The sequence below is a fragment of the Macaca mulatta genome, chromosome 2 (assembly GCF_049350105.2).
Source record: "Macaca mulatta isolate MMU2019108-1 chromosome 2, T2T-MMU8v2.0, whole genome shotgun sequence".
In the NCBI taxonomy this organism is placed as follows: domain Eukaryota; kingdom Metazoa; phylum Chordata; class Mammalia; order Primates; family Cercopithecidae; genus Macaca; species Macaca mulatta.
The window spans coordinates 177,537,404-178,067,113 of NC_133407.1; the positions used below are offsets into that span (position 1 = coordinate 177,537,404).

Sequence of the window (529,710 nt, forward strand, 5' to 3'; positions counted from 1 at the left end):
AAGTGATTAAGAATTATAGGACTGGGCACAAAGTGGCAAAGAAAAGTAGAGAAGATTGAATTATTGGGGCTGGCAAAATTTTTTTTCCAGAGGTAAAGGCAAAAAATTTTTTTCCAGAGGTAAAGGAAAAAAATTTCAAACAACAATCAATTCTATAAAGCCAAGGTCTGCAAATAGAAAGGATCATCTATGAACACAAATCCTAGAAGATCCACAAACGAGAATCAAACCTGGCAGTAGAGAACACTTGAGTTCAGATTCATGCAAAGGCAAGACCAAGCCAACTGTTGTTTAGGGGCAGGGAAAACTCAAAATGTGGTCAATTGCTTTGAATATTTAACTTGCTCTTACGGGCCAGTGAGGATGTCTGGGGCACAAAGGTTTTCTGTCCTGTCCTAAGGGTTCATTATGTCAGAGCCATCTGACAGCCTCCTGTGTCTCCTCTTCCTTAGATCTAATAGGTATTTCATAAGGATGTTTACATTTATATTTGCAAATAGAAAATTTTAAAGTACAGTGTAGAGTTCTTGAATAGGACATGAAAGACATTGCAAATTGCCCATTCATTCACATCTAACAATACTTTCTAACTTTGATAAAGTTCAATAAATTTCAGTAGAAGAAACTTCAAAAGTAATATCATTGTTTTAGTTTTAGCTGCTATAACAAAATATTATAAGTATTATAATATTATAAGTAGCTCAGCAACATTTATTTTTTTTCCAGAAGCTATGAAGTCAAGATCAAGTTGCCTCCAGATCTGGTGTCTCCTGAGATCAGTCTTCCTGGTTTTCTTACATGGGTGGGTGGGGGGAGAGAGAGAGAGAGAGAAGAAAGGAAAGGACAAAAGAAAAGAAGAAAGAAAAGAAAAGAAAAGAAAGAAAGAAAGAAAGAAAGAAAGAAAGAAAGAAAGAAAGAAAGAAAAGGAAGGAAGGAAGGAAGGAAGGAAGGAAGGAAGGAAGGAAGGAAGGAAAGAAAGAAAGAAAGAAAGAAAGAAAGAAAGAAAGAAAGAAAGAAAGAAAGAAAGAAAGAAAGAAAGAAAGGAAGGAAGAAAGGAAGAAAGGAAGAAAGGAAGAAAGGAAAGAAGGAAGGAAGGAAGGAAGGAAGGAAGGAAGGAAGGAAGGAAAGAAGGAAGGAAGGAAAGAAGGAAGGAAAGAAGGAAGGAAGGAAAGAAGGAAGAAAGGAAGGAAGAAAGGAAGGAAAGAAAGAAAGAAGGAAGGAGATCTCCTATCTCTTCTGATGTGGACACTAATCCCATTGTGAGGGCTGCACCATCATGGCCTAAGTGCCTCCCAAAAGCTATCTCCAAATCCCATCACATTAGGGATTAGGGTTTCCAACATATAAATTTGGGGTAAGGGGAGAGGAAGGACATAAACATTCAGTCCATAGCAATCCTGGTGCTTGAATATCAATGTCAAATATTCAGAATCCAATCAGAAGATTTTTGCGTAGAGAAATTCACGCAGTTAAGTCTAAAAACAGGAAGAGATACCATCAAAGGATTCTTGCTGATCCCTGAAGCCTGATATCTTGATCTTCTCCTTTCAATTTCTTATTTGCAAATTCCGTGAATAAGTGATCAGGGTTAAATACAACCTAGACATGTGATTTGTTTTCTGTCATAACCTATGACATAGAAAACAATTTTCTTTGTATTTATTTCCAAGATAGTTGTCCTGTAATTTTGACAAATACCTTATGCCTGTCCTTGTAAGGAAAAAGAGTACATGGCAGTTTTCCTAATGAGTCCCTCCTTATATCATTTTCCCACTTCAGAGGATTATAGCGACAGGTGATTGACAGAAGAGAAATCGAGTATATAAAATGTTTATTTCACAAAATATAACCACGAATGAGGTCCTGAACTGGGCTGTGAGTTTCCTTGAAGAAAAGGAAAACTGACAAAATTAAGAAATTGTCCTTGGGGGTTGGGGGAGAGATGCAGGAAGAGGGAGTAGTCAAAGATGATTAGGGCTTTAAGTTAGGTGAAAGAAATAAAGTAATAATAGTTGATTTGATTGAACGCAATGAAAACTTTAACAGATGAACAAAATGTTTTGATAAACATCATTGTCATAATATTGAAACCATAAGACTTGAATAAACTGGATCTCAAATTTACCATGAAAATCTTATGGAAAATAGTTCACTGAGAAATGCTACTGTAACTTGTAATAGAAATGTCTTATATTTGCTATATGGCTGTGCTGGAGACTAGAAGAAATTATTCATTGCATTTTCTCTATATGCTTTTCAACAAAGAGCCATATCTTAACAAAACAACTGGCAAACTATGGTCTATCAATCTCTCCCGCCTTCTGCTTCCGAGCAGCTTGTGAGTGAAAACAGTGATTTTTCCATTTTTAAATTGCCCTGAAATATCAAAAGAGCAATATTTTGCGACCTGTGATAATTATGTAAACTTTAAACCTTAGTATTTGTAATTAAAATCTTACTAGAATACAGCCATGTGCATTTGTATGCATGCTACCTTTGGCCGCTCTCATGCCACAATGGCAGACTTTACTAGCTGCAAGCGAACATATGGCTACAATGGTCTACAATTTTGCATCAAATGCCTAAAATATTTATTGTCTGACCCTTTACAGAAACACTTGCTGAACTCTGCCCTAATATAAGTAATAGATTTAAAGATAAGTTAGGAAACAATAACACTAGTTGAAAGCCTAACTAGAAAAATCTGTGGTTTAACTTAATCACATTTTCGTTCATCTATTCACTCTAAGTATTTATGGTGAGTCTATTGTCTGTCAATCACTATGTGAGGTGCTACAGATAGAAATACAAAACAAATTTAAACAGCAGTCTATTTCCTACTAGGGAAACACTCTCAAAATGAATTCTTTTCATTATTTCTGGCAAGAGAATATCAAGGAAATAGACTGCAGTTAGAAAAGAGGGCTTCTTCTTAAGGCTTAATGTAACTTGTCAGAATTAGAGTTTGGGCAAAGCAAAAGGGAGAATGTGTATCAATTCATCCCAAATTCATAGATTGAATTTGTATTCATTTAACAACATGTAACAGCTTTGGCGAATCGAATGTATTACAAAAGAGCATATTATTAAGAATCTACCTTCCTAGTATTGAATTGGTTTTTATTTCTAACCCTTTAAAAAATTGAGTGAAGTAGGTATCCCGCATCATGAGAAAACTGAAATGGAATAAATTGCCAAGCTTTTCAAAATAGTGTACTTTTAATATATTTGGTACATTATAACCCTGAATATAATCTCATTGTTTTGGCATAAAATCATAAAATCTAACCTATGAATGTTTATAAATAATGTCAATTTTGTTGGAAGATACATAAGCATGTTACATTACATGGCACACAATCATCAACTTTTTAAATATTCCTTTTCAACAACTCTTTAAATATTCCTTTTCAACAAGATCTTCGCAAGTCCTCACTTTAAAAAATTACACATAAAACCACTGATGGTTTTTTGTTGTTGTTGTTGTTTTGTTTTTTTGAGACAGCAGAGTCTCACCCAGTCACACAGGCTGGAGTGCAGTGGCACGATCTCAGCTCACTGCAACCTCTGCCTCCTAGTTCAAGCAATTCTCCTGTCTCAGCCTCCAGAGTACCTGGGACTACAGGCACGCACCACCACACCTGGCTAATTTTTGTATTTTTAGTAGAGATGGGGTTTCGCCATGTTGGCCAGGCGGGTCTCAAACTCCTGACTCAGGTGATCCGCCCTCCTTGGCCTCCCAAAGTGCTGGGATTACAGACATGAGCTGTAATACCCACGATGGGCTTTTTTTTAAAATTTTTTTTAAATAAGTTTCTTATAGAATGACTTATATAGTAATTATATACACGTGCATATATGTGTTTCTTGTGTATAAATGCTACAACATTTCTAGCTAGTTAGATTTCAGTCTTGTTATATTCTGGTCACATTATTTTGAAAAATTTGGAAAAATTATTTTAGAGACTTAGTTTTCCTATATTTAAAATGGAGGCAATACTTATGCTGCTGAATGATCACAAGAATTAGAAATAAACAAGCAAATATCAATTTATTTTATCAATTCTGATAATTTCTTAATTTCTATTTTCTAGTTCAGCAAAACAAGGAGCTCTAAGACTATTTCAAAGGTAGAAAAAAGGTAATGAAAGAAATGACAAATGTCTATGCAATTAACTCTTATTTTTAAACAGGGCAGGAGTAAAGTGCAGAAGTGTGAGTCCAAAGCCACTTCCTTTTAATGAGGGCAACAGTTTTTAGACTCTGTTTTATGGAAACTGGGTGTTCAAAAATGGTCATTTAAGTAGTTTCATAAATATTTTACATTTTATTTATACATATATGTAATATGTATACATGCATATAGTTATATTGGAATAAATATATACTACTCAAACTGTCATTTAAAGAGGACAATCTGTCCATATATATTTATTTCTGGTCCCTCACAAAACTTCTAAAAAATAAAAGTAAATTTATTTTAAGGTTTAACTCATAAAAATAAACAGTATAAATCAAAACATATTAGGCACAACTTTTTGGAATATGAAATGTGCAAGAACAAGTGATCATGGACTTAGAAGACCCAAAGATGCTGAACACTTATGCAGCCGTGGGAAAGCCAGGAAGCAATCTAGCGATGCCTCAGAATTCCTGAAAGGTAAGAAATGAGTCTGGTTACATAACCCCAAAGTGTAAACCCAGCACTTTGGGAGGCTGAGGCAGGAGGATCACTTGAGGTTAGGGGTTTGGTACCAGCCTGGTCAACATAGTGAGATCTCATCTTTAGAAAAAATAATAATAATTATTAATTAAATAGTTGGGTGTGGTGGTGCCCTCATTAAAAGGAAGTGGCTTTGGACTCATACATCTGCACTTTACTCCTGCCCTGTTTAAAAATAAGAGTTAATTGCGTAGACATTTGTCATTTCTTTCATTACCTTTTTTCTACCTTTGAAATACTCTTAGAGCTCCTTGTTTTGCTGAACTAGAAAATAGAAATTAAGAAATTATCAGAAATGATAAAATATATTGATATTTGCTTGTTTATTTCTAATTCTTATGATCATTCAGCAGCATAATAATTATTAATTAAGTAGTTGGGTGTGGTGGTGCACACTTGTAGCCCTAGCTACTAAGGAGTCTGAGGGGTGGATCACTTCAGCCCAGGAGTTCAAGGTTGTGGTGTGCTAAGAACACATCACTGCACTCCAGCCTGGGTGAAGAGCAAGACCCTATCTCGGGGGGGGAAAAAAAGGTAAGAAATGGTAACAGCATAAATATCTAAGGAGAGGGCAAAGGGGGTGCTTAACAAAAAATTGGAATTTGATGAAAGTCTATTTGAGAAATTGTTGAAAATCCAGATCTCACTCAACATTTCAGCAGAAGACTCTTGGAGACTTATTTTCTAGCAAGAATGGAATGGAAAGTCCCTGGATATCGCAAGAGAAAAAGTAGGAGAAAGAATGCTACACCCAAATAGGAGCAGCCGGTGAGTTCGTACTCAACTGACCACATTTCTCTCACCATTCAGTTTCTAGAAAGCTGGCAGCATCAGCCAGACTTGTAACTTTAGGCAAAACTACTCTTTAGGCAAAAGTACTCTTCTTTTCAAAAGAAAAGATACCATCATTTGAGGTTTCCCAGCCAAAGATTACAACCAGTTCATCCTCCAGGGAATTGGTTGTAATCTTTCAACCAAAAAAATTCAACAAGCCTATAGCTTTTAAACAGTTTTTGGTGCCCTACTTCACAGAACAGATTAAAAAAGGATTAGTAGATACCTCATGAAAGCCTGTAACATGAATGATAGAAACAAAACTCACAAATATGCAAATAGAGAAAAAGCACTAGAAGGAAACCCACTATATAAGGAGATAAAAACCTCAAATATAGATGTATTGATAATCCCAGAAAAATTTAAAAAAGAAATTGCATTCACGACACAAAGATAGAATCATATATATATATATATATGTGTGTGCTTAGAGAACAAGAAACCTGTTAAAAATGTAAAGTATGATATTTTAAAAAATCTCAGTGCAACAGTTGAAAGACAAGATAAAAAAAATAAGGTGGGGCCAAGATGGCCAACTAGAAGCAGTGGCGATCAGAGGCTCCCATCAAAAGAAACCTTAAAAAGCATGTGAATCCTTCACCAGCAAGCAAGGTGTGCAGGTTCTCTCATCAAAATTGACTAGAAGACTGATGTGACCCGTGAAGAAAAAGAACAGCAGTGTGGTGTGACAGCCCACCTGAGAGCCACACAGGGAAGGGGAACCCTCTCCCCCCAGTCAAGGGAGGCACTGAGTGAGTGCATTACCCAGCCGAGGAAACTGCTTTTTCCACAGAATTGTCTAACCCATGAACCAGAAGATCCCATTTGTCAACCCACACCACCAGGGCCTAGCATCCTAACCCCAGAATGCACAGATTCTCACAGCCTCTCAGCTAGAATCTGCTTAAGCCTACCAAGCTCCTGGGGAGGGGGGTGACCAGTACCAGCTGCAACTGCCGGCTGTCTAAGCCATTTGTGCTCCTTGGGGGAGGGGCAGCAGCCATCGCCGGGACTCACAACTGCCTAAGATGTTAAGCTCCCTGGGTAGGTAAAGGGCAGCACCCATTTCTATAGGTCCAGAATGCAATTATCCCCTGGTGGAGCTAGGGAGGCTGGAAAACTTGGTCCCAAGACTTGTCCCCACAGCCAAACACGCTGGCTGTGGCAGTCTGCGGCCAGAGGGCCTCTTCAAGCCCAACCCTGACCCATCCTTCCTCACTGGGCAGGGCCTCCCTGAAGGAGCTCCAGTAACTCCAGCCAGAAGCTCAAGGACAGAACCCAGATCTCTCTGGGCCTGAACCCCTAGGGGGAGTGGTGGGAGCGGTGGCTGCAGTCTCTGCAGACCAACAGACTTAGCCTCTGATCTTGGTAGTTCTGAGGAATCCAGGCAGCCTAGATGAGTGGGTTTCCCCTCAGTGAAACACACTGTCCACGAAGGGACAAGTGCTTTGTTAACTGGGTCCTGCCCCCCATGCCACCCAACTGGGTGAGACCCTCCAACAGGGATTGTCAGACACCCTATACAGGAGCAATCCTACTGGCATCAGTTTCATGCCCTTCGAGGTCAGAGGTCCCAGAAGAAGGAGCAGGCACCCATCTTTGCTGCTCTCCAGTCTCCTTGAGTGACATATCCAGGCATGGGAGTGAATCATGAATAGAGCCTGAAGCGAACCCCCAGCAAGCTGTGGTAGCCCTACAGAAGAGGGACCTGACTATCGAAAGAAAAACAAACAAACAGAAAGTGACATCAGCAAAACAACAAAAAGGCTCCCACAAAAACCCCATTTAAGGGTAAGCAGCCTCAAAGACCAAAACTAGACAAACTCACAAAGATGAGAAAGAATCAACGAAAAAATGCTGAAAACCCAAAAGACCAGAGTGCCTCTTCTCCTCCAAATGATTGCAACATCTCTCCATCATGGACGCAGAATGGGGTGGAGGATTAGATGCATGAATTGACAGAAGTAGGCTTCAGAAGATGGGCAATAAAAAACTATGATCAGCTAAAGAAGCATGTTGTAACCCAGTGCAAACAAGCTAAGAACACTGATAAAAGTTTAGAGAAACTGCTAACTAGAATAACCATTGTCAAGAGGACCATAAATGAACTGATGGAGCTGAAAAATGCAGCACAAGAACTTCATGAAGCATAAACAAGTATCAACAGCTGAGTTGACCAGGCAAAAGAAAGCATATCAGAATTTGAAGACCATTTTACTGAAATAAGACATGCAGACAAGAATTGAGAAGAAAGAATGAAAAGGAAAGAACAAAGCCTCCAAGAAATAATGGGACTTTATAAAAAGACTAACCCTACGATTGATTGGAGTACCAGAAGTAGATGGGGAGTATGGAAACAAGCTGCAAAACACACTTCAGGATATTATCCAGGAGAACTTCCCCAAATTAGCAAGACAGGCAAACATGCAGATTCAGGAAATACAGAGAACACCGTTAAGATACTCCATGAGAAGATCAACTCCAAGACACATAATCATCAGACTCCATGGTTGAAAGGAAGGAAAAACTGTTAAGGGCAGCCAGAGAAATGCCAGATCACCTATGAAGGAGAGCCCATCAGACTAACAGTAGACCTCTCAGTTGAAACTCTATAAGTCAGAAGAGATTAAGGGCCAATATTCAAGATTTTTTTTGAGACGGAGCCTTGCTCTATTGCCCAGGCTGGAGTGCAGTGGCCGGATCTCAGCTCACTGCAAGCTCCGCCTCCCAGGTTTACACCATTCTCCTGCCTCAGCCTCCCGTGTAGCTGGGACTACAGGCACCCGCCACCTCGCCCAGCTAGTTTTTTGTATTTTTTAGTAGAGATGGGGTTTCACCGTGTTAGCCAGGATGGTCTCGACCTCCTGACCTCGTGATCCTCCCGTCTCGGCCTCCCAAAGTGCTGGGATTACAGGCTTAAGCCACCGTGCCCGGCCTCAACATTCTTAAAGAAAAGAATTTCCAACCCAGAATTTCATATCCAGCCAACTTAGCTTCATAGTGAAGGAGAAATAAAATCCTTCCCAGACAAGCAAATGCTGAGGGATTTCGTTATCACTAGGCCTGCCTTGCAAGAGCTCCTGAAAGAAGCACTAAATATAGAAAGGAATAACTGGTATCAGCCACTGCAAAAACACACCAAAGTATAAAGACCAATGACACTTTGAAGAAACTGCATCAACTAGTGTGCAAAATAACCAAATAGCAGCATGATGCCAGGATCAAATTCACACATAACAATACTAACCTTGAATGTAAATGGGCTAAATGCCCCAATGAAAAGACACATATTGGCAAATTGGGTGAGGAATCAAGACCCATCAGTATGCTGTATTCAGGAGACCCATCTTACATGAAAAGACACACACAGGCTCAAAATAAAGTAACAGAGGAAAATTTACCAAGCAAATGGAAAGAAAAAAAACAAAAACAAAAACAAAAACAAAAAAAAACAGGGGTTGCTGTCTTAGTCTCTGACCAAACAGACTTTAAACCAACAAAGGTCAAAAAAGACAAAGAAGGGCATTACATAATGGTAAAGGGAACAATTCAACAAAATAACTATTTTAAATATATATACACCCAATAAAGGAGCACCCAGATTTATAAAACAAGTTCTTAAAGACCTACAAAGAGACTTACATTCCCACACAATAATTGTGGGAGACTTTAACACTGACTGTCAGTATTAGACATATCAACAAGACAGAAAATTAACAAGGATATCAGGACTTGAACTCAGACCTGGATCAACTGGACCTAGTATATGTCTACAGAAATCAAAAATAAACAGAATATGCATTCTTCTCAGTGCCATGTAGCACTTATTCTAAAATCGACCACATAATTGGTAGTAAAAAAACACTCCTCAGCAAACACAAAAGAATGGAAATCATAACAGTCTCTGAGGCCACAGTGCAATCAAATTAGAAACCAGGATTAAGAAACTCACTCAAAACCATGCAATTTCATGGAAATCAAACAATCTGCTCCTGAATGACTTCTGGGTAAATAATGAAATTAAGGCAGAAATCAAGAACTTCTTTGAAATCAATGAGAACAAAGAGACAATGTACCTGAATCTCAGGGACACAGCTAAAGCAGCATTAAAAGGGAAATGTATAGCACTCAATGCCCACATCAGAAAGCTGTAAAGATCTCAGATCGACACCCAACATCACAATTAAAACAGCTAGAGAGGCAGGAGCAAACTAATCGAAAACTAGCAGAAGACACGAAATAGCTAAAATCAGAGAAGAATTGAAGGAGATTGAGACAAAAAAAAACATTCCTCCAAAAAAATCAACAAATCCAGGAACTGTTTTTTTTTTTTTTTTAAAGTCAACAAAATAGACCACAAGCTAGACGAATAAAGACAAAAAGACAGAAGAATCAAATAGACAAAATAAAAAAATGATAAAGGGGACACCACCGCCAACCCCACAGAAATACAAACCACCATCAAAAAGTAGTATAAACACCTCTACACAAATAAACTGGAAAACCTAGAAGAAATGGATGAATTCCTGGGTGTATACATTCTACCAAGACTAAACCAGGAAGAAGTTAAGTCCCTGAATAGACTAATAAGAAGCTCTGAAATTGAGGCAGTAATTAATAGACTACCAACCAAAAAAAATTCTAGGACTAGACATATTCACAGCTGAATTCTACCAGAAATACAAAGAGGAGCTAGTACCATTCCTTCTGAAACTATTCCAAACAACTGAAAAAGAGAGACTCCTCCCAAACTCATTTTATGAAGCCAGCATCCTGATACCAAAACTGGGAAGAGACACAACAAAAAAAGGAAACTTCAGGTCAATATCCCTGATGAACATCGATGCGAAAATCATCAATAAAATACTGGCAAACCAAATCCAGCAGCAATCAAAAAGCTTATCCACCATGATCAAGTTGGCTTCATCCCTGGGATGCAAGGCTGGCTCAACATACTTAAATCAATAAAGTAATCCATCACATAAGCAGAACCAAAAACAAACACCATATAATTATTTCAATAGATGCAGAAAAGACCTTTCATAAAATTCAACATCCCTTCATGTTAAAAACTCTCAATAAACTAGGTATTGATGGAACATATCTCAAAATAATAAGAGCTATTTATGACAAACCCACAGCCAATATCATATTTAATGGGAAGCTGGAAGCATTCTCTTTGAAAGCTGGTACGAGAAAAGGATGCTCTCTCTCATCATTCTTAATCAACATAGTATTGGAAGTTCTGGCCAGGGAAATCAGGCAAGAGAAAGAAATATAAGGTATTCAAATAGGAAGAGAGAAAGTAAAGTTGTCTCTGTTTGCAGATGAGATTAATTGATATTTAGAAAATCCCATCATCTCAGCCCAAAAACTTCTTGAACTAACAAGCAACTTCAGCAAAGTCTCAGGATACAAAATCAATGTGCAAAAATCACAAGCACTCCTTTACACACACAATAGGCAAGCAGAGAGCCAAATCATGAGTGAACTCCCATTCACAGTCACTACAAAGAGAATAAAATACCTAGGGATACAGCTAACAAGGGATGCAAAGGACCTCTTCAAGGAGAACTACAAACCACTAATCAAGGAAATAAGAGAGGACACAAAAAACAAACAAACAAAAAATTCCATCCTCATGGATAGGAAGAATCAACATCATGAAAACGACCATATTGCCCAAAATACTCTATAGATTCAATGCTATTCCCATCAAACTACCATTGACATTCTTCACAGAATTTTGAAAAACCTACTATAAATTTCATATGGAACCAAAGAAGACCCTGTATAGCCAAGACAATCGTAAGCAAAAAGAACAAAACTGGAGGCATCATGGTAGCTGACTTCAAACTACACTACAAGGCTACAGTAAGCAAAACAGCATGGTACTGGCACCAAAACAGATATATTGACCAATGGATTAGAACAGAGGCCTCAGAAATAACATCACACATCTACAACCATCTGATCTCCGACAAATCTGGCAAAAACAAGCAATGGGGAAAGCATCTCCTATTCAGTAAATCGTGCTAGGAAAACTGGCTAGCCATTTGCAGAAAATTGAAACTGGACCCCTTCCTTACACCTTATACAAAAATTTTACTCAAAATGGATTAAAGATTTAAATGCAATATGCAAAACCATAAAAAACCTTGAAGAAAACCTAGGTAAAACCATTCAGGACATAGGCATGGGCAAAGACTTAATGACAAAAATGCCAAAAGCAATTGTAACAAAAGCCAAAATTGACAAATGGAATCTAATTAAACTAAAGAGCTTCTGCACGGCAAACGAAACTATCATCAGAGTGAACAGGCAACCTACAGAATGGGAGAAAATTTTTGCAAGCTACCCATCTGACAAAGGTCTAATATCCAGAATTAACAAGGAATTTAAACATATTTACAAGAAAAAGAGGAACAATCCCATCAAAAAGTAGTCAAAGGATATGAACAGACACGTCTCAGAAAAAATATATTTATGCGGCTAATAAACATATATATAAAAAAAGCTCAACATCACTGATCATTAGAGAAATGCAAGTCAAAACCACAATGAGATGCCATCTCACACCAGTCAGAATGGCAATTATTAAAAATTCCAGAAACAATAGGTGCTGGCAAGGATGTGGAGAAATAGGAACACTTTCACAATGTTGGTGGGAATGTAGTTCAACCATTGTGGAAGACAGTATGGTGATTCCTCAAGGATCTAGAACCAGAAATACCATTTGACCCAACAATCCCCTTACTGGGTATATACCCAAAGGAATATAAATCATTCTACCATAAAGACACATGCGCACGTATGTTTACTGCAGCACTACTTACAATAGCAAAGACATGGAACCAACCCAAATGACCACCAACCATAGACTGGATAAAGAATATGTGATACATATACACCATGGAATACTATGCAGCCATAAAAAGGAAGGAGATCATGTCCTTTGCAGGGAAATAGATGAAGCTGGAAGCCATCATCCTCAGCAAACTAACACAGGAACAGAAAACCAAACATTACATATTCTCACCCATAAGTGGGAGTTTAACATTGAGAACACATGGACACAGAGAGGGGAACAATACACACCAGGGTCTGTTGGGGGTCAGGGGGTGAGGGGAGGGAACTTAGAGGACGGGTCAATAGGTGCAGCAAACCACCATGGCACATGTATATCTGTGTAACAAACCTGAACACTCTGTACATGTATCCCATTTTTTTAGATGAATTTTTTTTTTAAAGATGAAAAAATAACACAGAAAGAAGAGCAAAGTTTTCCTGAGGGTTTCAGTCAAGGTCCTGCTGCTCACAGCACAGAAAGTCAATCACTGACACAAAAAGTATTGCCAAGAAAGAAGGTTTTAATTGGGTGCTGCCGCTGAGGAGATGGGAGCTCAATCTCAAATCCATCTGTCTGACCACTAAAACTCGGAGTTTATATAGCAGGAAAAAATAATATAATATGTGTAAGAAAACAGGAACTAGAGAGGGGCAAAGAAGCAATCAGGATGAATGTGGGGTCCAAAGTCTCATTGTCTGGCTGTGGTGATCTCATGAGTTTCAGTTCTTTGATACTTTTATTCTCCAGAGGCCTGAGGGTCCTTTGCTGAGGAAGGAACTCACATAAAACAAATGTAAGCTTCAAATTTTAAGATGAGAAAGGTCAATTTCTATGTTTATCCAAAAGAACAGTCTATGGGACTATTGGGTCAGTTTCAATGTGACAAAAAGATGAGTTATATGAGATTTATATGAAAAGCGGTGAGTCAGCCCAAAAGGCATAACATACAAATGATAAAGAAAACAGAGCACAGTAAATCATTAAATAATCAAGAAAATTTCTCTGAACTAAAAGACAAGAATTCCAAAGTTGAAAGATTCTATTAATATCCCATTAAGTGGAATAAGAGTTTACCCCAGAGAACTTCAGAGTGTAAATTCAGAACCACGGATGAAAAAGAAGATTCTAACACTTTCAGAAAGATAAAATAGGTCACATTCAAGGAATGAGAAAGCAGATTGGCTTTGGACCACTTAAGAGCAGAGTTAGCAGCTAAAATACAATGAACACATTACTTTTTAACTGAGGTTAAAGAGATTTGCCTCTTGTTTTTTTTCCTGCCCTAACTGACAGATTAATGGTTAGGAGAGATTGAAGACAGTTTCATACATTCAAGAGTTTCACAAATTTAGCTGCCAAGCATCCTGCATGGAAAACTTGTAAAGGAGTGCGCTATGAAAATGAGAAAATAACCAAGGAAAAGGGAGATACGGGATCCAGAGATGAGATTTTCTTTGCCTTTTCATTAAGGCAAATATAAAGGCAAAAAAAAAGCTCCAGGATGAAGATGATAGGAGGTACCAGGAATGCAACAATTCATTGGACAGAAAGATCAAGAATGGGGAAGCTTTGAAGGTTCCAGGCAGATATTCTATAAGAAAATTAGAATGGTAGAATAACTTATGTAACCGGGAGACTTTGGGCATCTTTCATTGGTTAGTACATAGAAAATAAAGCTAACAACAAATAAGATGATTATTAACTACAGAGGGAAAACATGCTTTAAAAAGGCAAAGTAGAGCCGGGCGCGGTGGCTCACGCCTGTAACCCCAGCACTTTGGGAGGCTGAGGCGGGCGGATCATGAGGTCAGGAGATGGAGACCGTCCTGGCTAACACGGTGAAACCCCATCTCTACTAAAAATACAAAAAACTAGCCGGGCGAGGTGGCGGGCGCCTGTAGTCCCAGCTACACGGGAGGCTGAGGCAGGAGAATGGCGTGAACCCGGGAGGCGGAGCTTGAAGTGAGCTAAGATTGCGCCACTGCACTCCAGCCTGGGCGACAGAGGGAGACTCTGTATCAAAAAAAAAAAAAAAAAAAAAAAAAGGGAAAGTAGTCACAGTTTATACATAGCTTACCTGTGAACAGTGCTTGCCTGAATATAATAATTTGTCCTGAATACTTTTTTTTTTCTTGTCTATTGCTGACCTCCCATTGATCTTTTTTTTTTAATTTTTAATTTATTTATTATTATTATACTTTAAGTTGTAGGGTACATGTGCATAACGTGCAGGTTTGTTACATATGTATACTTGTGCCATGTTGGTGTGCTGCACCCATCAACTCGTCATTTACATCAGGTATAACTCCCAATGCAATCCCTCCCCCCTCCCCCCTCCCCATGATAGGCCCCGGTGTGTGATGTTCCCCTTCCTGAGTCCAAGTGATCTCATTGTTCAGTTCCCACCTATGAGTGAGAACATGTGGTGTTTGGTTTTCTGTTCTTGTGATAGTTTGCTAAGAATGATGGTTTCCAGCTGCATCCATGTCCCTACAAAGGACACAAACTCATCCTTTTTTATGGCTGCATAATATTCCATGGTGTATATGTGCCACATTTTCTTAATCCAGTCTGTCACTGATGGACATTTGGGTTGATTCCAAGTCCTTGCTATTGTGAATAGTGCTGCAATAAACATACGTGTGCATGTGTCTTTATAGCAGCATAATTTATAATCCTTTGGGTATATACCCAGTAATGGGATGGCTGGGTCATATGGTACATCTAGTTCTAGATCCTTGAGGAATCGCCATACTGTTTTCCATAATGGTTGAACTAGTTTACAATCCCACCAACAGTGTAAAAGTGTTCCTATTTCTCCACATCCTCTCCAGCACCTGTTGTTTCCTGACTTTTTAATGATCGCCATTCTAACTGGTGTGAGATGGTATCTCATTGTGGTTTTGATTTGCATTTCTCTGATGGCCAGTGATGATGAGCATTTTTTCATGTGTCTGTTGGCTGTATGAATGTCTTCTTTTGAGAAATGTCTGTTCATATCCTTTACCCACTTTTTGATGGGGTTGTTTGTTTTTTTCTTGTAAATTTGTTTGAGTTCTTTGTAGGTTCTGGATATTAGCCCTTTGTCAGATGAGTACATTGCAAAAATTTTCTCCCATTCTGTAGGTTGCCTCTTTACTCTGATGGTAGTTTCTTTTGCTGTGCAGAAGCTCTTTAATTTAATGAGATCCCATTTGTCAATTTTGGCTTTTGCTGCCGTTGCTTTTGGTGTTTTAGACATGAAGTCTTTGCCCATGCCTATGTCCTGAATGGTACTACCTAGGTTTTCCTCTAGGATTTTTATGGTATTAGGTCTAACATTTAAGTCTCTAATCCATCTTGAATTAATTTTCGTATAAGGAGTAAGGAAAGGATCCAGTTTCAGCTTTCTACTTATGGCTAGCCAATTTTCCCAGCACCATTTATTAAATAGGGAATCCTTTCCCCATTTCTTGTTTCTCTCAGGTTTGTCAAAGATCAGATGGCTGTAGATGTGTGGTATTATTTCTGAGGACTCTGTTCTGTTCCATTGGTCTATATCTCTGTTTTGGTACCAGTACCATGCTGTTTTGGTTACTGTAGCCTTGTAGTATAGTTTGAAGTCAGGTAGCGTGATGCCTCCAGATTTGTTCTTTTGACTTAGGATTGTCTTGGAGATGCGGGCTCTTTTTTGGTTCCATATGAACTTTAAAGCAGTTTTTTCCAATTCTGTGAAGAAACTCATTGGTAGCTTGATGGGGATGGTATTGAATCTATAAATTACCTTGGGCAGTATGGCCATTTTCACGATATTGATTCTTCCTATCCATGAGCATGGTATGTTCTTCCATTTGTCTGTGTCCTCTTTTATTTCACTGAGCAGTGGTTTGTAGGTCTCCTTGAAGAGGTCCTTTACATCCCTTGTAAGTTGGATTCCTAGGTATTTGATTCTCTTTGAAGCAATTGTGAATGGAAGTTCATTCCTGATTTGGCTCTCTGTTTGTCTGTTACTGGTGTATAAGAATGCTTGTGATTTTTGCACATTAATTTTGTATCCTGAGACTTTGCTGAAGTTGATAATCAGCTTAAGGAGATTTTGGGCTGAGACAATGGGGTTTTCTAAATATACAATCATGTCATCTGCAAACAGGGACAGTTTGACTTCTTCTTTTCCTAACTGAATACCCTTGATTTCTTTCCCTTGCCTAATTGCCCTAGCCAGAACTTCCAACACTATGTTGAATAGGAGTGGTGAGAGAGGGCATCCCTGTCTTGTGCCAGTTTTCAAAGGGAATGTTTCCAGTTTTTGCCCATTCAGTATGATATTGGCTGTGGGTTTGTCATAAATAGCTGTTATTATTTTGAGGTACGTTCCATCAATACCGAATTTATTGAGCGTTTTTAGCATGAAGGGCTGTTGAATTTTGTCAAAAGCCTTTTCCGCATCTATTGAGATAATCATGTGGTTCTTGTCTTTGGTTCTGTTTATATGCTGGATTATGTTTATTGATTTGCGAATGTTGAACCAGCCTTGCATCCCAGGGATGAAGCCCACTTGATCATGGTGGATAAGCTTTTTGATGTGTTGCTGAATCCGGTTTGCCAGTATTTTATTGAGGATTTTTGCATCGATGTTCATCAGGGATATTGGTCTAAAATTCTCTTTTTTTGTTGTGTCTCTGCCAGGCTTTGGTATCAGGATGATGTTGGCCTCATAAAATGAGTTAGGGAGGATTCCCTCTTTTTCTATTGATTGGAATAGTTTCAGAAGGAATGGTACCAACTCCTCCTTGTACCTCTGGTAGAATTCAGCTGTGAATCCATCTGGTCCTGGACTTTTTTTGGTTGGTAGGCTATTAATTATTGCCTCAATTTCAGAGCCTGCTATTGGTCTATTCAGGGATTCAACTTCTTCCTGGTTTAGTCTTGGAAGAGTGTAAGTGTCCAGGAAATTATCCATTTCTTCTAGATTTTCCAGTTTATTTGCGTAGAGGTGTTTATAGTATTCTCTGATGGTAGTTTGTATTTCTGTGGGGTCGGTGGTGATATCCCCTTTTTCATTTTTAATTGCGTCGATTTGATTCTTCTCTCTTTTCTTCTTTATTAGTCTTGCTAGTGGTCTGTCAATTTTGTTGATCTTTTCAAAAAACCAACTCCTGGATTCATTGATTTTTTGGAGAGTTTTTTGTGTCTCTATCTCCTTCAGTTCTGCTCTGATCTTAGTTATTTCTAGCCTTCTGCTAGCTTTCGAATGTGTTTGCTCTTGCTTCTCTAGTTCTTTTAATTGTGATGTTAGAGTGTCAATTTTAGATCTTTCCTGCTTTCTCTTGTGGGCATTTAGTGCTATAAATTTCCCTCTACACACTGCTTTAAATGTGTCCCAGAGATTCTGGTATGTTGTATCTTTGTTCTCATTGGTTTCAAAGAACATCTTTATTTCTGCCTTCATTTCGTGATGTACCCAGTAGTCATTCAGGAGCAGGTTGTTCAGTTTCCATGTAGTTGAGCGGTTTTGATTGAGTTTCTTAGTCCTGAGTTCTAGTTTGATTGCACTGTGGTCTGAGAGACAGTTTGTTATAATTTCTGTTCTTGTACATTTGCTGAGGAGTGCTTTACTTCCAATTACGTGGTCGATTTTGGAGTAAGTATGATGTGGTGCTGAGAAGAATGTATATTCTGTTGATTTGGGGTGGAGAGTTCTATAGATGTCTATTAGGTCTGCTTGCTGCAGAGATGAGTTCAATTCCTGGATATCCTTGTTAACTTTCTGTCTCGTTGATCTGTCTAATGTTGACAGTGGAGTGTTGAAGTCTCCCATTATTATTGTATGGGAGTCTAAGTCTCTTTGTAAGTCTCTAAGGACTTGCTTGATGAATCTGGGTGGTCCTGTATTGGGTGCATATATATTTAGGATACTTAGCTCTTCCTGTTGAATTGATCCCTTTACCATTATGTAATGGCCTTCTTTGTCTCTTTTGATCTTTGATGGTTTAAAGTCTGTTTTATCAGAGACTAGGATTGCAACCCCCGCTTTTTTTTGTTCTCCATTTGCTTGGTAAATCTTCCTCCATCCCTTTATTTTGAGCCTATGTATGTCTCTGCCTGTGAGATGGGTCTCCTGAATACAGCAGACTGATGGGTCTTGACTCTTTATCCAGTTTGCCAGTCTGTGTCTTTTAATTGGAGCATTTAGTCCATTTACATTTAAGGTTAAGATTGTTATGTGTGAACTTGATCCTGCCATTATGATATTAACTGGTTATTTTGCTCGTTAGTTGATGCAGTTTCTTCATAGCCTCGATGGTCTTTACATTTTGGCATGTTTTTGCAATGGCTGGTACCGGTTGTTCCTTTCCATGTTTAGTGCTTCCTTCAGGGTCTCTTGTAAGGCAGGCCTAGTGGTGACAAAATCTCTAAGCATTTGCTTATCTGTAAAGGATTTTATTTCTCCTTCACTTATGAAACTTAGTTTGGCTGGATATGAAATTCTGGGTTTAAAATTCTTTTCTTTAAGAATGTTGAATATTGGCCCCCACTCTCTTCTGGCTTGGAGAGTTTCTGCCGAGAGATCTGCTGTTAGACTGATGGGCTTCCCTTTGTGGGTAACCCGACCTTTCTCTCTGGCTGCCCTTAAGATTTTTTCCTTCATTTCAACTTTGGTGAATCTGGCAATTATGTGTCTTGGAGTTGCTCTTCTCGAGGAGTATCTTTGTGGCGTTCTCTGTATTTCCTGGATTTGAATGTTGGCCTGCCCTACTAGGTTGGGGAAGTTCTCCTGGGTGATATCCTGAAGAGTGTTTTCCAACTTGGTTCCATTTTCCCCCTCACTTTCAGGCACCCCAATCAGACGTAGATTTGGTCTTTTTACATAATCCCATACTTCTTGCAGGCTTTGTTCATTTCTTTTTCTTCTTTTTTCTTTTTGTTTCTCTTCTCGCTTCATTTCATTCATTTGATCCTCAATCGCAGATACTCTTTCTTCCAGTTGATCGAGTCGGTTACTGAAGCTTGTGCATTTGTCACATATTTCTCGTGTCATGGTTTTCATCTCTTTCATTTCGTTTATGACCTTCTCTGCATTAATTACTCTAGCCATCAATTCTTCCACTTTTTTTTCAAGATTTTTAGTTTCTTTGCGCTGGGTACGTAATTCCTCCTTTAGCTCTGAGAAATTTGATGGACTGAAGCCTTCTTCTCTCATCTCGTCAAAGTCATTCTCCGTCCAGCTTTGATCCGTTGCTGGTGATGAGCTGCGCTCCTTTGCTGGGGGAGATGCGCTCTTATTTTTGGAATTTCCAGCTTTTCTGCCCTGCTTTTTCCCCATCTTTGTGGTTTTATCTGCCTCTGGTCTTTGATGATGGTGATGTACTGATGGGGTTTTGGTGTAGGTGTCCTTCCTGTTTGATAGTTTTCCTTCTAACAGGACCCTCAGCTGTAGGTCTGTTGGAGATTGCTTGAGGTCCACTCCAGACCCTGTTTGCCTGGGTATCAGCAGCAGAGGCTGCAGAAGATAGAATATTTCTGAACAGCGAGTGTACCTGTCTGATTCTTGCTTTGGAAGCTTCCTCTCAGGGGTGTACTCCACCCTGTGAGGTGTGGGGTGTCAGACTGCCCCTAGTGGGGGATGTCTCCCAGTTAGGCTACTCAGGGGTCAGGGACCCACTTGAGCAGGGAGTCTGTCCCTTCTCTGATCTCAACCTCCGTGTTGGGAGATTCACTGCTCTCTTCAAAGCTGTCAGACAGAGTCGTTTGTGTCTGCAGAGGCTTCTGCTGTGTTTGTTATTGTTTACTGTGCCCTGTCCCCAGAGGTGGAGTCTACAGAGACAGGCAGGTTTCCTTGAGCTGCTGTGAGCTCTACCCAGTTCGAGCTTCCCAGCAGCTTTGTTTACCTACTTAAGCCTCAGCAATGGCGGGCGCCCCTCCCCCAGCCTCGCTGCTGCCTTGCCGGTAGATCACAGACTGCTGTGCTAGCAATGAGGGAGGCTCCGTGGGTGTGGGACCCTCCCGGCCAGGTGTGGGATATGATCTCCTGGTGTGCCTGTTTGCTTAAAGGGCAGTATTGGGGTGGGAGTTACCCGATTTTCCAGGTGTTGTGTGTCTCAGTTCCCCTGGCTAGGAAAAGGGATTCCCTTCCCCCTTGCGCTTCCCAGGTGAGGCAATGCCTCGCCCTGCTTCAGCTCTCGCTGGTCGGGCTGCAGCAGCTGACCAGCACCGATCGTCCGGCACTCCCCAGTGAGATGAACCCAGTACCTCAGTTGAAAATGCAGAAATCACCGGTCTTCTGTGTCGCTCGCGCTGGGAGTTGGAGACTGGAGCTGTTCCTATTCGGCCATCTTGCTCCGCCCCCTGTCCTGAATACTTCTAATCAAAATTATCTAATAATTATAGAGGGAAGATAGAGAATTGGGAAGTATGTATATTTTCTCTCTGGAACATAGTAAGTAAAAGAGCTCAATCCCTTTCTTCCATTGTAGAAAGTGGGAAGGATTAAGAAATAGAAATATCATATTCTTCTTGTTATCAACAATTGTTCTTATTATTTTTACTTATACCAGCGGAGGAAAAATACCAGAAGTAACAGCTAAACAGATGAACGTTGCCGCTGAGAAAATGGAAATGGAAGGAAGGGTAGGGGCAATTGCTGTTTTTCTTAATAAGACTTGTAGAACCACTTAACCCTTTTAAATATATGCAAATGTAATTTTTACTATCATAAAAAATAAAATTTAAAGAAAATTTATGATTACACTAAAATGTGTTATTTTTTAACAATTAGAAGTTGATTCATTGACTTGCATAGCCAGGATAATGTTTATAGAAATATTATAGTTTCCATTAAAATATGTATTCATATTACACCACTTCTTATAGCTGGGCCATTAAAAGATTGTAACTTGGTACTGTTCTTATCATTATTATTAAATTCAGGATTACATGTGTCCTTTCACTTAAATTTTGTGATCACCCATCGACTACTTCAGTATGTGAAACAAGCTTTTTTTCCCCCTTCAAATAGCTAATATAACATTGAGAAAAAATCTAAATGCAGGAAGGAATATAAGGATGTCACTATCATCCATAGTCTTCAATTATGAATATTTTTGTTTACTTAAATAACCATGTTGCTGAAATTTCAAAATTAAAGAATTATAGAACCAATAGTGAAAAATTTGTTATCATGATGAGTAGGTCCTGGCAAGACCTAGTTGCTTTCTTGTCATGTATTAGACCTCAAATGTAACATAGGTAAAAATTTCTGGCTGGGATCAAATGTAGTATACCTATGTAGACTGCTCAAGAGAAAAATAGGGGCACTTACCCAGTGGTCTATGTGGTGATACTTAAGGAATTATTTGTGTATGGCTGTGTGTGTATGTGTGCTTAATTCTTAGAGAAATAAAAAGGACCAAAATGGCTTGGAAATTCTTTAAGTATATTGACTACATGATAATAAGCTTGGCCTCTTTTAAAAGGATGTTATTTACTATTGGTCTCCTAAATTAACTGATTTTTTATAAGTGTTTCATTTATTGTTTCCATTTTATGGTAAAATAATGGAAGTAGTAAGTCATCTCCTTAATTAGAAAAAAATGATTAGTAAAATTTAATGAGTTGCAACACTTAGGGAAAACCAAGAAGATACATGCTAGAGAGGATGAAGAGAACAGTAAGGAGAACAGACCAGGCTTTTGTTTTACCTTTTCTACATCATTAACTTGTACAACATTATTTAATAGTTTTATAATTTTCTCTGTAGTCTAAAATACCAACAAGCAATATCAGCAAGAATCTGAAATAGCAGATTCTCTCTCCTACAAACCAGGTGTCGAAAAGTTCAGTGAAGTGTTTTGAAATAATAAAACAAGTAAGAGAATAATAAAAGAAATGGATAATGAGGCCAAAAGAAAATATATTTTCAAATGAGCTTTCAAATCAAGAAAGGACAATATGAGCTAGATATTGAAATAAAGAGTGGTGGAAGTCATTTAGAAAACCTGTACATAAAGAATTTTTATACTTTATAGAAGTGAACAAAGTGTCAGTGAATCTCAAGTTCAGTAAATATTACCTGAAGTCAAATTATCTGTGAAGTAGGAAAATATGATTCCAAAGTCACTTATGGCTCATTTCTCTGTACTATCTATAAGCATGGTTGACTTCTTCTCTATTGTGTGCAACATCAGCACACCTTCAGGTCACTTACAAAGTTACTGGTGGCCCAAACTTATCCTAGCAGCTCTTTGGAATGAGAGTCCTGTGAGGGAAAGCACTTTCAAAAATGTAATCCAATACTTAGTCTATCTATGCCAGCTAAACCATAAATAACGTTAAAATAATTATATTGATTATATAAAGAGTAAAGCATCCAATTTTACAATTTTATATAAAATAAAAGATTCCTGAAACACAGGTGGCAAATACCAATATTAATTTACTTTTAGGGTTTCCAACAATAAGACAATGTGACTAAGGTGAATGCAAGAGAAAATGCTCTAATGAAATATAACCAGCATTAACTATCTTAAATTTATAATTAATTTTTTATGTTCAACAGATAGATATTTATATAGACGTATACATAGATGTATATACACACACACGGTTGAATGAGTCAAAAATTTCCATTAAAATTGTGAAATAGAAATCCGTCACTTCTCTCCCTAACAACTGCGTTTCCCACACCTCAGAGTTCAGTTTCAACATTTGTAGATGTTGCTTTACCTACATATTATCAAATAACGTTGTAATATTGATGCTTTAAAAAAAGTTAAATGTCAATTTGTTGATTTTCCACAATGGAGAATGTGAATTTAGTATTATTTTCACTGTCTAACCCTCTCTACTGCACAAATTTCTGCATGCTTCAAAGAGAGTTTTAACTTTACTTAGAGCAATATTCAAGGTTTACATTATTATTGTATTTTTTAAAATTCTGGCTGGGCTACATTTTACACTAGAATTATTTTTCTTTTCTTGAGAAACTCTCTGTATACTTTGTTGGTATTACCAGTACTGTTTTTTGTTGGTTTAGTTTTCTGTGTCCTAACCCTTCCTGAGTTGTTGGAAATTCATAAAAATTGTATCAAGTTCCTGAATGCAACTCTTCAGAGGCCTCTGATCTGCTCCAACTAGCTTGGTTGTGATCCATGCCTTGGAAATTCCATGATCCAGAAATTTACCTTCAACTTCAACCTGGAGCAATCTCTTTCTCTCTTTTCTGAGTTGGAGCTTCCATTTCCTGCATCCTGTGTTTTTCTCTTTCTAGATTTACTCTCTCATTAGGGTGAAACAACGTTTCCAGTAGCTTTGTAAGAAAGACAGCCTGGGCAATAAATTACAGTCATGTACCGCCTAGCAACGTTTTGGTTAACAATGAACCACATATAGACAGTAGCCTCATAAAATTATAATGGAGCTGGAAAGCAGCATCCTAGCCCAATGCATTACTCATGGTTTGTGCTGATGTTGGTGTAAACTGCCAGCTGTTTACAAGTATAGCACATACAATCACGTATAGTTCATAATACTTAGCAATTATAATAAACGACAGTGTTACTGGTTTATGTATTTACTACACTATACTTGCTTATTATTATTCTAGAGTGTACTTCTTTTACTTACATGAAAAATAGTTAACTGTAATAAACCCTCAGGCAGGTTCTTGGGTAGCTATTCCAGAAGAAGATGCTATTATCACAGGAGATGACAGCTCCGTGCATACTTTTGCCCCTGATGACCTTCCAGTGGAAAAAAACATGTGGAGGTAGAAGACAGTGATTACTGATGATCCTGACCCATAGTAGTCCTAGACTGATATGTGTGTTTATGTCTTAGTTTTTAACAAAAATGTTTAAAAAGTAAATAATAATAAAATGCTTTACAAATAGAAAGAAACTTATAAAATAAGTATATTAAAGTATTTTCATACAACTGTACAATGTGCTTATGTTTCAAGCTAAGTGCTATTACAAAAGAGTCAAAAACTTAAAAAATGTTAGAAGTTTATAAAGTAAAAATGTTACAATAAATTCATTTTAATTTATTTTTAAAGAAAGAAAAATGTTTTCATACAATCAGTGTAACCTATGTGTAGAGTGTTAATAAAGTCTATAGTAGTATACAGTAATGTCCTAGGCCTTCTCATTCACTCACCACTCACTCTCTGACTCACCCAGAGCAACAGCCGGTCCTATAAGCTCCATTCATGGTAAGTGTTCTATACGGGTGTGCTATATATAGTATTTTACATTGTATTTTCTATATTTACATATGCAAATACTAATCATGATGTCACAATTACCTACAGTATTCAGTACAGTAACACTCTGTACAGGTTTGTAGCCTAGGAGCAGTAGGCCATTCCGCCTAGCCTTGGTGTGTAGCAGGCAGCCTCATCTAGGTGTGTGTAAGTACACTCTATGGTGTTCATACAACAACAAAATTGCCTAAAGATGCATTTCTCAAAACACGTCCCTGTCGTTAAATGATGTATGACTATACTTGAAAGATTTCAGGTTTGAAAATATCTTTAGTCTACCCTCACACTTGACTGATATAGCTTTGCTGGGTTTCGTAATTATTGATTCAAAATTATTTTATTCTCCACATCTTGAAGGCATTCTGCATTGTCCTCTAGCTTTAATGTAACTTCCATAGATCATGAGCCTTTCTAATTATTGATCATCTTTATATTCTTTCTGGAGGCTTTTAGAATCCTTTTCCTTTGCCCTCAAGTCCTTAAATTGAATAATCATGTAGTGTTTTTTACTAAATAGCTGTTAGGCCCAGTTTCAGGAAAGTGTAAGAATATTTCCCTTTTACTTTAATATTCTTCACCTTATAGGCATCAAAATAGTTTTGCTAAAGGGACTGGTGGGTTAAAACACAAAATATTCAGACTCTACTGGTAAGATGGTGAATTTAGTGGCAAAAGCTTTTAGAGAACAGTACTTACTAAAAATCAGTGGCCTTTGGTTCTTTCATTTACTCCCAGGGAATCTAAACCAGAGGTTCTCAAAAGGGCCTCCAGAAAGTTGGGGCAAAGGGAGAGCCCTATTGTCTTTGGTTTTCACAGTGACAGAGTAAAGTTACTGAAAATTAATATGGGGCCAAATATCTGGCAATGAACAAGAATAGTCTGGTCCACACCCTCCTGTCTAACATTATTTCCTTTACCTTAAGGCTGCTAGGAAAATTATCTCTTAAGGAGTAGGTTTAGCTTTAAGGCACAAACCCACACTTTGTGAAAGGAAAAAAGTCCACAGTAATTTGCTTTAATGAGATTCATTTACTTCTACAATCATGATTCAAACAACGGAGAGAAATCACTTGAACTTTAAAGTGAAAGCTAGGAATATGGGTTTACCCTAACCATCTAGTAATATATGGTATAATCTTGGGCTAGTTATTTACCCTGTCAAGCAACAAAAATGAAGATAATGCTGATGTCACTGTAAGAACATCTGAATACCAGAACAATGGTGAAGTATGCTTGAAAATGTAATCTTATATTTCAGTGTATAATTTTATACTTAAATAACCATGTGCTGCCCAGCTGCACCAATGCTCAGCAGTCGCTAAGGTTGGAAAACAAGGAATAAGCCCAGTTATAATATCAAACATCGTGGACTTTCCCACCTTGTAACGATGCTTCTGATTTATAAGCGTGAGATTCATGCCTCTGGAGCCCGTCAATAAATTAAGAATAAATGATGTATTTGCCTGATGTGTCCTACGAAGTCCTCATTTTAGCCCTTCTCTCACAGCCTGAGGGAAGAAGGGGCTTTTAAACTTTTCCATAACAATGGCCTTTTTCAGAGAGTTAATGAACTACAGATATATTTTGCAATAAAAACAAGACCAGTTGTTTTCAAAACAATTCTGTCCTCAATGAACAGGATGCTAGTTCCCCTGCTGCAATTTCAAGGCATCTATTTTATTAAAGCATGCCAGGATTACCAGATTTCAGGCACCAAATCCTCAAATTGAACAGATGTGTATATCTGACAGTGATTTACACAAAAGATCACTACCTGTAAGTCGGTGTCTTGGGTTCTTGTCCCAAATCTCTCTTCATTAGTTTTGTTCTCTGGAGAAAGTAATTTGTTGGGTCTTAGTTTTCAAAAATGTATAATAAAAGTCAAAAAAGCGTTCAGTATGTGGCGTAATAATAATAACTGATGGTTAATATATAGATCAAGCTCTAAGTCTCTACAGGCACTAGGCTAAATGGTCCTCTTGTTATATTATTTTATTTAGTTCTCTCAACAATGGCAGAAGGTGAAAATTAGTTTTTCACATAGTAAATGGCTGAGTAACTTCAGAGCTGGTGTTCTTAATCACTAATCTAACCATTCTAGGATGTTACTATTTGTTCTGAGCAGGATAAATTTAATCTAATACATGAATATTAATTAGGAGTAAAAAGAATTCTACAAATACAAGTTGTTATTTGAGGTACTAAGACAGTGACCTGATAAACCGAATCCAACAAGATTAATGCATTTAATGTATCTAAGGGGGTTGCTAGGTAAAATCAAATATTATTTGTTAGCTATTTAATAGTAAAGACCTGAGACAGGAACAAATGAAGAGCACAGCTAGAGGACTGCCAATGAGTGAACAGAGGAGCCTTTCCTTCAGCTCTAGGATCAGTTCTTTCTGAGACTTAGAAAACCATGTGATTTGCCTTTTTTCTTTGGGCACCTACAGGCATTTTATCTCATTTGTAATCCTAATTACTATTAATGTCCTCACCACACCAGTAAACATAGGTTTTCTGGCCGTTCCCTAGGAAAGTGCTCTTGACAAGAGGGCCAAGGATGGGGAAGGTAGACCCAGGAGAGGATGATGGCAATGTACAACCAGTCACCACCCACGAAACACTGCTGATGACTATCAATTCCTACACCAGGGTATTTTTCTTTGAGTTTCAGCTTAACTATAAATTAAAATATGCACATTTATGACTATAGACTAAATGCTGCTAGATGATTTCTTGTACTGAGGCTTTGCTGAGCCTCCAGTTTTTGTAAAATGAACATATAATTGAAGGACCAAAGTCCACATCATCCTCTAGGATTTTAGAGCCTGTCTTCTCCAGGTTTTTAAATTCATGACTGAGCAGCTATTATTTGCCATCAGATGTAAAAGACTCCCTAATCTTTCTTCCCTGAGAGTCTATCAAGTCACCTAAGCTCCATCTCCCATCACACTCTGTTGGCCAAGTCCTTCCTAAGCCCCGTCAGACACTGCCACAGAACAAACTCCATTCTGCAATTCATCAGCTGAAGCTCTGTATGTTGTAACATGGTCCTGGGCCTCATGTCAACATCTCACAGCAGTCATTCTTAATTATTTTTTGAGTCATGGACTCATAGAAACTCTAAACCCTATTCCATAGGAAAATGCACACCTGTATATGTATTCACAATAAAATCTTCCATTTCAGGGAATCTGAGGACTTGCTGAAGCTAACATATGGATCTGAATTTAAAAAATGAAACACAAAAACATGTCTTAGAAGCTTTTCAGTCTCCACTGTCCTAGTGCTCAGCTGAGAGCCAAGAGCCCATTATGGGCATAAATATTTCCTGGAAGATAATAATTAAGTGTCTCTCACATTCCCTACTTCTCCAATATATACAGTTGATTTTCATTATTCACAGTATTTACATTCCATAAAGTTGTTACAAATATTGAACCATTGCTTCTAGGGAAAATTTAGAGTTAGGTTCCTGACAGCCTCTGGTTACAACAATTCTATTTATCAATCAATACAAAACCTTGTTTTATATGTATATTTACTTAGAGATGCTTCATTTAATATATATTGATGACTCATTAACATTGAACTCACAGCCAACAGCTCTATAATTCATGCCTGAATGAAGCTTATCTAGCATATGTATTTTCTTCCTAAGATACATTAGTCTTCACATATTTTGGAACTAGACAGCACATCAGCCCTAAGCCTAGGGGTGATTTTAAACAGTGAAATCAACAACAAAAAGCATAAAAATGTGAGAAATGTTGCACGAAATAAACCATGAAAAAGGTACTTGTTTACAGTATGAAACAAGTAGGCAGAGTATTGCCTTGTTCAACCTCAACTGGAAACATGTCTAGGACACCTCAAATGTTTTGCTGTACATGTCACGATGACTATGAAAGCACAAATATTGATTTCAGCATCACTATAGACTGAATGTTTATGCCCCTCCCTTAATTTAATATGTTAAAATCCTAACCCCAACTGTGATGGTATTAGGAGGTGGAGCCTTTGGGAAATTATGAGGGTAGAACCCTCATGAATGGGATTAGGGACCTTTTAAGAGAAATCCTAGAGAGCTCCCTTACCCCCTTCCACAATGGGAGGTTACAATAGAAGATGGTTGCCTATTGAGAAATAAAAATAAAATCCTAAGCACCTCCAATCAACTGAATGGACACCCTCTTGGCCAAGGGAACCCCAGAGACACCCTAAAAAATGAGTTTTCAGACAAAATGGGACCAGAGGTCAGACACACTTCAGTAGACCCCTTCTTTATTAACCTTTTTTTTTTTTTTTTTTGTTGCCCAGGCTGGAGTGCAGTGGTGAGATCTCGACTCACTGCAACCTCTGCCTCCCAGGTTCAAGTGGTTCTCCTGCCTCAGCCTCCCAAGTAACTGGGGCTACAGGAGCCCACCACCACACCTGGCTAAATTTTGTATTTTTAATAAAGATGAGGTTTCACTATGTTAGCCAGGCTCCTGACCCTGTGATCCTCCTGCCTCAGCCTCTCAAAGTGCTGGGATTCCAGGCATGAGCCACCACACCTGGCCTGTTTATTAACCTTTAATCAGAAATTTCTCCTAAGGAGTAGACAGAAACCAACTCCAGAAAACAAAAAGATGACTCATTCTTTTATCACCTTTAGCCAATCATATGAGGTCTTGACCAAACTCTGCCATCCTCTTTGCAGTTTTGACATGATAGCTCACCAATTTCACAGCACATCCCTTCCTCAAAACTGACCACTGAGGTTTCCTCTTTTGGTTTTGGAGCCCCCCTCTCTCTGTCTCTGTACGGGGGAGCTTCTTCCTTCTGTCTTCTCCCTTCCTTCTTGCCTATTAAATGCTCCACCCTTAAAAATAAAAAATAAAAAAAGTTTTTAAAAACTGACCACCATCTCCAGACACACACTGGCCAACTCACAGAGGATGCACAGTGAGGGTTTTTGTGTCGTCCACTTCACCTTTTACATCAAAGAGCCAAAAATTGCATCTTCAGATCACACTAATGCTACCTTTTTTTTTTTTTTTTTTATCATGTAACCTTTGAAGCAGCATGGGGTGCCACTGCATGTACATATGTATTTTCTTTCTTAAACACTCATGACTCTTCCTGTAACTTCAGTATACATATTTGGCCATCTCACTTACCACAAATTCCTATTCCCTTTACCCCTCTCTTGAAGTGCTTGCACTCTGGAGGCAACATTTCCCAGCCTGTGGGATGGCCAGCCAGCAGGCTGCAACTCCTTATGAGATATATGGCTCTCTTTCCAAATATGAGCCTCATGATTCTTCAGCTTACACTATCAACCAGGAAGCAGGACCTCCCCAGTCACTGAATCTGCTGGCACATTTCTTGGACTTTCCAATCCCCAGAACTGTGAAATAAGTTTCTGTTGTTTATAAGCTACCCAATTATGATATTTTATTACAGAAGCCCAAAAAGACTAGGGTAGGTTTACAAATACATTTTAGCAAGTAGGAAAAGTCACAAATACAGAAGCTGTGACTAATTGGGATACATTGTGTGCTCCCCTGTTAGTTTATTATTACTCATATTCTATGGGGCTCTAAACATTCCACCTCCTAATGTCAATGCTCTCATTTCCCATGTTTGGAACCCTTCGGTATACTATATTTACAAATCTTGAGATTGTATTTTGGAAATAACCACCCAAGAGGACACCAAATTTGTCCCAGTTAACCCCTAACATTGTGAGCCCTATAACCCAGAGGTCTGCAAGTCTCTTCTCTTCAATTCGTGATACTTGGCAACACCAAGCATATCATTCTTTGTAGTTCCATGCCCAAGTCACTCTTGTGAGTTAATTTCAACAGTACTAAAGTTTCTCTATTCTTTTATTGGAAAATGGAAATATAGAAATTCTTTAAAGAAATATGAAAAATGAAAGAAGGACTAAGTGGAAGGTTAAAATATAGGTATGTGGATACAGACCTTATTGTTCAGTTTTAACTCAATCACTTTATCTATTGATGGCACATTTTAATACACCATATAATACTCGATATTGTTAATGGCTTATCATGACTGAGAGTAAAATAACTGGGGTCTTCAGAGGAGAAGTAAAATTTCTTTCTTACGGTTTTTTTAGTGTTGTGATTGTGACCCAAGTAACAATTTGCAGTAAATAGAAAGAAGCTTTAAAATATAATTATGCTTTGTTTTTTTAAATGAAAATCACACATTTTTCATTCAAATATAGGACTAAACTTATGCTCATAATAGAAGCCAATGTTGTTTTATTTCTTTTGTGCCACCTAAAAGAATTTCTTGTAAGATGTCTTATGACAGACCCTTTGTACTAAAACCCCATTAGAAATTCATAGATGACAAAGGATCTGAGCCTTAGATATTTGAAAACTCATCATTGTGGCATCTATAGTGGCAGTGTGGCAAAACAGAACTCAGAATCCTAGGTTACACATTACACATTAACAGAGCATCAATAGAACTTGACTCCAGTTCTACTTTTGACCTCAAGCCCAAAAAAGCTAGAGAGCAAACAGTGCCTACAGCTTTCAAGGAGAAACACTTGTGGCCTCTTTCTTAATCAACTTCACAGTGACTTAAAAATATTTATGTTATGTCAATTGATACGATGACTGGGATATATTCTATTTTCTTAAATATTCAAGGTAAGAGGCATCCAAATTTACATTGATGTTTTCTTGGACAAAAAGACATTTAAAAGATGTGAAAAGATAACTGATTTTAAAGGGCAAAAGATTGCAATTAAATTTTTGAGCTTTTATTATGAGTTCCTTCTTTTATTGGACTCAGTTGTAGATTAAGTCATATGTTTCATATATTGAAAGTAATGGCAAAAACCGCAATTACTTTGCACCAACCTAATACATAGGCTCTGCCTTCAGCGTATTTACAGTCCAGAGCTGGGCTGCCTAAGATACTAGACACATACGGCTATTGAAATTGAAATTTAATAAGATTAAAAATTTATTTCCTCAGCTGAACTCATCACATTTCAAACACTCAGTAGGTCCATGTGAATAGTTATCATATTTCATAGTGCAGATTTCCATCATCATGGAAATTTCTACTAAACTGTGATGATCTAGAGTAACACTTATTCAAAGGCATTAAAATATAAGTGGTAAATCTGGTATTCAGTTGAATGTTTAGTCTCTTAATTTTGAAGAAGTTAGGGTGGTTTATCATGGTTAGTAATCTCTAAGATGCAACAATGTTTTTCTCTACAGTGGTAGAAAAACTTAAATGATTTCTAGAAAAATTTCCTTCCTTCTTTCCTTTCTTCCTTCCTTCCTTCCTGCCTCCCTCCATCCTTTCCTCTCTCCCTTCCTTCCCTCCCTTCCTTTATTCCTTCCATTTTTTCCTCATTTTTCTTTTCCTTTGTTTTAGTTTCCAAAAAGGATCTGAATCATTCACATTGATGTGTGGGAAAGGGAGAGGGACATTGCAGATTCTCTATTGGGAGGAAATGAAACACTGAGAGGAACACTGGTTCTAAACACTTTCTGTGACTGATATGAGGTATCCCTGGATTTATCTACTTGTACCTGCTGCTTGTGTGTGAGTCTTTTCTTTCCTTCTAACCTAATAAAGTTGGCCTTTTTTATTTTTGTGAAAATACTTTCCAATAAGGGATCACATTTTCTTAATGGCTGATTATTCCATTACTTTCTTTACAGTAGTGAAGCTTTCCTATACTTTTATAGAAACTAAAATTATATCAGCTTCCAGTTTGTATCTCTGTCACATTTTAGACCTCCTTATGAATTAGTTGAGTTTTTAGGTTAACACTTAATTTACGTTCAGTAAAATGTTTTGCCACAATGCTGGTCACATGATAGGTTATTAGTAAATGCTGCAGATTGTTTGGAAACTGGAATGATTATTGACCCTTCTCAAAGCATGATTAAATTGCTCAATATTACAAGGCCCTTTTAAAACAAAAAATGAAACCCAATGTGTTATTACTAAAATGCAGTCTTTGCAAATCACTTTAAAAATATCATGGCTATAATTCCTGATAAAATGAAATTGCCTTTAATAAGAAATAATATATAAGAAGTACTTATTTTCTGCTGCATAATTATATTACAACTTTCTTCATATCCACTTTATTTCTACTACTCCCCAATTTGTATCATTGAAATATTAAGGTTCCTCGTGTGTATTAGGATAGTTTCACTGTATTAAAACTCAACTCTTTGATCTAGCAAAGATTTCAAAGTTATGCCAACTATCTATGCTTTGTATTAAATGTTTGCATTTGCTACAGTTTTGTTCTTTCTAATGTCTGTAAATTTTTATCAGAGTTAAATTTGCTTTAACCTGTAAGTTGTTAATGGGTATCTTGAATAATATTAATTTCAGGAACATAATTTTCTCTGCAATTCAGACAACAATCTTAATTCACTGAGTGTAATTGCCCATTTCTTTGGTACAGACACCTTCCAGATTCAGGAATTCAGTTATTCACAGTTCTAGACATTTGCTGTGCCAAGAAGAGCTGTCAGATACAACTTTATCACTTGCTTTTACTCTGACAACTACTACCATCTGTAGTGTATTTTGTCTTCCTAGTTAAAAGTATATTTATAAAGCACTAAACAAAGGTATTAAAGAAGAATAGGCACCCAATGGAATATTACAGGAGATAAGAGAATATTTTCAAAATAAAGTCACTTTTGTATGCTGCTGGTGGGAGTGTAACTTGCTACCTTTTTCCAAAGTGTGACTTCGCAATGCATAGTCAGAAGCCCATCTAAAGAAGAGTTTGGGGTTTTGTTTCTCTTCCTTTTTTCTTTTTCTTTTTCTTTTTATTTTTTGTAAGGGTAGGTACTTGAATAGCTATTCAAGAAATACCACACAGAATGTGTAAATCGAGGATTTTTCTACTTGATGGGACTTATAGATGCTAATTCCAGGTCTAAAATGTGTCATCTCAATCTTACCTTTCTTGTGTCCCCAGGATGTTTAACTCTGCTACAGTGGAGGACATGTTCATATTAAAGAACTTATCCTTCTCAAAAACTACTTTGTTTAACTATTGATCATGGGAGAGTAAATGGAGAACTACAAGTTTATTTGGCAGAGTGCACAAATATCTGTTGACTATAATTTAGTTAGCATTTTTTTTTTTTTTTTTTTTTTTGCAAACTCTGGATCACTGTTTTCTACAGTTTGAACCCAGAGACAAAAATTGTAGAGATTTAATCTGCTGTACCTGAGAAGATTAGCAGCATTATAGGTCAATGTTCTTGACTTGCTTTTGCAGATTTTTCAGGCTGTTCTGATTCAGTTCTGGAAAGAGTCCTTCACAATGTTCAAAACTTGAATAAGGCATTCAGGAAAGATGTCTACACACAGATGTGTTCGAGGACCACTCATAATAATGGGCTCTGGTTATTACTCATTTATTCATCTTTGTCATTTTTACCAGCATAATACTTTGTGCTCAGTACTATGGTTTCAGCTGTAACATTCATTTTCAAAGAAACACTATTTTTTATATCCCAAATGATAGGTAGATAAGTGTATTAAAATAGTTGTCCGAAGTACCAAAATGTGTTTTTCAAATCAATCTTTTACATGTAAATTAAGTAGGCTTTAGGCACATCTATTCTACTATAGATTTCAAACTTGCAGCAAAATCTACAAGTAATGAAATGATTGTTTGAGAAAGTTCTCAGTCTTTGGATGTTAGCTGGCACTGCTTAGCAAAGTTATGTGAACTTAACATAGAACACTAATCGTCACTGCTCTTAAGAGCCTGGACTTAGCATCTTGCTAATAATTTGATGATTTCCAGAAGTCCTGTTTCTAGACCAGCACCTCCTCACTCACTCTTTAAATTTTTCTCAATTGCTCAGTACATTTTTCAGATGGGATGAATATGAATCATCCCACCATAAAGACGAATATTCTTTTATATGCAGATGTTGCATTTTTATCTTTTTATTTACTATGATATTAATTTGGTTCTTCAAAAAGAGGGAAGTGGGCCTGGACATAATATTTAATGAGCTGTGTTTCTAATTACAGTTATGAGTTATTAATATGAAATTAATTTTATTGCTTTTGATAAACAGTCCCCAAAATAACTGCTTTATAAACAGTAACCCTTCCTCTCTTAGTCAGAAATAATGATTTCTATTTTCCCATGAGTTTGTCTAATAGAGTACTGTTTCTATTAGAAAAAGTCTAGTTGAGTACGTTTTCGGTTTTTTTGTTTTTTTTTAATTGGCCACTGAGAACTTCCAACTACTTTGAATTTTTGCATTTTGTGGCACCTAATGATGAGAACACATGAACACATAGAGGGGAACAACAGACACTGAGACCTGTCAGAGAGTAGAGGGTGGGAGGAGGAAGAGGATCAAGAAAAAATAACTAATGGTTGCTAGATATAATACCTGGGTGACAAAATAATCTGTACAACAAACCCCCGTGACACAAGTTTACCTGTATAACAAACCTGCACGTGTACTCCTGAACTTAAAATAAAAGTTAAACTTAAAACAATTGCATCTTTATTTATTTTATAATTTAATATAAGCTGCCTTATATTATTATTTGAACAAAACAAGATACTTTTAAAAACATAATTTCTTCCTTTTCATTGTCATACAATTATAAGTCATCTCCTCTTGCAGGGGAGAAGGGAAAGATAGCGAAACTCTTTATATCAAGGTTATAAGCATGAATATTATATTCAAATATTTCTATTAAAACTTTACTTGTGTAACTGCAATGTTCTAGTACAGTAGCAAGAGTAATTATTTATACATCCTTCGATTTAAGACAGTATCTAAAAATTATAAAGCAGGAATGTTGCAAGGGCTATTAGTTCCGACTTATGTAGGAAATTGTAAATAGCATAACCCTAGAAAAAATTATGACATATTTTATTATAAATCAATTTCCATATGCCAATATGTGCAGTAGAAACTAAATGTTGGGAATATAAGGGGTCTAGAGAAGGGAAGACGCATTGTCTTTGATCTGTTGCAGCTACTGAAATAATTGCCCTCATGTGAGTGTTTGGGTTATACATTGGCATAAAATCAATAATTGAAATAGTTCCAACTTTCTTCAGTGTAGAGTCATTGACCCAGTGAGCTGTATGCTTACCAATGTCAATATCAACACAAGCTCATTGTGTATATACAGTGGAAAAGAGATTCTGTATACATGTGTGCTTGTGAGCTTTTATGCATGTGTAATGTCTAGCTTTTGGAGAAGCACATTGCTAACACAGGAAAAGCACAGGACAAGGACTAAATTATCATGTGTTCTAGTTTTGAGTCCCATTAAGTGGATATGTGACCCTGAGTAAATGATTCAAAAACTCTTTCTGACCCTTAATTTCCCTCCCTATCAAAGAAGTTAATAATACCTACCTTATCCAGTTTAGGGGATGTTTTGTGAGTATAAAATGATGTATGGAAAGAGTTATACGAAGGATAATTTTTAAATGATTTCTCTTCATTTCAGAATTAAAAATGGAAAAATGTTCAACAAAACCTTGTAAGTTACTCAGCCGTCGTTATTTCACATTTAAGAGGCAAGATTCAGAGAAGATAAATGACCTGACCAAGGTGATAATATTCGGTTATAGGTCTTACAGTTTTCTGATCCAGAAGTGTTTCAGAATTGTGATTTTTACATTTATTCCAGTTGTGTGGGTCTTTTTCTTTGGCAAAATACCTAATTATTTTTCCATATTACTTGTAAAGATCTATTATATTAGAAGGAATAGAAATACATTAAATCCCTGTTTATGTAATTCAACATTTTATTCTTGAATTGAATATTTCGTAAAGGCTTCCGACAAGAAAAAGAAATACCTTATTTGTTTCAGCTAATGATTAAATGGTAAAAAGTAGATAGAGTACCTCAAAGAAGGAAGGGGGCCTGTTACAGTGGCTCACGCCTGTAATCCCAACACTTTGGGACGCTAAGGTGGGAGGATTGCTTGAGCACAGGAGTTTGAGACCAACCTGGCCAACATTGCAAAACCCCATCTCTACTAAAAATACAAAAATTGGCCAAGTGTCTTGGTGCATGCCTGTAGAACAAGCTGCTGGGGGGCTGAGGTGGGAAGATTGCTTGAGCCCTGGAGGTGAAGGTTGCAGTGAGCCAAGTTGGTGCCACTGCACTCCAGCCTGGGTGATAGAGTGAGATCTTGTTGCAGAAAAGGAAGGAAGGAAGGAAGGAAGGAAGGAAGGAAGGAAGGAAGGAAGGAAGGAAGGAAGGAAGGAAGGAAGGAAGGAAGGAAGGAAGGTGGGAGGGAGGGAGGGAGGGAGGCAGGAAGAAAGGAAGGGAGGAAGGAAGGAAGGAAGGAAGGAAGGAAGGAAGAGGAGGGAGGGAGGGAGGAAGAGGAGGAAGGAAGGGGAGGAAGAAAGGAAGGAAGGGGAGGAAGAAAGGAAGGAAGGGGAGGGAGGGAGGAAGGAAGGAAGGAAGGAAGGAAGGAAGAGGAGGAAGGAAGGGAGGAAAGGAAGGAAGGAAGGAAGGAAGGAAGGAAGGAAGGAAGGAAGGAAGGAAGGAAGGAAGGAAGGAAGGGAGGGAGGGAGGGAGGGAGAGAGGGAATAAAGGAAGGGAGGAAGGAAACAAAAGGCAAAGAGCTTATATAATCTGTAGACTGAAGATTGAAATCTGTTAGTGAAGATTTAATTTGTCATGCTCTTTCTTTTCAAATACTTTTGTATAAGGGAGCAGTACATAGAATTTGGTATTCTTCCGTCCTTCAGAAAAGTTTTTATTATTTGTGTCAATCTTTCTTGTCAATAATAGGTAGGTGTATTTCTTGTTTAGGAGCAAATGGAATTTTTAAGTCATTATCTGATTTAAATAATACTTTAATCCATTTATTAAATAAATCAGAACAACCTACACTGCAGACTAGCACACATCTATCTATTCATTAGTTTGGCCAAAGTCATTTGAGCATCTACCATGTTACATACTCTGTTACATGTTTGTATGGATGCAAATGTGAACCAGAGAGATACTCTGTCCTCAGGAAACTCATAGTTTAATGTAAGAGAATATAAAAGAGCACAAGTAGATATAACATAATGTAAAAAAGCATGAAACATTTTTTAAAGAAAGCAATAAACTAGTTATTTAAGGCTAGATAGGTTTTGTACATGTAATTGGTAGCATAACAAATGTAGAGCAGTGGCAAAGCAGGTAGGTGTAAGTGGAAAATAGACTTTCTAAAAGCAACTGGTAGAAATAACTGTTTTTCAATTGCTTCTGTGGACCCTGACCCTTCATACCCCCAACCCACTACCCCTGCCCAATTACCATGTTTGAATTATGTTGCTCAGTTTCTTTTTTTACCATGAGAGCAGCAGTATAGACAATTAAATTGGCAATGTAAGAAATTCTGTATCATTGATTATGTACCCAAAAAAGCATAGAAAATTCTCTTAGAATGTATTAAAATATGTATTTTTAAAACATAGCAGCCAATATTTGTAGTATATATTATTGTTTTTCTTTAACGAAAAAAGCAATTTTACCTACCATAACTAAAGCAAGGAAGCCTCCAAGGATAAAGTTAACTTCCTGTACCACCACAGAGTTTTAATCTTACCTTCTCTATCAACAGCTTGCATCTCACAGAAGGGGTTAAATCAGTGTGAAAAAGAAGAGGAGCTAAAAAGTGGCTATACAAATTGCTAGAGTTGAAAAAAGAAGCATCTAAAATGTTACAACCCCATAAATATTTTGAACCTATTTTCTATCATTATTATTTTGGATCTAGCAAGATTCTATAACTTCTTCAAAACTAGCTGTAGTATAGTCTGTATGTTTCTGGGAAACAAGGTGAGATTTCAGGACAATCAACGCTGATATTGCTCTAAGATGCCTAAGAAAAAGAGAAAACTGTATGGAATACTACAGCTCAAACTCTTTACACTTGGTGTTTGTGCTGGGAAATTTGGAAAACTAGATTTATGTACAGTTTCATTTACCTTTTGTATTTATAGGTACTATAAATGGAAGAAAACATTTTTCTGCATTTTAAAGATATGAAAATAACTGTTGCAGTTTTTTATTTAAATACAATTTATTGTGTGGCTAGATTGCAAAACTTAAGACTCTTAGAGAATAAGCACCAAAATGTGTGACTCTGCACATTCCCTTTGGAGACACATATGTACTCAATGATCAGTATTTGTTGCAGCAATGAATAGAGGTGTCCACATCAGCCTCTACACAAAGCACAGATCCCCACTGTAAATGGGAGACTGCCCTTTAACACATAATACACTCTGATATGGTTTGGCTCTGTGTCCCCACGCAAATCTCATCTCACATTGTAATCCCCATATTTCCCACGTGTCGAGGGAGGGACCTGCTGTGAGATTTGGATTGGATCACGGGAGCGGTTTCCCCCATGCTGTTCTCATGAGAGTGAGTGAGTTCTCACGAGATCTAATGGTTTTATAAGTTTTGACAGTTCCTCCTTTACATAGTCTCTCATTGTCTTTCTCTCTCTCTCCTTGTGTGTGTGTGTGTGTGTGTGTGTTTCTCTCTCTTTGTCTCTCTCTCTCTTTTTCACCTAGTTGCCTGCTTCCCCTTTGGCCATGACTGTGTTTCCTGAGGCCTTTCCAGCCATGCAGAAGTGTGAGTCAATTAAACTTCTTTTCTTTATAAATTACCCAGTCTTGAGCAGTTCTTTATAACAGTATGAGAATAGACTAATACACACTCTGACACTCTGACCTAATTTGGTAAGGGAAGCACCAGAATTGGTCGATAATAGTGATGGTAGAGTCCATCATATTCAGGTACATGTATGTACCAATAACTCTAAAGTGTTTGTTTCTTTTAACTTCATGTTATATTAAAATGATACAAAGATTGAGAAGGACCTTTAAAAGCTATAATGAGTGTATGGTGTGTTTTGATATTGGTCAGTGGTCCCTGTTTACAAAGCTATATACACTCCTTAAGAACAGAGATGCTACTATGTGACAATTTTATTCTTAATACCTATCTAAGTACCTGAAACACAGATAACCACTCAAATATTTTTAAATAAATACACAAATTAATGAACAAATAAATAAAATTAAAATGTGTAATTATCAATAAAGTTATGAGAATAGTTCTTTCCAGTATCCAGTTCTCTTCCATATATTTCAAGTTTTGGAATCTGTATCTCATGCCTATTCTTGAAGACACTTTAGTGTAAACAAGGCTGAGAGAAATTCTCAGGAAAGGTACCTCTTTGGCTTTTCTATCATGTCTTAGTTTGTAGAAAGGGATCAATATTCTTTAGTTCCAGCAAGTGCATTTTCTCCTGCAGCCCAAGACAACTTAGAGGATAGGTAGGCTGAAGAGAAACGTGGAAGGCAGAATGCTTTTTAGGGGAAATTATCTCTATTTGGAGTCCTTATTGAAAATTCATCTACTATTTTTCACATCATAAAACCTTCTATATGGTCAAGAACTAAGATGGCTCACTCGAACAGTTGAGAAGAGTTTGATAAAGAACTACGAGCAAAGGCAGAGTTTTAGGAAACCATCAAGGGGAAGAGTGGTACTCAGGACTAGGGACAGTAGCATGGTTATATCTAGGACTGAAGGGACAATCACACAAGGATGGTTGTAAGGGAGCACAGCCTGGCAGGAACCATGACCTGTGGTAGAGGGACATGGGCAACACACAGCAGCCCAAAAGGGATGGACCCAGCAAAATAAACACTCATTCTCTCCTCCCACCTGGAGATCTTTTATCAGTATTAATAAGAAGCCAGAAGGTGAGGTAGTCTTTGATAAGTCCATGAGGTCATTCTCTCCAGATCATGGTGTGTCCGGAGTTGGTTCCTTCCAGCGAGTTTGTGATCTCGCTAACTTCAAGAATAGAGCCACGGATCTTTGAAGTGAGTGTTACAGCTCTTAAAGATGGCACGGACCCAAAGAGTGAGCAGTAGCAAAGTTTTTTGTGAAGAGTGAAAGAGTGAAGCTTCCACAGCCTGGAAGGGGACCCAAGTAGGTTGCTGCTGCTGACTGGAGGCCAGCTTTTATTCCCTTATTTGTCTCCTCCCACATCTTGTTTCTATCCTTTCAGAATGCCCTTTTCTCAATCCTCCCCATGATTGGTTACTTTTAGATTCCTGCTAATTGGTGCGTTTTTACAGAGCACTGATTCGTGCATTTTACAATCCTCTTGTAAGACAGAAAAGTTCTCCAAGTCCCCACTGGACCTAGCAAGTCCAACTGGCTTCACCTCTCAATGGGTCTGAACAAGCAAGAGTCAGCTATCTCACTAGACACTACTTCCCACCAATCTATCTCCACTCCCACACTAGGCCCCACAGTAGTTAAGGAGGATCTTCAGAGAAATGAAGCTTTTTTACGACATGGGTAATCCTACGATTTAAGAAAATATGACTAAGCCAATTCTGATTTCCAGAACAGATCAATGAAGAAATGATTACTCACAATCCAAAAGAATTTACACAGAACTCCTTTTACAAAGAGCTCCCTTAATGAGGTTATGAAATGGACTGAAACAATTTTAGGTACATATCATTTAGAGTTCTGATAAGGGGAAATCCACTGCTCATACACTTAGCAAACTTCTGTGAATTACATCTTCCAGTTTCTATGACTCTCTCAGCTATTTTAGATGACTTACTGCCAAAACTATGTAGTCTTCTTGCTTATTTTGCTTTTTTCCCTAGTACTAGCTAAATGCCTTATTTATGGAAGTAAGTGTTTAACAGTCTTTCATCTTTTTTTCTTTCATGTTGAAACATAATAGGGTGAAAAAGGAGGCTATCATGACTTCAGAAATAAGAGAATAGAACACTTGTCTTCTTTGACTTTTTTTTTAGACAGAGTCTCACTCTGTCGCCCAGGCTGGAGTGCAGTAGGGTGATCTCGGCTCCCTGCAACCTCCGCCTCCCGGGTTCAAGCGATTCTCCTGTCTCAGCCTTCCAAGTAGCTGGGATTAGAGGCTCCCGCCACTACGCTTGGCTAATTTTTTGTATTTTTACTAGAGATGGGGTTTCACCATGTTAGCCAGGCTGATCTCAAGCTCCTGACCTCGTGATCTGCCCACCTTGGCCTCACAAAGTGCTGGGATTTTCTTTGATTTCTTGATGGTTGAAGTATAGGCTAACTCCCATGGTTGTCTCTACGATATTACAAAACAGTAACTAATTGAAAAACGAAGAGAATATGACTGATATAAAAGCGACTTCTAGTAGTTTAGTGATATTCCTTTATCAAGAAAAGAGTAATGGAATAAAGCCCCAACATGAAAATGAAACAGACGGATTCCCTAGGAATTGTAACCCCAGAGATTTGTGGATTTTCAGTGGTAAAGTTATTTTTCCCTGCCCCTTTGTCATGCCTCCCCTTATAGTAATTCCATTTTGCTCTTAATAACAAACATTAGTTTTGACTATTATGCAATTTGTCTATTTCTTTCAGAAAATGGAAGATTTCTCCTTAAAAGACAAGGAGAGAGAAATATGCTAAAAATGAGAATAGGGAATAGAAGCTAAAATCAGAATTAGTATTCAGAAATTCCTAATGATGCCGAAATTCCCAGAGGGAAGTATTTATTTATATAAGTATATTTGGTTGATTATTTATAGAAGTAAAACTCAGGAAAATTCCACTCTCACTGTTTTTATCTACATAGACTGTCCCTAGAGGACTTGTATGTGGGTTTCCATTCTCAGAATCAGAAAGTCCCTGTTTGTTCTTGTCCTTGATATCATTTTATTTTAAAATAAAATTTGTGAGAGTAGTGATCACACTAAGTTTTCTCTGTATATAGAAGGCCCACTATTTTAAAGACTGGTTATTCATATTTTAAAAATCACATTGTTTTCATATATATAGGAAAGACAAAAATTTGGAATGCCTTAATAAAGTTCAAAAGTCAGGATATGTGCTCATTTGGCTGACATCATCAGCTGAAATGACACCATCCAAGACTTAATGGCCTTGCTGTCAATGTTTGATGTATGCCAGGCACAACCTCATTCTCCACAAAAAGCCAAGGAAAGACCCAAGTAATATCAAACTCAGAGAATGTGAGGCAAGAAAAGGAGAGCGTGAAGGTAATCATTTATTGAAAACATATGAAGCTTGGAATTTTCTTTTTGCAATAAAAGAAGAGCAAGGCGCTGTTAAAATGTAGCAGGTTTTTGATGGTAAAAACATTCTAAAAATATCAAGTGTTTTATGACAATATTTCCCAGAAAATTATAACATTCCTCAGGCAAGAAAGGCACTTCCTGCATGAGTAGTTTCCACTTTTGTACACTCCATTTCTTTTTTCTGTGATTTAAAAAATTTCCATCCGAAAAGTTATAATTTTATAATGGCCACTCAAGTGAAAAGTATTAAGAGGAATCATCTCATGCTAATAAAAATAAGAGTCAAGGGTACAGATCACTCCCACTCACTCTCACGTTTTAATGCAAGGGCCTTTAGGGATCACTCTGAAAATTTATCATAAAAGAGCATAATAGTAGCCATTACCTATTCAAAAGCAAATGTGAAACATGGTGGTCTAAAATACTTTATTTAAAAGATTTAGGCTTATAACAGAGACACACAGCGTTATTGTGCCCTTTGTATAACCAATAATCTCTAGTTCAATCCACTGAAGAAATATTTTACTTAAAAGATTAGGTTTGTATCAGCACTCCCTTTATAATGCCTTAATAATACCAATAATCCCTGGTTCCATCAATTGGATTAAAGAATTTTCACTTTAGGAAAAATAAAAAAATAATTACTCTTTTTATTGATATCAAATAGGAAGGTCATTGCCATCCTTACTACATAGATCTTTCTAGTCTGATGTAAATAGCATGCAAAACCCAAACATGAGCAAGATTGTGATTCAAAATCTTTAAGTGTGTTGAACAGATTCCTATACTGACAATGTTCATTTTCATATTTTCTGGAACAATTCAAAGATTACTCAATTCTAAGAGAAAATGATAGGGAAAGCAAGCCAGAATTCTGGGTTGAAAATTGCTTTCATTCTTCAAAACATGGCCTTCTATGTGTTGCAGTTGAGTGCCTGGAGATGTCAAAAGGGAAAGAGAAAGATGCTTACCAAAGTTAATAAACCACTTTGGAGAGAATGACATACAGATAGTCTGTGAAGGTGTTATCCTCATAATATATGACACCCTTGAAAGAATTATTTATAGCTATATTTTCAAAGCTTTGCCAATCTTAGTGTCAGCTATGTTTTTTCTTCTGAAACTCTACCAAAACACAGTACTAATCTCTAAAACGATATGTAGTTTGATGGATTTGTGACTATACTCTAAACTGGTATGTTGAAGGACTTATAGTCTCTGCTCCAAATAGAAAAGGATATGAGAACATCAGAGATATGATGGAAATTGCCATTGAAACGAGTTAAGGCCTACCCTCTGGTGACTTAGAAAGAGCTTTTGTCAACAAGAATATTTCAGTTGTAGAACTGGCACAGAAAGTCAGCAGTAATGGGTAACCTTTGGCAAGGAAAGGGAAACAATGATCTGGGGCCAGTGCCAAAACAGGGAAGGACTGGGACTCAAATGAGATTAACTGCAAAGAAAATTCCTAGGCTTAGCACATGCATTAAAATTCTAGGAAATGCTAAGAGACTAAAAAAAGAAGTAAGAGTATCTCAAACTTCACTATACTGCATGAAAAAATGAACAAGCCATTGGTGATTTTTTCCAAGAATTTTGAGTCTAGATGTAGATGATGCTATCAATTTTTTATAGTTTAGATAGTATTTTTCCGACCACCTTTTTTGTTTGTTTGTTTGTTTGTTTGTTAGAGACAGGGTTTTGCTCTGTCCCTCAGGCTGGAGTGCAGTAGTTAGAACTACCGGCATGCACCACCACACCCAGATAATTCTGTTTTATTATTTTTTGTAGAGATAGGGTGTATTAGTCTATTCTTACATTGCTATAAAAAATAATAGAGATTGGGTAATTTATAAAGAAAAGAGGTTAAATTGGCTCATGGTTCTACAGGCTGTTCAGAAAACATGGCAGCATCTGTTCAGCTTCTAGGGAGGCCTCAGGAAACTTACAATCATGACAGGAAGGTGAAAGGGGAACCAGTGTTTCACAACATAGCCAGAGCAGGAGGAAGAGAGGACGAGAAGAGGTGCTACAGACGTGTAAACAACCAGATCTCGTGAGAACTCTATCATGAGAACAACACTAGGTAGGATGGCACTAAACCATTAGAAACTGCCCCCATGATGCAATCACTTTCCACTAGGCCCCACCTCCAACACTCAACATGAGATTTGGGTGGAGACATATCCAAACCATGTCACAGGGTCTTCCTTCGTGGCACCAGCTGGTCTTAACTCCTGGCCTCAAATGATCTTACCTCCTTGACCTTCCAAAGCACTGGGATTACAGGTGTGAGCCACGATGTCTAGCCAAATTTCCCTTTAATTAATATTTCAGTTGTGACTAATAGTAGTTATTCCCAAAGGTACTATGAATGGAGAGGTGGAGGAAATATGCTATCCAGCAATATTCCATAAAATTAATTATCTGGCTGAATTTAGGAAAAAGTGTGAAGATGGGTACATTATATGTTGCAAATATATTTAAATTCAAGATTGATAGTTACTGCTATCAGTGCTTTCATATTCATCATCCTTACAGACCAAGTCACAAAGAATGTAAGTCATTTAACTGATATTACACACATTCTAAGAGACCCCAATTAAATTCACACTATTATATTCAGATTCAAGCCCCAAATCCCCCATGCAATTTATCATGAATTATATAGTCCAAAGTGTGGGAAGGAATTTGCATACATCACTATTGAAAAGCTATTAATGATAGTTTGGTTATGTTTAAAATCTATCTTGTTGGCCTCAAAAAAGATAAAATACAAATTCTCTTTATAATGAATTTGAATTCTAGAAAGAGGGTCCAAAACTATGACACACATACATGAAAACATTTAGAGTAGGATTTTAAATACATGATTTGTTAATATTTAACACAGGAAGCTGGTACTCACCAGGAAGCAGTATGGATACTCTAAAGACATGACAATCTTTTCAACAAGGCATCTGAGGAATTGTCCATGTAAGGTAAGCTAGAACAATATATGAACTCACCTGGATTTGTAGCCACTTGAAAAAATCTTATGTAAAGAGGATTAAGACAACATATAGATTATTTTCTATTGGAAGAGCAAGACTCACTATTTCTTCTTGTTTTATATTTCTATATAAATACACAGATGATGACAAATCATCCAGAACTATCAAGAGTCAAGATCAAGACCAAAATCAGCAAGGTAAAATTTAATAGATCTAATATTCTGCATTACTCTTCAAGTAAGTCAATTAAATAATTCACTTAGAAAAAGAAATAAGCAGTTTAGTTACCTCAAACTCAATATAAGCCGATATATGCAATTGGTTACCAAAAACATTCATAAAATCCTAATCTGTACTAACAGAGGAAAGAATGAACTTAGACCTGTGCACTCAATCTTGGTCAGATCATATGTAGTGTATTTTTTTAATATACGTATTTTTTTATTTTAGGGGGTACACAGTAGGTATATATATTTATGGGGTACATGAGATGTTTGGATACAGGCCAGCGATGTGAAATAATCACATCATGAAAAATGGTGTATCCATCCCCTCAAGCATTTATCCTTTATGTTACAAACAATCCAATTGTACTCTTTTAGTTATTTTTAAATATATGATTAAGTTATTACTGACTGTAGTCACTCTGTTTTGCTATCAAATAGTAAATATTATTCTTTCTTTCTATTTTTGTGTACCCATTAACCATCCACACCTCCCCAACTATACCCCTGCTACTCTTTTCATCCTCTGGTAACCATCCTTCTAGTCTCTATGTTCATCAGTTGTTTTGGTTTTTAGATCCCACGGATAAGTAAAGACATGCAATGTTTGTCTTTCTGGGCCTGGCTTATTTCATTTAACATAATAATCTCCAGCTCCATTCATGGTGCTGCAAATGACTGATCTCATTCTCATTTAAGGATGAATATTTACTCATTTACGGATGAATATTTACTCTTTTAAGGATGAATATTTACTCTATTGTGTACATGTACGACATTTTCTTTATTCATTCATCTGTTGATAGATGCTTAGGTTGCTTCCAGATCTTAGCTATTGTAAACAGTGCTGCAACAAACATAGGGGTGCAGATATCGTTTCTATTGACTGATTTTCTTTCTTTTAGATATATATCCATCAGCGGGATTGCTGGATCATACGGTAGCTCAGTTTTTAGTTTTAGGGGGTTTTTTTGTTTTTGTTTTTTTGAGACGGAGTTTCGCTCTTGTCGCCCAGGCTGGAGTGCAATGATGCGGTCTCGGCTCACTGCAACCTCCGCCTCTCGGGTTCAAGTGATTCTCCTACCTCAGCCTCCTGAGTAGCTGAGATTACAGGCATGCACCACCATGCCCAGCTAATTTTGTATTTTTGGTAGAGACAGGGTTTCACCGCGTTAGCCAGGATGATCTCAATATCTTGACCTCATGATCTGCCCACCTTGAACTCCCAAAGTGCTGGGATTACAGGCATGAGCCACTACACTGGGCCAGTTTTTAGTATTTTTGAGGAACCTCCAAACTGTTCTGCATAGTGGTTGTACTAGTTTACATTCCCACTAACAGTATACAAGGGCTCCCTTTACTGAACATACCAAATTTGTTATTGCCTGTCTTTTGAATGTAATCCATTTTAACAAGGGTGAGATGATATCTCATTGTAGCTTTGATTCTCATTTCTCTGATTATAAACGATTGTTTGGACACCTTTTCATATGCCTGTTTGCCATTTATATGTTTTCTTTCAAGAAATGTCTATTCAAATATTTTACCCATTTTTAATTGGATTATTAGATTCTTTTCCTGTAGAGATGTTGGAGGTTCTTATATATTCTAATTTTAATCCCTTGTCAGATGAGTAGTTCATAAATATTTTCTCCCATTCTGTATGTTGTCTCTTCAATTTGTTGATTGTGTCCTTTGTTGTGCAGAAGTTTTTTAACTTGATGTGATCCCATTTGCTCATTTTTGCCTTGGTTGCCTGTGCTTGTGGGGTGTTGCTCATGAAATTTTTGTCCACGCCAATGTCCTGGATATTTTCTTCAATGTTTTCTTGTAGTAGTTTTATAGTTTGAAGTATTAGATTTAAATCTTTAACCCATTTTGATTTGATTTTTTAATATATTGAGAGACGGGGGTCTAGTTTCATTCTGCATGTGGGTATCTAGTCCAGCACTGTTTATTGAAGAGACTGTCATTTCCTCAATGTATGTTCTTGGCACCTTTGTCAAAAACGAGTTCACTGTAGGTGTGTGGATTTTTTTCTGGGTTCTCTATCCTGTTCCATTGGTCTGTATGTCTGTTTTTATGCCAGTACCATGCTCTTTGGGTTACGATAGCTCTATACTATATTTTGAAGTCAGGTAATGTGATTCTTCCAGTTTTGTTATTTTTGCTTAGGATCACTTTGGCTATTCTGTGTCATCTGTGGTTCTATGGAAATTTTAAGATTGTTTTCTCTAGCTCTGTGAAGAATGTCATTGGTATTTTGATAGGGATTGCATTGAATCTGTATATTTCTTTGGGTAGTACCAACATTTTAACAACATTTATTCTTTCAATCCAAGAACACGAAATAATTTTCCATTTTTTTGTGTCCTCTTCAATTTCTTTTTATCAGTGTTTTATAGTTTTCATTATAGAGATCTTTCACTTATTTTACTAATTCCTTGGTAAGGCATTATCACATTATAAATGAGATTACATTTTTAATTTCTTTTTCACATTATTCACTGTTGACATATAGAAATGTTGCTGATTTTTGTACGCTGATTTTGTATCCTGCATTTTACTGAATTTGCTTATCAGTTCTAATAGCTATTTTGTGGAGTGTTTAGGTTTTTCCAAATACAAGATTATGCCATCTGCAAACAAGGATAATTTGACTTCTTCCTTTATAATTTGGATGCACTTTATAACTTTCTCTTGTCTGACTTCTCTAGTTGGGACTTCTGGTATGATGTTGAATAACAGTGATGAAAGTGAGCATCCTTGTTATGTTACAGATCTTAGAGGAAAGGCTTTCAGTTTTACCTCATTCAACTGTGGGTCTATCGTATATGGCTTTTATTATGTCGAGATATGTTCCTTCTATACCCAATTCTTTAAGTTTTTTTAATCATGAAGCAATGTTGAATTTTTTCAAATGCTCTTTCAGCATCAATGTAAATGATGATATGGTTTTTATCCTTCATCCTGTTGATATGATATATCACATTGATTGACTTGTGTATGTTGACCTATCCTGGCATCTCAGGTTAAATCCTACTTGGTCTTAATGAATGATCTTCCTAATATATTGTTGAATTTGTTTTGCCAGTATTTTGTTCATGATTTTTGCATCAGTATTTGTCAGGTATGTTGACCTGTAGTTTTGCTTTGTTTTTGATATATCTTTGTCTGGTATTGGCATCAGGGTAATACTGGCCTTGTAGAATGAGTTTGGAAGTATTCCCTCCTCCTCTATGTTCTGGAAAAGTTTGAGTGAGATTGGTATTAGTTCTTTAAATGTTTGGTAGAATTCAGCAATGAAGTCATTGGGTCCCAGACTTTTCTTTATTGTTATTATCCCTTTGAATAAACTTTATTTTAATCTGTTATTATCCCTTTGAATAAAGTTTCTACCTCTATCTCTTTCTCTGCCTCCTCTTTAAGGCCAGTAACTCTTAGATTTGCCCTTTTGAGATTACTTTTTAGATCTCATAGGTGTGCTTCAGTGTTTTTTAGTCTTGCTCTTTTGTCTCCTTTGACTATGTATTTGCAAATACTTTGTTTTCAAGCTTACTAATTCTCTTTTCTCCTTGATCAATTCTGCAATTAAATGACTTTGATTCTTAAATATGCTGATTGCATTTTTCAACTCCAGAATTTCTGCTTGATTCTTTTTAATTATTTCAATTTCTTTGTTAAATATATCTAATAGCATTCTGAATTCCTCTTCTGTGTCATCTTGAATATTTTTTAGTGTCTTCAACATATCTATTTTGAATTCTCTCTCTGAATGGTCACACATCTCTGTTTCTCGAAGATTGGTCCCTGGTGCCTTATTTAGTTCATTTGGTGAGGCCATCTTTTCCTGGATGGTGTTGATGCTAGTAGACGTTCTTTGGTGTCTGGCCATTGAAGAGTTAGGTGTTTATTGTAGTCTTCATTGTCTTGGCTTATTTCTACCCATCCTTTTTCTGAAGGCTTTTCAGGTATTTGAAAGGACTTGAGTGCTGTGATATAAGCTGTTTTTGCTTTTTGAGTTACCCCGAGACCAGTAATACTGTGATTCTTGCAGACTTGTAGAGGTAGCACCTTGATGATCTTGGACAAAATCTGGGAGAATTATCTGTATTACTAGGCAGAGACTCTTGTTCGCTTCTCTTACTTTCTTCCAAACAAACAGTCTCATCTCTCTGTTCTGAGCCACCTAAACCTTGTAGTAGAGTGACACAAGCACTCCTGTGGCCACCACCACTATGACTATGCTGGGTCAGATATGAAGCCAGCACAGCCCTGGATCTCACCCAAGAGATACTGTAACTACTCCCTGGCTACTGCCTATGTTCACTCAAGGTCCTAGGCCTCTACATTCAGCAGGCAGCAAAGCCAACCAGGCTTGTGTCCTTCCCTTCAGGGCACCGAGCTCTCCTAGGCCTTGGGTGGGTCCAGAGATGCTATCCAGGAGACAGGAACCAGAGCCAAAAACCCTAAAATTCTACCTGGTGTTCTACTGTACTGCAGCTGAGCTGGCACTCACACCACAAGATGCACCCACTCTTTCCAAAAATAGAGGAGCCTCATCCCATACCCACTGCTACCACAAGCCACAAGGAGTACCGCAAGACTATTGCAGATGTTCCCTTAAAGCCCAAGGTGAATTCTGCCTGGCCTGGGACTCACCCTTCAGGACAACAGGCTCCCCTACTAGTCCAGAAATGCCATCCATGAGTCAATTCCTGGAATTGGGACCCCAAGAGACTACCTGGTGCTCTACGCCCCTGTGGCCATGATGGTACATAAGGTGTAAGACAAATTCCCCATTACTTTTACCTCTGCTTTTCACAAGCCAAAGGAGTTTCACCCCATAGCCACCGCAGCTGATGATGTGCTGTATCTCACCTGAAGCAGGGAAGACTCAGAGCCTCACCCAAGGCCCTCAATATAGTACCTGGGTATTGCCGCTGGTTATTCAGGGCCCAAGAGCTCTTCAGTAAGCAACTGATGAACCTTGCCAGAACTGGGCCCTTCCCTTCAAGGTAGTGGGTTCCCTTCTCACCAAGAGTGTGTCTAGAAATGTCTTCCAGGAGCTAGGTCTTGGAATGAGGGCCTCACAAATCAGACCAGTGCCCTATCCTTCTGTGGCTGAGCTGGTATCCAAGATGCAAGACAAAGTTCTCTCCACTCTTACCTCTCCTGTCCTCAAGCAGAAGGAAGGGATCTCTTTTGAAGCAGGCTGGGATTAGGGGAGGGGTGATGCCAGCACTCCCTTAACCACTCTGGCTGATGTCTCAGTAGGTCGCGTGCCCTCCACCCAATCCACTGTGTCTGGGCTCATTTGAGGACTAGAACTTACCTAAGAATTGCAGTCTGTATGGCCTACACCGCCTTTTACGTTTACTTAGAGACACAGAGCACTGTGGCCCTTGGCGGCAGAGTTTGTGGGAAGTCAATTTCAGACCTCTGGAACTGGCAATTATCCTCCGGTGAGTGCGGGTTTAAATGCTCCCTCCATGGGTGAGTGTCAGGTGAATTTGGTCTGGTCTTCCATTCTGCTTAACAGGATAGCACTGAGTTCAATGTCTCACAATTGTTGTGCTCTCCCACTCGCAGGGCCCAGAGATGCTCTCTGCACCATGCCTTGGCTGCTGGGGTTGGTGGACGAGCGGCGTCGGCAATTCAAGGCTGTTTGTTTTGTCAATGTTGTCTGTGCCTATTTCAGTGATACAAAGATGAAACCAGGTATGAGGAAGGCTCATCTGATTTCTGGCTCTTATGAAGGTGTTTTTTTGTGTGTCAATAGTTGTTAAATTGGTGTCCTTGAGGGAGGAGCGGAGCCTTCTGTTCCACCATTTTGCTTTACCTCTTCTGTGAACTGTACCATGTATTATATTTATGTCTGGTTACCATGTTTTAAATGAACTGTGATAAAACTGTACAGAATTTTGAGAATGGTGGCTATAACACTAAGAGACGTTGCTGTTTTATGTAAGAAATGTTACAATAAACTAGAATGTTTATACTGGGATTGAGAATACTTAATGAGAATGTGAGAGCAGTCCTAAAATATAGAAGAGGTGCTTATAAAAGCAAAACCAGAATTACTTTAAAATTGGTAACCTCAAAGCAAGCACATACCGATGTATAGAAGTTTAGACAAAGACTTCATATCAATAACAGAGAACACAATCTTATATTTCATAATAACATAACAATGAATGAATGCATTCATAACATAACATAATTGTTTTCTTTCAGGTCCATAGGCTCCCTGTCACTGGATGATCAAAGCAGGTGTTCTACTAGAGAGAACATAAAAACGTGGTCTGTAAGGTTTCTTCCAAAGTTAAAGTTGTGTTTGATATGCATTTGGATTCTGCTTTTTTGAATGAGCAGCTTGTTCTAGACAGTCTACTTCTGTATGGTTTCACTTACCACTGCAGGGTTGTGTGCAGCATTCAGCAGGGACAGAGGACACTAATATCAATGCCAGGGAAGTCACTGAAGGAACAATGATCTGAGGAGACCCAGCAGTTTCAAGGCAAGTCTTTGAAGGGCTCCTCTGTGTGGAAGCCTCAGATCTTATTTTGACTGGTTGGCTGCAGCGCTGATGAGTTGAGATTCTCTGAAGTGAGAGGTCTGCAACTTAACTCTTCCTGATGACTTTTTCCTCTGACCAACTGGCTTTCTCTTCTTACTGTGGCAATGAAGTTAAATCCAGTTCAGTTTGTTTTAAAGAGCAATAACAACACTCCTACTTCATCTCCTCTACACACAAATTTGCACAACCTTTCTAAATAATGCATACCTGTGCAACTTCAGATAAAACTTCCCCCTTTCATCTAATCCTTTGTGCTTGTATAATAAGTAAATCTTGTAGGAAAAAACTGAAAGCTTCAAATGTTGATAAGCCAGTAACATTCCTCTTTTAGCAACCTCTGAATTTTAATAAATTTAATTTTAATAAACCAGCAGACTATCTTTGCTAGCAACACTTTGTATTTCCATATTTGAAGGGCATCATAATGGAAATTGATTTATTAAAAACAATTCCAGGCATACAGCATCTGATGCTATTGATCATAACAAAGTTAACTTGGTAAGAAGTGTAAGGTAATAGTAGAGATGTGAGATTTTTTTTGCCAACAGTCCTTGGGGGACATTTTTTGCTAAAATTTCAGGATAGAAACTTTAAAACTCAAAATTATAAATTTCTTTGCAGGCTAGTGAGAAATTATCTAAGAATAATATCCAAGTCTTTTTCAAAGAATTGTGTGAAATAAGATCAAGAAAATGACCATAGCATTGTGTCCTTGGGCGATTATTTATTTTATTTTATTGTATGTTTGTGGCATACAGCTTTTTTTTTTTTTTTTTTTTCACTTTAAGTTCTGGGATACATGTGCAGAACGTACAGGTTCGTTACATAGGTATACATGTGCCACAGTGGTTTGCTGCACCCATCAACCTGTCATGTAGGTGTTTATTATGGAGGAAAATCATTGTTGTTTAACATTGTCATAAAACACTGAAAACTAGCCTCCATACTCTCAGCCACTTTGTCCTTCAGGTAGGAGGTAAGGATTTCCAAAGATAATACAAGTTTTGGAAGCTTATTAGTATAGAGCATAGAATGGATAATTCTCTACTCTTATCCTGTGAGTCTACAACCTGGGTCTCTAGGAGATGATTTGGGGCAATATCAACTGAGAAGGGGGCACCAGAGGTCAACCAGGTGATGCTCTGTTAATTCCACTAATCCCTAACAAGCATTAGGCATGCTGATGCATAAAATGCCCACCTCCAAAGGTAAAGGATAAAAGTCTAAGCACTGTGTAATAATGTCCTTAAATAAACTTTACCTAAAGTTAATAAACCAATACTAACCTTCATAGTTAAAGTTAATAAACCAATACTGATTTTCATTTTATCTACCTATTTTAATTCAATTCAACAAACATTTGATAATTCTCTAGGACATGCTTTGGTTGATTTGTTTGTTTGTTTGTTGTCTAGGCTATGCTGGCTTCTGAGCCCTCTCGTCAGTATCATGAAAGGGCTTCTGAACCCTCTAGCTCTCCCTGCTCTGCATGCGTCCCAGGCTCACTCTCCAACAGGCCTGCTGACTTGCTCTCTTGCTACTCTCGAAATGCAAAGACTACCACACCTCACTTCTCATTTCTTGAGCTAGATCTACTGCCACAAAGAAAGGAAACTTTTTTTTTCCTTCCAACTCTTATAGACCTTTAAGTTTCCAAATTGCCACCCTAAGTTTCAGTTTTATCGTCTTGCTTATTAGGTAATTGAAGGAGTTCTATAGAAATAAAATCAAAGAGAATTAAAGGTTACAGAATATTTTCCTTATTGATCATAAGCTACTGTCTCAGGTCAGAAAACAAGCTTAAAAATCCCCCATTCCACTCCCATCCTCAGGATGAGCTCTTACATAACCTTATCAGAGTCATTTCTTCTTTCTCTGATATTCTAAGGGGACTGATTATTGGGCATTATATTTCCTTGCTCTCAGGAAGCCAATGAAACACTTACAAAAACAGGACTCCAGATTAACCTGTTATCTCAGAATTCATAACTGGGAGTATCATACAAGGCCACCAGGACATTCACTTCATTCTCCAGAACTCTTTGGTAGTTATAAATATGATGACCTGTAATTGGAGAAATAAAGAACCAGTGGAGCAGCAATCTTCTCAGATTTCATATATGTTAACTTTTGTTTGAACTATTATCCTGATACTACATACTCATCTAATCAAAATTATCAACACCTTTTATTCATATATGTTTTCTCAAATGCTTCTCCATAGTTCTGACTCTCCTGCTCATCTTTTCTCTGATTTTCCTTATTTCAGATTATGCAAAAACAATAGAGAGATGCTGTTAAACCCTAACATTATCTCTTGATTCTCCAGAGCTAAATCCTAAAATTAACAATAACCAACAATCTGACATGATTTTAATAATTTTATATAGCATGTAGAGACTCAATTGTTTGTCAGGGTAAAAACCAAGTTAAACCATTTTTATTCCACCAAAACAGTGTAGCCAGGCTACTGAGTATCTGTCAACCAAACCATGCCTCCTTCCCTCACACCAAGCTGCTAGAAAAACCTTATCAGACCATTTGTAACAGAGTTAATTTATTTTTATTAAAATAAACAGTTACTGCTGAAAACTAATATAGAAACATAAACTTTATGAAAATGCACATTGATATAAATACCATGTCACATCTGTAGGCTGTTTAAATGTCTCATAAAACATATTCCAAATGGTTGTGAATTAATCATTAATTCCCAAGATGAAAATAATTAAGAATAACAGATTTGAACAATTAAAACTGAGAAAAACAAAGACAATCAGATAGAAGCTTTCACTGAAAAGAAAAAGTGTTTATACTATATTTAGCATAGATCTCAGAGCAAGAGAGCTCTGTACTTATTTTAAGTGTTAGAAACTGGTCACATTTTAGACTAGAAAATGAAGGAAAAGTCAGATATGATTAAAAATGACATGTGCCTTGAGGATAAAGGCTACAACCCTTTAGCTGTCCGAAATGCTTCTGATGCTTGGTTCTGCCAGAGATCTTCAGAATACACAAAGAAAACCTCAGAATGTCAAGATTTTCAAAAGTATTGCCCAAGGGAGGCCTACAAACACAATTTAAAGATCATTGAGCTGTTTCTCTATTGACATCCTTTTCTACTTTTTCCAAATTGGAAGTATCAATTTTTTAAAACTCAGAAATATTTCATAAAAGTTCATAATGCTTTCTCTAGAACAACAACATAACTATTACCAGCACATGATCATCTCACCTTTTAGATGATTTTTAATGAAAAACAGTTGCATTAATATTATCTTACGTCATGGATTTTTTCTTTATTTCTAAATTACACAAGTGTTTACTAACCTGTTAATTTTATGATTATCTTGAATCTACAACAACTTAATTTTTTACATTTGTATTGCTCTCACATATTCCAATATACATAATCACCTCTATGGTCAAGTAAGCATTACAATTTCCATTTATTTTTTAATTAATAAATTATATTTCTTAGAGCAGTTTTAGTTTCTCCCAAAACTGTTCAGAAAATACAGAGGGTTTTCATATATACTTAACCCCATCCACACAAATCTCCCCTTCCCCACTGTCAACATCCCTTACCGGAGTTGTACATTTGTTAAAATGAACCTACATTGACCCATCACTATCAGTGAAAGTCCACAGTATACATAAGGATTCACAATTGATGTTATAAATTCTGTATGTTCTGAAAAATAGATAATGACATGCATCCATCATTGTAATATTATACAGGATAGTTTTACTGCCCTAAAATTACTCCGTGCTCAGCCTACTTATCTGTTTCTCCTCCCTCACCTGCTCCCCACGTCTGGTAGCCACTAATCTCTTTTACAGTTCCATAATTTTGGCTTTTCCAGAATGTCACTTAGTTGGAATCATATTTTTTAGATTGGCTTCTTTCACTTAGTAATATGCATTTAACTTTTCTCCTTATCTTTTCATGGCTTTATATATAGCTCATTTTTTTAATACTGAATAATATCCCATTGTCTAGATGTGCTACTATTTATTTATCCACTCATATACCGAAGGACGGTTTGAATGCTTTCAAGTTTGGGCAATTATGAATACAGCTTCTGTAAACATCTGTGAGCAGGTCTTTCTGTGGACATACTTTTTAACTTACAATATTGGGAAAATATCTTTGGGTAAATACAAGGAAATGCAATTGCTATATTGTATGGTAAGAATATGTTTAGTTTTATACAAAATTGCTAAACCGCTCTCCAAAGTGACTATACCATTGTGTATTCCCATTAGCAATGACTGAGAATTCCTGTTGCTCCACATTCTTGTCAGCAATGGATATTGTCAATGTTTTGGGGTTTTGCTATTCTAATAAGTATAATGGTACATTGTTGTTGTTTTCTTGCATTTCTCTAATGACATATGATGTTGAATATCTTTTTATATGCTTACTTGTCATCTGTATATCTTCTTTGGTTTAGTGTCTGTTCAGGTCTTTTGCACATTATTCAATCAGATTGTTCATTTTCTTACTGTAGAGTTTTAACCTTTTTCATGTATTTTGGATAACAGTCATTTATGAGACATGTCTTTTTCAAATATTTTCTCTCTGTCTATGACTTGTCTTCTCATTCTCTTGACATTGTCCTTCAAAGAGAAGAAGTTTTTAATTTTATTAGAGTCCAACTTATCAATTATGTCTTTCATAGATTATGCTTTTGGTGTTTTGTCTAAAAAATAATTGCCATATTAAGGATCATCTAGGTTTTCTCCTATGTTATTTTCTAGAAGAGTTATAGTTTTGCATTTTATATTTAGGTTTATAATGTGTTTTGATTTACTTTCAGAAAGATGTAATATCTGTGTCTAGATTCTTTTTTTTTTGACATGTGGATGTTTACTTATTCCAATGCCATTTGTTGAAAAGACTATCTTTGCTCTATTATGCTGTCTTTGCTCCTTTGTCAAAAATCACTTGACTATATTTATGTGGGTTTATTTTCGGGCTCTCTATTTTGTTCCTTTGATCTATTTTTCTGTTCTTTTGCCAATACCACAGTCTTGATTACTGTAGCTTTATAGTAAGTCTTGAAGTTGCTGTTAGTTTTCCAACTTTGTTCTTCTCTTTCAATATTGTCATTCTAGGTCTTTTATCTCTTTATAAAAACTTTTTAACCAGCTTATCAATTCATGAACAAACTGTCTGGGATTTTGACTGGGATTGCATTGAAGCTATAGATCAAGTTGAAGAGCTAACATACTGACAACATTGAGTTTTTCTACTGCCAATACGGAATATCTTTCTACGTGTATTTAATTCTTTTTTTTTTTTTTTTTTTTTTTTTTTTTTTTTTTTTTTTGAGATGGAGTCTTGCTGTCGCCCAGGATGCAGTGCAGTGGCACGATCTCAGAACACTGCAAGCTCTGCCTCCTGGGTTCATGCCATTCTCCTGCCTCAGCCTCCCGAGTAGCTGGGACTACAGGCACCCGCCACCATGCCCGGCTAATTTTTTGTATTTTTAGTAGAGACGGGGTTTCACTGTGTTAGTCAGAATGGTCTCAATCTCCTGATAGCTCTCATCCAAGTTTTGTGGTTTTTCTCGTAGATATTTTGTACACATGTCTTTAGACTTACACCTATGTATTTCATTTTGGGGTGCTAATGTAAATGGTAATGTGTTTTTGCTTTCAAATTCCACTTTTTTATTGTGGGTATAGAAGAAAGTGATTGACTTTTGTATATTTACCTTATATCTAGCAATCTTACTATAATAACTCTTAGTTCCAGGAGTTTCTTTGTCAATTTTTTAAAATTTTTACATAGTCTGTGGTCTGAAAACAAAAGCAATTGTATTTTTTCTTTCTCAATCTGCTTACCTTTTCTTTTTTTACAGCATTATCTAGGACTTTTAGTACTATATTGCAAAGCAATAGTGAGAGGGAATATCCTTTCTTTGTTCCTGATCTTAGCAAGAAACCTTCAAGTTTCTCATTATTGAGTGCATCGTTAGCTTCAGGTTGTTCATAGATATTCTTTATCAAATTGAAGAAGTTTCAGCTGTGTTTCCAGTCTTCTGGGAGTTTTTATCATCAATGGGTGTTATATTTTCCTATATGCTTTTCCTGTATTTATTGATATTATCATGTTATTTTTCATCTCTAGTCTGTTGATGTGGTGGATTGCATTAGTTGGTTTTTAGTTGAAACTGCCTTGCATACTTGGAATAAATCCTACTTGATCATGTTGTATACTTCATTTTACATTTTGTGTTTAATTTTCTAGTATTTGTTAAGTTTTTTGCATTGTATTAATAAGAGAAATTAATCTGCAACTTTTGTTGTAATGTCTTTGGTTTTGTTATTAGGATAATGCTGGCCTCATAGAATGAATTCGAAAGTGTTCCTCCTGCTTCTACTTTCTGGAATTGATTGTAGAGAACTGACATAATTTCTACTTAAAATACATGGTAGAATTTACCAGTAAACTCATCTCAGCCTGGCACTTTCTGTTTTGGAAGATTATTAATTATTGATTCAGTTTCTATAATATATATGCCTATTCAGATGATCTATTTCTTCTTGTGTACATTTTGGCAGATTGTGCATTTTATAGAATTGGTCTATTTCATCTAGGTTATCAAATTTGTGTACAAAGACAGGTTCATCATTTTTTTATTATTCTTTTAGTATCCATGCAATCTACACTGATGTTCTTTCTCTCATTTCGGATATGAATAATTTGTGTCTTTTCTCATTTTTCTTAGATAATCTAGGTTTTCTTCTATGTTATTATCTAGTTTTACAGTTTTGCATGTTATATTTATGCTAAAGGCTTATTGATTTTATTGATCTTTTCTAATAACCACCTTTTGGTTTTGATAATTTTTTTACTTCCTATTTTTAATTTCACTGATGTCTGCTCTAATTCTTATTTTTTTTCTTCTGCTTACTTTGGATATAATATACTCTTTCTAGTTTTCTAAAGTTGGAGATTGCATTATTCATTTTAAATCCTTCCACTTTTCTAATATATTCATTCAGTCTTATAAATTTTGCTGTAACAGCTGCTTTCGCTGCAACCCACAAATACTGATAATTGTATTTTTATTTTTATTTAGTTTAAAATATTTGGGGAGGATTTCTCAGTTATCTTTTTGTAGATTGACTTCTGGTATAGTTTCAGAGCAGATATTGTATTACTTCTATTCTGTTGAATCTGTTAAGGTGTTCTTATGGCACAGAGTGTGGTCTATCTTGGTGAACTTGAGAAGAATATGTTATCTTCTGTTGGTTGGAGTAGTCTATACATGTCAATTATATTCAGTCAGATGTTGTTGGTGCTGTGTAGCTCATCTACAGGCATACCTTTAAGCTACTGTGAATTTGGTCCCGAACAAAATAAAGCAAATATCATGATAAAATGAGTCACGCAAATTTTATTGTTTCTCAGTACATATAAAAGTAATGGACCGGGTGTGGTGGCTCATGCCTGTAATCCCAGCACTTCGGGAGGCTGAGATGGGTGGATCACGAGGTCAGGAGATCGAGACGATCCTGGCTAACATGGTTTAACCCTGCCTCTACTAAAAATACACAAAATTAGCTAGGCATGGTGGCACACACCTGTAATCCCAGTTACTCGGGAGGCTGAAGCAGGAGAATCACTTAAACCTGGGAGGCAGAGACTTCAGTGAGCCAATATCATGCCACTGCACTCCAGTCTGGGTGACAGAGCAAGACTCCATCTCAAAAAAATAATAATAATAATAAATAATAATACAAATAAAAAACTAATGTTTACATCATACTGTATTTTATTAAGTGTTTAATACCAGATGCTGGCAAGGACATAGAGAAAAAGGAACTCTCATATACTATTCTTGGGAATGTAAATTAGTACAAGCACTATGGAAAACAGTATGTAGATTTCTCAAAAAAAAAAAAAAAAACTAAAAATAGAACTACCACGTGATCCAGCAATCCCACTATAGGGTATCTATCCAAGCGAAAATAAATCAGAATATCAGTTGCACATTTATCCCAGTTCTATTCAAAACAGCAAAGATATGGAATCAAAATAAGCGTCCATCAGTGGATAAATGGATGAAGACAATGTGGTATATATGCACAATAGAATACTATTTGGTCAAAAAAAAGGAATGAAATCACATCATATGCAGCAACATGGATAGAACTGGAGGTCATTATGTTAAGTGAAATAAGCCAGGCACAGAAAGACAGATATCACATGTTCTCACTTACATGTGGGAGCTAAAAATTTTAATCTCATGGACATACAAAATAGAACAATAGATACTAGAGACTGGGAAGGGTCAGGGATTAGGGAGTAAAGAGAGGTTGGCTATGGGTGCAAACATACAATTAGATAGAAGAAATATGTTCTAATATTTGATAGCAGACTGGGATGACAATACTTAGCAACAATATTATGTGTATTTCAAAGTAACTAGATGAGAGAACTTGAAATGATAACACATACAAATGGTAAACACTTAAGATGATGAATACCCCAAATAACCTGATTTACTCATTTCACATTCTATGCTTGTAACAAACACTCACATGTACTCCATAAATACGTAAAATATTATATGTCAATAATAAATGCACATATCTTAATTTAAAAATATTTTATGGATAAAAAATGCTAAAGATCATTTGAGCCTTTAGAAAGCCATAATCTTCTTGCTGATGGAAGGTCTTGCATTGATGTCAATGGCTGCTGACTGGTCAGAGTGGTGGTTCCTAAAGGCTTGCTTGGTTGTGGTGATCAATTTCTTAAAATAACTTAAACAATTAAGTTTGCTGCATGTGTTGACTCTTCCTTTCATGAAAGGTTTCTCTGTAGCATGCAATGTTTCCTAGTATTTTTCCTACAATAGAATTTCTTTCAAACTATAAGTCAATATTTTCAAACTCTGCTTTTTCTTTATTAACTAAGTTTATGTAATATTCTAAATTTTCTCCTTTTTAAATTATTTTAAATTCGGTGGTACATGAGTAGGTTCATTATGTGGGTATGTTGTGTAATGTTGGGGTTTGGGCTTTTGTTGAACGCATCACTCAAATAGTGAACACAGCATCCAATAGGTAGTTTTCAACCCTTGCCCTCCCACCAGAGCCCTGGTGTCTATTGTTTCCATATGTATGCTCCTGTGTACCCATTGTTAAGTGCCTACTTAAAAATAAGAACATGTCCTAATTGGTTTTCTGTTCCTGCATTAATTCACTTGGATAATGGCCTCCCGGTGTATCCATGTTGCTGCAAATAACATTCTTTATTTCTTTTTTGTGACTGTGTAGTACTCCATGGTCAATATGTACCACATTTTTTTTTTTTTAATTTTTTTTGAGATGGAGTCTTGCTCTGTCACCCAGACTGGAGTGCAGTGGGGCGATCTCTGCTCACTGCAAGCTCCACTGCCTCCCGGGTTAACGCCATTTTCCTGCCTCAGCCTCCCTAGAAGCTGGGACTACAGGCACCTGCCAGCACACCTGGCTAATTTTTTTGCATTTTCAGTAGAGACAGGGTTTCACCGTGTTCACCAGGATGGTCTCGATCTCCTGACCTTGTGATCCGCCCGCCTCGGCCTCCCAAAGTGCTGGGATTACAGGCGTGAGCCACCGCGCCCAGCCTGTACCACATTTTCTTTATCCAATCTTCTCTTGATGAGCACTTAGGTTGATTCTATGACTTTGCTATTGTAAACAGTGCTGCAATAAAATACAATGCATGTGTCTTTTTGGTAGAAAGATTTCGTTTCCTCTGGGTAGATATCAAGTAGTGGGATTCCTGGGCTGAATGGAAGTTCTATTTTCTAAATTCTTTGTTGTCATTTCAATGATGTTCATGGTGTCTTCACTGGGAGTAGATCCCATCTCAAGAAACCACCTTCTTTGCTTTTCCATAAAATGCAACTTCTCATTTGTTCAGGTTTAATCATAAGGTTGCAGTAATTCAGTCACATCTACAGGCTCCACTTCTAATTCTAGTTATCTTGGTGTGTCTACCACATCTGCAGTTACTTCTTCTACTGAAGTCTTGAACCTCTTAAAGTCATCCGTAAGGTTTCACATCCATGTTCTTCAAACTTCAAACTTAATGTTGATATTTTGACCTCCTCTCATGAATCATAATGTTCTTAGTGGCATATAGAATGGCGAATGCTTTCCAGAAGGTTTCAATTTACTTCACCCAGATCCATCAGAGGAATCACTATGGCAGCTATAGCCTCAGGAAATGTATTTCTGAAATAATAAGACTTGAAAGTTTAAATGACTCTGTGATTCATGTGCTGCAGAATGGATATTGTGTTAGCAGACATGAAAACAACATTGATCTTCTTGTACATCTCCATTAGAACTCTTGGGTGACCAGCTGTACTGCCAATGAGCAGCACTATTTTGAAAGGAATCTTTCAAGGCAATATATTTCCACAGTGGGATTAAAATATTCAGTAATTAGGGCTTATTATTCCATTTATAGAGTACAGGCAGAGTAGATTTAGCAAAATTATCAAGGAGTTTTGGGATGGTAAACAAGCATTGGTTTCAACTTAGTCATCACCTGCATTAGCCCCTAACAAGAGAGTCAGCCTGTCTTTGATGCATTGAAGCCAGGCATTGACTTCTTCTCCTTAGCTATGAAAGTGCTATATGGCATCTTCTTCCAATACAAGGCTGTTTAGTCTACACTGAAAATCTGTTGTTTAGTCTAGTCACATTCATCAATTTTCTTAGCTTGCTGGATAACTTGCTGCAGCTTCTACATCAGCACTTGCTGCTTCTCCTTGCATTTTATTATGAAGACGGCTTGTTTTCTTAAACCTCGTGAACTAATTTCTGCTAGCTGCAAATGTTTCTTCTGCAGCTTCCTCACTTCTCTTACTCTTCATGGAATTGAAGAGTTGGGGCCTTGTTTTGAATTAGGCTTTGGCTTAAGGGAATGGTATGGCAACTTTGGTCTAACCAGACCACTAAAATTTTCTCCGTATCAGTAATAAGGCTGTTTTGCTTTCTTATCATTCATGTGTTCACTGAGTAACACTTTTAATTTCCTTTAAGAACTTTTTCTTTGTATTCACAACTTGACTGGTGCAAGAGGCCTGCTTTTGCCCTGTCTCAGCTTTAGACATACCGTCCTCACTAAGCTTAATCATTTCTAGCTTTTGATTTAAAATGAAAGACATATACCTCTTCCTTTCACTTGAACATTTAGAGGCCAATGAAAAGTTATAGACTGGCCTATTTTCCACATTTTTGTGTTTCAGGAAATTGAGAAGTCTGAGGAAAGGGAGTGAGAGCGAGTTCTAGAGAACCCTGACTAATACAGATTTAGCATCAGAAACACAACAGATTGATTCTAGTGACCTCCACCCCCAACAGTTCAACCTGTAACAGATTTTACTAACATCCCAGGTCCAGCCACCTTACAAATTGCCCCATTGGACCCTCCTGTAGAATTCAGCTTCTTCATTTCTCTTAACTCTTGTTTCCTGCCTCACCTTAAACTGATGGCATCCCAATTATGCCCCAAAGATACGCAATGGATCATCCTTTCTAAACCATTTGTTAGGACGCCCTAATATATGTAAAAACAATTAAGGAGGAGATGCTATGAACAGCTTGTAGTGACATAACTGACCCTGATTTACTTCTATGTTTTACAAAAATAAAAATAAAAACATAAAAAATTGTGCTCCTATTGGGCATATTTACTTTAGTCAGTGGGGCAACTCAGCATGAGCCTCCAGATCCTTAGAGACTTAGAAAACAGAAGGCCAAAATGGGTTGGGATATTTGACTGCTCTATTGTCAATAGACAGTAGATCTGAAAGTTATGACTTGAACAAGCATTGGACTAGCCCCCTCTTACTACATCAAAAAGTCAAATATGAGTTACCTGGTGGGTTCAGGGACTCTGGATTTGTATCCTTTGGCAGAACTTTTGTACCTTGGTAAGGTGTTGCTACTAATGAAGAAATGATTTTTTTTAATGTGTCTGCTACCCTAGCAATTTTTACTGGCTTGACCGCAAAAGCTATCACCACACAACAGCATGTGATAGTTTCTCTTGCCAGGGTAATCTTAGATAATAGAATTGTTCTTGATAATCTATTAATGAGCACGGTGGTATCTCTATTCTTGCTAATATTAATATTATATGCTGTACCTGGATAAGTTCCTTGGGAGAGGGTGACAAAATAAGAGACAAGCTATATAAAATAAGAGAACAGCCACCTGGCTACAAGTATCATGTAGTTCCCTATGGTCATTTGATCTTTTCAGCTGGTTGCCTTTAAGTCTAGGTTCATGACTTAGAACCATTACACAGACTGGGATTGTCATATTGCTGTTACTTTTGCTTTATATTTTTCATTTTAAACCTTATGCCTGTTATCTGACATATCATTGCAAAACTACATTTCTTGACAAAAGAAAAAGTTGGCCCAGCACTTTGAAATGATAGCCAATACCTATGGAACAGAAAAATCCAATTTAACAATAACTTTAACATGAATTAGGCCTGAGAGTTTCTCCTTCTGGCCTTCTTATTACTCAAATGTGGCTAAAAGGGTCTTAACACTAACTTCCAGCTGTCTATCACCTCCCTACAAAGTGGAACCATATCAAACTAACCAGGACATGTCCATCAGAGATCCAAGAGACAATTAAAACCTGACTACAGGCTACTTGATCAGCAATGCTTTCAAAAAAAAAAAAAAAAGATTTTGGTCAAAAGGAGGAAATGTAAAGGTTGCAGATACCAAGATGAAGTCACTGTTGTCAGATACAGACAAAATAGGGCCAAAAAGACACAAAGGGTTGGGGCTCATCCTTGCATGTCTGAGATACAAACTCTTTCCAAGAATTTTCCTAAAACCCCATAATAAATTTCTTCACATCTTTCACACGCCTCCTCCTTTGCGTGGCTTGTACATTTTGTACATATGCCCACATTTCTATGACAAGGTTTATTACCAGACATTAGTTAAGACTGCAATATTCAGATAAGATGCTCTAGAAAGAATTTTTATCCCATAATGGCACCTCCACCCATGAACTGGTGCCATTTCTGGCTTTAAGCCTTCAGGATCATGATCCCTATTTTTAAGCAGCTTATGTGAACTCCTTTTTGCCACTAAAAGCTTCCCTTTCCATTTCCCTCACCAGATGCACATGTGGCTTGCAATGGCCGTGCACCTGGATTATAATCCTCTTTTCTAATTTTCGAACAAATTCAACATATTAAGAGATATTTTTCTCTACTGTCTTTGTTTTAGGCTGACAACTTATAAGTTCTTGTTGAAAGGTGGACATGATATACTGATTAAGAGGAGCTGTAGTGATAAGATGTGGGGGATGGGGAACATTCTACCATCTTATGATTAGGTCTCAGTCTTTTGGGGAGCCTGTGCCTCTGGACTTTGAACTTCATTCAGTGCTTTTCAATGTATCACCCTCCTACATGATTGAGGGTGGCCTGAAGGAGCTAGAGTTCTGGGTTTTAATTTCCTCACATGGAAAGCCAGGGAGAACTAAGATTGGGTATTTCCCTTCCCCAGGTAGAGTAGGCTCTACTAAAATCCCAGCGGGTTAGGTTCTGATAAAATAGTTTCTCTAGGGGGCTGACCTCGTTAAGATCATAAAGCTCTGATGTTTTAAAAAGTGGTTTCCTTTTCCCTCCCTCTGTAGAAGCTCAAGGGAATTTTCCTCTAGTATTCGCTGTGAGGAGCTGGCAGAGATCTGGGAGGTAAAACTCACGAAGGTATGCGGGGCCCTGACAACTGGGTCCTCCTGGAGATTTTCACTCTCACGGTTGTCTACACTGAGTCCCCAGCAATCCATCAATTAGCATTCAGGTTTCTCTACCCTGACAGTGGTTCCACAGATTTCTGCTCATGGGTTTCTGCTCTGAGCAGTAGTTCTTTGCATCCACCTGTATGTCTCTCCAATTTTAGGGGTAGCGGTGTTCCTGATCCCTCAGCTTTGTACTTGTTTTAGCATAAAGTGATGATCTCTAAGCTGCTTACATGCAGGACCAGAAACCAGAAGTTGCCATTTCCATTTTAAAATGAGATAACTAAGAATCACAGGAGGTACAACGTGACTTCCCAAAAGTCATACATGAGTTGGAGACAGAATTAAGACCTGATCCTAGTGACACTAAGTCTGAGAGACTAACCTGTTGTGAAGTTGTGTAAAAGACTTGCATTTTACCTATGCATTTCAGAAAGAAAGTGACTAAATTGGGATACTGATTCAACTTCTTCCATTCAGGAAAGAAGGTCATTAAAATAGCATTCTGTTGCAAAAGGTTTATCTCACTCAAATTATGAAAACGTATCTGCACAGTTTATTACAGTGTGATTCATAACAAAAAATGTAAATACCTTTCATGGCTTTGAAAATTATATATGTGTATATATATGTTTACAATAGGATATTAAGAATAGAATGTAAAATCAGAGTAAAGAAAGTTGACATCAAAACTGTTTCTACTTAAAATGAACAATGAAGGTAAATAGTAAAAAATGCTAGTTGTGAAGGTTGAGCTTTTTAAAAATAATGTATGATGCGCCAGGCACAATGGCTCAGGCCTGTAACCCCAGCACTTTGGGAAGCAGAGGTGGGCAGATCACAAGGTCAGGAGATCAAGACCATCCTGGCTAACACAGTGAAACCCCATCTGTACTAAAAACACACAAAAAAGAAAAAATTAGCAGGGCGTGGTGGCGGGCACCTGTAGTCCCAGGTGACTGAGGCAGGACAGGAGACTGAGGAAGGACGATGGCATGAACCCAGGATGTGGAGCTTGCAGTGAGCCGAGATCACACCACTGCACTCCAGTCTGGGCGACAGAGCAAGACTCCGCCTCAAAAAAAAAAAAAAAGAAAAAGAAAAGAAAAGAAAAGGATATTTTTGATAAATGTGTATGCTGTGGTTTGAATATTCCCCCAAAAACTCATATTGAAGCTTAATCCTCAGTGTGGGAGTACTGAGAACCAGGGCCTTTAAGATGTAATTGGATCACGAGGGCTCTGCCTTTATGAATAGATAAATCCATTTGTGGATCAGTGGGTTATCATGGCAGTGGAACTGGTGGCTTTATAAAAGGAGAAAGAGAGACTTGAGCCAGCGTATTAGCATGCTCATTCCCCTGTCCACGTGATACCCACTAGGACTCTTCAGAGAGTCCCCACCAGCAAGAAGCCTCTCAACAGATAGGACTCCTTGACCCTGGAATTCTCAGCCTCCATAACTGTAAGAAATAAATTCTTGTTCTTTATAAATTACCCAGTTTCAATTATTCTGTTATGAGCAACAGAAAATGGACCAATACCATGTACAATAAGTAACTGAAAGAAATGCATTTATGATACTTTATGGATTGGAGACACTGGAATAGTCTTTTTGAAAAAGGAAAGCTTGTTTCTTACAACTTTAGTTTAAAATTTAGAATTCTAAATATCAGTCTTTAGAGGAATATAAATGTCATTATTTACATAGAGGGGTATGCTGGCATAATGCGCGCCAGGTTGTTCCTCTTGCTATAACACGTACTTAAATAAATCGCTCCCTGGAGGCCTTATAAAATGGCATTGCATGTCCATTTAAACTAGGTGTTTATGGTACAACAATGTAGAGAATAAAAGGAATGGAACACTGGGCAATTTCTATAGAAAAAGAAGGATTTTAGTAATGTGGTTGGGGGTGTAAGGCATCATCAATGCAGGCTTTTATTCCACCTCATTCATTCAGCACACAGTAAAAGATGCATGTGCCTAAATCCTAGAGAGTAGATAAACCTGACTTGAAATGTGTTTCTCTCTTTGGTATAATGTGTTTTTTTTTTTTTTTTCAGGTGCTTTTCAGTAATTCCTTGCAGCTTCAGCTTATACACAATGATTCGTTGGTTTCTTTATTGAAGGGGAAGAGAACAGGGAGAAAACACCACTTTTTAAAGCCAAGACTCAAGAAAATAATCCCTTTTGTGTAAAGGATCAATAATGGTCTCTGTTCATTCTATTTCTTGTTTGTATTTTCTATTGATATGTATCAAATCAAATCTAGACATTTGGATTTAAGTGTTGTTTTAAAAAATTTACAGAAAAAAATAGAAAAGAAAGCAGAGCAATTTTAACCATCCTTGACCTACTTTTTAAAAATTATATTAATATACATACACAAACAAAAGGAAAAAATATTGATGTACATCTGCAGGCCAAAGTATTTACTAACATGCTTAATTATTTTCTGTAGGGTGACCAATGCAATCATAAAAGATGATCAATTGGAATTATTTTAAGATCAGGAATTTTTAGTAATGATACTTATTTATCTGTAGCCATGCCTGCTTTTAATTATTATGGGAAGATGATCATCTCACTTTGAACAAGTGGCTGAGTGGAATGAAAGAGGAGCATAGTCCCTCCATGCTGATTACTGCTTTTGTACCAAACTGGGAATAGAAATGCCCAAGTCCATCAGAATATCTAGTTTTGTCACAAGAAATATGTATCAAAAAGTCATTTTCCTGAAAAGATGTGTAAACTGAAAAAGCAAATAGAAAACAATAAATTGCTACATAGGTCGACTGAAGGATTTAATGACTTAAGAATCAGAGTCAGAAATGTCTACCTGGATTTAACTTACCTATTGCCAATAATAGCTAAAATACATAAAGAAGAGGCTCTTATAAAAGTAAACTCGATTCTGTTCTGATTGGAAATGCTAAACTTCATCTATTCTTTCATTTATTCAACAAATATTATTCAGTGCATAGTATGTGTCCAGCACCATATTAAGACCACGGATAAAGGATAAAGAAGATGGCCATTATTCCTGACTTCTCAGAACTTAAAACAAGAGACAAATATAATATAGAGTGATGTTCTATACAGAGAGATAGAGAAAGAGCTAAAAGCACAAATTTCGAATTGTAGCTACCTTGGAACTAGGGAGTAGTCAGCGTTCTCCAGTGAAAAAGAACCAGTAAGATTGAGAGAGAGAAAATGTATTAAAAGGAACTGGCTCACATAATTATGGAGACTAAGAAATCCATCCCAAGATCTGCAATTGGCAAGCTAGAGACACAGGAAGCCAATGGTGTAGTTCCAGTTCAAATCCAAAAGTCAGAGAACCAAGAGAGCTGATGGATATAAATTCCAGTTGGAGGGGAAGGGAAAACTAGTGTTCCAGCTCTGAAAGTGAAGCTAAAGAAGTTTCCTCCTAATCAAATCTTATGTTCTCTTCAGGTCTTCGATTGATTGGATGAGGCCCACATACATTCAGGAGGGCAATCTCCTTTACTCAGTTTATGATTCAAGTGTCAATCTCATTAAGAAACACTAAAATAATGGTTGATGAAGTGTCTGGATACTTCATAGCCAAGTCATGTTGACACAGAAAATTAACCATCACCATCAGTTAGGTTAAGAAGGATTCCTAGAGGAGGAGACACCTATGCTGAACACTGAAGGATAGTATCTCATAAATAAAATATTAATTTACTTCCTTATAAGTAACTTTTATCAATAAAGTATATGATATCTATGTGTCTTCAGAAATGCATTTTTTTCTTCCATTTTAACAGAAATGATTTGGATTTTTACTATATGTATTACTCTGTTTTCACACTGCTATAAAGAAATACCTGAAACTGGGTAATTTGTAATGGAAAGAGGTTTAATTGACTCACAGTTCTGCATGGCTGAGGCAGCCTCAGGATACTTACAATTATGGTCGGAGGGGAAGAGGCATGTCTTACATGGTGGCAGGCAAGAGAGAGCATGTGGGAGCACAGGAAAAACTGCCATTTATAAAACCATCAGATCTCATGAGAATTCACTCACTATCATGGGAATAGCATGGGGGAAACAGCCCCCATAATCCAATCATGTCTCTCCCTCAACACATGGGGATTCAAATTCAAGAGAAGACTTGGGTGGGAACACACAGCAAAACCGTATCACTCTATTAGTTTAAAATCCTCGAGAATTTAATATTATAATTGAGCTTATAAAATAAAGGTCTCACATGGCATATTGATATGATGTCAACAAAATATATAATGATTATATTTCCACAGAACTATACAGTTTATAAAATGTTTTCATCCACATTATCTTATTTTAAACTGTACGTTTTCAGTGAGATATTTCATTAGTGGGAAACATTTACATTAAAAAATCATTTGTTAGAAATAAATGTTTCAACTAGTCTCGGAACTAATGGGAATACAAAACTCTTGATGACTTTGTATTTGTGGATGGTGTTTGGATGTTCTTTCTAATAGTTCAGAGGATAGAGAAATCATAATTGGGATACTCCTTAGGAAGTCTGTTTTATTTAAGTGATTACAGCTAAAAAGACAAAAACTCTGAGGCCTTTTTCTTAAAAATCATCTAGAAAACATTAAAGTGTTTATTGATTTCAATATTTGATACAGAGAAATAAATCAATGTGTTTAAAATTCCCCAGTTGCTGTAAAATAAAACATTGCATTTTCTTTCTTTTCTTTTTCTGTTTTAATTTCTTTACTGCAGATTTCTTGGTGCTAAAAAGTGCACTGCTTCTTGTGGAAACACAATAAATTCTTCTGTAATTGAAAAGAAGACAGGGTAGCTATTCTTTTGGCTTTTGATCTATGTGCCATTGCTTTCCTCATTTTTCCCTTTATTACCTTTTGTTAGAAGTAATCTGTGCAGATTTTTAAACATTTATTGAGACTGTTTTATAACCTATAATATGGTATATTCTGCTAAAATTACCATTGCATTTGGAAAGACTGTGTATTCTACAGGTGTTTGATGCAGTAATCTATTAAATATTAATTAAATTATGGTGATCGATGGTGTTGTTTAAACATTCTATATATGTAAAAATCTTTTGTATAGCTCTATCAATTGCAGTGAGAGAGGTTTTAAATAGGTGATTGTGCAATTCTCTATTCCTCCTTTTAATTATGTACATTTTTGCTTTGTATAATTTGAAGCTCTATTTATAATTGTATATCTTCCTAATGAATTAACTGTAAATTATCTTTTTGAAGTATTTCTTTTTATACCTGATGATATTTTTTGTTTTGAAATCTAATTTCTCTGACATTAATATAGCTACTATAGCCTTCTTATTCTTGAGGGTTGCATGGTATATCTTTTCCATCCATTTACCTTCAACTTAACTGTATTTTCATAGTTGTTTGTCTCTTAGAGGGAGAGTGTAGTTGAGTCTTTTTTGTATTTATTCAGAAACCTTTGTGATTCAATTGGAATGTTTTGGTCATTCATGATTAATGTAATTATTGAAATGGTTAGTGTGGTAGGCAGAAAGAGGGCCCAAAAGATGTCCACTCCTTAATCCTCAGAACTTGTGAATATGTCACCTTGCATGATAAAAGAGATTTTGAAGAGGTGATTATGATTAAGGACCTTGAAATTAAAAGATTATCCTGGATTATCAGAGTCAGTCCATTCTAATTTTATAAATCCTTCAAAGCAGAGAACTTTTCTTACCTGTGGTCAGAAAGAGGTATAACCACTACATGGAAGAAGTTTCAGGAAGATGTGGGATAAGATAAAGTTAACTGGCCACTGCTGACTTTGGAGATGGAGGAAGGCAGCCAAAAGCTGGTGACATTTAGAATCTGGGAATCGTTCTCAGTTTAAGACCAGAAAGAAAACAAGGATTTCAATTTTACAAACTGAAGGAACTGATTTCTACCACCAACTTAAATAAATGGAAAAGAGATTATTTCCTGAACCCTTCAAAAAGCAATGAGGACTGTTGGCACCTTGATTTTGGTTTATTGAGACCCATACCACACTTCTGACTCACAGAAATATAACAATTTCTGATGCTTAAGCCACAACATTTACAGTAATTTGCTAGGCCTACAATAGAAAATTCATATAGATTTTGGTACCTGAAAATAGAATGTTGATGTAATGAGTAGAAAAATGTGAAAGTAGAATTGACTTTGGAATGGGGCACTAAGTGGAAACTGGAAGAATTTTGAGACGGCAGAGAGAAAAAGCCTAGATTGTCTCGAAAAGATTGTAACTAGAAATACAAATATGAAACGTGCTGCCAGTGAAGACTTAGTAGAAAATGAGCAGCAAGTTATTTGAAATTGAAGGAAAGGGGATTTTTATTATATTGTGACAGAAAATTTAGCATAATTATGTTATACAGTTATGTGGAAAACAGAATTTGTAAAAAAAAAAAAAAAAAAAAAAAGTGCAACTGAAATTTAGTTGAAGAGATTTTTGAGTGAAATATTGAACGTATGGCCGGGTTGCTTCTTGCTGCTTAAAGTATGAAAAGAGACAGAAATTGAGGGAAAAGCTGTTAAACAAAATGAGGCTATGACTTGAGGACTTTGAAAGTTCTCAGTTATCTACGTTGCAAAAAAAAAAATGCATAAAAATTAAGAGATTCATTATTAGGAAAGTGAGTAAGCAGAGGTATGGCTGCATAATCTTGTGCCAATATTTCAGAAAGATTGAAAGTATTCAGTCATATAAAAGGTTCTCCAAAGAGGTTAAGGGTGTTGCTCACAAATTTTTTTAAATAAAAGAACATTTTAGAAATTGAAGGGTTTTGCCTCCTCTCCCACCCTCTCAGCAAAAATCAAACATATCAGTGAGTTTATGCAGGAAAATCTGTATATAAGCCTTTTTTCCAGTGAGTTGAATCCCTGTGACATACATAGGAGACCTGTAAAATTTCTTGAAAATTTTATACCAACAGAAACACTGGCAGATTGAAATGAAAGAGAGAGAGAAAGTACAAAATGAAAGAGGACAGCCTGGCCTTCTTCCTACAGTCATGAAACAGACTGATAAAACTATGCAGCAACAAACATGTTCTGCTTGTGAAAAAGAAGCATGACTCTGAGGACACAGCCTCAAATCCAGAGGGTAAAGCTTAGTGCCACGGAGGATTATACCTAGATATGGAAACCAAATGGAGTGTGCTTAGCTAGTAAAAATTACTAAGTTTCTTGAAACCTGTGAATTCTGATTTTAGTTTTTATTTTTCTGATAATTAATGAGGTTGACCATTTTTTATAGGTATATCTGAGACTTTTAGAGAAGACTTGCTTACAAGACATAATTTTATTGAGTTTTCTGCCGTTTTATTATTTGTAGAAGTTATTTATATATTTTGCCTATGAGTCCATTGTGAACTGCATGCATTTTATATTGCTAAAAGCTTTTCCCACTCTGGCTGCCTTTTATTTTTTGATAAATGTGAGTTATTAATATTATTGTAATCCAAGTTATCAGTCTTTATCTTTATACTTAATGCTTTCATACTCTTTTAAAGAAATCTTTTACTACCCTAAGTTCATGAAGATAATTTCTCTATATTATCGTCTATAAGCTTTTTTATTTTGCCTTTTATACTTAATCTTTTTAAGTAGTGAAAGAGTAGGAATCAAGATTCTTTTTTTTATATAACTATCTGATTGATCTAGCACCACTTTTTGAAAAGATCATATTTTGCCCCACTATCACTTTGTGGTAATTATGTAACAACAAATATAAGCCTCTTTATATCATCTCTGACCTGTTATAGCTCTATTCTGGTTTGTCTCAACTCATGCCAATAACATGTTTTAATTTTGGTTGCTTTATAATAAATCCTGATATTCAAGTTTTTATTCAAAATTGTAATTGATAATTTTGGAATCAACTTAACAATTTCGAAAAACTATTAGGATTTTTACTGTGATTGTATTGAATCCATAAATCAACCTGGAGAAAACGGACATCTTTCCAATAGCTTCTTCAGTCTGTAAACAAACTATATCCCTTCACTTCTTTATTTACTTAATTTCTGTCAATAGCTTAGTTATTTTCAGTATAAGAGTCTTACAAATCTCTCACTGTATTTTCCCAGGGATTTAATGTTATTTTACTATATTATAAATAGTATCATAGGCAGGGAGCAGTGGCTCACGCCTGTAATCCCAACACTTTGGGAGGCCAAGACGGGCAGATCACTTGAGGTCAGGAGTTTGACACCAGCCTGGCCAATGTGGTGAAACCCGGTCTCTACTAAAAATACAAAAATTAGCCAGGCTTTATGGTGCACACCTGACTCAGGAGAATAGCTTGAACCTGGAAGGTGGGGGTTGCAGTGAGCCGAGATCGCACCACTTCACTCCCTCCTGGGTGACAGAGTGAGACTTTGTCTCAAAAAAGTAAATGAATAAATAAATAGTATCATTTAAAAGTTTTGTTTTCTAATTGTTTATTGAGAGTATATAGAAATAAAATGGCTCCATACTGAAACCCATTTCTCCACCTCTTTCACCCAACAAACTGTAAAGTCACTGATTTATTCATTTACATGCTCATTTTAAAGCCTCTCCCCATTTTTATGGATAATACATTAATTCACGTGGCATAATCTTTCGTAATATATTGCCCTAGTATTTTACCCTAACTAGTCTTCTAACAATTCTCTTAGCCTCTGGCTTAACATACCGCTAATCCATCTTTGCAAAAGCCCAAACGTATCATGTCACTCCCCTGATTTAGAAACTTCCATAATCTACGAATAAAACTCTTTAATGTGCAAGGTCATTGTTGATTTAACCTCCCAACCTATCTTCCACTTAGCTATGTAAATCTGTCATCAGCCAACCATTGGTAAACTACTTCCAGTTATTAAAATGAACACTACTTTTTAAATCTATGTGCTTAACCATGTGCTTTACCATGTGCTCTTTCCTCTATTGTAATGCCATTTTTTTCTGTTTTTTATCTGATTGTTTTCTATGTATCCCTTTATTCCTCGTGAACAACACAGTGTTTGGAATAGTAAGCATTCATTAATAGCTTATTGAAGAATGCATTTGAGATAGTTAAGAGATATGTAGATATAGATTGCAGCAATACCTATATCAAGGAACTAATAGTACTCAGCCTTTAAGAGTTAATTCAAAAGGTTATGCTTCTGAATAGGCACCCCTGATCCCCAAGCAGATGTAGTCACTGTCTCCCCAATGTGTTCTGTGTATAGCTAGAACAGAGTATATATCTATTTGTTAACATATGTCGGGTAGTATTACCTTGATTTACATATATAGGATATCTTTAAAAACATGGGATTGAACAAAAAAATCTTCTGATTAAAAGCTTATGGTTATGTTGTAGCTTCAAATGTCTGCAATAAATTAACAAAGCTTCTTTTAGTTTTCTATTGTGACTTCCTCCATGTGGCTTCTATCCTCAAGGCCACCTGTTGGCCCAAGAAGCCAGCTGGAGCTCCAGTTGTTCAGTCTGTTTTCCAGGTTGCAGGAAGAGAGATGGTAAGTGTAGTAAATGGACATGTCTCCCAGCTTTCTTTATGAAGTATTCCAGATGGTCCTATAATATATTTTTACATGCATGTCACTGGCCAAAAAATAATTACATGACCACACTTAGCTACAAGTAAGGATGGAGAATACAGTCTTTTGTTTATGTATTGCTCAAACAATTGTTGGCTTAGAGTTGAATAAACTCAAGATGAGTATTGGATTGGCACTTAGCAATCTATGCTCTATCACTTACTGTCAGAAGCATACAAGAGATTGTTTTCTGTTTAACTCTTTATCCCTTGTTAACAACACAGTATCTGGCATAGTAGGCATTCATTAGTAGTTTATTGAAGAATACATGAGACAGTTAAGTGATATGTAGATATGGGGTGCAGCAATGCCTATTTCAAGGAACTAACAACACCTAGTACTTGAAAAGAAATATTTTAGGCTGGGCACTGTGGCTCACACTTGTAATCCCAGCACTTTGGGAGGCCGAGGTGGGCAGATCACCTGAGGTTAGGAAGTCAAGACCAGCCTGGCCAACATGATGAAACCCCGTCTCTACTAAAAATACAAAAATTAGCTGGGCATGGTGGTGGGCACCTGTAATCCCAGCTACTTGGGAGGCTGAGGCAGGAGAATTGTTTGAACCCAGGAGGCAGAGGTTGCAGTGAGCAGAGATAGCGCCACTGCACTTCAGCCTGGGTGACAGAGCGAGACTCTGTCTCAAAATAAATAAATAAATAAATAAATAAATAAATAAATAAATAAATATTTTAGGTTTGCTGAAGACTAATGTTTGTGTCCCACCCCCTAACCCCCATTCATATGTTGAAACCTAGTTCCTAATGTAACAGTATTTGGAGGTGAAACCTTTCAGAGGTAATTCGGTCATGAGTACTCTGCCCTCATGAAAGGGATGAGTACCCTCATGAAAAACACCCAGAAAACGTGATTGCCTCTTCTACCACGTGAGGACACAGTCTGAAAGGGCTGTTCGTGGACCAAGAAATGGTTCCTTTCTCACCAGACACCAAATCTGCCAGCACTTTTTTATCTCCAGCACTTTGGTCCTGGAGGCTGAGCACTTCTCATCCTCCAGTACTGTGTGAAATAAGTTTCTGTTGTTTCTTAGCCACCAATCTATGGTAGCTTTTTATAGCAGTCAAAACAGACTAAGTCAAGATCTTAACCTCAGTAGCCCAGTTTTGCTTTGTTGTTGAAGATTTATAAAATAATAGCCCTGAAACGTTAAGTACTCTTAGCAAATATTGATTTTGTTGATTTGTAGTATATTTAGGCACACTTATCCCCTGGAAGAATTAGGGAAAAAAATGGCAAGAAATGAAAAAAAAAAAAAATGAGGCACCTATGCTACAAAAGTATACATAGACAGTAACTCAGTTCAACAGAATTTAGAAACTTTCTCTTTTGGAAAGAACTTGTAATCACAATTTAAAATATTTCAATGATAAAATACTATGTAATCTGATAAAATAATGAGATATAAATGGAGAAAGGGATAGTTCACAAAGCAATTATTCTTGTCTGTGGTTTCTTTCTGGCATGAGGGTAAGAGGGAGAGTATTGAGGTCACAAGAATTACAGTAGTCTCCTCTTTACCACAGGGGACATGTTTCAAGACCCCCCATGAATGCCTGAAATCATAGTACTGATCCCTCTGTAATCTGGGTTTTTTCCTATACATATACACCTATTATAAGGCTTAATTTATAAATTAGACATGGTAAGAGATTAACATCAGTAACTAATAATAAAATGGAACAATTATAACAATATGCTGTGATAAAAGTTACAAGACTGCGGGGTCTCTCTTTCTCTCAACTTATCTTCTTGTACTATACTCATCTATTTTGGGGACTGTAGTTGACTGAATCCACTGCAGGTAACTGGATCTACAGAATGGGGAACTATGGATAAAAGAGGACTACTGTGTAAAACCGAGAAACTCTTACTAAACAGCAGAGTTCTGAAGCTTTATGTGGCTGATTATTGTACAACTAATGCTTGACAGTTATTCAGTTTTCCAAAGGCAATTATTTATTTTTGAAACCTGTCAATTAAGCTAGATTATGTTTTCTAAGTTTCCTATTAATTATCATTGGATTGAAAAGAGTTGGTTTATCCTTTCAGGTTAAAAGGAAAGGAGGCATAAAGAAGTATAGTTAACTGGCAATGCATATTATTTGAATTAACCATTGGAAAGCATTCAGATAATTTTACATACAGGAAAGCAATTTAAATTGAATTTTTTTTTTCTGCAAACATGAATATACTTTGCTCTTACATTCAGCACTCATTAATCACCTATTATATGTCAGACCCTGTGCCAGGTGAGTGAGTCATCCTCTTGCTTATAAAGATCTAAGAGTCTATTAAAAGAGATAGATTTTAATAAAATAATCATGGTAGTGAATGTATAATTGTGAACAGGAAATTGAATTGAATGAAATGAACATGATGCTAAGATAGCACGTAAGTAGGATCTTGACTGAAAAGGAAGATGGGGGAGGTCCAAATAAGACTTTCCTAAGGACATGGTTTTAACGTGACTGAGAAAAACAAAGAATTAACTATCGCTTGGAGGCTTTGATTAGTCAGTTGTATCCTGTTAACTTATAAAGTAGAAAGTTTAATAAGCAGGATCCCTTTAAAAGCTGGATTATCAAATCATGTAAATCATTGCAGATACATTAATTTTTCAGCAACATTTGCTATAGAAATGTCTACAAAGTGGCTTTATTTTATTCTGAGGGTTAATATTATAAAACTTTGCTACAATCACTTTTTCCAGCTATATTAGGATTTTTTCTCATCATTCAATTGTAGTTTAGTTCTTGTTGTGTGCTCTAAGTAGCAGAAATGCTATCTTCAGAGCTGGTTTTGGAACAGGCGACTGACTTTAGGCTGTGTGTCTTAGGTTACAAAAGCATCATTCCAGGCCGGGCGCGGTGGCTCAAGCCTGTAATCCCAGCACTTTGGGAGGCCGAGACGGGCGGATCACAAGGTCAGGAGATCGAGACCATCCTGGCGAACACGGTGAAACCCCGTCTCTACTAAAAATACATAAAAAACTAGCCGAGCGAGGTGGCGGGCGCCTGTAGTCCCAGCTACTCGGGAGGCTGAGGCAGGAGAATGGCGTGAACCCGGGAGGCGGAGCTTGCAGTGAGCTGAGATCCGGCCACTGCACTTCAGCCTGGGCGACAGAGCGAGCCTCTGTCTCAAAAACAAAAACAAAAACAAAAACAAACAAACAAAAAAAACAAAAAAAAAAACAAAAGCATCACTCCTGTGGTTTAGACTGATACTGTTCAATATGTTAGCCACTAACTACATGTAGCTATTTACATTTGAATTAAACTTTTTTAAAAAGTTAAAAATTGTATTCCTTAGTCTTACTAACCACACTTCAACTGCTCAATAGCCATACCTGGCCTGCGACTTCAACTGCTCAATAGCCATACCTGCCCTGCGGCTTCTGTGTTGAATGACACAGAATAAATCCATCACCAACAAAATTTCTGCGAGACAGCACTGGTCTAGAGTTCATAAAGTGCAGTGGCATCTGCAATTCACAAGAAAATGAAATTTTCAATCATGAAATGGCTATATCAAAATCTGTGCTGGTTTGACAGCTGGGAGCAGAGGAATGCCGGTGACCAGCCGTACATTGATCCATTTCATGTGAGACTCTTACTCCATTTTTATTAAGAAAAACAACAAATAATAAAATGTAATCCCTTGTGAAAAATCAAAGATCATCTGTCAGTAAAGGAAGCAGAAAAAATATATTGTCTTGTGGCTCATTACACATTGATTGAGTATCATTTTTCTCAAATACATGATTAAGAATGAAGAATCCGCTGGGACAGAATATAGTATCTTCTTTATTTTGCCTTGGAAGTTTCATATTGATTTCCCTCTGGCCTACACAGAAGATATTCATAGGTACTAATGATTTGTCTTTGCCTCCAGCTTCTAGAAAATAGAGCTTGAGGCAGGGATCAAAGTACTTACACCTTATTCAGTATGTGGAAGTCCAGGACAGTGAAGATGAAAAGAGACAAGGTAAAACAAGATGCAAAGTAACATAAAAGCAGTAGTAAGAAGTGCAAGTGCACTTTGTAGAGAGGTAAGGTAGATCATTCAGCAAGTGTTTTCACTTAGACTGTGAGGTTTCTCTGGGAAGTTTGCAAGGAGAAGACATACACTGGAGCAGTCCATGTAAGGGAGAAATAAAGAGACATTTGTCTTCTCTGTTCTCTCCCATCTCCCTTTTCCCACTAGTTAAGGTTCACATCTTGGGGAGCTGACCCCTCACTTTCAAGTGTTATCAAACAGCATATCACTCCATGTAAGTCTGCAAGTGAAGGCAGTAGGGTATAGACAATGTATGGAATCTATAGAATATGCAGACCTCAAGATTCACCTTGGACTCCAGTCAGATTCAGGAACGTGGCAAGGGCATTAGCAAAGGGGCAGGAGTGTCATTCAGGATTAATGTTGAAGTAAGAAAGCTTAAGATAGTGATTTGGCTGGTTGTATCTTCAAGGATTGAGCATAACTACAATAAGGGGAATGATTTTTTTTGATGATATAATCTTCAAACGGGCTGGAAATTTTTAGGAAGAATAGAGGGAGAATTTCTGGAAATGTCATGATGAAGAAAAGGTTTTAAATGGAGAGAAAACACAACTACCACTTGAAAGAACCACAGAGAAGGCAGCATCCTCAGGGAGGAGCCTTTTTTTGTGTTAAGATAAGCAGGGGAATGAAAACTTAGCAAGAGGTTAAACTTAAAGGGTAAGTCAATGATGACTGACTCAAGTTTCAGAGAACAGAACAGGATTTGATGGATTGGGAAGTGTGTAAGCCTGGATTAGAGTGGGAGAGGTACTCAGTTTCATGAGAGTGAGTGTTTAGATAACACTTAGGGAGGACTTGGGGGTTGGGGTGCCTTGTGGTGACTGACAAAAAGAAGGATTTGAGTCTTGAACGGATTGATAGTGTCCATGGCATATTGTGGGGTGGGGCAGTAAGTGTTGGGGGAAGTAGAATGGGAGGGTCTTGCAGCACCATGCACAGCCCTGTGTGTCCATTCCTCAGCCAGGCCCAAAGCCTGGCATTTGTGAGCAATGGCACCAGGAGCACATGGGGCTCAGAAAGCATTGTCTCCCCAACACATAGTTCTTCTAATAGCATAATTGAGACATCAGAGAAGTCTGTAGGCTCTGAGAGGGGCAATAGTGGGAGGGATGTGGGTGCACTATATGCTAATGTATATTTTCAACAATATTAACATTTATGTGTATCACAGTTGAGACATATTTACCACTGAGATATATGCTGCTATCTTACAGAAAATAGCAATTCTTTCAGCAAAAACAAAGAACCATCTAAAAGTCCTGCTGTAACCACTTTCGGATTGATCATCCAAATTGTGAGGCAAGGATTCTGGTAATTTAATCACTCCTGGATGAATGAGAATACAGAAGTTATCAGCTTCTTTTATGGGGGGTGGGAGGGCAGTGGAGGGACTAACATAGAAATCCCCAAATGGTATATTATACAAGGAACAGAGATTTTAAATAGAAAGAAATGTATATTTATTTTTCTGGAATGAATTCTCATGCATTCATTATAATATCTCTAAACATCATATCAGAATTTGGCATACCAAAATATTTAAGTCGAATATAGTTACCGGAAAATATTTTTTCTCATATTTTCCACTTCTTTGACTTTTCATAAAAATGTTTACAGAGAAAAGCACATTCTTTAGAGAAAGTCATTACAGAATGCATGGAGTATTATTATTACATAAGTCTTCAATGTCTCCATTTGTGCTAATCAAAATGCACAGAACACAAGCTACAATCCTCCAAAAATTGCTAAGAGCTTACAACACGGATAGATATTAATACTCTTTGTAGAAACGGAAGAAAATTACGTTTAGCCCAAGTGACTTTATATCCCTTCCTAGGTACATTAAGCCTCTTTTTAAAACTAAATAAAAATTATGTTTAGCCCAAGTACCTTTATATTCCGTCCTGGATACGTGACTATTTTCTTCATTTAATCTGCAACATTCAGGTTCTGTTTACGCAGCTGAAATACCTATTGTCCAAGAATTAAAGAAAACATAAAATAAAATTGCCATCATGCTATCAAACCCTTTTGCTAATATAAAATTTCTGAACAAAGACCTGAAAGGATATATTCTTATGTGGCAAACAGATTTAAAGTCTGCTTTAACAATCTAGAAAACAGAGAACAAATGTAGAGAAATCACAGGATGCATGTTAACTGCAAGCTACTGGTTCCCACAAAGAGAGACCAGAATTACAAGCAGGTAAGGTGCAGTAGAGGTTGGGACAAAGATCTAGGAATGTTTATAGAAAATTCCTCTCCCTTGAAACCAGAAGTATTAAAAAAACATTTTCTTCTAATAATTAAATGTATTACTCAAGCAAGTAACATGATACAACTAAAGAGTGTGCTGACTAGTTGTAAACACATCATCATACAAATATGCTAGTGGGTTTGGTTTTTATTTCATTTGTTGAAAAAATGTTAAAAATCAGAGAAAAGGTAAGTAAATATCACACACATACCTGCATCCACTACCCAGGATGATAAATACTAACTTTATCTCATATTGGCTTCTGACATGTTTTCATAAAATAAATGAAGTTATCATGAATCAACTTCACCCCCTTTTCTCCCCACGATCATTCTACTTCTTGACTAGCCAGAGGCAACTACCATCACAACTGTGTGTGTTTAATCAGTTTATGCTCTTATACTTTGTAGTCACTATCAAAACATTACATATTTCAAATTTCCATAAATGATATCATGTGGAATCATTTACAATATGCTTTTTAAATTCAACATTATATTTTTGAGATCCATTGATGTTGATAAATGTCAATTGTAACAATATACTGCATTTTATTTATCCATTTCTCTTTTGATATCATTTGTTTCTGATATTTCATTACTACAAATTATTCTACAATATGCAACTTTATATATATCGTTATGAAATGTGCAGGACTTTTTGTAGGATGTATGCTTATGAGTAGAATTGCTGAGTCACAGGTTTGCATCTTCAGTTTCCTGCTAGATTGTCAGATTATAAATTGGTCCTTAGTCTGTACTCTTTCCCCAGTATACAAGAGTTTTTATTTATCCACATTCTAAATTATATTTGGCAAGGTCAAACTTTAAAATTTTTTTCCACTCTTATTGGTGTAAAATAAACAGCATTTTAAACTAACGGTTTATTTTCTCGGTTATGAGATTGAGCATAATTTTAATTTTTTTTAAACATTCAAGTTTGCGCTTCTCTGAATTGCTTTCCATGTAGATGGTACACTTGTTTACTAGGTTGATTATTCATTTTTTCTTGTTCACTTTAGTAAATTCTTTTTACCATTGTAGCTACCTATTTTTAGTTACACAAGTTAAAAAAAATTTTATACCTTTAGGTTTTATGTATCTAATTGATCTATGTTTTCTTCATGACTTTTTTGTCTTAAATTATTTGCTTCCACATTGTAAGGAAAATTGTCAGTTACATATTCCTCTAAAAATTTTAAACTTTTACTTTTCAATCTGTGGCCTTGGATCCAGCAGGATTATTGTGGAGGGTAAAGTTCATGACAGAGAATCTCGTCGCATTCTTATCATATGTAGAGCCAGTTGACCCAGCACCAATTACTGCAGTGTTCACCTTTTCATGATTAATTTGTACTGTTGCCTCTATCAGACATTGCATTTCCTTGTGGCTATGGGTCTCTTTTTAAATTCTTTTTATTGACTCCTGTCCCAATTAAATATTGTTTAATACTGTGGCTTTAAATGTGGTAGGTAATGAGCCAAGTCTTTCTTCTCTGTTTTCCTGCTTTTCAAATTCAACTTAGAATATAAAGAAATACCTACGGCTGGGTAATTCATAAATATTATAAAAGAAGTTTATTTGGCTCTTGGTTCAGCAGGCTGTACAAGGAACATGCCACCAACATCAGCTTCAGGTGAAGGCCTCAGAGAGCTTCCAATCATGGTGGAAGGGGAATGGGAGCTGTCATGTCACATGGCAGAGGAAGGAAAAGAGAGAGAAGGAGCTGCCAGGCTCTTTGAATAATCAGACCTCAGGGTAACTAATAGAGCGAGAGCTGATTCATTACCTCCAGGAAGGCACCAAGTCTTTTATAAGGGATCCACCCCCTTGCCCCAGTACCTCCCACCACAGCTCACCTCCATCATAGGTGATCAAATTTCAACATGAGACTTGGAGGAGACAAATACCCAAACCGTATCAGTTGGTGAATAATTTTCTTTTCTCATAATACCTTTACCTGGTTTTTCTATCATGGTTATATTGATCTTGAAAAATAATTTGAATAGTTTTTATTTTTTAATTTTTAGAACAGTCTTTATTAGTTAGTGATTACGTATATATAGACTATTTGATCTTCTAGCCTTGATCTCTTTTCTTTTTCTGTGGATAGAACAAGAAGGGGGAATAGGAATGAATACATTTTCTAATGGTTATTAGTCTCTTCAAGTTTTCTATGTTTTATTCATTTTATAATGTAAATATTTTCAAAAAGTTCTCTTGGGCATTAATTTTATTGTATTATTCCTGTAAGTTTTAAATCACCATAAATCTAAAAATACTCTACTTTTTCATTTTCTAGTATTGGTTATTTGAGCTTCATCTTTTCTTCAGTTGCCTTGATTAAAATGTTCTTTTATTTTTCTTTTCTAAAAATACAGATTTTGATTTTCATATCTTCTCTTTTATTTTAATGTGTGCTGCCTTATTTTTCTCTTACCTTTGTAATTTGTTTCTCCTTCTTTCTTGGGTACATTGCATGCTTTGTATGTATTTTGAATATATATTCTATTTATCAGATATAATTGAGTTATTTATTGGATATATTTTATTTTTCACCTTCACCTAGCTTTTTAACATTACCACATAGCTTCTTTATGCTAATTTTTCTCTTCTTTTTCTAATTTATAAATGTACAGCAATAAGTGTTCTAACCATATTCTGTACATTTTGATGTGTAGAATACATTTTGATAGGTAATTTTTTGCAACTATTCACTTTTAAACACTTTGGTATTTCCATTGAGATTTCCTCTTCAAACTGAAGGTTATTTACACAATGTTTGTGTGCATATGTGTATATTTTAATACAAATAGGTAATTTTGTTATTGACACCATTTATCTGTGGTCAAATAATGCAAGTATGTTTTTTTGTAATTGAGATTTCCCTGGTGGCTTGTACTGATTGATTTTTAAAATAGGTTTCACATGTGTTGGAAAGAAGGTACAATATTTATTTCTTTAATGTAGAGTTTTATAGTTAGATAGAGACAGAAAAACAGGAAATAATGCTGTTGACTACATTGCTTATATTTTCTATGGCCCTGATATTTTTCTAAATCAGCTTTTTGGAAAATGTTTTAAAGACCCCACTATAATTATAAATTTGTTCATTTCTTTTGTATAATCCTGTTAATGTTAACTTTATGCATTTAATTTTATATCATTAAAGTATCACAATTTATAATATTTATATGTATATTAGTGAATACCCTTATTATTATAGAGTGTCTTATTCTTGTTAAAGCTTTTACTAAATTCTTTTTAATAATACCACTATTTGCTATTGTTGGGCCTGCTTTTTAAAAATAACTATTCCTTATTATTCTTTATTTTTTATGTCTTTTATCTCAAATGTTCTGTATTATTTGGCTTTATTTGTGTCTCTTAAGAGTAGCATTTAAAATGAATATTTTAAAATACATTCCTATATATTCTGTTATAACAAATGAGTATATTACTGATTTTGACTTATGTCTGGCATGCTATGTTTCCCTTTCTTCCTTATTTTTCCCTGGGTTCTTTTTGTTTTCTTTATCTCTTGCTGTGATGATGCAGTTTCCTGTTTTTCTCTGTTATTCTTTTCATATGTTTTGCTTATATGGATTTATCAACTGTATTTCTGTTTTTTTAGTGGTAACATTAACATTTTAGATACAGAATTACCATGTAATAATTATCTCTAATAATGATTTATCTGATTTTTTTTCTTTATTATTATCAACATTAGTTTTTTTGCTTTTTTGTAGGTAAGAGGGAAGTTCAGGGAATTTGAATTGACCTGTGTCTCTTAGCAACAAGCAAAACCCACCTTCAGCAAATGAACTTGCTGAAATTCAATATATATCCTAAACTTTAAACTTTTCCAACAAATTTAGAGCATTTAGTTTCTCTTCTCTCCTCTCAAACCATATGCTATTCACATTATTCTATCTAGAATTTTAGTTCTAGGTGTTTTCGAAAAGAAAGAAAGAAATTCAACAAAAATTACTTATTTAAATAAAATGTACAAACATATTGGATCTTTGTTTCTCACAATTGCTAACTGCATTTTATGCCTTCCATACAAGTGTACTCTTCTTTTTGCTAAGTAAATGCTTCTGAATTTTTATGAGTAAATAATTCCTTTACTCGTTTATGTATTAAAAATGTTTTCCTAATGCCCTTACTCTTGAATGATTGTTTATAGGTGTACATAACTGTAGTTTGATCATCTTTTCTTCAGCACGTTGAAGCTATTACTTCGTTGTCTTCTGATCTTTACTGCTTCTAAAGGGATATCTGTTCTCATTCTAATTATTAGAAATTTTGTTTTTCTCCCAGAGAGGGTGCATGGTTTTCTCTTTGGCTATTATGTTCTCCCTTCCGTTGTTTGTCAAAGTGTTGTTTGCTTGTATTCCGCTTAGCTCTTGCTGTGCAGTTTCTAAATGAAGATTCAGGCCTTCAGTCTGGAAATAGTTCTAAATCACTTTACTTCTTTAAATATTGACATTTTCTCTTTTGATAATTTGCTGGGGAAAAAAATCAAGTCAGACCGTTCTTCAAGACTGTCATAACTTTGATGTCGTATTTCCCCTTCCTTCTCTTTCTTTTTCGTTCTGTAGGTCAGTTCCCCAGTGCTCTTTCTAATTCATTAATATTTTCTTCAGCTCTTCTAAACTGATGTTAACCTAATTTACTCAATTTTTTTGGTTTTTATTGCTTTTTAATTTTAATGATTTGATTTTTTATTTCTAAAATTTCTCTTTAGAACTTGTCTATAGCCACATGTTTTTGAAACAACCATTTTGGATACTATAATCGTTTCTTCTTTTCTTAATTTATACATTTTAAGATCTTAAAAATACATATTTAATTTTTTCTCAGATTGTGCAATCATAATTATGCCATTCAGTTAACATCTGCTTGATGGCTCTCTTTCATGATTTCTTTTTATGCTTATATGCTTTGAAATTTTAGTCTTTCCTATACCACTCATATACCAGTCTTTCATGCTACAATGTTCCTTTCTTGGTTTCTTTGTTTGTTTTGGCTGAATCTCTCCTTTCTCACCTCTCCATGTGTGGCAGTTTTACAGTTGTCTCTACCTGCCTTGCCCTTGTATTGGCACCCAGACTCTCAGAATGCAGGGATATTATGAGTGTATTAGCTAGTTGGGGCCTGGCCAAGCTTTGGTGAAACACCTACTTGTGCTTCCTGCCACCTATTAGGCAACAACTTATCAGCCTCAGCTTTGCCTCTGAACATGGCTGGCCTGGCCTAACTCTCTATAGCACACACTGAATCTGGCTCCATTCTCCCACCCGTTTTGATCCTCAGAAGTTGAAAGCATAAACATTTCTGCTACTTCCTTGTCCTGGAATGTGGTAGGCCTGTGACTTAAACCACATTTACTGCCATGTGTTTTTATTCTTCTTCTGATCTTCAAAGATGTTTATCTTCCTTTTGGTTGTAACCATGCCTTTTAAAAGCATATGCAACATATCTTCTATCTTTGCTGTGAGTTTTTGAGGGGGAGCGGAAAAATATTCTACAGAAACTGCCCGTGCCAACTTGAACAGCAACCTCATTGCAAGTGGCTCTGTAAGAGCAAAGGCCGTCAGTAACAGTTACAGATCTAATTGCAAGTTTACATGAAAACCTCAGCCCATCACTGTTACAGTTCTGAGTGGCACTTATTTAGCAAGGGAAAATCACCTATGGAATATGGTTTCAGAGTATTGATTAGTCCTTTTCACACAGTTGCATGCTAGTGTCTGAAATTTTAGGAAGAGTTGCATACGTTTGACATAATATTACAAATAGTTTTATTTCTCCTGGTAAAATATACATCTCCTTGTGTTTGATATGACTTTAAGCTTTATGAATCATCTGTGTCCTACTGCCTTGTTGTAAAGTTATTTGTCAAATTCTTTCCTAAGATCAAGGTTTGATTGGAAAGACAGAAAGAATATGAGGAAACTTTCTGCCTAGCACGTAGATTTGGATGAGAAATTACATTGCTTTTAAAAGAATATGGGTATTGGAGTTAGTAAAGAAGAGGTGTCCTCACTTACAGCTGGACAGATCATCTTGGACAGATTTTTAATTTCTATGAAATTCTATTTTCTTAGTTTCTAAAATGGAATCTTTATGATGACTACATGAGATAATGTATGTAGTAGCACTGAGCATAGAGTAGGTACTCAATAAATATTAGTTGAAAGAAAGTAAGAGACAGAAAGTTTACACCTGGAGCACCAAAGAGGGTTCCAATTCCATCTACTTAGTTTTGCTTTTCTCAGTCACAAATCTCTTAGAACGAGTCTCAATAAATAAGTTACATTTACTGCAAATCAATTATCTAGTCAATAATCTTAGGGAAGTACTTTAACTCTGAAGATTTTATAATCATAGCTTCAGAGGAAAACATTCAAATTGAGTAGACTTGAATAAACCACTGATTTGTCAGTGAAGTCTAAGAATCTGAATAAATTCATTTTAAGTGTACCTTCATTATTTTCAATGATAGTTAGTTTTAGGTGGAAACTCTCAACTAACACTTGTGCAAAGACCAAAACAAATCACTTTGCAGAATGATTAAGGCAGAAACAAAGAGCAACTGAGTTTGTTCCTTGTTAAAGATATTTGCTTTTATATTAGTCCAAGAGAAATATGATGGTCTAGGAGACTGCCATTGAGCTAAATCTTACATTACTCATTTAGATATATTTAAGCTCACAAAATAGCTCCAAATTCCATACTACTCTTATAAAATAATCATAATTAATTGCTATGGTATCAACATTGAGCCTAAAGGATAGTAATAATTCTATCTTATATTTTCAGAGTTCCTTGCAGTTTTCAAAGCACTTTTACAGGCCTTATCTGATTTGAGCCTCACAATAAGACTATAAAGCAGGAATTATTGTCTCCAGTACACAGATAAGGAAAATGAAGTACAGAGAAGTGAAATGAAGTTGCTCAGTAATTCAGAGTTCCAGCAACTACACTGTAGTTGGCAGGGCTGATCAAACTTTCTAGTGCCTAACAAAGTGTCATCTACACTGTAGGCATTTAAATTTGTACTTATGATATAAAAGTAAGATTTACTGAACAGAGCATTGTACAATATATTCAAAATTCCCAAGATTGTTTAGAGAATTTACATTATAGACTACCATTAAAATGCATGTTTTTGGCATTTAATAGAAATCAGTGATTTCTACATCTCTATCGCTTGAGAAATTACCTTCTGCATGTTTTATTTCAAGGATATCAAGTACTTCACTACTTATTTTTTTTTAACTCCAAATTGTCAATGAAAGCAATTCAGTATTGTACAAAACGTAACTTTGTACAATTCTCTAAAACCAACAACCAAGAAAGAAGACACCTCCTTATTCTTAAGTATAACATGCCCTGATATGTTATTCTTATGTTCAAAAAGATCTTATGAGACATCAGACACTAAGCTCAAATAACTATACCAAAGGATTAAACCCAGAGCTTGCCTTAACAAGAAGTTCAGATTTGTTTTGCTAAGACATTATAAGTGCATGATGACATGTTTTAAATATACCAGTGCCTCTTGAGCAAAACAACTATTGTAACATTTACTATATTATAATATCATAAATTTGTAGCAGCACATATTACTACTATGGGTTTTTATTTCAGCGGTTTGAACTCCAGCAGGTCTTGAAATTATTTTTATAACTTTAAATGAGGTGCATTTCTTCATGTCTTATAAACAGTAAAAATTATTTCTATCTATATTACCTTTTCCCCATTTTCTAAACTACTTATTTTGGCCTTATTCATCTATGTTTCCATCCATGAGTCTTTCATATACCAGTGTTAATTTTATTGTGAGGATATAAGTCAATATCATTCCAAGAAAAACATGCCTGTTATACTCTAACAAAGTGAGTGCTGCTCCTTCACTTAATTACAAGCTCCTATCCCCCAACAAACAAAAATGATAAGGAAAACTCTGCTCTTCACATTTTCTTCTGGCACACTGTGTGACCTGAAGAAAATTCTGTTTCCTGCAGTCTGGCATCACATTTTAAATAAAGCTGCATTATGACTTCCACAGGCTTTTGGAAATTTTGCCTTTTTGGGCCCCTTTTTTATTTAAAAAAAAAAATTTAATGATATTTTATGACTGTATTGCCACCAAGATGAATATATTGATATTGCATATTAAAACTTTTTAATCTAAGTTTATTTATTTCTGATTTTAAAAGAAATTAAAATTTTTTTGGCACCCTAGAGGTACTCTGGGCTCTAAACACTATGCCTGCTATTTCTAATAGAGAAGTCAGCCCTGATTCTAATCTTTGGGAAAACAGATTTTTAAAAAATGAATTTGACAGTTGTTTTCTTAAAAATTCTATTTATATTGATGCTCTTCTTAAAGTCTCTGAAAAGTATTCGGGGCTTCTTCAGCATTTCAGAAGTAGTCATCTCCATGCATATGCAATCAATACAAAGATTATTAATTTATATAATTTCACACAAAAAAGTCTAACATTGCCTTACAATGTGCTGGGACTAGAGTAAGAGGCTTATATGCATCATTTCATTTAGTCTTAACTACCCCCAAGAAGTAGGTATTAGTATTATAACTTGCATTATACAAATACCGAAACTAAGGTTCAGAGGAATAAAATGGTGTGTTCAGTGTCCCACAGGAAGTACGTGGTAGAGGCAGAATCTAAATCAATGGTTGTCTGAGCCTTAACCACAATACCTACCCCAGTTGGTGTTTAATGTATTATTTTGATGATTGTGATATATTTGAGTTACTTTTACAATGTAATGTTCAAGTTGTTTTTTAAAGCATATTTTATTGCTAAAATTGAAAAAGAAAAGATAATCTTCTTCCACGATTTTATATCATAAGGAGGAACAAAGAGCCTTAATTATATATGGCCTACCTTGAATCCACCCTCATATCTCCACACATAAACACGTATCTGTAAGTATGCCTTACACACACACACACACACACACACACACAATCTCACCTATTCTTCCCCAAACATGGGTTGTGAGATTCTTCGTAGAATATTCTTTCTTTTACTTTTATTTCAGCAAATGTCTTTAGTTCAACTTCAAAACCCTATACTAGGCATAAATAATGTAAATATGAGAAAGACATATCAGGAAAAAGGAACAATTTAAGCTTCTTTTATTATTTTGACAAAGGGGTCGTATCAGGTTCCAATTCTGCTGGTATCTACAACTCATTAGCTCCAGGCAAACTCTCTTCGCTAAAAATAATGAAAAGGATCGCATATTACTTGACAAAGTGAAAAGAGAGGATAATGCAAGTGGGCAGATTGGTAAGCTGCAGGATGAAAAACTGTCACCAACTAATGGCCTGAATTTGCACTGACTCGTCTAGGTGTTGTGATGATCCTGTCCAGCTGATTCAAAAAGAAGCATGGTGGATAGCCTTGATAACTAATGCTCAGTCAATGCAATTGCAACTAAACTTCTGTTCTTATCCAGAATTCTTTTGTTACTCTAATTCACATGCACTGTTTTACTTAGGGGATGCTAACATGCCATAATGGGTTTTTGGCAATATCCATTAGCTTTGAGAGGGGCAAATAATGAATAGGTAGACCACTTTTCTTTTGCAAAGGCTCAACATGTAAATTTTTATTTAAGCAGGACAGTGGTAAGTTCAGATTATGTTCATTTATTGAATATGTACTAAGGGGAGGATGGTGCTTTAAAATACTTGAACTGATTTGTGAAGCTGTGTTTTCAAGTTCTTCCTGAGCTAACATGAATGTATTTACATTATTTGTATAGGTGGTGTTAAGATGTCAAAAAAGCAGCACAATGCCAATTATACTCATTCACTCTTCCTTTCTATGCCATGGAGGCAAGAGTAGCCTGCTTCTGGAGTGAAAGACAATTCTGAAACAAATTCTAGGGAAGGGAAGTCCTATGTTTCAAAAAAAAAAAAAGAACTACAAAAAGGCAAAGAAAGGATTCTACACAAGAAATAACTAAGTCTATGTAAGTTCTAAAGAATTTCTTTTTCTCTTAGCCATATGTAGAATTTCTTTCTGGATCAGGCTTATTTTAAGACACGAGCCTTTCCAACTAGAAGTTGGAATAAAACTCACAAATAGAATGGACTAAAAAAATTAGAGCATGATGATACTGCAAAAGTTTTCCAAACTGTAAATCCTTATGTGCTGAATTATTGATTGCACTTTGAGAGCTGAGTTAGAAGAATGTGTGGTTTATATCTTTAGACCAGGCTCATCCACACTGGAACTACTGACCATCTTTCATTCTCCTTCACAGTTAATAATTTGAATTCAATCATCTTGATCTTTCTCGTTTCTTATCCTTGGCTATAAAACTTATATTTTATAATATATAAATATTTTAAAAATCAATTGCAATCTAAGAAAAACCATAATGTAAAAGAAATATTAGACTATTAGACATGCAGAAGTTTTCAAAGGTAAAGATAATTATCCAAATTATCCATAATTTAAATATGAATGCATGAGTGTCAGTAAATTATTAGCTATCATGTACTCTTTGTATTCTATGATTGAGGTATATACTATTAGTTTATCTACAATTTTCAGAGAATTACCTAAGTTCACATAGCAAAATAGTGGCACAGCTAGGTCGATTGTTATTACAAAAAAAAATGGGTGAGAAGAAAACTGAATTCAATGAAGTGTTAACTATCAGGAAAAAAACAATGAACAATATGTCAACAAAACTGGAAGTATTAGGTAAATTAAAAGTTCGGTAAATTACTATCAAAAAGATAGTGCATTTCAAATAAATTCTTTTCTTTTCTTTCTTTTTTTTTTTTTTTTTGTGACAGGATCTCACTTTGTCACCCAGGCAGTGACAAAGTGACAAAGTGTCACCCATGCAGTGGCGTGACCAGCTTACTGTAGCCTTGATCTCCTGGGCTCAAGCAATCCTCCCACCTTAGCCCCCCAAGTAGTTGGGACTACAGGCACACACAACCATGCCTGGCTAACTTTTTTGTATTTTTTGTAGAGACAGGGTTTTGCTATGTTGCCCAGGGTGGTCTTGAACTCCTGAGCCCAAGGCATCTGCCTGCCTCAACCTTCCAAAGTGCTAGGATTACAGGTGTAAACCACCATGCCCATTTCAAATGAATTCTTAATCCAGGAAAGTCTTCAGACTCTTCTCTCTTGTTCCTCCTTTGACTTATGTCTCCAACTTCCGTGTTACCCACTATTCCAGAGGCTGCTCAGAAATCCCATGACTCTCAAAAGGTACTGTAAAACTACCTGAATAAAAACGCATCTTTCTCCTCTGTTTCCACGTTGTACTTGTGTCTCATTTATGCCACAGTGGGATGTGCATGTTTCTCTATCCCAAAAGATTGATAGCAACAAGGCTCAGTCATCTCTGTGGCCCCTCAGTGCCAAGGTTATGGTAAGTACCCAATAAAGTTTTGTTGAGGTGAAATCAACTGACATGAACTGAGTAGAAATATATGCTAAATTGGTAACTGCGTGTTCAGAAGACTATGAGAAGGAAAACTGCAACATGCGATTAAGAGGGAATTGATGCTAATGATTAAAAAAGAGATAGAGAGAGATAAGAGAGACTTTATACTAGACCTATGGGACCAAGCTCTATTAGGTCTGAGACTGAAATAATTCTGAACTTAAAAGGGTTATAGCATAAGATGTCAAGAGTTTAATTTATAATTAACATTTACCAAGCCAGACTAAAGTCCAGACTGGCCTGGTCATTGTCTATTTGTATTTTTTTTTTTATTTTTAATGTTCACACAGTGTGGTAGTTTTATGGAGCAACCAGCCTATATAAGGTTACTTTGCTGAGACGATGGTGCAACTAAGACCCCAAACTCAGAGTCTTTCAAAGAGAAATCCTTAATGTAGTAAGATAAATTAAAAAATTATCATTCAGGAAATTGTAGTGAATGCATCAGGGGTGCATTCAGTCTGGGAGCTGTTGTTTTGTATTTTTGCCGTTGGTTCTGAGGTTGATACTTTTTTAACTCTGAAAATGTCTTCTGACCTTTTTAATACAAACTCTTGATTCACTGTAATATGAGTCTTACCCTTTCCTAGACTTCCTGAAGAGCGAGGTTCTAAAGACAATCAACACTAAACTTAGGTCATACGTGGAACCATCCCCAAAGGTCAGAGAAGATACCTAGAGAGATTTCTGTCTTAGTCCACTTCTCTTCCTATAACAAAATACCTTGGATTGAGCAATTTATAAACAACACAAGATTATTGCTCACAGTTCTGGAAGCTGGGAAGTCCAGCATTAACGTTCTAGCAGATTCAGTGTCTCGTGAGGGCCTGTTCCTCATAAATAGTGCCCCCTGTGCACTCACATGGTGGATGCGGTGCATATGCTCCTTCAGGCCTCTTTTATCAGGGAACTAATCCTGTTCATGACATAATCACCTCCCAAAGGCCCCACCTGTTAATACAATTGCACTGGGGATTAGGTATCAACATATGAATCTGGAAGGATACAAACATTGAGACCATATCTTATTCTGCATATTGGGAAGGTACAGAACAAAATGAGACAAAACATTGCTCAGATGTATGTTCCTCACAGGAGATCCCAGCCTATCCCGAAAGACGTTAAAAGTAAAAAAGTGATTTGAACCAGTGTTTATGTACCTTTCATTGCTGCAGATGTTCATCCTGATAATTTAATCAAAACATCTAGCACTTTTTATGTTGAGAGATAAAGAGCACACATAATGGGAGAATAATGCGTTTTTCTCCAATGGAGCAAGAACTAATGTCAAGAAACAGCATATTGATTCAAATGGGAACAGCGCATGTTGTTTGGGACAACTCCTCTTGGGAATAATGGACAACCAAATTATCTTCATAATTTAAACAAAATGAGCTCTTGCTTTTTCCTGTAAATTTATCTCCCTTGCATCTCTGGGTTGGCTCAAGGAGAACCCCAAGATTGAAAGGCCTACACTCTACCTCATCCAACTAGATGGATGCAAGCCCCACATCTTCCTTTATCCCTTGTCTTGCTTCTTAAAGCTAGGAGTGACCCTTATCAGCTAGAGAGCTCTATCCTTCCAGATTTCTATTTACTGTAGCCGATGTTTTAGGGTGAGAATACTTCTGTCCTGTCTCATTTTCCAATTACGTGCTTAGTGTGTATATCTTTTTTCCCCAATAAATTACTGCCATAATAGCAGGAAGTATCCATACAAAACATCCGAGTTGCTTCATAGATAATATCTTGATGTGAATACAAATAAAATGTTCCTGTCAGAAAAAAAAAAAAAATCCAATCTAGTTTATTACTAATTCTTCCAGTTTTAAAGATTTACATATTATGAGTTCTTACATATGCCCCATCATGATTTTTTGAGTATAATATTCATCCTCCCTTAAAACTTCTTGTGTCTGAAATCCTTCCCCTACACAGCCTGGCTTTATTACTCCTACCACTATTGCTGCTGCTACTGCTACTATTATCACTGCTACACCGTAATTATTACATCCTTCACCACTTCCTTCAACAAGGTCACCACTACTGTTCCTGCTGGAACTCGTCCTTCTAGTCTCAACTTTATGTTATGTTCCAGACAAGTTAAGTCCTCCAAATCCGAGCTTTCCTACCAGTGCTGCAGCATTACAGGAATTGCTGATATGCTATGGTATTGGTCTCCTTCACCTTCTATTGATCTCATCGACTAATCATATGCCATTACATACTATCACATCAAATATATTGTATTTAGACAAAAAAAATGTTGTGGACCCTGCTCTAACTATTCACATAGCTTTCCTTTTTCCTTTCTTGCATGTATCAACATTATTGCTATGGTAGTTTAACACTAGGCAGGGAGAAACAACAAGAGGAAACACCAGGTCACTTAGGCAGTGACTAAGTCCCCCTTACATGGGGCGGTACCACAGTGCTTAGCAAAGTGTGTGGCAGCCGGTGGGTGATTAATATTTATTTGTTGAATTAGTAAATGAAGTGGCCGTCTCCACATTTCACAGCCACTGTAAAGACAAAGAGAATCATTTGGGGCCCATCCACCTTTTCAGGACAGTTTAAACCACAGAACCCAGATAAATAAGCCCCGTGCTGATTATCAGAGGGTAGGGGATTTCAGAAAACAGCAGGGTTGCTGAAGAAAGAGAACAAGGTAATTAGAACTAAGTGGAGACTAAACAGATACCAGAAAGCATTAAAATGAACCCACTGATTAAGAACAATGAGTGTCTTGATTAACTTGTCCTAATAGGAGGGGGAGTCGAACTGCTAATGTATGGGAAAGGAAGAGGGTAATTATTTTTTTATGTATTTATTTTTTTGAGACGGAGTCTCGCTCTATTGCCCAGGCTGGAGTGCAGTGGCACGATCTTGGGTCTCTGCAACCTCCGCCTCCCAGGTTTAAGCAATTCTCCTGCCTCAGTCTCCCAAGTAGCTGGGGATGTTCTTTTTTTAACAAAGGAAACCAGAAGGGACACAAGAAACATACATTAAGTTTTCAGTGAAGTTCTGCCTAATTATTTTAAAGGCAGGTGTATTGGCATATAATTTACATACAGCAAAAATTCCCCCTTTATCGCATACAGCTCTGTGAGTTTTGACAAGCACAAAGAGATGTAACCATCACACAGTCAAGATAGAGAACAGCCGGGCCCAGGGTCTTATGCCTGTAATCTCAACACTTTGGGAAGCCAAGGTATAAGGATCACTCCAGGATTTCGGGATCAAGATAGAGAACATTTCCATTGCCTCCAAAATTCTCCTCATTCCCCTTTGTCAGACTCCTTCCTCTACCCGCACTGATCTGCTTTCTGTCACTGCTGCTTTTATTTCTCCAGAAGGTGATGTAAATGGAATCAAACAGTGTCTAAACTTTTAAGCCTGGTTTACTTTACTTAGCATAACGCATTTGAGGTTCATCCATGTTTTTGCATTTATCAGTAGTTCATGTCTTTATTTTATTTTGTGGAGTAGTATTTCATTGTGTCGATATATAAAATTTATCTGTTCAGCAATTGACAGACATGTGGGTTATTTTCATTTTGGGGACTATTATGATCAAAGCTACTATAAACATTTGAGCCCAGGATTTTCAGTAGACACATGTTTCCATCTGTCTTGGGTAAATACCTAGCAGTACAATTGCTGGGTCACAGGATAAGTATCTGTTTCACTTTATAAGAAACTGCCATCCGATTTTCCAAAATTCTGCCTTTGTTTTTTTTCTTAAATTTCTAGCATTCTATCTTCAAGGGTAACTGTTGGCAAGGCTGAGGTTTGCAGATGGTATATGACAGTTGTAAGGAAAAAATAGGATGCACAGATTTGATGGGAAGGAAAACACAGATGACACATGTTTCCTGGGTATCTTCTGATCTGTCCTTACATTCTATAATTTGAAGACACAAGTCAGGATGAAATCCAGGCAGGACAATGCTGCCTGTCAGCTACCATCTGCAAATACCCATTTCCCATTTCCCCACTCCTGGCTCTATACTCAGGCTCAGCATTTCCTTGTCACACACACACACACATCCTACCATTATACACCATCCTGGCTCTGGGTTCCATCAAAGGAATGGGGAGTGTAATTCTAAAAATGTAATTTATGTTAAAAAAAAAAAAAAGGTAATTATGCCTCTTTGACAGTATTAACAGTGTTCCTAGAGGTTCAGGAAGACAGGAAAAGAAAAAAAGAAAGAAAAAAAATTATTGCTCATATTACATTATCATTATTTTTACCTGGCACATTTCCTAAATCTAGCTGGAAATGAAAAAGCCTGTTCCAAATGCAATTTTGAAAAGTGTTCATATTTGTGGGTGTTTCTGCACTGTCTGGAACCAGGAAGTAGCAAAAGTCTTAAAATGTAAATGATTTCCCCTTTGAGCTTTGCAAACCAGTTTTAGAGTGTTATTTTGCCAAACATTATTGCTACCCAAAGCTCTAACCCCAAGTCTCCTGAGATACAATTTCAAGCAGGATGGACTTACATGAAATCAAAGTTGAATGAAGATTGGGGTGGGGAATGGAGAATGTGTCCCTGCTTCTGATTGCTGATAGTGTCAAAACTTTGTATGAAATTTATAAGGCAAATGCCTTCAGGAAGAAGGGAAAGGAATTTAAGGGACAGATGAACCTTGTCCCTAGAGACCTTGAAGCCCTTAACTGGTTTACCAATCTTGTGTGACTTGAAAGAGTAAAGTATCTCCTACCCATGTGTCATTTTTGAAATTGGTGTAGGTTAGATGGGGCCCACATAACTTGGTGATGATAGAGCCCTTTAAAATAACTTTTCACATAGTGAAAATATCCCTTTTGACGAGTAACTCTTCAGACACACAGGTTGGGAGTCATACTTTAGTCACCACCCATGACCTACCATTTATGACTTGTAGACACAGCTGTTTCTGAGTGATCTCTGATGAGTTGTTTTAACAGGAGAAGTTGAGCAAGTAACTTACAGGCTCATTGCTCATTAATTCCTTCCTCAAACTATGTCAGAGATACAAAAGGCTGTCCAGAACTTAATAATTGTAGAATAGTACTTATAGACCTTATGAAAAAGGGATAAGCACAGAGAAATGAAGCCATTTAGAATCTGTCAAAGAACAGAGTGAATTTCAAAAACAACCCTATGTTTCATTAAAAATTTATTTATTCAAGTTTAATGTACTTTGAAATGAATTTGCATTTTTAAGGAACAGAATGTATTTTTATTTTCATCAAGGACATACCACCCCAGAAAGGTCACTTATATGCTGTGACAATGTCAAGTGCTTTCTATCCGAAATTTGGCATGCTATTAAATTCTTGTTCCATAAAATCTTCAGGATAGCATCTTACCTTTATAATGTAACATGGCTTTTGATCAAAGACTTTTTAAAATACATCTTGCACTTCAGGTTCACTTATTCTGAATATACCCATTCTTAACTCTTATCAAATAAATATATGTAATACATTTCCTGAAAGTGCCCAGAGTGAAAGAGATAAGAAATTAATTTCTTTGCTTCTGAAATGATCTTAAATGCTCAATTATCTGTCATGTCAAAAGTTGGGCTTACAAACTTATAATTCCAGTTTTTTTGACAAGGAATTCTATCTTTTGTTTAAACCACATGGTGTTGTTTTAGAATATTTTCTGTTTTATTATTATAGAGTTAGACACTTGAGAAAATGTAAATATTATTTATTTCAGTGGTCTGCAAACTTTGGCCTGTGGGTCAATCACCAGTTTTTTGTAAATAAAGTTTTATTGGAACCCAGATCCTCTCTTGTTCATTTAAGCAGTGTTTATGGTTGTGTTCATGCTGTGGTGACTGAGTAGAGACATAGCAAAGGAAACCTCACGGCCTACAAGCTTAAAACACTTACTGTTTGGCCCTTTAATAAAAAGTTGCCAGTCGATCAGTTAGTGTATCTCCTACATTTTACAAAAAGGGAAAACCACGAAGTATTTGACATTTTCCATTACTATTTGAGACAATACCAGGAAAGAAGATCGTCATATTATGAAATCTTATAATGCCTAAATACATGCTGGTTTGCTTTACATTAATATATATGTAAAAAAATTACTTTATACCCCTTTGCGTTAACGCGGGGCTAAACTAGTGTATCCCCTAAGAAAACAGCATTGTCTCTATGGTCTATGTCAGAGACTGGATGTCAAAGCCTCAAGGAAACCACAGCTGTATAGTATTAATGAATTTAAACATTATTTGTAAATCAAGCTATTGATCAGAAAAGAGTGGAGGACTTTAAAACAAACTAGTCATATGCAATGAAAAATCATGTCTCCCTCCTTATTGTAAAGATTGCAATAAATCAGAACGAAATAAGTCAACCACACAACTCTTCTTGTAATGCCTCTCCCTTTTTCAGTCTAGTAATGACAAAACAGACAAGCTGGACATTTGGAAGAGCAAGTGGAAAGTACCTCAGATATATTGTAAGCTGGCAGCTTTCTCACGGAGAGACTGGACCCATACTTTAAGAAAGCCTACAAAACCATTTGACTTCAAGGTACCCTGAAGCCAAGATGTATAGGCACTGTCTTTAACTTAAGGACACCTGAAAAGGACTTTTAATGCCAACTCAACTTGTGGTAAAATCATACTGTAGTGTCCATGAATGTCACCCATTGAGTTGTGCAGCACAAAATTCATGTGAACATATATGACAGTACTATTTCTGAAATACTGGCACTAGCACTTTAACTATAGCCAAAAAATTTACAATAGGGACTAATAGAGGTTTACAAAATAGAAGTAATTACATACATAAAAGTATAGTTGGCATTACTGAACAATAATTACGAGCCCTTAAACATGTGTTTCAGGTCATTGAAATTGAGTTGTTATAGAATGACCTCACTATTTTCATCATGGTTACCACAATTCTGCCCAGCACCAATCTCAAAATTTTCTCTTGCATAATACAAAATATATATGTAACTCCAAGTTATGTTTGTACTTTAAACGAAGACAGTTAGCATCATTAATTTTTTATAATCTTGAATTTTTTTCTTTTTAGAATTTTATTGAGGTATAATTTGCATACAATAAAATGTACCTATTTTCAATATACTGCTCAATGAGTTTTGATAAACATATATAACTATGTGATCACCATCGCAGTCAAGTTACAGAAGATTTCTGTCCCCTCAGAAAACCCCCTCTTACTCTTTTGTAATTACTACTCCACAACCCCAGAAAATAATGGGTCTGCTCTCAGTCATCATAGATTAGCTCTGCCTGTTGTAGAAATTCACATAAATGAAACAAAACTGTATGTACTTTTTGTATCCACCTTCTTTCACTTAGTATATTTTTTTGAGATCCATCCATGTTGCTGCATGTATTAGTATATCATTTTCTTTTATTCCTGATGTTATTCCTTTAAATGGACATACCACAATTTGTTTAAATTTGTTTACCCATTCACCGGTTGATGGACATTTGGTTGCTTCTTATTTGGGGCTATTATGAATAATGCAGCTATAAAAATTCATGTAAAGCCTTTTTGAGAACATATGTTTTCATTTCTTTTTGGTAAATAACAAAGAGTACAATTTTAGTTTTAAGTATTCATCTGAAGTTGTTGATGCTTATTCTACTTTTTTTTCTCTGCCAGGGAACTCTGTTCCTTATTCTTCACATCCATGTTCCAATTTGTATTAATACTTATTGAGATAAAATAGGATGAAATGTGATGCATATACAACTAGACAGTCAAAATTTATAAAAAGTGAGAAAGTATTTCTAAAATATCTCTTCTTTGCTGGTACATATCTACTAAATAGCTTTGCTAAAAACCTCAGAACAAAATACAAACCTAGGAGACTCTGATTTACATGAATTATTCTTTCACATGAACTCTCTTTTATTTGGGAGGGATTGCAGAACAAAAATGAAACTCAGGGGGTTGGCAAATTCTGAAAAGAAAAGGTCTGCCCCAAGTGTGACAGAGGTGAAACCCTCTGAGTGTTCTGGAATCTTTATGACACATTTTCATGACCTATATGGTGTGAAACCTTACTTATCATTCTTGGCAGGAAAAAGAGAGAATATAACCAAGAGATTTGTGGGAAGATAACATTTAGATCTCTACTATCAAGATGACATGAACTTAAAGGTCTAGAGGATGCACTAGTTGAGCATAAGTGCGTCTAGAAAACCAAAATGATCCCTAAAACTTGGGACACATTATAAGTCAACAAAAAAATAATGTACTCAGGAATCATCAATAAATGATTTCTTATATGTTAAGAATGTTATCAATTATAAGGCAAATGAGATTTTTACCTTACTTGCAAGCTAACAATCCTGCCACAGTTTCTGGGTTCTGGCAGAAGACATGAGACTCCTGGGTAACACAAAGGGTGATATTACTCACATTATTCACTCAGTAGCCAGAATATCAACATTGTGCTATCTTCCTGAGCTTCACTTCCCATAGAGAAATATGAAGAAAACCAGGTGACATCTAGCAGTGGGTTGCATTATAGGACAGGGATTCTGAGCTTAAGGAATCCAAGTATTTCATAATGGGCAGTAAGCCTCCCTGATATTTGCGTTTAAAGGAAATGGTACCTTTATTGTACCAGACAATAAACAAACCTGTCTTTTGCATGAGAGATAGAGCCCCATCCACTGGAGTTTGCCATAATTTCTACGCTGCATCTTTCCTACCATTAAAACTTTTTAACGCCATAAAATCTGTTGAATTATATGACCTAAGCAGTACGCTGATTGCACTCATTGCAGTCTAGACCTACTCTGGGCCCTACTCAAAGCTAATTGCTTTCCATGCCACTGGATATTTGGGCTGAAGTAGTATTTCTGGGTGTAGAATGGGCTGCCTCCAGAACCCAAGGAAGCCTACAAGACTATTTTGTGGTAGGGGAGGCAAGATACAGCAATTTGTCTTTTCCTTTGGAAAAATATTCTGGCATAGCCCTGATAACTAGATGCTTTAAACCTCCATTGAATCTACATAGGATTTATCTCCCATTGTCTGAAGTGTCTAAGTTTGTCAGCACACAAACTATCTCCCATTTGCCCTGTTCAGTCACCAATGCAATGCAGTAGTTCTCAAAAACAATCCTGTATCCCAGCGTGAGGATGGGGTTTGTAGCAGAGACTGATACAGCCTTTAAAAAGGAAAGGAAGCAAGAGTAGTGGTCCCTATCGCATCTCCATTTAATTTGCCAGCGTGGCCTTTGCAAAAAATAAATGGAACCTGGGAAATGACTGTAGATTACCTCGTACTTAACCATGAAGTAGCCATGTTCACAGCTCTGCCTTCTACACTATGACAGAATTTACCCCAGGGACCAGGGACCTTGTGGGTGTAGTCCAACTGCCAGGTATATCAATTCCATTTATACACTTAAGAACTAGAGAAATGACTATAATGGGCCTGCTGAAAGCTGAACTTGGGCCAGTGCTCTATTTATGATCTGGCTCCCATAGGCCAGCTCTAGAAGGGGAACAGAAATTATTTTTAAATCTTTACAAATCAATGTTAACCCAGACCTTGTGTTCCATAACTCTTCCCAAATTAAACATGCACCTGAATAAATGGCCATAGGTCCCTCTGGGGAAGGACTAGGGAGTCATACTGGTACATGGTTGCCATGGTGTTGAGGGTCCTTCCTCCCAGAGACAAAGCCATCTCAACAGTCAACGAATTCTGGATCTGAAAACTGGATCAGGTTTGGGAATGAAACAAAGGATCATGAGCTTTTACTGAGGAGACCACCCTTAGCCCCATTCTCCACTGTTCTTGATTTTTTGCAGTTTTGATATTTTAGTTATTATTGATGTTAAGCAACATCCTACACATACACAGGTTACAATTTAGGCAAAAACTCAAAGTGATTCCCATGCAGATTTCTGGAGTTTCTTTTCTCAACATAGCTTTCTCCTACCTCTTACTTTATTCTGCAAATTCATGTTGCCTCTGTTTTCCCTATCTCCAGTCTCAGTCTCCTCAACTCAACACGCACAGTGCGCTTTACTTGAGATCTGAAAAGAGGCTTCAGACGGAAGCTCACTTTGTATGCTTCTTTTCTTGCAGCAGCTACAGATTTGCATTTCCTGTTGTTCATTGTCTGATAACAGATGTCTCATATATTTTGTCCAGTATTCTAGATGTTTATGATGAGAGGTTAAGTTAAATTGCAGCTATTCTGATGCTTGGAAGTAGAAAGTCCTTTCTTTAAACATTGACTTTTTAACCATAGTAGTCAATTGATTTTGCAATTTAAATAATTTTAAAAGCTAATATTCATTCAATGGGTTCATGACAGGAACATTATACTAAGTATTTTTCAAATTGTTTATGGTAATTCTCTACCCTGAGTTACTTGTTCTACCTTCTCTAATTCCTCATTCAATTCAGAGCTATATAAATAGCCTACATTTACAAACTTCATGGGGTTCAAAATACCTGAATAGATTATAATGTCTTTCCTCAAGTTGCTTTTTTCTTTCAACAATGTTCGTTTAATGAAGTTTGATTGAGTCAACTCTATTCCAGACATAATACTTAGTTCTCATTGCCATTAGACTCTGGGATCTTTCCAATACATTCTGATACTCAGATGATTTTCTAACCCTGTCACTCTTAGCCTGCCTCTATTTCCCACATCTCTTTTAACAGTCTAGAGTTCTTTTCCCTTGTTTTAATTGGTTATGTTGGACACAATTCAAGTTTTTACCTCCTAAAGAATTAAGCTGCACCATGAATTGCAGTGCATTTTGCTGATATACGGAAATTCTCATCCATTCTTTCTTCTAAGCTGTCTCTTCTGAGTTTGAGGCCAACTTCCCACCTTTGCTGTCTTTTAGAAAGACAGTAGAGAACAGGTTGCATTTGATGCCTGGCTCTTGGGAGAATGTGGGTATAATACTTAAACTTTCTGGGTGTCTGTTTTTCTATAAAAATGATGATACCAGTATCTACTTCAGAAGATTATTGTGAGGATCGAGTTTACAGGCACAAAGCACTTAGAAGAGTATCTGATCTTGCATACAGAAAACACTCACTAAATATTAACTACTATTATTATTTCTTAGAATCTTGATCACCTGGCTTCAAATTTGTAATAATTTTCACACTGCTATAAGGAAATACCTGAGACTGGGTAATTTATAATGGAAAGAAGTTTAATTGATTCACAGTTCCTCACAGCTGGGGAGGCCTCAGGAAACTTACAATCATGGCAGAAGGTAAAGGGGAAGCAGGCACTTTCTTCACATAGTGGTGGGAGAGAGAAGTGAAAGCAGGGGAAATGCTAGACGTTTATAAAACCTTCAGATCCCATGAGAACTCACTTACTATCATGAGAACAGCATGGGGGAAACCACCCCCATGATCTAATCACCTCTCACCAGGTTCCTCCCTTAACACCTGAGGATTACAGTTCAAGATGAGATTTGGGTGAAGACACAAAGCTAAAGTACATCACTATTATATGGAATTCTGATCACTGTATGATTCTACATTACTATTTGCTATGCCTTAGTCATAAGTTTAGATACTCTAAGTTTCAACCAATTTGGAAATAAAGTTTATACTTGGGCCCTTCTTAAACTTTTGGCTGAGACCTTATGGCCCTTTTCAAAGTGAGTGTCTATAGTCGGATCTCTTTACCCTGTCCTTGACCCCTCCATTTTCAGCTTGCTCTGTGCTAGTTTTCAGCCTTATGTCTCTAAGGTACTGGTACCATCTCCCTCATGAGACAACCCAACAGGAGCAGTAATGTCCACAAGGCCACCATTAAGCCAGCCTTTGGATTCTGAAGTGGCAGCTAAGGCCCCAGTGTCCCAGCTGTGGTTATATGCATTTTTTAAAAAGATGAGAATAAAGAATAGGAGAATAGGAGGTAACAGGCAAAGCAAGTAAAGACTTGTGTATTTATCCCTAAAAGGGGAAAAAAAAAATAAGCAAAGAATTCATCTTGGTCATAGCATGCTGTGAAAAAATGTAGTACAACATGCAATAGAAGTTTCCGTAAACTACACTGTAATTATACAATCTGTACCTTAGGCTTGCTTGAGAATCACATGGATTTAGAGCATAACTATAGCTAAAATTTGAAGTCTGTGTACACAAATAAATAAAACAAATCAGTCTTGTTTTATTAATAAAATGGATGTTTATGCCCAAGTATTAAGCACTGACTTCTGCCTCAGCTGGAGGAATTATAAGTCAGTAATGAATCTTATAAATCAAGTGCATGAACCATTCATCATCTTCTGAGATTCTAAATCAGTCGTGTTCACAAAGCAGTTGCATGACTTGGAAACAACTCCCTGGATGAATAAATCAGTCACTTCCAGATATATGAATAAGTGACATGACCCATAAATCACATGACTACTTCATCAGTCAGAGACTTTTACTTATAACTGAAAATTTGAAAATACTTATTGTGAACAATTTACTAAACACCCATCCCAAATTCCCATAGTACTGTAAGATGAAATGCATGAAAAATGCAAACGTTTTCTTGTGCCAAATAGTGTGTGTGGGAGGGGGCTTGCTAAACAGTGAATGGATATGTTTATCTGGGTTTGCTAGTATTTGTGCTTGTAGTAACATTTCATTCTCCCCATATATAGGAAAGAGAAAAACCTGTTTTTTCTCTTCTCTGCTCTCATAACACTTCTTGTTACCATAATGCATGGATTTTTCCACACCAAGCAATTCTCTGATGCTAACTGGGTGTCCTACAATTAAATTCAATTTTGGTGCTTAACTTCAGTTATCAGAGACACCACAGGTTGAGGGGTCAGTTCCACAAGACTACCCCGACTTCGGTGTCAGTCATAAGTAGCAGGTTCCTGGTTATTCACAACTTCTGTCCAACCTAGTTACCTATTGGGGTTTCCACAAAGCCCTTCTCTATTTCATAATTTGCTAGAGCAGTTCACAGAACTCAGAAAAGCACTTTACTTACTATTATCCATTTATTATAAAAGGAACAGTCAGTTGGAAGAGACAACTCAGGAACAGTCAGATGGAAGGATGTATTGGGGAACATATGCGGGAAGGGACTGGGAATTTACAAACTCTCTTGGAACATGCTACCCTCCACGTGTTCAGGAATCAGAAATCTCTCCAACCTCTGTTCTTTTAGGTTATTATGGAGGTGTCATTACATAAGCATGATTGATTAAATCACTGGACACTGGCCATCGGTGATTGACTCAACTTTCGGCCTCTCTCCTGACCCTGAAAGTCCAGGAATGGAGCTAAAATTCCCAAACCACTAATCACAGGATTGGTTCCTCTGGCAACCAGCTCTCAGTCTGAGGTTACTCGGGAGGCCCCAGCCTTTCGTTATCTTATTAGCATACAAAAATTATACAACAATATCCCAGTCCCAATGGAAAGTATAGGCAAGTACAACTAATCCACAATCATACCTTTTAGACAGTGTCTTTTGAGATATATGAATATAAATGTATCAAATATTAGAAATTATTGCTTTGAGAGAATGTTTTTGAAACTAGGTAATGTAATTGTAATTCGAAGTAAATGCTAACCTAAATAATTATGTTCATAGGATACACTAATGTTCCAATTAGTGCATCTCAATTTTATCAATATAATTATGTTTTATGTTTGTGTAGTCTTTTATACATTTATTATTCTCATAGTTTTAATAGACAAAGAAAATGTCTAAGATAATTAAAATCCATAATTACATTGCAATTCAGCACAACTAGAATTTAGGTTTTCTGTGTTCTATTTCTGTTTTCTTTGTTTCACCGTGTTGCCTTTCATACATTTTACTGCCACTAGAAGAGTATGGATAATTTTTCATCTTTTTATAAATGTGTAAAATTTACCGATTAAGACTTAACGTTTATTTATTAAGCTTAAAGTTTACTAATTTAGGCTCATGTACACAGGCCTAGAGCTGTCACCAACACTCTGAAGCACTTGCCAACTCCTAGTTTTTAGCGGTGTAATAATCATAAAATATTTATTCATACATCATTTTACATCTGACATGAGGTGAAGCTTGGATTTTGCATTTGGGATGACAAATGGCTCATTTCTGGATAGATTCCCTATAAGTCATTACAAGTTCAATGACTTTTGTCATTGAACAAAAACCACTATCGAGTGATGGAATTTCATACACCTTTAACTGTAATTCACCTGACTGCATAATCACAAATTACTGATAATTTAAAATCTATCCAAATGTGTCCACACGTATTAGCTGAGGATCAGGCCACTCCACAAGGAATGTCAGGCCACTCACTGTGCTTATTCCTGTGGCTTAATGTGGGTGAAAGTTCAAATACTTCTAGTTCTCATGATGAAATAGGTAGCTTATATAAAATCAATTCAGTTTAGCAAGGAATACTAATTTTCTGACCTCATAAAGAGTACAATATTCAGTGTGTACCATAAGAAATACTAATTCAAAGTCATTTTTATTTATTGGCTTGGGCATTACTTTGACTTTTACCATTCAATTTTCATTTTAGATTTTTTTCATTAGAACTGTTGTTTTAATCAGCTTACAGATTGTGTTTTGGCAACTCTTTCCTTCTCATATCAGTTATCATTTGAGAAAGAAAAAGTGAAAATTGTACTATAGAATTCACAGTATTAACTTCAAAGTATGGCATTTAGAGTTAGATTATTTTTGAGTGGCTGCTTGGTAGTTTGCTAAAAATAATAATGATTCCTCCCTCATATCTCTAGAAGGGCTTTATTACACACTCATTAAATTGTGTTTAGGTAGCATAATTATATGGAGTTCAGCATATTTCAGTTTATCAACAGAGTGAGTCACTTGGGAACTGTATAGACAATGTGGGATAGGGCAAGATTGCTGGGAAGACAGAATTTACTTCTATCTCCAGTTTAGGTGGTGTTTTTTTGTTTTTGTTTTTGTTTTCGTTTTTTATCTTGGGCATGTCACTGATTCCTCTGCTCTCAGTTTCTCTGTGTTTGAATTGATAATTTGATTTCCCCCTTCCTGGTTCTTAAGAATATTGTGAGCAAGCATTAATGAAGTGGATGTGCTCTGAGTGCCTCAGATAAGACTACATAAGTCCAAAAGCTTGTGACTGAATCATGAGATGGTTTAGGGCTTCAAGATTCCATTTGGTGTACATATTTAAAGGAAAATACCCTATTTTAGCAGTTGGGAATCTACTGCTTTTAAGATCTCTTGCGTAAGTTATAACATTTACTTTAAACCTACCCCATCTATAGCTTTTCATTTCTCTTTTAAATTCCAATTGTTCTTATCTTGGTAGAGAAAGCATACATCTCATCTTTATCTTTGACAAACATATTCAGTAAATGCAATTCCCCAATATGGTGATCACCATTATAGAATTTCTATGAAATTCTTAGATTTGATGAAGTTTCTAGAGAACTTTAGCTCAAGCTAAAATGTATATGATTATTGTGCTATGCACATAAGAAATCCTTGGCAAATATCAGTTAAGTCTGGATTAAGTTGAGGATTTTTAAAACAATAATTTTATTAGGAAATTATTATTAATGAAGTTATATTTTGGTAAAATTACACTAGTCCACCTAATTGATGATAGCTAGGCATTCCAGCATCTATGACGGGATTTTATTTCATAAGACTCCATCTCCACCCCTACAACCCAGGAGGCAGACTATAAAATAATCATCATTTGCCACCCCATCCTGTCCATCTGGATGTCAGATGGAAGCAAAGAGATCCACAGCCCTTTGAAATAATTGAGGTGGCCTGGGTAGCATTTCTTAATGCAACCTATGAAACCAGGTTTTAATATCCACATCTTTGAACTATTACTAAGTGGATAATGGAGACCACATTTTCCTCCACAGTCACTCTATTACCACATCTTCTAATTCATTATTCTTTAAGTACTTCAAGAGAGTTATAATAGAATTAAATTTTATGTAATACTCTTCATCATCCAACAAAGTACATTGCAGAATCATCTTTAAGTCTTTGACCTTTTCCCAATGAAAACACTTCCCCTGCCTGTACTTTCACTCTGAATCATCAGCCTATGTCAACCTATGCTCTCAATCTGAATTTTTATTCTTGGAATGCCTGCCCAAGACAAAGGGAGAAAAGGAAAACAAAGAAAATGGGAAAAAAGAAATGGAACATTAAGCAAAAGCAGCATAGCTCTGGGAAAATCCTTAGAAGAATATAGAGCAATTTGTCAGTTGTTAAAATTAAAAGCTATCTATCAACTATCATCCCAGAATATTAATGCCTTGAGAAAACTTGACATAACTCTTGGATAGATATTCTGGAGTCAGCAGCATAGTCTCAGTCCTCCCTGCTCCAAGTCCATTACAGGATTTCACTTCTTGATTATTTATAGTTGTTTTGGGTCACGTAACTAGTCTGGTAAATGAGGTGTGAGCAAAACTGAAGTATGTCACTTCTCGGCTATAGTGAGACTCTCCAGAGCAGTCTTTTCCCTCTGCTAAAAAAAGGCAATATTCATTATGTTGGCTGTCCAATTAGCCAGCATACCTGAGAATGCATGATAAGTACCTGGCAATGTGCAATTGTCCAGGAACATGGGTAAGAAATCAACCTTTAGTCTTTTAAGGCACTGAGGTTTGAAGTTGTGTTTTACGGCAGCATAACCCACACTATGCTGACCTTATAGATACTCACCTTTGTTAAGAATAATGAAAGGAAAGTTCTCAGCAAGTACTTTTTAATGCTTTGAGAAACTTTCAATTTGCATTTGCTCTAGTTCTTAGAACTTTATTTGACATAAAATAAACAGATGGCTTAGACTCATACAATAATGCTTATTAGATTTGTGGGGATAATATGAATTATTCTCATGTAGTTATTTATTGAATATTTTATGGTATTCAATAGATTTATTCAGTAGCTTCATCTATTTTCAGAACCTAAGTCACTTCTAGCATAAAAAGTTTCTACTTACATAATGAAATGGGTTCACTTTTTCCCAGGTGGCTGATTTGTCTCATGTAATATGATGTTACACAAGGGTTCACCATTCTTCCCTGTAAATGCCATATTTGGCACACTACAATGTAAGAAGGCAGGCAAAAACTTCAGTGAGGAGAAATCTTGAGTCTCCACCATTATCCCCACTTTGTTTATGAGCTCAATGGTCATGAACTGGAAGAGTTAAAGAAAGAAACAGACATCCACAGTGTGATCATGTGATCTACCTGACCAAGAGTCTACTCAGAAGAGGATTCTATTAGATCACCATTTACACAAAAAGCAAACAATCTCCCATTCTGGGATTATTTCAAGAGATTCGTTCATGAGTCTTCTCCCCAAATCTTTTTGTCATCAAGATTATAACTTACTCTCCGAGTTTCTGTCCATGTGGCTTAAGAAATTCCCTGTTTATAATTACGATAGACTTATATTTCTGAAAATTTCTCCAGTTGCAAAGTCTTCCACTTTGACCTTTCTAATATAGATAAATTTTTATCGTTTCTGATAATACAGGTCAAGTAGAGAATTAATGAAATGTTCATCTATTTCAGTTCTAGAAATGTAATGATCAATTAGTTATTGCCAAAAATAACTGCAGATCAAAGCATTTCTATTACCACTTTGGCTCTGCTGCCTGTTAGAGTAACTATTATAATCTTGTCCCTTTTCATTAAGTGCTGCTACTTTGCCTCTGTTACCAAGGGATTCTATAACCCCATTGAAATCAGACAGTCTGTTTCAGCGTCACTATTTCTCATCTTTATCCTTGGTCTACAGAGAACAGGCGCTACAGGGTTTCTACTAATACATTTATCTATACTAATTTATTTCTCAATTCTGTGGGGAAGGGACTATAAACTAGGACCTCTCAGAAAACAGAACTACAGGGTGATTGAGTCAATTGCCTCTCAGAGAAAATTTACTTCAGCCATCCTATTTCCCCAAGTTTCTCCATTATACTAAGGAAATTCTGACATCTCTATTTCTTTTCTTTATTTAATAATTTTTAAAATAATTTCTTCTTTTATTTTAGATGTGGGGTGCACATGTACAGATTTGTTACATGGACATATTGTGTGATGCTGAGGTTTGGGGTACTAATGATCCCACCCAACGACTGATCATAGTACCCAGTAGTTAACTTTTCAATCCGTGACACTTCCTTCCCTCCCTTCTCTAGTAGTTTCTGGTGTCTACTGTTGCCATCTTTATGTCCATGAGTGCCCAGTGTTTAGCTCCCACTAGTAAATAAGGACATTTAGTATTTGGTTTTCTCTTACTGCATTAATTTGTTTAGATGATGACCTCCAACTGCATCCATGATGCTGTAAAGGACATGATTTTGTTCTTTTTTCTGGTTGTCTAGTATTCCATGTTATATATGTACCCCATTTTCTGTATCCAATCCACTGTTGACAGGGACCTATGTGTATTCCATGTCTTTGCTATTGTGAAAAGTGCTACATTGAACAGACGAGTGCACTGGCATCTCAGTTTCATTCATCATAGGCCAATATGGAGCCCAAGTTTTAATTAATCCACTGAGAAAACATTTAGCAGCACTCGTATTTCCTCAAACTAGAACTCTAAATAAAGAATTTTGAGTTAAATAAGCTCTAGTTGTATAAGCCCACATTAACAATAACAAGAAAAAAGCCTACCCAAATATGATATCCTTCCCATCATTGTCTATAATCTCAGAGGCCATTTTCATAAATTCTCCAGATTTTTTCTTGCTATATTAGCAAAATGTTGCAATTATTTTTGGTGTGGAACCTGGTTTATTTTGTAAATGACTCCCTAGGTCACACTGAAACCTGACACAATTTATAGGCCTTGAGACAAAAAAATGGAAGTAGATATATTGAAATGAGAAGAATTTGAATTCTTTTGCAAGATAATTGTTTCAAGTGAGGCATTTACTGGATGCAAAAAAACTAGACATATGAGTGAGAAAGAGAGGTTGCTTCTGCTGGCATAGGAGGTAGATTGACAGGAGATTCAGGGAATCCATAGTCGTCCAATTGATTAACTTTCCAGATCCTTCTCATTTTCAAGAAGTAAATTAATTTTTACTCAAGAGAAGTAATGTAGTTGTGAATGTGATCTGCAGTACAATTCAACTACCCTGGTACAGTAAGTGTGATGAATGTGGGGACTGATTCCAAAAAAAAAAAAATAAGACAGTGAGGTAGGAGTAGCATACTATGAGCTTAACATCAGCATTATCTGGGAAACACTTTAACAAGTTTTGGGGTAGAGAAAAGGACCTCAGAGCATGAGAACATCCAAGTGATACAGCACAGGGACCACTGTTCATAGTGAGACAAGGGCAAGAGAACTCCCAGGAGAAAGAGAGAGATCAGGGAGGAAGCTTATGTTTTAGGTAATTTTCAGCAGTCCTACAGTGAATCTCTGAGGAGTCCAACACTTCCAAAGGTTAGAATTGGCATCTTTTATATCTACACGGTTTATCTTATCTCTGCCTAGTAAGTGTTTGGTACATTTTCGTGGAATATGGAAAACCAAGAGGCTCTAAATGGCTAAAACTCTGCATATTGGGGGTATGTTTAAAACAACTGATATATATAAGTTAGAGTTTAGTGGTGTCAAACTCTTGAGTTAACAGACTTCAGCCTGTTATAAAGAAGTAAACAATATATGGCCAATATACAGAGGCCATCTTGGGCTCCTTTATATAAAACCTAGAAATCAGAAAGCTTCTGAATTTGTACTTCTTCAACTCTGCTCACATAGGAGATAAGATATCATCTTAAGGCAATCATAGAAATCTCTTGGTTCTCTGGTGATATTTCGATGCATTCAAAGCTCTGCAGTACAGTTTGAGGTAGCCATTCCACGCACACAGTCTTTTTTGCTTGAACTACCATTAATGGACTATCGCAGCAGTCACTCAATCTAGATAGCTTCACCTTTAATAGGACTTCATTCTAGGATTATCACAAGACATAATTTAAATGTTTTACCACTGGTTGTCATGGAAACAAATCCTATCTTTTAATGATAATTAGACCCTCGCCACATAGCCAAGCAAATATTAAGATTTATTTGAATATTAATTGCTGGCAACCACTTGATGAAGCAATTACTGTGTAACTCAAATTTCACCTGCAGGTAGACAACAGAATTCTGCTAAAGTCTGAATGTTTGTGTCCCCTAAAATTTATATGTTGAAGTCCTATCCCCAAGGTGATGGTATTAGCAGTTACGGCCTTTCAGAGGTAATTTGGTCATGATGATGGATGGTGCTCTCATTAATGGGGTTAGTGCCCTTATAAAGAGATTTTTAAAACCTCATTTTTCACTTCCACCATGTAAGGATGCAATGAGAAGGCACCTTCTGTGAACCAAAAAGCGGGCTCTCACCACATACTGAATTAGCTAGCACCTTGATCTTGGACTTCTCAGCCTCTGTAAATGTGAGAAATAAATTTCCGTTATTTATAAGCTACCCAGTTTCTGTTTTGATTGTTTGTTGTTGTCGTTGTTATAGTACCAGAAATGAACTAACAAAAATTCATTCTAGTTAGTTCAAGCAGATAAGAGCTAACAGAGGAAATTGGATGAATAAGAAATTGTAGGAGAGGGCACAGCAAGACAGCCACATAGGAGACTTGACTGTCTATCATCCCTCCCACAGGAAACCAATTTAACAACTATCTATACAAAAAAACACCTTCATAAGAGCCAAAGATCAAGTGAGCAATCACAGTACCTTGTTTCAACTTAATATCACTGAAAGAGGCACTGAGGAGAGTAGGAAAGACAGTCTTGAATTACAGATGGCACCCTTCCTCTATGCGCTGGCAGTGACTCCAAGGTATAGAGAGAGAATCTGTGTCCTTGTGGGGAGAGACAGCACAGCAATTCTGGGACTCTGCATTCAACTAAGTGCTGCCCTGTCACAGCAGAAAACAAAACCCAACTAAAATCAGCTGACACCCACCCATGGAGGAAGCATCTAGACCAGCCCCAGCCAGAGGGTACTCTTCATCCCAGTGGTCAGAACTCGAGTTTTGGCAAGCCTTGCCATCACAAGCTGAAGTGCTCTGGGGTCCTCAATAAATTTGAAAAGAAATCTTGCAATTCCTAGGCAAGTCTGAGTACTGTGCTGAATGCAGAGCTGATGGACATGAAACACCAGCCAGGGCAGCTAAGAAAGTGCTTGCATCACCCCTCCTCCAACCCCAGACAGCACAACTTGCAGCAACAAAAGTGACTTACTCTTTTTGCTTGAGAAGAAGAGAGGGAAGAATAAAAAGGACTTTGTCTTGCATCTTTGATACCATCTCAGCCACAGTAGGATAGAGCGCTGGGCATAGTTGTAGGGCCCTCATTACAGGCCATAGCTCCCAGATGACATATCTAGACATTCCCTGGGCCAAAAGGGAAGCCAATGCCTTGAAGGGAAAAACCCAGTCCTGGCAGGATTCACCACCTGCTGACTAAAGAGCCCTTGAGCTCTGAAGAATCAGAAGTAATACCCAAGTAGTATGCTGTAGGCCTCAGGGGAGGCTCAGATGTACTGGCTTCAGGTACCAGCTTGATCTCAGTGGGGTAAGGCACCAAATGGGTTTCTGGGGTCCCTGATTTCAGGCCTTGGCTCTTGGACAGCATTTCTGGCCATGCCCTGGGCCAGAGGGGAGCCCATTGCCATGAACAGTGAGTCCCAGGCCTGGCAGCATTCACCACCAGCTGACTGAAGAGCCCTTAGGCCTTAAAGGAACATCAGCAGTAGCCTGGCAGTAACCCCAATGGATCTGTGGTGGTGGCCATGGAGACAGGCCCCTCAGCCTGTGGAAAGGGCTGCATCTTGTGGTTTGACAGGCAGCTCAGTCACAGTACAATAGAACAACAGGTAGAATTCTAAAGTTTTTTTTGCTCTAGTCCCTAACTCCTGGATATCATCTCTGGACCTACCTGGGGCCTAAGGCAACTCACCACCTTAAAGGGAAGGAAACAAACCTAGCTGTCCTTACTGAAGAACCCTAGGACCTTGAGAAAACATAGGTGGTAGTCAAGTAGTGGTTACTCCAGACCATGAGCAACACCCAGTGCTATGCTGGCTTCAGGTCTGACCCAGTTTCCGTGGAGGTAGACACAGGATGTTAGTGTCACCACACCCCCAGCTACATGCAGCTCAGTACAGAAAGAGAGACTCCATTTGCTTGGGAGAAATTAAGGGTAAAAAGTAAGAGTCTCTCTCTGGTAATCCAGAGAAATGTTTTGAATCTCATCCAAGACCACCAAGGTGCTATGTCTACGAGTCTGCAAGAACCACAGCATTACTGGGCTTGAGGTGCTTACCAATGGAGATATAACTTAGATCACAACAACCAAGTCCCTTTGAATAGGTGGAATGCCTTCCTGAGAAAGAGAAGTACAGACAAGCCCAGACTGAAATGACTACCTTAATTCAATTCCCAGAAGCTGACAAATATCTATAAGTATCAAGATCGTCCAACAAATCATCACCTCACCACATAGAATAAATAAGGCACCAGGGACCAATTCTGGAGAAACAGAGATATGTAATCTTTCAGAAAGAGAACTCAAAAATAGCTGTTTTGAGGAAACTCAAAGAAATTCAAGATAACACAGGGAAGGAATTTAGAATTCTGTCAGTTAAATTTAACAAGGAGATCAAAATAATTAAAAAGAATCAAGCAGAAATTCTAGAGTTGAAAAATGCAATTGACATACTGAAGAATGCCTCAGAGTGTCTAATTAGCAAAATTGTTGAAGCAGAAGAATTAGAGCTTAAAGACAGGCTATTTGAAATACACAGTCAAAGGAGACAATAGAAAAAAAGAATAAAAAGAATGAAGCATGTCCACAGCATCTAGATTTAGTCTCAAATGGGCAAATCTATGAGTTATTGGCCTTAAAGAAGAGGTATAGAAAGAGACAAGGGTAGAAAATTTATTCAAAGTGAAAATAACAGAGATCTCCCCAAACCCATGGAAAGATATCAATATTCAAGCACAAGAAGGTTAGAGATCACCAAGAAGATTTAACCCAAAGAAGACTACCTCAAGGCATTTAATAATCAAAACCCAAGGGACAAGGATAAATAAAACATTCAAAATTAGTGAGAGAAAAGAATCAAATAACAAACAATGGAGCTCCAATATATCTGGCAGCAGACTTTTTAGTGGAAACCTCACAGGCCAGAGTGGCATGAGATATTTACAGGGCTAAAGAAAAAATTTTTACCCTAGAATTGTATAGCCAGTGAAAATATACTTCAAACATGATGGAGAAATAAAGATGTTCCCAGATAAACAAAAGCTAAGGAATTTCACCAACATCAGAACTATTCTACAAGAAATGCTAAAGGGATGTTCTTTAATCAGAAAAAAAAAAAAAAAGGATGTTAATGAGCAATAAGAAATCACCTGAAGGTATAAAGAACTCACTGGTAATTAGCATATACCCAGAATAACACAAACTGCTAAAATACTATAACTGTGGTGTTTAAATCACTCTTATACTAAGTAGAAGGACTAAAAGATAAACCAATAAAAAACAGTAACTACAGCAACTTTCCAATACATAGACATTACAGTAAGATATAAATAGAAACAACAAAAAGTGAAGAAGCAGGGGGACAAAGTTAAAGGGTAAAGTTATTATTAATTTCATTTTTGCTTGTTTGTTTATGCAATCAGTGTTAAGTTGTCTTCATTTAAAAATAATGAGTTGTAAGATAGTATTTGCAAGACTCATGATAAACTCAAACCAAAAAACATACAACACATACACAAAAAATAAAAAGTGAGAAATTAAGTCCTACCACCAGAGAAAATCTATTCCTTCTTTTCTTCCTGTTTTTTTAATGAAGATGAAGACTACAATACAACCAGAAAACAAAAAACAAAATGTCAAAGTTCTTAGTTATCAACAACGAAATTGAATAGAAATAGACTAAACTGTTCAGTCTGACATAGAGTAATTGAATGGATTAAAATCAAAGACCCAATGATCTGTTGCCTACAAGAAACACACTTCACCTATAAAGACACACAGACTGAAAATAAAGAGATGGAAAAAGACATTCCTGGTCAACAGAAACCAAAGAGCAAGAGTAGCTATACTTATATCAGATGAAATAGATTTCAAGACAAAAATGATAAGAAGAGACAAAAAATGTCATTATATAATGATAAATTGGTCAACTCATCAGGATAACAATTATATTATATAACAAATATATTAGATGTATATGCACCTAATACTGGAGCACCAGTTATATAAAGCAAATATTATTAGAGCTACACAGAGAGATAAAACCCAACGCAATAAGAGCTGGAAACATCAACATCCCACTTTCAGCATTGGACAAATCATCCAAACAGAAAATAAACAAAGAAACATTGGACTTAACCTGTACAATACATGAAAAGTATCTAATAGATATTTACAGAACGTTTCATCCAATGACTACATAATACACATTTTTCTCAGCATATGGATCACTATCAAGGACAAACCATATATTAAGTCATATAACAAGTCTTAAACAGTCAAAAAAAAAACTGAAATAATATTAAGCATCTTATCTGAACACAATGGAATAAAACTAGAAATCAATAATAAGAAGAATTTGGAAACTGTACAGACATATGGAAATTAAGCAATATGCTTCTGAATGACCAGTGGCTCAATGAAGACATTAAGAATGAAATTGAAAAATATCTTGAAACAAATGATAGTGGAAACACAACATACCAGAGCCTATGGGATACAATGAAGGCAGTACTAACAGGGAAGTTTATAGCTATATGTGCTTACATCAAAAAAGAAAACTAATTCAAAAAAATAGCCTAACAATGCATCTTAAGAACTAGAATAGCAAGAAAAAACAAACCAAAAATTAGTAGAAGAGAAGAAATAATTAAGATCAGAGCAGAAATAAATGGCAGTGAAATGGAGAAAACAAAATTAAAGATCAACAAAAAAGCTAGTTTTTTGAAAATATAAATAAAATTGACTAACTTTTAGCCAGACTAAGAAAAAAAGAGAGAAGACCCAAATAAATAAAATCAGAGATGAGAAAGGTGACATTACAACTGATACCACAGAAATCTAATGGATAATTAGTGGCTACTATGAGCAACTACAGGCCAATAAATTGGCCGATAGTTAGAGCCGGTAGAGATTGATTGCATTGAATCTGTAGATTGCTTTGTGTAGTATGTACAGTCTCTTCAATAAATGGTGCTGGGAAAACTGGGTATCTGTATGCAATAGAATGCAACTTGACCCTTATGTCTAACCATATACAAAAAGGAAATCTAAATGAATTGAAAACTTAAATCTAGGACCTCAAATTAGGAAACTACTGACAGAAAACATGGAGGAAACTCTCCAGGATATTGGACTGGCAAATATTTCTTGAGTAATACCACACAAGCACAGGAAACCAAAGCAAAAATGAACAAACAGAGTCACATCAAGTTAAAAAGCTTCCGTACAGCAAAAGAGACAATCGACAACATGAAGAGCCAACAACATGAAGAGCCAATCCACAAGTATTTGCAAACTACCCATCTGACAAGGAATTAATCACCAGAATATATAAGGAGTTCAAACAACTCTCTAGGAAAAAAATCTAATAAGCCAATTTAAAAAATGGGCAAAAGATCTGAATAAACATTTCTCAAAAGAAGACATATATATGGAAAACAGGTATATGAAAAGGGGCTCAACATAATTGATCATCAGAGAAATGCAAATCAAAACTACAATGAGATATTATCTCACCCCGTTAAAATGGCTTTTATCCAAAAGTCTGGCAAGAACAAATGTTGGAGAGGTTGTGGAGCAAAATGAACCCTTGTACACTATTGCTGGGAATGTAAGTTAGTACAATCACTATGAAAAAGGGTTTGAGCATTCCTCAAAAAACAAAAATAGAGCTACCATACAATCCAGCAATCCCATTACTAGGTATATCACCAAAAGTAAAGAAATACATACATCGAAGATAATCTACACTCCCATGTTTATTGCAACACTAAGTCACAATAGTGACTTGGAAGCAACCTAAGTGTCAATCAACAGATGAATGGATAAAGAAAACATGGCATATATACACAGTGGACTACTATTCAACCATAAAAAAAGAATGTGATCCAGTCATTTACAACAACATAGATAGAACTGGAGGTCATCAGGTTAAGTGAAAAAAGCCAGGCACAGAAAGAGAAACATCACATGTTCTCATTGATGTGTGGGAATTGAAAATTAAAACAATTGGATTCATGGAGATAGAGAGTAGAAGGTGGTTACCAGAGACTGGCAAGGATAATGAGGCTTGGTGGGAGGTGGGAGGGAGTAGGATTGGTTAATGTGTACAAAAACTTGTTAGAAAGAATAAATAAGAGCCAGTATTTGATAGTACAACAGCGTGACTATAGTCAATAATAATTTACTTGTACATTTAAAAGTAACAAAAATATTATAATTGGATTGTCTGCAACACAAAGGATAAACACTTGAGGTGAAGGATACCCCATTTTTCCTCATGTGATTACTACACATTTCATGCCTGTATCAGACAATCTCATGTACCCATAAAAAATTTAAAAAGAAAAAAGAAAAAGAAACCATAAAGGGGCAAGCTCTACACTAAGTTCTGAGAAACAGTTCTCACTTTCCAGAATCCCTCTGCCTTGATCGTAAGAGCACTAATATGGAAGGCTGAAGATTCAAATGCTATTGCTGCTCCTGAGTATAAAACCACTTTATGGGCTGGGTGTGGTGACTCACGTCTGTTGTCCTGGCACTTTGGGAGGCTGAGGCAGGTATATCATCTGAGGTCGGGAGTTCAAGACCAGCCTAACTAACACGGAGAAACCCCGTCTCTACTAAAAATACAAAATTATCCGGGCAAGGTGGTGTAAGCCTGTAATCCCAGCTACTTGGGAGCCTGAGGCAGGAGAATCGCTTGACCCCGCAGGCAGAGTCTGCAGTGAGCCGAGATTGCGCCATTGCACTCGGCCTTGGCAACAGGAGCGAAACTCCTTCTAAAAAGAAAAAAAAACAAAAACTTCACTTGTGTCATGATCTAAGACAGAAAATATAAGAATGCTTTACTTACCACTCTCTCAACATGACTCAGGTCACAATGTTTTTGGAGATTGTATCTGATTCATTCATTCATTCATTCATTCATTCATTCATTCATTTGTTCCATCTTACAATACCTACCATGTACTTTATTACTATTCGAGGTGTTGGAGATAGAGCAGTGAACAAAACAAATTCCTTCTTTGTAGAGGCAGGCAATAAACAAATTTTACTATATAAAATTCTTTATGTAGTAGGCCATGTGGTAATAAATGATTTTAAGAAAATTAGGATTGGGGGAAAGCAGTGTTAGAAAAGGAGGAATTATTATTCTATATACCTCTATCAAAGAAAGCCTCAATGATGTATGGTAATTATGGTAACATTTGAGAAGAAACCTGAAAGAAGCAAGGAAGCAAGCCATAAAGATACCCAGGCAGATAATATTTTAGGAAGGAAAATGAACACCTTTAAAGGCTCTAAGGCAGGTATGCACTTGGTATGTTCAAGAAACAGCAAATAAGTCCAGTGGAGGAGGGGCAAAGTCAGCTAAAGAGTGAGTGGAAGACCATGAGGTTAAAGTGGTCCTGAGTAGTCTGGATTGGGTGGTGCTTTTTAAAGCGTTCTAAGAACTTCAGCTGCCTTTCTGTATGAAATACAAAAACATTAAGAGGCTCCAAGGGAAAGAGTGACATGATTTGACTGACATTTTGAATGATTTCATCCTAACTGCTCTTTGGAGAATACACTAGTCGAGTCAGCAAAGAAATAGAGAAATGAGTAAAGAGGCTACAGTAATCCAGTCAAGAAGTTATGATTCATTGGACCAGGATAGTGACAACAAAAGTAGTAGTTGCAGTTTCTGAATGTATTTTGAAGGTGGAGCCTATAGGATTTGTTGTCAGATGTAAGAGAAAGTGATAACTCATGAATGACATCAACACTTTTAGCCTGACAAACTAAGGAGATAAAATTGTCACTAACTGAGATGATGAAGATGGAAAGTAGAACATGTTTAGAGTAAGGGAAATATTGAGAGTTCCATTTTTAACATGTTAAATTTAAGAAACATAACAGACATCCAGTAGAAATGTTAAGTTGGTGGTTGGATGTATATTTGGAGTTCATGGGAGATGGCAAGTCTGGAGATATAAATTTGCAATTTGTCAACATTCACAAAATTTTTAAAGCCATGAGCTAGATAATATCACCCAGGAGTGAGTGAAGACAGAGAGGGGAGGAGACCCAAGAACTGAGCCCCTAGGTACTCCAAGGCTTAGCATTATGGGAATGGAGGAGAATCTAGCAAATGAGACTAAGAAAAACACCAAGAGTAATATTCTAAATGGTAAGTAAAGAACAAGTTTCAAGAGAAAGTGGTGTACTGTTGACAAGTCAAAACAAGAACAGTAAATTGACCATTAGATACAGCTGTGTTGAAATTATTGGTGATTTTGACAACTTAGGAGAATTATGAGGATGGAAGGTTGATTAGAGCAGATAAAAGAGAAAATGGGCTGGGCGCGGTGGCTCACGCCTGTAATCCCAGCACTTTGGGAGGCCGATGCGGGCGGATCCCAAGGTCAGGAGATTGAGATCATCCTGGCTAACACGGTGAAACCCCGACTCTACTAAAAATGGAAAAGTTAACCGGGCGTGGTGGCGGGTGCCTGTAGTCCCAGCTACTCGGGAGACTGAGTCAGGAGAATGGCGTGAACCCGGGAGGCGGAGCTTGCAGTGAGCCGAGATCGCGCCACTGCACTCCAGCCTGGGTCACAGAACCAGACTCCGTCTCAAAAAAAATAAACAAATAAACAAAAGAGAAAATGAAAGTAAATAGTAGACAATAAATATAGTCACCACTTTCTAGGGGCTATAGCTGAAAAAGATGTGGGTCAAATGAGTTTTTAAAATGAGATATAGAATGTGTATATTCTGATTTAATTATTAGTATAGAGTGAAAGTTTGGTGATGCCAGACAGAAAGAAAACAAAAGTAAAAGGATATATTTGAGAAGTCAAAAGGTCACAGAAAACAAGTGAAATTAATCTAATCTAGCAGGAGACAAGTATATGGTGATAGTTTGAAAAACCTTTTTTGATTGCTTATATCTTCTCAGTGAACTAAGGGTGAGGATGGGGAGGGAATGGAGGAATGTCGTTTTTGAGGTTTGAGAAAAGAAAACATGTTATATTCCGTCTAGGTTATAGCGAATACAATGGTGAAAGGCAGCACAGAATGCAGTTGAGGTCATGAATTTAAGTAAGAGTAATCAGCATGGTTGTTTGATTTTCTACAATCATTTTTACTACTCAAGTGCTGACAAACTTTAAAGAGTGTCGGATTTAATTGGCATTAGCAGTTTTCCAAGTGAGTATGAAAGAGGAATACAGAAGCGAGACAGTGGAAGTCATAAGCAAAAGTGTGCTGAGAAAGATGAACTGTGCAGTAATCACAGGAAACCGATAGTATCATTGGATTTTGTCTTAGTCGTAGAAGATTCCTGCAGTGGGATAATAGAAGCAGTGTGCTAAAAAGATAAGAAATCGGAAGTTCTCTGGAACTGTGAATCCAAACATATTGAAAAGATTATCTACATGGATATTGAAATCATGTGAGTTACAAAATATGATGTGTTAGAAGGAATGACAAGAAAGCCAGGAGCTGAAACCATCAAGCGATGTCAGGATTGACTCCAGGGTCTGAGAGTGGCTACAGGAAGAGATGATGGATCATATATTTTGGATAATGCAATTATAAAACTGAAATTGAAAAGCTTCAAATGAGTCTGCCAAAAAAAAAAAAAATTAAGCTTTCTAGCCTTTGTACACCAGAAAGTGTTAGAGCAAATGTTAATAGGCGAGTCCAAGTGTCCACCACAAATCCTATTAAATTATATGCAGAATTCTGTGTATACATATATTTAGGGTTTTTTAGAGGATGTAGGTTTATAGTTTTATTTATATTTTGCATTATTCCATGATTTGGGAAGTTTTTATAAACATTTATAAATGTTAAATTTAATTAAACATTTATTGGGTGCATATTTGCCACTGTGTTTGGAATTGAGAACCAAAGTTGTATAAAACAAAATCTTCATCAAAAGACTTCTTAGACTCTGGTTCTCATGGAGTAGGCATGACAATAATTGTGAGTGGAAAAGTCAAGTTACAAGGTTAATTTGGGTAAGTGCTAGTTGGAGCAGAAGGAACATGCTATAGAATTGTAATTGAAGAAGTCATTCATTATAGCAAGATTACTCAAGAAGCCTTTATGGGAACAGTAACCTTGAATTGGACCTTAAATAAAAGGCTTCTATAAATAAAGAGAAGAAGAACAATTCAAGCTCAACAAATGGTATCTAAAAGTCATAGAAGCCTAGGATTTCCTTCTATCCTCCAGGATGACAATAAAAATAATATGACTGAATTTTAGAGCTCCTTTAAAGGATGCAGTAGAAGATGAGTTTCTTATTTTGCCATTTCAGGAAAGCTTTGGAATAATACATAAGGGCATAGAGACTTCTGTAGACAACAGGAAACCAGTGAATATTACTTGAGACCACAAGTGACATGTGATATGATCCAACCTGTGATTTAAGGGGGAAAATTCCAACAGCAGTGCATAAGATGAATTAGAAAATCAGGAGATTAGAGGTAGGGAGATTGTCATATGACTCATGCTATAATATGGATTTAAAATTGTGAGGTTTAAATTAATATGATAGTAGTGAGCTTTTGACAAAAGGATACACACATTTTAAAAACCATAAGGTAGAACCTATAGTACCTGGCTACTGATAAACTAACTTGGGTGGAGGGAGGGTAAAATGTTGAAGAAAAGAGAAGAAAAATAATGACTAGCATTTCTAGTTTTTTGAGAATTGGTCACTGGTAATGCCATTACCAAAGAAGAGACTCAGTATGAAAGATCACTTCAGTAGTTGCTAAGAGTTAAAGTGTTCAATCTTAGCACATTTTAATCTTTAAAAATGTTTAATCTTAGTATATGTCTCATGTTAGCAGGAAATTTAGATTTGGAGTTCAGGAGTGAGGAATAGAAATACAAATTACATGGTTCTATACAAATTTTAGGAATTTTTTTTCCTATTTTTGTGAAGAATATTATTGGTCTTTAAATATGAATTGCATTGAATCTGTAGATAGCTTTGGGTAGTATGACATTTTAACAATATTCATTCTTCCAATCCATGAACACAAGATATCTTTCCATTTATTTGTAGCCTCTTTAATTTTTTTCATCATTAATTTTTGGTTTGCAGTGTAGAGATCTTTCACTCCCTTGGTTAAATTTATTCCTTGATATCTTATTTGCTTTTTGTTAGCTATTGTAAATGGAATTGTTTTCTTGATTTTTTTTGGATAGTTTGCTATTAGTGTATAGAAATGCTGCCAAATTTTGTATGTTGATTTCGTATCTTGCAACTATATGGAATTTCCTTATTAGTTCTAACAGTATTTGGTGGAGTCTTCAGAGTTTTCTATATATAAGATCGTGTTGCCTGCAGACAGGAACAATTTGAATTTGTATGGAACCACAAAAGAATTCCAAAGAGCCAAAGCAATATCGAGAAAAAAAATAGCTGGAGTCATTACACTCCTTGACTTTAAAATATGCTACAAAGCTATAGTGTCTAAAACAGCATGGCATTGGCATAAAAACAGACACATAAACTAATGGAACAGAATGGAGGACCCCAAAACGAATCCATTCTTCTATAGACAACTGATTTTCAACAAAGATGATAAAAACTCACATTGGGGAAAGTACAGTCTCTTTAATAAATGGTGCTAGAAAACTGAATGTCAACATGAAGAAGAATGAAACTGGACTCCTATCTCTTACCATATACAAAATTCAACTCAAAATGGATTTAAGACTCAAGTGTAAGACCCAAAATATGAAACTTCTAAAATAAAACATAAGGAAAATGTTTCATGATATTGGTCTAGGCAAGGTTTTTTTTAATGAGACCTCAAAAGCAAAGACAAAAAAGCAAAAATAGACGAATAGGATTACATCAAACCAAAATCTATACACAGCAAAGGAAACAATCAACAGAGTACAGAGGCAACCTACAGAATGGGAAAAAATATTTACAAACTATACATCTGACAAAGGGTTAACATCCAGAATATATAAGAAACTCAAACAACTCAATAGAAAATAAATAATTTTATTAAAAGATGAGCAAAAGATCTCAATAGATATCTACCAAAAGAAATACAAATTACCAACTGATATATTTTTAAATGCTCAACATCACTAATCATCAGGAAAATTCAAATCAAAAACCACAATGAGATATCATCTCATGCCAGTTAAAATGGTTATTATCAAAAAGATAAAAGTTAACAAATATTGCCAAAGATGTGAAGAAAAGAAAATTCCTAAATTAATACAACCATTATGGAAAACAGTAAAAAATTAAAGCTAGAACTACCATATGATCCATCAACCTCACCACTTGATATATATCTAAAGGAAGTAAAATCAGTATGTCAAGGAGATATCTGCACTTTCGTATTTATTGTACCACTACTCACAATAGCCAAGATAGGGAAGCATCCTAAATGTTCAAAATGGATGAATGGATCAAGAAAAAATGGTATATTTACACAATGGAATACAGTTCAGCCATAAAAAAAAAAAAAAATTGAAACCTTGCCATTTGATGAACCTCAAGGACATTATGTGACATGAAATCAACCAGACACAGACAGAAAAATACTCCATGTTCTTACTCATATGTAGAATCTAAAAAAGTTAATTTCATGGAAGCAGTGAATTGAACAGAGGGCACAAGAGACTGAGAAGGGGAGGAGGAAAGGAGTAAGGGGAACAGGTTGGTGAATGGGCACAAAATTACAATTAGAAAGGAAGAATAAATTCTGGTGTCCTGTTGCATCATAGGGAGACTGTAGTCAACAGTGAAGTATTATGTATCTCAAAATAGCTGGAAGAGATGATTTTGAATGTCCTCACCACAAAGAAATGATAAATGTTTGAGGTGATGGATATGCTAACTACTCTGATTTCATCATTACACAATGTATGCATGTATTGGAACATCACATTGTAACCCATAAATATGTCTAATTATTACATGTCAGTGAAAAATAATTCTTTGAAAGTGAAAAAAAGAAATGCAGATTTTGAAGTCTTTCATTTTGAAGTGATAGTAAAGCTATTTATTTCATTGGATAATTTATTTCTGGAAGAAAATGTAAAATACAGAGAATTAATAGAGTACCTCAGAACTTAATAGCAATAACAGTATTAATAAAAATACTTTCCACCCAGGCTGAAGTTGAGCCAGCACTACACAAACAGACAATTTCCTTTGTTTGCAGGCCAGTGGCTGTTTTCACTGGTTGGTACACCTGCCCCGATTTATAGTGCCTGTTACACACAGTTGGTTAGATATTTGTCTTCAGCTACCGTGGACTGAAAATCATTGTATTTAAGGAAGATCCAGTGGAAATGCCTGAGGATGAACAATCAGTTAAATGATAGGAGGAGAGCGTTTTAAGAAGGCATCAAACATATATCCTGATTAGGGGATTACTGGTAACAATAAAAGCAGTTTCAGTAGACAGGTGAAGGCATCATCAGATTGCCTCAACATGTGCATGAGTATATTTGTGGTAGAATGGAGGCAGCAAGTTAGAATAGTGTTTTCACAAGTCAATTGAGGAAAACAAAAAAAGACAGGCTCAGTATTTTCTTGGTTATATGTTTGTTTGTTTTTTTTTAAAAAAAAAAACCATATTCAAATGATTTTTTTACAACAACAGCAACAAGAAATGGAGCTAGAAGAGTGTGGAATGGTAACTGAACATACCCAGCCTGTAAACACACTTCTAGCAAGGCTTGATGCAGGGTCTTCATGATGTAATCAGGTTCCAGTTTCTCCTTTCCTATTGTTGGGTTATATCCTAATTGGGTTTCATGCAAGAGAGGAACCACTTTCTCAAAATTCCTAGCAATTTTTTTAACCTCAGGTCCTTGAGCTTGAGTCAAGCATACCTTTCATTTCATGACACATCAACATTGGCCCTTTCAAGGCTCCTTGCTTTAAGTATTATGTGTGTATTTATCTATATATGTTCTATCATACATACCAATACCATTTGTATACCTGTTTATTGTATTATTGCAAAATACGTACTATTTGTATAACTGTGTTTTAATTTACATAGTTTATTATATATCCTACTGTTTTGCTAGGCGCTCTGTTTTTAAGTTCCAATTATGTTACTATTGAACATCGAATCGATTTATTCTATTTGCTGTGTAGCACCCCACAGTATGCATCCATCATATTATTCCTATCTCTCTCAATGACAATCAGGCTGCCTCCAACTCCACTTGCCACAAACAACTTATTTTTTATAAATATCATGGGCACTACACTGCAGCAGGCACTGTTTTGTGTACATGGGACACATCAGTAAATAAAACAGACATTACTGCAGTACACATCATGACACTTGGCCCCTTGTGGATCTGTAAGAAAATTTCCCTAGTATATATACTTAGGAGCATGAACTAGCAAAATTCTTAATGTTTCGGATTTAATTTGGTCATATGCCCCGTCCATGTACCAATTATTGTGTTAAGGAGACATGATGGGCTAATTAGCTTGGCTAAAAATGCTTACTCTAGAAGTAGTGGGTGGGGATGTTGTGGATTATAGCTCACTTAAAGCAAATGAGGATGGCAGCATCTCATAGAAGGAAGCAGGGGAAAGTACATGGTGAATGAATGCTGAGTAGCAAATACAATTGATGTCTTCTTTGGAGGGCAAGGCAATTTGGTAGGGGAGCCCCCACTATCTCTATACCCAAAAGATTTGAATACCTTATAATGAGAAAAACTATTTTGATATATACAAACCAAAACAAAACAAGAGTTTCTGGTTCAGTACTCCTGGAGAGCACCAAGGTTTGCATTTCTATCAAACTCTCAGGTTATATTGATGCTGCTGGTGTGGGAGCCACATTTCAAGGACAACTTTTCTAGTCTAAAGTTTAGAAGATACTAAATATCATAATCTACCATTGCTGTGAGGATCAAAGGAAATAATATGTATTAAAGTGCTTGGTAATCCTAAACATCCAACTTTAGAAATGTTGGTTATTACTATTTCCTTTGTTATGTGACTCTTAGATAAATGATTACATTAATCTTTGATGAGATTTTAAGAAAAAAATTGTAATGAAAGAATGAACGATAAGCCTGGTGAATCAAAATTTAAACTGCAGTTCTTTTACAAATTTCCCAGTGAAGTTTTTGGTGGACTTGTGTTGATTTTTGCTAGAATACCCAGAAAGACTGTGCAATCATTTATTTAATTTACTCGCGGGGTGAGGTCAGAAAGCTCACTCTTTGAAATATAACCTAACAAAATCAATATAAAATGAACAGGCTCAGCCATCTATAAGATAGTATGTGAAAGGGATATTAATGAGACTAACAAGCCTTTTGCAAAATGATGAAGTCATCTCTTGAGTGTAATAAAAACATGGAGTGTCTCAATCAAATTGTGGTGACCAAAATATATTCTCAAGGCTACAATTTAACCATGGGAGAAGGAATCTGTGTTGTCATCTGCTTAATACAATGATGAGTTAAAAGTAGGGAGGTGGTCTGCATGAAGAACACAAAAACGAACAATTGGGCAATAATAATGTATTGATGTATATCTAGCGCTGTCGAGATACGTGTCTTATCTAGTGGACATAAAACATTACAGTGGAATAGTTTAATAAACAATAAAGAGAATTCATTAAGGTTAACCTTAGTTCACAGCAAATAGCTGGTAAGACAACGAATAAGTGATTCTGTGAAATTCAGCTATATTCTGGTGTAGTGTGACGGATTCCCAACCAGGCTACCTAAGGGTGTATGTCCATTGCCTAAACCCTGAGGACTGAGTGATGAGGCAGGGCCATGGTGCCCAGCTGAGGAGCAGGTGTCCCTGAGAACCCATACATCCCAGAGAGTATCTGAGAACCTACCAAAGAGAATAGCCTCATCGTTCAAACACAGTAGGCAAAGAGCCAGAAAATAAGCTTAAAAAATACAAGGAGTGTCATGTATGCAAGTCCTACTCAACTCACCTACTCGTCAAAATGGATTTGTCCGAGTTATTCTTTGGTTTATCGGTTCCTTTGCAGTTTCAGGGGTTGTGGCAGTCTTACTGTTTTCTCATAGCATCTGGTTATTTCTTTGGCCTTCTGGATGCCCTGAGATAGAAAGGTAGTACCCTGAATCCTAAGTACTGAGGCTCTCCATCTCATATTACACAAATCTAAATATGATTTCCCCTCTCCTTTGCTTCCATTCAGCTAGAAGCTGGATCTCTATTACACTGACTCAGAGGAGGTATGTGGTAACTTCTAACCTGTTAAAAAATACTTTAAAGGTTGTGAAGGAAGAAAAGAAAAAAGGAATTCTTTAAAATAAAAAATACATCTCAGAGAAACAAGAGATAGAGGGGGCTTAGCCTATTTCATTGCTCCTAGAAACAAATTCTCCTGGGCTACGGTCTCTGAAGTACACATCCTCTCACATATTGACAATCTGGTTAATGAAAGTGCGTTTCCAAGAACTTATTCAATTTGGAGTTGCTAACAAGTTTGTGTTTCTGGGACTGCAAAAAGAGTCCACACCTCCTGCCCTGATGAGGTTACACCAGATTTATTACCACCATAGGTATCCCTGACTTAACTCCCTGACTTTTTCCTTTAACGCTTATTAGTGCAAGAGCTTAGTGCATTTTTTTAGTGTTTACTATGTTTGAGCTATATTTACTATATTTACTACACCTTCCAAATTGGTGAGCAAAATATATGTGGGTTTTCAAAAGCATAAATATTATAAATATGATTATGAATCTCTGGCTACAAATAAAGTTCTTCTACCATAAGTGAATATGTTAATGATACTAATTCAAAACATCTATCATAATGCATTTTATATGATGTAGTAATATGCAAAAAAGAATAATAAACCACATCCAATTTCTTAAACATTAATTATGAGGCATTACTAGGCAAATCATCATGATAAATGTCTGCATTGGGGGCCATCTAGTTAAGCACCTAATTCTTGAGAAATATGTTAGTGTCAAACATAGCTCCATAATTAATTATAAGACTTCTACAATGTCAGAGAAGTTAGACTTATTTGTTTTGACTCCAGAAAGCAGAGTAAGGGCCAGCAAATACAATTATAAGGAGTATATTTTTAATTATTATTATTAGAAAGACATTTCTAAGAAAAAGAACTGTTAAAAATTGAATGGACTTATGCAAAACTGAAAATCAAGCAATGATTGTGTGATTACTTCTTGGTGATATTAAGGGTGTCTGGACATCACATAAGAAGTAAAGTAAGTGACCACCAAGATCCCATGCCATACAGAATCTATGTTTGTAAAAATAGGGTCTGAAGGGTTTCTAGTAGTTTGACTCCATTTAATGCTAAAATTCAAAAATCTAAATGAGCCTATAAAAAAGTGCTCTGAATATAAGTTTATCTTCATATTAATCCTTTTCTTTCTTGTATTATCCCACAAGACTATGAGAAATCCCAAGGCATCGCAAATGCTTTGCTCATCTCCGTATTCACAGCACAGTGCCTGGCATATTGTTGGCACTCAATTATTGCTGTTAAATGAAGGTTGGACAGTATGTGGAGATATTAACATACCTTTTTTTCTTAGATATATTTCCCTTCCTGCCCTTCAGCTACAATGAGTCTTCATTACATTGACTCTGAAGAGGTCTGGGGTACATCTCAACCCTTAGAAAAATACTACAAGGATTGTGAAGGAAGTAATGAGGAAAGGGGGGATTTGGGGAAATTAAAAAATATGTCTTGGAGAAGCAAGAGGTAGATGAGGGTTTAACTTATCCTGTTATTCTAGAAACAAATTATCCTGGGCTATGGTTCTCTGGGAGTCAGAAACAGGCCCTGTCCCCTAGTAGTATAACTAGCGGGCAGAGTCAGGAAGCAAGTAGTGACATCCTGGGACGAGGTAAACAGGCCCATGGGCTTATTCTGTCTCTCTCCCTTGATTCTCTGAGCTCTAGCCACCTTGGCCTTCTTTATGTGTCTCAGCAGGACTGTGATCCTCCCTACCTAAGGGATGTCACACAGGCTGTTCACTTGGACTGAGATCCTCACATTTTTTTGCTCCTCTCTCCTCTGAAAGTAGGAGTAATCAAGAGTCTCTTGACCTGAAAGAGCAGGCAGACAGGAACAATATCTCATGCAGACCAGAACAACTGACACTGAGTAACCCTCAGGGTGGACCAGAGACCAAGAGCCAGAGGCAACGCATAAGGTCTCAGAAAACATGGTCCAGACCTGGAGAAGAGGCCTAGGAGGAACTCAGGTTAACATTTCCCAACGGCCCACTAAATAAAAAAGTCAGAAATTAAATGGTAATAGAAAATAAAGGGATTCCTCTTTTATGCCCAAGTTATAGTCTGAGATTTATGCCAACCACTAGTGGATGAAAAGATACTATCAAATTAGATGAGAAGACATTGAAAATTGCAAGGCTTATATTCATTCAGTGTCTAATGTTCCTACTGGGCATTTGTGCTAATTTTTTTTAACTCACTGACTAAAGCTCCACAATGTCACAGTCTTTGCTTATGAATTCTGTTTTAGTTAGTGACAGTACAATCAAAACCATATTGTGAGAAAGTTTATAAGAATTTGGTTGATATTGTGTGGCCTCCCTCCCTCTCCACCTTCCCATAATAAAACGTAAAGTTTTTTAAAAAAATGAAAAGACACCCAGTCAAGTTTAGTAGGCAGTGGACTACTGTTTAATCTTTCTTGAAGAATGAATGCCAAGTTTCTGTCTTGAATATGTAGTGTAACAATGGTGTCTCAATCCTCCTGTGAATACTTGTTTAAATGTTCTTTAAGCTGAAATTTTCTCAGTATTTGACCTAAATACTCCCTACTGCAGCACATGACCATTATATCCTATTCCTTTCCCCTTGTCAGGAAGAAATAATGGTTCCCTGGCTTCTGTTTAATATCTCCTTATGTCATTATATACCATGGTTTTATCTTCCCTCTCTCATTGTGAGTAGGTCGACAGTGCTCACATCCCTTAACCTTGACTTCTCGCTCTCAACCTTTTCTGCTGTGTAACGTGTGAACTCTCCTACTGTCTTTCATTTTCACCTCGAGTGTACATCTATCTCAGCAAGCTGAGCCTGCTGGGATCTTGCTGGAGATTAAAACTGAAGGAGACCTATTAATCCCAAGGTGGCACTTCTGAATTTTAAAATCAATTTGAAATGATCAGCTTTATCAAGTGCTTTCATGAGGTTTCCAGAGCTGTATGAATTAAAAGCATCTTGCTTCACAGCATGACAGAAAGTCCCTGTTGAACTTGAAGATTGCTGAGGACTGTGAAATACTTGGCTGCTTTGATCATGTCACTCTTTGCACAAAGGTTTTTTATCCTTACCTGAAAAATCAAGTCAAAAGCCTACAGCTTGGGACTGAAGGTCCTGTATCTTAGTCTGTTCCTGCTGCTACAACAAAATACCTTAGAATGAGTAATTTATAAACAACAGAAATTTATTTCTCACAATTCTAGGGGCTGGGAAGTCCAAGATCAAGGCACCAGCAGATTCATTGTCTGGTGAGGGTCAATTCCTCATAGACGGTGTCTTCTATGTGTCCTCACATGGTAGGAGGGCACAGTGGGTCCCATAAACCTCTTTCATGGGATAGAGGACATGAGGACGGAGCCCTCGTGACCTAATCACCTCCCAAACTGCCCACCTTTTAATATTATTGCATTGATATTAGTTTTCAATGTATGAATTTTGAGGGGACAGACACATTCAGATCATAGCACCCTGGCTCCAAGATTTTTCTTCAGTTTTACAATATATTATTTCTTGTACAGAAGCCTTTATTCCATTTCACTGCACTAATCAGTATAGGTTCATTCCAGGTTATATTTATACATTCATATTTAGGACATAATTTACTCAACACATTAGTTGTATTTTATCTAATGTCATACATGTTCAGTTGTTATATTTATTATTCCTTTAGTAAAATCACACATCTTGAGGATACAACAGACCTCCATTGCTTAGTTATCTAAAAATCATCATTTTGAAGGTAGTTTTGGTGATTTTAAAATTGGTACAAAGAAGGCATAAAACATCTTATTACAATATGCATATTTTTAGCTCAAATGAATAGATCTATTTCATGTAAGTATCTCTTATTCTTCTGATTAATGCTATTATGGTCAGCATATAGCAGGTGAATTTCCTGAGGGTACCCTGTAGCCAAGGGAAATGAAAGATGAAAGTGAGGGCCACTATGAAGAGAGAAGAATGGAGCATAGTTTCCTCATTCTACCAATCCATTTACATTTCTATTCTTGTGAGGGTCTTTTTTAAGGGTCACTTGAGACCTATGAGTGAGGTTGACTCTACATTAAAATGCCATTAATAATATCAAATAGCAAGGCCTACTTAATATCAGCTCCCCTAGCAAAGAAAATGCCTCAAATGGAACATATTTCACTGAGCCAATATATTTCACACTAATTCAGGACAATTGTGCTCATTCAGGAGTTAATCCAAATGTACAGGTGCCAGAAAATTCAGTCTTACATAAAGTAACAACATGTACCGTCTGGGACAAGCATTTGATTTGGATTTTTGTACAAGGTAGGAAACGAGAGGAAAAATTTCTGCACTTTGGAGATTTCATTCTTCTGTTGGATAAAGGTCAGAAATCTCAGTGGAAAATCACTGAAAATGCCTAGAAAGTTTCTAGCCAATTTACATTAGCACAGAATGGGATCAATGTATTTCAGTCCTAGTCAGAGTTGTCACAGAGTTTCTCTGAAGGTTTAAATTTTTATTTTAAACTACTTTGTCTTACTAACTGTCTCAGTAGATTTAAAAGCTGTTATTTAAGAAATCATTAGGGCACATTTTAAACAAATTTTATTTAAAGATGGCTAAGATATCACATTTGGTTACAGCTGAATGAATAATAATTGAGGTATAAAAATTATAAAAAAGCATTTTTAGATAATCACCCTATTGAATTACATCAATCTTAATGATTCTATAGTTCTTAAAGCAATTAATTGCCTTTTTTCAAATAAATTGTATTGTTTGTATTTGAGGTTTACAGCATGATGTCAGAGGATACATATAAATAGTAAAATGGTTACTATAGTGAAAGAGTAATGTAACTATAATTTCACATAATTACCTGTTTGGTGACAAGAGTAGATGAAGTCTACTTATTTGACAAAAATCCTCAATAAAGTATAATTTTATTAATTGTGGTCCTCGTGTTGTATATTAGATTTCTACCTTGTTAATCTTATATGTGCGCTACTCTGTATCCTTTCACCTACATTAAAAGCAACTAATTTTCCTGTTTTGCCCAAGAATGTCAAACACACCTGGTGAAACATCTAAGAACTGAAAATTGTATTAACAAATTTTGTTTTCAAGCAGTGAATGCTAGATCTTCTTAGCCATTTTAAATTGTCACTAAATTTACACAGATTGTCAGAGGCTGGAACTGAAGATACTATTAGGCTACCCTTCAGATTTTTGGAACTTTTTACAATCATCTTGGCAAATTTAGGGACGACAATAATTGCAATACGTATTACAAATATATCACAAAGGAAGAAATACTTCTTCATAAACATGCTTTTTCAATATCTGTTTTCTGTAGATTTCAAATATTCTTGCAAAGAAAGTCATATATCCTGAAGTTGCAAGTGACTTTTAAAATATTATATATATAATGTATACAATATACATTATATTATATATCTCTTATGTATGTCACCCATAAACCATTGTCACAAGTAAAATGTAAGCAATAAATTTAAAGTTAAAACATCACAACCAAAGTGTATTACCATTTTTTTTTCAAATGGAAAGGAAGACAAAATGAAGACTAATATAGAAAACTAAGAACTGCCTTAAAATATATATATATACGGATATAAATATAATGGGCACTTCTAGCAGTTTGCCTTTAAATTACTGACTTTTAGGAAAAGTGTGTTTTCAGGTAGAATGAGACGTATAAGTGCACTTGAAATGTCTGCCTATCTTCAATATTTCTTTGAGCCTTTTAAAATAGAAAAATTGTTAAGGACATAAATCTCTAGATTACTGGTAGTTCCATTTTTTATTCCTTGGCATTTCTCATCCTGCAGAATATTTCCCTTGTACAGAGATCTGATATGATTTGACTGTGTCCCCACTCATCTCTCATCTTGAATTGTAGTTCCCATAATCTCCACATGTTTTGGGAGGCACTCAGTGGGAGGTAATTGAAATCATGGGGGCAGTTTCCCCCATGCTATTTTCGTGATAGTAAGTTCTTACAAGATCTGGTGGTTTTATAAGGGGCTTCCCCCTTTGATTGGCTCTCATTATTCTTTCTTCTGCTGCCTTGTGAAGAAGGACATGTTTGCTTCCCCTTCTGCCATGGTTGTAAGTTTCCTGAGGATTCCCTAGCCCTCTGGAACTGTGAGTCAATTAAACCTGTGTCCTATTAAATTACCCAGTCTCAGATATGTCCTTATAGCAGTGTGAGAATGAGCTAACACAGTAAATTGGTACCAGAAGTGGGGTGTTGCTGTAAAGATACCCAAAAGTGTGCAAGCAACTTTGGAACTGGGTAACAGGCAGAGGTTGAAAGAGTTTTGGAGGGCTCAGAAGACAGAAAGACACAAGAAAGTTTGGAACTTCCTAGAGACTTCTTGAATTGTTTTGACCAAAATGAAGATAGTGGTATGGACAATAACGTCCAGGCTGAGGTGGTCTCACGTGGAGATGAGAAACTTGTTGGCAACTGAAACAAAGGTGATTCTTGTTATGCTTAAGCAAAAAGACTGGTGGCATTTTGTCCCCTCCCTAGAGATCTGTGGAACTTTGAACTTGAGAGAGATGATTTAGAGCATCTGGTGGGGGGTGGGGGAGTCTAAGCAGCATAGCATTCAAGAGAAAGCAGAGCATAAAAGTGGAGTTGGAGGCCCCACACAGTGTCCCCACTGGGGCACTGCCTAGTGGAGCTGCAAGAAGAGGGCCACCATTCTCTAGTCCCCAGAACGTTAGATCTACTGGCAGTTTGCACTGTGCATTTGGAAAAGCTGCAGACACTCAATGTCCACCCATGAAAGCAGCTGGGAGGAGGGCTGTACCTGCAAAGACACAGGGGCAGAGGTATTGAAGGCCCATGAGAGCCCACCTATTGCATCAGTGTGACCTGGATATGAGACATGGAGTCAAAGGAGATTATTTCGAAGGTTTAAGATTTAGTTACTGCCTCATTGGATTTCGAACTTGCATGGGGCCTGTAGCCCCTTTGTTTTGGCCAATTTCTCCCATTTAGAATTGGTGTATTTACCCACTGTCTGGACTTTCATTGTATCTAGGAAGTAACTAACTTGTTTTTGATTTAACAGGCTCATAGGTGGAAGGGACTTGCCTTGTCCCAAAGGAGACTGTGGACTTGGACTTTTGAGTTAATGCTGGAATGAGTTAAGACTTTGGGAGACTGTTGGAAGGGCATGACTATGTTGTGAAATGTGAGGACCTGAGATTTGGGAGGGATCAGGCAGAATGATATGATTCGGCTATGTCCCCACTCAAATCTCATCTTAAATTGTAGTTCCCATAATCCGCACCTGTCATGGGAGGGCCTCAATGGCAGGTAATTGAATCATGGCGGCAGTTTTCCCCACGCTATTCTTGTGATAGTAAGTTCTCACAAGATATGATGGTTTTAAACTGGGCTTCCCCCTTCACTCAGTTCTCATTCTTCTCCCTTCTGCCACCCTGTGAAGAAGGACATGTTTGCTTCCCCTTCCACCGTGATTGTGAGTTTCCTGAGGCCACCCCTCCCTACGGAACTGTGAGTCAATTACACCTCTTTCCTTTATAAATTACCCAGTCTCAGGCATGTCCTTATAGCAGCATAAGAATGAACTAGTACAAGATTTTTATAATGCATAAGAATAATACAAGGAAGAAAGCTACATAAATTGGGGAATAGAATAGGAAGCTATTCATAGGTATTAGGTAAAATAAATGAATAATGAATTAGCTATTTAATATTAACTTAGTGTCTCTTATTTAGAGCCGCACCAAACTTAGTAGTAGATGTTAAAGATGTCAAATAGATTATTCCCAGCATCAAGGAGTTTGTTTATTAAATAATTATTTATTATTATGGTTATGAATTGGCCATTGTCTAAATGCCACACACCATATGTAGCCTCTCAAGATGCAAGTCTAAAAGTCTATTCTCTGGAAGCTTAAGGCTTGGTAGAGAAACAAAAGAGTGAATGTGTCTGGGGCAGAAGTGAGCATTGTGAAACCCCAACGGCAGAGTTACCTCAGAATGTGAGTGCAGTGGAGTGACGGAAGTGCAAGTCTCAGATGGTGGACAGTAAAAGAAAGCTCCCTGAAGGGGTTGACACCTGGAGTGAGTTTGAAAGACGGTGTCAGCCAGCCAGTGAAGGTAGTGGGAGCACTCAGGCACAGAAAATAGTATGTGCAAAGGGACCAAAGTCAGAAAAAAATGAGATAGGGCTCAGAACTGGTAAATTGATATGTGTGGCTGGGCTTGAACATGAAAGATAGGGAATGGCAAGAGATGAGATTTATGCATCCAAGTATTTATTCCTTCATTCAAAAAATATATATTGAGAAGTGACTATATGTTGGCACTCTTGATAATGCTGGGGATACAGTGGCTAATTAGATATTCTCTGACTTAATGAAATTTAAAATACATTAGGTCAAAAAAAAGTTTTAATTACTCTGTCTATCATGGTTAACAGTTTCCAAAGTGCCTTCATATCTATTACCTTATTTCATCCTTTTATCAATGTCAAGGTTAAAAGAGGCATAGTGACTGTCTAAGATTATAAACTAGTATGTGACCAACAGAAGCTTGAACTATGTTCTAACTTATATTACCAAACATTTTCACAATGCATCTGTCCTGTGGCTATGTAGTTCCTTTTTTAGTTTGCCCTATACTTTTCTTGTTTTTTTCCCCTCTCAAACTAAAGGCTTCAATTACTCTAATAGAGTAATTGAATATGTATTTTCTTTTTTTTTTTTAATAAATTGGAGTTTCGTTCTTGTTGCCCAGGCTGGAGTGCGATGGCACAATCTTGGCTCACTGCAACCTCTGCCTCCCAGGTTCAAGTCTGAGCCTCCCAATTAGCTGGGATTACAGGCATGCGCCACCAATCCCAGCTAATTTTGTATTTTTAGTAGAGATGGGATTTCTCCATGTTGGTCAGGCTGGTCTCAAACTCCCGACCTCAAGAGATCCGCCCACCTCAGCCTCCCAAAGTGCTGGGATTATAGACGTGAGCCACTGCACCCAGCCTAAGGATAAGTATTTTCTTTTCTTTTTTTTTGAGAGAGTCTCACTCTGTCACCCAAGCTGGAGTTCAGTGACATGATCTGCAACCTCCCTCTCCTGGGTCCAAGCGATTCTTCTGCCTCAGCCTCCCGAGTAACTGGGACTACAGGTGCACGCCACCAAGCTTGGCTAATTTTTGTATTTTTAGTAGAGACGGGGTTTCACCATACTGGCCAGGCTGGTCTCGAGCTCCTGACCTCGTGATCCACCCGCCTCGGCCTCCCAAAGTGCTGGAATTACAGGCGTGAGCCACCATGCCTGGCCACAGATATGTATTTTCAAAGATAAGTCATTAACAACTTTTGCAAAGGAATCAGTAACAATGAAGGCCATAAAACACAACTTATCTGTGGTCTCCTCACTGCCTTAATAAGAGATTTTGTTAAATGCTTTTCAGTTCTATGAACATGTAAAAATCCATGTGTTACTACAGATGGTAGCCTGGGTTCAGATGCACCTGTTGTTTGAGTTTTTATAGAAATAGAGAAGCTTGCTATTTAAAAAAATATTCATGTACATGGGTATTTGGAAATCAATGAGAAGATTCTTAATATGTGAGTTTTCCCCTTGGCGGGGGTAAGTTGTGTTTTTGTGTCTGTGAATGGCAACCATCGTAATGAACCATAAAATATAAATTCTCAAGTCTGTCAGATAAAAATTATACCTGAATTTAAGACATATTTCTAATATTTACATAATAAATTTCATTTTTTACAGATATTTTTGCAGTTAGTGTGTGTGTTTGATTAAATAATGTTTAACCAATTTCTAACATCTTTTTCTTCTTTAGAACATTTTTTTTTTTTTTTTGAGACGGAGTCTTGCTCTGTCGCCCAGGCTGGAGTGCAGTGGCCGGATCTCAGCTCACTGCAAGCTCCGCCTCCCGGGTTCACGCCATTCTCCTGCCTCAGCCTCGTGAGTAGCTGGGACTATAGGTGCCCGCCACCACGCCCGGCTAGTTTTTGTATTTTTTTAGTAAAGACGGGGTTTCACTGTGTTAGCCAGGATGGTCTCGATCTCCTGACCTCGTGATCCGCCCGTCTCGGCCTCCCAAAGTGCTGGGATTACAGGCTTGAGCCACCGCGCCCGGCCTAGAACATTTTTTGAATAATTAATAAAATTTTTAGTTAAATTCACTGCAGCCTCTAACTCCTGGGCCCAAGTGATCTTCTTGCCTCAGCCTCTCAAGTAGCTGGGAATATATGTGTGTGCCACCACACCCAGCTAACTTTTTTGTTATTTTTATTTATTTTTATTTTTTGCAGTTTCACTATTTTTCCCAGTCTAGTTGGACCCTTAAGAGAGTCACAAAATGACATTATTTTCTAGCAATTTCTCACTTAATTACACCCAACATATAACCAAGACTGGTCTTAAACAGAGGATACAGAAAAAGAATACCGTATGCTGACATATGTATTTGTTTAGAAGGCAGTAATAAACTCCAAGAGACAGTATTTTGGGAAATAAAAATCAAGAAAGGTGGTGTGAGGCTGAAGGACATTGAAACGGGAGTCTCGGCCCCTTTGCTCTGACCATGACTGTTAGTATATGGTAGTAGATAGGAGAGACTTGGCTTCCAGCTCCACTTCGTTACTTAAAATCTATATAACAGATAGACAGAAGCTCTCAGTCAACATATAGTAACAGGGACTAGATTGAGTCTCCTACCTGAAACCACCATTAAAACCAGACAAAATATGTGAAGTAAGTGTTCTTCATGACACTTGACATCAGGTAACAAAAGACAGAAGTTGAACAAGGTGAGCCCTACTTTTGCCCTGCTAAAGGCAGTAAAACAAGGGAAATAAAGTTGAATAAAAAAAATATTCCAGGGTATGTATGTCAATGTATAGTGATAGAGCACAGATCAGTATTGCCTGGGGATATGCGTGTTGAGGGAGGGTAGTGCAGGAAGGAAGGGTTAGACACATGACAGAACTTTGGAGGGTGATGGATAAGTTCAATACCTTGATTGTGTTGGTGGTTTACAGATGTATACACATGTCGAAATGTATGAGATTGCACATTTTGAATATGTGCACTTTAATGCCTGTCACTTTAATAAAGCTGTTTTTAAAATCTAGATGCCTCTGGGCAAGTTACTAAACCTTGACTTTACAAATCTGTAAAGTGGTAATAACAACCTATCAACTTTAGAAGTCTATTGCTTGGATTAAATGGGGTATTTGTGTGTGTAAGAGGCTTAACACATTACCTAGCACATTAGAAGGGCTCGGTGAATCTCCACACTTCTTTGCAGAGGACCAAATGGTATCTATTCTCCTTCCTTCTACCCCCCACTGACAGTGGATAGCACAGTGTACATAACCATGAACTTTTATCCTCCCCCATAAGTCAAGTCATCACTATGGCACCTCTGTGAGTTTGCTGGCAATAAATCAATCTTCCGGCATTGCTGGGCTGTCTAAATGCTTGACTGCAGTAAATTAAGTCTTATGTGCTGTTCCTGCCCTGTTGCCTGTCTGTGGGAGCTGAAGTGCTATTATGCCAAGATTTCTGTTGGACAAAGTGACAGGAGCAGGATAGAGTGGGAGAAAGCTGCAACTGGAATAACTGTGACAGGAATTTTGATATTCTAAAACTGAAGTGATGGAATTCACAATTCATGAAAGACTCGAGTTTCAAGACTTTGTTTACCTAGCTAGTGCATATTTTGGTGATACTAGAAGACACAACTTTGTGACAGGCTGTTGTGGACTGAATTATGTCCCCACAAAATGTATATGTTGAAGTCCTAACACTAGTACCTCAGAATGTAACCGTATTTGGAAATAGGGTCTTTAAAGGGGTAATTAAATTAAAATAAGGCCATTCGGGTGCACTATAATCCAATATGACTTGTATCCTTATAAAAAGAGGAAATTTGAACACAGACAAGTACAGAGGAAAGACACTGTGAAGACACAGAAGACAGCCATCTGCAAGCCAAGAGGAGGGACCTCAGAGGGAGAAAAAGAAAATAAACAACCTTTATCTGAGACCTCTAGCCCCTAGAACCATGAGGAAATTCACTTCTGTTGGTTAAGCCACCAGTCTGTTGCACCTTGCTACAGCAACCCTAGCAAACTAATACACAGACTATTTTTATTGTTCTTAAACCAACATTGTCTCACTCCTAGTAGTGTTACCAGCGGGTCTTTCTTCTTAGGGCTCCCAAGATGGTGGTGGGCCACTCCCAAGATGGTAGTGGGCCACTCCCAAGATGGTAGCAGGCCACTCCCAAGATGGTGGCAAGCCTTTTTGTTTTTTGACCTGGGGTTCTTGGCCTCACAATTCCCAGGAATGGAACTTTGGGCCACGCGGTGAGTGTTATAGCTCTATTAGAAGCCATGGGTCACGAAAGAGAACCACGGAACCCAGCGACTAGTGTTCAGTTCGATCAGGACAAAACCAGGCACTTAGCTGCATGGGAACAATGGCTAGCCTCTAGCCTGATCGGGAGCAGCAGTGGACGCCTAGCTGGATCAGAAGTGCAGCGGACACCCTGTAGGACCCGGAGGGGCGGAAGTCAGTGGCGGGTCTGCAACAGCGGTGATCAGCAGTGCTGGACGGCAAGGAAAAGCTCAGCTCAAGCTGGAAGAAACACGGACCAGAAGAGTGTGCAGTTGCAAAATTTAACAGAGTGAAAACAGAGTTCCCATATAATGGGAGGGGACCCAAAGGGGGTTGCCGCTGCCAGCTGGAATGCTTGGATTTATATCCCAATAATTGTCCCTCCCCTTGTGCTCTCAGGCTATAGATGATTGACTATTTCTTTACCTCCTGCTTTTAACCTAATTGATATTTTAGTGAGCTCTCTTTACTACCTGATTGGTCGAGTGTGAGCTGAGTTACAAGCCCCATGCTTAAAGGTGGGTGCAGTCACCTTCCCCAGCTAGGCTTAGGAATTCTTAGTAGGCCTAGGATATCCAGCTAGTCCTATCTCTCAGTAGTGACCACCATCTTCTGTTAAGCCCAGTGAACTAATTATTTTGCTTTGGAGTACTCATTATATCTAAATATATTATTATGTAGGCATAAACTGTCCCGAAAATTTCTCAATCTACTGTCTGTGTCTTCGTGTCTTCGTGTTTGTGATTTTTCCATTGCTGATGCTTTTCTGGCTTTGCCTGCTGCTAATTGTTTTTCTTGGAAGTGTTATTCATTCTTTGGCCTGGTACCATGCTCACATTAGGAGCACGGAGTTTTCAGGAATCTTCTTCCCCTTTTCCTACAAGTAATCATTCTGGCTTACACACTGAAATGTGCTGCTCCCACGCATTAAACTTATGAATGTTAAATTTGTGGAGCGGTAATATACAAATCTTCCTTGAATAGCATCAAGCAGGTTGAAAAATGGGTATACGAATTGCCTTTTTTTGAAAATTAAATATTTTATCTGTTGTTTTAATTAATAATTTGAAGTTATATTTTAGTATCAGTTTTGGTACCCAAACTGAATAAAAGTAATAATTGAAAAGAATTGAAGTGGAGTCTTTTTTGCTGAGTGTTTTAAGTCTTCTCAAACAGCTATAACTTTGAGGAGGCTGTGAAAGAAAGGAAAAAGAGAAGCAGAAGGATTTTAAAGGAGTAGGGAGAAAAAGAGAGTCAAGTTAGTGGTTAAAACCGGTTGCTTTTCCCTTTGTAGTTATGTTCTCTACCTAGAGTATGTTGATACCAAAATCTTTGACGTTTTGTCTGCTGCATATTGTAAGTATCTTAGTAACAGTTAGTATATTAGGAACAGGGACTACTGCTTACACCAATGATTCTCAAGCCATGGTTCTTAAATCTTCGCATCAGAGTTACCTAGCATGTTGGGTGAAAAGGCAAATCTTAGGCCCATTCCAGATTTCCTGAATCAGAAACTTGAAGGTATGACCCAGGAATCTGTATTTTTATCATTCTTTCACAATCTTTTTGCTTGTTTGTTTTTTTCAGTTTGGGGACAAATTTTTAAAATTCTGTGACAACAGGGAAGAGTGATTGTTATAACATTCCCCAACTAAAGAGAAAAATGACTGAGTAGATGGAGAAAAGGAAACTGGTAGCACATAGAACAGGTTGGTATTTGTTGGTATTCTATTGGTGTTATTGTAGAGAAAGAAAGCAGTGTGAAGCTGGAAATAATTTCTTACTACAAATAAGATAACTCCTTCAGAAACATATTGTTAATAGTTCTAAGTAGTCAAGAGATCAATATTGTTATTAAACTCAATATGACTAATTATAATTGAGATTTATGATATTTAACAGTGATCTTTGATAATATTTTAGGCTATGATACAGAGACGGATTTTTCCCCTCATCCCTCATAAGTCAAAAATTTACATACATTAATTTTAGAATATGCTTTGAACAAATAAATATGTGAGTTTTCTGTTTTCCCGCAAAAAGGAGAGCTTTATCGGTTGGGATTTTACAAATTACAAGGACATTTTCAGGAACAACAACAAGTTAGCAGCTAATTATTGTCCCCTCTCAAAAGTAATAGGTTAGGGCTATCACTGATAAATCATCATGTACTATGCAGACAGGTGTGAACAGCTGCTGTGATTTTCTGACTCCAGTGTTCACTCTGCAAAAGTCACTATTAGTATTACTGCTTACTGGTTCTTATAACAATTATGACATATCCAATATCATGTAATAAAAAGTTTCTTTATTCATTATCTAACTTCTTCTTTAGGAATCTAAGCCTCAATCCATCATGTGTTTCCTGATCCAAGTTACTATCCTGGCAAGTCTTTGGACTCATACCTCATTTGCCAGTTTCTTTATCCATAAATAAAAGAGGGTTGGGGGCATTCCTACCTGCTGAAAGACTACTCTGACGTCAATTAACTGCCTGAATTTCTAAATGCCTCCTCTTTCTGAAATCTCTATGGCTATGTCCCCCAAGACGTTCAATAAAACCTTATTCTTCTGTATTGGACCCTTCGATGCTTTCTGCCGGCTTCAACTACCAACTTTCCACAGATTTCTGTAGTAGTCAGCGTTCTTCATAGAAACAACCAATAGGATGTGTATATGTATATAAAGAAATACAGATTTATTACAAAGAATTGGCTCCCATGATTTTGGAGGCTGGCAATTCCAGAATCTGCAGTGCGGGCCAGTAGGCTAGAGGTGAAACAGAGCCAAAGGTGCAGTTCCAGGCAGTGGGCTGAAGAAGTCCCCCTGCTTGTTCTATTTAGTCCTTCAATTGATTGAATGAGGCCCACCCACATTCTGGAGGACAATCTTCTGTTTAAATGTTAATCTTATGCAAAAACACCCTCAATGTTGACACATAAAATTAACCATATCATTGTCCCATGCCCTGTGCCCCAGCCACCTTATTCTGCCCACGTAACTGGATTTTATCCCCCAGTCTCATCTATCTCACATTCAAGGAAGGTTGAAGAACAGCTCCTAACTACTCCCAGTCTAACCTTTCTGCTTTGGGAAACCAATTATGCCGAATTATGTGACATTTGAATGATGGTAAATGATTAGTTTTTTGCATTAATGAAAAAGTGGCATAAGTGGCATTACAAAAGATGAAGTTTGATGTATGTGTATGCGTGTGTGTGTGTGTAAACCCTTTTTTAAATTTATTTAAAATATACGACTCTCTGAATCTGATTTAGCAAAAGAATAAAGCCCAATTTTTCTAGAAGCATAGAGAAGGGAGAAATTTAGTCTGGCTTTGGGATATGGAATAAATGATAGAATGACTGGGTAAACTGGTGGTGCCTAACCAAAGGAGACTTTTTTCCCTAGTTGACATTTGGTAATGTCTGGATACATTTTTGATCGTCACAACAGGGGGTTACTACTTAAGAATGCATAGATAGCTGCCCACAGTGACAAATTATCTCAATTAGCCAGGCGTAGTGGTGTGCATTTGTAGTCCCAGTTAACTCAAGAAGCTGAGGCAGGAAAATCACTTGAGCTCAGAAGTTCAAGGCTGCAGTGAGCTACAATCATGCCACTGCATTCCAGTGTGGGTGACAGAGTCAGCTCCTGTCTCTAAAAATACATAAACAAACAAACAAAAAATCAAATCACTGCCAGCTCCAAATGTCAACAGTGCAGAGGTTAAAAAAACAATACCTGGAGGGAAAAGGATAATATTTGAGCTGGGCCTTTAAGAATATTCCAGTAAAGGATGGGTGCGGTGGCTCACACCTGTAATCCCAGCACTTTGGGAGGCCGAGGCAGGCTGATCACAAGGTCAAGAGATGGCGACCATCCTGGACAACACAGGGAAACCCCGTCTCTACTAAAAATACAAAAGTTAGCTGGGCATGGTGGTGCGCCTCTACTCGGGAGGCTGAGGCAGGAGAATTATTTGAACCCAGGAGTCAAAGTTTGCAGTGAGCCGAGATCGCGCCAATGCACTTCAGCCTGTCAACAGAGAGAGACTCCGTCTCACAAATAATAATAATAATAATAATATTAAAGTCAAAAGTGTCAAGGAAGAGTCAAACTTCGTAAAATATATGAAAAGATTTATTCTGAGCCAAATATGAGTGACCGTGGCCCATGACACAGTCCTCAGGAGGTCTTAAGAACATGTTCCCAAGGTGGTTAGGGTGCAGCTTGGTTTCATACATTTTAGGGAGGCATGAGACATCAATCAAATACATTTAAGAAATACATTGGTTGGCCGGGCCCGGTGGCTCAGCTTGTGGTCCCAGCATTTTGGGAGACCGAAGCGGGTGGATCACGAGGTCAGATCGAGACCATCCTGGCTAATACGGTGAAACCCCATTTCTACTAAAAATGCAAAAAATTAGCCGGGCGTGGTGGCGGGCGTCTGCAGTCCCAGCTACTCAGGAGACTGAGGCAGGAGAATGGCGTGAACCAGGGAGGCAGAGCTTGCAGTGAGCCGAGATCACACCACTGCATTCAAGGCTGGGCAATAGAGCGAAACTCTGTCTCAAAAAAAAGAAAAAAAGAAATACATTGGTTTGGTCCAGAAAGGCAGGACAACTCCAAGCAGTGGAGGGGCTTCCAGGTCATAGGTAAATTTAAACATTTCTGGTTGACAACTGGTTGAGTTTATCTGAAGACCTGGAATGATAGAAGACTTGGGAAATGTTCAGGTAAGGATAAAAGATTGTGGAGACCAAGGTTCTTTTGAAGTCTTATAGTGGCTGTCCGTAGAGACAATAGATGACAAATGCTTTCTATTCAGATCTTTAAAAGGTGCTAGACTTCTAGTTAATCTCTTTAGGAGTGGGAGGACCTAGAAGAAAAAGATCTCCGTGTTAATAGAGATTCTTCACAGAGACAAATTTTCTCCCACAAAGGACAACTTTGCAGGGCCATTTCAACATATGGGCAAAGAAACATGTTTTGGGGTAAAATATTTTTATTTTCTTCCTTTCCTATGTTATGACAGAGTCAGGTTGGAAAGTAAGTCACGATACATGGGGTTACATAAAACTCATCTGATGGTTATTTATGATTTGTAGGACATGACTCCTCAAACCTCTTAGGAACTTGGGCAAGATTAAAAAAAAAATGGCCGGGCGCAGTGGCTCACGACTGTAATTCCAGCACTTTCGGAGGCCGAGGCGGGTGGATCATGAGGTCAGGGAGGCCGAGGCGGGTGGATCATGAGGTCAGGAGATCGACACCATCCTGTCTAACATGGTGAAACCCTGTCTCTACTAAAAACACAAAAAAATTTGCCGGGTGTTGCGGCGGGCGCCTGTAGTCCCAGCTACTGGGGAGGCTGAGGCAGGAGAACCCGGGAGATGGAGCTTGCAGTGAGACGAGATCGCGCCACTGCACTCCAGCCTGGGTGACAGAGTGAGACTCTGTCTCAAATAAATAAATAAATAAATAAATAAATAAATAAGAATTTAGTCCTCAAACGAAATGCCATAAACAGATGAAGGGATAACAAAGTATGGAGATAATTTAGGTAACTATGGTCAAATTTATAAGTGGAGAGGAAATGGAATATGGTAAGTTCACAAAGGTGGGTTGTTAGGGTTTAGAGCAGTGCTTCTGAAACTTTAGCATGTATGAATCACCTGAAGATGTGTTAAAACACAGATCAGTGGGCTCCACTCTCTAATATTTTTATTTGGTAGGCCTGGAATGAGGTATAAGAATTTGCATTTCTAACAATTCCCCAAGTGTTGCTGACACCACTGGTCTGTGAAGTACATTTTTAGAGTCAGAGATGCCTGAAGTGATGTTAGGAATTCCATTTCTAGACAACAAGAAGGCCATTAATCAAAAGAATAATTTAGGAACATTACTCAAATGGCAACATATTGGACACATTGTCTTAGGGAGAAAATTAGTACAGAGAAACAAACGGACTGAAGGCCATGCCCTGAATGACGGAACCGCTGGAATCCCCTGCATTGATGACTTGGGAAGTCTGGAAGACCTGGGGCAATGTGTCCATATACATAATTCTTTCTGGACCTCAGCTGTGTAATTATGGTTTGCCTGGAGTTTAGCCTTAGCTAGTTATGCACGATCTTTGATTCTTTGTAATGAATCTCCTGGGATAAACCCTAAGCTGACAGCCTTCAGACAGGCTGCCTGGGCTGCACTTAATGAGTGGGATTGAGGTCATGAGAGCTAAGTGGCAGGGCAAAGAGAAGCTCCCTCAGATAGCCAAATCATTTGAAATTGTATTTTTTTTCTGGGTCAACTAAAGAGCAGGAGATATTGCCTCCGCTCCTGCCTCATCCCATTTCCAAATTATGCTTAAGGGGCTTGGATAAATCCATACATCAGAAAGCCTTTATGCAGTAATGCAATTTTGCAATAACATGAGATTGGAAGGACCTGTCAGAAAAGCTATTTTTAAATCACACATGATATCTAGGAATTCTAGTAATCAGAAGGACTGAGTTTGAACTGATTAGACTACTTTTCTAAACCGAAATTTATCTTCCTGGCTGAAAAGTATTACTTGTTTATCTATGATGCTTGATACTACCAGCCCTAGGGCTCAGGAGGCAAAAAAAAAAAAAAAAAAATATTCCTTCTAAGTAACTCATCTGACCCTCCTGAGGATAAGATGCCCTTATCAACAAGCTGAAGTCTTGCAAATGCACAAGCTGGAGGCTACTTCCTCCATAGAAGAACTCTTCTGCCTCGGGGCTTCTAAACACAAACAGGAACTGGAAAAAAAAAAAAAAAAGAAAGAAAGAAAAAAGAGAGAAACGGAAAGTACCTTAAATATTTTTGTTTCATTTTTTCCTTTCCAAACTTTCCATCCTCTTTTCAACAAAGGAACTGCATCTCGCTGTGTCGCCCAGGCTGGAGTGCAGTGGCATCATCTCGGCTCACTGCAACCACCGCCTCCCGGGTTCAAGCGATTCTCCTGCCTCAGCCTCCCAACTAACTGGGATTACAGGCGCCTGCCACCACGCCCAACTAATTTTTGTATTTTTAGTAGAGTTGGGGTTTCACCATATTGGCCAGGCTGGTCTCAAACTCCTGATCTTTGATCTACCCGCCTCGGCCTCCTAAAGTACTGGGATTACAGGCCTGAGCCACTGCGCGCAGCCGAAACTGCATACTCTTAACTGACGGTGAGACCAGCATCTTCTGACCACAATGCTGCCTCACTCTAATCATGTTTTGTTTTTTTTTTTTTTCCATTCAGAAATCCTATGATCTATAACCCTTCTCTGACATGTGCTTTTCGCCTCACCCCAAGGTGCTAGGACGGATTCATTTCTTTATACTCTGACAGCTATTGTAGATACATTAATAAATAGAATACTAACTTGATTTTCCTATAAAATACACATATTATTTTAAAGTCCTTACTTGGGACTTTAAGCGGGAAAGAAATGAAGGAATAAAGAGAAGAAAGAAGGAAGGAAAGAGAGAAGGAAGAAAGCAAGGCAGGCATGCAGGAAGACAACTATAATTAAAACTTTAATTGTATGTAACATAGCAAGATAGTGATTTGTCCAAAACTCTGCAGTGGTTCTGGAACTTTTCTGTGTGTAATAACACCTCGGATACTTGGTTTGGCTTCTACTTTTGGGGACCCAACCCTAGAGATTCTGACTCAGTAGGTCTGAAATAGGTCTCCAAGGTCAACATTTACATTTTCACCAGGTATTTCTATGTTGCTAGGCAAGGGAAACTATGCCTTGAGATTGTCCTTAAAGAACGCTGTCAGGGTAAACAGCCTGTGCCTTTTGTCAAGTTTTTTGCCAGACGAGAGGAGGGAGAAATGATAAACAGCAGCTGCTTAGATTTGAAAGTCTGGGGAAATAAACACAGGTGGTAGGAGATTTACCAGCCTTCTCCTGAGGTTCCTAGCACCAATATGCCCATCTGCTGTGGGCTTCCCTCACCCAGTCAGGCACTTTCTCAGTCCCCAGCTGTCAGACTGCTTTCTCAGACTCCTCCTCACTTCCTTATGCAAAAGTATTTTGTTATATGGACTGAATTTTGTTCCCTCAAAACTCATAAGTTGAAGTCCTACTTCAATGTGACTGTATTTGAGATACAGTAAACAAGTAATAAAGGTTAAATGAGTTCACAAAGGTGGGGAATTAATCCCATAGGACTGGCATCTTTATAAGAAGAGGAAGAGATGCTCCTGGGGAGGACACAGGAAAGGCTATGTGAGGACACACAGCAAGATGGCGGCCGTCTGCAACCCAAGGAGAAGGCCCCACTGGAAACCAACCCTGCTGGCACCCTGATCTTGGACTTCTAGCCTCCAGCACTCTGAGAAAATAATTTCCTGTTACTTAAGCCACTCAGTCTGTGGTATTTTGTTATGGTAGCTTAAATAGATTAATACACCTTTCTTCAAAGCTTATTTAGGTATTGCTCAGCCAAGAAACCCTCCTTCTAGGCACAAAAGCCTTAACAACCACTTCATTCTCAAGTTTCAAGGGAGTTCAGGTCCCAGAAAAGCTGTGAAATTCAATTTAAAAACCCCAAGGAACTTGGGGCTGGGGACAGGGAGGTGCTCAGAGGTATTATAAATTTTCTTTTAGTCACAGCATGTACTATAAACAGGAATTTTGTGTTTTGCTTTCTAATTTCATTGCCGTTATTCCATTGTTTCCACAATGGATCTGAGGTTATGAAATGGCTAAGAATTAATCATGCAGTTCCTCTAGGTCATTGTAATGATGCCTCTACTTTGAGTCACATGAAAAGTTTTTGGATGGAAGAAAGCAGAAGAGCCATATAACTCATGTTTTAAAATACTCACTGGATGGTTATGTGAAGAATGGTCTGTAGCAGTCAAGAATGCAAGCAGAGAGGGCAGCTAGAAGGCTATTATTGCATTACTGATAGATGACAATGATTTAGACTAGGATGTGGACTGGTGTAGGGAATTGGTTAGGTGCTAGATATTCAGGAGTTCCCCTTTATGTTCAGGGGATATGTTCCAAAACCCTAAGTGGATGCCTGAAACCATAAATAATACTGAACCCTACACTATGGTTTTTCCTATACAGGTATATAGGTATCTAATTTATATCTATAAATTAGGCACAGTAAGAGATTAACAATGACAAATAATGAAATAGAACAATTATAATCAGATGCTATAATAAAAGTTATGTGAATTTGATCTCTCTCTCTCTCTTTCTCAATAGCTTATTGTATGCAGTATTTTCAAACTGGGTCCACCACAGGTAACTGAAGCCATGGAAAGCAAAACTACAGATAAGAGTGGACTACTGCATTTAAAAGGTAGAAACAATAATCTTTGCTAAATATTGGATGTGTTATGCCAGATAGATAGGAGGAATAAAGATATTAGGAATTTGGTGAATTTAGTAAGCCTATTTATTAGCTAATTTAATAAATGACTGGAAGTATCTATCTGTCTATAACAGTTTACAAACCAAAACATTAATAGTGGTCATCTCTAATGATATAACATAGGAAACATTCATATGCTGTACTTTGCTTTTTTCTAACAAAAATGTATCACAAATAATTTTTAAATGTTGTAGATACATGAAAAATATTGTCTGGTTGGGTCGGGCGTGGTGACTCACACCTGTAATCCCAGTACTTTGCTAGGCTGAGGTGGGTGGATCACCTGAGGTCAGGAGTTCGAGATCAGCCTGACCAATATGGAGAAACCCTGTCTCACTATAACTATAAAACTTAGCTAGGCATATTGGCACATGCCTGTAATCCCAGGTACTCCAGAGGCTGAGGTAGAAGAATCACTTAAACTTGGGAGGCAGAGGTTGTAGTGAGCTGAGATTGCACCATTGCACTTTTGAGACAGTGAAACTCTGTCTCAAAAAAAAAAAAAATTGGTCATTTGAATTTTATGAGATTCAAGATAACAACATCTCTATTGCAAGGCGAACTTTCTGACTTATGAGACTAAAGGAACAACCTAAAGAAACTGATTCTATACCTTTAATTTGAGGATGAAAGACACTAAAATAGTGCTATATGTTCAAATGTTTTAGTGGTATTAGTTTGTAAATTCTACAGAATTTTGGCTGGTGAATGAAACAACACCATGAAAGAAGAAAAATAGGAATACAGTCTATACATCTTTTTTGAAGAAGCTTTTCTTTTCTTTTCTTTTTTTTTTTTTTTTTTTGAGACGGAGTCTCGCTCTGTCGCCCAGGCTGGAGTGCAGTGGCCAGATCTCAGCTCACTGCAAGCTCTGCCTCCCGGGTTCCCGCCATTCTCCTGCCTCAGCCTCCCGAGTAGCTGGGACTACAGGCGCCGCCACCGCGCCCGGCTAGTTTTTTGTATTTCTTAGTAGAGACGGGGTTTCACCGTGTTAGCCAGGATGGTCTCGATCTCCTGACCTCGTGATCCACCCATCTCCGCCTCCCAAAGTGCTGGGATTACAGGCTTGAGCCACCGCGCCCGGCCACTTTTCTTTTCTTATGTAGTATTGCCTGCAGCAATTCTCTGGATCCTAGAGATAAGATCAAAAGCATGACTCACTTTTACTAGCAAAAGTGAATGCAGTTCACTTTGAAGTAAACTTTGAATCTTGTCTTTGTGTTTTTATAAGTAATATATATTCACACACATCAATAATACTTGTATTAATGCACACCGGGTTTGTGGTGGCTTTATTAACATTAATGCAGAAGATAAAAAGATACATGAAGAGCATATATAAAAGATAGAAGTCTTTTATGTATGATATTCATGTAACAGGTTTATTTTAGATTCATATAAAGGCTTTATTTTGAATACCACACAATATTTGCAGACTTTTTTTCTCAAATCTCTATGTTTTTTTAATTGCTTCACAATTTTAAAAAAAGTCTTGAATGAGAGAGGTATTCTTGTTTTAAGAACTTCTCCTAAGTTATGCTATTAGTATTAATAAAGATTTCAGAATTTAAAAAAAAAAGCAACTATAAAAATGTCTTGCTTGCAATAGTCCTACTATGAAACAAGAAAACCGCAAGACAACTTAAAGTCCCCTTGAATTATATTTCCCTTGAAGAAATAGAATATTAACCTTGGGAAGGTTATAGGTCAGCAAAGCAATGAATACATGATAGGAAAAATTTAAAAGTCATGATTGGGAAGTAAGGTTAGGTTAAAATTTCCAAGGAAAGTTGTTTGCTGTGGAGCTGAAGGGATTATTATCTAAACAAATGCCACATTTATATTTCTGAAAAGATCATGTAGCACTAGATGCCAACATAAAATGCTAGAAAACCACATGTGGCATCAGGGTCCAAAAAAAGTAGGGAAAGAGCCAAATTTCAAAGGAGATAAGATATGTTGATGCAAAAATATTAGCAAGTATCTTCAGGGTAATATAATCTAAAGTAAGCTTTCATTTTTTATTGATAATTCTCCCAGATCCTGATCAAAGTAAGCTTTTAGAAAGAAAAATCATGTCACAACAAAATGCTTTCTTAATATATAAAATAAATAAATGAAAATATTTGTCTAAATCTTATAAATGTTTCCCTTATTTTTTTCTTAATGGTAGAAACAGAGGATGAGGAAAACAAAAAGAAAACATTGTTTGCAATAATTCATTATATGGTACTTTCAAAACTGATTTACCAAAATGACCACAGGTTGGGTTATAAAACAAATTTCAATTAACTTAAAAGGATTCAAGACATGCAAAACATATTATCTAAACACAATGGAATTAAATTAGAAACTGACAACAAAGAGATTTCTGGAAGATCCTCCAAATATTTAAAAAATAACACATTTCTAAACAACCAATGTGCAAAGAATAAACTTAAAGAGAAATTAGAAAGCATGTGTCAACTAAGGAAGAATGAAAACAGGACATATAAAAACTGTGGAAGATAGCAAAAATAATGATTAGAGAAAAGAATATATGTCAAACTCCTCATATTAGAAAATAGAAAGGTCATAAATCGATGGTCTTAGCTTCAATCTTAAAAATTTAGAAAAAGGGCCGGGCGCGGTGGCTCAAGCCTGTAATCCCAGCACTTTGGGAGGCCGAGACGGGCGGATCACGAGGTCAGGAGATCGAGACCATCCTGGCTAACACAATGAAACCCCGTCTCTACTAAAAATACAAAAAAATTAGCCGGTCGAGGTGGCGGGCGCCTGTAGTCCCAGCTACTCGGGAGGCTGAGGCAGGAGAATGGCGTAAACCCGGGAGACGGAGCTTGCAGTGAGCCGAGATAGCGCCACTGCACTCCAGCCTGGGCGACAGAGCGAGACTCCGTCTCAAAAAAAAAAAAAAAAAAAATTTAGAAAAAGAAAAGCAAATGAAACCCAAAGTAAGCAGAAAAAAAAAAATGATCAAGATAAAATTGGAGTTCAATAAAACAGACCAACAAGAAAATGAGATCAATAGAATTTATAAATCTCTAGCCAGGCTGTTCAAGAAATAAAGAGAAAATAAATTACCAATATCAGAAATAAAAGCAGTGACATCACTACAGATTTTACAGATATTAGAATATCAGAATATATCTACAGATATTAGAATTTTATATTAGAAGAAAGAATAAAGAAATTTACAAACTAAATCAGGACAACCAATTTTAAAAGTTATATTAAATGCACAAATTATTTGAAAGATATAAACTACCAAAGCTCAGTGAAGAAGAGAGAGATAAAAACTAAATAGCCTTATATCTATTACAAAAATTTAATTTGTAGTTCAAAACATTCTCACAAGGAAACCCCCCAGATTGCTTCACTGATAAATTCTATCAAGTATTTAAGAAAGAAACAATACAAATCTTATACAAGTGTTTCCAGATACTTGAAGAGGCAATAATACTATAATACCAATTTATACATTGATTTCAGGATTATTCCAACAACAAATCCAGACGAAGACATTTAAAAAAAAAGAAAACTGCAAACCAATATTCCTAATAAACATGGATGAAAATTTTTTAGCAAAATGTTAACCAATCAAATTAAACAATATATGAAAAGGATAATAAATCATGGCCAGTTTTATTCCAGGCATGCAAGGTTAGCTTAACACTCAAAAATCAACCAACATATTTCTTAATATAAGCAAACAAAAAAAAAAAAAAAAAGAAAAAACATATGGTGTCCTTAATACATGTAGAAAAAGCTTTTGTCAGAATACTATGTTCTTTCAATTATGAAAAAAAAATCTCAACAAACTAGGTATAGAAGTAAGTTTTCTTGATTTGATAAATGGCAACTACAAAAATACTTCTAGCTAAAATAAATATCAAATTACTTGTGAAAGATTGAATCATTTCTCCCCTATGGTGAAGAATAAGAAAAGAATGACCACTCTCAACACGGTGAACGTTGTACTTAAGGGAATTAGTTGTTTAAATATGAAAAAAAAAATCTAGATTTTAAAGGAGGAAATAAAACTCTTGGACAAAAGATCATGTGGAATTTAATGTAGACGATATTTTTAAAAGTTACCATAACTTATAAGTAAGTTTAGCAACTGCAGGATACAAAAGCAATATTCAAAAGTCAGTTGTATGTCTATACAATAGTAAAGAACAATTAGGAACAATTTACCATTTACAGAAGCATTTAAAAACATGAAATAGTTGGGAATAAATGTAAAAAAGAAATACATGCAAGCCCTGAACATTAAAATCTACAAAACATTGCTGAAAGATATTTTAAAATATCTAAATAAATGGAGAGATACATTTGATCCATGAATCAGAAGACTTAATATTGTTAAGATGCTAGTTCTCCTCCAACTGACCTATAATTACAATAAAATCCCAATCCAAATTTCAATATGCTTTTTTTTTTTTTAAATAGAAATTTGGCAGCGAATTTTAAAGTCTACAATGGAACTGTAAAGAACCTAGTGTAGCCAAAACAACTTTGAAATAGAAAAACAGGCTGGGAGCGGTGGCTCAAGCCTGTAATCCCAGCACTTTGGGAGCCCGACGCGGGCTGATCATGAGGTCAGGAGATCGAGACCATCCCAGCTAACACAATGAAATCACTTCTCTACTAAAAATACAAAAAGAAATTAGCCAGACATGGTGACAGGTGCCTGTAGTCCCAGCTACTCGGGAGGTTAAGGCAGGAGAATAGTGTGAACCCGGGAGGCAGAGCTTGCAGTGAGTCGAGATTGCACCACTGTACTCAAGCCTGGGCGACAGAGCAAGACTCCACCTCAGAAAAAAAAAAAAAAAAGAAGAAGAAGAAGAAGAAATAGAAACACAACATGAGGCTGGGCACAGTGATTCATGGATGTAATCCCAGCACTTTGGGAGGGTGAGGAAGGTGGATCACTTGAGGTCAGGTGTTCAAGACCAGCCTGGTCAACATGGGAAAAACCCATCTCTAGTAAAAATATAAAAATTAGCCAGGCATGGTGGCACTCACCTGTAATTCCAGCTACTCAGGAGGCTGAAGAACAAGAGTCACTTGAACCTGGGAGGTAGAGGTTGCAGTGAGCCAAGATTGTGCCATTGCATTCCAGCCTGGGTGACAGAGTAAGACTCTGTCTCCAAAAAAAAAAAAAAAAAAAAAAGAAAGAAAGAAAGAAAAAAGAAAAGAAAGAAAAGAAAAAACAACATGAGAGGAGTTACAGGAATTACTTCAAAAACTTTAAGACTTACCAAAAAGCTACAATAATCAAGACATGCTGGCATTGACTCAAAGATACATAGACAGATTCATGCAAAAGAATAAAGAATCCAGAAATATATCTGTTATATATCTGATAATGGTCTGGCTCTGTGTCCCCACCCAAATCTCATGCTGAATTGTAATCTCCATAATCCCCACACTTGTTGAGGGAGGGACCTGGTGGGAGGTGATTGAATCACAGGGGTGGTTCCTCCATGCTGTTCTCTTGATAATGAGTTCTCACGAGATCTAATGGTTTTATAAGTGTTTGACTGTTCCTCGTTCACACACTCTCTTCCCTGCCTCCATGTGAAGAAGGTCTTTGCTTCCCCTTTGCCTACTGCCATGACTGTAAATTTCCTGAGGCCTCCCTAGCCATGCGGAACTGTGAGTCAATGAAACCTCTTTCCTTTATAAATTACCCATTCTCAGGTATGTCTTTGTAGCACTGTGAAAACGGACTAATACAATACTCAAACATATATGGAGTACTAATTTTTGGAAAAGGTGCAAAGGCAATTCTGTGAAGAAAGGATGGTCTTTTTATCAAATAATGCTGGACCAATTTGATGTCCACATACCAAAAAATAATCATCAATCCTTAACTCTCAACATATTTACAAATTAATTCTACCATGTCATAAACCTAAATGTAAAACCTAAAATTATAAAGTATCCAAAACAAAACAGAGAAGAAAAATTTTTGATGTCAGCTAAGCAAAGGTTTATTAGATATGTCACCAAAAGCATAATTCATACAAAGAAAAATAAGTTAGACTTCAACATTTAGAACTCCTTTATAAATATATTGTAGAAAATAAGAAGTCAAGACACAGAGTAGGAAAGAATATTGGTAAATCACATATCTGATAAAGGACTTGTATATAGAACTTAGCAAAAAAACAACAAACACTGCTCCCCCGCACAAAAATAGGAAAACTATTTGAACTGACTCTTTACCAAAGAATGTACATGATGGCAAATAATCACATGAAAAGATGTTCAACATAATTAGATACTAGGGAAATCAGAATTAAAATCAAAATAAGGCAGCACTTATTACATTGTCTATCACTTAAAAGATTGTCCATTCCAAGTGTTAGGAAGTAAACCAAATGGAATTCTATGCACTGCCAGTGGGAACGTAAAATGGAACAACCATTTTGCAACTAGTTTCGCACTTTTTTGAAAGTTAAACAAAAGTTCAGTTTCAGCTGCGATATGTATTGAGCTTAGAAGTCATCACTGTCACCTTTACAACAAAAGTTACACTGCCACCTTGAAATCTGAGAAGACAGATGAGTAGATGGAGTCACAGATGAGATCTGCTTACCTGGAGGAAAAGCTGCTGAAGCCATAGACTGGTAGAGACGTATAACTTGTAATTTTGAGGACTAGCTGGAGGCTGAATGTAGACTACAAAGAGTAAGAACATTCTGGTGGTTAGAAATTTTTGTTACAGAAAACAAAAGACAAATAGGAAACAGTCTTAAAGAAGCCCCCACACTTTTATGGACTTTTCTTGCAGGGATCACACCAGATTTTCATAGTGAAAATATGAGAAAGATCCCCTGTTGGCACCATTCAGGGGAAGGGAAGAACAGCCAGGTGAAGGGCATCCAGAGACTTCTCCATAATAAAGACCTGCTCTTCAAGGAAAATCATGCTGCTTCACCACCGCACAACTCTGAACATTTTTCTGGCTAGGGGAAAGGAATTCCTATAAACTCCAGCCCCTATCAGCTTTATGAGATAGGACTTCAAAGTAGATTGGGAATGCTGCAGCCAGGGAAGTTAGGAGGGTCAGGGGAAACAAAGCTATCCTGTTGGAGTAGGGAGAAACATACTCGTGAAGGCCACATTCCTAAGACTCAAGCTCAATAAAAGACTGAGTCTTAATCAGAAGATTATAGAATGTCCTCTCTCCCCTACATCCATAAATCTGCATTGTATGATAGTGATGTACAGCTGCAAAGTTAAAAGAAACGAACTTTCTCTGAGGAGTAATACATAAAGAACGCCCAAATCCAAAAGGAGAGCTAAAAATAAGAGCCCTAGAAAAAGCTGAAGTCTCTAGTAGCTAGCCACAATAAACATTAAATACAGCTCAACTCCTAACCAGATTCACATAAATCCTCACTGAAAAGGCCTATTTACCTCTCTTCCTATAGCCTGATACATGTCTAGTTTTCACCAAATATTACAAGTCATGTCAAGAGACAAAAACATCAAAAAGCATAGTCTGAAGAAACAAAGCCATCAACATAATCAGATTTAGATATGATACAGTTGTTGGATTATCAGATAGGCATTTTAACATAACATAGTAAATATGTTAGTGACTCTCTTGGGAAGAGTAGTCAACTGCAAGAATAGATAGGTAATTCTAGGAGAGAGGTGAACATTATAAGAAAGGATCAAAAGAAAATGCTAGAATTCCAAAACAGTAAAAGAAAATTTAAAAATACCTTTGATGGGCTCATCAGTAGACTCAATATGGGCAAGGAAAGAATCCATGAACTCAAAGATAGGTGACTTGAAATTTCACAGAGTGAAACGGAAAATGAGAGAAGAATGAATAAAACTAATTAAAAAGAATAGACCATCCAAGATCTGTGGGACAATATCAATTAATGCAACATATGCATAATTAGAATACCAGAAGAAGAAAGAGAATGGTGCAGAACAATATTTAAAATAATAATGGCCAAATATTTTCCAAAATTAATTAAAGTCAATAAACCACAGACCCAAGAATCTCAGAGAACAACAAAACCATCCAAGCATTTTATATTCAAACTACAGAAAACAAAAGACAATTAGGAAATCTTGGAAGTATGGCAGAGAAAAAAAGTCATCTTAACTTTTCCAAAAAAAATAAATAAATAAAAAGTAAAAATTATAGCTAAGTTCTTTCTCATCAGAATCCATTAAAGCAAGAAGAGAGGAGTGAATTATTTAGAAGTTTTGAAAAAAAAAATCTTCTTATAATTTGAAATTCAAAAAATTACCTTTCAAATGTAAAGGAGAAAAAAAGATCTTCTCAGATAAATAAAATCTGAGGGAATTTATTTCCAGCTGACCTTCTCTATAGGAAATATTAAAAGAACTTCTTGAGAAAGATGAAACATGTAGTTCTGAAACTTGGATCTACATAAAGAAAAGAAAAGTCTTACAGGAAGAGAAAAGTAAAATAAAATATTTTATTTTTCTTGTTCTTAAATGATCAACAAATAACTGTTTGTTTAAAACTATAATAGGAACAATGTACTGGGTGATTATATGAATAAGAGAAATAAATGGCAACAATATCACAAGATCAGAAAGGAAGAATTGAAAATACTCTGTTATTTGAGTTCTTTGTAGGTTCTGGATATTAGCCCTTTGTCAGATGAGTAGATTGCAAAAATTTTCTCCCATTCTGTAGGTTGCCTGTTCACTCTGATGGTAGTTTCTTTTGCTGTGCAGAAGCTCTTTAGTTTAATGAGATCCCATTTGTCAATTTTGGCTTTTGTTGCCATTGCTTTTGGTGTTTTAGACATGAAGTCTTTGCCCATGCCTATGTCCTGAATGGTATTACCTAGGTTTTCTTCTAGGGTTTTTATGGTATTAGGTCTAACATTTAAGTCTCTAATCCATCTTGAATTAATTTTCATATAAGGAGTAAGGAAAGGATCCAGTTTCAGCTTTCTACTTACGGCTAGCCAATTTTCCCAGCACCATTTATTAAATAGGGAATCCTTTCCCCATTTCTTGTTTTTGTCAGGTTTGTCAAATATCAGATGGCTGTAGATGTGTGGTATTATTTCCGAGGACTCTGTTCTGTCCCATTGGTCTATATCTCTGTTTTGGTACCAGTACCATGCTGTTTTGGTTACTGTAGCCTTGTAGTAGAGTTTGAAGTCAGGTAGCGTGATGCCTCCAGCTTTGTTCTTTTGACTTAGGATTGTCTTGGAGATGCAGGCTCTTTTTTGGTTCCATATGAACTTTAAGCAGTTTTTTCCAATTCTGTGAAGAAAGTCATTGGTAGCTTGATGGGGATGGCATTGAATCTATAAATAACCTTGGGCAGTATGGCCATTTTCATAATATTGATTCTTCCTATCCATGAGCATGGTATGTTCTTCCATTTGTTTGTGTCCTCTTTTATTTCACTGAGCAGTGGTTTGTAGTTCTCCTTGAAGAGGTCCTTTACATCCCTTGTCAGTTGGATTCCTAGGTATTTGATTCTCTTTGAAGCAATTGTGAATGGAAGTTCATTCCTGATTTGGCTCTCTGTTTGTCTGTTACTGGTGTATAAGAATGCTTGTGATTTTTGCACATTAATTTTGTATCCTGAGACTTTGCTGAAGTTGCTTATCAGCTTAAGGAGATTTTGGGCTGAGACAATGGGGTTTTCTAAATATACAATCATGTCATCTGCAAACAGGGACAATTTGACTTCTTCTTTTCCTAACTGAATACCCTTGATTTCTTTCTCTTGCCTGATTGCCCTAGCCAGAACTTCCAACACTATGTTGAATAGGAGTGGTGAGAGAGGGCATCCCTGTCTTGTGCCAGTTTTCAAAGGGAATTTTTCCAGTTTTTGCCCATTCAGTATGATATTAACTGTGGGTTTGTCATAAATAGCTCTTATGATTTTGAGGTACGTTCCATCAATACCGAATTTATTGAGCATTTTTAGCATGAAGGGCTGTTGAATTTTGTCAAAAGCCTTTTCTGCATCTATTGAGATAATCATGTGGTTCTTGTCTTTGGTTCTGTTTATATGCTGGATTATGTTTATTGATTTGCGAATGTTGAACCAGCCTTGCATCCCAGGGATGAAGCCCACTTGATCATGGTGGATAAGCTTTTTGATGTGCTGCTGGATTCGGTTTGCCAGTATTTTATTGAGGATTTTTGCATCGATGTTCATCAGGGATATTGGTCTAAAATTCTCTTTTTTTGTTGTGTCTCTGCCAGGCTTTGGTATCAGGATGATGTTGGCCTCATAAAATGAGTTAGGGAGGATTCCCTCTTTTTCTATTGATTGGAAGAGTTTCAGAAGGAATGGTACCAGCTCCTCCTTGTACCTCTGGTAGAATTCAGCTGTGAATCCATCTGGTCCTGGACTTTTTTTCTTTGGCAGGCTATTAATTATTGCCTCAATTTCAGAGCCTGCTATTGGTCTATTCAGGGATCCAACTTCTTCCTGGTTTAGTCTTGGAAGAGTGTGAGTGTCCAGGAAATTATCCATTTCTTCTGGATTTTCTAGTTTATTTGTGTAGAGGTGTTTATAGTATTCTCTGATGGTAGTTTGTATTTCTGTGGGGTCGGTGGTGATATCCCCTTTATCATTTTTTATTGCGTTGATTCTTCTCTCTTTTCTTCTTTATTAGTCTTGCTAGAGGTCTGTCAATTTTGTTGATCTTTTCAAAAAACCAACTCCTGGTTTCATTGATTTTTTGGAGGGTTTTTTACAAGAAAAAAACAAACAACCCCATCAAAAAGTGGGCAAAGGATATGAACAGACATTTCTCAAAAGAAGACATTCATACAGCCAACAGACACATGAAAAAATGCTCGTCATCACTGGCCATCAGAGAAATGCAAATCAAAACCACAATGAGATACCATCTCACACCAGTTAGAAAGGCAATCATTAAAAAGTCAGGAAACAACAGGTGCTGGAGAGGATGTGGAGAAATAGGAACACTTTTACACTGTTGGTGGGATTGTAAACTGGTTCAACCATTGTGGAAAACAGTATGGCAATTCCTCAAGGATCTAGAACTAGAAGTACCATATGACCCAGCCATCCCATTATTGGGTATATACCCAAAGGATTATAAATCATGCTGCTATAAAGACACATGCACATGTATGTTTATTGCGGCACTATTCACAATAGCAAAGACTTGGAATCAACCCAAATGTCCATCAGTGACAGACTGGATTAAGAAAATGTGGCACATATACACCATGGAATACTATGCAGCCATAAAAAAGGATGAGTTTGTGTCCTTTGCAGGGACATGGATGCAGCTGGAAACCATCATTCTTAGCAAACTATCACAAGAACAGAAAACCGAACACTGCATGTTCTCACTTATAGGTGGGAACTGAACAATGAAATCACTTGGACTCGGGAAGGGGGACATCACACACCGGGGCCTATCATGGGGAGGGGAGAGGGGGGAGGGATTGCATTGGGAGTTATACCTGATGTAAATGACGAGTTGATGGGTGCTGACGAGTTGATGGGTGCAGCACACCAACATGGCACAAGTATACATATGTAACAAACCTGCACGTTATGCAAACCTGCACGTTATGCACATGTACCCTAGAACTTAAAGTATAATAATAATAATAAAAAATAAAAATAAAAGAAAAGAAAATACTCTGTTATAAGGTACCTGCATTACATGTGGAACCATAGAGTGATATTTGAAGATAGACTTCAATTTTCTAGAAATGTATATTGTAAACTCTTGGGCAATTACAATTTTTTGAATAAAATATAAATAATACGGTGAGATGAGATATAAAGGAATCACATAAAAGGTTAATTTGGCCAGGTGCGGTTGCTCACGCCTGTAATCTCAGCACTTTGGGAGGCCGAGGCAGCAGATCACCTGAGGTCAGGAGATCGAGACCAGCCTGTCCAATAGGGAGAAACCCCGTCTTTAGTAAAGATACAAAAATTTGCCTGGTGTGATGGTTGGCACCTGTAATCCCAGTTACTTGGGAGTCTGAGCCAGGAGAATTGCTTGAACCCAGGAGGCGGAGGTTGCAGTGAGCTGAGATCATGCCACTGCACTCCAGCCTGGGAAACAGGGCGAGACTCTATCTCAAAAAAAAAAAAAGAGAGAGAGAAAAGAAAAAAGAAAAGAAAAAAATAGCTATATTAATTTTAGACAAAGCAGGCTTTAGAACAAGGACAATCATCAGGAATAATGAAAGGTATTTATTACATGATGATCAATGCATCAATTACATGAGGCAAAAACTGACAAATCCCAGTTAATGGACAGTCTGCGAAATACCTGACCATTATGTCTCAAAACTATCAAAGTGATGAAAAATAATGAAAGTCTGAGAAACTGTCATAGCCAAGAGGAGCCTAAGGAGGCATGATGACTAAATATAATGTGGTATCACACATGGGATCCTGGAAGAGAAAAAAGACCATAAGTAAAAAATTAAGAAAATCTGAATAGAGGGTTTACTTAATAATATTATATAAATATTGGTTCATGAGTTGTGTATTATATTAATGTAAGGTGTTAATGATAAGGAAAACCAGATATGGACTATATATGAGCTTTCTGTGCTGCCTTCACAGTTTTTCTGGACATTTAGAACTCTTCTAAAACAAAATGTTTATTTAAGAGAATGTTAAGCATACACCTGCTATATGATCCAGCCATTCCACTCCCAGTTATTTTCCAAAATGAAATGAAAGCATGTGTCTATAGAAAGACGTGTATGCAAATGTCATACCAGGTCTATTTGTAATAGCTCCAAAGTAGGAACAATACAAGTGCTCATCAGCAAGCAAATGGATAAACAAATTGTGGTATACTTATGTACATGCAATGGAATATTTCTCAGGGATAAAAGGAATGAACTATTGCTTCAGGCAGCATATATAAATCTTAAAATAATTCTGCTGACTGGAAGAAGCCATACAAAAAGAATCATACAGCATGATTCCATTTCTTAGAATTTTAGGAAATACAAATTAACTGTAGTGTCAGAATGCAGACCTAAGGTTGCCTGAGGATAGAGATGGGGCAGTGAAAGCGAGGGATTCTGAAGGGACTTGATAAAAGCTTTGGGGTGATGAATATGATCGTTGTCACAGTTGTGTTGGTTTCATAAGCGTATGCATATGTCAAATGTTATCAAATTCTACACTTTAAATATGGATAGCTTATTGTTTATTTAAGTACTTAAATAAAGCTTTTAAGTTTACCTAATTATTTGTACTAATTTTAATAACAAGTTTAAATTGAAATGGAAATTTATAATAAAGAATGATAATTTGTCATGGTAAAAAAATAATGTTAGTAGGTTGGTTCCACTTAGATGCCTTTGGAAGAATTCATCTTGTTCAAGAGCACACCTCAGTATGTTAATATTTGGGGTTTTGTTTGTTTATTACTTGTTTGTATACATTATTTGGTGATTTAAATGTCTGAAGAAAACTTGACGCTTTCTTTAAAACAGAAATGTTCATGTAGTTTACTGAAAAATTATTTCTCCGGAATTAGGATTGTCATTACTAATGCCTTAACAGAGTCAAAAATTTCCTTTCACTCCACAAGCATGTTTAAATGAACAGAAATTGACATATAAAGAGTGTCTCTCTTTTAAAAGTATTAACTGAAATAGAAGTTCTGAAGCAATTTTATTTTAATGGAAGTGCTCAAGATTTAATGCCAAGCCTTCATGCAAAGTCAGGCAGAGAGCTGAGAACTCTCTGTTGAAAAGAAATACAGAATATTAAGGCTGTTTCACTATCTTTCCCTAGAACATTAGCCTAATGTAGCCCTGCTGCAATTCTAGATGGAGAATGGAAACAATATATTATGGGGGAATGCCTTGCATTAAATTAATTACTATTCTTACTTTAAAAATCAGCCTCCTTACATAAAAAAGGTGAAAGAGTAAGATAAATGCTAAACTCATACCATAATTACTATGGAGGACTTATGACAAAAAAATAATAAAGCATTTTGTAAGAGGAAACAGAAAGAGAGAAAAGATAATTACAAACTTTGTGGTTCCAGAAATCTGAATGATGAAGCAAAAAAAGGAAATAATAAGCAAATAGAAAACCAGATTCTAATCCTGAGACACAGCGTATCCAAATACTACTCTCTCTAGAACTTGAAGGGATAACACTCATTCCTAGAACAGTAATGAAAGTTTTCTTTGTTAAATAGGAAAGGAATTGCTGCTGACAGAGGGAAGGGACCTTACCTTCTGGAAAAATAAGCTTTTAATTTGGCTAAAATCCACGTCTGATAAATTCTCAAAGCACCTTGTGGGCAATTTTGTTCTTCACAAGATGGATGTGTTGAGTGACAAAAGGAACTCTAGGCCTAATTCAGATCAATCATGAGGAACTGTTCCATCTCCGACAGAAATAGAAACCACAGGCAAATACAAAGTTGTTCACTTAAAAATAAGAGGAATACTGGGCATAGAATAGGTGCTTACTTTAGGAAAGCACTTTTCCAAAAGTTAGGGGCAGATGTCCATGCCTGATTCAAGGAGAAAAGTTAATGCCAACCAATAAAATTATGACTATCAACTGCAAATATCTTTTTATGAGAGAAAAGAGAAGAGAAAGATAAAGACAGCGTGATAAATTGCAATGTCTGTAAACATACACAAGATGGGTGCAGGACGCACCTGAATGAGCAAGACAAAGCCTCTAAGAAAAATATAATACAGTGCCAAGAATAAGCTGCAACTAGTGAGAAATATTACGGATGATAAAGGACTTTTCTTAAATACTTGCTTAGTGCAAGAAGAATAAGAAAACACAGATCTGTCACTTAAAGCAGCAATGTAAAACCCTGTATCTCTTCCTTTATCTTTGCTGTATAAACTACACTTTACTGAGTTGATCTCCATGTGTCAGGCATCAAACTAAGTGCTTTTAGGCAGATTATTTCATTCAATCTAAAAAAAAAAAAAACCCACTATGATATGGATATTGTTATCATTCCTTTTCTCACAAATGGGGATATTGAAATTAACAGAGGTTGTATCACAGTCACACAGTTAGAAAGCATCAGAGCCAGGGTTTGAACTCAAGTAGCCTAACTATAGAACCTATATATTTAATCACTATACAGTATTTTACTATCTGTTCCATCAAAAGAAATCATTTTTCAGAGTGGAAATGATGGAACATACATGAGAATAAGAATATTAAAGTCCAAGATACCTGCAAAGCATCTAGACACTCTAAATTTAGACTTCTAGCTCCTTGGTCAAGATTAATTACCTTTCAGGAAATTAAAAGTACATACCAATGAGATCACTAGACCTCTTGCAATGATCTATGAAGAATAATGGAACAGCCATCTGGTGTCTAATGGCTAGAGTCAGAAAAATGGTTTCTCAATATATTTCCAGAATAATGGGAAATTTGGTTTTGCATTAACAATAGCATACATATGTTATATTCATTCTAGGAAAAATTATAGATGGTCTATTTAAAAAGTTAAGAAAGTAATTGGTCAGTAAAGATCACAACGTGTTCATTAAGACTGAGAAACGGCAAATGAAAATAGTTATATGTTAAAACTAAAAAGATAGTAAAAATAAATTCTAATGCTAAAAAGGAAAAAAAAAAAAAAAAAACACCTCTTTTTGATAAAAGGAAAACAATACCAGTATTTATAGAAGGTGGGATAGACCTTGGGCCAAATCGTATATTCCAGGTCATTTTTAAGTGGTTGTGAAAGTTTATGAAAAGAGTTTACTGGTTGATCAATCTCAATCAGAAGAGTTTTTAATGACTTGATTCAGTAATTTCATTTTAATCCTTTCGGGATCAAAATTTTTATCTACAAAGATATAAAAGACATATTTAACTTAATTAAGGGTGATTAAAGAGAAAAAGAAAACAAATGCATAGTTTTCCAAGAAGGATTTCCATACTTTTTCACCGGATAAAGTGATGGACTAAATCTAACCAGATAAAATATAATAAAGATGATTTTTTTTTTTAAAAGAATATACACTTTAGCTAAACAAACCAGCAAAGGGCTGCACTGTTACAGGATGAAGGGAATGTGGTATCCCTGGGGAGTGCACAAAAATGTCATAGGATTTGTGTCACCACGAATTCAACATGAGTCAGTAGAATGCTCTGCACTGGACATGCCATAAGGAAGTGCTGTTTTCAACCCTGGCCTTCAATATGTTAAAAAGCATCAGAGGAGGTTGACTGGGACAAGCTAGGTCAGGAAGAAAAGCACATGAGGAAATTTGAAAAGGAAAAACACTGAGGCTACTTTGCCTTGAGATAAGTGTATGCTCGTCAGTTATAAAGTTCTTGAGTCCAAGTAACAGAAACTCCAACTCAGATTGGTGTGAACTATAAGAAATTGTATTTTTTTAATAGGAAGCTCAGAATTAAAGTAGCCTTCCGATGACAATGATGGATAAAAGCATTAAACCCACAGAAGACAACCAATAGTCTTCCTATGGCTCTCTAATGAAAGAGAGATAAAACTTTATCCAAAATATTTCTATTGTAACTGCATTGGTCAGAATTGTGTCTCAGTGCAATTCCTTCCTTCATCACTTACAAAGGAATGGGGCAAGTCCTACATTAGCCAGAACACCCTGGAACTAATAATCAGTTCAGAATAACTTTATATATTTGAGGGGTGATATTCCATTGAGGTATAACCATATATGAGAGAGACAATGCATATTTAAGCAAAATTGAGAGTTCTGTTAGAAATTTAAAAAAAAAAAAAAAGAAAGAAAAAAAAAAAGGACACCAGTCAAGTCCACCAAACAACTCCTAGTGAAAACCTGATTGTAGATTTCAGTTTAGGAGTTGCTGTATAGAAATACATCCTGTGACTTGACAGGAGGGAATGTAAGACTAATGTTTGGAAGTTAAAGGTGAATATACAGAAAGGCAATAACAAACAAAATTTGCTGCATAATGAATGAGTCCCTTAATTTACACATGTTCTCTGGAGGTGGGAAAAAAACCTCCACTCTATGCCCTCCAAAAAAGTCTTCCAACCAAACCCCAGCCCACAATTCAGGTTTTGCTCTGCACAGAAGCGTAGACAATGAAGTGAATGGAGCATGATATTTTAACCAATGTCAACCTGCAAAATAATTCCAGGCTCTCTGGTCATGAGGGCCTATATCAGACAAAGGCACTCTATATTTGCCAGCTTAATCCCCACAGTATTAAGACCTACTGAGAGGGGCACCTTTCTGGAGTATGCACAAACACGTCATGTGTACTAGTTGGCCTGACAATAATTCCAATACTAGGTTTCAATGATTGAAGTTAATAACTTACTAAACTAAGTTAGAAAGAATAGAATTGCAGTTTCAAAATAATTACAACAAAATAACAGCTATTTTAACACTTGTCCGTTTGCAAAGCTCTTGTCCATTTTTAAGTAGGTATTATGATTATTCTTATTTTATAGATGAGGATGCTGAGATCCAGGTTTAAATTTAACCAATTAGAAAATGGTGGATTTGGGTTTTCCAACCCATGTCTACTTGATTTCAAAAATGTGCGGTGATAATAGGAATTCTTCTTCTTCCTCTTCTTCCTCCTTTCTTCTTTTTTCCTTCTACTGAGTTCACAGGGTTTTGTTTTTTTTTTTTTTCTTGGGGGGGTAACAATACTAAAATATTTTTTATAGTAATCCTTAATTCCTTTTCCTTTTTCTTTTCTTTTCTTTCTTTCTTTTTTTTTTTTTTTTTTTTTTTTTGAGACAAAGTTTCACTCTTGTTGCCCAGACTGGAGTGTGATGGTGTGATCTTGGCTTCCTGCAACCTCCATCTCCCGGTTCAAGCGATTCTTCTGTCTCAGCCTCCCGAGTAGTTGGGATTACAGGCACCTGCCACCATGCTTAGCTAATTTTTGGCTAATTTTTGTATTTTTAGTAGAGACGGTGTTTCACCATGTTGGCCAGGCTGGCTTTGAACTCTTGACATCAGGTGATCCACCCACTTTGGCCTCCCAAAGGGCTGGGATTACAAGGGTGAGCCACTGTGCCTGGCCAGTAGCCAGTAATACTTATTTCTTTTCTTTCTTTCTTTTTTTTTTTTTTTTTTTTGAGACACGGAGTCTGGCTCTATCACCCAGACTGGAGTGCAGTGGCGCAATCTCAGCTCACTGCAAGCTCTGCCTCCCAGGTTCACGCCATTCTCCTGCCTCAGCCTCCCCAGTAGCTGGGACTATAGGTGCCCGCCATATTTTTAGTGGAGACGAGGTTTCACCGCATTAGCCAGGGTGGTCTTGAGCTCCTGACCTCGTAATCCGCCCGCCTTGGCCTCCCCAAATGCTGGAATTACAGGCGTGAGCCAGCATGCCCGGCTTTATTTTTATTTATTTATTTATTTTTTTGGAGACGGAGTCTCACTCTGGAGCCCAGGTTGGAGTGCAGCGGTACCATCCTGGCTCACTGCAATCTCCGCCTCCAAGGTTCAAGCAATTCTCCTGCCTCAGCCTCCAGAGTACCTGAGACTACAGGCACACACCACTACACCTGGCTAATTTTTGTATTTTTAGTAGAGACAGGGTTTCACCATGTTGGCCAGTCTGGTTTCAAACTCCTGATCTTAGGTGATCTGCCCACCTTGGCCTCCCAAAGTGCTGGGATTACAGGCGTGAGCCACCGTGCCCAGCCAATACTTATTTCTTAAACCCGTAAGATTTTTAAAAGTAAAACTCTGTCCCTCCCATAGTTTACTGCTTACTGAGGATGTTTATGCTTTTCTTTGCACCCAGAAATTATTCGAATATCACAATAATGATCTGTTTCCAGCATTTGATTTATATATATATTCTGATTATGGATCTGTTTCCAGGAAAAAAATGGATTGGATATCAGCTCCAGGTTGATATCAACTCTGTTTTTACATTTATATAGTCCCTTACATGTTGACCCAATGTTGAAAAAATTTACATTAAGAATAACTTTAGGCTGGGCGCGGTGGCTCAAGCCTGTAATCCCAGCACTTTGGGAGGCCGAGACGGGTGGATCACGAGGTCAGGAGATCGAGACCATCCTGGGTAACACGGTGAAACCCCGTCTCTACTAAGAAATACAAAAAACTAGCCAGGCGAGGTGGCAGGCGCCTGTAGTCCCAGCTACTCGGGAGGCTGAGGCCGGAGAATGGCGTGAACCCGGGAGGCGGAGCTTGCAGTGAGCTGAGATCTGGCCACTGCACTCCAGCCTGGGCTACAGAGCGAGACTCCGTCTCAAAAAAAAAAGAATAACTTTATAAAGTTCATGTCAAGGATTCACTATATCCTGGATTTATTGCTAATATATGTGCTGTCACACAATGAATTTCTTCAATTTCTTTTTCTTTATTAAAATATTACACACATCTAGGTAAATCTTGGTACTTCTTTACTAAAAGTAAAGTTGAAGGGCAAAAAAGTCAGGTCTTTTTTTACACACAAGTCTACAGGTCAAGTTAATATTAAGAAATAAAAGAGAAATAATAAAAATTGCAGCATGACAGCAAAGGCTGAGAAAAATTGTATAGAGAAACAGTAGTGTAAGGGAGACTTTTATTTAGTAACTTCATTCCTTTACATATTTTAAAATTTATTTAAACCATCAAATATTTATTTAAGTGAATAAATAAATAAGTTTTAATAAAAATTGATACAAATAATAGATAAATAAGAAGAAAAACAAAAGAAAGAAGAAAGGGAAGAATGGAGGGAGAGAAGAGAGGAAAGAGTTTGTTGAGAATATATTTTGCTTAGGTACCAAGTGATCACAGTTATCCAGGAACCGTAAAAAGCTATCATCATTTCCAGCCCCCGGAGCAAGATGGCCAAATAGGAACAGCTCCAGCCTTCAGCTCCCAGAGCGAGCAACACAGAAGATGGGTGATGTCTGCATTTTCAACTGAGGTACCGGGTTCATCACACTGGGGAGTGCTAGACAATCGGTGCTGGTCAGCTGGTGCAGCCCGACCAGTGAGAGCTGAAGCAGGGCGAGGCATCGCCTCACCTGGGAAGAGCAAGGGGGAAGGGAATCCCTTTTCCTAGCCAAGGGAAACTGAGACACACAACAACTGGAAAATCGGGTAACTCCCACTCTAATACTGCACTTTACCAAGGGTCTTAGCAAACAGCACACCACGAGATTATATCCCACACTGGCCAGGAGGGTCTCACGCCCACGGAGCCTCCCTCATTGCTAGCACAGCAGTCTGAGATCTAACTTCAAGGTGGCAGTGAGGCTGGGGGAGGGGTGCCCGCCATTGCTGAGGCTCAAATAGGTAAACAAAGCCTCTGGGAAACTCAAACTGGGTGGAGCCCACTGCAACTCAAGGAGGCCTGCCTGTCTCTGTAGACTCCGCCTCTGGGGACAGGGCATAGCTAAACAAAAAGCAGCAGAAACCTCTGCAGATGTTAATGAACCTGTCTGACAGCTTTGAAGAGAGCAATGGATCTCCCAGCACAGAAGTCAAGATCTGAGAACGGACAAACTGCCTGCTGAAGTGGGTCCCTGACCCCTGAGTAGCCTAACTGGGAGACATCCCCCACTAGGTGCAGACAGACACCTCACACCTCACACAGCAGGGTACACCCCAGAGATGAAGCGTCCAGAGCAACAATCAGACAGCAGCACTCGCTGTTCAGCAATATCTATCTTCTGCAGCCTCCACTGCTGATTCCCAGGCAAACAGGGTCTGGAGTGGACCTCAAGCAATCTCCAACAGACCTACAGCTGAGGGTCCTGACTGTTAGAAGGAAACTAACAAACAGAAAGGACACCCACACCAAAACCCCATCAGTACATCACCAGCATCAAAGACCAAAGGCAGATAAAACCACAAAGATGGGGAAAAAGCAGGGCAGAAAAGCCGGAAATTCAAAAAATTGGAGTGCATCTCCCCCTCCAAAGGAAAGCAGCTCATCGCCAGCAACAGATCAAAGCTAGACAGAGAATGACTTTGATGAGTTGAGAGAAGAAGGCTTCAGTTGATCAGACTTCTCAGAGCTAAAGGAGGAATTACATACCCAGCACGAAGAAACTAAAAATCTTGAAAAAGAATAGAAGAATGGATAACTAGAAAAATCAATGCAGAGAAGGCCATAAATGAACTGACAGAGATAAAAACCATGACACGAAAAATACGGGACAAATGTACAAGCTTCAGTAACTGACTCGATCAGCTGGAAGAAAGAGTATCAGTGATTTAAGATCAAGTGAATGAAATGAATCGAGAAGAGAAGTCTAGAGAAAAAAAAGGAAAAAGAAATGAACAAAGCCTCCAAGAAATATGGGATTATGTGAAAAGACCAAATCTACATTTGATTGATGTGCCTGAAAGTGAGGGGGATAATGGAACCAAGTTGGAAAACACTCTCCAGAATATCACCCAGGAGAACTTCCCCAACCTAGCGAGGCAGGCCAACATTCAAATTCAGGAAATACAAAGAATGCCACAAAGATACTCCTCAAGAAGAGCAACTCCAAGACACATAATTGTCAGATTCACCAAAGTTGAAATGAAGGAAAAACTGTTAAGGGCAGCCAGAGAGAAAGGTCGGGTTACCCACAAAGGGAAACCCATCAGACTAATAGCAGATCTCTTGGCAGAAACTCTACAAGCCAGAAGAGAGTGGGGGCCAATATTAAACATTCTTAAAGAAAAGAATTTTCAACCCAGAATTTCATATCCAGCCAAACTAAGTTTCATCAGTGAAGGAGAAATAAAATCCTTTACAGACAAGCAAAGGCTTAGAGATTTTGTCACCACCAGGCCAGCCCTACAAGAGACCCTGAAGGAAGCACTAAACATGGAAAGGAACAACCAGTAACAGCCATTGCAAAAACATGTCAAAATGTAAAGACCATTGATGATAGGAAGAAACTGCATCAACTAACGAGCAAAATAACCAGCTAATATCACAATGAGAGGAATGAGAGGATCAAGTTCACATATAACAATATTAACCTTAAATGTAAATGGACTAAATGGTCCAATTAAAAGACACAGACTGGCAAATTGGATAGACTCAAGACCCATCAGTTAGCTGTATTCAGGAGACCCATCTCACATGCAGAGACACACATAGGCTCAAAATAAAGGGATGGAGGAAGATCTACTAAGCAAATGGAGAACAAAAAAAAGCAGGGGTTGCAATACTAGTCTCTGATAAAATGGACTTTAAACCATCAAAGATCAAAAGAGACAAAGAAGGCCATTACATAATGGTTAAGGGATCAATTCAACAGGAAGAGCTAATTATCCTAAATATATATGTGCCCAATACAGGAGTACCCAGATTCATAAAGCAAGTCCTTAGAGACTTAAAAAGAGACTTAGACTCCCATACAATAATAATGGGAGACTTCAACACACCACTGTCAACATTAGACAGATCAATGAGACAGAAAGTTAACAAAGATATCCAGGAATTGAACTCATCTCTGCACCAAGCAGACCTAATAGACATCTACAGAACTCTCCACCTCAAATCAACAGAATATACATTCTTCTCAGCACCACATCGCACTTATTCCAAAATTGACCACATAGTTGGAAGTAAAGCACTCCTCAGCAAATGTACAAGAACAGAAATTATAACAAACTGTCTCTCAGACCACAGTGCAATCAAACTAGAACTCAGGACAAAGAAAAGCAATCAAAACCACTCAACTACATGGAAACTGAACACCTGCTCCTGAATGACTACTGGATACATAAAAAAATGAAGGCAGAAATAAAGATGTTCTTTGAAACCAATGAGAACAAAGATACAACATGACAGAATCTCTGGGACACATTTAAAACAGTGTGTAGAGGGAAATTTATAGCACTAAATGCCCACAAGAGAAAACTGGAAAGATCTAAAATTGACACCCTAACATCACAATTGAAAGAACTAGAGAAGCAAGAGCAAACACATTCAAAAGCTAACAGAAGGCAAGAAATAACTAAGACCGAGCAGAACTGAAGGAGATAGAGACACAAAAAACCCTCCAAAAAATCAATGAATCCAGGAGCTGGTTTTTTGAAAAGATCAACAAAATTGATAGACCTCTAGCAAGACTAATAAAAAGAAAAGAGAGAAGAATCAAATAGATGCAATAAAAAAATGATAAAGGGGATAACACCACCGACCCCACAGAAATACAAACTACCATCAGAGAATACTATAAACACCTCTATGCAAATAAACTGGAAAACCTAGAAGAAATGGATAATTTCCTGGACACTTACACTCTCCCAAGACTAAACGAGAAAGAAGTTGAATCCCTGAATAGACCAATAGCAGGCTCTGAAATTGAGGCAATAATTAATAGCCTAACAACCAAAAAAAATCCAGGACCAGATGGATTCACAATCGAATTCTACTGGAGGTACAAGGAGGAGCTGGTTTCCAATCAAGAGAAAAAGAGGGAATCCTCTCTAACTCATTTTACGAGGCCAACATCATCCTGATACCAAAGCCTGGCAGAGACACAACAAAAAAAGAGAATTTTAGACCAATATCCCTGATGAACATCGATGCAAAAATCCTCAATAAAATACTGGCAAACCAAATCCAGCAGCACATCAAAAAGCTTATCCACCATGATCAAGTGGGCTTCATCCCTGGGATGCAAGGCTGGTTCAACATACGCAAATCAATAAACATAATCCAGCACATAAACAGAACCAAAGACAAAAACCACATGATTATCTCAATAGATGCAGAAAAGGCCTTTGACAAAATTCAACAGCGCTTCATGCTAAAAACTCTCAATAAATTCAGTATTGATGGAACGTATCTCAAAACAATAAGAGCTATTTATGACAAACCCACAGCCAATATCATACTGAATGGGCAAAAACTGGAAGCATCCCCTTTGAAAACTGGCACAAGACAGGGATGCCCTCTCTCACCACTCCTATTCAACATAGTGTTGGAAGTTCTGGCTAGGGCAATCAGGTAAGAGAAAGAAATCAAGTGTATTCAGTTAGGAAAAGAAGTCAAATTGTCCCTGTTTGCAGATGACATGATTGTATATTTAGAAAACCCCATCACCTCCACCCAAAATCTTCTTAAGCCGATAAGAACTTCAGCAAAGTCTCCGAATACAAAATCAATGTGCAAAAATTCTTATACACCAGTAACAGACAAACAGAGAGCCAAATCAGGAATGAACTTCCATTCACAATTGCTTCAAAGAGAATAAAATACCTAGGAATCCAACTTACAAGGGATGTAAAGGACCTCTTCAAGGAGAACTACAAAGCTCAGTGAAATAAAAGAAGACACAAACAAATGGAAGAACATACCATGCTCATGGATAGGAAGAATCAATATTATGAAAATGGTCATACTGCCCAAGGTAATTTATGGATTCTATGCCATTCCCATCAAGCTACCAATGAGTTTCTTCACAGAATTGGAAAAAACTGCTTTAAAATTCATATAGAACCAAAAAAGAGCCCACATTGCCAAGACAATCCTAAGTCAAAAGAACAAAGCTGGAGGCATCACGCTACCTGACTTCAAACTATACTACAAGGCTACCGTAACCAAAACAGCATGGTACTGGTACCAAAACAGAGACATAGACCAATGGGACAGAACAGAGTCCTCAGAAATAATACCACACATCTACAGCCATCTGATATTTGACAAACCTGACAAAAACAAGAAATGGGGAAAGGATTCCCTATTTAATAAATGGTGCTGGGAAAACTGGCTAGCCATAAGTAGAAAGCTGAAACTGGATCCTTTCCTTACTCCTTATACGAAAATTAATTCAAGATGGATTAGAGACTTAAATGTTAGACTTAATACCATAAAAACCCTAGAAGAAAACCTAGGTAATACAGGTTTTCTTTCAGGACATAGGCATGGGCAAGGACTTCATGTCTAAAACACCAAAAGCAATGGCAACAAAAGCCAAAATTGACAAATGGGATCTAATTAAACTAAAGAGCTTCTGCACAGCAAAAGAAACTACCATCAGAGTGAACAGGCAACCTACAGAATGGGAGAAAATTTTTGCAATCTACTCATCTGACAAAGGGCTGATATCCAGAACCTACAAGAACTCAAACAAATTTATGAGAAAGAAACAAACAACCCCATCAAAAAGTGGGCACAGGATATGAACAGACATTTCTCAAAAGAAGACATGCATACAGCCAACAGGCACATGAAAAAATGCTCATCATCACTGGCCATCAGAGAAATGCAAATCAAAACCACAATGAGATACCATCTCACACCAGTTAGAAAGGCAATCATTAAAAAGTCAGGAAACAACAGGTGCTGGAGAGGATGTGGAGAAATAGGAACACTTTTACACTGTTGGTGGGATTGTAAACTGGTTCAACCATTGTGGAAAACAGTGTGGCAATTCCTCAAGGATCTAGAACTAGAAATACCATATGACCCAGCCATCCCATTACTGGGTATATACCCAAGGGATTATAAATCATGCTGCTATAAAGGCACACGCACACGTATGTTTATTGCGGCACTATTCACAATAGCAAAGACTTGGAATCAACCCAAATGTCCATCAGTGACAGACTGGATTAAGAAAATGTGGCACATATACACCATGGAATACTATGCAGCCATAAAAAAGGATGAGTTCATGTCCTTTGTAGGGACATGGATGCAGCTGGAAACCATCATTCTCAGCAAACTATCGCAAGAACAGCATAATTCTGGACTGAGTGTAGACTGCATGACCACAAAGTGATTCCACCTAAAAATGGGACACAGGAAGACAGTTTATGTGTGTGTGTGTGTTTTTTTTTTTGAGACTGAGTCTTGCTCTGTCGCCCAGGCTGGAGTGCAGTGGCGCAATGTCCATTGCAAGCTCCGCACCCTAGGTTCATGCCATTCTCCTGCCTCAGCCTCCCAAGTAGCTAGGACTACAGGTGCCCGCCACCACAGCCATCTAATTTTTTTGTATTTTTAGTAGAGACGAGGTTTCACCGTATTCTCCAGGATGTATGATTGTTACGAGATATACACTAACAGTGCCTTGACAACATCCACTATGCATTCACCTACAAAATCAGGATACCTCAACAGGATTTCACAATTACTTAACAGAGCAGGATAGTAATACCATATTCTCCCTACACATGTGGAAACATAATAAAATCTGAAAGTTCTTTAATATCAAGGATCCAGATTCTACAAATAATTCCATGAACAATTATGCAAACTGAAAATTGTGTAATATTTCGTAAAAATAAGGAAGCTGTCTGAACAAGAACCTGTTTCATTCCTGTCAGAGGCTGTACGGCATGTTTAAGATATACCTACCGACGGAGTTCAATTTAGTTTATAAAGGCCTACTGTTTCATTTCTCGAGATGCCAGACCTCCAAGAGAGCAAAGATTAATAACATATACTTCTGGCTCTTGGGAAAGTCTCAGTCCAGTGGAGGAGACAGATATGTAAACATCTAATGTCGATGCAGAGAGCAGTGGCGGTCTCCGCACAGCACACATACCTGTCTAAAACCAGTCAAAGAAAGAAGGAATCTGTATTTCAATGAGCCTCCTTCAATGATGATTCCAGACTTCTTAAATATCTGTCCCCAAGAAATTGCCTTATACTTAGGCCACTTAATTAGAAATACCTAAGCAGAACACAATCATTTTATTACATGGAGCCTGAAACTGTGCTCTTCACCTCTTCATTGCAGACTATGGTCTATTCCTTATTTCAGCCTTCTGTTGACCCAGGCCTAACTCCTTAAAAACATTCCATGTACAGGCCGGGCGTGGTGGCTCACGCCCTGTAATCCCAGCACTTTGGTAGGTCGAGGCGGGTGGATGACCTGAGGTTGGGAGTTCGAGATCAGTCTGAACAATATGGAGAAACCATGTCTCTACTAAAAATAACAAAATTAGCGAGGAGTGGTGGTACTTGCCTGTAATCCCAGCTACTCGGGAGGCTGAGGCAGGAGAATCACTTGAACTTGGAAGGCAGAGGTTGTGGTGAGCTGAGATCAAGCCATTGCATTCCAGCCTGGGCAACAAGAACAAAAGTCTCTCAAAAAATAAAACAGAATTCCGTGTATAATCCTCCGTCTCTTTCACCTTCTGTAGACTGATGTAAAATAAAGAAATAAATAAATAAAATAAAACAAATCATAGACACACTGGAGAAAAATAGAATACATTTGTTTTGAATCGGATGAACTTCATAGACAAAAGAACAATCTTATCCAAGTTGTAGCAACAAAAGTTGACAGGTAGAGAAATTGTTTATTGTTTATCTGAAGGGAACTGCAAAAAGTTGCATTTGCACTGAGTAGTTGCCTTCAGGTTTAAAGCCTGAATTGTCAACTCTTACTTAAGATTACTGGTGAGTGGTCAGAATAGTTAAGGAATTTAAAAGCAATTTTTCTCATTTCCTTTCTTAGTTCCATGAGGAATGGAAAAATACAAATTTAACTGCCTTCAGAATCACCTTATAATTTGAGTTTTTGTGACCACAAGGCATTCTTTGCAATAAACTAAAATGACATGAAGGAGAATAGTTTCTGGTAATTGATGATTTTGTCCGGAATTTTAGGTTGTATTTCTAATTCTGCCACAGGGTCATCAGATTCCATTATGCTGGGCAAGTTACAGTTTGTCAGGCAGTTTTGTGGGGTGGCGTACTAATATTCTTTTAAAATACATTTTTAATATGACAGGGGAACTCCTGTGGACCCAGAATATGTTTTTGTGCCCTGTATTTTATCTTTATAGTTGCTCTCTTTCACCTTTTCCGATTCTTCTAGCTGTCTCTGTCCCAGATGCTGCCCATCTGGCTGTTGTGCGCAAAGAACTGAAGAGGTTTGGAAAAATTCCCTGGCAGAAGGGCACTTAGTTTCTGTCATCTAGGATGGAAATATAATTACCATGTTAAAATAAATATATCCCTTCTAAAATATCAAAATGTTTTCAGGCTTTACCAATTATTTTAGGTATTACAAATGATGGTGGTTCTTCTCTCAAGGGAGTTATCATTTCCTACCTTCTGTAAGAGATAGATACAGTCCATCTTAGGGCTTAAATATTTCAAATCATATGTATAGAGGAAACGGCTTTGGGAGTTTTAAACATAAATCTAAAGTACTTAAAAAATAAGCTTGCAACGGAACAGTAGCAGACCCTGCCTTTGTCAAGGACAGGGCTACGCAGCTTCCTTTCCTTAACTGTTCATTAGGTGGCCAAGACCGCAACTTTCATGGACTTGTTAATTAGTTGAAGCTTAAATATTTAATTTTAATGATTTACTGCTTTTTTTGCAATAACATTTTACTTTATCATTACTCATATACTACAGCACAATTTCCTCTGAAAAGATCTGTAAAAGTAATTAAAGACAAGTACATATTTTTCATAACTTTACTAAGTGGTGGGAGATCTCATAAGCAGAGGAAATTGATGAATTGAAGAAGCAAAACAGATGGTAGAGCTGCATACATGTGCCAACACACTCCAGCCTGCAGTCTGTTCCAGATTTTGCTAAGGCCAGAAACACAGTGAAAGTAATACCAGGAGGTCCATCCAGCAGAAAAGGCTCATAGTCCCCTTGGGTCCTTAAAAGCAAGCTTCCTGGCTCCAACACAAATAGCCCTATGTGAAGCAGTATTCCACGGAAGTGTTGTGTTTTCTGACCTTCTGGAAGTTTGTATGTTAAAGCATATGGTCCTTTTCAAGGGGAGAAAATAAAAGTCCTCTGTAAATAGCCATAAAGGCCAAAACAATGGATATACAGAGACAAAATGGTTCTCTTTTTTCTTATTTGTAGCTATCAATGTTTTCCCTATTTGTAATTAAGAAGTGATTTCCTTTTTAAAAAATTAATAGATAGTGGATGCTCTGTTAATCTCTCAGAGTCACAGGTGATTAAAATGAGAGTTCTGCTCATAGGTTCTTCACCACTTCAGTCAGCTGAGAAAAGCTTTGAAAGAACACTATTAGGACAATAAGAATGATGGTAAAGTGTCTTGAAAAAAACAAGGTAAATCAAGGTAGCTTTCTTTTGGCTTCTGGATGTTCTTTCAGTTGCCAAGATGGTGGCAAATTAATAATTGAACAACAAAGGTATCCCCAGCTCCTAACCAAGGTCATTTTTTATTAGTGTTCCAATTAGTGTCCTGTGAGTAAAGGACACTTAAGTCATCAACAAAATGAATGTGGAACAAAGGTCAGGTGATAGTGGATTTTAATATGTAAACTGTTGCTGAATATTAGTTGTAACAGCAAATATTTAGAAAGAAACTAAATATTCAATACTATGAGATTGGTAAAATAAAGCATGTTATTTTACACAGTGCACTATTTTTAGGCAGTCAAGAGAGTTATTTTATGGGAATAGTAAATAAAATGGGTGTCTCTGTCTATTTTGTGCTGCTATAGCAGAATACTTGGGACTGGGTAATGTATAAAGAACATAAATTAATTTTCTTACAGTTCTAGATATTGAGAAGTCCAAGATCAAGGCACTGGCATCGATAAGAGCCTTCTTGCTGGGTCCTGAAGAGGGGAGGAACACCGTGTCCTCGCATGTCAGAAAGTGGAAGAGCAAAAAGAGAGAGAGAAAGAGAGAAAAGAGAGACAGCAAAATCCCTCTGAAAAGAGAGAGAGAGCAAAATCCCTCCATCAAGCCCTTTATAATGGCATTAGTCCATTCATGAGAGCAGAGTGCTCATGTTCTAAACATCTCCCATTAGACCTCACCTTGCAACACTGTTGCATTGGAGATGGATTTTCAACGTGACTTTTGAAGGGGACAAAAGCATTCACACCATAGCAATTAGAAAATGCATGTGATATATATTAAGTGACAAAAAGCTAAATGAATGTAGTGTAAACTGTTCTACTGTTTGTCTATCTTCCTAAGAACAAACAATTGATTCCAATAATGATTTTAGATAACCACATCTTGAAGTGGATCTTATTTTGAGGCTTGAAACAACAAAGCTGAGGGAGTGAATTAAGGGCAAAAATCTACTTTTAATTTAAGAGTTTATATGAGTGACTGGAGCACAGAGGGCATTTATAAGGCTACTTACTAGGGAAGAGGGAATCGAGTCACCACTGCTTTGGTCAAATGGTACTTCAGTCAACCAAAGCTTCATGAGTTCATGGAACAAATCAAGTAATTGGGGATCCAGCAGAAGTAAAACATGACAATCTAAAAGGATAATAGACCCACTGTCCATCACTGACTATACATTGTAGATAACCAGTCCATGGATGTGTCCCTGCATTGGAACCCAAAATCAAGATTTGGACATGGATGATGTATGCTTATATAAATCTTTTTACTTGTTTGTCTACACTGTCTTAGTAAAATCAGTCTTTTTTTTTTTCTACATTCCTTGTGGAATGTATACTTCATTTCATCAAAATAATAAGTAGGCTAGGGATATTTTGGATAAATTAGTCCTTAAAATTATCAATTTAACCCAGAAAACACTTTATAACCTGATATGCTTTGGCCGCGTTCCCACCCAAATCTCATCTTGAATTGTAGCTCCCAGAATTCCCATGTGTTGTGTGAGGGGCCCGGTGGAAGGTAATTGAATCATGGGGATGGGTCTTTCCTGTGTTGTTCTTGTGGTAATGAGTAAGTCTCATGAAATCTGATCGTTTTTAAAGGGGAGTTCCCCTGCACACACTCTCTTGCTTGACACCATGTAAGACATGACTTTGCTCCTCCTGTCTTCCACCATGATTGTGAAGCCTCCCCAGTCATGTAGAACTGTGAGTTCATTAAACCCCTTTCCTTTATAAATTACCCAGTCTCAGGTATGTCTTTATTAGCAGAGTGAGAATGAATTTCTACTCTCATACAATTTTTAAATTACCTACTTAACATGCTCCTTAGAAAAATAAAAAACAATTATTAGGATAAACAAGAATATAAAAAATGTGAGAGAGAATATACATAGTACCAAAGATAGACTTCATTCATTTTTAAATTAGTCATCTCTGGCCACCTCATTCCACCAAATCCCAGAGAGTATTTTCTTCCTGTTTCAGAAAAGTGGACCTAAGAGAGATCAGAGTCTCATCCAAGGGACTCACTGCCCTGCCCTGGAATCCAGAAGAGGAGAGTTAAGTAGATGGACTCATGCTTTGTAGTTCAGGATCAAACTGAGCAATAGCCTGTCTGTAAGCTCACACTTTCTCTTAATCAGAAACTCTTATTAATATTCCATAAGGTATCAATAATTTATTATAATATAAGTTACTGTGTAATATAAATTACTTTGTTCATATAATCAGATCAATACCAAGCATAAACATGTATAAAAAGGAGTCTTCACTGGGGACAGGTTAGAGCAAGAAAAAAATTAGATAAAAAAATGAAGAGACCTGAGACATTTCCAGGAAGGGCAGATCTATTCTATGTGAATCATGTGAGGATTTTGAATCTCTATAGGCAACCGGAAGACTCTGACAACCTGAGGGTTGGAAGATAGGCATAGAGTGAGAAAAGGAAAGGAAACAAACCACATTTTACTTATTTTTTTCTGAGAGCCACGGTCAGTTTTCTGCTGAACATAATCTTTAATCTTTGACAAGCAATTAATACCAGGTGTCAAGTAACCACATTTATTAAAAATCTGATCACAATGAGAAGTCCCAGCAAGCAGAGCCTAGACTTTATTCATCTTTTTAAGTCATGGCATAGAGTACTAAGATAAAGTTGAATATAAACAAAGATGAATAAGATGGTGACTTCCTTCAAGAAGCTTACTACCAAAAGGGAAGCGAATTCAACAAAGTAATTAAAGTTTACAATAGGCGTGTGTGCAGAGTACCACAGTAATATACAAAAAAGTATGGGAGTGAGTGATCAATTTGCTTGGGGGAGGCAAATTAAAGAGAGACTTTACAGAGAAGGCGACATTTGATGTTCATGCTGGGAAAAGAAAGAGCATAGAGTATCCCAGACTACAGAAGAAACGGTGTAAACCAAAGTCTTGGGTCTTACTGGACTCCAATTGTACTTCCAGTTCTTTATGATTTGATTTCAGCTCTTAACTAATATAGTAATTTATAAAAATATCTTCTCCAAAAATAATTATTAGACAATTGTTTGCATATGCATAATGATTATTCAGGTCTATGTTCATAAAGTATCCATCAGATCAGGGCCTATACCATCAATCCATAAATATTCTGAATGTTTCTAAGGCTGAGACATGTATCTGGTATTATTTTCTCTCTTTCAGGATAAAGGAATAATTAGGAATAAAATTTTCTTCTCCTAGATTATAAAATGAGTCTGTGACATCTTGTGGTTCTCAGTTCAAGTCATGTTACAACTTAGAAAGTTTCTTTATACTAAACTATAGGTGGCTGTGGTAATAGATTTACTAATAGACTTGTCTTTGGGAATCTTAGTTGATGGCTATTATTTCCTGCCTATGAATTGAACTTTATCAACAGTAATTGTATAATCACGCCAAATGATATGGTAGATACTCTACAACACTGACCCTTTGAGAAACAGTGGCACCGTCCATTGACAGAATGGTATTTTTAAAGTCAGAAGACTTACTGTAGCAGTAACAAGCATATTTGTAAGTATGGTGTCATATATTTGAGATTTTACCCACATTCTTAATGTGTCCTTTGGCAACTTACAGTATGTGAGTACAGATCAAAACTTTTTTATTTTTAAAGTCAAACATATTCTTTAAAATGAATTTACAGAATATTTACTTTCTTAAGACAGTGACATATGAGGATAGAGCAACTGTGTGTTTGACTTTCTGAAACAGCATCTTGTAAAGTAGAAATCCTTATCTGGTATGCACACATGATAGTGAAGGCAGCTGTTGTGAGGAGTTCTGTGTTTCTGTGCCAAACCTAGATGTTGAAGTGATAAGAGTATTAGGAAAGTTAAATGCTTGTCTTTTTTATGAGTACATGCCCATGCATATTTCTAGTCTCTGCTCAGAGAATCAGATATGTTTTTTAGGTGGAAGGAAATGGGTGAAAAGCGAGTAAATAGACCCAAGTCCTTAACCTTTCACCGTTATACCAGCAACTTGATAAGCAAAGGCTGCTAAGAATTAAAATCCTAAAAGCTGCATAGAAATCACTTTTTCCTAAAATTTCTACATGAGAATATAATTTTACAAAAACTTTAATGTAGAAATCACAAAGACCATCCAACCCAACCACCCATTTAATGTTTTGGGAAACTAGGGCTCAAGGAAGTAAAGTGACAGGACCAAAGAGTTGCGATTGGACACTTTTGGATGCCAGATGTGCCAGGAACAGTCACAGTCATCTAGCCCACATGGTTGTCACCAAGGGCTGAATCTGCTATTCTAAATTTTAGAACTCAAGTCAAAAATAATCTCTTGATTGCAACGTCCTATATGCATTATATAGTAATTAATTTCTCATATTTTTCAAAGTTATACATAATTGTCCTTTATCCTTTTAGCAAACATTTATCTAGTACTTATTATAAGTCTAGCATTATATTGTAAATAAAAGCAACATGATCCCTGTCCTCATGGAGCTTAAAACACTCTAGATATAATGGAAGACAATTACATCATACACTATCATATGATTTCAATTTATAATAAGTGCCATGAAGAAAAAGAAGAGTGGGAAATGAGATAGCATAATGAGGAACTAGTAATTTATTTTAGACTTGATAGATGAGGCTTCGTTATTAAGAGACATTTGAACTCAAATTGCAAAGATGAATAGGGGCTAGTCAGATGGAGAGTGATTGACGTGGGAATTCCTGGCAAAAGCACATACAGAAGTCTTGGCATTTTGGAGGCACTAAAGGGAGGGTAGTTAAAGTGGAGAATGGAGAGTCAGGGGCAGGGTGATGAGATGAAATTGAAGAGGTAGCAGGGACTGGATCACGTAAGGCTTTATAGGTGGTACTAAGGAGTTTGAACATTTTTCTGAGTGCAATGGAAAGTTTTTGAAGCAATTTTTAACAGGAATGTTAACATGATCCCATTTACAATGTTAAAATGCTCAGCATTTCTGATCAGCATTTGATAATTGCTTGAGTTAACACATTGAGTCAATACATGGCAGCTAGAATCACAGAAACTTTAACGTGGACCCTTTTTGTGCCGGATATTGTATAACTCCCACAAGTATGGAGAACCAGCACCCACAGCAGGCAACCAGACAGATGCTGAGGAAACTCATCACCATTTCACCTGTGGATTCCTTGGCTTCCAACCTTTTACTCAATTACTTCCTTCACTGTATCTACACCTGGGCTCTTTCTCCAATAACGAAACTTTGTGTTCCTTATCTTGCTTTCAAGTTCATCTCTCCCATCTTCTGGTATTCTTATAACCCTAGTGAATTGTTTTTTTGTTTTTCGTTTTTTTATACTCAGTCTCACTGTATTGCTCAGGCTGGAGTGCCGTGTTGTGATCTTGGCTCACTGCAACCTCTGCCTTCTGGGTTAAAGTGATTATCCTGCCTCAGCCTCACAAGTAGTTGGGATTACAGCTGCCCATCACCACACCCAGCTCATTTTTGTATTTTTAGTAGAGACGGGGTTTCACCATGTTGGCAAGGCTGGTCTCAAACTCCTGACGTCAAGTGGTCTGCCTGCTTCGGCCTCCCAAAGTGCTGGGATTGCAGGCATAAGCACTGCGCCCAGCCCCAACCCTAGTGATTTTGACAGTCCTTAGCATATAGTACAGCTAATATTTTTATGCTTGTCAAAGGAATAAGTAGATGAATGGATATTAGTAGTGGAAACTAGGATTTTGCTATCAACAAAGAATACCAATCATTTTATCGCCTAGTGATGAGGAAATAAAAATTAAAACTATAAATTATTATTCTGTCTCTGATTAACTAGATATGCTGAGCAAAGTCTTTACAGTTTTATCCTTTCTTCTTTTTGAAATCTTCCTAGTCCTCCTTCAACTGAAATTATTGTTGCTTAATTACTGATTGTATAACACTTTAGAATCAAACGTGAGACATTGTAACACACCTTTACATTGGATACTCTGTCCCACTCTTTGAAAAGTACTTCTGGGGTTTGATTTCTCCTTTGAGATTTTGATTTGCCTTATGACTCCCCTGACTCTTTGCTGAACTTTTTTTCCTGGAATGAAAGAGCTGTCAAATAGTCATATCATTAAAAGTGTCATCCAACCTCATGAAAATAGTCTCCTGCTGTCTTGAAATGCTTAAAAATGATGAATATTCATGTTTCTGTTTTCCTGGGGTCATTTATAATGCTGTGTATTTGTGGTCTCCCTGCTGGGATTCATTTGACCTTGAGATAGCCCACGTTACTAGAAGAGAACACATCTGACACATCTGAACTAGGTTATGCTTTTTTTGTTGTTTTGCAAAAAAACAAGCTTAAGACTTTGTAGGGTACTAGGTTTACTTTCCTAAGTAATTTCTATGGCAAATTGACAGTCTCATATTATCAACTGATGTTTTTTTCCCAAGGTCAGAATTGATGCCTGTCTATGCATTAAGCAGATACGGTTTGATAAAGCTGTAAATAAATGCAATTTATTTTCTGTTTCATATCACTTGTTTGGCTCTCTCAGCACTACCTACTGCCTGCCTTCCCAAGGGAAAATCTCCCCTGCATCCTTTGCCTCACTCCTTTGGGATTGTGCTCTCTGTTATCTGTCACCATTGGAAATGATTTGGATCAACAAATCCCCTAAAGTGTTACTGATATTGACTCAAAGCATAATACTCTAAGAACATTGATATTTTACTAAGGGATTTGTATAGAACTAGATGTTACCAAAAAAAAAAAAAAAACCCTAATAAATATATATATATTTTTGAGACAGAGTCTCACTCTGTCCCCCAGGCTGGAGTGCAGTGACCAGATCTCGGCTCACTGCAAGCTCCGCCTCCCAGGTTCACGCCATTCTCCTGCCTCAGCCTCCCAAGTAGCTGGGACTACAAGTGCCCGCCACTACGCCCGGCTACTTTTTCGTTTTCGTATTTTTAGTAGAGATGGGGTTTCACCGTATCTGCCAGGATGGTCTCGATCTTCTGACCTTGTGATCCACCCGCCTCGGCCTCCGAAAGTGCTGGGATTACAGGCGTGAGCCACCGCTCCCGGCCAAGAAATATTTCTTAAATGGTAGCCTTTCGAATGAGGATTTGAACTGGAGCTAGTCTGGGTCTGAGTAAGCCTTCCTTCCTACTGCCCCTCAAATCAAACTAGGTAAAGCCATCTCCATGCCAACCCTGGGGAAGGGAATCAAAGCAAGTTGTCTCTTGTAACACAATCATTAAAGTGGGGAAACTGCAAGATCTAGAATCAGATAGGTGAGTTGCCAAGTTCTAAACATTTGTCTTAGTCTTCAAAGTGTGCGGATGTGTGTGTAGGCTTTATTTAATATCATTGTTTAATTATAGTTCTGTCACATACTATCCATATAATCTTCTTCAGGTTACTTATTCTCTATGAGACTCATTATTCTGTAAAACATAAACAATAACATCAACCTCGATTTAATTTGAATGTTTAAATAAAATATGTGTAGCAACATGTGCAGTGCCTGACACAAAGTAGGTAGTCAATAGATACCAGAACACTGCATTGAATGAAAAACAACTTCATTTATGCACCCTGTTTCCTTGAAACTAGCATAAACAAAATTTTATATTTATAAATAACATACATAAACATAATTCTATTACAGGCTAAAAATAAACAAGTTGGTAGAAATATGTGCTGTTGTTAAATTGATTTATTGCCTTTCTTATTTTAAACAATACTTACCAAAAAAATAAGAAATTAACATTAAAATGCCAGAAATACATTATATATACTACAAAAAAAAAAATCATGTCGATTAAAACTGCAGTGGTAACAAAATAAATCATCAAAATTCAACCCAACACTGGTATATAAAAATTTTCCATAGGCATATGACATTTTTCTGTAGGTATATGCAAATTTTCATCTTGAATGTTGCTTTGGACTTTTATATACTAGATCTTCAGATAGATGAGAAAAGTAAATTATTTCATGACAAAGATCTATAAAAGGGAAGTACTCTGCTTCCTGTGATCCATGACTAACATTGGAAATTGCTTTTCCAGATGTATGAAACAAATTGTCATGCTTGTATTCCTTGTACTCACTTTAGGGAAGAGATCTATAATTTAAAGTCCTCCTCTACAACCTCTCTATCACTGACGTTCTATGTTCAGCTCAAACTGGAAAGAACTGAAGGCTCTGATGGTTAGAAACTTCTTGCATACTGTGGACAATTAGCATGGCCAGGCCTGCTATGAGTCCAGTGGCATATTGGAAATAGGACACAGAGATAGGTAACTGTGTCACAGCAAGGAATTTCCTCCTCTATCCTGATGTTTTAAAGTGTAGCAGAACCAGGGCCTTGAATTCTTTGACCTCATGGATTCCTAGATTCATATCATCTGCAATAACTACCAAACTTAAGATCTGGCTCCACAAGGAAATAGCAATACATTAGAGAGAAGTTTCCACACTTATCCTTACCCTAAATATGTTATTTCCACTTCTTTTTGCTGACATAGTAATAAGCTGAAGAGAAATTAATCTGGAAATAAATTTAAGCCATCAACCTGTGATTCTTCAAACTAATTATAGATTCTAATACATGTTGAGACTTCAGCGTATTTTCAAGCTGTATTTAACCCTTAAATTAATATTTGTTGATCAACTGATTGAAGGAAGGAACGAATAGTAAAAACACTATGTTTTGAAGTATATAGTACTTCAAAACAGGAGATGTGTGAGGGTGCTGAGAATTCTGGGTTTACCAGCAGTTATAGAATAGGGATTAATATATGAAGGTATAGAGAAGTGAGAAAAGGCAGAGCTCTAACAGAAATACTGGAAATTATATCTGGAGAGGTAAGTCTCATCTCACAAGTGAGGACAAAATGCATATAGTAGTGCCCTCTTTTCTGCAGGGAATAAGTTTGGAGACTCCCCAGTAGATCTCTGAAACAGCAGATACTACCAAACCCGACTGCCTTCAATTAGAACAAGTTTCTGTTCATGTCTTCCACCCACAAATGTAATGCTTTTTCAATCTTAGCTAAGCACTTAGCATGCACTGTGGCAGTAACTTGTAGTTTTAGGTGCCACAGCAAAAACTAACACAATTGTTTTTCCTTCTTCACAACTTCAAAAACAGATTTGTTCTTACCATAGATTTCAACAACCTCAACATATGACTTTTTTTGTTTCCTCAAGTTGAGAACTTTCACCTTTTCACTCAAAGGAAGCACTTTAGAGCTCCTCTTTGGCATATCCAAATTAACAGCATCCCCTCTCCTGTGCTTTGGGCCATTATTAAGCAAAATAAGGGTTAGTGGAACACAAACACTGCAATATTGTGACAGTAGATCTAATAACTGAGATGCCTACTAGGAGATGAAGAGGTGCATAGCATAGATAGTCTGGAGATGCTGGGAAAAGGAATGATCCATGTCTTGGACAGGATCGAATAGAGTGGCCCAAGATTTCATCATGCTACTCAGAATGGCATGCAACTAAAGACCTATACATTCTTTATTTCTGCAAATTTTCATTTAATACTTTTGAATTGCCATTGATTACAGATATCTGAAACCAAAGAAAGCAAAACTGCAGATAAAACAGAGCTACTGTAGAGTACATTTAGGTTAAAGATAAAAGAAAAAGTGTTCAAATAAGACATACGAGAAGGCTATAGTGGAAACGAAGGACTGAACTTATTTAAATGTGAATATGGAGAGGAATGGTACAGTCTCTTTTTGTCCTTAGAGAAAAACTTGTTAATAACCAAGAAGATTGGTAGTTGTAAGTTAACTTGGAGACTTAGAGATAGAGATGGAAAAGAGGGGAAGGGAAGGAAAGTATAAATGTTTAACAGGCCACAGTATCCCATGAGCCACGTTCATGTTTCATAGCTTCTAGAGGCTGCAAATTAAAATGCTTAGAGGAGGCAGTTAATGAGTGATTAGGGCCTAATGATGAAACAGAAAGTATATTCCCTTCTTCAGGTAGTAGTCAATACGACGCCTATAATTGTTTGCCATACAGGAGTGCAGACTCAAGGAGAAATCAACAATTTAGGTTTGCTGAAAAATATTTTTACTTGTAAATTTTGGAAACTGATTCCACTTTTATAAAAATGGTTTATGGTACATAGCAACATGGATTTATAAAACGTAGAAAGAAAAAAATGGATGAGATGTATAGCATAATATCATTTCTATAAATTTAAATATATTCACATAAAAACAATGGAAATACTCTGTAAGATCTCATATATACTGAATGGCATCAATCAAACACATTAGAGTCCTGCCTTGGTTGTAGGAGACACAACTGACTATGAAAAATAAGAGGGAAATACTACTTTTTTTTTTTTTTTTTTTTTTAATGAAGAAGAGTTCCCTACAGGGACAAATGATATTAACATGGTATGGACTAGAAATATGATTACCCAATTTTCTGCACATCAGATCTAATGTAGATAAATAAATATTATTAAAATAACACACACAGTAACAGTGTCTGCTATAAAATAATAATATAAATAAACAATAATGGCATTGATTGTTGGCCCAAAAAATATAAAGACCCATTCTGTTTAAATAGACTATAAGAAAAGTTCTAAAAGAGGGAGCCTGTTAAACTAAGTCTTGAACCAGAAATTTACCAGATGTTTGAGAAAGGTAAGGGCTTTCCATGAAACACATTGTACGCACCAGGAATTACTTGCTGGAGTTGATTATTCCTGCAATAGGGAAGTGGCTGTGGATAAGACAAGTCAGGTATACAGGTAAGGCCCATGTCCTGGAGGCTTCATGCATACTCAGAAGTTAGGGGTTTATCCTCTAGATACTAAGGAAACATTTCTTCATTAAAATATAATACTTGTAAAATTGCTTTTTTTCTTTTTTATTCTCTACCTTCAGAACAGTCTCTTGAGGCAAGCAGTCTCTTCATCATCATTTAGCAAGCTTGGAGGTCTAAAGATTAATATAAGCATGCTTCTGTGTATATGTATGAAAATATTATCAACAATATGTATTCACAGATCCTATTTCATATGGAAGAATTTGTCCATGTACTATAATTTTCCAAGCCCTGCTTTATAAATTCAACACACTATTCATCAGTTCTCCTCGGTAAATTTAAACCGTCTAATATATTGTGCCAAAAAAAAAACTAGACACACAGTTTTATTTTTTATATATTAAATGAAGCTAATATATTTCTATAAATGGAATTGTCTATAGAATCCAGAAGAACCCAGTATCTCAAAACTTTTAATCAAATTAATAATCATGAAAATGGTCATTTTATTTTTCCCTTAAAGTTGACATTAACTTATTAATTTGAGTGTGGCATGATTATTGCCTAAGGCTAGTACTGTTTAGAACAATACATTTCTCTAAATTACATTTTACTTTTTCCAAAGTTATCTTTTAATGAGCATTCTCTCTAGAAGTACTTCTGAAAATTAGCTTTTATTGAATGATAAATGCAAATGATAAAATCCTGGATTGCAAATATAATTATATTAAGTACATAGAACACCAACTATAAATTTTTTCTAAGTTTTTTAGTTGAACTACTAAATGTTTATTCTACTCCTTATTAAAATAGATTTAATTAATATATTATTTAAAAATCTCTATAATAGACTGTGTTTAGGCGTTTTGAGAGATAATATAGGGTTGATTGGGTTTCACTGCACCACTTACTATTTATGTGAATTTTACTTAACACTGACTCAGTTTTTCATAAAAGGATGAGAATTATATGGCCTACCTCTCCAGGTTATTGTGAGCATGAAATTAACTACTATATGTAAAGATCTTAGAACACTGCTATAAAATAAATGTCAGCTACAATTATTGGCCACATCTAAAAATAAATTATCATTAAAAGGATACGTTACACTTCTTACATGTATTACAAAGATACTTACTAGGTGCATTTGCAATTGCGTTCATCATCTGCTAGCAAGCATTAATCATTTATCTCATCATTTACATTTATAACTAACAACTTTCCAGTGGAAAGGTATTATCATCATAATTGGCATTAAATCTGTTATATTATGAATGCTATAGTCTACTGTGTCATCAAATAAAGTGGAATTTCTCTCTTTGATCACCAGTACTCCCTTCCACAGAAATATTCACATATTTCATAAATACTTCTGATAGTCAACATTAGGAGAAGAGTATATCCAGAAATATTACTTTCTATAATGTGTATTATAGAAAATGTACTAATGACTATTTACCATGGCCCAGATTCAAGCACCAATAAAAAATCACCATGTTTACAACCTAGAGATGGAAGAGGTCTTTCCAAACCAAGAAAAAGAAACACATTGAAGAGGTCTTTCCAAACCAAGAGAAAGAAACATGTTCTAAAAAAAATTTTTGTATGCAAAAATATATGAAGGTTGATAGGCAAACACCAGTTTAGAAAAAACTGAAATATAGATGACAGATAAAAACATCTGTAATGCATAAATACATTTTGCAAATGATTTTTAGAAGTTTAGCAACCGAAATGATACGAAGGAAAAGGATATGAACAGTCAATTCACAGAAAAGCAAATCTGAGTGGTTGATAAACATAAAACTATACATCTTTTGTGATGAATGCGGGCAGTCAAATATACAATTATGTGCGTCTGTGTGTGTGCACACTCTCCGTCAACCCAGAGTGGGGGATATGGGCAGCCATGACGACTCTCCTATGTGTCTCTGTGCACACTCTCCGTTAGTCCTGAGCAACTCACATATGAGGATATTCCTATGAAATCTCCCCACATGGTCTGCTTCACCATGAAACCCTCTCCCAACAGAAGTTAAAGAATGGAAAGAATAGGACCAAGAAGTAGGAGGAGTATAGAAAGAAAAGACCTTTTAATCCCTAAAATGAGGTAAGCACAGTACTTCATGAATTGGAACCACAGAAACTGAAAGAGTAAGTTACCTTTAGGCTGTTCCAATCTAGGACAGAGGAGTAGTTAGGATATTTGAATTGTGCTTCCTCTTGAGCAACTTCTTCCAAAGGAAACAGGTGGCAGTTTTCTTGGTGGATTTTGTGACCTTCTCTGTGACTATAATATTAATTCCATTATGATGTATTTATGTTTGCATTTTACATTCAGTATGCATTTTAAAATATTGTCTCTGGTTCTCTTCTTCTGGAACGAATATTACACATGTACTGAAGCTTCTCGTTCTATCTTCTTCCTTTTCAATATTTCTCATTTTCTTATATCTTTGCAATCTGATCTGAATTACCAACTGTATATTCTAGTTCAGTAATTTTCTGTTCACTGTTCTAGCCTATTCCTTAATCAGTTAAATAATAATAATTTTAATAATACTAATTTCAATAGTTTTTTTTTTTTTTTTGACATGGAGTCTCGCTCTGTCACCCAAGCTGTAGTGCAGTGGTGTGATCTCAGTTCACTGCAACTTCTTGCCTCCCAGGTTCAAGCAATTCTCCTGCCTCAGCCTCCCAAGTAGCTGGGGTTACAAGCATGCGTCACCACGGCCAGCTAATCTTTTGTATTTTTAGTAGGGACGGGGTTTCACTATATTGGCCAGGCTGGTCTCAAACTCCTGACCAAAAAGTGATCCTCCCACCTCAGCTTCCAAAAGTGCTGGGATTACAGGGGTGAGCCACTGTGCCCGGCCCTCAATAGATTTTTTATTTCTAAGTTTTCTAAGATAGTCTTTTTTGAATATTTCCATTCTTATTTTGTGGGTTCTATTCCTTCCTATGTCTCTTTGAAGAATTTAAGCATACTTATTTTAAAACCTTTTCCAGATTTTTCTCTGTCTCATCTGTGGACTCATAGGATTATAATTTTTTATAGATTTTCTTTATTTCTTTTCTGTCTTTCCCTCCCTTTCTCCCTGCCTTCTTGCCTTCCTTTCTTCCTTCCTTCCTTCCTTCCTTCTTTTTGAGGCAGAAACTTGCACTGTTACTCAGGCTGCAGTACAGTGCCATGAACATTCCTTACTACAACCTCAAGCTTCTGGGCTCAAGTGATTCTCCTTCCTCAGCCTCCTAGGTAGCTGGAACTACAGGCAGACACCTCTGCATCCAGCTATTTCTTAAATTTTTATTTTTTGTAGAAATGGGGTTTCACTAGGTTGCTCAGGCTGGTCTTGAACTCCTGACCTCAAGTGATCCTCCCACTTCAGTTCCCAAAGTATTAGGATTACAGGCATGAGCCACTGTGCCCAGCCTCATGTTTTTTCTAATTATCATATGTACTTTCCATGTTCACAGACAGTTATTTTCTATCAGATAATTGTGCATGGGTCTTAATGGCCACCCCATGGGATTACTTCAAAGTTGGCTGTCAGGAGTGTACAGAGATTATCAGTACCAAACAAGATTTTAAATTACGTTAGGCTTTTCACCAGTAGGCAACATAGCTTCTGAGTTACAATTTCTCTAGAATGACTCTTCCCATGCTTTAGGGCAAAGAGCTTCAGCCCGGCAGATAATTCCCCTGTCTTCATGCACAGTTAGGGCAGCTCATTCACAATTGCCTTCTTCCATGCAGAGAATGCATTCCTGTGTTATGCCATATCCCAGTCCAGGAACTAAAACCTGCGTTATGCCATACCCTAGTCCAGGAACTAGAAAGTTTCCAGGCTGCTAGGAGAAGCTATTTGTAATGTGACTTGTAAAAGCTATGTGTAATGTGACTTGTGAGAAGAGGGAAATATCTTACTTTATGTGCTTCTGCCCATTTACGTGCATCCCCCCAAAATTCCAAGATCTAGCAGGACATAAGGTGGGGGTGTTCTGTCTTCAAGGACTAATGAGAATAAGGCCAGATTCTTGTGTTACAGAGACTTGGGCTGGTTATCAAAGCAGGAACTCAGACACAGAGAAATACAAAACAGGGCCTCTGGGCCTCTTTGACTGAAATGAAGGCTCAGTACATTAAGTTGCTGAAATTCTTAACTAAAATTACCCCCTAAATATATACTAAAGCTTGGGACAAACTCACTAGCAAGTGTAGGTTGAGTGTCTGATTGTGGAGGAAGACTGGCTAAAGAGTCAAGGAACCACTCAGGTCATTTGTTATTGTGCTAACTGCCTTTGGATTCATACTTTTTTAAACTTAATGAATGAAACAGAGTACTGTGAGCATTAATTTTTTTCCAGATATTTCTGTGATAATATTTTGTGAAATGCAACTTTTTAATTGATTGTAATGTAAAAAGATTCAAACCTGTAATTTCAGACTTCTGGAATGAGAGACTGTGGTCATCATGAAAAAGACCCTCAGTAAGAGGGAATTCTTTTTTCATGTCTTATGAATCTTATAGAATATTTGAAAATAAAAATAAAGGCTTATTATTGAATTACTTCTGGGAGGGTAGTCTCAATTCATAAACACTACAGTATTAAAAGTATGTCAGGAGTGGAACGATGGCAGAATAGGAGTTCTTTGGCTTAATTCTATTTCCCCACCCCATTCATCCCCCCAAGACTCCTCACACACAACCACAAAATCTAACCAGCAACTATTCACAGACAAGAATAGCATCCCGAATATCCCATAACTTGGGAGTGAAGCTGAAACACCTACACCGGACTGCAGCACCAAGGAAAGCTGTAATCAAATGGTAAAAAGAATGATTCTCTTTGAGTGCACCAGCCCTCCCCGAAGCCAGCCCAGCACCACACATTGAGAATTCCTCTGGAACCATGGTTTTCACAGTAGGAAAAGTGAGGTAGAGGAAAAGTGAGGTAAATGGACATTCAGTTTGTCCACCATTCTAGGACCCACTCTTCTTTCATCTCACAAGAAACACTGGGAAAACAGACAGAGTCAGACCACCTGAGATCAGCTAGAAACAAAGAATATAGGTAGAGCTCACAGTGTACAGAACTTGGTGGCTGCTCTACATTCCAGGAAAGGGAGGCACTACACCAGAGAAACTAGCCAAGAGTATCACACTGCAGAAAACACAGTCCATAATTATTTTAGGCTCGAATCCTTAGCTCATGTCTCCACAGAGCCTGAATGCTCTTTTCGGGTCTTCTATATGCCCTATTTAGGAGAAGCAAAGGTGCTAGGCAAGCTTGTCCTAGGAAGGCAAGCAGAGGTTCCACTCAATCAATAGGCACTCCCAATGACCTCATCCAAGCAAAAAGACTTCCATCTTCACATATCTCAGAGTAGCATACAGGCTAGAACAGCTTGAACCAAAAGGCTAGGCAGCTTCAGTCAGTCCAAATGCCTGACAAATAATTCCAACCAGCCAAGGAGATTCCCACTGCCGTGGATTTCAGAGAAGGAAAAGGACTTGACTGGGTTGACCCAGGAAGTCAAGTAGTGGCTCCACTCAGTCAAAAAGCCCACCCACAACTGTACCAAAGCAGGGATACATTCATCTTCACAGATTTCAATCCTCATTTATGCATTTCTAAGGATAAGAGCCTGTGGCCCTGCCTGTCCCAAGCAGTGACTACACCTACCTTAGGAGCCCAACTAGTACCTTTACTTGATAGCAGAGCTTAGCCAGTAGTCTCACTGGACAGCAGAACATAGTCAGCAGCCCCAGCAAACATCAGAGCAGAAGGAGGGGCTCAGTCAACTAGCGAATTCAACAGCTCTGCCTGTTCAGGGCCATAGCAGCAAGCCCTTCCAGAATCACAGGCTAGACTAAACAGTGAAGGCTTATCCCTGACAAAGAATGTCTATAAAGCCTGAGGAGAGGCTGTTTCCTCAAATGTGTAAACAACAATGCAAGGACACAAGAATTATGAGGGCTCAGGAAATATGACACCTCCAAAAGAAACTAATAAAGTTCTGAAAATAGACCTCAAAAGAAAGGACATCTATGAAATTCCTGACAAATAATTCAGATTAACACTTATAATTTCAGGGAACTACAATAACGTATGAATAGAGCATTTAATAAGATTAGGAAAACAATACACAAAAAAACTGAGAAGTTTGACAAAGAAATAGAAACAATAAAAAATAATCTGGACATGGATGGAGCTGGAAGTCATTGTCCTCTACAAACTAATGCTGGAACAGAAAACTGAACACCACTTGTCCTCACTTGTAAGTGGGAGCTGAATGGTGACAGCACATGGACACAGGGAGAGGAACAACACACACTGGGGCCTGTTGGAGGTTGTGGGAGAGGCTAGGGGGAGAAAGAACATTCAGAAAAATAGCTAATGCATGCAGGGCTTAATACCTAGGTGGTGGGTTGACAGATGTAGCAAACCACCATGGCACATGTTTACCTGTATAACAAACCCACACATCCTGCACATGTATCCCAGAACTTAAAATTTAAAAGAATGTCTTTTGAGGTTAGTTTCATGATTAAAAAAAAAGATAGAAATCCTTCAGATGAAGACTACAATAACTGAATGGAAGAATTCAATAGAAAGTTTCAACAGCAAACACAATCAAGAAGAATGAACCAGTGAGCTGGGAGATAGAACAGTTAGGAGAGCAAAAAGACAAAAGAATGAGAAAGAATGAAGAAAGCCTACCATAATTTTGAGACAGCATCAAGAGACCAAACCTTCACATAATATAAGTTGCAGAAGGAGAACAAAGGGAAAAATGGCCAGAAAGCATATTTAAAGAATATTTGGCTGAAAACTACCCTAATATAGAGATAGACGTCAATACCCAGATACAGGAAGCGCAGAGGTCTCCAATTAAATTCAACCCCAAAAGTAATATACCAAGGTACATAATAATCCAACTAATAAAAATCAAAGAAAAAGGTAAGATACACATCACACACAAAAGACTGACCATCAGCAAATTTCTCAGCAGAAACCCTGCAGATCAGGAGAGAGTTAAGTGATATGTTCAAAGTACTGAAGAAAAAAAAAATCTGCCAACCAAAAATATCCTATCTACCCAAGCTGTTTTCAGAAATGAGGGAGAAATACAAACTTTTCCAGATAAACAAAAGCTAAGGGAATGCATCACCACTATACCTGCCTTACAGTAATTGCTAAAGGGAGTTATTTAAGTTGAAACCAAAAGCTGCTCATTAATAACATGAAACATATGAATGCATAAAACTTAATTGTATGAGTAGATGCATATTCAGAATATTCTAGGACTGTTATAATGGTGTCTAATGCAATTTTATTCCCAGGAGAATGGTTAAAATACAAAACTGTTAGAGACAACAACAGCTAAAATAAATTTTCAAGGTATATAAATTGCAAAATGATGTAAATTCTAACATAAAAACCTAAAAGTGGGGAGTGGTAAAAGTGTGTATGTTTGTTAGACACAATCCAAGTTAAATTATTATTAGCTTGAAATAGGCCATTATAAGTATATGTTATTCTACATAACCCTTATGGTAACCACACAGCAAAAATATTTAGTAAAAGCGCTAAACAAAATAGAAAGGATTCAAAGCATATCACTACAGAAAACCCCAGCAAACCACAAAGTAAGACAGCAAGAGACAGGAAAGCAAAGTATCTACAAAACAACTGGAAAACAACTAACAACATGGCTATCCTAAGTCCTTACCTATCAATAATTACCTGGAATGTAAATACATTATATTTCCCAATAAAAATACACAGAATGACTAAATGAGGAAAAACAAAACAAAGCAAAGCCCTACCTAATTCCAAACTACACTACAAAACTATAGTAATTAAAACAGCATGGTATTGGCAAAAAATAGGCACACTGACCAATGGAACAGAATAGAGAATGGAAGAGCAATGAATTCATACATATACAGTCAAGTGATTTATGACAAAGAAGTCAAGAATATGCAATGGGAAAATGACAGTCTCTTAAATAAATAGTGTTGAAAAAACTGAATTTCCACATGTAGAAGAAAAAAATTGTACTCGAATCTCATGCTATAAAGAACGATAACTCAAAATGGGTTAAAGACTTAAATGTAAGACCACAAACTGTAAAACTACTAGAAGAAAACAGGGGAAAACTACATGACTTGGGTCTGGGCAATGATTCTTTCGATTTGGCCTCAAAAGCACAGACAACAAAAGCAAAACTAGACAAATGGGATTACATCAAACTAAAAGGCATCTGTATAGCAAAGGAAACAGTTACCAGTGTGCCTTATGGATTGGGAGAATATACTTACAAGCCATACATTCAATAAGAGGTTAATATCCAAAACATATAAGGACAAACAACCCAATAGAAAGAAAAAAAAATCCAATTAAAAAATTGGAAGTCCACTTCCACAAAGAGTATGTGAGTACACAAATAAAAGTTGCATGTAAAATGTTTTTTGATCATCTGTTTTCTTTATGATTCAAACCCAACTGTTGTGTAAAATGGTATTGTATTAGTCCATTCTCATGCTGCTATAAAGAACTGCCTGAGACTGGGTAATTTATAAAGTAAAGAGGTTTAATTGACTCACACTTCTGCATAGCTGGGGAGTCCTCAGGAAACCTACAATCATGGTAGAAGGGGAAGCAAACATGCCCTTCTTCACGTGATGGCAGGAGAAAGAAGTGCTGAGCAAAGGGGGAAGCCCCTTATAAAAAACCATCAGATCTTGTAAGAACTCACTCATTATCATGAGAACAGCACAGGAAAAAATGCCCCCATAATTCAATTATCTCCACCTGGTCCCACCCTTGACATATGGGGATTATTACAATTCAAGGTGAGATTGGGTGGGGACACAGAGCCAAACCATATCAGGTATATTAGGTCACGTCTAGATGTCAAATAATGTTGCTTTCAAGGAATTTATAACTTGAGAAGTGAAGTCATAAACCAGAGAAGTTTAATTAATTATACAAGGCAATATGTGGTAGGTAGTAAATGGTTTGGAATCTCAATGGATTAATTCAGAAAAGTAGAGATTACTGATCATTTGCTTATTGTAGAGTTGTAAGAAGGTTTGACCCTATATATAAGATTTAGTGCTACTACATAGCTTTAAGCTACGGATTCAAATTTCAAGAATTTTTATTTACTGCTTTAAACTATAGAAATCCTATACTATCAACAGGTGATAGTAGGAATACCAGTCACCTAATCTGAAATGTAAAGCATAGGTTACACTGGACATTCACTATAGTACCACATATTTTTCACCATATTTTTGTTTTTTTTTTTTTTTAGACGGAGTCTCCCTCTACCACCCAGGCTGGAGTGCAGTGGTGCAATCTCGGCTCACTGCAAGCTCCGCCTCCCGGTTTCACATCATTCTCCTGCCTCAGTCTCCTGAGTAGCTGGGATTACAGGTGCCCACCAGCACGCCCAGCTAATTTTTTGTATTTTTAGTAGAGACTGGGTTTTACCATGTTAGCCAGATTGGTCTTGATCTCCTGACCTTGTGATCCACCCACCTCCGCCTCCCTAAGTGCTGGGATTACAGGCGAGAGCCACCGCGCCCGGCCTTCACCACCATTTTTAAAGGTAAAAACTAAACATAATAACATTTCATGGAATCAATTATTTTTAATAAAACATCACTGATAATGTAATCATTGCTTAAGGTTCCTGTTAATATCTTTCTCAACAATCTTTTACTATTACTTCAAGGAACAATGTTAGTTTCTATCAGTATCGGTTTCTATCATACTATACATAAATATTAAGAGCCATCTATTAGTTAGAAATTATCTTTATCTTTCTAATTTGTTTCACCCTGAATTCAATTATAAACTAAATAGCCATGTCATTTCCAGCAAACCCACTGTCAAAAACCCTTAAAGGTTTGCTGGTCTGCTAGCTTTGAGTACTTCAATGTACCCAAAAGTAAAAACTCTGATAACTATTTTGTGGACTATTTCAGAAATAAACTAACACATGTTTAAATTCGACTTCCCTTTTTCTTTTCTCTGTATTAGTAGTCAAAGTAATAATGGTTAACATTTATTGGAGACATGCTGTATATCATCAATATTATCGCATTTAGTCCTCATAATAACACTGAGTTTGGTGCTGCTATCACGTCTCCTGTGTTACAGATAAGGAAATGCAAATATTGAGAGGCTAAATAACCCGCTTAGGGGCACACAGCTCATAAGTTGAAGATCCAGGATTTATAACCTAGCCAGCCTAACTCTAGAGTCGAAGCGTTTGTTGTGGTAGTTTCTTCTTAGTTCAGTTGAAAACGGGGTCCTCGTCATATGACCCTGAAATATTAGGCTCACAGACATTTGACGGGTGAGAAAAATGGAATTTATTGGGCGCAAAGGAAAAAAGGGGGAAATAGGGACTCTCAGCAGAGCGAGTCTCTTGATACTATATGCTTCCTGCCTCTCAGATTGAATCCCAGGTACTACCCAGGAAGAGGAGGGGGTAGGCTCCAACCCCTGCAAACAGGGCTAACTTCCTGAGGCTCCACGCCAGGGTGCACTCCTCCCAGTGCGCAGGCGGGTCAGAGGCTCTCCGCGGTCCCCTTTATACTTGGCTGTCTCACTTTCACCACTACATGATATCAGACCGGACTGAAAATATTAACTTGAGAGAGATTGCTCTTCTCCAGAAATAAAGTGTTTTGCTTTATAAGGCTAACAGCACTTCTCTGCTACTTTACTCCATAGACTAATCTACAAACATAAGATAACAGCATTTGGATATCATAGTGCCATTCCTAGTAATATCCTAGCATCAGTTTGGCCAACAGAAAAGATGAATACTAATTTGTTAGATTTTCAGCCCTCCTATTTTCCGCCTCACTTCCCTGCAATCCAATATAATTAATATTAATGAAGGGGAAGGCTAAGAGTTGTACATGCAGAAAAGAATGAAAGGTTAGTTGGGAAGGAAGAGAAAGGTAAGTAGCCATTGGAGTGTGTATTTGGGACAGAGTTTATTTGTGTATTTATTTTTAACTTTGGATAGAGGAAGAAGAGAGACACAGAAGGATATCTATAAGAGCAGAGAATTCTAGAATCTTTCAGTCTATGATATATTACAGGATATAAGGAATCATATAGCTCACCTCAACTATTTTATTTTGATAGACTTCATTAGACATTTAGCTTGCTCTGTTACACACACACACACACACACTGAACTAGTGCTGGTATTTCTTCTGAAGGTTTCTTCAAGCAGAACATGGACATCTTCGTCTCCACTTAACTTCTGTTATTTTTTTTTCCCTCCCACTTAACTTCTGTAGTTAAGCATGGAGTTAGTTCTACAGCAATGTTTTGTGAAACAACCTATACTTCTTAAATAAGAAAAACATACTAAAACTTTATTCAAGTTTTGGAGTGATCCCTTCAATCTAATTTCCCAACAAGCACTGTAACTTATATTTTTTCTTCTTCACAAACTGTCTGCAATATTTGATAACTCTCTTAAGAGCACACACTACTTGTCTAAAAGTAATAACTTTTTCATTTTCACTAGAAGAGAAATTAAGTGAAAAGTGACTAATGAGAGAAGATCACCTAGAGACATAAAGATTACTATAAATGCTAGAAAATATTATACTTTTGTTCAAATTACTCCTTCGATAGCCATGTTGTGTTCAATAATTTTTCTTTAGCTTCGATCCCTGGCCAAAACATTCTTTTTAAGCCCCTTGCATATTTATTTTCATCTGTCCTTGACAATTTTGATTCTCCAGTTTTGTTTCCCCTCTCCATATTCTCTCAGACTATCAGGCCTCTCCTACAATCTCTGTTGTCTTTATTTACCCCCAAATCTATATCTGATTATCTAAATGACTTTCAGATTACCTTCAGTTTCCTTGCATTCATCTTCGTCTTCCGCCCTCTGCATTAATGCTAAAATATGCCATCTGTACTTATATACCCTGGACTCTGAGCACAGTGCAGAAAACCACCAAACAAACCAAACTATGGTCATCTTTAGTACACAATTTCAAATCTCAGATGGCTCCTCTGTACCAATAGTTAATGTTTTTATTTGTCCTTGGTCAATTACCTCTTCCATTCCTATCAGTGATTATTCAAGATCCCAATCAATCTCTTTTCTTAAGTTCTTTGATCAATTCCCACAATCATCTTTCTCAGAAGAAATCCTTGATTCCAACCCTTTTGATACTATTGGAGCCTTCAGATATGATCCATATTGACTTCCAGGCTCCACATACAGAAATCTGTCTATGTATAAACCCAAGGTTTTTTCCTTCTCTCTAGTAGCTGAGGATTTAATCCCTCATGCTTTAAACAATCCCCAAATCTTTGCTCTCCTGATTCCTCCTGATTCCAAGATTCCTTGCTCTTAGTTGTCTTACCTTACCTCTTACCTCTGTATTTTCAACTTCCCTCTCTCTATCTTAATTTGCTCTAACCTCTGAGTCCATAAATACGCTCAAGTCTTCCCCATTATAAACAAACTTCCCTTTAATGCAATATCTCCTTCTAAGAAACATCTCATCTTTCTCCTTCCTTTCTTATCCAGCTTCTCAAAAGATTAGTTTCTATTTCTATTTTTTCATCTGTGTAATTATTCCTCACACATAGGCATAAGGATTCTTCCCCATTACAACTCTGGAAAAAATCACTTACCAAGATACCGGTGACTTTCTTATCACCAAGTAATAGGCAGACACTATTATTTCTCCTTCTGGACTTTTCTGCTGCAATTAAAACTGATAATTGTTCTGTCCAGCTTTCTAGAAACAAACAGAAACACATAAAACTTTAATACTTAGTAGGCTTCATTGACACTTTATTTTCCAGCTTAAATTTTCTTATAACTTCTAGCCAATCCCATTCTGTCTTCTTATTGAGCTTTCCTCTTCTGACCATCTAAAACTACTTCCAAAGACCATGTTGTTGGGCTACTGATCTCAGTCCATACACTTTTACTGGGACGCCTCAGCTCACTCATTATTTTAAATACTGACTATATATATATACACAATGTCTGAATTGATATTTCTGATTAGAAATCTCCTTTGAGTTTTGGCCTTGTATATACCAGTGCCTGCCAGATAACTCCATTTGGATGACCTAAATAAAGGCTTCTTTAAAATTAAAATGTCTCAACTTCAGCCTATCGTCTTCCTCTCTAAACCTACTTTTCTAGAGTCTTTTTTACAAGTTAGGGCTCTCCCATCTACTTTGTTACCTACAGTATATTTATTTTTACTTACCACCTGAATTTTAAGTTTTCCAATTCAATAAATATCCTGCTGACTTGACCACAAAATGCATTTATCAGATCTATCTAGTCTTATTCTTTCTTACTAGAACTTTCCGAATTCTGGATAGACAGTATCTTTAAAATGGATTATTACAACAGCATCCTAATTAGTTTCAAGCTAACCCCCTCAAATTCATTCTCCACATGTCTATAGCTGCTTATAATACTTCTATGTCTCCTCTTTGTTCATAAGAAGAAGACCAACATCCCAAACATGACATCCCAGACCCCGGAATCTGGCTTCTCCCCATCAATCTAGTAACTCACTACCATTTTTGATCCTCCACTTTATGCTTTAGCAATATCAGTGAAATGCCCTACATATCATCTGTTTTAAGCCCGTCTATCTTTAAGTCCCTCAGCCTTTATTCCTGATCTCAAATGCCTACCTACCTGTATCTGACCAATTTCTGCTCATTAATTAAGAAATTTCCCCCAGAAAGATTGCCCTCTTCAATTCCCCATCATTCTGAATCCAGCTTAAAGCCCTTTCATAACCACTCACTCACTGTATTTTGTTTGCTGTGCCTATCTTCTCACTGGACCATGCCTTTTTTGAGAGCAAGGACCATAGCTTTCATCACTGAGCATGATGCATGATAGACTCTCAAAATATATACATTTTTAAAAAATGAATGAGTAAATGAGTTCTGCAAAGAACAATTTTGATGTACCAAAGTTAACCTAAAAACTTCTCTATGAATATCCTTCTCTAAACCCAGCTACTACTATGCATTTTTGAGACAGATATCATTATTTGACTTTCTCTTACTAATGATCATCAAAGTTAATTTTAATAAATTAATGTTGATCTTTTATGAGTTCTTCTAGGAAAGCCCCTTTTCATAACATCCGGCAATATAAAATCAATGATCAAATTCTCTTTTAAGTGAAAGAATGTCTGACAAGAATACACAAGTAATCTAAACATTTATTACTAGCCCATTGTAGCTTCTTTCTGCATGTAACTTCTTACCCAAGATAGAACTTCTAATTCTTATTTTTCATTTAAAATTTTCTCTGCCTAGTGGTTTGATGACATATGGATGATTATATAGAGAATAAAGGGAGGAAAAAAATCAGAAACATTGAAAACAAGTTATAAGTAATATCTTTGAGGAGTTTATATATTAGATGCAAAGTAGAAGGATGCACTGATACAAGAGCTAATGTGGGGAAAAACTGAACCATTCATTTCAGTGACAAAACTTTGGGTATTTCTCATTCTGTAAAACAAAGGTCCATCAGCCAAAAAGTTTCTTTATGAAGCAAATAATGGTTGATAGGAACAGAGTCAGACTTTAAAGACAAATTATGTTTGGAAGCAGCCTAAGAGTCCATAAACAGATGAATGGATAAAGAAAATGTGGTACATATATACAATGGAGTACTATTCAGTCATAAAAAAGAATGAGATCCAGTCATTTGCAACAACATGGATGGAACTAGAGATCATTATGTTATGTGAAAGAAGTCAGGCACAGAAAGAGAAACATGACATGTTCTCAATTATGTTGGGGAGCTAAAAATCAAAACAGTTGAACTCATGGATATAAAATAGAAGGATGGTTACCAGAAGCTGGAAAGTGTAGTGGGCAAGGTTTGGGGAGGGAGGTGGGGATGGTTAATGGGTACAAAAATATCATTAGAAAGAATGAATAAGCCATACTATTTGATAGCACAATAGGGTGACTATAGTGAATAATAACCTAACTGTACATTTAAAAATAACTTAAAGAGTATAATTGAATTGTTTGTAACTCAAAGGATACATGCTTGAGGGGATGGATACCCCATTTTCTGTGATGTGCTTCACATTGCATGCCTGTATCAAAATATCCCGTGTACCCCATAAATATATACACCTTACTATGTTACCACAAAAATTAAAAAGAAAAATAAAGGTAGAATATTACATATGAAAACAAGATAAATTATGTACGTTGTTTGAGTGATATTGTTAACAGATTAAAAAATCAACAAAGGCTGGGCGTGGTGGCTCATGCCTATAATCCCAGCACTTTGGGAGGCTGAGGCGGGAGGACAAAGAGGTCAGGAGTTCGAGACCAGCCTGGCCAACACAGTGAAATCCCATCTCTACTAAAAATACAAAAATTAGCTGGGCATGGTGGCGGGTGCCTGTAATCCCAGCTACTTGAGAGGCTAAGGCAGGAGAATAGCTTGAACCCGGGAGGTGGGGGTTACAGTGAGCCGAGATCGTGCCACTCCAGCCTGGGCAACAGAACTAGCCTCCTTCTCAAGAAAGAAAAAAAAAAAAAAATCAACAAAAATCTATTACCTAAATTTAGTAGCTGACGTGAGTCTATCTAAACTTTCAATTCCAGTTTCACGCATTGCAAGACTGTCTCTAGTATCAATGGCAGCAGCACCATTCATTACCAACAGACTTATAATATTTTAAATAATTAAAATGTTGCATTGCATAAAAAATAGAAATTACCTTTTGTATAACATATCTCCAAAAATGAGCTCTTAGATTACATTTTATTTATTGCTTTAAAATGGAAAAACATCTGAAAGTTAATCCATACATGTCAAAAGTTATAACATAAAAATTAAAAGAATGAATTAAATATTATCAGAGCTTTAATAATAAAAAAAAACCCAACTATAATTATTTGTCAGGATCCAGCCAGTTTCTATGCATTTTATGATACTATTTTTGTGAACATAATAGAATCTAAGAAGTGAGTTTGATGTAAGGAGTATTTTAAGACTCAGGATAATTGTTGCCAATGTAACCAGGTAACGTCTAAAACATTCTGGATCCTTATTCCAAGAGGGAAGAGCTGTAGGGTATTAGGGCATTTTAGAAACTCTCAGTGGCATTTAGAAACTCTCAGAAGGAAGTAGGATGGTGACTTTTAGGTTTTAATGTTTCCAAAGGCTTTCAGAATGTCATGTGATAAGAGCTCAAACATTTTTGCAGCAGCCAGCTTTCCAGCAGCTTGCTTCTGCTTTTTAATGTTGACGTACATGAGACCTTAGTTGTTAAATGCCTCTCAATATTTACCAACCACAAACTTGCTTTCTATATTTTTCCTTCCAAGTGAATCCCAATATCTTTAGGATGCCTATTTAACTTCTCTGCTCCTTTGTCTTCTTTGATTAAGAGTCATTAATGAGCATTTGGCTTTTAATATGAAAAACGAGGTAAACAGAATTACCAGGAGAGGTCCTAATGGTACAATCAAGTCAGAGTAATGGACAGAGTTTCCTGGTGGATTTTTAAAGGCATATAAGCAAATAACAGTTTACTCGAGGGATAAATTTAACATTTTCTAAAAGTTTACTCTGAATATTGGTTATGTTTAAAAGTTTACACTTTCTTTCCTGCATTTTTGCCAGTTAAAAAACAAATATGCCTTTGTTTAATCTTAATATGATTAGGATAAAACAATATTAAATAATTTTTAAAACATGATAGTTTAAGAAACACAAATGCAGGAGTTATACTTTCATGATCATTATTATAAGCTGGAGCAAATCATTGTACCATGACCTGATTTTAGTAGTTTTTAACATGACAAAATTTAGTCTTTTACTGAATCATTTTGTAGAATTAAAATCTCTCTGAAAAACACTGTCATGCCTTTAGATTGGACAGCAGAAAATAAAATGTGTCTCAACAAGTACTCCTGACCTTTTAAGGCTTCAGGAAGTACGTGGAGGTAAGCACTTTCCTGAGGTGTCATCGTCTCTGAGGACAGAAAAGGGATCCAGCTGCCAAGTGACGTTCTAATTCTCATGGTTGGGCCTGTTGTCTGGAAAAAGAGTCATGCTTCATTTAGTAATTCCAGTGTTTCTTCCTCTTCCTGTAAAGAAGGGTGTGGGAGCAGGGAATATTCATTCACAAAAAATGGAATAGAAATATGTATCCCGTGGGAAGGAGCCATTTATAGGACTGTCTAAAAATATGTATTTGGGCAGGTCAGATGATATTTTGCAATATTACTGTCATGACCATTCAGTTTGTACACTGGCTTTGAATATGTGTTCATTTCTGAAACAGGAGTCATTTTGAAGTACTAGGAAAATGGGGTTGCCAAAGAGATAAACTGTTATATGGCTAATTTCTTTGTATCTGGTTCAAACCAGTTCCCCCAAGCAGAACTTATGGATATCTGAGAAATTAAAAAAGTAATAGTCTATTTAGGATTCCTTACCAATGACATTATCCTTATAATACAGTATTACAAGTTATAGTCTTTTTAAATTTAGTACATACTTTTATGACTTATTAAATAGGTCATAAAAGTAACTGGACAAAGGAAAACGAAGATATTGCAGGAGAAATCCAGGGCACAGAGCTCATTCAGCACAGCTGACTAGAAAACTGATCATTCTTGGACTTTGATTGCTGATTTGGGGCATGGAGAGGTTTTCATCACCATTATAGGGGCTGTCTGAGAATGGGCACAGGTTGGAGTGTAAGAAACAGACTGTACACAAAAGCCTTGGTTTCCACATCCCTACTCCTTGTCACACATCCACTGGGTGACCTTGATTTTAGCCTCTTTAAACCTCAGTTTCCAAAGCAGGAGTGAGAACTGAATAATTCATCAGGTTTTTTTTTCTGGCTCTAGATTCTAATTTCATGTTTTATTATCTTTGGCTCTCCCTCAGTTGTGAAGGAAGACTGAATTTTGCTTGTGTTCTAGATGAAAGATTTTCATGTTCATTCAAGTCAATATTTCAACTGAAAATTAACTACAGTTTTATTTTTCAAAAGTGATCACTTGACTTTCTGGCTTGCATATATTTTTATCCGGATGACATGTGATGTGTCATGCTCCATCCTTTAGAGAGAAGCAACATCTAGCTTAAGGGTCAAAATGGAGAGGGCTGAGGTTGCACTCTTTCTGAGATGATGGTCACTGTCTGCATGGGCGGCTGTTTTTTTTTTTTTTTCCTGGGGGTGGACTCAGGTCATCCCAACTCTTTACCACGTCATTTCTTTAGCCTCCACAAGACCATCTCTCTATATATGCAGATATATATAGGTGCTTTTCTTTATTGAAGCATTGGTGTAATTTAAGATGATAACCAAACAAAAAAGGAGAAAAATTAGGGCTTTATGTTAAGTAGTATATTTACAGTTTCCAAACAGAAATCACAATAAGAATTGAGTTACTTACAAGGAGTCCAATCCCGGGCATCTCCCCAGATACTTTCTAACCATATCTTCCTCCCCACTCCCCATAATGAAATCAATGGTAGTCTCTTCTAAGTGCTTCATATTCTAAAGCTTTTCTTGGCTAATCTTCATCATTTTTTTTTTCAGCAAACTTTAGCCCTACCTATGTCTTGATTATAGTCTCCTTCCACAGTGCGTTTTCCCAAATATGAGTCATTCCTTCTGGATTCTTGAAGAGGAAAAATTTTATTCATATAATGAATAAATATTAACAAACTTCTGGAATGACCCTTTTTTAGAATGGAGAGGAAAGATAAATAACATCATCTCCAAGTTAATGTCTTTATCTTTATTCTACATCAGAAAAGTGAAGATCATGTTCGGTTACCCTTAGGGAACATTCCAAGTCACGCAGCACCAAAGTATGTTAGCAGCAGTGAGTTAGTATGGGTCTGCAGCAACCTCAGTTCTTGCCTCCTCGGAAGAAAGAATTCAATCAAGGGGCATAAGACACAGAGAGACTGAGGCAAGTTTTAGAGCAGTTGTTAAAGTTTATTTAAAAGCTTTTGAACAGGAATGAAAGGAGATAAAGTACACTTGGAAGAGAGCCAAGTAAGTCACTTGAGAGATGAAGTGTCCGGTGTGACCTTGACTTGGGGTCTTATACGTTGGCATTCCACATGCATAGTGGCCTGCCAGCGCTTGGGAGGGGCTGCATGTGCATTGTGTTTACTGGAGTTGTACGCATGATCACTTCAGGCGTTCTTCCCTTACCAGTCAAATGTTCCTATGAGGTCATGTAGTGGTTAAACTCTATGATTTTGCTTCTTAGTGCATGTGCTTGAGCTCACTTGCCCAACTCTTGAGATCTTATCAAGAAGCTGCTGATCACCAGTATCAGGGGTTTCTATCTATTAGGAGACTGTCTTTTCCTGGCACTGGCTGTAACCAATTACTATTTTAGAGACACAGTTAACAACCACCTGACCATCACCTGATGGTTGCCTGACATTCTTGGTTGGTATTGGAGAGGGTGGTTCTCCTGCCCTGCTCATGTCTGACTACCTACTGTAACATTCAAGCGAAGAGATACTATCCTGTCTTTTCCCATTATCCCATTCATTTGGAAGTTTCTGTCCTATGCGGAAGAAGGAGGGGATGCTACATGAAAGTAGGTCAAAGAAAGAAGAACTCAGTAAAATCCAGCTTTAGCAATAAAATGCAGGAGCCAACTAAACCATCATATAAGCAGAGCCAAGTTTTGACTGCAATGTCAACCACAGACAGTAACTTTGCTGGAATGTCTAAGGGTTTCCAGTCGTCTGGTGGTGAGAGAGTCAAGTTAGGCCTAAATTTTGCCAGCTCTGATTTCTGTATTTTGAATGCGTTTCTTGGAAGTAGAATCTAATTATCTTATTTCCATGGACTATCTTCTATCAAATCACTGAAGTAACCTCTAGTTACATTTCAGTTCTAACATTTAATATATCTGGCATCTTGGTAGCCAAAAAATTGCTTTACCATATGTATTAGTCAGTTTTCACACTGCTATAAAGAACTGCCCGAGATTGGGTAATTTATAAAGGAAAGAGGTTTAACTGACTCACAGTTCAGCATGGCCTCAGAGGCCTCAGGAAACTTACAATCATGGCAGAAGGTGAAGGGGAAGCTAGGCACTTCTTCACAAGGTGGCAGGAAGGTGCCAAGGAAAGGGGAAAAGAGCCCCTTATAATGCTATCAGATCTCGTGAGAACTCACTCTCATGAGAACAGCATGGGGAAAACTGTCCCTATGATTCAGTTATTTCCACCTGGTCTCTCCCTTGATGCATGGGGATGATGAAGATTATAATTCAAAATGAGATTTGGGTGGGGACACAAAGCCTAACCTTATCACCATGTATACATATGTTTATTTATGAGGTTTATTAAGTGTTGTTTGGGTTTGAGAATACTATTCTCTGCAAACACCGACAAATTCTGTATCAATTTAGAAATAAATAGAAGGGGCCGGGCGCGGTTGCTGATGCCTGCAATTCCAGCACTTGGGAGGCCGAGGCGGGTGGATCACTTGGGGCCAGGAGTTCAAGACCAGCCTGACCAACATGGTGAAACCCTGTCTCTACTAAATATAAAAAAATTAGCCAGGCATGGTGGTGCACCTTTACTTGCAGCTATTCGGGAGGTTGAGTTGGGAGAATAGCTTGAACTCAGGAGGTAGAGGTTAGAGTGAGCTGAGATTGTGCTGCTGCCACTGCATTCCAGCCTGGGCGATGGAGTGAGATCCTGTCTCAAAAAAAAAAAAAAAAAAGAAAGAAAGAAAAGAAAAGAAAACGAAAAGAAAAAAAGAAAGAAATAGAAGGGCTAACTATAGATAAAATTGTAGCATTGATTTATATCTGATATAGTTAGATTAGAAAATCACTCTTGTACCCGAGACCACAACAGTTTTCTTCACATATGCAGGCACTGGAACTTACATATGTAGATAGTTGGGTTTGCAAAGCAGGCATATTCTTCATTAGTTGCCCCACCTCCGACGACACACAGAGCTCAAGAGGAAAGGCCACTTATGGTCAATAAGCATGAGCATATTGATGGTGGCCATTAGAAAAAAAAAGTGTAAATCAATGTAAGTCAGTCTCCCACTATTACACCAATCATATAAATCACTCTTCCTACTAAAGAAAACATCAAGTGAGAAGCAAGCAAAAGGTTAATGGTTTCTTTGCAAAATTATCATTTGAGTCTAAGTTCCTGTTTAATGAACTAAGTAGAAGACAGAAAGGGGGAAAGGATGGTTTCACTTACAATGGTAAGAAGGTCAATAACTTTCAGCAGATAAACTTGAATTTATACCATGAACTGAATGTTAACTTTTTTTAAATTAATGATTATAAAATCTGCATCCTACCTAATAATTGTAATAGCACTGTTCTTTGTTTCTTTCCTCAGACTTTGTGGTAGATTCATTTCTTTATTTATCAACAGATACTAGGGATACAGTGTTACCTTTGAGGAAAGCAAGATATTTCAGGAAAGAAACAAGTGAGCAAAGAGCTTCAATATACTGTGGACAGTGCTGCAACAGAGGAGAAGGATGAGAAGGCTCCAGAGGTGGTGATACTTAAAAAGAAACTTGAGGCCGGGCACAGTGGCTCACCCCTGTAATTCCAGCACTTTAGGTGGCCGAGGTGGGCGGATCACCTGAGGTCAGGAGTTAGAGATCAACCTAGCCAACAATGTGAAATCCCCACTAAAATACAAAAATTAGGCAGATGTGGTGGCAGGCGCTTGTAATCCCAGCTACTTAGGGGGCTGAGGCACAAGAATCGCTTGAACCCGGGAGACGGAGGTTGCAGTGAGCCGAAATGGCACCTTTGCACTCTAGCCAGGGAGGCAAGGGTGAAACTCCGGTCCCCATCCCCCAAAAAACTTGAAAGATGAATAGCTATTAAAGGAGCAGGCAAAGAGAGGGGAAAGCATTCGAAGCAGAGAGAGCAACATGCCTAAAGTTGACAAGTGATACTGCTTCAGGAAGCTTCAGGGAACAAGAGTGGTTTGCCTGGAAATTAAGGGACATGGGAAAGTTGGATTTCTTCATCTGCCACTTCCCTCCTAGGACAGCACTTAATACTTTGATGCAAATTACTCCTTAAACCGTCTTTCCCCTTCTAGATCAAGACAATAAAACAAATATTTTTCTTCTTGGCTTTCTTATTCTTTCGTGGCTTTCTACTACTTTCACAAAGAGGAACGTACATTCTAAGACTGTGATTGGTTTATTTGTAGCCTTTTCCTTAATGTCTGTTGGTGAGAGGTTGGTTCTTATACATTTATATTTTCTTGTGTTTAAAGAGTAAGCACAATTTTTCCATATGTATATTTTAAATTATTTACTATTGGGCCAATCCTTGGGCATATTTGCAAAAATTCTTTCTTACAACTTTTACTTGCCCAGCTACACTTTAAATTCCGTGAAATCAAAAGAGAAGTTGTCTCATTAGGAAAACACAGGTAATGATTGGACTACACTTGAGAATTCAGAATATATAAGGAAAACAGTACAAAATGTGATCATGGAAAATTAAGCGAGTGTCACCTGAGTAAGAGCCTTGAACTCTTCATAAGGAAGTCATTTGAAGGAACTAACATAATCACATTTGTGTCTTAAAAACACCTGTGGGGGATGGACTTTAAGAGGAAACATTGAAAACATGGAGACTAATTATTAAATCCTACAATATTTATGGGAATAAGTTACTAATTTTTAAGTAAAATGGGGTTAATGGGAGGAAACAAAGAGAAAGAGGAGTGGGTTTAAGAGTTGTTTAAGAGTTGTTTGGAGGTCAGTTTCACAGGATGATGTTCAAAAGATGGAGTGAATGAGGGCAGTGAAGTATAGAGATCTTTGCTGAGGTTAGAAACACAGCAGGAAAAGGAGTTGGGGCAATGAGCAAGAAAAAACACTGAATTTAATTTAATTTCAGACATTTTTAGCATTAGGCTCTACAGGACAATCAGATCACAATTCATTTGGAATATTTTCAAGGCTTATATAAAAGATATATTAGGAGTGATGTAATTATTCAAAAACTGACAAAAATTACCTCAGAAGTGGAACTGCTGTGTCAAGTGTATTTGGTGTGCAAATGTTCTCTTCTTTTGTTTTTGTTTTCAAGGAGTGTGATTATAAGTCAGTTATTTATGTGGTTTTCTTTAATCTTACTAATATGTTACCTTTACATTGGGGCAACTAAGAATAGACTAAAGGGCAATTAGAGAAATGCTTCTGCAATCAAAAGTAGGATTTCAAAAGGCTAGAGGTGGAATATAAAACAAAAAAATTCTTAGCAGAAAGATAGACTATTTCAGTCAAATCTCCTTCACTTCCCTTTCATTTGCTTACTCAGTGCCAGGATATATTTTTATTCTGTCAAATCTCATGTAATGTTTCAAACAAAACATTGTGTTCTGACACTTCAACATACATTCTACAATAAGATAAATTTTTCATAGTTAAGATCTCTGTTTTGCAGACTCCAAAATAAGAAGAATTTAAATAATAGAAGAGAAATGCATTATTAAATATATAAATCCAGAAAATGGCCAATCTCTTAAGATTTTATGAATAGTCTACTTTCACGGACTATTATCAAGAATTATCTAAGAATTACTCAAAATTAAACTGCAATTATCTACATGACTGAAGACAAAGTCTTAAAATGCTGTATTTTTCTTCAGGGCATTAAAAATTACCAACTGTATGTTCTCTGCATCTCTCTTGATTCATATAGGCAATGTCATCAACTGCTATAGGTAAGCTATTCCCATGCATTAAATATTGCATTTCCCAAAGTAATAAAATTGTATGTCACACCTTTTTCTTCCAGGTTAGGCAGATTTCATTCTTCGGATGACACTCCCAGGAGACCTCTCTTTTGGCAGTGCAAGAGAAGGATGAATTGAAGTTTATCTAAATGCCCAATAGTCTAAGAAATGGAAAATAAACAGATAAAGGCTATTACAATGTAGAATTCTATCAAAGCTATGAATTCCTAGTTAATAACTTTAAAGTTTCCTGAAGAAACTTTTGCCCTGAAAGAATAGATAGACCTCTATTCCCTATAACAGCATATAGGCTTTTTTTTGGGGCGGGGGTTGGGGATAGGATCTCACTCTCATCACCCAGGCTGGAGTGCAGCGGCACCTTCAAAGTTCACTTCAGGGCCGGGCGCGGTGGCTCAAGCCTGTAATCCCAGCACTTTGGGAGGCCGAGACGGGCGGATCACGAGGTCAGGAGATCGAGACCATCCTGGGTAACACAGTGAAACCCCGTCTCTACTAAAAATACAAAAACTTAGCCGGGCGAGGTGGCAGGCGCCTGTAGTCCCAGCTACTCGGGAGGCTGAGGCAGGAGAATGGCGTGAACCCGGGAGGCGGAGCTTGCAGTGAGCAGAGATCACGCCACTGCACTCTAGCCTGGGTGACAGAGCGAGACTCCGTCTCAAAAAAAAAAAAAAAAAAAAAAAAAAAAAAAAAAAAAAAAAAAAAAAAAGTTCACTTCAGCCTCGACCTCCAGGGCTCAGGTGATTCTCCCACCTCAGCCTCCCAAGTAGCTGGGACTACAGGTGCATGCCACCATGCTCAGTTACTTTTGTTATTGTGGTTGTTGTTAGAGATGGGATTTTACCATTCTGCCCAGGCTGGTCTCAAACTCCTGGGCTCAAGCTGTCCGCCAGCATCTGCTTCCCAAAGTGCTAGGATTACACGTGTGAGCCACTTGCCTGGTGGAGACCCAATTTACATAAATATGCTGTGTGTTGAAAACGAGCAAACAACCCGTTTTAAATGAGTATTAAATCATAGGTTCAATATAAAGTAGTGATTTGGGTGTCTCAAAACAATAATTTGCTAAGTAAGTTAATTTTGTGTTAAAATGTATATTATTTCATTAGGCATATAGAGTGATAAGTTTATTTAACTAGGCTTTAATAAAAATAACAATATACCTAAATTTTTTAGGTAATAACTTTTTAGGTAACAATAGATTTTTTTAGGTCATAATACCAAAAAAAAAAAAAATCAAATGGAATAAAGGAAATTAAATAAGAATTGTCTTGCTTCCACCCTGCCACCCAGTCCTCATCTTTTATAGCTTCCCCAACTTTCTCTTCCCCAACCCACCAAGAAGAAACTACTGTTATCAGTTATGAGTGTTTTGTGTATTCTATTCAAAAAATCCTTTAGATATACAAGTTATGTTATCTATCTATCTATCTATCTATCTATCTATCTATCTATCTATAATCTTTTTAACACAAATATCCTATTCTACAGTCTAATTTTATTTGCACTTAATATACTTTAGTATCATTTCATATTAATGAATAAAGAACTACATTTTGCTTTTTATATTGTAGGCTTGGTGTTCCTCCACCATATGGATGAGCCACAATTTTATTTCATTGGATAGATTTAAAGGGTATAAGTGCAGTTTTGATACACGGATATATTGTGAAGTCTGGGCTTTTAGTGCAACCATTACCCAAATAGTGTTCGTTGCACCCATTAGGTAATTTCTTATCTCTCATTACCTCCATATCTTCCCACCTATCCGAGTGTCCAGTGTCTATTTTTGCACTATCTGTGTCCAAGTATACACATTATTTAGCTTCCACTTTTAAGTGAGAACATGCAGTATTTGACTTTCTGTTTCTGAGTTATTTAACCTAAGATGAAAATAAGCCATAATTTTAGAAATGGCTTTTTCTTAAATATTATACAAGTTTGGTTAGAAACTATGCTGGCTCTTAAAGGCTCAAGAGAAAAAACTCCACCTGCTATCAACTCAATCTCAATTCCATTGCATTTCTCGGAAGAATTTCATAAACAAAGGAAGAGTTCCCCCCAAAATGTAGGGGTCTCAGATACTTTGCTCAGCCTCAGGGAGCTTTAAAATCTTGAGAAAATAGGCTCCCAAAATACTTAGATCCTTGACATGCTAAAATAAAAAAGTCAGTAAAATTATTGATGGATATTTCTTCCATCTTAACAATCAGTACTTTCAAAATGTTTTATGTTGAACATATATTAATTCAATACTTGGTCTTTATAAACTTCATAATAAAATAAAGGACTTTAAGAAGATTGTAAAGTCAGGGAAAATTTTTGGTCAGAGGAAGTTCCTGCATTTGACCACTCACACGAGTCATAGATACCATCTGTAGGCCTCTGCCTGTTGCTTAATAAAATGGGATTCTTGAGTCAGCAAGTACATTCCTGAGATAGTCTATGGGAATTTCTTGTGTCCTTCTCAGATTCTTATTTTAAGGCCATCAGCAGGAATTATTTACCATAATGGAACTTAGGGAGAGAATTCATCTCAAAAAATTTACTCAGTTCCAAGCTTGTAATGTTGTAAATCCACAAAGTCAACACCTACTAACACAGCTCACAAAGCAATGTAAATAACAGAGTGTAGAGCCCCCACTCTTCTTAGCCATTTCATTCTCAGAAGCTCCACAAGCTGACATCCAAAGATTCAGGCTTCTCCAAGACGTCTTGGTTTAAGACATAGCCCACTCCTCAAATTTAATAAAATTTAAATTGTTTAAATTTTTAAAGTTTTTATTTAAAAAAAATTTTGACCTCTTCACTACCCCCAAATTTAGATTCTCTGTGGGACTTTGTGTTTCTCAGACAATGCTTTTCTATTTTTTTCCCTCTTTACTCATGCACTTTATCATTTAACAGCATTGTACTGAAAATATGACTAGAACTTGATAGTGTAGAACTACATTTTGAAGGGTTACAAATGAAGGAAAATAATTTAGTGTGTCTGCAAGCATACTTTTTTGGTAGAAAAAAAAATACCTAATCAAATTCAGTGTAGCTAGTACCTGAAGTGTGTCACCTTCCCAATAATACAGCCTTCCTTGTACTCCATGTTGACCCAGGATATCATAAAAGTTTCAGCCTGTGTTTCCTTCCCTTAGATGTCATTGCATGTTGACTCTACTCGAATGCTTCTCTGTCTTACAGAAAGGCCTACTGAATTCAAAGTCAGAGATGAAGACCCTTTCCCAAAGCTAGATCCTGCCTCCAGTACTTTCTGTCCACAGATCTGCTGTGTATAGGAAGTTCTCCTAATGTCCTGTACTTCTGAATTATCTGCAGTACTGCTTCACTCACTGGGCTAAACTTCCTGATATCAATCCACATATTACATTTATGGGGGCTTGCTATGCCCATTAGGTACTATGCATTGGGCCCACCAATGGGATAGTCATCAGAGGCAGCTCTGTAGCAAAATGAGTTTGCCTAGGTCCTTCCCCACTTTAAAGATAAGTCTTTGGCTGGAACTTAGTTACCCTTTTCTTAACAGCTTGCATTGTTCCAGTTGTAGCATATTTCATTCCTGAATCTACCTGAGTTACCAAAATAATATTTGAGGAAATCCTTCATAACAACTAAGTCTTCCTTTTCTAGCCAGGTACTCATAACCTCAGCTGGCAGTATTACAGTTGATAAAGCCATGTTCTCAAGAAAGATATTCTTGATTCCCCCAAGACAGGACTGACTGCCTATACTCTTTCTGTCATAATACCTTCTATTTACACCAATAAGCACTTTTCATATTATATTGTAATTGACTGTCAAAAATTGTGCACTGTTCACCATTATCATAGTCCAGTGTCAAACACATTGCCTGGCATGAAAAAGTGCTCTGTAAATATCTGCCAAATAAGTAAAGAATGAAAGTTGGAGCCTAAGGAGAAAGAACGATCATAGAGCAAGCAGAGAGCAACAGAGATGCAACATAATCGCCACTGATAATTTCTCCAAAAGGGTGTTTGTTTTAGAAGTTAATCTGGCAGATAACCATGAGGAAACCTTGTATAAACTTGTCCATATATGGCAATATAATAAGTGGTAATGAGTGAAATGGATTCTGAACTAAAGAACAGGGTAATTTTTGAGAGAAAAATGTGTTATGAAGAACAGTTGGGGAAGGAATATAAATGCATTTTATCACAGATTGTTTCATAGGCACTAACATGCAAGATGGCAAAATGATGTTAAAAGAATAGATAATCCTATGTGCTCTGTGTGCGTTTCTTTTTAAAGTAATGGCTTTAATGAAAACAACTATGATACAATGTTAGCTGGAAACCAATGATGTAAAAATGCATACATGATACAACAGCACAACTGCAAAAAAAAACATGTGGGGTGAAAAAGAAAAGAAAAGTCTCAAAAGAGCAACAGAATATGTGTTTGTTGAAAGAGTTATGGGTGAAGTATTATACTTTTTTAGTATTTTCCAAAATCTTATTTAATAAATGTATATTACTGTAATCATTTACAGTTTCTATTCTTTTTTAACATAGATTAATTTATTGAACATAAAAATGTAGTTCCCATAGCAACTGGACAGGTTGCAAATCTGTTTCCTTGAGTAAATATAACATTAACCATTAACTCTTTCAAAACAATATGGCAGTGGAACTCATCCTGAAATAGTTGTTAGTGCCAAAACCAATCGTATCACCATGCCTTTAAGATGAGCACTATTTTCAAAGAAAAATATTTTAATATTTTAAGATACACGAAGACAGAGGTTGGCATTTTTCACTTCTCTATAACCAGTGTCTCCAAGAAGTAAGAGTACCCAAACATGTTGAATAATGATCCTTATCTATCCTTTTCCATCTACAAATGCACAATCATGTGTGCATATGTATAAACACATAACACAGACACACATATATCAAGGGTCATATATGAGTCCAGAGCTAGTTCTGAAAAAGGGAAAAGTACATGAATGAGGTTTAATTGGGCAAATAAACTATACAATCTCTATAAGCAGACTCTGTATAGGGGTCAAATAGAAGATTAAACAATATATCTGTGAACATATTTATGTGCATATGTATGAAATGTACACATACATGTACACTTGCATTCAAGGATCTAAGTATATCATAAAATATATCAGATTAATTATTTCTTTACTTTTATTTTTTAAATAGTAGGGAAACTGAGATACTTGGTACTAGCACAACTTTTACAGTTTAAATTATATCCATCTTACTTTTAATAATAGGATTACAGAAGTTTTAAAATCAAATTATAAGCATTTGTATAAATAAAATAGCTATTGTCTCTGGTCATAATATCGTAACTAAAGTCACAGAGAATATGACTTTAGGCAAATGTCAATTGAAAGATGGTTCAACTTACATTAACAGAATACTGACCACCAGAAAAATGAGTAGAACATCAATTACTAGAACATCCCTCCTTTTAATTCATTTTTAAATTGTAAATATTCATTATGACCATCCTGTGCAAAAAAATATATCTTGAATTATAATAGCTTCTGTAATGTATCCTCTGGCTTCAATAATTAAGTTTCAAACTTGCAGAAATTAATTGGGTTTGATAAGAGAACTTCATAGAATATAAAATTTTCAAATACAGATGAAATAATGTAATGAGGTTAAAATTTACTTTAAGACTTAATTAGAAAATACATATATATCAGAATATCATAAGAAACCCATAGAAAAATTAGAATTTTGACCAGGTGTGGTGACTTACGCCTGTAATCCCAGCACTTTGGGAGGCTGAGGAGGGCGGATCATGAGGTCAGAAGATCAAGATCATCCTGGCCAACATGGTGAAACTCTGTCTCTATTAAAAATACAAAAAAGTTAGCTGGGGTGGTGGCACATCCCTGTATTCCCAGCTACTTGGGAGGCTGAGGCAGGAGAATTGCTTGAACCTGGGAGGTGGAGGTTGCAGTGAGCTGAGAACACGCAACTGCATTCCAGCCTGGGTGACAGAGTGAGACTCTGTCTCAAAAAAAAAAAAGAAAGAAAATTTAGAATTTTGCTCTTCATGTAGCTGGTAAATATGATATGAATTTTATTAAATCACTTGTAAAACATTTAGACAATTGACTAACAAATAACAAGTTAATATTTACATTTTAGTCTTTTCACATCATAGAATTTTGTTTCTTTTTTTTTTTTTTTTGAGACGGAGTCTCGCTCTGTCGCCCAGGCTGGAGTGCAGTGGCCAGATCTCAGCTCACTGCAAGCTCCGCCTCCCGGGTTCACGCCATTCTCCTGCCTCAGCCTCCCGAGTAGCTGGGACTACAGGCGCCCGCCACCATGCCTGGCTAGTTTTTTGTATTTTTTAGTAGAGACGGGGTTTCACCATGTTAGCCAGGATGGTCTCGATCTCCTGACCTCTTGATCTGCCCGTCTCAGCCTCCCAAAGTGCTGGGATTACAGGCTTGAACCACCACGCCCAGACAGAATTTTGTTTCTTACTCATGTCACACTCTCATTCTGGTGTTAATCATCCCTAGGTAAGTGACTTTCCAACATGTGGTGATTAAAGGACCTAGGGTTCTTCCCTTTTGTCACTTCATCTCATAAGGTCTTGGAGTTCCTCCACATATATTTGACAAATGGGGAGAAAAGAGCATAGGGAAGGCACATCTACATCCTTTGTAAATACATTTGCCCAGAAGTGATACAGTGTATACCATTGCCACTCACAATCCACAAGCAACAACTAATCACATAACCCATTGTGCTGCAAGAGTAGTATAGAATCCCTAGCTAGGAAGCCACTTCCCAGCACAAACTCACTACTACAGAAGGAAAATACAAATTTTGGTGGATATATCATCATATCTACCTCCCTAGTGATGATAATAACAATCTTTTATTAATATTTGCTTACTTTAAGAAAGATATTATATTATTTGATGTGCTTAATATATATAATTCAGCAACTCTATGGGCTAAGAAATGTTCTTGTAACTATATTATACATGAGGAAATAGGCACAGGAGCTGTTTCAGAATATTTTTTATGAAAGGACTTTCTTATGGTAGAAATTGATTCTTACTCTAAATTTTCATTAGAAATGATAATTTTCACTTACGTACAATATCACAAGGCAGTGTGTATGTAAATATAGATCACAGAATAAATAATTTATTTTAAAAAGTAATGTTGGATGTATCATGAAACAATAATTAATTTTCCTTTTTATAGTCAATCCCGCTTTTTTCATATATAAATTTGTTGATTCGTAAATGTTTTCAAATACTGCTTGTAACACAAACACTAAAAATTCAATTGCTATATCGTATGTTTCTATCATGTGAAGAGATAATTACCAAACCGAGTAAAAAGTCCATTTTATTTATACACCAATTCTTGTAATTTGAATAATTTTAACCCAAGGACTTTGATAATTTCTATCATTCTGCTTCAGATTTGAGCAAATTAGGAACAAGTTTATTGTTTACTTGATGAATTAGCAGCCTGCTTTTGGCTATTAAAAACACATTATTTTAGAATGACTAAATTTTTCAAAATTGCTGAAGTTAGAACTTATACTAGAAGATGTTTAAGAGAACACACACATATTATTTCTTTTCCATTTTTACACATTGTCATCTTTCATTCTATTATTGGTCGTAGCCAAATAATTAAATATCAAGGTTCATAATACTTGTAATTCTACAGAGTTTTGAATTAATTAGGTTTGTACTTGGTTATATTCAACAGAGAACACAACCTACAAGTGCTTAATCAGGTAGGTTACCCATTTTTCTCATATAAGGAGTTATCTGACGGCAGTGGTCCAGAATGGTGCAGCATATTTATGATGTTGTTCATTCCCCAGGCTCCTGTTTTTCTGCTCCCACTATCTTAAACATATAGTCTTTCATACTCACAGTTGCAAGTTTGATCCTGTGTTCTAGACAGAAAGCAGTAGAAAATGCAAATGGCAAAAGTGTTTTGTCTTAGCAAGTTTTACGTTTTTTAATTAAACGGCCTGGGCCTTCCTCCTGCATCCCACTGTCTAGTACTGGGTCCAATAGCCACTTGTAGCTGCAAGGGAGTCTGTTTTTAGCTGGATACCTTATTGGCTCAAATGAAAACCAGAGTTCCCTAAGGAACAAAACGTTACACTAGTAGTGGCCTATTTCAATTATTGAAAACCACATCTAACATTTTGACAATTTCTTTTCAATTTTACTTTTAAAGTTAAGACAAATGCATGCAGCCAGACTATCCTGAGTGATAATAATTTATTCTCTTGATGTCTTTCAGATGTTTTCAAATATACTGCAAAGTTGCCACTTAATATAGTATATGCTTTGCAAAAATAGGTTTATTGCCATTTTAAAACTTTCCTTAAACAGATAACTCAGATAGGATTTTGATCCATTAAAAGTTCTGGCCCAGTGAAAATTTAATTTTGATTTTTTGAATAAGTTATTATGAAATGCATTTTCTTGCTTTCAATCATATTTTCAAGTCTTATCAAAATGTTTTGCTGTGTCATTTATTTTTGACTGTATGTTTTGAAGAACTTGTGATTGCTGACAGACACTATGTGCCCAAATGCTCACAACACAGTAAATCAGCACTAAAGTGGAAATAATAAATATTATACTTTTATAATTACATTTTTATTTTCATATATTTTTAAAACTGCTTTCTTTCTGCTTTATTTCAGGAAATAAGAATAAACAAGTCAGTCTTAAATTTTATAGAACCATTGTGACTGTATTTTCAAAAGATGAAAGCATAAATTTTACTATGAAAAGCTAGAAAACAGTACTGGTTGAAGATGTAGCTGAAGCATATAAAGAAGATATAATTTAGGCTGGGCGCAGTGGCTCACACCTGTAATCCCAGCACTTTGGGAGGCCAAGGCAAGAGGATTTCGAGGTCAGGAGATCAAGACCATCCTGGCTAACATGGTGAAACTCCGTCTCCACTAAAAATACAAAAAAATTAGTCGGGTGTGGTGGAGGGTGCCTGTAGTCCCAGCTACTCAGGAGGCTGAGGCCAGAGAATGGCTTGAACCCAGGAGGCGGAGATTGCAGTGAGCTGAGATCCTACCCCTGCACTCCAGCCTGGGTGACAGAGTGAGTCTCTGTTTCAAAAAAAAAAAAAAAAGATGATGTAATTTTGAGATCATCCCTGAGTTTAGAGATTATGCCAAAGCAGGCCTTATCATGATGGTTAATTGAGACCTAACTATACACACAGGAGGGCCAGTCTAAGAACTCCTTACATGTGGTCAAGAAGTTGGTACTTTACCTCTTCCAATTCCGTTCTTTATTTAGTCTTTAAGTAGCTTTCCTTCAGCAAATACAAAATAGAGAAAATAAGAAAGCAGAATTTATTTGATCAATAAAAAGTAGTACTTTCTTTTTTGGTCTATACATTGAGAATTATTTCTGGCTTAAAAATATACAAATTGGTATTAACTCACTCCAGGTAAAACCTCAGGAAATACCATTGTTATTATTTCTGATTTATGTTTGAATATTCTTTAAAAATTGGAAAAAACTATGTTTTCAGGCATTAGCATCCTGTCTTCAGATTCAATTCTTTGTGTCAGGCCTCTGAGCCAAAGCTAAACCATCATATGCCCTGTGACCTGCAGGTATACATCCAGATGGCCTGAAGCAACTGAAGATCCACAAAAGAAGTGAAAATAGCCTTAACTGATGACATTCCACCATTGTGATTTGTTTCTGCCCCACCCTAACTGATCATTGTACTTTGTTATCTCTCCCACCCTTAAGAAGTTTCTTTGTAATCTCCCCCACCCTTAAGAGGGTTCTTTGTAATCTCCCCCACCCTTGAGAATGTACTTTGTTAGGTCCACCCCATTGCTCCTAACTCCACCGCCTATCCCAAAACCTATAAGAACTAATGATAATCCACTACCCTTTGCTGACTCTCTTTTCGGACTCAGCCCGCCTGCACCCAGGTGAAAAAAACAGCCTTGTTGCTCACACAAAACCTGTTTGGTGGTCTCTTCACTTGGACGCACGTGACACTTTGTAGATGCTCTCAGCCATTTTCACGTATGAGTAATATTTAATATTCTTTATTATCTTGGATTAGAATCCTATAGAACTAAGAGAACATTTCAAACTTGCTCATTTTAGTAAATTTAAATTCTCGCTGGTTTAGACTCAACATCCATTACTGTAAACGGCGCTACATATAGACCAAAATGTATACTTGGTTAATTCTCCTACATCTATTTAAATGGACAAAAATAGAAAGATACTAACACCATTTATTAAGTGTTTCTAATATGTCAAGCTTTGTGTTAAGTACATGGATTATCTCATGTAATCTTCACAGTAGTCTCATCTATTACCATTTTTCAGATTAAAAATCAAAGATAAGAGAATTAAAACAACTTGATCAAGGCCACAACATACAAGACGCACAGTTAAAATTCAGGCAGTAACAGAAAACAAATAAAGTTTACATGTAATACATCTAATTTAATAATAAAATTCCCATGAAGTCCAGAGAGGTACATGACCAGAAATGTGGCTAATGATTTCTAAATCATTTCTACTCTGCTGATATATGAGCTACAGTGTGAAAGTTTTGCTTAATCTTAAAATGGAGCCAGGGGAAAAAAACAGAAACAGAAACAAAAAAACCTAAAGGAAATGATTATGTTAGTGAGAAAAATGCTTGGTTTTTTAACCATGAAGAAAAATGAGTTAATACTACTTTGAGTGATTGTAGATTTGAATCAAACTTTACATTGACATTCCTGGATTCTAAGAAAAATCAGGGAAATATGTGTGATAAAAATCATTCAGCAGGTATGAGTATACATTAGTATAGATGAACAGCTTAATCATTCGACTTTGAGCATACTGTCTGGATTCTAAAGGCAGAATAGGACAAGAAGAGACAGAGTAGCATAGAGAGGATCTGTATCAAGTCCACAAGCTAAAAATAAGTTGTTTTATTTGATGATTCCCAGAAGACCAGATATTATCCTAGACAATTCTAAGACTAATCCTAAAATGTAAATAACATTTAGAAGTAGTCTGAGGTCCTATAATGTATATGTGTGTGGTGAGGGTGTGGGCGGGGGTTGGAGGGCTGCTGGGAGAGGTACTGGAACAAGAGGTTGCCTCAGAGTCCTCCATCTGAAGAAGCAGTTTAAGTTGTACCAAGGCAGCTGGCCTGCCAATAATTTTTGTTGCAGACCTTAGCCTGGGGAAACATTTAATTTTGTAAGATTTGGGGTTGTTTTCTCATGTTACTGAAAGAGTGAAAAAGTAAAAGGATTGTGCCCTGGGGTTGTTTGCCCAGACTAGGAACTGTGACATTAAGCTCAATCCCATTTTGACTTAACTGTCTCATTTCTGACACCTATTCCTCCAAGCTGGGATGTACTGATCTGTGAATGTCATAAATAATCAGTAAACTACAAAACAGACTTAAAGAGAAAGACTAGATATTGAGTTCACATATTCTAGATACAGAAAGCAAAAGGGGGAGGCTGTCAAGGATGTATGCAGAAATATTTTCCTAACATGATTTTAAATGTTTGATTTTTTAATTTTTATTTTTAGGTAATTTGACAGGAAGTTAAAGAGAAGTAAAGCAACTGGAAAAAAATTCACTTTATAGCAAGAATTTCAAATGAAAAGATTTTGAGTTCTGCATTATAAATCACTGGGCTACTTTACTTGGAAATTCTGGTTTATAATGAATTAAAGGAATGAGGAATAATTCAATTTATTTAAAATTGAGTTAATTTAATAAGTGAGCTCATTTAACAATTTTTCATAAAGTTCTCTTTATATGTTGCTTACAAGGTCAGAATAAGAAAGTTCAGTAATGGCTGTGCAGTCCAGTTTGGCAGCCATTAGCCACATGTATCATTTAAATTTGTATTTTAATTCAATAGAATTTAGGATACAGTTCCTCAGTAGCATTAGCCACCTTTCAAGTGTTCAATAGTCACATGTGGCTAGTGACAATCTCATTGGAGAGCCAAGGAGAAAGATCACTTCCATGCTTGCTGACAGTCCAATTGGACCGGAATAGTGAAACAGCATGGGCTCTACATTTAGATAGACCTCAATTCAAAATCATCAGCTGAGATTAATGACACTTGCAAGTTAATTTATTTGTGTCACAATTTTAATGTTTAAATCACAGGCAGCATTTTCTGCATCATGTCATTGTCGTTAGGATTAAATGTTGTGACAGTCTTAGTTCAGAATGTCCCCATTTAGGAAGTGTGTATTGTGAGAAATTAAAAGGATGGGCTCTGGAATCAGAAAGGCCTGTGTTTGAATTGAGTCTGCTCCTTAGAAGATATGTGATTTGGGCAAACCACTTAATTTTCTAAACACCAATTCTTTAGATTGAGATAACAATATCTACCACATAGAGGCATTGTAAGAATTAAAGAATTATCTGAGAAAATACAAGTAAAACACTTTATATAATGCATGGTACTTACTAAATAGTCACATGCTAATAAGTGTTCAAAATGTGAGTTACCTGTCATACTCAAGGCAAACTTGTATACCACAAAATAACTTCCATAAATTTCATAAACTAAAACATAGAAAGTATAAAATGCTGCCTAATATAGAAATAACAATAATAGTAATAATTGTCACTGCTGCTATTATTAAAGAATAAGATACTCCAGTAACTCAATTAAGCCATTATTGAAATAGTCTTTTCATCAACATTTTACTGATTGTCAATGTTTTAAATAATGCTTTTTATCTCATTATTGTTATCCTGGTTTCTTCACTTAAGGGAGAATAAATTAACAAATATATGTTTAACTTATGTTAATATAAACTTAATGTTTATGTTAACATAAAGAATAGATTTCTTTATTGTAATTTCATTTTAAGTGGATACCTATCCTTTTGCCACACAGTAAGGTATCTTAAGAGATAATAGGTGGTCTCCTTACCACATGTCAATTTTGAAAGATGACATTCACTCTAGGTCCTATGACCACAAGAGTTAAATTTTAAAATGGTCCACAGATGGGATTATTTTATTTTTAAGCACTTCCATGTATGCACATATGCACATTAAATTTACTTCACAGAAAGGCCTTAAGTGTTTTAAAACTCTGTTTGGAAAAGCCTTGAAATTTGAAAAGGAAAGATTTCCATGCATTGGTTGGTTTGTGGTTTTACCAACATGATTTTTATATGTGTAGATTCTTTAGAGATGGTATTTAAACTTTATACTCTATACTTTCACATTCTCATTTTAATCTATAAATCTTTTAAACTGTGTGCGCTTTACTAATCATACTGAAATATGGGTGTGTGCATATGGCTTGGAGCAATGAAGTATTTAAAAGACATTTAAGGTAAAAAAAAATGTGTAGTAAAAAAATGTAATGCTTATATGGTTTATGTAGAAAGAATATTTAAAATGGAAAATAAAAGCTACTTTAAAATATAGAAGAGTCTCACCAAAAAATTTGTGCTAGGCATTTGGTAGAGCATAGGTATAATTGTTAAAAATACTGTTTTCATATAAGGTTAGTATGCTTTTCAGAAAGAGGAAAACATCTGTATTGTTAGCAATTCAAAATTCCAGTTTCTAGGTTGACTAGCATGGAACTGAATACTAGAATGAGTTGTCCTGGCTTAAAACATCAGTGACATCATGTTTAATGCCCTCAAGGAACAGTAGGAACATAACTGTTGTAGTACAAGCCACTTAAAGTTTTCCAGGGCTATTATATTCATGCTATCATATATGCTACTAATTAGATAAATTTTATCTTTTTCCAGTGTTTTACCAGTTTGTGAATTTCATGTCATCTTTGAGTATAAAAAAGTATACATTTTTAACAAGTGTTTAAGCTCACTGTTCCCAAATAATAATTTCTAAATCCTACTCATGACTTTGTTGATTTTGGGGAAAAATGAAGTCCTCTTCTTTTTTAAAATTCTTTTGCATAGACAGGGTCTCACTCTGTTGGCCAGGCTGGTCTGGAACTCCTGGCCTCAAGCAAACCTCCTGTCTCAGCCTCTAAAGTGCTCAGATTTATAGGCGTGAGCCACAGTGCCCAGCCTGAAAGGTTTAAAAGGCAAAGAGACATGCTTCATAAAATGTTATCTCTTAGCTCCCTTTTCAAAAAACATATGGAAAAACTGAAAGAATATAAAATACAAAACAAAGTATTTATCACTCACAGACTAAATGTACATTGGAAAAATAAAGAAATAAATGAAGCAATTAATGTAACTATCTCTTGAACGTCATCTGTATCCAAATCCCTGGTATTAAACACCGTAGTCTACACAAAGATAAATAAGAAAGAATCCTGGATTGCAAGGAAATAGTCCAGAAAAGGAAATAAGGTAGGAACTCAAGCTACTATACGGTGAAAAGTTTTGTAGTGTTTCATTTGAGGGAGCTATGTCTGTCTGAAACAATCAGAAAAGACCATGGAGGAAGTAGAATTTGTGCTTGAAGGACAGAAATCCACAGGGACGAAGTTATACAGAGAAAGTCCTAGAAGTGGTAAATGCAAGGCATATATAGAGCACACAAAATATTTCAGTTTGATTGGAATATAATCTGTAAAAAAAGAATGTTTAGAAATAATTGGGTAAATGTTCATCAAATCAAGATCATAGAGAACCTAAATGCTGGATACTGTATTGAATAGACAAGAGAGTTGGTACCCTAAAATCATTTTGATGATAGGAGCAACAAGAACAGTATTTTTGGAAGACAAAAAGAAAGATTGATACAAGAAGAGATTATATGTGGAATCCAGGTGGGTGATTTTGTAATAGCACAGGGACAGGATGGGGAGCACCTCCCTGCACCAGGGAAGAGCAGTAATGGCATTGAGAAAGTTTATAGGATGATATGCTCTAGAGGCGGAACCCGTGGCACCTGGCAAACAATCAGGGGTAGATAACAAGGGAGATACAGAATAGCCAAGTAAATCTGAAAATTTGGGACTGGCGTTTGGGAGATGATGCTAATGCTATCAGAACTGGAGAAATCAGAAATGTAAGAATTTTGTGGGGTGGACTGATATGTTGAAATCATGAGTAATCTTTTATTTATACTTTTAAGAAATATTTATTGATATTCTACTATGTGCCAGAAGTTATGCGAAATGCTGGGGATGAAATGCTGAGTGCAAACAGATTACAGTTCATTAAGGAAGACACCTTTGATACTTGACAATACAAAAAATATAAACATGAAAGTAACAAATGTGACAAGCACTTGAGACCAGAGAAAAAGTGCTTCTAGTGCTTCTAGGGAGATTGTTTCACCCATTGAAATGACTCTTAAACTGAAATTTGAAGAGTAAGTAGAGGGAGTCAAATAGAAGAGACAGCAGCAAAAGGCCTTCTAAAGCCGAGGTCGTGCGTATGCTGCTACAACCACGACAGGACCAGGCGTGGTGGCTCAGGCCTGTAATCCCAACCCTTTGGGAGAACAAGGCAGGTGGATCACTTGAGGCCAGGAGTTCAAGACCAGCCTGGCAAACATTGTGAAACCCTGGGCATGGTGGCACATGCCTGTAATTCCAGTTACTCGGGAGGCTGAGGCACTAGAATAGTTTGAATCTGGGAGGCGGAGGTTGCAGTGTGCTGAGATTGCGTGACTGCACTCCAGCCTGGGTGACAGAGCCAGACTCTATCTCAAAAATAAACAAACAAACCAACAACAATAACAACAACAACAAACCCACTACAGAATCTAATGGAGAAGAGAAGGAAGATGGTTGTCTAAGACGTGGAAAGATGGCCATGTTGCTGGAGCAGACAGCAAGGGGAGAGGAGGTGCAATCCCAGAAAAGAGGGGAAAGAAAGCTAAATCATGTATGGCCTTATAGTTTGTGTTAAGTTAGGAGCAAGAGGATGACACTGAAAATTTTTAAGCATGAAAATACCATAATCAGAGGACAAAGGGGTAATATAGACTGGTAGTGAGAAACAGGGGAGAAGTGAACCTTTTTAAGAATATTTCAGAGGAAAAAGGTAGGGTTTTATGATATTAGAGAGAAGTAAGGGCCAGAGTAATTTCTATGTTTTTGTATTACCCAATGGGATAAATGATATGAGCATCAGCGGAAAAGGTCCACATAAAAAGAGGAAACTATCAGCTGAGTTTTGGACATACACAGTTTAAGCCAATAAGATAATTTCCAATTTCCAAGAAGATATACCCATAGCTATTAAAAATGAAGAACAGCTATTTCTGAGGTTGGGGAATGGTGGAGATAAAGACCTGAAAGTCGTTGGCACAGATGTGGTAGTTGAAGCCATTAGAGCAAATGAAATCCTAAAGCAGAATACAGAATGAAATGAGGGACACCAAAGACGGAACTTTAAGAAATATCCATGTAAGAAAACAGAAGGGAGACATTCCCAAAAGATTGGCAGCGAAGAAACAATCACAGAGGTTGAGAGTAGAAGAATCTGAATAATAAAGCTCTATGGAGTTTCATGAAGACCTAATTACCCATATTGTTCATGTATAATCCCTCTTGTATATTTAATGATATGAACAGCATCAAGATGTACAAACATTGACTTTGGTTTCTAGACTCCCTCCCTCCAAAACTTCAAAAGACACACACACACACACACACACACACACACACGTGCGTGCACACATACACACCTGTTCCCCTGCTGTGTTAAGTATGAGGTAAATGGTTATGAAAGCTACTCTTTATTATCCTCAATAATAGGTGTGTATTTGACAAACAGATTCTTGCTATATTCTATTAAGATCTATGAAAAAGAAACAAGAGAAAAATTATCTCTAGCATTAAGTGTCAAGAAATTACAGCTGTTATTTGTCTGCTTTTAACTTATTGAGATATTGTGGCATGCAGCCAGGTTAACTCAACAATAGACAGTATCAGCAATGTAACAACAAAGTCACTGGGCTTACATGCAAACTATAAAAGGATATTTGCTGTATTGTTCTTGCCCTTGGAATGCTCCTTCCTTCCCTTCCTGTTTTGTTGCTGCAATAGGATGTCAGCTCAAATTTACTGCCATTATTGTCATTTGGCCAATGAATATTATGAAATGTGGTAGGCACTTACCGAACATGCAGTCTGAAGTCTGACTCCTTTAAAGAGGTTATCGGATTGGCTGAATGTTCTTCGAATATGAATGTGACAATAAGGCTTGTCTCTTTCCCCTATGTGAAGTGAACCCTTCAGAATGGCTTTGTATCTCAAATAAAAGTTATGGCCTTTAAGAAATACAATTATCTTTCTCAGAAATTTTCAAAATTAGTCTACAGCCTAAGGTAGCATCCAGAAATTCCATAAGAATTTCCCTAAAAACAACAAAAATCTGTCTTCATGAGAAACAAGCATAAGACAGAGTTTCTTAACCTCAGCACTACTGACATTTTAGACAGGGTCATTCCTTGTTGTGAGAGTTTGTCCTGTGCATTGCAGGACATTTAATAACATCCCTGGCCCCTATCTTCTAGATTCTAACAGTACCCTAACTCCTACAAGAAGTGATAATCAAAAATGTCTTCAGACTTTGCCAAATGTTCCCTTGGGTGCAAAATCACTGCAGGCTGAGAACCACTGGCCTAAGAGAAGTATCTTAATGGAAAGCAATAAAGAGTAGAATTTGTAAAATATATATGGTGTAATCATAATTTAATTTTCACTTTTCACTTTCTATCATTATATGGTATAATTGTACCTAAAGAATAAAGGCAAGCCTTTAAATAGTAAAATCACCCACTAATAGTAACAATTTTCTAATCTTTCTTATCATAACGAAAAATTAGGTAAGCTCTCTGGAATGATGTTTGCGTTTTTCTCTGTTTTGGATTTTACATAATAGTTTTATTCATTCATTTATCCACTCCTTCATTCAGTAAGTATTTCCCTTTATGCTCCAGGCAGTAGGCATTGGAAACAAAATAATGATTGAGATAAGCAAGGTTGCTGCTGCTCCAGTGGAGTTTAAATTCTAATAAACAAAAGCACAGTGCACAAATAAGATTCAGCTAAGCAGAGGATCAATACAGTCTGATGTTATTGAGCAAGGATTGGCAAACTATGCTGGCTTGTTTTCGCAAATAAAGTTTTATCAGAACACAGCAACACATTTACTTATATGTTGTCTATGACTGCTTTTCTGCTGCAACACCAAGGTCAATTAGCTGTGATAGAGAACATATGGCCTGCAAAGCCTAAAAATATTTGCTACGTAGTACTTGCAGGAAAAGTTTCCAGACTCCTATAACAGAGTGAGATTGGGTGGCCGTTTTTGATTAATTGGAGAACAACATTTTGCAAAGATGATAGCTACTAGACATTTAAACTGATAGCTGCTAGAAGGAATCAGGCCTGAGAAGAAGAGAAAGGGAAGAGCAGGCAAAGGAGAGGCTGGAAAGAAACCCCTAAGGCAAGAATGAGCTAATGTGGTTGAGAAATAGGAATGGTCAGAGATGAGATATGAAAGATAATGTGAGCCTGACCATGCAGGGCTTTGTCGGTAATGCTAGAGATGAAGATCTTTACTCCAACTGAGATAGGAAGCTGAGTGGGATTTGAAAGTTTTGTGTGTTGTGACCTAAGTTACGTTTTAACTGGAATGTTCTGGCTGTTCTGCTGAGAACAGAATATAGGAAGGCAGGAGAGATCATTTAGGAGGTTAATAGTCAAGCCAACAGACAGTAATTTCTTGACTGGACTATTAATAGTGAATATGGAGAGAGGGAATGCGTTTGGGTTAAGTTTTAGAAGTAAATTTTACATGACTTGTCAGTAAGGTAGAAATGAAAGGTAAAGAAAGAAACAGAAAGGTAAAGAAAGAAACAGAAGAGTAACCCCTAGATTTTTGAATTAAATATGTGCAGGAGGAAATGGGCTTGAGGGTTTATGATATCAGAAGTTCTGTTTTGGGTTTATTAAATATTCATGTAGAAATATCAAGTAGATATAGAGATATAAGATTCTGGAGTGGCAGGCAGAAGTCAGAGTTGAAGTTAAATATTTGGATGGTATTTAAGGCCATGAGAGAGGATGAGGTCATTTAAAGAGATGTTGCAGATGGAGAAGAGCAGACCAGAGGACTAGTCAGTTCCACATTGAGAAATTAACTACGAGAGCAGGATGCAGTAGAAGACAACAAGAAGTAATGTCTGGTGAGAAAGAAGTAAAACTAGCAAAGTGTGTTGTCCTGGAACTGTCGTTTGATGAATAGAATACCTCGTTGTCTTTCCAGACCAACTATTTATGTTCCTACTTTACAACAAACTGAGAGTTGCCTCCGGGCGCGGTGACTCACGCCTGTAATCCCAGCACTTTGGGAGGCCCAGGCGGGCCGATCACAAGGTCAGGAGATCGAGACCGTCCTGGCTAACACGGTGAAACCCCGTCTCTACTAAGAATGCAAAAAAATTAGCCGGGCGTGGTGTGGGCGCCTGTAGTCCCAGCAACTCGGGAGGCTGAGGCAGGAGAATCGCCTGAACCCGGGAGGTGGAGCTTGCAGTGAGCCGAGATCGCGCCACCGCACTCCAGCCTGGGCGACAGAGTGAGACTCCATCTCAAAAAACAAACAAACAAACAAACAAAAAAGAAACAGAGTTAATGAGATTGGGTGACTGGTCAAAACTATTAATCAGACGAGTGAGGACAAAAATCAGATGTTATTCATCTTACATACAGAGCTCTTGTGGCCATGAAATACCTGAGGTGGATGCTTGGTTTTTGTCTAGTTAGCATCTCTTTGAGGAACTATCTCCTCACTTCATCCTCATTTCATGTTGGTGGAATGAAGCCCACTAATCAGACCTTCAATCTTACGGCTCCAGTAACTATTTGGGGTATGAATTAATGATACAATCCAGGCTAATCGATCTTTCTTAGTAATTGTTTTTTTTTGAGACGGAGTCTCGCTCTGTCGCCCAGGCTGGAGTGCAGTGGCGTGATCTCGGCTCACCGTAAGCTCCGCCTCCCGGGTTCACGCCATTCTCCTGCCTCAGCCTCCCGAGTAGCTGGGACTACAGGCGCCCGCCACCTCGCCCGGCTAGTTTTTTGTATTTTTTAGTAGAGACGGGGTTTCACCGTGTTAGCCAAGACGGTCTCGATCTCCTGACCTCATGATCCGCCCGCCTCGGCCTCCCAAAGTGCTGGGATTACAGGCGTGAGCCACTGCGCCCGGCCAATAATCTCTTTCAACTGTGGAGTAGGGGACTACTTTCACAGGGATAATGAGCTGTGAGAATGACGAATGCCTAGAACTGCCAGTGCCTAACTTGCTACCAAGTGGGGGAAGATACTGCTTAAAAATAGGACCAACGCTGAAACAACGTGATAGTTGTGTGAGCGTCTGGAAACTCAGTTGGGCCTGGGGATAAAAGCACAACTCCCCACGACGCCGCTCCTTTCCTCATTATTTCACTTAAACTGGTTTGAATTGAGTTTTTACCATTTGAACTCCCAGAATTTCTAACACAACACTTTGTCTTGTTTATCTGTGTACACCAGCGTATCTCCATCCATACACAAAAGATGCTTAATAAATATTTATTAAATAAGATGGAAAATGAGTATTTAATAACATACCCTGATTTAAAATTAAATCATTAGTTTAGCTATTTAACACTGAAAGGATTTTAAAGGTTTTTCCTCCCGTTACTAGACAAAGACATTTAGTTTTCTGAGAAAACATAGTTTCAACCAAAATTGTTGATCTTTTCAAAATGTCAACATTGACAAGTAAATAATTTAACTATTTTTTAAAAATTTAAGGTCACTTTCTTCTTTTTTCTCTCCCCTTTATTTTCATAGTTCGGTGAATGGACAAAGAATTACTTTAGGACAACATTCATTTAATGGTTTCAGTTGCCTTTCTCTCTCTAGTCTTTAAAGTATATTATCCCATTTACCTTCTTTCCTATGTTTGTTCCCCCTTGGGTTCTAACTTGATAAATTGGTCTTCAACCTAAGTCTTTATAAAATTCCTTTTGTATCTCTAAGTTGCAAATACACCTTTAAGCTTATGAAAAATAAGTTAGTATGAGTACTGATATAATCAGTGTTGCCATTTTATTATAACAATACAATTTTTTTCCTTTTGAAAATTGTGAGTGAAGATTATTAGAACTATGAGTCTTCCATTGTGTGGGAGAGGAAATAGAATTTTCAATTATTCCTCATTTTAATGGAATCAGAATGAAAAATCTGACTCCTCTATCTAACTGTAAATGTAGTGGCCATAATCTTGGTACTAATTTTTCCTTTCTGAAATTACTGACACTGCTACCATTTTTATTACCAGAGGGAAAGTAATCCACTATTTTCTGGGACTACCTTAAAGAAAAAAGTAGTGAAATTTTAGCACTCTCTGAAAAAAAAAGGAATTTTTACTTTTAAGTGTCCACTTCTAGGGCCTATAAATATTCTGATTCTACCTACCACAGTCTCCACACCTGTAATGTCTTAAATCAGAAACTGTAACAAATCTGGTTTGTGGCTATGAACAGGGTGGGCTCCACTGAAATACACGACCACCAACCTCTACAGTTAACTTTAGTCACTGCATAATTCATTTTTACTACTGCTGTGTTTTTTCTGCTTTATCGAAAGTTATGATTTCAAGTTCTATTTGTACCTTTTCTGGCTTAGTTTGAACCAGCTTTTTTTTTTTTTTTTTTCTTTTTTAATGTGTCAGGTTATTAATCAAATTTATACTGATGTAAAAGTTTCCTTTACTCTCAGCATCTCTCCCTGCCCCCACAATTTTTCTCTATTTGGATCAAGGTAGCATTTACTGAGTACTTATTTTCACACATTATGCTTTGATGACTATATTTAATTCTTTTTCTATTTTTAATGTAGATTTTATCATCACTGAGACCTCTGAGATAAGTTCCACCCAGTTGAGTCCATTTCAGGCTTCAGGTAACCATTTTTGTTTCCACAGTGATAAGCTTCTTTATTTAGTTAAGAAGTACATATTAGAATCTGCTATCTATGAAAGAACACACATCTAAATTATATAAGCATAAGAATATTTTCATCAAATACTGATTCAGCATGTCTCTTCAATTATATGTTGTATATGAGGTTATTATAAAATGACTTCTCTTGAATTTCTCTTTCTTATTGAAGCTTAACCTTTGATGACACCTCCAAAAAACATTGAGCCGTTCTTAATAAGCTTATTCATTTCAGGCATTAGCTAAATGTCATCTGGTGGCTTGTGTTACATAAATGTTGAATTTAATCATTAAGAGAAATTATCTGAAGTGGATTTGAAGACTCTTCCTTTGATTCTAGTGAAGACATCCTTTAAGGTAGACTTCACAAACTTTCTTAGATTTGGGTCTGCTACTATGGTAAACGGTCCCATTGATCACTAGAGTTTGTGTGTGTGTGTGTGCGTGTGTGTGTGTATATATATATGTGTGTGTGTGTATGTTTTAACTGATGGGCGATGAGAAAGTTATAATAACTTTATTTAGGCAATCAAAAAGATGGGTAAAAAAATTAAGAAGTATTTTGGATGAAATAGACTCGAGCTTAAGCAAAACAATGACCTGACAGACCACATCGGTGGTAGAGAAGGCTGCCTTAATAAATTTATTACGTGTAAAATGAACAAGTCTAAATATGGCTGGTAATGAGACAGTATCTGCAAGAGTATTCATACATGAACATTATGTTTTAAGGAGAAATACCATAAAGTGAATAGAAAGCAAATAATTTGAAGACCAGTTTAAAAAACTAAGATAATTTATCCTAAATAATAGAAGGTACAGGAAACTTTACATTGTCTTATTAATATACTGTAAAGACTTTTCTACCAAAATGTAGATTTCATTTTTCTTTATGGCCCCAAGTGGGAGAATTGAGGTCACTGAGGCATGTCTAAGTACACAGATTTTGGCTGCTTGTAAGGAACAGCTTTCTTCCCATAAAGAGAAGTACCTAAGTGGGAACAGAATACTCTCTTTGTGTTTAAGCAAAGGTTGTTATATCACAAAGTGGGGCTGTATTTGGAATTGAAGCATTGAATCTTCCTAACCCAGAGATTTTACTCTATCCTAAGCTATCAAACCAATGATTATTTAACCAGATATTGTTAGGAATTGTGATATAACCCCAATTCTATTCCCCTTCTTGACTCCCCTATTTTTTTAACAAAGATACATGTTATGAATGTACCTTTGATAAAAGTATGTATCTATATCTACATATATTTATAAATAAATGTCTTTTTTTTACTTCTTTTCTAAATCATATTCAATTAAAATCAAAGTCATGATCCTTTTTCTTTAAAATGTATGTCTCATATTCATTATTTTTAACTTCTTTTCGTTGCTGGAGCTGCCACATTTTCCCAGATCCTAATCTGCTCAAACTCAAACCAGATAGATAGCCTACTAACAAGAGCCCTTGCTACTAGTATTCTCATTTCTATATTTTCTTACATACTCTACCATACCAAGAATACATTCCTCAAATAATAATTTTATTTTACCTTTAACTTCTTTCCCTTTTTAAAATTTCCTTTGACTACAGAATTGGTACAAACTCCCAATTAAAAAATTCACAAATTCCCATAACTTAATTTTTATTATTTACCAAATTTTGTCATTCTCAATGTGACCTTTCTGGTATGGGGTCTGATACCGTTCTTTTCTAGGGACATTGAGACTTGATTATTTGTGTGTACTTCATTCCCCAATTTTAACTCCCATCTCTGAACTTCTATTTCCTTCACTCAGTATCCTGGAAGGTCTAGCTTACTTTCTCCCTGGTGTACTTCCTTACCTCTCTTGCCCAAGTTAAACATCCATTTCTGTCTTACTTTTTAGTAAGCACTGTAGTTACATATTTATGTACATATGTGTTGAATAAGCTGGTAGCACTCAATTTACAGTGTTTGAGAGAAGCTCCAGATTTATAATATATCCCTGTTCATTTTTTTTTTTTTTTACCAATAATATGGTTTAATTGTGCATATGTAATCACAATTCTACAATAACACATACTTCCTTCAACATTAGACCCTGAGAAAACATGTGGCAATTCTCTGTCAATTTGGAAGGGAAGCATTCACCTATGAAAGAAAATGCTTCCATCAGGTACTTTAAAGTTGAAGAGGCAGAGGACAAGCTATCCACAAGGAATTTGGAAGAGAAGCTTGTTTCGAAGTTGGATGAGCCATGGTAAAATCTCAAACAGTTTGTTATTTTTAGCTCTGCCAAGAAATAGCTAATTTCATGCAAGAATTATCTTGCATCTGACCCAGAGCAAAGACTCCCTGGCCGTTCTCTGTATATGTTGATGCAACGGGAGAATTGTTTCATGCTTTAAAAACCAAGCGAGGAAGAACTTGAGAAAAAGAAAAGAGAGTTGTAGGGTACTAAACAATTTTGCTTTTCTTTCTGGCAGACTTATTTGTAACTGAAAAAGAAAAGACTGTCAAGATATTTGGTAACTAGGAAGAACTGAAGTGGCTATTTCCCCCCCACTTTTTTATAAACCTCTTTTTCTAAGTCAGGTTCCGTTAGGAAACTGACTAGCAGGTGGTAGTTAGTTCTTTCTTTCTCTGCTGTTGACATTCAATAAAACAATCCCGTCATTTATCCTTTTATGTATACATATTTCAAAAATCAATGTTTGCAATTTTGATTGCCTTCTCCACAATATTCTTGTGACTTGTGAGAATAAGATGAAGCATTAAAAATAGGTCATTTAGAGAGCAGGCATAGGGAATGGAGAAGTGTAGGAAATCAACTGTTTCATTACCCCAGTCCCTTTCCCAAGACTGCCTTCTAAAATGCTGTCTTTTATTTTCAAATTCATTTTTCTTCATATTCAGTTCACCTTAGCTGGTAAGAAAGGCTTTGATCGATATTTTATTGGTATTACTCATATGAATACTCCTTTGTATTATATAGAGGGCATAAGCTACACATATCTCCTGACCTCACCCTGCCTCTTGTCCTTGCCTGCTGGTTATGAAATTATATTTAAAATGTACATCTGTTTCTTCCTTAATACCAAAGATTAAATAGCAGCATGAAGCCTCCTTCATTTTCTCTTTTTATGTTGGAAATTGAGATTTTCTTGTAATCAGCAAGCAAAATAAAAACAAAAACAAGACAGGACAGGAAAAAAAACGGTATATAAGTAGACTAAATGACTTCCTGTTGGGGAGGTGTTTGCGTGGGGGTGTCCATAATCAAAATCATCAATCCTACCCAAGCGTGACGCTGGCATAAAACACTACCAAATGAAGACATCCTGTTATTCCTGCATAAAAGGTAACTATTTGGGAAAAGATAACATATTAAGCTCATATAACTGTCACTGTGAGAAAATTTGTCATAATTTTTCAGCAGTCAGTTGGAGGAAAGGAGACTGAGAGAGAACAGGAACTTGCCTGGAAAAAAACCATAATACAATCTGAGTACAATGTGTACAGTGTGGGTGAGCTCCGACATTAAAGATCATAGAGTCATAGAAACTTGAAGTTGGTTAAGTAAAGAAGGCCTAGTCAGATGGGCTTGGTCAGATTTGTATATCTAAATATAGAAAAGGTACAGTAATAATATGGTATTGTAATTTCATGGGACCACAGTCGTATATGTGGTATGTCATTGACTGAAATGTTGTTATGGAGTGCATGACTGTCTATCGGTGTATTGCTCTTCTTATAGCAGAGGTCTCCTTTTTTCCATTCTCATAGGGTGACATGCCCTTCAATCTCTTCCTTTTAAAATTATCTCTCAACATATACACTCTTTAAATTTCTCATTCCAAGATTTTGTTCTCTTCCATCCGCACATGACCTGCATTTATGTATAGGCATTATTTAAATTCTCTTCTCCACGTTTCTCATGTTTCTCTTCTTATCTCCAGTTGGTATAGCCTATGAATGTTTTGCAAAAAAAAAATTTTTTTTGAGTCAGGGTTTCACTCTATCACCCAGGCTGGAGTCCACTGGCAGCATCCTAGCTTACTGCAGTCTTGAACTCCTGTGTTCAAGTGATCCTCCAGCCTCAGCCCCTCAGGTAGCTGGGTCTACAGGTGAGCACCATCATGCCCAGATATTTTTGTATTTTTTGTAAAGGCGAGGTCTCACTATGTTGCCCAGGTTGATCTCAAACTCCTGGCTTCAAGGGATCCTCTTGCCTCAGCCTCCCAGAGTGCTGGGACTATAGTCATGAGCCACTGCGCTTGGCCTGCAAATTTTTTTTTTTTTTGAAACGGAGTCTCACTCTGTCACCCAGGCTGGAGTGCAGTGGCTCAATCTCAGCTCATTGCAAGCTCCGCCTTCTGGGTTCACACCATTCTCCTGCCTCAGCCTCCCAAGTAGCTGGGACTATAGGCACCCGCCACCATGTCCAGCTAATTTTTTGTATTTTTAGGAGAGACGGGGTTTCACCGTGTTAACCAGGATGGTCTCGATCTCTTGACCTCATGATCTGCCCGCCTCGGTCTCCCAAAGTGCTGGGATTACAGGTGTGAGCCACCGCGTCCAGCCTGGCCTGCAGTTTTTGAAATAAATTGGAACTCTTTCCTGTATTGAAACTGTTGCTCACCCTACAGAAACATGGAAGTCGCAACTGTTTTTTTTTTCATGTGTGTGAGTGATTCTCTATTTTGTCCTTTGTTTGTCTGTAGTCTTTTTCTTCTGTTGTTCTCTGAATGTTGTTCCTTAGGGTTCAATTGTCATCTCAGTGCTCTTCTTATCCTATATAATCTCCCTTTATGGTTTAATATCTCAGGTATTACTCAATTGTCAATGTTGCCAAACCTGTGATCATTTATATTCGATCATCTAATAAACATTTGCTTATTCCATAGATGTCTTAAATTTTCCATTTTCAAAATTAATTCTTTCTTTCCCTGAAATAGATTGTTCTATAATATTTTCTATGCCAGTTGTTGAGGCTTTCACCCAGTAATTAAAGCTAGCACACTGGCATTTATTCTTGACTCCTCCATCTTTTGCACAGCTCGTATTTCTGTAATTATCAACGATCACTAAAGTAACTCATCACTGGTTTAGTCCCCCTTGCTAACTAAAATCACCTGGAGAGATTTAAAAATATGCTAGATCAACTAAAACAGAATCTCTGGGAGTAAGGCCCTAGAATTCGTTATTCTAACGTGCAGAGAGGAATGGAAATCACTTTTCTCAAATGTCACTTTTTTACCTCTGCCCCATTTCAGGTCCTCATTGTCACTTAATGGGTATCTCCTATATGTGGCCACTCCGCCTTCAGTCATACCCCATCTGATCCATTATCAACCTGGCCATTAGGGTAAACATTCTCAAATAGAAATGTTATAAAATCATTTCCCTCATCTCTCCTGTTTCTATTATATACACGCTCCCCTGGCTTAAAATCCTTCAATAGCTTCCCCTGAAAAAAAAAAAAACAAAAAAACCCTCAAATCCTAACTCTTTAATTGGGCACATGAAGCTGTATTTTCACTTACGCACCACTTGCCACTTTTTGCCTTTTGTTTACTGTTCTCTGCTCCCCACAAAATGGAATTTTTTCCTATTCTCTCCTTTTTTTTTTTTTGAGACAGAGTTTCACTCATGTTACCCAGGCTGGAGTGCAATGGTGTGATCTCGGCTCACTGCAACCTCCGCCCCCCAAGTTCAAGTGATTCTCCTGCCTCAGCCTCCTGACTAGCTGGGATTACAGGCACCCACCACCACGCCCAGCTAATTTTTGTATTTTTAGTAGAGATGGGGTTTCGCCATGTTGGCCAGGTGGTCTCAAACTCCTGACCTCAGGTGATTCACCCACCTCAGTCTTCCAAAGTGCTGGGATTACAGGCTTGAGCCACCACACCTGGCCTCTTTTCTCTCTTCATACACAGCTTTCTTTCTTTTATGCCCTTGTTCATGAGCTCTCCTCCGACTAGAATGATCCTCCTGTGATTAACTATTAATCCTATTTATTGTATATGTCTTGGTTTAGTAATTACTTTCTCCAAGCTGGGTGAGTGCCTTTCCTCAGTTCTCATAATGACCTCTGCCTATAGAAATTACTGCTTGTACCACCTGAGTTTATAATAATCTCTTTATGTTCCTTTCTCTTTGGAAACAATGACTGGTTCATAATCATCTTTGTATATCCTGATGTCCAGCATAATGCTTGGAATATACTAGATACTTTTAAAAAGGCGTACTAAATAGATGAGTGAATAAGAAATTAAAAATTTTATCAGAAATTATAGCTGATAACATAAAGATAGGTGCCTAATAAGTTTTGTCCCCTAAAACAAACAAGATAATTAAAATAGAAAAAGATCATTTCCTTTACGCTGAGAATAGGAACTTGAAAACCAATAGGGAAGACTTTCCGTAGATTTGCAACATATTAGATCTCTATTGGCATTGTTAGTTACTTCTGTAGGTCATTGTCTTCTGATTTCTATATTTGTTTTGGATCTTTACACTCTTAATTTGGCTTCTTGAGTAGAAAAATGAACATATAACTGGTCTATGTTAATTTTATTCTGATTAGCAGATACTTTTCATGTAATTACATGTTTTTTACACTATAAAATAATGTATGAATTTAGGTTTATTACTTATATCTTTCAGGGTTCAATCACTCTACATAAATTTGCCAATGTCCAGATCTGGCAAACTGAGTGATGTGATCAATACTAAGATCCCCTTCCGCCTTAAAATTTCTGAATTGATATTTTTAATTAAAAAATACAAGTAAAAATTCAATGTTGTATTTATTTGGTATTAATCAAAAATGCATGGGGACTGTAGAGACATGGTTATAACAAATTCTAATTTTACATTCTTCACAAAAATCTTTAGGGAAAATAAAATTGTCCATATTTTTTTGAATCATGGCTTCTTAGGGAAACACAGAAAATGTGAGAAGGGCATGAAAAAAATATAGAACTGAGACAAAATAACAGGTTTACTCCAAGTTTACAAGTAGCAATATTTAATGCTTTGATATAACTCCTCTTTATTACAAAGAACAGCTATCAAATAAATCACTGTGTGGAAAAGAATTGATCTGGGAATCAACTGGGAAAGAAAATCACAAAGAAGTGATTGTGAAGACATTCATTTCTTCTTCAGATATGTAACTGTTTAATCTGAAATAAACTTTACGATGGAAAACTATTAGGAAAGTTTCTTGCTTAATTTTGCCGTTCTACACTCTGATATTGATTGTTCAGGATTATTGAGCACACATGCTGTCATAAGAATTGTATATAATTGGCCGGGCGCGGTGGCTCAAGCCTGTAATCCCAGCACTTTGGGAGGCCGAGACGGGTGGATCACGAGGTCAGGAGATCGAGACCATCCTGGCTAACACAGTGAAACCCCGTCTCTACTAAAAAATACAAAAAACTAGCCGGGCGAGGTGGCGGTGCCTGTAGTCCCAGCTACTCGGGAGGCTGAGGCAGGAGAATGGCCTGAACCCGGGAGGCGGAGCTTGCAGTGAGCTGAGATCTGGCCACTGCACTCCAGCAAGGGGGACAGAGTGAGACTCCGTCTCAAAAAAAAAAAAAAAAAAAAAGAATTGTATATAATTTACTATATATACTCACATATGATAGACATTAAAGGATATATGTGTCTAGTAATAGCAGATGCATGTTTCTGTCCACTAAAGAAATGGTTACAGCTTTTAATAAATATGGCTAAGGGAATGATGTTAAGATTATGCGTGTGTATGCACATATTTGTTCTGGATTTCAACTGAGTATACAAAATTATTATCTTACACCACTTGCATTGGGATCTTCAGTTTTTCCTTCAAGAAGTGAATTATTAATCACATATTTAATTTTAGAGTATTATTGTGGTAGGACTCGCCAGTTTCTTGCTACAACATCTACTCATCCCTTTCTCTTAGGAAACAAACCGGAGTTTTTATATTGCTTCCCATAATAAAAAACATATTGCCTTCCAGATTTTGCAGCTAAATTTGGCTATGGGACTAAATTCTGGCCTTGAGCTCTTTAAGAGAGATACTTGTGAGAGTTCTCTGAAGATTGGTTAAAGGAAACTAACTCAGATGGAAGGTCCATTTGCCCACCTGACCTTCCTCTTAGGTTTTAGCCTGAAAATCAGTGGTGATGGCTGGAGAGCCAATAGCTATCTTGGAACATGACGTGATTCTGAAGGTGGGAAGCAAGGCTGGCATGGTACAGAAAAAAGGTGGGAACTTGGGTCCTTGAGAAAATTGTGGAGCCACCATATCTACCTGTAATTCCTACTTTCAGACTTATTTCTATGTGTGAGAGATTTATCTTAAGTCATTGTTATTTTTGTTGTTAATATTGTTGTTGTTAAGCTAGCATTCTAGCTGAGCCCAAGCTAGGACTCAGAGTCTGGTTATATCTGACAGCCCCTGGATCAGCATCCCTCAATGCCAACTATTGAATGTAATGGGTTAATGGTGAATGGAATCTATTTCATGTAACAAAGAACAACTTGTTATGCCCAAATATGACGAGGTCATATTGCTCTTATTTCTCTCTAACTTGAGATTTGGGTCCATGTTCTTTATAAGGACTTAGAAATTGATGCTATGGTATTCTGGTTTTGTGTTAGGATGGTCACTGTAAATCTACTTAATAGTAAAAATAAAACCTTGCTTGGAATTGTGAATTAAATGAATTCTCCATTGTGCAGAAACAGGAACAGCATTATATTTTGTATGTAATACTCTTAAACAGTCAATTCATTTATTCGATTAATATTTTTGAGCTATTATGGATTACATAAGTTATGGAGGGGCTTTGTTATTTAGTCAATTCATGTCCAGTATCACAGGGGCCAGTTCTGAATTTGGAGAAAAGAGAAGAAAAGAAAAATTAAAGCAAATGACAAAAGTCTAAATATTTTCCTCAAATAATTATCTTTTTTTTCTTAATTTCTTGTGTTTACAGACTGGAATTTAAGCTGCATTTTTCTAGATGGCACCAGCCTATTGGTACATATATTAATGTCAAACAGTAATGCTCAAATCACATGGGTTCACAGTTGTCTCTACATAATTTATTAAGTATTCTTGCCACAAAGTCTCCCCCTCTTTTCTGGGAGACCTGGGGGAAGGGTCTCACATGTCCTTATGACCAGTTTGCTCACATTACTCATTTACTAGCCACCCTCGTGCTTACAAGATCCTTCATGTAGGAGCTCCACCATTCTGTCTCATGTCAGGATCTTCCAATAGAACACTGCTGTCCTGTAACAAGGCCATATACATGTTCTTTCTAGGTTACAATTTCCCACACTGCTAAATGATGTTGCATTTACTTTAAACTGTACCCTACTGGGGACTGACTTATTCTATAGAAATGAGGTGACTATTTCCCTAGCAACTCTGTCAGCCTGAAGTACTACTGCTTATGTCCTGAGTATCATAAAGTCTCTTATGGAAACATTTCTTTGTGTCCTTATGTATAGTCCTGAAGCACGCATCTTTCATTGTGCTTTATCTCTTGTGTCTCCGTTGGAGGCACCCGGGGTATGAAGTTTTATCCCAGCAGTTATTTATTCCCCATGCACATTTACTTTTTCTAATAATTGGCAGGGAGGACTTCTACTGCCCCATCAGTTTATCAGACAAAACCAAACTCTGAATCCGAGTTTGAGCTCAACTGGGAACCCTGCTACACCAGAACTTAACTTGGATTCCAGATTGCTTGATAAAATAGCTAGCTGACAATAAGCTATAATTTCTTGACTACACACACACACACGCGTACATATGTACATACACGTACATATGTACATACAGCAGTTCCCCTCATCCACAGGATATGCCCAAACCCACAGTGCATGCTTGAAATCTCAGAAAATACTGAACCCTATATATACTATGAGTATTCTAATACATATATAGCTATGATAAGTTTAATTTATGAATAGTCACAGTAAGAGATTAATAACAATATTAATACAATAATAATATGCTACAATAAAAGTTATATAAATGTGGTATTTTTCTCTTTCTCAAAATATCTTATTGTACTATACTCACCTATTTTCAAACCCTGCTTGTCCACAGGTAACTAGAACCAAGGAAAGTGAGATGGCAAATAAGTGGTGAGGAATGCTACCATATCTCACATACATATATTTCAAAATATGTCAAACTATACACCTAAAAACTTATAATTTATATCAACATGATATGCTTGATACCATAGGCAATGCCATTTTCTCATTAAGTCATTTCTTTCAGTTGCAAAACACCATATAAAAGGAGTGGCATATGCTATAACATGTATTTTGGGTATTTTACATTTACCCAGATATGAATATAAGTGATATACTTAGTTATAATGTTCCCTTAAGCCACTGTTTTGCTACATGCTTCTATACATTGATTCTTCTAAAATTTATTTTAAAGGTAACACAGTTTTTTTCTTTTACAGTCTCCCCTTAGTAAATGTAGCTACTACGACTATGAGTAAAAGAAACACGGATGGGTGGAGGAGATATGGAGAGGCCAGCACTTTTCTAGATAAATGCAATGTGAAAACAAGGAACTACTCTTTAATTACTGGCACAGAAATAATGACAAGGAAACAAAATTACTTCCTGAATCACACTTTATCACCTGACTGGTTGCAAAGGCACATTTTTTTTTTTTCTGTTTTCGTCAAATTAAAATCTTAACCATGTAAATTCAAGGCTGTAAAGGACAACTCAGGATCCTTCACAGTAATAATTACAGTATTAAAATTCTTATTTGCTAGAAAGTGGTTAGAACCATTGAGAAACATTTTATCAGGTTACGTGGTTAGAGAAAGATTTGAAAAAACAAAATCAAAAACAAAAAACTCATTGTAAAATATCAGAACACCTGAGATGTCCAAGCTGTAAAGTGTAATACACGCTATCAACTGTAGTGGAAAGAAAGTTCCAAAGTACGAAATACAGAGCAATTGTTGGTAGCATGAGTGGTGGGATTGAAGTAAACTGAAATAAATGGAAGGCATTTGTTTAATCTACGATCTTGTTGAAAGACAAGTCCCAGCACAGTAGCTTTCTCTTTTAAAGACTAGCCAGATGTTGGCCTTCTTAAGAGCACAAAGAATGGAACCACAGAAAGAGATAACAACGCTGGTAGAGAACGGTAGCTACAGTAAGGTTGTTTTTAAATGGATAGAAATCTATATAAAGGTGACTCCGACAAAACATAACAGCTGTCTCCTCCTCAGTCATTTAGGCAGACACTTGCACTAAGTAAAAAGGTGCAAGGTCTTTATCAGCAATTCCCATTATCTGGTACTTTTATTGCTCTGGCATGATTAGCAGAGACTACTTGGCCACCGTTGGCAACTATTTGCTTTTTCGTCAGCCTGATGTTTGGTCTGCAACCCCTCTAAAACTAACAGCAAAAGAGAAACTCAGAAACTTAGGAAGTTTTAGTTGGCAGGCTGGTGTCACCCTTAGCCTACTCTCTGTGAGCTATATTCTGCATTTTAGAAGCTCGCTGGCTGTTGCTCTTTTTGATAGCCAACAAGAAGCAACGTCATAGACCTGTTTGGCTGCTGTCCTGTGTAGAAGGGTTTGGCAGCCCTAGGGAGATGAATTTCTCCAGCGTTGGACCCGCCCAGAGCAGAGAAGCAACACCCTTCCAGCCACTACTCTGTTGCTATGAAACAAAAGACTAGGAAGGTAAGCGAAGCAGGAAGTCCCGCCTTTCAGCCCCAGACGGCTTTGGCTCCCGTTCCCGACGCTCACGCCCACCTGCCACCCCTTATTGGTTAGCTCCTTCGTGCCTTGCATCCCTTCTTCCATTTCCTTTCCCGTTTCCACTTTCGTTCCCGGGCGAGTCCAGGCCCCTCATTTCTCTCCGAGTCCAATTCCTTTCTGACGTGCTGCGAGCGGGCCTTCCTCTGGGGCCATTGTGTACTGTGGAGGACGTGGACGGGGCGGCAGCGCGAGGAGGACGGACGCCTCCCGCCCATTGGCTGCACCCGCTGTCGGGCAGTGCGCGGGTGTGCGGCATTGGCCCAGCGGCGCGCGGCCCCGCCCCCGCCCCGCCCCGAGCCTGGGTCCTGTGTGTGCCACAGGGGTGGGGTGTCCAGCGAGCGGTCTCCTCCTCCTGCTAGTGCTGCTGCGGCGTCCCGCGGCCTCCCCGAGTCGGGCGGGAGGGGAGAGCGGGTGTGGATTTGTCTTGACGGTAATTGTTGCGTTTCCACCTCTCGGAGGCCTGCGCGCTGGGTTGCTCCTTCTTCGGGAGCGAGCTGTTTCAGCGATCCCACTCCCCGCCGGGGCTCCCCACACACACTGGGCTGCGTGCGTGTGGAGTGGGACCCGCGCACACGCGTGTCTCTGGACAGCTACGGCGCCGAAAGGCAAGGAGGGAAGGGGTCGCCGGGGAGGCTCCACACTTCTTACCGGCTCGGGGGTCCGGGGGTAGCCAGGCGCGGGCCAAGGAGGAAGAGGGGACAGCCCCGGCTCTCAGCTGCAGCTGCCGTTGCCGCCGCCGTCCAGTTTGAAGTGGGGCGTTTAAAGACCAGAACCCGCAGGCCGGGGAGGAGGAGACGGAGTCCAGGCAGACGGCGGTGGGGATTGCAGCAGGCGGCCAGGAGGCGCGTCCACCCAGGCGCCGAGCACACAGTGTCCCTCCCGCGCCCGAGACGGACGGGGCTGCGGGCACGGGAGGGACAGTTTGTCCCCTCCCCGTCCACCTTCCTCCCGCAGCTCAGAGCCGAGGGGCCAGGAAGGGGCTTGAGCGGGGAAGGGACACAGGCGTCCTGAAACAAAGCTTTGGGTGAGAGCAGAGGCGAGGAGCGAGAGAAGTGAACTCCTCGTTTCCGTGGCCGCTCTTGTCAGTGTCTCTCCGTCTCTTTTCAAATGGGCTATTTGTGTGTTATTTCATTTGGTTCTTGGGAATAACGACCCACCGCGTTGATTTAAAGAAATGTGTTCGTGTGTCCGTACTTGGTGGTTTTAGTGTGGGACATGTCGTGCGCCTTTGTTGACACCAGAGCTGTCCCTTACGTTTGTGTAGAATAATCTTTATGTTTATATAACTTGGAGAAATCTAACAGAGTGAAAGTGAAGTTTCTGCGTAAGGCTCCCAAAATGTATGATAGGAGCTTCAGTTGTTCTAGTATTTTGAATTGGAATTAAAGCAGGAGGGGAAGAACAGTCTGTTTTTTATCTAGGAAACCTGTTTAAGTTTTGTTTTATGAGTTGGGTATTAGTTCAGCCTTAGCTACTTGAAACCTGAGCAGGGTGCATCTTTAACTCTCAGTATTGTAAAAGCAAATCTAGGATCATTGCTCCTAAAACTACTGTGTGTAAAGATTGAGAGTGTAAATTCACAAGCTTATTGATGAAAATGAATGTGGAACTTTTGGTTTTGCTCTCACGGATGGAGGAAGATACAGTGGGTACAAGTTAGTCTCTCTAGTTTTCTGGTGGTAAGTATTTTCGAAATCAACTAACTTTTCTTTTTTTAAATCTGCCTTTTAAAGAACTAAAATTCCAGATGGCAAACTCAATGAATGGCAGAAACCCTGGTGGTCGAGGAGGAAATCCCCGAAAAGGTCGAATTTTGGGTATTATTGATGCTATTCAGGATGCAGTTGGACCCCCTAAGCAAGCTGCAGCAGATCGCAGGACCGTGGAGAAGACTTGGAAACTCATGGACAAAGTGGTAAGTTCTGTCTGACGTTGCCTGTGCGAAACACTATTCACTTTGTCTGTGGTTTCTCCAGATTTATTTATACAGTTAATTAATACCAACCTTTGTTATGGCAACAGCCTTTTGATTTCAATTCATCGTTTTTCTTACTTCAACTCTGTGTTTTTTGAAAAGTTGGATTCAAAGACTTTTTTTTTTTTTTTAACCTTTTGTGCTTTCTACTCTTTAAGGTTCACAGTTCCTCTACATGACTCTGTATGCAGAATTTTACCATTGGCTGCTTTTTGTTGGTGTATGGCCATAGCATGTTTGGAAGTGTTTGTTCTGTCTTCTGTGAGGTTGTGCTGCTCTTAGATAACAAAAGAGTACAAGCAGGTTATTTAAGCCTTTGATGGACCACTCATGACAATCATCTGGTGTGATACTGAAAATATTTACTGGGGAAAGAAACAGATTAGTTCTTTTTTAAATTTTTTTCCTTTTTTTGTTACTTCGTCCACTGAAGTCTTGAACTCCTCAAAGTCATCCAGAAACAGATTAGTTCTTAAGTGTAGAGGCAGTATTTGAGGGAGTTTCCATTTTCATCTTTGAGAATTCATCTTCATTAAGAAACTTTTTTTTGTTGTTAATGGGAGAGTTAACAGTTTCTTTCATCTACTATTCCATTTTGAAACAGGAAACCTTTCGATGGCACATTGTTTATTGTGAAAGGAAAATTTATGTTGGGGGTGGTGAAGCTGAGAGTATCAGAAACCTCTGTGGTTTCTGCATGTTGCTTTCAGACAAACTATAATTTCACAAGAAGAAATCAAGATGGGTGTCAGTATCCAGAGAAGTCAATCTGAATACCTTACAGAGATTTACTCAGAAACCGTAGCTGTCAGTATCCTACTTTACTAAGTATGATTATAAAATAAATTTAAGATGTAGCTTGCGGCTTTGCAAAAATTAATAATTCTTTTTTTTTTTGAAGCAGTAGCACTGTCCTGTATTTATTCGTAAATGTTTGTAACACATTATGTCTTTATTTCGTAGATATCTGGGGCTAATTATAAGTTTAGTTGAAGCAAGACTTGGTATGTTTATAACTGAAGAAATGGAGGTTTTAAAAAAAAATTCCTTTATCGGGATGTGCCAGAGCATCCATGAAATCATTCATCTTTGCTTTGATTTGCTCCTGTCTGCAAATATTGGCTATAAAAAGCCACTATTGGTAGTAGTAGTAGTAGTAGCAATACACGAATGTGACAAGATTTCCTTTATTTTCATTTATTCTGATGGAAAGGACACATAGATGAATGACTGGCCTGTCATTCTACAGGCAGTGGTGCTAAATGCAGAGCCAGAATATTTTTGCCAGATAAATAGCCTTAGTTTTGGGCTTCAGTGTGACCTATTTAAGCTTCTGCCAATTTATTCAAATTGTTATATTAAAGTGCTCCAGACAGAATGATATCATAGTGTCAAAATATTGCAACTTGCTGCTTGGGGTTGAGTTTTGATTTTAGCATTGGATACTTTAGAATAAGGACTATTCAATTGGAAAAATAGCACATATTTGGCAAGCACAATGCTGCCTATCTTTTCTTTGCTAACGAGTGTGCATTTGAAGGTCACTCTCACTGCCTAAATCATTAGTTGGGGTAAGAGAAGGAATTCAAGGTTTTTCTCTAACTTACCTGCTACATAAGTGGACAGCAAATGGTTCAGATTCTATAAAGGGGCTGTTCTTTTTTCCCCACCCTCCATCTTTGAGTGGTCAGTGTTTGTACATTTGTGAGTGTTAGGACATCAAATCAAAAAGATTTATAAAAGGAAGTGGTGAGCTGTAGTTACTATAAAATCATTTTTGAAACATTAAAAATGATGTACACGATTTTGGTCTATAACTGGTTGTTAACATAAGTTTTATTCACTTTTAATTATTTCACCATGAGTTATGGTACAATAGATGGCTATTTGATAGTTAAACATCTGCTATTATTTATTTTATTAACCCTTTTGTGGGTTTAGGTTTAGTCTCTCCAATTGAGAAACTTGACTCAACAAGGAAATCTATTATCAAAAGTCTCTACTTAGTGGGATGTGGGTGCGGGTGTTGGCAAATGTACATTGCCTGTTTATCTTCATTATTTGTCAAAGATGAAAATGGTTGTGTTCATTTGTGAATGTACCCAGGGGCTTTGTGGAGAGAAATCACATAAATTATTATGAAAGAATTCGATATGTTTATTTTTACTCTAAGATACAGTAAATAGAAAGGCATTGATAATCACTAATTGGCAGTATATTTTATTTAAGTGTGTAGTGCAGAAGCATCCCCCTCTTTTGTTTATCTTTTCTTATTTGTTAGTGGTGAAGGAAGTGGCTCATAATATCAACAATGTCCTGATGATTACATCAGGGGCTTTATTACTAGTTCTGAAGTTAATCCCTTGACGCATTACCTTTTTAAAAAAAATAACTGCGATAGCATGAATTTAGTTTGTGAATAACAGAAAATAGCAACTTTCACGTCTAATTGGTAGGTATGTAAAAGGCGGAGTTAAGTGTATAGTTACTATTTTTTTCTTGTGACGCCTCTTTGCAAGGGTGGATCTTGGAAGTACAAATATGAACACAAACTTCAATTTCAGTTTGTTCCAGCCACCAATAAAGGAAGATAACTGTTTTTACAGGGAATAATGAAGCAGTCTTGGGTTGTAGGGTAATTATCTAATAGGTATGTAGTTTTACCATTTCTTGGCCTCTAGAATTTAAAATGGTCAATTGAAATTCTTTCCAATTAATGTTCTGTTTTCAGAGGGCAGGCTTTTTCTCTAAGGTCACTGAGAATAGGAGAACGTAATTGCTCAGTTGTCTCCTTATAAGATGTAGAGTGTTTTGTAACAGAAAATCAGTAGCACAGAGTTAGCACAGTCCATGTTTTGAGGAAAAGAATAGTAGATAGTAACACATCCCAAAACGTCCCATTTAAACAGATTTTCTGGCCTTAGCGCCTTAGCTCTGTGTGTCAGTGTCATTTGCTAGCCGACCCGAAAGCCCTCACATCAGTGGATGCTTATTTGATACAGTGATGGAAGTAGTAGTCATGAATACATATCTAGGGTCAGGTGTGCCCGGAATGAAATATGGAGTCTGTTCTGAAGCTACTCAAGAGACAAGGTTTCTTAAACACTTAATAAACATTTTTTGAGGGCTTCCTGTGTTTCCACTGAGTGCTTGTTACTGGGGATATGAAGCTAGACAAGACATAATCCCGCCTTTGACCTGTCAAGGAACTCAGAGAACACATAAATGGATAATTGCCATGTAGTATGGGAAGGGCTGTATTACAAACCCAAAGTACAGTGGGAACAGAATAGAGAACATCCTCCTTGTTTTTCTGGCCAGTGTTCAGACAGTTTTCTTTCTGGATTCTGCTGGCCATTGCCTTTTAGGAACAGCATTAGTGTGTTCTTGTTGGAAATGCTGAGGTGAGAGTAAGGAAGTGATTGCTAATCAGTATGGTTGGAATGATAATTTATTAATGTGAGGTTCCTGAGCATGGTTTTCACGAGAATCTTAGCCAGGTGATGGAAAATAGAAGAAACAATTTTCCATCTAATAGATACTAAATATACTGAGCATATGTGGGTGCTCCGGAAATTAGAAAATAATTAATTGATGCTAAAGAGCAAAGCACACTGAGTACCTGCCTCAAATTTTTGTCTTGCTGTCCTTGTCAATTTTTTTAAATTGCATTACCGAAAGAATTTAAAAAGCACTTAGGAAGTGATGATGCCTATTAGGTTTTTTCTGCCTTTTGCCTTCAGTCTAGTTAGTACATTTTTCAAGCTTGAAATATAATTCATACTCTTTTTAATTTCATTGTGATAATAATATATTTTAAAGTTTGTCAATCAAGGATGCTTGGATTATATACAAATATTTTAAAGAACACAAGTAAACTTTCTTTTCTAAGCTGAGTTCCTCATACCTCTGAAAGATATTCCATGTGGAGTAAAACAGGTTTTAGATGCCTATTGTTTGTGTTTACTGATTTGGAGACTCTTACCTTCTTAGAGCCATAAAACAGGGGATATCATTCATTCGAATTATGCTTCTTGACCTATTTCCTTTTCCTCACTGAAGTTGTTCCACCTTAGCAGAATCAATGGATACTAGTAGACTTGGTTAGCGGATAATAACAAATCGTCTGGACAGTTTTGTTTAGTACTCAATTCAGTTTTGAATTTGTATTGTAGTAAGTGAAGTGATCGCAAAGTCTGGTACATGACTTCTAAGAAAAGCTTGATAAAGTAAAAGATTTAAAGGAATCCTACCAAGACTTACCTTGATTTGTCCCTGCGATATAAAGCAGTCACATAATACAGGCCTTAATCAGTTAGTAATCTTTTAACTATTAAAAAATTTTTAGCTTTCAGATTTTGAATCTATTTCTTTCTTCTTTTTAAAAGGTGCTTTTTGTGCTATTGATTTCATCATTCATTTATCAAATCTCAACTATGGAAAGATAGGCCTTTCTAAACAGCTATGCCATAGAGTAAAATGTAATAAGTGCTTTAAGGTAGTATAAATAAAGTGCTGAGATGTAGTACGTGGCAGAGGTGAACCGTTGCTTGCTAAATAGGCCTTTCCAAACAGCTATGCCATAGAGTAAAATGTAATAAGTGCTTTAAGGTGGTATAAATAAAGTGCTGAGATGTAGTACGTGGCGGAGGTGAACCATTGCTTGCTAAGGGTGAAAAGTTGGTGTAAAATGAAGCATGGAAGAGGTACTGTCTCGTTCATGGGCTGGATTCCAGTGAGATGGAGGACATGTTAGGTTGAAGGAATGATAGATTGTTGAGTAAGAGAGGGGAAGTTAGGGGAAGATGATAGAGGTTTGGCTTTTGTCAAAGAATTTTGTCTTAATTTATTTGGTAGAAAACCATTGGAGGCTCTTAATCAGGGAAGGAAAACATCAGAGCTGTGCTTTGATAGGGTACTTACTTGACTCTGCAAAGCTTGGATTAAGAGAAAAAAACTGAAAGCAAGAGTAATGATCAAGAGGAATTAAAACAGTCTGGGCAAGAAATAATGAAATGCTGGCCTAGATAATTGGAAGTAGGTATAGCAAGTGTTGGTTCAGATGTGGGAGGCATTTTGGAGGTAAAATCTACAGGTGTTGGTGACCCCTTAGAGTTAGAGGACAAAAGAGAAGATGCAGTGAAAGTGACTCTTGAGGTTTTCAGCCTAGTTGACTTTGAAGGCAGTGATGCACTTAATGAGGTAAGGAACGTAAGAAGGAAAAGAGGAAGTGTGGGGGTTAGTTTTTGGCCGTGCTAAGTTCACCATGCCAGAGTGAATTTCATTTACAGTCAGAAAATTAAGTGTACAGTTCAAAAGAGAAGTAGAAACAAGAGACACATATTTGGTAGATATTCTCATAGAGATAGCATTTCAAGCTATAGAACTGCCAGAGATTTCTGAGGAAGAGTAGAGGGAGCAATTCAGAGAAAAAGTCAGATAATTGAATTTTGGGGCGTTTGAGGGGTGTAATTAAATACCAGAGAAGGGAAGAGAATCTACATAGATTAGTGATGAGAAAGGTAGAATTAAAACATAATGATTTCCTAGGTAGAAACAGCTTTAAGAAGAAGATAAAATCTGAAGTTCTGATAAAACTAAGTTCAAATTCAAGTGGAGAAAACCAGAAAGGGTGAAAAGTTGAAAAGTCATGGAATTGTATGATTAGAGGCCATTATTGACCTTTATAGAGCAGTTTAACTTTTGTGATGGGGCAAGATTAAAATGTGTATGTGGATTATTTAAAATGGTTCTAGAGGCCGGGCGCGGTGGCTCACGCCTGTAATCCCAGCACTTTGGAAGGCCGAGGCGGGCGGATCACAAGGTCAGGAGATCGAGACCATGGTGAAACCCCGTCTCTACTAAAAATAGAAAAAATTAGACGGGCGCAGTGGCGGGCGCCTGTAGTCCCAGCTACTCGGGAGGCTGAGGCAGGAGAATGGCGTGAACCCGGGAGGCGGAGCTTGCAGTGAGCCGAGATTGCGCCACTGCACTCCAGCTTGGGCGACAGAGCAAGACTCCGTCTCAAAAAAAAAAAAAAAAAAAAAAAATGGTTCTAGAACGGTAACAATAATGAAAAGGAAGGGAGTTCTGTTAGCTTGAGGATTTGAACATGATAGAAATAACTGGGTGTGTGTGTGGGTGTGTGTGTGTGTTTATGTGCACACACCATAGAAGAGATTCAAAGATTGGTGGGGAAAAAAAAAGATTGATGGGAAAGGATGTAGTTAGGGAATGGCCTAAGATGCAAGAAGAAAGAAATAGAAGCAGTAACATTCTAGATTAAACTGTGGGAGGGAAAGACTAGGAACAAGTAGAAGGGTTAATCTTGGTGGATAAATGTAACTTCCACTTACAGAGGAGGAAAGCGAGGGAATATAGAGAGAAGTTTTGAGGGCGTTTGTAAATTTTATATTGGGTTGTCGGGAAGTGATTTAAGGCGTAATATTTATAGTTTTAAATTTTTGTATCATGAAATACGCAATATATATATTTTAGTCTTCTAGCAATTAAGTGGGTAAATAAGTAAAAAATTAAAATGGAAATCAATTCTCATCTTTAATATTAAGTTCATCTTACTATACACTTGCTGTGACTTAAAGGATACCACAGTGCTATTTTTATCTACTCTGGTTGGGCATATATTAATGCTATTCTTACCTTTTAACTAAGGTTTTTTTGTTTTTTGTTTTTAAGTATTTGTAGGTTGCTAATTTTTTCTAGTAATGAAAGACACATTTTGAAAATATCCAACAAATTTTGTAGGTTTTTAACATGATAACATTTAGATAATTGTTGAGCTTATATTATCTTATAGTATCAATGAAAAAAGTATTAATAGTTATAATATTCTACCTGTTAAAGGATTTTAAAAAATATTAAAGCCCTACATCTTTTCCTGAGAGCCTCTTGGGTTTGAAGAAACCAGAGGATTCCATGTCAGCTGACAGGAATACTGACCTGGGCTTAACCTTATTTCCTGCTTTTCTGCACAGAACATTCCAGACTTTTTAAGGGTTTTAGGCAGCATGAGTAACTTTATGAGCTAAATGAACTTTTAAAAATCATGATCCTCAACAAACTGCTCAGTGCCCTTGGTCTAATTTTCATACCTTTGCAAAATCTGCAGGGATTTTGCCTTGTGATGGAATGTAAAATATGGAAGGGAGAAGAAATATTAGGAAGGAGATAGGGCTAACTATGTTCTGGACACAGTGCATAGCACTTTACATTTACTCTTGTAAGAATTATAATATCCTAAGAGGTTTCCAGAAGAAGAACCCTGCCCAAGGTTGTAAAGCTAGTAAATGTTAGGGCCAGATCCTAGGTTTGCTTGATTCTGATGTCTGTGTTCACAGTATGAAGAGTCAAGCACACTCCTCCATAGAATAATATGATGCTTCCTTTTTCCAAAGGAGTAAATCAAAAGGGCATTCCCCTCCTCCACTCCCATATTTGATATTATCAAATTCTTCTCCAAATTTTGTACTCAGTTTTAGGCAGCTTTATTCAATATAGTTGTAGATATCCTATTTGTAATATAATTTTCCTGAGAGGTTCTTCCTTACTTTGTTTGCTTCCTCCTCCTCTTCCTCCTTTCTGCCATCAAATATTTATTGCACGTCTATATGTTTATTGCAATATTTATTGCATGTCTTTCTGCCATCAAATATTTATTGCACGTATATGCAAAGTTCTATATTAGGTGATAGAGACAGACCAATGAGAAAGACTGTTCTTCACCTTTAAGGAAGTTCTATTCTCATTTGGAAGAAAGAGTGAACAGAATATACAATTGATATTTTAATTATAACTAGTCAGTTCTTTAATGCTGCTTCTTAATGTCAATCTTCTGGAGACATCTTCATGGAAAACCGTAAAGGACTTGGTAATTTTCTCTAAATTCAGCTGTAGTGGACTCATGATCAATTTTATATGCCAATTTTGTTTTGCCCAATTAATATTCTATTAAAAAGAGTGTATGTTTTATACTTTTTTACACTTTATACATTTTTATACTTAATAAAATACATTTTTATAATTTTTATATGTTGTAATTATTTGCTGCATTAAAATGGAAAGAACCCAAAGAACTCTTCAGTACCTTTTATTATAAAGAGAGAGAGATATATATATACGTGTATATATATATACACACACACACACACTTTTAGGTAACTGTAGTAAGAAACCTCTTCTAACATTTACAGGAGGACAGGCCTTTTTGTTTTGAGATGGAGTCTCACTCTGTTGCCCAGGCTGGAGTGCAGTGGCATGATCTTGGCTCAATGCAAGCTCCATCTCCTGAGTTCACACCATTCTCCTGCCTCAGCCTCCCAAGTAGCTGGGACTACAGGCACCTGCCTCCACACCCAGCTAATTTTGTTTTTGTATTTTTAGTAGAAACAGGGTTTCACCGTGTTAGCCAGGATGTTCTCCATCTCCTGACCTCATGATCCGCTCGCCTTGGCCTCCCATAGTGCTGGGATCACAGTTGTGAGCCACCGCACCTAGCCCAGGGCTTTCTATGTTGTCTTTAAAAATGAGGTAGTTCACTTGAGAGTATATGACTTGATTCAGTGTAACTGAATGCTTCATGAAGTGAGGTGTGCTTTATAATGAAAGTCTTATAGTATAGGCACAATTCCTTACTGTTGAAATTTTCATTGTATTTGGTAAAGTTCTTCCCTATGTTTCACAGGCTGGTTTGAACCTTGTTTGCAAGGAGTATACTATCTTATCTAATACATTTTTCTTACCTTTTGGCTGGAAGTTTTAGCTAAGGCACAGTCAGAAAACTCTTTAAATGCAAGATTATTCCAAGACTAAGTAATGACTTTGAACATTCCTATAGCATTAGTGAATCCTGCTTTTGTATTTGTGCTTTTGCTTTGATATGGTTGAATGTATGTATTTAAATACATATTTATATATTGGAATGCATAGCCAATTTATTAATAATATATTTTTATCTATGTGAAACAATGCAGACTACATGTACAGAGAGAGTCTCCTTAAACATTTCTAATACATTTAAGCAAATATAAAAGTCAGTTGTATATTGGTATGGAGACAGTTCCTGATTCTCAAGACCAGCTATCAGGGTTCTGAGCAGTAACCTTAGTTAGGTTCTAGTTCTGTATTTCAGTGTTGACATGTCAAAAGGAATTGGTACTGGTGATTTCCAAATTTTTTGAGTCAATGAGTATAGTGGAATTTTCAGCCTAATTCCAATAATAAATGTTTTGCCTTTTAGTTCAAATGAAAAGAGCAATATTGCTATCGAACCAATTCTTTTATGCACCAATCGGTGCCCTAAAAAGTTCATCATTTTATAATGTGACTACAGATTTCTTCTATATCAAAGCTCTTCTGTATTAGTACCAACCTTCATTCTAGGAAGCAATTTAGGTATTTCTAGAAGAGGTGTAACCATTTGAATCTGAACTTGACCCTTGTGGTGAGCTTGATTTTCTCTCTAATATACTGCTTTTAGAAAAGCAAATTTTCTTTCCTGGCTTTTGCAACTCCTTGCACATAGCAGGTACTTAATAAATATTTATTGAATGGAACTGAATTTGACCTGCTTAGAAGTCATAGTCCTGATGTAGGGTTATTCATTTTTGGCAGAAGCTGTCATAAATCACAGGGTTTAATAGTAATCCAACTGATGAACTGTGCACTCAGCGGCATATCGTAGTTCAGCATTGTATATTGCACTTTCCCAAGTGCAAATTTAGACAACAGTTTAGCCTACAGGGCCTTGATGAGCTGACTCTGGCCTATTTCACATCTCTCGTACTACTCACTCACAGCCTTCCTTCCTATGCTCTGACCTTTTAGAATAGCTGCATGTACTCCTCTCTTAACATGCTTGCTCTCTGGTGTCTCTTAAGCCTTTGCACACTCCTTTGCCTAGAATACTCCTTTTGACAAAGTTAAGTATGTGTTTCCTGACAGTCTTATGTGGAAATGAGTGAGCTGCTGCTTTTCTCCTGTAGCAGTTTGTACTTGCCTCCATTATAGCACTAAATTCTCCTGTAATTCTTTTCCTAAGCCACCAGTCTTTCCCACTAGACAGCTGCTTGAGGGCAGGTGTGTGATTTATTACTTTCTCTGTTCCCTAGAGCCTGAAACAATGCCTGCCACATAAATGTTTGTTGAATTAACAAATGGGTCCTGAACTTTATGTAAATTTGCAAATGGAATAAAATAAAAATGTAAATGAGTTTAGCAGGGATCATTAATTATATGCCTAATTTTAATTAAATTGTGATATAGTTAGATCAGCCCGAGATTCAGAAGATGCAAGCTCTTGTATTGGATTAATGGTATTTTAATGGTCCTTTAATCTTTCTAGTTCTTAGTTTTTTTTTAAATCTGGAAATGAATGGATTGGATGGAATCTTTACTACGATCCCTTAGAGCAAGAATTACATTGCTCTTAAGTTAATTATAGAGAACTACGTCTCTTCTGCCAGACTCTTTGCATCTCTTTGAATCAGGAAGTATGTTCTAGTCATCTATAATTTCCTAGCACTAAGCTCAGTACCTGGCATATAGTAGTTCAAACAATTTCCACCTGATAAAGCGATAAATTCCCACATGGAATTACAGTTTTAAATAAAGCAAATGAGAAAAAAAGTTCAGATAAAGAATAGTGAATTAAATATTTGTAAAATGTAAACGTTTCTGTCGAAGAATATTTATGTGGAATGTCTGGGAAAAAAAAAAAATACCTGACAGAAATTTTTTATTTATCAGTTAAAAAGTTCCCTAGAAGAGGAAATGAATTTGAAGCTGCCTGGTCCCCAAACTACAAGAAAATAATGTATCAGTCTGTGTCATGTTGCACCAAGTTTTATGTTGCTGAAATTAAACCATGCCTGCTGTAGAATGTTGGTGGCAATATTCTTGGTATTTATGTATACTTGTGATAGTATTTTTGGTTTAAATAATTTAAAAACTGTATTCTTTTTCAAGCATTAAATAATTGACACATGTGGGACTTAATCTTTAGGGCAGAATGAACTCTGATTATACTAATGTATCATGTGTTAAAAGGGGGGTAAAAAAGCTCTGTCAGCCCTTTTCACTATACTTTTGTAAAGATCTGCTATTATTTAGTAAATGAGATGCCATTCTACATTTCCAAGGACTTTCTAGGATATTAAAATAATATTATTACTTTTAAACTAAGCCTGTACCTTTGGGTTATTAATTTGAATACTTGATACTTCAGAGTTCAATTGTAAAAATAAAGGAAAAATACAGTCAAACTATTTGTGTAAAAAAATAGCAGTCAACCAATCCATTAGTTTGTTGGTTATATACTCAACAGTTCTGCTTTAAGGCATTGTTTACAAAGAGGAAGAATATATGATCATGCCCTGGGTTAATGTGAAAAATATTATCCTAAATTAGGGCCGATGGTTGGAAATTTCAGCCAGATTTTTCTCCCTATGTACTCCCCCCCCAAAAAAAAACCGTGATCCCCAATGATTTCTTTTTTTTCTTTTTATTTTATTTTTATTTTTGTTTTTATTTTTTGAGACGGAGTCTTGCTGTCTTGCCCAGACTGGAGTGCAGTGATGTGATCTTGGCTTACTGCAAGCTCTGCCTCCCAGGTTCAAATGATTCTCCTGCCTTAGCCTCCTGAGTAGCTGGGATTACAGGCACCTGCTACCACGCCCAGCTAATTTTTGTATTTTTAGTAGAGACAGGGTTTCACCATGTTGGCCAGGCTGGTCTTGAACTCTTGACCTCATGATCTGCCTGCCTTGGCCTCCCAAAGTGCTGGGATTACAGGTGTGAGCCTCTGTGCCCGGACAGTTTCTTTAAGAAAGTAAGTGTGATAGTGCTATAAGAGTACTTTTTAAATTTGTTGGTTCCTTGGTTTATTGTATTTGTTAGGCTTGAAGTTGTTGTAGTTCAATTGTTTATTTGTCCCAGGCACTTTTATGGGTGCCCAGGGGCAGATCCATGTTTTATGCCCCCTGAAACTTACCTAATTTAAAAGAATCTTTCTAAATATAAAGAATACGAAAGTACAGACATCAAATTGTGTATGAGAGTGAATTTTCTTCAGAATGAGAAAAATCCACAAAACACTATAATTTTTAAAAAACAGGTATATCTACAAATGATTAGAGAAATAATCTGCACTAGTTTTTGGCTCCGTACATTTTATACTTTGATTCTCTTCCATTGCCACATATACTTCCAGTTTTGGGTGCCATGAAACACATTCAAATTGCCAGATTTGAATTGGATTTCACTGTTCGCATGATAGGCTAGTCAGCATTTGGGCACTTCAAGTGTTTCTGAAACCATCTTTTAAAAAAAATTCGATTACAGATTTAAAAAATATTGTATTTAAGGTGTATAATGTGATGCTTTGATATATATACACATAGTGAAATGGTTACTACATCAAATAAATTAACATATCCTTTACCTTCCATAATTACCTTTTTGTGGTAAGACCATGTAAACTCTGTTCTCTTAGCAAATTTTCAGAATACAGTATTATTAGCTATAGGCCTCATGCTGTACATTAGATCTTTAGTCATCCTACATACCTGCAAATTTGTACTCTTTGACCTTCTTCTCTCCATTTATTCCCCTCCCCATCCCTGGGGCCCACCCACTGTTCTACTCTCTGTTTCTGTTTGTTTAACTCCTTCTTTTAAGATTCTGCATATGAAAGTGAGATCATATATTCCTTCTTTGCCTGTCTTATTTCAGTTTCATTGGGATTGCTGACAGTAATTAAACCATTTTACAGGAGTGACTGTATGCCTCACATATACCTTTCACTAAACCCAAAGTAAATGTATCTTCAACTCAAATTTCCATTAGCCAGATTCCAAAATCACCCACAGCAACTCCAGTGCCACCCAACAGGAGGCTTTAGCCAATTATGTTTAAGATATTATACTCATAGGCCAAGTGTGGTGGCTTACATGTGTAATCCCAGCACTTTGGGAGGCTGAGGCAGGTGGATCACGAGGTCATGAGTTCAAGACCAGCCTGACCAAGATGGTGAAACCCCGTCTCTACTAAAAATATAAAAATTAGCCAGGCGCAGTGGCAGGCACCTGTAATCCCGGCTACTTGGGAGGCTGAGTCAGGAGAATCGCTTGAACCCGGGCTGCAGAGGTTGCAGTGAGCTGAGATCATGCCACTGTACTCCAGCCTGTGTGACAGACTGAGATTCCATCTTAAAAAAATAAATAAAATAAGATATTATACTCTTGACAATTTTATTTAAAAAAAAAAATGACGAGGGCCTTAGAAGAGAGCCATGTATCTTTATGATCTTTATGTGAACATTTAACCTTTTTAAAGAGTGCTGTCCCATTACACTACATAATGCTATTGTGCAATTCTCAATGATTTCATTTGAAAGTTATTTATGTGAAGAGTTCATTATGCCCTTTCTGGAGGGATAAGAATGTGGTAGACTATCTTACTCTTGGCTAAATCACATGAACATGTAGAAGTGAATACATTAGTTGAATTACTACCTTCTCTGGCTGGCAGAAGGTACTTTCAGTTCTGCAGGCAGCCCCGGAATGCCCCAGTGGTTGGGCAGCACCTGTGATGGGATGACTGAACCGTTATATGCCACATGTTTATAGGCGTGGTAGACAGTATGGGGAGGTGGAAAAGACTGGTTCTGACCTGACACACATTTACTACTTAATAACTCAGTTATTCAAATTGCACCTCTTTGTTTTATTCTCCTCGGGGTTCAGGAACAGTACACCAAAACACTAATTAACAAACTATGAGACAGCACCAGCCGGGAGTTCAATGTAGTAAAATAACATGTAAATGTGAGGCATTGGTTGTCAACAGAAAAGGCCCATTTCCTCATTTTTATTAAAAAAAAGACTATCAGTGATATACAGTGATTAGCATACTGGAGTTCTGTTAACCTGTGCACAGTGAGGTATCTTAGAATTAAAGCTTTAGGGGTTCAAAGTAAGGGTATGATATAGAAAAGATTGTAGGAGAACAGAATAGGACTTATTTAGATTATGACAAAAGTGAATATTTGTCAGTTAATAATAAATTGGAGATAGTAAGTTAAGATCATAATTTATATTATGGAAAATGAAGAAATAGGACATGGTTCTATAATTTTTTAATTTTTCTGTGAAATAAAATATTATGATTTATTTTGTTTTTATCTTTGTTTTTAGGTAAGACTGTGCCAAAATCCCAAACTTCAGTTGAAAAATAGCCCACCATATATACTTGATATTTTGCCTGATACATATCAGCATTTACGACTTATACTGAGTAAATATGATGACAACCAGAAACTTGCCCAACTCAGTGAGAATGAGTACTTTAAAATCTACATTGATAGCCTCATGAAAAAGTCAAAACGGGCAATAAGACTCTTTAAAGAAGGCAAGGAGAGAATGTATGAAGAACAGTCACAGGACAGGTAAGAAGAATATTTCAGATGTTTTGGCGTAAAGGTCATTTATGTTGCTTTTTACTTAACAGTTAACCTAAACGTCACCATGTAATTGTTTTGGGGTAAATGTGAATCACTTTGTATACAGTCATGTAGTACTTAACTATGGGGATACTTTACGAGAAATGCATTTTTAGACAATTTCATTGTTGTGTGGACATCATAGAGTGTACTTACACAAGAGCTAGTTGGTATTACCTACTGCACACCTAAGCTATATGGTATAGCCTATTGTTCCTAGGCTGCAAATCTATACAGCATGTTACTGTACTTAATACTGTGGGCAATTGCAACACAATGGTAAGTATTTGTATGTCTAAATATACCTAAACATAGAAAAGGTATGGTAAAAATACTGTATAAAAGGCTGGGCGCGGTGGCTCACTCCTGTAATCCCAGCACTTTGGGAGGCTGAGGCGGGTGGATCACTTGAGGTCGGGAGTTTGAGACCAGCCTGACCAACATGGAGAAACCCCATCTCTACTGAAAATACAAAATTAGCCCGGTGTGGTCGTGCATGCCTGTAATCCCAGCTAATCGGGAGGCTGAGGCAGGAGAATAGCTTGAACCTGGGAGGTGAAAGTTGCGGTGAGCTGAGATCGTGCCATTGCACTCCAGCCCGGACAACAAGAGCGAAACTCTATCTCAAAAAAAAAAAAAAGAAACTGTATAAAAGATAAAAATGGATAACCTGTATACCATGCGTGGAGCTTGCAGAAATGAAAGTTGCTCTGAAAGTGAGTGAGTGAATGATGGCAAGTTAATGTGAAGGCCTAGGACTGTTACTGTACATTACTGCAGACTTTAGAAACATTGTACACTTAGGCTACACTAAATTTATATAAAAAAATTTCTTTCTCCAATATGAACAGCTTAGTGTCACTTTTAAACTTCATAAACTTTTAATTTTTTTTTTTTTTTTTTTTTACTTTTTGACTCTGGTATTAACAATTAGCTTAACAAAAATATTTTCTTGATTATTCTATAAGCTTTAAAATATTTTAAAAATTAAATTTTTTTTTTTTTTCCTACAATTATTATTTCCTGTATAGAACTCATGGTCTGTATAAGGATAATATTTTGAATTCATTGAGGTTTTTTTTTTTTAGATTAGTGTACAATTGTATTAATGTGAAATGCATACTGATAAAGAATACACATTTTATCTTGCTGAATAAAGAATTTTTTATGAACCAAAAAAAAAAAAAATTAAGTTTTTAGAAAAGTTTATAAACTTTTTTGTTAAAACTAAGACACACACACACACATTGGCCTAGACCTGCACAGTGTCAGGATCATCAATATTACTGTCTTCCACCTCCACATCTTACTCCTCCAGAAGGTCTTCAGGAGCATTAACATGCATGGAGCTATCATCTGTGATAACAGTGCCTTCAGGAATACCTCCTGAAGGGCCTGCCTGAGGCCATTTTACTGTTAGATATTTTTTAATAAGTAGAAGGAATACCCTGTAAAATAACGTTAGGAAGTATATAGTATAGTAAATGCATCAACTAGTAATATAGTCACTTATAATGTCATTATCAAGTATTATGTATTATGCATAATTATATGTGCTACGCTTTTATGTGACTGGTGACACAGTAGATTTGTTTACACCAGCATCACCACAAACATGTAATATGTTGCACTATGAACTTGTGGTGACTATGACATCACTAGGTAATAGGAATTTTTCAGTTCCATTATAATCTTACTAAAGCACTAACATAAATATGGTCTGTCATTAACTGAAATGTCCTTGACTGAAATGTCATTACAGGGTTCATGACTGTATTTGCTTTTAACATTAATAGCTTTACGTAAATTTACTCACGATAATAGCTAGTTCATGAGACAGTATTCTCAATGTTTTAATAGACTTTATTTTTAGAGCCATTTTAGGTTTACAGGAAAATTATTCAGAAATTACAGTTCCTATAAATCTCCTCTGCCCAAGCAGTTTCTCCTACTCATGTCTTGCATTGATGTGGTATGTTACAGTTGATAAACTATTGTCGATACGTTATACATTATTATTAACTAAAGCCTAGGGTTTACATTAGGGTCCGCTTTATGTTTTGCACTGTTCTATGCTCCATAAATGCATAATGTCACGTATCTACCATTACAGTATTATATAGAATTGTTTCACTCCCCTAAAAATGCCCCGTGATCTACTTTATTGTCTCACTTCCCCCCTTGAACCCATGACCACCACTGATCTCTTTACTGTTTACGTAGTTTTGCCTTCTCCACAGTGTTATGTAGTTGGATTCACACAATATGTAACTTTTTCAGATTGACTTTCACCTAACAATTTCCATTTTAGGTTCCTCCGTGCCTTTTCATAACTTGGTAGCTCATTTCTTTATGCCACTGAAGAATACTCCATTGTGTGGTTGTACCAGTTTGGTTTTTCACTCACACCTTGAACTGCATCTCGGTTGCTTCCATTTTTTGGGTAATCATGTATAAAGTTGCAATAAATATTTGTATGTAGGTATTCCTGTGGATTTAGGCTTTTAACTCACTTGGGTAAAACACCTAGCAAGATTGCTGGATTTTCAGGGTATGCATAAGTTTAGAAAGAACATAAGAAACTTTCAAGAAAGTTTGTAAGAAACTCCTTGACTGGTTCCAAAGTGGCTCTACCATTTTTCATTCCCACCGGCAACGAATGACAGTTCTCGGTGCTCCACATCCACACCAGAATTTGGTATTGGAGACAAGTGTTTTAAAGACATAGTTTGATTGAATCTGCGGATGTGGTAGATGTGGGTGGGAGATGTAACTTCCATCTGTATATTTTTACTTAAGTGGGAAACTGAACTGGGCTTTCAAAGACTGAATTGACATCAACCAAATCCTAATTTTATAGCCAGGATTCTTCATTTAGAGATCCTCACTCAAATTTGTTGTTTGGCCATTTTAATGTTAAATTTCAGGATCTATCTTAAACAAAATAAAGAAAATGATAGAGTTTTCCATTTCTGGGCTATCTTAAATATATATGGAATATTCATGATAGTGATAGTTTATTTAGATTTCCAAATTGGAAAATCATTATTAATGAAAATATATAATGTCTGAATATATTAGTTAAATTTTAGTGTGAGACTCTTAACCTGTCTGTATTTTAGTTTTCTGACATATAGAAAAACCTTTAAGAAACCTCTAAGATTTCTTTCAGGTCAGAAAAACTAGCCCCATTCTGTCTAATAACAGCACAGGGTTGTAAAATAGAAAATTCAGTTATAGAGGTATGCGGACTCTAAATTTTCTATGAATACTGGCCAAATACCCGTAACAAGTAAAACCATCAAATTCAAACATAAAAAACCCTCTTCCAGATGTAAAATGGCATAAATAATTATGTTTTTATAATTTTCTCTCTCAATTAGAGATGGACCCAAACATACTCGTAGACGTCTAACCAATTATGTAACTTTGGGCTCATCACTTAATATTCTTGGGCCACAGTTTATTCATCTTGAGGGTGGTGAATCTTTCAATTGCCTTTTAGCATTAATTAATGCTCTAAAATTCTCCAGGAGTAACAAGAGGAATTTGAGTTGTCACAATGTGACAGAAGTAAGGTAGAGAAATATTATAGTGATTGTTTATTCTTGTAGACTTTTCAAGAACTGCTAACATCTTGGAAAGCCAGATATTTATATTAAAATTTTATTTTTCACATTGTACTTCTGCCATTGACCTAATAAAACTAAGTTCTTTACAAATGTCTTTATAATTCTGTTTTCAAAGTTAGTAGTTTTGAAATTCTTCCTGATCCAGCCAAGTCATCCATTAAATTTTACTCTTTAGGATATCAGGACATTGATAAGGTATATAACTTCTTTGACTAGGATTTTGAGTGGATACAGTGTTTTAATTGGATGTAATCATATATGATGTGGTAAACTTGTATCCCACTTTTACATCTTCTGTGGAAACTTGAAACATTTTCTAACTCAGTAGATGTTTTATAATTTCCATTTGATAATTTTGATAGTTTTGCTTATGTGGAAACATTTCATGGGGGGCATTTAAGTTTTGATTGATCATGTATAGATTCCCATAGATTTTGATAGCTCTCATAATGCTGACTGTTCACAATGAGGTCACTCATTCTTTGTATTCTTGCCTACATTTTAAGTGTCCAAGTGAATTTTGTTCACTGTCCTAAATGCAACCCTAAGACAAAATTTATTAGTTTCTATGCTGATATAGCATATCCTTAATTGGATAGTACTCTCATCTTTGTTCTGTTTACTGACAGTGTTCTGTGGCCAGCTGTGTTTATGCAGGAGTTACATTTGATAAATGTTTCATAATAATTCCTAATAATGTACCATTCTTGGTACACCATAACAGGCATATAAACTTTCGAACTGAGTTTCTTTTTCTAGTAATATATTTGGACACATTCATTTCTAGGTTCCCATAGTATTCCAAATGCAAACTGAGTCTAAAATGTGCCATTGCACACGGAGCTCTGAGGCATTTTGCTCTACAGAACACAGAAGAGTCTTCTTAGCATGTTTTCATGTACAGAGTGGCCTCATTGTGAATAATCAGCATTATGAGTTCTATCAACCTATGAAAATCTGTACATTACCAATCAAAACTTAAAAGTCTCCTATGAAATGTTTCTACAGAAGCAAAACAATCAAAGGTAGTTAGGCAACAAAGTTAGTAGAATGACTCCACCTAATAGGTATGACAACGCTCATTCCTGGGAATATTATAAATTCACTAAAGAATCGTTTCTTTGATTCTGTAAGTAGCTCACTAGGGACATTACTATAATTGTACAAAAAATGGAGGACAGTAATAGTAGAAACAGTAATTTGGAGTTAATTGACTTAATCAGTATTACCTCATGTGATTCTGCCCACTTTATTGAAGAAATAGTGCTGGATGAGTACATGAATCAAAATGCGTTTTTTTTTGTTTTTGTTTTTGAGATGAAGTCTTGCTCATCACCCAGGCTGGAGTACAGTGGCAGGATCTCGGCTCACTGCAAGCTCCGCCTCCCGGGTTCACGCCATTCTCCCGTCTCAGCCTCCCAAGTAGCTGGGACTACAGGCGCCCACCACCATGCCTGGCTAATTTTTTGTATTTTTAGCAGAGACGGGGTTTCACCATGTTAGCCAGGATGGTCTCGATCTCCTGACCTCGTGATCTGCCCGCCTTGGCCTCCCAAAGTGCTAGGATTACAGGCATGAGCCACTGTACCCGGCCCAAAATGCGTATTTTAATGTTCCTGCACCTCTGTTGTGTCAACAATAAATGTGGAATTGTTATAAATATAAGGGGAGATGAGAAAAAGTTTAGGTGTCAGTTCTGAACTGATTGCTTTTTAAAATTTTGATTGATTGATAATGATGAATGAGTAGCCTGAATTTTAAAGCAATTTTATATAAATGTAATAAATAGAAAAATAAATAATTAAGTGGCATTCAATACATTTCCTGGTTACTTAGGTCCTGTGTAGAAGGAGAGAGGTAGAAATTATAGTTACATAATTGTATCATATGCTACTGAAATAGATATTTAGGGCACAGTGAAAGTCTTTTGCCTTGAGAGTAGATAATGATTTCTAGTAGAGAAAAGGCATGAGGAGGCTGCATGCCTCCCCCGACTGATAAAGTAAACCTCCATTTTTTATATCTTTTTTCCTAAATTGTTATTGTTGCTGGTGTTCTTTTGTTTTGTTTTGTTCTTTTTCTTTCTTTCTCTTTTCCTGCAAACAGCTCAGTGTCACACTGAGTTGGTGCTCCTCCAGCCGGGTGTCTAAAGCATTCTGAGCTGACATTTCTGGGAAGAGTAATTCAGTGATTTCTGGCAAGCATAAAGCTTGCATGTGTATGTGTGTATATGTGTAGAGAGAGGGTAAAGAACATGTGGAGAAGTCTGTAGTTTGAAGCCCAGAGAAAAGGAGAAACTTTAAGTATCATGTTACTTAAAGTTTTAGTGGCACAAGTAAAAATGGCAATTGTCATTGCTAACAAATGTGTAATTGACAGGAGGCACTTCTGCGATTTGACTGGCAGTTTCATCAGTTAACCGTTTTAATAGTAAAATTTGTTTCATCTGAAAAGTATGTATTAATCAGCTGCTCTGCAAGGTCTGGTGTTGGCCACTGTGTTTTTTAAAACGCTCAGAGATGATGGCCGAAGGATACTGAGATTTTCCGTATATTTGAAGTGCTTGAGTGAGCCAGGGTGCTACAACCCATTTTCCCTTCCTACACACTGCTAGACAGCCACTGAAAAAAAAAGTCAACTGAGGTGGAAAAAATAGCTCTGCCTTTGATAGACTGTGAATAAAATAAAGATTAACAAAAGCTCTGGCCAGAGAGGAAAACGTAGGTGTTGCCTTAACATTAACATTAATGTCATTTCAGAGCCCTTGAACTATGCCTTATAAACCAGTGTTGTAGAAAAAATAAATGACAAAATGGAATGCGTGTGTGTGTGTGTGTGTGTGTGTGTGTGTGTGTGGTGGAGGGTTACATGTTTTGTAGTTTAAAAAAGTATTTGACATAGAAAAATTAGCTCTAGAAGAAGCTAGCCTTTATTTAAAATCGGGCAGAAATATTTTTCTCCATTGACCATTTGGCTAAACAAAGAATAACTTGTAATCTGCTCCATTGATAAAGTGCCTTTCCCCTTAAAGAACTACAGATCACTATGCTTGCTGTTTCTAATTGTGTTGGTTATTTACAAGATAGTGTACCGAAAAATATTTTGCAACTGGTACATTGAAGATACATAGTTAAAAGTTGAATCAAAAACAACAGCAACCACAAAAATAACAAGAGCAATGACAAAACAAAAGCTGCAAACAAACCTACTTTCTTTCCTTATATTACTGTATGATATCATTGCTTTGAGTAAAGAATAAAGTAGTAGTAATTTAAATGCTTAAATTTATATTTATACAAATGTTGATAGCATGGTCATTGAAATAGTTTTGCAAGTCTTCATAGGTTTTCAGTTCACCATATAAAGAGACTGATCCGTATGTGTAATCTGTGTTTTAAGTGGTAGTTTTAATAATTACTGGACCTCACAGTTTAACGGGCATGTTTATAATACTACATCAATTACCACATTTTCTCATAGTCAGCTCTGTATATTGTGAGAAGAAAATGAAAAAAGTGCTGTTTAGCTAAGTATAGGAATGTGGAGCCAGGAAATCTCATGCTCTGATGCCGTTTCTGCTCCCAGTGTTCTTTGTAACTTTGGCTTCCTGACTCCAATCTACATTTTTGAGTTATTAAATTATTTTCTGGATATTCATAACATTTTCACCTCAGACATTTCAATATCATAAATGAAAATTAAATTGTTTCAGACTAAATGCTACTGTTGGCTACCTCAGTCTGTTAATTTTTCAACTTTAGTAGTAGTTTCTGGTAAAAATATTGTTTTCGTTATTGTAATTATTTGTAAGAGAACTAATCTTAAGAAGGTTTGTATTTTATAAGTAAATTATACTATATTGGATATCTTTCTGTGAAATATGTAATGATACACGAAAGGGAATGGCTTATATTCATCATTAAAAATAATTTTACATTTAAAACATTAACCTAGTTTTTCTGTTACTCCTTTTTTTGTTTACTAATGGTGAAAATTGCAATTACTTTGAATTTGATGAGGACAAAGGTCAAATTGCAAGTAGAAAATATTTCTAAATAAATCAAAATAGGCAACTAATTTCTTTTGAATACAAGTATTATGATATAAACATATACTTTTATTCATTTTTTTCTATATTTGTTTGCATTCAAGACATTTTTTTCCTTTTAAATGGGAAACTAGAGGAATGAAAATATGAATTTTTGATACTTCAGAATAGTAATTTTTAACTTGGTTTCAGAAGACAAATAGTAATCAATCTCTTATGTAGAAGTATGTCTGCCAGATAGGAAGTAGAATTTGCTTTAGAAAGCTTGAAAAATCTTCTGAGATTGATTTATTGTAAATAAATAAAAAGTTCATTTTATCTTGATGAGAATGTTTTTATGCATATTTCAAGCATCTGAGTGATGTGAACAGACTTTTCTAAAGTTTAGAAATCAAGGGGCTCATTTCTTTAACACACCATGAAAGTAGAGGCCACAAGAAAGTTATTTAGACAAATGTTTTCAGAGTTAAACAAAGGGAGTCTGTTAGGGGAGGCAGGTGAGAGCTTGCAGGACCGTTAAGGACTTTATGGCCCTATGTATTTGGCTAACTGCACCGCTGCTGCTTAGCTAGCTATATATAGTGTAATTTTCTTATTGATTTTTCAGTGAAAAGTGAAAGTTTTTTTTTTTTTTTTTTTAATAGCAGTTTCCTCTCTAGGGTATATTTTACAAAATACAAAAGAAAACAACATTATTCAGATGTAATTAAAATGAATTCCACCATTAGCTTTTTAAATTTTAATAAAATGCTTACTTGTAGTACATTTATTTGCTATTTATTTCATTTATTTAGTTTTTTTTTTTTTTTTTTTTTTTAAGCCCCATGTTAATACCATTCAGTCCCCAGTTCCTGGTTTCTTAGTAACTAAAACTTATTGCAAGTATTTTAATTTCTTCTAAATCAGATTATATATTATACACATATGATAGTTGGATATTAAAATTGGGGACTTTTTTCCCCACAGATGAGTGTTTGTTAAATGTTTATATATTCCTGAGAATGATACCAATTTATTATATATAATAAGCGAACTCACAAGACTCAAGTGAACTTGGCTTTGCAGTGGAATACTTTTCATGTTTTTCAGTCTTAGGTAGCTTATTAAAACTGATGTTTTCCTTTCAGTAAATATCTGATGACATTAAAATTTGATAATTAAAATCTAGAAGCACTCAAGAAAGAATGCCTGCTTTTAGTTTCATAATAACAATACTCCCACAAAGAAAGTTGATGAATGATGTCTTTCAAGTGGCAGAGTTGTTATTTAGTTAGAGAAAGCTCCTTTGGCAGTTTCTTATAAAACTGAAGTTTGTTTATAAAACAGACAAGCTACAATGATAATCCTATAGCCTAAAGAGTGCTTGGAAACCTAGCCCAAGAAGAGTCTTGTTTTTCAGTGATTTAACAAAGAAGTGGAGTTTCCAAGAATCCAAACAGATTAGCATTCAGTGCTAATTGGGTAAGGTGTAAAATAGTATTCATGTCTGATTGTTTTGATGTGAAGTACTTCATAACCATTCAGTTTTCTAAATCTTTTTTTGATATTAATCTTTTGTCTCTTCCAATTTATTGTTTGAGCATGAGTTTTTGTTTGACTATACAAGTATACATCAATGGTTCATAGCTGTGCTGTAAACAGCAAGACACACATGAGATAATTACAAAAAGTGCCTTTTAGAGATTAAAATAGTAGAGATTGAGGCACTGTTGTTCAGTGGAAACACTGAAGAACAAATTAAACTGAAAGGTAATTTAGACGTCCTATTGAAATGCATTACTTTGAATATCTGACCATGTGATTATAATATACCACTTTCACATATAATCACAAATGTGTGACTGTATTCGTTTCTTTGGGCTGCCGTAACGAAGTACCACATACTGGGTGGCTTAAACAATAGAAAGTTATTCTCTCACATTTCTAGAGGCAAGAAATATGAAATCAGGGTGTCAGCCAGCAGGGCGTTGCCCCCTCAGAACCCTCTAGAATAGGTAATTTCTATGTCTGTCTCAGTTTCTGGTAGCTCCAGGCATTCCTTAGCTTATGGCAGCGTAAGTCTGTTCTCTGCTCTGTCATCACACAGTGTTCTCTGTGTATGTACGTCTGTGTCCAAATTTCCCTCTTATAAAAATACCAGTGATTTTGGATCAGGGCCTGCCCTTGTGACCCCATCTTGACTTCATTACAGCTGCAAAGACGCTGTTTTGAAACAAGGTCATATTGACAGGTAGGATTGAGGTTAGAATTTAAACATATCTTTTTAGGGGACACCGTTCAATCCCTAACAGTGACCAAATATGGCAGTGTACATTTATACTAAGAAGGGGAAGAAAGTTGAAACTCATTAGAACATGTCATGGAAGTTTGAAAAACTTAGATTAATAGAATATAATACCAAACAAAATTACTTATAATTATTTTTTGTAAAGGTCTGTAGCTCAAATAAGATTTTTTCAGGTGTGTAATGCATGGTTAATTTATTTATGCATTACTTTTTGTAAGTATTATTGGAAAACATGGTGTATTCTACATTTACCAGTAATACATTTTTATATTTATTGATATAATTGAATCTGTAAGTACCTTTTTATAACATTCTTACTGATTTTAATGTATAAAATGCCATCTCTCTTTAGAAATTATTAATAATACAAATATGTAGATTTAGTTTACATTTATAATATTAATAGCCCTAGTTATTTCTTAACAATCCCTGTTTAATTTTGTGATAATCTCTGAAAGATTAATTAGAATAGTTAATTATAACTTATTAAATCTGTTTTTAAAGTTTTCTCTATTGCACATAGAAAAGAAATAATTGGGAAGTGTTTTCCATGTTGGTGGCAAAGAGAAGGCGACACCACATTCATTTTGTCTTTAGTATTAAAATACGAAGTATTAAACATGATTTCAATTCAAATTTTAGGAAATCAATTTGAGGATTTTAGTTTAAACAAGAGTAAATGATTGTTTCCGAAAGTGGCATGTTGAATGGTTTAAACCATGGGTCAGCAAACTGTACAGAGCCAGATAGTAAATATTTTAGACTTTACCAGATGGTCTCTGGCAATTAGTCAGCTTTGCCTCTGTACTGGGAAAGCAGACATAGACAGTCTGTGAATTAATTGGCATGGCTATATTTTAATGAAAATTTATTTACAAAAATGAGCCAGACCAAACTGGACCATTGGGTGGTCCTTCACCAACCCTTGGCTTAAAGTACCAATCTAATTTTTGGAGAGTAAAATTTTAAAACTATTTTATCCACACCGATCCATCATATAAGTTGCATTATATATAAGTTTCATCAACACAGACTGAGTATATAAGTTGGCTAAAAGTAACAATACCCACTTAACAATACAATGCTGTCAGAGACCCAGGCTCTTTCTGGCTGATTGTAATTCCTTTCCTTAGCACGTTGCGTTTTATCTTCATTCTGTTTTCTTCACAGTTGTAGAATTCCTGCTGCAGCTTATTATTTTTTAAGGATACAAGGCAGGAAAGGAGAAGGGCAGCACCACACATGTCTGTCTGCTTATCTTGGATTGAAAAGCTGCCACAGTACCTTTCCACCTACTTGCTTCCTCTATCTGATTCTCTTCCATATTATTTAGGCCACTGGGTCACTCCACGTTACAAAGGTAGTGGTATATTGAAACTTTGATATTTCAGCCTCCATAGCAAAGAAGGGCAAGGGAGAAAGGGTGTTTACTCATTCAGTCTAAATTGTCAAAAGAGATAGTCAGATATCCACAGACACTGTTTATTTAAACATGGTATAACTTGCCTTTAAGGCATATTTCTTTAAAAATATATTGTCAAGAACTATGAAGAGCCTGAAGCTACTTTGCCATACTTTCAGTGCTAGCAGAAGACAGGGGAATATTTGGTCAGGAAAAATGAACCGTTCATTAGTCACAGAGGGACAGCATTAGGCAAGGTGTCATCATTTGTGGCAGGTCACCAACCCTCAGTTTCTACAGGACAGTATAAAGGGCAGGAGACACCTGTATGTGCAGTGGCTGGCATTGCAGATGAACCCCAAGCCTGAGGACCCTGAATCTTTTATAATGGACAGTAAACCTGCCTGACCCTTTCCCTGGAAGGAGACATTATCTTTGTTGAACTAGACTGCAAACCTCTTTTTTTTTTTTTTTTCCAGAGGAAAACATTGTCCCTATTATCTAAGGCTGTTTGCTACACAAATGTTCCTGAAAGGATAATTTGAAAGGCTGTCAGTATCTGGTTGCAAGACATGAAAAAATGTGAGAGACCTATAGATACTTCTCCCCAAAATATTTATGTTCTGTTCATTCTTAAAAACCATAATTGTATCTCATGTTCTCAGTTTTGAATACTACTAAAGAGTAAGGATATTGATTCTTTTTTGGATTATTGGTAAGCTTAAAATCTTGGGTTCTGCCATTTTAATATATATATATATAATTAACTATGTATTTGACATATCAAATATGTATATTAGAAATCTCACATATATATGAAATAATGTGATCTCCAGAACAACTGTGGAAACTTTGTGGTGTAAACATTTTTCATTCCTTTTTGTTGTTGTTTTTTTTTTTTTTTTTTTTTTTGAGACAGAGTCTTGCTCTGTTGCCCAGGCTAGAGTGCAGGGGTGCAAACTCGGCTCACTGCAAGCTTCACCTCCTGGGTTCACGCCGTTCTCTGCCTCAGCCTCCCGAGTAGCTGGGACTACAGGCACCCACCATCACGCCCAGCTAGTGTTTTTTTTAGTAGAGATGGCGTTTCACCGTGTTAGCCAGGATGGTCTTGATCTCCTGACCTCATGATCTGCCTGCCTCGGCCTCCCAATGTGCTAGGATTACAAGCGTGAGCCACCGCGCCCGGCCTTTTTTTTTTTTTTTTTGAGATGAAGTCTTGCTCTGCTGCCCAGGTTGGAGTGCAGTGGCACGATCTCGGCTCACTGCAACCTCCGCCTCCCAGGTTCAAGCGATTCTCCTGCCTCAGCCTCCCAAGTAGCTGGGACTACAGGTGCATGTCACCATGCCCAGCTAATTTTTTTTGTATTTTTGTAGAGACAGGGTTTCACCATGTTGGCCTGATTGGTCTCGAACTCCTGACCTCAGGTGATCTGCCCACCTCGGCCTCCCAAAGTGCTGGGCTTACAGGCATGAGCCACCGCGCTCAGCCTACATTTTTTATTCTTGTTTGCATTCTAGAAAAAAAAACTTTAATAATTACAAAAGAAACAATTTTAAAAAGACTGTTTCATTTCAGGCTCATTATTCTTTAGAAAGAGAAGAGGATTCTGTTTTCTTTTTTTTTCTTGAGTAATATACTTCATTCACTTTTCAACTTTGACTACTATAATTTTAGGTTTAGACCCAAATAATTGATTTCAGTAGGTAAGGAAGGTTGAAATTATGTGATATAGGATGATATTATTTATCTTTGTTAGCAGTGTCTAAACCTCAGAGATGAGCACCAGGTAGTCCAATTCCATTTTCCTGTGTGAAGAAGCTAAATAGACTGGTGGTTACATGACTTGACACACTGGGGTGTGCATATAATATTGATGTGTGATACATTTCTAAATGAAGTCTCATTACCAGTTAGCGTGTCTGAGCCTGCAGCTGTTGGCATATGAAGGGTATCAGAATTGTAATGCCTTTTTCAACTTTGTTTCAGGAGGACTCATTTGAACAATTAGCACATTTTATGGTTGTGAAAATGAACTGTTGTTTTTTCTCTTCATTAAACCAGAATTAATATTGTATGTCATCTGGTCAGTCGATGCAACTTTTTTTTTTTCCTAACAAGATGATTGTATTCATTAGTTAAATTTAGAAAGACTGTTTAAAGCTTTATTTTTCAAGCATACCTTTTTGTGTATCTCTTTCTTTCTCACTCTGTTTGTGTATATACATGTGTGAAATATTGCTTGTAACTTTTTAAGCATTTAATTTGTCTCGATGGGCACAGATTTTTAAAAAGGAAGTAAGAAAGATTACCTAGTTTTTTTCTGAACTATATTAATGATAAAGCATCTCAGCTCATTTTACAGATGCTGAAAACACTTCACGTTTTGTTCTGAAGGTTTTTGTAGGGCATATTGTTTTTCTATGGTTGTACAATATGTGGAGCTGTCAATTTTATTCTTTTCCCAGAGATTTCAGAAAATTTTAATTTAACTAAAGATTTCCATACTGGTCAGCTGGGTCTCATTTATCTGATTAAAATAGGTTTGCATGGGTACAAGTCCTAAAGCAAATTCTCCTTACCAAATTTTGTGTGAAGTTTTTCCTTTTTAATACTAATTTTAGTTTGTTCTCATTGCAGTTGCATATGTAAAAAATATGTTTTGATAAAACAACTGAAACTTTGAAGTTAATAATTTATCACAATACTTTTTTCCCCATTATATCAACACTTGGTACACTACAGATTGTGAGCCTAATCCAGGTTGTATTTCCTTCTTTGAGTAAATTTTCAGCGGCAGAGCCATGCCCATTAGTTTACTTACTGTCTATGGCTACAATGGCAGAGGTAAGTAGTTCCATAGAGACTATCTGGCCTGCAGAGCTCAAAACTTTTGCTCTCTGGGCTTTTATTGAAAATGTTTGCTGACTCCTGCATTACTGATACCATTTTCATAACAGTCTTAAAAACTTGACATTTTAAAACTTAAATACTTTTTTCTTTTTGCTGTTTTCTTCTCTACCCTATTTCTGCCAACAGTTCTTTGTGAATTACCATTGTGATCTTCTAAAGGCAAAAAAATGGTAGGTAGTCAATGACTGATAGCTATAGGCCTATGAAACTAACATTTCCTATCTTGTCTCAATATTCTGATGTGTATAATCGTTTTAAAACATAATAAATTTAGGCCTTTTTTGTTTTTGTTTTTAACACCAGATGTGCCACTAATGTCTGACAAGCATTTAATCTAGTGGCTTTCCTGCATTTTCTGTGGATCAGATGCATTCTAATCCTCTGAAATGATTATTAAGTACGGCTTCCCAGCCTTTATATAATACCTGCTAAATTTACCAGTTGGGATCTGCACATATGTATTGGTAAATAGTGCCCTAGCAGTTTCTGACATTCTATCTGCTTTCAGAATCCACATGAGTCAAATTATCTCCTTTTATGTATAAGATTATCAAGGACTATTGAGGTGGCACAGGTGGGGATAGAATCCTGGATGTATTCAGACCTCTTTTCATTTTACTAAGCTTCCTTTATACTACCGGAGGAATCCACTTCCAGTCATGAGTCACTTGGAAGAGGGGGCCGGGCATGGTGGCTCATGCCTGTGATCCCAGGACTTTGCGAGGTCAGGAGATTGAGACCATCCTGGCCAACATGATGAAACCCCATCTCTACCAAAAATGGAAAAATTAGCTGAGTGTAGTGGCATGCGCCTGTAATCCCAGCTGCTCAGGAGGCTGAGGCAGGAGAATGGCTTGAACCTGGTAGTTGGAGATTGCAGTGACCGAGATCACACCACTGCATTCCAGCCTGGTGACAGAGCGAGACTCCATCTCCAAAAAAAAAAAAAAAGGAGGATACATTTCTGTAAGGTTTTTAAAGGAGTTTGGTTGGAAAAGATGAATTGCAATTCTCTTTTTATGTTTTTCTGAGATTGGCCTAATCACTATCCTTAGAATTTACCTTTGCTTGCCAGCCTTTTATCCTGCCCCTTTCTCCTCACTTTTGTGTTTCCAGTTTATGCAGATATTCTTTCTTATTACTGGCATAGCTAACGTTTCCACTCTATCCCCATGCCCATCTTGGCTCTGATTTTTGATCATTCTAGCTAAAATGTATCTTTTACTTTTGACCATAGCATTTATCAAGGCCTTTCATGTGGCAGTTAACGATATATTGTCAAATATTGTTATCTTTTTAAAATGGTGTTAGGAGCCTGGGTAACAGAGATCCCATTTCTACAAAAAAAAAAAAAAAAAAAAAAAAATAGCCAGGTGTGTTGGCACATGCCTGTGGTCCCAGCTACTCTGGAGGCTGAAATGGATGAGATTGCTTGAGCCAAGGAGGTTGAGGCTACTGTGAGCTGAGGTCGTGGCACTGCACTCCAGCCTGGGTGACAGAGTGAGACCCTGTCTCAAAAAAAAAAAAAAAGAAAAAAAAAGGTAATAGGCCATGTCTCTTCTGTATCTCTCATGGTATCCAGAACAGTGCCTTATACTTGGCAAACACTCGTAATAATATATGGTTATTTCTTTAGAATTACTATAGGATGATTTGAAAATCCTGATAATATTCCTCGATTGTGAGTTACTGAGGCCTGGAGGGAGGCGAAAGAGAGATGTTACATTGGAAACTGTTGAAGTGTCTGAAGATTTGTTTTTAGAATTTGTAGGTACACTCTGAATGTTAGCTTCTTCACATTTGGAAATGAATGCCAGTGATTTTAGAAGAAAAGAAAATGCTTATAAGGATAGTAATATCATTATTATTTATATTTTAATTATAAATATTATATTTCAAGGCAACTCTTAGCTGTATGTATTCTCAAATAGCTTTACTGTAATAATGTTCTTGGACAAAGTTCATGAAATTACTGCAGTTTACAAGTACTTCTTTAATGGAGTGTCCTTGTAGCTACGCTTAGCCTGTAAGATAAATTCCTAAAAAATTCGTATCATTCTGCCTACCCTCACAAATTACTCAAAGCAATGAGCATATTCTTATTGACTTATTCTGTATCTGAGCTCCAATGAGTGTTTTCACTTCCTCTTATTCTTATATTAACATTTCTTCAAAGACTGTTTTTGTTTCTGTGCTGTATTGTACTTATGACTCTGAATACACAGGACTTTTCAGCAACTGGGGAATCCTCCAAAAATCTATGCTTTCGACATGAATAGTCCAGTTTCATTTGGTATGTATTATTGACAGAAGTGCTTCGTCCTCTTCATAGCTTGCTGTGCAGCAGATGGTTGTTAAATTCAGGACTCTTGAGGGAGTGCATGAATACATGTGCACAATTTTTTTTTGAAGTCTTATTGTAGGAATTGTCTTGTGTCCTTGTTAATGGACTTCCTTAACACAGATGAAGATTTCTAAACTTGAAAACTAGTTTTTAAATTTTAGCTGAGGCTATTTTGTATTTATGTATTGCTTAACTGCTATCTCTTTTTCTTTCCTTTTAAAGTAAAGGTCAGAGGGTTGGATCTGGTATTCTTGCTATAAATGATTTTTCTTTTTTTTTTTTTTTGGTCTTGTTTTGTTTTGATGTGAGCATATCAGCTTTGAGGGACATCTGAAATATTTTGAATATGTAGGCAGGGCTTTTAAAGAAAGGAATTGCTGTTTTCTTACATCCACCATGCAGACTTAGACTTGACAGGAAAACAGAGGCATGTGTGTTCTCACTGTGTATTATCGTTGCGCCCCCTCACATAGCTGTTAGGGTTTGTCAGCAGTTTGTTTTGACTCACTAGACCAAGGGTGGGGGTGGTTTTGTGTGTTTTTGTAAGTTAGCTAGTGTGGGATGTCAGTAATCTCAGCTTTACCATTTCAGTTGGCCATGATCCCTTCATGTAAGAAACCTTCACATTTGCCCTATTTCTCAGGCCATACTGTGGTTCTGAAACTTGCCCATACATATTTGTGAAATAGTTTTTCTTTTCTTATAACCCTGGAGGTCAAAACGCAGCCCTAAGATATACTCCTGTTTCGTATTGCCTCTACGGGGTGCTCATGGTATGTCCCCAAACTAATTTTGGAACCTCCTTGAATTACTTTCTAAAATTTATCTGGATAGTTCTTATACAATTAAATTTAATTTTTATTTATTATAGCAAGATTGGGGACACTCCCAAATCCACACTTCATTCCCTGGGAGATCGTGTTAGACACAGGTAACTATGCTAAATTATTTTGATATGGGTAAGCGTGTTGGAAAGAGAGGATGGGGCTGTCGGACATCATTGAGAGGGTCTTTTGATTTCAGAAACCATTAGTGAAGGAAAGGTGTACTAGACAGAGCTGTCTTAACCCTTTTACTATTTCTTAAGAGAAGTGGTACCTCTGAGAGTTGTGTAACATGGTGGTCTTCCCACATCTTTATCAAGACATTAATTAAGGTTGTGAAGTAAAGCTTTAGAGGTGAGACCCAAAAGGCAAGTAGTGTTTACCTCTAATCACTCAAGGTAACCTTTATATTGGAAGATCAGTGTAGATGTCTTGTGTCCCAGATAACATTCCATTATGTAACTATTCTTTATTTGCTTCCTCTACTGTATGTGTGGCATCATTCCAACAGCAAGTTTAATCCTTCTTTGTATGCATTTATTGTAAACTGTCATTTACGTGGGATTAAAATAACTGGAAAGCCTAAATAACTGGAATTCTTGTAGCATGTTCAGTACTTGACATTTAAAAGAGAGAGAGATGGCAAGTAAACAAGGTGAGAGTAGGACTTTATTTGCTGTACTACAATCTCAAACTGCTGTCAAGAATTTTAATTAGATGTTATTTTAGGAAGCTTTCAATTTACTGCAGGTCATTGAAGCTTAGAAAGAAGCAGAATGTACACCAAGTATTTTAATGTGTTAGTAATCCACTGCATTTAGTTAATCTGGAGCTAGTAGGTTGTATTTGTAAGAGTGTAATCATTTTACTGGGTTTCAGTGTGACTTAGAGTAAAATAATTTTTCTGTTTAATTTTAAATTTCTAAGTTGGGCTTCAGAATCAAGTTGGTTGAGTTAAAGATTTAAATATTTCTCCTGATGTCTTCCCCTCTCCTTCCTACGAAACTGGTGTTTATTTTTCTTTATGGTGATCATTTCTAATTTCCCACAGCTTCCCTGGACATTTTCTTCATTGTGAAATAGTAGTTTGACACATCACTCAACATCTAGTTGTTCAGTTTTCACGAAAGGATTTCTAAACTGAAGCTCGTTTCTAGAACTATTCATGATATAGGAAAATACATTCATAACTGAAAGCTTTTTTTTGGGATTCTTTGTAAAATTACATGCCGCTTTTCACCAGTGGAAAGAATCCTGAAGAACCTGGAAAAAGCAATTCCTTTTCTCAGTTAAAATGAAGATAAAGAGCCTTGAAAAATGGCTGATGCTAATAGTTCATGGAGGTTAATAAGTGATATGTGAAAGACAGACTGTCCTGTAGTTGCAAAAAGTTAACGTACATAGTTTGTGTACCTTGTCAGGTTTGGGATAACATGAAGTCATAGTTCAATTGGTAAACAAGAAAAGCTTCCAGTAAAAAGTCCCATGGATGATCTTTTCCTTTGAGACTGCAGCATTTCTGAAGAATATAGGGTATCTGGTGATAGGGCAGCTGTAAAGTTACAATTGGAAACCAACTTTCTTTAATCGGTATAAACTTAGACAAAATAACAAGTATATTTGTGCTTCCTTTAGCTCTTTTGTTGGTTTAAGTAGCAGTTAACATTGTTTAATTAGAACAGTACCACCTACTGTGTACAACTAGAGAAGTAGTTTTTTGGGTTCTCAGTGAAAGCCCTATGCGTTAGGAGTTTTAAGAACTGTTTTTCTAGAAGCCAGCAAGGTAAAAGCAGGGCAGATCTTCCCCATGTAATATGTGTGCTTATTGTCAGAGTTTAACCTAGTACTTCATATTTTGTTTTTGAATACTTCATTTTTATGTATAGTAGGGAAGATTTTGTTTTTGATTTTTGACTTGTCATGCTGTCTTTCTCTTTCTTTCTTTCTTTCTTTCTTTCTTTCTTTCTTTCTTTCTTTCTTTCTTTCTCTCTCTCTCTCTCTCTCTCTCTCTCTCTCTTTCTTTTCCTTCCTTTCTTCCTTCCTTTCTTTCCTTTCTTTTCTTTCTTTTCTTTCTTTTTTCTTGCTCTGTCACCCAGGCTGGAGTGCAGTGGCGTGATCTTGGCTCACCGTGAGCTCTGCTTCCCGGGTTCATGCCATTCTCCTGCCTCAGCCTCCCAAGTAGCTGGGACTACAGGCGCCCACCACCACACCTGGCTAATTTTTTGTATTTTTAGTAGACATGGGGTTTCACAGTGTTAGCCAGGGTGGCCTTGATCTCCTGACTTCGTGATCCGCCCGCCTCGACCTCCCAAAGTGCTGGGATTACAGGCATGAGCCACCACGCCTGGCCCTATTTCTTTATTTAAAATTGACAAATACATTTATGATTGTATGACATGATGTTTCTGTATATGTATACATTGTGGAATGGCTAAATCAAGCTAATTAACATAGCCATTACTTCCCATACTTACTTTTTTTGTTTTTTTAAACCTGTGAGAACGTTTAAAATATACCCTCTTAGCAATTTTCAATATATGGTATATTGTTGTTAACCTCTTGAACTTACGTCTCCTGTCTAACTGAAATTTTGTATCCTTTGACCAATAGCTCTTCATCCACTGCCTCAACTACCTACCCCCACCCCAGGAAACTGTGATTGATATATTTTTTAAGGATGTTGAATTAATTATATTTTGCAGTTAAAAATATATTAATAGTAAAATGGACTAGGTCAAGGTTTTTTTCAGAGGGCACGTTAATTCTGGACCTGACAACCTTAAGATCTGGAAAAATAGTTACTCTCAATTTTTTTTTTTTTTAAATGAAAGGTTTTACTTAATTATCAGGTTCTAATTCCGTTAGGATACTAGTCTTCAGTGATTGTTTAAATGTCTCAGAGGAAACTGTTATGTAAAGTTTGGAATTTTCATTTGAAAATTTATGTTATTCCGAGATTTCAAAACAGATCTAATCTAAATTATTATTATTGACATTAAATAATATAAAAGTATATTTAATTTTAGAAATTTCCATTAATAATAAAATTATTCAAGTTATAAGGAAAATACCCAAGCATGTGAGTTCTTTTCAAACCAGAATTAAACTCATTTATATTTGTAATACCCCTAAGTACTGAAAATAAATATTAACAGCATTTCTTATTCAGAAAACAAAACTGGTTGCAAGCAACAAGAGAAAATATCTTTTTGAGTGTCACTTTGAAAGCAAAATGAGTTGTAAAAAAAAAGTGAAAGTTTCTAGTTTTTATGCTTACAATAAAGTCTCTAATTTTGTCTTTAGTTTTAACTGATCATAGAAATAAATAAGCCTGTCCGTCTCAGAGAGAGATATTTGTTCTGCCTTCACTATTCTGCCTGAAGCAGGATTCTGGAATGTTCTTCGGAATCGTGCAGAATGAGTTGTAATTATTTGTTAGAGAATAAGTTGCAGTGTTTGCTAGTCTTCAAATTCATTCTCATTATTCAAGATTATGTGATCAGAATGAATGGAAACTGCGATGGCTATAACCTAGAGAAGTAAGAAGACAAAAAGCATTATTTACTCATATGAAGGGTTTAATCATTCATATTTCTTCATCATCTACCTCTCTAGCTTCATCTCATGACACTCTCCCTCAGGTCTTCCATCTTTATCCACTCACATCATTTTTCAATTTTTTAGGCCTTTAGGACCTCCACATCTGAGGCTTCATGTGCCCGATTTTTTTCCAGCTACCTAACACATCCTTCACATCATAACTTAAATGTCATTTCCTCAGAGAGGCCTTCCCTGACCCATCATTAAATGTTTGGACACATTATTTTATCTCATGGTATTCTGCTCTGTTCTTTCCAGGGCCTGTCACAATTTCTGCTGCTTCGTTTTCTTCACCACTCTCACCACAGCGCCTACTTCATTTCCAACACGGTGTAGGTACTCAATACAGATTGAAGGAATGAAGGATAGATATGCATTCATCTTGATCTACATCCTGTTTAGTGAGCACCATAAAACTTGGCAGTCATTGTTAGACCTTTATAGGGACAAGAGGTGTTGATGGTTTGTTTTTGTTTTGTTCAGTTTTGTTTTCTTTCTGGAGATGAAAGAAGAAATTTAATAGTGATAAAGCCAGAGAAACTTAAGCTGGACCTGTCAATCTGGTATGGTCGAGAGGTACTTATTTTAATCAGCTGTGGATTGTATTTTCATGTGACATTTTAAAAAGGATGAAGAGGGTCTTAGAGCCACATGCATCATTCTTTGCCTGCTGATCCGTAATTAGAACCAGCATCTAGAATCTGTTTTTGTATAGAACTGAAGTATCAGAGTTATAAGTAAAACCACTTTCCACAGTTATTTGCTGTACATTAACTGCTGAAGATTAGCATATTTAAAAGTTTTACTGAGAAGCATGAAATTGGAACCTGATGTTTGTTATTTATCCTGATTCATGTTATATTTTCTTCTTAATGGAAATTAAAATTTCAAAATTCCTGTAACAAAGGTACCATTGGGGTAGTTTCTTAGTTGCATATGGGTTGTATATTGTATATGGGAGTCTTTTTATGGCACATATCTCTTTTCATCAAACAGGTCAGTAGTTTTGGGCATTACCTTATACCTTCTTTAAAGAATTTTCATCCATTGCTTTAATAATTATGCCAGCTCTATTTTTATAATAATTGAAAAAAAATTTTATTGCCTGTTGTATGAATCTGAAACTACTTTGACTAGCATTTCGGCCGCAAGCTTCTTTTCCTTCTTTTCAGTATCCCTCTGTGTATTTTTATTTCGTTCCCTTAATTGGAAATAATTTTAAAAACATAATGTGTTACTTTCCTGCTTACTCTTAACATTTAAACTTCAGCCTCACTTGTCTAATTTCAGTTACAAGGTGTGTTCTACTTGTTGCCTCCTCAAATTGCTTTGCCTTCCTGAAAAGTTTTTCTTTTGATTCTACATATTTTTAGGGGAGGGAAGACCTCCCCTAAAAATTTATGCTTAGAGATCTAAGTGTAAATATCACTTCCTTAGATGGGTCTTTTTTGACCATCCTATCAAATAGGTTGTCACAGTTAGTATTGTGAACATTTTCTGATGATTTATTTTCTCTCCCAACTAATTTTAACTGTCTTTCAAAGTATAATCGAAGTTCTCATTCTTGAAGCATTTTCTGAATAATCAAGTGCTAGAACTTGAGCATTTTTTGGCTTTTACTTTTTGTCAGAACATTGTAGTTGGTGGTGTAGAGACAGTTCTATCTTGATGCTTCAGGTTCCCATTTCTAGTTGAGGGAAGCTCAGAATGTTCAGGAATCACAGAGGATGGCATTTGAGCCCACCTGGGGGATCTGAGCCCACCTGGAGGTCCCCGTGCTTTCAATGGGGAAATGTATTTGAGTTATTCCCTAAGCTAATGCTCAGGTAGGAGACATAAGCAGGAAAAGATGTCATGGAAGATATTTTAAAGGAATGGGAGTACATACCTAGCTTAGAAGTATGTGAAAGCATATTGTATTGTGGTTCTTTGGTGCTGGATATCTCAGGAGTGTAGGAATTGAAGGATTGTGGTTTAGTTTTTATACTTTTCTGCTCTTCTGATTTTTCAACCATGAACATGATTATGTTTATGATCTGGTTTGGGGGAAGTATATATCAGAAAAAATAAAACAAGAAAGGAAGTTACTCTGTGTACCATGCAATTTCATATTTAAATGACAAGGTTTTGCATTTTGGATATTTCATGTTAGCTGTGTCTCATCGGCTGAGTTCTAGTCACTTAGAAGTTTGGTGTCACTGACTTATAATTTTGGTGCTTCCTATGTTTTATATTTACACTAGACTACATGCTATATGTAAAATGTGTAATCAGTTAAAATCTGAATGAATGAATTGACCAGCTTTTGAGAACAGAGTTTGACATAAATTTGGTGGGTTTTGTTCATTATGTTTTAATCAAAGGAGAAGTAGACATTGTACTTCACATTAGGCTACTCTTTAGATAAGCTTTCTTTTACATGGCATCTGTCTGACTTTCTTACTTGATAATAATTCTGTTTCTGAAATTATATAAACAGATTTTTACTGTTTTTAAACTTTACAACTTAATCTTAGACTGTAAGTTATTTACTTATTTATTGGAAACAAACTTTTAGATATAGAAATTGGTCTTTTAAGACAACAATAAAAAATACCTAGTTTTTAATCTGTCTTCTGTCTTTCACAACTAAGTCTGACTGATCTTTCTTGTTATATGATGCTTTATAAGATTGATTCTGTATTCAGGTTACCAACACTTCCTGTAACAGAAGAAAAACATTCAGATCCTCATAGTGCTGAGTCAGGGGAAATTATTACGTACAACAAAGGAAAAGTCTTTGATAGGAAATATTGCTTCCGGTAGGAAATTAAGTACAGGGTACAAGGATCTAAATGTCTGTCATGTAAACAATGGACAGCCTTATTAGGCAATTTTGAACACATATTATGTGGCTTTATTTATTAATAATAGGCTTTTCTCGTCGTGGTTTATGGGAATTTATAAGGTAACGATACCATGGACAGCCTTCCAAGATGTTTTGATGTTGGCAGCAATGCATTACTGGGGCAGGGGCAAGGGAGGAGGTAGAAAGTGTGATAACTTTACGTCACTCCTTCTTCTTTGCTCTCATTTATTTCTTAACACCTGAGGCATTGGAATTCCCCAGAGTAAGAATTCTAGTGAAAAGGGAGGCAAATAAAATACATCTGACAGTTGGGATCATTGTGTTTATACGTGTGCTGACTAATTACATATAAAATGAGATATCCCTTTAAATTAAAACTATTTGAAGATACCACTTCAAATACATATAATAGATGATTTACACTTTTAATCATGGCTTTCCATAGCAAGTATTTTTCTTGTAGTAGGATAATTAACTAGAAATATAAAGGAGTATTTCAAAATTATAATAATGTAGAAGAAAAAATATAAAAATTTGATTTTGGAAGATCTTCCTTTATATTATAAAGATAGCTGCAGTTTTTTTTTCCTTTTTCTTTTTTTTTTTTGAGACAGAGTCTTGCTCTGTCGCTCAGGCTATGGTGCGGTGGCATGAACACAGCTCACTGCAACCTGTACTTGCTAGGCTCGAGCCATCCTCCTGCCTCAGTCTCCAAGTAGGTTCCCAAGTAAGTGGGAGTACAGGTACATGCCACTATGCCCGGCTAATTTTTTTATTTTTTGTAGAGACAGGGTCTCGCCATGTTGCCTAGGCTGGTCTTGAACTCCTGGGCTCAGGCATTTGTCCTGCCTTGGCCTCCCAAAGTGTCAAGATCACAGGCATGAGTCACCACACCCAGCTGATAGCTGCAGTTTTGTGTGTGAGAGTGGATCTTGCCTTTACTGTGACAAAACATCTTTATGGAAAGACAAGCAGTATTCATTCCATTTATTTTACCTGTGTATTCAAGAATGTTTATTTTTTTCATAAGCTACAAAACCAGATTAGAAAAGTAACTTGTGTTTCCTAAAAGTAGGCATATTGTAGGAGCTATATGAACTGGGTATTTAAAATTTTTTTTTCATTACTTTGGGGAATATTTCAGGATCTCATCAGCAGTTATTACATGGGAGGACAGGGGATAAAAAAGCGAACTGATTGTTACTGAAATCTTTTTTTGTATTTAGGAAGAAGGAAGACTGTAACTTAAAAAGAATTGTGGCAAATTATATGTGTTAAATTTTCTGGTCTAGAAATGTGGTATAGAGGTTCCTAGAAGCTTCTGTTCCACTGTGGTTGAAATATTTTCTCACCTTCTTGAACTGTCTTTGTAGGTGATGTCATGAAAAGTCCCGAGAGAACGTTGTGTAAAACTTCCTTTGACCTTTCTGGACTCAGGGCTGAGCTACCTTAGACCTACAGTTTCTTGTTAAAATCAAGTAGGTTGTGTTTGAAAAATAAAGTTTATTTGTAAAATTTTTTCAGTTTATATTTTATGTATAATCATCTCTCTTATAAACTCATGACTCAAGGAAAGAGTATTTTGCCCTAGGGTCAAGAGTGAAATTATTTAAACTTATTAGTGCATATTTATTTCTTTTCTATTTTATGCTAAAAAATGTGTGGAACTAAAATTGGAAAATATACTTATTTTGTTAGTTTAGAAAATGTTTAGTATTTTACATAATCTTACCTTTCAAGTATTTTGGCATCTATCTTAATATTTTCTCCTTTAAGAAAAGACAGAAATTAAAAATCTTATTCGAACTTAGCTTAATCCACTTAGTGAAGCATCATTTAATATTTAATGAAAATTATTTTGTCATTTCCTTTGATATCTGTATTAAAGATTGCTAATTGCTTCCAAAATCCATTTTGTCCCTTTCCTATCATTATATATTTCCCCACTGTTATCCGTCCGTAGTAAAGATAGCATTTCCTGGGTTCACATGTTGCTGATGTGGCCCTGTGAGCAAATTTTGATGAATTGGATGTGAGTAGAAGTGAGCTGTGCAGCTTCTAGATCATGCCCTTAAAGGGAAACCACATGCCCACTCCTTCTCCTTTTTCCTGCTCCCTGCTGACTAGAATGTGAACAAGGTTATGAGTCATCTCAGCCATGTGAAGGAAGGTGATGGAACAGGGATGTGAAGGAAGGTGATGGAACAGGGATGTGAAGGAAAGTGATGGAACAGGGATGGCAGAACTTCAATGGAGAAGGAGCCTAAGTCCTTGCCTTCTCCATAGACTAGAGCTGCTTTGCTTAGGCAAGAAGGAAATAAACATCAGCATCAGATAGTATTATTCTGTGTCACACTTAGCCAAAACTTTGTATAAAATACATTACCATGCTGGCAGAATTCACCATTTCTGCTGTATTTTTTTGAGGTTTAAGTTTCAAATTTGCATAATATGTAAAGGCATTTTCATGTGAAATAAAACATTATTAGCTATATCTTGTTTCAGAGCAACCACTGGATTCATGCTAATACTGCTTTTATATTACATAGTTATTAAGTATTAAACCATTTTGTGACTATCTGTAACTGTTAGATGTTATGACCCATTTGAGGCATAAACAGAGTGCTGTCTCTCGGTAATCTAAATTTCCTGTCTTAAATCTTTGTGTCTGCTTTGCCTCCCTTTCTTTGTCTTCCTCCCTCATATCTTTCCCTCCCCTTTCTGCCTTTGGCTAGTGTCTGGGCCAGTGCTGGTAAAGTGCTGCCTGGCCAGTCCACGGGAGTACAGGGACCTTAACAGAGAGCTGGCGTTACTTTTGAACACACACACACTGGTAAAATTCAATTACTTGCTTGGGGAGTTTATGAGTTTATATTGTAATGGATGGAAAAATGCCCTATGCTTTGCAACCTTTTAGACTAAGTAATAACACTTACAAGAAATTGTGAGTGTTATGGGAACCAACTTCTGTGTGGGAGATGAGTACCAGGGAAAAAAAAGTTTCATAATGATGAATGAGAAATTTTCAGAAAGCATTGGTTTGTCATTTTCAGTCCAGAAGGTTACTTACATCGTTACTCTGGGGATGGAATATAGCTTCACTGAATGACAACATTTGGTTCCAAGTTATTTAGTTATGTTTCATTGTGTTGAAATACCCTACCCTTGCCAGAATCATTGTAATCTATGTGTGAAGCTCTAGGTGGAGAAAAATTGAAAGGAGTGCCATATTATATTACAGGAACAATGTGTGTCCTACTCTTGGTGTCCTGTCAAAGCTCTATATTTGTGGCTGTGCTAAATTCCATCACATTCTGTATGCATAGCCGTAAGTGTATGTAAATACCACACATCTTGCATTTTGAAGAAAACCAGGGAGTGAACACACATAGTCTTTCTTGTCTGGGATTCATTTATGTTTTAAAATTCATTTTATATACGAATGAGAAAGTTGAGGGAACATTTCCTTTCATACCAGTATAGAAAATCCTCTAATACCACAGCCCCTATCTCCTGGTCCTAGGAGCAGTAATGGGATTCTCTGGGTGCATTGGCATCATGTGTATCATTGCTCTTCTGTTTATTTTTGAAAGCCTTGTCTGCCAAGGCTTCTTGGCATACATAGATGTCAATGTATGTCTTTATATTATGAAGAGTATTTGAGAGAATGGTACAATAGGATGAAAGGGTGGATGAAGTTGGGGGCAAAATAATAGAGGGCTAAAGAATATAGATTTGATCTTACAAAAGCTGTCGGAAACCGTTGTGCATTCTTAAGCGGTGAAGTGACACCATTTAAAATGCCCATGAATGATTAATATAGGTTGTTTGATGACGGTAAAGACTGGAGAGTGGAGTAAGAAATTTGTTGGATTTTATACCGAAAAGCTAAAGTGTTTCTAGGATAGCATATCTTATTTAATATTTTATCTTTTTTGAAAATAAGATCATGTTTTATTCTGCCTCGTTATATAGTTTTATTACTTCTTTATGAATGACTTAATAGAGCATTTTGTATATTTAGTAAATGTTTGTGTGTTCGTTTCTCTGATCAAGGAGCTAATGGATTATTTTGAAGTATTTACTATTTTATAGCACTACATGAGTTGTACAATTAACTTGAGTCCGCATAAACAAAATTGGGGACATGCTGGATCCATGTCATGCTTTCATGCTGGAGCTGTGTCATGTTGGAGCCATTTCAAACTTCAGTGTGTTTGACGTTAAATTTCAAAAGTCAAGGAAATTGTTTAGGAGCTTAATTGAAGCTATCTTCTCAAGAATTTAAATCTCACTAATTGATTTTGTTTAATTTTTAGGAATTTGTATGTCATTAAAATCCTCTCAAACATGCTGTTCTGATTTGAAATGAAATAACGAGTGTAAAAATTGGGGTCTATCTTTGGTACATTGTTTATTGTACTGGAAAGTAAATGCTTAACATTAGTCTGTGATAGTGATATGCTATTTTATATTCCAGCCTTTATATATTTTCATCAGGAAGAGTCAGGCAAAAGCGGACACAAATTTCAACTAATGGCAAAGCACTTTGTGCCTTTAAAACAATTTAATGAGGAGTTGTTTTTACTCTAAAAGCTGAGGCAAGAGATACATGACAGTAAAATCTGCTATTGTTAATCTACTGTAATCTCAAATTTTTATTAACTTATTTATTCATCAGTTCCTTCAGTGATTATTTGTTGAGCACTTACTCTGCCCTGGCACTGCTGGCATCAGGGAAGGGCACAAAGAAGAAGGGGGCCCAGATGGGGAGATTGCAGTTCACTAAAGTCAGGCAGACTCTATTCCACAGTCCTCCTGACCTAAGGCTGTGTTTATGATATTCAGTCCTCTTATGTGACAGAAATATGTGGTACTTGGTTTAGGTTCCAGGTGCATATTTGTTAACTAAAGTCGCCTTGCTTGGGTGACAAAAACCTAAGCTATAGTCCATTTTACAAGCATAAGCAGTGAAGGTGTTTAAGATTTGACTTTGCATCCATGGTAACAGTCTCCACCAATAGTACGTGTTACAGAGCCCTTTAGGCCTACAATTGTACTGTAAAGACAGACTGTAGCGACCTGTCTTTCTTATCAGGACCCCACCCTACATGGATCCTTGAAGAGTGAGCAGGACTGCAGAAGCAGCTCAGGTGGATTTAACAACCTATAAATCTGGAGTTTGGGGAATGCTGAGGCTACAGGAAGGAAACACCAGCAAGCTTACGTTCAGGATTCCCACTTCACTGCCTGCTTCTCAGGAGGACTGATGATGGGGACGAAAGTTAGGAAAGTAGAGGAGTTTTGGAGAACCTGTGAGTTCAAAAGGGTGAAGTAGGAAAGATGGGAATGTGAGGGAGAAATGTCAGAGTTTCTTTGGATTCTTTTAAAGAATAAAATAGAACACAGTGGGGAGATGCAGAGTCAGCTTGGTAGGGTTGAGTTTGAGGGCATACGAAGGAAGAAAGTGATGGAGAAATTGTGAGAATGGAAGCTCAAGAGAGCCGTGTAGGTGCTTTGTACTCTGGTATGGAGAATTTCTGGGTGCAGAGTTCGTGGACCCTGGCGAGTTAGAGCTCAACACAAGAGATTAGTTGCTACTTAAAATAAAGATGCTAATTGTGGCCCAGACAGAAAAGCCTCCCTTTTTCAAAGGTCAAGATTGCTGAGGTCCATGACTCAGACCTTGCAAGCAGTGGGAAGAATAACCAGCAGCAAAGCAATAAGTTGTTTATCAAAGGGTGCTGGTGACTGGGTCAGGGCAGGATTTGGAATAGAATGATTGATTTGGAAGTAGGTGAAGCTAACCAAATAACATGAATCTCCTATTTGTTTCTTAAACTGATTATTTTGAACTCAAGATTCTCTTCTAGTGTTGTGAAAATAGTTTGTGATATGAAAATGTATATGCTCAACTGCTGTGACTGCTAAGGGAGACAGGTGTAGCAAGAGAAATACAAATCCTGATGGTTCAGTCTGGAGGGGAAGCCATTCCTTCTCTCCCTTCCCGTACGTTGTGTGGGCGGAAGGTCTCCAAGAGAAGCGTCCATGAGATTAGGCCAGGGAGCCTTCTGTTTCAGGGTCACCCGATTCTGTGTGGTTTTTTTGTCAGTGACACTGATCCTAACAGAAACAGCTGTTTCAGTGAAGTTCAAACTTGCCATCTATTTTCAGTAGAAGCAGAAAGAATGTCAGAGACAATGTTTGCATTTTAGGACCTTTTATAGGAGCCTAAGATAAAGCTGTTTAAACCTTCTGTCCTCTGTCATTTCACTTATCAAATTCAAGCAGAGCCTTTTAATTTCAGCACACTTAACTTCTGGGGATGAATAGGGCATTGAACGGATTCTATAAACAAGTACTTTTCTGAGCCATAAACAGGAACAAAAGCAGCACAAAGATAGCATGTTAACAAGGTAGGGCGTATTGTGAAAAGGGCAAGACTTGAGAGCCTTCTCTATGCCATTCTGGGGAAGCAACTATGTTTGTTTGTTTGATTGATTTAAGGAGCAGTGAAGTTATAGATAGCAGAAAATGCTGATGTACCTGAAGGCTGTTGTTCACTTCCGTAGACAGTGCTACTGGGTGAGATGTGAATAATATTAGCAATATATGTTCATTAACTAAATGTTGCTTTTAAAAGAAAACACAAGAAGGAAAAGTGAAACAAAATGGATAGAGTTATTTGGGTACTAAGAGTAGTAGAGCAGACTGAAGACCATTTAAATGGGAGGCGGATTTTCCCATGCATATCTAAAAAGGTCCTAGTGTTATCCCTTCACTCTATTTTAGATTTGTTTGTTTAGTTTGGCCCCGAGTGTGCTAGAACAGATACAACCTCCCACCGGATGTAACTGAGTGGGAACATTATTTTAGTTCACTTTCAAAAGAAGAGGGAGATCCAATTCATAGTACCTAAAATAGAGAGTACCGATTAGTTCCAGAATTGACCAGCCATGGAAAGACGTAGAAACTTCACCTGTTAGAATGCTCATCCTAAGAATAGGACCTGAGCAATTAGAGGTGTTAGATGACTAGAAGGCCTCAGAATCATTAAGGCATTTTATTTCTTTCACATTCAGCCAGCTTTTCTTGAGCAGCTTTTCTGTGCCTCTTGGATTTATAAATACTTAGACATGTTATCCCATTCAAAAGTGTAATTTGGTGATAAATTGGTTCAACACTGCCATTGTATATGTGTGTGTGTGCACCATATATGTTCATATTATAGTTGCAAATGAATAAAAGATAATGATAAATAATAATGTTATAATTTATAACAGTGACAATTGGTTAAATAACTTATACATCCATAATATGAAACATTTCCATTTTTAAATATAATGAGCCATATTTATACATGCTGGTATGGAACAAGCAAAAAAAATGTTAAGGTTCGGAAAGATGTGTTTAGTATCATAACTTGAGGCAAACAGAGATACACACAGGCACAGGCTTCACATCTCTGTTCATTTATATTTGAACTATGAGAAGAAATGAGAAGGGATGAAATCATGACCTTGAAAATAAGAAGCTGTTTCTTCCTCTGAGGTGGAAGGGAAGAAGTTGGGAAAAGATATGAAATGATGAAACATTAGTTGATGAAGAAAGGAGAAATCAATGAGCACAAATCCTGTTTTTGTTTTTATAAATATTTCAATCCCTGGCAATCTTGAGAAAGCCAGGGTCATAGGTTGGATGATTGCAGTACTTTCTTGTGTGTTCAAAGAGGAAAGTCCAAATGTGCATTTGGCACTGGCACTTCTGAAAAGCCCTGACCTTTGTAATCAGGTTCTTTTTCTACCTGCCCTGCAAAAATTTCTTTTTGTTTTGTTTTGGCAGTAGTGTTTATGTGAACCTGTACCCTTACTGTGAAATTTTAACTTACTCAATAGCCTGGTTTGTGTGATGGTCTACTACCTGTTTTAGGACTAGAAAGGACTGATTAGATCATTTGCTCTGACACTTGACTTTTAGGAAGGTGAATGTGTAAGCCTTTGAACGGTTTGGCATTGAAAGATTTATGGATCTCGTAGGCAGTTGTATCACCATTTGAATAGTAGGTGATAGATAGATAGATAGATAGATAGATAGATAGATAGATAGATAGATAGATAGATATCTGATCTTTAAAGGACTAGGATTGTAGAATAATGTTAGCTAGGTATCTTAATTATTTTGTGTTTGGATGTATTTTGTTTTTGGATGTAAGGGACAGAGCAACTACATGGATCAATTTTCTTCATCCTATAAATTTGGTAAAACAGAAACAATATGATGTTTACTTCTTATTTGGTATTTACATACAAAATGTAAGTGTTGGGGATCATTGTCTCTTATGGTACTTCACAACCCATCAATTTATATGCTACCTGCAAGGATATAGGTAAAAGGTACATTTTTTAAAACCAGATTTTACGAATTTCCATTAAAATGTTGAATTTTTAGTTTTTATAAAACTAAAATTTTGAGTGAAGAACAAAATGGAACAGAAAATAGTGAAGATAGAGAACGAACATCCTAGGACTTTTTAAGCAAAATTAATATTCAGGCTAATAGTTCTGTTCATTTCCTAGAAGTAGTACATAGTCTAGTTTTTCTCTCATACATTTTCTTGATTTTATGGTATAAAATTTAAAAAATTCTGAAGAATTTCTTTCTGTGCTCTTTGAGGTTTTACATTTTTATCTGGTGTGTGTGTAAAATCCATTCAACTTAATTATGGGAGGGGTTTAAAACAAATGATACTTTTCTAAGCTGGGACAGGTTATTTTCCTTAGTCACTATAGGAACAAAGAAGGAAGTAAGTGGCAGAGTAGAATTGCTTATTGTTGAGCATGAGCTTTGATATCTTGGCTGTACTGTTCATTTACATATTACAAATATTTTCTTAGATTCTAAGTAAATGTTACCCCTGCCCCCAACTCTTGCTTCTACTACTTTAAATTCTTTCTGCTAACTGCTTCTTTCTGAACCCTAACACAGGGGTCCTTAACCCCTGGGCCACAGACCGATACCAGTATCAGGAACTGGACGTACAGCATGAAGTAAGTGGTGGGCGATGAGGGCAGCTTCATCTGTATTGACAGCCACCCCCCATTGCTCACATTAGCACCTGAGCTCCGCCTCCTGTCAGATCAGTGGTGGCATTAGATTCTCATAGGAGTGTGAACCCTGTTGTGAACTGTGCATGTGAGGGATCTAGGTTATGCTATCCTTAAGAGAATCTAGTGCCTGATGATCTGTCACTGTCTCCCATCACCCCCAGATGGGACCATCTGGTTTCAGGAAAACCAGCTCAGGGTTCCCACTGATTCTACATCATGGTGAGTTGTATAATTATTTCATTATATATTACAATGTAATAATAATAGAAATCAAGTGCACAATAAATATAGTGCACTTGGATCATCTTGAAACCATCCCCTATGCCCCCAGTCCATGGAAAAACCGTCTTCCATGAAACCAGTCTCTGGTGCCAAAATAGTTGGGGACTGCTGCCCTGACACATGTGGGATAAGTGGGATATCACATACAGGTATAAAGGTAACATTTTCATTTTAGGAATATATTTCTCCATGTAGTAGTAGGAAAATTGTATATCAATGAAGTTTTGGTAGAGAGTGAGTCCAACTGAAAGGAAGCATGGTGTCCATTGAATGAATTTTGCTTCATATCAATTCCTGCAAAGTTCTGATATCACATTTCTAGAAATGAGAGCAAAGATACAAACAAACGAAACAAAACAACAAAATACTACTCATCACTTTTGAGGAGAAATTGAATTGTTTCTATACATCCTACTTTCCCTTCGTTATGGTGGTTTTTTTTTTTTTTTTTTTTGAGAGGTGGAGTCTTGCTCTGTTGCCCAGGCTGGAGTGCAGTGGCACAATCTCAGCTCACCACAACTTCCTCCTCCTGGGTTCAAGCGATTCTTCTGCCTCAGCCTCCCGAGTAACTGGGACTACAGGTGCCCACCCCGACGCCTGGCTAATTTTTTGTATTTTTAGTAGAGATGGGTTTTCACTGTGTTGGCCTGGATGGTCTCGATTTCCTGACCTCGTGACCCACCTGCCTCAGCCTCCCAAAGTGCTAAGATTACAGGCGTGAGCCACCATGCCCAGCAAGACAGGGTCTTAGCATGTTGGCCAGGCTGGTCTCGAACTCCTTGCCTCAGGTGATCCACCCGCCTTGGCCTCCCAAAGTGTTGGGATTACAGGTGTGAGCCACTGCACCCGGCCTCATTATGTGTTTTTATGTGTTTTTATGTGTTATGTGTGGTTTTATGTGTTAAAATTATGTGTTAGTTTATACTCCAACTTAAATATTCATATTTACTTTTCAAGTGTTTTCGCCATCGTTAACTATATTTTACTGATATATGAAGCTAGATTTAAGTTATATCTAACATTTTGCAAAGTATGCTTGAAGCAGAATGGAGTTATTGTATAACTACACATATGCAGAAGTTCTGTTTGCAGATTCACAGATGTAATTATGAAGTTAAGTCAGAGACAGTTCAGTTAAAACAGACTTTTTCACTATAGTTTCGCTTACTGATGTAGCCATTTTATATTATTTTTACAAATTAAGTCTCTAGACTTTGATTTTTCTATATCCTATATTCATAAACTACTAAAGGTTTTGAAGTACTAGAATAGGTTAAAATAGTTGCGTACTCTTCTTAGAATTTTGCATAAAACTAATCTTCACAATCTGTTTTTCTGAACATCTGTATGTTTTTCATATTTAATTTATTGTTTGATGAATTCTTGCAGTTTCTCTTAGATTTAGGTAAACAGCATTTGCATTAAATTCAGTGGTAATATACAGTTGCATTATAATACACTTACTATAAAAAGTAAAAATTATTCATGTTTTTTTGCTGGTAAGTTTGAGTTTTTAACTTAAATTAAGTTGCCTTAATTTCATAAATTTCACTGCAATTTCTTAGCATTTTCATTGAGGTGAAGAAGCTATGTAGTCATTGTGCCTTATTTTTAAATTGCTCTGGTACTTTCAGTAGGGAATATTATTAACATGAACCGCATTTCATTACTTTTTAAATATCCTTCTAGTTGCCCTAACTGTATTGTAAGTACCTGGGAATTTTATGTCTCAAGCTTTCTTTTTATCAATGTGGATGTATAATCTCCGTAAATGTCGATTGTTAATGGTGATGAACCATTAAAATTAATAGCTTATTTGCTAAATTTGATGCTTTTGTTTTTAAGTCTAAGATTAGATTTTACATGATTAGGCCTATAAATACATTTTATTATTACAAATTTATTGGTGTCCATTCTTTGGAATAATCATTCTGAGAAGTTTCTTTGGGATAAGTTTTCACTAATTTTGATGAAATTTGTGGTGTTTTTGAAAAAGCCACTTTAATATTGTGACATATTTAAAGGAAAGCACATGGATTTCTGGAAACCAGAATTTCAAACAAGATAATATAATTACATCTTTTGGGAAAAAATTGTTTATTTTCACTAGTGTGTTTTATTCCAGGAAACAAGTTTCATCATCATGATTTAAAATAATAAATTGAAAGACATAAAATTTAATAATGCAAATTAGCTTTTGTTGGTTGTGTCGATGTACTTTGCTTTATGTATATTTATATAATACCTCAGATACACAAAATACTTACTAAATACCAGCATCTTTCTCACACTAACCTGAAAACCTACAGTAGTCACTTTTCTGCTTGCCTTTATTGCCAGACTAGTGTCATACACAACTGTCTTTTCTCACAACTAATGCCTTCAGTTATTTCTTAGATATGAGCTTTGGTATGTTACAGTTTTCAGAACTTGCTCAAGTAAGGCTTCATTCGGCCTCATTGTTCAACTCAGTGGCTTGGGCTCTGTTGCATCTCCCAATAGTTTTCAGAATATTTACTACTCTAGTGTTCAGTGACATTGTCTATCTTAGTTCTTCTAAACTACTTCATCTGCATTCCTCTTGTAGGGTTTCATCCTCCTAAATGCCAGTATTCTCCAAGGCTTTTTCTTTTAGTGTCCTCTAGCTTCAAGTCACCCATGGCTACTCATCCTTTTCTTCTCTTTACCATCTTCAGTTAGTCCCGAGTCCTAGAATCTCCTCTCCCTTAAAAATAATCTTTGCTGCTCCTTCTTGTCCCCTGCCCTTGCAACTGTGGTATTTCATCCTTCCCTTACTCGTGACAAGATTACTGATAACGGCTGGCCTTCTAGTATCTTGCTCCCCAATGTGCTAAGGCTAGAGAAGTCTTTAACACTTTAATCCCCTCTGGGCATTTGCTTTTCTTGTGAAAGATTAATTATCTTCTTTTTAATCTGGTTTATTTTACATGTGCCATCTTATTTCTCACTACTCCAGACTTGTCTTCATCTCATTTTCATGCCTTCATAATTCTAAAAACATGTCATGCTAATTCTTGCCTCTGTGCTTTTGGTCATGATTTTTTTCGCCCACTCATCTGAAATTTGTTCATCCTACACACCCAGTTCCTGTCCTAGCTTTTCCATGAGGCTTCAGGCCTTGCTGATTTGTCCTTTTGCTGAACCTGTCTTCACTTTTAAGAGCATGGATACTGATGTATATCAAAATATCCTTTTTTTTTTTTTTTTAAACATTACTTAGAATTGTGGTAGACTTGTCACTAAAGATGAAAGGTTGGTTCCATTGATAAGAGACCATGTACTTTTTGGTATCCACTGCAGCAGTGCTGGGCCCATATTTTGGTACCCAGTAAACTTGATGATTGATTTAATTGATTAAGTAGGTGATACTTCAACTTTCAAATAAAGACTTTGTTTTTAAAAAGTACTTAACTTTATATTAGTTGAACAGCCATGTACATGAACATGTAAAGTAGAATTTACTGTATGCACTGTTTACTCCTGTAGTTCAAAAATGCTACATTTTGCTTCTCTTTTTTGTAAACTACTTTCTGGAGTGCTTTTATTATTTAAAAATGTATTTTTTTAGCATGGGGATTAGTGAGTAATTGTGAGGATTTGTGAGAGTTCTGTTAATGTACCTGTAACCTTAGAACCAGGAGCTTAACATTGCAAAATCAAGCTTTTGAAGAAAGGATAGCTTAAGTACTAAATATGAAATTGCCTGCTTAGTAGTTTTCTAAATGGTTTAGAAAAAATTAGTTGACAGGTTTTTTTCATGTGATTTTGGAGCAGCCAATTTATTCACTTTTTAAAATCAGTTTACTAATTTTTACTAATCTCATGGTTTTGCAAAGAGAAAAACAAGATCAGATGACATCATACAATTTCTTTTTTAAAAAATATACTAAACTCTGGGATACGTGTTCAGAACGTGCAGGTTTGTTACATAGGTATACTTGTCCCATGGTGGTTTGCTGCACCCATCAATCCATCATCTGCATTAGGTATTTCTCCTAATGTTATCCCTCCCCTTGCTCCCCACTCCCCAACAGGCCCCAGTGTGTGATGTTCCCCTCCCTGTGCCCATATGTTCTCATTGTTCAACTCCCACTTATGAGTGGGAACATGCGGTGTTTGGTTTTTTGGTTTTCTCTTCCTGTGATAGTTTGCTGAGAATGATGGTTTCCAGCTTCACATGTGTCCCTGCAAAGGACATGAACTCATTCTTTTTTATGGCTGTGTAGTATTCTATGGTGTATATGTGCCACATTTTCTTTATCCAGTCTAACATTGATGGGCATTTGGATTGGTTCCAAGTCTTTGCAATTGTGAATAGTGCTGCAATAAACATATGTGTGTATGTGTCTTTATAGTAGAATGATTTATAATCCTTTGGGTATATACCCAGTAATGGGATTGTGGGGTCAAATGGTATTTCTAGTTCTGTGTCCTTGAAGAATCGCCATACTGTCTTCCACAATGGTTGAACTAATTTACACTCCCATGAACAGTGTAAAAGCATTCCATTTCTCCACATCCTCTCCAGCATCTATTATTTCCTGACTTTTTAGTGATCACCATTCTAACTGGTGTGAGATGGTATCTTATTGTGGTTTTGATTTGCATTTCTCTAATGGCTAGTGATACATCATGAAATTTCTTTCAGTTTCATTGGAACTGATAGAAATTGTCATTGATATTCTATTTGTAATATAAAGCCATTAACAACCTTTCTTCCTGTGTTTTTTGCTAATCATCCTTTGAACAGAATGGATGCTTTTATCTTTCCTTTCACTACTACATTCTAAAAGAACAAAGATATTTTTATCATTCATTCAATAAAGAGTAGGTACCTACAGGTGTACAAAGCATTTTCTCTAGATTTAAATCTCAATCTGCACTGTAGGAGTTCTTTTTAAGTCTTATTCTGTCGTCCAGGCTGGAGTACAGTGGCGCTATCTTGGCTCACTGCAAGCTCCACCTCCCGTGTTCATGCAGTTCTCCTGCCTCAGCCTCCTGAGTAGCTGGGACTACAGGCGTCCGCCAACATGCTCGGCTAACTTTTTGTATTTTTTAGTGGAGACGGGGTTTCACCATGTTAGCCAGGATGGTCTCGATCTCCTGACCTTGTGATGTGCCTGCCTCGGCCTCCCAAAGTGCTGAGATTACAGGCGTGAGCCACCATGCCTGGCCACTAGGAGTTCTTAAATTAGGGCAATAATGTAGATTTCCAAAAGACAGTATGATTTTGCATGAATGGGCACTGGGAAGTGCTTTCATAGATGTATAAGCAAGAAATTCTGAAGAGAGAGAATTTCTTATGCCTGACAGGGCTAATTACAGAGTATTTTGTGAAGTAGCCAGCATTTGAATTCATCTTCGGAAGCAGTTGGGATATTAGTGGCTAAGGATGGAAGTGGAGAGACTGTACTGTGTGAGATATGGGGCAGGAGATACAGGGTGTGTGGCAGTAGAGGGTGGGGGGTGGGTAGAAAATTTGGCTCTGGAGATAAGTTGGGCCATATCTGGTAGGTGTCTGAATCTTAGACTATGGATTTTTTTTCTCATATTCATTGGACATAAGGAATAGTTGAAGAGAATTTTCATGACCAGAGGTGTGTTTATGAAAATTTGTCAGCACTGTTGAGTATAAATTGGAGCATCATGAAATTGGTAATGAGGACGGTCCTAAACAAGACATTGTAGTAGTATGAGTAAGAAATAACTGAAGCCTAAACTGAAGATAATGGCAGTAGGAATGCAAAAGAAGGAATGGACACAAGAGTGATTTCAAGACACTCCGCAAAACTTGCTGCCATATTCATTTATATTTCCATGAATCCTTTCTGTCATTCTTTAAGTACATATTGTACACTTACACTATTCTCCTTCAATATATTCAGTGGTGGAAGATAATTGATTAAACGAGTTTAGTTTCGTAGCATCAAAGTCTCTTTACTCTTGTGACAAATAACTGAGTTCAGGTTTGTTACAGAATTTAAAAGAGTTAAATATACCATTTGCATAGACAAAAGGGAATCAACAGTCTCAGTAATACTGATTAATTGATTTAGGTATATTGAAATATCCTCTTTTCTGGGTTCTATGTTGTTTTATTTTCCATCACATTTTATTTTTCTTATCTTTGACGCACATATAAACATAAAGCACACAAAAGCTTTACTTGGGAGAATTTAATTCTGTCCAAAATTCTATTCAGATTTTGAGTCTCACTCTTTGACTTCTCAAGTTCTGAGTCATGAGTGTTTGGGCATAAAAACCTGATGATCTTTTTTTAAAATTTTCATTAGAAAGAATTAAACAAGCAAACAATCAGAATTGCTTCATTGAACTACATTTGAAACCAAATTATAGAGGTAATTATAACTCTAGCAACTTTTTCTGTCCTGCAATCTTTGTCATTAGACAAGTCTGATAGGCTTTGTAAGCAGCATATAAGACAGGTTTTCATTGCAATCCTGCCAGTGTTGAGGAGGAGAAAAGCTGATTTTCCGCAAGTGAGAAAGACAAGGAAACAGTCACAATTTTTTAAGATTAGTTGAGGAATACTACACTTGGCTTCTTGTTATTGAAGTTTTTTGGTGTAGGTCTAACAATAAAAATCTTGTAATATTGGTTCCATATGTATAGCTGCTTATGTGTTTTTCTCATGTAATTCTTTCATCACAAAAATATATATCTAATATTTCTGTGATAATTATAAATTATTGGTTTTGGTCCTTGGAGGAATAACCTTACAAACCTTTAAAGACTTTTAATTTTAATTTTAATTTTCTTTCCAGCTTTATTGAAGTATAATTGACAATTGAAAGACTAGTTTGTAATTGAAATTAGGACTCATTTTCATAGTCAGAAAATGCTGATATTTAAGAGGATAAATGATGATTTATTTAGGCCAGTCATTTTTAAGATAATGGAAGTTTATAGACTTGTTTCCATGACTTACTCAAAGCCACCAGGCCATGAGGTGAAATAATTGGTTTTTAAACTGTATATTGCTATCTGCCCAACAGCCATGAATTCTATCATAAAATTCTACAGATATCTGGGATTTTTCATTAGCATTAGTGCTGGATGTAGACTAATCTTCAATATTGAAAGATATTAACTATGCCTTTTAGCCAACTGTGTTTATAATGGCTCAAAAAACTTAATTCTATCAACTTGGATGTATGTCAAAAATTAGAATTAAAAACCTACTTTTGTTTTTGCCCAGCAGGAGTTCTCTACTATTCAGGGAAAGCCCTAATTAAGGTTTCCTGAAAAATACTCTTTAATCACTTTAGAATAAAAAAGAAATGTTTTTAATCACATACATATCTGCTAATGCTTTTCTTCTAGTATCTAATTGCTTTGATAATAAAAAGTAGTAATAAAACTGGAGACCTAATGTATTTTAAACATGTAGTTTCTATACCATACACATTATAAAATATGTATACTTAGTGCATTAAGTAGTATCTTAAACTTATACCTATGAAGTACTTACAGTCTAAAATTGATCAGGAGGCAACCTTACTTAGTGTTTCCTGGAAGCAGCAGGCATTTACTCGTACAAAGAAATTAATATAGAGTTTGATTCAGCGTTGGAGTCTCATTTTTAAAAATCAAACTCATTTCTGTGTTGCAAATAATTATATATCATATATCCTACTTTTTATAATTATAGAAAAATGACAGAACTATAAATTATTTTCTGAATCTATGGAATATTATTGATTGGGTCGGTAAGTTATCTATCATTGGGCATAAACAGAAGAGTATGCAGGTTCCCTTTGATTTTTTATTTTGAGGTTTAGAATTAAAGTCTTAATAAAGATTAGCTATTTCTTCCCTAAATGCTTTAAGTTATACCCGTGCAAAAACCTCTGATTTGTTTTTGTAATTTCACTAAAATAAGCCAGTTGGTGGGCTATGGAATATGTCTTTTTAAGTGTGTGGTTCTTAGGAATTTAAAATAAAAATAAATGTTAAACTGCCTAAGTAAATCTGGTTCACAAAAAATATCCAAGTATTTTAATTTTTTTACCAGGAAATTTTTTTAAAAAAGATTTTGGGCCAAGAAACTTTTATTTTAGTAACAGCATGCTATAGTGAATGCAATTGGAAATGCAATTAATTTTATTGAATAAGATGAGAGCAAAACATTTCCCAATAGAAAATCTCTTTGAATTGGCACTATTTCCAGGCCAATTGATTTTAAACAGGTATAAATTCATAGCAGAACCAGTTTAACTTAATTTGTAGAGCTCCTATCAAGCAGGTCTCAGGGTGTACGCGTTCTGTCTTTGGTGGAAGTGGTTAGCTTATATTTCATCTGGAAGACAGTGGAGATTTTAAAGTTTCTTTTTTTCTTCTAATGTTTACAAATATGTTTCCTTAGGAATTTTAGGCTTGCTAGTTTGCTATGCTACTTATATTTTGTTATTAGGGAGTGCTGATTCCCTGTTTCTAAATGTCCCATCTTTTTTTCTCACTGAATTTTTTCACTTCAGAAACATGATAATGGGACATTAAAACCACATGTGTAGTTTACCATTGCTTTATTGTTATTCTAGGTATTATTAAACAGTGTAAATGACCTTTCCCCCATCTGATCCCTCGTCTGTTTGAGAAAGTAGATAACCAACCAGGATTTGTAAAGGAAAACAATAAGAACAGTGTTTGGCAGCTTGCTGGGCCAGCTTGGAGTTTATACACATTTCTTTCTCTCAGACTTTGAGTTTATGACTCCACCAGTCATAAAAAAGAGTGAGCATAAAGCAGATCTTTTAGTAGATATTCTGGGATTAAAAACAAATCCAAGATGGTAATGAGGCTATTCTTTTGCTTGTGATTCTTGGTAGACTGTATGTATGTTTAAAAAATAAGTCTCAAGGTGCTGTGTGTAGACTCATGAGTGACTGGCTCTGTGATGGGAGCATCTACTGAGCTGGTAGTGTAACCCCCTGCTAATCATCTGCCAGCTTCTAAGCTGCTCAAGGAGTTAAATGACTGTTGATCCAATTTTTAAGGAGTGAAATTCCATTCTTGTCATTCAGTCTATGTTAATAATCTCCTATGATGAAACCCAAGTGTTGGGTATATTTGTTTCCTGAGCTCCTCATAGACGGAATGTGTGTTTATATACATAATACTTTTTAAACTACTTCTGATGTTATTATAACAAGGTTGAGTATAATAAAACCAAAGTTATTTTTTAAGATTTGTGTAATGTGTATATTTGTCTGCTTCTGTTTCTCCGTTTCATCGGTTTATCCAGATATCTTTCTATGCATTCACTGCTGTGTCACTGTTGCTCAGATGTGTGCACGCAGATAGCTGAACTCAATAATTATAAGCTAAGTGAATGAATGAATGTTCCTAAATGGTGGGTTATTTTGTCTTTTAAGAAGCTGACAGTGATTCTGATCTTATAATCTAAAAGCTACAATTAAGTAATCCATAGTGTTAGGAATTTTTCTTAATTTTCAGTGCTCCTATTTTTGAATATCCTCTTGCATTTATCCTAAAGTGATATTTAAAAACTTACAGGAAAGCATTTGTATCCGTTATTTCTATAACTGGTTTCTATAAATCAACCAAATAAACAATGAATACTTATTTTTTTGAAATATTTGCAGTGAATAATACCTATTAATGCTATTCTCTTCAGTGTACTTTAATCTGAATGCATATTACTGTTGGTGGCTCAAATGGTGAGATTTAAGTCATAGATTTTGTTATCTACAGGGAACACTTATTATATGTGTACTATTTACAAAGCATAATGGTGCAAAACAAAAGGAATACAAAATATGACTCTTGCCTTCAAGAAACTTAAGAATATAGTTGGATAAATATAGTATAATGACATAAGATAGCCTAGTAGACAGCATGAAACTGGCGTAAAGTTTATATTATGAAAACACAGATCTTGTCCTAATGGAATTTCAGGTGAATGAGTACTTGGACAACTTACCTGTAAAATAAAGCCTGCAAAACAAATACACAGACAGGTTCTTAGAGAAACGCGTATTACTAAAGATGTGGGACAGGAACAGTTTAAAGTTCTTTTATAAGTTTTTATATTAAGCTAAGGAGTTTTAAAAATAAATTTTCTTCTTTAAAGTTTGTAGGTATTTTAACAAAACATCATTTTATATGAAAAATGGCTTTGTAGGCTGGGCGCGGTGGCTCACGCCTGTAATCCCAGCACTTTGGGAGCCCGAGGCGGGCGGATCACGAGGTCAGGAGATGGAGACCATCCTGGCTAACACGGGGAAACTCCGTCTCTACTAAAAAATACAAAAAACTAGCCGGGCGAGGTGGTGATCGCCTGTAGTCCCAGCTGCTCGGGAAGCTGAGGCAGGAGAATGGTGTGAACCCGGGAGGCGGAGCTTGCGGTGAGCCGAGGTCGTGGTGCCACTGCACTCCAGCCTGGGCGACAGAGCGAGACTCCGCCTCAGGAAAAAAAAAAAAAAAAAAAAAAAAAAAAAACAGAAAAATGGCTTTGTGGAAGTTTGGAAAGTTAATATTTTCTTTTAAAATTTATATGGAAGATACTTTTCATCTTGGTTTTATAAGGCTCAGTTGAAGACAGATGTTAGCACTGAAGCTTTAATAGTCAAGCTGGCTAAACAGCCAAAGGATGAAGAATATTTTTTAGGAAAAGTTCTGTAAACATAGGTTCCTTATTGGTGGCTTGTCTTCTAATTTTATAACATAGAGTAGTTACATATTTGTTACCTACACAATGATAGTGTAATGATTGAGCACTCACTGAAGCATCAAGGGATCCCAATTCTAGTCTTGATTCTATTTCAAACTAGTTGTATCAGGCAAGTCCTCCGAGTTCCTTTAGTTATCTAATAACTCATGGAGTTACACCACACCATCTCTAAGGTCCTTTCCAGCTCTATGTTGATGTATTAGATTCTACCTCAAAAGAAGTTTTTCTGAATAATCTTTGCATAAACTCACAGTATAATCTTGAGAAGGATCTCAGTTTTGTTTTGCTTTTTTTTCTTTAAAGCAATAAGGGCTTTTAAAAATAAATTCTCGTTATGTTTTGTGCCATATATAATTACATATATAATTATAAAAATATATAAAAATGTATAATTATATCCAACTATGATGAAATTATGTTTTTCCCTTAAATCATATGTGTTTCTTTGAACATAGGATTTTACTTCACAAATAAACCTATGTATTGAACTAGTAAAAGGACTTACTGGACACATACCAGATTCTCAGGATTCTTTTCAAGATTATATTGCTAATTAGTGCAATAATAGAATCACTTGTAGTGGAGAATATCTCTACCTACGAGGTCTGGATATGTTGACCAACCTGTTCACTAACTCCTGGACTCAGGTGATCCTCCCATCTTGGCCTCCAAAAATGCTGGGATAGCAGGTGTGAGTCACCGTGTCTGGCCACATCACAATTTTTTGAGGAAAAGTAGAATCTTTAAGAAAATAACTGAATAATCTTTCTCCAAAATTTAATCTGGTAAAATTTATTTCGGTTTGATATTTGAATGTATTAGGAGAAATTTACTTGAAAAGTTAAAGTTTCCTTTCGTATAATAGTATTCTACTGGATGTATGTATGATGTACTGTTCTGAGTACTAATTGACTTAAATATTTAGTTTGGTGTTACTCAAAATTAACTTATTGCTATAGTTAGATAGCAGTGAGTGGGCCTAAAAGACCTTGTTCGTGTCCCTGAGCAGCTCAATAACAGTAGTCTAGCAATTCATATGGTTCCATTTTTAGTTTTGTAACAAGAATGAGTTGCTTAAAAAAATTTTTTTTTTTTAGTTTTGGAAGCAACAATGACTGTTTTACACAAATCAGCCTCAATTAAATTTCTTTAATTCTGGTAAATTAAGATTTAGTTTTCTAAGAATTCCATATTGTTGACCAGTATTTTAACAGTTTTTGGATATTTTTACCATATCTCCTTTTTGTGCATTCTATCCATCAATTTGCCACTGAAAATTAAAAGTAACCTATTGCAGGGTAGTACTTCAATGAAAAAAAATTAAAAGTAACTTGGCATGACATGCCTGCTTCCCGTGGCATGTCTGTATTCTTTGAGTTGGTTTTCAGCCAGCTATTTGGCAAAGCTCACTGAGGGGTTGTGACTCATCATATCTTTGTGATCTTTAAAAAGAATATCCACTTGCTGTAACAGATAGGGATCTCATACTTACAATTTCTGGGTTTTTTTTTTTTTTTTTTTTTGAGGTTTTAGTATTAGGTCACAAATCCATATAAATATTTACCACTTCTATTTTTGTTTTGAAGTGGAGTTTTATGAATATTTGAGAATATAGACAGCTTCTCATTGAGGACTGTATTCCTTGTCCAGAGATTTCATTTCAGTGGTAAATATGGTTAAGTTTGTTACAGGGTATTTACATGAGTGTATACAGAAGTATATTCATTTATGCATTAATTCAACACATATTATATGTAGTGTCATCTTAAAGTGAGAGTTACAAATCTCTCTGAATTTCTGAGTTTTTAAACCCCAAATCAATTTCATTCACTTTGTTCTTTCTTGAGCAAAATGTCATTTTAAAGTGAGAATTAAAAATCCCACTGAATTTCTGAGTTTTTAAACCCAGAATCAATTTCATTCATCTTGTTCTTTCTTTAGCAAAGTTTTCTCCTGTAGAGTTCCTGCCATATGTAGACCATGGAAAGAATAGGTACTGTGGGAAAATAGTGGTTCATGTGACTGGCTTCCTATCTTTAAGAATAATTTTTTTTCTGTTTTTTTTTTTTTTTTTTTTTCTTACCCATTTCTCCCTCCCTCTGTTTCACTCTTTCATTCTTTTTTCTTAAGAATCATGCAGTGGAGATATGTGAATATAATTCAAAGTAATAAAAAAATTAATGTCCTACTACTGATGCTGGCAAAGTGGTGTGGGGCTTCAGAGAATAGAGTGATTAATTCCAATCTCAGGGACTGGAGATAGTTTCACTAGGATATGAATGGATTCTGATAAACACCTATGTGAGGGAAGGCTGTTGCAGCCTAAAGCCGTAGGACATGTAAAGGGTTTTTAATGAACCTGGCAGTTGAGGGAATAAAATATAGTAGTACAAGAATTTGAGTCATCGGCTGGGTGGGGTGGCTCACACTTGTAATCCCAGCACTTTGGGATGCCAAGGCAGGCAGATTGCTTGAGGCTAGCAGTTTGAGACCAGCCTTGGCAACATGGTAAAACCCTGTCTCTACTAAACATACAAAAAATTAGCTGGGTGTGATGGCACATGCCTGTAATCCCAACTATTTGGGAAGGTGAGACACAAGAATTGCTTGAACCTGGGAGGCAGAGGTTGCAGTGAGCTGAGATCGTGCCACTGGGCATCTGAGCCTGGGTGACGGTGAGACTCCCTCTTAAAAAAAAATGGGGCCATATGTTTTAAGGACAGATGTAATAAGAAATGTGGCTGGGACTCTTTAGTTTGGGCGGGAGATAATGAATGCCATGCTCAGAGATGCAAACTTTATAAAAATTAGGGTACCATTGGCATTTATTTCAGGAGGTAAATGGAGTGATCCAACCTGTGCTTTAGAAAGATGAGGGTGACAGAGTATGGAAAATGTGTCAAAGGTGAAAGATTGGAAGCAGTGGAACCAACAGGTGGCCATGGGCTATTGTTTGGATGAATGATGGTAAGGGCCTGACCTCTCAAACAGCAACTACTATGGTGGTGGGTATGGAAGTTACCATGCAGTGAAGAAGAGGAACTGATAAATATAGTCTTGCTTATTTTTTTTAGATGGTTGGTATGGAGGGTATTAGAGATGGGATACTCTCCCACTGTGGAGTGAGGATAAAGGAAGGCTGTTCTACTATAGGGAAATATCTAAATGGATTCAAGGATCCTTAAAGATCCTTGAAAATAAAGAGGAGGTAAAAACTAAAGAAAAATAGGAACAAAGAATGGATATATGTTGGGAACTCATGAACTTTAAGGACAACAGTGTCCAACAGAAGTATCATGTAAGTACAGGTAATTTTAAATTATCTAGTAGCTATATTAATATTAAAGTAAAAATAAGCAAATATAATGAATTTTAACAGTATGTTTTATGTAACCTAAAATATTTAAAATATTACCATGTCAGGATGTATTCATTGTAACAAATTCTTAATGAGATATTTTACTTTTTTTTTTTTTTTTTTTTTAAAGACCGAGTCTTGCTCTGTCACCCAGACTGGAGTGCAGTGGCACGATCTTGGCTCACTGCAACCTCCGCCTCCCAGGTTCAAGCTATTCTCACACCCCAGCCTCCCAAGTAGCTGAGATCACAGGCGCCCGCCACCACACCCGGCCAGTTTTTTTGTATTTTTAGTAGAGATGGGGTTTCACCCTCTTGCCCAGATTGATCTTGAACTCCTGACCTCGTGATCCACCTGCCTCAGCCTCCCAAAGTCTGGGACCACAGGTGTGAGCCACCTCACCCAGCTTTACATTTTTTTATACTATTTGAAATTCAGAGTGTATCTGCATTTATAGCCTATTTCAATTTAGAGCAACCACATTTGAAGTGCAGAGTAGGACACATCCTGAGTGACCACCATTTGGGCATTTGAGATTTAAGAAGTCAGTTTTTTAAAGTCCTCTATGATTTTTATGTATATTTTAAAATGTTGAAGCTAGGCAGTTTAAGTGTGCAGTCAGAGTGCCATGTGAGAACTAACTTCATAAAGTTGTAGCCTAAGAGAAAAGCACACAGGCTCCTGGGTGAATAGAAGAAACTTACTCTCAACATTACCCTAAAAATCATTTTGTAATTGAATGTCTTGCTATTTTCATGAACTGTTTCTAGTTTACAATATTATTAAGCCAGCAATGTATTTTTGAGGGGGAAATGTAACTTAAAAGTTATAGTGAAAAGATAGGTGACCCTTTTAAGGAGTATAACAAATTTAAGTCCATTCTATTCCCTTTAAGAATGTATACCCAGCTTTGTTAACTTGGTTATATTAATCAACTTCCAGATTATTTTGATTTTCTACTAAGAATGGACTGCCTCCTTACTCCCACCCCCAGTTAGAATATTAGAACAAATAATTAAAACTATTACTTCATAGATTTCCAGGATGCAGAGTGGGGCACAAGTGAGCCACAACTCCCTGTGCTTTACCTGACTTTAGACTTGAGAATGGTGGAAGTTATAAACAGTGCTTCGAGACAGGCTTCTTTTTACTGACTTTTGAATCATGAGGAGGTAGGTGGTCCACTCCATGAAAATGAACTCTGAATGTCTTGATGCTCCCCTTGACACTTTGAAAGGAGCTGTATTTAATAGCAAATAGCACTTATGGAGGAGAATCTGAGACATACAAACTGCCATGCAAAGATAAATCAACAGGGGCTTGAAAAATAAATTGCAGGCCTCATAAATTCACAGCCTCTCTTCTCAAATACTAAGCCTAAAGAAATAAATAGAAGTTCCATAATTATTCTACAAATTGTGTATTCTGAATCTCTTGGGTAATTATCACAACTAAAAATTACATATTACAATAATCACAACCAGCAAATTACCTGAAATTGCTTGTTCAGTGTGTATCTTTCAGTAACCAAAATTTGTACATAAAATGACTATGCATGAGTGCTATTTACAATGGAGCACTTGTTAGTATTGGCTGTGTAAAGACTTCTCTGATTTCTCTAATTTAATTTTCATCAGCACTACAGGTTTAAGTAGTACCTGCTTCAATATTTAAGCAAAGGGGTTTTATTCTTAGAATAAAGCAGTTAAATTACACTGGTGTAATGGAACACTGTATCAAAATATATATGTGTATAAATTCTAAGAAAATACTACTTAATTCATATGTTAATCCCTTTGCTAGCAAACTTCATTACAATTTTTGCCATTATTAAATGAAAAGTATCTTCTATATGTTTTATGGAGTTCGAATTTAGTAGGTGAATCCACTGCTGACTATAAAATGTGTGAGCTGCTTCAGTAGTTGTTGTATCCTGAAGTGCAGATTGAGGGTGTGTCTAGATGGAGCCAGCTGTATATCTTCTTCTTCTAAGCTTCTCTCCCAAAACATAGGGGCAAGTAAATGATTTTTATAGGTAGATGCTTTTAGGATTTGAATATTTTTCATGTATTGGTGTTAGCTGTGGGTCCTTTAGGAATCCTGTGGGTCCTTCATTGGTGTGAACATTATTGTATGGGACTTCCAGTCTGTTCTTTGGCACCCATGCAACTTTCTCTTATGTTTTTAGTTGGCAACTCTGGAGAATACTGGTTCCTAAGCTCTTTTCGCTCACAGATACCTTTAAGAGTCTAATGGTGACCTAGGGATTCTTTTTACCAGAGAGATGTACATAAACATGTGAACGATTTTGCATAAGGCCAAGGAGGAATTAGTGAGACTAAGCAGCAAACTGGGAACTGTTCCAGCTGGAGAGGAGTGGATATAGGAAGGGACACTGGTGCCTCCCTGTTTAGGTAACTGCAAATATTCTGTGTGAAAGCTACAGTAAGAAATGAGGCTAGAGGTAGGGGTCAAGTAATGAAGAAGAGAATCCAACATCCAGGATGCTGCGGGTATCTGTGGGTGTATGGGTTTCTCTCTGGGGTATTTCAGATTTATTGCATATTAGTGGCTTGCTTATGAGATTTTTCTTGAAGGTTATTACAGTGATTCAGTGAGTTATTGTTGGCTAATTGTTGTTTTTATCTTTCTGGTTTAAATGTGTATATACTTTCATTCATGTATTTGAACAAGGCTGTTCTCAGTCCCTTTTAGAATCCAGGCAACTTCCTCATCTTTCCCCACCATCCTGTGGGTCTTTCAGGATTTTTCCAAGGTTACAGCTCAAAGTGTCATGTTGACAGGCTGGAGCTTGTCACCATTTCTAAAGTATGTTTTTGAATGCATTCTAATACCCTTAATTCTTACCCCAAGGAATTTTAACACACTTCGTCGTTGTTGTTGTTGTTAGCAGTAGGCTAGCTTAGAATTGTAACTTGCCCATGCCAAAGCAACAACAGATTGCAAAGGAATCTTCAAAATGGGCAGTTCTTCCAGCCTGTTTAGGAAGTCCCCTAGCTGCTCACTGTACCACAGTGCAGAGGAAAGTGAAGAAGACCATTTCATGTAAATGAATGCAGTGATGTGGGTAAGCACATCAAAGGTCTTCGTAAAATGAAAATTAAAATTGTTCAGACCTGTCTTAATGTTTAATGCTTACTTAAATGTCTAAATGACTAATTTGACTAGCCATTTGTTAGAGGATTACTCATTTTAACCTTTGAGTTCATTATACTTAAAGTAGCTAAACACATTTTAAATAATCTGTAATACATTAAAATATTAAAAATACGCTTTCTCATTAAAAATACTGTCTTTTCCCACTTTTTTAAGTAGGGTATTTAACAAAATGATTAAGTGTCATTTTCGTTTCCTATACCTAGGTTCTATAAGCTATTAAAGTTATAGGCCATTTATCTGTTAATAATGGCTGCTGCTCCTTTTTATGCTATTTTCCTGAGTGCTTTAAAGGTTATTTTTATTAATTAGCCAATATTTCAGCCCACAGTAAGGGTGAATCCTCTCTAAAAAATTTGGTTTTCAGTCTGCTCAACTCACAAGTGATTAAGAAAAAAACAGTTGTGAGAATTCATTAGTCAAATATTTAAGAAATATGTTTTAAGTCTCTTCCCGAGATTTTTTTTTAAAGCATGCTGCGATAGCCTTCTCTCATTTTCTGCCTCTTTACTTTCACATGATATATAAGCCATATGGATCAAGTTTTTTTGACAAAGTGTGCTTTGTATTGTCATAATTTGTTTTCATGTTTATTATCTAAATTCGATTTGTGTAGCAGTTTGGTAAAACCCAGATTATATGTATGTCTTTTCACTTTGTTCCTTCTTTCTTCCTGTGGTAATTTACTATAATTGTATTTTCCCAGTAAGTCAGATCATATTAGAGACATTATTCCATAATTATCAGTAGGTGTCCTTGGAATAGTGCTTGGCTCACAGGAAGTAGGTGGTGGGGTTTATGTATATTTTGTTTTCCTAGACATTTTTATGTAATTCTAGGTTGTTGTCAACAACCTGCTTGTAACCAGACAAAACCTTGCTATTTAAATAATTCTAAGACTAGTTGCTCTGTCAAACATGTGAGTCTTGACAGTGAGTCTCAATCATGGTGATACACCAGAATCATCTGGCGAGTTCTTAAAGCAATACCAGTGCTTTGGTACCTCTAAGGCTGTGATTGAATTGAGCCAGGATGGGCCCTGGTAATGGTAGGCTCTACAAGTTCTTCAGATGATTCCAGTACGCAGCTCACCTTGGGATTCATTGTGTATTAGAAGGAACTAGAAAGCATCCTCCTACTCAGTGGTTTTCAGCCTTGGCTTACATTGGAATCATCTGGGGAACTGAACTCTCTAATAGCCATGTCCATTCCCTAGAGGTTTGATTGATTCTCTGGGATATTGGTCTGCACATGGCGATTTAATAAAATAGCCAGGTGATTGTAACATGCAGGTAGGTTTGAAAACCACTGACCACCGCTTCTGTTTTTCAGATGAGGAATTTGAGGCCCAAACCAAAGAGATTAAGTGACTTGTCCAAGATCCACAGAACCAGAACCAGAATTCAGATCTTCAGACTTGTTATCAAATGTTTTTACCAGGACATCACATATTTTTAAGAAAACGTGGGTTTTCGTATTTCAGATGTACTTTTAAAATTATGTCCTTGGCTGCTTAGTCTAAAAAATATTTATTTTATTTATTTTAATACTGGAAATATGAAAGGACATGACTAAGATCCAGCCATTACCTTAGTTATGTCATAAGAGACCTTAGGAACTGAGAATTAGAAACATTCATGTATCCTATAACTTGTCCACATTTTCTGGAAGCAAATCAGGCAAATAAATAACCCAACTAAAATTTTCTTAGGTTAGATTAACTCCATGTCACTATTTCTATAGCAGGAATTATATAAATGCCTGTGTTTATAACATGGGTCATTCTCTAGGAGAATGTTTAAAAAAACATTTTATTCTTTTCTGGGTTATAGGGTGAATATTATAGAAATGTTGGAAATATATGAGTATAAACAAAAAAATCACTTGTAGGTAATCTTATCATCCAGAGATAACAGCACAAATGTTATGTTGCGAATCAAATGGTGAAATAAATGCCTTTTTAATGCTTGTTATGTGGGTGTTTTCCAGTTGTGCACAAAATAACTATATGAAAGGCACTGAAACACACTTCATTTTGCAACTGTTGCCTCATCTATTTAACAAATGGTACTAATTGTGCCTGTTTATGTAGTTAATAAAAATGTAAAGATAACTGAAAGGTAGTTTTTCCATGCTGAAATGTTCTCTTACATAATGTCTACCCAAAATAGCCTTGTTTGTTTTTTCCTGCCCTTTGTTTTGCTAATTTGCTTTTTAATTTTGATAATACCCTCTTAATGTTTTTACGTTTTTCTTCATTTTCTTAACTGCGGGGATTTCTTTCTTTTTTTCTTCTTTGTCCTTATTTACCGTGTGTTTCTCTCACTGCTATTCATTATTTTCCCATTTCTATTTTATTATTCTGGTCATTTTTATACATTTGATTTTTCCATCCAGATACTTTGTTAGATGTTGAAGGATTAACAGCTAATTATCATCCTTGAGATCTCATCTTAACTTTTATCAGTACTAATAATTCTTTTCTTTTCTTTTCTTTTCTTTTCTTTTTTAAAGAAACAAGGCCCTTTACTGTTCTGGAGTCCAACTTAATTAGTCAACTTCTGTGTTTCTCTGTGATGCTCCTGCCATCCAGAACACCAGCATAATGCCCGACCCCCCTGTCTCACACACACATAAGGCAGGCAGTTAGGAGATTTTGACATCTAGGCTGCATCTTTTCATTGAAAATCTTGCAGAAAATCTTGTTTTTGCATAAATGCATGTCACTCAAAATAAGCAGTAAAGGGGAAAAAAAAGAGTAGCTCTTGGGTTTTAAAAGAGGAAGTTTGCTTCCCCCACCCCTAGTCTCAATATTTAACATCTGGTTCTCTCTAAAGATGGGGAGGAAAAACAGACTTAAATCTCCATTCATCCTGTCTTACCACCAAACAGTTTGATCACTGATAACATTTCTATTTTTATTGTAGTCTATATGGTCAGATGTTTTTGTTAATGATTTGTAAGGGAAGATAATGCCTTATATTTCTCTGAGTGGTTATAATGTAACGTGCCAACATTTCAAATCTCTAGATAGGGCTAGATTTAATCGTTATTTAATAAAACTTTGAAGGAAATAAGTTAATTGCTGGACCTCATGTGTTTCTGTCTTATTTCAGAGAGAAAACAAAAAACAGAAACCTTTAATTAATCTACTGATGATATTTATTTTATTTTAAAATTTTAATTTATTTCAACATTTGAATAAGTAATACATTCAAACGGGCAGAATTGAAACAGTCCTGTGAGATACCTGTGTTTTTTAAAACTCTATTTTAGAAAAGGAATTAACTAGGACTTTATATCTCTTTGTTCAATATAATTTTAAAGAAGAATTATTGAAAAGTAGATATGTTTTGCCATTTGCTGAGAATATTCTGTAAGTAAGCTTGTCTCTTACAAAAACTAAATGTGTTCCTACTTCTGATAATGTGTGTCAACTTAAAATTTGAAATGGCCAAGATAAGTTGCTCTGCATCTGCCCTTCATATGGTACAGCTTAGTGACTGGCCCTTGCAGCGCTTCTACCGTTGTGATGGGTAAAACCAGCAGAAACTGCCTTGCTCTTGAGCTTGAATAGGTTAATCAAAAGGATAGAGCTTCCACTTTTCATTATTCTCCTTTCTACTTTGATGGACAGAATTAGGGGATGCCCATGGAAGAGACATTCATACCCATGAAAAGCAAATTGCCCTGATGTCTGAATCACATTACAAATTTGAATTAAATTACAAACTTAAATCAAGTCTAATTTTACCTTCATTGTTGTACATGCCATCAGAAATTCAAAAGCATTTTATTGGAAAACTGAATATTTATTGAAATCCAGAATTTATTATGTAAACTTGGTGGTTAGATTTTTCTTTCTCTTTCTCTCTCTTTTAACCTTTATTTTAGGTTCAGGAGTAAATATGTAGGTTTGTTATACAGGTAAACTACATATCATGGGGGTTTGGTGTACAGATTATTCCATCACCCAGGTAATAAGCATAGTTCCCCACTGGTAGTTTGTTGATCCTCTCTCTCCTCCTGCCCTTCACCCTCAAGTAGACCCTGGTGTCCTTTGTTCTCCTCTTTGTGTGCATGTGTTCTTGGAGAGAACTAAACAACAAGTGAGAGCTAAACAAGAGGATATATGGTATTAGGTTTTCTGCTCCTACATTAGTTTGCTTCAGATAATGGCCTCCAGCTCCACCCATGTTGCTACAAAGAACATGACCTCATTCTTTTTTTATGACGTGTAGTATACCATGGTATATGTGTACCACGCTTTCTTTATCCAGTCTACCATTGATGGCATTTAGGTTGATTCCATGTCTTTGCTATTGTGAACAGTGCTGCAGTAAACATATGTGTTTGTATGTCTTTATCTTGGAATGATTTCTATTCCTTTGGGTATATACACAATAATGGAATTGCTGGGTGGAATGGTAATTCTGTTTTAAGTTCTTTGAGTAATCAACACTGCTTTCACAGTGGCTGAACTAATTTACACTCCTACCAGCAGTGTATAAGTGTTCCCTTTTCTCAGCAGTATATATGATTCCCTTTCCAGCACCTGTTATTTTTTGACTTTTCAATAGTAGCCATCCTGAGTGCTGTGAGATGATTCCCATTGTGGTTTTGATTTGCGTTTCTCTAATGATTAGTGATGAACATTTTTTCATATGCTGTTGGTTGCATGTATGTCTTCTTTTGAAAAGTGTTTGTTCATGTTCTTTGCCCACTTTCAATGGGGTTGTTTTTTGCTTGTAAATGTAAGTTCCTTATAGATTCCGAATATTAGACTTTTGCCACATACGTAGTTTGCAAATATTTTCTCCCAATTCTGTAGGTTGTCTGTTTACTCTGTTGCTAGTTTCTTTTGCTGTGCAGAAACTCTTTAATTAGGTCCCATTTGTCAATTTTTATTTTTGTTACAATTGCTTTTGGCATCTTCTTCATGAAATCTTTGCTAGGTCCTATGTCCAGAATGGTATTTCCTAGGTTCTCATCCATACTTTTATAGTTTGGGGTTTTACATTTAAGTCTTTAATCCTCATGAGTTGATTTTTATGTATGGTGTAAGGGAAAGGGTCTAGTTTCAATCTTCTGCTTACTAGTTTGCCAGCACCCATTTATTGAATGGGAAGTTGTTTCTCCATTGCTTGTTTTTGTCAACTTTGTCAAAGATCAGATGATTGTAGGTGTGAGGTACTATTTCTGGACTCTCTATTCTGTTCCATTGACATTTGTATCTATTTTTGTACCAGTACCATGCTGTTTTGGTTACTGTAGTCCTCTAATATAGTTTGAAGTCAGGTATTGTAATGTCTCCAGCTTTGTTGTTTTTGCTTAGGATTGTTCTGGCTACTTGGGCTCTTTTTTGGTTGCATATGAATTTTAAAATAACTTTTTTTTTCTGATTCTGTGAAGAATGTCATTGTGAAAGGAAGATGAATTTAAAAAAAAATCACGGTGTTGGCCTGGCGTGGTGGCTCATGCCTGTAATCCCAGCACTTTGGGAGGCCAAGGTGGGTGGATCACAAGGTCAGGAGTTGGAGACAAGCCTGCCCAATATGGTGAAACCCTGTGTCTACTGAAAATACAAAAATTAGCCAGGCGTGCTGGCAGGCACCTGTAGACCCAGCTACTCGGGAGGCTGAGACAGGAGAATTGCTTGAACCTGGGAGGCAGAGGTTGCAGTGAGCCGAGATGGCGCCACTGCACTCCAGCCTGGGCGACAGAGCGAGACTCAGTTCCAAAAAAACAAAAACCAATCACAGTATTATGGTATTCACCATACAAGTTGAAAAAAATCATAAGCCGACTTTCTTTCTGATATTAGCCTCAGTTCATGGACTTTGGCTATTTCACGTTGAGTTTTGGGGGATGAGTTTTGACAGAAAGTAGAGGTTCCTCTCCTGTGGTCATGAGCTTGCGTTTCAAGGAGTTAATGTTAAGGGTGCAGAAGTCTCGTTCTTCTTTATCCAGAGAACGAGGGGGAAATAAATACATTTTATACACACACAGTCAACATATATCTATCCACATATTTATGCATATTTGTAGTCATTAATATGTAATATTTCCACATGTCTAAATATCTGTTTCGTAGATAAAGGAAATTATATGATGTATACTTGTGTTTTTGGTTTCTTTCGGTCAACATTATGATGGTGAGATTCATCCTTATTGATGCACATTGTTGTACTTTGTTAATTTTCACTGCTGTTGAGTATTCTAGTTGTGACTGGTTCATAATTGATCTGCTATTGATGGACATTTGTTTTGAACAATGTTGCCATTGGCTCATGCCTGTAATCCCAGCATTTTGGGAGGCCGAAGTGGGCAGATCACGAGGTCAGCAGATCTGGACCATCCTGGCCAATATGGTGAAACCCTGTCTCTACTAAAATACAAAAAATTAGCTGGGCATGGTGGTGCACGTCTATAGCTCCAGCTACTTGGGAGGCTGAGGCAGGGGAATGCCTTGAACCTGGGAGACAGATTGCAGTGAGCTGAGATCGCGCCACTGCACTCCAGCCTGGCGACAGAGTGAGACTCCGTCACAAACAAACAAACAAACAACAACAACAAAAGTTGCCATTATTCAAAACAAGGTTCTGTGCATGTCGCATGTCTTTTGGTGCATATATGCATGCGTTTCTTCTGGATATATGGAGTAAGATTGTTGGGTTGTTGGGTATGTATATACTCTGTTTTGGTAGAATGTATATATTTTTAAACGTAGTTTTATATAGTTATGTGGTATCTGTTATTAACATTTTTTAGTCACTTAATAATGAGTTGTGGCTTGTTAACTGGTTAGTTCACAAGAAAGTCTTGCCTACTTGTATTGGGGGTAATATAATAAGGTTTGCATAGTTTCAGTGGAACTTGTAGTTCAAAGACTCAATTCTAGCCCCTAGTTGGTTTGTGACATTGGATCTGTCACAGCCTTTAGGTTTGCAGTTTCACCTTTGTAAGTAAGATATAAATTAATAAATGATCTCTGAGTTGACTTCCATCTGTACAATTCTGTGATTATTTCAAAATATCCTAAAAGAGTGTTACAGAAGTATGTTTTTTAAAAATATGCTGCTGACTCTGGGGAAACAAACTGCCCTGTAAGGTTAATGTCAGATTATATCATTTTTACACTAATGAAGTAGTATTAGGTTAGGCAGAAATCTATTTGGATTTTTCAGTAACAAGCCTTTTAGTAATAGGCTAGTTCACATAAGACCAAAATTAAAATAACAATTTTTTTCTTTACATGGTAACAGTTGTCAAGAAATTCAACAGAAAATATTCATAATTAAATTAAAGCACTACAAGTGTATTACTTACTGTTAAGTAATTTGATGACCTGGAATTTTATGCCCAAAGAAATCTTTGTATTTTATGTTACATTTTCAGTTGAGTTTATTGAGTCAGATGAGCATGATCAGTCTTATTTTTAGTGTTTGCCGGGTATATTTTAATAATTCATTCTTTTTCTTATGGCCTTTTCCCATATATAAACTATATTTGCAAGTTATTTTCAGAGTTGGAAAATAATGAGCTAATATTTTCATACTTCATAGATGAATAACTAGTTATTAACAGTGCATATTTAATTTATTTTTGTGAGAAGCTTGTCACCTTTGTTCGCATTTCTTTTTCAAAGTTTGTAGTGTATACTGAGTTCAGTTCTACTCCTATGATTAGAAGCATGTGGATGTACTGCAAAGTGGAACAGCTACACCTCGGATTTTCCTGAGAGTTGCTCCTGATGAGTTCCTTAGCACCTATTTGTGACCTGGAACTGGAAGTTATAATAGGCATTTTAGTGAATATTTCATGAAATTCAGTTTATTCCATTTAAATGGATACTTTTTTTCCTGAGATTTTTTTTTCCTTGTTCTTGTGTGAAAATATTAATGACAGGTAAATAATAGATTTTGTGTTAATGGTGTCATTTGGTGAACTAAATAAGAGTCCTATGTCAATCCCTCCCCCTTCCTTTTTTTTTTTTTTTTTTTTTTGGTAAACATTTTAGCATCTCTTAAATAAAAGCATCTGGTAACCAGAGGTTTATGGAAGGAACACCGCCCTCCATCAGTTCCTTATGAAAAGACTTGCTTCTCTGCATCACAGCTTTTCAGAGCCCCTTAGTTCATTTTATCGTTGGCTTATTACTGCAGGGCCAGCTTCCCAGAGAGTGCTGGGCATGCTTGTGTGCTCCACCCAGAGTTCTGCCTTTCACTTTCCTTTTCTCAGGTACCAGAATGTAGCGGCATTTCCTGTAGGATTCTGCAGCTGCTCCTTTCAAACCACTCTCTGGCCTTGTTCTGTGATGTTGCTTTCAACATCCCATCACAGACTGTGTCAAGATCTTTCTCTTGATTAGAGGTTCTCATGACAAAATAAGTTAACAGTGCTTGACTGACATTTTCCAAGGATATTTATGCTAGTGGAAGCAATCAGGGAGGCCCTATGGCTCTTTAATTATTAAGTTACAGAGAGATACATAACAGTAGGAAAAATCAGTTCCAGAGGAGAAAGCATCTTAGTGGTGCATTTGGAGAAAATACTTTTTTATTTCTTTACTGGTTGGTCTTACCTTTTCAATTTTTTTTCCTCCTTTCCTGATCTTAAGGATAGAACTAGATATGGCAGGTGGATTGTTTGTGTTTAGGAATCTCAAAGGTTAATGGTGATTGATGGAGATTATTGAGGGAAGAACTAATTTGCTCTTTTCTCAAATTAGGCAGAGGTGAGCCACACTTAGACTGAACTTGTGATGTGCCTGGTCCTCTTCCATTTCTTGTAGTGGGAGGGAACAAGGAAAGAGCAATCTTTCTGACCTTTGGCAATCTGTTGACCCATCAGAAGAATTTAATTTTTCTCCCAGGATAGAAATGTGGGGGTGAACTGGGGTGTGGTGATGAGAGAATTATCAGTCTGTTGTTGATATTTACAAATGTAAAAAGTACACGCTGTTCTAGAACTGGGCTGTCAAAGACTAGGAGGGGATGAGTACTTCAGAGTTATTGAGCAAGAGGGATGACAAATGAAAGTCCCATAAGTAGTTGCCCTTGAGGTCTGACCTGAAAGAGAAGCTAACTCACTCTAAAACAATGATGCTCTAGTCCAGTAGTGACGTTAGCAGCCTCCCCGCTTGGGAGGGACTGACTGATAGATATGTCGTTTGGGACAACAGAGAGGAATCACTTTCACAAATCTTTAAATAAGTACTGAGATCTTGAAGATGCTTTAGATGTAGTTTTACCTAGAGGCAGAGCAGTGAAAAATAAAGGATCTTTTGAGGTTCCTGCTAAACCAGTGCTTTCAGACATTAAACATGCATAAGAATCACCTGGGGATCTTATTAAAGTGTATATTCTGAGTCAGCAGTTCTGGTGTGGGACCTGAGATTCTGCATTTTTAACAAGCTCTGAGGTAATTGCTATGCTGCTGGTCTAAGGACCAAATTTTGAGTGTCATTGTTAGATACTTATTTAAATAAGATTTAAATAAGATTCACCATTCCGTGTATTTAGTTTTTCCTTGTTTACACTTAAATATGAAAATGCTGTAAACAATGAAGAAGATAATTGTATTATTCCTTGTGGCATATATAAAATAACTATTATGGAATGAACAGTGATAAAAATAGATATTAATAAAATCCAAATTAAACTCACCAACTAACATGCTGAAAATAAATTCTGATCAGAAACCAAATGCTAGGCCACCCATTGCTATTTACAGATATCCCCATGTGGTACCATATTCTTGTGTGTGACACCAGATGTCTGGAAAACAGATTTTTGTGACAGATTTTGACACAGGAAATTTATCTTGCTCCATAAAACTTAATGGAAAAATGTAATGCTTAACTTCACTCCGTTTAAAAAAGACGGATTTCAGTGTAGTCCGTAGAATCAAGTGGGGTTTATTCTTGAGAGCTGCTGGGAGTCTCTCTATCAAGAGAATTCCTTAAGAGAATGTCGGCAGGTGGCATGGTATTTGATTGGTTATTGATAATATGTGTTTTGAGTTTGATTGGTTATTGATAATATGTGCTTTGAGTTTGCCATATTCAGCTCAGTATTCTATTTTAGATCATGAATAAAGGATATATTTCTTTACTACACTAAATATTTATCGGATGAATCATTTCTGGAAGTGAGGGAATTAACTGTGGTATTTTGAAAGAGAAACACATCTTTTCAGAAGTACATCAACAGTGTGATTTCTGAATGTGTTTCAAATGGTGAATACACCAGGGGCTGAGAGTCTGCCAGAGTAGAACATCTGCTTCTAAGACATAGGCTTCTGGTGCATTCTTCTCTGTGCACTATTGTTTTCTTTTGCTTTTTTTCTCAATTTGTTAAATCTAGATTATATTTCATCAAGGACACAGGGAAGAAACGCTCTAAACTCATTTAATATCTTACAACAGCGAAATCTTCAACAGATCTTTTAAATTTGGGTAAAAATCTCAGCATTCCTAATGATTAAATTACGCCTTGTGATAACGTATTATTGAAAGTGGCTTTCTATTTTGAACTCCCCACTCATGCAGTTCTCCCTGGTGGAAGCATGGTTGCACGTGCAGACCTCTGCATTCCTGAGCAGCATGGGTATAAGGGGTCCTGTGTTGGCACAATGGGCAGCCTGGATGGGGAGGCAGTGCCATATCTATGATGTGCTCCCCTGTCAGCCTCTTTCCTGAAAACACATCACTTCTAACCCTGCAATCTGTTATATTGCCAGACTGATCTACATCTGTATGCCTTCATCTGCCAGGCTTGTTGCCTGGTACGTTCTTCTGCATTTGCTCTGCTCCTCTTAACAGAGTTGAACACCTCTCTTTAGCTCCTGTGTTTTGGAAGGACCTTGAATGACCTTAGTTGTACAGTTAGAGTGTATGTAATTGTGTGTTTCTATATCTAAGTAACCACTAGACTGTCGACTCCCAGAAAGCAAGGACTGAACTGGCTTTATCTTGTATTTCCATTATCTAATGTAGTGGCAGATTTTAGCAGGTCCTCAAAAAAGGTTCATTGAGTGAATAAACTTTATTACAGTCGATGAAACTCCATATATGTTGATTATAATTTTTATGCATATAAAATCAATCTGAAAACAGGGAGAACTGATATTTGTGTAAATAAGCTGTACTTTTAGACAAAGAAGCAGCAAGCTGTGACATGAGTAAGATATGTAAGAAAATGAAAAGATTTTCTAGTGCTGCTTTGCAGCCTGATCTTTGCGGATTATTTGTAGCACTTTTTCCTCTATTTGAATATTTAATTTCTTAAGAAATAATTAAGCAAGAAATCATTTTTTAAAAAAATTAGTACACAATCTTCCCATCATTTTAATGTTTAACAGAAATATTAAAATTTGTTTTAAAAATTGTTTTCTTATTTTTATTACATCAAAATGATCAGTGTCTTCATGAGAGGAGTAACAGTTGATTCTGGTACTTACCATATAAATTAAGTCCTACAAGTCTTGGGTATAGCAATGCATCTATTGAATAATCATTTCCCTAATAGCATTTACATAGGTAGACATGTACAGTGATCTGTTAAGCAGTATTTTTAAATGTCTTCTTAAAAAGTATTGTAATGATAGGTCAGGTACAGCTGGATGCCAAAAGAATTACGCTAAAATAATCAGTATGTATCTTTAGTGTTGATAAGTTGGATTATTAATAGTGCTTGACTTTTAAACAGAGACCCCCACTGAATAGACAAGCCAACATCCAGGATGATTTCTTATCTAGACATATGTCAAATCTAGTTATGTTAAATTGTCTTCAGAAAACACATAATTTAAATGGCAGCTTAATTAAAAGACACTGCTGTTAGGTCTATAAACATTCTATGTCTTTGCTTACATTTTACTACATACAATGTCAGGGGTTTTTCTACCTTTGAGAACTTAAAACTTGTAGAAATTAAGTCTATTGTCAGTAGAAATCAGTGGATTAGCTTAATGGTATTCTCACAGTTCAGTTCATTGTGTGGTTATCTAAGTAAATATGTTTTGGGAATTAATTGCAGTAAATTACTTCTGATTCAAATCTGAGTATGCTGCTTTCCAAATAGGATAGTACAAATTTCTTCTAAAAACCTTTCCTGGTTGGTTTTTGTATCAGAGAAAATATAGAACATGTGAAATTTATAATTTCTAATGTAAAAATTACTTTAACAAGAATAACATTCTTAAATATGATGTTTGATACTTTATACACAGCTTCTTCACTTATTTCTGTTCTCAGAGAGAAAAGAGCCCTATCCTTTCAAGTGCTAGTATTGAGTATGGTGATAATAACAGATTGGTAGCTCTAATAGTGCTAATAACAATTAACATTATTGATTGCATACTCTTTATCGATTTTCTAAACTAATTCTCTACTGCTGTATAGCAAACCCCAAAACTTTGTGGCTTGATTTAACAGCAGTTATTATTTGTCATGGTTTTGTGGGTTTACTGAATGTTTCTTCTGCTTCATATAATGTTGGTTGGGATGCTAGTTCAGCTAGAAGGTTCAGTGGCTTTACTCACATGCCTAGCATTTGGTACTTGGCAGCTGGCAGCATACTTGGGTCTTTCGGCGTGATTGCTTGGGCTTCCTCAGAACATGGCAGCTAAACGCAAGATAATTTTTAGAGGCAGAGGCAGAAACTACCGAACTTGTAATGCCTAGCTCAAAATTTATGTAGCATCATTTCTACCACATGTTATTGAGTAAAGCAAGTCACAGGCTACTTCAGTAAAAGGGGAGGGAAATAGACTCCCCTGTGTTGAGAAGAGTACCAAAGATTTTGTGGCCATTTTTAATTTTTTACAAATTGAGCTAAGTACTCAATCCTTTACAAAATTAGCTAAGTACTTTTACAATGTATGTTTTAGAGATCAGAAAACTGAGCTTAAAGAGGTTAAGTCAGTGTCCAAGGTCATCTGGTTAGTAAGTGGTTTAAGCTTTAGAGCAAGCTTGTCCAACCCGTGGCCTGTGGGCCGCATATGGCCCAGTACAGCTTTGAATGTAGCCCAACACAAATTCGTAAACTTTCTTAAAACATTATAAGATTTTTTTATGGCTTCTTTTTTTAAGCTCATCAGCTATTGTTAGTGTTAGTGTATTTTATGTGTGGCCCAAGGAAACCAAAAGATTGGACACTCCTGCTTTTTTTTTTTTTTTTTTTACTTTAGAGCTGGAGCTTTTCACCATTGTAATATATTACCTTCAATGGTATAGGCAGATAAATTTGTCCTTCTGCTTCAAAGCCAGTATCTGAGGATAGTTTTATTTATGTGGGGGGATAATTCTGTTTGCAGTGAGACTGAGATTATGAAGGTATTTGGATCACATTATTGAGGAGTCATCATGTGGTAAAAGTAGTAGTCTCTCCAAATTTGGAAATTTCTGAGTTGTTGGGTGAGATGAAAGGTAAAACTTTTACATCTGATGTTATCCTGTGTCTACTACAAATATTAGCACATTGCCTCACTAAGAGCAAATAAATAAGTCAGCTTCTTAAACCTGAAGTTTCCCAGTGGGCATTTTCCGTTCTACTACAGTTTATATTTTTCATATGGTTTCAGTATTCTAGTGTTTACTATTCATTAACATGAAATACAGATTTCAAATTGCCTTTTAAAAAAATTATTTCTACTGCTTTGTGGTTTTCTTTGTTTTGAGGACCAGTGTTATTCATGGAGTTTTCATTGTTGAAAAAAGAAGAAAAGAAATGTCAGTGATGCCTGTGATGGTAAAGAACAAAATAAAAGTCAAGGCTTTCAAATATACTAATTGAAAGTTTTTATGCTTACCGTAATTTCAGTTTTCTGTGTTAGATTCTTGGCATACTGCCTTCAGGATTTCTTCAGTCTAAGACTGAGGCATATTGAGGAAAGTCTATAAGTTGAAAACATCATATAATCTGTTGTACTTTCGTGTTAGTAGTAAGTTGTGAAATGGATTCACAATTTTTGCTTAAAGCATATAGACATTTTAGTGCCAGAGTTATCTAGTCTCCTGCTGATCAGAATAAAAGTGGTAGATAGCCCCATAGAACGGTATGGAGCCATAGAACATATGTACCACAACCCCCTGGTTTTATAGAAGAAGGTTTGGATAAGAGAAGCTTTCACTGTGGTTCATATCATGGAATAGTGTGAAGGACAGAATTGTGTCTAGAAACCTGGTCTATCAACACTGTGTTTTCTTCCACTGTATCCTAGTATTTCCTTAATTAGCCTTGTTATTAGAAATATAAACCAGGTATCCAAAAAGGTCCCATCGCCACCTCTCAGCTGTAGAACACGTTAAATCCAGCTTAACTTTTGCATTTGTGAAAATCTTAGACCTTTAAAAAATGCATATATATACATATATGTATGTATATATATTTATATTAGTCATCATTGTATTCAGAAAGCTTAAGACTTTTATAGTGGTTCAGGGAAATTGTACTGCTGAGAACTAGTAGGTTATTACAGCCACGTTTTTCTATGATTACTTTTTATTTTTCATTTTGAAAGAAAAAAAACTACCTGGCATAGTCTCAATGCTTTAAAAAGAAAGCAGTTTTCTGTGAGACCACTGACATCTAAATTAGTGTTCTTGTTTTGAACTGTTATCATGCATATTAAGACATATCATATATCTAATAAATGGAAGAAAAATGTAGTTAATTGAATCATCTGGTTGGGTTCGTCTATACACATTTCTTTCGTGATGTTATATGACAAAGAATACATGTGATGTGCTAATTTATCTATATAACTAGTCTGAGGTTTCTTGCTCCTAAGAATAATTTAATTTTAGTTGCATTTTTTAGGAGACTATTATAAAGGAAGGAGATAAATCACGAACTAGATTTAAGGATCCAGACCCCTCATTCTGTTTAAACCATTTTTAGACTGTGGATTTAAGTGTTTGAGCTTTCTGTTGTCTGGTTTTTATTTCAAAGATATGAAATTAGAACTAAGAGGTTTTTGTTTTGGGGAAGGAGGTGGAGAAAATACTGGTGTACCATTTGTGAATGTACTGTGGAGGAAGCACTGACGCTTTTTAGAAAATTGGGGATCAGTGGGTTCATGCAAGTGGTTTGGCTTCAGTGCCCCAGAGATGCCTTCTCCGTTTGAAAGCCGAAGCAGTATGGTTGCCAGTGGGGCCTTTCAGAGGAAGGGAGACATTGCGGTGAGTCTGGAAATCTATTCTGTCTCCGGTAGGCACATCTCAGGTTTATCAGAGAACATCAATATAATGGCTTTTTAATGACATTTTTGTTTCTTACTGAAAATAGGGCAATTTAAAGAAGAAAAGAAAGAAAAATTTTAATAATTCTACTAACCAGAGGTTACTATTGATAATGCCTTTTTGTTTATATCCTGTATTTGTTTTCCTATTTACATATAATCTATAATGTGCTATTTATAGCCTTTTAATAGAACTAAGATTGTACTGAGCATACTACTGATTATCCTGCTTTTTTCACTCTACACTTTCATTTTACCCACTTTCCCCCGATCCACTCACACAGTGTTATGTGTGAGAATAGATTTCCAGACTCACTGCAGTGTCTCCCATCCTTCAGAGGGCCCCATTGGCAACTAGGCTGCGTTGGCTTTCAAATGGAGAAGGCATATCTGGGGCACTTCATATGCACTTGCACTACCACTGGTTCCCAGTTTTCTATGAGGTATCTATATCAGATCATGCCTGAAATGAGTAGGAATTGCTTGGCAAATTTGTGCTTGTTTTTATCTTTATATTTGCACATACTGAATAAAGATAATTTTAATCCTGGGGAAGAGGTAGAAAAAAACTCATGATTTTAGTTTTCTTCTATTAGTATTGCACAACATAAGCATCAGAGAGATGACATTTTTCCTCCTATGGTTCATTTGTGTTTTACTTATCCTATTCCAAAAGAACAGTATTGAAGTGAGACACAGATATCAATAAGGAAAATTTCCAGAGCCAGAAGAAGGAAGGAACTGTCAGGGAACAATTAGTGTGATGGGAAACTATGTTATGCTTCCTCAGAAAGTATGACAAATATGTTACATTTACTTGAGTTTCTGGAAACTGCACATGAGGGATATAGCATTAATTTCCTTTGTCTTGTTGGTATTCTGTTTTACCATTCATGAAGAAAGAAAAAGATATGAGAGAAAATAAAAGGTCTCAGAACTCACAGAGTAAGGCTATTTTTCTAATTTAAAGTCAAACTCCCAAGTTTTAATTCTCTATTAAAGTGGGTTTTGGTTAAAAATTCTTTTCTGTAAACTAATTTTATAGGCTATTCCTATCTGTCTGTTCATTAGCACTGTTTTGGGGTCAGCAAATTATTCTTTATTTATAGTTTAAAAATATTTTTTATAATCTTTGAAATTAGCAAGCTTTTATTGGATATCTATTTTAAGAAGTTGTTACAGGTATGACTTTTTCTTCTGTAACAAAGACATGTGCTCTGTTAGAGCTGAAACACAGTATCTATGTAAAATAACCATGGTGCCCTTCAGGGAAACCTCTGTGCCCTGGCAGATAAAGTGTTGTGGCACGTCACATATAGGAAGGGGTAGGGAAAAGATTCCATGGAAGTATTTTGACATAAAGCTGGTGCATTTGAGAATTCAACAGGCTGAGGCATAGAAACATTGTATCAGAGTGGGGTGCTTAACTCAAGGAAAGCAGACCATTGGGATAGCTTGGGGAGAAAACAGAAGTAGTGTGAGAAATGGTGGAAAGGACAATAGAATACTTGAGGAAAATATTATTTTCCAGAATTTCTAACTATATTCTACTGAGTAAAAACAAAACAAAAACCATCCTTGATTTGTCAACAGTGATAAAAATGATGTAACAAGTAGAAGTAGGATTTTCCTGCTGGGTTTGGGGTAGAACTTGGAAAAAAAAAAAAAACTGACCAAATATATCTTTTTGATCTATGCATTTAAAATTAAGGTAGAGGATCAGGAGCAATAAATATGGATTAACTGACTCCATTCAGATTGCCACTTCACTGTTTTATGATAGGCTACTGAGAATAGCAAATAATAAAAAAGTTAATGTAGATTTGTTTAAAAAATTTGTTACTACTGTTGTTGTTTCAAGGTCAAGTTTATTTTGATTGTTGATGAAACTGGTCTTTTATCACATAACTCTAAGTCATAGAAGTATAGTTTGAATTTCCAGTGTTTGTAATATTTCTTTTTCTTTTGAAAAATAATCAAAGTTCTGCAGTGTTCTCGTTGCTTCTGTGTGAATCTCATAGCAATCATGATTTTCCATTGTGTTTACAGAACTTTCATTTTGTTTTATCATAAAGAAATGAAAGAATGGATTATTTTTTCTTTTTTGTCTCAAATAATGGAGTGGTCTCCATTTTAAAGGTTTATTTTACAAAAAAATACTTGTTACAGATTAGGTTTCATCAAAAGAAGTTAAATACTAAAGAAAAAGGAGTTTTCTTTATTGAAATAGATATTGTTAAGCTTTTAAACCAAATGAAAGTATGAGTGATCATATTATGCTGTAGTAGGTTTTCATAATAAATTTTCCAGATAAAACCATTTAGTGAAATCGTCAAAGAGATGTTAATCCAGCTTTAGCATTGATGCAAAGTTAAAATAACTGACATTTAAAAAATCATTCTGGAAACTTCATTGAATATATTGAGGTAAGGTTTATTGTGGTTCTTCTCTTCATACATACTGCTGTTATAATTCTAGGAGGTTTCAAAATCCACATGAATGACCCCATTCAACCCTCAAGCTATCCAATTCCTGACTTAATTTACCTTCACTCTGCTGTAGCTACCAGTTGCAGGGCCAGGTGCGTTTTGGCCAGAACTGCATCACCCTGGAAATTTTAAACACACTCTCTCTCTTCTGATTGCCATCTTTTTCTGGTCCCATCTCAGCTTCGTTCCAACTGCATTGTTCTTTAACTTTGGAGCTCTCTAAATCCCTTAAATTCATTGGGTATAGGATTCTGTCATCTTCATCTTTGTAATATCAGTGCCTAGACCAAGCCTGGCATATGATAGGCACTCAGAGATTTGAAGAATAAATGACTAAATGATTGTATCAAATACTTGCCCATTGTTTGCTGTTTCTGAATTATACGAGGCTATCATGATAATTGATGATCTTAATAATGTGAGAATATGATTCTCTTACCTTAGTAAGAGAGCTTTCAGTTTATTGGATGATAGTTATATGGAAAAAGAAGAAATGCTGCTATAAGTGTTTATAATTTTAAACAAAAGTGGTAAGTAGAATTAATAATAAATAACTTACTGATTGAAGATTTTCAAAAAATTAGATGCATCAGGATCTTACCTACATGTCTTATGTATTTTTATTCAAAATTTTTAGAAATGAGGAAACAGAGAGGTTAAGTAACATTTTCTTTATCTTTAAGCAGGCTGAGGATATTAAGCCAGTACTAACAAACTTAAGGACCAAACTCGTCAATATGTAAGATACTAGAAAAATTAATCAGAATATTTTTTGAATATCTTTCTGGAAGCTTCTCAAAGGACATTACATTGAGCATGATAGGCTGGCATGTTATTTCATGTTTTAAGTAAGGCATTTGTAAATTGTCCATTTAAATCTATTTATTTTAGAAGCAAATATATTTGTCCTGTGAAGAGCATCCTTATTTTGAGGGACAGCTTCTTGCCGTTGATAAAACTTTGTAGATAATATGTTGAAAAGAATACCACAGGCTGGGCGCAGTTGGCTCACACCTGTAATCCCAGCGCTTTGGGAGGCCAAGGCGGGCGGATCACTCGAGGTCAGGAGTTCCAAACCAGCCTGGCCAACATGGAGAAACCCCATCTCTACTAAAGTACAAAAATTAGCCAGGTGTGGTGGCATACACCCTCTGAAGGCTGAGACATGAGAATCGCTTGAACCCATGGGGTGGAGGTTGCTGTTATCCTAGATAGTGCCACTGTACTCCAGCCTGGGCGTCAGAGTGAGACTCTATCAAAAAAAATAAATAAATAAAAAGAAAGAATACTACAGAGAGATCAAAGAATGTTCAAAGTTATCTCTCCCAGCCAGAATTTTGGGTGTAACCTCCCTAGCCATGCTAGTGGTAGATGAGGTGTTTAACAAAGGAAACGTAAGATCTTCCTTTAATTGCCGGTTCAGTGTAGTTTTTTGGAATTAGTTTACTAAATTTCTGTTAAAGTGATCAGTTTAGTATCCAAGAAGTAAAATGGAGCAAGTTGAAAAATTGTCCTTCTGCCTGTGTTTCAGTTTAGATTGTTCCTGGGTGCACTGCTGACTTCTCTTATGACTTTGGGTAGACTCAGTCTTTATTGGTAATTGAACTTTTAATGTCTGTTGTGTACTCCCCTTAGATACATTTAAAACTTTAAAGCATTTGGGCAGGGGAAATGGGTAAGGATCCAGTTTTATTTAAGACTCTCAGGACCCATCTCAGTAATAGTATCTATTCCCATGAGAGAGAAATGAAAGGCAACACTTATATCAGCCTAGTCTCCTCACTTAGGAATCACAACATTCCTAAGGTCAGAAACAGTGTGGAGTAAATCTCTGAACCCATTTTGGAGGGCAGTACATCAGAAATACAGTGGAAATTGCTCTTTAGCTGGATATGAGTTTCATTTTAAGCACCTCTGTTTTTATTCTTTATGTCCTGCCTTTCTTTTTATGTTGAGTTTGTTTCACCTTGTAAAAATTAAGAAGAGCATGTTCTAGCTTTTAAATGTGAGAATTGAATTATTAATAGATTTTGGGTAAAAGTGTCATCTCCCATTTCTTCTACCAAAAGCAGCACATTCTCACAGACTTTGCACCTCACTGAAAATAGTCATTTAAAGTTTTCACTAATTCAGCATTTAAAGCTTTTTATTTCCTCCTCTGATTTATAGCACAGCTGTTTCTGGAATAGAAAAAACTCGAGGACTACATGCAATATAATTAGATTACATTCTTTGTGTGTGTCTCCTGCATTTAGTGGAGGCTACTAATCAAATCTTGATATATTTTCTATTTGTTTTATGAATTTAATTCAAGTCAAGATGGCTATAATTAGAGCAGATTACTCCTACCACATTGTATTATGATGATCTCTTCATGACTTTTTGTTTCACACTATGTGATAAATTCATTAAGGGTAGCATTGTGCCATCCTCCATCAAGCGATTTATATACTTCCTTTGTGCTTATTATGTTGACTATAGCAATGTTAAACTGTTAAAACTTGCTAATAAACAGTGAAGCTCCATCATTCCAATAGAGTCAGCGTGCTAATTCACTGTAGTTCAAATCCACATTCTAGTTGAATCCCCACAATGTAACTTGACATTTGGAGAAATTGATTCATACCATTTTAAAGAAATATGATATAGGCGACAGAATCCAGGATGAAAGAGGTACCTTGTTACTTAGGTGATGACATTGTGGATGCATTTCACATCTCTCTTTCTCTCTTTTTAATGTAGCTCTTCTCCTTCCTTGGTTTTTACTCCTCCGTCCCTCTTTCTTCTTCAAGGCTCCTCTAATGTTAACATCTTTGGCAGTTTGGCCAATGTTGACAACTACTTTTTGATTATTTGGTATTTTAAAATACTTAGTATTTTAAAAAACTTTTATTGGCCGGGCGCAGTGGCTCACGCCTGTAATCCCAGCACTTTGGGAGGCCTCGGTGGGCAGATCACGAGGTCAGGAGATCGAGACCATCCTGGCTAACATGGTGAAACCCCGTCTCTACTAAAAATACAAAAAATTAGTCGGGCGTGGTGGCAGGCATCTGTAGTCCCAACTACTCGGGAGGCTGAAGCAGGAGAATGGCGTGACCCTGGGAGGTAGAGCTGGCAGTGAGCCAAGAACTCACCACTGCACTCTAGCCTGGGTGACAGAGTAAGACTCCGTCTCAAAAAAAAAAAAAAAAAAAAAAAAAAAACTTATTGTAAAATTATTTATTGTAAACAAAATCCCATGTAAAGCAAATGAATAAATGTGATGGTTAATGGAATATATGTGGAAATAAGAAGCTTCTCTTTTAAGTGAAAGAACTGATATCAAAAATTCCATCTAAAATTTATTAAAATTAAAATTTCTTTTATAAGATTATTCAGTGTATTCTTTCTGGGCAGATTTGTATTTAGTTAGTTGTCTGGGGATTGTTTTGTTTTAGTGTCAGAAATATATTCTTACTAAGTATCAGACCCTTTATTAGGCAGTCATCATTTTAGGTCTTATGATGATGGGAAATCCCATGGGCTTAGGGAAAATTGGCTAAGTGTGGAAAAATTGCATAATAGAAAAAAATTCCATTTACAAAGATGTGTGATTGTTTCTTTTCTTCTCTCTATGTCTAGATGGTTAGAGATGATTGTATTCTTGGATTGTTTTATTTTCAAAATTGAAAGTTTTTTTTTTAAATGGGTGTCAGGCTGGGCACAGTGGCTCATACCTGTAATTCCAGCACTTCAGGAGGCTGAGACGGGTAGATCACCTGAGGTCAGGAGTTTGAGACCAGCTTGACCAGCATGGTGAAACCCGGTGTCTACTAAAAATCCAAAATTAGACGGGCATGGTGTGGTGTGTTGCATGCCTATAATCCCAGCTACTTGGGAGGCTGAGGCAGGAGGATCGCTTGAACCCGGGAGGCAGAGGTTGCGGTGAGCTGAGATCACGCCATTGCACTCCATCCTGGGCAACAAGAGCAAAAATCCGCTTTGAAAAAAAAAGTGGATATCAAAGGATGCAGAGTGGGATGGGGGAATAAAGAAAGCACATACTACATAGCAAAACATTGTAAACAAAAATAAGTCACAGTATCATATAAAAAAGAAAATGTATTTGCTATGATAACAAATTTAAATGACATTAGATACCGGAATTAGTTTTTGGTTCTTTTTTTTTTTTTCCTTTTAAGCTCCAACAGAATAAGTTTGTCAGTTCTTTTCATACCTTGCTGTAGATTGCAACCTCTATAAATATGTTAAATAGTAGATTTCTAAGATGATTATTTACATATATATGGAGTGTGTGTGAGTGTATAAGTATAAAGTAAATATATATATTCTGGAATGTGTATGTATATATGCATATATATATTCAAATATTTTTAACAATATGAGCTTGAGTTTCTTTCAAGACTAAAGGCAAAATGTATTTTTTCATTGCCTTATTTTGTGCAAAACGCCAAATAAAATTGTGGTGATCCATTTACAGAAGCCAGCAAATAGAAGTATATACACATTTTATAATCAATCAGTGAGTATTTATATAGATACTAGTGATTATTAGAGCTTCTAGACTATAAAAAATGTTACTATGTTTCTTTTAAAGTTCAGGGTCTACATAGCCAGTGGATCAGATACCCAGAATGGGTAATCACTGGCATGGTGTTTCAGACTTTAGATCTAACAAGTAAAAATTAAAAAAAAAAAATCGGATATGATTAAAGGACAAAGAATCAAGGGAATGGAGTGCAGCCAATTCAGAAAATAAAGAACAGTTGGTTTACCCTAATTATAGTCATCTTGATTTTTCCTTTTTCTTTTGTATGTATCAATTGGAAGTTCGGTAAAATTAAATCTTTAGCCCAATTATAGAAATAAATTCATTGCAGATTTCCTAAGGTGATTTTATACTTTTCTTAAACTCAAATCTTAGAAGTTGGGAAGTTGGTTGTAGTTTATATTAGCCACAAGTCTTTCCTTCGATATAGTAAAACAGTTTACTTTTTATTTTTTAAAACTGAATATCTTATATCTACCATCATCTAAATTGATGACATGTTAACATAAATGACAAAATCATATTGATATCAAAGATTCAACTAATTAACAAAAGTTTTACACTTGGATTAGGTTGAGTTGTGCAAAAGTGGCTAAATCTAATAAAATGATAAAACATTTGTGTATATTATAATTTTGCAGATGGTTTATGGGCACAGGTCAAGCATTAAAATAAAGCCTATGTTATGCTCCCCCCCCCCCCACTTTTCATCAAAAAGCTTTTCATAGATAATATAAGTTATGGAAATAGGTGATTTTTTTTTTTTTTTTTTTTTTAGTTTTTTAGGGAAGATGAATTTATTGACTTTATAGAATATCTTACTGCATTCTTATTACTACTTTTCCCACTTTTGATCATGAGTATCTTTATTCTATATTCGTAATCTTATACAGGAAGTGATGTGTCTCCTTTGTAAATGTTTTAGAAAGAGTGTCACCCAATGGTTTTATGGTCAGGTACATATTACATGATCTCCTTGGTAACAAACATGAGTTTTTGTTATTATTTGACAGTTATTAAACACAGATACATTAGTAAATATGGAGCAAAGAAACATAACTTTCAATGACAAAGTTCTGTTGATACATTATATGGTTTTATATGTTGTAAATTCGATGACTTTCTCTATATTAATTTTCCGCTATATTTTTATTGAGTACTAATACACTTGCCTCCATTCACCTCCCAACACACACACACACTCTCTCTCTCTCTCCCCCCCCCCCATATATACAGGCGCACATACACATGCATAATAGCTGAAGCTTCAAAATGAAAACATATGCAGAATGTACCTATTGATTTCTGGTCATTCTGAGCAAAAGGGGATATAAAGAAATACGCTTTGTTTAAAACTGGGAAGTTATTTAGTATTTTGTGTTTTAATTGCTTCTTACCTATCTAGCACTAGTAGTTTTATGCCAGTCAACGTAATATTGAAAATTTAAGAAATGTTAGCAAGGATTACAGGTGATTGATAGTACTATTTTGTAGTATGAAGCCTGGTTTAAATCTTGCCAGAATCTCCGGAACTTAATATGGAAATTAGAATAGAGGTGACACCTGTATCTCCGTTCTAAACCATTTTGTCATACTACCACAGTTTTTTCCTTCTAAAACAGACTTCATCAAGTCTTCAAAATTCTGGATCTGTTAATCCATTTGACTCTCGATTTATTTCTTTTCTCTCTAATTTTTTGTTTTTGAGACATTGTCTCACTCTTATTACCCATGCTGGAGTGGAGGGACGTGATCATGTCTCACTGCAACCTCTACCTCCCAGCTCAAGAGATCACATCAGCCTCCCTGATAACTGGGGCTATAGGCATGTGCTCCCACACCCCGCCAATTTTTTGTAGAGATGAGGTCTGCCATGTTGCCCAGGCTGGTCTCAAACTCTGGGCTCTAGCCATTTGGCCGCCTCAGCCTCCCAAAGTGGTAGGATTACAGGGGTGAGCCACCACCCCTGGCCTGACTCTCCATTTCTTATAGTAGTACCTCTTAATGAGGAAAGCACGTTAGAATTGCCCAGGGGGCTTCTAAAATATGCACATATCTAGAACCCATCCTCAGAAAATCTGATATTTCGGTAGGAGTGGCAAGTATGTTTAACAAAAACTGTGCATTGATTCAGATGCCTCTTTATGTCATATCCCAACCAAAGTTTCTTACTCTGTCTCATGTTATTTTCTCCAGTTACCCTCTGCTCTGCTTTAACCATGCCAAAAATGATATAATACAAATACATTTTCATTTTATACTTATGTATTAAACTTTTGTACATGCTATTTCTACCGCCTGAAATACCTTTTACTTCCCTCTCCATCCTCCCTTTCTCTCCACTCCAGGTCTTTTATCTGTCAAACAATGAGTTTTCTTCCTAGATTCTCCTCTGATAGCAAATCTTTCCTTAATCCCCCAGGTAGAAATAGTCACTCTCTCTTTTATGTTTACCATTTATATTTGATTATTATTTTTTAAGTGTCAATCTCTTCCATTAATCTGTGAGCTCAGTGAAATTATGGAATTTATCTTATTTGTGTTTATGTTAAATGAATACATGGATGACAAATTGACAGCTTTGTTAGGAATTAAAATTTTCAATGTTTTCATAAACATTGTTTTTAAGGGCAGCATTCAGTTGAGGTTTTCATGATCAACCATCAAGACGTACGTTGATACATGCATAACATTTGTCTTAATATATATTCCCATAAAATTTGTATGCATATAGGTATTTATTTCTTATCTTCATTTTTTTCCCTTGTGCCTACAGACGAAATCTCACAAAACTGTCCCTTATCTTCAGTCACATGCTGGCAGAAATCAAAGCAATCTTTCCCAATGGTCAATTCCAGGGAGATAACTTTCGTATCACAAAAGCAGATGCTGCTGAATTCTGGAGAAAGTTTTTTGGAGACAAGTAAGTAAAAATCATTTTTATAGCTGCGGATCTATCTTGCAAGGGTTACTGTATCCTCCCTCCAGTTGGATATGGTATATATTTTACTTGAGTGTTTTGTGAATGTATTTTATTATTTTTGATAAGCATTTTGATTGATTGGTAATTTTTGTAGCCACCAAAGGTATACCTCAATAATACAGTAGTTTTTTAATGACTAAGTAAATATACACTGTTATTTATTACATGAGCATTCATTGAGTTTGTTCTGAGAAGCAGAAGTATGTAAGAGTCTTTATACATGAGAAGCTGATAACTTCTTATAATTTAATATATGCTTAATACACAAAATAAAAGGTAGAAGGGAATAGATACTTTAAAAAATCGTGTAAGTAAATTGCTCTGACAATTCAGAGGGGAATAGTTGCTTTGGGATCAGTGATCAGGGACTGCTTCCTGGAGGAGATGGTATGCTAAGCTTGGTTAAGATCTGAAATCGAGGTGAGAGAAGGCCCTGGCACCCTGATCCAGCCTTTCTTTGTTTTACTGCATAGAGATTATATATATGTGAATAAGATATGAGGATAACATTATCACAAAGATGTAGCCTGTTGCAAAGTAGCTAAAGATGTTTTCTGTTAGGTATGCCCTACAGAGACAGATTCTGGTGAGTTTGGTAAATAATGGAATTGAATGTCTAAAGTCAGCATAATTTATATACAAGTTGCGAAACTCTTGTCACCAATTTCTCAGTAAAATGATCAAGAATGAGCATCAGGAGGCAAGTGGTTTCCCCAGTAACTTTTTAAGAATTACCTTTAATGAGAGCACATCCTCAGAATGTCTTAGAATGTAGGCAAAGCCCTGGCTGAGTAGTAAGGAGGAAGTGTGATTGCTTACATAGATTATTGTTTTAATCTTGTATCAAAGGTCTGTATTTGTCCTTTAACTGATGAAATTAGACATAAAAATTGTTAATAAACACTTTTTTTACAGTACTTTGATATGGGAACTACAATATTGGTTTTCCTTTGTTTTTGTTTTTGTTTTGTTTTGTTTTGTTTTCTTCTTACAAAGTATTGTGTTTACTATAGTCGTCATCAAGATTGGAATATACCTACATAGAGTAATGTACATTTAATTAAGCACATACTTTTTTTGGCAGCCAAAATATTAAAGCCTATTTCCCACATTATACTAAAATGTATTCAGAGTTACTTTTAGGCACTAAAGGATAAAATACCATTGTTGCCAATATCATGGAAATTCTGTGTTGTAGCAATCTAGTTATTTATAATGTTCCTATATTCATTCAGAAATGAAGAATTTTAGAAAAAAGTTTATCCTTATCTGAATTAGAATAATACAGACAGCTAAGACTATACTAATTAAATATTAATTGTAGAAAGTAGAACAGTCCTGCCAGGTTCGGGATGTAGGAACTGAGAGGGTTTCCTGTAGTTGCAGTTCATGTATTAACATTGTAAGCTTAGTTCAAACAGTCGGTAACCTTCAAACTAAACTTTCTTTTTTAAAGTTTTAAGAAAATATATAGGACAAATTGATTGTGGTATTTCTTTTTGAAAACTGAAACTTCTGGTGAGTTATAAAATTGTTTACTTGTCATAAGGTCAATAAAAAATGGAAAGATTGCTCATGGGTTTTATTAAGAGAGGAGTTTACTTTGCTGGCACTTCAAGCCACAGAAAATTATGCATTTGAGACAACTTTATTTCCCTTTATTTATAACCACAGACATCAAGGGGCTGAAATTTCTCTTCAACTGCTACATGAGTGAAATCACTACTACATCAAATGAGGGATTCTTGAAATAGTGATTAGTTACTTTCCCTACCTCCCAAGTCTTTTCATCTTTATCCACTGTTTTTACTGAATTGAGAAAGCTGCTTAATTTTTTTAACACTTTTAATTTGTGAATAACTGCCAAATTTCGTGCTCCTTTTGGAACATATATGCATTACCATAGTCATCCAAATTAGCGATTCCTTTATTAGATAATTGGAGAAAGTATTTTTTTATTCTTCCTAGGTTTTTACCTTGTGGTTCCATAATATTTTATTGAATGAATGGACATATGCATGAATAATGTGCATCCTTTCAAAAGGTTGATTTTTTTTTTTCATTATGCTCTAGTATTGTTTATATTTTCCCAAAACTTAGTTCTCCTGTGGGAGCATGCATGTCATTTATCTCACTGTTCATTGAGGCCATGTGAGATTCATGGAGGCCATGTGAGAATGCTTTCATTTAGCCTAACCAGTGCCTTTAAACTTGAAAACAGCATTCTCTCGTAAAACAGAACCATTAATCCATTCATGAGGGCAGCGCCATCTCTTAAAGGTTCTACTTCTTAATTCAGTCACAATGGCAATTAAAATTTAACATGAGTTTTGGAAGGGGCATTCAAACTATAGCACTGTTGTTCTTGAAGACATGGTTGTGCTACCTTCTCTGTTCAGGGCCCAAGCCCAGCAGCCAAGAGGCACTGCCTGCCTTGTGGCCCAAGGGGAACAGTAACACAACATGTATCATGGCAAATTTTTGGGGAAATTCTGTTTATGGTCAATTTTTATGCAAATGAATATAATATTTTAACAACACAGTTATGCTTTTCCTTTCGTAGTCTGTTGACCAAGAGATAGAAATCTGTAGGAAAAGAAAAGTGACATTATTGAATAAATGTGTCTGTCTATGTTCAGCAAAATGAGACCAATACTAAACTGAATCTTCACACTCTGGAATAATAGCTTATAATCTAGAAACTTTAAGCATGAAGCTTGGAAAATACATTACTGCCTGTTAAAAAAAGAAGCACATTAATGTGATTAGACTCTGGGTAGCAGTCATTTTTCTCAGCAAGTCAGGTAGCAGCTCATGAGCTATTTATTTAAGTACTTTTTGACATTGAGAAAAGTGATTGATTAAAGTGATGATTTATAAGATTTTAGTGCACGGGTCACCTGAGCAGTGCACACTACCTAATATGTAGTCTTTTATCCCTTACCCCTCTCTCACCCTTCCCCACCACAACCCCAAAGTCCATGATATCATTCTTATGCCTTTGTGTGCTCATAACTTAGCTCCTACTTGTAAGTGAGAACATTTGATATTTGGTTTTCCATTTCTGAGTTACTTCACTTAGAATAATGGTTTCTAGCTCCATCCAAGTTGCTGCAAAAGTCATTATTTCATTCCTTTTTATGGCTGAGTAATAGTCTATGGTGTAAATATACCATATTTTCTTTATCCACCTGTTGGTCTGTGTGAACTTAGGTTGGTTCCATATCATTGTAGTTGCAAATTCTGCTGCTATAAACAAGCATGTGCATGTGTCTTTTTCATAAATGACTTCTTTTCCTTTGACCAGATATCTGGCAGTGGATTGCTGGATTGAATGGCAGTTCTGCTTTTAGTTCTTTAAAGAGTCTCCATACTGTTTTCCATAGTGGTTGTTACTAATTTACACTCCCACCAGCAATGTAAAAGTGTTCCCTTTTCACAACATCCACGTCAACATCCGTTGTTTTTAAAGATGTTTAACAACATCTATTGTTTTTAATTATGGTCATTCTTGCATGAGTAAGGTGGTTTCTCACTGTGGTTTTCATTTGCATTTTCCCAATGATTAGTGATATGTTGAGCATTTTTTCATATGTTTGTTGGCTGTTTGTATATGTCTTTTGAGAAATGTGTGCTCATGTCCTTTGCCCACTTTTTGATGGGATTGTTTTCTTCTTGCTGATTTGCTTGAGGTCCTTGTAGATTCTAGATTCTAGTCCATTGTCAGATGCATAGTTTGCAAGTATGTTCTCCCACTGTGTGAGTTGTCTGTTTACTCTCCTGATTATTTCTTTTGCTGTGCAAAAGCTTTTTAGTTTAATTAGATCTCATTTATTTATTTGTATTTTTATGCATTTGCCATGAATTCTCTGCCTAAGCTAATGTCCAGAAGAGTTTCTTTGATGTTATTTTGTAGGATTTTCATGGTTTCAGGTCTTAGATGTAAGTCTTTGATCCATCTTGAGTTGATTTTTTAATAAGGTGAGAGATGGGGATCCAGTTTCATTCTTCTACATGTGGCTTGCCAGTTTTTCCAGCACAATTTATTGAATAGGGTATCCTTTTCCAGATTTATGTTTTTGTATGCTTTGTCGAAGATCAGTTAGCTGTAAGTATTTGGCTTTACTTCTGGGTTCTCTATTCTGTTCTATTGGTCTATGTGCCTCTCATTATACCAGTACCATGCTGCTTTGGTAACTATAGCCTTGTGTTGTAATTTGAGATCAGATAGTGTGATGCCGCCAGATTTGTTCTTTGCTTAGTATTGCTTTGGTGATATGGTCTCTTTTTGGTTCCATACAAACCTTAAGATTGTTTTTTCTAGTTCTGTGAAGAATGTTGATGGTATTTTGATGGGAATTATAGTGAGTCTGTACATTGCTTTGAGCAGTGTGGTCATTTTATTCTTCCCATCCATGAGCAGGGGATGTGTTTACATTGGTTGTATCATCTATAATTTCTGTGTTTCAGTGTTTTGTAGTTTTCCTTTGAGAGATCTTTCACCTCCTTCTTTAAATATATTCCTAAGTATTTTATTTTATTTTTTCAGCTATTGTAAAGAGGATTGAGTTCTTGGTTTCTCAGCTTGGTTATGTTGGTGTATAGAGTGCTACTGATTTGTGTACATTGATTTTGTGTCCTGAGACTTTACTGAATTCATTTATAAGATCTGGGAGCTTTTTGGATGAATCTTTAGGCTTTTCTAGGTATATGATCACATAATCAGTGAACAATGACAGTTTGACTTCTTCTTTTACAATTTGTGTGCTGCTTCTTTCTTTTTTTTAAAATCAGATTGCTCTGGCTATGACTTCCAGTACTGTGTTGAGTAGAAGTGGTGAAGGTGGGGATCTTTGTCTGGTTCCAGTTCTCAGGGGGAATGCTCTCAACTTTTTGCCTTTCAGTGTGATGTTAGCTATAGGTTTGCCATATATGGCTTTTATTACTTTTGGGTAAATCTCTTCTATACGTATTTTGTTGAGGGATTACAAAGGGGTGCTGTATATTATCAAATGCTTTTTCTGGGTCTATTGAGATGATTATATATACTTTTAAAAATTCCATTTATGTGATGTGTCACATTTATTAACTTGCGTATGTTAAACTGTCCTTATATCTCTGAAACCCACTTGATTGTGATGTATTACTTTTTTGTTGTGCTGTTGGATTAGTTAGCTAGTGTTTTGTTGAGGATTTTTGCATCTATTTTCATCAGAGATACTGCTCTGTAGTTTGTTGCTGTTGTTATGTCTTTTCCTGGTTTTGATATTAGCATGATAGTGGCTTCATAGAATGATTTAGGGAGGATTCCCTCTTTCTCTGTCTTTTGGAATAGTTTCAGTAGGATTAGTACCAATTCGTCGTTGAATGTCTGGTAGAATTCAGCTGTGAATCTGTCTTGTCCTGGACTTTCTTTGTTTGCATTTTTAAAATTACTGATTCAGTCTCACTGCTTGTTATTGTTAGTGGGTGGCAGTAAACCTTACCCAGCTCTCCTGCAGTTGGCAAGGCTGATCTCACTCCCACAGTGCTCTGCTAACAATGTTTGGTTTAGATCCAGGCAGCCTGTACACAGAACTCAGACCTGCCCCAGGTCATAAGCTTCTCCACATAGAAAGCTGCCGTGGCTTTCAAAAACCCATGCACCTCTTTGTCTGCCTACAAGGCCAGGCACCCAGCTCCTACTCTCCTGTCTGTAGCACACTTCCCGCTTGCTGCAACTCCTCCCGTCCCATTCTGTTCAAGGGAATTTGTTCCACTCGAGATTATATTACAAAATTCAGTTGGGAGGTTCTTTTATCCTGTGTCCTTTCCCTGAGGTCATTGGCTGACTTCCAGAGGGTCCCTGTGAGATATAGTCAGGAATAGCTTCCCTGGGTTCATGCTGGAGACTGGGAATACCTACATAGCTCTTCCTGCTGCTGCTCTTGCTTTTTTATTTCCCTAAGTCTGTTCCAGCTGTTGGAGGGGTAAAGGGCTTCTCCAATGGCCTGGATTTTCAGATTCCCCAGTGGGGATGTGTACTCGGAGGCAGGCTCTCTCCCTCTCGCACTCTGAGGACTTAGAGTTTTTCACCTGTCTCATGTAGTAGGCTGTAGCCTACCAATTCTTTCACAGGGTCTGTAGATTCTGTTTTCTTTATTTCCTGCGTTGGTTCTTTGAAAATAAATTCACAGTGTGAATCTCTGCACATTATTCTGTCCTTCCAAGTGGAAGAGGAGTGCTAACACTGCCTCCAGTCTGCCATCTTGAAAAAAAAAAAAAACCAACATTGAGAAGATATAGACATAAATTTCCAAACAAATTATAATTCAATTAGAAACATAGATACTAACTTTTGAATCTTCTTATGTATCCTGTCCTCTTCATACTTAAAATTCTCTTCTTCAAATTTAAATTCATACTCTGCATTACCCCAACAACCTTCTGATTGGTCTCCCTATCTCCAATAACAACCTACCCAATTGTTCTTAGGGGACCAGTGAGCTCTCTAAAAAGCAGAGCTAATCATTCCAGTCTTTTGCTTGAAGTGTTTCCATGAATATTAATTCTAGGTTAAAGTCTAAAATTACATTAACATCACAAGCTTTATAAACTTTTTTTTCTGGCTTCTTTTTTTCTGCTTATGATTTTTGTATACTTAACTCATCTGCAAAGAAACAAACGACTCAATACTATTCGTATTTCCTGATGTATGTCTCATTTTTTACTCCTCATTGTCTTTGGTTTCTTATGTTGCATTCACTGCTTGGATAGGCAGTCACCCATGCCCTAACCAGTGTTGCCACTTTGGAAGCTTTACTTTAGTACCCTAATGGATATCCCTACTCTGTGCTGCCAGGTACCTGAGCTCACATCTGTCATAACAGATTACAGTGAACTGCTGACATGCCCCCATTTCTCAATTGAGAGGTTTCCAATAGACTAGAAAGTTTCTTTGGAGGCAGAGACGGCATCTTACTTATTTTTGTGTTTTTGAGCCTGACACATTTCCTGGAATGTTTAGGCAATAATTTTTTTGTTTTGTTTTGTTTTGCTTTGTTTTGTTTTGTTTTTGAGGCGGAGTCTCACTCTTCTTGCCCAGGCTGGAGTGCAATAGCGCCATCTTGGCTCACAGGAACCTCCACCTCCCAGGTTCAAGCAATTCTCCCGCCTCAGCCTCCCGAGTAGCTGGGATTACAGGCATGCGCCACCACGCCCAGCAATTTTTTTTTTTGTATTTTTAGTAGAGGCGGGGTTTCTTCATGTTGGCCAGATTGGTCTCGAACTCACAACCTCAGGTGATCCGCCTGCCTCGGTCTCCCAAAGTTCTGGGATTACAGGCATGAGCCACCGTGCCCAGCAGCAATAATAATTGTTAACAGACTACGTGAATAACTGCATGGATGGACAATGTCTATCCTCTACTTTCAATCTGCAGTGCCTTCATTATATACAAATTGATCTCTTTTTAAATAATCAGTTCCTACATTACTATTCCTTAGATGCCTCTCTTCCCTCTTCTTTATCTTCTGTCCTAGAATTTTGACACCTTTCTTTAAGTTCAGTTCAGAAGTCCACTTTTCTGAGTTTTTCTTGTTCATTTACACCCTTCCATGTGATCTATGTTAATTACTGTATACTTTGGTTGCTGTTGTATTTTAGACACATTTATATTTTAAAATATGTTTACTATGTAGGTCTTTCTTGCTTGATTGCAAGAGTCTTCAATGACTTTCTATGCAAAAGTTGGTGAAAACAGACACGTTTATTAGGTTGTTCCATGTCAGATTTTGTATTCAGTGCTTTCACATATGCTAGCCTCATTTTCAATGTAATCTTTAAGCTACTCTCTAAATGGTTGTTGAATGAGTCTTTTATGTACTGTATACATTATAGACATTCAGTAGTTGTTAGTTGAATGTATGAATATAAGATGCAACTTTTCTGCCATTTAAGCTCTCTCTTCCTTTACTTACGTCTGTTCTTCAGTTAAATTGGCTTATTTGGCTCTTTCCTGACACATCAGCAATGATAGGTTTCTATGTCTTTGCTCATATTGCTCCTTCTACTTGAAGATTTTTATAATCCCTGGCATAAAAAATTCTTACTAATCCCTCAAAGATAATCTTGCTCATGATTTTTCCCATTAGTGTTATTACTAGATCTCTTCTTAAACTTCTCTAATCTCTGACTTATCTTCTGCATTTACTATTTTTATGGTTTTATTACAATTATTTGTCTAGTTGTCATACTTCCCCCTAGACTATATGCTCCATGAAATCAAGCTTATTTATTCATCTTTGTATTTCTAAAGTAGCTCAGCACAATGTTTGATATATAGGCTTTCAGGAACCATTGCACATTTAATTCAGATGAGTTGAGAAGTAGAGGAATGTGCATGAGCATGTGTTTGTGTGAGGTGGAGCCTACTTGCTTGATTGACTGGGAGACAGCATACTTAGGGTTAGGCATGCATACTCTGGAGCCAGATCATCTGTCCCTGGACAGGTTCTGACTGCAACATTTACTCACTATGTGCCTTTGGGGAATCTAGTTGGTTTTTCTATGCATCTTTTTCCTCCTTTATAAAATGTGAATGATACTAATAATAGCTACCGTCTGTGTTTGTTATGAAGACTTAAAGTAGCTAAACCTTATCTCTAAGGCACATAAAACTGTGTCTGGCATATAATAAACATTCTATTTTGTGGAATAATTAACCAATTTAAACCTTTAATAGTGCTCCAGATACTACCAGTATATTAATTAATTAATTCTCTAAATAATATAATTTACATTTGACTTTGTATGATGGCAGTTTCATACTCCCTAGCAATCTAAAAGCAAAAAAAAAGAAAAATTAAAAAAATTATTTTATATGTATCCCAAGATAAAAGTAGAATTGAAGATAAGAAACTGTCTTGGTTATCATGGGGGGGAAAATGATCTATTTATAGCTCAATTTATTGCCTCTACGATTGATTTCCTGCAAAAGCGATAAGGACCTTCTTTGGTTTCCTGTATGTTCCTTTCACTTTTACTAAGAAACAAAGGAAAATACTTTCTTTACCTTTCCAGCTAGTGAGATATATGTTCTTCTAGCATATTAACTAGATCAGTTTTCCCTCTAGGTAAAGAAAACACAACTTAATTATATTAAATTAAAAGAGGGGATATACAGGAGAAATTAAGAGTTTTTACAATGAAAACTTCTAGCAGAAAGAGAAAGAAAAAAGAACTAAAGTAGGATTCAAAGAATCACTAGTTAATATTTCTACTAGTTAGCCACCTCCCTTTGTTGCCTGTTAAAAAAAAAAATTCAGGTATCTTTATGTCAATAAGGAAAATAAAAACTTACATATTTATTGGAGGCCTATTTTGTTCAATTCATTGTAACAAGATACAAAAAAACTAAGATGCCAATTATAATTTTCTACCTATAAGCAATATTCAATTTGGGGAAGACAGGATATAAAAAGAAGATAAATACTTAAAATCAGCTCTGTACAATTAGAAAATCACATAAAGAATGTCACAAATAATAAATTAATTTACTAGTACACGCATACCTCAGAGATATTGTGGGTTTAGTTTGAGACCACTGCAATAAAGTGTACATCACAATGAAGTGCATATTGCAATAAAGCAAGTCATATAGATTATTTTTGGCCTCCTAGTGAATATAGAAGTTGTATTTATACTATACTGCAGTCTGTTAGGTGTGCAATAGCATTATGTCTAAAAAAAATGTATGTACCTTAACTAAAAAATATTGCTAAAAAATGCTAACAAGCAGCTGAGCCTTCAGTGAGGTGTAATCTTTTACCTGCTGGAGAGTTGTGCCTCGATGTTCATGGCTATTGACTGATCAGGGTGGTGGCTGCTGAAAGTTAAGGTGACTGTGGCAATTTCTTACAATTAGGCAGCAGTGAAGTTTACTACATCAATTGATTCTTCCTTTCATGAAATATTTATCTATAACATGCAATGCTGTTTGATAATATTTTAGTCACAATAGAGTTTCATTCAAAATTGGAGTCAATCCTCTCAAACCCTGCCACTGCTTTATCAACCAAGTATATGCAATTTTCTAAATCCTTTATTGTAATACCAGCACTGTTCACAGCATCTTCACCTGGAGTAAATTACATTTAACAAAGCACTTGTTTTGCTTCTTTATAAGAAGCAACTTTTTGTCTGTTGAAATTTTATGATTTCAATCAATTTAGCCACATATTTAGGCTCTACTTCTAATTCTAGTTCTCTAGCAAATTCTACATCTACAGTTACTTCTTACACTGAAGTCTTGAAATCCTCAAAGTCATCCATGAGATTTGGAATTCACTGTTTCCAAACTCCTGTTAATGTTGATATTTTGACCTCCCTTGAATCATAAGTGTTCTTAATGACATTAAAAAGGTAAATTCTTTCCATGAGGTTTTCAATTTTCTTTGTCCAGATCTATCACAATATATGACAGCTATAGCCGTAGGAAATGTATTTCTTAAATAGTAAGACTTGAAAGTCAAAATGGCTCCTTTATTCATGGGCTGCAGAATGAGTACTGTGTTAGAAGACATGAAAACAACATTAACCTCCTTGTACATCTCCATCAAATCTTTTGGATGATTAGGGGCATTGCCAATGAACAGTGCTATTTTGAAAGGAATTGTTTCCTCTACACAGCATATCTCAACAGTAGGCTTAAAATATTCAGTAATCCAGGTTTTTGTTCCATTTGTAGAGCACAGAAAGAGTAGGTTTACCATAATTCTTAAAGGACCTAGGATTTTTAGATTAGTGAATGAAACTGTCCTTTGAAGCTTTTTTTTATTTTTATTTTTTTATTTTAAATAAAAGAAATTTATTTCTCATAGTTCTGAAGGCTAGGAAGTCCAAGATCAAGGTGCTGACAAAGTGTCTGGTAAGGACCCACTTCCTAATTTATGGATGACCAAACATCTTTTTGCAATATCTGCACATGGTAGAAAGGGTGAGCAACTATCAGAGGCTTTTGTTTTTTTCTTTTTCAACCTTTATTTTGGAGGTTATTTAGGGGGTACATAGGCAAGTTATTGCATTTTGCGTGATGCTGAGGTTTGGGGTATGATTGAACCCATCACGTAGCTTTGAAGCTAGGTATTGACTTCTCTCTAGCTCTAGCATTTTCTAGACAGCATTTTCTTTCTTCTTAAGGCTGTTTCATCTACATTAATTATCTGTTGTTTTGTATACCACATTCATCAATGGTCTTAGCTAGATCTTCTGTATAACTTGTTGTAGCTTCTACATCAGCACTTGGTGCTTCACCTTGCACTTTTATGTTAGAGAGAGCTTCTTTTCTTAAACTCAATAAACTAGTTTCTGCTAGTTTCAGACTTTACTTCTGAAGCTTCCTTAATTCTCTTACCCTTCATATAATTGAAGAGAGTTGGGGCCTTGTTTTGGATTAGGCTTTGGCCTAACAGAATGTTGTGGCTAGTTTGATCTAACCAAACCACCAAAACTGTCTCCATATCAGCAGTAAGGTTATTTTGCTTTCTTATCATTCATGTGTTCACTGAAGTAGCATTTTTAATTTCCTTCATGAACTTCTTTCCTTTCACAACTTGGCTGTTTGGTCCAAGAGGCCTCACTTTTGTCCTATGTCAGCTTTAGACATGCCTTTCTCACTAAAATTAATCATGTCCATAATTAGATGTAAACTGAGAGACTTGTGACTATTCCTTTCACTTGAGCACTTGAGGCTATTTTAGGGTTATTATTTGGCCTAATTTCAGTGTTGTTGTGTCTTAGGGAATAGAGAGTCCCCAGGAGAGGGAGAGAGAAAAGAGAACAGTGTTGGTGGAGCAGTGAGAATATACACCATTAAGTTTGTTGTCTTACATGGGCATGGTTCATAGTGCCCAAAAACTATTGGTTTCACACAAAAAATATTGTTTTGAAACTGAAAAACCGGGAATGATGGCAACAATAGGTATGAATTGGGATATGGCAGCAATTGGCTAGACCTGGGTGCCAGCTGTTTTTTTTTTTTACATCATCTCTCTTCCAATTCATCACAGTCCTTTCCTGGGCCTCTTTACTCATTTATATTATCTACCTGCTCCCCAGATAGTTGACTTTTTAATATCTGAAAGCTATTTGGAACCACTGGACTAATAGTGTGTGCCCCTGGATTTATAGAGGTCCTGGTCTTAATCCTCTAAACATCTGTTCTCTTCTCTGCTGAATGTGTCTACTTGAGTCAATAAAGGGAGAGACGGTCTCCTTCTAGAGCAAGGATCTTAAAGCCTCGTAAAATAGAGGTAGTATTTCTCCCTGGGTCAAAGGACAGGCATTATCCATTATAAAATGTTTGGGTTCCTCAAGTTCTAGATTCTACTCCAGAATCAAACCCACAGTTTATGCAGATGTCACCTGGCCGTCTTTGCATTCTTTTAGGAGAATTTGTGTTTAGGGAACAAGTGCAAGGAAATGCTGGTACTCTAGCCACTGCACTTGCTGGGAGTTACAAAGTCCTTTGACTCTGACCCAGTCCTTTGACAGAAACCCAGTGTCTTCTGCCACTATACATGAAACTGGTAGGCCAACTTGTTAGCTTGCAAGAAGAGTAGAATCTCAGATTCTTTGATTTTTTAGAATCATGTTCTGCTGGTAGAGAAAGTGTGACTTAATAGCAAAGTAAATAAAACTTACTTATATTAGTCTTTTCTCATGCTGCTGATAAAGACATACCTGAGACTGAGTAATTTATAAAGAAAAAGAAGTTTAATGCACTCACAGTTTCACGTGACTGGGGAAGCCTCACAATCGTGGTGGAAGGCGAAAGGCACTTCTTACGTGGCAGCAGACGAGAGAAAATGAGAGCCAATGTGAGATTTATTCACTACCACAAAAATAGTTTGTGGGAAACCACTCCCATGATTCAAATACCTCCCACTAGGTCCTTCCCACAACATGTGGGAATTATGGGAACTACAATTCAAGATGAAATTTGGGTGGGGACACAGCCAAACAATATCATTCTGCTGCTGGCTCCTCCCATATCTCACGTCCTCACACTCCAAAACACAATCATGCCTTTGCAACAGTCCTCCAAAGTCTTAACTCATTCCAGCATTAACTCAAAAGTCCACATTCCAAAGTCTCATATGAGACAACAGGAGTCCCTTGCACTTATGAGTAAAATTTAAAGCAAGCAAGTTTTTGATTTTATGAGTAAAATCAAAAGCAAGTTAGTTACTTCCTAGGTACAGTAGGGATACAGGCATTGGGAAATACAGCCATTCTGAATGGGAGAAATTATCCAAAACAAAGGTTCTACAAGCCCCACACAAGTCCGAAATCCAGAGAGCTGGTCAAATCTTAAAGTTCCAAAATGATTTCCTTTGACTTCATGTCTCACATCCAGGGCACACTGATGCAAGAGGTGGGTTCTTGTGGTCTTGGGCAGCTCCACCCCTGTGGCTTCGCAGGGATACAGTCTCCCTCCTGGTTGATTTCATGGGCTGATGTTGAGTGTCTGTGGCTTTTCCAGGGGCATGGTGCAAGCTGTCGGTAGATCTACTATTCTGGGGTCTGAAGGACAGTGGCCCTCTTCTTACAGCTCCACTAGTCAGTGCCCCAGTGGGGACTCTGTGTGGGGTCTTCGGCCCCACATTTCTCTGCCACACTGCCCTAGCAGAAGTAGGTCTCTGCCCTTACAACAGATGTCTACCTCTACAAGGGCCGTGCCCCTGCAACAAACTTCTATCTGGATATCCAAGCATTTCCATACGTCTTCTGAAATCTAGGCAGAGATTCCTAAACCTCAACTTCTTGACTTCTGTGCACCTGCAGACTCAAACACCATGTGAAAGCTGCCAGGACTTGAGGCTTGCACCCTCTGAAATAAAAGCTTGAGTTCAACGTTGGCCCCTTATAGCCGTAGCTGGGATGCAGGGCACTAAGTTCTGAGACTACACAAAGCAGCAGAGCCTTGGGTCCAGCCGATGAAACCTAGACCTAGCCTTGGGTCCAGCCGATGAAACCTTTCTTCCTAGGCCTCCAGGCCTATGATGAGAGAGGCTGCCATGAAGACCTCTGACATGTCCTGGAGACATTTTCCTCATTGTCTTGGTGATTAACATTTGGCTCCTCCTGACTTACGCAAATTTCTGCAGCTAGCTTGAGGTTCTCCTCAGAGAATGTGTTTTTCTTTTTTATCACATTGTCAGCCTGCAAACTTTCTGAATTTTTATGCTCCACTTCTTCTTTAAACATAAGTTCCAATTCCATATCATATATTTGTGAATGAATAAAACTTAATGCTTTTAACAGTACCCAAGTCACCTCTTGAATGCTTTGCTGCTCAGAAGTTTCTTCTGCCAGATGCCCTAAATTATCTCTCTCAAGTTAAAAGTTACACAATTTCTAGGGTGGGGCAAAATGCTGCCAGTCTCTTTGCTAAAACATAGCAAGAGTCACCTTTACTCCAGTTCCCAAGAAGTTCCCCATCTCCATCTCAGTCCGTCTCAACCTGCACTTCATTGTCCATATCACTGTCAGCATTCTCGTCAAACCATTCAACAAGTGTCTAGGAAGTTCCAAACTTTCCCACATCTTCCTCTCTTCTTCTGAGCCCTCCAAACTGTTCCAACCTCTCCGTTATCCAGTTCCAAAGTTGGATCCACAGTTTTGGGTATCTTTACAGCAGCACCCCACTCTACTGGCACCAATTTACTGTATTAGTACATTTTCACGTTGCTGAAAAAGACATACTGAAAACTGGGTAGTTTATAAAGAAAAAGAGGTTTAATGGACTCACAGTTCCATGTGGCTGGGGAGACCTCACAATCATGGCAGAAGACAAAAGGCACATCTTACATGGCAGCAGAGAAGAGAAAATATGAGAGCCAAGCAAAAAGAGAAACCCCTATAAAACCCTCAGATCTCATGTGACTTATTTACTACCACGAGAATAGTATGTGGGAAACTGCCCATTAATCAATTATCTGCCACCCGGTCCCTCCCACAACATGTGGGAATTATGGGAGCTATAATTCAAGATGAGATTTGGATGGGGAGACAGCCAAACCACATCATTATTAAAGTCAGTGTGTAGGGGGTAGGTGCAGTGGCTCATGCCTGTAATCCCAGTATTTTGGGAGGCCAAGGCAGGTGGATCACTTGAGTCCAAAAGTTCGAGACCAGCCTGGCAACGTGGCACAACTCTGTCTCTACAAAAAATACAAAAATTAGCTAGGTATGGTGGCGCACGCTTTCATCCCAGCTGCTTAGGAGGCCGAGGCACGAGAATCGCTTGAGCCTGGGAGGTCGAGGTTGCAGTGAGTCAAGACCACGCTACTGCACTCCAGCCTGGGTGACAGAATGAGACCCTGCCACAAAACAAAATGAAATGAGAAACAAAAACAACAACAGTAAAGTCAATATGTGGGTATTTGCATTTCAGTAATAGGCTGCTCATGATTGATCTTTCTGTTCTTCCTTATTTTAAATGTTGGTTATTAATAGGAAATGCTATAGTTGTTTTTCTTGCGTAGATTTGTTTTTGTTAGTCTTTAATAACAAAGGAGTTATTTAAAATTTCAGTAGTTTTATTAAAATGACTTTTTGATGGATTTAATTATGCACAGCAATATATGCACAGTTTTTTCTTTCAGAGTTTTAGAAATGTTATCAGAAGCTCTTTATTTTTTGCCTCAGTTTATCTTATACATCTAGGAGACTTCACCCATTGGTTGTTAATTTAATTGGCTCATGTTGAGAGACTTACAAGGAACTTGGTTTTATTATTGACTTTTTTTTTGTTTGTAATTCTGAGCTCTTATTGCTAAAGGAAAGATCATTCTAAAGCCTTACTTAAACCTCTCTTTGGCAGCACTTCCTGGAGTATGTAATTTTTAAATTTTATTTAATCTGACTTCAGCATATCAAAGGTATGTTGCATAACCTGTGAGCTGCTGTATCTCATAAATTTATCCTGTATTAGTGAACTTTCAGAGAATATATGCTGAAGAACAGTTAAAGAAAAGAACAAGTATTAATTGTTTTAAAACCGGAATCTTTCTATTTTTTACAGTCAGTGACTTCTAAGTGGAAAAGTTTTAAATGGAATTTTTACACATGATTATGGATCATACTTTCAGCTCCTCTTCCTGTTCCTTTCCACTAATGAACTTTATTTTCAAAGCCGGAAAAGAAATAGAATTATGTAAAAATAATTTTATGACTATAGCAAATTTATTGTTTATTATGTTCAAAGGTTAGCATGTGAGACCAGAAGCTAGAAAGCGTCAAATCTATCATGTGAACGAAAGAATTGAGAAGATTAGAAATAATACTAAAGACGCTATTTCCTGTGTTCCTGCAATCTTATAAAAATATGATTCTAGATTTAGGCTTCAGAATGTGAATATGTGAAAAATACTTGTCCACTATACAGAGAAGTAATGATGGCCGCAGCTGCCCGTCTGAAGCGGCTGCTGTGAAGATGCTGCAATAGGGGAGGCATGGCCAGGACTGTGTGCTCCATGGAGTGGGCGGGATGTGGGAACAGGCAGGAGCCCCACCCTCTTCCGCGTTAATGAGGTTGGAGCCCCGTGCTTCCAGGAGCAGCTGCAGCTGTGGACCTGGGCATCCCTACACTCTTTGGGGACCGGGAAGTCCCCCTACCCCAGCAGGCTTGGAAGTGCCTGCTCCTGTTGTCTGGCCTCACCCTGCTCCCAGTGCCTGCTCTGGGATGGAGCAAAGCTGTGGCCAAGCATGGGCACTGTTGTGACCTGGCTGGGTGTGCACACACTCAGGATGGCGCTGACATGCCAGCTCCCTGCCAACTCACCCCTTTCCAAACTTTGGGACCAAGGAGCACTGGAGGGAGGCCAAGGGGGTAGAGTTGAGGGCAGCTCCATGTGGGCCTGCAGGCAACCCTCCACAGAAACACCCAGGGCACCTGTAGATGACATGATTGGTGGCAGCAGGAGGCAGACAGGCTCATGGGTGGAAAGGCGCAGGTCCCCACTGAAGCCCCACTTTCAAGACAGGGACAGCCTACAGCCTCAGGGCTGGGCTGTCAGTTCCTGGTGGAGTTCACAGTGGGAATGAAAACTTGCGGTGCTTTTTCTGGGCCTTCCTGTGGACCAGTCAGCACACACATCCTCCCTTCTGAGCCCATAAAAACCTCCAGACCCAGCCGGACTCACACAGACATCAGACTACCAGCTGCAGGAAGAAGCTACCCAATTTGAGTCTCTTTGACTCCTTGGGATGATCTGCCTGCAGAAAGGGAACTGCCCACTCTGGGTCTCCTGAGTGCTGTTCTGCTGCTCAGTAAAGCTCCTTTCTGCCTTCCCACCCTCCAGTTGTTTGTATACCTCATTCTTCCTGGACACGGGACAAGAACTCAGGGACTGCCAAATGGCAGGACTGAAAAAACAGTAACACAAACAGGGCTGAAATGTACCCACCCTCTACTCCCTCCATTCCCCACATTGTGGGCAATGAGAAGGAGAGAAGAGCTGTGGCTCTTCGGGGAACCCACACCTACAGGCTCCCTGAGCTAGGGCTGTGACACCCCATTTGGGGCTCTGTAGTTTCTGGAGTCTCCAAGCTTTTGGGTGCCACTGTGTTCCCCTCCTCCAGACACAGGTACGCACAGCGGAAGCCACTTGCTGTACGTCAGATCCTGCCACTGGCTTGCCCAGAGCCAGTGCCTGTGCTGGTGCCCAGAGCTGCCCGCCCTGCTACAGCAGCCAATGTGCGTGGCTGTGCGCAGTGGCCGACTCCACGCTCACTTGCTCATGCACCACTTGTTGCTCCACATCTGACTCGCCCTTGGCAGGTGTGGGATCTGTGCTGATAGTGCACGGTGAGTGTGGCCTGCCAGGTCGAGTTGGTGGAATGAGCCCAGCAGGCCTGAGGAAAACTCGGGTAATGGTGCCACCGATCACAGAGGTTTCTGGCTGGAAAAGTGACACACAAACAATAAGTGACAGTAGTGCTTATCTACACTATAGACGAAGTGTTATGAGCTTTTTGACAAATAAAAATTATCCAGCATAAATACCCAGCCTCTATGTCTTTATCAGTGTCAGGAATTTTCATGTATGAGGAAGAGTGGTTCAATCTAATTATGAATATCCTTGGTAACTATGGTTACCATCCTATCAAAGATGACTTGCTATATGGTGACTGTGTGACCAGAGTGTTTTGATACGTTGTTTCTGTAGATTGCTGGAAAACAATTGCTTTTCCCTTGTTGATAGAACAGCAAGAGTAATAATGGCCTGATAAGAATCTATCTTCATATTCTTAAAAAGTGGAGTCATGAAAAAAGAAGGTTGGATTTAAGGAATAACTATATACAAAATGTCAATGGACTTAGGAATCACAGTGCTAATATTTTGTGTCCATAATGTAATCAAAACATGTCAAATATGTTACAAATATCCTATTATCTTCTGAACAAAGCTTGCCCTCGATTTAAAGATACTGACATTGAACATATCTTAGTTGATCAAGGTGAATTTTCTGACAAAATTTACATAAAATTAGAAATAGAGTTGGGCTAATGTATATAGAACATATTTTCTTTTTGTTTAAAATGAGGATGATAGTATATATTCCTGAGCTACAAGATCCTGAGCTACGGATCTTAAACACCTGCCACCACTAATACCACAGCAACAGAACAAACCAACAATAAACAAACATGTCGATTTCCTTGTTTGTATTAAGGTAGTTACTTTTTGTTTTTAGTCTTGGATTTTTAGTGTAATATTTTTTAAAAATTAAATATATAATTGAAGTTTAATGTACATGGGGAAAAGTACACAAATCATACATGTAGAGTGAGAAATTTTTTGAAGTAAACATACCCATGTATATGCTACGCAGATAAAGTAGTAATACCTTACTACCTCCATCTTGGAGGACGCCCTCTCTCAGCCCGTCAGAAAGTCTCACATAGTCACCACCTAGTAGTTCTGATACATGGCACCATAAAATTATACATAGTTGAAAACATACTAATTATACTGTTTTGGAAAAAAACTGGCTTCTTCCTCTTTTTATGTTTATGGAATTCAACTCTCTACTTGCATGCAGCAGTACTTTATTCATTCTCCTTGCTTCATTGTATAGCTGTACCACAATTAACCTATTCATTTGATTATTTATTTATAAATTACCCAGCCTCAGGTATTTCTTTATAGCACTGCTAAAACAACCTAACACAGAAACTGGATATATAACATCAAGTATAATTTATAAATAAAAGAGGTTTATTGGGCTCACCATTATGCAGGCTGTACAGGCGTGGTGCTAGCATCTGCTTGGCTTCCAGGCAGGCCTCAGAGGGCTTTTGCTCATGGCAGAAGGTGAAGCAGAGCCTGCATGTCACATGTGGTGAGAGCAGGAGGAAGAGAGCGCAAGGGAGGTGTCATGCACTTTTAAACAGCCAGATCTTGTAAGAACTCACTGTCGTGAGGACAGCACCAAGGCGATGGTGCTATACCATTCATGAGAAACGTGCCCCCATGATCCAATCACCTCCCACTGGGCTCTACCTCCAAAATTGAGGATTACAGTTCAACATGAGGTTTGGGGGGAACAAATATCCAAACTATATCATCCAGTGTTTATATATGGGTACATGTTTCTAAAATTTTAGTTTTGTTCCATCTGTTTGTCTATGCTTGTACCAATGCCACATTGTCTTAATTAATGTAAAGAGTATATACTTGTTAATGTTCTTAGTGAAGATTACCTTTTTTGTTCTTGACTCTTGCATTTCCCATGTACTTCAGAACCAGTTTATTAGTATCTACTACAAAAAATACCTCCTGGGATTGTTTATTTCAGTTATATTAAATTTTTAGGCCAATTTGGGAAGAACTCTTTGTAATATGAATCTACCATTAAAGTGTTATATACCTTTATTTATGTTTTTTATATCTCTGTGTATGTGTGTATATTGATATTTTTGCTTTGCTCATCTATTGTTAGCTTTATTTCTATTTATTTGGGACTTTTAGATAGCATTATAAAAATCAAATGTTTAAAGTTTCATTTTCTAGTTATATGTAGCCAATATAAGAAAGATAACTGATACTTTATATCAATTTTGTATTCAGCAACCATGTTCAATTTTCTTATTTCCTATAGTTTAATCTGTAAAATTTTTGTATTTTCTACACATAAAGCTATGTCATAAGCAGATACTGCTTTGTGTTTTTCATTGATTCTTCTACAATTACATATATTTAAAAGTTTTAGTACATCTTCTATTCTTTTAGTACACCAGAGCATATTAGACATATAAAAAGTTAAAAACCATGTACAAATTCAGAAAATATATTTTTAAAATCACTTATAATCCCTTCCACCACAATCTGGTTATTACATTTGTGGTATCTCCAGACATTATAGTTTAACATTGGATCATAAAGGACAAAATTTTAAAAATACTGTTTCCATTTAGTAATATCCCAATAACACTTTTTCATGACAATAAATATTTTTCTGCACAAAATTGTTACTAGTGAATATATTTATTTTCAAATATTTTGTCTTATAAACAACACTGCATTTCAAAGATTTGTGGATGGGCCTTTGGCTGCTGTATATTTTTTGGACATAATTTCCTTAGGTGAAATCCCTGGAAGTTGATGTTCTTAGTTATAATGTATAGGCTTTTGAAATTTGTTTCCCAATTGCCTTCTAGAAGTGCTGTGTAAATTCTCATTCACACCAGTAGTATACAAAATTCCTGTTTGCAAACACCCTAGCTTCTGTTGATATTCACCCTGTATTGTATGAAATGTTTTTTGTTTTTCCTATCAGTTGAAACTAAAACCTTTAACCTTTTACAAACTAGTGGTTTAATGAAAATGTTTTACCTTTTTAAAAAAAAAAAATCATCCTCCTCACACTTTCTATTTTCCATTCCTCTTACCTTTTTCTTAAAATTGCAGGATTTTCAAATTAGAATATCTAATACACTTCTCCACATTTACACAAGAGAAAACCAGCCTGGAAGATTAAGTGATCTGTCCACTACTGACCAGCTGACACCTTTCCAGATTTATTTCCCTGCATCTGATTAATCCCATTTTCTTTGAAAGGATACTGTTTTTCAAGACTTTAAAGAGGTTTACTATTGTTTTTTTGGTAGACAGGCTAGAACTCATTATCTAATAACAGGATTATAACGTAGTCTTATTTATCATATTCTTATGTCTCATGACATTATATGAACAGAACTATCACTTTAACAAAAAGTCATCAATAGATTTCTGTATAATAGATAAATGGTAGTAAGCCATCAATAAATAGCAGTTCTTACTCTTATTTGAAATAAAAAGATCCTGAAATTATATTATTGCTCATATAATTATATGTGTATTCTATTCTTTGTAGATTGACAATTACTTATACTTTTCCACTGTATTTTAAAAGCAATTCAGCCTGCAACTTAAGTGGTTTATAATTGTAAGGGTCAACTAGAACATATTGAAAGATTTTTGGATTAGTGAAAACTTGGAGTTTAGTTGGCTCTTTCATTTCTCTCTCTCTCTCTCTCTCTCTCTCTCTCTCTCTCTCTCTCTGTCTGTCTGTCTCTGTCTCTGTCTCTTCCCTTTACTTCTTCCCAGGTCTCTGCCAGCACCCTGAAATTTCTACATTTGTAAAACAATTTGCCATTAATATTTTCTCTCATTAATATTTTCTCTCATATTAGAGATAATTGCTTCATCTCTAAAGGAAGAGGTAGCAGAAACCGCTGTCTTTTTGCAGAAGTTTAAATAGAAGTGTGAAAATTCATGCTCTCTGGGTTCCCTTCCTCCCATACACCTCAAAAAAGAATGGTAGCCACTTAGTCTTAAGAAAGTTTAGAGCCTTAGTGCAACAGTTGAGAATAATCTAATTTTTGTTTGTTTTTAAAGACTATGTTGTTATGCTCTCTATCTATTCTTCATTCTTGAAATCCCCTTCCCCCTACCTCTGTTCCCCACCCCCACCTCCTACACAATAATGGGTGTTTTGCTGAGGTGATCAAAGGAGGGGTATCTGTTGTGCAAACATTCACATATGAAAAGTTAACAAAATAATGCCCTGGCTTCCTAATCCCTATTACTACCACTAATTAAGATTCCAGTGAATGCCTCTTTGGCTTTGAGGTTTATCACGAGTAATCTGACAAAGTTTCATTTACACAAGTACTGTGGAAATGTAACTTGTCCTTTTGTAAATTGTTATTATGAAGGGGTACATAAGACCAAAATTTTCTTAAGTTCATACATCTCGTATAACTGGCTCTGGGAAATCACTAGGTGCTCAAAAGAATTATGAATTGAATTCACTGTACATACTAGATTAGAATCATTTTTATAGTAACAGATGTGGAAGGTGTCTATTTGGCCTTTTTTAAAAAAACTTTTTATATGTTATACACAAAATAAATATTTACAGTTTGACCACTTTATGTTGTATACTTTATATACGAAACAAAATGCTTTAACTTCTTCATACAAAAAATAAAATTTATACTGTTCTGAAGTCACGGGTTCTCTGATCATATTTTTTTTACTCTGAGTATCATGATCCATGTCCCTTTTGTGTTCTGAGTATTTGAAACTTTAATTTGGAAAAGAAAAATGTGCTTCTTAGACATTGGTTTCATGGTAATTATAATGAAGCTGGACATAATTGCATATTTATACTTCATTGTAAATCAACAGCTCCCTAATATTCTTAAAAGTGTTCCTTGTGTTTTTAAAACAGCAGCATTTTGTTAACCTTAATCAGAGCCTGACGTGTGTTTCTTCTAAATGGCATCTGATGTGGTATCTCTCCTCAGTTCTCTGTGGTTTCCTGTTTTTTTCATACATAGAGAAAAACTTTTTGAGGTATGAAGCCTCATATTTTTCTTTTAATGGTACCTCAAACCTAAACTCTCTTATAAATTATACAGCATAGTGTTGTCAATCTGTCTCACCATTAATTTCTGCCACTTCCCACAGACTGTTTCTCTGGAATCCCTCCAGCACTTGCTGTGTATCCATCACCCAGCTTGCATGTCCTTATATACCCCACTCTAGATTCTTTAGCATTACAGGTTTTACTTCTATCCCTAAAGTGTGTTCTTCAAAGGCAAAGATGTTATCTTTATTTCTATAATTGTATTTCCCCAACAGTGCCTTGTTTTAGCAATGAGTAGCTATAGTAGGCTCTCTAAGTGTTGTCTCTAGAGCAGCAGCAGCAGCTGCAGGGAACATTTTATAGCTGTCAATGTTCAGGCCCCACCCCAGTGCTACTGAAACATAGTATCTTGGGTTGAGGATCAGGCTATGTTAACAAGCCTCAGATAATTTGGATGCATGCTGAAGTTTGACAACCACTGCTGCAGAAAATTACTGAATATCAAGTTGTACCTTTATGGTGATATCTCATTGAGTGGATTGATACAGAATGGGGCCAGGCACAATTTAGTTTATTCTGCCTGATTCTTGTATTTCAGAGATACTAGTAAAGAAAACCTAAGATTTAAATATTTACTATCTTATAAGAGGATGCTATCTTATAAGAGGGACGGCTTTTATGCTATTCTGTTGTAAAAAATTGTAGTTTAAATTTTAAAAACTGAATGATTTCTTTCTTCTGCCAAGTTAGGAATAGGCATTATTCTGAAGCAGGAAGGTTAACTAAGAAATGCATCCTGGGTGTCACTAATTTTCATGGTGGGAAGGAGGGTAGGTCAGTTGGAAACTGGTCAGATGGGGAGAGGTCGAGAGACGTTTCCCTAGTTACCATTCTGTGCTCTTCTAAGTTTTTTGGATCATGTAACTGTATTACATGTTAAAATTTTGTTGAATGATATTTAGTCAAAATACAGTAATAAATAAATGTTGAATAAACTCCCATGATATAACCATTGTGGTTGGTTTAAAAAATTAAGTTTTTCTTTTGTATTAATATGAAAAGTTAGATAACATATGCTTTTCATCTCTGCAGAAAACATCAAGGTTGTGGCAGAAATGTCTTGATGGCTTTCCATCTTAGTCTTCTTGAATTGGCTAATACATATTACTCATTTGTGCAATGAATAAAGGATGTATATTATATGGATCCATCATCTTATGACTGTTTTTAGAAAATGAGAATTAAATCTTGATTCATTATTAAATAACCTTGTATACACACATGAAGAGGTCATGACACATAAGACTTTGACCTAATACCTTTTTTTAGATGTGTTTCTATAGCTATCTTGATAGCCTAGAAATGTTTGAGAGAAAATTAATTTAAATTTTTGTCTTATTCTTAGCAAATGCAAAATAATTGAGTTAAATGGAACCCACTACATTTGTTCTGAAATATGAACAGTATTCTCAGTCTGGTAGTACAAATACAATTATATTAATTTTATTATTGAATTTTGCTGCTTCAAAGGGAGGTATTTCTTAAATGACACTTGATTCAATTATTTCCCTTTTTTTCCACCTTGCACAGAACTATCGTACCATGGAAAGTATTCAGACAGTGCCTTCATGAGGTCCACCAGATTAGCTCTGGCCTGGAAGCAATGGCTCTAAAATCAACAATTGATTTAACTTGCAATGATTACATTTCAGTTTTTGAATTTGATATTTTTACCAGGCTGTTTCAGGTAAGTTTATACTTGCTTAGTCTATCCATTCCCTTCCTCTCTCCCTTTCTTTTCTCTCTGTTTCTCTCTCTCTTACACACATATAAACAAACATATGGAAAATAGTGTCATTACTATTAGTCTGTAATTTTATTGGTATGTTTGGTCATTGCTAAAAGTTTAGAGTGAGCCATTTGGCTTAAGTTTGGAGTATCGGATGCTGTGAGCCTGGTGGCTGCTTGTCAGCTTTGAGAGGATCCATCCAAAAGAGCTTTGTTTTAAACTCTCTACTTAGTTTCCTCACTTTATTTTGTTGATGTTTTAGCACAATGATGGATAGAATGCAACAACTGCAGGTGGGCATTTTCCAGCTAGATCTAAAATCTTTCCCTTTGCCTTCTGCGTTTATTAGGTTAAAAGAGAAATAGTAAACTTAGAAATACCAGACTGTTCTGTATAGAACAGAACTTGTGTCCTGTACTTATTTTATAAATTGCTTTGCACATTCAACCATGTGTAACGAACAGTTTTCAGTGTCAATAAATATTCTTCATAAGTTCCTATGTCATATTCATTCAAAATAGTATGTTAGTATTAACAAAGCTCTCTTTTGAAAAATTTAGATTTTTACCTGCATTTTCTCTAGTGTAAACAACTTTAAGATGAACATTTTTGTTATGCTTATTGTTTTTCCTTTTAAATTATCCTCCATAATTGTTTTCACATAGCACATTAGAAGAATGTAGCATTATATGGATGCTATCATTTTCTTCTTTTGCATGCCTTAATGGAATTACCTTAAACATGAAGACTTGAAATTTGTGTTTTGAGTTTGCCTCTGCCACTAAAATGTATATCATCTATGGGTTTCAGTTCAAGTAGTCACAAAATAAAAATTTTCTGCTTAACATTTTTATGATTTAGTAACATAAATTATATAGTAAATGAGGTAAGTTGATCAGACTGGGCTTACTTATATTCTGATACAATTTTTTATCATTTTAATCTGAAGTAAAATTTATTCTCTTTGAAACATGCTTTCAACAAATATCAGAGTATAATGTTGGTTTCATGTTTTTCATGTTACATGAACTTTACTTCTCTGATCTTTAATTCTGCTTGGCACTAGCTAGCAAGGATTGGATGACTAGTTTATGTAATAAAAACCACATTGCACAGGATTAGCTTTTAATTTATGAAGGAACCCATTAATAGAAGAGAGATTAACTCCTGTCAACAATACATATAGGATGTGAAACCATGTCTCTACTAAAAATGCAAAAAATTAGCTGGACGTGGTGGTGGTGGGCGCCTGTAGCCCCAGCTACTTGGGAGGCTGAAGCAGGAGAATGGTGTGAACCCAGGAGGTGGAACTTGCAGTGAGCCGAGATCACACCACTGCATCCAGCCTGGGCGACAGAGCGAAACTCCGTCTCAAAAAAAAAAAAAAAAAAAAAAAATACAGGATATATTTCATTGTATTACAATTTCAGAATCATAATTCTACCTTGTATATAGGGTAAGCAATTAGATAAATCACTGATGAAAGTGTGCTTTTGATTATTTTAAATTTTTGAGTTCATGATTATTCCCTTGGTGTATATTATAGTTTGACAGTTTACGTTTTTCAAAGATTTTAAGATCTATTTTAGAAAAAAAGTTATCTGATATTGGTCATTTTATAATGGAACCTCTCCTTTCTTTAAAGGTTTCTGATAATTTTACAGAATATCTTATTTATTTAACATGATACAAAGAGATTCTAAATAGTAGGAGCTTTGCTTCTTCACCTTGTCAAGGAAGAGAGTAAAAGTAATCTTCCTACATTAAACCTAACTGCTCATTCTAGGAAGTGAGTATATTTTTGTGGTGAGCCTGGATGACTTTTTACTGTGGGTATTAAATGCTAGAATTCCCTGGCGTTATATATTGAAAGTATGAGGGCAACTTAATGTTGGTTAAACACTTACCTAAACTGCTATTTAATATGTGGACATATTTTCTTATAAGCTGTTTTACTTTAAAATAGCACAAGTCAGCCTTGATACTCTAAGGAATATATATCTTATTTACTTTCACTGGGATGGGAAAAGAAAGGGCTATTTTTAAGTCAAGCTACTGTGAAAAGTTTTAGATCGTAAAATGAAAATCTTACCTGGGCCAGGGAATTCCTAATCATTTTAAAAATGTGATTACAGAAGGAGCTGAAGAACTCTTGTTTAGCCCCTGTGTATTTCTGAGATTCATCATTTGTTTATTTCTATACTCCAATCAAATGCTTTGAATATAATCGTATGTGTGCCTTAAAATATGATAAAATTGGTTCTGTGTATAGAGAAGTAGATGGTTTAACTTTTGCTGATCTTTTTATACAACTTTAAAAATTAAGTGATTTTCTTAAATGTATTCATTAAATCCTTACATTTATATATTACGTATGAACATATGTTTTGCTAATACTGTGTGACTGCAGGAACATACATTCAGTTATAGCCATGATATTAGTAGTTAATTGGCAGTGACTTCTTCTGACTGCAAATTATTGAGAGTGGGATATTTAGCAGAATGGGAACTGAAGGTGAGCAAGGTACACTTTTAGAATTTGGGGTCTGAAGTAGAGAAACTAGCAGAAGGTTTTTAAGAAGGAGCCAGCGGGGGGCAGGAGATGAAGTTGAGAATTACAGAGGGAATGAAAGAAGTAAAAAGGTTTGCTTCCTCTTGGCTTTCATTCTTATATGCAGGCAGAACCTGAACAAATACTTGGGAGTCACTGGAGGGATCTTACTGTGGTCACCTTCCTCATTTCCTCTTCTTCCTTCTTTCCTTTTCTTTATCCTTCTCTTTTCTCTCAAAGTCACTTAGAGATGCTGGAATCGGCACATGCTACTGTCCTGGAAAGGAATTATAGGGATTTTGCTTCTCTCTTCCTTCTCCCTGGGGCTGTTGTTCTCCTTTTCTTCTATATCCCCACTATTAGAAAAAATGGGGTCACTGAGAAATGGGGCACTAAATTTGGGGGTAGCAGGATAAGGATGGAGTATTTTAGTAGAATATCCTAGTGACTGTGGAATATGTAGCATCAATGGAATAGTGAGGAAAATCAAAGAAGAGGAAAGTCCTCAGTTGTAGCAAAGAATTAAAGAGAGTATCTAGGCAGACCAGCCGAGGACCCTCTTCCAACTTAAGCTATAAGTCAGTAACTGGCTCTTCTTGAAAATAGTAGCATTTGAGAGAATGGAGGGACTTGTCTCCTTTATTCACTTCATTAATTTCTATAGTCATTTAAAATATCTAGATAATTTTATGTTCTTATATACGAAAAAATTTCTTTAATCTGAAAAGCAAAATAAAAAAAATATATTCTCCAAAACACTTTGTTTTGCCTTTTTTAAGCCAGTAGTCATCGAAATACTTTAAAAATAAAAAGCACATAAGTACTGCATGTTTCTGTTTTGAGTGGGCTGCATACAAGAAAAACAATACACAGACTCATTCTATTACATAAATATTTTTGCAATTAGAAGCTGGCCCTCTGGGTTATGTACTAAGAAATGGTTGCTAAATACTGTAGCAGTTGGCTCAAAACACCAATTTAATTTTTTTACTTATATTTTGATCTGTGCATTGGTGCTCTATAAAGTTCAGCATTTTTTTTCAACCACTCTTCCACTAATTTGTGTGGACTTTAATGGAAGTGACCCAAATATTTGTTTGATATTTCTTTCATCCTTGTCCTTTATAGATGGGTAGAACAAAACAAAACAAAAACTAGGGTCTAGAATAACAGTTATCGCTCAGTTTTTAAAAATACATACTGACATTTTCTAAGTAATATTTAATGCAATTTTTTAGTCATGCATTAGGGAGAAAATTTAAAACATGCATTTTTTTTCAGCCTCTCATATTATTATTCTCTAGAGCGCCTTTCTTGCCCAATTAGGTATTTTAGTGTGATGGGGAAATACCCCGAAGATTTTTCTTGTTATGTTGAAAAAGGCTAAAAACTTTATTATTACTAAATCATTCTTTGTTATCCTCATCTCAAGGGTTATAATCCTTGAAGAATTCTGACTTATAAATTTGTAACTTGCTTAACAATAATGAGGAACAAGTCTCAAAACAAACAAAAGCAGGAACTTTTACCAGTAATCATGTCTAGAATAACTGTTTAACAGCTTTAACATGGCAACGTAAAAATACTTTGTTTTTTTTCTTTTATGTAGAAGATTTAATAATCTGGCACATCAGATAGAGTATGCTGCCAGTTCCTTGGAATAAATGTAGCTTCAGCCTTAAAAAAATTACAGAGATGATTCATCCACACCCTTGAGTAAAGTTGTCTATCACTGCCTGCCTTTTTTCTCTTGCCCTGGTAGCTGGACATACAACCAATCAGATTAAAGAGAGAATGATGCAATGGTACAAACCAAATACTTATGCGAAAGGTTTTGTTTTTATGTAACTCACTTTTAAACCCTAAACCTTTCCTAAGTTTATAGTTAGGTAAAGTTAAGCCAGATGTGACTACAGTAGTGTTAACACTAGCCTTTTACACAAGTCACTAGAGGATCTGTTCAGTGACATTGATCCTTGGCTGATTACTGTTATCTGATGCTGCAGTGGTCCTGGCATCCCATGGGCAAGCAAGACAGGCATGTTCCTTGTCCTTATGTAGCTTATGGTTAATGTGTAACCTTTGCCAAGTCATGTAAGTTCTATGATATGGTTTCTTACTCTGTAAAATGAAGCAGTTGTTAACGAAACAGACATACACGGAGGTGAGGAATATGGCAAGAGGTAACAGTTTTAAATATGCTGGTCAGAGAAGGCTTCATTGAGGAAGTGACATTTGGAGACAGGAATGAGATGGATATTTGGGGGAAGAAAATTCAAGTAAAGGCATCGGCAAATACAAAGACTCTAAGAGGAAAGAGGGCATTTGTGTTCAAGACAATAGCAGGCTGGAGAAGATGCAGAAAGTGGGAGAGTTATAGCAGATGAAGACAAAAAGGGGAACTGCTGGGGATCAAACCCTATAAAGTCCTTCTAAGCAATATATGAGGACTTTGGCTTTTATTCAAAGTTAGAAGGCTTTGAACAGAAGAATTATTTCATTTATGTTTTAAAATGGTCACAAGTGCTGTAGTGAGAACAGACTGTGTAGAGAAGAGATTTTGTGGTTTTCTTTTTTCTTCTCCGTATTCTCTTCCTGAAAAATCTGTTTTCTGCCTAATCATATTTCTCTAAAGAACAATAGACTTGAATGTCTGCTGGTAGGTAACAAAAGTTGACCTAAACCACATAAGGTCAGATTAACTTAAAATATCCAAGATAATGTTAAATGTATTAAATGATGGTTCAGTATGTAATCAATATTTGATATTCTCTAGATAATCTCTTTTAATTTATTTATTTTTTAGCCTTGGGGCTCTATTTTGCGGAATTGGAATTTTTTAGCTGTGACACATCCAGGTTACATGGCATTTCTCACGTATGATGAAGTTAAAGCACGACTGCAGAAATACAGCACCAAACCCGGAAGGTAAGACTTTTTAGCAGTAATATTATGTGATATATCCAAAGATGAAAATTCTCCATGGTTTGTTCCTAAGTTAGTCAGCAACACCCACTGATGGCATGCTTGGGAGGGGGCTAGAAAAGCTAAAAGACCAAAATGGTGCTTCTTAATCTAATCCTTTAAATTGATACATTGTGCTTAGTCTGAAACTTGGTATTCATAAAGTGAAAGGGGATGTGGTCTCCTTTCTGTTTTCATGATTTCTGTGTTTATGTGCAAAATTGTATGTATATATTTGAATACTTGAATACTGTGCTAAAGAACAAATAAATGGAACAGTCTTATGTTCGTTACTTTGGGGTATTTTAAAGACATTCATTTAAGTTCTCTGATAAATACAAGTACATATACATGCACCTGAACACATAAATATAAATGTAAGTTTATGAACAAATAAATGTATGTACATAGCATATATAGACCTATTGTTATAATCAAAACCAATTTCGTGTCCTTGAAAACTTTTTTCATAATGCCTTATGTTTTATTGTAGCCTCAGAATTTATATTTTATTTTCCAAATGATGAAACTAAATGAACCTTGGAGAGGTCGGTCAGCCCCTGTGGCTTTGGCCAAGAAATTACACCTTATTAATGGCAAATCGGGGTCCAGAAAATCTCTCTCTTCCATGGTTCAGTGCATTTTCCCATGTATTTCATCTAAAAATTCATTAGGCACATAGTAAGCATTTGTGCTATGGCAGGCAGTATGCTGAGTACAGCAATAGGGATATTAGAGACCTGCTTGTCAGAATCCTCACATTTCAGATGCTATTCCAGTATTCATTAGTGCACTGATTTTCCTGTAGAGAACATTTCATTTTAGGGATGAATTTGGTGGTGGTTTTTAAGTGTACCTTTTTTTTTTCTAGTATCATTTTTATTTGATTTGTGCTGTATATAATGTTTGTACTTTAAAACATTTTTGTTTTGTTTTGCTTTGTTTTTGAGATGGAGTCTTGCTCTGTCGCCAGGCTGGAGTGCAATGGCGCGATCTCCGTTCACTGCAACCTTCGACTCCCTGGTTTGAGCGATTCTTCTGCCTCAGCCTCCCAAGTAGCTGGGATCACAGGCATGTGCCACCATGCCTAGCTAATTTTCGTATTTTTAGTAGAGACGGGGTTTCACCATGTTGTCCAGGATGGTCTTGATCTCCTGACCTCGTGATCTGCCCGCCTTAGTTTCCCGAAGTGCTGGGATTACAGGTGTGAGCCACCACGCCCGGCCAAAACATTTTTTTTTTTAGTACAAGCCAATAGTGCTGATTTTTTGTTCTCTGTCATAATGAAACTTTCCATGTTTTTGTCTTTTTAAGAATTTATATAGTATATTTGAAAAAGAAGCCAGTGAGTACAAAAACAGTTTGGCTTCCACTGAAATCTTCCATTTATACTAAGGAGAGTTAGTTCTCATTGTGACCATGAGAGCAGATCAGTTATTTTGCATGTTGACAATGTTTTAGATGAATGATTTTGTTTCATTCAACAATCTCTTATGACCAGATTTTTCCATAATTTTTACTCTCTTGAATGACGTCATATGAAGTATCTTTCTTGCGCTTGGAGTATGATTTGAAAAATGTGTGGTGGTTGGAATTATGCAATCATAGAAACTTAACATGTGAGTTATTTGATAAATTATCTTGTCCAATCATAGAAATAATGAGGAAACTGAGGCCTTTATTTTTGGTTTTGTTTACTTGTTCAATATCATGGAGAACATGAATTACAATGTTGAGAAAAACAGCCAGATCTCATTACTATTTGGAAAAGTTCTCTTAATAAAAAACTACTGCCCTCTGCTAAGAATATTTGTCATAAGACCCACCAGTAAACTTATCTTCAAATGCGTACAGTATATACCTTTTATACAGCTTTTTTGTGTATCAATCATACATTAAAAAACTAGAATAGTGTCCTCTGAAAAAAAAATCTTTGTTTCCTTCCTAACTTGCCATGTAATGATTTTTTCTATTAAATTTTAGGTAGCTAATGATGAAATAAATAATATATAACAAATTATAATGTGTAAAGTATGATGTGGGTACTAAAGATGTGTTTAGGAAAACACCCTTAATGAATAAAAAAAAATTGTAACAAATATTTGCTTTGGAGAATATCTGCGTTTAACTTTTTTTTTTTTTTTTTTAAATCTTGGAAAGTATTTCGTGTCTTTGACTTCATAGTATAGAAAACAATTGGATTTACTTCAGGGACATTTTGGCTCCTTAGGTTGTGCTTTATTATTAGGGATCCATCTGACAAAATATGAATTACGGGGTGAAGGTAGTGACATTTGGGAATCAAAGTGAAATATTCATTAGGTGGCTTTTTAGGTGATAAGAGTGGCATTGAACCCTAAACCACCTCGTCAACATGAAAGATACCTCAGTTGTGTGTGTGTGTGTGTGTGTGTGTATTTTTTTTTTTTTTTTTTTTGAAACAGTCTCACTGTGTTCACCCCAGGCAGGAATGCAGTGGTACCATCTTGGCTCACTGTAAGCTCCATCTCCTGGGTTCAAATGATTCTCATGCCTCAGCCTCCTGAGTAGCTGGGACTACAGGCATGTACCATCATGTCTTGCCAATTTTTTTTTTTTTTTTTTTTTTTGTATTTTTAGTGGAGACGGGGTTTTGCCATATTGGCCACGCTGGTCTCGAACTCTTGGTGTCAAATAATCCACCTGGCCCAGCCTCCCAACGTGCTGGGGTTACAGATGTGAGCCACCACACCTACCTCTAATTTGATTAAATTAAGCATGCTGTTTAAGAGAGCAGGGTGCTAAAAATAAGCCAAAAATTCACTTGAGGTTGGGAAGGGGTAGCCACAAGCCAAAGGGTCAGCAGCAAATTAAATGGGATAGGAAAAAGGTGCATGAGAGGAAGAAATTGTTCTAAAATGCCCTTGGCTCTTACCAGATTGCTGGTATTACTATCTCTTATATACATGAATTGCTTGAACCTTCTGTGTAGTAATGAGTTTTAGAAACACCATCCCAAAACAATGTTTAGAGCAATAGAAAAGGACATGAATTAAAAATCTGAGCAATTTCACAAGTATGTATTTCAGTATCTACCAAATTCTTAGTATACGAATAAATTTGGAATTACATTTAAAATTACTAGCAATGCAGATTTGTAATTATTTTCTTCATGTTAATATACTCTATAAATTTTGCTGAGATTCATAGTACACAGATTTTTAAGATTCTAACTTTTGATTTAATTTGTAGGAATTTTATATTATTTTTTATATAACAGTTTAATAATGTCCTTCTGAATTATAATTTATAGTGACTTTCTATTATTTTTGGCACTTCTCATAATATCATAGCCGTAAGTCTCAGTGGCATTATTTTATCTGATTTTGATTAAGAATGCCAATAATCGACAGATTGATATCCTATTTTCAGTTTGTCTAGGGATATATGTTTTTAGACTTTTTTGAAAAGTTCTTTCCAAAGATGCTATCACCAATATATTTTTTTTAATATTTAAAAATCACTTCTTTTTTTAAAATTCTAGTTTGTCAAAAGATGAAATTACACTCTACTACTAAATATACAAGTTAATTAAATCCAGTGACTACAGCCATTATGTATGTTAAAGTATATCTTTAAAGTTACATTTATAGTACTTGGTCTATCAATAACTAAAGTATATTTTGAGATACTTGTGTCTGCCACATACATACAGCAGCTAGAGTATTAAAATACAGCCAACAGATTTAAATTGGCTTGTTTTTTATCTGCTTAATGGGGTAATAAAATCCAGAAGGGTATCCTGATAGAAAGATTAAATGCAGTACACTCAAATAAAGAGAAATGATCTAAAATGAAATAAGTATATAGATAGCTAGATTGATACATAAATGATAATGATGGATTTAAAGCCAAGTTGCTGTCTCCTTTTGTTGGATATTAGTTTTAAGGGATTGGATTTGATTTGTTTTATATTTTTGAACTATCTTAACTTCCCATTGTAAGATACTGAATTTGATATGGTTAGATGGCAGCCATGAAATTACCTAGTTTGCACTTTTGAACCTTAGGGATGAATGGCTGGAATACCTGAAAGAAAAGTTACTATTTTTTTAAAAAGCGGGCCGGGCGCGGTGGCTGACGCCTGTAATGCCAACACTTTGAGATGCTGAGGCGGGTGGGTCACTAGGTCAGGAGATCGAGGCCATCCTAACAAGTGAAACCCTGTCTGTATTAAAAATACAAAAAATTGGCCGGTTGTGGTGGCTCACGCCTGTAATCCCAGCACTTTGGGAGGCCGAGGCGGGCGGATCACGAGGTCAGGAGATGGAGACCATCCTAGCTAACACGGTAAAACCCCGTCTCTACTAAAACTACAAAAAAATTAGCAGGGCGTGGTGGCGGGCACCTGTAGTCCCAGCTTTTTGGGAGGCTGAGGCAGGAGAATGGCGTGAACCCGGGAGGCGGAGCTTGCAGTGAGCCGAGATCGCTCCACTGCACTCCAGCCTGGGCGACAGAGCAAGACTCTGTCTGAAAAACTAAAAAACAACAACAACAAAAATACAAAAAATTAGCTGGGCATCATAGCACGCGCCTGTAGTCCCAGCTACTCGGGAGGCTAAGGCAGGATAATCGCTTGAACCTGGGAGGCGGAGGTTGCAGTGAGCCGAGATCGCGCCATGGCACTCCAGCCTGGGCGACAGAGACACCGTCTCAAAAAACAAACAAACAAAACTAATTTTAATGTCTAAATTACAAAGGAATATATCGAGTTCTACAGTAGAAACTGGCTCAGTTTTTTTCTGAGGTAAGCAAATTGAATTTAAATTTTCACTTATTTTGTTTTTACATTCCAAGAGTGATTTATTTTGTAGCTATTCCATGCCATCAACACTTCCATACACAGCACCCTGATGATGGTAAAAAAAAAAAATCCCTAGATAGTTTACAATCTTGTTTATTTTCTTGTATATGTATCTGGAAGTATTTAAATAAAAAGTAATGATCAGTGTTTCTCTTCTAAATTGATAAATGGAAAAGTACAATGTTGTTAAAAATAAGTTAGAAGTTAGAATATGAGGAGTATTCAGGAATTCTAAATGATTCTGTTTATTGTTTTGCTTGAAGGAACCCTAACAAATTGTTTAGTATTGATTTACATTCTGAATTAAATTAAACATAATTTTCTTATGTTTTGCAGCTATATTTTCCGGTTAAGTTGCACTCGTTTGGGACAGTGGGCCATTGGCTATGTGACTGGGGATGGGAATATCTTACAGACCATACCTCATAACAAGCCCTTATTTCAAGCCCTGATCGATGGCAGCAGGGAAGGATTGTAAGTATGAGAAATGGGAGTTGGAGTGCTTATGATTCATGAATTTGAAAAATAAAGATTGCTTTGTGATGGAGAAAATGGATAGCGAGGCTGCTTTTTAATCTTAAGACTGAGAAATAATGGATGTTCCTTAGTTTGTTGTTCATCTCTTTATATAGTCATTTTAAGGTAACCTAATTATTTGAAACTATGTTACAGCAAATACATTTCAACTTCAAATTACATGAATTTTTATCTTTCATATGATAAAAAGTTGGGACTTAAAGGTAGTTTTAAAATGGATGTAAAACTGTTTATATTTTAAATTATTTAGAATAATTGACTTCTTTTTCCTCATATAACCCTTAGATTACTAGTTTCACTTTTTTTTTTCTTTTTTTGAAACGGAGTCTCACTCTGTTGCCAGGCTGGAGTGCAGTGGTACAATCTTGGCACTGCAACCTCGGCCTCCTGGGTTCAAGGGATTCCCCTACCTCAGCCTCCCAAGTAGCTGGGACTACAGGCATGTGCCACTACGCCTGGCTAGTTTTTTGTATTTTAGTAGAGACAGGGTTTCACCATGTTGGCCGGGATGGTCTTGATCTCCTGACCTCATGATCCGCCCGCCTCAGCCTCCCAAAGTGCTGGAATTATAGGCATGAGCCACCGCGCCCGGCCAGTTTCACTTTTTAAAGTTTGATTGTTAGTGCCAGACTTTCTTTTCTCTTTCTTATCTGTTTCTCCCTCCACCCCTTCCTTTTCTTTTCTCTCGTAGATCTTTCCTTCATTCACACTGATAATAACTCCATATTCTAGGACTATGTGTTAATAGCTAAGTTTAGTTTATCTCAGGCTATATTCCTTTTTAAAATTTAAAAATAAATAAGTTCCCCTTTGTTTTTTAAATTAATGAATTCTCCCCACTCCCTCGACACACAAAGTATGGACAATCTATTGGGTCCCTTAATAGTAAATATATCTGGTTCTTCTTTGCTTTATTCACATGTCACTCCCTTTGTCCTCTCCTTGTATTCTCAGTGCACTTGATCATGCTGCTTTTTCTTCCCCTCTGCCTTGCTGGGTAACTTAGAGATGCTCATGATCAAACTCACTGCAGTATGAATTCTGAAACCTAGCAGAAGAAATTCCACCAGAGTTAACAAAGAGGAAATGATTTGAGTTTTACCTTTCTCAAAGTAATTGCAAAACAAAGAAAGAAAGGAAAAAAAGTGATGAGATTTATGCAAAGAAAAAGTAGGAATTTTTAAAAACCTGTGAGCTTTTGGGTGGGACTGGTAGCTTACTCCTGTAATCCCAGCATTTTGGGAGGCTAAGGCAGGAGGATCACTTGAGCTCAGGAGTTCGAGATGAGGCTGGGCAACATGGCAAAACCCTCTCTCTACAAAAAATGCAAAAAAACTAGTTGGGCATGGTGGCGCGTGACTAGTCCCTGCTACTCTGGAGGCTAAGATGGGATAATCACCTGAGCCTGGGAAGTTGAGGCTACAGTGACGACATCGTGTCACTGCACTCCAGCCTGGGCATCAGAGTGAGACCCTATCTGGAAAGAAAAAAAAAAAAAAACCCACACACACGAAACCTTTCAATAAATTAGTTACGTAGTAATTGTATGGCAAGTTATGGTACCAAATGTGTATTTCTCTTTCCTTTTCCTTCTGATTTTCATAAATTTGCTAGTCTTGGTTATTTATACCTTTCTTCTAATGCATCAAAGATTTGTGTATAGATTTTGATTTACAATGATTACAGAGTTTTTTTTTAAGAAAATATACTTTAAAGTTTGAATTTATAAGTAGATGGTAAATGGACAAATCTGTAGAGGGAAAAATTTTGATGTAGCTTGTTTGAGTTATTCCTTCTGTTTTTCAAATGTCATTCAAAGAGTCACAAATTTTAGTATTATAATCAGCGGAGCAAAGCCTTTAAAATCCTGGGCACAGTAACTCTTGAGAGTTACACACACATACACACACACACACACACACGCATCTCCAGAGGGATTTAGCTAGTTGATTTTGAACTTTAATAATATATTAGGATAAAATAGGATTTATAAATTAATTAGATAAGGTTTCTCATAAGATCAGAATAGGATATCATTGCATCCAGCTACCATCCGGGTCCACTGTATTTCCTTATATTAATAGTTAATCCAATATTGTATGACATAGATGAAAGAGATGTTTATTTTGATAACCACCCAACATTCTTTACTCCTTCAATGCCATTGAAAAGCGCTCATCTGCAGTATATCCTGGGTGTACTAAGGACAGAAATAATCAAAAATGATGATTAGCGTACCATAGGAAAGGTTAAAGGTCCTTTTTATACCTTTTTAACCTATCAACAACCTCCTGATAGGTTAAAAAGAACTTTTAACCTTTCCTATGGTACCCTAATCCTCATTTTTGTAACTTTAATTTCTGAATTCTTGCTAGAATTTCTTCATATTATTGAAATGTGATACCTAAAATTTTATATAATATTTTTTTAAATGGCCAATTTTTAGAGTATATTAAAAAGTTGCTTATCTTCTTTGGATTATCATTCCTCATTTAATATTTGTCAAATTTTGTAGCACACCCATAAGGACATTCTAAATTTGTATCATACTCAGATGTAGTAAATTCCTTTTGCTAAATCATAAAAAAATCATCTCACTGATTTGTCCCTTACTATGTCAGAATTATCTGTCCTTTAAGTTCATTTTTCTGGTTTTCCTGGGTAAATTCTAACACTTAACGTGTTTGTAGACACCTCATTCGAGGATAAATATTGTTTATTACTTTAAAGAATAGATTTGTTATAGTTTTACCCTTTTAAATATACATACTATAGTACTATATTCTTACTATTTTATTTAAGAAATTTAGTATAGAAAGATGTTAAACAGAATTAACCATAATTTAATAAACTGATGAAACACAGCAGTGACATTACCACTTTTTAAAATTAAAAATAAGTGTTTACCAACACAGTAAATTTTATTTTTTGATGAATTTTTGAATAACAAGTACAACTTCTGATTTAACACAGCAAGAATGCATTATTACTACAACTTTTAGTTCAGATTTCAGTTTTTCCTGATAATAGAACCTTGTTTCTATCTATAGACCATTTTGTGTTTGTAGTGTTAAGTCAATGAAACATGGAAATGTAGCATTTTCTAATTTTTTAAAATGTGTATGTGCATGTGTATGTGTATTTGCATTTGTGCATATGTGTTTGTGTTAGGGTGAGGGGAAGATGAGAGAAGAGATATGGAAACTGTAGAAACAGGAACACCACAGAAGCGTTTGAATAACTTACAAGAGAACTGTGGCCTTTAATTATATTTTCTTTCCACGTGGTATTAGGCATGGTGTAAAATGATGTGATTAACATTACCTGTGCCTCAGATGAAAGATGTAACAGTTGCAAATAGGTATATCCTCAAAGTGTTTTGGAATAGAACATGATTGATCAGTGAAATATTCTTAGCTTATATAAGAGACATATATTAAAGGTATTTCATTGAAAATGGTTGCTTAGTGGGTTGGGCTATATTCATTATGTATTTCTTATATGAAAATAATTTCTACATTCTAAGTGTCCTAAAAACAACATAATATTTTGGAAATAATGAAGTAATATGTTATCGATATGTTACATAAAAAGGAAACATCCAAATGTATGTTTGAATATAGAAAAAGTTGATTAAATATCCTTAAATGCAATTAAAACTTGTATATTTAAGATAATAAAGTTTCTGTTTAAATTCAGTTATCTTTATCCTGACGGGAGGAGTTATAATCCTGATTTAACTGGATTATGTGAACCTACACCTCATGACCATATAAAAGTTACACAGGTAAGGATAATTTCTAGAAAAGTATAGTTAAATAAGTATCCATAATGCCTTCTAAATAAATAAGACTCTCATACAGTAGTTAAAATCATGCACAAGTATTTAATACAAAATATACTTAAGGAATTAGAAGAGTGTTTAAAGAGAAATTATATTACTTTCTTAGATTTTTTGATACAAATTTATGCTGTTAGAATTCTTGCTTTCCATATAGTATTGGCATTTATATGGGGGAAATAAATCCATGAGCAGGTAGGTGGATGTAAGGAGAGAGCCATAGTTTAGAAAGCTCCCAAAAAAAAGATTAGAATAATCATATGCCTTAGATTTTAGAGTCAAATAGATAATTGAAGCCTGTTGAAGATAACAGTTATGTTTTTCTAAATCCATTGCTAGCAACCTCATAGATTTTGAATGGGAATGTAAGTTGGTAAAACCTTTCTTGAGAGTGATATTCAGTAATTATAAAAATCTAAGTGAAAATATCTTTTCACTTTAGAATCTATATATGTAATAGATCCCATATATATCACTTACACACACACACAAAAACCTGTACAACAGATATTTACTGTAATTTTTTTTCTAAAAGTAAAAAGTTACAAAATACTAAGAAGTTTAGTAATAGATTAAATAGGCTACTATTCTCATACTGTATTGTGTGAAGTCATCAACAGGAGGGAGGTAGCTCTACATACTCACATGGGAACTTCTGCATCTTGTACTATAAAATAATTCCATTTATGTAAAGTACAAGTAGGTAACATTTCATTTGGTAAAGTTACATTATGTATGTTCAACTTCTGTAAGGAAATACATAATTAATTGCTGTATGTGAACATGTGAGTATACTTTTTAAAAGATCAAAAAAAACCACCAAACTGGTAAAAGGATTTAACTGAGGAGGTAACAGGGATTGAGCAATCAGGGAGGGGATGAAGGGAGAATTTGAGTATTTTTTTATTTTACATTCAGTCTGGTTTTAAAATATTTTATATTTGAGACATGTTCATACCTTGTGTAATAAATAATAAAAATCTGAGGGAAAAAAACAAGAGAATTACTGCTTTTTTTAAGATAGTAGATAATGATTTGCCTTATAATTATCCAAGTTTCAGTTCCTGTGGTCTTTACATTACTATGTGAGACATACACGTTGACATTTATATGTACATATTGTACATGTACATTTAATAAGCGATTGCCTTTTTCTTTTCTTTTTTTGAGATGGAGTCTTGCTCTGTCGCCCAGGCTGGAGTGCAGTGGCGCCATCTCGCCTCACTGAAAGCTCTGCCTCCTGGGTTTGCACCGTTCTCCTGACTCAGCCTGAGTAGCTGGGACTACAGGCGCCCGCCACCATGCCCGGCTAATTTTCTGTATTTTTTAGTAGAGATGGAGTTTTACCGTGTTTGCCAGGATGGCCTCGATCTCCCAACCTCGTGATCCGCCTGCCTCAGCCTCCCAAAGTGCTGGGATTACAGGCGTGAGCCATTTTCTTTCATTTTTTTTTTTCTGAGACAGAGTTTTGCTTTTGTTGCCCAGGCTGGAGTGCAGTGGCGCAATCTCGGCTCACCACAACCTCCGCCCTCTGGGTTCAAGCAGTTCTCTTGCCTCAGCCTCCCAAGTAGCTGGCATTACAGGCACCCGCCACCACATCAGCTAATTTTTGAATTTTTAGTAGAGACGGGGTTTCTCTGTGTTGGTCAGGCTGGTCTCGAACCCCTGACCTCAGGTGATCCACCTGCCTCTCTCTCCCAAAGTGCTGGGATTACAGGCGTGAGCCACCGTGCCCGGCTATGATTGCCATTTTAAATTTAATATGTGATTGCCGTTTTAAAAGTTATGTAGTGATCCCGTATTTTCAAATATGTGTGAAAGGGATACGTAGGAAAGACAGTTCCTCTTTATAAAGCCATTAAAAAAATAAACCTTTGGAAGTAATAACATTCCCTTAAATTACTCATACATATTCTTATTGTTTAGGTTGCACTGAGGTCTGTATCTGTGATTTTAGCCTAATGTAATTTTTTTTATAATTGCGTATTTGTCCTTTAGACAGTCATAACCAGTATCAATACTTACCTATTTTTTCAGGGACATCAGCAATTTATAACTTACTTTGAATTACTTTAGTTTTATTTCTTTTCCATTTTTATGCATTCTCTCTTGTCTCTTTCCTTAAGTTCCCCATAAAATTTTTGTATATTCACGCATCATAGTAGACACAGTTTATATGTGTGTACCTACATGTACATGCATATGTATCCACGTGTGTTTATGTGTATATATATTTTTTTCTCACCAGGATTATAGTATATTTTAGTAGGCTGTGGACTAAATATTGTTATTTATTTATCCTACTCAGTGCCAGGCACATTGTAGTCACTTACCGAACTAAAAGTTGCTTTATTTACCCAAATATTGGTTTCATAATTCCTTTTCTTTGTATTCCTAACTTTTTTTTTATATTTTTTTCGAATTTACCAATTTATTTGTATCTTTGTCACAAAGATATTTTCAGTATTTGAATTTTGAAAATTTTACTGTGTCAAATGTTTTGAATTTTGAAAATTTTACTGTCAAATGTTTTAAGCTAAAAGCCTAATCAATCAAGAACACGGCAGTTTTAATAAAATGGTTTTTGGTTACTGATGTGATTTGTTTTCTTGACAGTGTTAGGGAAAGAGTATGCACTTTTTAGTCAGAGACTTCATTTAGAGTTTGAAGCAAACAATTTAAACTTATTAAGCCCCAGGCCTAACTTTTGTTAAGTTCAATATATCTTCTTATGCTTTGGCGATTAAGTGACATAGTAAGTGTGGACCACAGTGCCTGGCATACAGGAAATGCTTGGTAAATATTTGTCACTTTTCTCTTCCCTTCTGGGATTTCTAAAGATAGTGAAACAAAAAATAATGTTTAGCCAGGTATCCTTTTTTTTTTTTTTTTCAATTTGACAGTTAAATTATATGAGCATGTGGCATTTATAAAAAAGATAAAATCATTTTATATTCCTATTTTAAAACCATAGATTTTGTCTTTTGAGTCACCATGACTATTGAAGCAAGTCCTTTCCTAAAGGAACCTTAAATAATATGAATAATTAAGAAGCATATAAGATAGATGATAAAAGTTCAAACCTTTTTAGAATGGATTTTGTAGACCAAATTGTGATTATCAATTCAAAACATGTCTCAGATGGTAACAAAATTCTGAGAAGATCAATTGTGAGATATTTACTGTGTGTCATTTCATTTGGGAAAATTTGATACTAACAATTCATGCTGGAAATACATTAATGCTACTTTCCTTCCCCCTCCCCCAAATTCCAGGAACAATATGAATTATATTGTGAAATGGGCTCCACTTTTCAGCTCTGTAAGATTTGTGCAGAGAATGACAAAGATGTCAAGATTGAGCCTTGTGGGCATTTGATGTGCACCTCTTGCCTTACGGCATGGCAGGTATAATCATTAACAACCTGGATGTCTGTCTTATGTGTCCTACTAGTATTTTTCTTTTCAGTTTTCTTCTTAATGGCTTAGGAAGTAATGCTGATAAGTGCTTTATTTTAAATGATTGTGTAGACATTTTGTATGTTTGAGTTGCTTTATATAATTTGATTTTAACTATCTTATATTTTGTTTCTTTTAAATATGTAACTTAATTTTATTAGTCATCAGTAGTTGTACTTCTATAGTACCATGGATTTCAGGATGTTCACTTGTAGATATTACCAACTAAATATATTTATGCCATTTATTCATAGATTCAGTTTGTAGTAGGTCAGTTTCCAAAGGCAAGTAAATCTTAGTAGATAAATCTTATTTTGATATTTTCAAGCAAACTTCCTTTTCTCCTGAGGAGTTATGGTTCCTGTCTCATATGCTCCGTAGTGCTGAAATTGGAGAATCAAGACAGGAAGTATCTCCAAATACTTACAGTTCCCACAGAAACAGGCATTAAAGTTTCCTATTTACTGAAGCATAATCTCAGGAAAATTGCCTTCCCATTTGTAGCAGGCATTCAATAAATATAAATTGATTTGATGTTTTATAGGAAGGTCTGGAGAATAACTGGTTTTCCCAAGGACATTCTTTTATTTCTTCATCTGTAACGAAGATTGGGGATTTTAAAAATGGATCTTTGGACAGATTTCCAGTTTTGAGTATTTGGAGAAGTCATGGAATATTTTGATCAAGCCATTTTGAAACTGCTGTTTGACATAGTTACGTTGAAGCTAGAAGCATATTTATAGGGTTTAGAAAGCAAATAATTAAATTTTCTAGCCTTTAAAAAAATTTTCAGTGAAGCATGTAGTTGACATTCCTACCCTATTTCTGGGCCCTTTCAGTCCTTGATTTTCTTTGTCCAACCCTGTACCTCTGCATGACTTGAGGAAGGATGGACATTGAGGTTCATGGAAGGGGGCTGACAGACTCGCCTGCCAAGCTCCTTACTTAGTAATAAAATATAATGATTTTCCCATTTTCATAGTCATAAAAGGGCCTGCTGCTTCTTTTGTGAAAAACTTTTTTTTAATGGATGAAGAAAAGAGGAAGAATTAGGAAATGAATTACAGTTGATTTATATTTTCGAAGTCCTTTCTGAATGCCCAGAGATCTTTGCTACCTCAGGAACATTGTTCAAAATCCCTATACTTCTCTCCTTCGATATGAATTTGGCTTCTGTTTTGTTTTAGGTTTTTATTTCCTCTCCCTTATTTCCTTTTATCCCTTCATGATGTTGATGAATTTTGCATATTACAGGGAGATGTTGGAGGAGATCATTCTCAACATAGATACTTGATTTCTATTTAAATTTTGTTAACAGTAATAATTCTGCAAACTTAGCAGTGCCTTTTAAAAACTACATTCAATAAATTTAGATATGTTGGTAGAAGACAAAATTGCAGGTTTATTTCAAATGTGTCAGTAGGAGGTATTATAGAGATAGTGACTTAGTGATAGATTGTCTGTAATTGGACTACTTAGGACTGGTGTACCTGATAATGATTCAGTGTTTCAGGATACATATTAAACTAACAAAGAAAACAAATGGTATTTGTCACCATTCTTTGCCTTCAGTATGGTAGTGTGGTTTTTACAGGTGCATAGAAACTAAAAGCCTTGCATTTCTCCCTGAAGAAAATCAGAATAATAGCCTGATACAAATTCCTAACACTGCCTCCGTGCAAGGCTTCTGTATTTCACCCATTTTTCTCCAGGCTTCAGTCTTAAAACATACACATGCATACATGTTGCAAGACTTCCTATCTGTAACTCAATACTGTGCTTAGTATTTGGGGGTTAAGTTGGTTAAAAGTCAGAAGCTAGGGCTGGCACGGTGGCTCGCGCCTGTAATCCCAGCACTTAGGGAGGCCGAGGCGGGCGGATCACAAGGTCAGGAGATCGAGACCATCCTGGCTAACATGGTGAAACCCTGTCTCTACTAAAAATACAAAAAAATTAGTCGGGCGCGGTGGCGGGCGCCTGTAGTCACAGCTACTTGGGAGGCGGAGGCAGGAGAATGGCGTGAACCTGGGAGGCGGAGCTTGCAGTGAGCAGAGATCGCGCCACTGCACTCCAGCCTGGGGGACAGAGTGAGACTCCGTCTCAAAAAAAAAAGTCAGAAGCTGCTATTAGTTTGACAGAAACATTTGTTTAGTAAAATGTTTTGTTTAAAGCATCATACAAAATAGTTGTTTACTGGCGGGGCATGGCAGCTCACACCTTTAAATCCCAGTACTTTTGGAGGCGGAGGCAGGAAGATCCCTTGAGCCCAGGAGTTCAAGAACAGCCTGGACAACATAGGGAGACCCCATTTCCATAAAAAAATAAAAATAAAAATAAAAACACAACAAACAGTTGTTTATCTTGCAGCCCAGGGTGAGTAGAAAAGTATGGCTGAATATAAAGCAACAAATATTTTATTTATTTTACTTTCTATATACTTCTTAAAAGAAAGTTTATTTATTCTTAGTAAATAAATACTGCCTTCAGTAAGTCCTATCTTAACATTGTCAGTAGATTCCTGGAAACTGCAACTTTGAGCAAAGTGACATACTGTAAGCTGTAGGAACCTTAACTCTTGTTTCTATCAATTAGCCTATGGTAAAATGGATTTCATCATACAATAAGTTGTTTCACTTAAAGTCTCAATTTCCAGTAACTGATTAACAATATTAATTGAGGACTTAACTGTATTTATTTGTTAGGTTTGTGAACTATTTGCAATAGGTCCATTATGTGCAAAAGGGATAGGAATATTTCCCAGTTATCATTCTGTATTATTAATGCTGTGTCCTTTACATCGCCACAACATTTCTGTGTGTTACTGTGCATTCTCCAGATTGGTGTAGTTCCTCTTGCTTGTTGCTTATCAATTCCTTGAATTATTTCATGACTTTTTATATTGACCTAATGACCTTATATGAAGATATATTCAGTAATGTTGGTAAGTTGTTAACATTTACTATTTCTCTTTTTCACTCTGAGCTGCTTCTCAGTTTTGCTTTAGAAATTGAGGAAGTACATAAATGTCAAGCTCTGAAAATTGTGTTTAGCTAAAATGTTTAAAGTTATGTGAGACAGTAATAATAAAGTAGTTTACAAAGTAAAGTAGTAACAAAAATGACACATTCAAAACTATTCAGAAGGCTGAAATAATAACATTTATGTTACTAGACACTAATGTTATTATCTTAATCTGATCATTGAATTTTGCACCTAAATTAATGAAAAATATGCAAACCTTTATTTTCAGTACTATTTTTGAATTCTCCTCACACAAAGCAGCTCATCATTAATAAGCATCCTCCTGATACATTTTGTATATGTCTCTGTAAGCTCTTACCTCATTATGTTCATGTTGTAAATATTTCCATATTTATGTATTTCCTTTCTAGAATGTAGATTACTTTACCTACTTTAGAATCTCTCTCTGCTAGCATGTTATCTGCACATTGGTCATTACTCAGTAAATACTTATAGATTGCATGCTAGGTAATGTAAAAGAAAAGGAAATCTAAAAGTACATTAAATAAAAAGACAGTATTGTAGATTGATTGTGACAAGCTCTTACAATACTTTTCTGAGAAGTATTTATGATCTTTTCAAAGACCTTTTATCATGTTCAGTATCTGAGAGCGAATCCTAGAAATTCTAAGGCTTAGTTCCCTTTGTTCCATTCACTAGCTATTGTGTGATTTCCTTAACTTTTTACCTTGTGATTTTTTCCAACCATTTTTGAACCATGTTATTTTACTTTTATTGTTTGCAGTACTACCAGCACTAACACAGAAGCAATAAGACTGCATTTTTATTGCTTTTTTGCACCAAAAAAATATATATATGCACAGTAATCCCCGGTTCATGTTTTCTCTACCCCTAAAGAAAATTGTTCTTAGGTCAGTAATTCTAAGTTGATATTTCACAGTCTCTGTATCTCAGTGGGATCTTACTGGTCAAAGGAAGTTTCAACTTTTGAACATTTCTACTTTTGGATAATCTAAATATTTTTACATTTAGATATAGGCTTCACATAGTAGTGCTTCCTGCCGACTGGCATATCTGTTTTGGCAGCTTTTGTATTATTGCATGAACAGCAACGTTTGTTGATCATTTAAACGTGTTATTGCAAAATGCCTCTGGTATTTAATAAAAATAAAAGTCTTATAAAGTTAATCTAGTGAAAGCACAGTTGTAAAACAGATATGCTGAAGGTCTCGTATCTGTAATCTCACCTAGCTGCTCGCTTGACTTAACCTAATTGATAGTAAATGTATCAGTAAGAAGAACAAAATTATAGCACACTTCATAGTTGCGCAGAATATTGCCAAAAGTGGTATCTAAGCTTGTAGATACATAGAGAAATGTTCTCAAGGTATGAGGTCTCTGGACTTAAGAGTAAAATAACTTATGTTTCTCTTTTTCTATTTTTTCCTCATTCAAAAATGGTACTTTAAAGACACTTTTTGTTTTATATGATTAAATTTGCAAGCTTAACTGTGTGCAGGAAGAATTTGTTATTTTGCTTCTTCCTCTTACTGGTTTGGTAGAAGCAAACCAAGATTGTTTCAACTATCATTTTCCATTTATTTATTTATTTAGGAAACATTCTTTGAGCAGCTGCAACATCCCATGTTCTGTCCTATGCCCTGAACTAAGAAGAAGTCTGAGACACAATCCTTAGCCTCAAGAAGTTAAAGTTAAAATTAAACCTGAAATTTCTATTGAGGGGCATGATATTAATAATTACTTGAAATGAGTATCCTGTTGTCGTTCAAATTTAATTATGGCTGCTAGACATTTTTTGTTACTTTCTACTACGTTGGTTGGGCATGCTGATATGAAAATGATTTTAAAGGCTGCATGTCTGCCAGGAAGCTATGATAAATCAGTTAGAATCCAATAGGAAATATTAAACCCTGACCATTAATCATACTATGCTCAGCAGTGCGCATTTTTAGCAAGTCATTCTTCACCAACTTTTCCTTCCATCTGAGGCCCTACTTTGGTTTAATTGAAATTCATTAGAGACTTAAATTTTATGTAATTAACAGAAAACTTAAGAAATGCACAGTAGCTGTGTCAGTTGTTACAGGCTGCAAGTGGTTACTCTTTAATTGCTGTCATAATGGCCCATTAGTCATGCCTCTGAAGAGGTGTCAGATGCTTTTTTCTCTTTCTGAAACATCTGTGTTATTTAATAAATTGAATAAGCGAACAGAGTTTGCACAGAATACTAAATAAGTTGAATAATCACCTTTCTAGAGACATTCTTTGAAGTAATGTTACTCTGTGTGCAACACTTCCGTGCTACCCTTGGTAATAAAACTTGGAGAGCTGTCTTTCATGTCCACGTGTTAATGGGATATTAACAAAACGTTAATCATCTCAACCTTGACCATCTTCCTTTGTGAGGCAGCATATTATGCAGCAGGGATTCTGCAGCATTACCATGTAAGGTTAAAAGTTAAGGAATTGTTTTCATTCTGTGCTTATTTCAGGAATCTAGAAAATGGCTTTTGATTTGTAGTTCTTGAAGAGGTCCTTCACATCCCTTGTAAGTTGTATTCCTAGGTATTTTATTCTCTTTGTAGCAGTTGTGAATGGGAGTTCACTCATGATTTGGCTCTCTGTTTGTCTATTATTGGTGCATAGGAATGCTTGTTATTTTTGCACATAGATTTTATATCCTGAGACTTTGCTGAAGCTGCTTATCAGCTTAAAGAGATTTTGGGCTGAGATGATGGGGTTTTCTAAATATACAGAGAGGACATAAAGAAATGGACAAACATTACATGCTCATGGATAGGAAGAATCAGTATCATGAAAATGGCCATAATGCCCAAAGTAATTTATAGATTCAATGCTATCCTCGTCAAACTACCATTGACTCTTCACACACTTAGAAAAACTACTTTAAATTGCATATGGAACCAAAAAAAAAAAAATTCATATAGCCAAGACAATCCTAAGAAAAAAGAAAAAAGCTGGAGGCATCATGCTACGTGACTTCAAACTATACTACAAGGCTACAGTAATCAAAACAGCATGGTACTGGTACCAAAACAGAGATATAGACCAATGGAGCAGAACAGATGCCTCAGAAATAACGCCACACATCTACAACCATCTGATCTTTGATAAACCTGACAACAACAAGCAATATGGAAAGGATTCCCTATTTAATAAATGGTGTTGGAAAAACTGGCTAGCCATATGCAGAAAACTGAAACTGGACCTCTTCCTTACACCTTATACAAAAATTAACTCAAGATGGATTAAAGACTTGAATGTAAGACCTAAAACCATAAAAACCCTAGAAGAAAACGTAAGCAATACCATTCAGGACATAGGCATGGACAAAGACTTCATGACTAAAACACCAAAAGCAATGGCAACAAAAGCCAAAATAGACAAATTGGATCTAATTAAACTAAAGAGCTTCTGTACAGCAAAAGAAACTATCATCAGAGTGAACAGACAACCTACAGAATGGGAGAAAATTTTTGCAATCTATCCATCTGACAAAGGGCTAATATCCAGAATCTACAAGGAACTTAAACACATTTATAAGAAAAAAAAAAATTCAAAAAATGGGCAAAGGATGTGAACAGACACTTCTCAAAAGAAGACATAAAATTTATGCAGCCAACAAACATATGAAAAAAAAAGCTCATCATCACTTGTCATTAGAGAAATGCAAATCAAAACCACAATGAGATACCATCTCACACCAGTTAGAATGGCGATCATTAAAAAGTCAGGAAACAGCAGATGCTGGAGAGCATGTGGAGAAATAGGAATGCTTTTACACTGTTGGTGGGAGTGTAAATTAGTTCAACCATTGTGGAAGATGGTATGGCGATTCCTCAAGGATCTAGAGTCAGAAATACCATTTGATTCAGCACTCCCATTACTGGGTATGTACTCAAAGGATTATAAATCATTGTACTATAAAGACACATGCACATGTGTGTTTATTGCAGCACTGTTCACAATATCAAAGACTTGGAACCAACTCAAATGTCCATCAGTGATAGACTGGATAAAGAAAATGTGGCACATATACACCATGGAATACTATGCAGCCATAAAAAAGGATGAGTTCATGTCCTTTGCAGGGACATGGATGAAGCTGGAAACCATCATCTCAGCAAACTAACACAAGAACAGAAAAACAAACACCGCATGTTCTCACTCATAAGTGGGAGTTGAACAGTGAGAACACATGGAGCCAGGGAGGGGAACATCACACACCAGGATCTGTCAGGGGCTGCGGGGCAAGGGGAGGGATAGCATTAGGAGAAATACCTAATGTGTGATGGGTTGATGGGTGCAGCTAACCACCATGGCATGTGTATACCTGTGTAACAAACCTGCATGTTCTGCACATGTATCCCAGAACTTTTAAAGTATAATAAAAGAAAAAAAAAAAGGAAAGTGACTTTTGAGCTCTTGAATGGAAAAAACTCCAAACTGTGTTCTTCATATCTTCCTTCAAAAATAAAAAATGGATATCTTTATCAGTTGGATATGCAGCTATGTTTTGAATTACTGCCAAGGACTTTAATTCAATTAAACGTAAAATTAGTTTTCCTGTGGTTATTCTTCCTGTATATTGTTTGATATAATTTAAAAGAAAGATATCAGAGTATTCAAAATAGTAATTCACCAAAAATCAATAAACTCTGATTTTAATATGGAATATGATTAAGGAGATTTCTAGATGTTCCATATGTAGAGAGTGTTGTTGGGAAAAAGTATATAGTTTTCTGAGAGAGGTGAGAAACAAGCTCAAATGATCACTTTTAAAGCAATAAGAAATAATCTTTGGCTAGGCATGCTTGCTCACACCTGTAATCTCAGCACTTTGGGAAGCCTAGATGGGTGGATCACGTGAGGTCAGCAGTTTAAGACCAGCCTAGCCAACATGGCAAACCCTGTTTCTACTAAAAATACCAAATAACTGGACATGGTGGCAGGAGCCTGTAATCCCAGCAGCTTGGGAGGCTGAGGCACAGGTGAATGGCTTGAACCTTAGAGGCGGAGGTTTCAGTGAGCTGAGATCACGGCACTGCACCCCAGCCTAGGTAACAGAGCAAGATTCTGTCTCAAAAGATTAAAAAAACGATAAAATAAATCTTTTACTCTATCTTCCTTCAAAGGCAACCGGTCTTCAACGGTCTTCAAATTTCTAGCCTCAATGAAATTTTGTAACTTAGGTGCTACAAATAGAAAATAATACTTGCCTTTACGAGTGTTTTAAATTGGCACTTTTGTCTCTAACCACCTGTTGTGTCTTTCGTGTAAATGTGATTAAATGTTAGAGCTTCCCTTTCACATTGGGAGTAATAAAGAAGCTGCGAGAGTTGTCCAAATACATTATAGTAACATTATGAACTAGAGTGATACACTAGAAAAGGAAAGGAAATGATGGATATGATAAAATCTAGCAGAATAAGTACTTGAAAGTCTAATGATTAAATTAGATGGATGCTCACTCTGTTGTAAAGTGTGTGGACAGTAACAGATACTGGCACTTTGGAAACATTTTCAGTTGACTCCAGCATGGATCTTTTATAGATGTTGTTAAAGTTGACACCATTTTTAAAAAGTGTTTAGAATGTGGACTCATTCTAAATGACCAGCTCATTCTAGACCAACTTCATGCATTAAAATTTTAAATTGGATTCAAGCAACAAATGTTTAAAACAAAAAGCTTTTACTATGTAAAAACATATCCTCAGAAATGGTATAATTATTCAGATACATTTTACGTCTTCCTGTTAAAGAGCTGAAACTTTTCAATTAGAGCCAACAGAATATTCATTGATTTTAGTAGTTTTTTTAATTTTGAAATTTGCAATTTAAGCAAAATAGTTTTAAATTTTTTACATTTGTGATTGATCAGTAGTAGCAACTGGCTGTTTTTCACCTTTATTTTAACCTTGGCTATGAATCTGAGATTGAAAAACCACTACATGCTGATCCTATAGTGTAGTGTTGAAATGATTAGACTCTTGAAATAGACCCCCTTGTTGTGATTTCCTACTTAGTATTGCTTGCTATGTGACCTTCATCAAACCAGTAAACCCATTTTTCTTGTTAGTAAAAGGGGGAACAACAATTGTACCTACCTTATAGGATTAAATGAATTAATATTTAGAGAGTGCTTACAACAGTACCTAGAATTTTAGTTATTACTGTTTCTAATAAAGTACTTAGGAGATATCTCATATTTCCAATTATGATTAATCTATGCACACTGATAATTCTGCAGGTTTTAAGTTGTATTCATTTCATTACAAAATGGAATTCGTATAGAGATATGAGTTTTTTCAAATGTTAAGATATGTTTCCTTAGTTTTCTTATTGTATTTATTCTTGAGACTATTTTTATACTAATTATGCCAACTGGAATTTTTATAGCACTTTATAAAGCTTTAAAATAATTTATCTCACTTTATGGTGTCTCTAAATGTGCATTATCTCATTTGTACCCTGTATGTAAGATGCAATGAATTGCCCGGGGTCACACAGCTGTAATTGGGGAAGGTAGAAGTCCAGTCCAAGTATCCTAATTCAGAGTATCTGTGCTTCTTTTCTGATTCACTATGCAGGCTTTTATGGGCCTCCCAAATCAGAACTAGAAGAGTCTAGATTCACCAATGTCTTTTTCCCTTGTTCATCATAAAATAAACCAGAACCAAAGATCTCTCCCACTCTGGGGCATTTTGTCTAAGATTACTATTAACTATCCTTCTTTATTCTTTCATTCGTTCTTTCAGCCAGGAATTACTGAGTTTCTGTGGGAGATACTGTGCTTTGAAAATTCTTGGTATGGATCCAACCTATTCTCAGTGCATTTATAGACATACAATTTTTCCAGTTATAATTGCTATGTTTTAAAAAAGATTTGTGGCAGCCTCATAGCTACATGAAATACAGCAAGGTAACATATATTAGAAGTTATTGATAAAGGAAAAAATACACACATGCATATGCATACACATACAGTAAAAATATAAAATGCACTCCAAAATGAGACTTAGGAGGCCCTATGTATATACCCTACAGCCCTTGGTGTATGTTATATATGTGGGAAGGCATAAAATGATTGACCTTAAGTCAAAGTATGCCTCTAATGATCAGGCTGAAAGCAAATAAATTACACTATATATAATGCTATCTTGAAAAACATTTAAAAGAAGGTATTTAAGATATAGTATGTCTATCTTAGCAATACTTAAGCAGAGTATGGAAGGTGATTGATACATGATGGTGATGAGATGGTACTAACTATTCATTTGGGTTTTTACATGGCGTATTTGTGGAGAATGGAGTATTATGAAGGTTTAAATTGTTTTTATATTTGTTTGTCATTGTTTTTTATCTGAGTTTACCCAAAGTTATATTTTTAAGTAATTTCACTGACTTACAGTATTAATGGTTGAGATGTGAGTCTGAATTATTTTACTATATTACGAGAAATGACAGAATTGTGTTTCAGCTGTGTATTGTATTCACTGATAACTTATGTATCCTTTTGCTTAGAAGTATTTCTTATTTGAGGAAGTGAAACCTACTGAGTCATTTAAATAGACGGAGTCCTCAGTACTTCCTCTTAACATTCACGGAATGGTGGGAACTAGAAAATGAGTTATTTATTGGTCTTTCTTTTCCATTAACACATATTATTTGATATTGCATTAAGTATACATTGACAGAAACATTATTTTAATTATTGTATTAAAGACATTTTTCATGTGTATTTAATCAACCATCTGACAGAAACTAGGGCAGAGTAACCAAAGTATCATTTGAGACTTTGTCGTTAGACATAATTTGCATGTGACAGTAGTCTATTTATAAAGTGTGATGAAGTCATATTAGAGTAAGTACCATTAGAGACACATTCAGTGTGATCTGTGTTTGCAAATCAAAATTAGTGTTCATTGGAGCTGTTTGTTGATCTGATGAGTAATGTACACTCTCAACAACAAAACTGAAGAGAAGATGTATTTTGTGATATCTGCTCTTATAATAGGTACTCTTAACACACATCGGTAATTTGTATAACATTAAACTTTCAAGTAGCATAGAGAAAAATCTAAATTCAGTTTTAGATGAATAGTTCTGTTTTTTCTTGTGCTATAAAGACACAATTATTGCCTTTCACCTCCTCCAGCTTCAAAACTCAGTATTTTCAGTTGCCTCTTATAAGGAAATAGATCACATAAACTAGAAGTCATCCTTAACCAGAGCGATATGTGAGTTAACCCTGGAGGTTCAAAGAGAAACTTACGTAGCCTAATAGTGTGGCTTGCACATTCTATGCACTATACTAAAAAATAACGTGACTTTCATGATTTTGATTGGGTGGAATAATTTTTAGTTATGATAATTGTACTGGAATTAGATCTTTAAAAAGTTCTTGGTTTTTAGTTATGATACTATAATATTTACCAATGAATTTATATGATGTGTAGGAGATACTTCAAAATGATCTAAGAGTGGAAGGAACAAGAGAACATATAGATAAAACTGGATCGAGGATGAATTGATAATTGTTGAAGTCAGGTGATAGGTACTTAGAAATTTATTATAGTTTTCCCTCAAATTTTATGTGTATCTGAGATTTTCTATAATAATTTTTTTAAACGTATGAGTAAATTAAGCGACTACGTAGGTCTCAAAGTACTGCTTTCCGTTCTTCATGTGTTAAAGACAGAGGGACCATCAGATCTTCAGATCTTGCTTTCTTTTTTTTTTTTCTTTTTTTTATTTTTTTGGCACAGGGTCTTACCCTGACACCCAGTCTGAGGGCAGTCACGCTATCGTAGCTTACTGCAGCCTCAAACTCCTGGTCTCAAGCGAAGCCCCCAGCTCAGCCTCCCAACCAGCTGGGACTTCAGGTGTGTACCACAACACCTGGCTAATTTTTTAAACATTTATTTTTTGTGGAGACAAGGTCTTGCTATGTTGCCCAGGCTGGCACAGCTTGCTGTTAAATAAAACTGTCTTTTTGAAATTGTCTTCTGTAAATCTGTAAAAGTATTCCACTATAGGTACGTAATATGGATCCCTTTTGACTTTTATAACAAGGGGAGTTTTGCCTGGATGATAACATATATTGAATATGACTTCAAATTTAATATTCTTTTTATAAGAGAAAGATTTTGTTTTTCTTATTTACTCCTGTGTTAGAAAATATCATTGCAAGGAGGTTATCAAAAATAGAAGAACTAAATCTTGGTTTTATTATCTATAAAATGATGGAGCAAATAATATTTAATATGTTTTGAAGCCCACTGGACATGAACATGTTTGGTGGGAAACCTTGAAGGATTCTGTGTTTACATATCTGTATTTCTTTATACCACCTTAGTTCAACTATTTTACCATTCCAAGTTTATTTTCCAAATTATATACAAGCAGATGAATAAGGGAATGTTGCGATTTATTTTTCTTAAGCAAGCTCAGTGTTTTTTGTTTTTTGACACTTTGTTTGGCAAAGGAGGTGTTCAATTTGTTGAGCTGAATGAAGCTTAGAAAGAATAAACTATCACAAGATCTGCCACAAAGTAGATGCGAGGTAGTTGTTCAGTGAGAAGAGAGGGAGAGAGTTATTCCATCCTTGATCCAAACATCACTGTTGGGCAGGTAGATCACTGATTTCCTATTAAACTAAGTGGACAGGAGAGTCCTGAATTAATTATGGAACAGTTTCTTTAAAGACATCAGCTCTCTGCATCCCTTGTCTTGCCACTAAAATGGTGCTATTTCATCCTGTTTCTCCCTTAAAGTAATTTTGTGATTTTTACTACGTTTAAATAACACATTGCTAAAGTCAGGGTATAATGCAAAACCAAAAATAGGGTGGAGAATATCATATACCATCTTATCTCTAGAAAGCAATGTTGTCTGTAGGGCAAGAAAGCAGTCTTTTTATTTCCCTGCAAATTGTGAATTTTTAATATAGTTAGTTTTGAGAAATGAATGTAGGAAACTTTGAGCAAAATGTCCAATAATGACCAGTAAATACATTTCCAGCCCAAAAGTATTTGCACAAATCTTTTTCTATCATATTGTTTAAAAGCAAGATAAGGGGCAAAACTTACTATCTCACGGAGAACTTTATATTCCAAATGAGTTGTATGTCAGGATGAGAGGCTTTCAGGTCAGATGATGGCTTTTGAATATAAATGCACACATTTTAATTTTTCCTAATTGTGTATAAAGATTTTAAAATACACAGGCAGTTAAAACAAATATTCAGCCACAGTTAGATGCACAGGTATTGTATTTTTCCCATCGATACTACTGCTGTATTATGAATTTTTACCAAAATGTACTTTTTAATGGAATGTTTAGTTAGTACTGCTGTCTTTTCATAAGGAGAGACATGATTCAATGTCCAGTTTTCTTCAGTACTCTATTGCCTTGATACATTAGAATAATAAGTGAACATTCAGGAAAATAAAGAGGTTTCTTTTCTTGGGAAAATCGAACTTAAATTTTTTTTTTCCTTAGGAAACTGAAGATACTGACCATTTATTATATATTTTGTTGACTCCCTGTTGTACACACACTACCTCTTCAAGACAAATCTTCCCCCACCTCCTACCCCATAAACTTTTTTTAGGGGGGTGACTTTTATAGCTGTAGAACATTAGCATTTCTCAGTACTGTTTGTTTTGAAACCATGCATTTTCTGTTTGTTTAGGAGTCAGATGGTCAGGGCTGCCCTTTCTGTCGTTGTGAAATAAAAGGAACTGAGCCCATAATCGTGGACCCCTTTGATCCAAGAGATGAAGGCTCCAGGTGTTGCAGCATCATTGACCCCTTTGGCATGCCGATGCTCGACTTGGACGACGATGATGATCGAGAGGAGTCCTTGATGATGAATCGGTTGGCGAACGTCCGAAAGGTAAAACTAGAAACATGGGTTTAGTTAGGGTGGTGTGACCATATGAAAAAGAAATGGTGCTGTCATAAATGGAGTATGACTGAGTGTATTTGAGTTTACAAAAGAAGCACACACACATACTAGGCTAGGCCTGTACAGGGTCATGATCATCAATATCACTGTCTGCTACGTCCACATCTTGTCCTGCTGGAAGGTCTTCAGAAGCAGTAACACACGTGGAGCTGTCATCTCCTACGATAACAATGCCTTTTTCTAGAATACTTCCTGAAGAACCTGAGACCATGTTACGGTTAACGTTTTTTCATTAGTAGGAGTATACTCTAAAATAATGATAAAAAGTATAATATAGTAAGTACATAAACCACTAACATGGTCATTTATTATCATTGTCACATATTATGTGCTGTGCATAAGTATATGTGCTATACTTATATGCAACTGGCTGCAGAATAGGTTTGTTTACACCAGCATCACACAAACGCGTGAGCAATGCTTTGTGCTATGACATTAAGATGGCTATGATATCACCCACCAGGCAACAAGAATTTTTCAGCTTCATTTTAATCTTATCATATCTTACGGGATCACCATGGTATATATGGTCCATTACCAAAATATCATTGTGCAGGGCACAACTATAATGTTGACAGGCTGATATAATCATAGATTGAGAGAGAACTCGATTCTACTCAAGGTACTCTCATTGGTTTTAAACATCATAATCAGAGGTGATGAGAGTGTTTGTATAGAATTAAACATCATCTAACACTGGCAGTAGCAAATCTGTGAAGAAAAAATTTAAGAAGGGAAATTATTGAATTTAGAAATTGTGAAACTGAAATTGATTAAAAATATTCTTTGTTCAATTCTAGAAGAAGTGTCTGATAGAGTTTTTTCTTAATGGGAAGGCTGTCTCACTGTTTGGCTTCTAAGAGGTCACATAAGATTTACTTTTGTGAATTTACCAGAGTCTGAGTTTGCTCATCAGTGTTGTTGACTCAGAAAAATTGACCTTGTCAGTTCACTGAGAATGGATGTTACTGCCCAGTTTAAGTTTATATAACCAGGTACACAACAGACTAGTCAATGAACCAGAATGCCAACTGATTAATTTGCAGACCCGAAATACAGTGGTCAAGGGAGGTAGCCTCTTGGATATCAGGCTATTCCCTGTACAGGAAGATACATGAAATCCCAATTACTTTCACAAATTTTTTGCTCTCAAAATCAGAGAAATGGGATTGAGTGGTGTGAAAGGTCTGCATATATGGTGCCACCCTTCCTCCTGACTTGGGCAGACATGGCTAATCAGTCATGATACTTATCATCACTGAGTTCAGACTTGGCCTACAGAGCCTTTTCAACGCAGCCCTGAAGATCTTCCACTATAGTTCATTAGGTTTTGGCAGGTAGCATGAAACTTATTTGCCGTTGTCACTAGATGCAGTGATGATAATGTGTAATGGCATCAGATTGTATTCACTGTATTCATCTATCTCTGTAGTAAGGAAATGCTTGGTACTGGAATTTCGACAAGGCATTTCTTTGGGTTACTTCATTTTTAGGACTGTGTCCGAGTTTTCCTCTTGGGAAACTCCTGCATTTTCTCCCTCCCAGTGTTCCCTGCTGACCAAATACATTCCCTTAGGATATTTTTACATACAAATTTTTACATAGGGAGATATGTTAACATCACCAACATGGCTACTCTCAAATTTTGCTTTTTTCTGGAATGATTTTTATTATTTATCTTACTGGTTTTTCATAAATTTTGTAATTTAACCCTCAGAGAAACTACACATGAGTTCACGCTTTACTCCTAAAACGTATAGTTTTTATTAATAGTTTGAATTATGGGATTTTTTTTTTTACCTAAGAAATGGAAGAAAGAAAGTAGTTATTCCTCAGAAATCCTAAAGGATGAACAAGAAAAATAATCTCAAATTGAAACAGACTTGAGACTTGAATCTCAAAAAACGTTAACTTAAGGAAGACGTGAAATAAAGCACCAGTTCTGCTACAGAGTAGTAATGGGATGCCAGGCAAGTTATATAACCTCTTTCTTCCTCAGTTTACCCCTTTGTAAAACAGAAAAATAATAGTCGCTTCTCTATTGGGTGTTGTGATGATCAGTTGAGATCAAGGACCTAAGAACCTAGAAGAACGTCAGGTCACCAAAGTCATAAATGCTTACTATATTATTACCAATGTTAATTAATAATACTATGTAATACATATTCTAGGACATACTCCGTAATCTGTGTTAGTAGAAATCATTTCATCACTATGCATGTGAGAGAGCTACATATGGGGAGTTGGTGATACTAATGTACTGTTCCCCAGAAGACATAAGTGTGAATACTGGCTTTACAATGTACAAATACAAACAAATCACATGACTAGTCTGAGCCTGATTTCCTCTTCTGAAAAATGAGAAGAATAATACCTCCCTAAATTGTTGAGAGAATGACATATGTTATTAATGCTGGTTTTATTGATTTGTGACCCTTTTTACTGAAAGCTAAAAATAATTTTACATTTTAAGTGGTATATATTTAAATTACGATACTAAGTACCTACAGATGTCCTTGATTTTACATCTTGTCCTAAAATATTCACTACCTGGCCCTTTAAGAAAAAGTTTGCATTCCCAGGTCTAGGACATAGTAAGCATTTAAAGAATGCTTATTGAATGGATGGATAATGGAGAATGACAGAAAAGTATTTGAGATACAACAGCTCAAGTAGTTCAAGTGCTCCAGGTAGCAGTGCTTTTTTTTTTTTTTAAGCTGTGAAGACATTTCAATTTTCTTTACTAAATGGGTTTTCATCTTCAATGATCCAAGTCAGAGGGTGGGTCTAGGCTTTAAGAGAAATTTTTAGAAGAATTTTGTATACCTTACTCCTTGGGAGAAAACAGTATTTGCCCTATGTGAATTTGGGAAAAGTTGCAGTCTCAACCTGCTTTCCATTGAATTAAGTTGAAGCTTGAGCCTCTTTTCAGTAGTGGCACTAACAATAGAAAGGAAATACTGGGAACATAACATGAGAAGCAGAATGTTCCAAGGTGGCTCTAGTGTTTCTCCTTGATCTTATCACCCACTCCCAAGACCATTCATATTTCATTGTCTCTGGCACACTGGTGAGCTTTCTGCAAGGGAACTGAGAGATTTTTACATTGATGCTTTCTGTTTTTTACCCCACAAAGAGTAGAATGATGATCTGAATCCTTACTGCCCTAGAAGTCACACTTCAGAAACTTATTTGGCAGTCAGCAGTGTCATTTAATAAAGCTTTACTTCACTACAATCTTGTTATACTTTCCTGTGGCCGTTATATAGTTTAGAAATGTATATCACTTGTAATTATTTGTTTTTAAGTTAAAGAGTTATATTTCAATTAAATGTCTTTATGTCTACTCATCTGCCTCTAGTCAATTAAACTGATTGTGACTTTTATAGCATTTCATAAATGTATACCACTTAATTTTCAATAAAACCTAAATTTTTATGTAGATACAAGCATAATTCTTTCTGAATAATTTGGAAAATATTGCGATGATGTTATGTTCTTATAGTATTTTATATATACTTCTATATCAGGAGCTACAGTAAATTGTTATTTAAAGGACTATCTTTTCTATTAGATTATTAACACTTAAGGCCAGGGACAGTGCCTTGTGTTTGTGTTCCCAGGCACCTAAATGCACTCAATTACTATTTACTAAGTGAACTAATAAATGCACACACCTGCACACGTGTTCCTTTAGGCAATGACCTAATCTTACGCATGTTTTAAACTTTGTTCCAACCTGAATACTAATACATATATATACACCGAACATCAAACTAATAGATTTTGTCTAGTTTTTTCTTACAGGAGTGGTTATAAACAAATGTCACACGGTCATCTTGATACAGTAGTTCTTCTACCTGTATGTTCTTCCTCTATTTTTTAAATCATTCTTCTTTCATTCATGCATTTTCATTCATTCACTCATTCATTTTTTAATTAACTAGTTAATTAATTTAGAGCTGGAGTCTCACTTTATTGCCCAGGCTGGAGTGCAGTGGCACTATCTTGGTTCACTGCTACCTCTGCCTCCCTGGTTCAAGTGATTCTTCTGTCTCAGCCTCCTGAGTAGCTGGGATTGCAGATGCCTGCCACCACACCTGGCTAATTTTTGTATTTTTAGTAGAGACAGGGTTTCACCGTGTTGGCCAGCCTGGTCTCGAACTCCTGACCTCAAGTGATCCAGCTGCTTCAGCCTCCCAAAGTGCTGGGATTACAGACATGGGCCACCATGCCTGGCCTTACTCATTTATTTTTACAACATTTTATTCTGTCAGTTAAAAGAGTGACTGCCAGTGATTGTCCAACAGAATGGTTCCATTGTTTCTATCTGCCATTTTGAATACTCATCTTTTTCTTCTTTTATGAGTGGGCCGATGACAATATTGTGAAATTGTTTCTGCCTGTCTTAAGCATATTACATTCTTTAAATGAGTAATGCTTCCATCGTAGCATGGAAACATACTTTGATTGTATATTCCTGTTACCAAGGTGATACCCCACAGCTGGAGTTTATAAATAGTAGCATACTAAACATATAGTGTATTTCTATTACTTCTTTTATAGTTAAATGTGTTTAATAATGCTAATGCTTACAGAAGCAATAGCACCTAGAAGTCTATAATACATACCTTTTGATTCCCTCTTTGATAGAAGGTATTTTATGATTCTAACTAGAATATGTTTTCGATTTTGCCTGAGTCTATATCGTTGCCTGAGTTTTCAAGCTGTCAGAGTCCTGGGATAATGAGATCAGATGTGAGCGCTCAGAGAAAGTTCAGGATGTGATGGGTAAGATCACAGCCTTCTCTCTGACTTCAATCAGATCACAGCTAAAAAAGAGGATCTGTTGCTACCCAGAGATTTGCTTCCTTTTGCCAGAGGATTAGAAGGAATCTTAGCAGTTTTTCACAGTATTAATCACCAAATACATAACATTTACATTTGAAATAAATAAAAATTCACATATAAAATTAAAATGTTGACAGACTGAACTAGTGAATGAGCCCAGATTAGTTCTTATGGTTTTAAACATTGTATTTTCTTAAAATAATATTTAAAATCTTAATGAATGGCCATATTAGAATAAAAATGGGTATAACCTTAAGTCAAGGGAGTTATTCTTTTTTATGCATTCTCCTTTGTTGCCCTCTTCAATTAAAATACATCTTGCTAGTTAAAAACTTAACATGTCATCTAAATATTGCTTTTCCTAATAAGTGTGAAGAAAGCCTCTATAAGCAGGGGTCCCCAAACCCCAGGCCGTGGACCAGTACCAGTCTGTGGCTTGTTAGGAACCAGGCTGTGCAGCAGGAGGTGAGCAACAGGCTAGTGAGCAAAGCTTCATCTGTATTCACAGCCACTCCCCATAGCTCACACTACTGCCTGAGCTCTGCCTCCTCTCACATCAGCAGTGGCATTAGATTCTCATAGTAGTATGAACCCTATTTTGAACTGCACATGGGAGGGATCTAGGTTGTGCGCTCCTTAGGAGAATCTGATGCCTGATGATCTGCCACTGTCTCCCATCATTCCTAGGTGGGACTGTCTAGTTGAAGGAAAATAAGCTCAGGGCTCCCACTGATTCTAAATTATGGTGAGGTGTATAATTATTTCATTATATATTGCAACGTAATAATAATAGAAATAATGTGCACAATAAATGTAACACTTTTGAATCATCCCCAAACCATCCCCTTCCCCTCCCTTCCACCATTCGTGGAAAAACTATCTTCTGTGAAACCAGTCCCTGGTGCCAAAAAGGTTGGAGACTGCTGCTGCATAGTATTCCTGATCCTAAGGAAAGAGGGGTGGGTACATATCACAGTGTTGTTGCAGCTATTTTTAGGAGGGTGTTGCCTTTTTATGTTGTCTATTTAAATCTGACTCACAGGATTAGTGTCCGTATTGGAGCTGTAAGGACAAAAATTACAACAGAAGTGAAATACAAAAATGAAAATAGACATTGGAAATGTAGAACATGGTTCTCAACTATAGGCAATTTTACCTCTTGAGGGTATTCAGTAATATATGGGGACATTTTTGGTTTTCGCAATGACTAAAGGGTGGCAAATACTGCTGGCATTGAGAACAGGCCAGAGATACTAACCATCCTGCAACGTGGGTGATCCTACCCAAGAAGAATGACTCTGACTATAGTACTGATAGTCTAGTCCTCACCACTCCCTTCTCATAACATTTAGGTAGAGTCATGAGTGACAGTAAGCAATCCAAAGTCACAGGTTTGTTGTTTCTCATTTATTTGCATTCTGTTTACTGATTTTCTAAAAGCTCTTCATGTGAAATAGTGGTATTTTCTTTATTAGCATGTGATTAACAAAAGAAACAACTGCCTCATCCAAGTGGTGTATGATGTCATAGGATACCTTGAAGACATTTTTACGTATTTCTCAAAAATAACTTGAATACATAGTATATTAGAAGAAGCAACACTTGAACTCTTTTACTCAGTTTTGAGTCCACTGCCTCTGGTAGATTGTCAGCTCCTTGAGGACACACACTATGCTTTATTCTTCTTCTCATTCTCAGAGCTTTGCATGATGCTTGATACACAGTAGGCCCTTGAGAAGGTTTGGTTTTGTTTTGTTTTGTTTAAATGATCAGTGGTGACACTGTTCTTACTTGTTATATTCTTAAGTAGAGCTACCCTCTTGGAGTCAAACTGCCTGGGCTCATCTTCTAGTTTTCCTACTTAGTATCTATGTACCTTGCTTTATTTAACACCCCTTCCACTCCCTTCCCTCAAGTACTTGGTCCATAAAACTCTGCCTCTTTAAGATTAAATGAGTTCATATATATAAAAAGACATTAGAACAGTGCTGGCACATGGAAAATGCTAAGTATTAGTTGTTACTAATATTATTTTTAAAATAGATTAATAGAGATGGGATCTCACTCTAATGCCCAGTGTGGTCTTGAACTCCTGGCCTCTAGTGATCTTTCCACCTCAACCTCCCAAAGTGCCAGGATTACAGGTGTGAGCCATCACACCTGGCCACATTTTTTATACTAGTGTGATTTAAGACTCCTGAAATATTGCTCTGCTTCTAAGAGTTCAGTTATCTGTATTTTTGAGTTGTCTATGGAAGTTTTTCTTTTAGATACGATATCATTCCATTAGGAAGAATTAGATGCCAAAATTATGTTGGTTACCAAGCAATTATTTGTATTTCTTTAACATATTAACATCTATATAGTTATAATTTCATTGCATGACCACATTAAAATAATTTACTGTTAAACCATATTTCAAATTTGAAACTCAGAAAATGCAAACTTGTCAACATGTCAGCTGAAACACTATTTTAAGGATTAAATAATTTAGATAAGGTTACATTGTTCTTACTTTCTGTGTAATTAAGTTGAAATGATTAAGTATTATCTAAAGTAGGGTGAAGAACTACAGTAACCAAATAGCAATTGCTTGTTCGAACCAGCTTTAGCTGGCATTTGGAGAGCAATAAGGGTTTCACATGAAACCATTATTTTCAGTGACTGAAATTTATTCCTTTAATTCTCAGAATGTTCTTGTTTCTCAGCCATTTTTATGGAAATATTTCTGAATTATATGTCACCCTTCCCTGCCTTCTCAAAATTGGTTATGCAGCTGAGTGAACCAAAGGGCATAAGAAGCCACTACAGTCAACACGACACATTTCTAGAAGCTTACATTTTGCTACAAGATTTAAGGGTAGGTTGCATAAAGAGAAGAGAACCATAAATTTAAACTAAAATCACACATATATTTGGATCAGGATGTAAAATTTGTATAAATATTTAAAGTAAAATATAAAACTTTAAAGAAATTTCAAGGTTATGGAGGCTGATCATAGGCCAAGAGATCAAGTCCCTCTTATAAGAAGGTATTTCAAGGAGAAGCAGTATCATCTCTTGTGTTAACAGTGGTCAGTATTTCGGTAGAACAGTGCCCTTGAGGTTATCCCAAGTGTGAGACTGCACTACTTTAAAGGAGACCTGTCGGCAGCTTTGTTGACCACTTCCCTGCCCGACCTCAAAGAGAAATCGGCTCTTATTCCAATTGGCATTTCTTAGTATATAGGTTTCTGTTTTCCTCCACTTCTTTACTGCTTCTAATTTGAAAATTTCCAGAACATACTAGTAGAACATAGACAGTAATTCGGCCTTTGAGTTAGCTTCATTTTACACACAAATCAAACGTCCATATTCTTAGGAAGGTAGCAGGGTGCCTACATTCTGTTTCTGTAGGAAGAAGTAGGAAAAAAAAATGTTCCTCCTACTTCAGAGGACTTTCCTGTTTCATTCTGGGTTTCTCCCCAAATTCTTATAGGTTGAGACTTCTAGAAGTATGACTGTGGGTAAGCAGGAAATGATTGTGTTGCTCTAGCACAATATTCTTCATATAGGCTTTTGTTTATTATCTGTGGAGGTACTCCAAAATAGATAACAAAAGTCATTTACTTAAGCTATAATTACATATGAATATGTGAGTGTGTGTGTAAGCATTTTTGTAGCATATACCCTCTCTGAATAATATTCTGTGTAGGCTACTGTTTTAAATACTCTTGATTTTTGTTTTGTTCACAAAATAAAGCGAAAAAAAGAAGAGAACAGTAGCAAGTAAAATATACTTAGAATATTTTATCATGTGATAAATATTTTATCAATGTCCTTCATTAATTTTCACTCATTTATAGAAAAACACTGACTCTCTGAGTCCTTCTCATCATCCTTATTATAATACATGTATATACCTTATTCAGATATGGAAATGCATTAAGTAAAAATCTTGTTAAAAGTATTATAAAATTGACTTTGATTATCTCTGGGACTGTCAGAACTCTCATCCTATTAGTAATTGGAGAGGTTTTATCTTGTCCTGTTTTTATAATAAGCCTGACTGTGCTTGAAGTTTCTTACCAAATGTTTTGCCGTTTCCATAATAATGGATCTTATTAACGTTTTTCTAAAATGGCTCTTTAAAGATGTGGATAAAATGAACAGTGACTAAAATAGAATGAGTCCCCGATTATTATTGGTAATTACTGAACATAATGAGATGGGCTTTTGACTACTTTACTTCTTGAGTGTTTTTCTGTCAGGATTTTCTGTTAAAGATTGAAAATGTGGATTTCTCTGTTCCCCGTGGATCCTAAAAAAGGATTCTGTGCATTTTGTCAGAAAAATAAATAATAGTATTTATTAATTTCCAAAGGCAAAGGGTGAGTATGTAGACATAAAAGAATCCAATGTGGTCTTTAAATTTCTAGAACACCAGTATTCTAGTTTGTAAAAGATATTCTCAATGTTACCAGGACTAGAGAACTTAAGAGAAATTGTTAATTAGACAAATACACTGGTGTGATGATAATACAGGAAGGAATCAAGGCTGGCTCAGCCTTTGAATTTGGTAAGAAGCTGAAACAGATAATTTATCATAAAGTGTTAGAAACAAGTTAATACTAGAAAAATGTGGGAATCACCTAAAATCAAGATAAAGGAATGAAATGATACTACTCAGTGTCTTGTAACTTGAAAGGATGTTTCTGTCTTTCCCAACTTTTGCAGTTACCGCTACATAAAGATTTTTGATGTTGTGAATAAATTCTGTACCATTAATTCTGTGTTCACATTCTACTTTCTATGCTTTATGACTTAATTTTTCCATACTTATATTTATTTGGCTTAAGAGTAGAGAGATGAACATGAAGGAGTAACAAAGAAAGGAACTCATTTAAGCACTGCCCAAAAGGACATGATACTTTAGTCATTCATTAACACATGAAAACTAGAAGAGCACAGGTGAAATCTCTACCATGAAAAAGTCAGAAAAAATAGTGACAGCAATTATAAAAGAAAGAGGTTCATTATCCTAATATATAAAGAGCACATTCATATCAACAAACAGGAAATTAGTGGATATGGGGACAAAAAAAAAAAAAAAAGCAGCAGCTAGTGACCCAAAGAAGAAATATACATGTCCAACAAACATTGCATTTCTTTCAAATTATTTGTCAAGGAAGAAAGGGCAAATTTAAACATTGGTATGACCCATTAAACTGACAATCAAGCATCAGAGCAAACAAAAATATTCTTTGTGTTTGAGTTTTGTGTAATGGTAATTATCACACATGGCTGGTGAGAGAATAAATTGGTTTTACCATCTGGACAGCAAAAGTGTCTTAAGAATGTTCATAAATTTGACACAGTTACATGTCTAGAATATTGTGCTCAAAAAAATTCTATGATTCTTAAAAACTAGCACATATATGGTTAAAGATTTCTTTATGATACTACTTTATAATAAAGAAAACTTGAAAACAGCATAAGTGTTCATTGCACAGGAATGGTTTTGTAAATGCTGGTACATCCATATATGCATACTTTAAAATTATATTCATGAAGAATGTTTAACGTCAGTTAATTTTTTTCTGTATAATGCTAACAAACATTGAGTAGATTTCACATTGTGTATGTGATTAGGAACCATCACCAATGGCTATATGTAGGTGTTCCTTAAAATATCTTTATATTTCCTTATAATTCCAAAATTTCCTGCAGTGAAATTATGTTCTTTATAATGAAGAGAGAAAAAGTGAAATAAACAGAAAATTGAAAAGACACAAGGACAGGACTGCCAAAACCAGTAAAACGTGTTTTTTATGGCAAACAGTTTGACAACATGCATACCCCTAAACTTATAAGCCTAATCTGATTCTTAAACTACTTTTCTCGTTATCATTTGTTGTTTTTTTGTTTAAGACCCTTTCTAGGTTAAGAAGAAAGAACCTAATCATGTTAAATTAAATTCTAAGTTTGTTTTTTTAAAGGTCAGTGCTAATAATAGCAAGTAGTCCAAGAGGCATTTCTATTTGACTTTTGAATGCATATTTACTTAATTTAATTATTTGGTTAGATATTTGATTTTGTTACTATTGCATTGTTTAGAGTTGATAGTGGGAGGAATTGTCTGGGACAAAATAAATAACACGGATGGGCATTCTGTTTAAAAATAACTTTAATGGAATTACCTTTTGGCAGTGTAGATGGGCAAGCTTTGACTAGAAATTTAGAGATAATAGTTTACATTCTGTCCCTTTTACATCAAAATAATCCATTTTCCTAATCATTTCATTTAAATAAAAATTAAATATTTTACATCAGCATTTATTTTGTGTTTATAAATGTTTTACATCAGCATTTATTTTATAATGCATTATTTAATTTTATTAACCCAAAATGTTCCTGTCAAATGGATTAATTTTATTCTTTAATCTACAGATAACAATACCAATAGGTGGTGACATTTTCAAGACTGCATATGAAATCAGGTTATACATTTGGTTATACATTTATTTATATGATTACTCAAATGAAAAAAAAAAATGTTCTTTATAACCAGTTGGCATTAGAGCTTAGTTAGATAGCCATACTTGAAATTTACATTTTCTAATCAAGATTATCCATATGAACAAAATATTAACTGTTATTCAGAATTTAAATGAATCCTTTCCTACTTTTCTACCCAAGATGTTTTATACTTATGTGTTTGGTCTGCATTTTTATACACAATGGAAGTAGTAGTGATTAAGAGGAATACTGGACAAATCAGTAAGTGATAATTAGCACAGTTCACAGTCTTAGGATTTAAACCTGAGCCAGGGGATTGGTTCTGTGTTTGTTTGTTGTTATTGTTTTACTCCAACAGCTCTCTTTATTACCTATCATATGTAGAGAAAGATAAATAGCCTGGGTAAATTGAACTGGGGATTAGAACTGTGGAAGAAGGCCCAGAAAAGGGTGGAGGAAATGGCTGATAAGGAGTCAATTTAGGGGATGATATGAACTGGTAGACTAAAGATGAAGTCCCACATTCAGGTCCCAGCTATAGAGGCATTTGAATTATTTGGTGATTACCTGTACAGGGGAAAAGCCTGTTACTCTAGAATTTAGTCTTTTAAAATGCAAAAATAAAAATTAAAAATGCAGATATTACATAAAGACAGCATTGTCTTTTAAAGGAGAAATAATTTCAGTCTACATTGAATTGATCTACTTTATTTTTTTATTTTCAGAAGGATAAAAAAGAGCAGACTTTTTATTCTTTAAAGCAAGCTGATAAATTTTGATGTCCTGAATTTTTAATATCTCATCCAAAAAATTAATTATGGACTGGATTGTGCAACGTTGTGCTAGATTTCCTTTTTTCCTTAGACTTTCAAATAGGAAGGCAAGAAAAATACAATTTGTCATGACTCAAATAAATTAAAAATGACCTTCTTTATGAACAATATCTACTAAAAATGTTTACAAATCTTCGTAGTGTTTGAATTTTACCAGCAATGAAAGTTAGTGCAAAGCTTCAGCATGCTAATTGCGTAATTGTTTTTAAAAATAGTAAAAGGTTCAGCAAAGAATAATGCATTACTATCAAAAGAGCATTGTTAAATTATGTACTCTTAGGTGAGAATTTTACTGTAATTTAGGAGAACTCAGGAAAATGAGGTTTGGTGAGTTTAGTACATATAATCAATAAAGGTGAAAGATATTTTGGTCATTTACATACTCTCCATAAAATCTTTCTAACTAAGCCAACTTACAGATACTGTATTGCTTCAAAATGAATTAATTCTTCAAAAGGACAGTACATAATCACCTTCAGAACACAGTATGAATTGCACTAAGCAAGGTGTGCTTCCAGTTACATTCACAAAGCTTCAGATAGTCTGCTTATCTGGAAGTATCTAAAATTTCAAGGTTATTACTTTGCCACACACATTGGTTTGGATGTCTGTTCTGAGGATTTTCATTATACTCTTTCAGTATCTAACAGGCTCTTCAACACATTTCAAATCAAGTTTACCCCATTATTTAAACATGCTAGAAGTTTAGTAACTGCTTAAATATTAGTAATTAATCTACTCTAGGGTGAAAGTCACGTTCTAATACTGATGATGGGCTGTTAGCTCTATCACAATTCTGTGTCCTGTTACAGTAAATGAGAGAAGTGGGAAAATATTTGCAGAAGAAAAGTGCTTGGAGGAACACAGGTCTCATTCAGCAGTCTTTGCAGTGTGTGCATCTAGCCCTGAAAAGTGTCTTTGCAAGTAACTAAAGAACTATGCATTCTTTCTATATATATAAAAATATATTATTTGGGCTAGAAACAGTGTTGATAGCTTTGCTTCTTGATTCTTCTTTGTAAAGGATAGTAGCCATATCAACAAAGCATTTTTCTCAGGTAACAGCTTTTCTAGTTCTCAGAGAATATAATTTATCCTAATAGGAATGTTGGAGAATTAGTTGTCCTGTGACAATTGCTGATCTACAGTGTCAAGATTCTGTGATGCAGATAGCTTTATATGAGGATTTTTTTCTGATCTATGATGACTTTGGGATTAGTTTTGCTCCAGAAGTATCAAATTTATGGAACATGTGAGGCCTGTGACTTTCTGGGTAGAACTGTTCTTTAGTTAAGAATCACTGACTATACTAAACTCAGTTTGTGACTATAGAGATTCTTTATTTTCTCCTTCAGTGACAATTGAATTTTTTCGACTTACCATAACCAAGCTAAAAGGTATGAAAAAGAATCACTAATTTTTTAAAAAGAAATGTTTCTTAAAATTGTAATGTAAAATTATGTTGAATTTTGTTGAATGATTATGTTATTCGGCACCAACAGAGACAAAGACTTTGCAGTTTAGTAATGTCATGACAATATTCAGGCATATCGGAGGTATGGTCTTCTGTTTAGCTACCCAGATTTATTTATTTTATTGTTTTTTTAGAGACAGGGTCTTGCTCTGTTGCCCAGGCTGGAGTGCAGCGGTACGATATAGCTTACTGTAAAGTCAAACTCCTGGGCTCAAGGAATCCTCCTGCCTCAACCTCTTGAGTAGTGGGACTGGAGGAGTGTACCACCAGACCCTTCTAATTAAAAAAAATAAAAGATTAGTAAAGAGGAGGTCTTACTGTGTTGCCCAGGCTATTGCCTTGGCCTCCCAAAGTCCTGGTATTACAGGCATCAGCCACCAGGGCTGGCCTCAGATTTATTTTTAAAAAGTCTTTACAAAGGATGCATAAATTTCCAACTATATAAATGTGGGCTGTGCAGTGACTTCCTTGCAAATCGTATACTATGGGAAGGAGGAGAAAAAAGAAAGAAACTTAACAGTGAAGAAGTCTGATAAACAAAACCACAGTCAGGTAATTAAGGTCAACAACAGCAGTGATGAATCATGTTGATAGCATGGATCCTTGATATGATGTGGTCAGAATGACACTTTACTTCCGTGGTCCTACTCCTCAAAACTTTTAACCCCAGGCTAATTATTTTTAAAAATTAGACAAATCCCAGTAAAGGAACATTCTGTATAATCTCTAACCAGTACTCTACAAAACTGAGTCATCCAAAACAATGGATGTCTGAGAAACTGTCAGAGCCAAAAGGAGAGTAGGGAGACGTAATAATAAAAACTAAGATAGTGTCCTGCATGCGATCCTGGAGAAGAAAAAGGACATTGGGTATAAACTAAGAAAATCTGAATAAAGTATGGATTTTAGTTAATTAACAAAAGCCTTATACAGTGTAACAGTGTGAATGTGAACACAAATCTATTATCTCAGTTAAAGACAGACTAAATGATAAAGCTGCTGAGTTCATATTAAATTGTCAAGTGATGACATCAGCAATTCGTACAAAGGTAAGTAACGTTAGTAGGAAAATGGCTTACAAATAAGTTTAAAACTCTATAAATACTAACATTCAGAAACAGAACAATATCAAAGCATGATAGAGAGTGTTGTAAAAAGTAAGCCTAAATCTTGAAAGAGCTAGTAACTTAGACTTGAAAAGGAAACTGCCCAGTATTTTAGAACAGAATATTGTTTATCCTGTTAAGGCTACTTGATTAACTATATGGCTTTTAGAACAAATAGAAATCAGGTTATGCTGCATTAAAACACATAGAGACACACACACAAACACACAACCTTATGCAATAGGAAGCGTTACATACAAATTGAAATACTTACTGGCTTTTTGATGCTACTTTATCTACCAGACAATATGGAAAACTTGTAGTAACAGAAACTTAATCAGTTTTTGCCAGAAGTACAGACAGACTTTCCTAGATATAGTTCATTGTGTTTCAAGAAAAATGTTTAACTTGAGAATCTTTTCTATGTGTAGTATTAAGGAAAAAAAAAATGGGCTTAAACCTGTTTATTTTAAACATACAATTTTTTTTTAAAACCCCACCTGATTTCATTGGTTTGCAGGAAAATAGATTATGTACAAGATGCATGTTTGGAACAAAGCAATAGCTAACTATTAGAATGTACAAAGGACGAGCAAAAAAATTTATAATATAGAGATCCAAGAGCAATGTGCATTATTGTATTATGTGTTTCTGGCTTCCTTAGAAAATATAGATGGGTGTCTTGAAGAATATCTGCATTTGATTGTCTTTATATTATACTTTTGCTGTTCTTTTTTCTTAGCCCCTTTCTGCAATATGTAAGAAAAACTTATCAATCTGTTCTTTTTGTAATATTACCCTTGAGGGACAATGTGAACTATTTGCTTCTGTTAATCAGGGTAAACTAAGGGAATTCATTTTAACAAATGTATGGTGCCAGAAACCTTCTTCCAACCAAATGTGTTCTTTAAGAACAGAGAACACTCTGCACAGCTAATAAACAGCAGCATCTTTCTCTTTTTCTATTCTAGTGCACTGACAGGCAGAACTCACCAGTCACATCACCAGGATCCTCTCCCCTTGCCCAGAGAAGAAAGCCACAGCCTGACCCACTCCAGATCCCACATCTAAGCCTGCCACCAGTGCCTCCTCGCCTGGATCTAATTCAGAAAGGCATAGTTAGATCTCCCTGTGGCAGCCCAACGGGTTCACCAAAGGTAAATCAATTTTATTAGAAACACAGATAAAATTTTGTAAGACAATTATTGATTGCTCAGATTCTTCTAAATTCCATTACTCATATTTTTTGTGCTTTTAATTGTGAACAAGTTTGATGAGTTTCTCATTTAGTTTATGGTGAGCACATGTTCATGTTTCTTGTTTTATTACTGTAAAAGTTACACGTAATTTTTGCAGAGAGAGCATATGTCTGTAGCCCCATGATTTACCAAAATAAGTAGCAGAGTAAGTATGGTTATTTTGTAAAATAGATTTAAAAAGTCATTATATGCATTGAAATAATTTGCATGCTGTTATTAAATGATATTTTGCACTCATTTTTATAGTGCCATGACAAGAAAAATGTGATGGGAGTATATTTGCATAAGGGCTTAAGGTGTGACAAATTATCACCCTTGTTTCAAGGTGACTCAGAAGAGAGAATTATATGTAGTTTTTAAACCTCGGGAAATTAATTACAATGAATTGCAATATTTGCAAAGTAATTATATTACTGTTTAATATTAAAGACATAATTCTTACTCTACAGTTAAGCCTACAATTTATTTTATTGTGTGGATTTTTTCTTCAAATTTGATAAGTATACAATTTTAAAAATTAATTTTATTTGGTAACATGCTCTGTTCTCTAAAATTTGTTGGAAGCACAATATATTTAGTAGTGTTTGATTTTCCTGTATTACCAGTTAACTTGGTTTTAAGATCACACATTATTAGAATATCATTTAGAATTATGTAAACACAACAGATTCCTTTTTTCTCTGCTACTTTCTAACATTAAAATTACAAATCAATCATCAGATTAACCATGTAAATAAAAGTCAAAAGCTATGAAAAGCATACACATTCAATTCATTGATCTATACCTTTATATTTCTATGTAAGAATCAGCCTGATCTTTTAAAATACTGTAAGAATTCATAAAATTGAAGTAATTTGATATGTAGTGCTGCTCTGTTATTTGTGATCTTTTACTATTCTGGTAATAACTGATAAAGAAGCAGAGCACATTTGCCCCCAAATGCTGTATCACACTGATGAAAACAAAAATAAAGAAAAAGCTTTTAATCTTCTAAAAATATTACAAATACTACAAATCAAGTTGCTCTTTAAAAAAACTAGAACAGTGACAACTTTTCTCGTCTCACCTAAATCATAGAAATGTGCAAATAAATTATTGACATTTTATGTCAAAGCCATCATATGATTTTGATCTACTTGTTTCTGTATCATTTCTATAACTTAACATTTGGATTTATGTACTCATTTCTGGTTTTTTTAAATCCTAATGAAATGTATTTATGAGTTTTTTATTCTCATTTAAATTTCATTAACTGGTAATAAAAGAAACTTATTAAAAGATGGCACAGGAATCTAGTAAAACTCCTTGTTTGCTTAGAAAATTAAAGTAATAATACATGTTTGAAAGTTATTTCAATGCATGGTACAACTTTTAGTTTGTTTTCTCTCTCTCCTGTTTCTTTAGTCTTCTCCTTGCATGGTGAGAAAACAAGATAAACCACTCCCAGCACCACCTCCTCCCTTAAGAGATCCTCCTCCACCGCCACCTGAAAGACCTCCCCCAATCCCACCAGACAATAGACTGAGTAGACACATCCATCATGTGGAAAGCGTGCCTTCCAGAGACCCACCAATGCCTCTTGAAGCATGGTGCCCTCGGGATGTGTTTGGGACTAATCAGCTTGTGGGATGTCGACTCCTAGGAGAGGGCTCTCCAAAACCTGGAATCACAGCGAGTTCAAATGTGAATGGAAGGCACAGTAGAGTGGGCTCTGACCCAGTGCTTATGCGGAAACACAGACGCCATGATTTGCCTTTAGAAGGAGCTAAGGTAAGAAATACGCAAAGCAGAAGCTAGAGAATCTGCTTATAAATGCTTCTGATGGTCAGTAGCATAAAAGGTTGGGAAGTATTTTTTTTTTTTTTTTTTTTGGCCTAGCATGGCACCTCCTGCAAGTCTTTAATTATCCCCAAGTTATAAATAATCAGAAGCTCATTAAAATTTGAACTTAAGAGAAGTCAGGAGGTTCTAAGTAATGATTTAATTTTAATGTGAAGACACTAGACAATTTGCCAGAGATTTATTTCACCTTCCCTTATTTCATTTGCCAAAAATTTCTTCTATTAACAACTTAGTGGTGGTATAATCAGCACTGCATTTTTTTTTTTTTTTTTTTTTTTGAGACGAAGCCTCGCTCTTGTCCCCCAGACTCGAGTGCAATGGCGTGGTCTCGGCTCACTGCAACCTCTGTCTCCCTGGTTCAAGTGATTCTCCTGCCTCAGCCTCCCGAGTACCTGGGATTGCAGGCATCTGCCACCACACCTGGCTAATTTTTGTATTTTTAGTAGAGATGGGGTTTCACCATGTTGGCCAGACTGGTCTTGAACTCCTGAGCTCAGGTGATCCTCCCGCCTCAGCCTCCCAAAAGTGCTGGGATTACAGTTGTGAGCCACTGCGCCTGGTCAGCACTGTATTTTTAACAAACTGTTTTAGTTCCATCCAATTTTTACAAGTCGTGTTACTGTACATGTGATAAATCCGTTGCTGGAGTTAGTTATTGTTGCCTGGGACAGTACACATTAGGCAGCCAGGTAAAATGAACTTCCTATATACTCAAAAACACTAAACCAAGTTCACTCTTAAAAATCAAGTTCTTTTCCCCTAAAACTGAGAGATTCTCACCCTTGTTGACTTCTCACTTGAAGGATGTTACCACTATCATTTATATGTCCAGGAAGGAGTTTATGTGTGCAGGAAACTGAAGAGACAGCAGCAGAAATCATTTACTTTAGAATTCTTGGTATTCTTGGTAGTTCCTTGGCAGAGGTATACTGTAATAATTTCTGGTATTTGGTTCCAGGATGCTTTTGACTCTGAGATTAGATCCTTGCCATCTTCCCTTTACTGATGGAGGCGTTGGCTCTTCTGAAGACTGTAATATTAAAGTGATCTCATCTCTGTAGACCTTAAATTGATATTTTACAGAAGTAGTCTAGTCCTTCAAAATAATGGTTAAAGTTGGTAAGTTCATCTTATTTTCAGGATACAAGGAAGAAGCGTGACTTGCACTCAGCTCCTCTGTGTGTGGAGGTACAGTGATAATGAACACTTTGTATGACAATATTTAACCTCAGTGATGTGGGGTAGCCAGGAAAGGAAGAATCACAACTCAGTAGCACTGCATTCAAAACAAAGGCAAGGAGTGGTGGCAGTTTGCTGTGACTCTTTGCTGGTGACTCAACTTGGTACCTTCGGTCTCATCTATTATAAATATGACGATCTCTAAAAGTTTCCTCAGGGTCATCTAAATATAATGTAAATGTAAGAGAACATACTAATAAAATCAATTTTATAATGATCTCTGTCAGTGGGGAGCTCATCCTCAAAAGAGTTTTTCCACAACCTAGAATGCTGATTGGAAGGACCTGCCATTCGTTTTCAAAAATTTTCAGTGTTGTTTTTTTTTCCCCTTTAGCCTTAACTTTTTATTCATATGTGATCACACTTATCTTGAGAAGAGTGTTAGAAGAAGTTGTAATTACCTAGTTATATCTCAGAAGCGTGTTATAATTTATTTTCTAAATGGACTTCAAAAATACTTGAAATATAATAGTTGTCATAGCCATTTCATTGAAGATATCTTGTTTCAGGGTTCTTTTGGATAACGTGTTCTAGTTTTAATGCTGTTATAAATTTACCCTCCTAAGCTCTAGAAAGCTGGCTGATAATTTTTTTAAGAAATGTTACAGTTGCAAAAATTGAGGTGACAGTTTCTTAGGTTATTGGTATGAGATACTGTATTTTATTAACTTCAGGTATGAAATATTAATTGTGAGTTCAGTTATAAGAACATTTCTTTAAATATTTCTCTGTGAACTTTCATGTTGTGGTCATTGATGCAGATTAGTATAACAGAGAAGACTGACTGAAAATTTTATCTCTTATTGAAAACTAAACTTTACTGCTTAGTTCTCTCTAAATAATTTTCATTAAGATTCCCTAAGGTCTAATCTCATATATTGTGTGTCTTTATATTGCAATGCTAATATCCTCAAGTTAATCTCATGTTACTCTTAGATTTGGTGTTTCAACCAAAATTAGACTTCTAAGATTTCTAATTTCAACCTAATTGTTTAACTTCTGGAGTGAACTGTAAAGAAGACCTTGATTCATTGAATGCCACAAAACTATAAAACAGACCTTGTCTCCTCTTTTATTACCATTATAAAGGAAAAATGGTTTCACTTCATTAGATCATAGGGCTTACCAGAACTTACATAAAGTAGAAAAGGCCTAATTCCTCTCTCATTTCATTGTTGGGAGACTTAAGAGGTTGGCTTCAACTAGCAACTGACATAATCACTTAGGATCCTGTAATTCTCAGTTTCTGTGATCCTGGGTTGGAGTTTGTTACCAGGCTCTGAAATCAGGCCTGGATTTCACTTTCTGCTCTAGAATGTACTGGCTTTGTGTATATAGCAACTTACTTCATCTTTGTCTCCAACCTCACTTATTTTCCTTATAAATAAAGTGGAACTTTATTTTATTCCTTTATATAAAATGGAATAATAATAATACCTGGTATCTAGGATAATAGTTAGCTTCCAACTATCTGAATTTCTATACCGCTTGGTTCAGGAATAAAAACAAAAATAACAGCTGGACATAGAGTGTCAAAATAAGTTGTAACACTTGGCATTTTTATTCAAAATAGTTGTCTGTTTTATAAACCAAAACATCTTTGTTTCACTCCTTTTTTCTTTTATTTAGCATAGTTCCTAATGAATGTTTGGTAGGCACTCAATAACCAAGTTATAACTTGGTTAAGCTTATAATATAATACTTCCTTGGTGCTAGTAATCTAACGCTAAAGCCAGTGGTAGAGAAAAAGGAGTATATGTGCTTGGGTTTGAGTGTAGGCAGCTGTAGGCCAGGAGAGAAAAGGTGGAGGAAGAATATGGCCATGATATGCAAGGAGTTACAAATGGACAGGTTTTTGTATATCTTGCATAGTTTTCATGTTTAAAGTAGATTTTTTTCCTCTGCAGAAGAGTAGTCATTTTAAATATGTAGATCATATACAATAAGAAAAAGAGAGCGAGTGAAGAGAAAGGGGAGATATTTTTATTTTATAAAAGGACTAAGATTTTTAATGAAAATAGTAGATATTAACAACATATTTTCACCCTTCATACCTAATAGTGCCATTTTGTTTTGTCTTACTTTATCATTGGGATAAAGATTGTGGAGATTTAGATATTTGGAGGCTGTTTTATTGTTCACATAATTCATCAGGCCCCCTAATGTAAGCAAATACGCTTTTTTTTTTTTTTTTTTTTTTTGGTCAAATCATAAAAACTGCCGCTTAGGTTTAGTAGTTTTCATTAGAGGCAAAGCTTCAAATTTAATAGCATCTTCCCATTTTAGAGATAAGAAAATGTAGATAAGTACTAAAAATTGAAGTGAAAACTAATTATTACATCTGGAACACACAGGAATTTATAAAAGTCAATACCCTGTCGATGGGCGAGGACTCGCTTCCCTTCATTACTCGTCCTGTCAGTATGTCAGTTCTCATCATCCAATAGAACCATTTGCCTTTTCTGTTTGCGTTGTAACTAGAACAATGAATGGTAGGGGAAATGGGAATAAATTAAGCTCTAATTACTCCATTTGGTAATTGTAGAGAGCTCTGAGGAAAAAAATTCTTCTAGCTCATAGTTAAAATGAAGTGTAAGAATTTTTTGTGACATTCATTTACTCCCTTTACTCTTCCCCTCGTGCCTGGCATAATCAAAAGCTAGTCAAGGTAGTAATTTAAATGTGGATCTACAGGCTAAGAGTTATTAAGTTTATTTATCTGACTTTATTGGTAAGAGATTTCTGTCCTATAGCATTGTTTCCATTCTCTGAAAGTCTTAGATTTTAGTCACCTTATAAAGCTGTTCCTTAATAGACATCTTGTTGGCTAGATATTTACTATCGTTGGTGGTTTGTTTTAATTATCTGAGGAAAAGAGTTCTACCAAAGTATATTAAAATATGACTAGAAACTTGAAATGTATCTACTTATTTCTAGATATCAACATTGTACCCAACTGTCATTATTTGTTCTCTTGAGGCAGTAAGAATACTGCTGTTTCTTTTGTGATAAAACTATTTTTAACTGGTCATGTTACTTACAGTGACATTGTTCTAAAGATGACCTTTGTATGATAATTTTTTGAAGACGTTGCAAGATAAATACATCAAATGATTTCCCTTTTTGCAGTTGTGGCTTGTTGTACTTTTGGTGGAGAGGCAGATGTTTATATTAATGACCTTAAAGTTACCTATAAATTTCGAGGACTGTCTTTAAGAAAATCAGTCCTCTGTGTGTACTGGTTTCATGTCCAGTCTGATGCTGAAGGACAAAATACAGGGGTACTTTTGAGGTAGCATGTGTAGGGATTGACATGCATGGGGGTTGACATGTGTAGGATCGGGAAAAGGCTTGTGTTTAGTAAGATTTTTTTAAAATGTTTTTCTTAATTGTGCGAAGATTTTCACAAAATTGTTTTCTGTGTATCTCAAGGGTCCCAAATGTTTTAATCTTCAGTTTTTAAACAATATCTGAATCACAAGAAAACATTTTACACTTTAGGATTAGATGATACCTTGAGGCATTTAGAGAAATATTAATCTAAGATAACCTAGATTTCTAATAAATTATACAAGCCAGTTTATACTTCTTTCACAAGTCTACACTTCCACTATTGTTTTCTTATTTCTTCAACCTCATTACCTAATTCAGCTATATGAGTACCTAGCATGTTCAAGACACTCTGGGGAATACAAAGAGGAATAAAGCACAGAAAAGCTAGTCAGGATGAGACAGGCATGTGATTAAGAGGTAAGGCATATGAGAAGCATCCAGAAAATGTGTGGGATCCCCAAGAAGAAAAAAAATTCCAAGATGCAGGACTGAAAAAGTAATAAAGAAAGCTTCATGCAAGAGGGTCACTGGCTATAGATATTAAAAGACTGGCAGCTGTTGTTTTTGTAGTTATTACAGAAAGGAATAGCATGGAGGTGGGAGAATATGTTTAGTGATAATACAGTCAGTTTTGGATGGCCTATAGCATAAAAAGAGTGGGCAGGTGAGGTAAGACCATGGCAAGGTAAGTTGAAACCAATTATCAAGTGTCTTGAATTCTACATTAAGTAATCATAATTTGGTAGGCAGGAGAGAACATTTAAAGTTTTCTTTTCTGGCAGAGGAATTACTAGGATTAGAATTGTGAATTTAGAAGATTTAAATTGGTAGCATTTCCAATGCAATTGTGATAGATTTGGGACAGTGAGCTAAGAATGCAGAGGATGAAAAGATGTTTCTTAGTTGAGGATTCAGTGAGGTTTCAGTGTGAACTGCTTCAGTTGATACTATCAGTCTGCACATTTGAATAACTACAGTTTTTTTTTACCATTTGCAAACAGGTTTTTTAGATATCTTGAAAATATATAAAGTATTTATTTTTAGCCCCCAAAGTTGTGATTTATTGTACTCACTCAGGTAGTGGCAGCTAAAATGATTTTCTGGTGTAATGAAATGGTTGCAGGTGAGAACATAAAATTCAGAATGACATAATGTTAAATCTTGTTCTTTAGCCACTATCCATAAATATAAACAGCCACTTTAGATGAACAGAAACATGATCATCACTTTATAAAGTACCTGCACATTTAGGTCCTTTGCTGTCTCAATCTAATAATTAGGAAAGAACTAGACAGAATTCCAAGTTTCGTATTAGGCATATTGTCAACTCTCAGTACATATTTATGAACAGTTTGCAGGAATAACAGCCATTAAACAAATTATATATATGTGTGTGTGTGTGTGTGTGTGTATGTATGTATATATATTTATGTGTGTATATATATACACATATTTGCTGAGAGTATTTCAGTAATAATGAGTTTCTTTCAGCTAAACCTAAGGAAAGTCATTTCACTAGTTAATACCTCCGTTAATAAGTACATCTAAGCCAATCAGCAGTCAATATTCATTTCAGCCCTACTGTGTGTAAAGCACCATAAGGCATATGCTGTAAAATGGTAAAGGAGTAATAAGAGTTTTTGTCCTGAAAGAGGCCCAGCGTGGCCTAAATTCTCCTTGACGAAATGTAAGTACACAGAACACGAGCAAAATATTATCAGATGCCAAACATCAAATGAATGGTTCAGAAAAGACACTACAGCATTTCAGTGGCTCTAGAAATCCTTTAGTTACTATACGTCAGTAACAAATGGTATTTCTGAAACAGTTAGAAAAAGTGCCATTTGCATTTTAAAGCAAATTAATGGATTGTTTCAAAAAATTAGGAACAAGTCATTTAATTTTCTTAGATACTGCCCTCCAAGAGTAAGTTACCTCATTAATTGTACTTTGTGGTTTTACTAGTGATAGCCATCATTGCCTGTATGACTTCTCTTCATGAAACTGAATAGTAGTACACAAAAATATGCAAGCTCTGTTATTAGTATTTTATTCTCATTTACCTAATGTGCAAGATGAAAGCAATTTCAATACCGGTAAATGTTTGAGTGTATTGGTATTTTTGAAAGATATATTCACAGTGTTCTGATTATAAAATTATGGTTGGTTTATTGTTAAATTAGAACCAATACAACTGAAACTCCCATATCTCTCTTTTATTTTATTGTTGCTGAAATTTTATTAAGCATCTATCTATGTTGGATGATTTGTCCTCAAATAACAAACTATTGCATATAAAATTCACATTACATTTTCCCAAATGAGTTTTATATGTATTTGTGACATGAATTAAGGAAATTTGACTGCAGATATCTTACATTGTATCTATTCCTGCGGCATGCAAAGAATTCCAATGAAGAATGACTTCCAAAGCTCAGTATTACAATGAGCATTTGTGTATTTGTCAGTTAAAAGACCTTTTTTTATGTTAAAGGATTTTATTAAACTTCAAAATGATTAATGTCTATTAGGAAATTTCTTCTTTCTGGCACACTTCAGAACACTTTGCCTTATTCTGTTATTTGGCCACAGTCAAAAGCCCAGGATAAAATCATTTTATTTAAAGGTAATATTTTGTCATGGTGTGGCTACAGTATATTGAGTCTAATGAGGGGAAACATGAAAAAAGAGAAATTGGTACTAAAGCTTAGGATCAGCTTTGTAGCTCTGAAATACACACGCTGATAAATTTCAAATGTGTTCTTTAAACTTGTTTCTTTTCTTATTTTAAGTTGATAGGTAAGAGTATGACCTTTTCAATTTTATATTCTAAAGCTTCAACATCATTTTAGAAATGTGATGGAGAAAAGTAATTGTTAAGTCCTCAATTGAATTATCCATCGCTGTTCAAATTACTTCACTTGCATTTAGCCCCACCATCAGTCTACCTAATAAATATGAATTAATAAGAGTTTACAAAGGAACTCCATGATAAAAATCTAATGATTGCTTACAGGTCTTAAAATGTGTTCAGTCTTTTCTTGTGAATATGTTTCTGCAAAATGATCCTCTCATAACCCCCCCTTTTAAGTTGCTGTAATTTCAAATTGTAGGAGAAACAAATAACAGTTTTTCAGACATTTCCTATAGTGTAACAGAAATCTAGACACCAGAATTCCCTAATTCAGAGTAATTGAATGCTGGCTTTGGATGGCCCCATATGAGCAAGTTAGAAATTGTGGTTTGTATGTTCACTAACTGAAAATTTTGTTTAAATTTGCCTGCACTTGGAAAGCCAGAACAGGTCTCTAGTTATCTTTAGCGCAGAAGCTTCAACCATGAAAGAACAAAGGCACTTCTGATTATATTAATGTACTGTTTTATCAGAAAGTTTAAGAATGTTCCGTTCACCATGGAGAAATATAATTTAGAGCAATTTAATTTGGAAGGAATTAAAAAAAGAATAACATCAGTGCTGCTTTTTTCTTTACCCCTTATAGAGAATGCTAACTTTTCAATAAAACCTGATCATAGTTGGTGAATTTTATTATTTACCTATTTAGCCAATAATATCTGTATGTGATTTATATAAATTATAGTATTACCTCTCAGTGTTTAAGAATCATGGTGTAACATTTTTATTTTTTGTATAACCTTGAACCACTTTAGGCGGTGGTGACTCATCAGTGTGGTGCTACTGACTCCTGAATAAATTGTATGACATTTCGCTTGTTTAAATATACTGAACTTACACATTGTCTTCAAAATGGTAGGTTACCTAAGAGCAGCTATTGCTGTAAGGTCCTTCAGAAGTTAAATTCTTGGAAACTAACCATTTGATTTACTTTCAGGTCTTTTCCAATGGTCATCTTGGAAGTGAAGAATATGACGTTCCTCCCCGGCTTTCTCCTCCTCCTCCAGTTACCACCCTCCTCCCTAGCATAAAGTGAGTTTTGTTGAATTTGGAGATCACTTGTCTGTGCATCAAGATATGATAAAAAGTGGTTTTGAGAGGTTCTCAATACAGACACTACACAACGAATAGAAAGTCATTGATATTAAACAGCCAGCTGTATTTACAAACTAACTTACCATAAATTAAGATCCTTCCTGATACTTTGCTGGTAACCACAACATCTATGAGACTTACCTAACTCTTGAGGTTACACATAGAGCAACAGGGAGAGAAAGCTAAGTATTCCTTGCATCAAAGAGGATAGAGTAGCACAATGAGGTATCCCTTCAAATTTACCTCTCCTCCTCAGAGATAACCCATTTTATCTCAGCTTTCCAGTTTGACATCATAAAAGAATCTTTGGTTCTACCAGTTTTTTTCATTTCTCACATCCATTCAGCTACCAAATCCTTTTGATTACTCTTTTGGAGTTTTTCATATTCCTCTCCTCTTCTCCATTGCTCTAGCTTTGCCTCAGAGCTGGACAACTGAAAGAGCAACTGATCATCTCATATGATCGGAGATTTAGTATCAGTGGGTTTAGGGCTAGTAAAATAAGATAAGTGGGTATCTCATTTGAAAAATGGGGCCGCAGAGGCACACTAGATAATCTCTCATTGGTATCTTCCCAAGTTAAACCAGGATAAACTGGATATCCCAATTCTAATTTTCCTGCTCTTTATATGAAGTCAGGATGTCTGCCTTTCCTCCAGTGTATTTTGTTCACTGCAACTGAGTTCATTTAATTTAAATTCTGCCTTCCCCCGGTCACTTTCCCACTCAAAAACCAGCATTGTTTCCCTTTTTCTATTAAATTAATTCTATACTCTTCTAACAGTAAGATCCTACAGAATTTTACCCAACTAAAATATTGTTCAGTGATTCCTAATACTTGCCCTATAATTTTATCTGGATTGTTTTTTCTGGCTTTCTGAGATTTTTATGCTGTTCCTCCTGTACTTTACCTTTTCCTAATCTTTATCCTAAAGGTCCGTATCTCAGACTGTATTTCTTTGTGAAATGATCTGTGACTTCTTCAATTGTAATGGTTAAGACAGATTCACATTCCTCTTCCTGCAGTTTATTTTCTACTCATTTAATTATATACTCTGCCATACTGTTTTCTGATTTTAATGTGGCTCTCCAATTGAAAAGATTACAAGACTTTGAGGGCAAAAACTGTGTTCTGTATCTCCCATGACATCTTACTGTATTTGATGTATACTAAGTAAATGATTTGCATATAGTAAGTAAGTACACAGAGAATACGTGGATGCTTGGTCAGTTGATTTAAATTTTATCTGCTGAGGTCCTTATTTCCAATTGAAAGTCTTAGAGCTTCTTCATTCCTTCATCTGCAGTTCACTGAACTCCCACTATACATATCAATGCAAACGAAAAATAAGGTAGATCCCAGCCCCCAAGAAATTTACAGTCTGCTTTGGAAAATAACATTAACATATACGAAATCACTAGAGAATGGTATGCACTAACATTTATAATGCTAACTTAGTAGTTTCAAATGAGTTTGGAGGAGAGGCTGTTATAGCCTTTGTGAATGAAGGATGTTTCATGAAGGGATGGCCATTTCCTGACTCATGAAGTACACGCACAATTGGGAAAGGCAGCATATGAGAAAAAACAAGGGTGTGAAATTTGACATTGTTCAGGGGATGGTGGAAAACTCAGCAAATTAGATCATTCTCCAGTGGGAACTTCTCTTGGAACTGCCAGATATTTAGCAGACATAGGAGTTGGAAGAAATTACACATACTCTGCGTAGTAGGCTCTAAATCAGTGACAACATGTGATGATATTCTAGCCCTAAATGAACTCTGGATATATGTGCATGTAATAAAACATCTAAGCTCAATTACCTCTCATAACTCAGAAAACATTAGAAAATGAAATCTTGCTAATTAGAGATTAAATTTTCACATTCTGTTTATTAAATTCATATTGGCAAGCAAGCTGGAAGTTGCAGTTTGCTTCATTTGTATTTAACATTAAATACCTGCTTCTCCTGTAAATGAAGCAAGAATAACAAATTCATAGTAAAACGTATTTTTTCTAATACTTCAATTTGTAAGTGCATCTAAAATTAGTCATACTTTCTCCCTATTTACTCTTGATTTTTCACTCAGAAACAGTGCAGTTGTTTCACTTAGAGTAATATTTTAACAGTGCACGCTTACCAGCAAATTAGTTTTCAATTTGGCATGCTGCATGTCAGCCGTAGTTAGCAATACAAATGTTAGCTTTTAATGGCACATTTATCTCTCCAGTTTATTTTTGTTTCTGACTCTGTAGGTAGCAGTTGTTCATTGTAGACAATATGCAAAGTATATAAAAAAGAAAAAAGTGAGATACATAAGTATAAGCATATGCAGATGCTAAATATCAATGTCCAGAGTTTTAACATTTTGACTTTTTTGTTTAAACTTGTTTATACCTTGTTTAGATTATATTGTAGAGATAATTTTATGCCCTCCTTTCTTAACATTATCATAAGCATTTTTCTTAGTTGTTTAGTTATACACTGTGTTTATTATAAAACCAGCATGGAATGCTGATGTAAACAGTAGAATAAAATCAGACTGTGTACCACACCTGACTCCGCCATTAAGTATTTGTCTTTTTTGTTGTTGTTGTTGTTTTTTTGAGATAGAGTCTCACTCTGTCACCCAGGCTGGAGTGCGGTGGCGCGATCTCGGCTCACTGCAACCTCTGCCTCCTGGGTTCGAGCCATTCTTCCGCCTCAGCCTTCTAAGTAGCTGGGACTACAGTCACCCGCCACCATGCCTGGCTAATTTTTTTATTTTTAGTAGAGATGGGGTTTCACCATATTGGCCAGGCTGGTCTCGAACTCTTGACTTTGTGATCTGCCTGCCTTGGCCTCCCAGAGTGCTGGAATTACAGGCATGAACCACCACAGCCTTTGTCTTATTTTTAACGGGGTAACTTCTCTGGCCTTTCCCCATCTGATAGAAGAGAGGATCTGTTTAACTTAAATTATCTCCAAAATCCTTTTGAGATTCAACTTTTTAGGTTTTATACAGTGTGTTTTTTTAAAGAATACTGATGGCAAACCTGGCAACCTAACAGTGAGTCGAGAGTCCTGGTTCTGGATGGTCTTAGAACAGAGGTCTTAGCAAAATGCCACTCACAGAAATAAGAATGTCGGATGTTTGAGAATTCATTTCCATCTTAGATTCTTGGTGCATGTTTCAAAATCAGGCCAAAGCAAAAATTACGTGTTGCTACCAAACATACACTTCTCTAGTTCTCACAAATGTTGAAAACTCCAATGTTAAATCCAAGAACGTCAAAGCTAGCATTTACCTTTATATTTATACTATGTTGTTATACATATTTACAGAAATAGTATTGTTAAATGTTTGATACTGTTTACTGATTTCCATTTACGTGATGTCAGAGACTGCTCTGTGATAGTGTTTCCTTTCCTGTTAAACTGAATCTTTGCAGTTATTTGACTTTTATTGTATAATTTGTCTTGAGACCTAGAAGAGTATGAAATTTACTTCTAAAAAATATACTGTTGTAAAAGCAATCTGAAATTACTTGTATCTATATACTTAATTTTTCTAAAATGATGTCTTTTTCTAAAGTAATGTTTTTTTCTAAATGGTGTCTGCTTAACATCTTTGACACTTAGCTATAAATACAAAATTTTAAGTAAATTCTAGAAACATGGGTAATTACTGTTTTGGAGGGAGAACAAAGTAATCCTATGTGGATTCTTTTTACTTTATAGTTTACATTATTTATTTACTAAATTATATTTATTTTGAAATAATTTGATTTTTCAAAATTAAAACTAAATGATACTCTGAATAGTTAAGGAAATATTTATTTTACTTGACACACAATAGTTTGGCAAATGAACAGAGGCATTATTACAAGTAATAATGGAGTAATTACTTCCAGGTAAGATAATGTTCTGAAATGCTGAGGAATATCTTTTTTTTTTTTTTTTTTTTTTTAGAATTTTTTTGTGTGTGTGTGCCTTGTCTTTTAGAGATGGACCTTTTGTACTTTTGACATATTAAACTTAGGCTTTCAAATACCCATGAACCAATATTACTTGGTTTGCATTTTTGTAAGAAAGGTTTTTTTGTTGTCAGAAGTGGTATTATCTATTTTTATGAATATATATTCTTATAATATATATTTTCCTAAAGAGATAAGTGCCTACATTTTTGGTTCCATAAACAGAGAATACAAATTTCACCTAACTGTCCTATTTTCATTCAGTTGCTTTACTGACTAGAGGTTCAGTGTGTACAAGATAAAATCCTTTATCCTCTTTGGAATTTAAGCTCTAGTTAGAAGAGAAAGTAAACAAGTAACTATATTGTATATTGTCAGCTAGTGGTAAGTGCTAGGAGGAAAAATAAGCAGGGAAGAGGATAAATAATGATAGAGAGGTTTATACTTAGATGAGGTCATTAGGAAAGACCTCTCTGAAAGGCTAATATTTGAACAGAAACTTGAAGGAAGTAAGGGAGCAAACCAAGAGGTTATCTGTGTGAAGAGCACAGAAGCTGGATAGAACACAAGTACAAAGCAACTTCAAATCTGTTGCTCCGATTTACAAACAAGTTAGTGAAAATGCTTATAAGTAAAGCTTATCTTAAAGCTTGATAGTATACCACACAGATGTTTTTGATGTCATGAAAGACCCTTCAAAATTAGCATGTATATGATAAAATTTAGTGTTTTGAGGAAATGATTTATATGTGGCACATGTGCAAAAATCATTTCAAATATAGCTATATTTTGTTTTGTCTCTTCTCTGGACTATTTATTTGAATTAGACATTTTCCCTGTTAGGATTGGGATAATGTAATATAAGAAATATGGAATAATGTATAGGGCAAGCTCTAAAGATTCTAACAGAAGATATTTTTCATTACTTGCCTTCAGATACTATTAAAGGAAGATAGATCCTTATGTGTAGAAAACAAGCTTACTAATTAAGCATAGCATTGGATACTATCTCCTGTGCTGGCCTGAAAATTCACCTGTTTCCTGGTTTGTTTCAAATGTGCATATGTAGAAGATGAAAGTATTTATCACTGAAGGCTCAAATCGCTAACACTATGAATTTAATAAAATGTCCAGGTTGTGGGGAGGGTGACTATGCATCTTTGAGAGTGTGTGTCTCTATGTATTACCAGAGTATTAACTCAGTAATAACAGCAACAGTGCAGAACATTCTGTGAATGTAGGATGAGAATATAAAGGGATTGCAGTAATAAGTGTAATGGTAGGCTTTAATGTGGAGTCAGCCAATACCATTTGTTCAGCTTTATTATAACTCTGGTATCCTAAAAATTTCCCGTAAGTTTAGTCAGTGACTGAAAATTGTCCCATGCCCCGCAAGATAGAATTTTTTTCTACTGCCAAATGTTGTATATATTAATAGATAATGACTAATTATAAATCTAATTATTTTGCCAGTTATTTAGTAACAAGTAAAATTAAACCTGTTTTTTGAATGAGTTTGTAGAGGAAAATAAAACCCCGCGTGTCATTCCAGATGGTGTAATTAGTTACATGACTTTAGTTCTTTATTTTGCTATTTTATATACATCTTCTTTACCTCATTTGTACCATCCTCTTATGTTATTTTTTGTGATAGAAACCATTTTTTTTCAGAACTGGATAAGATTACTTTTTAATAAAAACCATGTAATCTTAAATAAAACACACTGGAATGTTATTCTTATAAATTGGCTTATTTCTAATCTAAATAGACTATTATACTGATATTAACAATTTTTATTAAAAACCATAAGCAGAAAAATAAAATCTGAATCTTTAGAACTTTATTAAAAAGGTGATAAATGGGACACCTAAGTATTTTTTTCATATTTAGATACAAACACCACTTGAAGACTATTTTTTCACTTCTAGATATAATTCTCTAAAATCCATTTAAGCTAACAATTTATACTAGCAAGTTTTAGCAATAAGCCTTATCTCCATGAAGTATTAGATGAGCTTTGCTTTTCACTTCATTCGGAAATAATCTACTGATTTGTGGCAAAGCCACAAATGGGGGAAATTACTCGAGAAATTGTCTATCAATGAAAGTGAAATATCAAATTAGCCACAACATATGTGATTTTAAAAAGTGTCCATTGTTGACTCATAATGAACTGCTTCTTTGGAAACTTAAATCTTTGGAGGGAACCTGCAACAGGCAGATGTTAGAACATTTCTGATATTGAATAGTTGTTGAATGTTTAGTGAGAAATACTGTTTTCTTTTTACATAGTGTATGCTTGAATTGCATAGAAAGGGATTCATTATAAATGAAAATATCTTAGGCATAGAAAGGATGTACAGTATTTATTTCTCATTTCATTTGATAATAGAACCCATTCTGGTCCTTGACTTAGCTAAATTGATGTCTGTGTTTACAGGAATTTATGGAGAAGTAATATTAGAAGTCCCTCCCAGCTCCAATGCCATCAGATCACCATTTTGCAGCCCATATACTTAACTTTCTTTAATTGGAAAGTAAATCCTCCAAAATTAAACCATAATAGGTGTAATAATAGATTATTATTAAGGCCCTTAGGTTATGCTGTAGGTAGTGACATTGGACCTTTTGTCACTATATCACTGTGCTTTTGTCTCCCTGTAAAGCTCATGTGAATTCTAAGGTTGCTGAAACAACAAGAATTTAAAGATCAGTATTGAAATTTTTTTCAAAGATAGTTATTATATTTGAAAAATCTTAGTTTTTCTTTGATCTTTGAATGTCTTAAAGACTTAGATAATATCTTTGAAACTTGAATCTTTTGATTTCAAAATGTCTTCTTGTAATGTTCGCAAAGAAAAGCCCCTAAAATTGTTTCCGTTCTAACTAATAAAAAGGAATAAAAATGAATGTTAATTCAGGCATGTTTGTTTAATATACCAAAGGCCTCTTGCTCCCTCTACAGAAGGTGCTTCAAAATTGCAGTCACTTAGTTTTTTGTTTTTTGGGTTTTTTTTTTCCTTTTTAAATTGAACAGATTTCTCATGAGGTTCATGATGATTAGTGTATTTGCAATGCCTTGCAAACTAGTTCGTCTTCCTAAAGTGAATCAGGTTGAGTTTGTGCATTTCTGCTTTGGCATTTTTCATTGGCTTCAGCCAGGGTTAAACTCCAGTAGCAACAGCTATGAAAAACATTATGTTTATGTTTGCCTATTTGTTTGGGTTTGTTTTATTTGGTTTATTTACTCTTATGGATAAGTGAAATCCTTAATATTTTTGATATGAGATGATGGTTTTACTCGTTTTAATTCTCTTTTATTTAGCCAGGGAATCCAAGCCATAAATATAATGTACTCTACTTCAAAGACTTAAAAATAAGTTATCTCATTATCTACATCTAATCATTCCATTCATTTTTAGCTCTCAGTTGTTGGTAGGAAGAAAAACCTAACAACTTCAACTATAATTTCACAGGATAGTTAAGTTTTACAGAATTAAACTGGATATTTTTCCAACTATAAATAATACTCACAGGAGACAAAAAGTTTGACCATTCTGTAAAGACTTCTTTAATATATAAAACTACCATGCTTATTATTTTAACATCATACTTTACCCATTTGATTTAAATTGAGATAAAATATTAATATTTTAATAGCTTTGGTTTGAATAAATTTATACATTTTATCTTACGAATCCAACATCTTTTTATTTTATTCAACAGGTTACTAGTTTTTCCTATTGTGCCATTTAAAATTTTAAGGATGAAAATTCTTTTATCCCATCAAGAGTCTTAACAAAAGATTGAAAATCCTTTTCATTTGTATTTAATATAAGAACAGCTTCTCAGATGATACCCTGTACTTGAATAATGAACATAAGTGATAAAGTAGCTTCTTTGACTTGAATATGTCACATCAGACTTGCCTGTTTTGAATATTATGCTTAAACTAGATTGGATTTTTTTTCCCCTGGTAGGTGTACTGGTCCGCTAGCAAATTCTCTTTCAGAGAAAACAAGAGACCCAGTAGAGGAAGATGATGATGAATACAAGATTCCTTCATCCCACCCTGCTTCCCTGAATTCACAACCATCTCATTGTCATAATGTAAAACCTCCTGTTCGGTAAGAATACGGGCAGCTTTTTGCCACTTAGATCTGCATAAGCATTATCATTTGCAATGTTTGTTTTTAAACAATTGATTTACGTCTAGTTAAAAATCCTTGATTTCAAGCTCAAAGCCTTCTCTTCCTGTATACCATTCCCTGCATTACTTCTAAAGAAAACTAAAAGATGCAGATTTCTCATTAATCAGGAAGTCACTTTATTTGATCAGTTCTAAGCATGTATCTCATGAAGAAAAAATTAGTGCTCAGAAACTAAGGTATTATTCTGACCTTCCTTAGAATTTTTCTTCATAATGTAAAGACTAGTATAATTTATTTTCATTTTCCTTCTTGATGTACTTGCTACCTACTTCTATTCAGATTTTGAAGAATGGGAACAAATACCAAGTTGTTTCCCTTAACTTTCTGTTTTTCTATCAAGTGCTGTTTTACCTTCCTTCAGATCAAATAAGAATGTGAGGAATAGGCTAGGCGTGGTGGCTCACGCTTGTAATCCTAGCACTTTGGGAGGCTGAGGCGGGAGGATCATGAGGTCAGGAGTTCGAGACCAGCCTGACCAACATGGTGAAACTCTGTCTCTACTAAAAATACAAAAATTAACCGGGCGTGGTGACGGGCGCCTGTAGTCCCAGCTACTCAGGAGGCTGAAGCATGAGAATCGCTTGAACCCGGGAGGCAGAGGTTGCAGTGATCCGAGATCGCACCACTGTACTCCAGCCTGGGCGAGAGAGCTAGACACTGTTTCAAAAAAAAAAAAAATGTGAGGAATAATGGGGGTTTTTCGTTCCTTTTGTTTGCTTATTCTCACTTACATGGGGATAGCCTTGGTCTTTGACTTGGAAGCCCCATTAAGGTAAATAAGAGTTATTAATAATGTGTTGTTTGTATTGAAATATTAATTTATCTTTAAGTAAAAGCATGAGTCTGCATTTATATTATTGAATTTATAAACTGAAATCTCATATTTCTGCGTTTGTTTGTTTTACCTGACTGACATGTATGAGGTACTCAGTACTCTCAGCTTCAAAACTTAGTTTCTGAGTTCTGCTTTCCTTTGTATAACATTCCTGGGGCCATGCTTGGCACCTAGAATAGGACTCCAGTACTGCTGTTGGCCCTGCATTCCAGCATCTCTCCAGGACTGACTGAAGGATAGGGGAGATGGCAATTACTTCAGTCCTCTGTGCCATCTTTACTTAGTGTGCCTTTTCCTTTTGAGGTCAAGTCAATCAACTGAAAACATTTTATAAGTACGGTGTTCCCTTCTTTTCCAATGAAAAACTAAAAAATGTTTTAATGTGTTTCTTCAGGCATCTCACTGAGTTAGAAAATGCAGCACTTGGAAAGAGAAGCACATTTTCATTTTAAGCAGATGTCTGTCTTAATAGGTGACCCTGGTTAGAATTATCAACATTCTGCTGAATTATTACCCAGAATTAACAGTCTACACCACAGGACTTTATTTTTTTTAAAGCAAGAACCTAAACACTCCTTGCTATTGCTGGTGTTTAAATTAGAAATTTGTTGATAAAATAGTATCATTGAGAAGACAAAGAAATAACGAGGAGGTAATTTTATGTATCAGAAGAACCAAGTAGCTAGTGATGTATTTGAGAACAAAAGATATTCCTTCTCATCAAATATAAGTTGTTACAATTTTCAGTTCTTTGGCTCTTGCAAATGTGCAGTAATTTTTAAAAACTAAAGTAGGATGAGCTTTTTTGGTCTCTTTGGGAGTCTTTTTTTTTTTTTTTATTGCTGAATAAGTGAGGAGTATATTTTAATACGTTAAATTTTAATTGTTACATCATATTGGATGAGTTTTTTTGTGGCAGAACGCCCAAATCTTGAAAATAAATTTGAATTATAACCATCATTACCATGTTTCTATTGTTACAGAAGAGAAATAAATGTTGATAATCCCTAAATGTAATTGGAGTGAATTCTTTATCTAATTTGTTCTTGAAAGCTGATGGATGAAGTATCTTCTTTCGTCCTCTCCAAAGAGCTCTTTAAGCTTAACTCTTTCTCTCCTTGTGTGTATTTTTACCCCTTTAGAACATCAGGAGAAGTGAATTGTCAATATGTAGAAAAAATGACACAGTAAATGAATAATTCAATTTAATTTCAGTAAAAATCCATCATTGTTATGAAGGTTCAATACGTGATAACTATTTTTAAATGAACTATATCTGGCCCCTTAAAGAGAAGTGGCCACCAGAGAGAATAGAAATGAATTTCAGATGAAGCATTCTTGCATTATCTATTCAAATATCCACCATCTCCTCCATTACATATGCACTTTTACTTTGCTCTAAAAATTCAGAGTAAATCAGAGGAAAGTAAAATGTAAACTCTGATTTCTATAGCTCTTTGTCAGTTGATTGTTATAGAGCTATATACTGAAGCAAAATATGCTCCCTATCTTCTCTTCCTACTGCTATCTTCCCATGGCCCAATTTTAGCCATTGTGTTCACAGTATGATTCCAAAGAATTAATACCAACAATTTGGCTGGGTGCAGTGGCTCACACCTGTAATCCCAGCCTCCTTTGGGAGGCTGAGGTGGGGAGATCATTTGCGGCCAGGAGTTTGAGACCACCTGGGCAACATGGCAAAACCCTGTCTCTACTGAAAAATAAAAATAAATTGGCTGGGCGTGATGATGCATACTTGCAATTCCAGCTACTTGGGAGGCTAAGGCATGGGAATTGCTTGAACCTGATAGGCGGCGGTTGCAGTAAGCCAAGATCGTGCCACTGCACTCCAGCCTTTGCAACACACAGACACACATGCACAACAAAACAAAAAAAGCCCCAACAACTGAAGCATACTTTTCTAGTGAGTAGTACCCTTTACAAACACATTAAAATACTGTGCTTGTCATGTACCCGAGGCCTTTGCTAAAGTCATTTTTTGCAGTGTCAGAGGACCAGAATTTTGTTCTTGGCAGTGGTGAAATAGTACCACAGGCTCTAGTTCTTTGAATGTTCCTGTCAGAATTATAATGGAATTACTGAAAGTTTAATAGTTTTTCTTCTTTTATGGGCTGTAGCTTATTTTTATAAGGAAATTTTCAGTTACAGAAGCAAAAATGTGATATTAAATACTATCAACAAATAATGAAGTCATTGAGACCGCTATATGTTTTTGCCTTGGCACATACTTCTTTTTTTACTTCAAAAACTTGACCAGGTTCTGTTGAATTCTTCCACAGAGATAAGTTAATTTTACATATGTGTTTAGGATATCAACAATTTTTGTGGCCCTTGTAATTCTTGGTTATAGTTTACAAAAAGAGACTGTGTTCCTTCAGATATTTACTTCTACATTTTAAAATAAGGAGTATCTTGATGTTATTACTGATAATTTTTCCAGAAAAGAAAATATATGTTCAAACTTTATTAAATGAGCAGGAATTCTAGTTCCCTCTACCTCTTGAATTACTTTTCATTGGAAAGTATTCTCCTTATATGATTTTATTGTGAACTGTCCTTTAGGTCTTGTGATAATGGTCACTGTATACTGAATGGAACACATGGTCCATCTTCAGAGAAGAAATCAAACATCCCTGACTTAGGCATATATTTAAAGGGTACGTATAGAATATAATTTCCTTTGTGATGTACATCTTAATGGTCAGAATTTAAAGGCAAAATTTCATGCCATTGTACTGAAAATACATTAAGGTTTTGTGTTATCCTCTAGGAGATGTTTTTGATTCAGCCTCTGATCCAGTGCCATTACCACCTGCCAGGCCTCCAACTCGGGACAATCCAAAGCATGGTTCTTCACTCAACAGGACGCCCTCTGATTATGATCTTCTCATCCCTCCATTAGGTTGAAACCTTTAAAAACATTTTCAACAACCCACCTCTCCTTCTTCTCTTAATTTCAGAATTTTCAGAATTCAGAGTTCACTATAACACAGACTCACTGGGTTGTGAATGTGCCTGAAATTAGAATGGTTTCTCCAGGGATGGTGACTCCCAAGTTCACGAGAACATTACTCCATGTAGATGATTAAAGTAGTAGTGTAATAGTTGGGCATCAGTCAGGTTTTAAGCAAGTTGTTTGGTCCATACTAAATGTAGTCTAAAAACACATGAGAGCTTTGTGCTCTAGTAGTTTTGAAGTGATGACTTGAAGTGTTCAGATTTTCTTTAAGTATAATAATTCTTAATGAATATGAACTTGCTTTTCTTGTAGCATGAGCAGTTCCACTTATGCTAATTAAATTATGCAAAATTAAATAGTTATAAGTAGAGAACTGATAATAAATTCTGTTTTATTCTAATCAATACAACTATAACACATTCAAAAAACTCTCAATTTCCTTGTTTCAAATTATAATATGAAGAAACATCCTATGTGTATTTGTGTGTATCCACAGGTGAAGGTACACGTAGGTATGTATGTATGTTGAAGTTGACTGGTGCCAGTGTCACTGTTAATTTCATTAATTAGGAAGCATCTCATCCTGTTTTTAGAAGACAGTTAGAATGTCTGCACACCTTACATAAGGCTTCACAATAACAAGTCATTGTAACATAAAATAATATCTGAAGAAAATCAATTTACAAGCTTTTCTGAATTGGCTGTTAGGCCACCAGAAATACGAAATGAACCCTTCCATTTTCTCACAAGTACCACTGACTAGTATTTTGAATGACACAATAGCAGTATCTTTTGCTCCTGTTCACTCTATAGTTCAGAACTGTATTCCCATCTACATCGATTACAAAAGCCTCCTAACCTTCTTACCTACAGTCTTTCTCTCCCTTCCACTTCTTTCTGCACACTGGTTTTAGACGTATTACCCAGATCTTTATCACCTGGATAAGCATTGTTCAGTAAAGCTTTCTGTGGTGATGTAAAGGATCTGTATATTTGCATATGGGTTAAATGTGGTTATGGAACTGACTTTTCATTAAATTTAAATAGCTATATGTGGATGGGTGACTACTTTATAAGACAAAGTAGATAGATTCTCCAACCTGTCTTTTTACGTTGGCCTTTTTCTAGGTCTTCTTGTGCATGTCATTTTTTCTTCATACTATTTACTCTACTTAGACGATCCTGCCCTTGCATTTGACAAATAAATTTTTGAGCCTTCTGATATCCCAGTACTTTCTGTTCTTCAATACTTCACTGAATACTGCTTGTCTACATTTCTCTTTCTTCATCCAATGCATATGTCTCTTTTATGGGACCAATCGAACACTTTCACCTGTAACTCATACCTATTTGTGAGCTTTTTCTTAAGCTCCTTTCATGGAATCTCAGCTCCTTGAGTCAGAGCCTTATAATTTTGATTTTCATATCATGCATGACCCTGGCATGGTGCCTGATGTTTAAGGGCTGAAAAAAGATTTGAATAAATATGATAATGTGAGAAATAGCTAAAAGTTAAAATGATAGCAAAACTCTCTCCTGTATCTTCAGATATGTTAATAAGAAAAATATGATGATTGAAGAAATTATTCTGCAAATTTTTTCTAAAGCAAGTTCAGTAAACAGTAATATCTTTTTTTTTTTTTTTGAGATGTAGTCTTGCTCTGTCGCCAGGCTGGAGTGCAGTGGCACAATCGCAGCTCACTGCAAGCTCCGCCTCCCGGGATCATGCCATTCTCCTGCCTCAGCCTCCAGAGTAGCTGGGATTACAGGTGTGCCCCACCACCAAGCCCAGCTAATATTTTATATTTTATACAAATAAAAGACAGGGTTTCACCATGTTGGCCAGGATGGTCTAGATCTCCTGACCTCATGATCCACGCACCTCGGCCTCCCAAAATGTTAAGATTACAGGCGTGAGCCACGACATCCAGCCTCATTTTTCTTTAAATATGCCATTATGTTTAAATCATTCAACTTAAAAACATGAATTTTTATTATTAGAATATGTGTTTGTGTATACCCTGTCTCATAAAGTATTTTGAGCTAGCTTGCAAAATTACATATGCTTTTTTTTTTTTTTTTTAAAGACTCAAGGTAATGAAAACTGTGAGTAGAATAGTAAGGTGTGTCAGGGGACAAATAAGTAGATATAAAAATATGCTGCAACATTCTAGTTATTAAAGCTGGGAAATATGCAAATGTAAGTAGTGTTTGGAACCAGAGAAGGTTCTGTATTTAGCTGTTCTTCTGTAGCTAAATCTGATAAATTGAAAAATATATTCCTCTGCTCTAGGTACATTTTATATATATTTTGACAGCATATCAAATATATGAAACATTAGGTTAAATAAATTAAAATCCAGTGGAATAAACTATATGGGATAATCTAATATTCTGTGACATTAAATTATATGTATTTGATGTGATTTTCCAATTAAAGGCTGCGAACTCTTTTTGTTACACAGAAAATCCTGTTTTCATGGTGTGACTGATAATAATTTTTAGTTCAAACTCTGAGTCTTAATATTATAAAGGTTACAAGTAAACTATGAGCTGTTTCATAAGTTACAATGCTGGTTTTTACAAAAAGGCCTGATAGAAAAAGTTTGCATTGGTGTGTTTGTATGTATGTGTATGTGTATGTATGTATGTTTGTATGTATATGCGTGTGTGTGTTTCTCTCCAGAATCTCCCACAAAATAATGAGATCCCGTTATCAAAGTTGGTGAACTGCTGGATAAACCCTGCGAGTGAAATTCTTTATAAGCAGCAAGAGAAAATCAGTTATTACTTTTGTTTGATGCTGTGTATTTTGATTAATGAAGTTCTGCTGCTGATATCGACCTTTCTTTAAATGCAGGTGAAGATGCTTTTGATGCCCTCCCTCCATCTCTCCCACCTCCCCCACCTCCTGCAAGGCATAGTCTCATTGAACATTCAAAACCTCCTGGCTCCAGTAGCCGGCCATCCTCAGGACAGGATCTTTTTCTTCTTCCTTCAGGTAGGAGGGAAAAGCCAAAGAAAACTATTCACTTAAAGCAAAAATATTTCCAAAACCGTACTATCAAATAAATGCTAGTGATTCATTAGTCTCTACCTTCCTAACAGAACAGAAAAATTCCTGGGTTGTAAAAGTAGCAATTGTGGGTACATTTGTTTGTCAGTTGATTGGTCTAATGCCAACAGAATTAGAGAGATGGAAAGAGCAATAAAGAACTGCAGAATATAGAAATTAAGCTATAGAGATTGTCCAGTCCAGAAACCTCCTTATGTTACAAAATGCAACCCTGAGAACCAGAACTGCTAAGGGGTTAAGCTAATAGTAATGGGAACATATTTAGACTTTGTCTCCTGATTCCCAATGCAGTCTTTTTTAATAGGTTTTTAAAATTTTACTAGATATGCCTTAGTGTCATAATTTTGTTCAAAACATAAGATTTTGGTAAATTACATTGTTATAACATGAATAGAGAAGTTTTTCTGAAATAGCTGCATTTTATTTTTTTTGTGATATTTTTAATGCCTCGGTGTGTATCTACTCACTAATTATTGGTATTCAAAGGAAAACTAATTTTTTCTTAGTAACTATTTAATGCTATTTAATATTTATTTATATATTTATATATTATATATTATATAATTATTATTTGTTTAATATTAGTAAACTAATTTTTTATATTAGTATATTTTAAAATTTCAAAAGAGGATCTGAAATAAAAATGAAGACTTAATAAACCATCTGCTGCATTAGTTAGAATTATCAGGAAAAAGAAAATAAATTGTTATGTGGAATCTGCTGATACTAATTAACAGTTCCAGTCTGTCCTGTTAGTGATACTGTGCCCTGAAACTTTTGCCTCCTGGACTTGGTTTGGGAAAATATAGGGTAAAGATATTCTTGTTTTCATGAGTTCCTTACATTTCTACATGAGATAAATCATGAAAATCTTTTTTTTTTTTTAATTTATTTATTATTATTATACTTTAAGTTGTAGGGTACATGTGCCTAATGTGCAGGTTTGTTACATATGTATACTTGTGCCATATTGGTGTGCCGCACCCATCAACTCGTCATTTACATCAGGTATAACTCCCAATGCAATCCCTCCCCCCTCCCCCCTCCCCATGATAGGCCCCTGTGTGTGATGTTCCCCTCCCTGAGTCCAAGTGATCTCATTGTTCAGTTCCCACCTATGAGTGAGAACATGCGGTGTTTGGTTTTCTGTTCTTGTGATAGTTTGCTAAGAATGATGGTTTCCAGCTGCATCCATGTCCTTACAAAGGACACAAACTCATCCTTTTTGATGGCTGCATAGTATTCCATGGTGTATATGTGCCACATTTTCTTAATCCAGTCTGTCACTGATGGACATTTGGGTTGATTCCAAGTCTTTGCTATTGTGAATAGTGCTGCAATAAACATACGTGTGCATGTGTCTTTATAGCAGCATAATTTATAATCCTTTGGGTATATACCCAGTAATGGGATGGCTGGGTCACGATACAGAGAAGATTAGCATGGCCCCTGCGCAAGGATGACACGCAAATTCGTGAAGTGTTCCATATTTTTTGCACAGCAAAAGAAACTACCATCAGAGTGAACAGGCAACCTACAGAATGGGAGAAAATTTTTGCAATCTACTCATCTGACAAAGGGCTAATATCCAGAACCTACAAAGAACTCAAACAAATTTACAAGAAAAAAACAAACAACCCCATCAAAAAGTGGGCAAAGGATATGAACAGACACTTCTCAAAAGAAGACATTCATACAGCCAACAGACACATGAAAAAATGCTCATCATCACTGGCCATCAGAGAAATGCAAATCAAAACCACAATGAGATACCATCTCACACCAGTTAGAATGGCGATCATTAAAAAATCAGGAAACAACAGGTGCTGGAGAGGATGTGGAGAAATAGGAACACTTTTACACTGTTGGTGGGATTGTAAACTAGTTCAACCATTATGGAAAACAGTATGGCGATTCCTCAAGGATCTAGAACTAGATGTACCAAATCATGAAAATCTTTAAAAAGTGCTCAGTTTGTCCTTTAGCTACGTATATGCCTCATGGAAACTTGAGAATCTTTATTCCCAACTGATTCCCTTATCAGTTTCCTCAGTTGATTATTAGTCATGTCCACCATTAGTTTTTCTTAGTGTTTTTTTCTTTACTTGGTTTGATAGTTTAGAAAGTTTGAAGAGTTTTGATAAGACACACAAGTTACGGACATACAACTTGAATACACAGCTTCACTTTCTTAAAGTGGTTTATTTTTCAAGAATAATCTTCTGCTTAATTTTTCATCAGTAAATATTGATTGAGCCATCCACTGTTTACCCACTTGTGATAGATGCCTCCTGACCTCTGGGACCTCATGAGTTCACTGGATGCTGCCAGTTAAAGCACTAGTGTCATAACCCATTCCAGTCCAAGCAGGAAGTATAGTGTATTAGTCCGTTTTCACAGTGCCGTAAAGATACTACCCAAGACTAGGTAATTTATAAAGAAAAGAGGTTCCATTGACTCACAGTTCTGCGTGGCTGGGGAGACCTCAGAAAACATACAATCACAGCAGAGGTGAAGCAGAAGCAAGGCACGTCTTACATGGCAGCAGGTGCAAGAGAGAGTGAGCAAGTAGGGGAAATGCCAGACATTCATGAAAAACCAGATCTCATGAGCACTCACTATCATGAGAACAGCATGGGGGAACCACCCCCATGATTCAGTCACCTCCCACCAGTTCCTTCCCTAACACGTGGGGATTACAACCCAAAATGAAATTTGAGTGGAGACACAGAGCCAAACCATATCATAACTGCTTAGGCTTTTATTCATATAGCTACATGTCAACACTGCTATATTTTGCTATTTTTTTTCACTTATTCAAAACTTTGTCTTATACATAGACTTTAACATAATTTTTAGAACAATGAGTCATTCTAAATCTTAGTTACTTAAACTTCCTGATGCTAAGTTCAGGATAGTTTCTGGCTCTCCTGTCACCTTTTATATATGTAACTTAAGCCCCAGTAGATGAAACTTTGATGTTGTGGCATTTTTGAAAAATAAAGTCAAGCTCTCAAAGAGCTATAATAGAAGAGAATATTTTACACAATTATACACTTTTACCTGTTTTTGTCAAGAGAATTAATTGTAACAGGTTTTATTTATTTTATCTTAATTGTTCCTTTCCTTTTATGTAAAAATCTTCATAAAGATACCCCTCAGGATTAACTGCCAAAAAATTACTAGTTTAAAATGAAAATGTCCCCTCTTATTAGCTAAAATGCAAGTTTTATAAACTGTTTTACTTATTTTATAGATTTGCCTGTTTTGTGTTTGCATGGCTGCCAGGGAGCTCAACAACAGTTATCCTTAACTTAGAGTGTCAGGCTAGCATGGGGGTCAGGGCAATGTTCTTCAAGCCTGTTGACTCTCTCTTGACCCTCTTAATACATGGACATATTCTAATTCTGTTCCAAATAATGTTGCCATCTCTTACAATAAGTATTTCTAAAAAAAAAAAACAGGCAACTTTTTTTCTTCCTTTTCCAGTCTTTCATGTCATTTACATGACAAATTTCTAGTCTGGTACCAGATCCTTTATGACTTTTTTTTTTGGGGGGGGGGGACAGGGTCTCACTCTGTTGCCCAGGCTGGTGTGCAGTGGTGCGATCTCAGTTCACTGCAACCTCTGCCTCCAAGATTCAAGTGATTCTCCTGCCTCCGCCCCCTAAGTAGCTGGGATTATAGGTGTGCAACACTACACTCCGCTAATTTTTTATATTTTTAGTAGAGATGGGGTTTCACCCTGTTTGCCAGGCTAGTCTCGAACTCCTGGCCTTATGTGATCCCCCCGCCTCAGCCTCCCAAAATTCTAGGATTACAGACATCAACCACCCAGCGCCTTTATGTCTTTCATGGTGACAATTATTTTGATTCAAATTTAAAGCCATGTATATTAACTTTCCTCCTTTTCAAAAGAAATATTTTAATATTTTAATGCTGTTACATAGTATCATAGAGCATAAAGGTTTTTTTGGCTGATAAATGAGCATTTGAGTATTGTTTTGCAAAGTATTTAATACATTATACTATCTAAAAAAATGTAAAAGATTCTCGATAGCAGTTCTTCTCCCTAAGAATTGACTTTATTAAGAATATGCTACAAATGCTAAAGTTTAACTCAGTAGTTTTAGAACTATAAAAGGTAAATAAAAGGGACTGCTAAATTTAACCAACTCTGTGAGCATTTTGCTGTTGTTTTCGTTGTTCAGTCTGTGAAATCTTAGTCTGGTGTAATGATACATGTTTTCTAAACATTATTGAGATTTGTTCCTGAGGAAATAATTATTTCTAATTAAAGACAAATGATAGGTGTCTTAGGAAAAGAGGTTGAATTTTCTTATGATATTATACTAAGTACCTAATCAAGCCTACACTTTTATTCCAGCATTCAGTGCCCTGCACAGTTGGGCCAGGTTCAGCTTTTCAGCCTTATAGCTCATTGACTTCTATATAGTAGTGATTGTCAAACTGCAGTGTCCTATGTCTCTGCAAAAGAGCCTCAGGACTCTTGTAGGATCAAGGGAGCAGGGCAAGCAGAGCCAGGGCTCTCGTTCTTCTTTTATCTCTTTTTCTATTTTAGGCTTTCATACAAGATTTCTTTTGGCAGAATAGTAATGCCTACAGCTGTACATGAGCCATCAATTTTGGACAGGCCAATCATTTCTTAACAAAACCTGAAGTCCTCAACCAAAAAGCTTTACACTTTTTTGTCTCCAATCCCAAGGCTACCACTAGTGTATATGTGCTTTTTTCCATATTACAAAAAAGTACTTCCTTTTTGCTGGTGAATTGAAGTAGACACCCCTCTGTCTACTTTGTGCCAGGCCAGGACTCAAGAAACAAAACAAAGGTTGTATTTAAGTCCTTCTCATAACCATAACTAGGTGTGTTTGTGCAGTGCACAAAATACAGTGTTTTGTCAGTCCTTATGCTACCTTTCTTTTGCTGTTTCTCTAACCTGTAATCTCATTTGAAGATCTTATCTAAAGTCACAGTTAAACTCTGAAAGCTAGCCAAATTGACTTTATTAAAGATAAATGAAAGTTTTATTCTTGGATCCAGAAATGCATGAGTAAAATATGAAGAAAATCCAGATCACTAGCAACAATTGTTGAAAAGGTTTTAGGGGTTTTGTTGACTACAGTCTTTATAAAGCATTGTCATGATAAGGAAGCTCATGCCATTTGGGACTTGAACTCACAGAATTCAAATCTGAGGAGTGAAGTCCTCCACAGCGCTCAGCGTTTGCGGAGACCAGGCAGACGTTGAAGCCTTAATGGGTTAGAGCAGAGGTTCTCAAATGGTATTCTCCAGATTCACAACATTAACATCTCCTGGGGATGTGCTTTAAAATGAAAATTCAAGACTTAATACATCAGAAGCCCTGGGAATGGGACCCAGTTGTCACAAGCCTTCCTGGTGATTCTGATGCATATTCAAGTTTGAAATATGCTGGGCTGGGGTATTCTCAAAAGAGTGCAACCAGGATGATAAAGTAAACTAGAATGGATTAAAAGAACTGAGAATTGGCTCAGAGAAGAGAAGACCTTGGATGTAGATGAGAGTTGTCTTTGGTTACAATATTTGGAAAAGAAGGATTATATTTCTTCCATGTCACTTCAGAAGGTAGGAGTAAGATCAATGGGAAATGTTAAGAATGAAAATTGCATTCATCCTACAAAGAAGTTTCCTAAATCATTACGAATTGTTCTACCTGAGTGTAGTGAGTTATCTGACACTGGAAGATTTAAACCAATGGTAGATCATTACACACTAAGATAAGAACGTGAGCTAAAGCATGAGGGCAGCAAAGAGGGGAGAACTTTGTTTCACCTAAATGGCTCTTCAAACCTTTTCTAGCAATTAGTTTCTGCTTTGATATACTCTATTAAAATTTGGGGGATAATCAATAAATTTTCCAGGTGGTTTATGGACAGCCAGGGAGGAAATTTGCCATTGTTTTAAATATTTAATTTTATTTGCCTCTGTTTTTACACTTGGAAAAAATTTGGAAAATATTTCAGATAGTGAAGAAAAAAAAAATTAAGAAAAACATTCTGGGCCACGTATGGTGGCTCATGCCTGTAATCCCAGCACTTTGGGAGGCTGAGGCAGGCAGGTTGCTTGAGCTTAGGAATTTGAGACCAGCCTGGCCAACATGACGAACCTCCAACTCTACAAAAATATAAAAATTAGCTGGATTGGTGACTCGTGCCTGTAGTCTCAGCTACTTGGGAGGCCGAGGCAAGAGAGCAGCTTGTGCCCAGGAGGCGGAGGTTGCAGTGAGTCAAGATTGCACCACTCCACTCCAGCCTGGGTGACAGAGCAACACTCTCTCAAAAAAACGAACAAACAAAAAAACCCATACTTCCTCCTACTAAAGATAATCATTGTTAGGTATCCTTCTTTATTTTTTTGTTTTTGTTTTTGCCTATGAGTATGTAAGTTCACATTTATGTAAAATTTATTTCTCATAGTACATGCTGTTTATAACCATTTTCCAGTTAATATGTCATGAGCATTATATATAATTATTAAATATTTGTATGCAATGTAATTTTTATTGATATATATTTCATTTCTTTTTTAAGTAGCAAACCATTTCCTCCCAATCTTTCCTTAGTTTTTTATAATCTCCCAGATAAGTATTAAATTTTCAGTTTTGCAATGCTATACTATAAATCACAGGCAGTAGTACTTTGCTTTTTAGAACAGATTAATACCTTTGTATGTATCTATTTATTTCTCAAACGCTTATTACTATATAAATGATAAATTGGCTGTGATAATTTCAGTTTGTTTTAATCCTGTGGATATAATATTTTTCTGTAGTTTTTGAAGTTTTGAAGAATTTATTTTAGAAAAGCATTATTACTTTACAAAATTTTCTTTTCAGGGACAACTGGTAATTACTGTACTCTGTGTAGCAATTGTGTTATATCTAATGTCTTTCCCTTTAAAGCCTGAATGCTTCCAACTTTATAATTTGCTTTAGAGAGCCCAGTTTACCCTATGGCTGACAAATAGCAAACTTAGGATATGATGCAAGATAGAAATGATAATGATTCAAAATAGAACCATAAGGAGGTATTTTTGCTATTTATAATAATATTTTGAGTGTATCTAGTACTTTTAAAATAATATAGTTTAATGGAAGAATATAGTAGAGTGGTATATTTTGTAGTCTATCTATTTATGGCTCTGAAATGTGTCCAGAGTTTACTTTTTAACCTTAAATAGATGATTAGAAATAGCATTAAGTATATTTGACAAGCCTATAAATTTCCCGTAAAGAAATAAGCAAGTGTATGTATTGTAAAAGACAATCTTTCCTCTGATTTAATGTTATATCAGGGGCATTTAGAGTCTACAAGAACCTGAAGTAAATTTTATGAAATATCTAGTTTTTGAAATTTGGGAGATTTCAAAATTTATGCTGAAATCACCGTATTTGTTTCCTTTGGTTTCTCTAACAAACCGAAAGATCAACGTTTGTCTCATGCGATTTATCTTCTCATTCCTTCCTAAACATATTTCTGGGAAAATAATGGAGCTGGACCATCAATTCTTCAAATATTGAAAACTCAAAATCTAAGAGTTATTTTAATCTTGAAATTAATGAAAAGAAGTTAAAGAACCTTGTCTAAGTCAGAAAGTCCTCAGCAAAGCTGGTGATAATTATTATACTGCAAAAAAGGTGAAAAGATAATGGCTTCAAATCCTGCCTTACATTATCCAGTCAAAACCTAATATAAAAATAGGCAATATTTAAGCATATGTTTTCATCTTAAATAATCAAATACTTACATATTATTAATGTCTAATGGGAGTGGAAGTTAAAACAGTGAAATTCAATCAGGTTTTCTTTAATATTTACAATTTTTGCTTTACATTAGCAATTCAGGTTTCACTGATTTTGAATTTGTGAACAATCTGAATTTGTGTGGATTTATTTGTGGTGGTTAAAAGTAAATATTAAGTGCAAGCTATTTGCCAAGAGTGTTCTAGGTGCTATGTTTGAGTTAGGAGGTATGATTCAAACATGAGGAGTAAGACAAGATCCCGGAGATCCCTGTTCTCAGAAGAATTGATGGTGCTTTCAGAGATACCGACAACATAAAAGTACTATGAGAGGAAAGCAGCAGAGCCTCAGGTGGCAATGATAGTTAGATAAATTATTAGTGAACTGAGGTTTTCAGATATAATGTTCTTCTACTCAAAAAGGGAATCAATTCTCTAAGAATTTAAACCCATGTAATACTATGAATGTTAAACCAGTTGGATTTATGGTGTTAATGATTTAATACAGCAACGTTGACAAAATCTCTTTTTCTCCCTTTAGTTCCAGTTAGTAAATATCATATTTTTTACTGTTTCAGATGCCCTGTCTCTGACTGCCAAGGTGGTAAATTATCACATTTTACTGTATATTCAAATGTTAATTACTAAATGGCATAATTTTAACAATTAAATTGACTATTTTGTGAGCCAACTAACAACAATGATGTTAAGCATAGGATGCCCAATGTAAAATAAGCACCTTGTATGTACAGAAGATTTTACACAACTTCATTTAATCCACACACATCCAGAGTTTCAGGTCTGTTTTACAAATCTTGTGTGCCCAGTGCCTAGAGAGATCAAGTAATTTGATAATACTCTTACAGGGAGGATCCAAACCCATGGTTTTATGTATGTTTGTTTGTTTTTTGCTTTTATTTTAGAACTTCTATATTGTACAGGTTGGATTGGGACAGAAAATGAAATTTAGAAACTCTTTTTACTGTCAACAATCTTATAATTAAACAAGATATCTGCAAAATATAAATATAAAACAAGTAGTCTGTATTTTCTGGAAATAAATGTGAAGAGCATATTTAAGCAAGTGATGAAGAAATTTGAAAATATGCAGGCAGTAAAAAATGGTTAATATCAGTCATGAACTTAATTTTCTAATTTATTTTTGAAAGCCATAATCTTCATGAAATAATTCTAGAATTTTTTTCTTCAGCCAGTCAACAGATCATCCTTTTAATTTGAAATTTGTTTTTATTTTTAAGATCCCTTTGTTGATCTAGCAAGTGGCCAAGTTCCTTTGCCTCCCGCTAGAAGGTTACCAGGTGAAAATATCAAAACTAACAGAACATCACAGGACTATGATCAGCTTCCTTCGTGTTCAGGTGAGTTGGCTAATAACAGTAACAATAATCCCTTATTGTTACATAGTGCTTTTATGCTTTTCATAGCACCTTCTTATTCATTATATAATTTAATGAATGTTGTCCACCTAAGAAAGTATTTTGATCATCTTTGCATTTTGCTTATGAAGCTTGCATTGTGAGAGGGATGGCTACAAAACTGCCTCATGGAAAAGAAAAATATCAAGCTTAATATTATCTTTGATCACTCAGTGGAGCCACTTCGTTGATTCAGAATGTATTCATTATCTAACTTTCATTTTGTCTTAGATTTGGGAAATGGGGAAATTCTCTTTGTACATTGAAATGCTGTTTTATGGAAATCTCTGTGGAATTAATACTGGCACCAAACTATTCATTTTCTTAGCTTATTTAGGCCTCCAACCAGTGTTCCACTGACAGCCATCAAATAGAAGGATGTACCATTTTCATAAATACAAGTCATACTCATAACTATTAATAACAGAATGCTGCTTCTTTGCTTCTCGAGGAGGCTTTCCCTGAATATATCTAAATAGCCCCTATCTTCTGCAGTCATATTCTTTCCTTTTTTGCTTTTTCTTCATAGCACCCATCACTACCTAAAATTTTGTTATTCAAAATTCATTTGCTTGACTGTTGGTTATCTTTCTCATCTGCTCAAGTATTAACACTTTGAAAATAAGAATGTTGTTTGGTTCACTGCTTGTCCTAGTCAGTTCAGGCTACTATAACAGAATACCATAGATTGGATTGCCTAAACGGCAAACATATATGTCTCACAGATCTAGAAGCTGGGAAGTCCAAGATCCAAGAAGTACCAACATTCAGTGTCTAGTGAGGACCCTCTTCCGGGTTCATAGATAACTGCCTTCATACTGTGTCCTCACAAGGGCAAGGGAGTACTCTGGGATCTGTTTTGTAAGGAAACCAATCCCTTTCATGAGGGCTTCACCTGCATAATCTAATCATCTCCCAAAGGCCTACTCAGGTGTCCAACAGAGTGCCGAGCATGTGTTTCTTAGATGAATAGTTGGGGATGGATGGATGGAGGGATGGATGGATGGAGGGATGGATGGATGGATGGATGGATGGATGGATGGATTTGAGTGGGCAAATAGGCAAAAGGAGGGAAGAATAGCCGATGTCTGTATTAAACTCAACACACATATCTAATAAGCACTATTTTTGTCTCATATTTGTGAATATCAGAAGTTTTCCTATATGAACTTTTGTCTTATTTCAAAATTTTTTTAAGCTAAAACCTCAGTTGATAGAAGATTTGCTAATAGTAATAGCAATACATTCTGAAACTTCTGAATCAAGATAATTAATGAGCTGTTTTAAGAATTGTCAGTATGGTAGTTCTTATGTGCTCGATGCCATGCTTGGGAGATGCAGAAATCCCTGTGTAGTTTTATATGTTTAAATGCTTGCATATAACTCAGGAAAGCATAGAAAATCTTTTTAATCTTTTCAAATTTTGTCCGGTGTTCTCTTACCAGTTTGTTTCTAGTCATTCTAGGGTTTCATATATATCCATGATTAGCCTGAAATTCCAGTCAAAATAATTTGATGACAAAACATGAGAATCAAGAAAGAAAGACAGTATCTGACAGCTTCTGTATAACATAAGGAAGCATTTTTTTTTAAAAGAAAATAGCATTAAAATATAACTTCAAGCAAAGTGCTATGACTGATTTAAAATAACATATTCAGTACCACCAGCTCTGGATCAAAAGAAACGTACACTTTAGTTGTGGGAAAAGTTGTGGCCAAAACACAGTGTTTTCACAGCTTCTTTACAGTTCGCTGCATAATAAGTGGGTGTTGTAGAGCCCAGAGGAACATCATTCACATATATGATTTCAAGCAGTGTGAATCCCGATTAGCATTACACTAGAAATGTCTGGAAGAACTTCAAATCACAAACCTTGTTGAAATATCCCCGAATAGCCATTTGCCAGAAGCCTGAACTGGTTTTTACCTAAGTAATAAAAGAATCCTGACTATTACTCTGAGGGCCCCAGCTAGCTGTGACATCAGATATTTCAGTCTACTCCCTAAATTCTCTTTACAAACACAGTCAACCACAGAAAATAAGATACTTTTTTCCAACAGATGTTTGTTTACATGAAGCTCACAGGCCTACCAGGCTGTTGACTAGTTTATTTCACATCAGCAGAGAGACTGAGCTTGCCTTCTAGATGAGGTCCTTCCATTCAGCCCTTGAGACTGAATGCATATATGCCTTTAGGATTCTAATAGCTCTTATTTTGCAGTAATTAATCTGTTTTTATTAAGGCCTTTTTAAGATGACCAAATGGGGGTTCTGGTATGACTGCTATACCTTATGAATTCAACTTCTGTTGTCACTTATGGCTGTGTAAATAATTGATAGTGACTTATTTATGGATAGGCTTCTATGGAAAGCATATTTCTAAAGAATTTTAAAATGTAGGTTCATTGATTTTAAAATATCTCCCTTGTTTTATCTAAAAAGTATGTCTGCATGTATACGTATGTCTACATATACAAAGAGCCTTTTAAATGTTTATTACACCCAAAGGAAAATATTTTATAGTTTTATTAAAGTTTTTTTTAATGTATAATTGAAATTTAAATATATGAACATATCATAGGTAGCCCAGATATAAGAAGAGCTTACCAGCGCATGTTAAATTCACATAGACTTGTACATAGGACAAATATTTTTGCTAATAATATGCTTGTTTCTCTACATGGTTGTATTATTCACATGGGGCTCATGTCTCTTCTATGTGTGAAGTTTTACAAATTTCCCAGTTTGCTTTCCCTTGTTGTAAGACATACTGTACTACAGTTTGAATACCATTCTTTGAAAACTCTAAAAGGCTTGTGTTAATGAAGTGCACCATTCACTCTTGAGGTGATTTTTCATATTGTTAGTATGTAGAAGGAAGTTCGAGGTAACACTTGAAAACAATGCTAGATTTTAGCACAACTCACATGTGTGTGAAACTATTAAAAGACCTTATTGCCAAATAAGCCAATCTCATTATAAAATAAAGGAGATCTCATTACAAAAGGAATTAATTTCAATACTACTATTAGTTTACTAGCTTAAAGGAGAATTGATGGAATAGTGAATAAATTTTATATTAGGACCAAATATTCAATAGTTTATCTCTGTTATGATCTCAGTTGAAAATCATGGCTTCACTTCACACAAGGGTTGTAATTTTAAGGTAGATTATATGTCTTTAAGATTTTCTGTTTCAACAAAGGAAATGGCAATGTTGCGTTTTCCCACAGTTCAGCTACGTGAAATACTGGGGCATACAGACAGCTTCAGTTTGAAAGCCAGAGAACCTAGAGTTGTTTTCCTTACAAATCTAATTCTAAATAACCATTTTCTGTATATATTTAAAACAGTATATGTGATTTTTTTGTTTGTAATTTAGTTTATTAAATCATGTCCTTCTATAAGTATTTCTTTTCTTTTTTTTTTTTTTTTTTTTTTTTTGAGATGGAGTCTCACTCTGTTGCACAGGCTGGAGTGCAGTGGCTCAATCTTGGCTCACTGCAACCTCCACCTCCCGGGTTCAAGCTATTCTCGTGCCTCAGCTTCCTGAGTAGCTGGGATTACAGGCACCCACCATCATGCCCAGCTAATTTTTGTATTTTTAGTAGAGATGGAATTTCACTATGTTGGCCAGGCTGGTCTCAAACTCCTGACCTTGTGATCTGCCCACCTCAGCCTCCTAAAGTGCTGGGATTACAGACTTGAGCCACTGCATGTGACTGGCAGTAATTCAACCTTATGGCATAAAAATTAGTCCCAGAATTAAATGATCCAACTTCTGGTAGAATAACAAAGTTATTATAATGTGTTTGAGATTTCTTTTATTCGTTGATCAATTAAATTTATTTATATTTTTTTCTAATTCTGTTATTGTTATAGTTGAGAAGGTCAGCAGTCTAAGAGTTTTGATGTCTGTTCCAAGAATTGTGGCTGTTTTACTAAGTAGATTTAGAAAGTATGTTTCAGATAATATGTACAATATTATTTTATCTAATTAAAATCTGTTAAGTTTGTTAAGCGTATACTATAGTCCTGATGCTTTGCTAAGTATTTTAGATACAGATATATAAATTTTATATGTTAATATATATAATTGTATTTATATAGTTATACACTAAAATATAAATATTCATGTTATTTTATTTAATAATGTATATTTTATATTATCTATTTATAATTATACATTTATATATTTAATATTTTATACAAATATATGATTACATAATATGGTATATTATACATATAAATATAAATCAACATATTTTTACTGTGTAATATAGAAATAGATATAATTTTATTTCTCATAACCACTCTGAAATAAATATACACACACACACACACACATATATATATATATATTTTTTTTTTTTTTGGAGACATAGTCTCGCTCTGTCACCCAGGCTGGAGCACAGTGGTGCAATCTTGTCTTACTGCAACCTCCACATCCCAGGTTCAAATAATTCTCCTGTCTCAGCCTCCCAAGTAGCTGGGACTACAGGCAATTATTGTATTTTTACTAGAGACGGAGTTTCACCATTTTAGTCAGGCTGGTCTTGAACTCCTGACCTCAGGTGATCCACTTGCCTCAGCCTCCTAAAGTGCTGGGATTATAGGCATGAGCCAATGAGCACAGCCTGAAATAGATATTGTTAATGTCAATTTATAGAAGAAAGACAGACACAGCAAAGGTTAGTAACTAACTCAAGCTACTGCAGAAAGTATAAGCGTGACAGAATTTAAATCAGTTTCAGTTTTTAAAAAATTTGTTAATAAATAAAGTTTATGTTGTTATCCTATCAGCATGCCAAAATTAAGTTAGAAAAAAATGTACATATGCATGTCACAAGAATTGCTAAACTGAGTTTGGAGATGTTCAGTGGTAAAATCATGATAATAGTGATGGAATAGTCGTGATGACAAAGAAATGGAGGGTTTTAGAAATAGTAAAACTGTACTAGAGATTTCAAAATCTAGATTCTGATTATCTTTCACATGACCTTAGGAAAGCCACCCACTATGTACTTCCTAAATTTTTCACATGAGCAAAATCAATCTCTGGTTCTCAGTCTTAGATACTTGTACAGCTGAGGCCTTTAAGAGTATCAGAGGAGATCTGAGACTATTTTGTTGGTGGTGGTAGTTTTTCTATTTATGCACATACTATATATACATTGGAAAATAAAAAGAAATTACAGAGAAAATAATCAATAAGAAAAAGCAATCACTTATAACCCTATCAATAAGGAACATTATTGCCATTTTCAAGTGTAACCTTGTAATGTTTTGTCTATGCACATTTCACTTATGATCTCGACATCAAACTCAATATGTCAATTCTGTCTCAATTCCATTTAAGAGTATTATAAATATTTTACTGCATCATTTTAAAAAATGTCATTTTAAATTATTGTTTGACAGTCCATTATTTTTATGTGCTATCAAATACATTTTTAACATTTTGAAACCATAACAGAAACCCTAACTTTATATACAAGAAAACTATCACGTTAAATCCCTTTGCTATTGTCTAGATATGTAGAAGCTCAGTGTTATACTTATTGTTGAACATGATCCAGTATAATAGAAAATGGGAAAATGTATTCATCAACACAATAGCATTTGCTTATTAGACACATCTTTCAAAATATAGACAGAAAGAAAACCCAACCCAATCTTTATATGATGAGGGGAGTAATAAAGGCTTTTTGTGGCAAAATAATTGACAGCCACTGAAATGAACTATTCTCAATTCTTTAAATAGAGGTTATGTAGATATACAGCATTGTGTCTCACTTAAAAAATTATGGTCTGCCTATGGGTCTTTTGGACACTGCTTTGTTGTTGTTTTTTTTTTTTCCTAATAAGCTTTCTGTCCCCAGGAAAAATGACAGTTTAATACCACAGATGTGCTTAGTAGACATAGAGTTAGAGATATATCTCTATGTACTATGGCTCTTGGGAAGGCCACAAACCATATTAGCATATAAATTTTTTTTTTTTCATCCCACGAGAACCAATGATTGCCCCCGCCTAGAATGTATGACCTCGAGTAATCATTCTAGGTATTATTCCAACCATGTTATGCTAATTCCCATGCCATCCAGTATTGTTCTGTATGTCACTCTGTTGGAGGCCGAAAGAATGAGGGTGGTGATCAACTCAGTATACTACTGGAGGCTATACGAGTAAACAGCAAACTGTTCTCCTAAAGGAATGTTGGGAAACTGACAAACTGCGTCTGCTGCCCAGAAGGGATGCTGAGGGCAGTCAGGACCCAGGCACAAGTGTTGCTTGTGATTAGGCACATCTGAAGCCTGTTAACAATCATGTGAACCTGTAATCAGTCAAGCAGCTGACCAATCATTACCTCCTCCCCCTCCCTGCTTTTTCTACCCAATAAATACAAAGGGCTGTAGAAGCTCAGGGTGCTGCCTTTGCTCACTAGAAGCAGGGAGCTCTCTTCTTCTTTCCCAACCCTTTCCTTAAAACAGTTTCTTTTGTGTTTTTTTTTTTTGTTGTTGTTATCATTTCTGTGTTTGTCCCTTTGTTCAGTCTTGTAGTGAGGGACTCAGGCAGTAACAGTAGTAACTGTCCTAATGACAGTCTCACGCAGTAACAGTAGTAACTGTTGTAATGAAGGTCTGCAAGTAGTAACAGCAGTTAACTGTGTAGTGAAGGTCTCAAGTAGTAACAGTAGTAACTCTCCTAATGATGGTCTCAAGTAGTAACAGTAGTAACTGTTGCAGTGATGGTCTCAAGTCGTAACAGTGGTATAGTAACTGTCTTATTGATGAGCTGCCACATCACTCTGTTCTTTTACATGCTCAGAAAAGGAAAGCTGAATCAAAATTTACTACGAAACCAGGGCTTCTCAAATCTTTCTTTCTCAAAGAAGAGTTTACAGTGAACAACAAAGGACTGGGGCATTACGTAGAAGAGGTCAATATTTAGTTTTTTAGTGCAAGACATTGTTTCAAAGTCTGTTTTATCTCAAAAATTTGTGCAAACTTTGTATTTTACTCCTTAGTGTATCTGTATTCATTTCAGTGCTTTAAAATATTAATGACCTTATATCCTTTAATAAAATTGTTACCCCAGAAGATGTACTACTTATATCCTGTGGCTCACATTCTTGTACTAATTTTGATACTGCTGTAATTAGTCGTAAGAGTTCAAAAATACCATGAACATGGATGTTAGCACTAAAACAAACACATGCTCTTCCAAAATAACTATTTTTAAGGATGATGTGTATTCAGGTACAGAAATTCCATAGGGTTGATAAAATTTATAGTTATTTCAATGTGCTCCCAAACTGCAATATAATTAACTTTTAGGGGAACAGAAGATAGTTTCATCTTCATTTCATTGCTTCCTTCCACTATCCTAAACATTTGAAAGTGCTAAAGTAAATGAGGACCTGGTGTGATCCACTTTTAGATACTGTGAAAAAGAAAAGTGGAGAAAGTGAAGGCTGCGTCTGAGCTTTGGGAAGAGACAGAGTGATTGGTTCTAAGCAATTTGCTTTTATGGTCAATGCGGAAATGATCCCCTTTTTAACAACTAGTAGTTCAGGTTGCACCAGATCTTGCTTTTTAATATTCTTCTAGAAGGCTTTCTGTAGAATCAGATACTCACAACAAAACTTCTTTCATACTTCTCTGGCATTCCTGTTAATTTATAGTAATTGCTGGTCTATAGCATTTGAGTATAGCACTTATCATTATAAACATTAATTCATTGTTCTTTCTTTTTAATGGTCTCCTCAGTCCATATACTGTATATTACATTAATTCTCATACTACCTGATTGAAAAGGGATAAATAATACCTCTAAACACAGATATATAAAAGTAGATTTGGAGAATGAGAATTGTGAAAGTAAATTGCTTAGCCCAAGATCTTAGTGGCCAAACTGAGATTTAAGATTTAATTGCCAATTATACTATTTATTAGAGTCATTCCTGGCTGTCATGAATACTATTATTCATCCCACTTGTATACACAGCTGTTCTTTTCAAACATGCCTAGCATTCGTGTGCACATCTCAGTATCCTGGACAGACAAAATAACTTAAAAATTTCTTAGAAAATTACCTGTGGAAAACAAGTTAATTGTTTTCTAAGTCTAGGTACTTTTGTATCAAAGTCTAGGTACTTTTCTCATCTAAAAGTGTCTCAGGAGACATGATTTAAATATATGAATTTTTTGGTAATTGATTAAAGGAAAGCTTTCAATAATTTCTAATAGTTTTTGAAAATGATTAAAAGCAAAACACAATTTATTGTCCATTCCTTTATGATATAATGAAAATACTTAATAGGAAAATAAATGGAACTACAAAACATACTAAGAGATGCAATTTAGCAGACGATAATAGTTTGAGATGTTTAATTACAGATCCAAGAAACAGTATAGATATTAGCAAGGACCAGAAATTATATGTTCTTACATATGGGCATACTTTAATATACATTATCTACAGCTATAATATTTTTTAAAACTGGACATTTTATTACAAAAAAGGAATAATTTAAAATAAGACTGTCATCATGGCCGGGCGTCGTGGCTCACGCCTATAATTTTAGCACTTTGGGAGGCCAAGATGGAAGAATTGCTTGAGGACAGGAGTTCGAGACCAGCCTGGTCAACATGAGACTTCATCTCATTAAAAAAAAAAAAGACATACTATTTGATGTGGAAACAATGCTTTTATCCTAGAGGCTTTGTTTTATATATGTTATATTGATATTGCTAGAATTGTATATAGGATGATATTTTTACAAGTTACCTTCTCATGGAAAAATATACGTCTTTTGATTTAGAAAGGAAAAATATTAAATAATACATTAGATTAGCTTTTATTATTTAAATTTATTATTATTGAAAATATCCGCTTACAGTATCTCCTGAAGCCATTGGGAAAGTTGCTGAGGCAGCAGAAGTGGGGAGACAAGATGGGAACATTAAGTACGAGACATTTGGCTTTTAACCTCAGATCACCATTCACTTAACTGTGTCCTTGAATTTGTTGTTTGGCATTTGTCAGTGGTCTAGGAGAAAGGTATTAAATATTGTTGTCTAGATAGTCTTCAATCCATAAGCGTATTTCATGACATAAAGCTGACATTTTAAAATGTATAACTGGACCAAGCACCGTGGCTCCTTCCTTTAATCCCAGCACTTTGGGAGGCCAAGGGGGGTGGATCACTTGAGGTCAGCAGTTCGAGACCAGTCTGATCAATATGGTGAAACCCTGTCTCTACTAAAAAAAATACAAAATTAACCAGGCCTGGTGGCGCACGCCTGTAATCCCAGCTACTTGGCAGTCTGAGGCAGGAGAATTGCTTGAACTCGGGAGGTAGAGGTTGCAGTGAGCCGAGACTGCACCATTGCACCCCAGCCTGGGCAACAAGAGCAAAACTCCATCTCAAAAAACAAACAAAAAAAATGTATACATGCATATGTATAGTGTGTGTGTATATTTTTTGTCTAGGCTTTTGAGATAAAGTGCTATACATGACCAGGAAATACATGATGAAAGTGCCCTGTCAAGTTAGCTAGCCCGTGACCTGGGACCTTTTCTCTTTCCCTAAGGTTACTGTCCATTCATGGGTACCAGTGTCATTGGTTTAAATTGGAGGCTGTATTATCACCAAGGGACTGATCTAGAACCCAATTCTCTACTCCTAATATTTGTTCTAGGTTTGCTCGTTCTTGAGCAAAACTTCTTACATTGCAATCTGTATAAAGTGTTGGAGCAAAGCACTGAGTTTCCTTCTGTTCAACCTATTGACTACAGTAGAGTCAAAGCATCTACTATTTTGTTGTTGTTTTTTTTTCCTCCTAGCATCAGTAAGGCACAGATTATTAACTTGAAAAATCAGCTAGGAAGATGCTACAGAGCATCTGTTTTAGAGCAGTTCTGCTGTGACATGGATGGCACTCAGGACCTATGGGAATGGTCTGCCATGGATATCTGTGAGCTTGTAAACAAAGTTTCCTCTCATAGAAACCTCCCAAGATTGTTCCTCTGGAGAACCATCAACCAGAGCCTGTGCTGTAGTAGAACGTGAACTATATTGCTAAACAAAGTGAAAGCCTTCCCTTTTTAGATAGTTATTTTGATTATTTTTTCTTTCTCTATCTCTCTGACTACATACGGCCTGAAGAATAAAATGTGGACTAGAGAAGGAAATGTGTAAATTTCTCAGTGGAACTACCAACACACTGTACCTTAATTTTCTCTTGTTCAAAATGAGGATAATACTACCTATCCCACAATAGTATGGAAAAATTGAAAAAGTTTTATTTGTAAAGAAAACAAGAAATAGTATTTCCATAGGAAATGAGATAATGCTGTTATGTTGTCTTGCCTTCATTTTTATCTCACTGTCTAAATGGTATCTCTCTTTAAAAATCTACACAGATGGTTCACAAGCACCAGCCAGACCCCCTAAACCACGACCCCGCAGGACTGCACCAGAAATTCACCACAGAAAACCCCATGGGCCAGAGGCGGCATTGGAAAATGTCGATGCAAAAATTGCAAAACTCATGGGAGAGGGTTATGCCTTTGAAGAGGTGAAGAGAGCCTTAGAGATAGCCCAGAATAATGTCGAAGTTGCCCGGAGCATCCTCCGAGAATTTGCCTTCCCTCCTCCAGTATCCCCACGTCTAAATCTATAGCAACCAGAACTGTAGACACCAAAATGGAAAGCAATCGACATATTCCAGGAGCGTGGAAATGAGAGAACTGAGATGGAATTCAAGAGAGAAGTGTCTCCTCTTCGTGTAGCAGCTTGAGAAGAGGCTTGGGAGTGCAGCTTCTCAAAGGAGACCGACGCTTGCTCAGGATGTCGACTGCTGTGGCTTCCTTGTTTTTGCTAGCCATATTTTTAAATCAGGGTTGAACTGACAAAAATAATTTAAAGACGTTTACTTCCCTTGAACTTTGAACCTGTGAAATGCTTTTCCTTGTTTACAATTTGGCAAAGTTACGGTTTGTTCTTGTTTTTAGTTTAGTTTTGTTTTGGGTTTTTGATACCTGTACTGTGTTCTTCACAGACCCTTTGTAGCGTGGTCAGGTCTGCTGTAACATTTCCCACCAGCTCTCTTGCTGTCCACATCAACAGTTAAATCATTTATTCATTTGACTCTCTACCATCCCCAGGCCCTGCCCAGGTCCGGTTCCATTTCTCCCATTCACAAGATGCTTTAAAGGTTCTGATTTTCAACTGATCAAACTAATGCAAAAAAAAAAAAAATATTATGTGTTCTTCACTACTGAGTTTCTTCTTTGGAAACCATCACTATTGAGAGATGGAGAAAACCTGAATGTATAGAGCATTTATTTGTCAATAAACTGCCTTTTGTAAGGGGTTTTCACATAACATCGAGGAGCTTCCCTTTTTAGTTTAAGCTTTGTGACCTTTAATCCTCCATAGTCTCATGTCTGTCATCCCGGGGTATCACAACTGTAAAAATCTACAGTATTAGAAAGCAGCTACTACAGATGTGGAAGATATAACACTTGTATAAGACAATGCTGTACTGAAGTTATATAACAAGGTCCTCTGATACTTATGCCTGTGTTACTTTGAGGGATGCTGAATGAGAGGACCCTCTCCCTGAAATATATTAACAATTCTCAGATAAAATTATGGGCATATCTTTTCTGAAGTGGAATTAAGAGTTCATTTCCCATTTGAGTGATTACATTCTAGCTCCTGAGAGCTGTGGGAACCAGTTCATACTGCAGTGGAAACGTTAACTCTTTGATGCACTGTTAAGTGTCAAGGCTACTGTGGCGATGTTTTTTGCAAAGTTCCCAGTAATTTCCTCTCTGCAATCAAATTAGAGTTCATATTTAATTTGCAGATTCTCTCATTCATTGCTCCACACTACTCTATCAAATCAGGTGAAAGAAATTAATACAGTTTTGCCTTTTTTACAAAATGGTGGTTGGTTCTTCAGATACCATGTTATTAGTCTTAATAAATCTACAACTATTTATTGAGCATCTATGATGTGCTTGGTGCTGTTAGGCACTGTGTTTTTAAAGCACAAACTCTCAAAAGCTGATTCCAGCGTAATGTTTTATTTTTGTTTTTCTGTATTTTTTATGACAAAGTCTGTCTGATAAGACAAAGCCTGGAAAGTTTCCCCCAAAGCTTTAGAATTTAGAATTAGCTGTTACTCATTTCTAGTGAGAAATTAATGGAGAAATGAGATAAAATCATCTCTGTGTAAATGCTTGAAGCCACAGAAAGTTTTCTAAATACGGACTAATTGTGGGTTTGTGCATATTTCTGTGTCTCCTCTTTTCAATTCACGCCCACTGTGATATACAGAGATGCATCAGATAGTGAGCCTGCCTTCAGGACTTGGAAGGACATGACTGAACATCTAGTAGATCTGGTGGAAATTAATGTTATACAAAGGACACGTAGACTAAGTTGACCCTGGGAGAGGAGTTAATGCATTCCTTTGCAAAGTGACATGTGCCCTTTTTTTTTTTTTTTTTTTTTTGACAGTCTTGCTTTCATGGTATGAGATGAGAACTCACAGGCCTTGGGTAATTTCTGCTTTTGTATGAATTTTTTCAGATGGTTCTGAGCTGGTTATGTCCCTGGAGGGGAATTTTTCGTCTGCCTTAGATGTTCTTCCCAGAAGTAGGTGTATGAGCGAAGTTTCTTACACTTTTAAAATTGTATTGGCACGTTTTCTTTTGCTTTATGAACCCCTGTTTTGTCATTGTGATTTTTCACTTGTTTTAACAGTTTCAGATGTCACCTTGAAGTAGCACAGTTTATTTTGGCCTTTTTATGATTGCTGCTGATAGGTACAGTCTAAAAGCCAAAAGTTGCCACTTCATTGTGATAACATTGTTATAACATTCCTAATAGATTAGAGAATGATGTAAAATAAGAATGTTAGAAAACAGCACATTCTCATTCCATTTATAAATAATATTTGAAAATTTCCAGTGAGAATTTAAAAAGAAGGACTGGTGATGATATAGCAAACCTGGACCTGAAATTTGTGGGAGGGATATCTATTTTGCAGAGAAGATTTACCAGCCTCCACCAAAATCTCTGCATCTTGTACTCAATAGCAACCATTAGTATTGTCATTTGAAAAGAATGAATCAAAAATTCATACAGAATGGAATGAAAAGAGGAAAACTTTCTGTTAAACACTGTCAACAAAGACCCATTGCTATCTATCACCTATGAAATTAAACCTAAAAAAAATTTTTTTTGAGAAAATAATTAAATGTTTTTTTATTGTAAAAGCGATTGATAGTTGATGTTTGGAAGTGATCCAGACTTTGTTTCACTGTGATTCAAAAAGTTAGACATTCCTTCCATTTCTCAAGATTTGGTAACGCAAATATTTTTTTAAGTCAGCATTTCATATAATTCATAAAATTAAGACAAATTAATTTATTGATATCTGGCCAATGTGAACCCTTCTCACCCAACCCAAACATGTTCTGGAGGTAGAAGGACTTATCCTCAATTATATTCCAGTAAATTTATCGCCATAATCTGTTTTTTCCCCTAATGTATGATATATCCTCACCAAATTTTTCTAGAATTGAATAAAAGCAGTTTTTGCTTAACTTGAATTTCCTTCCACAAATACGACCTTCAGCTCTTCCCTCTCCGTTTCTCTTCTGCCCACATTGCAAATAGTCTTCATAATAGAGCCCTCATTGCAACTTAGAAGGGTCCCATTTGTTAACTCAGCATTTCATATACCAAGAACACTTGCAAAGATTTGTTCGTAATGTGAATTTTTTTTTTTTCAGTTCCAGAAGCATTTCCTACAGTTTGAACGTTACTTTTTTATCTCAGATTTTCAACTTGAAGCTTTGATTTGCACTGAATTAACTTGGTTAAAATGTTAGTTTCTCTTCAGCTAACAGATTTGAAAGCAAATTACAGTATATTCGAATAATTCAGGTACTGCCTGTTGACCTGGAATTTTAGTGATTCTGGGAAAGTTTTCCAGACAAAGACACCGATAGAGTGAAGGGTTTTTTCCCCAATTACTGTTTTATTGTTTTTTTAAATGCCTTTTTAAAACTTGTGTAATGTGGCAAAATAGTCACATCTTCCATTAATTTATATTTTCTTCATTCCTTTTCAATTCTGGTTGTTATGTAACCTCAACTATTTTATCTGTTCTTTTAAGGTATTTTATAAAATGAACATTAACCAAATGCAGAGTTGGTATTTTATTTTTCAAATGAACACAAAAAATTTAGAGCATTTCTATGTTGTAAGTTTTCTTCTTCATGTCTAATTGAACAAAGTGGTGCAAGGTATACCCATCCTAAGTAATTTAGTTATTAAATACCAAAATCATAATTTTAAGATAGCATAATAGATAAAATTGTCCCTATGTCATAGATTTGAAAGTCAAAGGTGTATCAATGTTCCAAGTAAGAAATATCATATCTAGGAAATGCTGAAAGTCTTCAGGATGATATCCTATAATATATAATTAATTGATAATTGAGGGTACTGATCAACCATACCATCTGGTCTTTAAATTCCCCATTTCTTAAATCATTTTTTTCACTGATCAGTATATAGTGGGGAGAGAACAACAGAGATAACAATGTTAATAACTGCTTTTATATCAAGAATCATGGCAGAATGTTGTGAAAGTAATTGTTACATGCAAAATTCCATGCATAGCAATAACAGTTACTTCCTGGAGGCACATACCGTGAAATGGGAGACACACATAAGCAAGTAATTCCAATACAAAAATGTTGTGTACAACGTACCACACTGTACTAGAATTATGTCTGTATGGTAAGTGCTTAAGAACTAATTATTGAGCCCTTACTATGTGTAAGGAGTTTAGTGTCAAAGCATGTAATGCTTTCGACAACGCTGCCTGTTTTAGGACTGTGGAAGAGAAGTTGGAAATGATGTTTCTCATAGAAAGTTTGAGAACCCATAAGACTAAGTAGTCTTTTGTAAGCCTAAAAGGAGCAAGGTTTTGTTGTTGATATTAAGAAAGAAATTCAGAGTTAAAGCTTTTCAAATAGGAAGAACACACATGATAAAATACTGTTTTTTAAGCAAAGGTGAGATGCCGCTCATCATTAGTTCAGTGCTTTGAGAAGACTGTTCTCCTAGCCCCCCCGAGAAACCTCTGTGGGACTCATTAAGAGGCTGGTGGCAGAACTTCCACTCCTGTGTCATAAGAGTCATCACAAGCAGAAGAGGATGGACTGGAGGGGTACCTGGGAATAGTGAGTGATGACAGAGAATGTTCTGAGTTTGGTCCACCTCTCCCAATTCAACTAATGATAGCTTCCAGAGAGCACCAAGTGTAGATATTAGGGAACTGGTATTTTATTCTATTAGAGTCCATACAGTGGACTTACTGATGTGCCATCTGTGGTTATTAGAGCAGGGTAGAACAAAACTAGAGAGGAGTCAGCAGTCAATCAGGTGATAAGCATCCCCACCATTGGGAGGACAAGGATACATCATACTCCCCTGGGACAGGCAGAGCCCTGTCAAGGCAGCTGAGCTGGAGTTGTCTTGGCAGGACCCAAGGAGACCTCCTGCCAGCCACAGTCAAGCAGCAAGAGACTTTGGGGTATGCACTGCTGGACCAGGCACAAGGAAGTCAAGCCAGTGGATATCTGATGTATCTGATGTGTCAGACACTCACCGAGTGGCCTCCCACTTGAGCTTGACAACAAAGTCCACATTGGAGAACTTACCGCATGGGGCAAAATACAAAATCGAACATGCCCTATAATAGCACTTGTAAAAATAATTTTACTTCTTCCCTTAAGTCTTCTTCCCCTACCCCAATCCCAAAGAAGCAGAAATGTCAGAATGAAGAGGAGGGGTAAAAAAGGGTTTATCTTGCCCTTTCTCTGCTCCCAGTCCCTGTGGTTAAGGGCTGCCCAACACTGGGACAGAGTGGACAGGCTAGACTGAATTAGAATGCAGGTAATTAGACAAGGAAAGATCATTAATAGTCAAAATAAGTGATTACAGAAAAAATCTCAACATACCATGTTGGCAGCCCACAAGATTCAAGATGTTTAGTAAATTACTAAAAAAAAAAAACACAGACATTTCATTTCAAATGAACTTCAGTGGTTTCCTTAGCTTAACAAAAAGTATTTATAGTCAGATAGCCATTATTAGAGGGTCCTCTGGTGAGATGGTGTGGATTGGACAGATGCATTTTGTTTCTCTGGAAATACTTCCTGCCGGGCAGGCTCAGAGGGCTCACCCCTCGAGTTGCAAATTCTACCTAAAGCCTCCCACAGTCTCTTGAGCAGAGACCCTCTCCTCTACCCCTTAGCAGTGCAGGGCCCAATCTCACCCAGTTCTCCCTTCACTACAAGCATTGCTTCCCCCTCAGTAAACTATTCAACCCTCATTTGTTAGCTTGTTTACGAAGTAAATATCAGGGACATGAAACAAAACGTCTGGCAGCAACTTCCCTAGGACATCAGTGACTGTCCTCAAACTACTCTCAAAAGGAGCGTTTCCCTAAAGAACCATTCCAAGGTAAGATACAAAGTATCCTTGCAGAAAATTAAACGTAACCACAAGTGCCTAGGCCCTAGGCTATTTAGACATGAATCAAAAACAGCAGTACCAAGGCACTTACTTGTATAAATGTTTAATCAAGAGTGATGCTTAATGTCTATCTGGAATTTCTTGCAAAAAAAAAAAGATGGTCTAAAACAAGATTAATATATCTCTACTGGGCATTTTAATCAGTGCTAACATAATTAAATATTTATATAGCACTTTGAGTTTGGGAACATTTTCTGTTTGATTTTCAAAGTTGCATTTCTCAAAATTCTTATAAAGTAGGTCCATTACACTTGATACCTTCTCTTTGCACAGAGAATTTATAAATCAGAGAACATAACTTTCCCTGAGTCACTCAACAATTGACGAGAGCTAGAATTATGATCATATCAATTAGTCCCACCTAATGCATTAGATATTAAAAATAGACCTAAAAACAATCAGGCAAGATCTAAGCAATCCTTCTGTGTGCAAGAAAGAGAATTAAAAATGAGTAAGTGACTTTCACCTCCTACTATTATCACATATTGCAGGAGGTATCACTCAGAAAGATAAGTACATGCTGACATGATTTGACTGTTCCCCACCCAAATCTCATCTTGAAATGTAGTTCATGTAATCCCCACATGTTGTGAGAGGGACCCAGTGGGAGGTAATTGAATCACAGGGGCGGTTACCCTCGTTCTGTTCTCGTGATAGTGAGTGAGTCTCATGAGGTGATAGTGAGTAAGTCTCACGAGATCTGATGGTTTTATAAGGGGCTTTTCCCCCTTTTTCTGGGCACTTCTCTTTGTTGCTGCCATGTATAAGAGGACGTGTTTGCTTCCCCTTATGCCGTGATTGTGAGTTTCCTGAGGCCTCTCCAGCCATGCTGGACTGTGTGTCAATTAAAACTCTTTCCTTTATGAATACCCAGTCTCAGGTATGTCTTTATTAGTGTGAGAACTGACTAATACATGTTAAACATGACTAACACATAGAAACATGTTACTTACTGACTAGTTGGGGTGTTTTTTAAAAGATGATTTGCTTAGTGGTCAGCACTATCCTGTAAAGTAAACACAATCATGTAGTTGAAGCTGAACTACATATGCACTGCAAACTTTGCGAAGAGATCAGCAACTTGAAAGTGTGGATGACTTAAGCAACCTGCATTCTAAAGTGGCTTAGCACTATGTGTCTTTCTAGTGCCATTTTTAATGTGTGGAAGTACCTCTTTTTAAAATCAATTTACTGTTTACTACGAAGGGGAAAGGAAAAATTACCTTACCGCTTGCCATTTTTCAGCAAAAGAAAAGTGTTCTAATTACTCAATTCAGTAAAAAAGCTAATAAATAGGGAAGGGGAACAAATAAATATTCTCAGAGGTTAAATTTAAAAAAAAAAACCTGTTTCATTTGTGAACCTTTAATGCATAGGCACCGAGGCAATTTTGGCAGCCATGCTATTAATCTGTAAGAGGCTATAAACTTGTCATGGTAAGGACACTGCAAATTCAACTTGAACATACTTTGCTTTTCACATTAATGACATATAAGGACACTTAAGCCTCTCATCATCACTTTAGCACCTTGAGAAGACCAATGTTCTTGTTCTCCTCTCAAAGGACCATTACCACTTCAGTGTGTGACTTGTCAATCCTTTGTGATACTAACCCCTAAAATTAAACTCTCTTGAAGTTGAAGATGACAACGAGAGCCCTTAGTTCCATTTAAAGATCACACACTTTCATTCCACCTGGAAAATTTAGAAGTATTCAAACCCTTCACTGTTGATTAAAATCAGATTCAAGCTCCATTTTCCTCAGGAAGATGGCCAGGGTATTTGATAAAACATAAAGAGAAAATGCTAAGTCACAGACTAGATCTAGCAGTGCTGCGGTTAATTGTGTGTTTGTTAGCTCAGTTAAACTCTAGTGTCCTCAGATTTTACTTTATGCTCAAATCTCTTCACCTAGAAAGTTAATATATGCCTCAGCATGTTGTGAAAATCCACAGGTGAGTTTAGAAGACCTCAGATGACTTCACTGATGCTCTCCACATTTTAAAGTATGCATTCTTAAATTCATTACACTTTTTACGAAGATTAGGAACCAGAACTCCCTTTCAATGGTTGTTTCCCAGCATCATTTAATATACTGCTTCTACATATAATTACAACTCATCCAGGTTTCTTAAAGGGAAGTTCTAGAAACTTGGTTGTCTCTATGGGAAAAGCCTTCAGAACGAGTTTCTGGCCTCAACATTGTTTACCCATAACTTCAGAGGTAATTAGTCCATGATTTCATTCTACTATTATCTTCCTTGTCACGTGGCAAGACTATACAACATTCTGGTCCTGTTCATATTTTTATGTATAGTTAGAAACAATGAAGTTTATGTTAAAATATATAATCTGGCTGGGTGCAGTGGTTGCATCTGTAATCCCAGCTACTTGGGAGGCTGAGGCATGAGGATTGCAGAAGGCCTGAGACCATCCTGGGCACCATAACAAGACACTGTCTCAAAAACAAAATATTTATTTTAAATTAGTCTTGCATGGAGGTACATGCCTGTATTCTCAGATACTTGGTAGCCTGAGGTGGAAGAGTGGCTTAAGCCGAGGAGTTTGAGGCTGCAGTGAGCTATGATCACATCACTGCACTCCAGCCTAGGCAATAGAGCAAGACTCTCTCTCTCTGTCTGTCTTTACACACACACACACGTGAAAAATACATATATAAATAGTTTGCCTACCAATCATTCAAATTATATCAAAGAATGTTCAAACTTTAGCTCAAACTATAAGTAAAACATGATGCCAGTTCCAATCCCATGTTTCGTTTTTACAAGTGAGGCATCCACTGTTGAGGGCTGCAAAGGCAATTGCTTCACTCAAAAATCTCTCTCTGAGGGACTCACTGTCTAATGGAACGGAATGTATGCATTAGCCCAGCAAAACTTCACACTAAGAATCTTCATTGATAAACTGTATTGATACATTATTGCTATCTCTTTGTTTTTAGATTAACTCTGTGTTTGCATGTGTTTGGGGTGGGGCTGTATAATCTGAAAATTAGTTTAAAGGAAAAATAGCCTGCAATTCTACTTCTGTCATCACTGACGACTCCTCACAGTGAGGACAGGAAAGATAATTGAAGTCTTTGTGACCTAGTTTCCTTATCTGTAAGGAAAAATAGAAGTACTGCCTTGCAATTATTTGAAAGAACTTGGGGAAAGCTAAATGAGCATTATCTTGAAAATTCCTGAAAACCAATTAATAATATATTGAAAGATATATTGCTTTGACCACTGCGGATGAGGGCTCTAGTGTATGGTTAGTGAGTCTGTCTTTACATGAAGAAAAGAGGCTTTGGGGAGAGAGAGTTACTTCCTCGTTTGAGGCACCCCTCCAGTTAATCAGCAGGCAGCAAATCTGCTCTTTAGTCAGTGGTAAAATCGTGGCAGCCTACTGCGCCTGCCGTCTTGACACAGCAATTACAGTGTGAGAACAAGACATGATTATCAATCACTAGATGCTGAGCCAGTGACAGCCCCCTCAAAAGGGAGTAAATCAGAGAAAATGGAAGAAAAAGACAGGAAGACAACCGCACAGAGCAAAAGGGAGCAGGAAAATGCAAGACACGGGAGATACAACAACGCTCTGGAGGAGAATAAAGCTATTAAAGGGACAGAGAAAATATGGTACCAAAAATCCACTGCTGGATCACATTTTATGTGCAACAGGCACATTTGGCATATTTAGCATATTTGATTAGCATTAATAAATAAAACTTACAGAGAGCTTCGGAATTAGTATGTGAGACTGCAATTTATTTTCCACCATTAGAGGTGTAAGATGAGAGCGGGACTAGTTTTAAGGAAAACAACGTAAAGTAGGACAAGGTCATTTTGAAAGATCTGTCAGTCCTTTCCCTTTAACTCAACACACATTCATGGTCTCTTCAACGTCCCATACCACACAGGATAATGAAAATGAGACGTCGTCCTTGCTGCAGGACTTGAGGATCTGGCGCTGTAGTGGGAAACATTCATAACTAGTTAGAGTGTGAAGCACAAACAACATGTTCCCTATTGCTGACACTTTACCCAGAGGATAAGTGCTCTACGGGTACCTACCCTCACCCACACCCTTCATGCTAGAGGTCCTTTTAGTCTTACTCTTTTGACAATGCCCCATGCTCTGGAGTTTTCTTTTTCTTAGTGTTCATATCCAAAAACTCTCCTGGCCATGTCTGCAGAACCATTGCCCTCTGCTAGCCAACGACTTGCTAAAAGAAACTGTAAAGAATGTACCCTAGGAATTAACATAGGGACTTCAGAGTCGAACAATATAGTTACATTACTGGACTGCATCTGAATACCTTTATGATCTTTGACAAATTACTTCTCTGTATAACAGGGATGATTATTGTGTTTACTACATAAGGTGGTAGAAAGGATTAAATGAGTATGTTAAGCACTTAAAATATCAGTTCCTGTTTTCTATTTTGGGAGTTCTGTTGGTTTACCAGGGTTACCATAAGAAAATATCACAGACTGGGAGGCTTAAACATCAGAAATTTATTTTCTCCTAGTTCTGGAGCACAGACGTCCAAGGTCAAGTCCCTGGCAGCCTTCGTTTCTCCTGAGGCCTCTCTCCTTGGCTTGCTAATGGCCGCTTTCTTGCCGCCTCATCAGAAGGTCCTCTTCCTGTTAAAGCATGCTGCTGTGTCTCTGTGTGTCCAGATTCCCCTTGGTATAAGGTCTTGCTCTGTTTCCTGGGCTGGAATGCAGTGTCCCAGTCATAGCTCACTGCAGTTTCGACCTCCTGGGCTCAAGTGATCCTCTGGCCTCAGCCTCCCAAGTAGCTGGGACTCCAGGCATGTGCCACTATGCCCACCTAGTTTTACAGATTGGATTAGGACCTACCCATATGTCCTCATTTAACCTTAATTTCTCTTTCAAGGCCCTGTTTCCAAATGCCATCACATTCTGGGGTACTGGGGATTAGGTCTTCAGCATATGAATTTTGAAGGGACACAGTTCAGCGCATAACAGAGAGTATAACATGCTTACAGTAAATTGTACACATACACCCACAGAAACACACACTCATACTTGCATGACTATGTCCTACAAGATGATTTTGCAGTTTTTTCCTACACCCCAAATACTCCATCATGTACCTTCCCAATCAATACCATCTTGTCTTCCAGAAGTAGTTTTTGACTTCTGTCATGAGAGAGAAATTTTACCCATCTTTGAACCTTAAATAATGAAATCATACAGTATATATATTTTGGTGTCTGGATTCTTTCAGTCAATAACGTTTCTGTAGAATCTATCCAAATGGTTCCATGTAGTAGCAGTTTGCTCTTTTTAATTGCTATGTGTATATGAATATACCATAATTTGTTTATTCATTCACCCAATAAAGGGCATTTGGGCTATTTCAAGAGTATTAAATGCTACAAATGCTCTCATATATGTCTTTTATGGAACATATGCATTCATTTCTCTTGAATGGTAGTGCTCATCTGGAGATATATTGGTTAATTTGCAAACAAATGAAATTTTCTAAGTTTCTTTTACTTTTTCTAGCTTAATTTTTTTTTTCTTTTTCTTTTTTTTTGGAGATGGAGTCTTGCTCTGTGGCCCAGGCTGGAGTGCAGTGGTGCAATCTCGGCTCATTGCAAGCTCCGCCTCCCGGGTTCACACCATTCTCCTGCCTCAGCTTCCCGAGTAGCTGGGACTACAGGCGCCCGCCACCACGCCCGGTTAATTTTTTGTATTTTTAGTAGAGAGAGGGTTTCATCATGTTAGCTAGGATGGTCTCGATCTCCTGACCTCGTGATCCACCCACCTCGGCCTCCCAAAGTGCTGGGATTACAGGCGTGAGCCACCATGCCTGGCCAGCTTAATTTTAATGTAGTCAAAAAAAAAAAAATGCTCTGAATTATTTCAGTCCTTTAAAATTTTTTGAGATTTGCTTTGTGACAATGTATAGTCTATTTTGGTAAATATTGCATGTGCACTGGGAAAAAGTCTGTTTTGCGACTATACAGCACAATGTTCAATAAATGTAATTGGTGCCAATTAAGTCAAGTTAGTTCATTTTTTTTTCACTTTTGAGACAGGATCTTGCTCTGTCTGCCAGGCTGGAGTGCAGTGGTGCAAAGACTCACTACAGCCTTGTCTGCCTGAGCTCAAGCAATCCTCCTGCTTCAGCCTCCCAAAGTGCTGGGAGTACAGGCATGAGCCACTGCACTAGACCTCTTTTTTTTTTCATGTCTTACATGTCTTTACCCTTTGATGGACCGTTAAAATCTCTAGTTAAGTATGCTTTTCTCTATTCCCTTTTTTGTTTTCACCTGACTTATATATTTTGAAACTATGATATATGATGTATACACATTTGGGCTATTTCATTTCCTATTGAGTTGACTATAATTATTATGAAACATTCTTTACTATCTCTAGAAATATTTTTTCTTAAAGTTTGCTTTTTCTATATTATAAAACCATATTTACTTTCTTTTTATTAATGTATTCATGTACAGCTGTTCAATATTTTAACTTTCTTTTTTTTTTTTTTTTTCTTTTTGAGGTGGAGTCTTGCTCTGTCGCCCAGGCTGGAGTGCAGTGGCGCCATCTCGGCTCACTGCAACCTCCGCCTCCCGGGTTCACGCCATTCTCTTGCCTCAGCCTCCTGAGTAGCTGGGATTACAGGCGCCCGCCACCTCGCCCGGCTAATTTTTTGTGTTTTTAGTAGAGATGGGCTTTCACGGTCTCAATCTCCTGACCTCATGATCCGCCCGCCTCGGCCTCCCAAAGTGCTGGGATTACAGGCGTGAGCCACCGCGCCCAGCCTTAACTTTCAATTATTTTCTCCACATATTTAAAGTGTATTTCGTCTCTGTGTATACATATAAAATATATATTAAACGTATATATAATATACATATATAATTACCTTATCAGCCAGCATGATGATCTTTGCCTTTTAATTAGAATATTTAGTTCAGATACATGCCAATTAATTAATACTTGGGTTTAATTCTATTGTCTTTCTATTTATTTTCATTCGTGTGTTTCTTTTTTCCTTGACTTCTTTTTTATAAATCAGGCCTTTTTTATTATTCCATTTTTTCCTCCATTATCAGTTTTTTTTTGCTTTGTTTTGTTTTTGTTTTTCAAAGATTGAATTTCACTCGTGTCACCCAGGCTGGAGTGCAATGGCACGATCTCGGCTCACTGCAACCTCTGCCTCCTGGGTTCAAGTGATTCTTTTGCCTCAGCCTCCCGAGTAGCTGGGATTACAGGCACACCCCACCATCCCCAGCTAATTTTTGTATTTTTAGTAGAGATGGGGTTTCACCATGTTGACCAGGCTGGTCTCAAACTCCTGACCTCAGGTGATCTGTCCTCCTTGGCCTCCCAAAGTGCTGGGATTATAAGAGTGAGCCACCATTCTCAGTTTTTTAATGATACAGTCTTTCATAATTCTCTCAATAGTTACTCTCATAATTTAGAGATTACACATTCTTTACAGTTATCAAATAATTCAAACATGTTTTTCCATTTTAAAATTGAATTTTTCTTTGAATTGCTTTTATGGATTCGAGGTATCTTTTGAAACTATAAATACAATCCTATATTTTCTTGAACAAATTAATTGTATTCATTTTAAAATTCTTTTCTGAAAATACAAATATCTGAATCATCCATATGTCTCGCTACACTCAGTTATTTAACTTGGCCTTTTTTTTTTTTTTTAAATAAAAAATTGTGGAGGCCCTTGATATTTTCTTTCTCCAAAAACCATTAAAATGTTTTTGAGGGTGTATTAGGTTCACATGGATTCCTTATAATTTTAAAGGATGGCTTTAGTCTTTGGCCGATTTGGGTTTTGCTCTTAATCCTAGGACATGGTCTTTCAGGGCTTCAAGAGAATTCCTAATGCTTACTGGTCCCCTTTAATTGGACAGAATTTGAACATTATCTACATGACCCAGCATAATGCTAAAATTTCTCCTTAGCTCTTTAAACTCCAACTGCTGCCATCTTCCTGATTTTGTAAATTTCTCTGTTTGTGACATTTAAGAATCAATACCACGAGGGGAAATTATATTTGAAATTTTATCCTCTCTTCTTTATGGCTGCTTTCTGTGTGGGATTTGACACTTCTGGCTGCCATGATGTCTACATCCTCAGTCCAGTTGAATTGATGTGTTTTGTTGTTGTTTGAGCTCTAGTCCCTTGCCTAGTTGCTCTGCAGTCTCATTACACACACACACACTGTCTCTCTCCCAACCCTACCGCTCCTCTTAGTTGTTTTCTATTGGCCAGTGGGTTGATGAAATACCAGTTACTCTGTCATGAACAGAGCAAGTACTCTGGGTTAATGTTTTTTTAAATATATTAATGTGTTTCCCCTAAGATTAGATTTGAAGTACAATAGTAGGTAGTAAAATACTAGGTTTTACTGCCCAGGTCAAATAGTGTTCATGAGTGTAGATTTCTGGTATTATGGCAGTCCTCAGGGAAATTCTTAGTGCTTCTAGGAATATTATAGATAGACATGACCACAATTATAGTATTCAGGTGATACATTCATGAAATAGCCTCTTGATTATCATATATCTATGGTTTCGAGAGACTGTACAGTGAGAGAAAGGATGAATAAATAAACTGAGAAAAGAGTAGAGAGTGGGTAATTATATGGAAAATGCATGTAAAATAAAGGCCATGAGATCAATTAGACATTGATTGAGTATCTTTGTATTAAGTGCCTATACTAGACACAGTGGTAAAATGATAAGGGTACTTATTTAGGGATGGTTGACCCCAAGAAATGTATAATATTATTGAGAAAAAAAGATTAATGGAAAATTGAGAATAAAATTTCAGGTGCTATATAGAAGTTTAGAGTGGCAATAACAATATTTCTGAAAGAGATACAAAGTAAAGCTCAGCAAGTATATATTGAGCTTAATCCTATCTACATTTAAAACAAAGCGAAGTTAATAAAACAAATAAGCAGGATGTTTAATTCTAATTATCAGAATGATAGAAATTTAAAATTTCTGCACATTCCAAAAACGAAATAGGGTCAACTGGCACTTTACCACATAGGGTACCAGGAAAGAAAACACTAATTTGCACACCCTAAATAAAGCTGTACTGTTCAAATGAGAGTTTTCTGTTTTTCTCTCTTTTTTTTTTATTTTCAAATTCTATGGCTAGCGGGATATTGGTTAGCAGTATTTTAGACTTGGTGGGACCCAAGATTTTTAGGACATAAAGGCTTCAGGACATGTTATTTGAAGTAGGATTAAGGCTTAATTCCATTTATACATGGCTGCACCCAAGATTTACTCAATCACAAGCTCAAATTATGTTCACCAAGCTCTAAAAATGTTTCTGATATAGAGCCAGGTTTATAATCCACTGTTTTATACAGGAACTAAATTATAACTCCTTAATTTGCACAGTGACATTCAAGGACTGAATACAAAACACGTTTCCCTGATTGACACCATCAGTAAGATATTTTATTAATCAAAATATGTAGTAAATTTATTCTGCCAAAAATTAAATTAAATAGATAACTCTAAAGATAGGAAAGGGTTAGGAAACCGTGACCATTTCGAATCTCATGTCTATATTATGTTCATATGAGAAGCAATTTTCATTTTTTATTCTTTTAAAAATAATATACAATTTCTGGTCAGATTATTGTCTATGAAACTGAAACATTTCCTCTTAAAAGTAAGTAGAGATGCTGAATACAATAAAACAAAAGTAATTCAAGAAAGAAAAGGAAATCTCGAGATGCAGGAAACAAATAGTGAACTAAAAACTAGAATAAAAAACATGAGAATATATGTTGTGGCTGCCCAAGTTTCCGTTATTGTTCTGAATCATGGAAGAGCTTGTTTCATAAAGCTCATGTCCTGCATGGACAGTAGGTAGGCCGTGGGCTCTTGCCAAGTAAAAGCTAAAACTGAGATTCCTACATAAAACTAGAATCTCAAAGGGCTAAAATGTCAGCAAAAGGCAGATTAGGGAAAAGCCTGTGCATAAACACAGGGAGTAGAAGGGACAGCATACCTGTCTCTACCTAGACTCTAGAGAGACAATAAATGTCCGTTGAAAATCTAAGTTATGAAAATTTTGCCTATTTAGATATTGAAATTATAACACCCTAGAGTTCCAAGACCTTTAAGTCGATCAATTAATCAAAAATGGTTCACGACCAGTAATAACCCTAAAATTCCTGAGAGAAACATTGAATTCCACAATCCAGGTCATCTACCCCTCGTACAGAAAACAAAGACCCACTTTGTATAAAAATGGTACAAAACACACGATATGGTTTGGCTGTGTGCCCACCCAAATTTCTCATCTTGAATTCTCACGTGTTATGGGAGGGACCTGATGGGAGATTATTGAATCATGTGGGCATGTATTTCCCCTGTTGTTCTCATGATAGTGAATAATTCTCATGAGATTTGATGGTTTTAAAAAGATGCATTCCCCTGCACAAATTCTCTCTCTCTTTACCTGCTGCCATCTCTGTAAGATGTAACTTACTCCTCCTTGCCTTCCACCATGATTGTGAGGCCTCCCCCACCATGTGGACCTGTAAGTCCAATAAACCTCTTTTTTTGAAAATTTCCCAATCTCAGGTATGTCTTTATCAGCAGCATATAAATGGACTAATACAGTACATGGGTACTAGTAGTGGGGTGCTGCTGAAAAGATACCCAAAAACGTGGAAGGAACTTTGGAACTGGGAAACAGGCAGAGGCTGGAACAGTTTGGAGGGCTCAGAAGAAGACAAGAAAAGGTGAGAAAGTTTGGACCTCCCTAGAGGCTTGTTGAATGGCTTTGACAAAAATGTTGATAGTGACATGGATGATGAAATCCAGGCTGAAATGGCTTGAGATGGAGATGAGAAACTTCTTGGGAAGTGGAGCAAGGTGACTCTTGTTATGTTTTAGCAAAGAGACTGGTGGCATTTTAACCCTGCTCTAGAGATTTGTGAAACTTTGAACTTGAGAGAGATGATTTAGGCCATCTGGTGGAAGAAATTTCTAAGCAGCAAAGCCTTTGAGAAGTGACTTGGGTGCTGCTAAAGGAATTCAGTTTTATAAGGGAAGCAGAGCATAAAAGTTTGGAAAATTTGAAACCTGACAATTCCAGAAAATTCCATTTTCTGAGAAGAAATTAAATCTGGCTGCAGAAGTTTGCATAAGTAATGAGAAGCAGAATGTTAATCCCCAAGACAATGGGGAAAATGTCTCCAGGGCATACCAGAGATCTTCACAGCAGCCCCTCCCATCACAGGCCAGAGGCCCAGGAGGAAAAGATGATTTCATGGGCTGGGCCTAGGGCCTCCCTGCTGTGTGCAGCCTAAGGACTTGGTGCCCTGCATCCCAGCCACTCCAGTCATGGCTAAAAGGAGTCAAGGTACACCTCGGACTGTGGCTGTAGAGGGTACAAGCCCCCAAGCCTCAGCAACTTCCATGTGATGTTGAGCCTGCGAGTGCACAGAAGTCAAGAATTGGGGTTGGGGCCAGGCGCGGTGGCTCACGCCTGTAATCCCAGCACTTTGGGAGGCCGAGGCGGGCGGATCACAAGGTCAGGAGATCAAGACCATGGTGAAACCCCGTCTCTACTAAAAATACAAAAAATTAGCCGGGCGCGGTTGTGGGCGCCTGTAGTCCCAGCTACTCGGGAGGCTGAGGCAGGAGAATGGCGTGAACCCGGGAGGCGGAGCTTGCAGTGAGCCGGGATCGCGCCACTGCACTCCAGCCTGGGCGACAGAGCGAGACTCCGTCTCAAAAAGAAAAAAAAAAAAAAAAGAAAAAAAAAAAAAAGAATTGGTGTTGGGAACCTCAACCTAGATTTCAGAGGATGTACAGAAACACCTGGTTGTCCAGGCAGAAGTTTGCTGCATAGGTGGGGCTCACATGGAGAACCTCTGCTAGGGCATTGCAGACAGGAAATGTGGGGTTGGAGTCCCCACATAGAGTCCCTACTGGGGCACTGCCTAGTGGAGCTGTGAGAAAGAGAGCCACTGTCCTCCAGACCCCAGAATGATAGATCCACTGACAGCTTACACTGTGTACCTGGAAAAGCTGCAGACACTCAATTCCAGCCCATGAAAGCAGCCAGGAAGGAGGCTGTATTCTGCAAAGCCACAGGAGCAGAGCTGCCCAAGACCATGTGAACCCTCCTCTTGCATCAGCATGACCTGGATGTGAAACATGGAGTTAAAGGAGATAATTTTTGAGCTTTAAGATTTGACTGCCCCACTGTATTTTGGACTTGCATGGGACCTGTAATCCCTTCATTTTGACCAATTTCTCCCATTTAGAATGGCTGTATTTACCTAATGCCTGTGCCCTCATTGTATCTAGGAAGTAGCTAACTTGCTTTTGATTTTACAGGCTCATAGGTGGAAGGGACTTGGCTTGTCTAGGATGAGACTTTGGACTGTGGACTTGTGAGTTAATGCTGAAATGAGTTAAGACTTTGGGAGACTGTTGAGAAGGCATGATTGGTTTTGAAATGTGAGGGCATGAGATTTGTGAGGTGCTAGGGACAGAATGATATGGCTTGGCTGTGTCCCCACCCAAATCTCATCTTGAATTCCCATGTGTTGTGGGAAGGACCTGGTGGGAGGTAATTGAATCATGGGGACAAGTCTTTCCCATGCTGTTCTCATGACAGTGAAAAATCTCATGAAATTTGATGGTTTTAAAAAGAGGCGTTCCCCTGCACAAGTTCTCTCTCTCTTTGCCTTCTGCCATCTACGTAAGATGTGACTTGCTCCTCCTTGCCTTCCTTTATGATTGTGATGCCTCCCCAGCCATGTGGAACTGTTAGTCCAATAAACCTCTTGTTTTGGACATTGCCCAGTCTCAGGTATGTCTTTATCAGCAGTGTGAAAATGGACTAATACAACACACAATGAGAAAACACCAAGAAGAGGAGTCAGAGTCCCAGCAACCATGAGGGTTATGTAAGCAAGAATTTAATTGATAGAATATAGTCTGAAAATAATACAGAATAAATATGGATATCTAATTACTGAGGCAAAGTAAAATGAAATCTGTCAATGTGAAAAGGAACAATAAAAAAGATTTGAATAAGGATAAAATAGAATATCTAGAAATAGAGACTTAATGATGGGAAGACAGATTATAGGAAAGTAATCAGAATACAGCAAAACTGATAGAATAAGAGACCTGGAAGACATAATTAAAAGGCCCAACATAAGTTGAAAAGAATTCCAGATGGAGAAAATGGAGAGAGGTGTGAAAAGCCACTGCTGAAAACACTAAGTGTGTGAGAATGTGATAGAAATAGTAAACTAAATGAAATCTTATGTTTGAGAAGCACAAAAATGACAAATCAGGATAAATAAAAGTAAGCTCATATCTGGATACATTATAGTAAAATTCACAAAGAAAAAAATGAAAAAGAGGTTGAAATAATATGTAGTAAAAAGATACATCACACGCAAACAGATAAGTAGACTGACAGAAAATTTCTGAAGATTTGACTTCTGCTTCCAGTGATGAAGACAACAAAAGCAAGACTTAGCCTCCTGATATAAATAACCAGAAAACTAGGCCTGAGTGTTGCAAAAATATTGAAAAATGTTTGAAAAATAACCGTGTTCAGATATTAGGCAACAGTTTCCAGACTACAGGCAAAAAAGGTGAAAACTAAAGAGAGTGTGTGGCAGTTTTACGAAGTTAAGTGGGCAATCAGTGCTAAGGGAGACCAATGCAGGTGAAATCTGCGGGCAGAGTTCCAGAAAAGGAAAGAGATATGCAGAAAATATATCCCTAATACCTGCATTGGCTTCTCCTTGAGTGTTTGCTAAGGACCATGCCACACATGCATAGAGTAAAACTCCACAAAGCAGAATGAAGGATGACCAGGGAATTGTGTAAAGAACAATTTTCAGAGCTCACCATGGGTACAGGGTTACTGAGCTCCAGTCAGGCGCAGTGGAGTGTCCGCAGTGGTCATCAGGTCATTCCGTGGAACCCAGAGGCGTCATGCCTTAGTAGTAGGCCTGAACTATCTAGGCTCACCAGCACAAAGTTAAAGCAGGATTCAAAGTGATCAAACTCATCTGTAAGTGGCTTGATTTCCTGATAAAAGAAAGCTCAGCACTCTTTAAAATTAGACAATAAAATCCAGACCTTCAACCAAGTAATCATCATTGCATCCAGCATCCTGTCATAATTACTAGATATGCCAGAAGCAAAAAAGGCAACTCCTAGCCAGGGGAAAATTCAATTAATGGAAACAGATACAGAAATGCCAGCAATAATGGAACAAGCATATATTATAATAGCTGTCATAACTGTATAGAAAGAAAAATATGAAGAAAATTAGATAAATGCTAGACATTTTTAAAAAAATCAAATGAAAGTAAAAATTTCACTGGATTAGTTTAAGAGCAAATTAAACACAGTATTTGAAGATATATCAATAGCATATATCCAAATGAAGCAGAAAGTTAAACTGAAAAAGAAATATTAGTGACCTTAGTCTAATATTGTGTTTTAACATATATATTTATTATATGTTTATATATACACATAATTACATATATACAATATTACATACAATTATATATATAATTAAGCTATTTATGTGTATATCCTAGGATATATGTTATGTATAATATATACACATAATCATCTACATATATGATTAAATATATATTATATTAGGTATATACATTATATATAATTATATATACTATATATGTATATAGCCTAGGATAAGGGCAAAGCCTAGCCTGAGGATAAAGTTATATATGTATATATAATATGCATATATATATGCACATAATTAGATACATAAGGAGAGAGGAAGGAATATAAAAAATATTGCAGAAATAGGCCGGGCGCGGTGGTTCACGCCTATAATCCTGTCACTTTGGGAGGCCGAGGCGGGTGGATTGCCTGAGCTCAGCAGCTTGAGACCAGCGTGAGTAACACATTGAAACCCCGTTTCTACTGAAATACAAAAAAATATATATATATATTAGCTGAGCCTGGCGGTGTGCACCTCTAGTAGTCCCAGCTACTCGGAAGGCTGAGGCAGGAGAATTGCTAGAAGCCAGGAGGTGGAGGTTGCAGTGAGCTGAGATTGTGCCACTGCACTCCAGCCTGGGTGACAAAGCAAGACTCTGTCTCAAAACAAAACAAAACAAAACATTGCAGAAATAGTCTTCGCAAAAATTTGAAATTTGATAACAACTATAGACCCTGATCTAAGGGGCTCAACAAATTTATGTAAGATAAACGCTAGGAAAAACACACAAAGGCATGCAATTTTTAGTACTGAAAAACAAATATTAAGAGAATATCTTATAGGCAGCTTCCTGCTGCCACACCAAGAAAAAGAAACATCACATACAGGACATTTTTAAAGTGATGAAATAAGCAAAACTTCAATCTAGAAAATGTATACCTCAAAAAAAAAAAAAAGAAAGAGAGATGACTAAACAAAGTCTTTCAGACAAACAAAGGTTGAGGTAATTCAACTTAAGCCTGAGATGACACTTCCACAAGAATATCCAGAGAGTGTAAGAAATTGTAGATTTATGGTTTGAGACCATTTCATCTGATGCACATAAGACAAGATGAAGCTATCTGATATCTAGGCTATACGCATTATCATTTCAAATCAGTGGGGGAAATCTAGGCTGTTTAATAAATGGTTTATTTATTATTATTTATTATTTAGAACAAGTAACAATATTTTGATGAAATAAAATTAAATCACTATTTCAAACAATGCAAATCTCAGCTAGAGTAGAAACTTAAATATGAAAGATGATACCATAAATGTGCTAGAATACAATATGAGAAAAATACATTATCTTGTTCTGGCCAAGACCTTTTGAAACAGGACATTAAAAAGTCAGAAAACATAAAGGATAAAGTATATATATATATGGGTGGGATAGATGGACAAATACATAACTCCCCTATTTTCTCTCCCTACTTTCAGAACAATTTTAGAAATAAGGCTCATGAGCTGTGGATCAAAAGATCAGTTTCGTTACTGATCGAGTTCACTGGAGAAAGTGACTTTGTTCCTCTGCCAGTTTGCTTTCACAATGTAGAATACTTGCCTGGATGTACCTGGGGGGAAAACTTGGGCCAAGAAGAATAGGAGATCTCCCCAACAGATAAAGTTCACACATCTAATTACCTAGAATAAAGATAAACAACCACAGACAGGGAAAAATACCTTCAATGACTATGACTGGTGATACTACTCCTAAATTCCCACTACACGTGGGCTGTAGGTGACTTTGGATTTTATATTTCTCGTGCCTGGAGTAAGCATGTGACTGAGTTTTCTGGTTGTTCCTTGCTTGACTGACTCCTTGAGTGAGACGGTAATCTATGCTTTCTTCTCAATTTCTCTTTCATCATCCAGTGAAAATAGTTTTCCTCAATCACTGGTAGGAGCTTTGATTTCTACAGGGAGGTAAAGAGAGCAGCTGACTTACAGATCTCTATTATTACTGACTACACTCTTTCTATTCGGTTTGGTATTCGGTATGGATAAGTACCTAAAACTCTGCAAGAATGCATTCCAAAATACTATCATGGTACAGTGGTAGGATAATGGTTTATTCTTAATTTCCCCCTAAATCTCTTTGTTTCTATTATCACAGGTTGCAAAGACCCTCGGGTCCCACTGGCTCTGAATCTCATGGAATTAGATTAAATTATTAACTACCTTGTTGCAAACCTTAACCAACTTTCTGAGGCATTTGGCTTTACCCTTACTGTGCTACAACCTGGATGAATAAAGGTCTCTCTCACACTATTGCTGTTATAAAAATTAGTGATTTTAATATATAAGTAGATGATTCTTCCAACACCGTGCCTCCTAGCTCTTTGACCCTCTCTACTCCAATTGTCTTGTCTTCCATTCTACTTTGGTTACTCACACCTAGGGTCACACTCTAGACCTTGTCAATGCTAGTAACAACCACCCTCTATAGTCTCAATTTCATGCAGCAAGTTATCTGACCACTAGCTCCTATCTTTCTAATTCACCCCCTCTAGTATACTGGGTCCTGATTCCTCAGTCTTCTCAGTGACTCCAATTTATTAATTCTACCACCTTGTCACTCTCCCTCACATCCCTGATGTTCTCTTTCTGTCCTTTCACAGCTTAAATTCTAGGCCAACCATTATAATCCCTTCATTGCAAACGCTCTCCATTCTCTTGCCTCTCTCTTGTCATTAGATTTTCTTAGCACAACTAAGTCCTCATTAAATCAAACTTAAACACTGGTTAAATCAAATTCTCCACCTATTCCGTGTTTACAGCCATGCAGCTACACATGGCAAAAGAAAGATTCCAACACACTGACTAGTCTCACTTTAAAAACATGATCCCAGACTTCAAGAAGGCCTTTTATGCTGGCCAGAAATCCTGTCTATCTACCCAGGCTATTTATTCTCACTGTTTCTTAGATGAGTATTTTATATCCTTTCTCTTTCCTTATATCTCCCCAGTCTCCTGCCCCACCTTCACTCTAGGGGATTGTTTTACTTCCACGGCACTGAGGATACGAGAACATTGAAGCAATCAGTAAAACCTTCCTAAGACTGGCACTACCACATCTGCCCACCTACAACCCTCTGCTCTCGTAGACTCAGCCTCCCCACCTGACACCACAAAAGAGCTCTTTTTCTCCTGTGTAAGTTACTCCCTCTATATGTGTGCCAGATTTCATTCTCTTTCCAGGCAAATTCCTAACAATTGTGGGGTGTAGGAAAAGGGTGCAAATGTAATATCCCCCCAACCAAGTATATATGTGTACATCATATGATACATATGTATTCACATATAGTAAAATAGTTGTATTGATATGTGTCATATATTATATATTATATGTGCGTGTATATATATATATATATGTGCCTAGATAATAGTGGTGAAGAAGACACAAACATGAATAAGAAAGCAAATTTAAATTGGTTTTTAGTAATGTTTAAAAAGAAGGGATAATTTCTGTACTCCATAGCAAAAGAATAAAACAAACATTTACTGAATGTTTGCTATTTCCCAAGCAGAGGGCTAAGGTCTTATATCACCTCATTTACTATAGCAACAAGCGCACATAAGGAAACTAAGAATTTGAGCAGTTAAATAACTTGCCCATGATCACACAACTAATAAATGGCCAAACTGATTTTTCTCCCAGGATTGTCTGATTTCAAAGCCCATGTCCTATTCACTGTGCTACGAGAGAGAAACACTGTAACTTCCTGGATGATTGGTCCTAATGAAATTTCTTAAAAATTTTCATTTCAGGATCATGCTTCGTAATGCACCGCTCGGTGGCATTGAATCAGGAGCTGACACGTGGGTCAGTTAAGACCTGGCTCTCTTTGCCCGTGTTGGAGTGCAGCATGGCTGTCTTTTGCTAACAAGCTTCCAGGACAGGCCCCGGAGGCAGAAGTTTTTCAGTTGTGGGTGTGCTGATTCCTAGATGCATGCTTTCTAATCCATTTATAAAGTGCTCTGGGATTCCTCTGGATGAAATGTGTCCTATAAACGTAATTTGTAGTTTTATTTGTCCTACAGTTTACAGCTGCCTGGTGATTTAATTCTCAGTGCAATGTGCTTTTAAAAGTATATTTAAAAGCATCTTTTACCAGTGAAAGACTTTCTAAACTGCTCTTTCAGAAGTTTCCAAAATAAAAGGTAACTTCTACAGAAAATTTCACAAATAACTATTTCTTATCTTTGGCCTTATTTGTGCTCGGTACTTTATACTTCTTAGCCATCCCTCTTTCCTCCCAATTGCTTTGCTGTGAAACAATCTTTCAGCTCAACGTAAGGTAGAGGGAATATGTCTTTGCCTCATTCTAAATGTTTAATTCCATAATTTAAAAACACTAATGTTTTCTTCAGTGAGAAGAGTGTAAAAATATATATGTGAATGTATTTATTTTCTGAAAGCATAGAAAGAAATAAAGCTGGTCTCTTTCCTGTAGGAGACCGCAACTTAAGATGCAAGGCAGGGTAGTAGAAAAATTGCACCTATCATGTTAGCATCAGGAGATCTGGTCTATAGCTCTACTCCTGTAACTGCATACAGTTTTATAGCTCTGAGCAAATCACGTCAGCATTCTGAGACACCATCAATATGGTGAAATAAGGCAGGAGCAAGCACAGTTTTCTCATGTACAATGAGAGTGTTGGACATTTCATGACTTTATGAAGCTTGTAAACTGACATTAAGATTTGTAGACAATCAGGTAATGTTACAATGCACTTAGTTGGATACTATTATACAGTTCATTGACTGAAGCATTCATCATTTATGTGTGTGTATGTGCATATGCATGCACAGATTTTAGGGTTAAAGAGGGCTTTATATGTCTTTCAACCCTTCATCTAATGCTGAAACATTCTCCCCAATAACCCCAGCAGATGGAGATCCAACCTAGTTTAGCTTGGCCTTCCATTTTAGGCCAGCCCTTTCTTAATTTTTCCCTGTTTTTGACACGGGTTTTCCATAATCTGAAAGTTTCTCAATCAATCATTATTGTCCTTGGTAGGGGACATCAGCACAAGAGAGAGATTGTGGAGCCACAAACTGAGTTCCTTGGATTTCATTTTAATGAGTAATTTCTTTTTCTAAAAGTGCTTCAAATTTTACCTAGAATCTTTAAATTGTACTGAACTGATGAAATTGAAAATCGAAAAGGTATTGCCACCAGCTATTCCTGTGTTTTCTATTACTTTTGGCTCTTTGCACTAAATATTTTTGAAATTAATATTCAGGTATCATTTATTAGATTTCTTTTCGATCTCCCTTGAAGAAATTAACAGCCCCTCTATACATAACAGCAATTTAAAAGTGGGCAAAGAGGACATCAGAGAATATAGTTATATAATACATTTTTGAATGAATGAATGATCTCAGTTGTAGACATGAAATTGGCAGGTTAATTTAGAAATGGGAGCAGAAAATCATTGAGGGAGAAGATTTCATCTTCCCAAGTGCAGTGTCTCACTGGGAGGCATCCCTGATCTTTCCAAAATTGAAGAATTATCCAAAATACTTCTCATTTATCTTAATAATAAACCCAGTATAATTCATCTGCCCCATTCTTTGGGGGTTTCACTGTGTTCTTAGATGTGAATAATATGAAGGCCTTTATCATAAATAAAAGCTAGAAACATCACTTTATTGAGAGCCAGGATGGATTTCCTTGTATTTAGTATTTGACTACACAATATCTAAAGTAGAGTGAAATAAAGGCACCTGACTTATAAGGAAGGTTTAAAAGGCACATATAGGTCTATTTAGCAAAGTAAATGAAAAGTACATCTATATTTGAATATTGCTCACAAAGAAGAAAGAAGGATAAATTAGTTATTTCATTATAATATAACCCAGGAAGATCTGGGGGCCATTCATGGGTGTATAGGTGGTCAAGGAGTTGGTATGCAGTTTCCTTTGTTCATTCACTAACTCAAAAAATATTTATTTTACAATTCCCACTATGTGTCAGTCTAGGTACAATTACTAGGTATTGGAAATACAGTATTGAGCAAAAGCATATAGGGTTCAAACTTCCATAGATTTGACACGGAAAGACACTATTCAGAAAATCATGCTAATCAATATAACAAACTGATGCACGTCCCAAGAAAGAAAGAATAAATCATAGTCCTGGGTTCAGGATAATCAGATGTGCACACAGCAGCTTTCCAAATGTGACCCAATCAGGCAGTCTGGGAATGCCAGGTTGACACATTCTTATTCTTCCCTTTTCAGACAAAGGCCACAGAAATTGGATCAAGCACCTTGAAACAAACACCACTGTTTAGCTTTCCAATGTCATCCCTCCAGAACTACAGAGAGAGGGTATACTAACATGCCTCAGTTGGCCTCCAGGGTGAGGCAAAGTTGTGGCTAAGTGAACACTTTCTCCACTCTACTAGGAACCCAGAGGTCCAGTGAGGTGCTGGAGCCCACTCCTGAAGGTTCCCAAGAGCTGATTATGCACATCATGTCCCATGTTCAATGGTATCATGTTGGTACCCTGAAATCAGACATGCAGGGAGAATGTAAACTCCAAAAACAGTAAGCGCTACAAATCAAACAATAAACACTGCATCTGGGATTGTCTGACCTGGTTTGGATTAAAGGAAGTAACTGATGTTATACCATTGAAAAATGGTTTTGCCCCCCCAGAGAGCTGTTTTATCACCAGCTCTGCAGGGTTCCCAAAATCTTATGAGTGTCTTAGGGTTCTACAAGAAGGAATATCATCTATGAGGTGTACACAGATTGATTAATACAACAGGTCTATAGGTAGCATTTCTACTTATGGAATAGGGAAGCCTGCCCTGGCCAACCAATTTTGAGTGCTAGATATACCAACACAGTCTCTGAAAATGAACTCAGTGCCCTTCAAATAGTCCTTTCCCAGTCTTCTGACCTCATACTTCCTGCGATAAGACTGAATTAGGGACACAATGAGAATGAGGGCAAGGGATTCTGTCATCTATAATGGAAATTATAGGACACTGGAAACACAAAACTCCCACATATGTGTCAAAACAAGCAGGATAAGTCCTTAGCAAAACAACTTTATAAGGGCAGGTCTCCATCTCACAGATTGTTTTAATTTCTTTCTTGCAGATGATGTCTCACTATGTTGCCCAGGCTGGAGTGCAGTAGCCAGTCACAGGCATGATCATACTGCACTTCAAACTCAAACTCTTGAGCTTCAACTATCCTCCTGCCTCAGCTTTTCAAGCAGCTGGGACCATAGGTGCATATCACCACGCCCAGCTCAATTTCTACTTCTGATAAAAACTGTGGAAAGGCTTGCTCAACCATCAATCCACCCCCCTATTTGTGAGATTGGAAAACTGAAATCTCTATTTCCCAGATTTCCTTGCAACTTAGATTATTTATGTTAATTACATTCTGCCCATGAAATGAACTAGGTTAAGTTTTGGAAGTTTTAAGAGAGGCAGAGTTTGTGGAAAAGTGAGATTTTCCTGAAGCAATATTCCAATGTCCAATCTCTTTTCTTTCTTTTTTTTTTTTTTTTTTTTTTTTTGGTGTTAAAATTCAAAGCTTCAATCAAAACCTCAGGGTTGTTCTTAAGCTCAGCTCTAGTAATGGCCTCCAGTGAAACAGACTCTTGTGGGTCAGTCCTATACATATCTGGAAATCATTCCTACAGGCTAAGCCTTGAGCATTCTGGCTAAGCCCTTCTGATGATTTCTTTCTTTCTTTTTTTTTTTTTTTTTATCGTTTAATTATCTGTGTCAAGATTTTTCTTCTGAATATAACTAGAGTTGTTTCCGTTTTCAACACTGATAAGATATTTTGGAGCAAGAAGTTAACACTTAAGAGTAAGCATCTGGGATTTTCTCACCTGGTTTGGATTAAAGGAAGTAAGGATGTAGTACCATTAAAAACGGGATACACAAAATAGATGGGGTACACATGACCACATAAAGTTACTTAAATTATTGTCCACTGCCACCTGGAATAAAGGTTAGGCTTTGTTAGACCAACAGATTTCTAAAGTAGGCTTGTTTGGCTACAAAGAGGAATACAAAGTGTAAATTGGTCTGAAAACTTGTGATTGCAATCTATACAGGAGGAGGAGAAGAAGGAAAGAAGGAAGGAATGGAAAAGGAAGTAAGGAAGAAAGAAAAGGCCGGGTGCAGTGGCTCACGCCTATAATCCCAGCACTTTGGGAGGCTGAGGCGGGCGGATCACGAGGTCAGGAGATCGAGACCATCCTGGCTAACATGGTGAAACCCCATGTCTACTAAAAATACAAAAAATCAGCCGGGCGTGGTGGCGGGCGCCTGTAGTCCCAGCTACTCGGGAGACTGAGGCAGGAGAATGGCGTGAATCCAGGAAGCGAAGCTTGCAGTGAGCCGAGATCGTGCCACTGCACTCCAGCCTGGGCAACAGAGCGAGACTCCGTCTCAAAAAAAAAAAAAAAAAAAAAAAGGGAAGAAAGAAAAGAAGAAGGAAGGGAAGGAGGGAAGGAGTGAGAGATAGGAAGAAGGGAAGAGAGGGAATGAAGAACGGAGGGAAAGATGGAGGGAGAAAAAGAGGAAGAAAATAATTAAATCAAGTTTTAAATTCTTAGCTTCAGGAATTGATAAGGGCCAGAAGACTTTGTGACTACCCTAAAATGATGTCTTATCAGGATGATTTAGCTAAAACTCAAAGGCAAAGTCTGATCATGTAGGCTGCTGAAGCAGCTCTCCTGTGTATTTTAGGGCATTTTTTAGATATAGGTGGGAATCCACAGATGGATTCTAAAGAATCTGAGTTCTCTGGCTTCCAGATCTATGGTCCTCCCATGTTAGCAGAAGCAACTCCTCTTCCTTGTCTTATGAGGCTGATTCTACTCTGTTTATAGATCCTGTAAGTCCTCACTTGGGGTCATTTCCTTAAAAAAACAACTTTTCTTGTGACTCCACCCTCAATGTTATTGCTTTTTGTGTTACAATCAGACCTCAGCATGCCCAGGGGGCCCCAGAGAAAGACTTCAATGGTATGGGATAGCCTTACAGCAAACATTTTCAAGATTTTGCTAATTTCCTTGCAACAACATGAGGAATAGGCGTCAGAATGGATCCCTGAGGTTCTAAATTAGGGAAAAAGAACCAAAATTAGATTAGGTGAAATTTATAACGTACGTGCATTTTCCAGAGATTTGTAAATCAGTGTGTGAGCTCAAGCATTTGAGAGTGCTTCTGACTAGAGATTGTCTTATGTGGAATGATGTAAACATTCAAGGAAGGTTTTAGTATATTGTAGTAAGAGGAATACAAAGATTTAGGAAGGTAGGAATGATGGAATTGATTTTTCTATGTTACCCATTCAGCCTGTAATTATGTCTGTGATGGGACCCAGAGAACACACTCTTCACCAAAACACTCAGAAATGCAAAGTGAGAGATACTCTATAGATTATCATAAAGCTCTGTAAACACTGTTCCCTGTAGGCCAGCATTAAGGTGGGAAATGCTACCATATAAATGGTCTGACTTATTTCATTGAGTTAATGTATCTTAGAAATAGGACTGTAAAAGTTCCATGTGTCAAGTTGGCTAGGGTTTGGTACCCTGTTATTTAATTAAACACTGATCTTGCTGTTGCTGTGAAAGTATTTTGTAGGTGGGTTAACATCCAATGTTAGTTGACTTTAAAAGAGATTATTCTTCAAAATCTGGAGGAGCTTCTTTCAAAGAGATTATTCTTTGAAATCTGGATGAGCTTCATCCAAAGCCTTAAAAACATAATTAAGATGTCATTGAGGAAGAAGAAATTCCACCTGTGGAGGGCACAGTTGGCTCCTGCCTGAGAGTTTCCAGCCGGCAGTCCTGCCCTACAGATTTTCAGACTGGCCAGCAACCACAATCACGTAAGTCAATTCTTTGAAATGTCTCTTTCTCTCCCGCGCCTCTTCCTGCTGTGGTAGAAATCAAGTCCAGAGTCATAATCAAAATGCTTTTATAATTAGAAATCACTGGCAATGGATTAAAATAATTGGGCAGAAGATTGTTGCCCTACAGATTTATGTAAAATTAAGGCAGAAACAAAAACAAAAAACTATAGGTTTGGCTTGTGTACACCTCACTTGAATTGCTAGCACTATAATGATTAGCACTTCTTCCCACTTTCCGGACCTGTAGCAATTCCAGACCACTTTTTCTACAGACATTTGAATGAAGAGAGAATGTGTCCCCTTGACATTGCCACACGTATGTAATGTGAAGTTTCTTTGTGGTCTTTCCCAAATTGTCCTGCAGCTGTTTACCAAAGTTGCTGTCAACTAGGAAAGGGCAATACTCAGGCCCTGGGAAGCCAGAACACCATTGCTAGACAAGTCATACCAGGGGCTTAGGGCATAGGGTCAGGAGGTAAATGGAGAAGCCTGAGTCCATGTCAGAATAGGCCTCATGAGTTTGTAAATACACGCTGAGATTGTTTTCCTTGTTTCTGAATGCATAGTTGGTATACACATAAACTGCAATTAGCAGAATCCTGATAAATGGTCCCTGACCAATGAAGTAAAGGTTATTGAAAGAAAAGGGGCATATTTGAAGCCCCTAAAGCAATTGTTCTTCTCAGATCCAACACTGAATCTTTGAGGAAATTGCAGAAATGAGTACCAACATCAAAGTTTTGAAAAGATGCAGGGGTGATGTTATGGTTCAAATTGTGTCTTCCAAAAGACATATATGCTGATGTCCTAAACCCCAGTATGGGACTTTATTTGCAAATAGGGTCATTGCCGATGTAACCAGTTAAACTATGATGAGGTTATACTAGTGTAGAGTAGGCTCTTAATTCAATATGACTAGTGGTCCTATAAGAAGAGGAGAGAGACAAAGAGAGAAGAATGCTATGTTAAGACACAGAGGTGTGCACAGAGGAAGAATACCACGTGATGTGCTAAGCAGAGATTGGAGTGGTGCACCTGCAACTAAGGAAAGCCATTCATGGCCACCACCAGAAGTTAGGAAGAGGCAACGAATCCTCTCTCCTACAGGTTTCAGAGAAAGCATGGCCCTGCCAACACATCTATTTTGGACTTCTAGCCTCGAAATCTCTAAGACAATAAATTTCCAGTTTTAGACAAGTTCGGGGGTATTTTGTTACCACAGCCCTAGGAAACTAAGACAAGTGCTATTCTTTCATATCTTCATTTAACTTTTCTGTTTTACCACTGAAAAAAATAGATAGTTCTTGGAGAATGATGTTGGAATATCTTAACAGGTCGGGTAGTTACTTGAATTGGAACTGCTTTGCCAAACATGGACACTTGACTGGAGTAAATCAGCAAAGCATTTTAGCAAACTGACATGAAACTATTGAGATGAAAAATGATTTTTAAGTACCAACAAGCCAGGATTATCAGAATCAATTTTCTTTTACATGAAAGAGTCAACAGTATATTTTCACAATCTTACTAATCTCTGTTAGCTTTCTGATTCTCTATTATTAATTAGTCAACAGGGATGTTGATCATGTTATATTTCTACAGCATATTACATTTGCCTATGACATTGAAACATCAGACTTATTGTACTTGGTGGGTATAATACACAAAATATCTTGGGAAGAAAAAAACATGCATGTTAATGAAGGATAAACCCCAAGAAAATTCTAGAGCATGCCAGTTCATTGAAATTTCCAGATCCCCAGTTTTCTGGGGCATGTCAAGTTGTACTCTCCGAGGAATGACCATTCCTGCATTTTGTACTACCAACCGCAGAGAATGGCTAAACATTTAGTGAGCATCATTGATTTGGGATGTAACATAAATCATATTTGTGTATGCTGCTCTGACCAGTTACCAAGTAACCTGTACAACTTTATGTATGGCCTGGAGAAGGCTCCTTAACTTTCCCAGGTTGCATTCCAAATACCCTATCACTTTAACCTTAACACCAGCTTATCCAATGGTGCTTCAATTTTGTGTGTGTGTGTGTGTGTGTGAGATATTAGAATGTGGGGTGAGGCCTGTCAAAAACCTTCATATGAGTATTTCAGAGTTTTTGAGCAATAAAATGTGCTCTTCAGTAGTTACTTTCCATTTGAGATACAGCTCTGGATTGTTCCAGGTCCTGGTGGAGACCAAATACGTGTTCAACCTAGGACAAGTGACCAGGAACTGAAAATACTCGTCTTACATGGAGTGTTCTCTATTCCACTAAACCATATCTGGGCATGTGCAGTAGCAGCTCATTATGCAATGTAAGTGGTATATAGGAGATAAGGCTTGAGCAGCTCCTACAGGCACATGAAATTTGCATAACCAAGTGATTGACACACACACTTAAACCTGATGCACTGCTCTTCGTGCTCTCATCCCACACTTTTGGTTTCGTAAGAAAGTTTCCTATGACAAGTTGACTGAGGAATAAAACTTGGGAGCCTGATTTACCAATGCCTTCCTAGGCTATTTGGAAGATTTGTCCGTTTCTAGAAATAAATCAGTATTTCTTCTGGCAGAGTTGTCTTAAAAATAGAAATTGTTTATATTTGAAATATGGCAGAATCCCTTCTTGTAACTCTATTTTGGATCATAAAACACACATATAAATTATCTCGTAATTAATTTCTGCTTTGAAGATGTTATTTTGGTTTGATTTGTTTCTATAATTAAAGATGGGTAGCTGAAGTCCTGGTGCTTGACTTTGACAAATTCACCAATCACTCACAAGGCTGAAGGAGTCAGAGACACATGGGAGAATACAAAGCTTGGAACAAGGCCGGATGCCGTGGCTCACGCCTGTAATCCCAGGGCTTTGGGTGGTTGAGGCTGGGGATCACCTGAGGCCAGGAGTTCGAGGCCAGCCTGGCCAACATGGTGAAACCCCGTCTCTACTAAAAATACAAAATTAGCCAGGCATAGTGGCACATGCCTGTAATCCCGGCTACTCGAGAGGCTGAGGCGGGAGAATTACTTGTACCCAGGAGGCGGCAGGCAGTGAGTGGAGATTGCACCACTGCACTCCAGCCTGAGAGACAGAGTGAGACATATCTAATATATTAGATATGTATATCTGTATATTAGATATCTATCTCTATATCAATCTATATATATATCAAATATATATATATAATTTCCAATTAGATATTTCAATTTTACCCCCAAAGTTCTAATCGATCTATAGCCACATCATTTCCCTTCCACTCTTTCGGCATCCAACCCTTCCAGCTCTTTTGGCTTTGTTATTTTTCATTATTTGACCATCAGCTTTTGCTATATCTCTCCCTTTCCACTTCTCTCTAGGTCCAGAGCAATTTAGCACTCATTTCCAGCCTCACCTTACGCTCAGCCAACAATACAGCTTTTGTATTTGCCATTCCTGTGAGAAATCAGTAAATAACTGATTGTATTTCCCTATTGTAATTTTTTCTATCATATTTTTAACTTGCTTAGCTTCACATGACTAGTGGAGCAAATCTCCATGGCCATCCAGCTATTTTTTTTAAACGTCTTCATTATAAGTATATAGTTTATACAGCCTTACCTCTACGTATGGCCTCTTCATGACAGAACATGGCAAACTTTCTAATATTGTATAGACTAGTTGGGAAAGGCTAGATTATGTTGCAGTAATAAAGAAATCAAAGATCTCAGTGACAAAAAAATCAAAATGTATTTCTTGCTCCTTCTATATGTCTATAATTGGTCAGCTGGAATTTTGTGCTTTTTTTTTTTACCACACTTTAGGACCCAGTCTGATGAAGTAACCACCATATCAAACAGTGCTGGTCACAATGGCAGAGGAAAAAGCTCTAGGGATCTGGCAGTAATAACTGAATGCTTAGGCTCAAAAATGACATATATAAGCCAAGCATGATGGCACACACCTGTAGTGTCAGCTACTCAGGAGGCTGAGGCAGGAAGATGGCTTGAGCCTTGGAAGTCAAGACTGCAGTGAGCTAGGATCACATCACTGCACTCCCCAACCTGGACAACAAAAGGAGACCCGTCTGTTTATTTTTAATTTAAAAAAAAGAAAAAAAGTGACATATATATTCTGTTCGTACCTTATCACCCATCCATAAAGGGACCCCAAAGTGCTCAGAAGTAGTAAGCCAGAAACTTTTATAAACATTACTAGCAATTACTACACTATGTTAATAACCTTTAACCTACTTCTTATCTCTTTTCCCCGCTAAATGCAGAAGTGGCGGCCTAAGGTTCGGCATTATTTGTCCCTTGTTTACTAATTTTATTTTTTGCAAGCATACGTTGCACAAACAGCTCTTTTTACTCTGCCATCTATATTAATTCCCTTTAATCTCCAGTTTCCTTTTTCTAAAAATTATTCCCAAAATATTTTAGCTATGCCATAGAGGAGCCCAAAGTTGAAATGTGAAACTTTTCCAAATTCATTCTAAAATGTGGTTTAAAACCTTTTCTGCATAGAAATTGTCAGAAAATAATCAGCAGACTCTCAGTCTCTTCCACTCAATTATTCTAAGAAATGCTATGGTCTAGCCAGATATTGATTTGTGGTGGAGAGAATCCAAAATTAATTTTTGTTGCTTGCAATATTTAGTTTATCTGTAAGGGGAGTAGAAGTAATTTACAACTGGATTATAGTTGATTACAAAACAAAAAAATGTTTCCCTTCTATTTAGTTTAGAGGTGATTGGTAGCTAGTATCATCATTTATTTATTTATTTGTACCAGAGCACCCCATGCAGATCGGCACATAGTAGCTGGTCTCTAATTATCAGTTAAATTGTATGATGAGACACAGGTTGATTTCTTTTTCAGAATGTCTAGGTAGACCAGCGGAAACAAGGATTAAACTATTTTTTGCAGAGGCCCCACACACCCCCAAATTTATAATTATTAGTACTTTAAAGTATACAACATACTTTTCATATGTAGCTTTACATTTCCTTCTCAGAACAACATTACACATACACATTATTTTCTCAAATTTTAAAATGGAGGAAACAGATTTCCAGAAAGATTAAAATCACTTTTCCCATTGTCAGCGATAACAGTTTTCAGGGAAACTGGCAACAGGAACTCATATGTTCTGAACATAAATCCAGTATTTTTAAAATTAATAACCTATTGTTGTAATTCTGGTAACCAGATATATTAGTTAGAATCAGGTTCGATTGCATGTAACAACAACAGCAACAGGATAGAAGTTGCCTTTTACTGACGTCCGTATTCTGAGCTGAGCAGCATTGAGCGGCTCTGGTGACACTAAGGCACTATCAGGGACCAAGCTCCTACGTTTACGCCTCACCATCTTAGTGCATGGCTGCCATTCTCAGTATCATTTTATGTCCCAAGAGAGCTGCTGCAATTCCAGGGTCTCCCACCATCATCTCTGAGTTGAGGGTTATGTGAAGAATTGCAGAACACTGGTAAAAATGAGTCCTCCCAAACTGAATCCGCTGTTGTTAAGCAACCGTCTCTGAAGATGCCCACAGCACTTCCATCTGCGTCTCACTGGGTTACAACTAAGTCACATGACCGCACCTCCACACCTCACTATAAGGGCTGCTGGAAAATCTGGGAAACAATAGTCTTTAATTCTGAGAGGATGTGTACTCAAGGTAAAACTCGGGGGTTTGTCATTAAGAAGGAAGAGAAAATGGATATTACATAGGAAAATGGCAATCTGAGCCACAGTTGAGTACCTGACTTTAATCTGAATTATTTTTCTCCATCTTCAGCTTCAGGTCAATAATAATTAAATAAGAGAATTGTTATGAAATTGATAATACTACATTTCATCAGTTCTCAGGTATACCTCTTCACACACACCACTTAATGTGATGTCTTACTATCAACAGAATCTTAACAAAATCAGTGGATAGAAATTTTATTATCACCATCTGTCAATTGCCTTACCAGCCCCTAATTCTCTGTGCCTTAGATTTTATAGATAAGTCTATAGGTGCTGCCTATATGTGGGTTTACAAGAACCCCAGGACCTGAGCCGCTCCAGACTGAGGTAGGACAGAATCCTACACCTTGTCCTGCTCTGACATTTATTCATTAACTTACCATTCTTCAGTTTGCTTGATACTTCTAAAATATTTGCTAAGGGCCTGAGGCCAGGGCCTTTACTGGACCCTGACATGCACCAGAGAATCATGCTGCTGTTGTCATGGATCTTGCATTCTTGTGGGGACAACACACCAGAGAAAATAAACAAATTATATAAAAAATATACCAGAAGCAATAAGTGTAAGGAAAAGTAGAGCAGGTTATGAGACAAGAATCATGTCCATAAGAGGTGGGGGGCCTTTTAGAATCTGGAGTCAAAGAAGGTCTTTGTGATAGGTGACATCTGAGTAGCTACTTAATTGAGAGTGACCCCTGTACCTACATGGAGGAAGGACATTCCTGATAGCATGGAAATTAGTATTAAGCTACTCTCTTATTTCCAGGATCTGATCCAGTGACCAGTGAGTGAGTTTTCTTTAATTAGGTCACATTATTACCAACATGATTTTGTTCATCTGCCTCTTAAATGTCTACAAGTTTCTCTGTAGCCAGCCTCAGTCCACTTGCCAAAATACGACTGCTCTTACTGGGCATTCAAAAGCCACATTTCTAGAACATGAACTCGTCAACTGCTGTCTTTCACTATGCCCTCCTGCTACACGTTCCACTTGCCTGATTAGTCTCCCTCTTCCTGTGACTGATTGTGCTCCCAAGGGTCTGTCCCTGCCTAAAGTGTCTGCTGAGTTTCTAATTATAAATCTCTTTTTACAACTGGGCATGGTGGCTCACGCCTGCTATCCCAGCACTTAGGGAGGCCAAGGTGGGAGGATCTCTTGAGGCAAGAATTTCAGAATCAGCCTCAGGAAAATAATGAGACCTCGTCTCTACAAAAAAATGCAAACATTAGCTGGGTATGGTGGTGCGTGCCTATATCCCCAGTTACTCAGAAGTCTGAGGCAGAAAGATCCCTTGAGCCCAGGAGTTCCAGGCTACAGTGAGCTATGATGGTTGCCACTGCATTCCAGCCTGGGCAACACAGCGAGGCCCTGTCAAAAAAAAAAAAATTGAGAAACAAACCTCTTTATACTACTTTTCCAACTCCAATCTTCTGAGTCCAGTCCAAGGTTGGCATCTAGAATAAAAGATAGTAGGCATTTGAAGCTTTTGTGTCTGCACTTTCATAGATTATAGCTTGTGCTTGCCTTGAAGCATTTATTTCCAGAGGCAGAAATCTTTTATTGCAGGGAGTCCACAGGATTCCAAAACTTGGTCAGTATGATTACAGAAATACCATGGAAACGTTCTTATCATGGGTCTATGTTTATTCTTGAATAAAATGAGATTGATATTTATATAGTTCATTGATGTTTGTTGATTTTTAAGTTTAAGAATGAGGTATTATTTTAAATTCCATGAAGAAATGGATATTCTTTTTTCCAGTTTTCTCTGCTACAATATATGCAAGACCCAATTTGTCTAATAATCATCCAAAAGTTTTTAACCTCATGATCTTTTCTGTAGATTAATGACAATAGCCTTCTAAACTTCCTGTTTCCAGTGTCTAACGTCTCATCATAAAATACAGATCACTTCATATTTAGTACAGCATTGTTATGTTAGCTTTCACCGGATAACAAACTACCCCAAAACTAGTGATTTCAAATAACAATCATTTGTTTAGACGAGAAAATCTTGGGTCAGCTGGGTGGTTCTTCTGGTCTGAGCCTGCTTTGCTGATTTCTATCAGTCTTTCATGCATTTGAAGCCAACTTGCAGATCAGTCTGTGACTGAATAGCTTAGGGTGGTCTCATTGGCTGTCAGCCAGGACTACCAGGAATAGTTGGGTCTTGTGTCTCATCAACCAGCATACTAGCCCAGGCTTCTTTGCATAATTGTGGCAGGGTTCCAAGAGCAGCAAGCAGGCAAAGTCCCCCTGTTCATTCTTCACGCTTCCTAGTGAGCCACAGACCCAAACTAATCAAATGGTGAAGCCTGACTTCAAGGGGTAGAGAAACAGATATCGTATGTTGCTGAGGAGAGCTGCAAAGTCACATTAAAAAGAGGTGTGCATGAATACTGATAGTAGTTTTATTCATAATTACCGAAAATTTGAAGCAACCAAGATATTCCTCAATAGATGGATATATAAACAACTGTGATAAATCCAGGCAATGGAATATTATTTAACAATAAAAAGAAATGAGCTATCACACACCATGAAAAGACATGGAGGACTCTTTCTTTTTTTTTTTTTTTTTTTTTTTTGGAGACGAAGTCTTGCTGTGTCACCCAGGCTAGAATGTGGTGGCCAATCTCAGCTGTGATGTAATGTGGTGGCCAATCTCGGCTCACTACAATCTCCTTGTCTCGGGTTCAAGCAATTCTTGTGCCTCAGCCTCCCGAGTAGCTGGGACTATAGGTGCGTGCCACCACACCTGGCTAATTTTGTATTTTTAGTAGAGACAGGGTTTTATCATTTTGGCCAGACTGATCTCGAATACCTGGCCTCACGTGATCCGACTGCCTCAGCGTCCCAAAGTGCTGGGATTTTAGGTGTGAGCCACTGCGTCCGGCCAACATGGAAGACTCTTAAATGCTTCAATGCATTTCACTAAGTAAAAGGAGCCAATCTGAAAAGGCTTCATATGTTGTGTGATTTCTATTAGATCACATTTTTTTTTTTTTGAGATGAAGTCAAACTCTGTTGCCAGAGTGGAGTGCAGTGACATAATCTAGGCTCACTGCATGCTCCGCCTCCCAGGTTCAAACGATTCTCCCGCCTCAGCCTCCCAAATAGCTAGGCTTACAGGTGCACCACCACACCCAGCTAACTTTTTTGTATTTTTAGTAGAGATGGGGATCTCCTGACCTCGTGATCTGCCTGCTTCGGCCTCCCAAAGTGCTGGGATCACAGGTGTGAGCCACCGTACCCAGCCGATTATATAGCGTTCTTGAAAAGACAAAACTATAAGACAGTAAAAGATGAATGAAGGCCAGAGGTTTGAGGGAAGAAGGGAGGGATGAATAGGTGAAACACAGGGAATTTTTAGGGCAGTGAAACTATTCCTTCTGATACTTTAATGGTGGACACATGACATTATACATTTATCAACACCCATAGGATATGTGACACAGCATGAGCCTTAATGCCAACTATGGACTTTAGGTAGTAATAATGTGCCAATATTGGTTCATGAGTTGTGACAAATGTATGACACTAATATAAAATCATAATAGGAGAAACCACGTGTGTCAGAGTGTAGGGGGAGGAGAGGGAGCACCTGAGAAATCTTTGTACTTTCTGCACAGTTTTTTATAAATCTAAAATGCTTTTAGAAAAAATAAACTCTATTTGAAAGGGGGGTGGGGAAGTTGTGTGCATAAAGGGGTGAGAATAATTTCTGACCACTTTTGCATTCTATCACAGCACCTGAAAACATTCAAAATTTTCCAAACCTAATTCTCCAGATTCATCTCCTAGTCACCTCCCCTTGCCACTTGGTCCAGAGACCTAGAAATCCCAACCCATTCCCTGAATACAGTTGAATTTCTGTGCCCTGTTGTGTTTTCTTCCCTTAGCTGGGAGACTTCAACATCTTCTTTTTCGTATATTAAAGTTCTTTTCATTTCTTCTCCAGACTCCATTACTTTTTCCATGAATCCTGTCGGCACCCTGTAGTCTAAAATAATTCCTTCTTCCTCTGCATTCTGACAACGTCCTACCAGTGCTGTATTATTTATCCTGGCTGGCCTTTTATTATACTCAGTTTTCACATCTGTTTCTATCTATTCTCCTTGAGGGCCAGTCCCTTGTCTTAATTTTCTTTGATTCAACTATAATGCTGAGCGCAGTGCAAGACACATAATTGGAACTGACTGAATGTTGATTGGAATTAGCAATTAAATTTAGAAACGACGTGGTAACAGCCATGGAAGTCTTGAATTTTGCCTTAGACAAAAAGTCTAAGTAGTTTGGATTTTCTGATCTTTCTTCACTGCTAATGACCCAAATGGCATTTTATTTGCAAACTATAAAGAACAATGTGGAAGAAGTTATTAACTTATACAAATGATAACAACAGTATATGGTTTTATGTAAAGTATGTGGTAGAAAAGGGAATCAGATCTATTGCCTATAAAGACTATCATATTTCACTTATGGCTTGTGGTAAAGGAAAATACATATAAATTATTAGCTATTAGAACCAGCAGATTTCCACTGCAATTGACATTGCTGATATTATAAACATTGCACTAGGCATAGTTTCATATGAATGAATTAAGTGATCAATACAGTACCACTTGGGGGTACATTTTTCTTTATTACCATGACAGTTGAAAACAGTGGGGATTTCAGTTTTTAATTTTAATTGATAACTCAATGGCCTTCCACCCAGTATTGAGCTATAATGGCCCAAGGTCTGCTCACTTTTTCGACATCATTTCTGTGCAATTGAAATAAAATCATCAATTAGTCTTGTAAGCACAGCATCTGTGTTTTGAGGGCAAGTTGAGAATGAAAGTAAAAACCAATCTCCTGGATGATTCTCAGAGAGGCACTGGCTTTTTCCCTTCAGGAACGTTCCCATCTCTCAGCACAAGGCAACTGCCAGAGTTAGGACAAAAGTGACAGATATGTGTAAGTTCAGTATGGATCTGTGGTAGCATGTTCAACTGGTAACAATGGATATAATTGAATGCAAATCTAATGCTCAATTAGTTGAGAAATACCCAGTAACCTAAGGAGAGTGATATCTAATTCACATTACACACCTGAAAGAGAAAGAAAGCCAGGACCCTAACTGTTTAATAAATACAAGATGTAACACTGTCACTATGGGGGATGAGCTGAGCTGATTTGTGATAGGAACAGAGGAGAGAGAATCTCTATTGACAGGACTCTCTTTCCTCTTCAAAACCAGGTAATAGCTTCATATGTTTCCCTGGGTTTTGTAATATATACTTGTCCATACCAATACTTGTAGGGATATCCTTCGTGAGTACTGTTTATTTGCAAAATGACCCTCAAGAATATATGTATTTTAAAGTACATACATAAGACTAATATAACTAAATAATAATCTATAGTAATAAACAAGAAATAGTCTGTAGTAATAAATAATATTCTTAGATTAATGGATGTAGCTTATTATGTAGGAGAAAATAATCAGGATCATGATGCGTGTATATTCAACTGGCTATCACTGTCCCATATGACAGCTCTACCCAATGGAGTGGAAAAATGCTCAAGCAAGATATGTCAAGTTGAAAAAGATCCATGGATTCACTGTCACCCCAAATTTTGGTTAAAAACATGCCCTCCTGTTATTTAGTTTCAAAGATGTAGACCAGAGCTCATAAGATTTATTTCATCACTATCAACACCAGACGACCGTCCAAGCAGTCATCAGTATTCCCAGTATTCCTCCCACCTGAAACACACACACACACTCTCTCTCTCTCTCTCCCCCCTCTAGTCCCAAGGAAAAGAAGGACAAAGTTTTCACATCTTGAATCAGAGTGCAAATATTTACCTCATTTAGATGTATTGATTATTAAATGAGCCAATCTTTATGAAGTGCCTCACACATGGAAATCTCACAAAAATGCCTGCTGATGCTGCTCCTCCTCATCCTAGTCCCTATCATCCTCCTCATCCTTCTTGTCCTTCTCTTTTTACTACCAATGCTACTGTGTCTGGCTCCAAAGTATTCTATAATTAGGTATTAACAATTATGCATAATGAGTCAGCTATAGTATACTGAAAGAAGCTGATCTTGGACTTAGACCAGCATGGGTGTGAAAGCCACTTGCTGACCACCACAAGAGTTTGGCTAACTGACTTTAACCTTCCTGAATGTCCATTTCTTTATCCGTAAAATGGGACAGTAATGTTTACCTCATAGGATTGCTGTAAGTAATTAATGTAATGTGTCTAGGAAGTAATAGGTGATTAACAAATGTCAATGCTTTTGTCATTTCCTTCTAAACCTCCACTATGAGAGTCTCCACTCTAGACAAGAGGATGCCACACTTGAATAAGTGGGCTGTAGCCCCAGACATCATTTCTTACTCTGAGTGATTGATGGAAACATGTTATCTCTTTCCAAGCAGCAGTTGCTGTTGACTGCCACACAAGTGTTCCCTGGAATGTGCTGTTAGCAGATAGTGATGCTTTATTGCCCACAGTCAGCTGACCATTTCTCTGGAGGAATGAGGAAACCCAAATAAAGTGGGTGAACCAATGCTGTCAGCCAATTCAGAATATGGTCCTAGATGGATACAAATGTAATCACATCCCTGACTACACCATTTCCAGCAATTTTATATGCTTACACAGCCCTGTAAAGCCCAGTCATTATCACTGCACACCCAAAATGCCCTAATTTTTATCTTTATCTTTAAAGCCAATTATATTCTTAAATTTGTTTTGCAGAATTTCTTCCAGGATATTTCCAGTCATTCTGGATTTAAGCTATTGCATGTCTTTTAATCTATTCCCACAATTCCTTCATATTCTATCTCCCACCTGGGTGTTTCATGAGATTGTAAGTGAATACTAATATGAGTCCTTTACTAGTCCTTTGAAGAGGCAGAATAATCTTGGGAGCATGGGCATGGGTTTTACAGTACATTGTGGTGCTTATCTTCTATCTGCATGGGACCTACATCAGTTTAGCCTCAATTGTCTCAACTCTGAAAAGGAGATAGTAAAGCACACTGGTAGAAAGAATTATTGAAGCTTAATTGAATACATAATAGAAAATGGCTAGCACATGTTTGATGCTCAATACTTTGTGATACTCAGAATACTTTTACACATACAGACTTGCTTCATCTATCTTCTGGATACACCTTCTGTAAAAACTCTTACTCTGAACTTTTTGCACATTTTCCTTTTTTAAAAATTGCTACTTTTATTTTTTTTAATTGCTAGATTCTATCCTCAACTAGCTCTGTCAGAAATAGAGAAGGGCAAATGGTGAGCAAGTGACAGTGGACACTTCTCCAGTTGTGTCTCTGTGCGTGGTAGTGGGACACGGGAAGAATGGAGCCTTCCTGGGGAGGAAGGGACCACACTATGTCCCCACCTTCTATAAGACCATAGGGGGCTTGACAAACAAGAATATTTCCTGGGCACCCACTGGGCTTGAAGCACCTGATTAGACCCAGTGAGAGATTACAAAGGAAGGAGAAGATGGACCTCCTGCCTGGCTGCTCAGCCAACCAGCTGCTTAGAAGCCTGAGAGAAGCAGCGGAGTCAGGGCTGGCTGGAAATTGTCACACCACAATGCATTATACTCAAGAGGAGCTAATTTTAAGCTGGCAAGTTGTTCTATCTGTTAGCACAGAAAATATTCATTCCTGGAGTAAAGGAATTGGGAGTTAACCAGATCCAGGGCACCCAGGGGGCCTTGTAAATCACAGAGCTGCTGAACAACCTGGAAACTCCGTTGAGAACAGTGAGAGCATGTATTCCAAGCACAAAGGAGCACAGAAGCCTTTTGTAAGCCAAGTGAAGGTAGATGCTGTGCAATTGGTCCACAGAGAGGACAAAAGCTAGGACGGCGGTTACTATAAAGCCACAGCTAAAGTTCTCCTGTTGTCTTTATTTACTCAACTCTTCCTTTAAAATTTCCTGATTTGTCACTGTCATTTGTGAATATTGCCTGATTAAAAGGAAAATCTGTTTCTCCAGAGATGGGGCTGGGAATAGACAGGGGAAGCATGTAGCCTGTGGAGGCTGAGCATACTCTTGGGTAGCTCTGTTGTTTAATCATTCCTCTGCCTGGCCAGAGAAGAACTTTGAAGAGCCGGCTGTTCCACTTGGAGATAATGTGGAGCATGATTTCCCCTGCTGTCTCAATTATTTCTGAAAGGCAAACGTGCAAAGACCAATTCACGTGCTTGTGTTTAGGAAAACCTGAGCCCTCCCAAACAGTCATGGGGCTTTGTTCTCCTGGTTTTCTTCTGTGAGTTTCACTCTCCAAAGGATAAATAGATTCTTGTAGAAACTAAACTGAAGCTGGAAGATTAATCCAGGTGGCTTACATGTCAATCACTTTATAGAAGCCTTTGAAAGTGGATGTGTGACAAGCATATCTAATTATTTATAATGACACTTTTATTACTATGGCTCTTTTCTCCTAAGGATTTTCTGATTTCAGAGTACTTTAGAAGTTTATTGCTATTCATCACAGTTTATTTACTTAAAAATTGGAGTGAGATGATATGCAAATAAGCAAGCTGAAACTTCTTTTAAAATTATATTTTATATATGTTTCTATTATTACATTTTTATTTGCCAATAGCGAATCTTTTCCTTTTACAGTTGAATCATATTTATTCTTTCAAAGGAAAATTTCAAAGTTGTAACTTAAAATAATAATTAAAGACAACCAACAGATTCAATAATGCTTAGAAGCAACTTTAGTTGAAATTGTCTTTGCAAAAATTGTAACAGTGAGGCAAATCCAAACTGATTTAGATTCTTGCTTCTAACCTCACAAGCGAACGGCATTTGTTAACTTTAAAACAAAAAGGGTAACAGTCCCTTCCCAAAACTAACCCCCTCCTTGCTTGGAGACCAAAACCAACTTTGTAAGACTTATAAAAGGCCATGAGGTTAGAGTTATGGGAGGGGCCTGAATTCTGCTAGGATGTATGCACAGTTCAATGATAACCAGCCATTGTTCCCTAGTTTGCCTTTCTATAATTGTTTGCTACACCAGAGGTCATTTGATTTGTAACTTCCCCTATTGCTCAGTTAGGTAACACCACTATTGTCACAACCTAAGATTGGTCTTTGAGATATTTTTCAGACTTTTGCGTTCTGGCAACCGACTGACTCTACTCAGACCAATAACTCATACCAAGGAACTGGCTCAACCAGTCCTGTAACGCTTATCTAGAAATCGACTCAGCATTGCAAAATAATAGGAACCTTCCTGTGATTTCATCCCCAGCCAATTAACAGCACCTTTTCCCTAGCCTTCTGCCAAACAAATTATCCTTAAAAATTCTAGCCTCTGAGCTTTCAGAGAGGTGGATTTGAGAAATGGATCCTGTCCTACTGCTTGGCTGGTCCTGCAGTTATTAAACTCTTTCTCTGCTCCAACACCACTGTCTTAGTGAATTGACATTATCTCTGCAGCAGGCAAGAAGAATCCAGTTGGGTGATTACTTACTGTAGGAGGAAGAACTTCAGATTTTATACAAAAATACCAGGTTTAGTTTAGATGTGCTGCTTAATAAAATATTACTTAACTTTCACAGCCTTGTGTCTTTAAATATAAAACAAGAATGACATATACGTGACTTAATTATGGTTATAAGGATTGAAATGATCAAGTACATGAAAACTACCAAGTGAAAGAGTTTTTAATAACTATTTTTCCCTGGGTAAAGAACATATGGAAACTAATGTTCACAGGATAGCTTCAAACAGAGGTTCATATTGGACATCTATGGATAAGAATTCAAACATGCACTTCTTCAGGAAGTCCATGAGTTCCCTAAAACGATGTGTGAAACTGTGCACATGTGTATGTTGACTCTCTGTATTGCAAGTGACAGAAACTGAAATCTTAGTAACTTATCCAAGAGAGCTTAGGCCAGGCACAATGGTTCACACCCGTAATTCCAGCACATTGGGAAGCTGAGGTGGGTGGATTACTTGAGGTCAGGAGTTCGAGACCAGCCTGGCCAACATGGTGAAACCCGTTTCTACTAAAAATACAAAAATTAACTGGATGTAGTGCCGGGTGCCCGTAATTTCTGCTACTCAGGAGACTGAGGCACGAGAATCACTGGAACCTGGAAGATGGAAGTTGTGGTGATTCGAGATTGTGTCAATGCCCTCCAGCCTGGGTGGGAGGGCAAGACTCTGTCTCAAACAAAACAAAACTAAAAGGAGCTTAAATAAAGTACATTGGGAAGCCTGGGTATCAAGAACAGGTGGAACCAGGTCCAGGAATACAGCCAGGTTGCCACTTCAGCCTAGTGGCTTGCTTTCCTCCTTCAGTAGGCATTATTCACAGCTGACCAACTAATAGATGCTAGGAAACATAGATGATCACGTCACTTATACGAGCGAGAGACTGAAGCTGATTTTCTGTCTTCCCAAGTTAAAAGTTTCAGGATAGGACAGCAATGGTCGTGTCTTGATCAGATCCAATCACTATGGCCAAGAGGCAAGGTATTTAAGATGATAGTGGTGACCAGTTGCAAGATATAATTAAATAAGATTAAAAAAAGTTTCCCAGAAAGAAAAAGGTGCCTGGGTCTGGTCCTGAGGTGAAATATTATTTTGTGGGAATTCTTTCATCGATTTTCAAATGTTTTCACTTATCACAGAAGGACCACATATTTATTGATCTGAGAATTAAAAGAATGTTCCCTGTTCCATTGTGGCAGATATCTGTTAAATTAAAGAAATACATTGTTTCTGCGATCATGTAAAAAGTATTCATTTACCTCAGTCCTATGATTATAAAATTCATGCAAAGTATTGTTTATTAATAACCTTCACATAATCATTAAACAAATTATTAATATTTAACAAAAATATTGTAATTGAATTGTACAAAACTCTAATAAAGTTTTAATAGCTCTCAGTGGGCATCCTAGGCTCTGTAAAGAAGGTTAATATCTGTAAATAGATGTCAATATTAAATAGCAATAAATGTTTACATTCTTACTGTATACACATTTATTTATTATTTATTTATTTATTTTTGAGACAGGGTCTCCCTCTGTCACCCAGTCTGGAGTGCAGTGGCGTGATCTCGGCTCACTGCAACCTCTGCCTCCCAGGTTCAAGCGATTCTCCTGCCTCAGCCTCCTAAGTAGCTGGGATTACAGACATGTGCCAACATGCCTGGATAATTTTTGTATTTTTAGTAGAGACGGGGCTTCTCATGTTGGCCAGGCTGATCTCCAGTTCCTCAGGTAATCCACCTGCCTGGGCCTCCCAAAGTGCTGGGATGACAAGCGTGAGCCACAGCTCCTGACCACCATATACAAATTTGAGCTAGACACTGTCAGAAAAACAGTTGACAGCTTGCTGAAAACATGCTTGTAATTCGTGATGGTTAATTTTGTGTGTCAATTTGTCTAGGCTATGGCGCCCCATTGTTTGGTCATGTATCAGTCTCTACATTTCCTTGAAAGAAATTTTTAGATGTGATTAACTTTGTAAAAATCAGTAGACTGAGTAAAGCGGCAGATTAGCTTACATAAAGTGACTGGGGCCCATCTAATTGTTTGAAAGTCCTAAGAGTAAAGGCTGAGATTTCCTGAACAAGAAGCAATTCTGCCTCAAGACTGCAGCACGCCAACATGGCACAGGTATACATATGTAACAAACCTGCACGTTATCCACATGTACCCTAGAACTTAAAGTATTAAAAAAAAAAGACTGCAGCGTAGAAACACTGACTGACTTTCCAACCTGTGAATTTTAGACTTGAGACTGTAACATCAATTCCTTCCTGAATCTCCATGATGCTAGCCTGCTCTACAAACTTTAGACCTATAACTTACAAGTTACCAGAATTGTAAATGTTTACTCATTTTCCCTGAGTATCTTTCATGTACACATGAGATATGTATATACACACACACACAGCATTATATATAATGCCTTCTACACACACACACACACACACACGGCATTGTGTATAATGCCTTCTACACACACACACACCACACACACACACACACGCTTTTCTGATGGACATGATACAGGGTTATTCCCTTGACCTTGACCCACTTCATGGGTAGCAACTGGAGTGGCTCATTTTACTCAGCCTGCTACTGGCCACTCCTCGTGAGAAGGAGCGTGGGAGCAAGTGAGTGCGGGAACCACAGCGAATGAACGCTGGAACCAGTTGGTCGCCCCTCTCTAGCAAGAGCAGGCTCTGTGCAGACCCCGCAGCAATGTCCAAGTCCCTGCTCTCTCAACACCCAGATTCTTGTCTGGCGTCCAGGAAGAATCAGGCCACAGGAACGGATTGAAGGGAGCGTATGCGGAGGATTTTATTGGGTGATAGTTCTCTGCGGAATGGGAGTAGGAAAGGGGATGGTGCGGGGGAAAAGCTGCTTTTCTCTGAAGTCGCACCCTCTGAAGTTAGCTCTATCCCTAGTCTCCTAGGCTCAGCCGCTTGTATTCCCAACATTCAGCAACTTGTATTCCCGCTGTTCAGCAGCTTGTGTTACTCTGCCAGCTGGAATCTTTTATGGGTACAGGTTAGGGGTGTGGCAGGCCAAAAAGGTAACATTTGGGTAGAAAAATGGGGTCAGCTGTTTTCACTTAGCTCTGTGATTCCAGGTGTAAGGGTGGGGGTTAAACCGGGAACCCAGCTGTTCTGTATCAGACATACACATATACAATATATAGGAGAACATACTCCTATATACACTTTATATTTTATGTATTTTGCATTAGGGTTCTCCAGAGAAACAGAAACAGAACCAATAGGACATATATATGTATAAATATACATATATATATCCATCAGAAAAGCATGTGTGTGTGTGGTGTGTGTGTGTAGGCATTATACATAATGCCGTGTGTTTGTGTGTGTAGAAGGCATTATACATAATGCCGTGTGTGTGTGTGTGTGTAGAAGGCATTATATATAATGCTGTGTGTGTGTGTGTATACATATCTCTTGTGTACATGAAAGATACTCAGGGAAAATGAGTAAACATTACAATTATGGTAACTTGTAAGTTATATATATATATACACACACACACACATATACATATATATATATATATATATATATATATATATATATATATGTATACATATATATGTCCTATTGGTTCTGTTTCTGTTTCTCTGGAGAACCCTAATGCAAAATACATAAAATATAAAGAGTATATAAAATTAAGAAAAAAAACCAGTAACTCAAGAAGAAATGAGCAAAAGTTATTAAATTGTTTAACATAAAAATAAATGCTAAATATATTTAATTTTGCTTAAAATAAGAGAAATCACATTAAAACTAAATTAAAATGTGTTTCTTATACATCAGAATGGCAAAAAAAAAAAAAAAAAAAGAAAAGAAAGAAATGCCCAGTTATACTCATTGGTTGTGGGAAAACAGGACATTGCTGGTATAGGAGACCAGAATATGCCACTCCAAAATATGCCTTTTAGGCATAAGGATTATTTTGGACAGATTATGTAAAGACACCAAAGACAGAAATGCCCTGAAAAGTGAGGTTACCCTTTTGTAAGGGAAATTTAGATTTATAAGAGAAATCTCCATTTGGAAGGGTGTCTCCTCGTCTGTATCAGTGAGAGAAGGATGATTTAAAATTCACTAGAAATTCTTATCAATAAAGAAGGCACAGAATTAAATCTGCATAACAAACTTATCCTTGCTTACTGTACTCTTCCTGGTCACCTCCCCATAAACAGCCTCCGCCTTCCTCTTTAATTAGTTTAAGGGGATGACTATATTTTAGTCTGCACTCAAAAATTGTCTCCTTGAGATTTACTCCTTTTCCCCAGTGTGATGGTTAATACTGAGAGTCAGCTTGAATGGATTGAAGGATGCAAAGTACTGACCCTGGGTGTGTCCGTGAGGGTGTTGCCAAAGGAGATTAACATTTTTAACATTTGAGTCAGTGGACTGGAAAAGGCAGACCCACCCTTAATCTAGGTGGGCACCATCTCATCAGCAGCCAGCATGGCTAGAATATAAAGAAGGCAGAAAAAATGTGAAAAGACTAGACTGGCCTAGCCTCCCAGTCTACATCTTTCTCCCATGCTGGACCCTTTCTGTCCTTGAAAATGGAACTCCAAGTTCTTCAGTTTTGGGACTTGGACTGTCTTTCCGTGCTCCTTAGCTTGCAGATGGCCTATCATGGGACCTTGTGATAGTGTGAGTTAATACTTAATAAACTCCCCTGTATATGTGTGTGTGTATATATATATATACACACACACACACACACATATATATACACACACACACACACATATACATGTGTATATGTATACATATATATATGACCAAACAACAGGGCACCATAGCCTAAACAAATTGACACACAAAATTAACCACCACAAATTACAAGCATGTTTTCAGCAAGCTGTCAACTGTTTGTCTGACAGTGTCTAGCTCAAATTTGTATATGGTGGTCAGTTGCAGGGGCTCACACTTGTAATCCCAGCACTTTGGGAGGCCCAGGCAAGTGGATTACCTGAGGAGTTGGAGATCAGCCTGGCCAACATGAAAAGCCCCGTCTCTACTAAAAATGTAAAAATTATCCAGGCATGTTGGCACATGTCTGTAATCCCAGCTACTCAGGAGGCTGAGGCAGGAGAATCGCTTGAACCTGGGAGGCAGAGGTTGCAGTGAGCCGAGATCACATCACTGCACTCCAGACTGGGCAACAGAGTGAGACCCTGTCTCAAAAAGCAAACAAACAGAAAAAACAAATTTGGATACAGTTAGTATTTAAATATTTATTGCTATTTAATATTGACATCTATTTACAGACATTAACCTTCTTTACAGAGTATATATATATATGTGTGTGTGTGTATATATACATATATATATGTGTGTGTGTGTATATATACATATATATATGTGTGTATATACAGATATACAGATTTTGGTACCAGGAGTGCTTCCAGACGAACACAATGTTAAGGATGGAGTTCTTTTGTTGGTTTTGAGGTTTCTGGAGTTGGCTGCTTAATGTGATGAGACTAAATGTTAAAGACTCTACTTCTAATAGTATGGAGAACACTGATAGTCCTTGGTGTTAGCTGTTTAAAGAGTTATGCAAAATAAATGCATTTGACACTCCTGACTCACCACTCTTGAGAGGCAAGGAGTTTAGTGACTCTATCCATAATACTTTTGTCCATATGTAGAGAACCAAGGAACATAATTAAGCTGATTGGTTGCTCTTAAGTTCAGTGGAAAAAGTAATGGAAGAAAATGGTGAGATTAGGGATTCTAACTCTTGGCTTCAGAAGCAGATACTGAGCCTCAAATCTGCTAAGATCGCCCTGAGTGAGAGTCTTATCTCCTATAGAGAAAGAGTTGAAACTGGAAAAACAAACACAAACTCTTATCATGAAAGTGGCTGACTTTCAACAAAAGTTGCGTGCACAGCCTTGCCAGGTGTCTACTGTTGAAGCGAGGGCATCAGTTGGAAAAGAACGGAACCCTGCAACATGGAATGGGGATGTATGGGAGGACACTGATGAAGTTGGGGACACTGAGTTTGTGAATTCTGGTGAAACTTTTTTTGCCAGAAGAAACAGCTTCCCTGTCCCCAGTAGTGGCAACATCCCCTCTACAACCTGACTCAAGCTGCCATCAGCCTTTCCACCTTCGTCTGAGGAGATAAAACCTGCGCTGCCTGAGCCAGCAGTGATTGCCTCCCCTGAGGCAGTTGCCAGGCAAGATAATGTTGACTCTTATTGGGAGCCACCCCCAACACCCCTGTTTGCTTCTAGACCTATAACTAGACTAAAGTCCCCACAGACCCCTAGATGTGAGGCCAAGAGTGTAATCCATGAGGAGGTGCACTACACTCAAAAAGAACTGCTTGAGTTTTCTAATTTATATAAACAGAAATATGGAGAACAGGCATGGCAATAGATATTAAGGGTGTGGGATAATGGTGGAAGGAATGTAGAGTTGAATCAGGATGAATTTATTGATTTGGTCCCACTAAGTAGGGACTCTGCATTTAATATTGCAGCTCGGGGAGTTAAAAAAGGTTCTAACAGTTTATTTGCTTGGTTAACTGAAATATGGATTAAAAGATGGCCCACTGTGAACAAGCTGGAAATGCCTGATTTCCCTTGATTTAATGTATAGGAAGGGATCCAAAGGCTTAGGGAGATTGGGATGGTGAACTGGATTAGTCACTTTAGACCTACTCATCCCAGCTGGGAGGGTCCAGAAGCTATACCCTTGACCAATGCCTTGTGAAATAGATTTGTGAAGGCAGCACTTGCATCTTTGAAGAGCCCTGTAATTGCTCTTCTCTGAATGTCAGATCTAACAGTGAGAATCATAGTCGCTCAACTAAAAAATTTAAAAACAATGGGAATAATTGGATCCTGAGGTGGCAGGGGCCAAGTGGCGGTGCTCAACCATCAAAGGCAAGGTGAGCGTAGCTACCGTAATGGACAGCAGAGGCAAAGCAGCAACCAGAGTAGTCTGACTCATGTAGACCTCTAGCATTGGCTAATTAATCAAGGTGTTCCTAAGAAGCCTACTGCATTCCTACTTAATTTATAAAAGCAGAAAACTTCTAAGGCAAATGGACAGAATAATAATTTGAAACAGAATAAATAAATAAAAACAGAATCACAGCCCCTCAATCAATTTCCAGACTTGATCCAGTTTACAAACCCGGAACCCTTTGAATGAAGGGGAGACCATGTCCCCTTGGGGAAGGACCCACTACACTACTGACAATTGAAGCTGTTAATCTTTCTCCCTTCCTTCCCCAAGGAGATCCTGGCCTTTTACTAGTGTAACTGCACTGAGGAAAGGGAAAAGATCAGCTGTCTTGGCGACTACTGGACACTGGCTCTGAGCTGATGTTGATTTCAGAGGACCCAAAACGTCATTATGGTCCTCCAGTTAAAGTAGGGGCTTATGGAGGTCAGGTAATTAATGTAGTTTTCACTCAGGTCTGACTTACAGTGGGTCCAGTTAGTCCCTGGATGCATCCTGTGGTCATTTCCCCAATGCCAGAATGCATAATTGGCACAAACATATTTAGCATCTGGCAGAACCCGCACACTGGCTCCCTGACTTGTAGGATGAGAGCTAGTATGGTGGGAAAGGCCAAATGGAAGCCATTAGAGCTGCCTCTACCTAGAAAAATAGTAAATCATAAACAATATTGCATCCCTGGAGGGATTGCAGAGATTAGTGCCACCATCAAGGACTTTAAAGACACAGGGGTGGTGATTTCCACCACATCCCTGTTCAGCTCTCCCATTTGGGCAGTGCAGAAGACAGATGGATCTTGGAGAATGATAGTGGATTATTGTAAGCTTAGCCAAGTGGTGACTTTAACTGCAGCTGCTGTACCAGATGTGGTTTCATTGCTTGAGCAAATTAACACATTCTCTTGGTAGCTGGTGTGCAGCCACCGCCTTGGAAAATGCCTTTTTTTTCCATTCCTGTCCATAAGGCCTACCAGAAGCAATTTTCCTTCAGCTGGCAAGGCCAGCAATACACCTTTATTGTGCTGCCTCGGGGTATATCAACTCTCTGGCTTTGTGTCATAATCTTATTCAAAGAGACCTTGATCACTTTTCACTTCCACAATGTATCACACTGGTCCATTACATTGATGACATTATGCTGATTGGATCCAGTGAGCAAGAAGCAGCAAACACACTGGACTTATTGGTGAGACATTTGCATGCCAGAGGGTGGGAAATAAATCTGACTAGAATTCAGGGAACTTCTACCTCAGTAAAATTTCTAGAGGTCCAGTGGTGTGGGGCCCATTGAGATATTCCTTCTAAGGTGAAGGATAAGTTGCTGTATTTGGCTCCTCCTATAACTAAGAAAAAGGCACAATGCCTAGTGGACCTATTTGGATTTTGCAGGCAACACATTCCTCATTTGGATGTGTTACTCTGGCCCATTTATCAAGCGACCCAAAAGGCTGCCAGTTTTGAGTGGGGTCCAGAACCGGAGAATAGGTTCTGCAATAGGTCCAGGCTGCAGTGCAGGCTGCTCTGCCACTTGGGCCATATGACCCAGCAGATCCAATATTGCTTGAGGTGTCAGTGGCAGAGAGGGATGCTGTTTGCAACCTCTGGTAGGCCCCCATAGGTGAATCACAGTGGAGGTCTCTAGGATTTTGGAGCAAGGCCCTGCCATCTTGCACAGATAACTACTCTTCTTCTGAAAGACAGCTCTTGGCCTGTTATTGGGCTTTGGTGGAAACCAAACATTTGACTATGGGTCATCAAGACATAATGTGACCCGAACTGCTTGTCACGAACTGGGTGCTTTCTGACCCATCTAACCATAAAATGGGTTGTGCACAACAGCATTCCGTCATCAAACGAAAGTGCTATATATGTGATTGGGCTCAAGCAGACCCTGAAGGCACAAGTGAGTTACATGAGGAAGTGTCTCAAAAGCCCATGGTCTCCACTCCTGCCACCCTGCCTTCTCTCCCCTGGCCTGTACCAGTAGCCTCATGGGGAGTTCCCTATGATCAATTGACAGAGGGAGAGAAGACTAGGGCCTGGTTCACAGATGGTTCTGCATGATATGCAGGCACCACCCGGAAGTGGACAGCTGCAGCACTACAGCCCCTTTCTAGAGCATCCCTGAAGGACCAGCAGTGAAGGAAAATCTTCCCAGTGGGCAGATCTTCAAGAAGTGCACCAGACTGTGCACATTGCATGGAAGGAGGAACTGGCCACATGTGCGATGATGTACTGATTCATGGGCTGTAGCCAATGGTTTGGCTGGATGGTCAGAGATTTGGAAGAAACACGATTGGAAAATTGGTGACAAAGAAATTTGGGGAAGAGGTATGTGGATAGATCTCTCTGAGCGCTCAAAAACTGTGAAGATATTTGTATCCCATGTGAGTGCTCACCAATGGGTGACCTCAGCAGAGGAGGATTTTATTAGTCAAGTGAATAGGGATGACCTGTTCTGTGGACACCACTCAGCCTCTATCCCCAGCCACCCTGTCATCACCCAATGGGCCCATGAACAAAGTGGCCATGGTGGCAGGGATGGAGGTTACACATGGGCTCAGCAACATGGACTTCCCCTCACTAAGGCTGGCCTGGCTACAGCCACTGCTGAGGGTTCAATTCACCAGCAGCAGAAACCAACACTGAGCCCTCGATATGACACCATTCCTGGGGGTGATCAGCCAGCTACGTGGTGGCAGGTTGATTCTATTGTACCTCTTCCATCATGGCAAAGGCAGAGGTTTGTCCTCACTGGACTAGACACTTACTCTGGATATGGGTTTGCCTATCCTGCATGCAATGCTTCTGCCAAGACTACCATCCGTGGGCTCACGGGAATGCCTTATCCACCATCATGGTATTCCATACAGCCTTGCCTCTGACCGAGGCACTCACTTTACAGCTAAAGAAGTACAGCAGTGGGCTCGTGCTCATGGAATTCACTGGTCTTACCATGTTCCTCATTATCCAGAAGCAGCTGGATTCATTCATGGAATGGCCTTTTGAAGTCACAATTATGATGACAACTAGGTGACAAGTACTTTGCAGGAATGGGCAAAGTTCTCCAGAAGGCTGTGTATGCTCTGAATCAGCATCCAACATATGGTACTGTTTCTCCCATAGCCAGGATTTATGGGTTCACGAATCAAGAGGTGGAAGTGGGAGTGACCCCACTCACCATCACCCATAGTGATCCACTTGCAGAACTTTTGCTTCCTGTTCTCACGACATTATGTTCTGCTGGCCTGGAGGTCTCAGTTCCAGAGGGTGGAACGCTGCCACCAGGAGACACATTAGGTCATCTCTCAGTATTATCATGCCCTATGATTAAGGTCAATTACAACAGCCCAGTCCAGGCAGGACTACAAATGGCCCAGACCCTTCAGGAATGAAGGTTTGGGTCACTCCACCAGGAAAAGAAAAAAAAAAAACACAACCTGCTGAGGTGCTTGCCGAAGGCAAAGGGAATACAGAATGGGTGGTAGAAGAAAGTAGTCATCAATACCAGTTACGACCACATGACCAGCTGCAGAAATGAGAACTGTAATTGTCATAAGTATTTCCTCCTTCTTTTGTTAAAAACATGTTTGTTCATGTATACACTTGTACTAAGAAAATATCTTCATTTTATTTCCTTTTTCCTTTATCATATGACATGATTTATTGACTTCATATCAGCATTTAAGTGTTGGTAACTTTACATAATAGCATTTGGGTTGGGAATTGGTGGATTTCTAGTTGTATGAAGGATAGTTGTATTATGGTCATAATTATGACCTTATTATTGTCTTTATTTGAAGATTATGCATGATCTCAGGAGATGTGTATGGGTTGAAGCTGACAAGGGGTGGACTTGTGATGGTTAATACTGAGTGTCAGCTTGAATGGATAGAGGAGGCAAAGTACTGATCCTGGGTGTGTCTGTGAGGGTGTTGCCAAAGGAGATTAACATTTTTAACATTTGAGTCAGTGGGCTGGGAAAGGCAGACCCACCCTTAATCTGGGTGGGCGCCATCTCATCAGCAGCCAGCATGGCTAGAATATAAAGAAGGCAGAAAAATGTGAAAGACTAGACTGGCCTAGCCTCCCAGCCTACATCTTTCTCCTGTGCTGGACCCTTCCTGCCCTCAAACATCAGGCTCCAAGTTCATCAGTTTTGGGACTTGGACTGTCTTTCTTTGCTCCTTAGCTTGCAGATGGCCTATTGTGGGGCCTTGTGATAGTGCGAGTTAATACTTAATAAACCCCCCTTTATATATGTGTGTGTGTGTATATATATCCTGTAGTTCTGTCCCTCTAGAGAACCCTAACGGATACACTTGGGTATCTTTCATGCACACATGAGGTATGCATGTTAATGAATTTCTGTTTGTTTTTCTCTTGTTAATCTGACTTTTGCTACAGGGATTTCTTCCAAACAAGATTGCAGAAAAGGCAGGGAAAAATTAATTTTTCTTCCCCTACACTGTTGAGAATAAAAAGTGATACAACTCTGTGATGTAGTACTTAGTAATATCCAGCCAAATTGCTTACACATTTACCCTTTTTTCTTTTTCTGTCTTTCTTCTTTTTGAGACAGAGTCTCACACTGTTAACCGGGGCTGGAGTGCAGTGGCCTGATCTCCACTCACTGCAACCTCCACCTCGCAGGCTCAAGCAGTTCTCCTGCCTCAGCCTCCCGAGTAGCTGGGATTACAGGCGCCCGCCACAAGACCCAGCTAATTTTTTCTTTTTTTTTTTTTTTTTTGAGACGGAGTCTTGCTCTGTCACCCAGGCTGGAGTGCAGTGGCTGGATCTTAGCTCACTGCAAGCTCCGCCTGCCGGGTTTACGCCATTCTCCTGCCTCAGCCTCTGGAGTAGCTGGGACTACAGGCGCCCGCCACCTCACCCGGCTAGTTTTTTGTTTTTTTTTTTTTTTTTTTTAGTAGAGACGGGGTTTCACTGTGTTAACCAGGATGGTCTCGATCTCCTTATCTCGTGATCCGCCCGTCTCGGCCTCCCAAAGTACTGGGATTACAGGCTTGAGCCACCGCACCCGGCCGCGACCCAGCTAATTTTTTTGTATTTTTAGTAGAGACAGGGTTTCACTATGTTGACCAGGCTGGTTTCGAACTCCTGACCTTGTAATCTGCCTGCCTTGGTCTCCCAAAGTGCTGGGATTACAGGCGTGAGCCACTGCACCCGGCCACATTTACCCTTTGACACAACAATTTCACTTTAGGTATATATCTTAAACATACACTGCTTAAAAAAAAAATACTTAAAGTGTGCACAAGACTATTCACTGAAGCTCTATTTGTAATATCAAAAAAATGGTTATGTCAGTGTTGGGGCTCAGAAAGCAATACTCCACAATATGGTGTTTTTTTGTTTTTTTTTTTTTTTTTGGTAGACAGGCATGAGCAGGGCAGGAGAGGCATCTCCCCAACTCACTAGCAATGTCAGGTGATGGTTTAGCAATGATCACATTGCCTTTCTAAAAGTGATAAATTGGCAGCCAGCACCAGGGAGAGGCCATTTCCTGATAGTCCACACCTGCTGCACTAAAATGTGAATCAATTGCAGATGCCAGGGAGAAGCAACTTCCTGAGCATGTGCGTTAAGAGACAAAATGGTGGAGTATGACCTTCTGGGGTCACCCCACCGGAAGAGGGAAGAAAGTCTTGGATGGGCATGTGTACCACTTCCTAGACAAGCTGCACGTGCTCACTTCCCAGGCGTAAGAGGGCACTGTGCATGCGGGCAGCCCACCCTAACGGAAGAATCATGGGAAAGGGGCCGGCCTATAAAGTGCTAGGATCAAGGTTACACATTGCACTTGTTCTTCAAGTTGTCCACTTGGGTCTCTTCCAAGAGTACGTTCTTTTCCTTTCTTTCCTGTTCTAAAGTCTTTCAAAATACATCTTCACTCCTCATCTGAAACTTGCTGTGGTCTCTTTTTCTTCAGTGGAATTCTTCCTTCTCGGGAGGCAAGAACTGAGGTTGCTGCAGACACGTGCAGATCCACAGCTGGTAACTTGGATACCTGTCACCAGTAACATTTTGACATGCTGAACTGAAGAAACCCCAAAGTCTCTATAACCTTCCCCCAGCTCCCCACCATTTCTCTGAAAGAAGCTGAAGTTCCTTTATCTGTGTAAGATCCAGAGTCACCAAGGAGAACAACTGTTTTTTCTTCCCCTCCCTATTATCTCATTATCTATTGCAGAAAAAAGCAAGATGTGACCACGCCTGAGTAGATTCTTTTATGAGCATCTGACTGTCTCTGAGGTTATTTAAATTCTGAAGAGAACTACTTACAAGTCCATGTCTGTTGCTGGATCCAATCTTTCTCCTTAGCAATTTATTACCTTTCCATAGAATTCCTCTTCTTTCCGTACCACAACCTACTTTATCAAGATCCAAGTCCCCATTCTTTCTGTAAACTCAAGATTGTATAGAAGCTTCTGTACCTCACTGGGAAGTTGGGTCTTCAGAATAAAGGTTCCCATGTATGAACATTAAATAAACATATATGGCTTTTTTCCTATTAATCAATCTGCCTTACTTCAGTGATTTTTCAGGAAATCTTTAGGAGACCCAGAGCCTACGGGCCACACGTTGACCTAAAAGAAAAAGGCTGAGGCACAAAATGTAATTCAAAGAATTTACTTAAGTCAAAGCAAAGACAGCTGCCCAGAAAACTCAGAGCCAATAACCTTGGATATTAACTTTATTTCTCCTTTGTTACAAGCAAACTTTTAAAGGTTAAGAAAAGAGAGAAAGTGGGTTGATACAAAGTTGTTCGTTAGGAATTCTTATTGGTTTACAGAAATAACATGGCTTAGTGATTGACTACATACATTATTAGGTTATAGGGTGTGTGGTATAGTCTCTGGTATGGCATTATTAAGTTGTGGCAATATCAAGCTGTTTCAAGAGATGGAAACACGGTTCAATAAGGTAATAGGACATGATTGCTGTCTCATTTTCATGTCTCTCTGCGCCTAATAATTTAAAAGGACCTGCATTTCTCAGATAAAAGTTATTTTCTTTTTTTTAGAAACAACCAAAACAACCGATAGGGAACTGATTAACTCAGTCATGGTGTAATTGAAACTACCTTTGTGAAAAATACGACAATGTGAGAAATCTGACATAGCTGACTCCATCTTGCTTCTAACTTCACTCATTCTTTACTCATTCTTGTCTTTACTCATTCTTGTCTTTACTCATTCCTGGGCATAGGCCAAGCTAAGTATCGGAGGAATTTAGTTTATATTTTGACTTTAAAATATGTTAATAGTCCCTTCTGGAAATAACCCTCGCCTTTCTTGGGGGCCAACACCGCGTTTGTGAAACTAACACATTGGCTACAAGGTTAGAATTACAGTTAAGCAGTCATGTAGCTGGAGGTCACAAGATTTGTAACCTCCCCGGTTGTTCCTATAGATAACATCATTATGGTAAGATCTAGTTCTCGTGTTTGAGGTATTTTTCAGACCTTGCATTCTGATGAACCAGCTAGTACCACCCTGACGAGTAACACATACCAAGAAACTGACTCAACCAGTCCTGTTTTCCCCACTCAGGAACTGACTCAGACAAGAAGACAACATTGACCCCCTGTGATTTTATTCCCCGGCCCAACCAATCACAGTAGTCCTCATTCCCTAGCCCTCTGCCTGCCAAACTATCCTTGAAAAACCCTAGCCTCTGAATTCTTAGAGAGGTAGGTTTGAGAAACATTTTCCATCCTTCTGCTTGGCTAGCCCCGCAATAAATGAACTCTTTTCTCTGCTGCAACACTCTTGCTAGTGTCATTGCATTGGCTTTTCTGGAACGTGAGCAAGAAGAACCCACTGGGCTGTAACATGATCGCAGAATGGGGTACCATGCAGCTGTAAAAACGATTGAGGCTGATCTCTACATACTTATATGAAGTGATTGCTGGAATATATTACTAGGCGAAAAAAGACAAGAGGCAGAATAGTATGAAGAATATGCTACCCTTTATATAAAAGAGTAGGAAATATGGAAACAAGAGTATACAAAAATACATGTATATGTATGTATGTATCTGCATGTGTGTATATACATATATATGTATCTGCATGTGTGTATATACATATATATGTATATACATGTGTATACATACATAATCACAAGCAGAAACATGTATACACACACACATCCCACATGTATTTGTTATATTTTCTTCTTTTTAAACTTTTATTTTAGGTTCGAGTGAACATGTGAAGTTTTGTTATATAGGTAAACATGTTATTTGTTATATTTTCAAATAGAAAGAATTGAAGAATAACTAAAAACATCCAATATAACGGTTACCTATCAGGGAAGGAAGCAAGAGACAGATTGCAGTACAAACTTGTGTTGTAATTTTGACATTGAAACCATGTAAATGTTTTATATAAGAAAAAATAAATAGAAAAAATTTAATAAAGTTAATAAATTTTATTTTAAAAACAATAGAAATGAATAGAAAGAAAAAATAAATAGAAAAAATTGAAAACAAACAAATATAAACTCAACCATTGGATAATAACACAGAAAAAAAAGTTACATCACGTTAAAAAATTTCAAGTGTCAAGTTTTAGTAGAACATATATTGTAACTTTAAAACTATTATAGGTATGTTTAAGATAAAATGAATAAGTAATCACATTGATGTATATAAGGAAGGAGATTTTCAGCATGAGAAAATTGAAAAGAGATACCCGTATAAAGTAAACTAGGTTAAATAAAAATCTTCAGTCTTGAATTTGAATGACAAATTCATTTTTTCTCTTAAAAAAACCTTTTGTTTGCTGACTCTGTTGCCAGAAAGTGCCCAGTAGCAAGGAGAATTCTTATCTTTTCTAAACATGATTTCCACTAAAATATTCTAGGAATTTTGGTGAAGTAGCTGATCTTAACTAGGCCTAGGGCAAAAAATGGGAAGATAAACCTGGGACATCTTATTGTAAGTAGGAAATAAGGAATTTATCTAGACCAGTGGTCTCATATAACAACAACAACAACAACAAAACAAAAAAACAAATGGAAAGGGCTCCCTCCCATTGGCCTACAATAGGACAACTGAGCATCAACAATAATATACAAATCACATAACACACAAAATATATAAGATTCCATTTGTTTAGTAAGACTCTCAGGAAAAAAATACTCCTTGGTCTCCATTTGGGGCTCTCTAGATCCAATCTGTTTACTTTAAAAATTAATAGAGGAAGAACCAAACATCCATTTCCTTTTCCTATGCAAGCTGTGTTTTGGGTAACCAAGTAATTAACTTGTGCATGCTCTTCTTTATGGAGGAATTTCCTTTAATACAGGCAGAAAGAATGATGGAATTAGAAAATGGTCATATTTCAATTACTGAATTATCAATGGAAGTCATCAGTGTATGCTGAACCATTAGTTAAAAAGTTAATGGAAATCTTCATGATGGAATGATCAGTCTGACAGCATCTCAAACCCCAAATCTAGCTGTCACTAAAAGTGGGACAATCAAACATCATATGCCTTCTGATATGATACAAAGGAGACTAGGTATTACCACCTATCGGGGATGTTTACCTAAATAATTGAAACTAAATCAACTTAAGCATCCAAATCTATCAGTTAACAGGGAATACAGAGCAACAAATGAGCTGAATACGGAATGAGAAGCAGTATTTGAAGTTTGACATGAGGAGGGAGGGTTGAGGGGGAAGGCATTAAAAGTAGGAACCAAACCACAGAGGCAAAGAAGAAGCAAATAATTTCTGTGGCAAGGAATAGGCATTGAGGCTGTGTTCTGGAAGTCCTTGAATGCCTGGCTGAGAAATGTGTAAACATAAATAAATAAAATTAACAGTAACCACTTTTAAATGCTTTCTGTGAATGAGGAGTTGGGTTTCTTGTACTGACTTACAACAATGCTTTGTGGGAGGCATTATTTTAATTGTTTTACAAATAGAGAACCTGAGGCTTCAGAAAAGTAAAATAGCTTACACTTGGGCACCCAACACTTAAACACAGACTGTTTCAAAGGTTCAGTGTTATTGCTTTCTCTATTGTAGAACTGCAAATTCACTGAAGAGAGAACAGTTGACTCTCAAACAATACAGGTTTGAACTGCACGGGTCCACTTATACACTGACTTTCTCTGCCTCTGCCTCCCCTGAGACAGCAAGACCCTCATCATTCTCTGTCTACTCAACATGAAGATGACAAGGATGAGGACCTTTATATGATGATCCACTTCTACTCAATAAGTAGGAAGTATATTTTCTCTTTCTTACCATTTTCATAATACTTTAATTCATACTTTCTTTTCTTCATACTTTCTTTTAATTCATACTTTCTTTTCTGTATCTTATTTATTGTCAGAATACTGTATGCAATAAACATAGTGTACAAAATCTGTGTTAATCAACTCTTTGTGTTATCAGTAAGGCTTGCAGTCAACAGTAGTCCATTAGTAGTTACGTTTTTGGGGAATCAAAAGTTATTGATAGATTTTGGACTGCATGGTGTAGACTAAAAATAAAATTCTAAGCCACCCAACTGATGGAATGTACCCCTTTTCTCAGCCAAGGGGATTCCAAAAGAAAACTGAAAAGCTAGTTTAGGTCATTATGGGAAGGTGGGGTTGGACATGCCTCATACTCTCTTCCCTTTGGAATTCAGGCACAGCTGACTAACAATAACATTAAAACAGAGATCTTAAGACTGACAAAACAAACTCTCTGTAGCAATAAGATACCAAATTCCAAACTGACTTCAGTATAGCATCACAGGACAGATAGCAGGCCCTGAAAGAAATAAAACATTTTAACCCAAAATGTATTTCTTTTATATATTTTGAAATGGTCCTGCAAAGCTGTCTCTTGTAGGAAAAACTTACATTCTAAAGAGAGTCCCATTCCCTTTTCAGGTCTTTTCCTGATCCTGAAGAGGTTAGCTGAGAATTCAGTACCGATTGAAAGTCTGAATAGGAAACATTTGCCATCTATTGCCTCTAAGGGCAGTCCCCTATGAGACTTCATTTACTTAATAAGAACCTTAGCCTCCATAGTCCCTCATCTTATCCCAGACACTCCTTTCTATTGATTCCAGGTCTTTAGATAGTAACTTAACTCTTTCAACCAACGGCCAATCAGAAAATCTGCGAATCCATTTATGACCTATAAGCCTCCCTTGTTTCAAGTTGTCCCACCTTTCTGGACCAAACTAATGCATACCTTACATGTATCAATTGATGTCTTATAGCTCCCTAAAACTATAAAACCAAATGAAACCAAGCTGTAACCTCACCACTTTGTTCACACGTTCTCAGAACCTCCTGGGGCTGTGTCACAGGTCACAGTCCTCACATTTGGCTCAGAATAAATCTCTTCAAATATTTTACAGACTTTCACTTTTTCCATCAATGGTGGGGATTGGTGCCCTTAATCCACCCACTGTTCATGAGTCAACTGTATTGCTTATACTTTTCCAGCTAACGTGAATCATTCTTTGTGATTTATTCTTGGCTTATTTATTATATACTATGTTTCATTGAGAATACCAATTTTAAGACTCACAATTGTCTTATGTGGTAGGAAAGAAAAATGTTAATCAAGCTATAACACATTGTTTTATGTATCACTTAGAATTTTTGTTTTCTGCCGATTGAAAGAGCTCTGATGGTATTGATACGGACAGGAGATGGAAATTCTGGGGAGAAGAGGGCAGTTCCCGGAAAAGGCTCCACCCTCAAGCCTGAAGACCCGTGGCCCTAAATGAGAACAGGCATTCTTGTTTTCATGCCAAAAAGTTGCCTTTTGGTCCACCATGACCCCTATCCTGCACCCATATAAACCCCGAACTCTAAGCTCCAGAAGCAGACCAACAAGCCAGCGGACCAGCAGACACACAGTGGAACGACGCGGCAGAGAAAGGGAGAAGGGGAGGAACATCTGAACTCTGAAAGGAGTTCAGTTTGGGGTGGTCAGAGAGGAATCCCGCCGCTGGCCAGCCCAACTCCAGGAGAGGGTCACCTTCCCATTCCATCCACCTCTTCTGGCTCCCCGTCCATCCTGCTCAAAGCCACCTCCACCATTCAATAAAACCTCGCATTCATCCTTCGAGTCTGTGTGTGACCCAATTTTCCCGGGACACTGGACAAGAGCGCAGGATACAGAAAACTATCACACTGGCCCTCTGCTCTCGTGAAAAGGCAGAGGGTCCATTGAGCTGGTTAACGCTCAAGCCATCTGTGGACAGCCAAGCTGAAAGAGCTTTGTAACACTGGGGTTGCAGGCACCCACCCCTAGACACTAGCAGGGAGCCGGAGCCCAAAGCCTCGCCAGGCCACTGCACCTGCCATTCTGCATGCTCTCCCTAGGGGTTTGAGCTGCTGGGCAACTACACAGGCGAGCCACACCTCTGTCACACGTCCTGCTAGGAGAATCACGAAACTCTCCCATTTCAGTATTATTTAGGCACTAGTTTTTAACTATATATTACTCTTGCCATACATATAATCAACAATATTAGTAAACTATGTTGGTTAACAATTTCTAGAATTTCTCACAATTCTGAGTATGACTCTTCCACATTGCTTTACAGTTGACAGTCACCAAGGTCTACGCTTCTCCATACATTTTTCTTTGTCCAATTAAGGGCCGAGCTAACTAAAGACTATGGGTGTTGGGCTCTTAAGTCAGTTTTACAATGATTTCAAGGGATTCTACCTTAGAATTTTGTTTGGAACTTGCTCAACCAGCTTGATCCATGCCCTTCTCATCTCCACTCACAATATTTGTACCTTATAGATTAAAAAAGTGTCCTTAATTTTCCTCCAATATTCTGAAACTTAATTTTGCAAGTTTTGATGCTGGAACTTTTGATTTTTTTTTTTTTAAAAAACAAAGTGACAACTATATTATGATTACTGCCAGGCAAAGTAAGGGTTCATCAGCATAATTTGCATGTCACTTATAGAGAAGGTAAAATATGAGAAAGAAAAAGGCAGACCTTGGCATTGCTGAATTATGATAGTTAAAAAAAAACAATTTGCTTGAACATCATAAGCATGTGGAGAAAACTCATTAGAGTAGTGAGTAGATTGTTGAGTTACATGGTCTCCTCAGTTACTATGTGTTCTGTGGTATTTCTTCCTCTCTTCCCCTGACTTCTTCCCTTTTTGCTTTACTTTCTTTCCTATACTTATTTACTGAGGGTCTATCACAACCAGATATTTCTTTTTCTTTCTCTTTTTATTTTTTTTTATTTTGAGATAGAGTGTTGCCGTGTTGCCCTGTCGCCCAGGCTGGAATGCAGTGGTGCTATCTCGGCTCACTGCAAGCTCTGCCTCCCAGGTTCACGCCATTCTCCAGCCTCAGCCTCCCAAGTAGCTGGGACTACAGGTGCCCGCCGCAACACCAGGCAAATTTTTTTGTGTTTTCAGTAGAGACAGGGTTTCACCGTGTTAGACAGGATGGTCTCGATCTCCTGACCTCATGATCCACCCGCCTCGGCCTCCGAAAGTGCTGGGATTACAGGCGTGAGCCACCGTGCCCTGCCATGAACCAGATATTTCTAAGTATAGGTGCATGGAAGTCATTAGAAAATAAAATAAAGATCACAACTTTATTCAGCTGAATTGTAGTCTTAAAGAGAAGTATTTGGGTAATTGTAGGGAAACACAAAGGCATTTTAGGTGAATGGGCTATTGCAAGTAAGTCAACAATGCTGAAATTAAAAAATATTTTTTCATACTATGGAATATGGACTCTTCAGAAAGTACTTTTCTGAACTTCACATTTCTTATTTACATGAATAGATCGTGTGTGTATTCATATGTTTGCATTGCACTTTAACATCTAAATGCAGGCTGGGCGCGGTGGCTCATGCCTGTAATTCCAGCACTTTGGGAGGCTGAGGCAGGTGGATTACCTGATGTCAGGAGTTCGAGACCAGCCTGACCAACATGTGAAACCCCGTTCTATTAAAAATACCAAAAAAAAAAAAAAAAAAAAATTAGCCAGGTGCGGGTGTCCTGGTGCTTGCCTGTAAATTATGCCACTGCACTCCAGCCTGGGTGACAAACAAGATTCCATCTCAAAAAAAAAAAAAAAAAAGAGAAGAAACAACAACAACAACAACAACACACACACACACACACACACACACACATCCCTCCCCCAAAAGAAACCTAAATGCAGATGAAGCTACCTTCTATAGAATATCATGTATTCTTCAAGATGAACAAGAAAAACTGCCTAAAATGATGATCAGTGAAATGCAAAAAGGACACTAGCATGGAAAATGAAATGTAAATGAGGTTTATAAAATTATCTTGGTTATATTTCTCTAAGGTGTTGTTTGTAACCTGGATGACCCTCTCATTTAGCACATGAGTTCTTGGTTAACCAAGTTGCTTTTGGAGTTACTTTACTGTCATTCAGGTGTGTTCTGAATTTTCTTTTTCCTCCTTAAATCCGCGGAGAATATGAGTATATCATTCCAGAATTCAGAGTCATTCTGAACTTGAAGTATTCCTTTGGATTCTTCATGTGTGAAAAAAAATCTATTATTTGGTACGAGGGATATTTTTTCTTTTGCTTGAGATCACAGACTAAAGAGCATATCATTTCTCAGCAATTTAAATTTAAATGAATTAGTGTGCTAACTTTGATTTGCCTCTGTTCCTTCACAGCCACATATAGCAGTTTGCATTAATCAAATTAATAATAAAGGGATTAGAAATTGCTAGCTTCTAAGGGAGGAACATGTCAGTGGTATTAAAAGTTGCATTTGGAATGATTATCCTTGCATATTAATTATAAGCTGCCTGGGATGCAGAGGAATTTCAAGGAAATGATAGTCTAACCATGTGCTATCTTAATTTCAGAAAAGATCCTTTAAGAAACGAATTTCATTGTGATGTACTTTGTAATCAGCCCATGCATTAATTTAGGTAGATGACCCCAAATCCTTTAAATCCACTATCACAGGCAATAATTAAAAGGACTCTATAAGGCTGTTTACTAAGTTTTGTATCAGGACACAATGGAAGATGGATTTGTTTACAAAATTGAAATTGTAATTGAATACAATAGAAAGCTCATCTCATTAGTTGTAATGGCGATTGGATAATTTGTGCCATCCACGATTTGGTTTGTGTGTAAGACTTGAATAAGAGAAGAAAAACAGGAGGAAAGGTAAGAAAGAAATTACCACTAAGAGTTCTTCTCTACAATTGACTAATTTCTTTTGGCATTCTAACGGATGTTACTTACGGCTCCATAGTGCAGGTGATGATTCTTCCTTTGTTAAGCCTAGGCATAAAAGTAATAACATGGCAAAAATTAGCAATTATTAAATTTGTTGCTGTATTGTTCACTCAACGACTTTCAGTCTAAAGAACAAGATCCCCAAGAAAAAAGGGCCTTATTTTTAAGTTCCCTGCCCCTGGGTGGGAACTGGCCCACTCATAGATATTAAACAGTTCTATAGTCACTTAAAATCACAAAACATGGACTCAACTCAATCAGGGTGTCTGACCTATTAATCAACAATTCAATCTTCATTGTAAGGTGTGGCTTTTCTTTTTTTATTTCTTACAACTAAGGCTTGGAGACAGAAGTGAAGTCTGACTGCTCTTTTTCTCCATTCCTGCCCAACGCTTGCTTTGCATCTGCAGCTTTGATTCTCTCAACTTGAAGCATGAGGAATGAGAAGGGAAAATAGTAGGGAGGTAGGAAGATTCTTGTTTGATGATGCCTTCAAAATCTCTGATTAGTGAGGTCCTTTAAAGCTCTTTCATTAAATTATTTAATTTTTTTTCTCCCAACATAGGATACCGGGTTATATATTCAAAATAGGCTAGGATACAAAGAAAGCAAATAACTAAACTGAATTGAAAGAGGTGATGTCACCTAAATTTCACACTGCCAATCTTAGCTGTACTGAGCCACCTGTGTCCACATTGTTTTCAACTGCAGAAGACAAGGATAAAGTAAGATGAACTCATATACATTGAATGCCTACTATGTAGGAGGTAACTGTTGAGACGGGATAGTTCCCTTGACCCCCTTTGTGGGTGGGAACTGGGATGGCTTGTTTTACTCAGTCTGCCACTTGCCACTCCTTCAGAGAGGGAGCATGCGATTGCACAGCAAATGTGGGAACCAGAGTGAATGTATGCGGGAATCTGCTGGTTGCTCCTCTCTGGCGGGAGCAGACTCTGTGAGAGCCCTGCATCAGTGTCCAAGCCCCCACCCTCTTGGCACCTGAGTTCTTGTTCATCCAGGAAGAATCAAGTCATGTGAATGGATTGAAGGGTAGTATATGCAGAGGAATTTATTGGGCAATGGATGTGGCTCTCAGTGGAATGGGGAGTTGGAAAGGGGATGGTGTGGGAAGAAGGTGATCCTTACCTGAAGCCTCACTGTCTGAAGGTGGCCATGTCTATCCATAGTCTCTGATGCTTGGTTGCTGCTTCTCCACTCACTATTCAGCAGCTTGTATCCCCAGTGTTCAGAGCTTGTATTGCTCTGCTAGCTGAAGTCTTTTTAGGGGCACAGGATAGGGGTGTGGCAGGCCAAAAAAACAACATTTGGGTGGAAAAATGAGGTCAGCTGTTTTCACTTAGGGCTGCAGTTCCAGGATTAAGAGTAGTGTTTATCCAGGAGTCCAACCATTTTGT

At 36.7% G+C, this 529,710-nt stretch overlaps 3 protein-coding genes, 1 long non-coding RNA gene and 1 other non-coding gene across 15 annotated transcripts; 2 read left to right on the top strand and 3 right to left on the bottom strand.

Annotated features, from left to right (window-relative positions):
* Window positions 1-146,951: 146,951 nt before the first annotated feature.
* LOC106996755 (uncharacterized) lies at window positions 146,952-249,871 on the bottom strand. Of its 2 annotated transcripts, none has more exons than XM_077993985.1 (6): window positions 249,702-249,871; window positions 215,964-216,075; window positions 209,091-209,211; window positions 204,787-204,893; window positions 158,851-158,933; window positions 146,952-147,394 (listed from the first exon to the last, which is right to left on the bottom strand). In XM_077993985.1, exons 3-6 carry the CDS (start codon window positions 209,194-209,196, stop codon window positions 147,355-147,357), a joined length of 336 nt encoding a protein of 111 aa, XP_077850111.1. In that variant the 5' UTR covers window positions 209,197-209,211; window positions 215,964-216,075; window positions 249,702-249,871; the 3' UTR covers window positions 146,952-147,354. The 2 variants fall into 2 exon arrangements, with proteins under 2 accessions (XP_077850111.1, XP_077850112.1); XM_077993986.1 differs by having other exon boundaries at window positions 146,952-147,708.
* On the bottom strand, window positions 239,291-250,924 carry LOC144339485 (uncharacterized). The gene is made up of 5 exons (XM_077994123.1): window positions 250,902-250,924; window positions 249,734-250,350; window positions 247,984-248,014; window positions 247,118-247,185; window positions 239,291-246,779 (listed from the first exon to the last, which is right to left on the bottom strand). Exons 1-2 carry the CDS (start codon window positions 250,922-250,924, stop codon window positions 249,798-249,800), a joined length of 576 nt encoding a protein of 191 aa, XP_077850249.1. The 3' UTR covers window positions 239,291-246,779; window positions 247,118-247,185; window positions 247,984-248,014; window positions 249,734-249,797.
* CBLB (Cbl proto-oncogene B) lies at window positions 250,037-463,877 on the top strand. 8 transcript variants are annotated; one of them, XM_015129774.3, is made up of 19 exons: window positions 250,037-250,731; window positions 251,441-251,622; window positions 265,893-266,143; window positions 341,813-341,959; window positions 366,512-366,668; window positions 372,068-372,189; window positions 377,405-377,542; window positions 381,305-381,392; window positions 384,722-384,853; window positions 398,625-398,828; window positions 414,634-414,819; window positions 416,327-416,692; window positions 425,188-425,282; window positions 433,284-433,430; window positions 436,933-437,027; window positions 437,141-437,272; window positions 440,190-440,330; window positions 449,468-449,587; window positions 460,077-463,877. In XM_015129774.3, the coding sequence occupies exons 2-19, from the start codon at window positions 251,455-251,457 to the stop codon at window positions 460,334-460,336; spliced, it is 2,949 nt and encodes a 982-aa protein (XP_014985260.1). In that variant the 5' UTR covers window positions 250,037-250,731; window positions 251,441-251,454; the 3' UTR covers window positions 460,337-463,877. The 8 variants fall into 8 exon arrangements, with proteins under 8 accessions (XP_014985260.1, XP_014985258.1, XP_014985259.1 ...); XM_015129772.3 differs by having other exon boundaries at window positions 250,037-250,312; XM_015129773.3 differs by having other exon boundaries at window positions 250,037-250,137.
* LOC144339424 (uncharacterized) lies at window positions 354,751-361,432 on the bottom strand. Of its 3 annotated transcripts, XR_013414417.1 has the most exons (4): window positions 361,298-361,414; window positions 359,797-359,964; window positions 358,845-358,955; window positions 354,751-357,381 (listed from the first exon to the last, which is right to left on the bottom strand). It is a non-coding gene; the product is annotated as an uncharacterized LOC144339424 (long non-coding RNA). The 3 variants fall into 3 exon arrangements; XR_013414415.1 differs by lacking the exon at window positions 359,797-359,964 and having other exon boundaries at window positions 361,298-361,432; XR_013414416.1 differs by lacking the exons at window positions 358,845-358,955; window positions 359,797-359,964 and having other exon boundaries at window positions 361,298-361,428.
* On the top strand, window positions 441,794-441,899 carry LOC114676497 (U6 spliceosomal RNA). Its single transcript, XR_003727569.1, has one exon. It is a non-coding gene; the product is annotated as a U6 spliceosomal RNA (small nuclear RNA).
* Window positions 463,878-529,710: the final 65,833 nt, after the last annotated feature.

Bases quoted from the DNA above. Each gene is read 5' to 3' on its own strand.
- LOC106996755 (XM_077993985.1), bottom strand. From the start codon at position 209,196: ATGAGAATTAGAACGTCACTTGGCAGCTGGATCCCTTTTCTGTCCTCA. The intron at 204,894-209,090 runs GTCAGGAGTACT...GTTTGTTTCTAG, and splicing joins ACTTCCTGAAGCCTTAAAAG to AAAGCTGGACAGAACAATTA. The intron at 158,934-204,786 runs GTAAGTGATTTT...TACTCTTTGTAG, and splicing joins AGAAAGTCACCGGTATCTTG to TCTACATTCAGCCTCCAGCT.
- LOC144339485 (XM_077994123.1), bottom strand. From the start codon at position 250,924: ATGTCCCACACTAAAACCACCAA. The intron at 250,351-250,901 runs GTACGGACACAC...CGAGCCGGTAAG, and splicing joins TCCCACACTAAAACCACCAA to AAGTGTGGAGCCTCCCCGGC.
- CBLB (XM_015129774.3), top strand. From the start codon at position 251,455: ATGGCAAACTCAATGAATGGCAGAAACCCTGGTGGTCGAGGAGGAAAT. The intron at 384,854-398,624 runs GTATAATCATTA...CTGTTTGTTTAG, and splicing joins CTTGCCTTACGGCATGGCAG to GAGTCAGATGGTCAGGGCTG. The intron at 416,693-425,187 runs GTAAGAAATACG...ATTTACTTTCAG, and splicing joins TGCCTTTAGAAGGAGCTAAG to GTCTTTTCCAATGGTCATCT.